Consider the following 558,365-nt stretch of genomic DNA (forward strand, 5'->3'; position numbering starts at 1 on the left):
AACACACAGTAAAGGGAGGGACTCTTATGGGAAGGACCTTACAAGGAGATGAGACCACTGAGACAGGCATTAATAAAGAAGATGCACCGAGGCGGGCGGATCACTTGAGGCCGGGAGTTTGAGACAAGCCTGGCCAACATGGTGAAAACCCATCTCTATTAAAAATGCAAAAATTAGCCGGGCATGGTGGTGTGCACATGTAGTCCCAGATACTTAGGAGGCTGAAGCAGGAGAATCGCTTGAACCTGAGAGGCGGAGGTTGCTGTGAGCCGAGATTGTGCCACTGCACTCCAGCCTGGGCAACAGAGCGAGACTCCGTTTAAAAAAAAAAAAAAAAGATGCAAACTCCTCAAGTCTCCATCAGTTTATCAGTTTTAGATATGTTATATATTTGTATATTGAGATTCTATATCAGTATCTCAAGAATGAAATATCTAGAAGGGATTCACTTTAGCCCAGAGAAAGGAGATTTATCACTGGTCAGAAGGGAGAAGGAAAGGATAAGTGCAGACACAGATAGGTAATTGTGTAGGTGCATGTGGGCAGGGGGCAAGATAAAAGAATTTCAGGCTCAAGTGCCTTAGATGACAAAGTTGTTGCCTGACAGAGGAGGGTGGAAAGGGTGTAGACCCTTGCTCTGGGAGATAGGAGAGGAAACTGAGAAGCACCGAAAGTCCTGGCAGGTTTGTAGGCTCTTCAGTTTTACTTGCCCCAGTTTTTTGGGTGTGCAGTTTTCTCCATCTGAGAAGCTTTGAGATATGAGCAGAGAAGAGAGGTGGAGTATGCTTTAAAATGGGGGTTGGAAGGGTGATTGTAGTGGATGATCCTGGGACAGGAATATTGATCTGTTGGCTGTGGAGAGATGGTGAAACACCGGAGTGGGAAGGAATTGATGCCAAGACTGAGACTGCTCTGGGTCAAAAATGAAAGAACAAGATAGTGCTTTTGGTAAAAATTACAAACAGTATAGTTATCCACCAGTCGTAGACTGGTTGAATGAACTGTAGGATAAATATGTGAAAAATTATATTTTAATGAGGTCAATTGATATATATTGACATACAAAGATCTCCAGGATATATTGTCAAGTGGGAAAAAAATCAAGCCTTATGTAAATCTATAGAAAAACATCTGGAAGGATATATTCTATCAAGTTCCATTTCATCCAAAGAAGGCAGTGAGATTGGGAAGGGATAAAGAATATTTACAACAACATAGAGTTATCATTGAATTTATTTTATTTTAAAGATATCTATGTACACCAAGTAAATACACACAGGGGGTTGCGCAGTTTGGTTTGTCTTCCACGCTGGCATGCAACATTTTGGCAGATGTGAGTGGGCAGGCCAGGTGCCCCTTGCAGTGACCCTGGCTCTGAAAGGGATGCGGTGAAGGTGGGGAGCAGGAGGAGGAGGAGGATGTAGTGTGAAGCTTCTGGTGAAGGGTTTGCGTGTGTGTTGTTTCTTTTTTATGTAAGTGAATTATATTTCCCTTACATCTTGCTAAAGAGAAGGCTGCTCCCTCTGTGTCATCTCTCTCCTCATCTGCGCTACTCCCTCACATTTCCTTATGTGTTTTTAAAAGAACCATGTGGTGGCAACATTACATAAAACCCCCTGGATTCTTAAGTGCCCTGCTGGCAGCAAATATTAGCCTAAGTCCACAGGCCCACAGGAACCTTCCTTCCACCCTAGTGGGTCTGGAGACAGCATGGCTTGTCTACCCCACCGTTGCCCTCTTTTCCATGAGTTGCAGCTTTAGTGCAGAGGAGCCAGATTGGACCCCCTTCCTCAGAACAATGGTTTTCAAACTATTCCACAGAATCCTCAGGGTCTCTTAGGACTGTTCAAGGGCTCATTCACTGAGGAGCCTTTGAACAGTCAGTCCTAAGAGACGCTGAGACTTCTTCCACCAAAAAAAAAAAAAAAAAAATGCAAACTGCCCAGGTCTGCATTACTTTATTTTTTATATTGGGGTTCTATGTAAGATTTGTTTTTGAAAAACATTTAAAAATCACTGCTTTGGATTTATTCCACACTCCACTGGTATTTTTCCCCCTGCAGTTCTCCCTAACTGCTAAAAGGAGCTCAGCAGGTAAAGGGAGCAGGGCCTCTTTTCCTTGAAGGAGTCATGGGCCAGTGCAGCCTGCGCTTACCAGCTGGCATTCCCACTCAGCTTCCTTTCCTGACTTAGAAGTTGGGTGATAGGCTGCCCTGCCGCTGGAGAATCTTGGTCTTCCTCCTAGAAAAGACTGGATATCAGGACACCAGACTTTCTCTCCTGGTTTGGACTGGCTAGTGACCTCCATCCCTGCAGTTACCTAGAAAACCACCTTAGCACCATGTGGAAGGAAAGGACCGTCTGAAACTAAAACAACAGTCCTCTTCAGTATGGAGGGTGCTGCATATGGGCTGAGAATGGCTGGGAGAAGACCCCTCAGGGTCAAGCCTTAGAGCTTCCCACCTCTTGAAAATCCACCCTGCCCCTTTCTTTAAAGTGCACTTAATACCAGATGGGGACATTAGAGAAGGAACTCTTTGTGGAGAAAAAAAAAATGTACATTGGGGAAAAGTCAGGCTTCAGCTTGAAAGGAAGGCAACTAGAGAGAGAGATTTTGCCAATGAGCTGGAAGCCCCCAAACCAAGGGGTGGAGATGGGAGGAGCATGCCGCCCAGTATGGAACAAGAAAGAAATCCAGCTCATCGCTTCAACTTGAGGGCACTGTGACAAAAAAAAAGGCTCAGAAATTTCCCAGCCTATTCACCCCCAAACCCAAGGAATCAATCATTTTGACTACACCTGCCTGTAACCATCTCCATGGACAGATGAGCAGCCATTGACAGGCTGCTGGGAGCAGTCTGCCTCCTCCATTTTTCAAAATATTTTAAATCAACTCTGGGTTCTGGTCATGAGCTCTGGGGCAGGGAATATCAAAAGGAGCTTGAAGAAAAAGGGAAATGGTCCCTTGAGCAACCCATTTCTCAGTCCAGGGGAAAACAGGAAGAGGGAGGCAAAAGGCAGACTTTGTAGGGCAGAAGTAACACCTGAATCCTTTGATTAAGGTGAGGGGTGTATGAAGAAAATTATATGTCTCAATTAGCAGCCCTTCCATTTTACCTTCCCCTGTGCTATATGTGAAAGAGGAGGGAGGAAGAGTCTATTTCTCTGTCTCATGATGCTAAGACATTCTTCTGCTTAAGGCTTTGTGTGTGTGCATGCGTGTGTGCATGTTTGTGTGCATGCGTGCGTGTGTGTGTGTATGAAGGGTCACAACCCTCTAGCTCCCATTTTTCCTTTTGTCATCTCTGTGACCTCTACTCAGTGACTAACACCACTCAGTGTGAGATGAGTAGATGAGAAAGAAGAAACATTCACCCTCCTCCCTATTGCCCCAAATAAGGAAGGTAGACTATGCTTTGAAATTGCTAAATACATCAGTAGATACTTGAGAATAAGACAGAAGAGAGACATAGCAGCAGCTTTTGATATATAGATACAGAGTACAAAGAGATACAGAGTAAGTAAGAGAAGACATCAAACATAGTACAGTCCAACAACAGGGGTTGGGGAGGGAGTTAGTATCAGAGACCACAGGTTTGCAGCATGCTGAGAGAAGAGGCCTCAGTCCCTCTTAGAAACTGGGAAAGAAAGAGAAAGAGGGTGTGAGGGCCCAGCTTGTAGCTCAGTCACAGAACAGGAACAGGTGGCATCTGCACACACTTTGGTTTACTGTCCTGTTCCTTTAATACCAAGAAGCAGACCCCCCTACCACCGCCCCCCGTGACCCAGGCTTGCACCTCCATCCCTAGGTCTCCCCAACTCCTCTTCTGCATTCCTACTTCTCTGCTTCTCAGACTTTTCTGCCTGTGTGTGCCCGGTTTACTATTCTGGGAAACCCCTGGAGAGGGCTCAGCTTAGATGCAGCCCAGTAAGAGACTGGCCATGTTCTCTGTGCCACTTCTGGGCCCTAAAGCAACCTTGGTGAGAAACCCAGTGACACACAAGAACAAAGAAGGTTCCTGTGCTGCTAGAGGAGAGCACCTGGGGACAGAGGAGGAAAAAGAGGGGCTTTGCCACCTCCACTGAGCAAGATGGGAGGGGAGCGCTGACTGATTTCGTGGGGTGTTTCCTAAAGCTTACTGGTGGCATATACAGATGGGAAGAGGATGGGACACAGGTGCAGGCGTGAAGCAAACATCGCCTTAACTGGAGATGTCTTAGTTCCAAAAACACCTATCCATCCAAAATTATTTCAGGGTGGAGGAAGAGGTGGGGTTGAGATGGCCCCCTAGGGTCTCCTGATAGATCTGCAGTCTACCACCCCTGTGGTTCTAATTACAGCGGCCAAGCTCACTTCTTTGGACATGTGACAGTGACCCCTAGTGGCAAAAAGACAGTACTGTGGTTACCACTGTAGCCTAACGGAAAGCAAAAGGGGGCACGGGAGGTCAACGTCCAGATTACATGGGGCAGCACAGGCGTAGCCCCCAACAGGGGAAAGCAGGAGTTGAGGGGTAACTACATAATTAAAGTTTTGAGGTGATAAAAAAAAAAAGAAGCAGCAGCAGGAAAACCAAAGAGGCTGTCAGCAAGAAGGGAAGCAACCTGAGGCTGGCCCGAGGAAGCAGCCTGACGCTACCTGAAAGTGCAGGTATGCAGCCGTGGGTGTGGGAGATTAGCTGGCTGCTGTCTCTTGGTGGAGAGGGAAAAGCTTGGCCTGGTCCTCAGCCTCATAGCCACACGGCAGGTCACTCCTGGAGGAAGAGACCCACCATGATCAGCTCCATAGAAATTAAAGTATTCCTGTCATCATGGTTACTCTGCTCTGAGAGCATCCCTGTGAGATCACAAATGGCAGGGACTATTTGTGTTTTACAGGAATACAGGGAAACTCAAGGCCAGAGGGATGTAAATGACTTGTCCAATGTCACAAGGCTTCCAAAGGTAGGAGAGAAACCCAGTCGTCAGATGCCCACGTTGTTTTCGTCCAGACCTTATCACTGGAATAGGGAGAAGCCACAGATGGGATTGGAGGAGGGGAGATATTCTGCACTGAGGCAGGGGAATGACTGGATCTCCTGGACAACACAGTGATGAAAAGAATGAGTCTCACTCCCTCCCCCTTCCCCAAAGGCTCCAGGAACCTCCAAGTGGGGCACAAGGGAAATTTAATCATTTCTTCTGGTCCCACCCAGAAAACCCAGGGGTAGTGGGGACTGTTGTACCTATTGTCGTTGATATCTGTGGCATTTCCTGAAGAGATCATCATTGAGAACACAGGATTAGAAGAAGAAAAAAGGAGATTGGGTGTTAGAAACAGTTTGCGCAAACCCTCTCCCATCTTAATCCCTTAGAGAAAAAGATAAGCTGTGACACTTTCTCCTTAGTTATCCCAAGCTACATCATTATTTTGTTTGAGAAAAAGTTTCTGCAGCCCCTCACCAAGGAGAAGAAAAGGGAACTGGAAGGTAAGGGCTGGGATTGGCGTGGTAATAGGAGGAATCCACTCCGAGGCAGCCTGAGACCTAAAGGGCTGGGCAGGGCTCAGGCTGTAGGAACAGGGTCACTTTTTTCTTCATATGTGTTATTATTATTATTTTAGAGATGGGGCTTTACTATGCTGCCCAGGCTGAGTGCAGTGGCTATTCACAGGTGTATTCACAGTGCACTTCAGCCTTAAGCTCCTGAGCTCAAGCAATCCTCCTATCTCAACCTCCCAAGTAGCTAGGACTACAGGTGCATGCCACCACACCTGGCTATATGTATTTTTTTTTTTTTATTTGAAGCCTTGGCACACCAGAAAGGTTCGGTCAGTATTTTTTGTACACTAAGGTCACTTACTTTTATGCCTCTCAACTTGCCCTGAGGACCCCAAAGGTGGGATTACCCATCTTTTTCACTCACCATTGTCCATGTTGGCCTTCTGGTAGGAAGCCAAGGGGCCGCCAGAAGATGTGGCTCCACTGCTGGTACAGGAGTTTGCAAAGCTGGATGGAGCAGAGGAAAGAGGCAGCCTCTGACACCCACCCTCCACTAGTCTGAGGACCACTAATCCACACTCATCCTCAGCGATAGAGCTGCTCAGCCCTCCCCATCCCCAGAGAGCAGAGGAAAACAAACACGGCCACAGGCTGGGAGGGCAGACACCTACCTTCCAATCATAGGCATGAAGTTGAGAAAGGGTTTAGGAAAATAATTAAGCCACAACCAATAACTGCCCCCACCCTATGCCTTCTAGGGTCCAGGGAGCCTTGGGTGGGACTCCAACCCACACGTGTGGTCACTCACTACATATCTGAGGTGGAGCTGGGTGTGGCCTGCAGGTAGAGATTCTGGTAGTTCTGGAAGAGGCTGTTGGTGTAACTGATGCACTCAGGGCTCCGGGTGCCATAGGGGTTGGTGGGTGAGGATGCTGGGTAGTGGCCAGGCCGGACGGGTTTGGCTGCAATAAAGAAAGAAAACAACCATGAGGAGGCTATGACCCTGCATTTGCCCTGGTCCCTGAGGTCATTTAGCTGGGGTTGAACTGAGTTGCTTGTAACATAATCACTTTTTTACTTTTTGGGGGGAAGTGGGATGAGGCTAGGGGTAGGTAAGAAGCAATAATCTAGTTGCTTGGCAATTAGCAATTTGCTAAATTTGCTTCAGGAGATACTCCCACCTTGCCTGCTAACACCTACTCACCAATCTGGGCAGAATGGCCCCGTTTGCCCGAGCTCTTGTAGCGAACGGCCTCCTTGATGCGGTCCACCTCCTGCTGGTACCGGCGCTTGTCCTTCATGGCGCCCTCCTTGGCCTCCTTCAGTGCACCCTCCAGGGCCTTAACTCTCTCAGCCGTAGCCCTAAGTCGTTTTTCCAATTTAGGAAGCTCACAACGCAGATCTGCATTGTCACGTACCAGCTATGGGGCAAGCCAAAGGGAAGAAGTGGAAAGGAAGGCAAGTGACCCAAGACAGTCACCCAGAGGAGTGTAGGGGACAGGGGTGAGGAGAGAGAATAAAGAAAAATCAGGAGTCAGAGAAGATGGAGACCATGTCATTTCCTCAAAAGGCCTCATTGCCTTTATGTAATGGACTGTTCTGTCCAGCTCATTCCTTCTCCCAGAGCGAAGGGTGGGTGGTCAGGCATTTAAAAGTTATATAATTTTCTAGGCAGTAAAACCTGCCATCTCCACTGCAGCCCAGAACTCTTGTGACAGCGCCTTGTCCTGTCTCCATCTGGTTTCCCCCACATCTCCCAGCATGTGCCAGATCAATAGCCCCAGGGCGGCCATGGGGATGAGGGACCTGCTTCCCCAGAGAGGGCTTTGTGGGCATGCAAAGGGTGGGGCAGCAAGGGCACAGTAGCAATTTGGTGGCTGTGGCATTGAGGAGAATCTGTGCATGGCAGGTGCAGTGCAGAGCAGGAGCAGAAGCTGGAATTCAGGAGCCCCTGACATACACATATAGACAGGCAGAGCCCGCCCCGTAGGAAGGAAAGAAAATGTTTGAGGTCTCACAAACATTTGCACTCATTACCTTCACATTCAAGGACTTCATGGGTTATCCCTCCCCCAGTGCAATTAAGCTAGAGCATGGGAGCAACCACCCTGCAGCCCGAAAAGACTTCCTGATCTTTTTACAGGTTCCACACAATGACTGGGGGCACTACAGGTTGCAAAAGGAGCAGGGCCTTGGAAGACAGCGGGTAAATCAGCATAGCGGGGAACACTGGGGGCTCAAGGGGACAAGCTAGAAACCCTTCCATGCAGTTTCCATTTGGACAATTTATGGAGTATAAGCAATGTTTTGCTGTGACAATACTTTAGCTTAATTGATATAGGGCTATAGTCCTGGCTGTTAAGATTCTCTTAACTGAGAAGTTTTTATCTCCTTTTCCTTTTTACTCTTGTGTCTGCTGAGGTAGGAAATTGTAGTGAGTCCTCTATTTATCCTATAGGTGAGTCATTTTTGTTTTTTTGGGACTTTGAACAGAGGCAGAGGCTTCAGTGACGATAAAGGAAACTGTGTGGTTGTGTTTTTTCATGGAAATTTTTTTGGGGCTTGCTCCATAGAGCAGGGCTTTCCCATAGGCAGAGAGGCCCAGAGTAGCACACACATGTGTGTGTGTGTTTTAAGCAACATAATATGGATTTGGACAGAGAGGGAAAGTGAATGCGGGAATGAAAATCGAATGGCAGAATTGATTTCAAATGTTTCCTATCTGCCTTTCAACTTTTCTATAATTTTGTTACTCAGTTTCATAATAAAGGAAATAAAATCGTAGCAAAGCCCTCTGCAGGCCTAAATAAAATAAATAAACTCTGTACATTATCACTGGGCACAGGTTTAGGATTCATTAAGAAAAAAAAAAGTACTGAATATTTACTATATAAGCTGGGCATTACACTGGGAGGAAAAGAAGTTTAAGTGCTAGGCTAGTGAGAATGTAAGTTTAAATGGAATCTTAAGGTAGATTTGAAAGGAAAGGAATGAAGTATAGGTTAGGGTTTATTTTATGAATTAGTTAAAAGGACCAGTTGACAGCCTGCTGAGCCTGTCTTCAAGGCTCAGATATTTAGTGCTAGTGAGAGTGCCCCTACCCAGCATGCACCAAACATTTCCTGTCCTGACTCCTTTGGACTGCCCTTCTGCATCCCCACCCCATACCTTTGAAACCCAGTCATCCACCTAAAGAACCGCAACAGCAAGGAGGGGGACAGAGAGGCAGCAACTTAATACACAGGAGTTTTGACTGGGGCCCCAACCAGGGGCTGGTTGGGCCATCTTAGGGACATCATTTTTTTTTAAATTGAAACAGGGTCTCACTCTGTCACCTAGGCTGGAGTGCAGTGGCATGATCACAGCTCACTGCAGCCTCTACTTCCTGCGCTCAAGCAAATTGCCCTACCTCAGCCTCCCAAGTAGCTGGGACTATGGGTGTGTGCCACCACATCCGGCTAATTTTTGTATTTTTTGTAGAGATGGGGTTTCGCCATGTTGCTTAGGCTGGTCTTGAACTCCTGTGCTCAAGTGATCCGCCCGCCTCGGCTTCCTGAAGCACTGGGACTACAGGCATGCACCACTGTGCCTAGCCAGGGACATCATTTAATGTCCCTGCATGCCTGCCACAGACCTAGACAGATGGAGTTCTCTCCACGAGAGAAGCCCAACTCCCTTGCTTCTTCTCATCTCCCTGCCTTCCATCTCTGGGTAACGTCTGACCAGTCTCCCTCCTGTATAGTTACAGCCCATGCCTCTGTTAGTTTCAACCTCTCCCTCCAAGGTAGGCCTGGGGAATTCCACTTTGAGCAGAGGTGGGTTAGAAACTTTGAGAAGGGAATACAGGCATGAAACAAAGAACAAGGTACAAGTGGACCAAATATGGTATAAAGAAGGGATTAGTAGGGAAAGTAAAAGCGAACAGTAAGGAAAACATGCAACTGGATTTTCCTGAATCCAAGGGGCCTCTGAGGATTTGGTATGCTAGCTACCCGGCCTCAAAAATTCTCTTCACTCCTTCAGCAGACTCTTACCTGTTTGTGAACCTTTGTAAGCTGTTCCAGGTTGTTCTCAAGAAAGGAAATCTTCTGCTTTTGGGAGTGAATCCCCCCACTGTCTTCGGGCTCCATTTCTGCACTCTGAGAACAGATAATAGGAAAGACGTGGCTGTCCTGAGGCCAAACAGGTCCCACCAAGACCAGGCCAAGCCAGCCCCATAGGGGCAACAGGGGCAGGAGAAACCTAAGGATGGGAGGAGGATGTGGGGGCTGATAAGACCCCAAGGACAGCACTCACTTTCTTGACTCGAGTCGTGACGTCTTGAACGAACAGCTTGCGAAGGTTGTGGAGGGTCTGGAGTTCCCGGGCCTGGAAAGAATGATGAAAAATTGGGAATAGCCAGATACCAGGTCTGTCCTATTCCTCCAGAATTATAGGTACCTCCAGTCTCTATAATCAAGTGAGTCACTTATCCTTTAGGAAAAAATGTGTCTTGATTACGCTACAGAATGGCTGCAAAAGGGCAGGAGGAATAGGGTTAGGAAGAAATGAAGCCTCCCCACTCCCCAGTCCTGTGAATTTGGCACAGAAGGGAACCACTCACAACTGTCTCCTCCAGACCCTTGAGGTCCTGCTTGGACTGCTCATGTCGCTCGTACAGAAATCTGTAGCAAGAGAAATAAGGGAAATGGAAAGATCCCTCAGGACTCTCCTTCCTCTTGCCTCTTCCTCTATTACTTTTATCTCCATTTAAGTATTACTATTATTGTTATTTTGTGAAACAGGGTCTCATTCTGTTACCTAGGCTAGATAGAGTACAGTGGCACAATCAGGGCTCACTGCAGCCTCAACCTCCTGGGCTCAAGGGATCCTTCCCACCTCAGCCTCCCAAGCATCTGGGACCACAGACGTATGCCACCATGCCCAGCTAATTTTTGTATTTTTAGTAGAGACAGGGTTTTGCCATGTTGCCCAGGCTGGTCTCGAACTACTGAGCTCAAGCAGTCCACCTGCTTTGGCCTCCCAAAGTGCTGAGATTATAAGTGTGAGCCATCGCACCCAGCCTATTATTATTTATTACACAAGTTACTCATGTTTACTGTGCAAAAATTAGAAAAGAATTTTAAAGAGAGACATAAGGTGAGTTTTTATAAAAAGCCTATGATTCTACTATTTACAGATCAAACCAACATTAACCTTCTGGTGTCCACCTTTCTAGACTTTTTTCTATGCCTACATATCCATGTATACATTTTTATGGGATCATACCATGCATATGGTTTTGTAACCTGTTTTTACACTGAATAGAACATCGTAAACCTCCTTCCATACTGGTGAATACTCAACGGCAGTCTTTGCTGAGAGTGTCCTTTTGGTCCCGTCTCTACCCCATCATATTTTTCCCATGAGTCACCCTATCATGTCTGCATGTGTGTCCTGCCTCTGCAAGCATGTCTGAGTTCGCAGTTCTGAGCCTACAAGGCTGTAGTTTTACAGGTAAATCCATGCCACTCACGTCAGCTCCTGCAGCTTGGTGCTCTTCTCGTGTTCTTCGCTCTTCAGCTTCTTGTAGTCAGCCTGAAGCTTCTCTAGCTCTAACTGGAGCTTCTGATTTAGGCTACAGAGCATCAGAAGGTAATGGAGATGGGGGGGAAAGATGTTAATGAGGGGGAAGGGAAGGCCAGCTCTTCAAACTTCTTCCTTTTTGAACGGGTGAGTCCAGTTAGAATTGATGTGTCCACCTTCAGATGCCAGAGGCAGACTCAGGCCACTGTTTCCATGACAGAGCCAGGAACCCTGACCTCTCTAATCCTGGGACCCTCAAGGATAGGGACTAGTCGTTATTCCATGTGTCTCCTGAGGTGGGGCTATGAAGTTGTGGCATTGTTGAGGGAATGACACATGGATGTTAAAGAATCAGATCCAGAGGGGACATGTGAGTCAATACAGCAAGGTGACAGGACCCGGGAGGGGCTGGAGTCGCCCTTGGGAACCCTTACTCTTTGAGCTCATCAATTGTCTTCTGCTTCTCGTTGATCTCGTCCCGGAGCCGGGCCAGCTGCCGGTGATGGGCCTCCCGGTGACTCTCCATCTGCAGCTCCAGAGCCTTCTGCAAACAACCCCACCCCAAGCTCAAAGGCCAGACTCCCAGCAACAAGCTCTGTGACGGCCAGCACAGCTTTCACCACACCAGGCCCCAGTTGTCCCTGACACCTTCCCCACTCACCTTCACTTCATCTGCATCCTGAGTGTCAGGCTCCTTGTCCTTCAGGGCCACTTCATGCACAGTTTCTAAGGGAAAGAGGGGAAGACAGCTGACATCAAACCTACCTCTTTCGGAAAGAACTTCACGTTGTGACCAGAACTCCAGGCGGGGCTGGGAATGGACCCACAGGGATGTTCTTCTGTGTTAGGACTGTCCAATTTGATATAGCAGGAACAGAGAACAAGGGTGTATGGTTAATGTAAAATGAGCTACATGCAAAACCTTGGCTAACATATGAGTTGGCATCCATGATTTCAAGCTAATGCTTTGAGTGAGTGATTATTGGGGTGATTTATTTTGATGTTTCTGACTTTTCTGCCCTGGACAGTGGGATGGAGGTATAAGAAGGCCTCACCCTGGGCCTGGAGCTTGGCCAGCTCATCGCTCAAGGAGTCATAGGACTCTTCCAGGTGCCGCTTCTTTAGCTCCACGCTCTGCATGTATTCCGTAAGCGAGCGGATCTTGGCCTCATGCTGGTGGGAGAAAGTTGGTGAGAGGAAGAAGATGGAGCAAAGGACACAAACCCAGGCCACACAGATCTCCAACTCCAGCTCTCCTCCCAGCCCTCCCTCCTGCTACACTTCCCATGAGGGTGCAGGGTTGGGGGCCATTCCTATGGGGCTCTTCCTTTAGCTCCCATGGCTCAGGGGGCAGTACCCGCCCTGAGCCTTTACTTTTTTGGCCCTGATCTGCACCCCTGCCACCCCAGCTTTTCTGTCCTTGATTTCACTTGACCCCAGAACTTTGACATAAAGGTGGGTGTTAGGAGTTTTAGCCATAACCCCAGAGTAGCCTTCTTTCTCCCATGGCATCTGAAGGTTCTCAAACTTAGGCACTCACCTGAGAGATGAGGAGCTGGCAGGATGAGAGCTCCCGCCCGGTCACTTCCATCTTGCGGTGACACTCCACCTGGAGGTTCTCCAGCTGCCGGCACCGCTTGACCACAGACTTGACTTCTGATTTGATTTTGCTGATGTAAAGTCGGGCCACAGTGAACTCCTCCTCGATGGCCCCACTGATCTCCACTGGCTAAGGTGATTAAAGGAGGAAGAGATGCTTCTTGGCTGCTGGGAAGCTTTATCTGTTCCCTCCCACCTTCTACCTACCCATACACACCCACATATGCAGGGACTCAAATGGGATGGGTATTTTCCAAACGACCTTTAGCAGCTCTCTATCACTGGCATTTCACATTAAATTCCTCCGACTGCATTTAAAAATCCAATTCTGGCTGGGCGCAGTAGCTCATGCCTTGTAATCTCAGCACTTTGGGAGGTCAAGGTGGGTGGATCACCTGAGGTCAGGAGTTCGAGACCAGCCTGACCAACATGGTGGTGAAACCCTGTCTCTACTAAAAATACAAAATTAGCCAAGCATCATGGCACATCCCTGTAATCCCAGCTACTCAAGAGGCTGAGGCAGGAAACTGCTTGAACCCAGGAGGCAGAGGTTGCAGTGAACCGAGGTCACACCACTGCACTCCAGCCTGGGCGACAGAGTGAGACTCCATCTCAAAAAAAAAAAAAAAAAAAAAATCCAATTCTGGGCCGGGCTCGGTGGCTCACGCCTGTAATCCCAACACTTTGGGAGGCTGAGGTGGGTGGACTACGAGGTCAGGAGTTCGAGACCAGCCTGGCCAATATGGTGAAACCCTCTCTCTACTAAAAATACAAAAAATTAGCCAGGAGTGGTGGTGTGTGCCTGTAGTCCCAGCTACTCGGGAGGCTGAAGCAGAAGAATTGCTTGAACCTGGGAGGCGGAGGTTGCAGTGAGCTGAGATCACACCACTGCACTCCAGCCTGGGCAACAGAGCAAGACTCCATCTCAAAAAAAAAAAAAAAAAAATCCAATTCTGACAGTCCCCCACTTACAAATAAATCTTATAAAGCAACATGATTTTCTTTTGATCTCCTTGATCACCCAGATTATTCTCACATCCACAGATTTGCATATTTCATTCTGAACTCTGTGCCTATGCCCCACCTCTAACTCCTACTGCAAGCACTGCTCTGTTGCTGCTGCTTTTTTTTTTTTTTTTTTGAGACACAGTCTCCCTCTGTCACCCAGGCTGGAGTGCAGTGCCGCATCTCTGCTCACTGCAAGCTCCGCCTCCCAGGTTCACGCCATTCTCCTGCCTCAGCCTCCTGAGTAGCTGGGACTACAGGCGCCCGCCACCATGCCTGGCTAATTTTTTGTATTTTTTTAGTAGAGACAGGGTTTCACTGTGTTAGCCAGGATGGTCTCAATCTCCTGACCTTGCCTCGGCCTCCCAAATTTTTTTTTTTTTTTTGAGACGGAGTTTCACTCTTGTTGCCCAGGCTGGAGTGCAATGGTGCAATCTCGGCTCACTGCAACCTCTGCCTCCAGGTTCAAGCGATTCCCCTGCCTCAGCCACCTGAGTAGCTGGGATTACAGGCATGAGCCACCACACCCGGCTAATTTTATATTTTTAGTAGACACGGAGTTTCTCCATGTTGAACAGGCTGGTCTCGAACTCCTGACCTCAGGTGATCCACCCGCCTTGTCCTCCCAAAGTGCTGGGATTACAGGCATGAGCCACCGTGTACAGCCTCTTTTTTTTTTTTTTTTTTTAAGACAAGGTCTGGCTCTGTCGCCCAGGCTGGAGTGCAGTAGCTCAATCATGTCTCACTGCAGCCTCAACCTCCCATACTCAGGTGATTCTCCCACCTCAGCCTGTCAAGTAGCTGGTACTATAGGTGTGTGCCACCACCCCCAGCTAATCGTTTGTATTTTTTGTAGAGATAGGGTTTCACTATGTCACCCAGGCTGGTCGTGAACGCCTGGGCTCAAGCGATCCGCCTGTCTCAGCCTCCCAAAATGTTGGGATTACAGGCATGAACCACCATGCCTGGCCTCCATTGCTTCTTTATTCAGCACCCGTTAGAATTTAGTTTTGTTTTGTTTGGTTTTTAAGGCAGAGTCTCACTCTATAACCCAGGCTAGAGTGCAGTGGTGTGATCTCAGTTCACTGCAACCTCTACCTCCCAGGTTGAAGTGATTCTCCTGCCTCAGTCTCCTGAGTAGCTGGAATTACAGGTGCACATCACCACGCCTGGCTAATTTTTGTATTTTTAGTAGAGACAGGGTTTCGCCATGTTGGCGAGGTCAGGTCTCGAACTCCTGACCTCAAGTGATCCGCCCGCCTCGGCCTCCCAAAGTGCTGGGATTACAGCGGTGAGCCACCGCGCCCAACCTAGAATGTATCTTTTCAATTGGGTCTATACAAGCCTCTACCTGTCTTCCTGGGTCTAGTTCAAAGGCATGTTTCCTGGCTCTCTGGCTGCCTTTCTCAGTATCTGTGAAGGCCTGGATGGCTCATCTTGCATCTTCCACTAGTGCCCAGCCTGAACAAGGCTGCTGTCTCTCACCACTCACCAGCTTAATCTCCCCGTTGCCCACAATGACACTGAACTCGCTCAGATCCTTCATCAGCCCGTTCAGCACCTCAGCAATTCGTTTTCGCTGGTGTCCACTGACCTCCTGTAGCCGCTGCAACTCAGACTCCAGGGACAGCATGGTGGCCTGGGGACAGCCCCTCAGGTCATTCCTGTTGCCATCCTCCTGCTCCCTTGCCCAGCCCAGGCAGAGGCCTCTCCCTTCATGCAAGACCCTGAGGGCTGCTATGAAGAGAACACAGGCCCTGCAGAAGAGTCTGAAAGACAGAGGGACTGCGAGGGGAAAGTGCAGTGACAGGGTTGGGGAGGGACTCACAATGCACTGAACAGCAGTGCAGAGGTGCAGCCACCATACAGCCCTGGAAGGATGCAGAGGTCCCCTCGACATGGGAGATGTTCTGTGGTCAGGGAGCTGTTGGACCATTGGCACACCACTTACCACCTTCTGAGACAGCTCATCCACCAGAAGCTGGTTCTGCTGGCTCTTCTCCTCCACCTCCTGGGACTTCTGGTCATAGTTCACAGCCAGCTCCTCCAGGGCCTGCAGCACTTCCTTCACCTCATCCTTAGCGGCATCGTTCTCTGATTGCAGGTGGCTCAGCTCCCGCTGGACCTTCTCGTTGTCTCCTCGGGTGGACACCAGCAGCTTCAAGGGAGAGGAGTGGCATGTGGGAAAGATCACTGCCAGTGACCATTTCTATGGCCTTGGGTCTGGGAAGCTGAGCCCCCACCCTACCCAAAATAAAGAGTTAAGAGGAAGTGGGCTTTAGGTTTCATAGAAACAGGGCAACAGAATGAAGAATGAAGAAGCCCCCAGACTTTAAAATTTGTGCTTTAAGAAAAGCCCCAGCCGGGCGCAGTGGCTCACGCCTGTAATCCCAGCACTTTGGGAGGCCTAGGTGGGCAGATTGCCTGAGCTCAGGAGTTCGAGACCAGCCTGGGTAACATGGCAAAACTCCATCTCTACAAAAATTAGCCATGTGTGGTGGTGCACTTGTAGTCCCAGCTACTTAGGGGGCTGAGGCAGGAGGACTGCTTGACCCTGGAAGATCGAGGCTGCAGTGAGCTGAGATTGCCCCACTGCATTCCAGCCTAGGTGACAAATTGAGACTCCATCTCTAAAAAAAAAAAAAAAAGAAAAGAAAAAAGAAAAAGAAAAGAAAAGCCCCAGTGAGGTTCCCAGACTTCCGCTGTTTGGGGGAGTGATTAATCCCCAAGCAGAAAGCGCCTTCTTCCATCTGATTTTAAAAAGGTCTATTCCATGCCTTCCAGTGATGAACAGAACCCCTTTCCTCTCATGTCCTGCCCTCCCTCCTATTACCTCTTCCTGGTCCAGCATTTGCTGCTTGAGCTTCTCTATGAGTTGGCTTTGTTGGTTGATTTCATCATCCTGTTGGAGGCAACAGGGAAAGACAGGTGAAGGGAAGCTACTCCTTCCAGTTTAGACGTAAGAAGTTTGGGGGTAGAGGCAGGATCCTGATAAAAATCCAGATAGTATAAGCTTTGAGTTAGAAACCCCATATCCTACAGGAAGATCGGTTGAAGCCAGGAGTTCAAGGCCAGCCTGGGCAACATAGTGAGAGCCTGTCTCTACAAAAAATTTAAAATATTAGCTAGCCTGGTGGTGCATGCCTTTAATCCCAGCGCATTGAAAGGCCAAGGTGGGAGGATCGCTTGAGGCCAGGAGTTTGAGACCAGCCTGGGCAACAAAGTGAGACTCCAACTCTACCAAAAAAAAAAAAAAAAAAATTAGCTGGGCGTGGTGGTGTGCACCTGTAGTCCCAGCTCTTTCAGAGGCTGAGGTTGGGGGGGATCCCTCGAGCCCAGGAGTTTGAGGTTGCAGTGAGCTATTACTGCACCACTGCACTTCAGCCTGAGTAACAAAGCAAGACTCTTTCTCTCAAAGCAAAATAATAATAATAAATGAAAATAAAAATACATTTATGAAGAATTATTAATGAAGTAGGAAATTGTGCATAATATAATGCTGAATGAAAAAAATCAGATGTATAATTACATATACAGGCCGGGCACGGTGGCTCACACCTGTAATCCAAGCACTTCAGGGGGCCGAGGCGGGCGGATCGCCAGAGGTCAGCCTAGCCAACATGGTGAAACCCCGTTTCTACCAAAAATACAAAAATTAGCCAGGCGTGGTGGCGTGCGCCTGTAATCCCAGCTACTCTGGAGGCTGAGGCAGGAGAATCACTTGAACCCGAGAGGCAGAGGTTGCAGTGAACCACAATCGTGCCTCTGCACTCTAGCCTGGGCGACACAGCAAGACCCTGTCTCAAAAAAAAAAAATTACTTATACAGTATAACTCAATTGCATGGTATATGCACAGAGAAAAGCAAAATGTTGAGTGTTATCTCTGAATAGTGGATGATTTTAATTTTCTTCCATACATTTATATTGATGTTTCCACATTTCAAGCATAAGCATTTATCCCTTTTAAAACCAGAAAGAGGCAATATAAGCGATTTTCTTTGATCGCTTATATTTCTACCTCTCATCCCACCTGGCGTGCCTCAGTGCCCTGCCTGGCCGCCCTCACCTTGTCGTCAAGCTGCTTATAGAGACGGCGGATCTCCTCCTCGTATTTCTGCCGCTCCTCGGGCGCGATGCGCACCACGATGGATGAGTTGTCATTCACAGGGGTCTCCTCACAGAGCTCGGCTCCCAGGGCTGCCTCCTCCCCAGCCAGGCGCTCTGTCTCAGGCACATTCTCTCCTGCAAAGGGGCAAGACAAGGTGAGAGATGGAAGAAGAAGAAGCTGCATCCACGAGTTCTTCCTTCTCACTCACCATGCCCCTTGAACTCTCTTGCCAGGTGGACCTTCTACCTTTTGGGAGTATGGGAGGTAGGTAGTCAGGCCCCTCCCTTCCCCCATGACTGCTCTACTGCACCTGTCCAGAAACACAGCTCCTCTTCTTGGAGATTGGCCTGGCCAGAAACACCACCCAAACAGAGTTGGCTCCCAAACCTCCTCCTCCTCTTCCCACTGCCCCTCACTCCCACCTATCCCTCTCTAACCATTGCGCCACCGGCTCAGCTCAGCCTCCAGCTTCGCAATCGTCTCCTTCTGGGCTTTTGTCTTCTCCTTCTCCTTCTCGTATTTCTTCTTCCACTGCTCAGCAGTCAACTCCAGATTTACTGAGGCAGTGTTCTTAATGGTCTTTGCCCTGGGTGAGGAGAAGAGAAACAAAGAAATGAGAGCAACATTAGACTTGGGTGACCCTGAGGAGAGAGAGCCGCAGAGGCTGGGATGGGAAGCTGGGTACCAGGGATCCCTCTGGGGACCCTGCCACTGACCGCTGCCCAAACATCAGGGTGGACTTGGTCTCTGCATCATTATAACTGGACGGTGAGCAACAGATGAACATAGTCGTCCGGCAGTTTCCCCCGAGAGAGTCCTGGAGAATCCTTGTCATTTTGCTGTCACGATATGGAACATAGCTTTTCTGGGGGAGGAAGGAGACCAGGAATCAGAAATAAACAAATAAAATTCAACAGGGAATCAGAAAGGGTAGTGGTGCCACCCCGGGATCAGGCAACCCATGAATTGGGGCATGATCATATGGTGGCATTAGCAGGTGGGGGAGGAGATGGAGTGTGGCTTGAGGGGTGAGGGGACCTAAGGATCACTCACAGTGCCCTCAGCCAGTGCGGAGATCACATTGCCCAGAGCTGACAGTGACTTGTTGATATTCTTTGCCTCGTCCAGCACGGCTCCCTCTGCTCCAGTCTTGCTGACCTACCAGGGCAGTAAGAGATGAGTGTGTATGAGCAGCTGCACATGGAGAGGGCTGTCACCACCTCGTTCCAGGGCTCAGTCCACGGAGGAAGGAAGGAACAGGGAAGAAGATGGAGTAACACAGATGCTTGGCTGGGATTGGGGAAGGCCCTTCCTCTGTTCCCCTAAACTGTCTTGTCAAACACCACATTGCCCCTAACCCCTGCCACATATTACATGATTCCTTTTTTTTTGTTTGAGATGGAGTTTCACTCTTGTTGCGCAGGCTGGAGTGCAATGGTGCGATCTCGGCTCACCACAACCTCCGCCTCCCAGGTTCAAGCGGTTATCCTGCCTCAGCCTCCTGAGCAGCTGGGATTACAGGCATGTGCCACCACGCCCAGCTAATTTTGCATTTTTTGTAGAGATGGGGTTTCTCTATGTTGGCCAGGCTGGTCTCGAACTCCCGACCTCAGGTGATCCACCCGCCTCGGCCTCTCAAAGTGCTGGGATTACAGGTGTGAGCCACCGTGCCCAGCCATATGATTCCATTTATATGAAATGTTCAGGATAGGCAAATCCATAGAGACAGAAAGTAGATTAGAAGTTGACAGGGGATGGGGTTAGGGGACAATGGAGAGTGACTGTGAATAGAAGATGACAGTGCTCTAGAATTGGATAGCGTAATGGTTGCACAACCTTGGGAACATACTACAAACAACTGAATTGCACTTTAAAATAGTGAACTTTATGGTATGTGAATTATATCCCAATGCAAATCATTTTTTAGTTAAAAAAGAATCGGCCGGGCACAGTGGCTCATGCCTGTAGTCCCAGCACTTTGGGAGGCCGAGGCAGGTGGATCCCGAGGTCAGGAGTTCGAGGCCAACATGGTGAAACCCCGTCTCTACTAAAAATACAAAAATTAGCTGGGCGTGGTGGCTCATGCCTGTAATCCCAGCTACTAGGGAGGCTGAGGCAGGAGAATCACTTGAACCTGGGAGGCGAGGGTTGCAGTGAGCCGAGAGCGTGCCACTGCACTCCAACCTGGGTGACAGAGCAAGAATCCGTCTCAAAAAAAAAAAAGAGCCAAGGACCAGCCTGGCCAACATAGTGAAATCCCATCTCTACTAAAAATACAAAAAATTAGCCAGGCATGGTGGTGGGCACCTGTAATCCCAGCTACTTGGAAGGCTTAGGCAGGAGAATCACTTAAACCCAGGAGGCGGAGGTTGCAGTGAACAGAGATCGTGCCACTGCAAGCCAGCCCGGGCGACAGAGTGAGACTCTGTCTCAAAAAAAAAAAAAAAAAAAAAAAAGAGCCAAGGCTTCCACCCACCCCATATCCACAGGACCCCCTACCTTCTCACTCCCTGCCAGGTCCACCAGATACAGCTTCCCACTGAGCTTCTGCTCCGTTTCCATGTTCTCCTGCTTGATGTTGATGAGGAAGATGCTGTGGCTCCGAGAGCTGTGTTCATTCATGTCTGCAGGAGCAAGGGAGAAACAGGACCTGCACCACCCTGCAGAACTGAGGTCCTCAGCCCCCGGCTTCCACTGACCCCAGCCCCGCCCACCCAGAGAGAAGGTGCCCACCAGGACTAGCCCTGCTGCCACATCTCCCAGGCAGCAGGGTCCCACAGACAAGGGGTCCTCCTCCTCTGGGGGGCACAGTTTCCTTGCTCACTTTTGAGTCCCTCCACCCCAGAGGACACAGAACACAAGTGGATCCTCAGACTCGAGAGATCCCCTTGTATCCTCACTCACTGGTGACAGCCACATGACGATTTGATTTCCCTTCATCAATCACATCCAGAATCTCCTCCGGGCTGGACACAAAGCGTTCAGTACAACCCTGTGCGGGACAAATGGACAGTGACCCATAAGCTTTGTTTTTTAAGTTTGTATTTATTTATTTATTTTTATTATTATTATTTTCTTTTGAGATGGAGTCTCGCTCTGTTGCCCAGGCTGGAGTGCAGTGTCAAGAATCTCAGCTCACTGCAACCTCCACCTCCCAGGTTCAAGCGATTCTCTTGCCTCAGCCTCCAGAGTAGCTGGGATTACAGGCATGAGCCACCACGCCCAGCTAATTTTTGTATTTTTAGTAGAGACGGGGTTTCACCATGTTGGTCAGGCTGGTCTCAAAGTCCTGACCTCGTGATCCGCCTGCCTTGGCCTCCCAAAGTGCTGGGATTACAGGCTTGAGCCACCGCGCCCTGCTTTGTATTTATTTTTATCTTACGTATTTACTACTTTTTTTGAAACAGTGGCGGGCATGGTGGCTCACGCCTGTAATCCCAGCACTTTGGTTTGGGAGGCCAATGTGGGTGGATCACCTGAGGTCAGGAGTTCGTGACCAGCCTGGCCAACATGGCAAAATCCCATCTCCACTAAAAATACAAAATTAGCCAGACGTGGTGGCACATGCCTGTAATTCCAGCTACTCAGGAGGCTGAGGCAGGAGAATCACTTGAACTCGGGAGGCTGAGGTTGCAGTAAGCCAAGATCGGGCGCCATTGTACCCCAGCCTGGGCAACAAGAGAGAAACTCTGTCTCAAAAAAAAAAAAAAAAAACACTGTCGCAGCCAGGTGCAGTGGCTTATGCCTGTAATGCCAGCACACTGGGAGGCTGAGATGGGCGGATCACCTGAGGTCAGGAGTTCGAGACTAGCCTGGCTAACATGGTGAAACCCCATCTCTACTAAAAATACAAAAATAAGTGGGCCTGGTGGCAGGCACCTATAATCCCAGCTGCTTGGGAGGCTGAGGCAGGAGAATCACTTGAACCCAGGAGGCGGAGGTTGCAGTGAGCCAAGATCATGCCATTGCACTACAGCCTGGGCGACAGAGTGAGAATCTGTCTCCAAAAACAAAAACAAACAAACAAAAGAAACCACTGTCTCTCTACTACACAGGCTGGAGTGCAGTGGCGCTATCATGGCTCACTGCAACCTCAAACTCTTGAGCTCAAGCAATCCTCCCGCCTCAGCCTCCTGAGTAGCTGGGACTACAGGTGTGTGCCACCATGCCTGACAAAAATTTTTTTTTTTTTTAAACAAGAGACTCAGCATAGTGGCTCATGCCTGTAATCCCAGCACTTTGGGAGGCTGAGGCAGGTGGATCACCTGAGGTCAGGAATTAGAGACCAGCCTGGCCAACATGGTGAAACCCTGTCTCTACTAAAAATACTAAAATCAGCCAGGCGTGGTGGCACATGCCTGTAGTCCCAGCTACTCGGGAGCCTGACGCAGGAGAATCATTTGAACCCAGGACAGGGAGGTTGCAGTGACCCTAGGTCGAGCCACTGCACTCCAGCCTGGGCAACAGAGTGAGACTCCGTCTCCAAAAAAAAAAAAAAAAAATTAGATTAAATAAGAGAGACGGGTCTTGCTATGTTGGCCAGGCTGATATTGAACTCCTCAAGTGATCCTCCCACCTCAGCCTTCTAAAGTGTTGGGATTACAGGCATGTCTTCCAGTAAACTTTGATTTGCAAATTAAATTGCATGCACACTGACCAATGACCTTTCAAGACAGTATCTTTTCTTTTCTTCTTTTTTTTTAAAGACAGGTTCTCACTCTGTCGCCCAGGCTGGAGTGCAGTGGCGCAATCTCGGCTCACCGCAACCTCTGCCTCCCAGGTTCAAGAGATTCTCCTGCTTCAGTGTCCCAAATAGCTGGGATTACAAGCATGTGCCACCATGCCCAGTTAATTTTTTGTATTTTTAGTAGAAACGGGGTTTCACTATATTGGCCAGGCTGGTCTTGAACTCCCGGCCTCAAGTGATCCACCCACCTCAGCCTCCCAAAGTGCTGGGATTATAGGTATGAGCCACCATGCAGCCAAGACAGTATCTTTTCTGATCCCCTAGACTCTCCCTGGCCCCTAGGCACATCTCATTCCTCCAGGATATCCACCCTCCAACTTCAGGGTCACTGACCTATGCTCCTCCCCCACCAACATTCTCAATACACTGGCCCCACATAGGTGCCCCACACCCACTCTCACCTTGACAAATGGCACCCGGTTCTTGTCCTCGTGCACGGACAGATTTGTCTTGGTCACTGAATCAAAAGAATGCAGGGTAAGCAAGACTAGTACTTCCACCGCCCCCATCTGCACCTTGCAGTCAGCTCAGACGGTGGTTTTCTTCTCTGTGCTAAAGGAAGACTCTCCCTGTGAAGCCTAAACTCCCTGCACGAGCTGAAGGCTCAGTTCCTCCTCCTTCTCCTCCTCAGGGCTCCTGCTCCTCGGCCCCAGATCCTCTCGAACTGTTTATATGTAGTCCTTGGCTGCTAAGCTCATCTCCTGACCTTCTCGGTTTTTGGAAATTCTGGTAAATGGGGCCAAAAGACTTGGGTGCTGTGTGCCCTCTGCATCTCTTGTCAATTGGTACCTAATTCCAAATGCAATGTGAGCTTTCTTTTCTCCACTCTCCTCACACACCCTCACCCACTGGGACAAAACACTCACCATCCAGAAGGTCACGAATTTTGTCCAGGTAAATTTCAAAGTAAGAAACCTGGTTAAGAAGAAAGAAGGAGTGTGAAGTAAAGAGAGCCTATCTTAAATCTAGTTCAGGAATCCCATACTAATGTGACCTGCTCAAACGGTGGTGGGAGGAAAAGAACAGAAGAGAACATCTTGACAAAGAACTGTGGTAACCGGAAAGGGAGTCAAGTTGGGGAGCCCAGGCTCTTCAGTGGGTTTATTTTAGATCTTCCCCTCCCAGTCCCCATCTGAATGCCCAGCTGTCGTGCCCTGGTCACCTTGATGTGGAACTCAAGGTTCTCATCCATGGAGTAGATGTGGTTGAAGATGTCTCGGGCAATTCGAGGAATGATTCCCATCAGCTGAGGGTCGTGCAGCTTTCCCTGGTGAGTGAAGGTATTTGAGAGTGAAGCTGGGGCTCAGGGAGAATGAGACAACTCAGATGTATGCAGGTGAACACCAAGGCAAGAGTCAATAAGAAGAACATCCTAAGTTAGGAGATGGTCACCACCATGTCTGCCTTTTAGAGGAGCAAGGAGATAATTGAGTAGCCCTTTGGACTTCCATTGCTTTTCCCGATCAAAAGAAGACTGGAGTAGTGGAAAGGATGATCCACTGCAGTGGGTTGAAGGGATTCCATTAAACTTCTCCTAATATTGCCCTTCAGTTCATCCTCTGTACTCATCTATCTGCCTCTGGACCAGGCAATCCTTGATTCCTAGATCTTCCCCCACTGAGATTCCCTGATCTTCCATTAACACTCCTAGCCCCTCAACCACCAAAGCCAGAACCCTCACCTCCATGGTATGTGTTTTCCCTGAGGATGTCTGTCCATAAGCAAAAATGGTGCCATTGTAGCCAGCAAGGACATCTGGAAGAGACAGTAGAGAAAGAGTACTGATGGAGATAGGTCGGGTAGGAAATGGGGTGCTGAGAAGAGACATTCTAAAAAGAAATCTATTACCTTTGACAATCTGCATGGCACATGCATGATAAACTTGCTCTTGAGTCGTGTTTGGGGGGAATACACGGTCAAAAACATATGGCTTCCCCTGGAATGAAAATAAAAGATATCAGACGTCAACAGGCAGGATGTGAGGGAAAAGAAATACCACAACCTCCTTCCAGCAGCTGAGAAAGGCACCCTTTTCTTCAATGCCCTTAATGAACAGAAATGTGGGAGAATGGCCGGGCGTGGTGGCTCACACCTGTAATCCCATCATTTTAAGAGGCTGAGGCAGGCGGATCACGAGGTCAGGAGTTCAAGACCAGCCTGACCAATATGGTGAAACCCCGTCTCTACTAAAAATACAAAAATTAGCCTGGTGTGGTGGCACGTGCCTGTAGTCCCAGCTACTCGGGAGGCAGAGACAGGAGAATCGCTTGAACCCGGGAGGCAGAGGTTGCAGTGAGCCGAGATTGCGCCACTGCACTCCAGCCTGGCGACAGAGTGAGACTCCATCTCAAAAAAAAAAAAAAAAAAAAGAAGAAAAGAAAAGAAATGTGGGAGAATAAGAGAAACTAAAGGTACTGATGCCAGGAGTTGTGTCTGTGGGGTAGAGGAGTGTTGCACAGTGAGATTGTGTTAGGGGATCTTAGTCGTGGTATGATGATTGAGCACTCCACTACCTCAAACTCCTCCCTGGGAAACCAGATGAAAAAAGACAATAGGGCCACAGGTGATGAAAACTGAAGAACAATTCATTAACACTAAAAAGTATCTCAAGCTAGAAATATCTTCCTCAACAGATCCACGTACCCTGATATGGAAAGATCTTTAGATGTACTAAGTGAAAGATGCAAAGTTAGTGACATATATTTATAGCATGTTCCCTACCATGTAAATGAAATTCAGTCTACACTGAGAGCCTCTGTGGAAACATTAACACAAGCTCTCTCTCTTTGTGAAAGGAATATATGAAATCAGATGTGTGGGTCTCCCTTTAAGAACAGAACAAGCTTTAATTAAAGAAGAACTGTGGGCCGGGCACAGTGGCTCAAGCCTGTAATCCCAGCACTTTGGGAGGCCAAGGCAGGCAGATCACCTGAGGTCAGGAGTTCAAGACCAGCCTGGCCAACATGCTGAAACCCCATCTCTACTAAAAATACAAAAATTAGCTGGGCGTGGTGGCAGGCACCTGTAATCCCAGCTACGCAGGAGGCTGAGGCAGGAGAATCGCTTGAACCCAGGAGGCGGAGGTTGCAGTGAGCCAAGATTGCGCCACTGCACTCCAGCCTGGGGGACAAGAGCAAGACTTCGTCTCAAAAAAAAAGAACTGTGAAGCAAATCATTCAGACTTACAAATCCTTGTTTAATTCAGGAATATGTTGTAAATCACATGTGCTGATAAGAATGATAAAGACATAAAATACTTACAACTTAGGAAGATAACCAATGAATATATTTGATGGCTAGACGCATTAGAGGTAAATCTCTGGGACGAGTAAATGAGACAATGCTTGTTCTCTATCATAGGTGACTGACTTGTCAAATTGTTTTACTACAGAGTCCATCTTTATCCAATCGAAATGTAAACCTCAAGATCTACAGACGCCAGAGTTTGCAGAGTTTGGGAGATATGTTTTAACTAATTAAGGAAAGTTGTAAACCTTGGCCAGAGCTGGAGATGTGGCTCTAGGTATAGCAATAACATTGCATGAATATATACAGAATTTTTTTTCTAGAAGGAATTATACAAAAGTGTTAACAGTGGTTACTTTGAGGAGAGAAACTGAGAGAAAGGCTTTTATTTTTCATTTTGTATCCTGCATGGTTTACATTTTTAAACTATGTACGAGCATTATATTTTAAAAAGTTTTAATGGCAAAAAAGAGATAATCGTGTATTCTTTTCTTCTTTATATTTCTTTGTATAAAAGAAAACTAATAAATGTTTTTAAATATTAAAACAATTAAATTTGGCTTATAGAAAAAAATCCTACCTAAAATATTTATCCAGTCTCTCTGTGGTGAAAGCCTCTGAAGTCCAAGAAACAGAATCCACAAAGGAAAAGAAGTTAGAAAAGTGCTCTCTGTAAATTACCAACTGATAGAACCTTTCTGGAGGACAATTCTATTAAATATTTAAATGTCCATACTGTTCATAGTCTGCACCAGGATTCCAGTGCTAAGATTTCCTTTTACAAAACAACTGCTGGGCTGGGCACGGTGACTCATGCATGTAATCCCAGCACTTTGGGAGGCTGAGGCAGGCAGATTACTTGAGGTCAGGAGTTTAACACCAGACTGGGCAACATGGTGAAACCCCATCTCTACAAAAAATACAAAAATTAGCTGGGTGTGGTGGTGCACACCTGTAATTCCAGCTACTCAGGAGGCTGAGATGGGAGAATTACCTGAGCTCAAAAGGCAGAGGTTGCAGTGAGCCAAAATCGGGCCCCTGCACTCCAGCCTGGGTGACAGAGAGAGACCCTGTATCAAACAAACAAACAAACAAACAAACAAATAATCAAAAAATCTCTCTATTTTCTTTTCTTTTCTTTTTCTTGAGTCAGGGTCTCATCTGTCATGTAGGCTGGAGTACAGTGGCGAAATCACAGCTCACCGCAGCTGCAACCTCCCAGGCCCAAGCAATCCTCCCAAGTAGCTGGGACCACAGGCACATACCACTATATCTGCCTAATTTTGTTTATTTTTTGTAGAGGCAGAGTCTCACCATGTTGCCTGGGCTGGTCTCAAACTCCTGGGCTCAAGCAATCCACCCACCTCAGCCTCCCAAAGTGCTAGGATTGCAAGCGTGAGCCACCATGCCCCGCCTTAAAAACTCTCATAAATTAGTAACAAAAAGACAAAAACTAAACAGAAAAAGGTGAACAAGAACTAGAAACAAGCAACAGAAGAAGAAATATAAATGTTCAGTAATCATGAAGATGTTCAACATTTTCCAAGAAAAGAAACTGAAATGGTAAAATTTCTTTTCACCTCTCAAACTGGAAAACAAAATTTGCATTGTAATACCCAGTGTAGATGTGGGTTCAAAAAAATGAGAACTTTCATTATTTTCTGGTTGGAGAGTACATCCATATAACAATTCAAAAATGCATAATCAAAAGCCTTAAATTTTACATATCCATTGATCTAGAAATTCTACTTCTAAGAATTGATATCATGGAAATCAAGATTTCGCTACAAGGGTGTTTATCATCACATTGCTTATAATAATGAGAAATTGAAGACGACTTAAAGGAGTAACATTTAGGAGACTGGTTAACCTAAGGAGTGAATTAAATTATAGCATATACATATATTTTATTCCTCACTGTTATTTAAAATAATGCCATAACTGGCTAGGCATGGTGGCTCACGCCTGTAATCTCAGCACTTTGGGAGGCCAAGGCAGGCAGATTACTTGAGGTCAGGAGTTCGAGACTAGCCTGGCCAACATGGTGAAACCCTGTCTCTACTAAAAATACAAAAATTAGCTGGGCATAGTGGTGCATGCCTGTAATCTCAGCTACTTGGGAGGATGAGGCACAAGAATCGCTTGAACCCAGGAGGCAGAGGTTGCAGTGAGCCGAGATCGCGCCACCGCACTCCAGCCTGAGCAACAAAGTGCGACTCTGTCCCAAAAAAAATAAATAAATAAAATTAAAATATCATAATAGAACATTAATAAATAGAACGTCAATATATCTCAAAAACACGTTGAAAGAATCCAAACACAAAAGAGCACATACTGTATTACTCCCTTCATATGAAGTTCAAGAATGGACAGAACTTATCTGTAGTGCTAGAAGTCAAAACAGCAGCTACCTGCTATTGTGGTAACAACATACAAGTGGTATTTACAGGAAGAGGATATGAAGGAGCTTTCAGGAGTGACAGAAATGTTCTAGATCTTGATCTGTGTAATGGTTACATGGGTGTCTACATATGTCATAAAATTTATCAAGCTGTTTGCCTAAGATCTGTACACTGTATGTAAATTATATCACTATCATAAATTATAACATCATAAAATGATGTTATAGTGGCTCTTAAACGTTAAAATATATTAATTAATATTAATTAATGCTCGACCTCACTGTTAATAAGCAAAATGCATATTAAAACTATGAAACACCATTTTTACCTATGAAAGTGGCCAAAATAAAATAGACAACGCATTACACTGGTGAGAATGTGAGTAAATAGATATTCACACATACTGCTGAGGGTACATAGAAATTGGAGCCAACTCTATGAAAGGCAATTTGGAAATAGCCTCACATTTTTAAATGCATATGCTTTATGACCTCCACTTCAAAAAATTTATCCTGTAGACATACTGCACATATGCAAAAAATATTTATACAAGGTCATTCAACTGTTTGTAGTAGCAGATGATTAGAACAACCCTTAATGTCCACCAACAGAGGCCTGGTTAAATAATGGCCTATCCCTACAACAAATTATACAGTTGAATGAGATAGCTCATGTACCGTGTAATCTGAGCCCTTTGGGAGGTCAAGTCTGGAGGATCCTTGAGGCCAGGAGTTGGAGACCAGCCTGGGCAACATAGGGAGACCCTGTCTCCACAAAAATTAAAAAAAAATAGCCAGGTGTGGTGGCATGGGCCTTGTGGTCCCAGCTACTCAGCAGGCTGAGGCAGGATGATGGCCTGAGCCTCAAAGGTGGAGGTTGCAGTGAGCCATGATTGCACCACTGCACTCCAGCCTGAGCAACAGAGTGAGACCCTGTCTTGAAAAACAAAACAAAACCAAAAAAGAATGAGATAAATCTTTATGTGCTGATAAGGAAGGGTGTCCAAGACTCTGTTTTGTTTTGGGTTTTTTGTTTGTTTGTTTTGCTTTTTGTTTTTTGAGACAAGAGTCTTGCTCTGTCGCCCAAGCTGGAGTGCAGTGGCTCCATCTCAGCTCACCGCAACCTCTGCCTCCTGGGCTCAAGCAGTTCTCCTGCTTCAGCCTCCAGAGTAGCTGGGATTACAGGCGCCCGCCACCACACCCGGCTAATTTCTGTATTTTTAGTAGAGATGGGGTTTGGCCATGTTGGCCAGGCTGGTCTCGAACTCCTGACCTCAGGTGATCCACCCGCCTTGGCCTCCCAATGCTGAGATTACAGGCGTAAGCCACCGCACCTGGCCTAATTTTTGTATTTTTAGTAGAGACGAGGTTTCACCATGTTGGCCAGGATGGTCTCCATCTCCTGACCTCCTGATCCGCCCGCCTCAGCCTCCCAAAGTGCTGGGATTACAGGTGTGAGCCACTGCACCCAGCCAGAATTTTTATATTTTTAGTAGAGATGGGGTTTCACCATGTTGGTCAGGCTGGTCTCAAACTCCTGACCTCAAGTGATCCTCCCGCCTCGGCCTCAAAGTGCTTAGATTACAGGCATGAGCCACCACACCCAGGCTGTTTTTGTTTTTAAAGGTGCAGAATGGATGTATAATACGCTACCATTTGTGTAAAAAAAGGTATGCATGTATATATGTATTTGCTTATAAATGTATAGTAGGTTTTTGGAAAGATCCATAAGAAGTTGCCTTCTGAAAAGGGAACTGTGTGGCTGGAAAAGAGGGGTGAGAAGGAGAAGGAAACAATATAAACCTTTTCATATCCTTTGAATTTTGTCACATGTGCAGGTAAGACATTCGAAAGTTAAATTGAAAATTGTAAAATATAGCCAGGCATGGTGGTACATGCCTATAATCCTAGCTACTCAGGAAGCTGAGGTGGGAGGATTGCTTGAATCCGGGAGGCAGAGGTTGCAGTGAGCCAAGATCACACCACTGCACACTCCAGCCTGACTCCATCTCAAAAAAAAAACAAAAAAATTGTAAAATAATAAAGTTATGTAAAAATATTTAACAATGGCAAAATAGTAATAATATTTTGTTTGAGAAAAAAGGTTACAAAACAATATATAGTTTATGATATAATCTTATTAAAATTAACATATGTATATATGTAGAAAAAACCCTGGAAAATACATCAAATTATTATTAATAACAGTGCTTCTTTGGGGTGGTAAGATATTGGGTGATTTTTAGCTTCTTCGGTGTCCTTTCCTTTGTCTTCAACTTTGTTAACAATTAAAATGTATTAGTGTTGTAATTACATTATTTTTAATATTATTAAAGAAAAATCTACCTCAATTTTGAATTGTAATTAATTTTAAATTGTAATCTACCTCAATGTTTCTCCCACCCAGTGGCCAAGAAACAGAAACAAGCAAAATATGTCTATCTCAAGCCAATGCCTCTCATCTTTTTTTTTTAATTTCCTTTTTCCTTTATTATGTGACATAAGACTTATTGACTTCGTATCAGCATTTAAGTATGTTAACTTTATATAATAGCATTTGGGTTGGGGATTGGTGCATTTCCGGTTGTACGAAGGATAGTTTTATTATATTAGGCGCATAATTATGACTTTATTATTGTCCTTATTTGAAGATTTGTATGATCTCAGGAGATGTGTATGGGTTCAAGTTGATGAGGGGTGGAATTGTGATGGTTAATACTGAGTGTCAACTTGATTGGACTGAATGATGCAAAGTATTGATCCTGGGTGTGTCTGTGAGGGTGTTGCCAAAGGATATTAACATATGAGTCAGTGGACTGGGAAAGGCAGATCCACCCTTAATTTGGGTGGGTGGGCATCATTTAATCAACTGCCAGTGCAGCCAGAATATAAAACAGGCAGAAAAATGTGAAAAGATGAGACTGGCTTTCTCATCTCTTTCCCACCAACAATCTCTATCCATGCTTCATGAAGCCAGGCACCCAGCCAAAGGGGATTAAATGTAACTCTCAAGCCAAACTTGCCCCTCCCCTCCCCCCACAAACACATGGGCACCAACACACCAACCACCCCACCCCAGCCCCCACACACACTCCCTCAAAACATTCCCAGTTACAGGATCTAGAAGGCTCCACAGACGCATTAAAATGGAGAGCGCTCTCCAAATGCTGAAGCCAATTATAGCCCCTTTTCATCAGGAACCCCTTTACATCAGTCTAGGCTGGGAAGAAAGAAAAGAGCAGAGAGGGAAGAAGGAAGAGATTCTCAGATCTGAGTCTAAAAGATACCCAAGAGTGGGCTGGGCGCGGTGGCTCACACCTGTAATCCCAGCACTTTGGGAGGCCGAGGAGGGTGGATCACGAGGTCAGGAGATTGAGACCATCCTGGCTAACACGGTGAAACCCCGTCTCCACTAAAAATACAAAAAATTAGCCGGGTGTGGTGGCAGGTGCCTGTAGTCCCAGCTGCTTGGGAGGCTGAGGCAGAAGAATGGCGTGAACCCGGAAGGCGGAGTTTCCAGTGAGCCGAGATCGCGCCACTGCACTCCAGCCTGGGTGACAGAGCGAGACTCCGTCTCAAAAAAAAAAAAAAAAAAAAAAAAAAAAAGATACCCAAGAGCTAAAAATTGGTGCATTTAGTAATCTCCTGAGCAGGGAAGCCATGTGACACGAGATATGATTTCAGGAGTTCTGGGAAGGCCTGCTACCTACTTCTCTATTCTTGGCTGGGCTCTAAAATTCCAAGCCTGGCTCTTTATTTTTTTAAGTTGCTTATTCCTTTTAAAATGTAAATTTCTTTTTTCTTTTTTTTCTTTCTTTCTTTTTTTTTTTTTTTTTTTTGAGATAGAGTTTCACTCTTTCGCCCAGACTGGAGTGCAGCAGCATGATCTTGGCTCACTGCAACCTTCGCCTCCCAGGTTCAAGCGATTCTCCTGCCTCAGCCTTCCGAGTAGCTGGGATTACAGGCGCCCGCCACCACGCCCAGCTAATTTTTGTATTTTCAGTACAGACAGGGTTTCACCATGTTGGCCATGCTGGTGTCGAACTCCTGACCTTGTTATCCTCCCGCCTCTGTCTCCCAAAGTGCTGAGATTATAGGCGCGAGCCACCGTGCCCAGCCAATTTGTTTTTTTAATTTTTATTTATTTATTTATTTTTGAGACGGAGTCTTGCTCTGTTGCCCAGGCTGGAGTGCAGTGGCAAGATCTCGGCTCACTGCAACCTCCGCCTCCCAGGTTCAAGCAATTCTCCTGCATCAGCCTCCTGAGTAGCTGGGACTACAGGCAGCCACCACCACGCTCGGCTAAGTTTTGTACATTTCTTTTAATTTTCTATTGATTATACTCAGGATGAATTAATTTTGCCTGATTTTTTTTTAATTACTGCTCCTTGTACAGCAGGGCTAACCCATGGGCAATGTGCCTAGAGAAAAGTGATCTTTTCATGAAAATAACTAGACCAGTGGTCTTCCACTTTTCCTGCCCATAGACATGGGAAGCACCACCATTATTTACAGCTCTCATAACACACAATACTCTGAATCAGACTGTAGTATGTTGTGGGAGGTTCCGTATCAGAATCTGGGGGAGTATATAGATAGTTAGCAAAAGCCATATCTGATGTTCCTCTCCCCTGCCTCTGCGCAGGCCACTCCATGGGCTGTGGATCACAACCTTGATCCAGATTTTCTTGAAGGCAGGGATTCCCTTTAAATCCCCAACACCAAACACAGTCCCTGGCCTATAGGATGCTGATGTAGTTTGGATGTTTGTCCCCTCCAAATCTCATGTTGACATTTGATCCCCATTGTTGGAGGTGGGGCATGGTGGGAAGTGCTTGGCTCAAGGAGGTAAATCCCTGATGAGTGGCTTGGTGCCTTCCCCATGGTAATAAGTGAGTTATCGCTTTATGAGTTCATGTGAGAGCTGGCTGTTAAAAAGAGCTTGGCACCTCTTGCTCTCCCTCTTTTTCCCTCTCTCGCCATGTGATTCCTGCTCCCTCTTTGCCTCCCACCATGACTGGAAGCTTCCTGAGGCCCTCATCAGAGCAGATGCTGGTGCCATGCTTCTTGTACAGCCTGCAGAACTGTTAGCCAAATATATCTCTTTTCTTTATAAATTACCCAGCCTGGGGTATTCCTTTATAGCAACATATAGAGGACTATGACAGATGCTCTTCATAAATATTTGTTGACTAAACATAGATATTGACAAGGAAGGGAGCAAGAAGATACTTGGGATCTGGAGGTTTGCGTGAAACAATTAGTAAAAAGGAAAAGTGTTACCCACTTCCCAATTTTGTCAAAGCTAGCTTGTGGGGAGATAGCATATAAAATAGTGATAATATCTAACTCTTATTGAGGGTTTACTGTGTGCCTGCCATGTTACAAAGCAGTTTATATGCGTTATCTCATTTAATGTTCACAGTAATCCTAAGACATAGATACTATTATTATTACCACTTTATAGATGACGAAACAGGCTCAAAGAGGTCAGGTAGCTTCCCCACAGTCACATGGCTGAGAAATGGTAGAGCACAGTTTCAAATTCAAGCAATCTGATTCCAGACCCACACTGCAAAGTGATCCAAGAACTGAAATGCCAACACTGTGTCAGAGCCTTATCAAGGCTTTTTCTTCCCCTACTCCATATCCCCCCTCCTCACATTTGGGCATTTTTCCAAGTATTTCCAGACAGAACTAAAGCCTTTCATCACTCCCTTTTTCCAACCTCAATCCCATTTTCAGAAATATGTAATTCTGCCATCCACCCTCTCTACCTCCAGGTAATCGAAGACTGTGAGTTGTTAATGAGAAATAATCACAGAGTCCCTCCTCCTCTTAGAAATGTCGCAGAGATCCAATCTCTCTCCCACTCCCAGCAGTCTAAGTGCTCCTTATAGCCTTCTCTGAAGGGCCTCTCTTCAGAGTCCCACAGTCCAGGGTTCTTTGTTCTCCTTTAATCACACTCCGAGCCTCCCTGGTGTCTCCTCTTCCATTTGTGTATCCCAGCACCTTTCTGTACTTTTCTATCATGTGTGCTGACTGAAGCTAATTGGGGCTGGGGGTTTAAGATCAGGGGTCCAAAGATGACCAACCTGTTCAACCCTCAGTAAAGCACTTGGTATAAGCTGAACTTCAAGTGCCAGGCCTGATTTCCATAGTGACACCCGTGGGGATTGTTGCCATGGTAATGCTGGAGAGACACTGGCCACAATGAACGTTACTTCTCATCTCCATTTTTCTTTATGAGACTCCCCCAAAGCAAAGGACAGCCCTGCTCCCCACTTCAGATATCAAATCCCAGGCCACCCCAAACAATACTGATTCTGCTCCAATAACCCTGCAGGTCCCAACCTAGCTTTGCCAAGTGAGGTACACAATGGTCCTAGTTTCTTGCATTAAGAACCCACTTAACCACTGGGAGACCTGAGGGAGGTAGCTGTGTACACTTGAATGAAGGGGAAAGAGAAAGAGTGTGTGTGTGTATGTATGTGTTTCTTCACTGTCATCCCTCCCACATCTGGTACAGATGCAGCAGTCCAGACAGCAGGCACTGGGACACTGCTGAGAAAGACCAAGGCAGAGGAAGACAGACACTTAAATGGGTCTGGCGAAAAAGTCACACTGGATTCTGAGTGTGCAAAAGCAAAACAAGATGGGCACCACACACAGACGGTGACCCAGACACCCTTCTGCTATGACTCAGGCCATTAACTTTGGCTAAGCCCCATCCCCCAGGTTCCTGGAAGAAGTCAGAGGAGTAGGGGAGAAAAAAGGCACACAGAGCTGTCTCTCTAGCTTATTCTCCTACCCTCTAACAAGCAGAACAAAGCCCACGAACCGAAGGGACTCTGAAGCTCAGCGCTGGCCGCATTGCTGCAGAGGCGAAGGGGAGAGCAGTCACAGGAAGGAGTAGGGGCTGCATTGGGAAAGATTATCTCTCCCACCTTCACTCTTCCCGCACCTTCCCAGACATCCTGAAGCAGCCTCCCCCATTAATTCCTAAGCCAGCTCCCGACCTGGTGGGCTCCAAAAAGAGCTAGAGGAGAAAAGAGAAAAAGGAGTAGGAATTTCCTTCCCTTGTTGGGACCCTCAAGGGTCTCCTAAAAATCATGTCTCCTGTAGCCCTCATTCCCTAAATGATGAATGAATATTAAGTCTAAAAAAGCAAACTCCAAGGATGTTGCCTAAGACAAAATGGCCCCCCAGTAAGCATTTATCTTCAAGTGAGAGATTGACAGGGAGGGCTAGGGTGAGGGAAGATACGAGCAAGACAAAGGTACAGCCCTACAGATATCAGGCAAAACAGACAAGGAAGATCCAGCTGTGGAGCTGAGATGGAATCTGAATTGGCAGGGGGCCTGGGGCTTCTTTTCATCTTTCCTCCTTGCCCACCTCCCACTGTGTGTCTCTCCTGTTTAGCTGGGCTAACAACAGATCGACACCACACCCCTCTTACCAACATCACCCCCTGCCCCATCCCACTATACTAGGATGGCCCAGAGAGCCTAAAGGAGTTGGTTCAGTGTTACTGGAAAAACCTCCCAGAGCAAGGAAACTGGGCCTAAAAGTTTTGCCCCCATCATCACCCCCCTCCTGTTTCTCAGCCTTTATGTCTCAGGGGGATCTGAAGCTCCAACTCTCACAACTAATGCTGGCTATCCAGGACACTCTGAGAGGGGTCCTCCAGAGTTGATCCAGGAGTTGTTTGGTGGTTGTTTTGTTTTGTTTTGTTTTTAGCCCAGCCAGACTGAACAGACTGCAGGGCCAGCGAGGTCCCTGAAGCAAAAAGAAACAGAGGCCCTCTCCATGTGGCAAATACATACACACACACAGAGAGAGAGAGAGAGAGACCAAAAGCATCCATTTGAGTTAACAGTGTGGGTAAGGGTGCAAGGTGGTGACAGACTGGGGCCCTTGGGGACTGGTAAGCAGGTCTCCCCTGAAGCATGTTTATTCAAAGTCCCATTCTCACTGACTCAGAAGGCCCAGGCTTCCTCCCCTTCTTTCCTTCATTCCTTTAACAAGCCTGTGTCCAGGTGCTCTGGGCCAAGCACTGTGGATAAAGATACCTAAGAAGCACCTCTGACCTTGACTGCCCTCGTACATGCCCCTCCCTCCTCAAGCTAGTTTTTGTTTCCTGGCCCAGCACCCCTCAAGCCCTACAGGACTCGACCCCAGATCTTTTCTCCCCACACACAGCCTGAGGTCCCTACCAACCTCAGGGGGAGTGGAAGGCCTAGAATTTCCCTTTGGGCCATTACAGATAAAGGTGCAGAACAGAAACCTGGGTAGGCAATGTGATAGGAAGAGATGGGAGGTTTGCAGTCACAGATTTAGGTTCAGATCCATGGATGAATAGCATGACCTTGAGAAAGTTATTCAAGTTCTTTGGGCCTCAATTTCTGCATCTGTAAAATGGAAATATTGATACTACTTCCGAATGTTGTTTTGGGGGTTAAATAATATACGTAGAGTAATAGGCCCACTGTTAATATTAGTTCCCTTAAGATATCCTCCTTGGGTAGGGCTGTCATGATGAGGTAGAGCTGGATGGCTACTTTCTATTGGATCCTCAAGAGAAAGGATGAATAAGCAGGTACTTACTAGGATCTCAGGGTTTGGGCATTTTTCTTGAGGGGGGTTAGTTGGGGAATCTGAAACCCTCTTCCTACTGTACCTGGGACCAAAAGGCAGACCTGACCTTAGGATTCCAGAGGCTCCCCCCAAGATTGGGTGTGGCATCAATGATTTCTTTCCCAGTAAACCCTGCATCAGACCTACTCCCCACAACACACACACAAAAATCCAGGCTATAACTACTTTAGGGAATGATGGAAGGTTTGGTCTTAGAGCCCACTTCCATCCACACTCTGCAGAGACCCTGGACTGCTCACCTCCCATCTAGTCCACCCAAAAGTCTTCCGCCTTACCTTCCGGGAGGTGGGGGTAGAGATCTGAGCCAATAACAAAGGGAAGATGCGCTTTCTCTTGGGGAGCGGGTGGTGGAGAAGGGGAAAACATCAGAAAAACATGGGACTGGTTCTAACGGGTGGAGACGCTGCAGACAGCAGCAAAGGGGAGTTGGATCTCCCGAAGGTAGGAAAGCAGCCCCCTGCCACTCTGCAGAGACTCGGCCACTGGCCTGGCCAGGCCACACCCAGCCATCCTGATGCAGGGGAGAGGAGGGGCTGCGGGGAAGAGGATGAAGGATGAGCGGCGGGGAGGGGGAGCAAAGGGACCAGCAGAGACTAAGGCTCTGCGGGGGGCGGGGAGATTCAGCCACCTGCCCCCTCCCCGAATTCCCTCCTGGGCGACACTCACCCCAATAACGACGCTGTCGTCCCCTTGGAAAATGGGGATGAACTTGTCTCCCCGCAGAATCTCAGCCTGGTTCAGGGGCCGGAATCGGCAGAGCACCTTGATGCTACATTCGTTGTTGGTCTCCGCCATGGTGGTAGCCGGCGTGGGGCTGGGACTCTTCTTGGGCTGCAGGGGTGGTGTGTGCTCCAGAGGAGAGGGCTCTCAGCAGAGGCCGAGGCGGAGGACAGGTGCTCAGTCTCTGGGGACAGAGTTGAGGGCGCCCGGGCGAAGCCTGGGGAGCAGGGCCGGGGCGCGCTGTCTCTCTCCTGCGGCAGCGGGATGCGGGCGACCTGGGCGTCTGGTCCTCTCGGGCTCTCTGCCTCTCCGCCCCTCGCGCTGCAGCGCCGCGCTGCGGGCCTGGGCGGGGCCGCGATGGAGGAGCGGGGGCGGGGCTCCCTCCACCGGGGACGCTGGCTCGACGTCGACCCCCGAAGGGTGGAACCTCACCGCTCCTCTCCTCCCTCCCCCACCCCTAACGTTCGGAGATAACCTTGCCCTCGACCCTTCCCCACCCAACTCACTGCATCCCACCCCTATACCCCCGACCTGTTTGTCCCTCCCTCAGACTCCACCCCCTGGAAGGGATAAGGGGACTGAGGTGGGCCTGTCGCCTGTGTAGCGAAAAGGGTCAACAGATCTCCCTCTCCCTTTATTCCAGGGCATCCCCCAACCCGTCACAGTCCTCTCTCCAAACTGGGATCACACTTCTCATTCTCCCCCTGCGCCCATCCCATGCCCCATATGCACGGAAGCTGGACTCCCAACCCACTTAGCTTTCTGGGGGGACCCCTGCCTGTACTCCTATGAAGTTGGGTGTCGTGGGAGGTTCTGGCTACTCCCTTCCCCTTCCACATCCAAAGGTGCACTATACTGTCTCCCCAACGTACACACCAGGTCCCCAGTTTCAGGGAAGATAAACTCCCATTCTGGGTTATGGGAATTCAAAAGCAGACACAATACTTATTTTTGTGTCCTAGGCTGAGGATGGGAGGAAGATGGGTGGGAAACATTTTTGCAAGAGAAAGGGAGTCAGAAAGCAGTGAAGGAGGGGCAGTGATGGGGATGGGTAAGGCCAGAGAGACTTTGAAGTCTAAGGCAACGCCGGCATTTGGGTTTCGGGCAAATTCAGATACCTACGGGAGTGTGTGTTTTCTGTCTCAGTAACCACTGGAGGATAGAGTCCCAATACTTCAGCCCCCTTCCCTGGCCAAAAAAAAAAAAAAAGGTGTGGGGGAAGAAAAACGAAAGAAATGCCAAGCCCAGAGATTCCTTGTCCTTCCTTCCTTTGGGTCAGACTCCTGCTGCAGCCCCTGGAAAGAACCACCAAGAAGCTGGCCAAATTGATTTTTCTCCATGTCACAGGCCTCTGCTGGCCAACAGAGAGTTGGACTGCAGGAGGTGAGGTTCTAGGCAAAGAGGAAGGGCAGGGTGGATGGGAGAAGGAGGAGGAAAGGAAAGTTCTGCTCAGCAATTGTCTGGTGAGTGGTTAAGCTCACTTAAGACACTATGGGACAAAAGTAAGAGGCTGATAGCCTGGCCAGACAAGACCTAACTATTCAGAACTCAGGAGGTTTCCCACATTGGGGCTATACCTCTAACCTACCTTGAATCTTAAGGGAACTGAAAGAAAAGAGTCCAACATAAGAAATGGGACAGGAAAGCTGTAGGACTATGGAGAAAGGGATAGAGGCTTGGGGAGGAGCCAGGAGAAAGAAAGACAACGAGTTCCGAACTCAGGAACTCTCTAGTCACTTGGTTTGGCACAATTTCTAAGTGTTGCAGCATCCTGCAAGCTCAGGAAACATCCTGGGAAACATCCCATCCTTGGGTCCCCAGGGGCTCCAAGGTGGCATCTTTAGTAAAGGGGTTTCAAAATGCCAGTCCATGGAGGGTCACTGGTCAGAGACAAAAGTTCACTGAGTATGCCCTCACCTCCAAAAGAACAATGGTGAGTTTTTTTTAATATAAAGATGGATTTGATAAGTTTCAAAGGACTATCTTTTATTCTGAGTGTGTCCTTCTTGCTTTTCTACCAAGTAATGATGGTGACAGTAAATAATAGGTTTTCTATTTGTAATATACTTACTTGATAAAATAAAAAGGCAAATCTTCAAGGTTTGTAGTTGTTTTAATTTTATTGAACGATGAAATTTAAAAGTCTGAGAACGGAAGGTAAGGTTGGTGAATAGGTACAAAAAATTAGAAAGTATAATAAGACCTACTATTTGATGGCACAATAGGGTGACTATAGTCAAGAATAACTCAACTGTACATTTTAAAATAATTTAAAGAGTGTAATTGGATTATTTGTAACTTAAAGGATAAATGCTTGAGAGGATGGATACCCTCTTCTCCATGATGTGCTTATTTCACATTGCATGCCTGTATCAAAATATCTCATGTGTCCCATAAATACATACACCTACTGTGTACCCACAAAATTGAACAAATTGAAAAATAAATAAAAGTCTGAGAACTATTAACGAAGTGGTTAAGAGCCCAGAGAGTGTTCAGACAGACATGGAGACACCACTTACCTATTTATGAACTTCAGATAGAATTGCCAGATTTGGAAAACAAAAAACAAAAACAGGATGCCCAGTTAAATGTGAATTTCAGATACTTAATTTTTGGGGGGTTAGTATACCCACACACCACACACCACACACACACACCTACTTATTATCTGAAATTCAAATTATCTGAAAGCCCTTACTTGAGAAGATTGCCTAACTTTTTCATTCCTAACATACACTACGCGTTTACTAAATTTTACTTCTTGTTTTTATTTTGTTTTTATAATACACAGTATCAAGCAAACTTCTTGTTTTTGAAACCCCGGCTGTGTCACAGTATGACTACCTGTATCATTTAATCTAGTCATTTTATTCCTGGGAGCCCCAAACAGGAATTATAAATGTTCTTTCACTGACTTGCTGTAAAAGTGAGAGAAAAGGCTGTATGAAATAGCTCCCCAAGGTTCGTTATTGTCGCTCCCCGCCCAAGCTCCAGTACACCAAAACTACACATCCCACAATCCTAGGCGGCGTCCCCTGGCCATTACCTCATTCCCTGGCCTCGTTCTCCCCAATCCCGGCCTCTCCACGGGTGTGGCAGCAGGGCTGTTCTCGCGACTTTTGCTTTACCCTTCTGCTGTGCTACTGCTGTCGCGAGACTTCCTGCTCATCTGCCGCTCCCTTTGCCGCCGCCTTAGCCCGGGACCCGAACCCAGCCTCTCCCCTACCCGAACACCGGCCCCGGCTCCACCGAGGCCCGGGTCCCCCAGCCCCGTCTCGCCGCCGCCATGGCGGACCCTAAATACGCCGACCTTCCCGGCATTGTGAGTACAGGACCGGCCCCGGCTCCCCAGGACCGCGCCCCCGACCTCCCAAGGACCCCCAACAGAAACCAGCCCGCGACCCCTCCCGCCTGCAGCCCATCCTCCGCCCAAGGGCTCCCGCCGCTCGTTCTCCGATCGGCCTCAGCACCCCCCGAACTCTTCTGACCCGACTGGGCCGGGCCGCCGGACGGCGCACCAGGCCCCCTTTCCGGCAGTCGCCGGTAGCTCGGCCCAGAAATCGACTCCGGGTACTGACCGCTTGTGCCTGAGTTTTTCCACCATCCGTGTCAACGCCTCCCATGTCCCCCCCAAATCTCTCCATAAGACCCCATCGCTACCCCAGACACACACACCAGACCACTTAACGATGGCCTTCATCCTGCCAAGGAAGAGGTTCTGCCATCTGGCAGAACCCTCTTGTGCCAGATGGGGAGCTCTATCCTTGAGGGAACCTATGCCCTCCCCCACCCCCCACTCCCATGACAATCCTGGCGTGTACCTTCCTTTTGTGCTGCCCTGCCTGCTTCTCAAGGTGAGGGTTGGGACACAGGACCTTGAGTACTAAGGTCCTGAGTCACTCTCAATCCTTGTGCCAGGGTGGTGGTGTACGGGGCCTAATTGGAGGATAGCCTTCACCTTCTTTGGCAATAGTGATTGCCAAGGACCTGCCCGCCTCTAGATTTAGGGTAACATCGTTGCTATCACTTACACTCACCGTTTACTGTCAGGTCCCAATTGTCTCCGCTGTCATCCCTACCCCTTGAGACATGGGAACTGACATACTGTTGACTCACGGGGCAGGTGGAGGAGAAAGGACAGAACCCTGGCATCACACCCCGCCTTCTCTGTTAGCTTATTCAAATGGAGTGGGGTAAGGGGTGTTGTTGGATGCTGGGTAGTGAGGTTGGGTGGTCACTGCTTCTACCTGCAGGCCAGGAATGAGCCAGATGTTTATGAAACCAGCGACCTACCTGAGGATGATCAAGCGGAGTTCGATGCGGTAAGAATGTGTGCTGCCACAGACTCCTCCGGACTCTGACCTTTCTCCCCTAGACAGGTCCTTCCCTTTCTCGGGGGAGCTACAGCAATAAGCGGGTATGCCAACCCCAGCCTGGGTGGTATATAGGTTGCAGGGCTTGCAAAGACCTTGCTGGGCTTGCAGCCACCAATGAGCAATGGCAGGAGGGAGAGTCAAGTCAGCGGAATTACAGCTAACAACATCTGTTTGCAAAGCCCTGATTCTTGGGCCTTTTAAATAAAATTGAAATATCTCAAAACAGGTTTGGAGCTAGTGACTTAGGCCCCTGGGTTCTAACCCATGGAAATGAATCATGAAGCCTGGGCACTTGTAATAAACTGCTACCAAGAACTAGACTTTGAAATATGGAGAAATACTTTTTCCATATGAATATCCAGTATCCATTGGGCAAGGAATTAAGAAAGTGATTCCAAGATTTTAGAGCAAAACAAATTTGAGAAAGAATGTAAATATTTCACATCAGCGGATGTGAGACTGTGGTTGCATTTTTAGATCCGAGAATTCTGAGGATGGAGTAATTAGGTACGGATACATTTTAACTGTGAGGGGAAACATTTAGTATGGTTTATTGAGTGTGTTCATTCTGTGGTTTTTTTGTGCAATGCAGAGGAAGAAATGTCTCTGCCCCCAATGAGCCCCAGACTAATGGGGAATTAGGATACATATAGGAAACATATAGAAGGAAAAAAAAATTGAGTGAATGGAAATCAACATAGTAAAAACTCTGTTTAAGTGCCAAGGGGTGTGTTTATAGGATGTGTTTTAGGTTCTATTATTTCTGAAGACAGCTGGGCTGGGATCACATTGATGATGTGAGTTCTCAGTAAAGATGTGTCCAAGAGTCATTGCAATATGCAGGCTCAGTATGCTTGTCTGTAAGTCCTGTGGCTATGTCTGTGGGGCTGGTTAATTCTGGGGAATGCTGACTGCTGGCTTACAATGTGTGGCTTGGCGTACTCACTTATTTCTTATTTGACTCCCCCATGTGGAAGTGGTTCTTACATTGTGGGAAACACCTTCTCTGTCCCTTCTCCCAGTGGTGTGTTCCTTGTGGCTTCTGTATTTGCTGGCATGCCAATTTATCCCCCAAGCTTGAGTATCTTGGAGATAATGCAGATGATGTTGTTGCTCAAGGACCTGGGTGTGCACCTGTCACTCCAAGAGGCATCTTATAGGAAGCTGCCTCTGTCCTCACAGAATAGGAGTGTATACAATCGGTTCTCTGTATTTATGGGTTCCAAACCCATGGATTCAACCAATCACAAATGGAAAATATTTTTTAAAAATAAAAAATAGGCCCAGTGCGGTGATTCATGCCTGTAATCCCAGCACTTTGGGAGGCTGAGGCAGGTGGATCATTTGAGGTCAGGAGTTTGAGACCCCGTCTCTACTAAAAAATATAAAAATTAGCAAGGCATGGTGGCGAGCGTTTATAGTACCAGCTACTATGGAGGCTGAGGCAGGAGAATTGCTTGAACCTGGGAGGTGGAGGTTGCAGTGAGCCGAGATTGCGCCACTGCACCCCAGCCTGGGTGACAGAGCAAGACTCCATCTCAAAAAAAAAAAAAAACCAGTACAACAATAAAAAAAAAAAAAAAATTTAAAAACACAATATAACAACTATTTACATAGCATTTACATTGTACTAGGTATTTTAAGTAATCTAGAGATGATTCAAAGTATACAGGAGGATGTAGGTAGGTTATATGCAGTTACTATGCCAATTTATATAGAAGATGGGAACATATGCAGATTTTGGTATCAAGGGAGGTCCTGGAACCAGTCTCCCACAGTTGCCAAGAGACAGCTGTATGCTGAGAACTTTACTGCACTACCACAGTTCAGACTTCAACTTAGGCCTAGGCTTCTGCCCTTCATGGTGAGATAATGAATAGAACGCAGTCCTTTTGTCGCTGTGATACAAACAGGTAGTTTCACAGTAATCCTCTTTCTAAACAAAAAAATATATATTGTCATTCCCTTTTGAAGATACTGGGATATCTCTTAATAAAAAGGAGATGACACCCATTCCAGGTGTGGAAGAACCTGACTGTGCAGCTCTGATTGGCTGTTTCTCCCCCAGAGCCTGAACAGCCTATTTTAGTAGCATCTAGTGGGGTGGCTGATGAGGAGAGGATACTGTGAGTGTTCATTTCCTGTGGCATGTTGCCCAGGATGCCAGTATAGAAGTGCATATGAGCTGAATGGCAAATACAAGAAGAGCTGAACTGTTTCTGTCACCTAAGGCTCAGCTAAGTGACTCTCTGTCACTAGGGAGGAATGGGGTGGGCAGACCTTCAGCCGCTTCAGGGGCCCAAAGAGCCAAGATGTTTCCTGATGTCAGCTAATGTCTCTGGCCCCCGCATGTCCCTATGGGGCTTGCAGCTTTTGGGAAGTCAGCTGAGTAATGGCTCTGCCGCTGCTTTTAATACTGACGTAAATATGCAATTTGAGGAGCAGTGAATTGTATGCTTAGATAATCTAGAAATGTCATGTCCGTGAGGCCTGGGATCTCACCAGCAGCCTGTCTGTTTCCTGCCTACCTGCCCAAGACCTAGTACAAGTGACAGTGCACATGACCTGTCTTGTGGCTGAACCATGAGATTTTCAGTCACCTTCTTTTTTTTTTTTTTTTTTTTTTTTTGAGACGGAGTCTCACTCTGTCGCCCAGGCTGGAGTGCAGTGGCGTGATCTTGGCTCACTGCAAGCTCCACCTCCTGGGTTCACGCCATTCTCCTGCCTTAGCCTCCCGAGTAGCTGGGACTGTAGGCGCCCACCACCACACCCGGCTAATTTTCTTGTATTTTTAGTAGAGACGGGGTTTCATGTGTTAGCCAGGATGGTCTCGATCTCCTGACCTCGTGATCCGCCTGTCTTGGCCTCCCAAAGTGCTGGGATTACAGATGTGAGCCACCATGCCCAGCCTCAGTCACCTTCTTAACCCCTGACAACAGCATTCTCCGCCTTAATCTTCAGTTTATTTTCAACTTTAATTTTATCAGTTTTTAAAGTAGGTAATGTATGCACAGGGAACAGAGGATTCAAGGGTAAGTAGTGAAAAATCTGCCTCCCACCTCTGCCTACCACCACTCAGTTCTCTTCCCTAGAGACAACCAATATGGATAGACTCTTGTGGAACCTTTCAGGGGGTCTCCAGATTTCTTTTTGGTTTTTGAGACAGAGTCTCACTCTTTCCCCCAGGCTGGAGTGCAGTGGCACAATCTTGTCTCACTGCAACCTTTGCCTCCCTGGTTCAAGCGATTCTCCTGCCTCAGCCTTCCAAGTAGCTGGAATTACAGGCATGTGCCACGACACCTGGCTAATTTTCTTTATTTTTAGTAGAGATGGGGTTTCACCATGTTGGCCAGGTTGGTCTCGAACTCCTGGCCTCAAGTGATCCATCCATCTTGGCCTCCCAAAGTGCTGGGATTACAGGCATGAGCTACCACGCCAGCCGGGTCTCCAGATTTCTGTCTAAAGGAATAGTCAAGTTGTGTTGACCCTCATTGCTCCATAACTTTCTTCCTGTGATTCCTCCACTGTGGAAGAAATTGGGCTACTAAAGGAAAAATGTCCTCAAACATCCCTTAAAGATTTAAATTGCTAATTTAACTTAAACATAAACATTTTCCGATTCCCATAGTGGGGAGGATGAGGGAGGAAAGCATAAAAGATTTAAATTTTGCTACAGATGATCGTGAATTTTTTTTTTTTTTTTTGAGACGGAGTTTCACTCTTTTTGCCCAGGCTGGAGTGCAATGGCGTGATCTCAGCTCACTGTAACCTCCACCTCCCGAGTTCAAGAGATTCTCCTGCCTCAGCCTCCTGAGTAGCTGGAATTACAGGTGTCCATCACCACACCCGGCTAATTTTTTGTATTTCTAGTAGAGACAGGGTTTCACCATGTTGGCTAGGCTGGTCTCAAACCCCTGACCTCAGGTGATCCACTCACCTAGGCCTCCCAGAGTGCTGGGATTACAAGCATGAGCCACTGTGCCTGGCCAATCCTGATTTTTCTACTATCCCTTTAAAACAATTTTAGCAGGAAGTAAAATCTTCTAAAACAGGAATGGACCAGGAAAGTGCACGGGCTGTAGCCCTTTCCTCCTCAATCTGGGAAGATCTCTTTGCACTTCAGACACTCCCAGGTTAATTGGGGCAATAGGCTTGCTTGGAGATTTTTCCTAAAATGTTTGGAAAACTAATTCCCAAATAGAATTCCACCCACACACACACCCCGACCCTAACCCCTGGGCCCACAGCCTGCCTTGGGTCAGTGAGGCTTTCTGCTCATGGCTTTTGAACTGCTGGAATAAGGGAAGTAAATTAAGAAAAACCTCATTAGAAACAATTTAGCTTCTCTCTTTATGGCATAACTACCCCCAGTAAAAGGGGAAAAAATGACCTAGCCATAGTTTGATGGGGCCCTGGCAGAGGCTTCATTTCTCCAAAAGGTAGATATTACTGGACACTCCTGAGATGAGAAACAGTACTTCCTTACAGTTTAGAAGATCCTGGAGTATGCTTGATTGTGTTCATTGACTGTTGGCGCACTTGAACTTACCTGAGTTTTTCCTAATGCTTCCCCCATCCTCCCTCCTCACCACCTTGCCTGGACACTAGTTTGCACAAGTAAGACCATTCAATGCTTCTTCTCTGCATGTTTTTTTCATCTGCCATCTCGCATGCAATGCTCTGCCACTGTGCTATTGTTGTAGCTAATCGTTTTAAATTCCAGTGAGTCCCTGGCTGGGTCACTGAGGGGCCTGCTGGCCTTATGTTTAAAGATCATTAATCAAGGGTTAGAAACAGCTATGATCCATGAATCATTGTCTCTTCCCCTTGTGAGGTCTGCAGAGTAAAACTGTCCAATGGAGGATGGGATAGAAGCATGGAGGCTTTAAATGTTTTTGAACATGAGGCATTTAGGGGCTGGAGTTAGAAGGCAGTTTCCTTTCTCCTCCTCAGATTAAGATCAAATGAAGATTTTTTTATGGAATGACTTTTAGCTATTCTAGAGAAGGATAGAGAACAAAAGGGATGACAGCCACAGTCCTCAGTTCTTGGCTGTACGTGGATTATCTCTGGGAAAAACTCATTTTAATATTCCCCTATGCTAGGTCTTTAGAGAAATGTAAATGGGATGAGAAGGAGGTTTATATGCAATTGTAAGATAATAACTTGGATTATTTGTGCTTTTGTGAGTCTTTCTGTTTCTGCACCCCTCCTTTTGAAATGGATGGATGGTCAGCAATATATTGATCCATCCCGGACAGTTTTACTCTACAGCTCTGTCCATCTTCCTTGTCATCATGGTTTTGAAGTACCCTGGCTGCAGTGTTGGCATACAGCCTGAATAGGCTCAGAGAGTAGCAGTGGCCACTTTCCCTGTCTGATTTAGAACCTCAGATCTTGCCCTCTGAGGCACAGCCACTTAGCCAAACAGCCCTGGGGGGTCTGGGAGTCCCTTAGTGAAAGAGACTGGGAGTCACGTACTAGGTAAGCTGGCACCCGGGGCCAGGGCACTTGAAATCTTCCAATCAAGGTGACTAGTACTACTCCAGGTTATGCAGGAATCATGCCTAAAATCTCATCATCCTTCAACCCACCCATAGGACAGACCTGGAGGTGGTATATACTATCTGCAAACTAATATACCACTTTTCCTTTTATTTGATTTTCTGTCCTCCCTATTCTGCCCAATCCGCATGGTTTGAACTTGAGCTTATGGCCCATTGTCTTCTTTCTCTCCTTGAGTTTCTCCCAAGCTGGTTTCAGCTTGGTGGGACAAATCAGAGAAAGGTATAGTGTGTGTACTTCTCCTTTGTGTTTGCATGTTTGCACTTATGGGTGCTTACACCCACTCTATGCAGAGACATCCCAGCCTCGACCACAGGATCTGGAGCCACCTCTACCCTGAGCTGAAAGAGGAATTTTTTTTTTTTTTTTGAGACAGTCTCACTCTGTCACCCAGGCTGGAGTGCAGTGGCATGATCTCAGCTCACTGCAACCTCCGCCTGCCGGGTTCAACTGCAACCTCCACCTCCCGGGTTCAAATGATTCTCCTGCCTCAGCCTCCCGAGTAGCTGGGATTACAGGCGCCCACCACCATGCCTGGCTAATTTTGTATTTTTAGTAGAGATGGGGTTTCACCATGGTGGCCAGGCTGGTCTCGAACTCCTGACCTCAAGTGATCCACCCACCTCGCCCTCCCAAAGTGCTGGGATTACAGATGTGAGACACCGTGCCTGGTGGAAAGAGGAATCTTGGCTGGGACCCTAGCATCGTCTAGGGAACAGAGAGGTTGTGATTAAGAGGTATCTGGATGAAATCTTGGTGAAAGGAAGCACTTGTTTTTAATCCCACCATGGTTTTTCATATGCACACAACCATCCTCAACCTTCCACACTTCCATCTGCCCATCAGCAGAGCTCCTAGAAAGGCAGGGCATACCACTGGATATCCCCTCCTGGCAGTTCTAAACCAGCCTTGCCCGGAAGTGGGAGCCTTATCTATGTGGCCCAGACTCAAATAAGGCCTCTTGGAAATACTCTCACCCTTCCCCTTTGTCTACCCTCCAACCCCTGTGAATCTTGTGAACAGAGGGTTGAAGAAACATGTTCTGCACATGTGCTAGTAGCTGTGAATCTTGGTGTCCCCTGGACCCTCTGTGTAAGTACATCATGGCAGAATTGCTCTAGATCCTTCGGAGCTGCAGGGTGAGTTACCAGCCACTCAAGGTGGAGGCAAACATGCCAGGCTGCACAAGGGACCAGGAGCAGCTCTGCCTCTTCCCTTGCAGGAGGAAATGAGAATGGGGCTATACTTAGGTACTTCATCATTCCTTTAACTCACCATCTGTACCTGACATATTTTGTTTTGTCTCACCTAAAGTCATATCAGACTTCCTACCTGATCACTCTCATTGTGACTGATTCTGCCATCCAAATGTCTAATTTTTCATAGCTAGAGAAACTAAGAGACAGGAAGACAAGGGCCATGAACTAAGAAGGGGAACTCCTCTCCTGAGAATTATTGACCCTCTATCAGCTACAAGTCTAAGAATTTCTAACTTCTGCTTCATCTTCTACCATTTCTAATAGCTTCCCCACCACCTCAGCCTTCTCTCCCCAGTTTCTTATTCCATGCCACTGGCTTGTAACATCTAACTCCTAGTTTTCAGATGATCCTAAACTGCTGCTGTTAATGGCAAAGCTTCATGACATCCTCACCACCAGAGGGAAAAGGGTCTCATGCTCTTCTTTCTCTTGGAGTATATGGTGACCCCAGCTGAAATTTCTTGGCCCCTAAATTTCGCTAGGCTCCCCTGGGGCCCTGTGATGCAGTGTGTTGGAAGACTGTCATGTAGTGCATGTGACAATTTGCTAATAACAATTTTGTCTTTTTTTTCCCTCCCTCATCCCCATTCTCCCACTCCCTTTCCTTTAACTCTTTTGATTTTCTCACCTCTGGGGAAACCACAAGGAGCTGGTAAGAAGCCTGACGTTTCATCTGCTTTTTAACGGGGTGTGCTATGATGAGCAGTTGTTTCTCTGTCCTTTAGACTCTACTAAATCTTTCATTCCTCTATTCAGTCCCACACCCAGCCTTTTCCTATCTCACAAGTCACTGTAATTATACTGCCCCCAACTCATGCCCCAGATCTTCAAGACACTGCTGGAGTAGGTGCTACTGGAGGACTAGAGTGTGCTCCTGGGCCACAGCCTTGGAGAGGCTCCAGAGGATGCCAGCGCCAGGTAGCCCAACTGGCCCAGGACACTCTCCCACAGCAGGAATGAAAATGCTCTCTGTCCCTGTGACTGTCCAGAACCTCTGAGACTCACCGTCTATGTGTTGACCCTCTTCTACTCCCCGCTTTCCCTACTTAGGAACGTAAATAAGAAAGTAGGTTTCCATCTGCATAGTGCCCGCCCATAATAAGGGCTTAACAAATGGTAGCTATGATTAATTTTTTTCCTGGGTCTGTAGGTTATGCCTCCCATTCCTCTTTTTTAAGAGGATTAAACAAAAGAGGATGGGTGGGATTGGCCTGGATTGGGGCTTTCACAGGGAGAAGTGGCATATTCCTGAGTATGAACTTCAGAGAAGATGGTTGTCTATCCTTAGCCTGAGCCCTTCCCAGTTGATAAGAGGCCAGAGATCACACAGCTATTAGATGGGTGGGTGTTCTGGCCGTAACATTTCAGAACAGGTTAAAGAGATAATCATTTGGGACTCAAATGTCTCTCCCCCCGGGCACTTGCTTATGGGACATTGAGTCCTTTTGTTTTCCCTTGATCTATAGCTCTTACCCCTCTGCCCAGTAATTCCCTGAGGAAGAGGTAAAGATCAAAGTTGATACTTTGTCCTTTCCTTCTTTCTTCCCTTATTTTTAAAGCTGTCACCCACACTGATTCCTGCTCTAATAGCAGAGCAGAGATGAAGGAAGGAGCTTCCTTCTATCTGCTTTTCTTTCTCAATGATGTCCCACCATGTCCCCCTCACACCCTCTCCCCACATACCTACACACAGGCGGAGATTCTCAGTCCTGGCTGTAGGTTAGAATCACCTGGATATCTGGCCCTACCCCAGAATAATTCATTAGAATCTCTAGAAGTGGGCCCAGGCCTTTTTTTTTTTTTTTTTTTTTTCTTTTCTCTCTCTCTTTTTCTTTTTTTGAGACAGGGTCTCACTCTGTTGCCCAGGCTGGAGTGCAGTGGCATGATCTCTGCTCACTGCATCCTCCACCTGCCAGGCTCAAGTGACCCTTCCACCTCAGCCTCCTGAGTAGCTGGGACCACAGGCACGTGCCACAATACCCAGCTATTTTATATTTTTTGTAGAGTTGGGGTTTCCCTATGTTGCCCAGGCTGGTCTTGAACTCCTGAGATCCACCCGCCTTGGCCGAACTTTGGGAGGCCGAGGTGGGTGGATCACTTGGAATTAGGATCCTCCCAAAGTGCTGGGACTACAGACAGGCTTGAGCCACCATTGCCCGGCTGTCTATTTAAAAAAAAAAAAAAATTCTAAGTGATTCTAACATGCAGCCTGGGGTGAGAACCATTATTCTAGGTGAAAGAAGGAAGGCTCATTTTGCCTTCCTCCCATAGAAGGTAGAGATGTCATCCCCAACAGAAAAGGACTCCTGGGTCTCCCTCCTACTTCCGTCAGTACTCTGTTGGGAGCTGTCAGGCTTCTGACAATTGAAAAAGGGACATGCAGTCAGGAGTGCTTGGTGCAGTCTTGGTGTTGTCACTGGAATCTGAACAGCATGTAGATATCTAGTAAGGAGGGAACCTCTCTGCTTCAGTTTCTAGGGTGAAGTCTCTTTCACCGCCTACTTGTGTCCCCTGTTTTTGGAAGAGCTACAGTGCTTAAAGCATAGCAGAGGAGTCAGGGAGAAAAATCAGGTGCAGCAGCATCTCTGAAGAGATGCTGGGTTATCTCCATTTCAGAGCTTACATGTGGCTCTTGCCCATGGATACTCTTGGCAAGCAGATATTGCCTATGTTTGTTGCTTCTAAGATGTCCCATAAAGATAATCCAGTAAGCCCTTGCCCCTTCTCCCTGTCCCTGAGTTCGCTGGCCTCATGGCAGCCTGGAAATCAGGCTTCTGGTCAGGCCCTCTGTTGGCCTTCTTTTTGTACTAAGAGCTTGTGTCTTACCTTTAACAGGTTTAAAGTCCTAATATTCACACTCAGTGTTAGTGGCCTGATTATCTGCCTTCCCTCCTCTTTCCTTCTAGCAAGGATGGGAGGTTAGCATTAAAATGGACTTGCTCAGCGGGCAAGATTTACTTTTGGGAGGGGGAGGTTAAAAGAGGTCAGGTTGGTTTCTTGCCTTGAGTGCATGGTGTGTGCCAGACAACTGGGAGGGGTAGCATGGGGGGATGGGAAGGCTTATGTACAGAGAGGGTGGGGAGGTTATGCTCCCTCTGCTCCCAGTTGAATGAGGGTGTTAATATTTATACAACTGAGGCTCCAAATTTACCAGGAAGCTTCAGTTTCCTAGGTTAAGCCTGGGTAGGCACCTTGGAATAGAGCCACCCTTCTTTCCTCTTGGACAAGTAGGGCCCAGTCACCTAATGGTTTGGGGATTTTGTGGGGTAGAGTAAGTTCTAGAGTGGGAATGAGTGTGTCCCTGGCCTAAACTACCTGTTCTTGCAGGAGGAGCTGACAAGCACAAGTGTGGAACACATCATTGTCAATCCTAATGCTGCCTATGACAAGTTCAAGGACAAGAGAGTGGGGACAAAGGGACTTGGTGAGACTGGGCTGGAAGCTGGGTGGGGGGAAGACTGGAGGATAAGCATGAGAAGTGGTTTCCTGTCCTAAAGTCTTAGCGAGTTGCGCTTGGGGGAAGGGGTCCCTCATGGAGATATTTTATGGAAGCCCTCACAGTCACCTGAGACCATGACTGCCTTGGGCCTAGATCAGGCCCTCAGTTCCATCTTCTTTTCTTGGCAGATTTCTCAGATCGTATTGGAAAAACCAAGAGGACAGGATATGAATCTGGAGAATATGAGATGGTTTGTTGTGTGTGTGTGTGTTGATGGGAATGGTGTAGTGACCCTATCTAGCAGACATGTGGTAGGGAGATCAAGGGATACAGGCGGGATTCTGTTCCTCCTCTGTTCCTGAGGAAGCAGCAGGATGCAGCCAGGGAAACTCTGCCCTACTGCTGTTTGTTCTGGAGAGCCTCCAGCCCTCTAGCTGTCCTCAGTTCTTTGGTACTAGGGTGTTGTGGATTCTCAATTGGATATGATACCTTTATGACTTAGGCCCAGGGTGTGGATGAATTCTTGAGGCTCCCTGTAATGAGACACATAACATTACCCTCTGTGCTTGCTCTCTAGCTTGGAGAGGGTCTGGGAGTGAAGGAGACACCCCAGCAAAAGTACCAGCGCCTACTGCATGAGGTCCAAGAGCTGACAACTGAAGTTGAAAAAATCAAGGTAACTACAAACTCTCTTCTCCCTTCTCTGCTGTGACTTACACAGTAGAGGAAGACCTCAAGCAAGAAGAGAAAGATTCCCTGCCTGGCTGGGTGCGGTGGCTCACGCCTATAATCCTACCACTTTGGGAGGCCGAGGCAGGCGGATCACCTGAGGTCAGGAGTTCAAGACCAGCCAGGCCAACATGATGAAACCCCATCTGTACTAAAAAAATACAAAAACTTAGCCAGGTGTGGTGGTGCATGCCTGTAATCCCAGCTACTCGGGAGGCTAAGGCAGGAGAATTGCTTGAACTCGGAGGCGGAGGTTGCAGTGAGCCCAGATCATGCCACTGCACTCCAACCTGGGTGACAGAGCGAGACTCCATCTCAAAAAATGAAAGAAAGAAAGATTCCTTAAGCTCCTGGATAAAGGGGCTAAGGTTTCCAGAGTTTACAAATATGCATCCATCTGTATGCAGTGCTACATACAGGTGGGCAGTCTGTCATGCTGAAAACCATCCCAGTGACCTCCAGCTACAACTACCTTTAAAGGGCTTGACCTATTTTTTTGCTTCTTGATTCATTCTTGCCATCCCCCAATTTCTACCTTTTTTCATACTAGACGACAGTGAAGGAGTCAGCCACAGAGGAGAAGCTGACCCCTGTGTTGCTGGCTAAACAGCTGGCAGCCCTGAAGCAGCAGCTGGTTGCTTCCCACCTGGAGAAGCTGCTGGGACCAGATGCTGCAATCAACCTTACCGACCCCGATGGCGCCCTGGCTAAGTGGGTACCCTACTTTGTTGAAAAATCATTGCTGATTGGGGTTGTGGATGGACTCAGCCAGCTACTGACAGGGGTGCTAAGTGGCAGAGAAGTGGCTTAGATGTTTCTTAATGCTGATTATGAGGCAAAAGTGAGGGAGAGTGACTGGCCCTTCTCCTTCCAGTCATGGTATTATTACTCGGTCTCCTAACTAGGCGCCTACTACTGCAGCTGGAAGCAACAAAGAACAGCAAAGGGGGATCAGGGGGAAAAACCACTGGGACCCCCCCAGATAGCAGCCTTGTCACTTATGAACTACATTCTCGGCCTGAGCAGGACAAGTTCTCTCAAGCTGCCAAAGTAAGTGTGGATACAGTGTTGGTTGGGAAGCCAAGGGGAGATGTGACCCTAGAGATTTTCCTGCCTCTCTCCAAGGAGAGGGTGCTGGGAAGGCTTCTGATTCCTCTGATTCCTCTTGATTGATTCCTCTTTTGATTCCTGATTCGTTGTTCTCTATGTTTCTTTCTTTTTTTTTTTTTTTTTTTTGAGACGGAGTCTTGCACTGTTTCCCAGGCTGGAGTGCAGTGGCGCAATCTTGGCTCACTGCAAGCTCCGCCTCCCGGGTTCACGCCATTCTCCTGCCTCAGCCTCCTGAGTAGCTGGGACTACAGGCGCCCGCCACCACGCCCGGCTCATTTTTTGTATTTTTGGTAGAGATGGGGTTTCACCGTGTTAGCCAGAATGGTCTCGATCTCCTGACCTCGTGATCCGCCCGCCTCGGCCTCCCAAAGTGCTGGGATTACAGGCGTGAGCCACCGCGCCCGACCTCATTCTCTATGTTTCCCTCGCCCATCTACCTTTGGTTAGGATTTTAAGATTGTGGCTAGGTATGTATTCCAGGGAAAGGAATCCCTTGGGGTGGTGAGTGGCAGGCAGAGTAGAGCAGGATCGTATTCCTCCCATTGCAGCAGCAGGGAAGCAGATGGCAAATCTCACCTCCTTCCTCCCACTAGGTCGCAGAACTTGAAAAGCGCCTGACAGAGCTGGAGACAGCTGTACGTTGTGATCAGGATGCTCAGGTCAGGTGTTCTCCTGTACATAATCTGAGCCTTAGATCCTGCAACTCTAGGCCTTAAGGTCTACAACATTCCACATAAGCCTGGGAGGAGTCATCAAAGGGCTTCAGTTACAGGGATCAGCTAGTGGGTTCCCAGCTAGAACCAGGAAAGATGGGAGAAGACGATAATCATGGAGATATAAGGACCACTCACTTCTTCCCTCCCTTTCCCACCAGAATCCCCTTTCTGCAGGTCTACAGGGAGCCTGTCTCATGGTGAGTTTGGAAGAAACTGGAGTGTTTGGATCACAGAGGGGATAGTTGGGATTGGGTTTGCTTTGAGGATTATTTTTGAGTTTGTAGCTATATATTAATTTAGTGGAATATGGGAGGCCTCTTGCTAGTCTGCCTTTCCTCTTCATGATGCTTGTCCCAACTTCCATCCCCAGGAGACTGTAGAGCTGTTGCAAGCAAAGGTGAGCGCCCTAGACCTTGCAGTTTTGGATCAAGTGGAGGCTCGGCTACAGGTATTAAATGGAGGGAAAATTAAATTATGCATAGCTTGGGACTTTGGAAGCCCTGGATGCCCTATCAACCTTAAAATCTGTGTTTTCAGAGTGTCCTGGGAAAGGTGAACGAGATTGCCAAGCATAAAGCCTCTGTAGAAGATGCAGATACACAAAGCAAGGTCAGGAAGACACCTTCCCCATCTCCTTTCCACTCCCTCAGGTTCTCCGAGTGGCAGTGTCAAAGCATGAGAACACACTGACTCCTCAGGTCCCCATCTTCATAAGCTCTTATGAAGAGCTTATCAGCTTGGAAAGTCAGGGCACTGCTTCCCTCTGCCCACTTGATCCTTTCCCCCATTACGGTGAAGTAGCAGTCTGTACATACTGACCTGGCTGCCTCAGCCATCCCCTCTGGGCCCTATTGTGTCCCTTCAGGTGCACCAGCTATATGAAACTATACAGCGCTGGAGCCCCATTGCCTCCACCCTCCCTGAGCTGGTGCAGAGACTTGTCACCATCAAGCAGCTGCACGAGCAAGGTGGGAGGCCAGCTGCCAGGAGTGCTAAGAGAAGTTGAAAAATGGGCAACTTTTGGTCCCCTCCCTTATCTTGGATTCAAGTCTCAACCATACTTTTCTTTTGTAGCCATGCAGTTTGGTCAGCTCCTGACACACTTGGATACCACCCAGCAGATGATTGCTAATTCCTTGAAGGACAATACCACCCTCTTGACCCAGGTGTGTGCCCCTTTGTTGATCTGTCCTCCTTTCTCCAGCATGTGCAAACTAGGTTCTCCAGTGTTATAGGGTTCTGCCTTAGCCTATTTTGTAGCATGGTGTTGTGGCAGGGGGTTGGTCTGGAGTCTCCATCCTGCTTTCAATGTGAAGGCCCTTTGACAACTTATTTAACCTATGAACCTCCATCTTTCCATCTGGGAAATTATACCTCCCTCAGAGTTATGTAGATGAGGTGAAATAATATGGGCAAATTGTTAGGGGCTAGTGAACATGTTTTCTTATAAAACCCCACTCTTTCCCTTTGTCATCTCAACTTTACTCTCCCTGATAAGCACAGTACACTGGAAGGAATCCGGGCTTTGAAGTCAGAAGCAGGCCCTAATCTCGTTCTGTCGCTTCCTTTCTGGCCCTGGACAATGAGCCTCACCTAGTTCCTTCATTCTTTTAGTAATGCCTGGCACACAGCAAGTCCACAATTTCTTATTGTTTTTTATTTTTAAGACAGAGTCTCACTCTGTTGCCCAGGCTGGAGTGCAGTGGTGTGATCTCAGCTCACTGCAGCCTCCACCTCCCAGGCTCAAGCGATTCTCATGCCTCAACCTATTGAGTAGCTGGGATTACAGGCACGCACCACCACACCTAATTTTTTTTTTTAGTAGAGACGGGGTTTCACCATGTTGTCCAGGGTGGTCTCAAACTCCTGACCTCAAGTGATCCCACCCATCTCGGCCTCCCAAAGTGCTGAGATTACAGGCGTGAGCCACTGCACCTGGCCGCAAGTCCCAATTTCTGTTGGAGGCACTGTTCTCAGTGCTGGAAGGAGCATTAAAGTCGAGAGACCAGCATCAATCACAGGATCACTGAGATAAATGAAAAAATATATAAAGGACTTAGAATAATATCCTTTTCCTCCAGAGCAGTTTTCTAACATTTTGAACCAGTGAAACCCTCATTTCAACAAAATCTTATTTAGCTCTCATTACATAAAACAGATTTTAAAAAACTGTTCTGGCTGAAGTCAGGATGGGAATTCTTGAGTCCTGCCTGCTTGGGCTCACCCCAAGCATGGTCTATGTACTCTAAGGGTAGCTTGAAAATTGGTGCTATAAACATCCCCCCTCTGTGGCCCACAAATTGTGCTTCCATTTCTTGTCTTTTCTCTCAGAGAATTCCTTCAGGTCCTCATCCAGTTAAGCAACTGGACCTGACAAAGAGTAAAACCTCTCTACCACTTTGTAGGTGCAGACAACCATGCGTGAAAACCTGGCCACAGTTGAGGGGAACTTTGCCAGCATTGATGAACGGATGAAGAAGCTGGGAAAGTGAGCACATTTGGGAGCTGGAGAACAGGGGTTATCCCTACCCCTGTGAACTCTGTTAACAGCTTACATAGGGTTTCCCCTTTACTATAACTCTAGCATCCCCATCCCATTTGACACTGGGGGCAAGGGTTCTTCTTGCATGTGGGGTTTATACCCCTCCCCTGATGAATACAGAGTGGTAGCTAGGGGTTGGTTATCAGAAGGTGGTCTCCCCTCAGGCCTGGGGGATAAGGACGTGGGCCCAGCCACATGCCAGCTCATGTCCAATACTGCTTTGCCTGGTGTGGGGAAGGATTGGGTCTTGTCCTCCAACACAGCTTCTGTGGCTGACTGTAATACTGTACAACTGTTTCTGACCATTAAATGCTGTTGTACTGTGTGTGGCCTCTGCTGTGTTTCCTGGGGAGGAAGCAGCACTAGGACATAGATATTCATTCGTCATAACAGGCAATCTAAGCCACTCTATACTACAAGAGATGGATTTAAATTGTAACCTGTTCTTACCAAAGAACTAAATAAAAAATGAGTACAGAGCCAGAGCCAGAGTTTCAAAATATTCTCATCTGTTAAATTAAGAGTGTCTCCCATAGAAAAGCAGTGGAGGCCCCACAGGGCAAGTACAAAACAGAATTAAAACTCCCAAGGGTCTTGTCTTTACAAAAGAAAAGGCAGGAGGCAGCCCCTGGACAGCTGGTCATGCTGGCCGCTCCGGTTGGACCACGTTGCATAATCCTCAGTCGCATCATCACAACGTCTCTGAGCGTTTTGATGGGGGGAGAAGGGGCAGTGTAGTGTGTATGGGAGGAGAGGCCCAGAGGGCTCTCTTTGCCCCCTTACCCCCTTTTTTATATCCCAGAGGAAAGTCGGGGGAACCTGGCTACACCTTGAAATGAGGCTATGTGTTTCAAACCTGGGGACGGGGTAAGAGGGGATCTGTGCTTTGAGCAACCTGAGCCAGAGGCAGAGGGGTGTTGGAGGGGGTAAGGGGAGGATGCATGATGCTTATTGCTTTGTACCTTTCACTGGGAAGGAGGGCAGCAGCCAACAGTAGCTCACAGGTTTGTAAACTGAGCCTGTTGGCTTTAAGAAGGGAGGCAATGAAATCGAATTAAATATAAAAGAGTCATTTGTGCAAAAATAACTTAAACAAATAAAAGACCTGGGGAAGGGGGTGTTCCCCTTAGCGCCTGGTGGGGAAAGGGCCATATACCATCCCCCCCAGGCCTTTTCAGTGACATGGCTTGGGTGGGGGGGGTGGGGGGAGGGGTGAACTTCCCTGCCCCCTGCAATGGCTCAGGATGGGATTGTAGGGGAAGGAGTTGCATTTGTGCTCTGAGTGGGGAGTAGTGCCCCCACCCACTGTCCACAGGTGCAGGTGGCTGGCAGGGGCTCCCAAGGCTCAGCACTCAGCTCTCCCCAATCAGGGTCAGATCCAGCTCCAGGTATGGCTGCTATGGGGCCAGTTTCCTCCTCTTGTTTTTGGCAGGACGGCCAGGGCGGGCCCGGGGAGGCAGAGGGACAGCCGCCTAATACCAGAGGGGAAGTTGATAGAAGTGGTCAATTGCTAGGTATCAGGAAGTCTTCTTTTCTCCCCACTCCCTCTAACCCTCCTTTCCTCCTGCTGCCTCATCCCTTACACCCTACCCATCCACCCATCCACCCAAACACACACTTACTCGGGCTGTAGGGCTGGGTTCCAAGGTAATGTCCTGGCGGGAGCTATTGCTGTTCCGGGTAGGGCTGCAATAAGGGGCACAGATGATCAGGAACAGCTCCCAAGCACCAGGTGAATTTCAGAAGTTTGGGTGGGAAACTTTCTACATTTGGATAGTAAAGGCATAATATCCTTATTCATATTCAAATGAGAATCTGCCCTTTTGAATACCAAGCCACTATGTGGACATTAGAACTGTCCAAACCAAAAAGAAGTAGGCAAAGGCCAGCACTATAGTAGGCCCAACACTCACTTGTATTTTCTCCTACGGCCACGACGAGACTTTCTGACTACTCCCGGGGGCACCTGAGAAAAGATGGACTGTGTGTGGGGGAAATTTCGAAAAAGGCACCACAGCCCCAACCCTTCCTCAGAGCCCCTGAGCCCAGACCACCAGCACTCTGCACTCACCTTAAGGTCCTCAGAATGGGGCCCGGGAGGGGGTGGATCCTTGGGCTCAGCACCCCCTTCAGCCAGCTCCCCATTATGCTGCCAATGGTGGGTTCTTCTTGGGGACCTTTCCATTTGTCCATTGAAGCCACCACGTGTCCCCCATTTGAGGGCCAGTCGGCCAGGCTCCCGCCGGCTGCCAGGCTTTCGGCCCCGGGCTGGCCTGGCCTCACCATTAATGCCCCTAAGTCCCCCTCCTCCCCTCCGGCCCCGTTTCCCTGACCCCCTCCCAGTGAGCAGCTCAGGGACTGGGGGGTCGGGAGAACCATGGGGTGGGGCTAAGGCACTGAGGGGAGGCCTGGCAGGCTCTGGTTCGAGGGCTGAGGCAGGGCTCTCGGGGGGTAGACAGGGGGCTTCTGGCTGCTCTGGAGGGATCTGCTGGCAAAAAAATAAGTTCTCAGTCAATCTCAAATACCGTCCCTCTTCTACTATAACTCAGAAAGCCCTAAATTTCCAGTTTGAGAAAAAATTATCTCCCTGACAAATATATGCCCACACCCTCACCTGGAGACTCTGTAGCAGGCAGGCTAGGGGACTAGAAGCCTCTGAGAGGGGTGGAGGAGCTCCCCCCCCAGGGAGGAGCTGCAGCCCCAACTGGCCAGAGAGAAGAGGGCCAGGAGGCTGCAACAGGCTGGGGAGGGCTCCAGGGCTGCTGGTCAGTGAAGACAGGTCACCTGTTGAGAAATTATAGTCAGGGGTCTCTCCCTAGGCAAACCAATTAGGCTGAGCAGACCTACTATTCTCTTTAGGCTTTATCCAGTGGCCAAAGACTTTCTTCCCCAATTTATTCAGCCACTACTCCCAAGTTTTACTCCTGCTTTTTCACACCAAGAGTGTGAATTCACACTCCCTCAGACTCACCCAGCAGGCTGGCACCCAGCAGAGGGCTAAGGAGTTGGGGGGGTCTCCCTGAGTTGGAGGGGGCCTTGCCCAGAGAGGAGGCCCCCGGGTCAGTAGTTGCCGTGGTGACACTGGAGGTAGGTGGTCCAGGTTGGGGGGCACTCAGGACACAGGGCTAAGAAAAAAGAATGATTCTAACACTTACGCGTGTAAAATACTCAACAGATTTATAGTGCTTTCACATCCACTATCTGACTGAAGCCTCAAGTGAGATAGGCCATGCTTATTAAATACAGACCCAATTCTTGCAGTCATCCTACCCCCAGCCAAGAACTAAGGCCTCCCCAAAGGTCCCAAGGAAGAGCTCAGGAATGAAACTGAAAGCTTTTGATTCCCAGCTCCCATCTCTTATTCTACATCTTGTTCTGTCCCACCTACTCACCCCCATCCTCACCTGGGGGGGTGTCCCCGAGGGGGGATCCAGGGTGGCAGCCAGCAGCGCAGAATTTAAAGCTATGAGGGTAGGGGGGGCTGAAAGTGGGGGGAAAAGTAGGGGGGACAGGTCTCCCAAGCCTGAAAATGGCTCCCCACTTGGACCCCCGGCTCCCTCTGCAGATCCCTCCCCATCCCCAGCTGTGGGGCCCAGAGCCAACAGGGGCAGGAAAGAGGCAAGGAGGTTGCTGGGAGGTGCTGAAGGAGGTGGAAGAAGGTCTGAGGGTGGTGGAGGAAGCAAGGAAGCCACCAAAAGCGAAGGCCCTTCAGGCTCTCCTGGGGCTAGGGGAGGACCAGGTCCTCCTGGTGGGGGTAGCAGGGGCTCAGGGGGAGGTTGTCCTCCTCCCCCAGTCAGCACACCAAATAAACTGTGGTTGAGCAATGGAGAAGGTGGAGGCTGCCCCAGACTCAGAGGGAGAGGCAAGGCCCCAAGCATCCCAGGGAAGCCAGCTCCACTCAGTGCCAGGCCCTGCTCAGGGCTGGGGAAAGGGAAAGCCTCTCCACCAGCCAGGGGAGGCAGAGGGCAGGCCGGGCCTGCCCCCATCCCCAGCCCTTCGGATGGGCTTTGAAGCACAGGGCTGGGGACTACTGGGGCTTTGGAGGCAGCTGGTGGGGCAGGGGCACCTGTAAAAGAGGAGAGAAATTCAGCTCAAGGGAGGCCCTTTCTCCCATCATCCAAAGAAGCCAACCTCCCTGCCCCCAACCCAGAAAACCCTCAAAGAGCTCTCTGAACATTCCCCTAAATGCCTTGGCTGCCTCTTTCCAGCCAGGATGAGGAAGGGCTCCACAATACTCACATACCTGGCACACTGCTGAGGCTGCCACTGGTGGTCCCAGGCAGGGAGGGCTGGATGGGGTGCCTGGGCTGGGGAGGGCTCCCTGAGGAGAGGGTTGGGGGAGGAGGAAGGTGTGCATCTGACCCCAAAAGGTTAAAGCTTCCATCAGAGTGGGAAGGGCCAGGGGTGGGGAGTCCCAGCAGGGACAGCACAGAAGGGAGAATTGGTTGGGATGGCTCTGGGAGAGAAAAGGGTTGGGGGACAGGAGCAGGGGCCCGAGGACGGCTCCGTCTAGGGGTTTGAGGGCCTCTCCCTTCTAGCAATCGAAATACAGTAGGGGGTCTGCGGGGACGACGCTGAGAGGGACGAAGTGATGAGGAGTGGGAAGCTGAGGGTGCCTGGGCACGGGGCCTTCGGCCCTGTAAAGTGCTGGGAGGGGGTAGTGGGGGATGCTGTGCCTTGGCCGCTGCAGAGAGTAGGCTGCTAGCAAGGAAGGGGGGTGCCCCAGGCCCCTCCACCGTGGGGACCCCTCCCAGGGGCCCCAAGACCAGGGGCAGGTGCATAGTGGCTGAAGACACTGGTGGCTGAGAGGCAGGACCAGGGTGGGCGGGGAGATTATTGCTCGGGGGCAGGGGAGGGGGTGTTAAGGCATCACTACAGTGGAAGAGAGGAGGGTCTGAAGGTGGTGAGGAGGAGGCATGAGGGGCCGGAGGAGAGCCCAGGTCAGAGGGCACCAGGCTGGATCTGAGGGCAGCTCCCCAGTTGTATGAGGGAGCATTGAGGCTGATAGCAGGTGGAGGAGGTGGGGCTGGAGAGGGGGCATTGCCCCTTGGGAGGAAACGGGGGCTGCTACTGCCCCCAGAAGGGACTGGGTCAGGAAGCCTTGGGGGGAAAAGCCCCCCAGGGCCTGCTAGAGTGGGAAAGGCCTGGGAAACTGAGGGTGGTTCTGGGGGAAGGGAGCCAGGACCCCCATTAAGTGGAGTTGTAGGAGGAACTCGACAGGGAGGGCGGGCAGAGGGGGGCCCTGGGGACACAGTGTGGAACATTTGGGGGCTCGCTCCCTCTCCTGCAATAAATGAAAAATGAAGGGTCAGCCTGTGGCTCCCCTTCCAAAAACTCTTTTGTCTTCTCTAGTCCCATCTCCCACAAGTTCCCAACCTCCCTGTGCCCTCCTTTCAACATGCAGCTCCCCACCCACTCCCCTTTCTCTTTGCTCCCTCTCAAGGAACTCCTCCCACCACCAGCCTTCCAAGCCCTTAGGTTTTCCTCGGTCTTCTGTAAAGTGGCAGAAGACTCACCAGGAGAAGAGTGTGAGCAGGTGGTCTCCATGCTGCGGTACAGAGTTGCCATAGCAACAGCTTTCCGCCGGTGGTTGCACAGCTTGGTCATGTCCTCCTCTGATGCTGGCCCCACCCCGGCCCCACCCGGGGTCACCGGGGCCAAAGGGTCAAAGTTGAAAACCTGTAAGGTGGAAAGCAAGGACAGGGACCCTGAGGGGCTGGAACCTGTGAGAAGGGCTACCTCAGTCAGTGATTTGCATTAAGACTTTTAGCTTATCTCTGTACTCTCAGGCGCCCCTCACCACTCTGACCTTGGGGACATTAAGTGGACACTCCAGACCGCACTTGCAGGTCCCATCGCTGAGGAGGTAGCTCCGGGTTTGCTCCAAGGAAGACAGCTCTGTGCCACTTGGACTGCGAGAGGACAGGGTCAGAGGACATGGGGTTAGCTGGCAGTGAATCAGGCAATACTCCTAAAGCACAGTGCTTAAGTTACAGATCCTCCTAGAAGAACAGAGAATAAGGAATGTGGGAAGACACAGAAAAAGGGAGAATGGATTCAAAGGCCCAGAGCTACAGAAAGCAAAAAGGCTGAGGAAGGAAGGGGAAGAGAGGAGAGCAATCGGGTACCAGAGAGCTGAGCTGAGAGAAGAAACGGAAGAAAGAAAACCCGGGCAACTGGAGTGGCAGAGCTTGGGGACCTGTGAAGATCCGTACCTGATGTAGAGCACAGCACCCTCTCGCACACAGCGCTGCCAGCCGATGGGGACAGATGTGGCCACAGGGCCCCCAGCTCTGTCTGCTCCACTGCTCTCATTGCCCCCATTCATTGTGTGTAATCAGCTCCCGCGTGCCTGATAACACAGACATCCATGTAGGCACTAGGAGGATTAAACTGGGCGAAGTACCTGAGAGAGGACTCCAGGAAGGCAAAAGTTGTGGGGAGACCCAAGAAAACTCAGGGGAAGCCCCAGAGGAGCAAGGGGAACCCCTCAGCTGGGAGGGAGACTGAGGAGTCCCCTGCCGTATCACCACAGCTACCTGAACATCTCTGCAAACATTGTGGGGTCCAGTCTAAAGCCGGGGCCACCAGCTTAGCCCACACCTGCAACGCAAGTAGAGAGATGGGACTGTCAGGAGTCTGCCCAACTCTAAAGAGCACCACAGCCCAGCACCCTCTCAAGAGAAAGATCCTTAACAATGTGAGGCAAGCACCTATAAAGATATCGGGGATCTGCTCGCTTAGTCTACAACCATCCTTTCCAAGCCCAGTCCCTAGGGACCAGAGGGTCAGAACCTCAGCTCCCTGGGACCAAGAAAGTCTAGCCCAATTCTTAGGCATATGAAGGGCAAGGCCTCCCTCCATTCGGAGTAGAAGACTTCAACCAGGAGTATGGGCACATTCCCATAATGCTAGGCCACTAGGAAGTTTCCCAGAGTGTCTGGCTCCTGTTGTTCTCTACCCAGGAAGATGATATAAAAAGTACAGATTGCCCCACAGGTCACCAGGCAATTGCCCAACTGCCCGCTGGGGTGGTACCAGCAGAACTCCCCCCATGCCTGCTCCATCAGACAATCGCTGATCTAGTTCATTCGGGTCTTAAGAGGTGAGGATCACAGCTCAGTCTTCTCCCAGGATCCTGGGAAGCTCCTGATTTTCCCTCAAGCCTAAGGCAAAGGGATTCAGAACCTCCTATTCCACTGGCTTCCGATTATCTCCAAGAGAGCCTGTCCTCCGATAGAAGGGGAAGCCCCTCCAACCTGCAGGTATCCTCCCCAGCCTCACCATTGCTCCCACCCCACACTGGCGGCTTCCAAACTTTCCCTCTCACAACAAGGCGCCCTGTCACCCAGACTGCTTCCCTCAGCTTGAGGAGGAGGGGAAGGCGCACGAAGTAGGAAGGAACTTGGGGAGAGGGCGGGCGGAGGGTGGGTGAAGCACTGAGGGGAGGGCGGTGAGGAAGGCAGAAGTCTGGCAGTGAGAGGGAGAAGCGGCGGGGGCAGGTGAGGGCGGGGGAGTGGGGATGGGGCCGGGGAAAGGGGCCGAGAGGACGCGGAGGGGGCAGAGGGTAGGGACAGGAGGGGAGGGGAGGGGGAGGGGCAGGGTGGGGGGGCCGGGCCCCGCACTCACCGCGGCCCATGGTTCGGCCGGCCCCGCCCTGCGCAGTCGCGGCCCAGAGGGTGAGTGGGAGGGGGTGGGAGGAGGGTCGGTGGAGCCCGAGCCTCCGGTACGGCCCCGGCCGGTCCTAGCAGGAAGCGCCGCTGCCGCCGCCGCGGATCACCGAGCGGCCTCCCGCGCATGCGCCATGGGGGCCAGGGGCAGCCCTGGGGATTCCGTTCCCAGAAGGCACTGCGCAGGCTGCTGCCGCTGCCGCTGCCGCCGCCGCCGCCGCCGCCGCCGCTGCCGCAGCCGCCGCCGCAGGAGCCGCCGCCTCCGCCGCTGCCCGGACGGGAGAGGGGCGGGGCCGGGCCCCCGCCCAGCGGACAGCGACGAGCCAACTGGAGGGGCCGCAGTGCGCATGCGGGAGCGCGCCTACCCCTCCCCCACAACCCCCCATTAATCCCCAAGAGAACAAACACCCCACGCGGCCCCCCCGCCCTCCGCGGAAGGATCTGCGCCTCTTCCCAGGCCACTGGTGGCCAATCCCAGCCCTCCTCAGGGAGGGGCCCTTCCAAAGCCACAGTCTGTTGCGGGAACCAGGAATGCCAGGTCCGGGAGGGGCCAGGCCCCGAAAGATGAAAGTCGCGACTTGCCCTGCCCCGCCCCAAAGGCTTCCCGGGTAGTGTGCTGGGACTTGACCCGCCTCCCCAGGTCAACATGTCACAACACGACCTCAGCCTGTCAAGTCACATGACCTCTGCCTGTCACTGACAACCTGGTCTGTCTTTAGGCCAGGAGAGACCATCTGGTCCACCCTCCACACTACTCCCATTTTCAGAGAGGAAATGGAGGTGTGGAGCAACGGAGCAGCCTAACCAAAGACCTGTCATTGCCATACCACTCCAGTCACAACCGGCCTTGTGACAGTTTCTACTTAAACTCTGGCTGCCCCCATGAGGGTATGACAGGATATGTTACAGGCCACCACATGGCCTCTGTTTTCAAGGCACAAGAAAAATACTTTGCATTCTGGGTGGTGCGTTTTACTTTTGGTCAAGTTGCCTCCAAGTTCATGGTTCTCATTTTACCTTCACAACTCTTATCTTTAATTTACAAACAAGGACGGTAAGATCCCTTGGCAAGTGAGGGGGAGTTGAGGCTAAAATCGCGGCTCCGGTCTCCCCAGTCCAGGGCAGTCCTGCGCTGAAGTGCACTCACACGTCCCGGGATGAGACTCCGCTGTAAATCTCGACCCGAACACCTAGGAGGCAGGCCTGTGCCGCGCTCCTCACACAGGGAGTCACAGGACTTGCTGTCTGGTACAGCAAGAGAGGGTCTTGGAGAAAGCCATAGGAGTACCGTGGGGGAAAATAGGTGGCCAAACAGAATCGGGTCCACTGGGCAAAATACATGACTTCTGGCAGGCTGAGGGCTTACCAACTACAAGGTAAAAGTCAAGGGCGCTGTTCTGAGAGAAGCGGAAAATGACTACCAAGGGATTCCAGTACCTCGGCCCCTTTTGGGAGATTTACGGGGCTAGAACAGGAGACCACCCCCGTTTTTTTGTTTGTTTGTTTTGTTTTTTGTTTTTGGTGAAACGTAGTCTCGCTCTGTCACCCAGGCTGGAGTGCAGTGGCGCGATCTCGGTCACTGCAACATCCGCCTCCAGGGTTCAAGCGATTCTTCTGCCTCTGCCTCCAGAGTAGCTGGGATTACAGGCGCGCATCACCACACCCGGCTAATTTTTGTATTTTTAGTAGAGACGGGGTTTCACCATGTTGGTCAGGCTGATCTCGAACTCCTGACCTCAAGTGATCCGCTCTCCTCAGCCTCCCAAAGTGCTGGGATTACAGGCGTAAGCCACTGAGCCCGGCCAGGAGACCTCTTTAAGAAGACTCGAGATGTCGACAATCCCAGTGGATGGATACCAACTTTCAAAAGAAAAGTTCAAAAGGCCTATGTGCCCATTAGCTGGGAGGGGCCAAGAAATATGGGAGTCCCTTATAGTGGGGGTAAAACGGCGGGTAAAGCTAGGGGGGGCGGAACAACAGCTTCTTGGGGAGACAAGCGGCAAAGAGGCTCACGACCGACTAGGGGCGACCAAGGCTGATAGCCGTTGGGGCCGTTGGGCGCCGGGAGCTGGCGCCCCGCCCTCTCTCCTCTCCCCCACCCTCCGCACCTCCCACCACCCTCGTTGTCCCCTGCGCGTGCGCGTTCAGACACCGGTTGCCAAACATTGCATCATCCCCGCCCCCCTTTCCTCCCCTCCCCCCTGCTACACTCCCCTCCGCGCGCGCGCATGACTCACCCACCTCCTCCGTGAAGCCTCGTGACCCAAAGCCACTTCCGGGTCCGACACTACGTCGACCCCCTAGCGAGAGGGAGCGACGGGGGCGGTGCTGCGGGGCTCCTGAGTGGCGGATGCGAGGGACGGGGCGGGGCCAATGCCGGCGTGCCACTTTCTGATTGGTAGGTTTTGGGGTCCCGCCCCTGAGAGGAGGGCAAGGCCATGGTAAAAGATTACAGCCAGGCGCTCCCGAGGTCAGAGGCTTAAGTCTAAGGCACTGAGCGTATCATGTTGAAGATGAGCGGGTGGCAGCGACAGAGCCAAAATCAGAGCTGGAACCTGAGAAGAGAGGCGAGTACTGATTCCCATCTACCCTTTACCCTCCCGTCTCCTCAAAGTTGGGGCGTCCGCTCTTTAGGATCGGCCTCACTCCTCCACAGTGAAGTTAGGGACCGTCCGAGAGAGGAATGGGGAGAGTCCCTTATTCTGGGGTGGTGCTTACAAACCCCTATTGCTTCGGACGACAGCGTCTCTCCACCCCTGCCCGGAGCCGGAACACGGGCCCTGCTCTGTGCTGCTGGGCAAAGGGACCTCGGTTGCCCTTGGGAAATTCATTCTTTCCTGTAGCCAACTTCAGGCCTCATCGTTAGGCCTGTCCGCGGGGAGGCAGGTCAGCAGGACACACCCCCGCTCTAAGACTGGGTGACCATCGCTCAGGCCGTTTCCGCCGCTTCGCCACCAGCGGGCCTTCTCCCTACCCCACCCCCAATTCTGTCTCAGTCTCAGTGCCTCTGGTGTCAGCATGGCCACCTCGGTAGCTGGGGCTACTGGACCCTGCAGCGGATAGGGGAACCTTGAGGAGACACAAGCCTTTGGGAGGGGTGCCGATGGACAGGGAGTGGTGTGTTTTCCTTTTGCCGTAGAGGTCTCTGGGCCTCCTGCACAAGAGAGCAGCCTGGATCTCTTAAGTGTAGGAGGCCATTTGGGGTCTCCCCAGGGTATTGTCCTTCCCTCGGGATTAGTCCCTGCCTCTTTAACCCGGTCCTGTCTCCCAGCTAATCTCTGTGTAACCATTGCATCAGGCCAGCCCCGTTTGGCTCTGCAGCCTTCTGACCTGAGGCTCCACTGCTGATGAAAGCCAAGTCCCACACAGTGGAAGGCAAGGGAGGGTTCCCCAGGGAGGACAGCCCTGCAGAGAAATACTTCGGGCAATATTGCATCTCTAGCCCCTAGGGATCGGCAGCTGCCACTCTGCTTCTGCCCCTTCCCTATAAGAGAGACTGAGGGGAGTTTATCCATTCATTCTTAACAAATACTTAATGAGGACCTACTGTGTGCCACACAGTTTGGGGCTCAGGGTACATCCTTGAGCAAGAGGAAAAAATCATCTCAGTGGGAGGCCTACAGTAAACAAAATATAAGTGCCACGGAGAAAGCTAAAGCAGAGAAAGGAATGGAGAATGTTCAGGATGGAGGTCAGAGTGTTACATCAGGTGGTCATGAATTACCTTAGGTAATTCCTCCACTCAAAACCCTCCAGTGACTTCCATGACATGAAATAGGAAGTCATTGGAGGGTTTGAGCAGAGGAATGACCTGTTTTAAAAGGCTCACTCAGGCTGCTGTATGGTGAATAGAGTTGCGGAGGGGTGGCAAGAGAAGAAATGGGAAGACCTTCTGCAGTCAGAAAGTTTCTGCAGTAATTTAGAGATGGTAGTGAATTGATCTAGATTGGAAACAATGGAATTAGAAGTGTTTAGATTCTTCTAAGCAAAGGTTTTAAAAACTCATTTTTAAAGAATGAGTTAAGGGCCGGGCATGGTGGCTCACGCCTGTAATCCCAGCACTTTGGGAGACCAGAGGTGGGTGGATCACATGAGGTCAGGAGTTCAAGACCAGCCTGGCCAACATGGTGAAACCCCATCTTTACTAAAAATACAAAAATTAGCCCGGCATGGCAGTGCATGCCTGTAATCCCAGCTACTCAGGAGGCTGAGGCAGGAGAATCGCTTGAACCCAGCAGGCGGAGGTTGCAGTGAGCCGACTGCGCCACTGCCTTCCAGCCTGGGCAAAAAAAGTGAGACCCGTCTCAGAAAAAAAGGAATGAGTTAAAATTTGCTAGTACTTTGGATTGCAGGGTGTGAGAGAAGAGGAATGAAGGATGATACCAAGGTTTTTAGCTTAAGCAACTACAGTTGTCATCTGAGATGGGGATGACCTTGGAAGGGGAAAATCAGCAAGAGTTTGCCTTTGCACATAGTCTTAGGCGCCTATTAGACATTGAAAAAGAAATGGCAAGTAGGCAGTAGACAGCAGAGTCTGAAGTTCTGGAAGAGGTCCAGACTGGAAATGTACATTTGGAGGATGTCAGCCCTGTGGGAATGGAGTTAGGAAAATGCTATGATTTGTTCCCTTCCCTGTAGTTTAGTCTTTACCCTGGCAGATTTGAGGCCTGCTTTGAATTTAGAGAAAGCTGAGTTGGCCAGGACTTTACTATTATGTAACCAGGACTACAAATGTCAGCAACTAAAAATAAAGAAAGTCAGGCCCTCTTCTGCCCTTCGAAATGGCTACAGGGACCAAGTATGCATACCCCACAAGACCAGAAGTAAGGAAGGACCAGTAGGAGGCTGGAGGTAAAAGAAAAATAAGGGCCCAGCACGGTAGCTCATGCCTATAATCCCAGCACTTTGGGAAGCGATGGATCACAAGGTTAAGAGATGGAGACCATCCTGGCCAACATAGTGAAAACCTATCTCTACTAAAAACACAAAAATTAGCTGGGCGTGGTGGCACGCGCCTGTAGTCCCAGCTACTCGGGAGGCAGAAGAATCACTTGAACCGAGGGGGCAGAGGTTGCAGTGAGCCGAGATCGCACCACTGCACTTCAGCCTGGCAACAGAGCAAGACTCAGTCTCAAAAAAAAAAAAAAGAAAGAAAAAAAGAAAAAGTAAGTTGCCTCTCCCCCTTCCAAAAATGGCTGACATTTCTCTTTGTTGCCCACAGTGTTCAAGAAGGAAGTGTATCTTCATACATCACCACACCTGAAAGCAGGTAAACTTAACCTACCCTTTCCCAAAAATTTTAAACGGCAGGATAGTAAATATTTTAGATGCTAAAAGTCCTATAGTCTCTAGCGTGACTCTTCATCTCTGCCACTGTAGCACCAAAGCAGCCATAAACAATATGTAAATAAACAGATGTGGCTGTATTCCAATACAACTTTACCTACAAAAACAGGCATCAGACCAGCTTGCCAACTTGTGGCATAGACTGTTTGCTACATGGAGCTTGTTCCAGCCACTCCCCATTATCCTGCAGATGTGCTTTTCCAGACTGATCCAACTGCAGAGATGGCAGCTGAGTCACTGCCTTTCTCCTTCGGGACACTGTCCAGCTGGGAGCTGGAAGCCTGGTATGAGGACCTGCAAGAGGTCCTGTCTTCAGATGAAAATGGGGGTACCTATGTTTCACCTCCTGGAAATGAAGAGGTAAGAATGTTAGCCCTAAAGCTAAAGGGGGATGTTACCTTTCCCTTCTCAACTAATATCTATGTTCCCTTTCCTCATTTCCTTGAAGGAAGAATCAAAAATCTTCACCACTCTTGACCCTGCTTCTCTGGCTTGGCTGACTGAGGAGGAGCCAGAACCAGCAGAGGTCACAAGCACCTCCCAGAGCCCTCACTCTCCAGATTCCAGTCAGAGCTCCCTGGCTCAGGAGGAAGAGGAGGAAGACCAAGGGAGAACCAGGAAACGGAAACAGAGTGGCCATTCCCCAGCCCGGGCTGGAAAGCAGCGCATGAAGGAGAAAGAACAGGAGAATGAAAGGAAAGTGGCACAGCTAGCTGAAGAGAATGAACGGCTCAAGCAGGAAATCGAGCGCCTGACCAGGGAAGTAGAGGCAACTCGCCGAGCTCTGATCGACCGAATGGTGAATCTGCACCAAGCATGAACAATTGGGAGCATCAGTCCCCCACTCGGGCCACACTACCCACCTTTCCCAGAAGTGGCTACTGACCACCCTCTCACTAGTGCCAATGATGTGACCCTCAATCCCACATACGCAGGGGGAAGGCTTGGAGTAGACAAAAGGAAAGGGTCTCAGCTTGTATATAGAGATTGTACATTTATTTATTACTGTCCCTATCTATTAAAGTGACTTTCTATGAGCCAAGGTCTTTTACTTTTTCTTCTTGCCTTTAGGGGCTTCAGGGGGTTTCCCCTCAGCTACAGCCAACTGTTTCTTTAGATCCAAGAGTTTCGCCACCTCCGCAGCAACCTCGTTCTTGTCTGCCTTTTGTGCTTTCAGTTCTCGGACAAAGTTTCCCTAAGATAAAGGGGGGTGGGGAGGTAACAGTGAGGCAAGAAAAAGATCTATTTAGGATTCAGCTTGTCCAGTCTCCCACAGGGCTTAAGCTTCATACTTGTTTTGTCACTTCATCCATCAGCGCTTGTATCTGTTGTGGCCTGGCTGTTGTAACAGTCTCTACAACTGCTGGCTTCAGGGACGTTTTTGCCTGGAGAACAACAAAGTTATCACCAGCAACCATAAATATCCCCTAACCTCCAGTTTTATACAGCATCTCAGAGGGAAAGTGGTTACCTTTAAGTCGAAGGTCTCTTCTAGCTAAGACAGGAAAGAAAAACTGTAAGTGAGGAAGCGGCAGGGCCAAAAGATGGAAAGAGTGATGGGTGAGGACTACTTAGGGAAATTAAGGAAGTGATGCTGTGGCTGTTGTGGAGCCAGGGCACAGCCTTTAGCTTTCTCACCTGGCCCCCTCCAAAGCGCTGCCTTAAACTTTCAATCTGGTCATTTTCCAATTTTTGGAACAAGGGACTGACCTGTAAAAAAAGAGTTCCAGAATCATCTACTGATTGGATACAGACTCTACCATAGACTATACAGATGACCTCTCCAACCCCAATCTCTGATGTGTTTTAGAAAGAACGAGCTTAACACTGAGTTAATATCTGCTGATTTTAGGAAATTAGCTGTAGCTTTCCCTATGAAACCCCAAATAATTTGTAGGGTCAAAAATTCTTTAAGCTCTCCAAGGATGCTAGGCTGATCCAGAAGTTTAGCAGTGTACTTACTTTTTCATTTTGTGTCAAAGAGGAAATGGCTTTCCTGTATTTTCCCTGCCCACTATCTGCTAGCATTATGGAGACTAGGTGATCACAGTGTTTCTTCAAATATCTGTTTACCAGTTAGTTTTGTGTGCCAGGTTCTGGTTTCTGGCATGAAGAACAATGAAGATGTACAGATAATTCTGGACTTGTGAACGACTACCAAGGACTTTGTATCAGAAACTTAGGAGTCCCATGACCAAAGTAACACTGGAAAGATGTTAGGTCTTCTCTCACCCACTCCAAAAGCTGCATGGCAAGAGTATCAATTTTAAGAGAGGCTGGCTCTTCCACCTACTGTGCCAATCTGGTGTCCTGCTGGTAAGGTACACAGGAAGTTTGTCAGCAGGATACTGCAGGCTGGAGGTGGGAGCTGCAGCTGGGCCTGGATTGTGGCACTAACCGTGGGCATGTAAGGCTGAAGCATGACAGAGAGCAAGGCAGCTATATTCACTGCCAAGCCAGTCACTGTTCCTGCCCGTTGCCTGAGGAAGAGGAGACATTAGTCAAGACCTCCAGGAGGATACAGCTTACAAGCCACTTTATGCCTTTAGCCAACCCTCCCCGCTTACCTACCTGTCAGCCTCACTGCCTTTAATCCGCTTCCAGGGCTCATTCACCTGAATATATTGGTTGCCATGTCGAGATATGGTGAGGATACTGCGCAAGGCATCCCGGATCCTGGGAAGGGAGGAAGCAGGCCAAGGTGTAATATCCTACAGAGACCAATACAAGGAGGCTCTCAACACGCCAGCAGAAAAGACAGAGGTGTCAGTTACTTACCGAACCTTCTCAAGTAGCTGGTGATAGTGCTGGAGCTCCAGGGTGACATGGGCCAGCAGGCGCTGATCATCAGGGGTGAGCACCATCTCAGGCACATAGCCCCCAAAGAACTTAGACACAAACATCCCAGCTCTTGGTTGGGAGTAGGAAAGCAGAAGTGGAAAAAAGAGGGGAAGTTATTATCCAGTCTCCTTGTTAGAATTTCACCCAATTTCCACAGCTGTACATTCTCTCAGGATTCCTGCCTGGAACAGGTAACTCCTGGCTCCCTGAAGCTAGTAGACAAGGCCTAACTAATTATTTACTCTTTCTCTCCCCTAAGAATCTGACTCTGCACATAAGAAACCTGATTAAGTTAAACAACTGTACCTCTTATTTTTAAGAAGTCATTACTCGGCCGGGTGCAGTGGCTCACGCCTAAAATCCCAGCACTCTGGGAGGCCGAGGTGGGCAGATCACCTGAGGTCAGAAGTTCAAGACCAGCCTGGCCTGGCCATGGTGAAACCTCGTCTCTACTAAAAATGCAAAAAATTTGCCGGGCGTGGTGGTGTGCACCTGTAATCCCAGCTACTCTGGAGGCTGAGGCAGGAGAATTGCTTGAACCCGGGAGGCAGAGGTTGCAGTGAGCCAAGATCGCGCCATTGCACTCCAGCCTGGGCAACAAGAGAGAAACTCCGTCTCAAAAAAAAAAAAAAAAAAGTCATTACTCAAAATGACCAAGCTGAGTATGTGTTAACTGCTATCAAACACTCTAGGCAAGTACTTTTTTTTTTTTTAATTTTTTTTTTTTTTTTTAATTTTTTTTTTTTTTTTTTTTTTGAGGAGTCTCACTCTGTTGCCCAGGCTGGAGCACAGTGGCATGATCTTGGCTCACTGCAACCTTTGCCTCCTGGGTTCAAGTGATTCTCCTGCCTCAACCTCTTGAGTAGCTGGGATTACAGATGTGCGCCACCACGCCCGGCTACTTTTTGTATTTTTAGTGGAGACAGGGTTTCACCAGGTTGGCCAGGCTGGTCTCAAACTCCTGTAGGTAAGGACTATTTATTAAATGTGGTTAATTACCAAAGCTGAAAGTGAGTAGCAGGACTGACCTATAAGGGTCCAGGGCTCAGAGAGTGTGACTAAAGAATCCTAAATTCTGGAGGATACTGCTTTAGATTGCAGAAGAGCTGAGATAGGCACCAATGATAGAATGTGAGCCTAAGGTAACAAAAACTCTGAAGAGTATAGCAGAAGCCTTTTTTTTTTTTTTTTTTGAGACAGGATCTCCCTCTTTTGCCAAGGCTGGAGTGTAGGGGTACGAGTACTGCTCCACTGCAGCCTCAATCTCCCAAGTTCAAGAGACCATCCCGCCTCAGCATCCTGAGTGGCTGGGACTACAGGTGTGTGCCACCACGCCTGGCTGATTCCTTTTGTAGAGATGGGAGATTCATTATGTTGGTCAGGCAAGTCTTGAACTCCCGGCCTCAAGTGATCCTCCTGCCTCAGCCTCCCAAAGTGCTGGGATTACAAATGTAAGCCACCATGCCCAGCCCACAGAAGCCTCCTACCCCCACACCAAAATAACCCCTTTCTTCAGCCAAACTTTTCAATGATCTGCAGGTGAACTATTTTGCTGAGAGAGAATACATCTTCAATTCTACAAAGAACAGTGATAAGGAAACAATTTACAAAAACCCACTTTATAACCAACTTTGCTAAATCACATCTCTACAGCTAACTGTTCCATCAAGCACACATAGCCTAGTATGTGCTAGGAACAGATCCCAATTAATAGAAATCAACTTTCCACACTGTCCTCACAGCCTCCTGCCCATTTTCTAGTTCTCTCCACATTCCCATCTCCTGAGGGAAAATGAGCCCCACCCCAGCTCACTGCTAACTCTGACCCCTTACCAAGTCCTACCTGTTGATGAAGTTGCCCAGGTTGTTAAGCAGCTCAGAATTATTCTTCAGCAGCAGGTCCGTCCAGGAGAAAGCACTGTCCTGGCCCTCAGGCCGAATGTACAGCAGATAGAAGCGCCAGATGTCAGCAGGGATCCCCGTGTCCTGGGCCATGTCCCCAAACACTCCCACACCGCGGCTCTTAGAGAATTTCCCATCCTCATAGTTCAGGTACTCTGGACAGAGGAGAATGAGTGAGAACCATCTGCTCACATCACATCCTTCCCCTCTCTAGCCCACTAACTCTTCCTTCTTTCCTCTTTCTAACCTCAACTATGGGTGTCTAGCAACATTTCTCCTTAAGGGGCTGGTATGCTCAGATTTTGGGAGTCCCTTCCTATCCATTCTGGCCCTTTTTTCTCTTTGCTTATATCTACTAAAGAGTTTTAGCTTTAGACTTTTGCTTTCTTCAGGTTCTTGTTCGTTTCTCTAGGTTGAGTTCTCATTTTAATTATTTCCTATTTCAGCTCAACTCCTAACTCAAGATAGCAGCTCTCCAAGATCTTTTTCCAAGTACTGCCTCACCCCTCATTTCCTATGAACACCCCATCAGTAGTCTTCCAGGGTACTTACCTGTAGCAATGAGGTGGCTGACCAAGGTATAGTTATCCTCAGCTCCTAGGGCTGAGCAAGGAAAGACTAAGCTATGGAAAGGAACATTGTCTTTGGCCATGAACTGATACAGGTCCACCTAGGGGAATGTGGTTAGGAGAGATTTCCTGAGACCTTCTTCAAAGGCCCAAGGAAGACCAGACACCCAACCCTAACACCCACACCCTACCGCCTACCCTCCCCATGCACAGCCTAACCAAGAACTGCTCACTTGCTCTGGGTTCTTCCACCATCTCTCCCACTGGTCTGTGTAGTTGGCTGTGATGGACAGATAGCCAATAGTGGCATCAAACCAGACATAGAATACCTGGAGGTCAGAAGGAGGTAAACATGTTAGGGACCAATCCAAAGTCTCAAACTGAAACAAGACATAATCAGCAGTCTACTCTGCTAGCCCAGGGTTTCAACACCAAGGCTGAACGATATGAATAAAAAAGGGTTTTTACCTTGTCTTCAAAACCTTCTAAGGGTACAGGGGTTCCCCATTTGAGGTCTCGGGTTATGCAGCGTGGCTTGAGGCCATCCCGAAGCCAAGAACGGGTGATAAACTGGGCATTGGGTGTCCAGTCACTGCCAGGCAATGTCCTCCCCAACCACTCCTCCAGTCGCTTCTCCAGCTGAGATAACGGAGAAAGAGGGCTGATTTAGGAAAGTCTCATATATGGTTAGCATAAGGATAAACACATATAACCTTTTTGGAGCACAATTTGGCAATATATAACTTTTTTTTTGGAGACAGAGTCTTGCTCTGTCACCCAGACTGGAGTGCAGTGGTGCAATCATAATCACAGCTCACTGCAGCCTAAACCTCCTGGGCTCAAGCAATCCTCCTACCTCAACCTCCCCAGTAGCTGGGACCACAGGTGCACACCACCATGCCAGACTGTAATTTTTGTAGAAACAGGGTTTTGCCACATTGCCCAGGCTGGTCTTGAACTCCTGAGCTCAAGCAATGTGCCCACCTCAGCCTCCAAAAGGGCTGAGACTACAGTTGTGAGCCACCCTGCCCAGCCTTAACTAGATTTTTAACACACAGCCAGGGGCAGTGGCTTGCGCCTGTAATCCCAGCTACTCCGAAGGCTGACGCAGGAGGACCACTTGAGGGCAGGAGTTCATGACCATCCTGGGCAACACAGCAAAATCCTGTCCCTAAAAAAAAAATTTTTTTTTAATTTTTAAAAATATGGAACACTTCACAAGTTTGCATGTCATTCTTGTGCAGAGGATGTGCTAATCTTGTCCATATCAGGGTCTCACTGTCACCCAGGCTGGAGTACAGTGGCACATCATGGCTCACTGCAGCCTCAACCTCCCAGGCTTAAGTGATCCTTCCACCTCAGCCTCCTGAGTAGCTGGCACTACAGGCACGTGCCACCACACCTGGTTAATTTTTGTATTTTTAGTAGAGATGGGTTTCACCAAGTTGCCCACCCTGGTCTCAAACTCCTGGGGTCAAGCAATTCTCCCGCCTCAGCCTCCCAAAGTGTTGGAAGTTGGAATTACAGGCATAAGCCACCGTGCCCAACCAATTTTTTCTTTTTTTTAATACAGACAGGGTCTTGCTTTGTTGCCCAGGCTACTCTCAAACTCCTGGCTTCCAGCGATCCTCCTGCCTCAGCCTCCCAAAGTGCTGGAATTACAGGCATGAACCACCATGGCCAGCTGAGGAAGTGCAAAAAAGAAAAAAAAAATTTTTCTTTTTTTTTTTTTTTTTTAAGGTAGGGTGTCACTCTATTGCCCAGGCTGGTCTTAAACTCCAAGGCTCAAGCAATCCTCCAGCCTTGGCCTCCCAAAGCATTGGGATTACAGGTGTAAACCAGCATGCCCAACCAAAAAAAAATTTTTTTTGAGCTGGAGTCTTGCTCAGCTGCCCGGGCTGGAGTGCAGTGGCACGATCTCAGCTCACTGCAACCTCCCCACCTCCAGGTTCAAGCGATTCTCCTGCCTCAGCCTCCTGAGTAGCTGGGACTACAGGTCGGTGCCACCAAGCCTGGCTAATTTTTGTATTTTTAGTAGAGATGGGGTTTCACCATGTTGGCCAGGATGGTCTCGGTCTATTGACCTCATGATCCGCCTGCCTTGGCCTCCCAAACTGCTGGGATTACAGGCGTGAGTCACCATGCCCAAATTTTTTTTAATCAGCCAGGCATGGTAGTACACGCCTGTAGTCCCAACTATGCAGAAGGCTGAAGCAAAAGGATAACTTGAGCCCGGGAGTTTGAGAGTGCGGTGAGCTATGATTGTGCCACTGCACTCCAGCCTGGGTGACAGAGTGAGACCCTGTCTCTAGAAAAAAATTTTGTTTGAACACACTTGGCTATATACCCTTAGTCTAGGGGAGGAATCAGGATTGCCAACAAATCCTAAACTCTTTTTAATAGGTTATTTTTTTTGGAGACATACCAGCAAAGCAATTCTGAAATTGTTTTAGGTATATTGTAGGATTGAGCTAATAAGTAAATGTGCTGATGCCTATTGAGAACCAGGACACCTACAGTGGAAGAAGGTAGATAGAGACATGAAATAAATAAGAGAAAGTGACGAAGAACTCTGTGGGGATGGACTGAAATTGCAGGTGTCCGTGTGAACTTAAAATAAATACCAACTGGCCAGGCACAATGGCTCACGCCTGTAATCCCAGCACTTCAGGAGGCCAAGGCAGGCGGATCACCTGAGGTCAGGAGTTGGAGACCAGCCTGGCCAACATGGTGAAACCCTGTCTCTACTAAAAATACAAAAAAAATTAGCTGGGTGTGGTGGCAGGTGCCTGTAATCCCAGCTACTCGGGAGGCTGAGGCAGTAGAATCGCTTGAATCCTGGAGGTGGCAATTGCAGTGAGCCAAGATAGTGCCACTGCACTCCAGCCTAGGTGACAGCAAGACCCTGTCTCAAAACAAACAAACAACAAAAAACAAATACCAACTCTCTTTGATAAAAGGTCCTAGTAGCAAAGACACCCAGTAGCAATGAGCACATCTACCACCTAGATTTTGGTATCTAATACTGTTCCCTACTAAATTAAACTCAAGGTTGGTGACATGGTTGATTTCAAGGCTGAACCAGATGAACCTAGAGTATTTTTTTATGCCACAAATTAAGGAAGTGTTTAAAACATGATGGGAGATCTCAAAAGCAGACAAGCCACCTTGAATACGTTCCTACTGATGAAATAAGTAACAATTTGAACATGAAAATAAATTTAGGACAGGAAAGGATTATAAGAAATTGAAAAAAATAGGAATCCATGAGTCTATACTGATAATAAATAGTTAACTAAATTAAAAAATAAATGGAGGGAGAAGGATAAATAGAGGGTAGTGGTAGAGTTGGAAAATCACCATAATAAAGATTGATTCAGGTAAGAATGATCAATGAATGCTACATTTATAGGGAATATTTTGTTCACGAAGAGCAAAGTATTGCATGGTCTTTAAAGTGTATTCCCTCAAGGCTGGGCGCGGTGGCTCACACCTGTAATCCCAGCACTTTGGGAGGCTAAGGCGGGTGAATCATTTGAGGTCAGAAGTTTGAGACCAGCCTGGCCAACATAGTGAAACCCCATCTCTATTAGAAATACAAAAATGCTCTCCCTCTACCCTCTACCCTCTACCCTCTACCTCTACCTCTACCTCTCCCCACGGTCTCCCTCTGATGCCGAGCCGAAGCTGGACTGTACTGCCGCCATCTCTGCTCACTGCAACCTCCCTGCCTGATTCTCCTGCCTCAGCCTGCCGAGTGCCTGCGATTGCAGGCGCGTGCCACCACGCCTGACTGGTTTTCGTATTTTTTTGGTGGAGATGGGGTTTGGCTGTTTTGGCCGGGCTGGTCTCCAGCTCCTAACCGCCAGTGATCCGCCAGCCTCGGCCTCCCGAGGTGCCGGGATTGCAGACGGAGTCTTGTTCACTCAGTGCTCAGTGGTGCCCAGGCTGGAGTGCAGTGGCGTGATCTCGGCTCGCTACAACCTCCACCTCCCAGCCGCCTGCCTTGGCCTCCCAAAGTGCCGAGATTGCAGCCTCTGCTGGGCCGCCACCCCGTCTGGGAAGTGAGGAGCGTCTCTGCCTGGCCGCCCATCGTCTGGGATGTGAGGAGCCCCTCTGCCTGGCTGCCCAGTCTGGAAAGTGAGGAGCGTCTCTGCCCGGCCGCCATCCCATCTAGGAAGTGAGGAGCGCCTCTTCCCGGCCGCCATCCCATCTAGGAAGTGAGGAGTGTCTCTGCCCGGCCGCCCATCGTCTGAGATGTGGGGAGCACCTCTGCCCCGCCGCCCCGTCTGGGATGTGAGGAGCGCCTCTGCCCGGCCGCCGCGTCTGAGAAGTGAGGAGACCCTCCGCCTGGCAGCCGCCCCATCTGAGAAGTGAGGAGCCCCTCCGCCCGGCAGCTACCCCGTCTGGGAAGTGAGGAGCGTCTCCGCCCAGCAGCCACCCCGTCTGGGAGGGAGGTGGGGGTCAGCCCCTGCCAGGCCAGCCGCCCCTTCCGGGAGGGAGGTGGGGGGCCAGACCCCCGCCCGGCCAGCCACCCCGTCCGGGAGGGAGGTGGGGGGCCAGACCCCCACCCGGCCAGCCGCCCCGTCCGGGAGGGAGGTGGGGGGCCAGCCCCCCGCCCGGCCAACCGCCCCGTCCGGGAGGGAGGTGGGGGGCCAGCCCCCCGCCCGGCCAGCCACCCCATCCGGGAGGGAGGTGGGGGGGTCAGCCCCCGCCCGGTCAGCCGCCCCGTCCGGGAGGTGAGGGGCGCCTCTGCCCGGCCGCCCCTACTGGGAAGTGAGGAGCCCCTCTGCCCGGCCACCACCCCGTCTGGGAGGTGTACCCAACAGCTCATTGAGAACAGGCCATGAAGACAATGTCGGTTTTATGGAATAGAAAAGGGGGAAAGGTGGGGAAAAGATTGAGAAATCGGATGGTTGCCGTGTCTGTGTAGAAAGAAGTACACATGGGAGACTTTTCATTTTATTCTGTACTAAGAAAAATTCTTCTGCCTTGGGATCCTGTTGATCTATGACCTTACCCCCAACCCCATGCTCTCTGAAACATGTGCTGTGTCCACTCAGGGTTAAATGGATAAAGGGCGGTGCAAGATGTGCTTTGTTAAACAGATGCTTGAAGGCAGCATGCTCTTAAGAGTCATCACCACTCCCTAATCTCAAGTACCCAGGGACACAAACACTGCGGAAGGCTGCAGGGTACTCTGCCTAGGAAAACCAGAGACCTTTGTTCACTTGTTTATCTGCTGACCTTCCCTCCACTATTGTCCTATGACCCTGCCAAATCCCCCTCTGGGAGAAACACCCAAGAATGATCAATTAAAAAAAAAAAAAAAAAAGACAAAAATTAGCCAGGCATGGTGGTATGTGCCTGTAATCCCAGCTACTCGAAGGCTGAGACAGGAGAATCACTTGAACCTGGGAGGTGGAGGTTGCAGTGAGCTGAAATCACAACACTGCACTACAGTCTGGGCAACAGAGCGGGACTCCATCTCAAGAAAAGAAAAAAATAAAGTGTATTCCCAGACTGCTCATAAGTTGCAATGGGGAAAATATTAATCACACAGTGGACAAATTGAATAACACCTGACCAAACAAAATTAAGATTCCCAGTGAAGGGGATGGCCATCACGTGGTTCTGAAAAGGACACAATGTCATTTATGTAGTATTCCAACCAAGAATGCATAGCCTGAAATCATGAGGAAACACCCAACAAACCCAACCTGAGGACTATTATATTTTATGTATTTATTTATTTTTGAGACAGGGTCTCACTTTGCTGCCCAGACTGGAATGCAGTGGTGCAATCATGGCTCACTATAGCTTCCAGCTCCTGGGCTCAAAGCAAACCTCCTACCTTAGCCTCCCAAGTAGCTGGGGCCAGAGATGTGCACCACCACATTTGGCTAATTTTTTCTTTTTTTCTTTTCTTTTTTTTTTTTTTTTTTTGATACAGAGTCTCAGTCTGTCACCCAAGCTGCAGTGCAATGGTTCAATCATGGCTCACTGCAGCCTCAAACCTTCCCAGGTTCAGGTGATCTTCCCACCTCAGCCTCCTGAGTAGCTGGGACTACAGCTGCTCACAACTCACCCAGTTAACTTCTGTATTTTTTGTAGAGATGGGGTCTCACCATGTTGCCCAGGCTGGTCTCAAAGTCCTAGGCTCAAGTCATCCGCCCACCTAGGTAGGCCTTGCAAAATGTTAGGATTAACGCGTGAGCCACTGCACCCAGGCCAGGTTAATTGTTTCACTGTTTGTAGAGTCAGGGTCTTGCCATGTTGCTCAGGCTGGTCTCAAACCCCTGGGCTCAAGCAATCCTCCCACCTCAGCCTCCCAAAGTAATGGAATTACAGGAGTGAGTCACTGCATGTGGCCTTTAATTTTTTTATGCTTTAGAGATAGAGTCTCACTCTGTTGCCCAGGCTGGAGTGTAGTGGCACAATCACAGCTCACTGTAACCTCAAACTCCTAGGCTCAAATGATCCTCCCACCTCAGCCTCTTGCATAGCTGAGACTACAGGATCGCACCACCATACCCGGCTAATTTTTCAATTATGTTGTAAAGACAGTGTCTCACTATGTTTTCCAGGCTGGTCTCCAACTCCTGGCATCAAGAGATCCTCCCACCTCAGCCTCCTAAAGTGCTAGGATTACAGGCATGATAAGCCACTGCACCCAGCCTATTTTTTTTTTTTTCTCCAAGCCCAGGGTACAGAAGGAAGAACACTGTATTTTAAAAAGGAGGTCAGGCTGGGATGATGGCTCACACCTGTAATCCCTGCACATTGGGAGGCCGAGGTGGATGGATTACCTGAGGTCAGGAGTTCGAGACCAGCCTGGCCAACATGGTGAAACCCCATCTCTACTAAAAATACAAAAATTAGCCAGGCATGGTGGCAGGCACCTGTAATCCCAGCTACTTGGGAGGCTGATGCAGAGGAATCGCTTGAACCTGGGAGGCAGAGGTTGCAGTGAGCCAAGACCGTGCCATTGCACTCCAGTGTGGGCAACAAGAGAGAAGCTCCATCTCAAAAAAAAAAACAAATTAGGAGGTCAGTGCTGGACACAGTTGCTCATGCCTCTAATCCCAACACGTTTGCAGGCAGAGGCAGGAGAACTGCTTGAGCCCAAGAGTTTGACACCAGCCTGGGTAACATAGTGAGAACCCATCTCTACAAAAGCATTTTAAAAATTAGTCAGGTGGCCCAGTGCGGTGGCTCACACCTGTAATCCCAGCACTTTGGGAGGCTGAGCCAGGCAGATCATCTGAGGTCAGGAGTTCGAGACCAGCCTGGTCAACATGGCAAAACCCTGTCTCTACTAAAAATACAAAAATTAGCCGGGCATGGTGGCGGGCACCTGTAATCCCAGCTATTCTGGAGGCTGACGCAGGAGAATCACTTGAACCCAGGAGGTGAAGGTTGCAGTGAGCCAAGATTGCACCATTGCACACCAGCCTGGGCGACAAGAGCGAAACTCTGTCTCAAAAAAAAAAAAAGAAAAAAATCAGTCAGGCATGGTACTTGGGAGGCTGAGGTGAGAGGACTGCTTGGTCCTAGGAGATCAAGGCTGCAGTGAGCTATGATCATGCTGCATTTCAGCTTAGGTGACAGAGTGAGAACCTATCCCTTAAAAAAAAAAAAGAGAGACATAAAAATACTTTTATATGCATATGACATTTCTGAATAGACACAAAGGAAAAAGTAGTAAATACCTCTCGCAAGTGGGCCTGGGGCTTTCACTTTGTGCCCTTTAATCTATTTCATCTCTTGACAATAGTATGTACAATTCTTAATGGAAATTTAAAACTTTTAAGAGTAATCTGCTCTCAGTATTTGTGGCTAAGGCAGAGGGGACAGAAGAGGCCTCCTGAAAACTAGGTTGAGAGAAAAGCTCACTTACCTTAGGCAGGTCCAGAAACAGGTGCTGGGTCGACTGCACCACAGGGCATGATCGGCAGACTTTACACTGAGGCTTCTGCGAAGGAAAATTCCAGAGGACAGATCAGGCCTGCAGGCCAGGGGAGGGGTCCAGGCAAGGGGAGGAGCAGAGAAGGATTAGCTCCTCAGCCTGCCATCTAGTTTAGCTTCAGGCTCACACTCCAATAACTCTACTATGTGGCCTGCTCTAAACATGGAGACTCAAATCTTCTCAGTATAACTCCATTTGTTCTCAGAGTTTCAGATCTCTGTCCCATCACACCAGAGTAAAAAAAGCATTCTCTGAGCACAGGCTAGGTACAGAGCACTGCACTGTACTTGGCTGTGTGAGGGGAGGAAGGAGTGATGAAGTGAAGACATAGCCCCTCTCTTTGAGGAAGCTACAAGTCAGGGAGAGATGGCTTATATAAGAAACAAGTGTGGGCCGGGCGCGGTGGCTCACGCCTGTAATTCCGGCATTTTGGGAGGCCGAGGCAGGCGGATCATGAGGTCAAGAGATTGAGACCATCCTGGCCAACATAGTGAAACCCCGTCTCTACTAAAAATACAAAAATTAGCTGGGCATGGTGGCGTGCACCTGTAGTCCCAGCTACTTGGGAGGCTGAGGCAGAATTGCTTGAACCTGAGAGGCAGAGGTTGCAGTGAGCCAAGATCACGCCACCGCACTCCAGGCTGCTGACAGAGCAGACTCTGTCTCAAAAAAAAAAGAAAGGAAAAAGACACAAGTGTGGCTGAGCACCGTGGCTCACGCCTATAATCCCAACACTTTGGGAGGCTGAGGCAGGTGGAACACCTGAGGTCAGGAGTTCAAATCCAGCCTGGCCAGCATGGTGAAACCTCGTCTCTACTAAAAATACAAAATTAGCCGGGTTTGGTAGTGCGCGCCTGTAATCCCAGTTACTCAGGAGGCTGAGGCAGGAGAATCACTTGAACCTGGGTGGTGGAGATTGCACTGAGCCGAGATCGCGCCATTGCACTCCAGCCTGGGCAACAAGAGCAAAACTCCATCTCAAAAAAAAAAAAAAAAAGAAACAAGTGCAGATCTTTACAAAATAAATTTATTTGTGTGGCATAAACTGACTATATAAACATGGAAGGGTGATTGCTAATGGAGTGAACAGTTAGGTGGAGCTAATGAATGAAAACTTTCGAGTTTTTTGTTGTTGCTGTTTTTTCCATCTTTCAGAGAGGGCTTTGTAGTAGAGTTTTGTTGTTGTTTTGTTGTTGTTGTTGTTGAGACGAAGTCTCACTCTGTTGCCCAGACTGGAGTGCAGTGGTGCAGTCTTGGCTCACTACAACCTCCACCTCCCGGGTTCAAGCGATTCTCCAGCCTCGGCCTCCTGAGTAGCTGGGATTATAGGCACGTGCCACCGCGCCCGGCTTATTTTTGTATTTTTAGTAGAGATGGAATTTCACCATGTTGTTTAGGCTGGTCTCAAACTCCTGATCTCGTGATCTGCCCGCCTCAGCCTCCCAAAGTGCGGGGACTACAGGCGTGAGCCACCGTGCCTGGCTTGTTTTTTTTTCTGTTGCTTTTTTTTTTTTTTTTTGAGACAAAATCTCGCTCTGTCGCCCAGGCTGGAGTGCAGTAGCGTAATCTCAGCTCACTGAAACCTCCACCTCCCAGGTTCAAGAGATTATCCTGTCTCAGCCTCCCTGGTAGCTGGGATTACAGGCACGCACCACCACACTCAGCTAATTTTTGTATTTTTAGTAGAGGCAGGGTTTCACCATGTTGGTCAGACTGGTCTGAACTCCTGACCTCAGGTGATCCGGCCACCTCAGCCTCCCAAAGTCCTGGGATTACAAGCGTGAGCCACCACACCTGGCCCCACGTGAGTTTTGATCTGAGTTTTTGAAGGTGAGAAATTATAATTCCTCAGGACCTCTCTCCTGAACTCCATATGCCTAATATCCAACTGTCTACCTGACTTCTCTGCCTGGCTATCTAACAGGCATCTCAAGCTTAACAAACCCAAACAGTATGGCTGCATCCCACCTGAAAGCCTGTTCTCCTCACTCACGTTCACAGATGGCACTACCATCTACTCAGGCCAAAAACTTACAAGGCATCTTTTTCCTGACCATCCCAAATTCCAGTCTATCCAACTCCGTGGAGTTTACCTCCAAAAATATACCTCAAGTCTATTTTTTCTTTTTCATTTCTAGTGCTACTAACCTAGTGCAAGCCACCATTATCCCATTTCTGGGTTGTAGCCTTGTTGCCTCCAAATCCTTCTCCATACTTTTTTTTTTGGTGGAGGGGGAACAGTCTTGCTCTGTCACCCAGGCTGGAATGCAGTGGCAATCTTGGCTCACTGCAACCTCCGCTTCCCAGGTTCAAGAAATTCTTCTGCCTCAGCCTCCCAAGTAGCTGGGATTACAGGTGTGCGCCACCATGGCCTGGATAATTTTTGTGGTTTTTTTTTTTTTTTTTTTTTTTAGACAGAGTCTTACTTTGTAACCCAGGCTGGAATGCAGTGGCGCAAGCTCACTGCAACCTCTGCCTCCCAGGTTCAAGTGATTCTCAAGCTTCAGCCTCCCAAGAAGCGGGGATTACAGGGGTCCGCCACCACACCCAGCTAATTTTTGTATTTTTTTAGTAGAGACAGGGTTTCACCATGTTGGCCAGGCTGGTCTCAAACTCCTGACCTCAAGTGATCTGCCTACCTCAGCCTCCCAAAGTGCTGGGATTACAGGCGTGAGCCACCGCACCTAGCCATTTCTGTATTTTCAGTAGAGACAGGGTTGCCATGTTACAGGCCAGGCTGGTCTCAAACTCGTGGCTTCAAGTGATCCACCCAGCTTGGCCTCCCAAAGTGCTGGGATTATAGGTATGAGCCACCAATGCCCAGTCCCTTCAACATACTTTATTTCTTGCTTCCCTGCCATCCATTTTCCACAGAGCAGCTTGTCATTCACCAGAATAAAATCTAAATTCCCACAATGGCTTCACAGGCCCTGGTGATCTGGCCCCTGCCATCTCTCTCACCTCATCTCAGTCTACCCTCCTCCTCACTCACTGTGCTAGTGCTATACTGGCCTTGCCAGTTCTGCCTTTTCAGCTCTTAGCTGCCTCATGGCCTTTGCATTTCCTAGTCCTTCCGCTTAGAACATTCTTAACCTCTTATTGCCTGGCTTGCTCCTAATTCTTTGGTTAAACTCTCAGTTCAAATGTTACTGCCTCTGAAAGGCCTTCCCTATCTACCTAAGTTAGATCTTCCCCCAGAAGTCACTCTCTGTCACATTTTCCTGGCAGTTTATTCTATATCATTTCCTTAGTTAGTGTTGGTCTCCTGACCATACTAAATAAAATCTGTCTTATTCATTGCCATACCCCCAGCACCCAGAATTGTAATTGGCCTATTCTAAGGACTCAAAAAATGTATGTTGAATAAATGAATGAAGAAATAAATTAACAAATGGCTAGAAGAGAAGATATTTAAAGAAGAGAGAAGGATCTAAACAAATGTAGATCAGGTGGTGTGATGCAAGACCAAAGGTTGGGAAATATAAACTCAACTTGTCTGTTTCTTAGCACAGTGCTCGGCACATAGTAAGTGCTCAGGGAGTATTTTTCAAATGAACTAAATGACGAGTTGCTGAGACGGGGCAGAAAGGGCCACTGGTTAAAGGTCTAGAATGCTAAAATAAAAATCCTAAATGGGACAAGAAGGGAGTCCCTTAAGAATAAGGACTGTCTCCTTCCGGGCTCCCATGGAGACCCTCCTCTTACCTTAAGCTCGACAGCATTGATGAGCTTGCCACACTTGTCACACTGGTCACCCCGAGCCTCCTCATAGCCACAGAAGGGACACATGCCCTCCACGAAGCGGTCAGCCAGGAAGCGAGCACAGTGCTCACACCGCAGTTGCTCCACAGTATCTTGCCACACAAAACCTCGTTTCAGCAACTGCTGGAAAATGTCCTGGGTGATTCTGGTGAGGTGGGCCAGGGATCAGGAAGAGACAGTCAGAAGACGTGGTGGACCCCTTCCTCCTGCCACTCCAACCAGGGACCCAAACTCAGTGACAAAGAAATCAGGCAGAAAGCTCCTCAAGGAAAAGGGCATCTATTCATCTTTTGAGAGTTTTACTGGATGAGCTCAGACCCATCACACATATTCCCCAACTGCCCACATAATCTTTCCCCTCAACACTTTAGAATTCACTTTTGTTGAATACAGATTTATCTGTTTTGTATTTTTCATTAACAAAAATCTCCAATAGGATAGGACTGTGTCTGTTCTTTAATATATCCTAAAAATTAAGTCAGTCCAAGTGCTAAACTAAACTGCATAGCACTATCAGTTGGCAGCCTGTCTACTATGTAAAGTTTTGGGGGTTTGTTTGTTTTGAGACAGAGTCTCGCTCTGTCGCCCAGGCTGGAGTGCAGTGGTGCGATCTCAGCTCACTGCAACCTCAGCCTCCCGGGTTCAAGCAATTCTCTGCCTCAGCCTCCCAAGTAGCTGGGATTACAGGTGCCCACCACCAGGTCCAGCTAATTTTTGTATTCTTAGTAGAGATGGGGTTTCACCATGTTGGCCAAGCTGGTCTTGAACTCCTGACCTCGTGATCCACCCACGTCGGCCTCTCAAAGTGCTGAGATTACAGGTGTGAGCCACTGTGCCCAGCCCTTTTTTTTTTTTTTTTTTGAGACAGTCTCGCTCCGTCACCAAGTCTGAAGTGCAGTGGCACTATCTCAGCTCACTGTAAGCTCTGCCTCCCGGGTTCACGCCATTCTCCTGCCTCAGCCTCCAGAGTAGCTGGGACTACAGGCGCCCACCACCACGCCTGGTTAATTTTTTTTTTTTTTTTTGTATTTTTAGTAGAGACAGGGTTTCACTGGGTTAGCCAGGATAGTCTCGATCTCCTGACCTCGTGATCTGCCCGCCTCGGCCTCCCAAAGTGCTGGGATTACAGGTGTGAGCCACCGCGCCCAGCCCCAGCCTTTTTTTTTTTTTTTTTTTTGAGACAGAGTTTTGCTCTTGTTGCCCAGGCTGGAGTACAATGGCATGATCTTGGCTCACCACAACCTCCGCCTCCTGGGTTCAAGAGATTCTTCTGCCTCAGCTTCCCAAGTAGCTGGGATTACAGGCACTCACAACCACGCCCAGCTAATTTTTGTATTTTTAGTAGAGATGGGGTTTCTCCATGTTGGTCAGGCTGGTCTTGAACTCCTGACCTCAGGTGATCCGCCCGCCTCGGCCTCCCAAAGTGCTGGGATTACAGGTATGAGCCACTGCACCCGGCTATGCAAAGTTTTTATAAGGATGAGTATTAGGCAGAGGAAGAATGAGTTTATGTGTTATAAATGCATACAGGAGTGGGAAGAAGTGTCTTAGACTTCAGGACACAGAGAGGAAGGGAGGCACTAGAGGGAAGATAGATATTTCCCATCAGCCTGCGTTTGGTCTCTGCCCTCCCTCAGCTGCTCCTTCAGCTCCTGGTCAGGCTTCTACACACACCATCTTCCCTCAAAAATGCCTGGATAACTGCCCAGGGTGATATTGAGATCCTAAGTTTAGGAGTGCCCAGACAGCCACCCGGGTTCCTTCTGTCTCCAAGATACTCTCACTGTTCCCAGTCTCAGCCTTCAAGCCCCATTTCTGCCTCATTAGAGGAAACTTACTTCGTCTGCTGTGGAGTGGTGGTGCGACCAAAAATATCAAACGAAATGTTAAACCAGCGGTAGATGTCAGCATGGATGATGTGGTACTTGTCGCAGATCTCCTGGGGGGTTAGTCCCTCCTCCAGAGCCTTGGTCTCTGTTGCTGTACCATACTCATCTGTCCCACACAGATAGAGGGTGTTCCACTGGCGGAGGCGAGAGTACCTGCAAGGGAATATGGTGATCGCTAGGGGGCCCCGCTTCAGCGCTTCCTTGTCCTTGGGATCTCCCCAGCCCCACCCTTGAAGCATCCTATTCCCCCGGGACCCGCCCTTCCCTTAGGAGGTCTCTCCCCCAGCAGCTGGCTCCACCTGGCAAAGACATCGGCACTGAGCACACAACCAATGATGTTCCCAAGGTGGGGGACATTGTTGACGTAAGGGAGGGCACTGGTGATGAGCACATTCCTTTCCCCAGCCACAGGCAACCTAGTAAGGAAAGAGGAAGAGAACAGTGCATGGGGGGATGTGAGGGTCAACAGGGACGAAAAGTGCACAGAACACTCGGACACAGATTTGTTCTACTGTCATATGTTCATGTACACTTGAAGTCTTTCTGCACACGAACCCACAGGACCACAGCTTCCCGAGGCACTCTAAGATCCCCAGAGCTGCAAATACAGGGCACTGCCACAGTGAGGAAGTCTCCTGTACTGCTATGAAGGAGCCTTGTTCAACACCAATTTCTGTCCCTTTTACTGTCATGACTGCTTGTTTTCTATTACCTCATTCTCAGGCTCAAACTCTCCCTAGGCTCTGTCCAATCATTACCCTCTCACCACTCCCAAGAACACTTTCCCAGCACTGGCTTCTCCCCTTCTTTCCAGGTGCTATGTTACTATAATCTCTAGCCACTATCTGAAATCCAAAGAGCTCACCAGCCTAGATACGACCCGTAACAAGTCCTTTTGTACCGACTCTCTAACCCATGTCTGTCACTTCCTCATGGCCTAACTCAAACCAGCAGGCACCAGTTTTGCCTTCACCGTCACCCTCTCCTTCCCACTTTTCTAGATCGTTGCTGGTCATGCCATTCAACCTGCTGTCTGAAGGCACTCAATTCAGTATTCCTTTTCAAGTTTCATCATCCTTGACATCTGAGCTGTACACATCCTGTATCAACATCCCCTCTTTAGCACTGACACTACACTAAGGCTCCTATCATCTTTCCAACCATTCTTAGCCTACAGTCACTGCCTCCCCGATTCCCTCACATTAACCTCAACCCTTCTTCCCAGCTGCTGCTATATATCCCAATAGATGGCCCAACTACTTCCTAGAACATTTTACAGCTTATTTCCATAAAACACATCTCACTAATTTCTTGTGCATCCATCACCCTTTCTCCTCATAACTGAATATCGTAACTTTCTCTGAAATCCAGCTTAGAAATCACCTCCTCCAAGAAAACCTTCTTCACTGATGGCCATCTTCCCACACAGTCTTTTTTGTATCCCAACCCCCTAACCACTTTGTACCATATTGAGTAGTGCTCCTTTTGTGTTACCCTGTCACTTATCTCTCAGAATGAGTGTGCTTACTGCTGTGGCAAGTATAGAGGCAAATATGCCCTAGGTTCTGCTCCCAAGGGTATTACATTCTATTATGTAACTGCTGACTGGGATCAGTGTAATGAAGAGGTGCAAAGTGTCAAAGGAGATCAAAGGAAGGCAAGCACTCTAGCCCAACACAGCTTAGTCTGCCCATAGGATCTTCAATGCCAACTGTCTCCTCCTCCACTTATGCATTTAAATGTATTTGCCTGTATACATGCCTGAGAAAGGTTATCTCCTTTTTTTTTTTTTTTTTGGAGACAGGGTCTCCCTCTGTCACCTAGGCAGGAGGGCAGTGGCACAACACAGCACACTGTAATCTTGAACTCCTGGGCTCAAAATGATCCTTCCATCTCAGCCTCCCAGGTAGCTGGAACTTCAGGCAGGCATCACCGTGCCTGGATAATTTTTAAATTTTTTTTGTAGAGATGCAGTCTACATTGCCAGGACTGGTCTCGAACTCCTGGGCTCAAGTGATCCTCCCGCCTCAACCTCCCAAAGTGCTGGGATTTCAGGCATGAGCCACGGCAGTACTTCCTATTCTATATGAGCCTTGAAAGTGCTTAGTATTGGCCGGATGCAGTGGCTCACGCCTGTAATCCCAGCACTTTGGGAGGCTCAGGCAGGCGGATCACGAGGTCGGAGCTCAAGACCAGCCTGGCCAACATGGTAAAACCCCGTCTCTACTAAAAAAGTACAAAAATTAGCCGGGCCTGGTGGTGCGTGCTTGTAATCCCAGCTACTCGGGGGGCTGAGACAGGAGAATCACTTGAACCCAGGAGGCAGAGGTTGCCGTGAGCCTAGATTGCGCCACTCACTCCATCCTAGTGAGACTCAGTTTCAAAAAAAAAAAAAGAAAGTGCTTATATTGCCGGGTGCAGTGGCTCATGCCTGTAATCCCAGCACTTTGGGAGGCCGAGACAAGTGGATCATGAGGTCAGTTCAAGACCAGCCTAGCCAACATAGTGAAACCCCATCTCTACTAAAAATACAAAAAATTGCTCCCTCTCCCTCTCTGTCTCCCACTTTCCACGGTCTCCCTCTGATGCCGAGCCGAGGCTGGACTGTACTGCCGCCATCTCAGCTCACTGCAACCTCCCTGCCTGATTCTCCTGCCTCAGCCTGCCGAGTGCCTGGGATTGCAGGCGCGCGCCGCCACGCCTGACTGGTTTTTGTATTTTTTGGTGGAGACGGGGTTTCGCCGTGTTGGCCAGGCTGGTCTCCAGCTCCTGACCGCGAGTGATCTGCCCGCCTGGGCCTCCCGAGGTGCTGGGATTGCAGACGGAGTCTCGCTCACTCAGTGCTCAGTGTTGCCCAGGCTGGAGTGCAGTGGCGTGATCTCGGCTTGCTACAACCTCCACCTCCCAGCCGCCTGCCTTGGCCTCCCAAAGTGCTGAGATTGCAGCCTCTGCCCGGCCGCCACCCCATCTGGGAAGTGAGGAGCGTCTCAGCCTGGCTGCCCATTGTCTGGGATGTGAGGAGCCCCTCTGCCTGGCCACCCAGTCTGGGAAGTGAGGAGCGCCTCTTCCCCGCCGTCAACCTGTCTAGGAAGTGAGGAGCGTCTCTGCCCGGCCGCCCATGGTCTGAGATGTGGGGAGCGCCTCTGCCCCGCCACCCCGTCTGGGATGTGAGGAGCGCCTCTGCCCGGCCGCGACCCCGTCTGGGATCTGAGGAGTGTCTCTGCCCGACCGCCACCCCATCTGGGAGGTGAGGAGCATGTCCGCCCAGCAGCCTCCCCATCCAGGAGGTGGGGGGCAGCCCCCGCCCGGCAGCCACCCCATCCGGGAGGTGGGGGGGCGCCTCCGCCTGGCCGCCACCTAGTCCGGGAGGTGGGGGGCGCCTCTGCCTGGCCGCCCTGTCTGGGAAGTGAGGAACCCCTCTGCCCGGCTGCCACCCCGTCTGGGAGGTGTACCCAGCAGCTCATTGAGAACGGGCCATGATGACAATGGCAGTTTTGTCGAATAGAAAAGGGGGAAATGTGGGGAAAGGAAAGAGAGATCAGATTGTTACTGTGTCTGTGTGGAAAGAAGTAGACATAGGAGACTCCATTTTGTTCTGTACTAAGAAAAATTCTTCTGCCTTGGGATGCTGTTGATCTATAACCTTACCCCCAACCCCGTGCTCTCTGAAACATGTGCTGTGTCCACTCAGGGTTAAATGGATAAAGGGCAGTGCAAGATGTGCTTTGTTAAACAGATGCTTGAAGGCAGCATGCTCGTTAAGAGTCATCACCACTCCCTAATCTCAAGTACCCAGGGACACAAACACTGCGGAAGGCGACCCTTGTTCACATGTTTATCAGCTGACCTTCCCTCCACTATTGTCCTATGACCCTGCCAAATCCCCCTCTCCGAGAAACACCCAAGAATGATCAATAAATACTAAAAAAAAAAAAAAAAAAAAAAAAAAAATTAGCCAGGCGTGGTGGCAGGCACCTGTAATCCCAGCTACTCAGGAGGCTGAGACAGGAGAATCACTTGAACCCGGGAGGCGGAGGTTGCAGTGAGCCAAGATCATGCCATTGCACTCCAGCCTGGACGACAGTGTGAGACTCCATCTCAAAAAAAAAAAAAAAAAAAGAAGTGCTTAGTATTAAACTGAATCCACAATATATGCTCAAGATATACTCAAAACAAGGCTGGGCGTAGTGGCTTACGCCTGTAATCCAAACACTTTGGGAGGCCGAGGCAGGTGGATCCCCTGAGGTCAGGAGTTTGAGACCAGCCTGGCCAACATGGTGAAACCTTGTCTCTACCAAAAATACAAAAATTAGCCGGGCATGGTGGTGTGCACCTGTAATCCCAGCTACTCGGGAGACTGAGACAGGAGAATCACTTGAACCTGGGAGGCGGAGGTTACAGTGAGCTGAGATCACGCCACTGCACTCCAGACTGGATGACAAGGCGAGACTCTGTCTAAAAAAAAAAAATTAAAGTTAAAAATATATATATATAATATATCTATTATATATATATACTCAAAACAACAAGGATGGACTTTCATAAATTCATTCAAATGTTATCAATGTCTACAGAACATTTGGCCCTGTGCTAGCAACTGAGTCCCATAAAAGAGACACCTCTACTTTCAATGAGCTTACAAATTAGTGAAGAAACAAACATGTAATGTGACAATTACAACAAAATATGACAATGGGACCTCCCAGAAATTGAAGCACTTAAGACTGTCTCACACTCTATAGAGAAGGAAAAGGCAGAACTCCTCTCTGCAAGAAGAGTTGTGCATCAGGCAGGTAAGATGCTGGCATTCCAGGGAGAAGGAACAGTATGCATAAAGGCACAGAGGTGAGAGACAATGGTATGATGCCAGCCCCACCTGCCTCTCAAAACTCATTTTGACCCATGTGCCCCCGACTGACCAGCCTGCTGCCACTGTCCTTTTAGGAATTCCTTAAGAGGCAAACTCTCGTGCTCCTCAGGTCTTTGCATATTAGATTTCCTCTCTCTGAAACACCCTCTCTCCACTCTTACTCTTGCCTAACTAGCCCCTACTTATCTTGCAAGTCTCAAATTTGTTTACGTGTGTGTGTGTGTGTGTGTGTGTGTGTGTGTGTGTGTGTGAAATGGAGTCGCGCTCTGTTGCCCAGGCTGGAGTACACTGGTGCAATCTCCGCTCACTGCAAACTCCGCCTCCCGGGTTCAAGCGATTCTCCTGCCTCAGCCTCCTGAGTAGCAGGGATTACAGGCACGAGCCACCGTGCCCAGCTAATTTTTGTGTATTTAGATAGAGACGGGGTTTTGCTATGTTGGCCAGGCTGGTCTCGAACTGCTGATCTCAGGTGATCTGCCGCCTTGGCCTCCCAAAGTGCTAGGATTACAGGCATGAGCCACCGCACCTGGCCGTTTTAAGTCTTCACTCAATGTTTTAGAGAGGCCTCTAAATTAGTCACCTCTGATATTTCCTCGCATAGCAACCTCTTCTTTTCCTTCATTGGACTTTTTTTTTTTTTTGAGACAGAGTCTTGCTCTGTCTCCCAGGCTGGAGTGCAGTGGCATGATCTTGGTGCATTGCAACCTCCACCTCCCAGGTTCAAGCGATTCTCCTGCCTCACCTTCCCGAGTAGCTGGGACTACAAGTGCCCGCCACAATGCCTGGCTAATTTTTGTATTTTTAGTAGAGGCAGGGTTTCACCATGTTGGCCAGGCTGCTCTTGAACTCCTGACTCAAATGATCCACCCACCTCAGCCTCCCAAAGTGCTAGGATTACAGGCATGAGCCACCTGGACTTTTCAAAATGTGTAATTCTACATTTGTGTGACAGTTTTTAAAATACCTGTCTATCCTACCAGACAGAAAGTCCCATGACAGCGGAGATCCTGTCTGTCTTGTTCCCCTCTGTATACCCAGCTCCTAGCATGCAGGGACTGGAAAGGAGTAAACACTCAAATGTTTATTGAATGGCAAACATACTCAGAACTGTAAATAATTTCATTTTGACGGAAAAAACTGCATATGTATAAATATTATCTTAGTGTAGCAGGAGAGTGACAAAATATGTTACTGAGCCTGCAGTCAGGGGCCTTGTGAATTACACAAAGGAACCATCGATAGAATTCTAAAACGGAGTGATAATAGTCTGTGCAGTTTTAAGCAGTCACTCTGGAGGCAGTGTGGAGTACAGAGTGTCAGGGAAAGAGGATAACAGATGACAAGGTCTGTTAGTATCTGTGTAGTGACAGTGACAACAGAGAGGAGAAGGGGTGGATTCAAAGACTACTTAACAGTTAGAGTCAATGACTTGGTAACGGAATGAATAATACAGCTAGGGAGAAACGAAGAAGTCTAGATAACACCAAGATTTCTGGCTTGGATTTTTAGGTGGAAGGTGGAGGCTGTTCAACAAAGGCAGGTGAATAAATAAAAGGGCATTTAGCAGGAAAGGTAACAGGTTTGGTTTTGGATATGTTGAATTTGAGATGCCTGTAGAGGTGAAGGAGTCTAGGACAGTATGGCAAATGTGTCTGGAGTTCAGAATACAGATCTGGACTGGAAAAATAGATTTAGCTCCTATCGGTGGGTAAAAAGTAGCTGAAAAACATGGGTGCAGGGCCGGCACAGTGGCTCATGTCTGTAATCCCAGCACTTTGGGAGGCCGAGGCTGGTGGATCACCTGAGGTCAGGAGTTCGAGACCAGCCTGTCTGGGCAACATGGTGAAACCTTGTCTCTTCAAAAAATTAGCCAGGCGTGGTGGTGCACACCTATAATCCCAGCTACTTGGGAGGCTAAGGCAGGAGACTCGCTTGAACCCGGGAGGCGGAGGTTGCAGTAAGCTGAGATCGCGCCAATGCACTCCAGCCTGGGCAACAAGAGCGAAACTCCGCCTCAAAAAAAAAAAAAAAGGATAGATAAGAAAAACATGAGTGCAGATGGGACAGATGGAGTGTCCAAAATGATAGGCTAAGAGAAAATGTAAAAAAAAAAAAAAAAAAAAAAAAGAGATGTAAGAATTAAAAGGAGAGGATGAAAAATTAAAGAGAGATCAGCAAACGGGACCTAGCAGGCAGGTTCTGGCTCTATCAACAATTTCCACTACAAAATCAAGCCCCACTCACATGTGCCATGTCTACTCACACTGGATTCTGCTGGGGCCGCAGCGGGGGCAAACTTTCTAGGCCCTTCTCCCAAGCAGTAACAGCCATAGCAATCTCCTCCTCAGATAGGGTAGCCAGCTCCTCCTCCTATGAAGAGTGGAGAGAATCCCTTACCAGGTGAGGAGGGCCCACAGGGTAAAGAAACTTTCTCCTTGCCACTACCTGAAAAAGTTAGTGGCCATGCTCAAAGTCCATCTCCTAGCCACCTCCCACCTCAGGCCCCAAGGCTCTGCCCTATTCCAAACCTCAGGCTCATTGGTGACAGCCCTTCCCTCAGTGGGGCTGGGCTGGGGCTGCTTTTGGAGGTAAGGCCGGAGAGCCAGGACACCTTGCTGTTTCAGTACAGTCTCTGCAGCTCGCTGACATGGTTCCTGGGTACTCAGTGTCTGGAACCAGCTGTGCAGGGCACTCAGCTCCTCTGTGGGTATGGAAGAAAAGAAAATCAGCAAACAAAGGACCTGGTAGGCAGGAGCGGGCATCTTTCCCCTTCTTTGTGAGGTTTCTCCAGTTGCTTTCCCCAGTTCCCTCAGCCATCTTCTGCTATAGCTGCCCAGTCAAGCTGTACCTTGAAGGGAGTTCTCAGTATTCTACTGCCCATTCTGTAACCCCTACACCAAGCTCCTAGGGTTGGAGTGATATGCACAGTTCTCACCAGGGAGGTAGGCGGGATCTTGCAGTAATGGGTATAGGGCTCCCCACAAAACAATGTCGGCTAGAGATTCTGTCTCCTTTGTTGGGGGATAGAAAAGGAAAATGTACACAAATGAGACACTCAGTTTCTTCCCAATGGTAATATCTAACATTTACTGAGCACTTTATATGTCAAGCACTGTATTAAGCACTTTATATGATCTCACTTAATCCTCACAATAACTCACTGAGATAGGTACTAATATTATCCCATTTCACAACTGAAAAAAATTGAGGATTAGAGAGATTAAGTGATTTGCCAAGATTACACTACTAGTAAGTGGCAGTGTTGGGTTCGAACACTCTGAATACAGTCTTCCCTCTTAATCCTTACACCATAAGCCTTCCCCAGTCCTCATCTCAAGACCCAACTCACCCCAGCCAGGAAAGGACAGTTCTGACGACTCAAGCTGTGGTCAATGTGAGTCAGGGCTCTCCGCACTGAACCAAGAACATCTTCCCCCTTCTTGCCTTGGACCACTAAATAGTACAGGGCAGCAGACAAAGCTGGCTAAAATGCAGGGGACATGAGTTAGGATGGCCACGCAGAACAAGGGCCTGCCTGACATCCCCCATACCTTAGTCCTACCTGCAGCTCTGTCGCTTCCCATTCCAGCCACTGGTTAGTGAGGTCATCTTGCTCCCAGCCAGATAACAAAAAAAAATATCTGCCCAGAGAGAGAGCAACAGATGATGGACTTAGAAGGGCCCATTTAGCCCATTTCTCATCACACAGGGAAACAATGGCTGCAAATAAAGCCACACAAATGACAGTGAGGTCTGATTTGATTCAGCCACCTCCCTACACCAAGGACCAATACTGACCGGCAGATTGCACTAGTGGAGAAGAGGTAGTTGCCACTATCCAGCTGCAAGACAGGGACCTTAGGCCGGGTCAGGAACGGGACCACACAATCTGATGCAAGAATGGAAAGTGGGTTAAAAAAAAAAAAAAAAGGAAAAGAAAAGAAATACTTTGTCAACTTAGGATAACCTTGCATTGTTCAGTGAGTAAAAAAAGAAAGATGGGCAGTCTCAACCCAGAAGTTCCAGGATAGGACCACTGAAAGGGGGTGGTCCGGAATGGGCTGGAGAGGCCAGCAGGTGTTCAGCTGAAACTGCCAGCTGGAAGCAACAGATGGGGACTGCAGAGGAGGTGGTGGTATTGGGATAGTGCTGCAGCCAAGAACTTAACGACTGAAAGTAACTGGGATGTCTTCATAATTATCTGAAGGTCACAGTGGGAGAACAAAATTAAAAGAACTGAGAAGACTTTACAAGAGAACCTCCTAAGAGTCACCCAAACAATCGGCTGAGAATGAGAAGAGGTAAACAGAAAGGAACGTGTGTGTGTGTTAGGAGGGGAGAGAGGGATTTCCTAAGAACACAAAAGGGTGCCTGGGGGCTGTCATGCTAGTAACTAAAGAGCAGAGGGGGATGCCTGATAGGTGTAGGAGAAGGTTGGGAAGGGAAGAGCAGTTTACTGGGGTGAGGCGGGGACCGGGAAGACGGAAGAGGGGAGGAGAGAGATAAGGGAAGGGTATTATATTGAGGGTAATTAAAGGAAGTGAAAGATGTGACTGGGAGGGAAGAAGGCGTGGAGTGATCAAGGATAATAGGAGAAGTGGTCGATTGGGGTGTGTGGCGAGGGCTAGGGGTTTGGCAAAGACAGCTGCAGAGAATCTGGCGTGTTTCGGTCCCGCCCCCCCATCCACCGCCCACCAGCACCAGCACGAGTACCTTCCGGGCCTACAGTGCTGATGAGCACCTCTGCTCTGCCCCGGGCTCTCCCGGCGGCGGCCAGCACCGGCAAGCAACCCGGGACGCCCTCACTCACGAACAGTCTCATTTCGCCGTGAATCCCACGCTGATGCAACCGGAACCCGCCTCCCGCTTCTGAGTTCAGCGGCCTCCGCGAGGCACGCCGGGAAATGGAGTTCCGTGTTAGGCCACTGCCCTGGCACCGCTACCGGAAAGTAGACTATTTCTCCCATCATGCAACGCTAGGACACAGGAAAAGACTATCATCGAGATGAAGAGGCCGCAGATGCGGGCTAGACTGCACTTGTGTGTGTGTGTGTGTGTGTGTGTGTGTGTGTGTGTGTGTGTGTGTGTGTGTGTGTGTGTGTGTGTGTGTGTGTGTGTGTGTGTGTGTGTGTGTGCGTCTCCCTCTGTCACCCGGGCTGAAGTGCAGTGGCACGGTCTTGGCTCGCTGCAACCTCTGCCTCCAGGGTTCAAGTGATTCTCCGGCCTCAGCCTCCCCTGCAGCTGGGACTACAGGCACGTGCCACCACGCTCGGCTAATTTTTGTATTTTTAGTAGAGGCGGGCTTTGACCATTTTGGCTAGGCTGGTCTCGAAGTCCTCACCTCAGATGATCCGCCCGCCTCGGCCTTCCAAAGTGCTAGGATTACAGGCGTGAGCCACCGCGCCCGGCCTAGAGCAGCACTTTTTTTCTGGAGATCCAGAAGAGACGTTTAGGTTTTAGGGCAAGTCGCACTTTTATCCTCTTACGCTGCTGGAGGGCGGTGACTGAAGCCGCGGCTGCTTCTCTTGTTGTGGAGAATGAAATGGCCATGTCATAACAGCAGCTACTCGCAGTGGCTCTCGATGCAAGCTCTTAACGGTCAGAGTTTTAGAGTTCGGAGTTACCATGTGCGGAATTACTTTAGTGACAAAGTGGAAGTTAGTGTACATATCCATCCTATCAACAACAACAACAAAAATGTACATAGGCCGGGCGCGGTGGCTTATGCATGTAATCCAGCACTTTGGGGAGTAGAGGCGGGCGGATCACCTGAGGTCAGCAGTTCAAGACCAGCCTGGCCAACATGCTGAAACCCCGTCTCTACTAAAAATACAAAATTAGCTGGGCATGGTGGCAGGCGCCTGTAATCCCAGCTACCCGGGAGACTGAGGCAAAAAAAATCGCCTGAACCCGGGAAGCGGAGGTTGCAGTGAGCCGAGACCGCGCCATTGCACTCCAGCCTGGGCAACAAGAGGAAACTCCGTCTCGAAAAAAAAGAATGTAGACAAGTAAAATATTAATACCAGTCTGAGTTCATATACAGCTCGACGTCTCATCAAAGGGGTAGAAGAGCATCTCTTTTTTTTTTTTTCTTTGAGTCTTGCTCTGCCCCCCAGTCTGGACTGCAGTGGCGCGATCTCGGCTCACTGCAACCTCCGTCCCCTGGGGTTCACGCCATTCTCCTGCCTCAGCCTCCCGAGTAGCTGGAACTACAGGTGCCCGCCACCACGCTCGGCTAATTTTTTGTATTTTTAGTAGAGACGGGGTTTCACCGTGTTAGCCAGGATGGTCTCGATCCCCCGACCTCGTGATCCGCCCGCCTCAGCCTCCCAAAGTGCTGGGATTACAGGCGTGAGCCACCGCGCCCGGCCAAACATCTCTAGGGAAAAGATGAAATTGAGAAGTAAGGCCGGGCGCGGTGGCTCACGCCTGTAACCCCAGCACGTTGGGACGCCGAGGCGAGCAGATCACTTGAGGTCAGGAGTTTGGGACCAGCCTGGCCAACGTGGTGAAACCCGTTCTTTAGTGAAAATACAAAAATTAGCTGGGTGTGGTGGTGCACGCCTGTCATCCCAGCTACTCAGGAGGCTGAGCCAGGAGAATCACTTGAACCCAGGAGGCAGAGGTTGCAGTGAGCCAAGATCGTGCCTCTACACTCCAGCCTGCACAACAGAGCAAGACTTCATCTCAAAAAAAAAAAAAAAAAAAAAAAAATTGAGATTCAAGATGGCTAAGAGTTTGGCAATAAGTATATATTATTCAAGGAAGCACATACCTGTTATTGAGAAAGGGACGCTTCTTATTCATCTTTATATTATTTTAAGAATAATTAATATCTAATAGTACTTATGAGCTAGGCACTGTTTTAAGCACTTTATATTTGATCTCAGAAAATTCTATGGAGGTTCTGGGCCTTTTGAAGCTAGGCCATAAGAAGTTTTGCAGCTTCAGTTGCAGGCTATCTAGCACACTAGTAGCTTTGAGCTGCCATGTAAGAAATCCTACCACTTTGAGCTGCCATGCTAGAGAGGTCTCATGTAGATATTCTGTCTGACAACTCCAGCTAATCCCAGCATTCCAGTCATCCTTACCAAGGTGCCAGACTTGTGAGTGAAGCCTTCCAGACCAGCCCATCTGCCCACTGAAAACTCTTAAGTGACCCTTGGTGGGGTCTCAAGGCCACATGAGAGAGAAGAATCACCCACCTGAGGCCTACCCAAATTTCTGCTCCATACCTATACAATTGTGAAACTATAATAAAATGGCTGTTGTTACATTAACAACAACAAAACAAACAAACAAACAAAAAACTAGGCCAGGCCCAGTGACTTATGCCTGTAATCCCTGTGCTTTGGGCAGCTGGATCACTTGAGCCCAGGAATTCAAGACTGCCTGGCCAACATAAAAAAAATAGTTTTTTTGTTTTTGTTTTTTTTCAGATGGAGTCTTACTCTTATTGCCCAGGCTGGAGTGCAATGGTGTGGTCTTGGCTCACTGCAACCTCCGCCTCCTGGGTTCAAGCGATTCTCCTGCCTCAGCCTCCCTAGTAGCCGGGATTACAGACACCTGCCACCATGCCCGGCTAATTTTTGTATTTTTAGTAAAGACGGGGTTTCCTCATGTTGGCCAGGCTGGTCTCAAACTCCTGAACTCAGGTGATACACCTGCCTTGGCCTCCCAAAGCGCTGGGATTACAGGCATGAGCCACTGCTCCTGGCCAAAAATAGTTTTTAAAACTAGCCAAGAGGCTGGGCGTGGTGGTTCATGCCTGTAATCCTAGCACTTTGGGAGGCCGAGGTGGACAAATCACCTGAGGTCAGGAGTTCGAAACCAACCTAGCCAACATGATGAAACCCAGTCTCTACTAAAAATACAAAAAATTGGCGGGGTGTGGTGGTGCATGCCTGTAATCCCAGCTACTTAGGATGCTGAGGCAGGAGACTCACTTGAACCCGGGAGGCAGAGGTTGCAGTGAGCTGACATCGTGCCATTGCACTCCAGCCTGGACGACAGAGCCAGACTCTGTCTCAAAAAAAATAAATAAATAGGCTGGGCGCAGTGGCTCACACCTATAATCCTAGCACTTTGGGAGGCCGAGGCGGGCGGATCACCTGAGGTCAGGAGTTCGAGACCATCCTGGCCAACATAGTGAAACCCTGTCTCTACTAAAAAATACAAAAATTAGCTGGGCATGGTGGCGCATGCCTGTAATCCCAGCTACTTGGGAGGCTGAGGCAGGAGAATTGCTTGAACTTGGGAGGCAGAGGTTGCAGTGAGCCGGGATCGCACCACTGTACTCCAGGCTGGCAACAGAACGAGACTCTGTCTAAAATAAATAAACAAACAAACTGAGGTAGGTCTCTCATCCCCATTTTACTAATGAGGGAACTGAGGCATAAAGTTATGACTTTATGCCAGAAATCACTGTAGAAGTGACTGTAGAAGGCATTGAAGGTACAGTTATCAACAAAATGGATGTGGGCTTCTGCTACCTTGGCAGCACTTACAGACTTCCTGAAAGTCAGAAAATCAAATAATCCTTAAAGTGTGATGAAAGTTATGATAGAGGAGGCAAAGCCTGCCATCGTACCTCCTAGTTAGGGCCCCTCTAATGGGTGAAAAGATGCTTTTTTTTTTTTTGAGACAGAGTCTCACACTGTCGCCCAGGCTGGAGTGCAATGGCGCAATCTTGGCTCACTGCAACCTCCGCCTCCCGGGTTCAAGCGATTCTCCTGCCTCAGCCTCCCAAGTAGCTGGGATTACAGGCGCCCACCACCATGCCCAGCTAATTTTTTGTATTTTTAGTAGAGACAGGGTTTCACCATGTTGGCCAGGCTGATCTCAAACTCCTGACCTTGTGATTCGCCGGCTTCGGCTTCCCAAAGCGCTGGGATTACAGGTGTGAGCCACCGCACCCGGCCTTTTTTTTTTTTTTTTTTTTTTTTGAGACAGGGTCTTGCTCTGTCACCTAGGCTGGAGTGCAGTGGCATGATCTCAGCTCAGTGCAATCTCTGCCTCCCAGGTTCAAGTGATTCTTGTGCCTCAGGCTCCCAAGTAGCTGGGACTACAGTAGCTGGGCCAGCACACCCAGGTAAGTTTTGTATTTTTAGTAGGGATGGGGTTTTACCATGTTGCCCAGGCTGGTCTCAAACTCCTGACCTCAAGTGATCCACCCGCCTCAGCCTCCCAAGGTGTTGGGTTTACAGGTGTGAGCCATCACGCCTGGCTGAGATGCTTTCCTGTGCATGTAACCTTTCAGCTGAGATCTCAGTGATGCGTAAGAGTTATCTAGGTGAAGACTGGAGGGAGTGGAGAAGGGACGTGTTTCAGGCAAAGGAAACAACATATGCAAAGAATCAAAGATTTCAGTGCACTTTAAGAATGTGAGGAATTCGCATAAGACTGCAGTGTGGAGTTTGTGGTGGAGACTGTGAAAAGAGTAGAGAGGGAATCTGTAAATGACATTATAAAATGTGGAAAGTTTAAGTCAGGAGAGTAGCAGGGCATATGTGTTTTAGAAAGGTCACTCTGGCTGCTGTGTCAGGAATGGTTGGAAGGGGAGCAGAACTATATGCAATGAGAACTATATGCAATGAGACTAGTTAGGAAATTATATCATCCAGGCTAAAGGAGTGGTAGTTGTGGGGATAAAAAGTAGGTAGATTGGGAAAATATAAATTGAAGTGTTCAGTAATCAATTGAATCAATGTGGGTGGCGAGGAAACAAGATAAATTCAGGTTGGCTGCTAGGTTTCTGGCATGGGAAATAGGGCATACTTTCTATGTGCTACAACAGATGATAGTATTTCCTCTATCATAGTGATCATTATTACATCGTATTTTCATTGTTATGAGTGGGCAGGGATCATATTTTTTGTTTTGTTTTAAGACAGAGTCTCGCTCTGTCACCCAGGCTGGAGCGCAGTGGCATGATCTTAGCTCACTGCAACCTCCGTCTCCTGGGTTCAAGCAATTCTCCTACCCCAGCCTCCCAAGTAGCTGGGAGTACAGACACCTGCCGCCACGCCCAGCTGATTTTTGTATTTTTATTAGAGATGGGGGTTTCACCACATTGGCCAGGCTGGTCTTGAACTCCTGACCTCAGGTGATCTGCCTGCCTCAGCCTCCCAAAGTGCTGGGATTGAGCTGGATGTGAGCCACTGCACCCGGCCCCATATTTACCATCTTAATTGACAATGCCTAGCACATAGTTCCTGCCTGGCATATATGGTAGTAAACATTCAATAAATATTTATTAAATTATTTTATTTATTTATTTTGAGACAGGGTCTCACTCTGTCGCCTAGGCTGGAGTGCAGTAGCACTATCACGCATCACTGCAGCCTCAACTTCCCAGGTTCAATAGATACTCCCACCTCAGCCTCCCGAGCAGCTGGGACTACAAGGCACACACTGCCATACCTGGCTAACTAAAAAAAATTTTTGGCCGGGCGCGGTGGCTCACACCTCTAATCCCAGGACTTTGGGAGGCCGAGGCGGGTGGATCATGAGGTCAGGAGACCGAGACCATCCTGGCTAACACAGTGAAACCCCGTCTGTATTAAAAATACAAAAAATTAGCTGGGCATGGTGGCGGGCACCTGTAGTCCCAGCTGCTCGGGAGAATGAGGCAGGAGAATGGCATGAACCCGGGAGGCGGAGGTTGCAGTGAGCCGAGATCATGCCACTGCACTCCAGTCTGGGCGACAGAGCAAGACTCCGTCTCAAAAAAAAAAAAAAAAATTTTTTTTGTAGAGGCAGGATCTCACTATGTTGCACCTCAAGCCCCTAGGCTCAAGTGATATTCTGCCTTGGCCTCCCAAAGTGCTGGGATTATAGGTGTGAGCTACTGTACCAGGCCAATATTTATTGATTTCATATTAAACTAAATAGTGGTATTGGGAGAGAAACAGGTTTGTGATAAGTTCAGTTTGGTTCATACTGAGTTTGTCGTACCTGTGAAATACTCAAGTGGATTTTCTGGTGGACAGTGGATTAGATGGGAGCCCCAGAGAAAGATCTGGACTTGAGATACAGTCCTTAGCAGCACATGGAAATCATTTGAGCTGGGGAGAGAATAAGACCACCCAGGGAGAGTATGCAGAAAGCACAGGGCACAGGATCTCAGATAGGCTTCTGTGGTTTAACGAACAGGCAGAGGAAGGTCATTTCTCATGCCACAGACAAGGAACTGCCAGAAAGGTAAGAGGGATACCAGCAGAGTGTTTGTAGGAGAGAAAGGTCAATTGTGTTGCCTGCTACTGAGATGTCAAGCAACATAAGGACTGCATAAGGACTGCAGCATGCTCAGGCAAGGTCGGGGGTGACTCTATTGAGGAGTGACTTTGAAAAGGTGGCGGAGTGAGGGGACAGGAAATGGAGATCCGCTCTACAGTGTAGGCAACTCAAGAAGTTCGACTGTAAAAAGAAAGAGAGAGGCTGGACGCGGTGGCTTACGCCTGTAATCCCAGCACTTTGGGAGGCTGAGGTGGGCAGATCACGAGGTCAGGAGTTCGAGACCAGCCTGGCCAACATAGTGAAACCCTGTCTGTACTAAAAATACAAACAAAAATAGCAGGCATGGTGGCGGGCGCCTCTAATCCCAGCTACTTAGGAGGCTGAGGCAGGAGAATCGCTTAAACCTGGAAAGCGGAGGTTGCAGTGAGCAGAGATTGTGCCACTGCACTCCAGCCCAGGCAACAGTGCAAGACTCTGTCTCAAAAAAAAAAGAGAAGAAGAAAGAGAGAGAGACATATATATGGTGGTATCTGGAAAGCCCAGTAAGGGGAGGTTTGTCTAAAGACGGGAGAGACTTGGATATGTTTAAAAGTGAATGCGAAGAAGCTAACAAAAACAAGCTAAAGTATAGGAGAGAGAGTTTCAGAGAAGGCAAAAAAAGGGTGGATTCAAGCACTGAACACCAAATGAATAAATAAGTGAATAAATGGGTGAAATTAGTCACTATTTTGGAAGTGGGAAGGAAGAGTTGAGGGGTAGGATTCTCCATGTGTTGAAGTGAAGTAAACTAGGAAGATCACTGAGGCAGAAGCCCAGTACTAGCCACCCAGCCCTCAGGGGAAGAGAGCTGGCTCTCTGATATCACCAGTGGGGAGGGGCATTCGCTCCTTAACCCACCTCTCCAAACCCAAACAGAAAGCCTCACATTGTGCAGTGGAGAAGCTGAGAGAAGAGGAAAAGAGGAGTGGCCAGGTAAGGCAGAAGCAGAAGTGTGGGTTTTAAAGTGCCGGTAATCCAGGGAAGGTCACTTCCCATCTTCCACCAAGGAGAAGCTGGCATCAGTCCCCTATCTACCTGTCATAGCGTCTTGCATTACTTGTCCATTGTTCCTGATTCAATTGTAATTATTAAGTTTATTGTGTCATTAGTTAAGGTCTGTCTCTCCTTAAGCTCCAAAAGGGCTCATTCCCTTCTCTCATCTCCAGTGCCTGACACTGCTCCTTGCACGCAGGAGGCACTCAATCAATCCTTGATAAAAGCATAAATGAGGCCGGGCACAGTGGCTCACACCTGTAATCCCAGCACTTTGGGAGGCTGAGGCGGGTGAATCACCTGAGGTCAGGAGTTCTAGACCAGCCTGGCCAACATGGTGAAACCCTGTCTCTACTAAAAATAAAAAAACTAGCCAGGTGTGGTGACAGGCACCTGTAATCCCAGCTACTCGGGTGGCTGAGACAGGAGAATCACTTGAACCCGGGGGGCGGAAGTTGCAGTGACCCGAGATCGCGCCATCACACTCCAGCCTGGGGGACAAGAACGAGACTTCGTCTCAAAAAAAAAAAGCATGAATGAACCCACACACTAAAGTAGCTCCTGCCTCAAGAGGCTTGTGTGTACAGGACAGTATTAAGGCTTCTCAGCTCCCAAAATCGTGTCCTGGATTGGGAGGGTGGCGATATTTCAACTCTGAATCCCTCTGTGTTTCTCCCACTTTGTCTTTCTCTCTGATTTGGTCTTGGTATTTATTTGGCTTTCTGTTTCTCTGTCACCATGTCTCTCTGAGTCTGCACAGGAAGCACGCAGCTATGGTCTGAGGTGACTGGTAACGGAAACATTGATGCTTGCATAAATTTAATAAAGAATAACACACATTTTTGTCTTTGTCATTAACCTTGTGTCTCCCTGTTTCTGTCTTGAACCTGATTCTTTCTTCTTATCTCCTTCCTGTGTCCACCTCAAGACTCCCACCACTACCCAGGACCAACTCCTGCTCCTGAATCTTCTGATGGGCCCCACAAGGTACTTGGAGGAAAACTACTGGCCTAGGTCATCTCCTCTAATTTCCTGCCTTGCTGGCCATGCAGCCCTGCTGACCACATCCTCTCTCATGTTACTTACATACTTCCTCACCAGACACCACCAGGAGTTCTCAGCCCCCAAAACCTGTCACCGATCCTCACCAGGCTGTTTGCTCTACCCTCTCCCCCAACTCAAGGGCTCCCGTCCTCACCTCCCCGCAACACTGCTCCTAGAACCATGTCTGTCTACCTGGAGACAGCCAGGCCTATTCCCTTGTGGGTCTCCAGTGTCCCTTTTTCTCACAGGTGACAGTGCTGGCTACAATGCTATCCAGCCGGTGGTGGCCAAGTTCCTGGGGGATCCTAGGGCTGGGCCCCCGAAGCCCTCCTCGGGGATCCCAGCTCTGTGCCCTCTATGCCTTTACTTATACTGGGGCAGATGGCCAGCAGGTGTCTCTGGCTGAAGGGGACAGGTTCCTACTGCTTCGAAAGACCAACTCCGACTGGTGGTTGGCAAGACGCCTAGAAGCTCCCTCCACCTCTCGACCCATCTTCGTCCCAGCAGCCTATATGATAGAGGAATCCATCCCTTCCCAGAGTCCAACTACCGTCATCCCCGGCCAATTGCTCTGGACTCCTGGTGAGTAAGCGCTAAGCCCTCTCCCTTCACCTTCCTACCTCCCATCACCTTCCTACCTCCCTGGCTTCTGGGAATTTTCGGGAGGTCCCCCTCCCTCAAGCTTCTGCTAACCATCTTCTCTTGTTTTCCTTTGATCAGCCTACCTCTTGCCCCCGCCATGGCATCCTCATCCCACTGCCTGTCCTCCTAGTCCTAAGGCTTCTAGGTCTCATGCCATTTTCCACATCCTCCCTCTGCCCTTCTTGTCTTCCCTGTGAGTTCCCAAGATGGGGGACCCAGTTACAACAACACCTCTGATCACCTGCCACCCACCCTCCCCTTTTCTGTTTCCAGGGCCGAAGTTGTTTCATGGTTCCCTGGAGGAGTTTTCTCAGGCCCTCCCAAGCAGGGCTCAGGCTAGCTCGGAGCAGCCTCCTCCACTTCCCCCCAAAATGTGTAGGAGCGTCAGCACTGACAATCTGAGCCCCAGCCTTCTGAAGCCTTTCCAGGAAGGACCAAGCGGAAGATCCCTCTCCCAGGAAGACTTGCCGTCAGAAGCCAGTGCCAGCACAGTGAGTCACAGCTCTTCTGAGCTGGGCCCTGTTCTAGGCACAGGACAGACAGCACCCCTGTCTTCAGGGGACTCCCCTGGGGATGACAAACACAAAAACAAATAAATAAGATAACCCTTGGTACTACTGATAAGTCTACAAAGGCAAGTTAATGTGGTGGAGAGTGGCTGGGGTGGTGCGGGGAGACATCTGTGAGGTCACGGCATTCAGTTGACTCTGAGCAAGGAGGAGAAAGAGGCAGCCGAGGGGCAAACTGGGTAGGAGGTGAGAAGTGACAGTAGGTACCAAAGGCCCTGAGGGGACAGGGCACAGGGCGCAGTGGAGGCACTGAAAGGCCAGCCCTGTGCTCTTCCTTCCTCCAGACTCCTAGCCCAGGGCAGGGTTTTTCTGTGTTCTGCTTGCCTGATAGGCTACAGCAGGTCTCCTCTAGAGATGTGACTTGCCCAGCCCTTCCCTCTCTTTCTTAACTGTGGGTGGAAAGGGGCTCCTCCTCCCTTCTGTAGACCCTTCTCTGTCTTCTTTTACCTTGCAGGATGTGAGGGTGGGGCACCCCCTTCAACATTCCCCCCACCCCACAAAAAGCCTGTTCCCCTTTCCTGTGGCCCTGAGGTGGGGGTGGGGTGGGGGAGGCGGGAAGTTGGCAACAGGAAGTGAGGAGAAGAGCAAAGAAAACTGTGAGAGAGAGAATTTTTAAAAAGCAGCTGGGGCCTGGGGTTTCTCCCCCAGTACCCTGGGTCACCTCAGCCCAGAGCTGGCGGTGAGAAGACAATGGGGGAGGGAGCAGGAGGTGGGAAGGCCAAGAGAAGCATGGGAAGGGCAACAGGCAGAATGACCACCTCCTTCTTCCCCTTTTTCTGGCAGGCAGGCCCCCAGCCCCTCATGTCAGAGCCCCCTGTGTACTGTAACCTGGTGGACCTTCGCCGCTGTCCTCGGTCCCCACCCCCAGGCCCTGCATGCCCCCTGCTGCAGAGGCTGGATGCCTGGGAGCAGCACCTGGACCCCAACTCTGGACGCTGCTTCTACATAAATTCACTGACTGGCTGCAAGTCCTGGAAGCCCCCGCGCCGCAGTCGCAGCGAGACGGTGAGACCTCACCTCCTGCTTCTCCACTGTCCCCTCAAGCTCTTCCTTCCCCTGATGAACCTCAAGGTAGTGTGTTTTCTCTCTGGGGCTCTCAGAAGATCAGAACAATCAGCCAAGTATAAGAAGGGTGTGGAGAGTGGGTAGAGGTGGCATCTGGATGTAGCTTTATTTCCTCCTCCCCTAACCCAGAACCCTGGCTCCATGGAGGGGACACAGACCCTGAAGAGGAACAATGATGTCCTGCAACCTCAGGCAAAGGGCTTCAGATCTGACACAGGGACCCCAGAACCGCTTGACCCACAGGTGAGATCCCTCCCATCTCCCAGTCACATGCAGAAAAAGCCAGCTTGTTATGACTTTCTGTTTTGTGTAAGACATTCTCCATTCCCCACCACACCGCCCACCTCTCACCCGTATCCCACCCCTCTTCCTCCTTCAGCCAGGGATCCCTGAGTCGAGCGTTTCCCCACCTGTTTCTCCAATCCTCCCCCCTAGGGTTCACTCAGCCTCAGCCAACGCACCTCGCAGCTTGACCCTCCAGCCTTGCAGGCCCCTCGACCTCTGCCGCAGCTCCTGGACGACCCCCATGTGAATCTCCCATTTCTTTGTGAAGGCCAAGATCCTCCCTGCCCCCCCTCCCCCCTTTTCCTGCTCCACATAAACATCTTCCTCTTTCTGAATATCCTCTTACCCAGCCCTCCCCCAGCAACTTTAAGGGACTTCACTCCTGGGAGACCCCCTAGGGAAAGCCGTAGCCACTATGGAGGGCGAGGGTGACTTACAGATCCCATTCCCTCCACTTCCCAGGAGGTGGAAAAGTCGGGTCTGCTCAACATGACCAAGATTGCCCAAGGGGGGCGCAAGCTCAGGTGAGAACCCGGAATACAGCTAGGGCCTGGGCTGTCAACTCCATAGGGTAGAGCAGGGTGTTGAAAGAGCACCCTCCTCGTGTCATTCTAGAATGACCTGTTCGCTACCACTACCTCCTCTCTCTGTCCCCGCAGGAAGAACTGGGGCCCGTCTTGGGTGGTGTTAACGAGTAACAGCCTGGTGTTCTACCGAGAGCCACCGCCGACAGCGCCCTCCTCAGGCTGGGTGAGTGTGAGCGAGAGGCGCAGGAGGGGTGCGGGCGCTGCCTACCGCCTCACGCCAATGTGGGGGCGACCGCGGGGAGGGCGGTGCAGAGGAAGGTAAAGAAGTGAGGAAGCCTCCCACCTCCTCACAGCCCACCGGGGAGAGGGAAGCAGTGAAGGAAACAACACCGTGGCCTCAGTTTCCTCCCTCATTGTCAGGGACCAGCGGGTAGCCGGCCCGAAAGTAGCGTGGACCTGCGCGGGGCGGCCCTGGCGCACGGCCGCCACCTGTCCAGCCGCCGCAACGTCCTGCACGTGAGCGCCCTCCCGCGCGTCCCCAAGGCCCCACCCGACCCGAGGGCGCCCCCAATCTCCCGCGCAGGCCTCCCGCTAGGTCTCCCTGCTTATTATACTCCTCCCCGTTGACCCGAGCGTTTCCTTGCCTGGCCCTCAGATCCGCACGGTCCCTGGCCACGAGTTCCTGCTGCAGTCGGACCACGAGACAGAGCTGCGAGCCTGGCACCGCGCGCTGCGGACTGTCATCGAGCGGCTGGTTAGATGGGTGGAGGCCCGGAGGGAGGCTCGGGCCGGCCGGGACCAAGGGAGTGGGGTAGGAACGATAGGAGTCAGGAGCAGTGGGGGCAGGGTGGGCTCAGTGGAGAGCCCTGGCCTGGGCCGGGAAGTGGGACCCTGGCAGTGGGTCAGAGTCCAGCTAGGGATGCAGATTTCTCTCCTCTCTCACCTTCGACACGGCCCGCCCCGGGTCTAGGATCGGGAGAACCCCCTGGAGCTGCGTCTGTCGGGCTCTGGACCCGCGGAGCTGAGCGCCGGGGAGGACGAAGAAGAGGAATCGGAGCCGGTGTCCAAGCCGCTGCTGCGCCTCAGCAGCCGCCGGAGCTCCAGTGAGGCGCGGGCTGGGGAGGGAGGGTCCGGGAGCGCAGCGAGGCTCCCGGGCGCTCACGCCCCGCTCTACCTGCCTCCTGCAGTTCGGGGGCCCGAAGGCACCGAGCAGAACCGCGTGCGCAACAAACTAAAGCGGCTCATCGCGAAGAGACCGCCCTTACAAAGCCTGCAGGAGCGGGGTCTGCTCCGAGGTGAGGGGGCTGGGCCAGGTTCATGGATAAGAAAACTCCAGCGAGGCTCAGAGTAGAGCTTCCCAGAACTAGACCACAACCTTCTGTGACTGCTGCTTTCCCACTACCCCAGATTGTTTAGGGGAGAAGCTGGGGTGACCTGTACCCCTTTGCCAGATTGTTTGAAGCAGGGGAAGGGAGGTGGAGTGTATTTCCTTGCCCAGGCCTGGCACAGGCAGCCAGGAGGACCAGCCTCACTTAAGGATAAAGGCCTATGCTGAGAAGAGCTCCTGTGAGTGACGCTGGCACTGGCTTCCCGCCTCACTCTACTTCCCCAGACCAGGTGTTCGGCTGCCAGTTGGAATCACTCTGCCAGCGGGAAGGAGACACGGTGCCCAGCTTTGTGCGGCTCTGCATTGCTGCTGTGGATAAAAGAGGTCATTTTCTCAGAGACCCCAGAATCCTCTTCCAACAGGCTAAGGCCTAGAATTTTCTGCCTCCCCCGTTCTACCTAGTCTTCCTACTGCCCTTTTTCTCTCCACCCTTATATCCCTCACCACACACACTTTCAAGTAGCAGTCCTTATCTCCTCCTTCCTCATCTCCCAGGTCTAGATGTGGATGGCATTTATCGGGTGAGCGGGAACTTGGCAGTGGTCCAGAAGCTTCGCTTTCTGGTGGACAGAGGTGAGAAGGCTTGTGGGCCAGTGGTTGTACTAAGAATGTCTTGCCTGAGAACCATGGGCAGTCCTACATGAGGAAGCTGGCAGAATAGAGAGGCCGTCAGGCTGGAAGTGTATGTCTTAGCTCCTGATCTCTCCTCATTCATGTTGCAGAGCGTGCGGTCACCTCCGATGGGAGGTATGTGTTCCCAGAACAGCCAGGACAAGGTACTTACATGGAAGACCCTTCAGATCCCTAAAACTTCCACATATCCTCTTTGCTTCCTGTGGAAACCCCCATGTACTATTCCTGGGAGGGTTGTCCTCATCCCCACCTTAGCTACCTTGCCCCACTGCAGACCCTCTAGGCATTCCTATAGTCTGCTTTGACTGGATTTCTCCATAACTTCTAATCTCTCAGTCTCTAAATCTTTCTGGCCCTTCATGAGCCCCTATACCTCCTTCTCCCTCCAGAAGGTCGGTTAGATTTGGACAGTACTGAGTGGGATGACATTCATGTGGTCACCGGAGCCCTGAAGCTTTTTCTCCGGGAGCTGCCCCAGCCTCTGGTGCCACCACTGCTGCTGCCCCATTTCCGTGCTGCCCTTGGTAAGGGTTGGAGCTTTGGAAAGAACCCTTGATGTGGGGGACACGGGTGGTAAATAATAGAATAGAGGTTCCCTTATACTCTTCTTTCCCATTCTGACCTTAGAGATGGAAAATAACGTTCAACTCAGGTGCCTACTCCAGTTGCTTTTTTGTGAATGTTTAGAGGGCTGAATTGAAAAGAATTATGAGGCTATAGTTGGGCTATGTGAAAAAGAAAGCTGTGCTAGATTAATGATGTCTTCCATGCCTGTGGGAAAGAGCAGTGCATTTACCCATCCTGTCCTAGCACCTTCCCTAACCTTACTACCATGCCTTTCCCATCACTCTCTCTAGCACTCTCCGAATCAGAGCAGTGCCTCTCTCAGATACAAGAATTAATAGGCTCAATGCCAAAGCCCAACCATGACACTCTACGGTACCTCCTGGAGCATTTATGCAGGTCAGGAAGACAGAACCTCTTTGTTCATGCTGGGGAAAGGTGGAGTGGGGAATGCCACAGGGACTCTGTGCAGGTGGAGTGAAGGTAGGGAAGCACCTAAGTTTAATGGGCAGGTGAGGAAGGCAACCTCTGTGCAGGAGCATATTACCAGAGTCAAAACCTTTATTTTTTAATTTTATTTATTTTTGAGACAGAGTCTCACTCTGTCACCCAGACTGGAGTGCAGTGGCGCAATTTCAGCTCACTGCAACCTCTGCCTCCTGGGTTCAAGCAATTCTCCTGCCTCAGCCTCCTGAGTAACTGGGATTACAGGTGCCCGCCACCACGCCTGGCTAATTTTTGTATTTTTAGTAGAGACGGGGTTTCACCATGTTGGCCAAGCTGGTCTCGAACTCCTGACCTCAGGTGATTTACCCACCTCAGCCTCCCAAAGTGCTCGGATTACAGGTGTAAGCCACCGTGCCCATCAAAGACTTTAGGTCAAAACCTAAAGGTCAGCATCAAGTGGGGAAATGGAACCAAGATGCTGTGAAAGGAATAAGGGAAATCTTACTTCTCCTTTCCCTCTGCCTCTTTGTCTCCCATTGGGACATTGCTGATGGCTTCTTTGGTTGAACTGGGCCTGGGCAGTGACTTCTGAGAGAGGATGGCCACTTGAATTAAAGACTCCCAAACTGTGAGCAGGCAGAACTCTTGGGGCAGCCCCTGAAGCCGGAAGAGGCAGTTGTATCTTCAGGTTGTATCCTGAAGGTTTCTCCACTGGTCCATCTCCATTCTCCTTGTATCTCCTTGGTTTTTTTGTTACCATGTGGAGGAATCCCAGAGTGAACGCTTCCCTGCTCAGAACTTTGAAGGGTTAGTTAGATTGCTATGAAGTGGCAAGCTGCTGCCATATATCCCCTTCCTTGGCCTTTGCTTACAGGGTGATAGCACACTCAGATAAGAATCGCATGACACCCCACAACCTGGGAATTGTGTTTGGACCAACCCTGTTTCGGCCAGAGCAGGAGACATCTGACCCAGCAGCCCATGCTCTCTACCCAGGGCAGCTGGTCCAGCTGATGCTCACCAACTTCACCAGCCTCTTCCCCTGATGCAGGGAAGGAAGAAGAGAAAACATATTTCCGGTCATCTCTGATGGTGAGAGGCTGGTGTTCTGTTTTGAGGATATCCCTTTAAATCTCCCAAATGACTGTCTCTATCTTCATGAGTGTGACTTGAGGTGTTGGGATGGGTGAGGGAGCTTCTCTAAAGAGGAAAGTGAGTGGATTAACCCCTGCTTCTCTTCTTGTTCCCTGTTATCATTCCTCCCCAACATAATAATAAAGTGGCATGTTATTTTTTCTGATGCAGTTCCTTTATTATCAGGAAACAGTGTCATTATCAAATTTCTCCTCAAAACGTATACAGACTATACATAGCCCCCAGCCCATACCTCCCATCCCTGAGGCATCTTGTGCAGGGGACTGCAGCTCCCCCAATTTTTCTGGAAGGATAGAAACCCCTTAGGAAATGCGATCTGTGATGGATGAGATTCCCTACTCTTTAGGCACTAGAGTTGAGGAATTGTGTTTCCCCAGGTAGGGATCTCAGTAAGACACTCATGTTGCCCACAGCCATGTTGGGGGGCCCAGAGGGAGGTGGGGTATGTCCAGAGCTGCCCTGCTGATCATGGGAAGGAGGAGGACTCAGCCCCTGGGGCTCATCCAGAATAGCCACAAAGTCCAGCTGAGTGTTGTCAAGATCAAGAGAGTCCAGGGGGTTACATACCTGTCCTTCGGGAGGAGGGTACAAGGCAGGACCCCCTCCTAGCCTGCCCACCTCAGGATGACCACAGCTGGGGTTTGTGCCTCCCACTTTGAGAGGCCCATAGCAAGTGGGCAATGGGGGCAGAAGTCGAGGTGGTGCTGCTGCCCTATGTGAAGCCCTATTTGCCCCCACTACAAAATTTTCATGGCATGGTGAAGGGGTGGGATAGGAGCCTGACTTGTGATTGGGCAAGTTGGGTCCAAAGCCAGGTCCATATGTGGTCACTGGAGCTTTAGCACGGCTTGGGCTAACCTGGGAACCCCCCAGAAACTTGGGACTCTGGTAGGAAGGTTCCTGGGCGGGGGCATCTTCCCTGCCCCCACCCTCCCACAGTAGCTCCTGTTGAGATTGAACATAATTACACACAAGCTGAGCCTTGAGCTGCCCTGTGGAATGGGTGGGGGAATCAAAGTCCAGGCAAGGCCTGGGTTCTGAAGGAAGATAATCAGGGGGTGGCTGGGTATAGGGGCCTGACTGGAGATATTGGGGAGGAGGGGGCTGGGGGTAATGGGAAAAGAGAGGCTGTGGATGTGGGGGCCCCTCACTGGGGTGGGCATTGAGGCAGGGTGCCAGTCCTGTGGAGTCAGACCCCACTGGGCACCCCTGTTCTGGCTTGACTTGCACTTGTCCATAATGTTCAAGTCGAGGACACTGGCTATAGGTTCCACCTAGAGCCTTGGGGCCTGGGTACAGCCCAGAGTGGGAAGGGAACTCACCCCATGTTTCTTGGGTGGGTTCAGGATATGAGGCCTGCTGGGGACAGGGGTTGGGGCCATAGTTGGTGGGTGGACCAGGCCCAAGAGGCAGAGAGCCTGGACCCCTCGCTCCATAAGGCTCAGCTGCTGCCCCTTCAGGTCCCCCATATCCCAGAGTATCCGTAGGTGGGAAGTCCATATAGGGGTTCAGACCACTGCCCACCATGGAGGTCCCAACTTCTGGCTCTTCCTGTAGCCCTCTAGCATCCATGGCAGCATTCTCAGTGATGCTGGGGGGCTGTGGTGAGTAGACAGAGGTTGGGAGGTAAGGATCAAAGTTCTGTCCTCCCCCTGCCACAGTGGGTGGGGTATGGACACAGCCCAGGCTCTTGAACCTCTGGACTCTAGCTGGAGCAGGACGGTCAGCAGCCCGGGCTGGGTCACTGGCCCTCCGGGTGACCCCTGCATTGGGGTTGTATCCTGGATACTCGGCTCGGCTTCTCCAAGGAGGCATGGGAAGACCCCCTATCCGATCCAGGCTGGATGCTGCAGTGGGCGAAGTACCACCCCCTCTGGCTGAAGCATATCTTGCCCGAAGCAGGTAGTGCTGGGCAGGCATAAGGCCAGGCAGGGAGGATGCTCCATTCTCTGGTGGGGAGCCAGGGGGGAAAGGAGAGGCCAGGGAGGAGCGGCGGCTGACAGTATAGGCAGAGCTGATGCTGCTGGAGCTGCTGCTGCGGCGGTCAAGAGAGACTGGGGGGCCCACGCGGCGGGACACAGTGGTACCTGCAAGTGATGGGGAGAAAAGGTAGGATGGTCAAGGAGCTTCCTAAATTTCACCCTGCCTCCTCCATGCAACAGCCTTGTCCTGGATTCCCAGGGGTAAGCTCGTTATCCCTAACCAGTCTGTTCTGTCTCCTACTTCTCCCATGCCTAGGTTACCAAGGATTCAGGGTCGCTATGAACAGTTGTGCAGGTTGTGTGCTGCACAATCCTAGGGAACAGCATTCGCATCATAGCCTTTGCATACTTGTTTGTTTGTTTGTTTTGTTTTGTTTGAAACAGAGTTTCGCTCTTGTTGCTCAAGTTGGAGTGCAATGGCGCAATCTCAGCTCACTGCAACCTCTGCCTCCCAGGTTCAAGTAATTCTCCTGCTTCAGCTTCCTGAGTAGCTGGGATTACAGGTGCCCACCACCATGCCTGGCTAGCCTTTGCATGTTTGTACATCACAACTATTTTCTGATAAATGGAAAGTGTCTTGAGGAAGGACACTATTTTCTAATTATACAAAAGTGCTGTGTGACAGCCCTCAAGGGTGACTTCCTCCTCTCAACCTCAGGGCAGGTCCAGATCTCACCCCAGCCACACCTCCCACACCCAGGTCTCACCGGTGTGGGACAAGCTGGGCAGTTTGAGACCCCGGGTCCCTGTTGGCCGGAGTTGATGTAGCTGGTCCAGCCTGAGGTTCTCAAGGCGGCGAAGAGTGGACAGACCAGTGCCAGCAATGCAAGGTCCCTCGTCCAAGCTGGAGAGGTCTTCAGTGCTGCCCCCCGCATTGCCAGTCATTTCCACACCACTGTCTGTATTGGCTGCACTCCCTGCCGGGGAGTGGTCACTGCTGCAGGATGACTGGGCCCCAGGGCTTGCCTGTGGCTTCTGTGGAGAAGATGAGGTCTGAGGGCAACACCCTTCCCCACAGCTCCTTCAACTTGATGAGTGGCTGAAGCCTGTGTCCCAGTGACTGCTGGGGTTCCAAGGAAGCTTGTAAGTGTAGAAAGGGCTAAGCAGGTAAGAGATGGGGGAGCAAACTGAATGTGAGACGTTTGATGAGAAGAACCTAGGCTGGAGCACGGACTGGCTGGACTCAAATTCTTGCTCTTAGTTCTATGACCTTGGGCTATTTCTCTATGCCTGAGTTTCTTCAACTGAAAATGGGAACAGTGAGTCCCTTTCTCATGAAGTTGCTGTGAGGAGTACATGAAATTATACATGTAAAAGGCTTGGAACATATACTAAGTGCTATTTAAGAAAGAGTTGCCAGGTGCAGTGGCTCACGCCTGTAATCCCAGCACTTTGGGAGGCCGAGGTGGGCAGATCACGAGGTCAGGAGATCAAGACCACCCTGGTTAACACAGTGAAACCCCATGTCTACTAAAAATACAAAAAAATTAGCCCGGCGTGGTGGCGGGCGCCTGTAGTCCCAGCTACTCAGGAGGCTGAGGCAGAATGGCGTGAACCTGGGAGGCGGAGGTTGCAGTGAGCCGAGATCGTGCCACTGCACTCCAGCCTGGGCAACAGAGCGAGACTCCGTCTGAAAAAAAAAGAAAGAGTTTGGGTTGGATGCATTGGCTCATCCCAGCACTGTGGGAAGCTGAGGTGGGAGGATCGCTCAAGGCCAGGAGTTTGAGACCAGCCTGGTCAACATAGCAAGACTCGATCTCTAAAAAGAAGAAAAATTAGCCAGGCATGATGGTGTGTGCCTGTAGTGATCACTTGAGCCCAGGAGTCTGAGGCTGCAGTGAGCTATGATTACGCCACTACACTCCAGCCTGGGCGACAGAGCAAGACTCTGTCAGAAAGAAAGAGAGAAGGAGAGAGCGAGAGAGAAAGAAAGAAAGGAAGAAAGGAAAGAAGGAAAGAAGGAAGGAAGGAGAGAGAGAGAGAGAGTGAGAGAGTGAGACAGAAAGATTCTAAAACCTCTAGATTTGGGGAAGCCCAAAGAGCAACACTAAGACAAGAGACAGGCAGACTGGTCACAGAAGAGTGACTTCTATAGGAGGGAATGGATGGGTTGGGAAGTAACTAGAAAGATGTCCACAGGGTGGGCTGGGGTATGGAGGTGAGGGTTGCCTGGGCTCTCTCACCATGGCACCCTCTGGCACAGTCAGTCTGCTTTCCTCCCTGATGGGACCTCCTTCCCGCTCCCTCTTGGGCTCCACTGTAGAAATGGATGGTGCCCGAGGCAGGGGGCCATCCCCACGGTGCCGTTTGGTCACATGGGCGTCAGGACCATGCACTGTCTTGACATGTTTTCGCAGCGAGCTAGGATCTGTATAGCGTTTGGTGCAGCCAGGGAGCTTACACACATACGGCTTCTGTTGAGTGGAGAGTGGAGACAGAAGGCAAACGGATCAAAGCGGAAGAATGCAGAAGAAATGGGAAAAAGTGGTGACAACACAGGGGGCAGGGGAGGAGCACACAGCACCAAAGGAAGTAAGGAGGATGGAGGCCTCGGGTGGGAGTCAAAGATGCAGAGATTAAGTGGAGGGTTAGGAAAACTGACAGCCTGGGAAAGATGAGGGGGTGAACCCAGGGCTGTGAGGTCCCATAAATCCAGGGGTTGGAGGGATCAGGGGTCTCCTCTAGATGGAATCTTTTAGGTTAGCCCTTTGGCTGGTTAGAGGTTAGTGGTAGGAGGAGGAGTAGTTAAGTGGAAATTCTGGGTTTCAGAAAAGCCTTTTCTGGGCGAATTATGTGGGGAGGGGGACTCACCTCTGTGGAGTGGGTGCTGGGCTAAGGGATTTCTTATGGGGGAATCTCCCTGGTAGGTGGCTTCTCAAGAGGGGAGGGTCGCTTAGTTGGGGCATTCACCTCATTGGAATGGGTCCGATTCTGGTGCTTGGCTCGGTCACTGGCATTGCTGAAGGCTTTACTGCAGCCCTCGTGCTCACACATGTATGGCTTCTCACCCGTGTGTGACCGCAGGTGCGTCTTCAGGTTTTCGAGGCGTGAGTATGACTTCCGGCACCCTTCAAACTGGGGGACATGCAGGGGTCAAAGGATAGTTCTCAGACAGAGGACATGGAGATGGAAGGAACCCTCAATCTCCAACAGGACACACATCAGAGAATATAACTCAAGATGAAAGGCACTGGGGCTTCGAGAGAATTCCCAAAACTAGGGGACAAGGGCAGGCAAGAACTTGGAGAAGGGAAGCAGTTGGAGGCACTCTCCCTTTGGGAATATAAAGATGCTAGAGCATCTTCTGACCAAGCCAGGGCAGATTTCTCTGCATGGGGATCTTAGGCTGTCCCAAGATGGGGTCGTCTTGGGGGAACGGGCTGTTGTCCTTGATGCAGGGTTTATCCATTAGGCAGAGTAGTAGGCACAGTACTGAAGGCCAACAATACTTTAAGAGGCCCACGAACATGTTTTAATGTCTTTTTAAAAAAAATTTTTTTTTGAGGCGGAGTTTTGCTCTGTCGCCCAGGCTGGAGTGCAGTGGCGCCATCTCAGCTCACTGCAACCTCCACCTCCTGGGTTCAAGTGATTCTTCTGCCTCATCCTCCCGAGTAGCAGGGACTACAGGTGCCCATCACCACGCCCAGCTAATTTTTATATTTTTTAGTAGAGACAGGGTTTCATCAATATTGGCCAAGCTGGTCTTGAACTCCTGACCCTGTGATCTGCCTGGCTCAGCCTCCCAAAGTGCTGGGATTACAGGTGTGAGCCACCGTGCCTGGCCTGTTTTAATGTCTTTTAAAATCAAGGGGAAAAAAATGAGGTTTTAGGTCCAAGAGTGTTTTAATATATATCATCATATTCATCTTTATGCCAACACAGTCACACAAACATTATTTTTAATATTTGTTTATGGAAGAAAGGACTTATAAAAGCAAAAGGCTGCCTTGGGCCCTACCTTGAAGGAGAGCCCTGATTTAGGAAGAGACCCTGGACTTGGGACACTGGTGCCTCACCGTGCACTTGTGTGGCTTCTCGCCAGTGTGTCTGCGCATGTGAACCACCAGCATGTACTGGGCTTTGAAGGGCCTCAGCTCCCTGGAGCAGCCCCCCCAGTGGCACACGAACTCCTTCCGCTCCCCGTGGATGTGCTCGCTGTTGATGTGCTGAGGGAGAAGATACAAAGGCTCTCCAAGGCTCTCCCATGACCCTGAGGTCCAGAACAGACCTTCCCTCCACCCCCTGTTCCTCTTCCACGACTCCACCTCAAGGAGGAAGAGGCAGGAGCAATATCATATCTCACATCTCAGGTCTTCCAGCTCCCTAAGGCAAAGCTACAACTTCTGAGCTTCTGCCTACCCAACTGAGCATTCAACCTCAGTCTCCTCTGACCTCCTGCCCTCAGCCGGATTCCACCATGTCCCACTCAGAATCTCCTAAAGGTTCTGGCTAGCCATTCCTGTTACCCCCTGGGGCTCACGTGCACCAGCTGCTCTTGGGAGTCAAATTCCTGGCTGCAGCCATCCCAACGGCAGTCAGTTTCATACACAGATTCAGGCTCACGTTTCTCCTCTCTCTCGAGGTCCTCCCGCCCATCCAGCATCCCCAACAGGGGATCCTAGGGCAAGAGAGGCAATCTCAGGGTCACTTGGGTGACAGCTTTAGTTTTGCTCAGGTCCCAGAGGTAAAGCTCCTGCCCATCCCCTTACCTGTATGCCTGTGGAGTTGGGGCTGGACATATCACCTTCCAAGGGTTCCTCCCGGCACTTGCCAACCAGCATGTCCAGCTCAGACTTCAGCTTCCCCAGGGGAAGAGGTGACGGTGATGAGGGTGGAAGTAAGCAGAAGGAAGAGGAAACCAAGCCAGGTCTTCCTGCCCTAAGTGCCCCCACCCAAGCAGCTGGAACCTCCTAGGTTTGGAAGGGACTTCCTCCTCAGACTACACTGGTGAATGGGATGGGCAAAAGGTGGGATCCCATTTGGAAGCGTCTGACTCAACTGCAAGGAGTGAACCCCAGCACCCACACCTCTTTACTTTTCTAGTACTGAAAACTTATATCCCTTGTCCTTCCTTCACCTTTCCCCTACAAAATCCACCACCCACCCACCCTGAGCTGAGGGAAATCAGGTAGCAATATGGGGACTCTCACCTGGCAAGTTGGGAAGGGTCCCCGGGACTGAGGATGTGGGATCATCCCACCCCGGGCAGAGTCATGGGGACCACAAGGCTGGACCCCAAAGGAAGGCGAGGGCCCTTTTTGGTGATTCATCTGGGCTGGGAATCCCAGAGATGGGCTGAGGAGGAGAGGAGGCAGTTACTTAAGACAATTAGGAAGTCTCAGGAAGGATTGGGCTATTTGGAGGATTTCTGGAAGACTTGGGATTTGTAGTGGTTGAGGCAGTCCCAGGGAAGTACTGAGGAGAGTTGTCTTTGAAATGACAAGGATTCAAATAGGGTTAGGTAGTTTGAGGGCTTGAGAGTTTTAATGGACTCGGGTAGGGGCTTTAGGGGCCTCTTGGCCCGGGGCTGACTGCACCTCATGGTGCCAATGGAGAGATGACCGTAGGAGCCTCCTGGAGATGTGCATCGCGAGTTGATGAAAGCTACGAGGGAGCTGGGTGAGGTGCGGATAACCGTCTGCAGGTCCAGGCTGGCATCCGACAGAGGTGAGATGGACAGTGCCCGCTTCTTGGTCAACTTGACTGCACTCCGGGGAGAAGAAAAGAGTGGGCCTGGGGCAGGAGACAGTGGAGACGGATATGGTAAAGGGGCATGTCTCTCCATGCACCTAACCTATGGGTCCTGACTTGGCAAAACCAATGATACTTGATTCTGCTTTGCCCTATTGATGCTATCTGTGACTTTTTTTTTTTTTTTTTGAGAGACACAGAGTCATGCTCTGTAACCCAGGCTGGAGTGTGTGGCACCATCTTGCCTCACTGCAACCTCTGCGTTCCCAGGTTCAAGTGATTCTCCTGCCTCAGCCTCCCCTGTAATCGGGACTACAGGTGCATGCCACCACGCCCGGCTAATTTTTGTATTGTTAGTAGAGACAGGGTTTCACCATGTTGGCCTGGCTGGTCTTGAATTCCCGACCTCAAGCGATCTTCCTGCCACGGCTTCCCCACAAAGTGCTGGGATTACAGGCGTGAGCCACCGCGCCCGGCCCCATCTGTGACTTCTTGATGGTGCTCTGACGCCTCACATCTCCAAGCATCTCCTCCTCCAAGTGAGATCCCCTGCCCTCCCACTTTCTCTTTCAGAACAAGTCAGAGAGGGGCAGAAAGGGAAGAGGTGTTGCCTGAGCCCTCACCCTCGGTGCAGCTGTTGGTCTCTCTGGCTGGCCCATAACTGTGGGGGCCGGACATGAGGTTAGCTTGGTGGCAGAAGGGCGGGCCAGACAGTCCTAGAAAAAAGAGACAGCTGGAATGGGAATGGAGGATACATAAACCTCACCTTAAAACCCCAGACATGACCTGATCCCAGATTCCAGGTCCATATGACATGGGGCCTCAAATCCTCCTGTAGATAGGAAACTGGCATGGGGTGGGGGTGGGCCCAAGTGGGAGATCTGCCAAATCCTCAAGGCCCAGGGATTGGTATATACACTGACCTTCTGTCCCCACACTGGGGGCCCCCTGACTGGGGAGGGGCCGGAGACAGCAGGGCTCGCCATAGCTACTGATTGGTGGTGGGGTCATCGAGTTGAACATGGCGTCTCAGAGGAGGGTGTGGGGACACTGCAGAAAGGGAAGGTAGTTATAAAGGTGGAGGAAATAGAGACTGTCAGACAGCAGTCTCAGGCACAGAATCCTGGGCAGAACATCCCTGGTGTCCCCGCCCCTCTAAGACATCTGCCACGGAATTCGAGTTGAAAAGAGCATCACTGGGCCGGGCACAGTGGCTCACGCCTGTAATCCCAACGCTTTGAGAGGCTGAGGCGGGAGGATCACCTGAGGTCAGTTGAAGACCAGCCTGGCCAACATGGTGAAACCCCCGTCTCTACAAAAAAACAAAAATTAGCCAGTCATGATGGCGGGTGCCTGTAATCCCAGCTACTCAGAAGGCTGAGGCAGAAGAATCGCTTGAACCTGGGAGGCGGAGGTTTCAGTGAGCCGAGATGGTGCCACTGCACTCCAGCCTGGGTGACAGAGCGAGACTCCGTCTCAAAACAAAAAAAGCATCACTCGCTGAGTGAGGGGAGGGGTAAGGGGAAATGATGTCCCAGAGAGGCAGAGGCAGTCTTGTAGTCTGTGTACTCTGGGGATCTTCTTGGGAACTGGGTGGGAGCTTTGCCTGTGTGGTCTGTGTGTAGAGGGCATGTTTTGGACTAACTGTGCCTATATTAACTTCAAGTGATTTTAGTAACATGGACCCTCTAATTCTTCTTGCTCTAACCCTGGGCCGGCTTTGAGGGTGGGCTGGGAGAACTCGTGTGATGGATCTGACTTCAAGCACTGGGCGGCTCTGCTAGAGCCCGTTCCCCCTTCCTTCTCGTGCCCCTCCCCAGGGACAGCCCGTGTACAATCTCTGCAGTGTCCAGCAGAGGGAGCCCTAGCCACAGTCCCGACACAGAGCCAGGTGGGGCCAGGAGGGAACACAAGCCATCTGCCCTCTTAGACAGAAAACAGTGTGGAGGAGGAGGTAAGATTCCTGAGGGGAGTCTTCTGGGTCTGTTGGGCACAAAGGTGAGAGCTGGTGTTATTCTGGGATAGTTTAAATCAGGCCCACCTAATCTTTTTGGTCTCTGTTTTGGGGGAACAGGAAAGGAAGTATGAGGGGAGACTCTGAGAGAATGAAAAAAACAATGTGATCCTTATAAAAGCGTAGCGAGGAAGAAGGTGCTGCTGTCCGTTTTTCTTTTCAAACTCCAGTTTTGACTCCATCCCGGGTTTTCCGGTCTCCCGGGAATGAGGGTGGGGTGGGGCGGGATGGGGTGGAGAACCACCGGGAGCGGGCCGGGCCGGCCGGCGCGGTGGGTGATCCCGGGATGCTGGGATTTAGGGTGAGGGCGGGGTGAGATGGGGAGCGGAACCCGGACCCCGCGACCCAGCCCGGCCCGGCAGCCTGGGCTGTACCCTTCCTAACTCCTCCTTTTCCAACCGAGGTGCGGATCCCGCATCCAAGACCTCCCAACTCGACCTTGGAACTAATGTTGGGGGGCGGGGGGCACAGCTGGTTGGCAGCTGGATGGGGGGACAATTCTCCCGCCTCCTTCCCTCTATGACTCACCCAGGGGAAGGAGGGAAGTTTGCAAATGATCCCCCAAACACTAGAGACTCCCCCAAACTTGCCTACTCAGTCATCTTTCTGCCCCACTGCCTAGCTGCCGAAGAGCCTCCAAGGAAATGGGGCTACACCCCTCCTCGCCCACGCGTTCCACAGCCCACCCACATCTCCCCTTCAGGCTAGTAAAAGGAAAATGTCGCCAACTTTTTTAGCTTCGGTAAAGTTTTTCTGGGGTGTGAGAGCTCGGGATGGGACAGGGAGCTCTAGGGTTCCCCTGCGGGAGCCCTAAACCATCTTCGGTGTCTCCCTGTTTTCCAGCGTCCCCCTCGCACCCCCGCTCCCCAACTCCCAGGAGTCGGCTCCACCCCCCTACTCCCGGTCCCGCCTTCCCCGCCCCCGTGCCTCCTCGGCCCACCCAAGTCGCCGCCGCAGGCACTGGCTGCAGACGGCTCCGCTCCCCCCACCCGCCCCGGGAGCCCAGTAGAGCGAGCCATAGGGGTGGGGGCTGAGGGGCGGGCCACATTCTTCCCTCCTCCTCTCAGCACATCCGGAAAGCAGGCAGTGGCGCCCAGGGGGGCACTACTGGAGAGTGGGGGTCCCCGTTGGTGGGGTTAGAAAGGGAGAATAATCCAGAAAGTATAGGGGAGAGAAAGCAGAGAAAGTGACTGGGTCAATAAAATTAGGTGTGTATGGGGAGGAGGAGGGGCCCGGACACCTTAGGTTGCTGGTTATAGCAGCCGGCTTCCCAAGGGTTAACCCCTCCAGACCCCCGGGAACCCCCTGGTGACGTCAAGGGCGGGGATGCCAGGGAGATGATGGTGGAGGGGGAGAGGTCTCTGGACCCCGCCCCCTAGGGAAAACCACACTTATTCCGACCCTTACATATCCCCCGGGAAACCGCCCGCCTTCTCCCTCTACTGGAACGTAAAGACCTATCCTAGAAGACCCCAGCTCTCCAGACCCCTAAAACCCTCAGTCCCCAGGCTCTACGGGGTCCCCTTTCCCTAATCCTGTCCCGAAAGCTAGCTGCCCAGTGCTGATTGTTTCGGGGTCATGGGACCTGAAAGAGGATTCAGAGCGGGGAGCAAGGGCAGGCAGGGTGGTCTGAGCCAGAGGAGGGGCCTCGATCCCCAGCTCCCGTTTGGGCAGGGGGCCAACGGGGATACACAGGCTGGCAGTGGCCAGTGGTCCCGCCCAGCCCCGGTAGGGGTCTCCCTGCGGCTGGCTCCCGCTGCCCCGGTGGTCCTGAGGTCAGAGGGTCAAGACAAGGTCTCCCCGGCTCCTCCTGAGCTCCTTGCCCACAGCCCCTGGGACTCAGGAGTCCAAATTGCATGGGGTCATTCTAGGGCCTTCACTAGACCTTGGACAGCCCCCCGCCCCAGCCCCCTTCCAAGTCCAGAAGACACTCCCCTAAAGCACAAGCATCCACTGGCACATCTGTCACAAGACAGGTCAAAGGTTCAAGCCTGGCTGGCCCGTAGTGGCTCTGTTGCCTCCCACACACCCGTCCCCACCCCACCTGGAGCTCCCTCCTTTGCAGTCCCCACCTTTCAGAAACACTGACGTCTTCCTACCCCACGCGCAGACACACACCTGGGGTTACCTCTCTACAACGCAGACCTCCAGCTAGCCATCCCTCCAGCCTCTTCAACTTAACCGCATGAAAGTGAGATATTTCTAATATATGGGAGAGGCGGAGACAAAGACCCACGGTTCCCTGAGACAGAGATACACAGACTGACAGAAGAAAAAAGGGAAGAAAAAGAAGATACAGAGAAAGATACAAGTGAAAAATCTGGAGTTTCTAATGTCTCACCCCAGGCTCTCCCACCCCTATTTTGCCTCTATGTCCCGGGTCTGGGATGAGTCCCTAAGAAGCTGAGCATCCCCTCAGGCCCCCTCCCCCACTGCTCCCAGGTGGTCCCCCGCCTGCCCCCCCTTCTCACCTCTGTCTGGGCGCTGGGCTCGGGATGCGCGGTCCAGGGCTGGAGTCTGGGCTGGGGGGTGTGCGGTGGGGAGGGGGGGCGGAGAGGGCCACGGCAGCGCAGCCTCGATGCCAACCCCCACCCCCCCAACCTGGCCCCCAGCCCTCCTGCCGGCCCAGCCCGCCGGGCCGCAAGCCCGGACCACCCGCGAGAAGCGCAAACTTTTTTTTTCCCTTTTGCAAAAACTTTTTCTCGCTCCAGCCGCTGGCGCGCCGCCGCTCTTCCCGCTCGCCCCTCACCTCCCTTCTATTTCCCTCCCTCTTGCCGTTCTGGAGGATGAGGCGGGGTAGCTGGAAGCAAGAGAAGGGGTGCCGGGCTTATTGCACCCCCAGGACCCCCAGGATCCTCCCCCTCCCTTGAGGGACCCTATACTGCCTACGCCCCCCTCCCCCCCCCCGGCTGAACACGCTGCTGTTGGTGAGTACTAAATCCCGGCTTGGATTTCTGGATCGGCTGGCCCCAAAGAGGCCCCGACAACCAGATTGAGGAAAATATTGCGGGGCAGGGGGAGAAGTTCAACCGAGAACGATAATAGTGGAGGTAGGGTAGTCGCCTTTGGTTGGTGCTAACTGAGCATTCTGCCATCCTGTGGTTTATCTGCAGGCCTCATCCTTTGGATGGAACTTGCAGCGGCTGGGACAGAGTTGCGGTTTGGGGCAAATCAAGTTGGGTTGGGGGCTCTGGAAGAAGGTGAGGAGTCTATGGAGCATAAAAGCAAGGAGCAGCGGCTGAGGCTCTGGGTGCAGGGTGTGGTTCACGAGGTCACCAAGGAGCCCTGGGACTGAAGCCCCTTTCCCTAGAACCCCGGCTCTACGTCTCGAAGTTCTGGAGACTGCCGCCCCTCCGCACCACGTCACTGCAGGCTCTAGCTGCTCTTCCAGGCTTTCTGCTCCCTCTGCTGGCCGTTCTCACACATGACACCCGCTCGGAGTTGAAGCAGAAGAGCTGGGGAACTGAAGGAGGAGCCCAGCTGAAGGAGGAGCCCCTCACTAAAGCCCACTTAAAAGCCCAGGAGGTGGATATGTGAGCTCTGAGAAACGGAGAGGCAGAGGTTGCTATGCCCAGCCGTACTGCCTGACAGGGAAGTGCCCTGCCTCTTCAGATTTGCATTGCCATCGTGACCGGATATAAGGGAGGGGCAGCATTTCAGTCTCTGATTTTTATGAGAAAGAGGAGGAAGCATGACAAGGAAAAAGGGCACCCTCTCCCCTTTTTTTCAACCCCACAGGCAGACCTCCCACATCCTAGCTCTGCTTCCAAGAACCACCCCCTTGGGTGTGGAAGGTCAGTGGGTTAACTCTTCAGTCTGAGGGTCAAGGGGGAAAAGAAAAGGTGAAGGTAGGGGGAGATCTGGGACTTTGACCCAGACTAGTTATCCCCAGAGGGTCAGAGACCCAGCTCAGTCAGACCAGACTAATGGTCACTGAAAAAAAGGCACCCCACACATGCTCCTGTCCCAGCCTCGAGCCCCTTCTTCCAGAGGAGCTATTTATGTATTTATGTATTTATTTATTTTTATTTGGGACGGGGTCTCACTATTTGCCCAGGCTGGAGTGCAGAGGCTACTCACAAGTGTGATCATAGCCTCGAACTCCTGGGTTTAAGCGGTCTTCCGGCCTTAGCCTCCTAAGTAGCTGGGACCACCGGTGCCCAGCAAGAAGAGCTCTCTTAGAACACCTTACTTTCTTCTCCCCACCCAGTTCTATAGACCAGTGAGTCTCAAACTTTTTGGTTTCCTCTATACTCTTAAAAGTCATTAGGTTAGGCACAGTGGCTCAGACCTGTAATCCCAGCACTTTGGGAGGCCAAGGCAGGCGGATCACCTCAAGTCAGGAGTCCAAGACCAGTCTGGCCAACATGGTGAAACCCCATCTCTACTAAAAATACAAAAAATAGCTGGGCATGGTGGCGCAGGCCTGTAGTCCCAGCTACTCAGGAGGCTGAGGCAGGGGAATCGCTTGAACCTGGGAGGTGGAGGTTGCAGTGAGCCGAGATTGTGCCACTGCACTCCAGCCTGGGCGACAGAGCGAGACTCCATCTCAAAAAAAAAAAAACATTGAGCTTTTGTTCATATGATTTACATCTATCAATTCACTACATTAGAAATTAAAACTGAAAAAGACTGTAACACAAGACCATACAAGCACACATTCCATTAACAATGATGTCAGAAAGATGATGTAATCACATGTCACACGGCCTCTGGAAAACTCCACTATACAATTTTAAGATAATGAGAATTCAAAAGGCAAATAACATGTTAGTATTATTATGAAAATAGCTTTGACTTTGTGGACACCCCTGAAAAGGGACCTCCCAGAAGCCTACAGAGTACACTTGAAGAACTGTTGCTCTGGACCATCACCCGAACCCTTCTTTATGACTCACATTTGTTGATTTTCTTTCTCCTTTTTATTAAGAAAGTATAAGCCAGGCGCGGTGGCTCACGCCTATAATCTCATCACTTCGGGAGGCCAAGTCGGGTGGATCAAGAGGTCAAGAGATTGAGACCATCCTGGCCAACATGTTGAAACCTCGTTTCTACTAAGAATACAAAAATTAGTGGGCGCCTGTAATCCCAGCTGCTCGGGAGGCTGAGGCAGAAGAATCACTTGAACCCAGGAGACGGAGGTTGCAGTGAGCCAAGATCGTGTCACTGCACTCCAGCCTGGTGACAGAGCGAGACTCCATCTCAAAAAAATAAAAAGAAAAAGAAGAAAGAAAGTATAAATGCTTGTCTCCCAGTGGGTCCTGTCCCCTGGGAAAAACCAGGGAACTTCTTAGGCTTAGTGCCTCATTTTCCTGACTCCTGTTTCTGGGGGTCCCCTAAGCATCCTCCCTCAGCGCCTTGCCCATCTCCCTCTTGACTTTCCCTTAAAGGTACCTCAACAGCCCTTACCCTGGGCCAGCCTGCTTACCCTGCTTCAAGCCTGCTGGACCATCTATCTGCTTCCTCCTCCCCTCACTTGAGGACTTTCTCATCTTGGGAGAGGCTAAGTAATTTTTCTCTGCCTTCCCTCCCTCCCTCCCTAGTCCCTGACATCTTCTCACAGGACTTAGGGCAGGAAATCATGCTTTCTGGGTAGACCCCTTTAGAAGAAACGCTTTACCCGTCTCCCAACACATCAGCCAACCTGTAATAAGCCAGAGTCTCAGACAAGAAAGTGCCCATTTGGGTACCATAGGGGTCAAGTGAGTCATATTGCCAGGTGGTTGTTGGGTTGGGCTGTGGATCAGGAATCTGATGCCTCCAGTCACAGATGCCCTGTGCCTGGGAAACTTCATCTTGGTCTCTTCACTCCAAAGCCCCAGGTCCTCTTGCTAGCTGCAGCCACAGGCCTCCACCACCATATCTGGCACATCCGTCTTGACCACATTGCCATTATGATCCAGGTAGAGGAGAGAGAGGGGCCTTCGGGCAGTAGGGACACAACAGGAGGTACTGGCAGGCCAAGGATTGTTGGCTTTGAGGAGGCTGAAGACGGCAGAATGGAAAGAGGCAGCAATGCCTGGGCTGCCAGCCAGGTGGGGAGGGCACTGCCCACTGCAGTAATTCAGCTGGTACCCCTCGGGCTGCAGTATCCAGTCCCGCCATCCCAGTTCCTGGAAGTCTACGTAATGATCTCGCCTGCAACATAAGGGGGTCGCAGGCTCACAGGTGGGGGTCCTCCTCCTGGCCCGGCCTGCTCCAGGCTCATTGGCTCGGATCTTAAGCTCTAGGAAGGGCTGCTGGTGTCCTGCTGTGTCCAGGAGCCGCCTTGGTTGTCCAGTAATTGTGCTGTTGCCTTCTAGGGGTCTGCAGTCTAGTTGCAGTTTCAGGACACCAGACTTCTCACCCCTCAAGCCACTAGAGGGCAGAGTTAAGGCATGCCAGCCCAGGTTGGTGATGTGGTGCTCAGCCAGGAGAGTGCGGGACCCTTGGCGCCTCCTCCTTGGTCCCCATCGGAAGATCCTCAAGCAAAGAGTGCCAGGAAGGGTGGGGAGCACGTGCAGCCACAGGCGGGCATGGTACAGGTGGTGGGACCGAGGAGTGGACAGGTGAAAAGTGAGCAGGGAGCTGTAGGCTGAAGTGGAGTCTGCCCGAAAGACAGAAAAGGGAAAGAAAATGTGAGCAGAGATGAAGCTCTCCTCTGAGACTCCCCAAGCCCTGCCCACTGCTCTCCCTCGAACCTACCTCTAAAAAAGTAGAGACTGTTTTGTGTCCTCTGCAACCAGTCCCTGCCCCAGCTCCTCCTTCTCCTGCCACACCCCACTCCCTCTGCTGCTCCTGCCAGGCTCCCCTTCTGCCTCCCTTTCCCTGTCTGCTCTTTGCCTGTTGCTCTCTCCCTCACCCACCTGTGACAGTAGCAAAGCTGATGACCTCCTCCCCATTCCCTGGAGCCACACTCCCTGGCTGTAGTCTCCGGAGGGCTCTGGTCAGCGCTGCCTGGGGTGGAGGATGAGTTATTCTGGGACGACTGGTCAGGTGCAACCCATCCAGGATTTGCTGCTTGGCTAGCTCCAGCACCAGAGCTCGTTCTGCTTGGGGTGCCAGTTTGGAGCCCCCACAGGAGGGACACACAGACCCTGTCCCCTGTGCTCGCACCAGTGCCCACAGCAGCACCAGCCAGAGCTGGACATCAGGGAGCCGCATGCTCCTGGTGAATGGCCCTGGTTCAGGAGCCTCGGACGGCAGTTGCTCCGTCTGTTGAGTCTGATTGCTGGGGGCCAATGAGGGCACAGTGACAGCAGACACCACTGCCACACCTACCCTTGGCCAAGGGTACAGCCACCTGTCTTCTATTGTCTGGGACTCAGGAAGGCTGAAAGTAGATCATCTGATGGATAGCTGTGCTTGACCCTCACAGCTCATGTCTGGCTACTGACCTGGGGCCTCTTTAGAGCCAGCTGCCTGGGGCTTCCAAACCTAGTGGTCAGCCAGCCGACCTACCCTCTGAGTCCCAGGATTGGCCAGCTGTGCTGCCCATCAGGCCCCTGCAGGGGGTGGAGGTCCTCCTCCCCACCAGCTCAGGTTTCACCATCTGGCCATGGTGACTGGGCCTGAAGTAGGGGTATGGGGGTGGGGGGATGCAATGTGGACACGCATGATGCAAGAAAGAGGATGATTTCACATGCTCAGTCCCCAAGGTCTGGGACTTGGGGGAGGGAACGCCTTATGAGCCAGGTGGGGAAGGGCAATTTTCCCTCATACCTCTAGTCTTTCTAGCTTCACCACTGCTGCAGCAGTTTCCATGAGGCAGCTGTGAGTTCCAGTGGGTATTTCTCTGGGGCCCTTAGGCCAGAAGGAAAATTCTGGTCTCTTTATTTCTAGCATTGGGGCTAGGACAGGGATGAGGGTTTGGGCAGGTAGGAGAATGGAGCCCTCTTGCTCAGGCCCAGGTGGCAGTGCCACGAGGCACAGAAGTCACCCCCTGACCCTGCCTGTGCTGGCCGCCCAGAGTCCAGTTGGCCTGGAGCATGATGTGGAGCATGATGTGGAGGAGGGCCAGAGCCGGCGGGGGTTGGGGCAGGGAACGTGTTCCTGTGATGTCTGGGGAAGCCCAGAGAGGTGGTGGTGGTGGTGATGCAATCTTACACAGGGCAGAGTCCATCAGGACTGTCAGGGGGCATGACACTTGGGAGGGCCTATACCCAGCTGCCACTTCTCTTTCAAGGGACTGTGAGAGTTGCCTAAATTTGGGGCATCCTAGAAGTAGTGCCAGGCCTCCTTTTTTTCTTAAATTTTTAAAATTTAAATTTTATTTTATTTTACTGAGGTAAGGTCTCAATCTGTTGTTCAGGCTGGAGTGTAGTGGCACAATCATAGCTCACTGCAGCCTTGAATTCCTGGGCTCAGACAATCCTTCTGCCTCAGCCTCCTTAGTAGTTGGGACTACAGGTGCGCACCACCACACCTGGCTAATTTTTAAATTTCCCACAGAGACAGGGTCTCGCTATGTTGCCCAGGCTGGTCTTGAACTCCTGGGCTCAAGCAATCCACTTGCCTCAGCCTCCTAAAGTGCTGAGGTTACAGGCGTGAGCCACCGCACCACCCTTCAGGCCTGTTAATGGGGGTAGAAAATGGGAGCTCTAAGAGCTTTTGACAACAAAGCAAGGCAAATACAGCAGTCTTGGTTCCCAGTCTCAGCCCTCCTGACCACATTTTCTCACTGTCTTTATTTTATTTTATTTTATTTTATTTTATTTTATTTTATTTTATTTTATTTTATTTTTTGAGGCTGAGTCTCGCTCTGTCGCCCAGGCTGGAGTGCAGTGGCACAATCTCGGCTCACTGCAAGCTCCACCTCCCGGGTTCACACCATTCTTCTGCCTCAGCCTCCCGAGTCGCTGGGACTACAGGCGCCCGCCACCACGCCCGGCTAGTTTTTTGTATTTTTAGTAGAGACGGGGTTTCACTGTGTTAGCCAGGATGGTCTCCATCTCCCAACCTCATGATCTGCCCGCCTCGGCCTCCCAAAGTGCTGGGATTACAGGCATGAGCCACCGCACCTGACCTATTTTTTATTTTATTTTTTATGTTTTTGAGACAGGGTCTCACTCTGTCATCCAGGCTGGAGTGTGGTGGCCTGATCACAGCTCACTGCAGCCTCGACCTCCTGGGTTAAGAGATTCTTCCACCTCAGCTTCCAGAGTAGCTAAGTCTACAGGTCCGTGCCACCACACCAACCACACCACACCACACCACACAGGCTAATTTATTTTTTATTCTTTTGTAGAGACAGGGTCTTGCTGTGTTGCCCAGGGTGGTCTCAAGCTCCTGGGCTCAAGCGATCCTCTCACCTCAGCCTCCCAAGGCGCTAGGATTATAGACATGAGCCACCACACCCAGTCCTCACTGGCTTTAAATGGGGGAGGACCCAGACCCCTCCACCTTGAATTCATGAAGGTGGGCCTCATGCTAGCTTTTCTCCTTATGCCCCAATTTCTCCAAGAAGCTTGATGGGGAGAAAGCTGTGGGGGAAGTGGGTGTGATTTGGAAATGTGTCTTTACTCCACTTTGCTCATCTCCCCTCTGTTTAGATGATGGGGGCTGTCAAGAGAGACTATTAGATCTAGGCGACAGGGTTCCTAATTGGAAGGCTGGACCTCAGTACCACCAGTGTCCACCATGTGGCAGTGCCGCGCCTCTGGACAGCAGCTGGCTTGTAGCTGGCTGGAGCTTCCCAGGGACAGGGAAGGGGCAGCTCTGGGGAATGGAGTGATGAGGAGTGCCCCTCGACCTCTCACTCTGGGGACCCTGCCTCCCCCACAAGAGACAGGGACAAGCTGGTTCCTTTGTTCTTTCCCCATCACACTGCCAGAGAAGAGAGACTGTCTTCAGGATCCACATCACTGCTACCTTTGGTTTTGGACCTCATCACACAAACACGTGGCAATGGAGCTTGGTGATGTACCAGGCTCTTCTAGAACCTCAGGGCACTATTTGGTGGGGGTGGAGTGGGGTGGGGGCGCACTGAGACGATTAGACCCTCCTGTCCACCCTGCATTTCTCCCCAAGCTCTGAAACACATTCAAGAGCTCTGTCCAGTGTTCTCCCCAGCTCCCAGCTCCCATTCTGTTGGTTGGGCTGGGAAATGACAGCCCTCTACCCCCTCGGGTCTGGAACATCGGTCAGCAAAGTGGAGGTATCTATCCATGGTGGTGCCTCAGACGGCTTACCTGTTGGTATCAGTGGGCAGTCAGGGGAAGTGACAAGAAGTGGCTGCAGGAGTCACTGACCCCACCTCTCCCCACCTTCACTGTCAGATGCCCCCAATTTCCAGCTCTTCCCACCCCCTTGCTGCTGTGCCTGGCCTGGCCCTACCTCCCCACTGACACTTACGTCAGAGCTCAGCTATAAATACGCTCTTAGCAACTTAGTCACTTTTCCCAAGAAGTGCTCCTGGGTTATAAATACCCCAGCCATCTGCCTCACTGCCTGCCCTACCACCAACCTGGTTGGGGGCTGGGGGATAGCGACAGGCTTGGGGGTGGGTAAGGAAGTAGAAGAAGTGGGAGTGGTTATCTTGCTCAAATGAGAAAAGCCTGAAGGGGTCCAGAGGTAGGAGCTAGGAAGCTCTAGAAGAAAATGTTTGGAAGAAGACAGACCCACTCTCTCCCCTTATTACAAAAGACAGAGCCAAAAAAGAAAGGGAATAATGCTGATCCTGTTTTTATTTAAAAGTAGGCTATTTTGTTCATCATGGATTTTTTGCATTAATTTTGACTTTAAAATAATATTGAATTAAAGTCCTATCTTGATTAATAAATTGTTCACCACCCCCTTAAAATTTAGCCCCCCCAGGTGAATGACTCACTTTGCTTTACCCCAGTCCTAGCCCTGGAGACTAAGCTGTAGTTGGGAAGGAGGTTAGATCTGGGGGTCGGGGATGTGTGGGGGAGACACCAGAAGGCCTCCTTAGATTCTCCTTAGATGAAGGTCTCCTCAAGTCAAAGGTGGGATAACTTCCATGGGTTGCTCAGGAAAGCCCTCAAGCTCAGATTTACAGTCCCCCAGGCAGTCCTTTTCAGACTTTCTCCTCTAGGGTTCCTATTTCAGGGACCTCTTACCCTCATAGGAGGGGGTCATAAACTGAGCAAACACAGACATCACGTTTACCAAAGAACACATGGGTTTTGCGCAAACTCGGCCTTGGGCTGCAGACAATATCGACCTCATGGTTCAGGACTGTCCAGCCAAAGGGAGGAGATGTGGGGGAGGACGGGCAAAGGTCTAAAAAGGACCCAGTCTCAGAGCAAATGCCACCCTCTCCTCATCCAGGCCTTCCTCTTCTCCCTGTCCCACTCCAGCAGCCCTTGCCCATTCCAGCTTCCAGGCAGGACTCCTGGGTGGAGCACTGGGGGCGGGTGAAAGGAAGGCAAGTCAGAGGTTCTGGCAGCCAGCTCTGAGCGTGCCTCTGCCTCCCACACTTGCGTGCCCACAGCTGGTCAGTTTACTGGATGACCAAGCATAGATCTGTCTCATCTTTTGGAGGGATTACAGAGGGAACAGGTAAAGCCTAGGTTTTTATTAGCCATGAGACCTCAAAGATGGTTCTGGAAGGATGGAGGGACGGGGGTGCCTAAGAAAGAAGAGGCATAAAGTGTGAGATGGATACAATAGTTCAGTTCTGAGGAGACCATGTGAAGAGACAGCAGAGTAGGCAGACTACAGCATAAGCAGGCAGGCTCTGTGTCATCTGGGGTGCCAGTTAGGGCCCTTGTAGGAGATAGAGGACCTTTCAGCTGTCTGTTTTTGCTTCATCAAGAGAACTTAGTGAAGGAATTATTTACAGAGGTATAGACAGAGTTAAGGGAACCAGTATGAGATGTTGAGGCCCCAGGGACTAGCAAGATAGAAAGCCTTTAGGACCCCCTAGTGTTGAAGCAGTTATATCAGAATGTAGGCAGAGCTGGGGCCATGGAAGGGGGTAGCCAGGTAGTGTAGGGACACAGAATAGCCACAGTTACACAGAACCATGACACCTAGTCAGAGAGGGAACAGGGATAAGAAATGCCCTGACCTCAGCAGGAAGCCAGAGGGCAGGGGAGCTCAGGTGATAGAGCTCAGGCGAGTCAGCCCTTAAGGGCATAGAGAAAGGCAGAGAAGGACAAAAAATGGATGAAGGTATGCAAAGAGAGCTTTAGCAGTTCACCTGGACAACTAAGAAGGAAAGGGGCTCACAACAAAGAGGGGGGTAGGTAAGCCTCTATTTTGGGCAGCAGTGATCTAAACTTTGGTGAATCCAAAGAAGGGCCTCTCTGGAGATCCACAAAAATCGGGGGAAGGGGTTGTGTCAACTCATCTTGGAGTGGGGACCATCAAGTAGAAAGGACAGGAAGGCATAGTGGGTTATGGGGTCTATTAAAGGTGAGCTAAGGGTGTCTTTGCCTGGGAACCAGATGGCATTGCTCATGGTTGGAGATGGGTCTGAGTCCCTGGAGTGGGGCTAGCGGGATGGACTAGCGGGATGGACTATGCCCTAGGAAAGAGGGTAGTGGTCACGAAGATGGCACAGTGACTTGCTTTAGATGAAGGTTTCTTCAAGTCAAAGGTGGGGTAATTTCCATAAGATGCTCAGGAAGAGGGAGTCCACATTCTGGACAGAGAATGAGGTCATTCCCTCCTCTCAAGGAAGTGCACTTCTGTAGGGGCGTGTTTTCCCATGCAACCTTGGGCTGCCCATACCACACATAGACTAACTGCACCCACAGGCCTCTACTACCATGTCAGGTATGTCAGTCTTGACAATGTTGCTGTCCCTGTCATAATAGAGCAGAGACAGGGGGCGCCGGGCCGTGGGTACACAGCATGAGCCCCCTCCAGTGGTGCCTGCAGCTGTGTTGGCCTTGAGAAGATTGAGCACTGCAGTGTGAAAGGAGGCAGCAATACCAGGCATGCCTGCTATGTGTAGTGGGCACTGCCCTATGCAGAAGTTCATGGCGTAGCCCTCAGGCTGGATGATCCAGTCGTGCCAGCCAATCTCACGGAAGTCCACAAAAAACTCTTGTCGACAGCACATCCTGGACCCTCCTTGGCAGTCGATGCCTCGTCGGTGAATCCGGTGTTTGCCCCCAACTCTCACCCGGGCTGCCACAAAAGGCCTATGGGCAGCTCCACCCAGGATGACTGAGCTCTGGGCTACCTGGCCTTCAAGTACCAGCTCCAGGGTCAGGTGCCCCTGGCTGCAGGCAGCTTGAGCTTCAGGCCCTAGGAGGAGTTGATGCCAGCCACTGGCATCCACCTCCAGCAGGTACTGAGTAGCCAAGGTGAGGTTGGTATTATGTGGACCCAGCACAAGGACTCTCACTTTCAAGGTCCAAGTGGTATTGGAAGAGAGCTGCACAAAGAACATGAGACTGGCCTGCTGGACCTCCCTGTCACCAGCAGTTCTATTAGAGGAGAAGTGAAAATCAAGACGAGTCTGGTTGATGGTGGAAAGGCCTGTGGACATAAGAAGCCCCAGTCATTGCGGCCTTCTGACTGTCAATTCTACCAACTATTTCTCTGTACTCAGCATTCTTGAGTTGTCTATAGCACTTGGCATTTGCTACAGTTTAAACGTGTCCTCCAAAGTTCATGTGCTGGAAATTGGACCCCCAATGCAGTGGTGTTGGGAAGTGGGGCCTAATGGGAGGTGTTTGGGTCATGGGAACACCACCTTCATGAATGGATTAATGCCCTTATCTTGGGAATGGGTACCTTATAAAAGGATAAGTTTAATTATCAGCCCCACCCTCTCTTTGCCCTTCTGCCATGGAATAACACAGCAAGAAGCAAGAAGGCCCTCACCAGATGCCAGCCCCTTGATCTTGGACTTCCCAGCCACCAGAACCATGAGTTAATATATTTCTGTTCATTATAAATGACCTAGTCTGTGGTATTCTGTTACACCAGCACAAAATGGACTAAGACAGCACTGCTGACAATTCTTTCCTTCCTGAAAATCTTTTCTCTCTTGGCTTCCGTGACACAACTCTGTTATAATTCTTCCCTGGTTTTCTTTGCTGGCTTTTCTTTCTCTGACCATCCCTTTAATATCAGAGTTTTCCAAGGTCTGTCTTGGACTTTCATTTCCTTCTAGTCTACATTAAGGGAGCTCTTAATTAGACTCATGGTCAAGCAACATAATTTTTTTTTTTTTTTTTTTTTTTTTTAGACGGAGTCTCATTCTGTCACCTAGGCTGGAGTGCAGTGGCGTGATGTTGGCTCACTGCAACCTCTGCCTCCTGGGTTCAAGTGATTCTTCTGCCTCAGCCTCCTGAGTAGCTGGGATTACAGGTGCCTGCCACCACTCCCAGTTAATTTTTGTATTTTTAGTAGAGATGGGGTTTCACCATGTTGGCCAGGCTGGTCTTGAACTCCTGACCTTGTAATCCACTTGCCTCAGTCTCCCAAAGTGCTGGGATTACAGGCATGAGCCACCACACCCAGCCAAGCAACACAATTTTTATGTTGGTGATTCCCAAATCTGTATGCCCAGACCAGAGCATTTTGCATATTTGGACCGGACATATAGATTTGGAAATCACCAAGCTTCAGGCCTAGATTTCTAACTACTTACTTTTGTCACATGAATGTCCTGGCAGCACATTAAAATCAATTTGTCCCAGAGCTGGGTGGAGTAGTGCATGCCTGTAATCCCAGCTACTTGGGAGACTGAGGCAACATGCCCAAGACCAGCCCAGGCAACATGGCAAGACCCCATCTTATAAATACATATGTGTGTGTGTATGTGTGTATATATATGTATATATGTGTGCATACATATATACAAACACAAGCACACACACATATATTATATATATATATATATATATTTTTTTTTTTTTTTTTTTTTGAGACGGAGTTTTGTTCCTGTTGCCCAGGCTGGAGTGCAATGGCGCAATCTCAGCTCACTGCAACCGCTGCCTCTCGGGTTCAAGCAATTCTCCTGCCTCAGCCTCCCAAGTAGCTGCACCCAGCTAATTTTGTAGTTTTAGTAGAGACAGGGTTTCTCCATGTTGGTCAGGCTGGTCTCAAACTCCTCACCTCAAGTGATTTGCCCCGCTTAGCCTCCCAAAGTGCTGGGATTACAGGCGTAAGCCACCGCGCCTGGCCTATATATTTTTTTAATCAATTTTTTCAACCTGAAAAATAATTACTTTCCTTCCTATATACCCCCTCTTCATTCTTGGTGGTGCCACTACCCTCATCACCTGTAAAAACTCTATGATCAGCTAGGCGTGGTGGCTCACGTCTGTAATCCCAGCACTTTGGGAGGCTGAGGCAGGTGGATCACCTTAGGTCAGGAGTTTGAGACAAGCCTGGCCAACATGGTGAAACCCCATCTCTACTAAAAATACAAAAATTAGCCAGGCGTGGCAGTGGGCGCCTGTAATCCCAGCTACTTGGGAGGCTGAGGCAGGAGAATCGCTTGAACTTGGGAGGCAGAGGTTGCAATGAGCCAAGACCACACCATTGCACTCCATCCTGAGAGACAGAGCGAGGCTCCGCCTCAAAAAAAGAAAAAAAAAACAAACTATGATTACTTTCTTCATTCCCCATATACCTTGTCTCACCAGAATGGTTCTAATGTCTGTGCATTTCTTTGTATCCCTATTACTACTGCCCAATTTCCTCTTATCATCCCTCACCTTCCTTACTGAACATCTTAGTTGGGTTTCTATTCCCTCCACTCTACTGAAATTGCACACGTGAAGATCACCAACACCTTCCACAAAGCAAATCTATCCATTTGTATTCATCTTACTTGACCTTTAAGCAGTGTTTGACACAGTTAACCACTCCCTCCTTCTTCCATATTTTCTTCTCTTGGCTTTTATAACACTGGCCACTCTATCTTTTTCTCCTCTATTGACAGCTCCTCTTTGTCGGCCCAACCTTTAAATGTTGGAAGTCAGGCCAGGCGTGGTGGCTCACACTTGTAATCCCAGAACTTTGGGAGACTGAGGTGGATGCACTGCTTGAGTCCAGGAGTTTGAGATCAGTGAGATCAGCCTGGACAACTTGGCAAAACCCTGTCTCTACAAAAATTACAAAATTACCCAGGCATAGTAGTGTACACCTGTAGTCCCAGCTACTATGGAGGGCTAAGGTGGAAGGATTGCTTGACCCTGGGAGATCAAGGCTATAGTGAGACATCAACGCACCACTGCACTCCAGGCTGGGCAACAAAATGAGACCCTGTCTCAAATAAATAAATAAATAAATAAATAAAGTCCTAAGCTCCCTTCTCTTCACTATCTATACCCTCTCCCAGAATGATCATCCATTCCATGGCTTTCAATTCTATGTATATGCTGATGACTTCCAAATATATATCTCTGGTCCTGACCTCTCCCTGAGCCCCAGCCTTATATGTTCAAGTGCCTATCTGATATTTGACTTGGACATCCAATGATATTTCAATCTCTTTTTTTAATTAAAAAAAAATTTTTAGGCCGGGTGTGGTGGCTCACGCCTGTAATCCCAGCACTTTGGGAGGCAGAGGCAGGTGGATCAGTTGAGGTCAGGAGTTCGAGACCAACCTGGCCAACATGGTGAAACTCTGTCTCTACTAAAATTACAAAAAATCAGCCAGGCATGTTGGCACATGCCTGTAATCCCAGCTACTCAGGAGGCTGAGGCAGGAGAATTGCTTGAACCCAGGAGGCAGAGGTTGCAGTGAGCTGACATCGCGCCACTGCACTCCACCCTGGGCAACAGAGCGAGACTCTGTCTCAAAAAAAAAAAAAACACAACACAACAAAACAAAAAAACACCAAAAATTAGCCAGGCATGCTGCGGGCACCTGTAATCCCAGCTACTTGGGAGGCTGAGGCAGGAGAATCACTTGAACCTGCGAGGCAGAGGTTGCAGTGAGCCGAGATCATGTCATTGCATTGCACCCTAGCCTGGATGACAGAGCAAGATTCTGTCTCCAAAAAAAAAAAAAAAAAAATTTACATGGAGATGGGGGGTCTCACTATGTTACCCAGACTGGTCTTGAACTCCTGGCCTTAAGTGATCCTCTCACCTTGGCCTCCCAAAGTGCTGAGATCACAGGCATAAGTCAATGTGCCCAGCCTCAATCCTGTACAAGGAAGTCTAAATGTATCCCCCCAGTCCAAACCTGTTCCTTCTCCAAACTTCTCCCCATAAACGCATTGCTTAAGGCAAAATCTTGATTGTGTTTATCCTCTACTTTGAAATTATCTGAGTTTTATCAACTCTACTTCTAATTCATAATATAATTTCACTTCTCCCCACTTCCTCTACTACTCATTAGTCCAACTCACAACCATCTTTTTCCTTAACTATAGCTTTCGTTCATTCAAGTGATTCACTCTTGCTCTCCAAACCATTCTCCAAATATCAGCCAGTGATCTTTTTATAAATCTGATTAGTTTTATCTTCTCAGCTTAAAACACTTCAAAGTCTTCCCCTTGCTCTTTGGATAACATCTAAACTCCTTGAAATAGAAAACTTGTTTGACACGTAACTACTACACCCTGCCTATACTGGCCTTTTTCTGTTCTTCAAATTCACCAAACATAAAGCTATCTCATAGCCTTTACACTTGCTAGTCTCTTTCCCTGGAATGTCTTTCCAAGATCTTTGAATGACTGACTTCTTTTTGGCATTCGGCTCAGATGTCTCCTCCTCAGAGAGGCTTCAGGCTTCCTTCCTAATCTATCTAAAGCAGGCTTCAGCCAGGCGTGGTGGCACATGCCTGTAATCGCAGCACTATGGGAGGTCAAGGTGGCAGGATTGCTTGAGGCCAGGAGTTTGAGACCGACTGGGCAACATAGTGAGACCCTGTCTCTACAATAACTAAAAAATATATACATAAATAAAAAATAGCTGGGCATGGAGGAACACATCTGTAATCCCAGCTACTCGGGAGAATCACTTGAGCCCAGGAGGTCAAAGCTGCAATGAGCCAAGATCATGCCACTGCACTCTAGCCTGGGCAACAGAGCAAGACTGTCTCAAAAATGAAATAAAATAGAATAAAACGTAATAAAATAAAATAAAATAAAAATAGCCTTCAATTCTGCCTCCATCTCTCTAATACATCATCCCGCTTAACTGTTTGTATAGCCATTATCATGCTCTGTAATCAGTGTGGTTCTTTTTTTTTTTTTTTTTTTCTGAGACAGTCTTGCTCTGTCACCCAGGCTAGATTGCAGTGGTACGATCTTGGCTCACTGCAACCTCCACCTACCCGGTTCAAGCAATTCTCCTGCCTCAGCCTCCTGAGTAGCTGGGATTACAGGCATGCGCCACCATGCCCTGCTAATTTTTGTATTTTTAGTAGAGACGGGGTTTTGCCATGTTGGCCAGGCCGCTCCGGAACTCCTGACCTTGTGATCCTCCTACCTCGGCCTCCCAAAGTGCTGGGATTACAGGCATGAGCCACCAAGTCCGGTCCAGTGTGGTTCTTCGTTCATTTGTTTACTACGTATTTCTCCTACCCCTCCTTCCCTGCAGCTAGAATGTAAGCTCCATGAAAACAGCGGTTGTGCCTGTATGGCTCACCATTGTATCCCTAGTACTTGGTATTTAGTAAGCACTCAATAAACACTTGTTGAGACCAGGCGTGGTGGCTCACACCTGTAATCCCTGCACTTTGGGAGGCTGAGATGGGAGGATCACCTGAGGTCATGAGGTCATGAATTCGAGATCAGCCTGGCCAACAGGGTGAAGCCCCATTTCTACTAAACATACAAAAATTAGCCGAGTGTGGTGGCATGCACCTGTAGTCCCAGCTACTCAGGAGGCTGAGGCAGGAGAATTGCTTGAACTCAGGAGGCAAAGGTTGCAGTGAGCAGAGATCACGCCACTGCACTCCAGCCTGGGTGACAGAGCCAGACTCTGTCTCAAAAACAAACAAACAAACAAACAAACAAAATACTTGTTGAATGGTCTTTCATTTCTATAATTATTTTAACATCAGGATTCTTTTCCCAAAACATGGATGGATCATAAAATTCATGGTCTCAAAAACCTTATTAGTTAATAAAGTCCTAACTCTTTTAGGAAACAGTTAAATACCCATTGTAATTTGGCCTTAGCCATTATTTTTTTTAAAGTGAAAAATGTTTTATGAGGCCTGGCGCAGTGGCTCATGCCTGTAATCCCAGCACTTTGGGAGGCCAAGGTGGGTGGATCACCTGAGATCGGGAGTTCGAGACAAGCCTGACCAACATGGAGAAACCCCATCTCTACTAAAAATACAAAATTAGCCAGGCGTGGTGGCGCATGCCTGTAATCCCAGCTACTCCGGAGGCTGAGGCAGGAGAATTGCTTGAACCTGGGAGTCGGAGGTTGCGGTGAGCTGAGATCATGCCATTGCACTCCAGCCTGGGCAACAAGAGTGAAACTCTGTCTTAAAAAAAGAAAAAAAAATTAGCTGGGCGTGGTGGCACGCCCCTGTAGTCCCAGCTACTCAGGAGGCTGAGGCAGGAGAATCACTTGAACCCAGGAGGCGGAGGTTGCAGTGAGCCGAGGTCGCACCACTGCACTCCAGCATGGCAACAGAGCAAGACTCCGTCACAAAAAAAAGAAAAAAAAAAAAAGAGTGCTTTATTATGGGAATGGAACTGATACTCTCATGGGCTCAAAAAGGCAGGGTATGAAGTTCAACTAGGCTTCATGTAAATTGGAAAGTCAGGAATAAGGTTCTTTTTTTTTTTTTTTGAGACGGAGTCTCACTCTTGTCGCCTGGGCTGGAGCGCAGTGGCGCAATCTCGGCTCACTGCAACCTCAGCCTCCTGCGTTCAAGCAATTCTCCTGCCTCTGCCTCCCGAGTAGCTGGGATTAGAGGCACCTGCCACCATGCCCAGCTAATTTTTGTATTTTTAGTAGAGACAGGGTTTCCCATATGTTGGCCAGGCTGGTCTTGAACTCCTGACCTTAGGTGATCCGCCCACCTCAACCTCCCAAAGTGCTGGGATTACAGGTGTGAGCCAACATGCCCAACACGAACAAGGCTGCTCTTGACAGCTCTCAGAGCCAACAAGATCTCTTTCATCTCTCTCTCTAGATAAGTCAGTTCCACTCTTCTCTCTCTGTGGATCTACTACTTCTGCCTCCTTGTTAGCTTCCTCAGGTCCCAAAATTGTGGCCCAGGTCCCAAGTCTATAGGACCTTTTGCTCAGCTCCTCCTAAGTGAGCAGATCTTCCAGTGTCCCAATTCCAAAATCCTGAAAGAGTCTGACTGGCCCAACTAATCTTTTTCTTGCTAGGTCACAAAGCACCCTATAGTTAGTACCTCTTAAGTCACTCCAGTTATGGCAGGCAAACACAAGACCAACAGGGGCTGTAGTAGACTATTACACTGTTGGCCCCAAAGGCCAACACCTCCCAGTATTCATGGCTTTGTGCTGTCCCTTTCCATATTAATTCTGGGCTTAGCCATGTGACTTGATCTGGGCAGTGAGACATTAGCAAGCATGGTGTTTATTGAGTACTTACATATTGAGGCATTCCACTCTTGGAAGCCAGCCACAGTGCTTTAAAGGAAGTTGAGCTAGACTACTAAATTATGAGAAGTCATGTGGAGAGAGACTTTGGAGGATTAGAGACCATCTTATATGTTCCAGTCCCATCTGAGTCGCCAAATGAAGTTGCATGGGAGACCTCAGCTACACCACATGGAGCAGAAGAACTGTCCAGATAAGCACAGTCAAGCCACAAAATCATGAGAATGGCTGGGGGCAATGGCTCATGCTTATAATCCCAGCACTTTGGGAGGCTGAGGTGGGTGGATCACTTGAAGTCAGGAGTTCAAGACCAGCCTGTCCAACATGGTGAAACCCTGTCTCTACTAAAAATACAAAAAAAGCCAGGCATGGTGGCGGGCACCTATAATCCCAACTACTCAGGAGGCTGAGGGAAGAGAATCTCTTGAACCCTGGAGATGGAGGTTGCAGTGACCCAAGACTGTGCCACTGCACTCCAGCCTGGGCAACAGAGTGAGACTCCATCTAAAAAAAAAAAAAGAATCATGAGAAATAATGAATGTGTTGTTTTAAGCCTCTATGTTTTGGGCTGGTTTGTTATATTGATAAGTAACTGAAACAAAAATTAGTAATAACAGAAGTGGGGTGCTACCATCACAAAAACCTAAAATATGTTGCATTGACTTTTTATTTTTTTTTTTGAGAAGGAGTTTTGATCTTATTGCCCAGGCTGAAGTGCAATGACGTGATCTTGGCTCACTGCAACCTCTGCCTCCTGGGTTCAAGCAATTCTCCTGCCTCAGCCTCCCCAGTAGCTGGGATTACAGGCATGTACCACCACACCCGGCTTTTTTTTTTTTTTTTTTTTTTTGAGATGGAATTTCACTCTTGTTGCCCAGGCTGGAGTGCAATGGCACGAACTCGGCTCACTGCAACCTCCACCCCCTGGGTTCAAGCAATTCTCTTGCCTCAGCCTCCCGAGTAGCTGGGATTACAGACATGCGCCACCACACCTGGCTAATTTTTTGTATTTTTGGTAGAGATGGGTTTCTCCATGTTGGTCAGGCTGATCTCGAACTCCTGACCTCAGGTGATCCACCCGTCTTGGCCTCCCAAAGTGCTGGGATTACAGGCGTGAGCCACAGCACCCGGCTTTTTGTTTTGTTTGTTTGTTTGTTTTTAAAGAAACATCTTGCTATGTTGGCCAGGCTGGTCTCAAACTCCTGGCCTCAAGTGATCCTCCCACCCTGGCCTCCCAAAGTGTTGGGATTACAAGCATGAGCCACTGTGCTTGGTCAGTTGCACCAGCTTCGGGAATGAGTGGCAGGCAGAAGTTAGAAGGATAGGGAAGAAACTGTTAGTAAAGGAAGGAAGAACAGTGAGGAAATTGCTATTGGAAGCTGAAGAAAGGGGAACTTGTATTATGTATTGGCTATCACCTGTGGTAACTTAGAAGCCAGGAAAGATATCTAACAAAGTTGTGAATTTAGCTAATGATATTTCCAGGCAGAATGCTGAAAATGCCAATTGGTATATTTTAGTTGCCTACGATAAGGCATTTTGGGAGAGAGATGAACTAAAAAAGGAACTGTGGCTGGGTGCGGTGGCTAACACCTGTAATCCCAGCACTTTGGGAGGCTGAGGCGGGCAGATCACAATGTCAAGAGATCAAGACCATCCGAGCTAACATGCTGAAAACCCATCTCTACTAAAAATACAAAAATTAGCTGGGTGTGGTGGTGTGCACCTGTAGTCCCAGCTACTCAGGAGGCTGAGGCAAGAGAATCGCTTGAACCCGGGAGGCAGAGGTTGCAGTGAGCCAAAATTGCACCACTGCACTCCAGCCTGGCGACAGAGCAAGACTCCGTCTCAAAAAAAAAAAAAAAAAAAGGCACTGTTCAATTTTCAAACAGAATTTAGAGAAAATATTTCTAAAAGGACTTGCTAAATTAAAAAATAGAACCGCTTACTCTATGTTGCTAATTTTTCAGAAAACAAAACAAAACAAAACCTTTTACTTCATGTTGTACATGTAGAGGAAAGAAAAGAAAAATAACGACAAAAATTCTTTTTCATTCTTTCTCTCTGACAAAAGGTTCTTAAAGTAAGAAATTACCTCAGGGCAAAAATTAAATCCAGGGCATTTCCAGTAATACAGGGACTCAGAGTGAAGATCAAAACAAATAAAGGGTCAGCTATAAAACCTTTTGTTAGCTGGTCATGGGAACACATGCCTATAGCCCCAGCTACTCAGGAGGCTGAAGCAGGAGGACCCCTTGAGGCCAGGAGTTTGAGGCTATAATGCAATATTATTGAGGCTGCAAATAGCCACTATACTCCAGCCTGGGCAACATAGCGAGACCAACTCTAAAACACAAACCAAAAAAACGCTTTGCTTGTTAAGATCTAACATTTTTTTTTTGAGATCTAAAATTTAAGACGATGTTCTGTCAACCCTCACAACTAGACAAATGCACTTCTAAACATCTTAAAGGTGTCATCCCATGACACAGACTTGTAGCCTAAAGAAGTGTCTGTCTTGATAGAATGTGGTGCCTTCTGTGTAACTGAGTAGACTACAATTTATTATTTACAGGGTCCACGGAGTTTTAAAGAGAAGTTTAATACTGAAAGCAGCACCAGTTTGGACTAAAAGGGACAATTCAAAATAAAAAGGGGTCCCTGGGCCCCCAACTCTGGGCAGAAAGTAGGCTGAGAAAACTACTCAGCCACAAACACAGATTATTTCCTATTTAAAAGGAAAGACACCTCAGCAGGTAGAGGCCAAGGGCTGAGAGGGTGGATTTGGAAGTCCAGGAGAGCAGTGGTGAGCAATGGGAAATACCAGGGAGCAGAACCAGGCCCTAACTAACCAAGGGAATTCTGGGTTTGGAGTGGACCTAGATATTTGCCTGGCTGAATATAAGAAGTTTTATGGATCAGTGACTGCTCTGTGTCTCCTATTCTCCCATACCCCATTTTGAACAGGAATATCTATTATGTTTATCCTGTCCCTGTCTCAGCATTGTATGTTAAGTGCATGGGAGGTAGAGAACTTGTATTTTTAGGACACAGACAGTGGTATGCTGGTAAATGTTTAATAACTGGTCTCCAGGGAAAAAAATCAAAAGCCCTGATTTGTAGTCTTTGTCAATTTCTATAAGACTACAAATTCGCCCACCATGGCTGATTTCAAGCTGCTAATGTGACATCACTGAATGCTGAGTTGGGAGAAGATGTTCACAATCAGCTTTCATAAGTCTGAATAAGCCAGCGCTAGGACATCACTGAAGGCCCCTGCACCTGAAGAAATGTACCAGAGGAGCCTCACCTATATTTGCACCTAATTCAGGTGATGAGATGCTGGACTTCAGCCCGATCCTGATGCCATAAAGGGATGAAAGTTTGATGTGGGTAGCTGGGAGAGGATGATTGTATTTTGCTTGTGGGAGAGATATAAATTGTTAGGGGTCAGAGGGCAGACTTTAGTAGGCTGCTAGATTGGTAGTCCCCAATAAACACTACCTCATGGCTTTCATGCCTTCGTCTAGTTCCATCTCACAGTGATTGATTCTAGGCTTGGCTACAATGACTTGCTTTGTCAATGGGACATTAGCAAGCAGGGTGTATGTAGAAGTTTGAGAATAATTTACACATTGAAATTATCCTCTTGGAATCTGGCCACCATTCTCTAAAGAAACTTCGGATAGACCATTGAATGATAAGAGGCTTCATGGAGAGAGGCTGTTACATTCCCTCAAAATTCATATGTGGAAATCATAACCCCCATGTGATGGTATTAGGAAGTGGAGCCTTTGGGAGGTGATTAATAAGGGTGGAGCCCTCATTAATAGAATTAGTGCCTTTATAAAAAGTTTCCAGAGAGTTGCCTTGTCCCTTTCCTCCATGGGCAAGCACTAAGTCTACTCTCTAGTTCCTGCTCCCTTCCACTTTAACATTCAAAGTACTTTACCTGTATTAGCCCATTTAATTATCTCAACTATCCTCTTATTATCCCCATTTAACACATGAGAAAACTATTAACCACTAGGTCAAACAGCTAATAAATGGCTGAGCAAGAATCTGAGCCCAGGCTATCTAGCTCCAGTTCAAGCAGGGTCTTGAAACAGGTAGGGGCAGGTGCAGTGGCTCACGCCTGTAATCCTGGCACTTTGGGAGGCCGAGGCGAGCAGATCACTTGGGGTCAGGAGTTCGAGACCAGCCTGGCCAACATGGTGAAACCCCGTCTCTACTAAAAATACAAAAATTAGCCGGGTTTAGTGGTGTTCGCCTGTAGTTCCTGATACTCGGGAGGCTGAGGCAGGAGAATGGCTTGAACCCGGGAGGCGGGGGTTGCAGTGAGCTGAGACTGTGCCACTGCACTCCAGCCTGGGCAACAGAATGAGACTCCATCTCAAACAAACAAACAAACAAACAAAAAAACGAGGGAATGAGGGGCCAGAAATGGGAAGGGTCTTCCAGACCTAAGAGCGAGCTTGCAAAGGGCTCAATTGGCATTTTCTTTCTTTCTTTTTGAGACGGAGTGTCACTCTGTACCCCAGGCTGGAGTGCAGTGGCGCAATCTCGGCTCACTGCAAGCTCCACCTCCCGGGTCCATGCCATTCTCCTGCCTCAGCCTCCAGAGTAGCTGGGACTACAGGCGCCCGCCACCATGCCCAGCTAATTATTTTTGTATTTTTAGTAGAGACGGGGTTTCACCATGTTAGCCAGGATGGTCTCGATCTCCTGACCTTGTGATCTGCGCGACTTGGCCTCCCAAAGCGCTAGGATTACAGGCATGAGCCACCGCGCCCGGCCTTCAATTTCCATTTTCTAGAGTCCTGGTTTAGAATTCCTGATCTGCTCACTATATACTCCAAATATTCCCCTGTCTATGGAAGTAACTATCTCTCTTCCTTGTCTTCTTTTATCCATCTTTCTTTAATTAATTAATTTTAGAGATGGGGGTCTCACTCTGTTGCCCAGGCTGGAGGGCAGTGGTGCAAACAGCTCAGTGCAGTCTCAAACTCCTGGGCTCAATGATCCTCCATCTCAGCCTCCCAAATAGCTGGGACTGCAGGTGCACTCCACCGCACCCAGCTATTTTTAGCCCGGGGATGGTGGCTCATGTCTGTAATCTTAGCATTTTGCAAGGCTGAGGCGAGTGGATTGTTTGAGCCCAAAAGTTCAAGACCAACCTGGGCAACATGATGAAATCCTGTCTCTGTAAAAAAATATATACTGGGCGCGGTGGCTCACGCCTGTAATCCCAACACTTTGGGAGGGCAAGGCAGGCGGATCACGAGGTCAGGAGATCGAGATCATCCTGGCTAACACGGTGAAACCCTGTCTCTGCTAAAAATACATAAAAAGTAGCCAGGCATGGTGGTAGGCGCCTGTAGTCCCAGCTACTCGGGAGGCTGAGGCAGGAGAATGGCATGAACCCAGGAGGTGGAGCTTGCAGTGAGCCAAGATCACGCCACTGCACTCCAGCCTGGGTGACAAAGCGAGACTCCATTTCAAAAAATAAAATAAAATAAAATAAAAAATAAAAAAATTAGCCAGGCATGATGGCGCATACCTGTAGTCCCAGCAACTTGGGAGGCTGAGGTGGGAGGATCACCTGAGCTTGAGCCTGGGAGGTTGAGGCTGCAATGAGCTGTGATCATACCACTGCATTCCAGCCTGGGTGACAGATAAAGACTCTGTCTCAAAAAAAAAAAACAAAAAAAAGAAAAAGAAAAGGCCGGGCACAGTGGCTCACACTTGTAATCCCAGCACTTTGGGAGGCCGAGGCAGGCGGATCACGAGGTCAGGAGTTTGAGACCAGCGTGGCCAACATAGTGAAATCCCGTCTCTACTAAAAATACAAAAATTAGCCGGGTATGGTGGCACACGCCTGTAGTCCCAGCTACTCGGGAGGCTGAGGTGGGAGAACTGCTTGAACCCAGGAGGCAGAGGTTGCAGTGACCTGAGACCCTGCCATTGCACTCCAGCCTGGGTGACAGAGTGAGACTCTGTTTCAAAAAAAAAAAAAAGTTTTAAAAAAAGAGACAGGGTTGACGGGCATGGTGGCTCACGCCTGTAATCCCAGCACTTTGGGAGGCTGAGGTGGGAGGATCACGAGGTCAGGAGTTTGAGATCAGCTTGGCCAACACGGTGAAACCCAGTCTCTACTAAAAATACAAAAATTAGCTGGGTGTGGTGGCGGGCACCTGTAATCCTGGCTACTCAAGAGGCTGGGGCAGGAGAATTGCTTGAACCCAGGAGGTGGAGGTTGCAGTGAGCCGAGATCACGCCACTGCACTCCAGCCTGGGTGACAGAGCAAGACTCCGTCTCAGGAAAAAAAAAAAAAGGGTCTTGCTATGTTGCTCAGGCTGGTCTTGAACTCCTGGCTTCAAGTGATCCTCCTGCCTTCTGAGTAGCTGGGATTACAGGCAGGAGCCACTGTGCCCAGACCCTTTATCCATCTTTCTGAGTCCCATTTTGACCCTGTTCTCTGTGATATGGGGACCTGAGGTATATAAGGGAACATGACATATGGTGAGGTATTACAGTCCTGGTGTTTTATTTTTTCTTCTTTTACTCAAATGAGGCATCTGGAGGAGAGGGGAAGGGAGGGGCTAGATCCTGGGGCCAGAGAAAGGAGAGACTCCCACCTCCCAGTCGCTGTGTGCAGGCCCAGGAAGTGGATGGGCTCACACCACAGCCTGTGGGTTTGTGGGGCCTGCAGAGAGAGGAGCCGGAGGAGATGACGGCAGCCAATCTCAAAAGAAGTGAAATTTACCAGCTTTCCAGCTGCCTATTGGTCAGGTCTGAGCTACCAGAGTGACCCCAGAGGGATGTGGGGGTTGTCGGGACACCTGGGTAAGGAGATTATAGCCTGTGGGAAGCAGGGGTTGGATGGTTTTTGGGGAAGGAGTCAGAAGTAAGTCTGGCGAGGAAACTTTTCCTTTCCTTGAGGGGTCAAGTTCTGGGGAAGAGCTACAGATCAGGAACCCACCTGTCTCGGCAAAGCTGATGATTTCACATTCCTGTTCCCTGTTGTCCTCCAGAAGTGCCCCCTGTGGGACCCCGTGGAGGTGCTGCAGTGCAGTCCTCAAAGCAGCTCTGGACACAGGGCGGTTCAGTGTTGGGCGCTGGGTGAGGTGCAGCTTGTCCAAGATGCTTCTCTTGGCCAGATCAAGAAGCAGCTCCCGCTGGCTCTCCAGTTCCAAGGTGGGCCCCCCACATGCTGGACACTGACCACCAGCTCTGGGAGTGGCCACTGTGGTTGGAGCCAGGAGGAGAAAGGCCAGAAGCAATGAGGAGGTCATTGCTGGGGAAGGCCCTTCTTGAGCAATACAGACTCAGGGCTCAGGGTCTCAACAGCTGTGGTCTCAACTCTGTCCTGGCTGCCAGAGGCCCTGGAAGAAGTGTGTGTCCAGCTGGCATGGCTCCTTGTTGCAGGGGACAGAGCAGCAGCCAAACGTCTGACTTGAAAATGAAGCCAGTTACAGGTAGAACTTCGCAGAATCTGCCAACGCATAGTCAGTGAAAGTACAGAGTGGGGGACGTGAGGAGAGGTTGGTTTGTTTAGGGAAAGACACGTCCCTGGGCCAATGTTGGGAGACAGTTGTTATCCATGTGAGCTGCCAGGCCTGGGGTTCAAAGGTGAGAGATTAAATTCCTCCTCAGATCTCTACCCTTGCTGGGAATCCTGGGGATGGCAGAAAGGGACAGATCACAGGTTTTGGGAAAGAATGTTAAAGGGAGACTCTCAAACAAGAAGGGGTCATTGGCAAGGCACTTTAGCTCACTGTCATGCATGAACAATTGAGAGTTGCATTCTTTTTTGCCTGGTGTTTCTCAAAGCCCATCCCCATCCCTCCATCCTCCCTCCTGGGGTTCTCAATCCAGCCTTATTTGTTAGCCCTGGTTGAGTTTTGCCCAAGAGGTCTCAAAACCATGAAGTCTGAAGGTTAAGGGAAGGGAGGCACAGTGTTCTAGCCATGTCTTCGATGCTCTCAGAGGGAACTCTTAAGGTGGGGAAAGGGCTTGAGTTCCAGATTTGCTCACCCTTTGGGGTTTTTTTCTGTCTTGGAAAAGAAGTTTTGAGATTCCCCCTTTTTTTTTTTTCTTTTGAGATGGCGTCTCACTCTGTCGCCCAGGCTGGAGTGCAGTGGCATAATTTCGGCTCACTGCAACCTCTGCCTCCCGGGTTCAAGCAGTTCTCCTGCCTCAGCCTCCTAAGTAGCTGGGATTACAGGTGCGTGCCACCATGCCTGGTTAATGTTTGTATTTTTAGTAGAGACGGGGTTTCACCATGTTGGTCAGGCTGGTCTTGAACTCCTGACCTTGTGATCCACCCGCCTCGGCCTCCCAACATGCTGGGATTACAGGCGTGAGCCACCGTGCCCTGCCAGGAGTATAGGTTTTAAATCCAGGTATTCTTGGTTGTTGTTCTTCAGTTCTTGCACTTGTCTCAGAAACATTTCAGGCTTTCATTCTGTGTCACGGCACTGAGAAAATAAAACAATTTTAATCTGGGAAATGCAAGTCTTTGAAGATTATCAGGCTCAGAGAGACATTAAAATGAGACAGCAGACCAGGCATGGCGGCTCAAGCCTATAATCCCAGCACTTTAGGAGGCCAAAGCGGGCAAATCATTTGAACTCACAAGTTCAAGACCAGACTGGGCAACATAGCCAGACCCTATCCATACTAAAATAAAAAATAAATAAATAAAATAAAATTTAAAAAAAGCTGGGAGTGGTGGTGTGTGCCTGTAGTCCCAGCTACTCAGGAGGCTGAGACTGGAGGATCATTTGAGCCCAGGAGGTTGAAGGTGCAGTGAGCTGTAATTGTACTGCTGCACACCTGCCTGGGAAATAGAGTGAGAGCCTGTCTCAAAAAAATAAATAAAAAATAAATAAATAAAATGAGAGGGCAATCATGTCCTACTCCCTGCTTTTGAGCTATGTATTCATCTCTTGAAATTGCTTGCTATTGCCACAAGTAACTATAAATTAACGTAATAATGCTGCACTGGACACTATAACCTAGATCCTATAGCTTAACAATCTATAGCCAATCACTAATCAATGTTATTTCTGTAAACCAACAAGAATACCCGACAACTTTGTATCAGTCTACTCCCTGTCTCCTTCTTTTTTGCCCTTAAAAACGTGCTTGTAGGCTGGGCGTGATGGCTCACGTCTGTAATTCCAGCACTTTGGGAGGCTGAAGTGGGCAGTTCACTTGAGGTCAGGAGTTCGAGACGAGCCTGGCCAGCATGGTGATACCCCATCTGTACTAAAAATACCAAAGAAAAATAAAATAAAAATAAAAATAAAAATAAGCCGGGCGTGGTGGCACATGCCTGCAGTCCCAGCTACCTGAGAGGCTGAGGCAGGAGAATCACTTGAACCCGGGAGGTGGAGGTTGCAGTGAGCTGAGATCATGCCACTGCACTCCAGCCTGGGCGACAGAGCAAGACTCCGTCTCAAAAAAAAATTAAAAAAAAACCTGGAACTTTGGTTTCATTATTGTGCCTCAGGTTTCCTCATCTATAAAACAGGTATAATAATAGTACCTATTGTATTGAGGATTTGATACTAACAATAGATGTAGAATGCTACACATTGTATATTGTACTTACATACACATAATACAAATTACATACACATAATACACACATTAAATCGTGGTGAAAAGTGGCAGGTTAGATCAGTTCAGTTCAGTTGTATTTTTCTTCCCCCGTTGTTGTTCTCCAGAGGGTTGAGAGAATTTGGGGGCAGGAAGCAGTGATGACCAGGAGAGAGGGCTGGGCAAGGTGGCTCACACCTGTAATCCCAGAACTTTGGAAGGCCGAGGCGGGTGGATCACCTGAGGCCAGGAGTTCGAGACTAGCCTGGCCAACATGGCAAAACCCCGTCTCTACTAAAAATACAAAAAATAGCCGGGTGTGATGGTGCGTGCCTGTAGTCCCAGCTACTCCGGACGCTGAGGCAGGAGAATCACTTGAACCTGAGAGGTGAAGGTTGTAGTGAACCAACATTGCACCACTGCAATCTAGTTGCCTGGGTGACAAAGTGAGACCCCATCTCAAAATAAATAAAACAAACAAACAAACAAAAAACGCCAACCAACCTGGAACTTGCTCATCCTTGAAGGAAAGATGAACTTCATGCCTCTATGACTTTGCTGGAATCTTCATTCTTACCTCTCTAGTGAACTATTTATAGTCTCAAGATTAGCTGGAGTTTCACCTGTAGTTTCTCTGTAACTTACTCAATCTCTTTTACCGCTAAGAACGAACAGCAGTTCCTTGTGTTTGCATAGCACATTTAAACCTTTCTATTATAGCACTTAAATTGTACTATAATTATTTGACTTTTTTTGCCTACCGCAGTTTCTGTCACAAGGTAAATATTTAATGGTCGAATTCTACAAAAGACTACATTGCTTCTTTGAGGGAGTTTGGTTAGTAAATTATCCACACACACATAATCAATAACTAAATTGATTCTGCCTAGAATGGACAAAACGGGGGAGGCTGGACATTTAAGACGATTTTTGAGAACTGTATCATAGAGAGGGGATGATGGTAAGAATGTGATCTTAATAGGACAGACTGAGTTCCTCCTAGGTCGGTTTTTTTCATCTTTACGTAAAATGGACATTTACCTGCTCAACTATAGTTATCCATGTATGCAACAAATACCGAGTGTACGTTCTTTTGGTACAGGAGTTACTGCCCTAAGTGAAAGTGCTCTGTAAATGGAAATTACTTTAGAATGATCACTATTAGTATTATATTGAAATCCAGGGTATTCTATCTGACAGACTTGATGGGTTTAAGGAGGACCGAGGCTCCCAGTGACTCCGGATTGGTGTCCTGACACAGGTAACGCGGAAGGAGGAGAGGGCGAGCGAGCGAGTGCGAGTGCGCGCGCGCCGGCGGGAGTGCGTGCGGCAGGCCGTGGGCCCCGCAGGGCTGCTGAGGGGCACGCGGGAAGCCAGGAAGCAGGGACGGCCGGAACGCAGGACGAGGTGACGACAACGCCGGACGTAGTGACGTAGCGCGCAGCCGCAGCGGGGGGCGGACTCTGGGCTTTTCTTCCCCTTCTGATTTTCCCCTCCCCCCTTTTCTCCCTTTCCGGGTTTGGTTCCCCCCTTTTCTTCCCCTCTCCCCCCTCCTTCCCAAGCCCCTTTCCCCTCCCCCGTCCCAGTCCCCCCTGCTTTCCAGCCCTCGGCCCCGGGAAAGCCCCGGCCGAGAAAAGCCCGCCCCCAGAAGCGCGCCGCCGCCGGCCGTCGGGGCCGAGCCGCAGCCGAGCGGCCGTGGGCCCGGGCGGCGGGCGGAGACGTGGGCGCCCTCCCCGCCAAGGCCCGTGCGAGGTGAGGCCACCTCCCGGCCGAGGGGGCGGGCGGCCCGGACGGCCTGTGGGGAGGGGGCGTGGCGGCCGCACGGGCGGGCGCGAGGAGGCCCCGCGGCCTGGGTTCCTCGCGCCCGGCAGCCGGTCCCGGGGACGATGGGTCAGGGTCGGATGGCCGCGGGAAGGACTGCTCCAAGTGTGCGCTGCTGGAGAGAAGCTGGGGGCGCGGGGCGGAGGGCGGCGGTGCGGGGGCAGGGGGGTGGCGCCACCTGTGGCCTTTGCGGGGTGACCTAAAAACTATTGCGCCCTTCCAGTGCTTCGGGGTGGCTAGCTCCGTGTGTTTCTTGGGTGGCGGTTTTCCTTCGAGCGTGGAGCATGGAAAAATAGGACGGAGAGGTGTAGAAGTGTTTAAAATCATGCTGGTGTCCAGGTTTCTTACAGGGACGGGGATTTGAGTTGGCACATACAGGGAGATGTTTCTATAGCTTAAAACTTGGGCCTACACTAAGCTCATAACTACTCGAGCCCCTGAAAACGCTTCGATTCGTTTTCCCGTAGAGCTAACATTTTTCAACATTTGTGGCCATTAAGGCTCGGAACTACCGGGAATACTGACTTAGAGTGAATTGTCATTGGATAATGATGAGAAATGACCGAATAACAATCCCAGAACTGCGTTAAAACGGAAGAAAGAAAAGTGGAAAAGTTTGAATTCAGATCCCAGTTGGATGAATATCCTTGTACATAATGTTGTTCAAATAGATAACTAAGATTGAGAAGCCTGAGTCCTGTCTGATATGCGTAAGCCACGTGGAGACTCAAGGAAGGAGGAAAGTGACAGGTTTCACTTCAGGAATATCACAAATTCCTAGCATTTTCTTGTATTTTTAGATAGATTTGCAGTTGAATTATTTGTGGCTCTTCTTCCTAATGCTTTTTTTTTTTTTTGTTCCACCAATATTCCCCCCCCACCCCCGCCCCCCTTTTTGTTGCTGGGGTATCAAGACAAAAGGTTGTATTTTTTTTTTTGAGACAGGGTCTCAGTCTGTCACCCAGAATGGAGTGTAGTGGTTCCTTTTCGGCTCAATGCAACCTCTGCCTCCTGGCCTCAAGCCATCCTCCTACCTCAGCCCCCCAAGTAGCTGGGAGTACAGGCGTGAGCCACCACTCCTGGCTGATTTTTGTAGAGACAGGGGTTTCACCTTGCTGCCCAGGCTGGTCTGGAACTCCTGGGCTCAAGTGATCCACCTGCCTTGGCCTCCCAAAGTGGTAGGCTTGAGCCACCGCGCCGGGAAAGACAAAAAGTTTAAATAGTGGTGAAAAGTGGCCGGTTAGATTAATTCAGTTCAGTTTTTAGTTGTATTTTTCTTACCCTGTTGCTGTTCTCAGAGAGTTGAGAGAAAAGATAACTTTTTTCTTGAAGGCCTGATGAACTCCTAACAAGTTAAATTTCAGAGTTGAAGTTCCATTTGTCTTTGTGTCCATTATATGATTAGTAGAGCTTCACAATTTTTTTTTCGTAGGGATGGGATCTTGCTATGTTGCCCAGGCTGGTTTTGAACTCCTGGCCTCAAGTGATCCTCTGGCCTCAGACTCCCAAAAGCACTGGGATTACAGGCGTGAGCCATTGCTCTTGGCAGAGCTTCACAATGTAAAGTTTTAAAAAATTTTGACAAATAAAAATAGCATGCCTGACTGGCCGGGCACAGTGGCTCACGCTGTAATCCCAGCACTTTGGGAGGCCAAGGCAGGTGGATCACCTGAGGTCAGGAGTTTGAGACCAGCCTGGCCAACATGGTGGAACCCCGTCTCTACTAAAAATACAAAAAGTAGCCAGGCGTGGTGGCAGGCACCTGTAATCTCAGCTTCTTGGCAGGCTGAGGTGGGAGAATCATTTGAACCCAGGAGGCGGATTTTGCAGTAAGCCAAGATCGTGCCACTGTACTCCAGCCTAGGCAACAGAGCGAGAGACTGTCTCAAAAAAAAAAATAATAATAGCATGCCTAATATTTTTTAATGGAAAATTAAGACAGGAGATGGCTTCCTTTCTCTTTCAAAATAAAAACCAATGTTACTTTTTTTTGTTGTTGTTCTTTTCTCGCTATGTCACCCAGGGTGGAGCGCAGTGGTGCAATCTCGGCTCACTGCAAGCTCTGTCTCCTGGGTTAATGCCATTCTCCTGCCTCAGCCTCCTGGGTAGCTGGGACTACAGGCGCCCCCCCACCACGCCCCCCACCACACCCCCCACCATACCTGGCTAATGTTTTGTATTTTTAGTAGAGACGGGTTTCACTGTGTTAGCCAGGATGGTCTCGATCTCCTGACCTTGTGATCTGCCCACCTCGGCCTCCCAAAGTGCTGGGATTACAGGCATGAGCCACCGCGCCCAGCCAAACCAATCTTAGCTTTAAAGCTCTAGATCTGTGGCACCCTTTTCCCCTAACATGCACACTGGCCTCTGGCTGTTCCTTGAGCACACTAGGCACACTTCTGCCTCAGGGTCTATGCTCTTGTTTCCTCTTCCTGAATTACCTTTCTCTTACAAAGCTGTGTAAGAGCATAGCCTGTCTGTCCCCTCATCTCCTTCAGGTCTTTACTCAAATTTCACTCTTTTTTTTTTTGAGATGGAGTCTCGCTCTGTCACCCAGGCTGGAGTGCAGTGGCATGATCTCGGCTCACTGCAACCTCTACCTCCTGGGTTCAAGCGATTCTCCTGCCTCAGCCCCCTGAGTAGCTGGGATTACAGGTGCCTGCCACCATGCCTGGCTAATTTTTTTGTATTTTTAGTACACACAGGGTTTCACTATATGTTGGCCAGGCTGGTCTTCAACTCCTGACCCTAAGTGATCCACCCACCTCCACCTCCCAAAGTGTAATCCCAAAGTGTAGGGATTACAGGTGTGAGCCACTGCGCCTGGCCCAAATGTCACTCTTAACAGTGATATTCCCTTGGTTATCTGGATGGCAAAGCCCCTCCTGCATACACATTTACATAACTCTCTATCCCCCTTTTCTGCTTTATTTTCCGCCTTAACCGTTATCAACCTATAACATATTATGTATTTTAATCTCCCCTAGTAGAAAGCTTCAGGGCCAGGCGCAGTGGCTCACACCTATAGTCCCAGCACTTTGGGAGGCCAAGGATGGGGCATCACCTGAGGTTAGAAGTTCGAGACCAGCCTGGCCAACATGGTGAAACCCCATCTCTACTAAAAATACAAAAATTAGCTGGGTATGGTGGTACACGCCTGTAGTCCCAGCTACTTGGGAGGCTGAGGCAGGAGAATGGCTTGAACCCGGGAGGCTGAGGTTGCAGTGAGCCGAGATCGTGCCACTGCACTCCAGCCTGGGCAACAGACTGAGACTTTGTCTCAAAAAAAAAAGCTTCAGGAGAGCAGGCATTTTTGTTTTATTTATTTATTTTATTTTATTATTTATTTATTTTTTTTGAGACAGAACCTCGGTCTGTCGCCCAGGCTGGAGTGCAGTGGCACGATGTCAGCTCACTGCAACCTCCACCTCCCGGGTTCAAGTGATTGTCCTGCCTCAGCCTCCTGAGTAGCTAGGATTACAGGCACGCGCCACCACGCCCAACTAATTTTTGTATTTTTAGTAGAGATGGTGTTTCACCGTGTTGGTCAGGCTGGTCTTGAACTCCTGACCTGGTGATCCTCCTGCCTCGGCCTCCCAAAGTGCTGGGATTGTAGGCGTGAGCCTCTGTGCCCAGCCACATTTTTGTTTTATTAATTTCCGTATCCTCAGCACTTAGCACAGCACTTGATGTTCAGTAAAGTGCACAACAGATTTATTGACTGAGTAGGTAAGGAGGAGTTTTTTCCTTGAACTCTTTCCATGAATTTTTCATCGTGATTAGTTGTCCTTGGAAGGGTGGGATGGGTTTTCACTAGGAAAACCTGGTTTTCTAAGGTACTCATTGAGAGATGTTGAGATGTTTTTTCTGGGGATGTTTCTCTTTGGACAAACATCTCGTGCTTTGGGGCCATTGAATGAAAATACTCTGAGGGCAGAGAAGAGGATGGAGTGTGGAAGTCTTTGGTGTTGGTAGTCTTATCTCAGATTTCATGTGGCTAGAATTTTTACCTACTTCATGCTCTTCCCTTGAGGTTTGTTCATGTCCCTGCCAAGACAAATATCACTCGTTACTTCTCTGACCCTACCTAGCTGAGCAGGCTGGTTCCACTTTGAGTTTTTCAGTAGCCTGAAGATGTTAATATTTATAGTTCTGTCTTTATGGGCTAGTTCCTACCCTCACCCCCACCAATTCATGTAGAGACAGTTGAGCTTAAAAACTTTAAGAATAGGTTTCTCTAACAATGGTAGAATGTTCAGTTCTAGAGAACACTTGATCCTTTTTTCACAGATTGATTTTGGGGGGCATTTTTAGCAACTAAATCTATGCTAAGTTTGAGGATAAAAAGGAGCAGGCACCCTAAATTCTGTGGGTTATCCCTCATTTTATCTTTCCTTAATTAATTAATTAATTAATTTTTTTGAGATGGAGTTTCGCTCTGTCGCCCAAGCTGGAGTGCAATGGTGTGATCTTGGCTCACTGCAACCTCTGCCTCCCGGATTCAAGGGATTCTCCTACCTCAGCCTCCCAAGTAGCTGGGATTACAGGCATCGGCTACCACGCCTGGATAATTTTTGTATTTTTAGTAGATACAGGGTTCTGTCATGTTGGCCAGGCCACTCTCGAACTCCTAACCTCAGGTGATCTGCCCGCCTCGGCCTCCTGAAGTGCTGGGATTACAGGCATGAGCCACCGCGCCTGACCTATCTTTCCTTAGTTTCTTGGTTGGTACATTAGTTACCTCCATTGATCTTCCGGCTAGAGTAACCTGGATGAGATTCCTCTTTGGGGCGGTTTGGCTACTCTTCTTTAGCTCAGGAAGGCAAAGGGAGTGAAGTGTGCGTTTTTCGTTTTGAGACAGAGTCTTGCTGTATCTCCCAGGCTGGAGTGCAGTGTCCTGATTTCAGCTCACTACAACCTCTGCCTCCCAGGTTCAAGCGATTCTTCTGCCTCAACCTCCCAACTAGCTGGATTATAGCCACCTGCCATCATGCCCGGCTAATTTTTGTTTTTTTGTAGAGACAGGGTTTCACCATGTTGGCCAGGCTGGTCTTGGACTCCTGACCTCAGGTGATTCGCCTGCCTCGGCCTCCCAAAGTGCTGGGATTACAGTTGTGAGCCGCTACGCCCGGCCTGAAGTGTGCTTTTAACACTTTGTAGGAATGCTAGTGGCAAGGCTAAGGCTTTTGCTTAAACCTTTGCAAGGACATTGAAAGCTGCCAGGCCTAGGAGAGAACAGTTAATGGGAGGTGCAAGAATTGGGGATCTGCTATGCATTTGACTGGACATAGTTCTGATATTATTAGTGTAAAGAAATAACTGCATCTTCTAGAATTATATTAGTAGTTCTCATTTTGTGAATAATTTTTTTTTTTTTTTTTTGAGACGGAGTTTCGCTCTTGTTGCCCAGGTTGGAGTGCAATGGCACGATCTCGGCTCACCGCAACTTCTGCCTCCTGGGTTCAAGTGATTCTCCTGCCTCAGCCTCTCCAGTAGCTGGGATTACAGGCATGCACCACCACACCTGGCTAATTTTGTATTTTTAGTAGAGGCAGAGTTTCTCCATGTTGGTCAGGCTGGTCTCGAACTCCCGAGCTCAGGTGATCCGCCCACCTCAGCCTCCTGAAGTGCTGGGATTACAGGCGTGAGCCACCGCACCTGACTGAATAATTTCTTTTTATTTATTTATTTTTTTGAGACGGAGTCTCACTTTGTTGCCCAGGCTCATGTGACAAATTACAGTCAAAACTTTGTTTTACGTGCACAGTTATTAAAAATATTGTATAGGTTTGGCTTGGTGGTTCATACCTGTAGTGCAGCACTTTGGGAATCTGAGGCGGGAGGATTGCTTGAGCCCAGAAGTTTGCAGCTGCGGTGAGCTATGATTGTGCCACCATACTCTGGCCTGGGTGATAGAATGAGAGCCTGTCTCTTAAAAACCCCAAAAAGGCTAGGTTTTCAAAAAATACAGTTCATATTTTTGTTGGGCCTGTGTCTTTGTTGTGTATGACAATTGTAAGAATTTATGTTTTTTGTTTATGAGGAACAGTATGGGCATCAAGAAATCCTTGGTGTCTTGGAAAAGGATGGGTCAGACTTGTGAAAGCTTACAGGATTAATAACAGAAGACTAGGAGGAAAGTAATTAAGGCAGTGACAATCCAAATTTAATGGTAGGCACATTTGAAATATATGGTCAGGTGTGGTGGCTCACGCCTGTAATTCCAGCACTTTGGGAGGCTGAGGCGGGTGGGTCACTTGAGGTCAGGAGTTCAAGACCAGCCTGGCTAACATAATGAAACCCCATCTCTGCTAAAAATACAAGACCTTAGCTGGGTGTTATGGTATCACATGCCTGTAATCCCAGCTACTCGGGAGGCTGAGGCATGAGAATTGCTTGAACCTGGAAGGCGGAAGTTGCAGTGATTGAGATCACGCCACTGTACTCCAGCCTGTAGCACTGTAGCAGGTGAATGTATACCCATGAGAAGTGTTCACTTACAGTTTCTTTGTTCCTTTTTTTTTTTTTTTTTTTGGAGACAGAGTTTTGCTCTTGTTGCCCAGGCTGGAGTGCAATGGCGCGATCTCGGCTCACCGCAACCTCCGACTCCTGGGTTCAAGCGATTCTCCTGCCTCAGCCTCCCAAGTAGCTGGGATTACAGGCATGTGCCACCACACCTGGCTAATTTTGTATTTTTAGTAGAGATGGGTTTTCTCCATGTTGGTCAGGCTGGCCTCGAACTCCTGACCTCAGGTGATCTTCCCGCCTCAGCCTCCCAAAGGGCTGGGATTACAGGTGTGAGCCACTGCACCTGGCCTTTTTTTTTTTTTTTTTTTTATTGAGACAGTCTTGCTCTGTTGCCCAGGCTGGAGTGCAGTGGTATGATATCGACTTACTGCAACCTCTGTCTCCTGGGTTCAAGCAATCGCCTCAGCCTCCCGAGTAGCTGGGATTACAGGTGCCCGCCACCACGTCTGGCTAATTTTTGTATTTTTAGTAGAGATGGGGTTTCACCATGTTGGCCAGGGTGGTCTCAAACTCCCGGGCTCAGACAGTCCACCTGCCTCGGCCTCCCAAAGTGCTGGGCGTGAGGCACCACGACTGGCCCACTTAAAGTTTCTAATGCTGTTGGTAGAGACAGCTCCCAGCAACCGTCAAAATCAATGGGAAGAATATGGGAGACCTTGTAAAATTTAACACATCTCTTTTCTTTCTTTTTTTGAGACAGGGTCTTGCTCTGTTGCCCAGGCTGGAGTGCAGTGGCATGATGTCGGCTCACTGCACCCTCCGCCTCCTGGGTTCAAGCAAGTCTCCCACTTTAGTAGCTGGGATTACAGGGGTGCGCCACCGTGCCTGGCTAATTTTTGCATTTTTAGTAGAGATGGGGGGGTTTCACCATGTTTGCCAGCCTGGTCTTGAACTCCTGACCTTAGGTGATCCACCTGCCTTGGCCTCCCAAAGTGCTGGGATTACAGGCATGAGCCACCGCGCCCGGCCACAGATCTCTTTTCATCCTTTTCTTACTCTGTTGTTTTTGCAGCATTCATTACTGTTGACCCCTCTCCTTCTTCAAATATTTGGTGATGCTATACTTTTTTAGTTGCTTTCCTGGCTCTTTTTCTCCTGCCCATTCTTCATTTATATATTTTTTTATTTTTATTTTTTATTTTGACACAGGGTCTTGCTCTGTTGCCCAGGCTGGAGTAAACTGGCATGATCATGACTCACTGCTGTCTCGACCTCCTGGGCTCAAGGCTCCCAAGTAGCTGGGACTACAGGTACACACCATCACATCCAGCTAATTTTATTTTTTAATTTTGTAGAGATGAGTTCTTCCTGTGTTGCCCAGGCTGGTCTTGAACGCTTGGGCTCAAGCAGTCGTCCTGTCCTGCCTTGGCCTCCCAAAGTGCTGAGATTGTAGATGTGAATTACGGCACCTGGCCCCTGTCCTTTAAATGTTCATTTTCCTGAAAATTTCTGTTGTATTCTCCCTATCTCTCGTTCTTAAACCTAGTGGCATATGTATCTCTTGAAGGACTTACTAAGATTATGGCCTACAAAAACTCTTTATGATCTGGCCCCTGTCAGCCTTTCTGGCTTTTCCTTAACTACCTGGGAGTTAGCTAGGTGAAGTATGGGGAGGAAAGTTCTGGGGAGGCACTGCCTATGTAAATTACGGAGGTATAGAGCAGGGTAACAGAGTCTTTGCCAAACTGCACGGAATGGGATGAGGCTACATATGGGATTCTTGTGGGAATTACAGAAAAGACTAGAGAGGTACCTAGGTGCCTGATCTTGAAGTCCTTATTTGATAGGCTAAAAAGTTCGAGTTTTGTCTTAAACTATGAAAGCTACTGAAGGATTTACTTTTTAAAAATATCTCTTATAGCAATTTGGAGACTGGATTGGAAAATAGACTGGAATTAGGGAGTCCAGTTTAGGGAGGATCACAATAATCTAGATAAGAAATAGGGTCTAAAGTAGTCATGCAAGTGCACAGGGATAGATGGACTCAAATTTTTTTTTTTTTTTTTTTGCTAGGCGGAGTCTCCCTCTGTCTCCCAGGCTGGAGTGCAGTGGCACATTTTGGCTCACTGCAACCTCTGCCTCCCGGGTTCAAGCGATTCTCCTGCCTCATCCTGAGTAGCTGGGATTACAGGTGCACGCCACCACACCCGGCTAATTTTTGTATTTTTAGTAGAGATGGGTTTCACCATGTTGGTCAGGTTGGTCGTGAACTCCTGATCTTAGGTGATCCACCCCCCTTGGCCTCCCAGAGTGCTGGGATTACAGGCATGAGCCACCATGAGATATTTAATAGATAGGCTGGGTGTAGTGTCTCACACCTATAATCCAGCACTTTGGGAGGCTGAGGTGGGAGGATCTCTTGAGCCCAGTTCGAGACTAGCCTGGGGCAACTTAGTGAGAACCTGCCTCTAAAGAAATATAAGAAAAATTAGCTGGGCCTGGTGGCACACACCTATAGTCCCAGCTATTTGGGAGGCTGAGGTGGGAGGATTACCTAAACCTGGGAATCAAGGCTGCAGTAAGCCACAATCCCACCACACTGCACTCCAGCCTGAGCAATAGAGTGAGACCCTGTCTTTTACTACGCTTGATCTTAGCCAAAAGGCCGAGAAGTGATGACCCTGTCTTTAAAAAAAAAAAAAAAAAAAAGCCGGGTATGGTCGCTTACACCTGTAATCCCAGCACTTTGGGAGGCTGAGGTGGGCGGATCACCTGAGGTCGGGAGTTGGAGACCAGCTTGACCAACATGGAGAAACCCATCTCTACTAAAAATACAAAATTAGCCGGGAGTGGTGGTGCATGCCTGTAATCCCAGCTACTCGGGAGGCTGAGGCAGGAGAATTGCTTGAATCTGGTAGGCGGAGGTTGCTGTGAGCCGAGACACCAGCCTGGGCAACAAGAGCAAAACTCTGTCTCAGAAAAAAAAAAAAAAAAAAAGAATCTGTTAGACATGGAGATGTGTGCATGCGTGATTGACAAAGCTACAGAGCAAGAGAGAGGATAATAGTAGTAATGAGAAGGATGAGCTCTTGGATGACTTCTAGTTTTCTGGGTTCCATGCTAAGGTGGCTAGTGACTTCCATTTATAAATTAGGGAATATAGGAAGATGCACATTTGGGAACAAAAGATGAGATGTTTGGTTTTTGAATGGTTGAATTTGAGGTACCTGTGGAACCGTATGGAAATGCCTGCTAGGTAGTTGGATATACCAGTCCAGAGGTAGAGAAGTTGGGACTGGAGAGAGATTTGGGAGTCAGCAGTATAGTAGTATATACGTTGTAGTTGAAGTGATGGTTTGGGTCAGCTAAGAGGCATGTTGAGACTGAAGAGCTGCAGGCTGAGGAGAGGACTTAGAGAACACTGGTAGTTAAAGGTGTGACTGGTAGAAGTGGAGCCCCAGAAGAAATCTGAGGAGGCCTAAAGATAGATGGAAAACTAGTAAAGGCTGGGCACAGTGGCTCACGCCCGTAATCCCAATACTATGGGCCTAGGCGAGAGGATTACTTGAGGCCAGGAATTTGAGACCAGCCTGGGCAATATAATGAGACCTCATCTCTATTAAAAAAAAAAAAAAAGAAAGAAAACCAGTAAAGTGTGTGTAATGAGAACTAGGAGGAGTTTCAAGGAGGAGGAAGGCAGTAGTACCACAGGTGGTAGAAAGACCAAGTAGGATAAGGACAGAAAATAACTCACTGGATTTGACAGTCAGGTCATTGGTGTCTTCAGTGAGAGCAGGGTCATTAGAATGATGATAACATTTTGAGGAATAAATGGGAGGAGAGAAAAAACAAACTTTGTCTTTCAAGATGACTGCAAAGAGATGGAGAGAGAGGACAGTAATTAGAGGGAATGTGCAAGGAAGAGTTTTTTAAGATGACAAACTCGAGCATATTTATATATACAGGAGAATGAGCAAGACAATACAGAGCCATGATAACAGAATGAAGTTCTTGAGCCTGTAGAGAAGATGCAATCTAAAGTAGGGGTAGAATTATTATCCCCTTCATTAAGAGAAGGAAAAGGTCAGGAAAGGGGTGGGGAGAAATGTTTGGTATCTAAACAAAGGAATTTGAGAGAGTTTCTGCCTTATGACCTTTATATTACTTGTGATGTAGGAGACTTATTTTTTTGGGTCAGGGAGCTGATGTCTTAGCGTAAGGCAGGTTGGTTGAATAGGGGCCTTGAGAAGAGAGGCAAGTTCGAATAGCTGTTGAGAGAGTGGGAGAGATAGCTGCTGAGGGTACTTGTATGGCTAGGCAGGCAAAGATATCATGGGGTAGTGTAAAGGTGGGGGAGCATTTCAAGCAGATACAATAGCCTGGGCAAAGACCTAGAGGTATTAAAGAATATGGTATGAGGCTGGGCACGGTGGCTTACACCTGTAATCCTAGTGCCTTGGGAGGTCAAGGCGGGAGAATTACATCATGTCAGGAGTTTGAAAGCAATCTGGGCAACATTGTGAGACACCCACCTCTACCAGAAGTTAAAGCAATTAGCTGGATGTGGTGGCATGCACCTTTTATCCCAGCTACTTGAGAGATAGGTGGGAGGATCACTTGAGCCCAGGAGTTTGAGGTTGCAGTGAGGTATGATTGCACCACTGTACCCCAGGCTGGTCAACAGAGTGAGACCCTGTCTCTAAAAAAAAAAAAAGATGGCCAGATACAGTGGCTCATGCCTGTAATCCCAGCACTTTGGGAGGCCGAGGCGGGCAGATCATGAGATCAGGAGTTCAAGACCAGCCTGGCCAACCTGATAAAACCCTGTCTCAACTAAAAATACAAAAAATTAGCCAGGCATGGTGGCACTTGCCTGTAATCGTAGGTGCTGGGGAGGCTGAGGCACAAGAATCTCTTGAACCCTGGAGGCGGAGGTTGCAGTGAGCCAAGATCACACCACTGTACTCCAGCTTGGGTGACAGAGCAAGAATCTGTATCAAAAAAAAAAAAAAAAGGAAAGGAGAATATGGATGGTATATATGGGGCAGTATTTTGAATGACTGAAGAGAAAGATATATTTAGGGCCTGATTTTATGGTGGGCTTTACAAGCTATATTAAGGAATTTGGCATATGAGACAAAGGTGAACTGAAGATTTTTAATCAGAGAAATGAAATGATTATTTTGTATTTTACAAAGGAAACTGGCAGCAATTTGAAGAAATGCTTATACTGGATTTAGAGTAGAGGAAGTGACACTGGTTAGGAGGCTATTGTAGTCTATATAAGAGATACTGAGGCCGAGTGCAGTGACTCATGCCTGTTATCCCAGGACTTTGGGAGGTTAAGGTGGGCAGATCACCTGAAGTCAGAGTTTGAGATCACTATGGCCAATATGGTGAAACCCCATCTCTACCAAAAATACACACAAAAAATTAGCTGGGCGTGGTGGTGGGTGCCTGTAATCCCAGCTACTGGGGAGGCTGAGGCAGGAGAATCACTTGAACTGGGGAGACAGAGGTTGCGGTGAGCTGAGATCGCACCACTGTACTCCAGCCTGGACGACAGAGACTCCGTTTACAAAAAAAAAAAAAAAAAAGAAGATATCAAAGTCAGGGTAGCCTAGAGTATGCTGGGTAAAAAACAGTCTCCGTATCTCAGTAGCTTGAAACAATTAGTTTCCTTTCCACTGTCACTACATGTCCATCAAAGATAGGCTAAAGACTTTTAGTTGTACAAGGACAAAGACCAACGGCAGCCTGCGCAACCACTGTTGGGAATATTGCCAGTTGCTCTGCTGAAGGCAAAAGAAAGCTCTGGAGGCCTTGCCCCGTTAACTAAATGTTCTGCGCAGAAGTAATGAGAATAGAGGAGAGGAAACAGAGCTGAAAAGAGCAGATGAATGTGAGATGGTTCCAGAATTTGGAGATTGTTTAAATGTGGGAAGAGGGGAGGAATTGTGGATGGATGACGCTCAGGTTTGTGTCTTGGGCGAACTGGGTGGTGTTGCTTACTGAGATAAGAAAAGGGTAGGTTTGGGATTAGAGGAAATGTTGGTAGAGAGTTCACTTTTGGAAATGTCTAGCAGCTAGTTGTCTAAATGGATCTGGAGTGCTAGAGAGAGGCAGGGGTATTTAGATTTGGAAGTAATCTCCACAAGAAGGTTAAATCTGTGATAGGGAACAGGGTTACTCAGGGCAAACTTAAGAAAGTGATAGGAGAGTTGACATCGAGCCCCAGGAAATACCAGAATTTTAAGAACACTCCTGGCCTGATAGCATTGGATTTTAATGTTAAGATTGACATTTTTGGGACCAAGGTAGCCTATGCCCATTCCTGACAGATAACCCAGTAATATTTTGAGGAAGGAGCAAACATAAGATGGTAAGCTACATTTCCCATCACATGCTATATTCTTTAGAGAATGTTAGTTCTCACTTATTTGTGCCAATGGAGGACTGTTATTGGTCCTTGGATGGAATGCATTATAATTCTTTGATTTTGGATATATTTGGCAAAAATTTTGACAGTGACCTGTAAGTTGCCAAGACATACAAAAAAAGAACAAATAATGTGATAATGTCATGGGAGTATAGTAACAAATTATACATATTAGATCATTTAATCCTCAGAATAATAATCCTCATGGAATAGTATTGTATTATCCCCATTTCACAGTGAGGCTTAGGGAAGTTAGGTTAGATTATATGACCATCATCATGTGGCCAGGATATAAACCCAGTTTCATGTGGAAGTCTCTCTCTTTTTTTTTTTTGAAATGGAATTTCGCCCTGTAGCCCAGGCTGGAGTGCAGTGGCGGGATTTCTACTCACTGCAACATCCGGTTCCTGGGCTCAATCGATTCTCCTGCCTCAGCCTCCCAAGTAGCTGGGATTACAGGCCTAATTTTGTATTTTTAGTAGAGATGGGGATTTACCATGTTGGTCAGGCTGGTCTCAAACTCTTGACCTAAGGTGATCCACCCACCTTGGCCTCCCAAAGTGCTGGGATTACCTAGGCTTTTTTTGTTTTTGTTGTTGTTGAGACAGAGTCTCATTCTGTCGCCCAGGCTGGAGTGCAGTGGTGGGATCTCGGCTCACTGCAACCTCCGCCTCCTGGGTTCAAGCAATTCTCCTGTCTCAGCCTGCCTCAGCCTCCTGAGTAGCTGGGACTACAGGTGCCCGCCACCACACCTGGCTAATTTGTATTTTTAGTAGAGATGGGGTTTCACCATGTTGGCCAGGCTGGTCTTGATCTCCTGACCTCATGACCTGCCCTCCTTGGCCTCCCAAAGTGCTGGGATTACAAGTGTGAGTCACCATGCCCGGCTGGCTTTTTTTTGGGGGGCGGGGGGGACAGAGTCTCACTCTGTTGCCCGGGCTGGAGTGCAGTGGCGCAGTCTCAGCTCACTGCAACCTCCACCTCTCAGATTCAAGTGATTTTCCTGCCTCATCCTCTCGAGTAGCTGGGACTACAGGCATGTGCCACCACTGCCGGCTAATTTTTTGTATTTTTAGTAGAGACAGGGTTTCACCTTGTTGCCCAGGCTGGTCTTGAACTCCTGGGGCTGAATCAGCCCTTCTCATCCTCCCAGTGTTAGGATTACAGGTGTGAGTCATTGTGCCTGGCCTGAAGTCTGTGCTTTTAACCCTCATCTCAAATTGCCTTTTAGGACAGGGCAAGTTTCTATTGGGCAGCCAAGTATTTTGGTTAATATTGCTTCTTGTTCTTTTTGGCTCCAACATTTTATTTGGAAGAATTTCAAACCTATAGGAAAGGTGGAGGAATGATACAGTGGACACTGGTATGACATTTACCTGTATTTACCAATTGATAATATTTTGCCACATTTGTATGTTTGTTCTCTCCCTTCCTCTTTTTCTCTTCCTCTCTCCCTCTCACTTTTTCCCTCTCCTCTCTTTGCTCCCTCCCTACATACATAGCACACACACAGTTTTTTGTGTTACTGTATATTAGGAATTTTTATTCACGTATTAGGAAATAAATTACAGACATCAGGATACCTCACTCCATAATTTCTTAAGCATGTATCACCTGAGAACAGTGGTGTTTTCCACAATACCATTATTAAGTTCACTATCACATTCAAAATATTTTACAGTGATATAATAATATTATAAACAGTCCATATTTAAATTTCTTCAGTTATCTCAACATGCTTTACAACTTACCCCCACAATCCTGGATTCCTTCAAGGAACATGTGTTGCATTTAATCGTTGTATGTTTGTAGTCTCTTTTAACCTAGAGCAGTTCTCTTCTGTTTTTTTTTGTTTTTCATGTCATTAATATTTTTGAAGTGTCCAGGCCAGTTGTTTTGAAGAATGTTGTACAATTTGAATTTGTCATGATTAGATTCAAGTCAAATATACTTGGCAAGAATACTACCCAGGTGATGTTGTGTGCACATAATGTCACTTTGTCTCATTATTGATTATGTTAACTTTGATCACTTGGTTAAATTGATGTCTGCTTGGTTAAATTGAAGTCCGCTTGGTTAAATTGATATCTGCTAGATTTCTTCATTGTAAGGGAATCTTTCTGCTTTTTTTTTTTTTTCCACCCCTGGCCTTGTGATGTTGGATCCTTTTCCTTTGGTAAAAATTAAGAAACAGCTGTGGGATGATACTTTTAAGATTTTGGGTCTCTTTTCCTCCACAACCTTTTACCCAGTGACATTAGCATCCATTGATGATCCTTGTCTGAAGCTGTTATACTAGTGGTTTCTTTTTTCCTTTTTTAATAGAATGCTTCATTAATTTGCATGTTATCCTTGGTCAGGGGCCATGCTAAATCTTCTCTGTATCAGTCCAATTTTAGTATATGTGCTGTGGAAGCGAGCACCACTGGTGCTTTGAATATGTTGATTTTCACATTCTCTCATTCCCTCTGCATTTACGGCTGGTATTGTTCTAAAGAGAAGAGCTTTTCTCCTCCCTTATGTTTTTGAGGATAACTATAGATTTGATAGTTTAAAAAAATTCAACAAGTTACAATCCATTACTGTTAGTATTAAAAGTACCAGTAATATTCATTATTAGAAATATAAAAATTGTCTTAAATTTGATTCGAAGGGGCTTGAGGGAGCCCCTTCAAGCTGGCTGCTTTGTCCTTTTGACATCCCTGTCATGTTTTGAGCACTTCCTTACACTCTGGCACAACAAGGGGTTCTGCGCTCACTTTGTATTTTACTTGCCCCAGACCTAGAATCAATTGTTTCTGTAAGGAATCCTGATTCCTTGAATGGGGAATGGTTCCTATAAAGAGAAATTGCTTCTCATTCTTTTCTTTTGTTTTTTTTTTTTTTTTTTTGACGAAGTTTTGCTCTTGTCACCCAGGCTGGAGTGCAGTGGTGTGATGTTGGCTCACTGCAACCTCCTCCTACTGGGTACAAGTGATTCTCCTGCCTCAGACTCCCGAGTAGCTGGGATTCAAGGCACTTGCCATGCCCAGCTAATTTTTGTATTTTTAGTAGAGACGGGGTTTTGCCATGTTGGCCAGGCTGGTCTCGAACTCCTGACCTCAGCTGAGCTGATTTCTCTGCCTCGGCCTCCCAAAGTGCTGGGATTACAGGCGTGAGACACCGCACCCGGCCTGCTTCTCATTCTTAATTCTCTGTTTTTGGTTTTTTCGTTTTTTTTTTTTTTTTTTTTAATGGAGTCTTTCTCTTTGCCCAGGCTGGAGTGCAGTGATGTGATCTCATCTTACTGCAACTTCGCCTCCCAGGTTCAAGCAGTTCTCATGCCTCAGCCTTCCCAGTAGCTAGGATGACAGGTGCGCATCACCATGCCCAGCTAGACTAATTATTGTATTTTTAGTAGAGATGGGGTTTCACCATGTTGGCCAGGCTGGTCTCGAAGTTCTGACCTCAAGTGATCAGCCCGCCTCAGCCTCCCAGAGTGCTGGGATTACAGGCATGAGCCCCTGTGTCTGGCCTATTCTTTGTTATTTTTATGAGGTTAGTTATTTGTAGTAAAAAAAAGATAGAGTGGGCTGGGCACGGTGGCTCACGCCTGTGATCCCAGCACTCTGGGAGGCCGAGGTAGGTGGATCATTTGAGGTCAGGAGTTCAAGACCAGCCTGACCAACATGATGAAACCCGTTCTCTACTAAAAATACAAAAAAATTTAGCTGGGTATGGTGGTGTCTGCCTGTAATCTCAGCTACTCGGGAGGCTGAGGCGGGAGAATCACTTGAACTTGGGAGGCGGAGGTTGCAGTGAGCTGAGACCGTGCCACGTACTCCAGCCTAGGTGACAGCGTGAGACTCCATCTCAAAAAAAAAAAAAAAAAGGGGGGGATTACAGATCTAAGACTCTCTGTGTCTTCCCAGATGTGCTTGAGCAATAAAGTGTCTAACCTGAGTTTGTTTTTTGTTGTTGTTGTTGTTGTTGTTTTTTCCTTGAGAATGGAGTCTTGCTCTGTCACCCAGGCTGGAGTACAGTGGTGCGATCTCGGCTCATTGCAACCTCCACCTCCTGAGTTCAAGTGATTCTCCTGCTTCAGCCTCCTGAGTAGCTGGGATTACAGGTGCCCGCCACCATGCCTGGCTAATTTTTGTATTTTTAGTAGAGAAGGGGTTTCGCCATGTTGGTCAGGCTGGTCTTGATCTCCTGACTTCAAGCGATCTGCCCGCCTCCGCCTCCCAAAGTGCTGGGATTACAGGCATGAGCCACTGTGCCCAGCCTGCTTTTTTTTTTTTTAAATAGAAGGTTGCACTATATTGGCCTGGCTGGTCTTGAACTCATGGGCTCAAGCGATCCTCACACCTCAGCATCCCAAAGTGTTGGGAGTACAGACGTGAGCTACCATGCCTAGCCTTAACCTGAATTATTTCACATAATGAAGTGATTTATGAGTAGTTATGGTGACTTGCCATGGGAGATGGGATATTGCACAGAAGATTGGCATTGTATTGCTTTTTTTTCACCTAATTTGGTGGTGACATAAGTTTTCTTTTTCTTTTTCTTCTTTTTTTTTGAGACAGAGTCTCACTCTGTTGTCCAGGCTGGAGTGTAGTGGCATGATCTTAGCTCACTGCAACCTCTGCCTTCTGGGTTCAAGCAATTCTCCTGCCTCAGCCTCCTAAGTAGCTGGACTACAGGCACATGCCACCATGCCTGGCTAATTTTTTTTTGTATTTTTAGTAGAGGCGGGGTTTCACTGTGTTAGCCAGGATGGTCTCGATCTCCTGACCTCGTGATCCGCCCACCTCGGCCTCCCAAAGTGCTGGGATTACAGGCGTGAACCACTGCGCCCGGCCCGTGCCTGGCTAATTTTTTGTGTGTTTTTAGTAGAGATGGGGTTTCACCATGTTGGCCAGGCTGGTCTCGAACTCCTGACCTTGTGATCTGCCCGCCTCGGCCTCCCAAAGTGCTGGGATTACAGATGTGAGCCACTGCGCCTGGCCAAAAATACATTTTCATATCCCTCTTACGCTCAGGTAATCCAGGCTGTAGTCACTTAAGAGTTGTTTCCCTCTTTATATCTTCTGCTCTCTGAATTAAAATATTCTTAGGTAGGGAATCTTCTCAACCCAGACCTTTAATACTTTGTGGGTTTTGTGTGTTTGTTTGTTTTAATTTTTTCTTTGAGACAGAATCTCACTCTGTTGCCCAGGCTGGAGTGCAGTAGTGTGATCTTGGCTCGTTGCAGCCTCCGCCTCTCAGGTTCAAGTGATTCTCCCACCTCAGCCTCCCAAGTAGCTGGGATTACAGGCGTGTGCCACCATGCTTGGCTAATTTTTTTGTATTTTTAGTAGGGACAAGGTTTCACAATGTTGGTCAGGCTAGTCTTGAACTCCTGATCTCAAGTGATTCGCCCCCCTTGGCCTCCCAAAGTGCTGGGATTACAGGCATGAGCCACCGCGCCCGGCCAATACTTTGTGTTTTGAACCTGCTTCTTGCATTCATCTGCATATATATTTTACATATTGATCTGTGAGTACAATCTAGAACTCATATGAAGTTAGGATGTGTATTTGTCTGTTCTCACACTGTTATAAAGAAATGCCGGAGACTGGGTAATTTATAAAGAAAAGAGGTTTAATTGACTCACAGTTCTGAATGGCCGGGTTGGCCTCAGGAAACTTAAAATTATGGTGGAAGAAAAAGCAGGCATGTCTTACATGGCAGCAGGTGAGAGAGCATGTGAAGGAAGCAAAGGGGGAAGAGCCCCTTATAAAACCATCAGCTCTTGTGAGAACTCGCTGACTATCACAATAACAGCATGGGGGAAACCACCCCTATGACCCAGTCACCTCCCACCAGGTCTCTCCGTCAACACCCAGGTATTACAATTCAGGGTGATATTTGGGTGGGGATACAAAGCCTAACCATATCGGGGTGTTCAATGTATTGAACGTTTCTGTTGGAGCATAGTTTTATGGTTCTTGATGAGGTCTCATGTTTTAGAAAGTCCAAAATAGTATTAGTCTTGGAATTGGGATCTGGTATATCAAAATCACTTCTTATTCAACAGCTTGAGAATGTACTGCTCTGGGACTCTACGTGAAACCAGACATGTCAGTCTTGTCCACAAAAATATTTTGCACTGAAGGTGAAACCCATTAAATGTATCTGCGTATTCCTTTGATGTGGAAACATATAAATAAGCTGCACAGAAGGTGATGATGTGTTAGTAACATGTTCCTTTGAAATAGTTACAATTCTGCATATTAGGCCATGGCTCATGCCTGTAATCCCAACACTTTGGGAGGCTGAGGCAGGTGGATCACTTGAGGTCAGGAGTTTGAGACCAGCCTGGTGAACATGGTCTCTACTGAAAATACAGAAATTAGCTGAGTGTGATGGTGGACACTTGTAATCCCAGCTACTCAGGAGGCTGAGGTTGCAGACAGCCAAGATCACACCACTGCACTCCATCTAGCCTGGGCAACAGAGTGAGATGCTGTCTCAAAAAAACAAACAAAAATCCTGCATATTATTGCTATTGAGGAAGTATAAAATATTGTTTTGATGGGGGAAGTTGGTCATTTTCAGACATTTTAGCTGGTATTTTAATTAACTTACTAACTTATTAGTTGTGTGCCTTATATATTCTTTTGTTTTATGTGGATGACTGCTCTAAGATTACTTAAGAAATGAGCTGCCTGGTAACATAAATTGCAGATATTAAGATGAATTGTATGCTTTCCCATTATTTCTGTTACTTGGCCAAATTAGAACCATGTAGAGCTCTCCTGTAGAATTGAAATCCACTATTTTTTCCCTACTGTCTCTCCAAATTATACTTTATAAATAGAGTTTCTTTTTATTTATTTAGAGACAGAGTCTTGCTCTGTCACTCAGGCTGTAATACAGTGGTGCCATCATGGCTCACCATAGCTTCAACCTCTGTGGCTCAAGCGATCCTTCTGCCTCATCCTCCCACATAGCTGAGACTACAGGCACACACACCATGACTGGCTAATTTTTTAATTTTTCTGCAGAGACAGGGTCTTGCCATGTAGCCCAGGCTGGTCTCAAACTCCTGGCCTCAGGCGATCTTCCTGCCTCAGCCTCTCAAAGTGTTGGAATTATAGGCGTGAACCATTGTGCCTGGCCACTAAATATACTTCTTAATAAATATACTTCTTAACACTTCACCTGGATGGATGAGGCAATACATTTGAGCTTGAGATCAGGTGAGCCTTACACTTGGGTGCTTGTGGGAGAATTTTATGATGCTGGAATTGTTTTGCATGTATTGAATTCAGACTAGAGTTTATGTAGGATACTTTGAGGAGAACCTTAGTAATTCCATGTATGTTTAGCTGTTCATGAAATGTGAAGGTTTTTTGTTTTTTTTTTAAGGTTATACTACCTCCCTGGTAATGTGAAGATCTATTGATGTATTAATAGTTGGTAGAGCCTCAACACAAGAAATGGCAGATAAAAGGAATGGTTATGTTGAGTAATTCATTTAAATGAAAAATAAGTTAAAATAGAGTAAGATTACACATACAAAGTGAATATGATATGTTTACCACCTGATTTGGTATTTGGAAAAGTAGGATCTTGTTGCTACTATAGCAAGAAATTTTAGGGACAGTAGAAAAAAATGCTAAACATTTATTAACCAACAAAAATAATTCATAAAAATGGAATGTGTGGTTATTCTGACCCTAGATTTATACAGATGGTAAATGTAAAAGAAAATTGAAAAACAAATCTACATATTCTCTCATTGATTTAAGCCCATGTGCTTTTTTTCTTTTCTTTCCTTCCTTCTGGCTCTTCCTACATCAGTTTTAGAAGGGAGGGACATGTTTTCTTTGGAAAAACGAGCTGTCTTCAAAGAACTTACTGAGACAAAAAAGTTATGAAGGGGGTTATGGGGTAAATTTTTGTTTTCCTTTAGCTTATTTCTATTCATAAAGAATATTTATTTTTATAATTAGAGGAATAAACCAATTATCTTAACACTTTTTACAAAAGGGATAAAGGGGCTATATGTCATCTCTGAAGCTTGTAGGTACTCCAGTAGACCAGGTGGTCTTAATTGGTCTTCAATTAGGTAGTGATTTCTTTTTTTCCTGGGTTTTGTGACTTTTCCTTTGGGTAGGCTCTCTGTGTATTGCAGCCAATTTTTTTTTTCTTTTTCTTTTTTTTTTTTTGCCCCACCTCTCAGCTCTAGTTTTTATTAAATAACTTCACTCTACTTTATCAGTTAGTTAACAGAACTTCTATTTAAATCTAGTAGTATATAATTCTCTTTCTGTGACAGAGTATAAATATGCTCATTTGAACTCTGGGAGAAGGAAAGCTGGTGCGTATTAGCTTGCCTTAAGTGGCTAGAGACTGTTTTGGTGTGATCTGTGTAAAATTTGAAGAAGATAATATTCTATGTTTTACTAGAGTAAAAACTTAATTTTAGTGCAGAGTGGCTATTGGGGTGATAAGGAAGAATATTGTATTTTTCCATAGGTCCCAAGGTTTTTTGAGACAACTTGAGTGTCAGATAAGGTACTTGGGATCATTAGGAGGCTTAATAATCATTTTAGGGTTTGTGTGTGTTAAAGAACCTTACTGACTGGCTAGCTATAGAGATAAAAAATGAACAATTAATGAGCAGGATATAATGGATTAGATCCTGTGATGGAAACAGTATGCAGTATAATTTAATTAAGTCAATTGCTCAGTACAAACAGATACAAAATAAGAGAGAAGTCAATATAGAAAGGCATCGTGGAAGAAGTAGAAATTGAACTAGGCTTTAAAGATTAGTATACAAAATTCATTTCGGTAATCATCTTTTTTTTTTTTCAAGCCAAACTCATCCTTTTAATCAGTAATCCACTCCTGAGTTAACTAACCCACTCCCTCAATAATAGCATTAATCCCCTCATGAGGGTGGAACTCTCATGGATCATCATATTTCAAATATATATATATATTTTTTGAGATTTGCTCTTTTATGAAACATTTTACTATGGAAAATTTCGTATGTATTCAGAAGCAACAAGAGTGGTATAAGGAATGTCCATATGCAATTATCTGCTCATGATTAATTTTGTTTCATCTATATTCCTAGTACCTCCCTTATTGTTTTGTTTTTGTTTTTAAATAGAGACAGGGTTTAACCATGTTGCCCAGGCTGGTCTCGAACTCCTGAGCTTAAGCAATCCGCCTGTCTTGGCCTCTCAAAGTGCTGGGATTACAGGCAGGAACCACCAAGCCCGGCCCCTTATTGATTATTTTGAAGCAAATCCTTGATATATTATTTTGCCTATAAATATATCAGCATGTATCTAAAAAAATAAGGAATTGCAGGTGCGGTGGCTCATGCCTATAATCCTGGCACTTTGGGAGTCCGAAGTGGGAGGATCACTTGAGGTCAGGAGTTCAAGACCAGCCTGAGCAATACAGTGAGAACCCATCTCTACAAAGACTTTAAAAATTAGGCCAGGCATGGTGGCTTGCACCTGAAATGCCAGCACTTTGGGAGGCCGAGGTGGGAGGATCATTTGAGGTTAGGAGTTCGAGATCAGCCTGACCAACATGGTGAAACCTTGTTTCTACCTAAAATAATAAAAACTAGCTGGGCGTGGTGGCAAACGCCTGTAATTTCAGCTACTCGGGAGGCTGAGGCAGGAGAATGGCTTGAACCTGGGAGGTGGAGGTTGCAGTTAGCTGAGTTCACGCCACTGCACTCCAACCTGGGCAACAGAGTGAGACTCCACCATCAGAAAAACAAAAAATTAGCTGGATGTGGTGGCACGCACCTGTAGTCCCCAGCTATGTGGGAGGCTGAGCTGAGAGGATTGTTTGAGCCCAGGAGTTTCAGGCTGCAGTGAGCCGTGATTTTACAACTGCACTCTAGCCTGGGTAACAGAGCGAGACCCTTTTCTCTACAAAAGAAAACAAAAAAACACGCACAAAAATAAGGACTTTAAAAAACCAATTGCCCGTTTAAAATAATAATTCCAGGCTGGGTGTGGTGGCTCACGCCTGTAATCCCAGCACTTTGGGAGGCCGAGGCGGGTGGATCACGAGGTCAGGAGTTCAAGACCAGCCTGGCCAAGATGGTGAAACCCCATCTCTACTAAAAACACAAAAAATTAGCTGGGCACGGTGGCAGACGCCTGTAATTCCAGCTACTCGGGAGGCTGAGGCAGGAGAATTGCTTGAACCCAGAGGGTGGAGGTTGCAGTGAGCTGAGATCGTGCCACTGCACTCCAGCCTGGGCAACAGAGTGAGACTCTGTCTCAAAAAAGAAAAAAAGAAAAAAAAATTCCTTAATATTAAATATCTGGTGTTCATATTTCACTGATTGTATCATGATTTTTTTAGTAGCTTATATGTTTAAAATAGGATCCAAATAAAGTCTGTTATAGTTGGTCAGTGCATGTTTAACATCTTTTGATTTTTTTTTTTTTCTCTTGAGAAGGAGTCTTGCTCTGTTGCCCAGGCTGGGGTGCAGTGGTGAGATCTTGGCTCACTGCAACCTCCACCTCCCCGGTTCAAGAGATTTTCCTGCCTCAGCTTCCCAGGTAGCTGGGATTACACGTGCCCATCACCATGCCCAGCTAATTTTTGTGTTTTTAGTAGAGATGGGGTTTCACCGTGTTGGCCAGGCTGGTCTCGAAATTCTGACCTCAAGCGATCCGCCCGCCTTGGCCTCTCAAAGTGCTGGGATTACAGGCCACCATGCCCACCCTAAAATCTCTTTTTCTAAAAGACTTTCCCTCACTTATTTTCCTTCGTAGTTTATATATTAAAGAAATTGGGTCATCTGTCCAGTAGAGTTTCCCACAGTTAACTGGATTAATTGATTGACATTATTGTGGTGTCATTTAACATGTTCTCTGTCTCCCATATTTTCTTCAAATTGGTAGTTATATCTAGATGATCAGGTTCAGATTCAATATTTTTGGTTAGCATGCTTTATGCAGTGTTGTATACTTCCATCAAGGGCATGTGATGTCTATTAATCTCCTTTTTATGATGTCAGCAGCTGTTGATAATCATTGCCTAGATCCCTTACTTCATTGAACTTCATTAGAGATTATAAATGGTGATACTCAAATTCTATCATTTCTTAATTTTTTTTAGCTGCAGTACTTTTTATGAAAGATACTCCCCTCATCGCTTATTTGGTTACTCTGAGGTACAATTTGTATAGGAGAGAAAAGACAAATGCTGAAGTCTTTTAATTAACAGTTATGACCATTTTCAAAATAATTAGTTTGTTTATTAACATTTTCTAAAGTTGACTGATGAGTTTTTAAAAAATAGTCATTATGGACTCTTCAATTTAAATATATTTAATGTGTTTAAGCCAATTTCAGTTTTTTTTTTTTTTTTTTTTTTTGAGACGGAGTTTCGCTCTTGTTGCCCAGGCTGGAGTGCAGTGGTGCGATCTCGGCTCACTGCAACCTCTGCCTCCTGGATTCAAGCGATTCTCCTGCCTCAGCCTCCCGAGTAGCTGGGATTACAGGCGCCTGCCACCACACCTGGCTAATTTTGTATTTTTAGTAGAAATGGGGTTTCACCATGTCGGTCAGGCTGGTTTTGAACTCCCGACCTCAGGTGATCTGCCTGCGTTGGCCTCCCAAAATGCTGGGATTACAGATATGAGCCACTGCGCCTGGCCACTTTCAGTTTTATCCTTACTAATGTCTCATTGTCTCATCTTTGGCAAATGGGAACCTCTTCAAGTTGGCTCCTATGTCCTTTGGATGTGATCCTGTTAGTCTTTGATAGCTTCCTTGCTTTCTGGTCTGACAAGATGACCGAAGATCATCTTTTACATTTTCATTTCTGAACATGGATCAGACATTGCCCCCCAAATCCTGGTTCCTTTTATGGAGAAATGATGTTTAGAGATCACAATCTGGGTGCAAAAGGTATTCATTTGCTTAGTGTGTTGGTCGTTGTTTCTTGGAGTTTTCTGTAGGAAATAAGGTATTTTTTGTTTGTTTTTAAAGAAAGTATATCCTAAGTTCATGTCAGTATTTCCAATTCAACAGTTGGACTGTAGGTTGGTCTGTCTTCTTTTTTTGAGACAGTCTCACTCTGTCACCGAGGCCGTAGTGCAGTGGTATGATCATAGCTCACTGCAGTCTTGATCTTCCAGGCTTAAGCCATCTTCCCACCTCAGCCTCCCCAGTAGCTGAGACTACAGCACACACCACCATGCCCAGCTAATTTTTGTTATTTTTAGTAGAGACAAGGTCTCACTATGTTGCCCAGGCTGGTCTCGAACTCCTGATCTCAAGCTCCAGTCTTGGCCTTCTAAAGTTCTGAGATTACAGGCATGAGCCACTGCACCCAGCCAGTAGGTTTTCCTTTAACATCTTCAATCATATAGAAATTTGCATTTTTCAAATTACAAAAGTAATATGTACTCATTATGAGAAATTTAAATGATTTTAAAGTATAAAAGCCAGCCTAGTCAACACAGTGAGACCCGCATTTCTACAAAAAATTTTTTAAATTACTTGAGTGTGCTGTGACACATACCTGTAGTCCTAGCTGCTTGGGAGGCTGAGGTGGGAAGATTACTCGAGCCCAGGAGGTTGAGGTTACAGTGAGCTATGATCATGTCACTGTACTCTAGCTGGGGCAACAGAGTGAGACCCTGTCTTGAAAAAAGAGAAAGAAAGGAAAAAAGTATATAATGTAAAAGATGAAAATTCTGACCCTACCCCAGAATCATTAGTTAACCTACTTAACGATTCAAAGGTTTCATAGTGGGTGGGTATCTTTGTCTCATATTAATTATAGATATCTTGTTTTTTTTTTAATTTTTATTTTTTTGTAAAATCTGTATTTTACAAATACAGATGGGGTCTCATTATGTTTTTCAAGCCGGTATTGAACTCCTGCGTTCAAGTGATCCTCCTGCCTCAGCCTCAAAGTACGGGGATTACAGGTGTGAGCCAACATGCCTGGCCTAGATACCTTGTTTTTTTTTGTTTGTTTGTTTTTGTTTTGAGACAGAGTCTCGCTCTGGTGCCAGGCTGGAGTGCAGTGGCACAATCTCGGCTCACTGCAACCTCCACCTCCTGGGTTCAAGTGATTCTGTTTCAGCCTCTTGAGTAGCTGGGACTACAGGCGCACGCCACCATGCCCATTTAATTTTTTTTTATTTTATTTTTAATAGAGACGAGGTTTCACCATGTTGGCCAGGATGGTCTCGATCTCTTGACCTCGTGATCTGCCCTCCTCGGCCTCCCAAAGTGCTGGGATTACAGGCGTGAGCCACTGTGCCTGGCTAGATACCTTGTTTAGGTAGCGCTGAACCTATAGTTAAAAATTAGGAATGGATGGCCAGGCGCGGTGGCTCACGCCTGTAATCCTAGCACTTTGGGAGGCCGAGGCGGGCGGATCACCTGAGGTTGGGAGTTCGAGACCAGCCTGACCAACATGGAGAAACCCCATCTCTACTAAAAATACAAAATTAGCTGGGCGTTGTGGCGCATGCCTGTAATCGCAGCTACTCGGGAGGATGAGGCAGGAGAATCGCTTGAACCCGGGAGGCAGAGGTTGTGGTGAGCCAAGGTCGTGCCATTGCACTCCAGCCTGGGCAACAAGAGCAAAACTCCATCTCAAAAAAAAAAAAAAAAAAAAAAATTAGGAGTGGACTTTTTTTTTTTTAATTTTATTTTTATTTTTTATTTTTAGTATATGTGCTGCCAAAGTAAGCACATGGGATGGATATTTTTTGAGACTAGAGAAAATATGAGAAGTTGTTCCTTATGTAAAATGAGAATTCTTATACATTTTTGGATTTACTGTTTGAATTGGTATTACATTTATATGGTTCAAAGTTTTAAGGATAGAAAAAAGTATGAAATGGAATTTCCATCCTGCCTTTTTTTTTTGAGACAGAGTCTCACTCTGTCGCCCAGGCTGGAGTGTAGTGGCATCATCTTGGCTCACTGCAGCCTCCACCTCCTGGGCTCAGGTGATCCTCCCTCCTCCCATCTCAGCCTCACAAGTTGAGCTGGGACTACAGGCGTGAGCCACCACACTCAGCTAATTTTTGGTATTTTTAGAAGAGACGGGTTTTTGCCATGTTGCCCAGGCTGGTCTCGAATTCCTGAGCTCAAGCAATACACCCGCCCCTGTCTCCCAAAGTGCTGGAGTAACAGGTGTGAGCCACCATGCCAGGCCCCATCTTGCTCTTTTTTATTTTTTATTTTTTTTTGAGACTGAGTTTCGCTCTTGTCACCCAGGCTGGAGTGCAATGGTGTGATCTCGGCTCACTACAACCTCCGCCTCCCAGGTTCAAGCCATTTGCCTGCCTCAGCCTCCCAAGTAGCTGGGATTACAGGCGTGCGCCATCACGCCCAGCTAATTTTTGTATTTTTAGTAGATACGGGATTTCACGGTGTTGGCCAGGATGGTTTCGATCTCTTGACTTCGTGATCCACCCACCTCGGCCTCCCAAAGTGCTAGGATTACAGGTGTGAGCCACCGGCACCCGGCAAATTGTTTCGTATTTTTAGTAGAGACGAGGTTTCACCATGTTGGTCAGACTGGTCTCGAACTCCTAACCTCAGGTGATCCACCCGCCTCAGCCTCCTAAAGTGCTGGGATTACAGGTATGAGCCACCGTGCCTGGCCCCATCTTGCTCTTATACCCCCAAACCAGTCACTTCCTATGCCTCTCTCCAGAGGCAACTATTATTACCAGTTTTTGTGCTTCATATGCATTGATAAGCATAAAAAAGGCAAGTATGTATATGTATATTTTCCCCCATTTTACAAAAATGGTTCTGCATCTTTTTTCACTTAGCAATATAGCTTTTAAGTATTATACATCAAGAATTTCCTTAATTTTGGCTGGCTGCAGTAGCTTATGTCTGTAATCCCAGCATTTTGGGAGGCCAAGGCAGGTGGATCACTTGAGGCCAGGAGTTTTTTTTTGGAGACAGAGTCCTGCTCTGTTGCCCAGACTGGAGGACAGTGCTGTGATCTCAGCTCACTGCAGCCTCTGCCTCCCGGGTTGAAGTGATTCTCCCGCCTCAGCCTCCCGAGTAGCTGAGATTTACAAGCACCTGCCACCACGCCCGGCTAATTTTTGTATTTTTAGTAAAGATGGGGTTTCGCCATTTTGGTCAGGCTGGGAGGCCAGGAGTTTGAGACCAGCCTGGCCAACATGGTGAAACTCCAACTCTACTAAAAATATAAAGATTAGCTGGACATGGTGGTGCATGGCTATTTGGGAGGCTGAGGTATGAGAATTTCTTGAACCCAGGAGGTGGAGGTTGCAATGAGCTGAGATGGCGTCACTGCACTCCAGCCTGGGCGACAGAGTGAGACTCTTATCTCCAAAAACATTTCCTTATTTTTGTTTATGCATGCAGAGTATTGTGGGATATGTATGCACTTTTTTTTTTTTTTTGAGATGGAGTCTTGCTCTCTTGCCCAGGCTGGAGTGCAGTGGTGGGATTTCAGCTCACTGCAACCTCTGCCTCTCGGATTCAGGAGATTCTCCTGCCTCAGTCTCCTGAGTAGCTGGGATTACAGGCACCTGTCACCATGTCTGGCTAATTTTTGTATTTTTAGTAGAGATGGGGTTTCACCATGTTGGCCAGGATGGTCTCTAACTCCTGACTTCAGAAGATCTACCTGCCACGGCCTCCCAAAGCGCTGGGATAACAGGTGTAAGCCACTGTGTCTGGCTTGTGCATGCACTTTTTATTTTATTTTTTTGACACAGAGTCTTGCTTTGTTGCCCAGGCTGGAATGCAGCAGCTCGATCTTGGCTCACTGCAACCTCCACCTCCCGGGTCTAAGTGATCTCCTGCCTCAGCCTCCTGAGTAGCTGGGACTACAGGTGCCTGCCACCACACCCAGCTAATTTTTGTATTTTTAGTAGAGGCAGGGGTTTCACCATGTTGGCCAGGCTGGTCTCGAACTCCTGACCCCAAATGATCCACCTACCTTGGCCTCCCAAAATTCTGGGATTACAGGCATGAGCCACTGTGCCTGGCAGAATAGTCTTTAAGTATTCAGAAACTGTCAAGCTCATCATAGTGATTACATGATTTTCAAAATTCTGATTTTCACTTGAGAGCTCGATTTTTATCATTCGTAATAAATCTATTTTGTTCAATGGTCAGCTGCATTCTTTGTTTATGATTTAAGTGGGCTGGCAATTTGAGCAAGACTCATCTGTCACAGTTTGCCTCTATTCCACATGGTTTTGGCTGGGCTCACTCATTTGTGTTCAGTTGGCACGTTAGCTAGGGGCTGGTTGGACCTGGATAGCCTCATTCACATGTCTAGCATTGGGCTAGAGCTGTCCTCTAGGTTGGTATGGCCTCTTGCAGGCTGGCTTGGCTTCTTTGCATGATGGTTAGGTTCCAAGAGGTTTTGAGTGGAAACTGAACGGCCTCTTGAGGCCTGGGCTCGGTGGTCGCAGTGTCATTCATGCTGCACTCTGATGGTTGAAGCAAGTCACAAGGCCAGCTCATATTCAAGGGGTGGGGAAATGAACTACACTCTTTTTTTTTTTTGAGACGAACTGCACTTCTTTATGGGAATTGTTACACATAACTGTGGCCATGTTAAACATGGGCATAGTTCTTTATTATTCCTCTTTTTCTCCTTCCCTTTCTCTCTTTCATTCTTTTTAAATGAAATGGATGTTTTCTGCTTGTTTTTATTGCCCTGACTTGTCTTTCTTTTTGAAGTTCATGTTAGAACAAAGCTTACTTACTTAAATATTTCTATGATTATTTGGTGTGGCTGGGGACTGATATTTTCAGGTCCCAGCTTAGCAACTATTTTTCAGATTACCGTAATAATACCAAACATCTGTTAATGCTGAAAAGCTATTGTTTCTTCCCCAGGTGATTTTGATCTCTTTGAAAAATTGGCAATTTCTGAGGGTTAACACTCTGGTCCTTTTATGGGCTCTGTTTCCAGCCCTTTATGGCTTGTTAGTTATAGAGAGTTACTAATATTGACCTGAAATATACATATGTATTTTGTTGTTGCTAGTTGCTCCATGAAGTCAGAGAGGGAAGGGCTCTGTTGCAGGAGCAGAAGGTGTCTGGATAGTAGTTGTCTTGAGTAGACAGTGTTTTTTGTTTTTTTTTTAATATATATTTTTATTATACTTTAAGTTCTAGGGTACATGTGCACAACGTGCGGGTTTGTTACATATGTATACATGTGCCATGATGGTGTGCTGCACCCATTAACTTGTCATTTACATTAGGTATATCTCCTAATGCTATCCCTCCCCCTTCCTCCCACCCCACAACAGGCCCCGGTGTGTGATGTTCCCCTTCCTGTGTCCAAGTGTTCTCATTGTTCAATTCCCACCTATGAGTGAGAACATGTGGTGTTTGGTGTTTTGTCCTTGCGATAGTTTGCTGAGAATGATGGTTTCCAGCTTCATCAATGTCCTTACAAAGGACATGAACTCATCATTTTTTATGGCTGCATAGTATTCCGTGGTGTATATGTGCCACATTTTCTTAATCCAGTCTATCATTGTTGGACATTTGGGTTGGTTCCAAGTCTTTGCTATTGTGAATGGTGCTGCAATAAACATACATGTCCATTTGTCTTTATAGCAGCATGATTTATAATCCTTTGGGTATATACCCAGTAATGGGATGGCTGGGTCAAATGGTATTTCTAGTTCTAGATCCCTGAGGAATCGCCACACTGGAGTAGACAGTGTTTTTATATGTGAAATAAACAAGATTCTTTGGCAAGTCAGTGACTTGTCAGTCCATCAGGATGAATCAGTGGAAGTCCTAGGTGAGGTGAGAATGTCAGCACAGTGAGCCCCTTGCCCTGAGTTTATCGGGCATCCCATTAAGGTAGCTGTCATAGCTCCTATTTTAGAGAAGAGTAGGAGTCATTGTTCAAGATTTAGCTTACTTTAAAAACTTTCAGGGGGGAAGGTCACTTTTAGTATAATGACACCATTAGAAGTGGCATGTGGCTGTTTTTCAGATTACAGCCATTTTGGTGTGCCCAAGTGTTACCAGTTGTTAGGATCTTTAAAACTTGTCTTCAGGTGACTAGAGGCTATGCTGCTTCTCCAAGTAAGTTTTATTAATTGTCTTGGGTCCTAGACAAGTTAACTGTAGTTTCTGACTTATCTATTGCCTAAACCTGTGATAATTTGATAGAAATAGGAACTAAGAGGTGGCATTTTATTGCAAAAGATGGATGTTGGCTGCTAAATACAGCTGATTAGAAGGCTAGGACAAAGTGTCTGTGTTTCTGGTGACAGGGTCATTATTAAAGCTTTATTTTATTTTATTTTATTTTTTGAGACAGAGTCTCACTCTGTTGCCCAGGCTGAAGTGCAGTGGCATGATCTCAGCTCGCTGCAACCTCCACCTCTCGGGTTCAAGCAATTCTGCTGCCTCAGTCTCCCGAGAAGCTGGGATTACAGGTGCACGCCACCATGCCCCGCTAATTTTTGTATTTTTAGTAGAGACAGTGTTTCACCACGCCAGCCAGGCTGGTCTCAAACTCCTGACCTCCTGATCCACCCACCTTGGCCTCCCAAAGTGCTGGGATTACAAGTGTGAGCCACCGTGCCTGGCCTAAAGGTTTATAGAACGCTTCAGTAGTCAGATGGCTGAGTTCAGCTCCTTTCCACTCCTGTGAAGTTATCTTTAAGACATTTGGAATCCTTCATAGAAGTCTTATCAGCAGTGATTCTCTTATAGGTGTTTGCTACTTGGGTCAATTTAGCCTCAATGGTTCTAAGCTGTGAAGCACTCTTCAATGCTATGCTGGTAGCCAGATCTTTGACAATTGCTGCTGCCTCAGAAGATTGGATTTGGGCCCCACAGAGGCAGAGAACAGTTAACTGCCAGATATGACTGCCATCTTATTTTCCAAGTGTAAATTTTACCTTCTGAGAAAGGAAGAGAGGGCTGGGTGCGGTGGCTCACGCCTCTAATCCCAGCACTTTGGGAGGCTGAGGCGGGCGGATCACCTGAGGTCAGGAGTTTGAGACCAGCCTGACTAACATGGTGAAACTTTGTCGGTACTAAAAATACAAAAATTAGCCGGGCATGGTGGCGGGCACCTGTAATCCCACCTACTTGGGAGGTTGAGGCAGGAGAATGGCTTGAACCCAGGAGGCGGAGGTTGCAGTGAGCCGAGATCATGCCACTGCACTCCAGCCTGTGTGACAGAGTAAGACTCCATCTCAAAAAAAAAAAAAAGAGAGAGAAAGGAAGAGAGATTTCTGAGGATACAAGGCAGATTGTTAGAATGAAGAAAAGAACAAGGTTTTGACAGTTTGGCCATTTTATTGGCTATACAAATAAGTTTTAAACACCTTAAGAAACCCAAGTTTACCTCAGAGGAAGTAACGTCTTAGCTTTGTAAATGCACCAAACAATTAGAAAACTGTTTCAGTGCTTATCATGTGTCAGACACTGTTTAGAATTGCAGGTATAGATACGAACAAGGTAATAAAATATTTCTTTTTCTTTTTCTTTTTTTTTTTTTTGAGGCAGAGTCTCGCTCTTTTGCCTAGGCTGCTGGAGTGAAGTGGCATGATTTCGGCTCATTACAACCTCTGCCCCTCTCCCCTGCCCACCCCCACCACCAGTTTCAAGTGATTTCCTGCTTCAGCCTCCTGAGTAGCTGGAATTACAGGTGCCCGCCACCATGTCCAGCTAATTTTTGTATTTTTAGTAGAGACGGGGTTTCACCATGTTGGCCAGGCTGGTCTCGAACTCCTGAGCTCGTGATTCGCCCGCCTTAGCCTCCCAAAGTGCTGGGATTATAGGCGTGAGCCACTGTGCCCGGCCCACAGTATTTCACTTTTAATTATGATATGATTACAATTAGGGCAAGAAAGTCAAAATTATGTTGCTCTTGATTCTCTTAATCAGAATTAGAGAGTGAACTCTTGGTGTGACAAAGCTCTTAGTGTGAACCCACTGTGCCCACTTAAAAATTAGATGTATCTGGGAATGGCTTGAGTGCCAATGGGGAAAGGAAACTAGTAAATATTTTGCATAGGGGGGAACAAGGTATTACATGGGAAAAAGTTTACCACAGGAGGAGTGTTTTAGGACCAGCACTAGTGGTGAAAAGGGGAAAGGCAATATCCTCTGGCCATTCCTTCGCAACTTTAGCCAACTACTCCACATTCCTAATGTCAAAACCGTGATGTGCAGGGGCTATAAAAAAAAACTAGAACTTTTTCATAGAAACCTTTGTTAAGATATCAAGAGGGCAGACTTTCATGATGTGGTATTTGTGGAACAGGGTTATATAAAACAAAATGGTGAGTTAGGGATATTCTCACTTTAGCATAGAACACAGTAGGGCTTGGGTGTTTTGAAGGCTTCCAAGAATACAGACTGACTTGGGCATATTAAGGGTTCCAATGGTGGCCTCCTGAAATAGATTAAACAGCCAGCCCTCAGGGTCTTGTAATAATAATAACTACTGCTTTTAGGGTGAAGAGATACTAAATTATGTACTTGTAATGCCTACTTATATTCACAGAATAAAATTCTGCCTCTGGCCTCTTTTCGCTTCTACTTCTCATCTATTAAGAGAGATCCTAGTTTTGTTTGCTCAGTTCTAGACGATTTTTTTTTTCTTTGAGATGGAGTTTTGCTCTTGCTGCCCAGGCTGGAGTGCAATGGTGTGATCTCGGCTCACTGCAATTTCTGTCTCCTGGGTTCAAGCCATTCTCCTCCCTCAGCCTCCCAAGTAGCTGAGATTACAGGTACATGCCACCTTGCCCAGCTAATTTTTTGTATTTTTAGTAGAGATGGTGTTTCACCATATTGGCCAGGCTGATCTCGAACTTCTAACAGTAGGTGATCCACCTGCCTTGGCCTCCCAAAGTAAAGTGCTGGGGTTACAGGTGTGAGCCACCAATCCCAGCCTAGACTACTCTTTTTTTTTTTTTTTTTTGAGACAGAGTCTCACTCTGTCACCCAGCCTGGAGTGCAGTGGCATGATCTCAGCTCACTGCACCCTCTGCCTCCTGGGTTCAAGCAATTCTCTGGCTCAGCCTTCTGAGTAGCTGCGATTACAGGCTCCCGCCACCACACTTGGCTAATTTTTGTGTTTTTTCAGTAGAGATGGGGTTTCACCATCTTTGCCAGGCTGGTCTTGAACTCCTGACCTCGTGATCCACCTGCCTGGGCCTCCCAAAGTACTGGGATTACAGGCGTGAGCCACTGTGCCCAGCCTAGACTACTCTTTTTTATTTTTTTATTTTTTATTTTTATTTATTTATTTATTTTTTTGAGACGGAGTCTCACTCTGTCCCCCAGGCTGGAGTGCAGTGGTGCGATCTCGGCTCACTGCAACCTCCGTCTCCCGGGTTCAAGTGATTCTCCTGCCTCAGCCTCCCCAGCAGCTAGGATTACAGGCACATGCCACCGTGCCTGGCTAATTTTTTGTATTTTTGGTAGAGACAAGGTTTCACCATGTTGACCAGACTGGTCTTGAACTCCTGACCTCAAGTGATCCACCGGCCTCGGCCACCCAAAGTGCTGGGATTACAGGCGTGAGCCACCGCTCCTGGCCTAGACTACTACTCTTTTTAATGAGTAAAAAAGAGCCGAAGAATTTCAGGGAATAGACTGGGTGATTAATTTATGTTAGAAAGTGGTAGGCCAAGAACTGCTCATACAAAGAGGGAGTTAATGTAGAGAGGAACAAAATGCAGCGTTTTTTAAATTGTAAATTGACAGTGGGAATGGATATAGAGGGTTCAGGGCAGGGGCAGTGTTAGGGGAAACATTGTGAGCCGAAGAAATTGGGAAAGATGATATTAACAGGTGCTGCTGTGGATTTTGAATTGGATCTAATATATTAAGGTTTAAAATTGCTTTTAACTTGTGTTTTTTTTTTCCCCTCCTCCCCCAGAGGTTAGACTTGTTTCTTATATGTGATGCCATTCCAGCACTGGACTCATGGAGGCTGAGCATTTATTCAGGTAATAATAGATAACATTTATGGAGCACTTTCTGTGTTCCAGGCAACAAATTAAGTGTTATACATCTGTTCTCATTTAATCCTCACACAACTCCATGGTGTTGGAAGTGTTATTGTACCCATTTAGTAGATGAAGAAATTGAGATGCAGAGAGTGCATCAAGAGTGAGTTCAGTGCCGGGCGAGGTGGCTCACACCTGTAATCCCAGCACTTTGGGAGGCTGAGGTGGGCAGATCACCTTTTTTTTTTTGAGATGAAGTTTTGCTCTTTTTGCCAAGGCTGGAGTGCAGTGGCGCCATCTCAACTCACTGCAACCTCCGCTCCCGGGTTCAAGCGATTCTCCCGCCTCAGCTTCCCGAGTTGCTGGGTTTACAGGCATGCATCACCACGCCCGGCTAGTTTTGTATTTTTAATAGAGGCAGCGTTTCTCCGTGTTGGTCAGGCTGGTCTGGAACTCCCGACCTTAGGTGACCTGGTCGCCTCAGCCTTAAAGTGCTGGGATTACAGGCGTAAGCCACCGTGCCCGGCTCTAATTTTTTTTAATTTTTTTTGAAACGGAGTCTTGCCCTGTGGCCCAGGCTGGAGTGCAATGGCGCGATCTCAGCAGCCTGTGCCTCCTGAGTTCAAATGATTCTCCTGCCTCAGCCTCCCTAGATGCTGGGATTACAGGCACCCACCACCATGCCCAGCTAATTTTTTTTGTATTTTTAGTAGAGACGGGTTTCACCATGTTGGCCAGGCTGGTCTTGAACTCCTGACCTTGTGATCCACCCGCCTCGGCCTCCCAAAGTGCTGGGTTTACAGGCGTGAGCCACCGCGCCCAGCCTTATAATTTTTTATAAAGTAGATAAAATGTTTTGAAATAGTTAAAATGTATTTGCATGAATATCCATATAAGTTAAATATGTATAACTAGGGAATTCTTTCTTAAGAGGTGATTAATATAGATAACAGAAATCTCATGATTTCTTCCCGCTTGAGATACTGTTCACAGGTATTTTCACCTTTAAGAAGCCTTATTAGAGTTGCTTATAGGACCCTTCTTGGTGCATTAAAATGCTTATATACAGATTACATTAATTGCAGTACTATCATATCAGTTATTGAGTGGCCAGCATTAATACATTTGTCCTATTTTTCTTTCTCTGTCTTTTTAAAAAAAGACCTTTATTGAAGTGTAGTTGACATACAGTAAACTGCACATATTAAAGGTATACATGCGCCATCTCAGTTCACTCACTGCAACTTCCGCCTCCCGGGTTCAAGTGATTCTCCTGCCTTGGCCTCCCGAGTAGCTGGGACTACAAGTGCATGCCACCATGCCTGGCTAATTTTTGTATTTTCAGTAGAGACGGGGTTTCGCCATGTTGGCCAGGCTGGTCTAGAACTCCTGACCTCAAATGATCCGCCCACCTCAGCCACCCAAAGTGCTGGGATTACAGGCATGAGCCACCACCGCGCCCGCTGTGCCATTTCTTTTCTTTTTTTTTTTTGAGACAGGCTCTTGCTCTGTCACCCAGGCTGGATGGAGTGCAGTGGCACGATCTCGGCTCACTTTAACCTCCGCCTCCCAGATTCAAGCGATTCTTACACAACAGCTTCTCGAGTGGCTGGGATTACAGGTGTATGCCACCACACCCGGCTAATTTTTTGTATTTTTAGTAGAGATGGGATTTTTCCATGTTGGCCAGGCTAGTCTCAAACTCCTGACCTCAGGAGCCCACCTCGGCCTCCCAAAGTGTTGGGATTACAGTTATGAGCCACCACACCCAGCCTAGAGTAGAGCCATTTCTTGTAGAGTAGGTCTGCTAGTGATGAATTATGTCTTTCTGTTTATCTGGGAATATCTTTTTCTCCTTTGTTTTTGAAGGATAGTTTTGCTGGATTTTGGGAATGCTTGGTTTACATTATTTTAGCTTCCATGGTTTCTGATGAAAAATATGTGTTATCTCAAGGATCTCTTGTGTGATAAGACACTTGTGCTGCTTTCAAGATTCTCTGTCTTTGTTTTTTAAGAGTTTGATTGTATGCCTAGGTGTAGATCTCTGAGTTTTTCCTGGTTGGAATTTATTGAGCTTCCTGGATGTATAGATGAGTGATTTTCATCAAATTTGAGCTTTTGGCCATTATTTTACTAAATATTATTCTTGCCTCTTTTTCTCCTCTCATAGGACTCCTAGTATGTATTTGTTAGTATGCTTGATCGTGTCCCACAGGTCTCTCAGACTTTGTTCATTTTTCTTCATTCTTTTTTCTTTTTGTTCCCCAAACTGGATAATCTTTATGTTATTTTGTTTTATTTTATTTTGTTAGAGATGAGGTCTTGCTGTGTTGCCCAGGCTGGAGTATAGTGGCTATTCACAGGCACTACGAGTTCAAATGTACTATAGGCTGGGTGTCCTGGCTTATGCCTGTAATCCTAGCACTTGGGAGGCCAAGGCAGGTGGATTACCTGAGGTCAGGAGTTATAGACCAGTCTGGCCAATATGATGAAACCCCGTTTCTACTAAAAATTCCAAAATTAGCCGGGCGTATTGGTGGGTGCCTGTAGTCCCAGCTACTGGGGAGGCTGAGGCAGGAGAATTGCTTGAAACTGGGAGGTGGAGGTTGCAGTGAGCCAAGATCGCACCATTGCACTCCAGCCTGGGCGACAGAGCGAGACTCCTTCTGAAGAAAAAAAAAAAAAAAAAAGCCTGGTGCAGTGGCTGATGCCTGTAATCCCAGCACTCTGGGAGGCCAAGGCGGGTGGATCACGAGGTCAGGAGATTGAGACCATACTGGCTAACATGGTGAAACCCTGTCTCTACTAAAAATACAAAAAATTAGCTGGGCGTGGTGGCAGGTGCCTGTAGTCCCAGCTACTCCGGAGGCTGAGGCAGGAGAATGGCGTGAACCCAGGAGGTGGAGCTTGCGGTGAGCCGAAATCGTGCCACTGCACTCCAGCCTGGGCGACAGAGCGAGACTCTAGCAAAAAAAAAAAAAAAAAAGTGTACTATAGACTTGAACTGCTGGGCTCCCAAAGTGCTGGGATTGTAGACATGAGCCACCACACTTGGCTTTAGTTTTTAAAGATACTTCATTGTCTTTGGGCTTGAATAGCTTCCAATGAGGCGGAGGTTGTGGTGAGCCGAGATCGCGCCATTGCACTCCAGCCTGGGCAACAAGAGCAAAACTCCATCTCAAAAATAAAAAAGAGAGAGAATTCTGTTGTCATCTTTATCTTTGTTCTTCTGTATGTCAGGGTTCCCCAGTCCCTGGGCCATGGACCAGTGCTGGTCCAAGAGGTAAGCGGCAGGCGAGTGAACATTACCCCCTGAACTCAGCCTCCTGTCAGATCAGCAGTGGCATTAGATTCTCATAGGAGTGTGAACTCTATTGTGAACTGTGCATGTGAGGGATCTAGGTTGTATAGTCCTTAGGCAAATCTAATGCCTGATGATCTGAGGTGGAACAGTTTCATCCTGAAACCATCGCCTTACTGTCCATGGAAAATTTGTCTTCAACAAAACTGGTCCCTGGTGCCAAAAAGGTTGGAAACCGCTGTTATTTGTGTCCTTTTGCTCTGGCTGCTTTTAAGATTTTCCCTTAGCTGGGTGTGGTGGTTCATGAAGCCTGTAGTCTCAGCTACTTGGGAGGCCTGAGGTAGGAGGATCACTTGAGCATAGGAGTTGCACGATCTCGGCTCACTGCAACCTCCACCTCCCAGGTTGAAGTGATTCTCCTGCCTTGGCCTCCCAAATTGCTGGGATTACAGGTTCCCACCACCACACCTGGCTAATTTTTTGTATTTTTAGTAGAGACAGGATTTTGCCATGTTGGCCAGGCTGGTCTCAAACTCCTGACCTCAGGTAATCCACCCGCCTCAGCCTCCCACAGTGCTGGGATTACAGGCTTGAGCCACTGGGCCCAGCCGCTCACTTTTTACTATAGCTCTTTGCACATGTGGAATATAGTGGTAATAACTTTTCAAGTGTCTTTACAGATTCTGTAATTTGTATCATTTATCAGTTATTTATTTTAACTTTTCATTGTGAAACAAGTATAGATTTATAGGAAGTTGCAAAAAGAGTATAGGAATATCCTATGATGTCCTTTTACTCAGTGTCTTCCATTGGTAACATCACATAACTATAGTACAATATTAAAGTTAGGAAGTAGCCATTGGTAAAATTTACAGAGTTTATTCAGCTTTGTCCAGTTTTACATGTACTTGTATTTGTGTATGTCGGTCTTTGAATTTCATAATGTGTGAATTTGTGTATCTACCATCACTGTGAAGATGCAAAACAGTTCCATCCCCACAAGGATCTTTCTTGTTGCCCTTTTATAACTACACCTGCCTCCCTCCATCCCATTCCCTGGAAACCACTAATATGTTCTCCATCTCTATAATATTTTTATTTCAAAAATATTACACAGATGGAATCCTATAGTATATACAGTTGGCTTTTTTTCTTTTTGAGATTGGCTTACCCCAACCCCTGCCCCACTTAGCTTAATTATCTGGAGATTCATCAAAGTTGTTAGATGTATCAATAATTTGTTCCTTTTGATTGCTGAGTAGCGTTCCATGGTGTAGCTGTATGCATTTGCTTAATCATTCACCTGTTGAAGGACTTCTGTGTTGGTTCCAATTTTCATCTATTGCATATAAAGCTACTATGAATATTCATGTCCAGATTTTTGTATAATTACTAGTTTTTATTTGTCTGTGATAAATGCTTAAGAGTCTAATTGCTGGGGGTATGGTAATTAGATATTTCTTTTCTTTCTTTCTTTCTTTTTTTTTTTATTTGAGACGGAGTTTTGTTGTTGTTGCCCAGGCTGGAGTGCAGTGGCATGATCTCGGCTCACTGCAACCTCTGCTTCCCGGGTTCAAGTGATTCTTCTGTCTCAGGCTCCTGAGTAGCTGGGATCACAGGCAACCACCACCACACCTGGCTAATTTCCTGTATTTTTAGTAGAGACAGGGTTTCACCATGTTGGCCAGGCTGGTCTCAGACTCCTGACCTCAGGTAATCCACCCGCCTCACCTCCCAAAGTGCTGGGATTGCAGGCGTGAGCCACCTCGCCCAGCCTGGTAATTACATATTTCTTTCTTCCTTTTTTTTTGAGACGGATTTCACTCTGTCATCAAGGCTGGAGGGCAGCAGTGTGATCATGGCTCACTGCAGCCTCGAACTCCTGGGCTCAAGTGATCCTCTTGCCTCAGCCTCCCAAAGTGCTGGGACCACTGGTACATTCCGCCTTGCTTGGCTAATTATTTTATTTTTTGTAAAGATGGGGTCTCACTATGTTGCCAAGCTGGTCTTGAACTCCTGAGCTCCAGTGATCTTCCTGTCTCAGCCTCCCAAAGTGCTGGGATTTCAGATGTGAGCCACTGCATTTGGCCTCAGTCCTATTTTCTTCACACAGGGAGCATGCTGGACTCTCCCCTTGTTCCCCTTAGACTCTCCTTCCCTATTACATTCCTTGGAAACACTGTTTAGGGATTAAGCCTGGATAATCACAGGACTCACCTCATTTGTTTCCCATCTCCCAAGGAATCACTATCGTTCACTGCCTGATGCCCAGTAACTTAAAAACCATTGTTTCATATATTTTTTCTTTTTTTCTTTCTTTTTTTTTTTTTTTTAGTTATTTCTCCTAGAAGGTATTCTGATTCTTGTTACTCTGTTAGCCAGAAGTGGAATCCCCTCCCCCAACCTGTAAAGTTTTCATTAGCATTATTACACCTATTGTTACTGACTACTATCCAATAATTCCTTTGTTTCTCGAATTCTTGAAAAGGGAACGGCAGCCAAATAGAGCTCAGACAAAAAAGATACTTCTGATGTTGTTCAGTGTCTCTTGAAGCCCACATAATTCCAGAAAATTGCAAATCAATCAGATACAGGCTTAGAGCTAGAAGTAGGTCAGCTACCATAGCACAAGATGATGGTGTGAAAATATTTTAGTGACAGCTTGTGCATGATAATATATCCTTTCTTGTTCAGGGTTCTTTTTGGATATAATGCTGAATTCTGGGTGTTATCATATGCTTTTTTTCTATTCTAATCTTTTTATTCTTTGTTAAAAAATATGGTCATGTTTATAAAATCACAACTTCTACATTTAAAGGGTAGGTTGACCAATTAAAGCAGCCTTTCCAACCTAAGTGCATCTGGCTAGGTAATTCTCTCTGAGCTTTATTATTTGTTTTAGAGCTTAGATCAGAGTTTGACAATGTAGTGTATATACTAAGATTTCTTAAAGATTTATCTGTGTATTCCAAGGTGTGCTTATCTGTGTAAAAAACTCAGCAAGACATGGCATTGCCACAGGCTATCAAACATTTGAAATATTCCTTTGGAGTTATTTTCTGGAATTAGGCCACTTTTCAATAATTAGATGACTTTGAGCTCTTGGAGTCATCTCCTAGAACCACCTTTGGAATAGAGCTGCCTCTGTGCTCGTCTTACCAGTAGAGTTTTATTTGTATTTCCAGCCTGTTGCTTCTGCTGATGAACCTGGGTATAGCTTTGTATATTAGTCAGCTATTTTCAACATTGCCTATCATGGTGCTTTGCGAGTGGTTACTCGGTAGTTATTTGCTGCATGAACGAATGTCTCTTCATTGAGTCACTGCATCAGTCACTTCCCTCCTAACATTTCAGGGGATCTTTCCTTTTCCTCCCATCTCTATCCTTTTGGTTATTTTCTTTCTTGTTTGCATTTCCTCTGGAGGGTAGACCAAGAAGGCAAAGGAGATGAGTCCAAAACCATTCTGTTGTTTATTAGTAACCCTGATAAGAAAAAAAGTATTATATGAGAAAGGATTGAAATATTTGGTGAAAATGAGATTTTGGAGTTAATGCTGGATTTCATTTTTTCATTCTGTATCTCCCACTACTAGTTATGGATTCGGTTTTTGCTGTTTTTTCTTTTCTTCAAAGCCCTGACCATCTTTTTTTTCTTTAATTTATAGCTAGTGATGTCCTCTTACATTTTATTTTATTTCTCATTTTTATAACTTTTCCCCCCTCCATATGGAAGCCTCTCCCATGTGGAGTCCTAATTCGGGAAAAGGAGTCAGGCTGGCGGGACCAAGGGAAAGCAAAAAGAGAAAGCAGATAAGCTGTAACTGCCTTCGTGGTCCAGGACACATAGCCCTCCTGCGCAAATAACTCATAATCTTCCTGCACCCAGCTATCACCAGACCCTCAGCTGATAGAAAAATGCAAGTTAGCTCACTGCAACCTTGACATTGTCAGTACTGCACAAGGTGTTATCATTAACCCTCTTCAGCACACAGCACAAGCACCATCTTATAGAATCCCCAGCAAGCAAGCCTTTGTGTCTCCTGGCAGCCAGTTCTTCTCTTGCTGACTTGTTGTTTGCTTTCTTACAACATATTTTCCTACTTTCGCTAATAAATAAATATGCCTTTCTTTACCTACAACTGTCTTGGTAAATTCTTTTTACTGCCTGCATGACACTGGCCCCAGATAGTTGCCACTCAAAATACTCCTCTTCTTTATCCCTTTAAATATTGGTGTGTCTTGGCCAGGTGTGGTGGCTCACGCCTGTAATCCCAGCACTTTGGGAGGCTGAGGCGGGCAGATCACCTGAGGTCATGAGTTCCAGGTCAGCCTGGCCAACATGGTGAAACCCCATCTCTACTAAAAATACAAAAATTAGCCAGGCATGGTGGCAGGCGCCTGTAATCCCAGCTACTTGGGAGGCTGAGGCAAGAGAATCGCTTGAACCTGGGAGGCGGAGTTTGCAGTGAGCTGATATCCCGCCATTGCACTCCCACCTGGGGGACAAGAGCAAGACTTTGTCTTAAAAAAAAAAAAAAAATTGTCTGTCTTGAGGCCCCTGCTTCTCTTCTAGCCTTTTCTTTGGTTACTCTGCCACTGTTTTCATTGTGTTTTCTCCCTCTGTGACCCTGTTTAAAATCCAAGGTTTCAACTACTCTCAGTTTGGTGTTCTAGATTTCCAGTTCCACTGGTGTAACTATCCATTGGACACTTTTTGTCTGCCCATGGGCATAACATATTTATTATGTATGAAACAGAACTTTTTCTTTCCAAACTGGTTTCTTCTTCAGTATTCATATTTCAGTGAGTAGAAATATTATTCACTCAGTGGTTCTCAAACTTTCTGGTATCAGAACCCCTTAACACTCTTAAAAATGATTGAAGTCTCCAGAGAGCTTTTGTCTTTGTGAGTTATAACATTAAATATTAATGATTAGAAGTTAAAACTGAGAAAATTTAAAATACCTATTTTTAAAAAGTATAAATTTACTAAAAGTGACAGTAAACCTTTGTCCAGAATTGGTGGGTTCTTGGTCTCACTGACTTCAAGAATGAAGCCACGGACCCTTGCGGTGAGTGTCACAGTTCTTAAAGGCGGTGTGTCTGGAGTTTGTTCCTTCTGATGCTCGGATGTGTTCGGAGTTTCTTCCTTCTGGTGGGTTCGTGGTCTCGCTGGCTTCAGGAGTGAAGCCGTAGACCTTCACTGTGAGTGTTACAGCTCTTAAGGCGGCGCATCTGAAGTTGTTCGTTCCTCCCGGTGGGTTCGTGGTCTCGCTGGCTTCAGGAGTGAAGCTACAGACGTTTGCGGTGAGTGTTACAGCTCATAAAGGCAGTGTGGACCCAAAGAGTGAGCAGCAGCAAGATTTATTGCAAAGAGCGAAAGAACAAAGCTTCCACAGTGTGGAAGGGGACCCTAGTGGGTTGCCACTGGTGGCTCGGGCAGCCTGCTTTTATTCTCTTATCTGGCCCCACCCATATCCTGCTGATTGGTCCATTTTACAGAGAGCTGATTGGTGCGTTTACAGTCCCTGAGCTAGACACAAAAGTTCTCCACGTCCCCACTAGATTAGCTATATGCAGCCCACTAGATTAGCTAGATACAGTGTCGATTGGTGTGTTTACAAACCTTGAGCTAGATACAGAGTGCCAATGGTGCATTCACAACTCCTTAGCTAGACATAAAGGTTCTCCAAGTCCCCACCAGATTAACTAGATACCGAGTGCCAATTGGTGCATTCACAAACCCTGAGCTAGACACAGGGTGCTGATTGGTGAGTTTACAAACCTTGAGCTAGATACAGAGTGCTGATTGATGTATTTACAATCCCTTAGCTAGACATAAAGATTCTCCAAGTCCCCACCAGACTTAGGAGCCCGGCTGGCTTCACCCAGTGGATCCTGCACTGGGGCCGCAGGTGGAGCTGCCTGCCAGTCCTGCACAGTGGGCCTGCACTGCTCAGCCCTTAGGCTGTCCATGGGACTGGGCGCGGTGGAGCAGGGGGCGGCGCTTGTCGGGGAGGCTGAGGCTGCGCAGGAGCCCACAGAAGCTGGGGGAGGCTCAGGCATGGCGGGCTGCAGGTCCCAAGCCCTGCCCCGCGGGGAGGCAGCTAAGGCCCGGCAAGAAGTCGAGCACAGCAGCTGCTGGCCCAGGTGCTAAGCCCCTCACTGCCCTGGTGGGCGGGGCCGGCTGGCCTCTCCGAGTGCGGAGCCTGCCGAGCCCACTCCCACCCGGAACTCGTGCTGGCCTGCAAGTGCCGTGCGCAGCCTCGGTTCCCGCCCGTGCCTCTCCGTCCACACCTCCCCGCAAGCTGAGGGAGCCGGCTTCCGCCTCGGCGAGCCCAGGAAGGAGCTCCCACAGTGCAGCGGTGGGCTGAAGGGCTCCTCAAGTGCTGCCGAAGTGGGAGCCCAGGCAGAGGAGGCCCCCAGAGCGAGGGAGGGCTGCGAGCACTGCCAGCACGCTATCACCTCTCAAACCTATTGCATGTTAACATAAATTTTTATGAAAAATAACTTTTTACAAAACAGCAGCAACAAAATGTGGTGAGAAATGTGGCATTTTTTTCATTTTTGTAATTATTTTTAATGATGGTACTAATAGAAGACAGCTGGATTCTCATAACTGCATTTTCATTCAAATTAGTTACAATATTCCATTTCATATATCTTCTGGAAAATGCTACCATACACCCATGAGAGCATGACAGTGAAAAAGACAAATAGGGTTTTACTACTACTCTGAAAATGGTTTTGACCATGTAGTTTCCATGAAAGTCTTGGGGATTCCCAGGGGTTCCAGGCCACACTTTGAGAGCTGCTCTTCTGTCTAGTCCCCCAGGTGTCTTCTTAGATGTCTTCTCTCCCAGTCATTACACACATCTCATATGTTACTAAGTCTTTTTTTTTTTGGAGACGGGGTCCTGCTGTGTTGCCCAGGCTGGAGTGCAGGGCTTACTGCAGCCTCGACCTCTCAGGATCAAGTGATCCTCCCACCTCAGCCTCCCGACTAGCTGGGACCACAGGTGTGTGCCACCACCCCCAGATAAAAGTCTTAAAGTTAGGCCAGGCATGGTGGCTCATGCCTGTAATCCCAGCACTTTGGGAGGCTGAGGTGGGCGGATCGCGAGGTCAGGAGATCGAGACCATTCTGGCTAACACGGTGAAACCCCCTCTCTACTGAAAATACAAAAAATTAGCTGGGCGTGGTGGCAGGCGCCTGTAAGTCCCAGCTACTTGGGAGGCTGAGACAGGAGAATGGCGTGAACCCAGGAGGTGGAGCTTGCAGTGAGCCAGATTGCGCCATTGCACTCCAGCCTGGGCGACAGAGCGAGACTCCGTCTCAAAAAAAAAAAAAAAGTCTTTAAGTTTTTATCTCCTCAATGTATCTTAAGTCAGAGTCCCCTCATTCTACAGCCAGAGTACTTTTCTTCTTTGTTTGTTTGTTTGTTTGAGATGGAGTCTCACTCTGTTGCCCAGGCTGGAGTGCAGTGGCTCGATCTTGTGATATCTGCTCACTGCAACCTCCACCTCCTGGGTTCAAGCAGTTCTCTGCCTCAGCCTCCTGAGTAGCTGGGATTACAGGCACCTGCCACAACGTCCAGCTAATTTTAGTATTTTTAGTAGAGATGGGGTTTCACCGTTTTGGCCAGGCTGGTCTTGAACTCCTGACCTCGTGATCCACCCGCCTGGGCCTCCCGAAGTGCTGGCATTACACGCGTGAGCGACCACGCCTGGCCTGGGCCAGAGTACTTTTCACATCTTTTTCTATCTAGTGTTTTTGCCTCTATTCTTTTTTTTCTAAGCCATTCACATTGTAGGAAAAGTAATCTTTCTAAAATAGAAATCTGATGATGTAACTCCTTTCCAAAAGTCCTTTATGAGTTTCTTACAGCTTTATTAGTATGTAAGACTTTTTATAATCCTGTTTCTACTAACCTCTCTAGATTCTTCTCAAGCCATTCATTTCTCCATGGATACCTTTATGTTATAGCTTTCTTTATGCAATACTTGCAGCTCTGAGAAAAAATCATGGTGACCTGTACATCTGTATTAACAGTGTTGAGTTTGCACTTTTCTATGTACTTTGCATATGTTTTTTTTTATACAGCCTTCCAAAAGAAGTACTCTTATTATTCTGTTTTATAGATGAGGAAACTGAGAGAGATGATTGATCTCTTGTTAAACCTCTAAAATAATCTCAAGGAACATAGGCATGTTTCCCTATTTTTCTTTTCTTTTCTTTTCTTTTCTTTTTTTTGAGACAGAGTCTTGCTCTGTCACCCAGGCTGGAGTGCAGTGGCGTGATCTCGGCTCACTGCAAGCTCCGCCTCCCGGGTTCACGCCATTCTCCTGCCTCAGCCTCCCGAGTAGCTGGGACTACAGGCGCCCACCACCGTGCCCGGCTAATTTTTTTGTTGTTGTATTTTTAGTAGAGACGGTTTCACCGTGGTCTTGATCTCCTGACCTCGTGATCCACCCGCCTCTACCTCCCGAAGTGCTGGGATTACAGGCTTGAGCCACTGCGCCTGGCCTGTTTCCATACTTTTCTATTTGGCTAAATATTACTTATCCTAGAGGATCAGGCTTAAGTATTCCCTCCTTCTGAAGCCTTTCCAATGGTCTGATTTAGATACCTGCTCCCTCCATGGCTTACCTTGTGAGCAGCTTGAGCTAGCCCTTAACATAATACAGTTTTTACTTGTTTGTCAGGGAATTTTATTTTTTTGGAACAGGAATATTAGATTGTATCTAATATTTACTCCCAGAACAAATGTGCATATTGAGGTCCTTAAAATCTGATATCCCACTGGACCTTCTTATTCTGTTCTTTCTAAGCAAGCAGGACCCTCAGTTTAGGAGGAGCTGTATAACAGATATTATTATTATTTTGTTTGTTTTTGAGACGGAGTCTCGCTCTGTTACCCAGGCTGGAGTGCATGATCTCGGCTCACCGCAACCTCCACCTCCTGGGTTCAAGCGTTTCTCCTGCCTCAGCCTCCCGAGCAGCTGGGATTACAGGCACCCACCATCATGTCCAGCTAATTTTTTTTTTGTATTTTTGTAGAGATGGGGTTTCACCATGTTGGCCAGGCTGGTCTTGAACTCCTGACCTCAGGTGATCCACCCACCTCGGCCTTCCAAAGTGCTGGGATTACAGGCATTAGCCACAGCGCCCGGCCGATCACATTATTATTAATTCTTCCAGATTTTACAAATTGTGATCCCAATGTATTAGTTTAAAGAAGACTTAATAATAACACAAAATAATAGCTAACCTTTATTTATTTATTTAGAGACAGGGTCTCGCTCCAGGTTGGAGTGCAATGGCGTGACCACAGCTCACTGCAGCCTTGACCTCCTTGGCTCAAGCGATCCTCTCACCTCAGCCTCCCAAGTAGCTGGGACTACAGGCATGCACCACCACATTCGGCTAATAAAAAAATTTTTTTTGGCTGGGCGCTGTGGCTCACGCCTATAATCCCAGAACTTTGGGAGGCCAAGGCCGGTGGATCACCTGAGGTCAGGAGTTCAAGACTTTACTAAAAATACAAAAATTAGCCGGGCCTGGTGGTGCATGCCTGTAAACCCAGCTATTCAGGAGGCTGAGGCATGAGAATTGCTTGAACCCGGGAGGCAGAGGTTGCAGTGAGAGGTTGCAGTCAGGCGAGATCGCGCCATTGCTCTCCAGACTGGGCAACAAGAGCGAGACTCCGTCTCAATAAATAAATAAATAAAAATTATTTTATTTTTTATTTAGTTATTTATTTTTGAGACGGAGTCTCTCTCTGTCGCCCAGGCTGGAGTGCAGTGGCATGATCTCAGCTCACTGCAAGCTCCGCCTCCTGGGTTCAAGCCATTCTCCTGCCTCAGCCTCCCGAGTAGCTGGGACTGCAGGTGCCTGCCACCACGCCTGGCTAATTTTTTGTATTTTTAGTAGAGACAGGGTTTCACTGTGTTAGCCAGGATGGTCTCGATCTCCTGACCTGGTGATCCGCCCTCCTCGGCCTCCCAAAGTGCTGGGATTACAGGTGTGAGCCAGTGTGCTCAGCCCTTTTTTTTTTTTTTTTTTTTTTTGTAGGCTGGGCTCACGCCTGTCATCCCAGCACTTTGAGAGGCTGAGGCAGGCAGATTACTTGAGGTCAGGAGTTTCAGACCAGCCTGGCCAACATGGTGAAACCCTGTCTATACTAAAAATACAAAAATTAGCTTGGCATGTTGGTGCATGCCTATAATTCCAGGTGCTCAGGAGGCTGAGGCAGGAGAATTGCTTGAGGCCAGGAGTCTGAGACCAGCCTGGACAACATAGTGAAACTTTACAAAAAAAAAAAACCAAATTAGCCAGATGTGTTGGTGTGTGCTTATAGTCCCAGGTATTTGGGAGACTGAGGTAGGAGGATCTCTTGAGCCTAGGAGGTTGAGGCTGCAGTGAGCCACGATTGTGTCATTGCACTCTAGCCTGAACAATAGAGACCCTGCCTCCAAAAAGAAAAAAAAAGTCTGGGTGCAGTGGCTCATACCTGTAGTCCCAGCACTTTGGGAGGTTGAGTTGGGAGGATCACTTGAATCCAGGAGTTAGAGACCAGCCTGGGCAACATAGGGAGAACCCCATCTCTACAAAAGTGGAAAAAAAAAAAATTAGCCAGGCATGGTGGTGCATGTGTATAGTTTCAGCTACTCAGGAGGCTGATAGGAGGATTGCTTGAGTCTGAGAGGTTGAGGCTGCAGTGAGTCATGATTATACCACTACACTCCAGCCTGGGCCTCAGAGCGAGACCCTGTGTGTTTATGTCTCTGTCTCTCTCTCTCTCTATCTCTATCCCCTCTCTCTATATGTATGTATATATAAAATTGCAATTCTCAGCCTGCCCACCTAATTCTCACTTTCCTGTGAATAACATCAATAAAACATGTCACATTTTAGTTGTGATTTATGAAGTCGATACCATTTTCCTTCTCTCAGTAAGTAAGTTATATTGTTTAATTCTAGAATCCTATTTACTTTTCTTTATTAGAGATACATCTGAATTTTATCTTTTTGATGGGATTCATTTGCCCATTCTTTTTTTTTTTTTTTTTTTTTTTTTTTTGAGATGGAGTCTTGTTCTGTCGCCCAGGCTGGAGTGCAGTGGTACGATCTCGGCTCACTGCAACTTCCGCCTCCTGGAGTCAAGAGATTCTCCTGCCTCAACCTCCCGAGTAGCTGGGATTACACTACAGATGCCCAGCTAATTTCTGTATTTTTTGTAGAAACGGGGTTTCGCCATGTTGGCCAGGCTGGTCTTAAACTCCTGACCTTGTGATCCACCCGCTTTGGCCTCCCAAAGTGCTGGCATTACAGGCGTGAGCCACCGTGCCCGGCCTCATTTGCCCATTCATTCTTATTTTTATGTTAATTTTTTTGAGACGGAGTTTCGCTTTTATTGCCCAAGTTGGAGTGCAATGGCGTGATATCAGCTCACTGCAACCTCTGCCTCCCGGGTTCAAGTGATTCTCCTGTCTCTGCCTCCCAAGTAGCAGGGATTACAGGTGTGCACCACCACGCTCGACTATTGTTTTGTATTTTTAGTAGAAACGGGGTTTCACCATGTTAGCCAGGCTGGTCTCGAATGCCTGACCTCAGGTGATCCTTCCATCTCTGCCTCCCAAAGTGCTGGGATTACAGGTGTGGGCCACCGTGCCCGGCCTGCCCATTCTTTCTTTCTGCCCACCTCTCCAATTCCTTGAGCATTGCAGTGGATGTTTAATTTTGAGAATACTAATTAGCTTCAGTAATTACACACCTTGAGGCATTTCAGGATATTTATAGCATTGTAGTTTTGGTCTTGATATGTTTTAGCTTTTTGGCTTTTGTGTCCTTTTTTTTGTTTAAGAAAGCTTTGAATTCTGTTCAGAGAAGATTTGTGTTAATCCATCTAAGTGGAATTCAGGGGTATTAGAAGTTTGTTTTGTCAGTGCCCAAGAATATCATATTTGTATTTCGTTCATAGCATTTTGAGGTCACCAAGAGTTTTAAGATTATGTCTTTTGTTGTAGACAAGTTTCGGAATCAGACCAGTATGGAGGATGCAATCTTATTGTGTCTTTGAATAGGTACCCAGGCTAGTATGGGGACTTGTGTAACACAGAAAGAACATCTGCAACCTTCCCCTTGTTGCCACACTTTAATTTGCAGTTAGGCTTTGCAGGATGTGTTGCTGTATTCTCTTTTACCAGCCATCATTCTGTCTACCTGCAAGGGTCTTTTGTGTAATATTAGTGTCATTTAAATCTGTTTCAGAATAGATTTGATTCTGAATCACTTACTTCTATAATATTTTAACCTTTAGTTGGGAAATGAACTTTCATCAGAAAGATAAAAATTGATTGATTAAGGAAATTTGAAAAACAATATGTTTTTGAGAGTGTCATGGTGTATAGGATATAGTTCATAGACTTGGCTTTGAGTTTTTAGGAGTTAATAGGATTGAATTATTCAAGACTCAAGAGAAACAGGAAGAAAGGTTTCGTTTTCCTACCTGCTTTTTTGGACTTCTTTCTGTTACATCCTATTACATTTGGAGCTTAAAACTAGAGCTTCAGTACAACTTAGTTAATTGAATTATGCTAGTAATTCTCTCTGGTGAGATTATGTATGGAGTTACTGAGTATTTTTAGTATGCCTATGTAGACAGGTGAGGAAGATAAGTTGAAGAGATCAGAAATACCTTTATATTAAATATATATTCTAATATTCATTAATTTCATTTTTAAGGAAACTGTCCTGAAGTTAGAGGAAGCACTAAGTGAAGTAGCCATATATAAATAATTTATTTTCTGGTCAGGCCAAGCTGGCTTACATATTATATTGTATATATTACATATATAGGCTTATATTTTGATGTTGGAATATTAGATAACCACTTCATATTTGCTTTTTGTGGCCAATAGCTTATTTAACAAATACTTAATCATTGTGTCAGAGCTATCTGAGAGTAAGGGATATAGCAGTGAAGAAACAGAAAAAAATCCCTTCCCTTATTGAGCTTATCGTTTTTTTCATTTTCTATTTTTTTTTTGAGACGGATTTTCGCTCTTGTTGCCCAGGCTGGAGTGCAATGTTGCGATCTCAGCTCACCACAACCTCCTCCTCCCAGGTTCAAGCTGTTCTCCTGCCTCAGCCTCCCGAGTAGCTGGGATTACAGGCATGCGTCACCACGCCAGGCTTATTTTGTATTTTTAGTAGAGACAGGGTTTCTCCATGTTGGTCAGACTGGTCTCAAACTTCTGAACTCAGGTGATCTGCCTGCCTCAGCCTCCCAAAGTGCTGGGATTACAGGCATGAGCTACCGCATCTGGCCTCATTTTCCAATTTTTTATTGTGTTAAAATCCACATAACAGAATTTGCCATCTTAACCATAACATAAAATTTACCATTTTAACAGAATTAACCCTCTTAACAGTTCACTGGTATTAAATACATTTATGATGTCATGCAGCCATCACCACCAATCCTTCTCCATAATTATTTTCATTTTGTAAAACTGAGAAATTTTGTACTCATAAAACAATAATTCCCCATTCTCCTCTCCCCCTTTCCCCCAGCCCTGGCAAGTACCATTCTACTTTCCGTCTTCTATGATTTTGAATATTCTAACTACCTCATATAAGTGGAATTATACAGAATTTGTCGTTTTGTGACTGGCTTTAGCGTGTCGTCAAGGTTATCCATGTTGCAGCATATGTCAGAATTTCCTTTTTAAGGCTGAATATTATTCTGTTGCATGTATATACCACATTTGGAACAAATCCATTCATTTGTTGATAAACACTTGGCTTCTACCATGTAGCTATTATGAATAATGCTGCTATGAACATGGATGTACAAATATCTGTTTGAGACCCTATTTTCAATTCTTTTGAATATATACCCAGAAGTAGAATTGCTGAATCAGAACTTAGACTTTAGTGAGAAGAATGAAAAATAGGCCGGGTGCAGTGACCTGTAATTGCAGCACTTTGGGAGGCCAAAGCAGAAGGATGTCTTGAGTCCAGGAGTTTGAGACCAGCTTGGGCAACATGGCAAAACCCTGTCTCTAGAAAATACACAAAAAATTAGCCAGTCGTGGTGGCATATGCCTGTAGTCTCAGCTACTAGGGAGGCTGAGGTGGGAGGATCACTTGAGCCTGGGGTTAAGGCTGCAGTGAGTCTTGAGTGCACCACTGCACACCAGCCTGGACAACAGAGCAAGACCCTGTTTCAAAAAAAAGAAAAATACCACCACCAGACAGACCAAGATGGAATCCATGAAAGCAAATCCTTAAAATGAGACCCACAAACAGCTCTCTTGATTATAGTTTATCTGAAATTGGCTCTACTTTTTTGCCCTTTCATGTCCCCTTTTTGCCCATGATAGGAAACAGAGTGATGACATAGCATGTAATAATAGTTTCATTTTGTTACAGATTTGCTGTGGGCCAGACACCCTGCAAAATTACTTTGAAAATTATATAATCACAGTATCCTATGAAAGGTGTTTTTTGTTTGTTTGTTTTTTGTTGAGACAGTGTCTTGCTCTGTTACCCAGGCTGGAGTGCAGTGGCATGATCTCAGCTCACTTTAACCTCCGCCTCCTGGGTTCAAGAGATTCTCTTGCTTCAGCCTCCCTTCAGCCTCCCGAGTAGCTGGGATTACAGGCATGCACCACCACACCTGGCTAATTTTTGTATTTTTAGTAGAGATGGGGTTTTACCACGTTGGTCAGGCTGGTCTCAAACTCCTGACCTCAAGCAATCCGCCCACCTCGGCCTCCCAAACTTCTGAGATTACAGGTGTGAGCCACTGCCCCTGGCCGAAAGGTTTCAACTTGCTTATTTTACATTGAGATAAAGAGAGGCTTAGAGAGGTGATTACTTATCTAGGATCACAAAGCCTGGTATGTGATAGGGCTAGGTAGGCATGGTCCTAATGTTATCAAGCAAAAGGGGCTTGCTGCCCAATGCACTACAAGCCAATACTATGACACTGAGTTTTTGAGAAAAGAAAAGCTTATATTGCCAATTGACTCACAGGAGTCAAGCTCAAATCTGTCTCCTGGTGCAGTAATTTTATTAGAACAGGTTTAGCGGGTAGATTCTGGGATTACTAGGTGATTGGTGGAAGGAAAGGGGAGGTCTAGAAAGTCCTTGGCAGTACCCAGTTATCTCTTCATGACTCCTCATGGGTCCCATGTTCAAATTTGGGAGGAGTTAATATGAAGCATGTGGTGGCAATTCAGGCTGTGATGAAGTTCCTTCAGAGTGAACTCTAGTTGGCTATATTGGTTGCACCTGATTTCAGCCAGTTTTGTTATCTTACAAGCAGAAGGAGTTTCAGTGTTTCAGAAAGTTGTTTATTATCTGCTATCTTGCAAACTCAAGACTTTCTGTTAGTTACTGGTTTAAGTTTTTGGGGCATGGTTTTACTAACAACTTCAGTCCCTGGGCAACAGCATGAATGGAAGCCCACATTCCATATTTTTAATTTTTTTTTTTCCTGAGACCAAGTCTCTTTATTTATTTATTTATTTATTTATTTAGCGTGGACCCAAGGAGTGAGCAGCAGCAAGATTTATTGCAAAGAGTGAAAAAACAAAGCTTCCACAGCATGGAAGGGGACCCAAGTGGGTTGCCCCTTTTTAAAAATTTTTTTTTATTTTTTATTTTTTTACTGAGTCTCATTCTTTTGCCCAGGCTAGAGTGCAGTGGTGTCATCTCGGCTCATTGCAACCGCCGCCTCCTGAGTTCAAGTGATTCTTCTGTCTCAGCCTCCCAAGTAGCTGGGATTACAGGCACTTGCCACCACACCTGGCTAATTTTTATATTTTTTAGTAGAGATGGGACTTCGTCATGTTGGCCAGGCTGGTCTCGAACTCCTGACCTCAGGTGATCCGCCTGCCTCAGCCTCCCAAAGTGTTGGGAGTATAGGTGTGAGCCACTGCCCCCGTCCCCATATTTCTAAATATTTAGTAGTTATAAATCAAGATTTTTAAAAAAGGAACCTAATAATTTTATTTCACTACAGCCTTGAACTTCTGGCTTCAAGTGAACCTCCTGCCTCATCTTCCTGAGTAGCTGGGACCACAGGCATGTGCCACCTCACCCAGTAAATCAAAATTTAAAAACTGTTAGAACTTTGAGGGGAAATTATTTTTTGAGACAGAATAGGATAGTTCAGGGATATCCTACAAGCCTAGTCTCCATCTGTACCCTTCCCGTTGTTTGTCCCTTGCCCACCATTCAGGCAATGGAACGTGTATAACAGAAGGTTATTGTCCATGGAAGGACAAAGTTTGAGATGAGAAGAAATCCACTGAAGGCCCTGATTGGGGTTTGGGGCTGCTTAGGCAGGAAAACCTGGGATCTGGAGCATAGCTGAGAGTAGTCGAGTAAGGCTCTTCAGGTAGGCATGTCCTCTGGTCGCACGGACATCTTGCCCTGAGGGCATGGGCAAATCAGAGGAGGGTCATAGTGGTTCTATCTTCAATGAAGGACCCAGAATAGGTCCAAGACCAAGAGTGCCAGAACTCAAAACTGGGCCCCTTTGACCATGCTGTCTGTTGTTAATAGTAAGAAAGCCTGGGTTTACAGAATGAGATGATGGCTTACTCTGGTTGATGGAGAGGGGATAGAAAGCAGCTGATCTGGCTGGGCATGGTGGCTCACGCCTGTAATCCCAGCACTTTGGGAGGCCGAGGTGGGTGGATCACGAGGTCAGGAGATCGAGACCATCCTGGCTAACATAGTGAAACCCTGTCTCTACTAAAAATACAAAATATTAGCTGCACATGGTGGTGTGTGCCTGTAATCCCAGCTACTCAGGAGGCTGAGGCGGGAGAATTGCTTGAACCAGGGAGTCAGAGGTTGTAGTGAGCCGAGATCGCACCACTGCACTCCAGCCTGGCGACAGAGCAAGACTCCGTCTCAAAAAAAAAAAAAAAGCAGCTGATCGGACCTGGATAAGTGCTTTAAGTGGACCATATTTTGAAAGAACCAGCCTGTTTCTCCTTTGAAAATACAGTTTAGTATTTACTCATAGAGTCTAGAGAATTTAAGAATTGAAAAAACGCTGCTTCTTCCAAGTGCATTCTGTTCTGGTCTTTGTACAGTGTAAGTTGAATGGCACAGTTATGAAGAGATATAGCCATTTTTTTCCTCTAAAAATAGGTGAGGCAGGAGCATATTCATCTGATATTCATCTGATTATATGTTGGTTTGCAGTTTATACTGAACAAGAATTTTTTTCGATACCATTTGTTTGCTTACTTAGGATAAAGTAATGTATAAAAGGATCAGATTATGGTTTTATATTCTATATTATACTTTTATAGGGAGATTAGACATAAAAATTGTCTTATATTGTCCTAAAATTTCCAGTTGTCTGAAATTGATCTCAGACTTATGAAGGGAGGTGTATATTTTTATTTATTTTTAATTTTTGAGAGGTGTATATTTTGATGGCTGCAGAGAAATGCAGTTTTGGATGCAGAATATTATTTCTTTGTCACATAAATTGTTGAGTTTGTGGAATATGTCTGGTCTGGTCATTTTTTTTTTTTTAATGGTTAATTTTATGTTATGTGAATGTCACTTCAATTTTATTTATTTATTTATTATTATTTTTTTTTGAGATGGAGTCTTGCTCTGTCATCTAGGCTGGAGTGCAGTGGCATGATCTCGGCTCACTGCAAGCTCCGCCTCCCGGGTTCACGCCATTCTCCTGCCTCAGCCTCCAGAGTAGCTGGGACTACAGGCGCCTGCCACCACGCCCTACTATTTTTTTTTGCATTTTTAGTAGAGACGGGGTTTCACCGTGTTAGCCAGGATGATCTTGATCTCCTGACCTCGTGATCCGCCCGCCTCAGCCTCCCAAAGTGCTAGTATTACAGGCGTGAGCCACCGCGCCCGGCCTTTTTTTTTTTTTTTTTTTTTAAGATAGAATTTCTCTCTTTTTGCCCAGGCCGGGGTGCAATGGCGTGATCTTGGCTCACTGCAACCTCCGCCTCCTGGGTTCAAGTAATTATCCTGCCTCAGCCTCCCAAGTAGCTGGGATTACAGATACCTGCCACCATGCCTGGCTAATTTTTTGTATTTTTAGTAGAGACAGGGTTTTACCATGTTGGCCAGGCTGGTCTCGAACTCCTGACCTCAGGCTGCCTTGACCTCCCAAAGTGCTGGGATTACAGACATGAGCCACCACGCCCGGCCTGGTCTGGTCATTCTTGTCATTCTCAATATAACAGTTTTATGATTGACTGTCCAGCCACACACTATTCCTCAGACTTCATACTTTTTTTTTTTTTTTGGATGGTCTCACTCCCATTGCCCAGGCTGGAGTACAGTGGCACGATCACGGGTCCCTGTAATCTCGACCTCCCCAGCCTCAGGTGATTCTCCCACCTCAGCCTTCTGAGTAGCTGGGACTGCAGCTCATTATTACATCGTATTTTCATTGTTAAGAGTGGGCAGGGACCATATTCTTTTGTTTTGTTTTGAGACAGAGTCTTGCTCTGGCACCCAGGCTGGAGTGCAGTGGTGCGATCTCATCTCACTGCAACCTCTGTCTCCTGGGTTCAAGCAATTCTCCTACCTTAGCCTCCCGAGTAGCTGGGATTACAGGTGCCCGTCACCACCCCCAGCTGATTTTTGTGTTTTTAGTAGAGGCGGGGTTTCACCATGTTGGCCAGGCTGGTCCTGAAGTCCTGACCTCAGATGATCTGCCCGCCTCGGCCTCCCAAAGTGCTAGGATTGCAGGCATGAGCCACCACGCCCTTATTATTATTATTTATTTATTTATTTATTTTTGAGAAGGAGTTTTGCTCTTGTTGCCCAGACTGGAGTGCAATGGTGCAATCTCAGCTCACCCCAACCTCCGCCTCCTGGGTTCAAGTGATTCTTTTGCCTTAGCCTTCCAAGTAGCTGGGATTACAAATAGGCATGCGCCACCACCCCGCACTAAGTTTGTATTTTTAGTAGAGACAGGATGTCTCCATGTTGTTCAGGCTGGTCTCAAACTCCCGACCTCAGGTGATCTGCCCACCTCGGCCTCCCAAAGTGCTGGGATTACAGGCGTGAGCCACTGTGCCCAGCCTCTATTATTGTTATTACTTTTTTTTTTTGTGAGACGGAGTCTTGCTCTGTCACCCAGGCTGGAGTGCAGTGGCGTGATCTTGGCTCAGTGCAAGCTCCGCCTCTGGGGTCATGCCATTCTCCTGCCTCAGCCTCCTTAGTAGCTGGTACTACAGGCGCCCGCCACCACGCCCGGCTAATTTTTTGTATTTTTAGTAGAGACGGGGTCTCACCATGCTAGCCAGGAAGATCTCGATCTCCTGACCTCGTGATCCGCCTGCCTTGGCCTCCCAAAGTGCTGAGATTACAGGCGTGAGCCACCGCGCCCGGCCTGTTATTACTGTTTTTAGAGACAGAGTCTTGCTTTGTCATCCAGGTTGAAGTGCAGCAGCACAGTCATAGCTTACTGCAGCCTCAAACTCCTTGGCTCAAGTGATTCTCTCACCTCATCCTCCCAAGTAGCTAGGACTACAGGCACATGCCACCATGTCCAGCTAATTTTTTGTAGAGATGGGGGTCTCACTACATTGCCCAGGCTAGTATCAATCTCCTGGCCTCAAGCGATCCTCCCACTTTGGCCTCCTGCCAAAGGGCTGGGATTACAGGCACAAGCCCCCATGCTTGGCCAGAGTTGGAGTTTAATTTAAATCTGGGAAGACCATAATCATGAATTTTGTTCAGTTTTCAAGCTACCCTTTTTATTGATTGGTGTGACTCTTGTGTTTGCATGTGTTGACTTGTAGGATCTATTAGAGGTGGAAAAAGGAATAGCAAAATATTGAGTGCTATCTCAGTACTAGAGGCATAATTAGTAGAAGTCTAAATTGATGTTAGACCTAGAATTTGGTGGTGTGGAAAATCGAGTTTTAATCCCTAATTTTTTTAAAAACATATCTTCCTATGTCATTTAGATTTGCTTTCTCTATCATAACTGCTCTTTCCAAATAGTACCATTGTTTATTAGCTCTCTTGTTATCAGATTTGCCAAATTGCTGAAAAATATTTGATTTTTTGAGAAAGTACATTAGAGTTTGGCATTTGGTTTGCGTGCCAATTTCAGCAGCACCCTTTATTGCAAACAGCTTGGGAATTTGTTGACAGAAATCCATTTTCTCTATGACTCCTGATTCCCCCCACACCCCCGCCCCAAGGCTTTCTAGCCTGTGGTCTATTTTTAAATCCTGCTGCTGTGCTCTGTATTGCGGCAGTTCTTTTCCTGAATTATTTATCATTGTTGGGAGCTGAATGGAGCACTATGTTTTTTCACCACTGCTCATTAGGACCCACGTGTCTGTCTTCAACTTGGATGACATACCTGGTTCATGTTAAATCCCACTGGTCCATCCTGGGAAGGCTTTGAGATAGTATAAGAACAGGCCACAGTTGGCTGGGTGCAGTGGCTCACACCTGTAATCCCAGCACTTTGAGAGTCCAAGGTGGGTGGATCACCTGAGGTCAGGAGTTCAAGACCAGCCTGACCAATGTGGAGAAACCTCATCTCTACTAAAAATAAAAAATTAGCCCGGTGTGTTGGTGCATGCCTGCAATCCCACCTACTTGGGAGGCTGAGGCAGGAGAATCGCTTGAACCCGGGAGGCGGAGGTTATAGTGAGCCGAGACCGCACCATTGCACTCCAGCCTGGGCAACAAGAGCGAAACTCCATCTCAAAATTAAAAAAAAAAAAAAAAAAAAAGGACAATCTATGATATGTTGTAAAATCATTCAGACTTTTGGATTACTGTTATTTTGTTTCAGCAGCAGTGGGACAGAGAGAAGCTATGCCATATCCTTCCCTTAGACTATGCTCAAAGATACTATGTTATACTGGCTTTTCTGATGATATTTACTTTTTGTTTTTATAGTTGTTGCATTGATGTTACTCATTTAGGAAAGGTGAAAGAGAAATCCCTATGAGAAGCACAATGTTAAATCAAGATTCATTTTAGTTATAAATATGACCTGGATATTTGGAGATATCTTGAAATTCTCTGTTTTGGGGGTTTGGGTTGTGGGGGATTGGCTTGTTTTGTTTGGGAGTATTTCTTCTCATTGTCTGTCTTCTTATCTTACTACAGACTATAGGCTTGGAAGAAGAATGACAAAACCTAAGCGCAAGGCAGTTATTTTGAATGATATTTCTTACCTTTTCTGTTTTGCAGGACATCAGAACTGATGTTTCTCATTTGTTTTCATTCTATTTTTTTCTGCATCCTGTCTTTCATGAAAATATTTTTCTCTCCCTTGATATCACTGCTTTTTTCTTTTTGATATATGAATACACAGCTACTCCTGTGTTCTTTACTTCTTTAAACAGTTAACCCTTTTATGTTACTGTAGGCAGAAAAAGGGTAGCTGTTAATCATTTAGGCACTGAAGAGGGTAAAACTTTGTTTGCCTGCCCTAGTTTGTTGGCTGTCTCTGAGTTTGTGTGTGTATCTTTAAAAAAAAAAAAAAAAAAAAAAAAGTAATGGTATATATTTGGTTCCCATTCTTGGAGTAATGATGAAATATTTTTATATTTTGAACCAGAACAAATTTTGGTCTTCTGTTGCTGCTTCTAATCAGTTCTACTGGCCCAGAAACTGGCATATCACTGCTCAGTGATTTCTTTTATTATCATTCCATTCATTCCCCTGTAACAGTGGCTCTCGGTTGCATAAATCCCATATTTCTCAGCAGCTTATATCATCTTTGCTCACTGACTGCTGTCCTGACATTAGCTTGTTTCTTTGGACTGTGTCAACTAAGTCAAACTAGACTAAATATACTATTTTTCCCTTGTGCTTTTGCTCCCTTCTTAGTTATCTTGCCCTCTGTATTAGTCCATTTTCACACTGCTATAAACATACTACCTGAGACTGGGTAATTTATCAAAGAAAGAGGTTTATTTTATTTTATTTTTATTTTGAGATGGAGTTTCGCTCTTGTTGCCCAGGCTGGAGTGCAATGGCGCGATCTTGGCTCACCGCAACCTCCACCTCCCGGGTTCAAGCAATTCTCCTGCCTCAGCCTCCCGAGTAGCTGGGATTACAGGCATGCACCACCATGCCTGGCTAATTTTGTATTTTTAGTAGAGATGGGGTTTTTCCATGTTGGTCAGGCTGGTTTTGAACTCCCGACCTCAGGTGATCCACCCCCCCACCCCCCGGGCCTCCCAAAGTGCTGTGATTAGAGGCATGAGCCACTGTGCCCAGTAAGGTTTAATTGGCTCACAGGAAGTTCCGCGTGCCTGGGGAGGCCTCAGGAAACTTACTGTCATGGCGGAAAGGGAAGCAGGCATGTATGTCTTCGCGAGTGCAAGCAGGGGAAATTCCAGACGCTTATGTAATAAAACCATCAGACCTTGTGAGAACTCACTCACTAGCATGAGAACAGCGGGGGGAACCGCCCCCGTGATCCAATAAGCCTCCCTCCCTCACACGTGGGGATTATAATTCAAGATGAGATTTGGGTGGGGACACAGAGCCAAACCATAGCACCCTCTCTTTGCTATTACTCCTTGAAAAAGCCAGTTGAAAATTAACATTTTTTAGGAAACTTTCTATGATTTAGGCTATCAAATTCTTATTAATTTATATGTGCTATTTTGTATTTATTTAACCTTCTGTTTTGAAGGTGCTTATAATTTAAAGCATAGTCCCTGTACTCAAAGAGTTATCTTAGGAGAAACTAAGAAATGAATTGACTTCTTTTTCTTTTATTACTTTGAATTTCTGTTGCTTTTAAATTTCATATATATATTTTTAAATTCCAGATTTCAATAGTAAGGGCAACAGCAAGGATCTTGTTTCCCGTGAAATCTTACGAACTGTTCCTACTGCCCTCATCCATCTTACCATGGGGCAGACTTGTTGGATGATAGGGTAATAGTGTAGGAAAGAGGGATCTTAGGTGTTGGGGATTTTCTGTTTTGTGCCTTTTCAAATGGTAAAAATTCTAAGTATTTATAGTCTTACTTGAAATTATATTTTGGAGACTAAAATGACACAGACTACAAATTGAATGTACAAAAAAAGACATGCTAGATTTCTGAAATAGCCATCCAAGTTTTCGCTGCATAACAAAGTTAGTGCTTATTTATTACTGGCATGCTAGAACGGTGGCTTACTTGAGCTAAAGTCTGTCCCTGATGGCCTGATGATGTAGTTTTACACCTTAATAAAATTGAGTTCGCATCAATTTACGATGAAAGTCTTTTAGGTGACTTTCAGAACCAGAATCACATATCATCTGCAGAGCTGTTAACCTCATTTTCCAAATTCCTATGACACTTTTCACAAGAGTTATGTTTGCCCCAGAGATCTTAATTCAGAACTAGGGTCCTTCACCTTTTAAGAGGTGGAGCTACATGTGATTTTCCTGACACTTGAGATCATTTGATGGTGTTAAGATGCTGGGGTAGGGGTTGGAAGTGGGAAATGGGAGAGTGGGGGTAGGTGACGAGAAAGTTCTTGAGTAAAGGCTAGGAGGAAAACTATCTGAGGTTACTTATTTGCCTAATCCTTCTATATTAGAATTAGGAGATGTAAATTAGTCTCCAGATCACTTCTGTTGCCTTCTTAGTGCCACCGTAGCCATGACAGACAAATTCTCAGCCCTCGCCCTGCTGACTGTGTGCAAAGTTAGAGAACAGCCCCCAAATCCACCCCCCGCTTTTGGAACTGCAGAGTTTGGGGGGGTCCGCAAGATCACCCTCGGGTTCAATAGTTTACTAGAACGACTCACAGAACTCACTAAAGCTATTACACTCACAGTGAAGGGAGACAGACTAAAATCACCCAAGAGAAGAGATATATGGGCAAAGTCCAAGAGAGTTTCAGATGCTGAGCTTCCAGTTTTCCTTTCCCAGTGGAGTCATGGATAGTGTCACTCCTCCTGTCAGTGGTGTGTGGTAATACACATGGAGTATTGCCAACCAAGGAGGCTACGTAAGCCTTGATGTCGTGAATTTTTACTGGGGCTCCATCACATAGATATAATTGGCCAAGTGGCTGACCTCAGTCTCCAGCCCTTCCTGAGGTTGAGTTGATAGTATGTAACCTAAAGTCCCTACCATAAATCATATTGGTAGACTTATCTGTCATGGCTTAAGTCCCCTAGTAAATCATTATCAAGAGGATATTCAAAGAGTTTAACATTACTTCCTAAGAGCTAAGGGCAAATGCCAGACCTCTCTTTGGGCAAGGTTAAATTCTTTACTACATACCGTGCTAGTTGAAGTGTTAGGCCTAACTAAGAGGAAGGGGAAGGGGACTAGTTTAGAGTTTTTTGAACTAAGAAAATGTATTTTCTGCTTAAAAAGTTAAATATATATATATATACACATTGAATTTTTTTTAAAAAGTAGATCCAAGTTGATAGAGCTTCCAGGCACCTGAGAGATGCAAACTCAGATCATCCCTGGTGGAATATACCTCAACCCTGGCTTCAAAGAATTCTTAAAGATAGATTACCAACATATGTGAGCTTATAATAGTAACCAAAAAACCAAAAAAAAAAAATCACAAAAGAAACACAGTTCTGTGAACCAGCATCAACAGAAACAACTGAACCAGACCCAGAGAAACTTTAGGTATTGGAATTATTGAATATAGAACATAAAATAAATATATTTAATGAAATAGAAAAGTAAATAAAGACCAGGAATAAGAAATGAGAGAATAAAGCAAGACTGGTTGGTTTGTAAAATAAGCAATTAAATTATTTTAGAATAAAAAAATAAGCAATTAAATTATTTTAGAATAAAAAAATAAATTATTTTAGAAATAAAAAATAATGATTGAAAGAAACTCAGTGGAGGGGAACTTACAGTTCTGGTGATAGCTGCGTAACAGGAAGCTGATTTATGCTGCTGTCTTAAGTGAATAATTGGACAAAGTATATGAAAAAATGTTTTCAGATATTGGACAAAGAGTAGCATAGAACAGTGATTCCTGAGAGAAAAGAAAGAAGTTTGAGCACTATGATTGTCCACCTTTCAGCCTGAAGAAAGTTTCTGGGTTGAAACTAGGGTTGGGAGGGATACACATACAGAGCTGGCAATCTTGAATTGAGGAGACAGAGGTAGGAATTGAGAAGCCAAGGCAGCTGGAATTGTGTGGCAGAATATTTAAGAGGAGAGAGCTTCTTAAGAAAAAGAGAGCTCTGGAAATTTGCAGAGGGTTCCCCTAAACCTACACTGTATAATACAGTAGCCACTAGCTACATGTGGATATTTACATAAAAATTGAGTTCCTCAGTTACACTAACTACAATTCAAATACTTAGTAGCCCCAGTTTCATCATCACAGAAAGTTCTATTGAACTTTCCTGTCATGGATGCTTTAGCTTTAGTTCACTGGTATGAGGAAACTACTCAAGGCCAGAGAAAGACTTCTGGAAAGGATTAGTTGAGGAATAAAGGGCCATGAGTATTTTTTGTTTCTACTAACCAGAGTAGAAACACTTAACACCTGGGACATTGAGTAGAGTCCTTAGAAGGATATTGCCTCAGTAGTGATACCAAATTAGCTCCAGTGTAAAGGCTGTCAAAGACTAGCCTAATAAAGCATAAAAGCAAGCTTCAGAAGGATCAAACTATTTCTAAGTCACTAGGTCTCAAAACAAAGCCCAGACCGGGCGTGGTGGCTCACACCTGTAATCCCAGCACTTTGGGAGGCAAAGGCGGGCGGATCATGAGGTCAGATTGAGACCATCCTGGGTAACACAGTGAAACCCTGTCTCTACTAAAAATACAAAAAAATTACCTGGGCGTGGTGGCGGGCGCCCGTAGTCCCAGCTACTCAGGAGGCTGAGGCAGCAGAATGGAGTGAACCTGGGAGGCAGAGCTTGCAGTGAGCCGAGATCGCGCCACTGCACTCCAGCCTGGGCAACAGAGCGAGACTCTGTCTCAAAAAAAAACAAAACAACAACAGCAAAAAAGCCCAAAATTAGTTAAAGGAATATTTTAAAACTAGAAACCAACAGTGTAAAATTTACATTTGGCATCTGGTCACAGATTATCAGGTATACAAAGCATCAGAGAACACAGTCCGTAATGAGGACAAAAACAGTCAATAGAAATAGACCCAGGAATGATTCAGAGAATGCAAGTTAAGTAGAGACATGGAAAATATAAAAATGACCAAAATCTAACTTTTAAAAACGAAAACTGCAGTGTCTGAGATGAGAAATATAGTGCCCAGGATTTACAGCAGATCGGCACAGCAGAAGAAAAATTAGTGAACTTGAAGACATAGCAAATGAAACTTAACTCAAAATGTAATATAGAAAAAAAGGCTGGGTGTACTGGCTCATACCAACACATAATCCCAGCACTTTGGAAAACCAGGATGGGAGGATCACTTGAGCCCAGGAATTCAAGGCTGCAGTGAACCAACGTCACACCACAGCACTCCAGCCTGGGCAACAGAGAGACAGCCTGTCTCTAAATGAAAACATAGATAGACAAAAAAATAAGTGAAGAGTGTCAGTGAGCAGTGGAACAACATCAAGCAGTCTAAAAATATGTGTAATTGGAGTCTCAGAAAAGTGGGAAGGGAGACAAATAGTTGAAGAAATAATGGCTTAAGTTTTTTAATTTTAGTGAAAACTGTAATCCCACAGATCTGGAAAACTCACTGAAGATTTTCTCTTCATCACTGATATATTTTGGTTTTTTTTTTTTGAGATGGAGTCTTGCTCTGTCGCCCAGTCTGGAGTGCAGTGTTGCAGTCTCCACTCACTGCCATCTCCACTTCCCAGGTTCAAGCAGTTCTCCTGCCTCAGCCTCCTGAGTAGCTGGGATTACAGGCGCCTACCACCACGCCCAGCTAATTTTTGTATTTTTAATAGAGACAGGGTTTCACCATGTTGGCCAGGCTGGTCTCGAACCCCTGACTTTAGGTGATCCATCCGCCTCAGCTTCCCAAAGTGCTGGGATTACAGGCATAAGCCACCGTTTCCAGCTTTATCACTGATCTTAAGCAATTTGATTATGATATTCTTTGGTAGTTCTCTTTGAGATTTTCTGTTTTGAGTTCTTTGAGCCATTTGGATCTGTGTGATCCCAACAGAAAAATCATGAAGAAAGTTATACCAAGGTGCATTTTAATCAAATTGCTTAAAGCTAGTGATAAAGTCTTAAAAGCAGACAGAAAATAAAACATGTTAAATATAGAGGAACCAAGAAGGGCTGAATTGAGCCCTCCTAAAATTCATATGTTAAAGCCCTAACCCTAGTACCTCAGAATATGACAGTATTTGGACAGAAGGCCATTAAAGAGGTGAATAAAATAAAATAGGAGGAGGGCCCTAATCCAATCTGACTGGTGTCCTTTTTTTTTTCTTTTTTTTTGGAGACAGAGTCTCACTCTGTCACCCAGGCTGGAGTGCAGTGGCATGATCTCGGCTCACTGCAACCTCCACTTCATGGGTTCAAGCGATTCTCCTGTCTCAGCCTCCCTAGTAGCCGGGATTACAGGCATGCGCCACCTTGACCAGCTAGTTTTTTTTATTTTTACTAGAGACGGGGTTTTACCATGTTGGCCGGGCTGATCTTGAACTCCTGACCTCAGGTGATCCACCTGCCTTAGCCTCCCAAAGTGCTAGGATTACAGGCATGAGCCATTGCATCCGGCCTGGTGTCCTTTTTTTTTTTTTTTTTTGAGATGGAGTCTCACTCTGTCACCCAGGCTGGAGTGCGGTGGTGTGATCTCAGCTCGCTGCAACCTCTGCCTCCTGGGTTCAAGTGATTCTCCTGCCTCAGCCTCCCAAATAGCTGCGACTACAGGCGCCTGCCACCACGCCCGGCTAATTTTTGTATTTTAAGTAGAGACAGGGTTTCACTATGTTGGCCAGGCTGGTCTCGAACTCCTGACCTCATGATCCGCCCGCCTCGGCCTCCCAAAGTGCTGGGATTACAGGCGTGAGCCACTGCGCCCCGCCTGGTGTCCTTTTAAGAAGAGGAAATTTAGACACACAGAGGGATAGTGGGGCATGGGCATACGTGTACCAAGCAAAGATCATATGAGGACACAGTGAGATGGCCATCTGGAAGTCAAGGAGAGAGCCCTTGGGAGAAACCAAATCTGTGAACACCTTGATCTTGGACTCTTAGCATCTAGAACTGTGAGAAAATAAATTTTCTTTTTAAGACACCCAGCCTGTAGGCTAGGCGTGGTGGCTCACACCTATAATCCCAGCACTTTGGGAGGCTGAGGTTGGCAGATCACCTCAGGTCAGGAGTTTGACACCAGCCTGGCCAATGTGGTGAAACCCTGTCTCTACTAAAAATGCAAAAAAATTAGCCAGGCATGGTGATGTGCGTCTGTAATCCCAGCTACTCTGGAGGCCGACACAGGATAATTGCTTGAGCCCGGGAGGTGAAGGTTGCAGTTGACTGAGATTGCACCACTGCACTCCAACCTGGGTGACAGAGTGATACTCCATCTGAAAAAAAAAAAAAAAAAGACACCGAGTCTGTGCTATTTTCATATGACAGCCCTAGCAAACTATTACATAAGGTAAGAATTACAGCAAACTTTTTATTAGAATCATTGCAAGCTAATGATTCTGATAACATTAAAATGCTAGATGAAAAAACCTATCAACCTAAAATTTTGTATGCAGCGAAAATACCTTTCAAAATTGAAGAGGAAACTGTCCAGGATGGGCAAAACATTAGTGGCTTAGGGCTGGGAATTGGGAGAAAATAGGAAGTTCATTCTTTTGCGTTTTTTTTTTTAAGAGATGGAGTCTTGGTTGCCCAGGCTGGAGCACAGTGGTGTGATCCTAGCTCACTACGGTCTTGAACTCAGGCTCTGACAGTCCTCCAACCTCAGCCTTCTAAGTAGCTGGGAATATAGGCACATGCCTCTACACTCAGCCTTTTTAAAAAATTGACATAATATAATAATTGTATATATTTATGGGTTACATAGTGATGATGTTTTGATACTCTAATGTGTAATGATCAGATGAGGGTAATTAGCATATCCATCTCAAATTGTATTATTTTGTTGCATTGGGACCATTTAGTATCCTCTTAGTTACTGGAAACTAAAAATTATTGTTAATTATAGTTGTGCTGCAGTGGTATAGAACATTAGAACTTACTCCTCCTATCTAGCTATAGTTTTGTATCCTTTAACAAATCTCTCCCTATACCCCATTCCTCCTACACTTAATCAGAAGTTGTTTCTAATGAGTATAAGGTTTCTTTTGGGGGTGATAAAGTGTTCTAAAATTGATTTTGATTATGGTAGTATAACTCTGAATATGCTAAAAGCCATAGAATTGTGCACTTTAAATGGGTGAATTGTATGGTATATGAATTATGTCACAATAAAAAGTGTAGATGAAATAAGGCCTTTTAAAAACATAACAAAAGCTGATAGAATTCACCACCATCAGACCACCGCTACAGAAAGTGTTATAAGAAAGGAGAAAACTACACCAAATCAAAATTTAGGTAGAAATAAAATAATGCAGGCTGGGCGCAGTGGCTTATGCCTGTAATTCCAGCACTTTGGGAGGCCGAGGTGGGCGGATCACTTGAGGCCAGGAGTTTGAGACCAGCCTGGCCAACATGGTGAAACCCCATCTCTAATAAAAATACAAAAAAACTAGCTGGGCATGGTGGCATACGCCTGTAGTCCCAGCTACTCAGGAGGCTGAGGCAGGAGAACTGCTTGAACCAGGAGGCAGAGGTTGCAGTTAGCTAACGTGGTGCCACTGCACCCCAGCCTGGCAACAGCGCCAGACTCTGTCTCAAAAAATAAAATAAAATAAAATAAAAATAAAATAATGCAGATCATCAGAAATCTATGGAGAAAATATTATTTTATTTGGAAAAAAAGTTAAAAGATAATTGTTCAAAACAAAAATAATAAAACTTCTGTGGGGTTTATAACGTGCAGAAATAAAGTGGGTGACAGCAGTTGCCCAAAAGATTGGGAGAGGTGAAATAGTAGTACAAGGTCAAATTGGCCCTTGAACAATGTGGGGGTTAGGTGTACTGACCGCCCATGCAGTCAGAAATCCACATATAAATTTTGACTCCAGAGAAACTTAACTATTAATCGTCTACTGTTGACTAGAAGCCTTACCAGTAACATAAACAGTTCATTAACAATTCAACAGTTGATTAATAGCCTTAACAATAACCATAAACAGTTGATTAAAACATATTTTGTATATGTATTGTGTACCATATTCTTGAAATGCAGTAAGTTAGAAAAAAGAAAATGTTAAGAAAATCATAAGGAAGAGAAAATACATTTACTATTAAGTGAAAGTGGATCATCGTAAAAGTCTTCATTCTTGTCTTCACATTAAGTAGGCTGAAGAGGAAGAAGAGGGGTTGGTCTTGCTGTCTCAGGGATGGAAGACGGGAGGAGGGGAAAGGAGAGGCAGGCACACTTGTTGTAACTTTACAGAAATAGTCACAATTTATGTTTGACTGTTTTGACTTTTTTTTTTGAGACAGGGTCTTATTCTGTCTCCCAGGATGGAGTGCAGTGGCACGATCTTGGCTCATTGCAACTTCTGCCTCCCAGGCTCAAGCAATCCTCCCACCTCAGCCTCCGAGTAGCTGGGACTGCAGGCCTGCTCCACCGCGCCTGGCTAATTTTTGTATTTTTTGTAGATATGGGGTTTTGCCATGTTGCCCAGGCTCTTAGTGATTTTCTTAATGGTGTCTGGAAACTCATCTGTTGCTTCTTGGTTGGCAAAAGCTGCTGTTTCTGTTACCTTGACATTTTTAAAACCCAATTTCTTTCTAAAATTATGAAACCATCTTTTGCTGGCATTAAATTCTCTAGCTTTAGATCCTTCACCTTCCTTTTGCTTTAGTTGTCATATGATGACCTCTTTTTCTTGAATCATATTAGAGTCTATAGGTATGCCTTTCTTAGGTTTTTTTTTTTGGAGACAGTCTCACTTTGTCACCCAGGCTGGAGTGTATAATGGCACAGTCATGACACACCGCCGCAGCCTTTAACTCCTGGGCTCAAGTGGTTCTCCTGCCTCAGCCTCCTGAAAACTTGGGACCACAGGTGCATGACACCATACCCAGCTAGTTTTTAATTTTTGTAGTGACAGTGACTCGCATTGTTGGCCAGGCTAGTCTTGAACTCCCAGCCTCAAATGATCCTCCTGCCTCGTTTCCCAAAGTGTAGGGATTACAGCCATGAGCCAGTGCGCTTGCTTTATGCCTTTTTTTTTTTTTTTTTTTTTTTTTTTGAGACAGAGTTTCGTTCTTGATGCCCAGGCTGGAGTGCAATGGCGCGATCTCAGCTCACTGCAACCTCCTCCTCACAGGTTCCAGCGATTCTCCTGCCTCAGCCTCCCAAGTAGCTGGGATTACAGGCATGTGCCACCACGCTCGGCTCATTTTGTATTTTTAGTAGAGATGGGGTTTCTCCATGTTGGTCAAGCTGGTCTCAAACTCGCGACCTCAGGTGATCTGCCCACTTCGGCCTCCCAAAGTTCTGGGATTACAGGTGTGAGCCACTGTTAAGAAAAGCCTATGCTTTGCTTTGCTTTGCTTTTTTTTTTTTTTTTTTTTTGAGACGTGTCTTGCTCTGTTGCCCAGGCTGGAGGCAGTGGTGCATCTCCGCTCACTGCAAGCTCCGCCTCCCGGGTTCAAGCCATTCTCCTGCCTCAGCCTCCCAAGTAGCTGGGACTATAGGCACCCCCCACCACGGCTGGTTAATTTTTTGTATTTTTAGTAGAGACAGGGTTTCACCATGTTAGCCAGGATGATCTCGATCTGACCTCATGACCCGCCCGCCTCAGCCTCCCAAAATGCTGGGATTACAGGCGTGAGCCACTGTGCCCAGCGCTATGCCTTTCTTAAAGCAATCCTGCATCCATATAAAAGCCACATTTTCTTTTCTTTTTTTTCTTCCTTTCCTTTCCTTTTTCCTTTCGCCTTTCCTTTTTCCTTCCCTTTCCTCTTTCCTTTCCCCTTCCCTACCTTTTTCCTTATTCCTTTCCTTTCCTACAGTCTCTGTTGCTCAGGCTGGAGTACAGTGGCATAATGAGGGCTCACTATAGCCTCGAACTTATAGGCTGAAGCAATCTTCCCACCTTAGCTCCCTGCTTCTTGGTTTCCATGCCTGACTAATTAAAAAAAATTTTTTTTTAGAGTTGGGGGTCTCACTATGTTGATCAGGCTGGCATACCTTTTTCTTAATTTTTAAAAATATTTCTGTGGTACGCAGTTTGTCTGCAAGTTTTTTTCAAATTGTTGCAAATCTCCAAAAAAATTCCCAATGTATTTACTGAGACCAGGCACAGTGGCTCATGCCTGTAATCCCAGCACTTTCGGAGGCCGAGGTGGGTGGCTCACCTGAGGTCCGGAGTTCGAGACCAGCCTAGCCAACATGGTGAAACCCTGTCTCTACTAAAAATTCAAAATTAGCCAGGCATGGTGGCGCATGCCTGTAATCCCAGCTACTAGGGAGGCTGAGGCAGGAGAATTGTTTGAACCCGGAAGGCGGAGGTTGCAGTGATCTGAGATCACGCCACTACACTCCAGCCTGAGCGATCAAAAAAAAAAATATATATATATATGTATATATATATACATTTATTTATTTACTGAAAACAATTCACATATAAGTGGACCTGTGCAGTTCAAGCCTGTGTTGTTCAAGAATCAACTGTATACTGTTTTACGATTCTTATATATGAAGTGATATATTACTTTAATATAGATTATGAGAAAAGTATACACTAAATAAACCACTTCTTAAAAAAAGCAAAGAGGTGTAGCTAGTAAGCCAATAAAGGAGATAAAATTGAATCATAAGAATGCTTAATCTAAAAGATGAGAGAAAAAGGAAAATGAACATATTGGACAAGTGTGGTCGATTTAAATCCAACCATATCAATAATCCCATTAAATACAAACAATCTAATCACCACTACCAATAGGTGAAAATTATCAGATTGCATCTAAAAGCACGACCCAGCCGCATGCTGTCTGCAACAAACTTTTAAATATATTTCAATACACAGACTAAAAGTAGAAGGATGAAAGACGATATACCATGCAAACACCAATTAGAAGAAATCAAGATTTTACTGTATTAATATCAAAGTAGATTTCAGAACAAAGAATATTACCATGAATATAAGCAGCTTATTTAATGATGAAAGAGGAGTTAGTTCTTCAAGAGGACTTAATGATCATAAATGTTTATACATATAGTAATAGTTCCAAATGTGTGAAGCAGGTGTGGTGCATACCTATACCTAGCATTTTGGGAGGAAAAGGCAGGTGGATCACTTGGGTTCAGGAGTTCAAGACCAGCTTGGGCAGCATGGCGAAACACCATCTCTACAAAAAAATACAAAAATTAGCCAGGGGACTGGGCGCGGTGGTTCACGCCTGTAATCCCGGCACTTTGGGAGGCCGAGGTGGGTGGATCATTTGAGGTCAGGAGTTCAAGACCAGCCTGGCCAACATGTGAAACCTCGCCTCTACTAAAAATACAAAAATTAGATGGGCGTGGTGATGGGCGCCTGTAGTCCCAGCTACTCGGGAGGCTGAGGCAGGAGAATTACTTGAACCCAGGAGGTGGAGGTTGCAGTGAGCCGAGATTGCACCACTGCATTCCAGTCTGGGTGACAGAGCGAGACTCCCTCAAAAAAAAAAAAGAAAAAAATTTAGCCAGGCATGGTGGCATGTGCCTGTAGTCTCAGCTACTCGGGGTGCTGAGGTGGGAGGATAGTATAGTTGGAGATTTCAACACCACTCTCTAAATAATTGGTAGAATAAGTAAAACACAAATCAGTAATTAACCCAGTTAACACTTAACCACTCCAACAACAGCATGATACACATTCTTTACTGGTATTCATAGAATGTTTACTAAAAGAGACCATATCTTGGGCCATAAAATAAGTTTCAATAAATTTAGAATTTTTTTTTTTTTTTTGAGATGGAGTCTCATTCTGTCACCCAGGCTGGAGTGCAATGGTGCCATCTTGGCTCACTGCACTCTCCACCTTCTGGGTTCAACTGATTCTCCTGCCTAAGCCTCTGAAGTAGTTGGTACGGGTGCACAGTACCATGCCCAGCTAATTTTTTTTTTTTTTTTTTGTATTTTTGGTGGACACAGGGTTTTGCCATATTGGCCAGCCTGGTGTCAAACTCCTGGCCTCAAGTGATCCACCCAACTTGACCTCCCAAAGTACTACGATTACAGGCGCACACTTCTCCACCTGGCCTCTATTACTAATTTCTAACTAAATCCCTTTATGACAAAACATACTTTGTGTATTTAAATCCTAAATTTGGCTGGGCATGGTGGCTCACGCCTGTAACCCCAGCACTTTGGGAGGCCTAGGCGGGCGGATCACTTGAGGTTGGGAGTTAAAGACCAGTGTGGCCAGCATGGCAAAACCCCATATCTACTAAAAATAGAAAAAAAAAATTAGCTGGGCGTAGCGTCACGCGCCTGTAGTCCCAGCTACTTGGGAAGCTGAGGCAGGAGAATTGCTTGAATCTGGGAGGCAGGGGTTGAAATGATCCGAGATCGTGCCACTGTACTCCAGCCTGGGTGACAGAGAGAAACTCTGTCTCAAAAAAAAAAAAAAAAAGAAAGAAAGAAATGAGTAACATAACAATATCTGGTAAATCCCCAAATATTTGGAAACCTAACCACTCTGAAACTCTGTCAACAAAGAATTAATAAGGGAAATTAGAAAATGTTAACAGAATGAAAATGGGAACATGATATGGAAAAATTTGTGGGATGCAATTAATGAAGTACTTAATGGAAGTTTATAGCATTAAATAGTTAGGAAGCAGAAAAATCTAAAATCATTGACCTTAAGAAATTAGAAAAGAAGAGCAAACTAAAAGTAAGCAAAGGAGAGGAAATTGTAAAGACCAGAGCAAAAATTAATGAACTAAAAAGCCAAAAAAAAAAAAAAAAAAAAATCAGCAAAACTAAAAGCTAGTTCTTTAAGATTGACAAAATTGAACTTTTAGCCAGACTTACTAAGAAAGGAAAAGAGAAGACACACACACCTTACCAGTATTAGGTATGTATGAGAGAGACAACATCACTGATGATTTTCCAGGCATTGAATATCATGAACCATTCCTTTTTTTTTTTCTTGAGATGGAATCTTGCTCTGTCGCCCAGGCTGGAGTGCAATGGCGCGATCTTGGCTCACTTCAACCACTGCCTCCTAGGTTCAAGCGATTCTCCTGCCTCAGCCTTCCAAGTAGCTGGGACTACAGGCATGTGCCACCACGCCCAGCTAAGTTTTGTATTTTTAGTAAAGATGGGGTTTTGCTATGTTGGCCAGGCTGGTCTCAAATTCCTGACCTCAGGTGATTCACCCGCCTGCCTCGGCCTCCCAAAGTGCTGGGATTACAGGGGAGAGCCACCGTGCCTGGCCTATCATGAGCCATTTTATGCCAATAAATTTTACTATTTATTTATTTATTTATTTATTTATTCATTTATTTTTTGAGACAGAGTCTCGCTGTGTCGCCCAGGCTGGAGTGCAGTGACGCTATCTCGGCTCACTGCAAGCTCCGCTTCCCGGGTTCACGCCATTCTCCTGCCTCAGCCTCCCGAGTAGCTGGTACTATAGCCCGCCACCACGCCTGTCTAATTTTTGTGTTTTTAGTAGAGGTGGGGTTTCACTGTGTTACCCAGGATGGTCTCGATTTCCTGACCTCGCGATTCGCCCACCTCGGCCTCCCAAAGCCGGATTACAGGCGTGAGCTACCACGCCCGGCCAAATTTTACTGTTTATATTAAATGGACACATTTCATGAAAGACACAAACTGCTAAAGCTCATTCAAAAAGAAACATAACCTGCATAGGTTTATGTCTACTAGAGAAATTATAGTTTAAAAACTCACCCACAGGGTCAAATGGCTTTACTGCTGAAGTCTATCAAGAATTTAAGACCTACCATTTCTACATAAACTTTTGAAGAACATAGAGGAACACTTCCCAGCTCATATTATGAGCCCAACCTTACTCTGATTCCAAAACCAGATAAAGATATAAGAAAACTACAGACCAAATTTTCTTGTGTACGTGGATACAAAAATCTTTAACAAAGTTTTAGTAAATTAAAGCCAATGATATGTGAAAAGGACAATACATCATCATCAAGTAGGGTTTATCACAGAAATTCAAGGTTCATTACATTCAGGATTCATCCAATGTAATTCTCTATTAACAGACTGAAAAAATAACCTATGATCATCTTAATAGAAGCATAAAAGCATTTGACAAAATTCAGCTTCCTTAAGAACCACTGGGTTTAAAAAAAAAATTCAGGCTTCATTCATGTTAAAAACTCTGAATAAATGAGAAGGAAATGTCTTCAATTGGATAGAGGGCATTTATGAAAAACCCACAGCTAATATAATACTTAGTGGTAATACTGAATTCTCTGCCCCTAAGAATAAGAAAAAGGCATGGGTATTTGCTCTTACTGATTCTTTTCAACATAGTACTGATGGTTCTGGTCAGTGTACTAAGTAAGGGGGTGGGGGAAACAGTAAAAGGCATAAGATTGAAAAGAGAAAAACAGTTTTCCCACTGCAGAGGATAGCATCATGTATGTAGAGTATCATAAAATGTATAAAACTAGAAAAATTTAGGAAGGATTCAGGTTACAAAGTCAATATATAAAAACCCATTATATGTTTATATGCTAGCAGGAGCAATCTGAAATTGACAAAACATACCATGTACAAATAGCATAAAAATATGAAATACTCAGGGCTAAATTTGACAAGACACATGCAGTACCATTGCTTATGGATCAAAACATTGCTTATGGATGAGAAGACTTGATATTTTTAAATTCTTCCCATGTCCATAGATTCAATACAATTCCAATTGACAAAATTTGTCTGGAAGCAGAGTCTAGAATAGACAAAACAAGTTTGAAAATGAAGATTAAAGTTGGAAGACTTAAACTACCTGATTTCAAGACTTATTATAAAAAGTTCATTAATTAAAATGGTATGTGAAATAAACATGTCAGTTGATTTTTGACAGAGTTGCCAAGTCATTTCAATGGGAAAGAGATGACTTTTTAAGAAGTGTTTCTTTCTTTTTTTTTTTTCTTTTCTTTTTTTTTTGAGACAGTCTCGCTCTGTTGCCCAGGCTGGAGTGCAGTGGCCCGATCTCAGCGCACTGCAAGCTCTGCCTCTCGGGTTCACGCCATTCTCCTGCCTCAGCCTCCCGAGTAGCTGGGACTATAGGCGCCTGCCACTACGCCCGGCTAATTTTTTTTGTATTTTTAGTAGAGACGGGGTTTCACCGTGTTAGCCAGGATGGTCTCGATCTCCTGACCTTGTGATCCGCCCGCCTCAGCCTCCCAAAGTGCTGGGATTACAGGCGTGAGCCACCGCGCCCGGCCAAGAAGTATTTCTTAAACAATTGGATAAACCGTATACTAAAAACAAACCTTCAAACTTACATCAAAAAATTAACTCAAAATGGATCATAGATCCGGGTGTGGTGTCTTATGCCTGTAATCCTAGCACTGTGGGAGGTGGAGGCGGACTCTACTAAGGAAAAGCAAACAAACAAAACAAAACTAGCCTGGCATGGTGGCACATGCCTGTAATCCCAGCTACCCAGGAGGCTGAGGTGGGAGAATCGCTTGAGTCTGAGAGGTCGAGGCTGCAGTGAGCTGTGATCATCCCACTGCATTCCAACCTGGGAAATAGAGCAAGACCCTGTCTCGAAAATAAAATTCTTTTTTAAAGACACTGTTGAGAAAATGAAAATGCAAGTTTCATACTGGCAGAAAATGTAAGTTTTAGAAAATACTCATATGTAGAATATATGAAGAACTCTTAGAATTCATCAATAAGAAGACAACCCAATTAAAAAATTGACAAGAGATGTGAACAGACACTCGGCCAGGGAAGATACAGGGTTGAAAAATGAGCACATGAAAAGATGTTCAGTATTACTCATTAAAAAAATGCAGGCAGGGTGCAGTGGCTCACTCCTGTAATCCCAGCACTTTGGGAGGCTGAGGCAGGCGAATCACTTGAGGCCAGGAGTTCGAGATCAGCCTGGCCAACATGGTGAAACCCCATCTCTACTAAAAATACAAGAAATTAGCTGGGTATGGTGGCCCACATCTGTGGTTCCAGCTACTCTGGAGGCTGAGACATGAGAATCGCTTGAACCTGGGAGCCAGAGGTTACATGAACTGAGATTGCACCACCGCAGTCCAGCCTGCGTGACAGAGTGAGACTCTGTCTCAAAAACAACAAGAAAAAAAACCCATCAAACAAGAAGTCTGGCCATACCAAATGTTGATGAGACTGTGGAGCAGTTAGAATTCTCATGTTACTGATAAGAAAGATGGTACAACCACTTTGAAACAGACTTAAAAAAAAAAAAAATTAGACCAGGCGTGGTGGCTCACGCCTGTAATCCCAGCACTTTGGGAGGCCAAGGTGGGCAGACACCTGAGGTCAGGAGTTCAAGAGGTCAGGAGTTCAAGACCAGCCTGGCCAACATGGTGAAACCCTGTCTCTACTAAAAATACAAAAATTAGCTGGGTGTGGTGGCGTGCGCTTGTAATCCTAGCTACTCAGAAGGCTGAATCAGAAAATTGCTTGAACCCAGAGGTGGAGGTTACAGTAAGCCGAGATTGCACCACTGCACTCCAGCCTGGGTGACAGAGCGAGACTCTTTCTCAAAAAAAAAACAAAAAAAATATTTTTACCACAAGAGACACCCATTCTTCCTCTATGTCTTTATGCAAGAGAAATGAATCCATATGTCCATGTCATGATTTATTTATGATTTTTTATACCTGCTCTATTTGTAATAGTTAAAAATTGGAAATAGCTGGGTATGGTGGCACACACCTATAGTTCCTAGCTATTCGGGAGGGTGAGGTGGGAGGATCCTGGAGTCCAAGAGTTTGAGGCCAGCTTGAGCAACATAACAAGACCCCATATCTAAAAAAATAAAAATAAATAATAAATGGGAAACAACCCAGATATTCCTCAACACATAAATGAATAAATTGTGCTTTATCTATTCAATGGTGTGTAACTCAACAATAAAATTAACAATTTATTGATATATCAGTACATGGAAATTGTAAGACATTTTTTAAAGTTTTTGATGGTCTGTTGGGTGTGACATGAAATTTTTGGTTTTAATTTGTATTTTCCTAATTCCTAGGAGAAGATGAATTTATCTTTATTATTAGTCATTTGAGTTTCTAATTTTTAGTCTTTGGCAAGTTTTCTAATTACTTACTTGTCATTTTCTTTTTGGTTTGTAATTCTTTGTATATACTAAGTACCAATTATTTGTCCTATATGTATGTTTCACAAAAAAACTTGCAGTGTGTAGCTTATTTTTTAACTGTTTATGAATTTTTAAAATTGTATAGAAATTTTCAATTTTGAAGTCATCAAAAGTTTCAATTTTTTTTCTGATTTGTGCTAATTCTTATTCAAGAAATCCTTCTTTATGCTGAGGTCATTAAGAATCTTGTATATCTGTTTTTGAACATTTTAAGGATTTACTTTTCATGTGTAGGTCTTTAATCTACCAGAAATTTATATTTGTGTGTGGTGTGAATAGGGCTCTGATTTTTTTTCTATGTGGATAACTAATTGCCCCAACACATCTGGTACTGTATTTAATTATGCTTCTAATATAATCAAGTTTTGGGTCATGTACAGGATCTCTATTCTTTTCCCATTGATCTGCTTAATTCCCACGTCTTAATTACTATATAAGAAGCTTATGCCTTGGATGCCATGGTTCACGCCTGTAATCCCAGCACTTTAGGAGGCTGAGGCGGGTGGATCATTTGAGGTTAGGAGTTTGAGACCAGCCTGGCCAACATGGTGAAACCCCATGTCTACAAAAAAGTACAAAAATTAGCTGGGTGTGGTGGCGCGCACCTGTAGTCCCAGCTACTCACGAGGCTGAGACAGGAGAATTGTCTGAGTGCAGGAGGCAGAGGTTGCAGTGAGCCGAGATCATGCCACTGCACTCCAACCTGGGTGACAGAGTGATGATCCATCTTAAAAAAAAAAAAAAAAAAAAGCGTTTGCCTAGTGTGGCAGATTTTCCTTCCTTGTTCATCTTATTTAAACTCCATTGACATTTTTGTTGGAATTGAATTGAATTTAAAGATCAACATGGGGGAACTGACTTTGCAATATTGAGTCGTTCTAGCCAGAGATATGATCTATGACTCCATTTGTTTGGGTTATTTATACCCTTCAATAACATTTCATAAGTTTTTCATTAAAGATCTCTTTTCCCTAGATTTGTTTTTTTTTTTTTTTTTTTTTTTTTTTTTTTTGAGATGGATTCTTGCTGTGTTGCCCAGGCTGGAGTGCAGTGGCACCATCTTGGCTCACTGCAACCTCCACCTCTTGGGTTCAAGTGATTCTCCTGCCTCAGCCTCCCATACCCTAAGTAGTTTTGTTAATTATTGTATTTCCTTTCTCTACTGTTAGAATATAGATACACTGTTAATTTTAGTACATTGATCTTCATTTCAGCTGAATTCTTTTAAATGCTAAATGTTTGGTACTTAGATTTTCTTGGGTACTAGACAGCCACATTGGTTAAATTTAGGAAAGTTTTGTTTCTTTTTAATTACACCTTCTTTGTTTTTTATGTCTTACTGCTTTTGTCTAAGCCTTCCCATTCAATAATGAATAGAGATGGTGATGGTGAGCATCCGTATAGCATTCCTGACTCTAATGATGACTTTTTTTCATATAAACTCAGTAATAACAATATTGACTCCAATTTATTAAGTTCCTACTCTGTGCCATGTACAAATCACACAGTGTGTTAGTGATTTGTTTCTAATTTTTGTAATATCTTGCAAGACAGATAGAGTTACCCCATTTTATATATGACATTCAAACAGGTAGAGTAGTAGTTTGCCTGTTACATAATTAGCGAGTAGAAAATCTGGGAATTAGTTATTGTTAGTTTTTGTGCTTTACCTAGAGAAAATCTCTCAGTGGGGAGAAGTAGAAAGACTTGCTAAAATGAAATGCTGACATTTTCTTTATGAATTCTCCATCTGCTACATGCTATAGAAATGGCACATACTCCCTCAGTACTCACCATCCACAGGCCTTACTTATTGCTTCCTTTTATATCCTGTTGATGTGAATGAACACTATTGTTTTTTTAGTCTTAATTATTGCTTAATTCAGATTATGTCTTATTCATCACATAAGCAGATTTTGCCTTCTACAGCAGCAGCTCTTCGTTCTACATCTCTTTTTTCATTCTTTAGACAGTTTTTTATTTTAATCAGACAGGATATTGCTCTGTCGCCTAGGCTAGAGTACAGTGGTGCCATCACGGCTTGCTCCAGCCTCAACCTCTTGGGCTCAAGCAGTCCTTCCACGTCAGCCTTCTGAGTAGCTGGGACCACAGGTGAGCACCTAGCTAATTTTGTATTTTATTTTTATTTTTTGAGACAGAGTCTCACTCTGTCACCCAGGCTGGAGTACAGTGGCACCCATGGTCTTGGCACACTGCAACCTCCACCTCCAAGGTTCAAGCAATTCTTTGCCTCAGCCTCCTGAGTAGCTGGGATTACAGGCACCCACCACCATGCCCAGCTAATTTTTGTATTTTTAATAGAGATGGGGTTTCACCATCTTGGCCAGGTTGGTCTTGAACTCCTGACTTTGTGATTCACCCTCCTTGGCCTCCCAAAGTGCTGGGATTACAGGCGTGAACCACTGCACCTGGCCAACGCCTAGCTAATTTTTAAATTTTATGTAGAGACAGGATCTTCCTATGTTGCCCAGGCTGGTCTTGAACTCCTGAGCTCAAGCGATCCTCCTGCTTTGGCCTCCCAAAGTGTCGAGATTACAGGCATGAGTTCTCATTCTTTAGACATTTGATGTAGTTGTTTGTTTTTGGTTTTAGTTATTTTTTGAGTGAGGTCTTGCTCTGTTGCCCCATCTGGAGTGCAGTGGTACAATCATAGCTCTCTGCAGTTTGAACTCCTGGGCTCAAGGTATCCTCCCGTCTCAGCCTCCCAAGTAGCTGGGATTAGAGGGTAACCATCACGCCTGACCATTTGATGTAGTTTTATTTGCCATCCAGATATGGGAGAAGTTTTGGAAGTTTATCTCAGGCTTCATCTCTCTTCACTCATGTAAGCTTTTTTTTCTTTTCAAAAATTTTCTTATGGGAATTTAAACATAAATAACAATAGAGAATAGTTTAACTTCCATGAATCCAACACCTAGTTTCAACACAGTCTCCTCCCATTTTTTATTGTTGTTATTAAAGTTGGATTATTTTATTTATTAGTTTAATGTATTTTATTTTATTTTTATTTTATTAATTTGTTTGAGACAGAGTCTTGCTCTGTCGCCCAGTCTGGTGTGCAGTGGCGTGATCTCGGCTTACTGCAATCTCTGCCTCCCGGGTTCAAGCGATTCTCCTGCCTCAACTTCCCGAGTAGCTGAGACTGTAGGCATGCGCCACTATGCCTGGCTGATTTTTGTATTTTTAGTAGAGATGGGATTTCACCATGGCCAGGCTGGTCTCAAACTCCTGACCTCAGATTATCTGCCCACCTCGGCCTCCCAAAGCGCTGGGATTACAGGCGTGAGCCATTGTGCCCGGTTGAGTTTAATGTATTTTAATAGCAAACTTACAGGAACAGCACAGAAGACAGACAACATTAAAACCATGTACTGGCCAGGCGCTGTGGCTCACGCCTGTAATCCCAGCACTTCGACGGGCTGAGGCAGGTGGATCACGAGGACAGGAGATGGAGACCATCCTGGCTAACGTGGTGAAACCCCGTCTCTACTAAAAATACAGAAAATTAGCCGGGTGTGGTGGCACATGCTTGTAGTCCCAGCTACTCGGGAGGCTGAGGCAGGAGAATGGCTTGAACCCAGGAGGCGGAGGTTGTAGTGAGCTGAGATCGTGCCACTGCACTCCAGCCTGGGCGACAGAGCGAGACTCTGTCTCAAAAAAAAAAAAAAAAAAAAACAAAAAAACAAAAAGCAAACCATGTACTTTAGATGTAGGACAACTGAATTAGAAAAATATAGTGAATGGATGGAATTAACTGCATGATAAAAATGCTGCAAACACTATTTAGTTGCCAACAGTAAGAAATTTACTTGATTTTCTTGATTTTCTTTTCTTTTTTTTTTTTTTTTTTGGAGACGGAGTCTCGCTCTGTCGGCAGGTTAGAGAGCAGTGGCGAGATCTCGGCTCACTGCAAGCTCTGCCTCCCGGGTTCACGCCATTCTCCTGCCTCAGCCTCCCGAGTAGCTGGGACTACAGGCACCTGCCACCACGCCCGGCTAATTTTTTGTATTTTTAGTAGAGTCGGGGTTTCACCGTGTTAGCCAGGATGGTCTCAATCTCCTGACCTCGTGATCTGCCCGCCTCAGCCTCCCAAAGTGGTGGGACTACAGGCGTGAGCCACCATGCCCGGCCTTGATTTTCAAGTAATCCAAATTCTGGCATTATCCAGAAAAATTCAACAGGTTTATTTATAATTAGAATTGAACTCCTGAAACTTGTTCACTGAAACATATTGACTTGCATTAATGCTTTATGTACCCAAATTTATATGAACAATTCACACATAAATGAAAATGGAAAAACAGCCAATACTACTTGATTTCCGCTTCTTTTTTTGTTTAGAAACAGTGCCTCCCTCTGTTGCTCAGGTTGGAGTGCAGTGGTGCGATCACGGCTCACTGCAGCCTGCAGCCTCAACCTCCTGGGCTCAAGTGATCTTCCTGCCCTAGCTTCCTGAGTAGCTGGGACTACAGGTGTGTGCCACCATGCCTGGCTAATTTTTCTTTCTCTCTTTTTTTTTTTTTTTTTGAGACGGAGTCTCGCTCTGTCGCCCAGGCTAGAGTATAGTGGCACAATCTTGGCTCACTGCAACCTCTGCCTCCCGGGTTCAAGCAATTCTCCTGCCTCAGCCTCCTGAGTAGCTGGGATTACAGGCGTGTGCCACCACACCTGGCAAATTTTTGTATTTTTAGTAGAGACGGGGTTTTGCCATGTTGGCCAGACTGGTCTTGAGCTCCTGACCTCAGGTGATTCACCTGCCTTGGCCTCCCAAAGTGCTGGGTTTACAGGCGTGAGTCACCGTGCCCAGCCCTATTTTTCGTAGAGATGAGGTTTCACTAGTTGCCCAGGCTGCTCTTGAACTCTCAAGCTCAAGTGCTCCTCCTGCCTTGGCCTCCCAAAGTGTTGGGATTACAGGTGTGAGCCACCACACCTGGCCTTTTTTTATTTCTTAATAGAGACAAGGGAGACGAGGTCTCGCCATGTTGCCCAGGCTGATCTTGAACTCCTGGGCTCAATCGATCCTTAGGCTTCAGCCTCCCACAGTGTTGAGATTATAGGCATGAGTCACTGTGCCAAGCTGATTTCTGTTTCTCACTTTTCCACTTACAGTGATATATTTTGATACCTTTTGACCTCAGAGAAAAAAGTACAGAACAATCAGAACTATCAATAACAGGAAAAAGATTTTTTTTCCTTAGGATGAAACATCTGTCATGATAGTGGATTTTTTTTTTCTTTTTTTGAGACAGGGTCTTGCTCTGTCACCTAGGCAAGATCTCATCTGAGTCTGCTAGAGATTTATCAATTTTATTTATCCTTTGAAGGAACTAGTTTTTTGTTTCATATTTTTTCCTGTTTTCAATTTCATTGAGTTTTGCTTTTTATTATTACCTTCATTGTGATTCCTTTGAATGTATTTTGTTCTCCTCTTTTTAGTTTCTTAAGATGGAAAGTTAGATTATTGATATAAGATGTTTCTACTTGTATTAAGTCAGCTTCAGCTGCTGTTGCAAAATACCACAGACTAGGTGGCTTAAACAGCAGAAATTTTTCTTTTCTTTTCCTTGTAGACAGCATGTAATTGGGTCATTTTAAAAAATGTATTTGGATAATCTCTGTCTTTTAACTGGCATTTTTAGACAATTTACACTTAATATAATTGTTACTATGTTAGATTTTGTCTACCATCTTATTCTGTGTTTTTTCTTTGTTCCTCTTATTTTTTAATCACTTGTTGATTCTGTTGTTTTGCCTTTGAGTGATTTGAACCTTTGTAGTATTGGATTTTAATCTTTGTAATTTATCTACCTGGTTCTGACTATATCTTTTTGTATAGGTTTTTTATTGGTTACTGTAGAGATCTCTCTAGATCTCTATGTATGTATGCACACATATACACACATATATACACACACAGATATGTGGTACATGTACACATGTGTGCATGTAGATATACACACCTAACTTTTTTTTTTTAAGATGGGGTCTCACTCTGTCATCCAGGCTGGAGTGCGGTGGCACAGATACAGCTCATTGCAGCTTCAAACTCCTGGGCTCAAGTGATCCTCCCTCCTCAGCCTCCTGAGTAGCTGAGACTGTAGGCCTATGCCACCAAGCCCGGCTAATTTTTTAATTTTTTTGTACAGATAGGGTCTCGCTATGTTGACCAGGCTTGTCTTGAACTCCTGGCCTCAGGTGACCTTCCTGCCTCAGCCTCCTTACATGCTGGGATTACAGGTGTGAGCCACGATGCCCAGCTACATGTAACTTTTAATATTTAGAATTGATATTTTACCATTTCAGGTGGAGTCTTGAAACCTTACCACCATATAGGTTTCTTTCGTATCCCTCTTTATGTTGTAGTTGCCTTATCTGTTACATCTACATACATTAAAAACCCCATCAACTTAAAACTTTTGCTCTCAAACATCAAACATTTTAAGGAACTCAATAGGAGTATAGTCTATTATATGTACTCAAATATTTACCATTTATGTTTTTCTTCCTTCTGGTCTTCCATATTTTGTTGTATTATCATTTTCTTTTTGTAAAATGTCCTTTGACCATTCTTTTAGTGCAGATCTGCTACTGTGAATTCTCTTAGTTTTCCTTCATCTGAGAATGTCTTTATTTCATCTTCATTACTGAAGGATATTTTCTCTAGATATAGAATACTGTATTTATAGTTCTTTCATTTAGCACTTAAAAAAAAATGTTGTCCCACTTCCTTCTAGTTCTCATGGTTTCTTTTTTTTTTTTTTTGAGATGGAGTTTCACTCTTGTTGCCCAGGCTGGAGTGCAATGGCACAGTCTTGGCTCACTGCAACCTCTGCCTCCTGGGTTCAAGTGATTCTCCTGCCTCAGCCTCCCAAGTAGCTGGGATTACAGGCGCCCGCCACCATGCCTGGCTAATTTTTTGTACTTTTAGTAGAGACGAGGTTTCACCACGTTGGCCAGGCTGGTCTCGAACTCCTAGCCTCAGGTGATCCACTCGCTTCGGCCTCCCAAAGTGCTGGGATTATAGGTGTGAGCCACTGCTCCAGGCCTTTTTTTTTTTTTTTTTTTTTTGAGACGGAGTTTTGCTCTTGTTGCCCAGGCTGGAGTGCAATGGCACGATCTTGGCTCACTGCAACCTCTACCTCTCGGGTTCAAGCAATTCTGCCTCAGCCTCCTGAGTAGCTGGGATTACAGGCACCCACCACCACGCCCGGCTAATTTTTGTATTTTTGGTAGAGGTTGGGTTTCGCTGTGTTGGCCAGCCTGGTCTCGAACTCCTGACCTCAGGTGATCTGCCTGCCTCGGCCTACCAAAGTGCTGGGATTACAGGCGTGAGCCACCGCACCCAGCCCTCATTCTCCTGGTTTTTGATAAGAAATATGAAGCTGCCAGGCATGGTGGCTGGTGCCTGTAATCTCAGTTACTTGGGAGGCTGAAGTGGGAGGATTGCTTGAGGCCAGGAGTTGAGAAGCCTGGGCAACATAGCAAGAACTCTTCTCTAAAAAAATAAAATAAATATAGATTAGGGGGCATGGGGGCACATGCCTGTAGTCCCAGCTACCTGAGAGCCAGAACCAGGAGGCAGGAGGATTGCTTGAGCCCAGAAGTTCAACGCTGCAGTGAGCTGCAATCCTGCCACTGCACTCCAGCCTGATGCTAAAGCAAGACCTGTCTCTTAATATATGTGTCTGTGTGTGTGTGTGTGTGTGTGTGTGTGTATAAAAGAAATATGAAGCCATTTGAATCATTATTGCCTTAATAACGAATGCATCATTTCATTTTGGTTGCCTTCAAGATTTTTTCTCTTTTTGTGCTTAGCTGTTAGGTTATGATGAATCCAGGAGTTTATCATGGATTTGTTTGTGTTTATCCTGTTTGGGGCAATTACTGAGCTTCTTGAATCTGTTGGTTTATGTCTTTTGTCAAACTTGTGAAGTTTGCTTCCATTATTTCTTTCAGTATTTCAGTACACTCTTTCTCCTCACCTTCTGGGACTCTAATGTCCTGAATATTAGACATTTTGGTATTGTTCCTCAGGTCCTTGATGATCTGGGTTTTTTTTCCCCCCAATAAGGAAATTTTTTTAGGCCAGTTGCAGTGGCTCATGCCTGTAATCCCAGCACTTTGGGAGCCCGAGGCAGGCAGATCACCCGAGGTCGGGAGTTTGATACCAGCCTGACCAACATGGAGAAACCCAGTATCTACTAAAAATACAAAATTAGCCGGACATGGTGGCGCATGCCTGTAATCCCAGCTACTCGGGAGGCTGAGGCAGGAGAATCGCTTGAACCAGGAAGGTGGAAAGGTGGAGGTTGCGGTGAGCTGAGATTGCGCCATTGCACTCCAACCTGGGCAACAAGAGCAAAACTCCATCTCAAAAAAAAAAACAAAAAACAAAAAGGAGAAATTTTTTTCCTTTAGTGTTGAAATTCAATGTTCACATTTGATACCTCTGTTGATCTGACTTCAAATTCATTGACTCCCCTGTCATTTCTGTTCTGCTGTTGAACTCATCAAGTGAGTTTTTATGTTTTGGTTGTTATATTTTCCAGTTCTAAAATTTTCATTTGATTCTTCTTTATATCCTCTGTTTCTTTGCTGAGACATTCTGTCTTTTCATTAGTTTCAAGAATGTTTGTCCTACCTTGTTGGAATATTTTTGTCATGTGAGGTTGTTAATTTCAACATTTGCATCATCTTCTTGTTTTGACTGTTCATCTCTTTTCTTATACAAATTCAAATTATCTTGATTCTTCATATGCTGGGAAATTTTAGATTGTATCCTGGAAAATTTGAATATTATGTCATGAATGTCAGGGTCTTCTTTAAATCCTGTGGTGAATATTGACTTTAATTTTAGCAGACATTCAACCTGGTTGTGTTCAACTTCAAGTTCCGTGCAGCTTTTCGTGAGTGATGATTCCAAAGTCTGTTCAGTTTTTGAAGGCTTTGCAGTGCTATTTAGATCTGCCTTGCATGTATATCACCTACCCACTCATCTGAGATTTGGCTGATGGCTATTCTTATAGTTCAGAATGACCTTAATGTTAGGAGATACGTACTGAATTGTTTTAGGTGTGAAGAGTCATCATGAAAGCATGTCAAATAGACCTGAAAAAAATTTATATGCACATATATGCATGCACATATGTGTATACATAAGTTTGTATATGTATTTAGGTGATTGTTGTGCTGGTTTTGCAAATTCTTTTTATGTTAGAAATTTCTCAAGTAAAAATTTCAGGGCAACAAAGAAATAAATAAAGGTCAAAAACATGTCATTCATCTGCTTAAAAACCACAAATGGCCTGTCATCTCATGAAGTGTAAAAGTTAGATTGCTTTCAGTGGTCGATTTGGCCCTGCGGGATCAGCCTTCCTAAGGCTTCTCATCTCACTCAGAGTAAAAGCCAGAACTTGTTGTGTTTTTTTTTTTTTTTAACCTTTTGTAAGACCCTTCATGAGTCTATCTCTTATTCCTAGAGCTTATCTTAGCTCCTGTCCATAGTAATAACCCAACCAGACAAGTATTTGTCTGAATGAATAAATAGATGTGTTTTTGTGACAGGTTTTATTGTTTTCATCAGGGTGCCTTGACCATAGCTATACATTATTTTGTGCTGTTGCAGATCATGCACTGCCTGTAATGTTCATTACTTCCTGAGCAATAGAGATTATTACTATCTTTCCTTGGGCTCTTAAAAATTAAGATCTGAGGCTAGGCTCGGTGGCTCACGCCTGTAATCCCAGCATTTTGGGAGGCCAAGGCAGGCAGATCACCTGAGGTCGGGAGTTCGAGACCAGCCTGACCAGCCTGGAGAAACCCTGTCTCTACTAAAAATACAAAATTAGCTGGGCCTGGTGGCGCATGTCTGTAATCCTAGCTACTCGGGAGGCTGATGCAGGAGAACCGCTTGAACCGGGAGGCGGAGGTTGTGGTGAGCCAAGATCGCGCCATTGGACTCTAGCTTGGGCAACAAGAGTGAAACTCCGTCTCAAAAAAAAAAAAAATTAAGACCCGAGGGTCATATCTAAGCTTGCCGTTCCAGAGCCATGTATACTTTCTCAAATAATTACTTTTCTTTCCTGGTCTCCTTTGTACCAATTTCTTTATTTTAATCTACTTATTGTCATCCCTGTACTTAACTCTCCATTACCATCCTTTTTCATCAGTTCTGTCAGTAAGATGCCTTCATGGTTTCCTTATTCCCTCATTTTATAGCCAAAGTATTTTTCCCTTCCTTTGGGGGCAAATAATAGGAAGAGGAACAGATAGCTACTGGTATCCTGTGCTGTCTGCCTTCTGCCCCAAAATGAAAAACAATTTTACTAAATATAGCTCGCTGGCAAGAAAATTCTCTATAACAAGGTTTGGTCTTAATTTTACATTTCTAAAGTCCAGCCCAGTAGCTTTTAGGCAAAGATCATATCTCTGACCTCAGTTATTTTGCAGGTGAGAAAAAGGTAAGGTAAATTTAAAGGTGAGCTTTTAATTCAATACATATTTCCAACTTGTTATTCACTAAAGAGACTATTTTGGTATTTCGACATATGTAGCAGAAAGGAGCTGCTGCTGTGTCTTTAAAAGCTATCCTCAGAGCAGTGTGGAGGCAGGCGTGCCACTGAAGTACTTGAATGAGAGCGAGAAGAGGAGGTGGGAGGGGGTGCTCTTACAGCCTCTGTGTGTGTGTGTGTGTGTGTGTGTGTGTGTCTGTGTGTGCCTGTGTCTGTGTCTGTGAGTGTATGTGCCAGTGTGACTGTTGGCAGAGCTCTGGATGATATCTCTCTGAACAGCTGGGCCATGGTCGGCTTCAGAGCTGCTTGTCAGAGCAATTAGTTAGCTGGAGCTGCAGCAGCAAGGATCAGTATCATTTCATTCAAGGGTGAAGGGGGCGGGAGAGGGCTGTGGGTGGGAGAAGAGGCACAGGTTTCCCAGAAGGAATTTCTTCCGGCAAAATTCCGGCAGAACAGATCTTTACAATGAAGTCTCCATTAATAATGTGAGCTCGCTGTTGGTGTAAGTACAGATCCATTTGGGGTGAGTTTTGGATAATTTTCTTTTTTTATATAAAAGTCCTTGAACTCCACAGACTGGGTAGAAAGAAGCTATAAAGATATTTTTCTATCTTGGCTGATTTAACTGTATAGTACACACTAGGGAAATTAGAGAATTTTGAAGTGCTAAGTTTTGTGAAGGTTTTTTAGGCATTTTCATTTGCTGTTTTTTATCTTTAAAATATTATAAAAATTAGGTTTGCTAGAACTTTTACACTATTCAGATTTTACCTCTTCCATGGCTATTTCAAGCAATGCTTCATTCAGATGCAGCTTATGAGAACAGTGGTGATTTCTGTTCTCTTTGGTGATGCTGTTGACGCACATTGCAGGAAGCAGGGATTCCCCTATAAATATCCTTCACTGTGTCATTACCCAGCTATCCGCACCTGGCTGGTGAATGTGCCTGTCTGTCCCATATCTTTACGTAACTATCCCCTAGTCTTTAAATGTGATAAGCCTTTGCTATGTCTGGGGAGCTTTTTTGATTATGAACATCCTAGGAGGCATTTGTTAAAACCTTTTTACTAAAAAATGCCTTTTGATGTGTTGAGATTGTCACATGGATTTCTTCTGGGTTTATTTATTCTTATTTTGTATTACTTTTTCTTATAATTGGCTTGTTTTTATTTGCTGGCCTTGGCTTCTAAAGAGTGCAGAGATGGGATTCCCTCTACCTCCAGTGACGTAGTGATTTTGTTTGCAGTCTTTTTCTTCTGAGAGGGAGGGGACGGAGAGAAGGAAGAAGAAAAATCCATCTGAAGCGGTGCGTTCTTCCTTCTGTGACTTGATGTTGGTAACTGGGTGCCATTGAATAGAGCTGAAGCCAAAGTGGGATGTTTTAAAGGTGCTATAATTTTGTTTGTTTCCTTTTAAAATAGGGTCAGACCGAAGTCAGAATTGCTGAAGCAGGGTGCCTGAATTAACCCTATATGTCCTGCTGTTAATTTTACCTAATTACTTTTTCTAAATAAGGAAAGATAAAGAACTCATGAGCAGGTTTCTGGAACCAGGATCCATGAATAATTTTGGTTGAGTTTTGGATTTGGAATTTTTCTGCCTTATTTGCACAGACAGTTTGTACACTGTTTCTCAGACCTAAAAAATAGGTAGTTATGTAAAATTCCTTGACATTGTAGTTTAGAACAAAATTCTAATTTTGATGTATGTAGCTAAAGCGAAGCTTTAGGAAGAAATTGTTATATATGCTCTTAGGTGTGAGCATAACAGCCCAACCCATTTTTTTTTTTTTTTTTTTTTGGATTGAGTATCTGGGCTTCCAGTCGCTTTTCATGCAATTCCATTTTAATACCGCTGATTTCTAGAGGGCTGCAGAGGTCAGTTTGAAAAACTCAGTAAACTAGAGCCTAGGAAAATTAAGGGTTTACCTATCTGTCAATGTGTATTTAGGTAACATATGTGGAAAAGTACCTTTAAAAATATGCTGGTTTATTTTCTATCTTTATTTTCTCTTCTGTTCTGTGCTTTCATTTACTCTAAATTCTTTGTGTGAAGTGAAAAGAGTAATAATGTCTGCTTCTCAGCTTACATTAGGTATTCTTATTTTTCTATGATAGTTCAATTATATTAATATTTATTACAGCCATAAATGTTTCAAACCAACACAATCTATTTTTGGGGGGTGGGGTGTGGTAGGAGGAGAAAAAGGAAGATAATCCTAGGGCAAATGGAGAGAATTCTAGAAGAATAACCTATTTAGATGTTTGCCAGAGACAGGAGCTATAAGGGTTAAGAGAAATTCCACCACATCCTTGCATCTTGATATTGCAGCAAATTTGTGGATAATTTCTTGCTAGCTTTTCAGGAAACCCCTGTGGTGGACAACCCTCATTAATCGTTGCTGGGAGACTGCTCTGACGTCACTGGGAGCAGTTCCCTGTCTGCAACTAGGACAGGAATAGCCTTTGAGGGGGAAGAAAACTGCTGTGAAATTAAAAGATGACGGTTTTGTTTACTTGGTTTTCCTTTCATTTGAGGGTAGATAAGATAGACCTAAAGTCTTTCTTAAATGTTTGTCATTACTAAGGGAAAAATTGCCAAAAGTTCTTTTTATTTCAACTGGGAGTGCCTTCTTTTGAAATCTTTTATTTTCTAACCATCAAGGTTTTGGAAGAGGTCAAGGAAAAAGAAAAGCTATTGAAAGATGTTAGAGAAGTAAGATTTCTGTTTCTTTTTATCCCCTTTTCTCCCTACTTTTTTTGTTTTTTGTTTTTGGAAGAAGGAAAGATCAAGAACAGCTTCTATAAATCGTTGTTTTTAGCATCACCCCGTTTGGGATAATTAAAAATGTGATATATATGTTGGAAGGACACTACTGTGCCTAAAAGTTACTATACCTACTTAATTCTCTTCTCTCTGATATCTTCCTCTCCTAGCCCACTCCCTTAACAGCTCTCACTGTTAACAGCTTCTCTTTCTCTCTCTCTCTTTTTTTTTTTTAGACGGAGTCTTTCTCTGTCACCCAGGCTGGACTGCAGTGGCATGATCTTGGCTCACTGCAACTTCCACCTCCCGGGTTCAAGCAGTTCTCCTGCCTCAGCCTCCCAAGTAGCTGGCATTACAGGTGCATGCCACCACATCCAGCTAATTTTTGTATTTTTAGTACAGATGGGGTTTCACCATGTTGGCCAGGTTGGTCTTGAACTTCTGACCTCGTGATCCACCCACCGGCCTCCCAAAGTGCTGGAATTACAGTCATGAGCCACCACATCTGCCAAGAGCTTCTCTTTAGAAAAAACTTACTGGTTGAATGCTTGCCCCCTGGAATTCAAATCCCAGCTTTGCCAATTGCTGCTCTGTGACCTTGACCAAATTACTTAACGTCTCCATTTGTAAAATGGGTCAGACGTAGTGACTTACACCTGTAATCCCAGCACCTTGGGAGGCTGAGGCAGATGGATCACTTGAGGTCAGGAGTTTGAGACCAGCCTGGCCAACATGGTGAAACCCAGTCTCTACTAAAACTACAAAAAAATTTAGCCGGGTATGGTGGCGAACACCTGTAATCCCAGCTACTGGGCAGAGGTTGCAGTGAACTGAGATCACACCTCTGCACTCCAGCCTGGGCAACGGAGCAAGACTCTGCCTTTTAAAAAGACACACACATGCACACACATTTGTAAAACGAAGACAATAATTAGTACCCACTTCCTAGTGTTGTTTTGAGGATTAAAAGAGTTAATATATACATAATAAATCTTTTAAGACAGTTCCTGGTCATTTAAAGACTTAGCATTAGCCATTATTATTAATATTTAGAAATAGAGTCCAGCCCAGGTGGCAGAATGAGATCCTATCTCTCTCTCTCTCTCCCTTTGAAAAAAAAAAAAGGCAGGGGGATGTACTATTTGTGTCTTCAGATCACATGTAATTTTTGAGGAAGCCATAAGAGATTTTCAAGCCATGTACGAGATTGAGTTTTTAAAATGAACATCAGAATCCGGCATTGTGGCTCACACTTGTAAGCCCAGCATGTTACTTTGGGAGGCCAAGGTGGGTGGATCACTTGAGGTCTGGGGTTCGAGACCAGCCTGGGCTATATGGTGAAACCTCGTCTCTACCAAAAATGCAAATAAATTAGCTGGGCGTGGTGGCTCACGCCTGTAGTCCCAGTTACTCAGGAGGCTGAGGCAGGAGGATCACTTGAACATATCCAACCAATATGGATACAAATTCTGTACTAATATGGAAACAAAGTTTAGAAAGAGATATCTCAAAGCATCATGTTGTTAATAGCAGTTATCTCTGAGTTGTTGATCATGGGTATTTTTGTTTGTTTGTTTTCTTCTCTATAATTGTGCGTGTTGTTTTTGTTTTTGTTTTTGTTTTTGAGATGGAGCTTTGCTCTTGTTGCCCAGACTGGAGTGCAATGGTGCGATCTTGGCTCACCGCAACCTCTGCCTCCCGGGTTCAAGCAATTCTCCTGCCTCAGCCTTCTGAGTAGCTGGGCGTACAGGCATGCGCCACCATGCCCGGATAATTTTGTATTTTTAGTAGAGACAGGGTTTCTCCATGTTGGTCAGGCTGGTCTTGAACTCCTGACCTCAGGTGATCCGCCCATCTCAGCCTCACAAAGAGCTGAGATTACAGGCGTGAGCCACTGCACCCGGCCATGCGTGTTTTTTCTAAGTATAAAGAAACCTGCAGTACTTTTCTAATCATAAAAATTAAAAAATATAAAAATTTCTAGTGTTCATATCTGACAGATGAAAATTTTTAGCATTTGTTAAATTCAAATAATTGTGATGACCTGTATAACCTGGACATAGTGTTTGGAATACAGTAAATGATAGCTGCTGCTATCATTAGTTGAGAAAGATAGCTTCCTATGATTCGAGTTTGGGGCTTTCATATTGGGAGGTAACATCTCTGAGAAGATACTCTCTTCATGCACCTTCTTGTCCTTCTGAGATTAATAAATATGCTCTCTTTCTATATCTGCTAACCCAAGATCTTTACACACATACACAAGGTTATAGAACTAGAGTGCAATGTTTCGGGTTTTTTTGTTTGTTTTTTGTTTTTGCTGATGGTATAGAGGAAATTTAACGTGCAGATAGGCCTACTAGTGACTTTCTTTGCAGTGACTTAAAAAAATGCTTTAATACAATTTATGACTCCCACTGAAAGTTGCTTCTACCCCATTTTCTGAGTTGTTGCCTTAAGAATTCTTGGGAAATTTGGGCTGGGCACGGTGGCTCATACCTGTAATCCCAGCACTTTGGGAGGCCAAGATAGGCAGATCCCTTGAGCCCGAGTTCGAAACCAGCCTAGGCAAGATAGGGAGATCCAGACTCTACAAAAGAACAAAAAAAATTCAGCCAAGCATATGGCCCTGTAGGCTCAGCTAATTGGAAGGCTGAGGCAGGAGATCACTTGAGCCCATGAGATTGGGGCCACAGTGAGCCGAGATAGCACCACTATACTCCATCCAACCTGGGCAACAGAGCGAGACCCTGTCTCAAAACAACAACAACAACAACAACAACAACAACAACAACAACAAGAAAAAGAGAGAAAGAGAATTCTTGGGAAATTTGAAATAGCATTCCAGAAAAGATTTTCTCAGGTTTAGGAATTTCTGAAATTCTGTCTGTTGCTTCTCACGTTAGTCTGCTGTGTGGGTCCCTTGGAACTCAAGTGCTAACAAATGAGATCTAGACTTTTTTACAAATAATTTTCAAAAATTTATTTGAAAAATTACTTTTCAACTTCAAGAATCTACTTATAAGTAAAGCATGGAAGACAATTTTGTAATGTAAACATTAGCATTGCCTAGCTCTGGAAACCTTTGTTCTATTCCATAGCCTCTTTTTTTTTTTTTTTTTTTTAACTTTTATTTTAGGTTTGGGGGTATATATGAAGGTTTGTTACACAGGTAAACACAGGGGTTTGTTATACATATTATTTTGCCACCAGTGTTAAGCCCAGTACCCAATAGTTATCTTTTCTGGTCCTCTCCCTCCTGTCACCCTCCCCGCTCATGTAGACCCCAGTGTGTATTGTTTTCTTCTTTGTGTCCACAAGTTCTTATCATTTAGCTCCCACTTATAAGTGATAACATGCGGTATTTGGTTTTCTGTTCCTGCCTTAGTTTGCTAAGGATAATAGCCTTGAGCTTCATCCCTGTTCCTGCAAAAGACATTATCTCATTCTTTTTTATGGCTGCATAGTATTCCATGGTGTATGTACCACATTTTCTTTATCCAGTCTGTCATTGATGGGCATTTAGGTTGATTAAACCTAAATCGACCACGTCTTTGCTATTCTGAATAGTGTTGTAGTGAACATTCATGTGAATGTGTCTTTATGTTGGTAGAATGATTTATATTCCTCTAGGTATAAACTCAGTAATGGGATTGCTGGGTTGAATGGTAGTTCTGCTTTTAGCTCTTTGAGGAATCATCATACTGCTTTCCATAATGATTGAACAATTTACACTCCCATCAGTAGTGTATAAGTGTTTCCTTTTCACTGTAACCTCACCAGCATCTGTTATTTTTTGACTTTTTAATAATAGCCATTCTGACTGGTGTGAGGTATGAAATTAAAAAAAAAAAAACCACAATGAGATACCATTAGATACTATGGTATGGTATCTCATTGTGGGTGTTTTTGATTGGCATTTCTCTAATTATCAGTGAGATTGAGCTTTTTTTCCATATGCTTGTTGTCTGCATGTATGTCTTCTTTTGAGAAGTGTCTGTTCATATCCTTTTCCCACTTTTTAATGGGGTTGTTTGTTTTTCTCTTGTAAATTTAAGTTCCTTATGGATGATGGAACTCATAGGCTCAAGCCATCCTCCTGCTTCAGCCTCCCAAATTGCTGGGTTTGCAACGGTGAGCCACCATGCCTGGCTAACACCTATAATCTCAACACTTTGGGAGGCCGACATGGGAAGATCTTGTGAGGCCAGGAGTTCAAGGCCAGCCTGGGCAACCTAATAAGAACCTGTCCCTACCAAAAAAAAAAAAAAAAGTTAGCTGGGTATGGTGGCACCTGCCTGTAGTCCCAGCTATTTGGGAGGCTGAGGCAGGAGGATTGGTTGAGCCCAGGAGTTCAAAGTTGCAGCAAGCTGTGACTAGGCCACTGCACTCCAGCATGGGCAACATAGCAAGATGCTGTCACTTAAAAAAGAAAAAAAAAAAAAAAGGTGGCCGGGCATGATGGCTCACGCCTGTAGTCCCAGCACTTTGGGAGGCTGAGGTCAGGAGGTTGAGGCCAGCCTGGCCAACATGGTGAAACCCCGTGTCTACTAAAAATACAAAAATTAGCCAGGCGTGGTGGCAGGCGTCTGTAATCCCAGCTACTTGGGAGGCTAAGGCAGGAGAATCACTTGAACCCAGGAGGCAGAGGTTGCAGTGAGCTGAGATTATGCCATTGCACTCCAGCCTGGGTGACAGAGCAAGACTCTGTCTCAAAAAAATAAAAAGTATGGGAGATTGACACAGATCAGCAGTACAAAATTACATATACGAAAAAATATATGTTATATATTTTGTAGTGACCGAGTCTTGCTCTGTTGCCCAGGCTGGAGTGCAATGGCCCAATCATAGCTCACTATAGCCTCAACCTCCTGGGCTCAAGGGATCCTCCTGCTATAGCCTCTCAAGTAGCTGGGACTACACAGAGGTACCACTACACCCAGCTAACTTTTTTTTTTTTTGGTAGAGGTGGGGTCTCACTATGTTGCCCAGGCTGCTCTCAAACTGCTAGCCTCAGGTGACACTCCTGCTTTGGCCTCTCAAAGTGCTGGGATTACAGGCATGAGCCACGACACCTGGCCAGCAGTCCTAAACTAAAATCTTTAGCTCTCCGTATATTGAGGCATGGGAAGTTTAAATATTGTGATTTAGCTGAACACTGATTCCTCAATATATCCCTACACTGATTCCTCAATATATCCTGGTGTTGGTTTTCCAGCAGTTTAAAGATTCTTGAATTTCTTTACTGAAATTCAACAAGGAAAAATCTCCAGGGTTTTTGGGATCCCTTGTTATTTGCATAGATTGATTGTCTTTGCTATTCACTCCTTGCCCCATTCATTTTTAGTATAACAGAATGGCAGCATTTCTTATTTGTCTGTATAGACTATTCTCTGACAGTTTTTGCAGCAGTTTCTATGGAAAATGCTTTATTTCAAAAAAAAAAAAGGCAAGGGAAATCTCATCTTGAGGCTCTTAGTGATAGAGCCTGTTGCCATGGAGTCTTGGATCAGATTGGCTGCCCAGGGGCCAATGAACAGATAGAACATAAACACATTATCATTTAACTTTGCAGGATTTATTATTCGATAATAGGTGACATTAACACCATAACTGTATATAGAAACTGTGAAATAAAATGTTTCAAAAATGGTGTAAGGTGTTTTTTAAATTTGCTGTTAAATATAAATATGATAATTGCATATTCTTAATGTGATTTGATTGGGGGAGGATATGGTGGGAAATTCCTACCACCTATCTGTGAATTGAGCTGCTACTGCAGCCAGTTGGGCTTGTGCTAAGTCTAAGTCTAACTATGACCTTCTGGACTAGAGGAGGTTTTTTTAATATATATATGAAGCTGCCTTTCTTTCTTTTTCTTTTTTTTTTTTTTGAGACAGAGTCTCGCTCTGTCCCAGGCTGGAGTGCAGTGGCGCAGTCTCGGCTCATTGCAGCCTCTGCCTCCTGGGTTCAAGCTCTTCTGCCTCAGCCTCCCAAGTAGTTGGGATTACAGGCACGTGCCACCACGCCCGGCTAATTTTTTGTATTTTTAGTAGAGATGGGGTTTCGCCACGTTAGCCAGGCTGGTCTCGAACTCCTAACCTCGTCATCCACCCGCCTCAGCCTCCAAAAGTGCTGGGATTACAGGCATGAGCCACCACATCCAGTGCCCTTCCTTTCTTCCTTCCTTCCTCCCTCCCTCCCTCCAGAAATATTTATTTATGTATTTATTTATTTATTTTGAGATGGAGTTTCGCTCTTGTCACCCAGGCTGCAGTGGCGCAATCTCGGCCCACTGCAACCTCTGCCTCCCAGATTCAAGCGATTCTCCTGCCTCAGCCTTCAAAGTAGCTGGGATTACAGGCGCCTGCCACCATGCCTGGCTAATTTTTTTGTATTTTTAGTAGAGACGGGGTTTCACCATGTTGGCCAGGCTGGTCTCAAACTCCTGACATTAGGTGATCCACCCACTTTGTCCTCCCAAAGTGTTGGGATTACAGGCATGAGCCACTGTGCCTGGCCTGAAGCTGCCTTTCTTATTTTGATAGCTTTTAAATCTGCATCGGAAATTATTAGCTTTTTTCTTCCATGTTTTTCTTTTTTTTTCTCCTCTAATCTGACATGGTAGATCCCTGTCAACATTATATAGTTGTCTCTCTCTTTGGTCTGGAGATAGAGGAATAGCTGGGGGTAGCTTCCATGTTTTCCATCTTTACTTCTCTAGCTTGTTTGTATATATTGACTTAGGTCTGGGATATTTCACTGAGCTCAGTGTTGGTTCCTTGTCATAGCAGATCATGGCATGTTCCTTTTCCTATTTTAATGCCCAAGAGAATAAGAATGATTCATTCATAGAAATTTCCCTCTCTAGATCTTGTAAATGAAAGAAGTCAAGAGTTTTGTGTTTCCCTTCTTACACTTTATGTCAAGGGATACTTGAGAAATTATGGTGGGTCTTATTCTTTGCTCTCCCAGTGTTCTCATACTTAGGTATTTACAGAGCTAAAGGATTGAAAGCGATATCCAAAGGCCCATGAGTTTATTCCTTTCTTTTGAGCTACTCAGCTCTCTGTAAGATATGAATCATTATATCATCACCTCCATCTCAGGAAAAACCAATTTTAGATTCTCTATTAAGCAAAGAGGGACAAAAAGTGTGTTCAGTATCTGACTGGATAACTCACCTTAGGGTAAGAATAAGGAATGTGGTTTGGTTCATTGGATAAGCACAAAGCAGGAGGAAAAAAGTATCACGTTAGATTCACAGGTTATAAACTTGAATCTCAGTTCACACAGTTTTTAGATCTTGCGGATCTTTTCTTGCTAAGCTTTATTTTGAATGAGAAACACTGATCTCTTAGGTGAAAATTTGGGAAAGCCATCCTGATCTGAATTTGGGAAAGCAGCAGACCGTTTTGAGAAAACAGTGTGGTATCAAAGAAATAACATTGAATTTGGAGGCATTCTTGAGTTGAATTCTAGCTTTGCCACTTACTTTTTTTTTTTTTTTTTTTTGAGACAGGGTCTCACTCCAGGCTGGAGTGCTGGAGTGATGCAATCACAGCTCACTGTAGCCTTGACCTCCCAGGCTCAAGCGATCCTCTTACCTCAGCCTCCCAAGTAGCTGGGACTACAGGTGTGTGTCACCACACCTGGTTTATTTTTTTATTTTTATTTTTGTAGAGACAGGGTTCCACTATGTTGCTCAGGCTGGTCTCAAAATCCTAGGCTCAAGCAATCCTCCCACCTCAGCCTCCCAAAGTTCTGGGATTACAGGCATGGATCATCACACCTGGCCACTGTTTACATTCTATTAATATGGCAAATTACTTTTTTCTTTTCAAGACAGGGTCTTGCTCTGTGGTCCAGGCTGGAATCCAATGGTACAATCACAGCTCACCATAGCCTCCTGGGCTCAAATGATCCTGCTACCTCACCCTTTCAAGTATCTGGGACTACAGGCACATGCCACCATGCCTAGCTAATTAAAAAAAAAAATTTTTTTTTTTTTTTTAGACAGAGTCTTGCTCTGTCACCCACACTGTAGTACAGTGGCGTGATCTTGGCTCACTGCAAGCTCCACGTCCCGGGTTCATGTCATTCTCCTGCCTCAGCCTCCCAAGTAGCTGGTACTACAGGTGCCTGCCACCACGCCCGGCTAATTTTTTGTATTTTTAGTGGAGACGGGGTTTCACCGTGTTAGCCAGGATGGTCTCGATCTCCTGACCTCATGACCCACCCACCTCGGCCTCCCAAAGTGCTGGGATTACAGGCGTGAGCCATAAAAAAATTTTACAGAGACAGAGTTTCCCTATATTGCCCAGCCTGCAAATTACTTTAATTCACTTATTTATTTTAAAATATACTTATTATATGCCAGGCACTATTCTAGACCCTGTTTATAAGCAGCGAGCAAAGCAAAATCAAAATCCCTGCCCTCTTTGAGTGTACCTTGGGGACAGAGAGATAATAAACAAGATAAATAGTAAAATAAATTGATAGTTTGACAATGATAAACGATGAGAAAAATAAAGTCAGGGAAATGGTATAGGAGGTATTTGGGGTTTTGTAAGAGATAGGGTCAAAGAACAAACATTGGTGGTCAGGTCATTTAAGGTCTTGTAGATCATTTTCGGGACATCTGCTCTGAGTGAGATGGAGACCCATTGGGGGATTTTGAGCAAAGATGTAAAATGACCTAACAACGTTTTTACACAATCATTGTGGCTGCTGTTGACAAAATACTATGGTAGGGGTGAAAGTGGAAGTAAAGAGACCAATTAGAGGGATGTTGCAGTCATTCAGCCAAGAGAGGATGGTGGAATGACAAGGTAAGAAAAAGAAAGAAAAGGCATCAAAATTAGAAGGGAAAAAGTAAAATTATCTCTATTTGCAGACGATGGGATCTTAGATATAGAAAACCCTAAAGATTCCGGCCGGGCACGGTGGCTCACGCCTGTAATCCCAGCACTTTGGGAGGCCGAGGCGGGCAGATCACAAGGTCAGGAGATCGAGACCATCTGGCTAACATGGTGAAACCCCGTCTCTACTAAAAATACAAAAAAATTAGCAGGGCGTGGTGGCGGGTGCCTTTAGTTCCAGCTACTTGGGAGGCTGAGGCAGGAGAATGGCGTGAACCCGGGAGGCGGAGCTTGCAGTGAGCTGAGATTGCGCCACTGCACTCCAGCCTGGGCAACAGAACGAGACTCCGTCTCAAAAAAAAAAAAAAAAAAGAAAAGCCCTAAAGATTCCACAAAAAATCACTTTAGAATTAATAAATGCCAGCCAGGCACGGTGGCTCACACTTGTAATCCCAGCACTTTGGGAGGCCAAGGCGGGTGGATCACCTGAGGTCAGGAGTTCAAGACCAGCCTGACCAACATGGTGAAACCCCGTCTCTACTAAAAATACAAAAAATTAGCTGGGCGTGGTGGTGGGTGCCTGTAATTTCAGCTACTCAGGAGGCTGAGGCAGGAGAATCGCTTGAACCCAGGAGGCGGAGGTTGCTGTGAGCTGAGGTTGTGTCATTGAACTCCAGCCTGGGCAACAAGAGCAAAACCCCATTTCAAAAAAAAAAGAATAAATGCATTCAGCAAAATAGAAAGATGCAAAGTTATCACAAAAATCAGTTGCATTTCTGTACATTAATAATGAATAATCTGGCCAGGCACGGTGGTTCACGCCTGTAATCCCAGCACTTTGGGAAGCTGAGCCAGGTGGATCACCTGAGGTCAGGAGTTCAAGACTAGCCTGACCAACATGGAGAAACCCTGTCTCTACTAAAAATACAAAACTAGCCAGGCATGGCAGTGCATGCCTGTAATCCCAGCTACTCGGGAGGCTGAAACAGGAGAATCACTTAAACCCGGGAGGCGGAGGTTGCGGTGAGCCGAGATCGCACCTCCAGCCTGGGCAACAAGAGCAAAACTCCATCTCATAAAAACAACAACAACAACAACAACAAAAATCTGAGAAGGAAATTATGAAAACAATTCCATTTACAATAGCATCAAAAAGAATAAAATACTTAGGAATTAACCAAGGACATGAGAGACTTATACAATAAAAACTATAAAACATTGCTGAGAGAAAAGAAATTAAAGAAAATATAAATGGAAACACATCCCATGTTCATGGATTGGAAGACTTAATATTGTTCTTTTTTTTTCTTTTTCTTTTTTTTTGAGACGGAGTCTTTTTCTGTCGGCCCACTACAACTTCTGCCTCCTGGTTCAAGCGATTCTCCTGCTTCAGCCTCCCTAGTAGAGGCTATTTATATGATGTCAATTTGACGTGGGAATATGTTACTCATAAGAGAAAAACAGTACCAGTAAGCAGCAAGGAAAAGAGACGTCTCAATTATTTTTCTCTCCCTTCTTACTATAAAATGATTAGGAGGAACTAGTATTCACTTAGCAACTACTGTGTAGGCACCTTGCAATTGTTATCTTGTGATTTTTAGTGGCTCTGTGAGGTATGTATCATGCCTATCCTACAGATAAGGAGGCTGAGGCTCAGTGACATAATTAATAAGTTGTAGAAACAGTAGTCACACAGCCAAATTCTTGTGGATCTACAAAGTCCACAATCTTATCTACTGTTCTTATGTACTATAACATGATTGTTGTCTCCTACATTGTAGAGATTAATATTCTTTATTTTGATAGGTTTTACCCCTCATTCACCATAATGACGCTCGTCTTTCTCCTTGCAGCAGAGATAGTGTTAGGTACAACGGTGGTATACCCTTATATCCTCCATAAAAGTGGCAACTCTCCCTTATTTTACCTCTTTCCTCCCAATCAGCTCCAGGATGTTGAGATAGTATTCTTTGCTTATATAAATTGTTTATTATTTTTTCATTATTATATTTAGTGTGTGTTTTTTATATATATGAGATACCATGTAGAGAGTATATTAGGATTGGGATCTTCTACAATTAACAGCAAAACCCAAATACAGGCATACCTTGGAGACACTGTGAGTTTTGTTCCAGACCACTGCAATTGAATATCACAATAAAGCAAGTCATACAAATATTTTGTGTCTCAGTGCATATAAAAGTTATGTTTACACTATACTGTCATCCATTAAGTATGCAATAGCATTGTCTAAAAAAAGTACATACCTTAATTTCAAAGTACTTTATTGCTGCCAGGTGCAGTGACACATACCTGTAGTCCCAGCTGCTCAGGAGGCTGAGATGGGAGGATCACTTAAGGCCCAGGAATTCAAGGCTGTGGGACACTATGATTGCACCCATGAATAGACATTGCACTCCAGCCTGGGCAACCTACTGAGAGACCCTGTCTCAAAACAAAGAAATGAAAAAAGTTTATTGCTAAAACATTCTAATAATCATCTGAGCCTTCAGCAAGTCATATATTTTGGCTGGTGAAGAGTCTGGTCTCAAGGTTGATGATTGCTGACTGATCATGGTGGTGGTTGCTGAAGGTTGGGGTAGCTGTGGCAATTTCTTAAGATAAGACAACTGGCCAGGCATGGTGGCTCACACCAGTAATCCTAGCACTTTGAGAGGCAGAGGCAGAGGCAGGCAGATCACTTAAGCTCAGTAGTTCGAGAGCAGCCTGGGCAACATAGCGAAACCCTGTCTCTACAGAAAATACAAAAATTAGCCAGGCTTGCCTGTAGTCCCAGCTCCTTGGGAGGTTGAGGCGGGAGGATCGCCTGAGCCTGGGAGTTTGAGGCTGCAGTGAGCTGTGATTGCACCACTGCACTCCAGCCTGGGTGACAGAACGAGACCCTGTCTCAAAAAAAAAAAAAGATAACGTGAATTTACCGAATCGACTGACTGTTCCTTTCATGAAAGATGTCTCTAGAGCATACGGTACAGTTTGATAGCATGTTATCCACAGTTGAACTTGCAAAATTGGAGTCAGTCCTCTCAAACCCTGCCACTGCTTTATCAACTTAGTTTATGTAGTATTCTAAATCCTTTATTGTCATTTCAGCAGTGTCCACAGCACCTTCACCAAGAGTAAATTCCATCTCAAGAACCTACTTTTTTGCTCATCCGTAAGAAACAACCCTCATCCATTGAAGTTTTACCATGAGATTGCAGCAATTCAGTCACATCTTCAGGCTCTACTTCTAATTCTAGTTCTCTGGCTATTTCCACCCCATCTTCAGATACTTCCACTAAAGTCTTGAACCCCTCAAAGTCTTCTGCAAGGGTTGCAATCCACTTCTTCCAAACTCCTGTTCGTGTTGATATTTTGACCTCCTCTCATAAATCACAAATGTTTTTAATGGCACCTAGAATAGTGAATCCTTTCCAGGATTCACTATACTTTGCCTAGATCCATCAGAGGAATCAGTATCTATGGCAGCTATAGCCTTACAAAATGTATTTCTTTTTTTTTTTTTTGAGACGGAGTCTTGCTCTGTCGCCCAGGCTGGAGTGCAATGGCGCGATCTCGGCTCACTGCAACCTCCGCCTCCAGGGTTCAAGTGATCCTCCTGCCTCAGCCTCCCGAGTAGCTGGGATTACAGGCCCCCATCACCATGCCTGGCTAATTTTTATATTTTTAGTAGAGATGGGGTTTCACCATGTTGGTCAGGCTGGTTTTGAACTCCTAACCTCAGGTGATCTGCCTGCCTTGGCCTCCCAAAGTGCTGGGATTACAGGTGTGAACCACCATGTCTGGCCCTACAAAATGTATTTCTTAAATAATAAGACTTGAAAGTCTAAATGAGTCCTTGATCCATGGGCTGCAGAATAATACATGTTATGTTAGCAGGCCTGAAAATAACATTAATCTCCTTGTACATATGAATCTTAGCTCTTGGGTGATTAGGTGCAATGTCAATGAGCAGTAATATTTTAAAAGGAATCTTTTTTTTTTTTTTTTTTTTGAGCAACATATCTCAACAGTGGGCTTAAAATACTGAGTAAATTATGCTGTAAACAGATGCGCTGTCATCCAGGTTTCTTTGTTCTATTTTTAGAGCACAGGCAGAGTTGATTTGGCATAATTCTTAAGGCCATAGGATTTTCAGAATGGTAAATTAATATTGGCTTCAACTTAAAGTCACCAGCTGCATTAGACCCTAACAAGAGAATCAGCCTGTCCTTTGAAGCACTGGACAGGTTTTGACTTCTCCTCTCTAGCTATGAAAGATGACATCTCCTTCCAATAAAAGGCTCTTTTGTCTACGCTGAAATTATTGTTTAATGTAGCCACCTTTATCAATTTTCTTAACTAGATCTTCTATATAATTTGCTACAGCTTCTACAACAGCACTTGCTGCTTCACCTTGCACCTTTAGGTTATGAAGACAATTTCTTTCCTTAAACTCATGAACCAACCTCTGCTAGCAGCAAACTTTTCTTCTGCAGCTTCCTCACCTTTCTCAGCCTTCATAGAATTGAAGAGAATTAGGGACTTGGCTGTTTCACTTTCTTACCATTTGTGTGTTCCCTGTAGTAGCACGTTTAATTTCAAGAACTTTTCCTTTGCATTCACCAGATGGGTAACTGCTTGGCACAAGAGGCCTAGCTTTTGACCTGTCTTGGCTTTCAACATGCCTTCCTCACGAAGCATAATTTCCAGCTTTTGATTTAAAGTGAGAGATGTGTGACTCTTCCTTTCACTTGAATGCTTACTTAGAGGCCACTGTAGAGTTATTAATTGGCCTAATTTCAATATTGTTACATCTCAGTGAATAGGGACACCAAGGAGAGGGAGAGAGATCGGGGAACAGTTGGGTGGTAGAAGAGTCAGAACATTTACATTTATTGATTAAGTTCACTGTCTTACATGGGCACAGTTCCTGGTGCCCCCAAACAGTTGCAATAGCGACATCAAAGATCACTGATGCCAGATCACAATAACACATATAATAATAAGGAAAAAGTTTGAAATACTACAAGAATTACCAAAATGTGACACAGAACATGAAGTGAACACATGCTGTTGGAAAAATGGTGCCGATAGACTTGCCTGACACAGGGTTGCCACAAACCTTCAATTTGTTTAAAAAAAAAAAAGAAAAGAAAAAACCAGGCACAGTGGCTCACACCTGTAATCTGGCACTTTGGGAGGCTGAGGTGGCAGGATTGCTTGAGGAATTCAAGACCAGCCCAGGCAATATAGGGAGACCCCCATCTCTACCAAAAAAAAAAAAAAATTAGCTAAGGATAGTAGTGCATGCCTGTGGTTCCAGCAATTTGGGAGGCTGAGGTGGGAGGATAGCTTGGGCCTAAGGTCAAGGCTTCAGTGAGCTATGATCACACCACTGCACTCCAGAAGGAGTGACACAGCAAGAACCTGTATCTTGGAAAAAAATAAAATCAGAGGTAGTCAGTCCAGGACTGGTCTAATCAGGGGCCTAGGTTTCTATGTCTATGGTTTTCCACTCTGGTGTCATCTCAGGGTCCAAATGGCTGCTGGAGTGCTAGCCTTTACTTTCACATTCAAGCCAGAAGGAATTAGGGATGAGTGAAGAGGTACTGCCCACTTCCTTTAAAGATACTTCATGGCCAGCCTAGCCAATGTGGTGAAACCCTGTCTCTATTAAAACTACAAAAATTAGCCAAGCATGGTGGTATGTGCCTGTAATCTCAGCTACTCGGGGAGGCTGAGGCAGGATAATCTCTTGAACCCGGGAGGTGGAGGTTGTAGTGAGCCAAGATCGTGCCACTGCACTCTAGCCTGGGCGACAGAGTGAGACTGCTAGGGCTGCCATAACAAAAGAGCACATGCTGGGTGGCTTAAACAATATACATGTATTTTCTTACAGTTTTGGAGGCTAGAAGCCCAAGATCAAGGTGTTGGTAGGTTTGGTTTCTCTTGAAGCCTCTGTGGCTTCCAGATGGTCACCTTCTCTCTGTCTTCACATGATATTTCCTTTGTGGGCACCATGCCTCTGGTGTACTTCTGTGTCCAAATTTCCTCTTCTTATAATGACACTAGTCAGATTGGATTAGGACCCACCCTAACAGCTTCATTTAACTTAATCGCCTCTTTAAAGGCCCTGTCTCCAAATACAGTCACATTCTGAGGTACTGGGGGTAAGGACTTTAACACGGGAACTGGGTGGGGGACATCATGTGTTCAGCCCATAACACTACTTCTTATATCTCATAGACTATAACTTAGTCATGTACTCATTTAGCTACAATGGAGATTAGGATGTGTGTAGCTTTTCCCCAGGAAGCTGTGTGCCCCAACTTAAAATCAGCAGCTCTGTTACAAAAGAGATGATTGGATATCGGGGAATAAACAGCAGTTTCTCCTTTGCAGCAGAGGCTTGAGGACTAATGATTATTACAGATTTCCATTTTTTCTTTGAAATCAGGTTGTTGTCTAATTTCTCTGGCCAATCTCACATTTGATGTTAGATTTTGAAAGATTGTCAGCCAGGCGTGGTGGCTTACGCCTGTAATCCCAGCACTTTGGGAGGCTGAGGCAGACGGATCACCTGAGGTCAGGAGTTCGAGACCAGCCTGCCCAACATGGTGAAACCCCGTCTCTACTAAAAATACAAAATTAGCCAGGTGTGGTGGTGCACACCTGTAATCCCAGCTACTGGGGAGGCTGAGGCAGGAGAATTGCTTGAACCCAGGAGATGGAGATTGCAGTGAGCCGAGATCACGCCATTGCACTCCAGCCTGGGCAACAAGAATGAAACTCCATCTCAAAAGAAAGATTGTTTTAATACTGAATTGTTGTCTGATGTGTCCTTTCTAAGGTCATCGGTTATGGCAGGATAGATGTAGTTGCCTGGCATTTAAGTTAGTAATGGAAGGCATCCTGAGAGTGCCATGAATGTAGATAAATTGTGATTTTTTTTTTCCTTTTCCAGATATCTTCTCTGGGTTGAGTTGGAAACAGTTTCGCAAAGGGGCGGGAAAAGACAGTGTGAACTTTCAGGGTCTCTTTCATCCCTAAGATTCTGCGATGCTTTCTGCATAGTGGCATTACTTTCATAAAGCTAGAGGAAATGGAAGCATTAGAGGGAAAGGACCCTCTGCTCCTCTTTGTTTGAAAGAGGAGGCTATTCGGTTTGTTCTGTTCCACTTTAGGACGTAAAAAGGGCATTTTTAACCAAGAATGTAGAGAGGCTGACAAAAACTGTTAACGGGGCCCAACCAACACTTCAGTCCATTGATCAAAGCACCTACAGTTCTCATTTTAAGGCAAGTACAGCCATAACAGATACTGAGCAAATAAAGAGGGTATACATGTCCAGAACATTTTAATCTTGTTTCTCTCTTTACTTTGCCTAAGGAATTGCTCTGGATACCAGCCAGTTCCTATGGGTTTCCTTACACACCAGTGAATCCTTTTGCAGTTACAGAACGAATGATTTTCATGCTTCCCTGATTTGGAATATTGGCACAACTATTGTTTTATTATTGTTATTGGCCCAGTACTAATGAAGCCTATGACAGTTTCTACAGTCCTTAAAGGGCTTGGTGACTGTCATATACCTATAGCTTTATGTGTTTCATAAGTACTTTACACTCTATTCCTATATATTCATTCTCTCTTTGAAGAAAATGAAGATTTGGACCTATATCTCTTATTCATAACTCAGTAGGACCTTCCTTCCTGTCCTTCTCCAAACGGCTGTTAGGCATTTACCTCTTCAGGCACACAGTTATACTATTTTTGTTTTTGTCCTTTGTTTTGACACTGTAATGGAAAGAACATGGAATTTTGGAACCAAGTAGACCTGGATTTGAATTCTAGCTCCTTGCCTGTAGTGTATGGCCCTGAACAAGTCACTTAGTATTTCTGAGTGTTGGTATATTTATTTTTTTTGGTATCTTTTTTATAAAGTGGAGATAACACTTTATACCTTGAGAATATTGAGTAAGATGATCTCAATAAACTGTAAAAAAATTCAAAGTCATAGGGGTGGACCCAGGTTGAGGGGAAAGATGAGAGTTTACAAGTCTAATTTTTTAATTCAAAAATATGTTCCCCCACTGGTACTCAGAGGCCTCAGATCTAGGCACCCTTCCCATCCGACACTCCACACCCCAGAATGCTTCTGAATGAGCAGCCACCCTGGAACACCTAGGACTTTAACTTTTGGATCAGACACAGCTAGGTTGGAATTCTACCATTGCCTCTCTTGTATTGACTTGGGAAAGTTATTAGATTTATCTGAGCTTTGGTTTCTTCAACTGGAAAATACCCTAACAAAGAGTTGTGTTAGGATTCAACAATAAGTAAAAAGAAAAAAATAATTTTAAAAAAGTCGAGAAAGAATGCAGACTTTGGAATCAGACAACATGGAGGTTCTGGTCTGTTTCTGCCACTTAGTGACGGAACCTTGATCAGGTTGCTTAGCCGCACTTGGTGGATATGAGTTGAAGTACATAAAGCACCAGGCTCATAATCATGCTCAGTAAACCTCAGTAAATCATGTACCTTTTCATTTTCTCCTAATTCCCAATGTCAAAGAATGCAAGAAAAGGCTTGTGACACAGGAGCACCTAGACTGTTTTGTTTTTAAGCTACCACTTAACCCCTGTGGATGTTTGTTCCTACTGTTTGATTCCTAAAGGAATTTTTGGGTTTGTTTGTTTTGGTGTAGTTAAATAATGTATAATAAAATACACAGATCTTAACCATTTTGTTAATGAGGTTTGTTTGTTTGTTTGTTTTGAGATGGAGTATCACTCTGTCGCCCAGGCTGGAGTGCAGTGGCGCAATCTTGGCTCACTGCAACCTCCGCCTCCAGGATTCAAGCAGTTCTGCTGCCTCAGCCTCCCGAACAGGCGAGCGCCACCACACTCGGCTAATTTTTGTATTTTTTAGTAGATATGGGGTTCCCCATATTGGCCAGGCTGGTCTCGAACTCCTGGCCTCGTGATCCGCCCACCTTGGCCTCCCAGAGTGCTGGGATTACAGGCGTGAGTCACCACGCCTGGCCTAGTTAATGAGTTTTGACAATTGTATTCACCCATGTAACCACTGCATCAAATAAAATTGAATATTTCAATCAGTCCTGGAGGGTCCCTTCTTTCTCTTTCCAGTCAAGTCCTGAGCAATCATTTTCTGATTGTGATCACTGTAGGTTAGTTTTGCTTGTTCTTGAGCTTCACATAAATAGACTATTATAGTATGTGTTCTGGTGGCAGGGGGTGGGGAGGAGAGTCTACTTTCTTTAATTTATCATAGTAGTTTTGAGATCCATCCATGCTTTTGTTTTGTTTTGTTTTGTTTTCCAAGACGGAGTTTCGCTCTTGTTGCCCAGCCTGGAGTGCAATGGCCCGATCTTGGCTCACTGCAACCTCTGCCTCCCAGTTCAGGCAATTTTTCTGCCTCAGCTTCCCAAGTAGCTGGGATTACAGGCATGCCACCACCACACCCGGCTAATTTTTGCATTTTTAGTAGAGACGGGGTTTCACCATGTTGGTCAGGCTGGTCTCGAACTCCTGACCTCAGGTGATCCACCCAACCTGGCCTCCCAAAGTGCTAGGATTACAGGCATGAGCCACTGTGCCCGGCCCTATCCATGTTTTTGTGTGTCTCAGTATGTACAGTAAAGTTGAGCAACCTTTACCCAAAATGCTTGGGACTGTCTGTATTTCAGATTTAAGATTTTTTGGATTTTGGAAATTTTTTTAAATTTTGGAATATTATGGTTGACCATCCATAATCCAAAACCCAAAATTGGAAATGTTCCTATGTACATCCTTTGAGCATCATATTGGTGCTCAAAAAGCTTTGGATTTTGTACTCTTTCAGATTTCAGATTTTCTCATTAGGGATGCTCAGCCTGTAGTTCAGTCTTTTTTATTATTAAATAATATTACATTTGTTTATTCTCCTGAGCCCCTAGATTTTAAACATTTTTTAAAATGTATCAATTGAGAGTAACTTATGATTGATAAACAAATTAGTACAGGACCGGAAAGCTTCCAAGGAATTTGCCACAGGGTAGACCAGAATTTTTAGCACCTAGATATCGTTGTCTTGCTTGCATTCTCTCTACTTGGCCATAGATTAAAAGTGAGAAAATGAAATTATTCTTCTGTCTCTGAATGTCCCCTATCTAACATATTCCTTTTGGCTCAATGCCTAGAAAGTTGTTTATAAATTGATGGAAGGATATATAATCTCACTCTATTATGGAAGGTACTTACCCTAGCAGTAAAAAAAATTATAGGGAATATGCAGTATTCTCCCTGAAAAAAATAGCTGAATCTTGGCTTCCAATAATCTTCCCCTGTATTATCCTATTTCTTCACTGCCCCGCCTGTTCCCCCGACATCTCACAGTCCCCTCTGTGCAGCTTTGAGCTACTGAGTATCCTCAGGAGACATCTTGCCTTTGAAATTGTACTATTTGGCTGGATGAAATGTACACTGTACACAAATAGGTTGTAGGGAAGCACACATCTAGGCCCTCCTGGGAGCCTAATGTCTGCTTTGTTCTAGTCACCATTACATATGAAGTAGTTCCTTTCTTCTCCCATCAAAAACCTCCCAAACCCTTAATTTCTTCTCTATACCAAATAAACTATTAAGAATGGAATTACTTCTCTGCCTTTTAAGCTACTACTGGCTTTATTTTAGCTGTTTAAGGCTTTTTTTTTTTTTTTTTTTTTGAGATAGAGTTGCACTCTTGTTGCCCAAGCTGGAGTGCAGTGGAGCAGTCTTGGCTCACTGCACCCTCCACCTCCCGGGTTCAAGCGATTCTCCTGCCTCAGCCTCCTGAGTAGCTGGGATTAGCAGGCACGCACCACCACCCCCAGCTAATTTTTTGTATTTTTAGTAGAAACGGGGTTTCACCATGTTAGCCAGGCTGATCTCAAACTCCTGACCTCAGTGATCCGCCCGCCTCCCAAAGTGGTGGGATTGCAGGCGTGAGCCACTGCGCCCAGCCTAAGGCTTTTTTTAGTTGGTTGCTTACTTTTGCTTTTGTTTTGGCCCAGAAAAAATTGTTTCCAGCAATCTTTATGCCCCAAGAGTAACGAGAGCCCTCTGCATTGGCTGAAAGGACTGGAAATGACCTTAATTAAAGGTTATTTTGGAAAGCAAAAGAGAGCCTCAGCCTAAGAAATACAGTTTTATGCTTAGTTTATCTTCCAGTGGATCTTAACTCTGTATTAGTAACAGTCTGACCCCTCATTACTCACCTCTGCCTACTTTCAGGGCAGTTTCTTTTATCCTAGAAGAAAATGGTAAGGAGACTTAAAGCCATGTGATTTGAAAGCTTGACTTAAAGAAGCTGGGAATGTTTAGAGAAGGAAATAAGGTAAAGTTTTCTTTTACAAAGAGCTGATAGGGAAGCAAGATTAAGCTTGTTCTTTATGACTCGCACAGAAGGCTAAACAGGGGCCGGTGGGAGGAACTACCAAAGAGGTAAATTTTGCCTCTTTAAAAGGAAAGTGTTCCAAAAAGAAATGGTTTCTTTCTGGAGGTGAAGACTTTCCCTTCACTAAGAGGTATACAAGCAGGGACATTTTTCACAGTTACTAATGAGTTAAGAACCTAATTATGGAAGACTACGGTTGTAGAAAAATGGAGCTAAGGCTGGGCGTAGTGGCTCACGCCTGTAATCCTAGCACTTTGGGAGGCTGAGGCGGGCAGATTACTTGAGGTCAGGAGTTCGAGACCAGCCTGGCCAACATGGTGAGACCCCTTCTCTACTAAAAGTACAAAAATTAGCCGGAAATTGCTTGAACCTGAGAGGCGGAGGTTGCCGAGATCATGCCGCTTGCACTCCAGCCTGGGCAATAGAGCGAAACTCCATCTCAAAAAAAAGAAAAAGAAAAATGGAGAATGAGAAAGCTTCTAAATACCCTTACAGTTATGAGATTCCATGATTCCCTTGTGTCTTTGGTAGACTTTCCTTTCTGGTTTTTGACTATTTCTCCCCTTAGTTAGAGGCAGTATTGTATAAAGTTTAAGAAAGCAAGTAACAAAGCCAGATTTTCTGGATTTGAGTCCTGGCTCTGCCATATGCCAGTTGTGTTCCCTTTTAAGCAAACTGTTTAACTTCTCTGTGCCTCAGTTTACTTGTCTGTAAAATGGTGATGATAGAATAAATATGTAATAGGATCATTGTAAGATTAAATGAGATATATAAAATATTTTAGGATAGTGCCTGGCACAATGTAAGCACTGAAAAGTTTTAGCTGATTATTATTATTATTGCCTGTCTCCCTGTCAGTTATTTCCTTCTTTCTTTTTTCTTTTCTTTCTTTTTTTTTTTTGAGATGGAGTCTCGCTTGTTTGCCCAGGCTGGAGTGCGGTGGCACGATCTCAGCTCACCACAACCTCCGCCTCCCAGGTTCAAGCGATGCTTCTGCCTCAGGCTCCTGAGAAGCTGTGACTAAGGCACACACCACCATGCCTGGCTAATTTCTGTACTGTTAGTAGAGATGGGGTTTCACTATGTTGACCAGGCTGGTCTCGAACTCCTGACCTCGTGATCTGCCCACCTCGGCCCCCCAAAGTGCTAGGATTATAGGAGTGAGCCACTGCACCACCCAGCCTGTCAGTTATTTCTACTTAAAGAGCTGGACTTCTCTGCCTGGTCCAGGTAGTTCCTCTCTTTTTTCTTTTCTTTGAGACAGAGTCTTGCCTTTTTGCCCAGGTTGGAGTGCAGTAGTATGATCTCGGTTGCCCGCAACCTCCTCTTCCTGGGTTCAAGCTATTCTCCTGCCTCAGCCCCCCAAGTAGCTGGAATTACAGGCAGACACCCCACCATGCCCGGCTAATTTTTGTATTTTTAGTAGAGATGGGGTTTGACCATATTGGCCAGGCTGGTCTCGAACCCCTGACCTCAAGTGATCCACCCGCTTCAGCCTCTCAAAGTGCTGGAATTACAGGCGTGAGCCACCTCGCCCAGCCATTCCTTTTTTTTTTTTTTTTTAGGGGGGACGGAGTCTCGCTCTGTTGCCCAGGCTGGAGTGCAATGGTGCAATCTTGGCTCACTGCAACCTCCGCCTCCCAGGTTCAAGTGATTTTCCTGCCTCAGCCTCCTGAGTAGCTGGGATTACAGGCACCCCCCACCACACCCGGCTAGTAATTTTTTTGTATTTTTAGTAGAGACGGGGTTTCACTATGCTGGCCAGGCTGGTCTCGAACTCCTGACCTCATGATTCGCCTGTCTCGGCCTTTACAGGCGCAAGCCACCCGGCCTGGCCCGTTCCTCTGTTAATATACCCTTTTTTTTTTTTTTTTTTTTTTTTAACTATCTTCTTAATATACCCCTTTTTTTTTTTTTTAACTATCTCCCAGGATTCTGACATAATAAACTCAACTCAGAGTATCTTAAATGGTAAGAGGATTTATGACTTCACATATCAGGAAGTCCAGAGATAGGGAGGGTCGAGATTGACTATTGTCTAATCACAGCATCAAGGATGCAGGCTCCAGCCAGTCATGGTGGCTCACATCTGTAATCCTAGCTCTTTGTGAGGCCAAGGCGGGTGGATTGCTTAAGCCCAGGAGTTCAAGACCAGCTTGGGTGACATGGCAAAACCCCATCTCTATTACAAATACAAAAATTAGCCATTCGTGGTGATGGGCGCCTGTAATCCCAGCTACTCAGGAGGCTGAGCCCCAGAGGTTGAGGCTGCAGTGAGCTGTGATCATGCCACTACACTCCAGCCTAGGTGACAGACTGAGACCCTGTCTCAAAAAAAAAAAAAAAAAAAAAAAAACACAAAAAGCCTGGGCAAGGTGGTCACACCTTTATTCCAATCGCTTTGAGAGGCTGAGGTGGGCAGATCACCTGAGGTCAAGAGATTGAGACCAGGCTGGCCAACATGGCAAAACCCCATCTCTACAAAAATACAAAAATTAGGCCGGGTGCGATGTCTCACGCCTGTAATCCCTGCACTTTGGGAGGCCAAGGTGGGTGGATTACCTGAGGTCAGGAGTTCAAGAGCAGCCTGGCCAACATGGAGAAACCCCATCTCTACCAAAAATACAGAAATTAGCTGAACGTGGTGGCACATGCCTGTAATCCCAGCTACTCAGGAGGCTGAGGTAGAATTGCTTGAACCCAGGAGGCAGAGGTTGCAGTGAGTCAAGATCACACCACTGCACTCCAGCCTGGGTGACAGAGTGAGACTCCATGTAAAAAAAAAAAAAAAAAAAAAAAATTGCTGGGCATGGTGGTGCATGCCTGTAATCCCAGCTACTAGGGAGGCTGAGGCAGGAGAATCACTTGAACCTGGGAGGTGGAGGTTGCAGTAAGCCAAGATCTCACCACCGTACTCTAACCTGGGTGATATAGTGAGACTCCATCTCAAAAAAAAAAAAAAAAAAAAGGATGGATGCAGGCTTATTTTCTCTGCTTCCCCATCCTCCATGTGTTGGCAGGGTGCTGCCACAGTCTAGGTATCATCTGCATCCAAGATCACCTTTGGTAGAAGATACCTGTTTCTTCCAGAGGCTTAAAAAAATTTTAAATAAAATAGGAAACCTTTTCCATCCAACAAAGTCCCTTTGTGTCTCACTTGTCCCTTCTAAAACCAGTCACAAAAAGGAAACAGAATTACCACAATTGGTTTAACTAATTTATATCCATCTCCCAGGGATTGGGGATAAGGTCTCCTTCCCTGATCATGTATTCTCAGGGGAAGGCAAGCGCCAAAAGAAATCTGGGTTAGATCAATGAACGTGGAAGAACAGGGAAGTCTGGGGAGGTGCCCTTTCCTCTGCTGCTTCATTTTTCTCAGTGTAAGAATTATTTTGTTTTATACAGCTCTTCAAGAGGCTGGTGGTCTCAGTAGAATGACTGACTAAATTTTTTTTGAGACAGGTTTCACTCTGTTGCGCAGGGTGGAGTACAGTGGAGTGATCTCAGCTCACTGCAACCTCTGCCTCCCAGGCTCAACTAAGTAGCTAGGACCACAGGCGTGTGCCACCACGCCCGGCTAATTTTTGTATTTTTGGTAGAGATGGGGTTTGCCATGTTGCCCAGGCTGGTCTTGTACTCCTAAGCTTGAGCAATTCACCTGCCTTGGCCTCCCAAAGTGCTCTGACTGTAGGCGTGAGCCAACACGCCCAGCCAACTGATTAAATTCTTAAAAGTGGGTAGTTAAATGAGTCTGTTTTATGGATATCTGTGAGAAGCTAAAGTTCAAGTCTTCCTGTTTCTCCAATGAATGAAGGAAGCCATGTGTCTCCGTAAAACTTGAGGTTGAATATGTGACCATATTCTACAGATGAAAGATCATTTTTTATTTGTTTGTGTTCAGTGTTTTGGCTGAGAAACAGTGGTTGGACACTGAAATTATTCCAGGTATCCAGATAGTTGGTCTTTTCCTGACCCACATGTGAAGGAGAGCTGCAAAGTTGTCATTTTGATTTGACGAAATATACCCATTTGGTAATTAAGGCCCATCCTTGAAAAAGAAACAAACCACTGCTGTGCCTTGAACAGTGGCTGAGGCCTGTAATCCTAGCACTTTGGGAGGCCAAGGCAGGTGGATCACTTGAGCTCAGGAGTTTGAGACCAGCCTGGGCAACATGGCAAAACCCTATCTCTAAAAGTAATAGAAAAATTAGGCTGGGTGCAGTGGCTCACACCTATAATCCCAGCACTTTGGGAGGCCGAAGTGGTGGGTGGATCACCTGAGGTCAGGAGTTGGAGACCAGCCTGGCCAACATGGTGAAACCCCGTCTCTGCTAAAAATATAAAAATTAGCCAGGTATGGAAGCGAGCGCATGTAATGCCAGCTACTTGGGAGGGTGAGGCAGAAGAATCGCTTGAACCTGGGAGGCAGAAGTTGCAGTGAGTGAGATCGCCACTGCATTCCAACCTGAGTGACAGAGCGAGACTCTATCTCAACAAGAGAAAAAAAAAAAAGAAATAGAAAAATTAGCCAGGCGTGGTGGCACATACCTGTAGTCCCAGCTACTTGGGACTACAGATAGTAGGGACTACAGATAGGAGGATCACCTGAGCCCGGGGAGGTTGAGGCTGAAGTGGGCCACGATCATGCCACTGCAGCCTGGGTGACAGAGTGAGACCCTGTCTCAAAAACAAAACCAAAAAACAAAAACTGCTTTATAATTTTTTATATCACCTTTTCTTTCTGACAAATAAATTTGAGGCTATTTAAGCTTGGAAAAGAGAAAAATACTGAAGGCCTATCATGTGATAAAAGATGTAAACTTAATTTTCTGTGACTCTTAAGACTGATTTAGGATCAAGATTGAAGCAGTTCATAATTTATAATAGGGAGCAACTATGTAACAATTAAGACTATTTCATAAATAGTGAAATGATCCTGTTCCAGTTTTCCCAGAGGTTAGCAGACCTTTCAGAAAATTACAAAAATGAGTTCTTCTTTGGGGAATAGGGGAAGATTGTGGGAGGTCAAATCTAAGAACTCTTCCAGTTTTGACTATTATTTAATTTTTATTTATTTTTTATTTTTGAGACAGAGTTTTACTTTTGTTGCCTAGGCTGGAGTGTAATGGCACAATCTCGGCTCACCGCAACCTCTGCCTCCCAGGTTCAAGTGATTTTCCTGCCTCAGCCTTCCTATTAGCCGGGATTGCAGGCATGCACCACCACGCCCAGCTAATTTTGTATTTTTAGTAGAGATGGGGTTTCTCCATGTTGGTCAGGCTGGTCTCTAACTCCTGACCTCAGGTTATCCAACCGCCTCGGCCTCCCAAAGTGCTGGGATTACAGGCGTGAGCTACCGTGCCTGACTAATTTTTTTTTTTTTGAGATGGATTTTTGCTCTTGTTGCCCAGGCGGGACTGCAATGGCACAATCTCAGCTCACCGCAACCTCCACCTTGCTGGTTCAAGTGATTCTCCTGCCTCAGCCTCCCGAGTAGCTGGGATTATAGGCATGCACCACCACACCTGGCTAATTTTGTATTTTTAGTAGAGACGGGGTTTCTCCATGTTGGTCAGTCTGGTCTCAAACTCCCAACATCAGGTGATCCACCCACCTCAGCCTCCCAAAGTGCTGGGATTGCAGGTATGAGCCACTGCGCCTGATCTTTTTTTTTTTTTTTTTTTTTCAGAGACAGGATCTTGCTTTGTCACCCAGGCTGGAGTGTAGTGGTGTGGTTGTAGCCCACTGCAGCCTTGAACTTCTGGGCTCAAGTGATCCTCCCACCTCAGCCTCCCGAGTAGCTGGGACGACAGGCACACTCCACCACATCCAGCTAATTTTGTTCTTTTTTTTGTAGAGAGGAGGTCTCACTATGTCACCCAGGCCAGTCTCAAACTCTTGGCCTCAAGCGACCCTCCCACCTCAGCCTTCTGAAGTGCTAAGATTACAGGCATGAGCCACTGCACCCAGCATAATTTATTTATTATTATTATTTTTTTTTTTTGAGACAAGGTCTTACTCTGTTGCCTAGGCTGTAGTGCGGTGGCAGAGTCATGGCTCAATGCATCCTTGACCTCCTGGGCTCAAGTGATCCTCCCACCTCAGCCTCTTGAGTAGCTGAGACTACAAGTGTGCACCACCATGTCTGGCTAATTTTTTAAAAAAAATTTTGTAGAGACAGGGTCTCACTGTGTTGTCTAGGCTAGTCTAGAACTCCTGGGCTCAAGCGATCCTGCTGGCTCAGCCTCCCAAAGTGTTGGGGTTATAGGCATAAGCCAACACACACAGCTCCCAGTTTTGATCTTTATTAATGTTTCCTAGCCAAGAGATATGGAGAATGCATGTGCTGAGTTTTACTAGTACTTCAGACTGAAGAGAACTGAGGCTTAATTTACCCATTGTGGGAGTGGGTAATACATACATACATACTACATACATAAACAAAGTCCCATGTATAGCAAATGATCCATGAAGGTCTATAGGTTATAACTGTTTTTATAGTAGCCTTTAGTTACTGAATCAGATAATTTTAAAATGGAAGTTTGTAGTCAGTTTCTTTCAATATTTGTAGCTAGTTTCTTCTAATATTTCTCATCTTTAAATTCAACTATATGACTTTTTTTTTTTTTTTTTTTTTTGAGCCAGAGTCTTGCTCTGTCACCCAGGCTGGAGTGCAGTGGTGCGACCTCGGCTCACCGCAACTTCTGCCTCCGAAGTTCAAGCGATTCTCCTGCCTCAGTCTCCCAAGCAGCTGGGAGGCAATTGAGCGCAATTGAGCCAGCTTGCTTAAGATAAAGGAAAGAATTTAAGGCTGGTTGCAATGGCTTACCACCATGCCAGGCTAATTTTTGTATTTTTAGTAGAGACATTGTTTCACCATATTGGTCAGGCTGGTCTCGAACTCCTGACCTCAAGTGATCTGCCCACCTCGGCTTCCCAAAGTGCTGGGATTGCAGGTATGAGCCACTGTGCCTGGCCGTCAACTATATGACTTTGCAATTGTGTGAATGACTCTCTGGCCCTCTAAAGATAATTTATCTAGCCCTAAGTAAACCAAGTCTCCAGGCAGCTGCTGAAGAGCCACCACAAGGTGAACAAAACAATACTCTAACCACAGCCTTCTGAGTAGCTAGAACTACAGGCACATGCCACCACTCCCTGAACCCAGGAGTTTGAAGCTGCAGTGAGCTATGATCGCATCACTGCACTCCAGCCTGGGTGACAGAGTGAGATCCTGTCTCAAAAAAAAAAAAAAAAAAATCACAAAGCAGTAGCCTGGCAGACCATCTAACTTATGTCAGGATGAGGCTAACTTTGCTTCTTGAAAGACTTCTGGGTCTTACCCTTCTTACCCTTTAAACTGATTTGAAGGAGAGGAAAATATCTGTTGTGACAATTTTCTTGAAGCATTGCTATCCATTTGTCTGTTTATTTAATTCCATTTCTAGGGCTACACTGGGAATAGATGTGACATCTGGGAGAGTTTCCAGTAAAGGAGGGAAAGAAGTCTTCAGGGTTGAAGTACAGTCAGTAACCTGTATAAGGAGAAACCTCTGCAAACTATTGTTGGAGCTAAACATGTTTGACTTCGGCAATTGAGGACATGAATCTGTGTGTAGAGTATCAACTTCTGATTCTTAGTTTGTGGTTGGAGAACTGTGTAGGCTTCATTACAGGATTTCCCAGGTAGTGATAGTAAGTGATAAAGAAGCAGCCATCCCTGCAGTATAGATACTCCATCACTGGGAGACAGTAGATTGACTGAACCCAAATAGTGTATAGCAAAGTAAAGATTCCTCCTCCAGGGAGGGACCCAATCTTTCTGAAGGACAGATGTCTACAAAGTTCTCTTCTTGTTTTTTCAGCTTGCTTAAGATAAAGGAAAGAATTTAAGGCTGGGTGCAATGGCTCACACCTCTAATCCCAACACTTTGGGAGGCTAAGGTGGGAGGATCACTTGAGTCCAGGAGTTCAAGACCAGTTTGGGCAATATACCAAGACTCCATCTCTACAAAAAAAATCTTAAAAATTAGCCGGGCAGGCTGGGCGTGGTGGCTCACGACTGTAATCCCAGCACTTTGGGAGGCTGAGGCGAGCGGATCACGAGATCAGGAGATCAAGACCATCCTGGCTAACACAGTGAAACCCCGTCTGTACTAAAAAATAGAAAAAATTAGCTGAGCGTGGTGGCGGGCACCTGTAGTCCCAGCTACTCAGGAGGCTGAGGCAGGAGAATGATGTGAACCCAGGAGGCAGAGCTTGCAGTGAGCCAAGATCATGTCACTGCACTCCAGCCTGGGTGACAGAGCGAGACTCCATCTCAAAAAAAAAAAAAAAAAATTTATCTGGGCATATGCCTGTATTCCTAGTTACTTGGGAGGCAGAGGTGAGAAGATTGCTTGAGCCCATAAGTTCAAAGTTGCAGTGAGCTATGATTGTGCCACTGCACCCCAGCCTGGGTGACAGAGCGGGACTCCATCTCAAAATATATATATATATATAAGATTTTATAGATTCTATAACCATTTAAGCTTTGTCTGATTTTACTTCTTTTTGAAGGGAGAGTAGCTTGAAGTTGGTTAACAGTGTTGTGGGTTTGTGGTAGCTGTGAAAGTTCTTCCTTGGGAAAGGAGAATACTCCTTTCTAGTAGTCAATGGAGCTTTATAATTTTCTTCTTTCTGGAGAGGATCTAATGGGTGAAGTGATTGAGCCAGAAATGTGCGCAAATTTCTGTAGGGAACAAGGGGAGAAAATAAAGTGTCAAGAGGGCTCATGCTACTTTAGAACTGAATCCTGGTGAATCTCAAAATAATTATGCTGAGTAAAAGAGTCCAGACAGTTTATGATTGATTCCATTTATATAAAATTCTAGAAAATACAGACTAATCTGTAGTGACAGAACAGATCAGTAGTTGGCTGGGGTTAGTGTGAAGGGAGGAAGAGATTACAAAGGGACATGAGGAACCTTTGGGGCATGGTGAATGCGCTCACTGTTTTGATTGGGGTGATGGTTTCACAGGTGAATGCATGTGTCATAATATAAAATTATACATTTTAAATACATGCAGTTTATGTCAATTTTACCTCAATAAAGTTTTTTTTTTTTAAAGAAATGAACCCAGGGACAGCATTTATTAAATAACTCTTTTCTGGGTTATAGGAAGGCTGCTGGAAAAAATGTACCCGTGTGAAATACGAGTCTTGTGTATTTGTTAAGTATGGATACATACCTCCTGCTTAATGCATTTGATGTTTCTTTAGGAGTCCATAGAGGCCACTGTATTCTATTGAAGAACATGTCTAACAGTAACACTACTCAAGAGACCCTGGAAATAATGAAAGAATCAGAAAAAAAACTGGTGGAAGAATCTGTAAACAAAAACAAGTTTATATCTAAGACTCCAAGTAAGGAAGAAATTGAGAAAGAATGTGAAGATACCAGTTTGCGTCAGGAGACACAGGTAACGATTGGAAATGCATTGTATGCACACTTTTTTTTTTCCTTTAGAGACAGGGTTACCCAGCTCTGTCTGTTACCCAGCCTGGAGTGCAGTGGCACAATTAGGGCCCACTGCACCCTCAAACTCCTGCATCAAGAGATCCTCCCACATCAGCCTCCCAAGTAGCTGGGACTACAGGCATGTGCAACCACATCCAGCTAATATAAAAAAATTTTTTTGTAGAGACAGGGTCTATGTTGCCCAGGCTGGTCTCAAACTCCTGGCCTCAAATGATTCTCCTGTCTTTGCCTCTGAAAATGCTGGGATTATAGGTGTGAGCCACTGTGCCCGGCCAACATTCTTTATACCTGAATAAAAGTGGAGATGTGTAAGAATCAGTCACTTTTAGAAACACTTGATTCTCTTTAAAAACTCCAGCTTCAACTCTCAAAAGAAATCTTCCCTTTTTGTCATATAGTCCACAATGAAGTCTAAAAAGGACAGAGTAAAATCCCTAATCTATTTGGGCCTGAGTTCACTGGTTCTTGCTGCATTTTGACTTTTTTCATTACCAAAAAATAAACTGTACACAAATGCATATTTAATAAGTCATAAAATGACTCATATAATAAACTCTTAAAACTTGAGCTTCCTGGCTTTACACACAGTGTTAAATTCATATCCTGGTTGTGTTAAAGCAGTCAGCATTTTTCTGGGTCAGAAATAGCCTCTGAGCTTGCCACTTGGTAAATGTGAGTAAAAGGAATTTCACTCTTTGTTTGCCATGTTTTTCATCCAAATTCGTACTGTAGTACAGAAATGATGGTAGTAGATAGTTAGCCAAACTTCCTCGTGGGGTTCTTCTTTGGTTTCTGCCTGGCCAGCCCAAACTCTGAGCCTCCTCTCATCTACCTGTTAGAGCCCTTATTCTGTGGTCACTGCTGGTTTCTTCTGTTACCCAAGCCCAACAAATCCTTTCCTTCATGCCCAGGGGTGAAAACTGGTTTTATTATAAGTCAAGAGACAGACAATTAACACTAGCAAGAAGTTAGATTAAAACACCGGAACAACAACATTTTAGAGGGTCTGGAAACTTGAAGCATAATTTTTCTAGACAATTCAATTCACATAAGGTTTGTCTTCTTTAAAGATTAAAACAGCAATAATATAAAGGAATGAATTAAAATTAGACAGCTCTCTGAGATATTTTGTTCTCTAGCTGCCTGCTTTTCTACTGTTTTTCATCTTACAATTCACCAGTTGCTGCCCTGGCTGTTTTTCTTTCCATTATTACATGTTAGTTGTCATTCCCTGCCCATTCTTCCAGAGCTTGTGGAGACAATCTGCCACTGTTCCAGCTGTACTTCCAGCCTCCACTGATACAAATAATGAATTTTAAATATTCAGGACAGATAAGTGATGGATGTTTCATTATGTGCTGTCATGTTACATGAAAGATAATATTAAATGAACTTTCGGGTCTAAGTTGTTCTATTCTTAGGAGATAATTATAAATGGTGTTCTGAATTCCTGTTTTGTGTACTTCTTGAAGCTAGGCAGAAAAGAAAGGACATCTATAGTTTTTTTTTTTTTTTTGAGGCTGAGTTTCACTCTTGTTGCACAAGCTGGAGTGCGATGGCACAATCTTGGCCCACTGCAACCTCCGCCTCCCGGGTTCAAGCGATTCTCCTGCCTCAGCCTCCCAAGTAGTTGGGATTACAGGCGCCCGCCACGACACCCGGCTAATTTTTTGTATTTTTAGTAGAGGCGGGGTTTCACCATGTTGGCCTGGTCTTGAACTCCTGACCTCAGGTGATCTGCCCGCCTTGGCCTCCCTAAGTGTTGGGATTGCAGGCATGAGCTACCGCACCTGGCCCCATCTATAGGTTTTATATGCTTTATGGACGCTTGCTTAGTTTAAAAATGTCTTCAGGCCGGGCGCAGTGGCTCATGCCTATAATCCCAGCACTTTGGGAGGCCGAGGTGAGCAGATCACTTGAGGTCGGGAGTTCAAGATCGGCCTGGCCAACATGGTGAAACCCTGGCTCCACTAAAAATACAAAAAATTAGCTGGGCATGGTGGCGTGTGCCTGTAGTCCCAGCTACTTGGGAGGCTGAGGCAGGAGAATTGCTTGAACCCAGGAGGCAGAGGTTGCAGTGAGCCAAGATCACCCCACTGCACTCCAGCCTGGGTGACAGAGCGAGACTCCAAGACTCCAACTCAAAAAAAAAAAAAAAAAAATTCACCTGGAAATACAAATACAATGTCTCGGGGTTTGGAAGGGGACCTGCCTCCTCTCTGACTTGACTCCTTTTGCTGCTGGTAGAGCAGGTGGAGCTGCTGCTGCCATCTACTGGAGCTCTTGTTCCTTTTGCAAAGTATTCAGTCTTGTCAGTCTCCCTGGATCCTATGGAGCAGTACCTTAAGAAGCACTCTACTCTCTATGCATTTCCCAACATACCATTTACACCTTCATCAGCACTAAAAATTCTGCTTCTGAGCTGGGCATGTGGCGTGTCCCTGTAATCCCAGCTACTTGGGAGGCTAAAGCAGGAGAATGCTTGAACCCGGGAGGCAGAGGTTGCGGTGAGTCAAGATTGTACCACTGCACTCCAGCCTGGGTGACAGAGTGAGACCCTGTCTCAAAAAAAAAAAAAAAAGAGCATGGCTGGGTGCAGTGGCTCATGCCTATAATCCCAGCACTTTGGGAGGCCCAGGCGGGTGGATCACTTGAGGTCAGGAGTTCGAGACCAGCCTGGCCAACATGGCGAAACCCCATCTCTACTAAAAATACAAAAATTAGCTGGGCCTGGTGGCGCATGCTTGTAATCCCAGCTACTCGGGAAGCTGAGGCAGGAGAATCACTTGAACCCCTGGGAGGCAGAGGTTGCAGTGGCCCAAAATCGCACCACTGCACTCCAGCCTGGGTGACAGAGTGAGACCCCGTCTCAAAAAACAAAACAAACAAACAAAAAAACCCCAGCATTTCTGCTTCTCCAGCCTTCCCTGGTTTTATACCCTGGAAGTCTCCCCAAGAATCTAAGTGGTCCTTTCAAAAAAGTCCCCGTTATGAATTGGAGCTGAAAAGTTTGGGGAAAAGGGACGTTCATTACATATAATGTGTGAGATATATCCTTGGGATCAGCAAGTGAAACTCAGAACATCTTTTGTGTGGAAACAATGCTAGAAAATGCAGGTTCAGAGATTCTGTTTAGAATGGGCAAGTCCTCAACACATACTGAATTTAGGTGTGTCCTTTTTTTTTGTTTTGAAATGGAGTCTCGCTCTGTCACCCAGGCTGGAGCGCAGTGGCGCAATCGTGGCTCACTGCAACCTCTGCCTGCCAGGTTCAAGTGATTCTCCTGCCTCAGCCTCCCAAGTAGCTGGGACTACAGATGCGTGCCACCATGCCTGGCTAATTTTTGTATTTTTAGTAGAGACAGGGTTTCACCATGTTGGCCAGGCTAGTCTCAATATCCTGACCTCAGGTGATCCATCTGCCTCAGCCTCCCAAAGTGCTGGGATTACAGGCGTGAGCCACCGCGCCCAGCCAAGAATGTCCTTTAGCCAACTTGGAGGCCAGGCACGGTGGCTCACGCCTGTAATCTCAGCACTTTGGGAGGCCAAGGTGAGTGGTCATGAGATCAAGAGATTGAGCCCATCCTGGCCAACATGGTGAAATCCCATCTCTACTAAAAATACAAAAAAATTAGCTGGGTGTGGTGACGCATGCCTGTAGTCCCAGCTACCCAGGAGGCTGAGGCAGGAGAATCGCTTGAACCCAGGAGGTGGAGGTTGCAGTGAGCCGAGATCACACCACTGCACTCCAGCCTGGCAACAGAGCGAGACTCCATCTCAAAAAAAAAAAATAGCCAACTTGGTAAGACCTCTTAGTTGGGCTTTCTGCCTTTAAACTTGTAATCCTTTTTGATAAATGTACCATATTGTTTTAGAAAGGTGGTTGTGAAATAAAGAACTGCCTGTGTTAACTCTCTTCAAACATTCTGTGTGTCTTACTGCTTTAAGCCAAGTCCAATATTTCTCAGCATGTTATATTGTGACCTAGTCTCCTGCCTGTCAGCCATCACCTCTGACATCCAATGCATCAGCATTATCTGATTCCTTGGTCCCTGTTATAAATAGGAGCTGAAAATTTGGGGAAAGCATGCTTTTGTACATGCTTTCTCTGCCTGGAATGCCCACCTTAATATTCTTATCCTGACCTCCTCCAACTCCTACCCCTACCAACATCTGTCTAATGCCTATTTATCCTTCAAAACTCAATCCAGATGATGTCTTTCTCTAGGAAGCCTTTGAAAACCTTATTCACCTATTGCAGGTCTATATAGTATAATTCTTTGATTAATGTCTGTCATCCTTACAGAACTATAAGTACTACGAGTTCCAGGATTAGGTCAATTTTGGCTCACCATTGTATCTCTAAGGCCAACACAGTGCCTTGCACATAGCAGGCACTCAATATCTGTAAATGTATGAATCTATGGGTTGCTAGGTCTGAGTCAGATGCTTCTGCTGTGTGCTCCTGTAGCACTCCATGAGTACCTCTCTAGTACACTTAATGTACTGTATTGTAATTGTCTGTCTGTCTTCTCCAACAGGATTATGAGTTCCTTTTTGACAAGGTTTGTGCCTTTTATCTCCATATCCTCCAGTAGCTAGCATGATAACATGGTGGGCTTTTAATATATGTTTGGCTGTTAAAACTATCCATTCTGGGAAATAAGCAGATTCATTCATATATTGTTGGTAAGAGTCTAAATTGGTACAACCACTTTGAGGGGCAATTTAGGAATACTTTATAAAAAACTTTTAAATGGACTACAGATATACTATATTTATATATATTCAATGATATGGTCATTATTTATACTAACAAAAGGTCAGAAACATCCTAAATGGTGAAACATTAGAGACTGGTAAAATAAGTTATGGTATAGCTACACAGTGGAATACTATGTAGCCATTAAAAATGGGGTAGATCTTCTATAGAATGATACTCATGAAAAAAAGTTTAAAAGCAAGGTTCACAGTAGTATGTATAATATGTTTATTTTTATTTTTATCTTTTTTGAAACGGAGCCTTGCTCTGTTGCTCAGGCTGGAGTGCAGTGGCACAATCTCAGCTCACTGCAACCTCCACCTCCCAAGTTCAAGCAATTCTCCTGCCTCAGCCTCCCAAGTAGCTGGGATTACAGGTGCCCACCACCACGCCTGGCTAATTTTGGTATTTTTTAGTAGAGACAGGGTTTTGCCATGTTGGCCAGGCTGGCCTTGAACTCCTGACTTCAGGTGATTGCCCACCTTGGCCTCCCAAAGTGCTGGGATTACAGGCATGAGCCACCGCCCCCAGCCAACATATTTGGTTTTTTAAAAAACCTTTGTATACACATACACTAAGCTGATATATGCCTAAAAGATACCTGGATATATCCAAAAGAACTTCAATACTGGTTGACCATTTAGGAGAGAACCAAGTATCTGGGGGACAATTATGAAAGGAGACTTACTGTTCTATATATACCCCCATTATGCCTTTTGAATCTTTGTGCCATGTGTATGTATTGCCTGTTTGAAAAAGTAGTGACAAATACTGCTTCATATTTCTGGACTATGAATCTTCCCTTACTGCAACGGATCTTACCACTGAGCAGATCCACCATCATTTCTTATTCTTTCCATCCACCTTCTCAGTTCTCCATTTTGCATTGTGGCCGTGTTATTTGCTAACTAGTGAAGAAGACCAAGAAAAGAGAAATCCTCACCTACCCAAGGCCATGCTGGTACTCTGTCTCTGACTTGTTTCCCCTCCCCTATCCTCCTGCCTCAGTTCCCTCTACGCCCCATTGGAGTTCCATTCCAAACATCTCAGAACTCCTAAGTGCCTCATCCCCATATATAACCCTACCCAACCTCTTCCCAGAAGCCCCCATTTTGACTTCTCAGATGTTTACAAATCTTACTAATTGGCTGTTCTTTCCGTCATCCCACCTTACGCCTTCATTCTTTATCTTCCTCGGTTTCTATCCTGACCCTTATCCACTCTCTTCCCCTTGCTCTGGAGGTCTTATCCCTATATTTTATGCTCCCTTCTTTGTATCCTGATAACTCAGGGAGGGAGGCATTTGGGAAGAAGACTCTTCATTCCATTTCTGCAGCTATAGGAACAGATATTTTGGGTATCTCAAGTTGGAACTATGAATGTGTGTATTGTCCTATAAAGATATTATAAGTGATGGTTAGGGGCCATATTTCATATCCATTATTGATTAAATAGGCTTCTGTGAACAGGGTTGGGGGAAAAAAACACTCTTTCATGCTGTGGTAGTGACATTTGCAGAAGCATCCTAAATAAGACAGGATACCATGGTTTGTCCAAAAGTAACTTTTATCAGTCTGTGAAATAGGCCAACAAAATCAGTGTCTTCCAACTCTTTTTTTTCTTTTTAATGGTTTTTGTTGTTTGGTTTTTGAAACAGGGTCTGGCTCTTATCACCCAGGCTGGAGTGCAGTAGTGTGATCTCGGCTCACTGCAACCTCCTCTTCCCAGGCTCAAGCCATCCTCCCACCTCAGCCTCCCAGATACCTGAGACTACAGGTGCATGCCACCACACATGGCTAATTTTTTTTTTCTTTTTCTTTTTCTTTGTCTTTTTGGTTTTTTTTTTTTTTTTTGTAGAGATGGGATTTCGCCTTGTTGCCCAGGCTGGTCTCAAACTCCTGAGCTCAAGGGATCCGCCTGCCTCGGCCTCCCAAAGTGCTGGGATTACAGGCATGAGCCACCACATCTGACCATCTTCTGATTCTCTAACTTAATGGTGAATGGTGATTTGACTGTATTGGCCTGTAGTCCCTTTCCTGTCACAGTTGTTAGAGTTGTAGGTTGTAGGGAGAAACCCACATCAAGTGGTCCTCATCATAGTTTGGCTGTTGTAATGGTTTTTACAGTTAGTGCTTTTTCTTTATAAACATGTATTGTTTTTAACTTACATGTCGATTTTCTTCCACCTTTAATATTTTCCAATTCCCTTCTAACAGAGGCGGACATCTAACCATGGTCATGCCAGGAAAAGAGCCAAGGTGAGAGCCCTTCCTCTGTAGCTTCTTTTCTAATGTTATTAGTAATACATTTCACAAGTAGACTTGTCATGAATATCTAGTTTGTTCAAATTATGTAGGCAGAGTTTTCTTGCCTGTACTCTGTACCCCAATTGTGAACCTGCATAAGTGTGCATACACACATGTACACATACACATACACACCTCTAATGGAAACTGTGTATGCGTACATAGGTGTATACACATTTGATGCCTGAAAGGCTACCCAGCTGGAGCCTTCCACAGAGCCTGAAAGAACTGGATACTAGTTGTGGGGAAATACCAGTTTCTCTGCTCACTCCTAGCTTCTCTAGGAGAATGGCTGCTTATATGAGTCTTTTTATTCCCCCTTCTTTTTTTTTTTTTTTCCTTGTGAGTTTTCTTTACGATAAATCCTGCCCCACTAAGAAAAATGACCCAACATTTCTGGATATCCTAAAAATACAGGCTTTTTTTTCCCCCTAATGTTTTACTTTTTTTTTTTTTTTTTTGAGACGGAATTTTTTGCTCTGTTGCCCAGGCTTTAGTGCGATGGTGCAATCCTGGCTCGCTGCAACCTCCGTCTTCTGGATTCAAGCGTTTCTCCTGCCTCAGCCTCCCAAGTAGCTGGGATTACAGGCGCCCGCCACCATGCCTGGCTAATTTTTGTAATTTTAGGAGAGATGAGGTTTCACCATGTTGGCCAGGCTGGTCTCAAACTCTTTTTTTGTGTGTGTGATGGAGTTTCACTCTTGTTGCCCAGGCTGGAGTGCAATGGCCCGATCTCCGCTCACTGCAACTTCCACCTCCCAGGTTCAAGTGATTCTCCTGCCTCAGCCTCCCAAGTAGCTGAGATTATAGGCATGCATCACCATGCCTGGCTAATTTTGTATTTTTAGTAGAGATGGGGTTTCACCATGTTGGTCAGGCTGGTCTCGAACTCCTGACCTCAAGTGATCTGCCCACCTCGGTCTCCCAAAGTACTGGGATTACAGGCATGAGCCACCGTGCCCGACTTCGAACTCTTGACCTTAGGTGATCCACCCGTCTCAGCCCCACAAAGTGCTAGGATTACAGGCATGAGCCACCATGCCTGGCCATTTTTCTTTTCTTTTCTTTTCTTTTTGAGATGGAGTCTTACTCTGTAGCTGGAGTGCAGTGGTGTGATCTCGGCTCACTGCAACCTCTGCCTTCCGTGTTCAAGTGATTCTCATGCCTCAGCCTCCCAAGCAGCTGGGCTTACAGGCACACACCACTAGGCCAGGCTAATTTTTGTGTTTTTAGTAGAGGTGGGATTTTGCCATGTCACGCAGGCTGTTCTCGAACTCCTGGGCTCAAGCGATCCACCTGTCTTGGCCTCCCAAAGTGCCGGGTTTACAGGCATGAGCCACCGCACTCAGCTAACCTAGTGTTTTACTTTTTAGGGGGCAGGAAGAGGATTTTGCTTTTAATCATTATATGATAAAATTAGCACATCACAGATTATTTTAAGCAGAGTTATCAGGGAAGACTACATGTGTTAGTGTGTGATAGGTTTTTAATTTAGCTGGGAAGCAGTAAAGTATTAAATTTTTCTTGCATTGGGAAGAATTGCCACCAAAAGTAATAATTAAGGTTGGCCACCCTGTTCCTCCAAAAAAATAGTGATAGAATTTGGAGAGTGGCTCAGCCACTATGTGGCTTGAGTTTGAAGAAGGCCAAGAACTATGATAAATTGGCTCTATGGCTTGCCTTACATGGCCTGATCCATAGTGACGAGCTTGATGTTAAAGTTCAAAACAAAGGTTACTTACTGCTACTTTAGTTCCTCTCAAATTTTTTGGGATAAGTAAAACAGCTATTATCTCCATCTTACAGATGAGGAAACTTAGGCTATAGGGATTGAGTGGCTTAACAAATCAGTAGCAGTAGCTTAACATTCAGTAGCAAGTGACAGAATTAGGCATGACGTTAATTCTTCAGGCTCGCAAGTTCTTTCTGCTATACTGCACTACTTAGAGCATACCTGTCATGTTTTGTACTTTGGTATTTACTGTAATCCTTGGTTTTATTGTATTGAGTCTCAGTAAATGTTTATAGGTAGATTTCTAATGAGTCACCCTATAGTTTTTAGCTTTGGGTGGGTCCCTAGGAGAGAAATGATTTGCATAGTGGATTTCTGATATTTTTGGGATTCACCAGCTAGCAGAAGTAAAGCGGGCAGATTAGGTTTTATTGCATTAAATCCCAAGCGTTAATAAAGTTTTATCTGTCTCTCTTTTTTTTTTTAATTTTTTGTTTTTTGGTTTTTTGAGATAGGGTCTCACTCTGTTGCCCAGGTTGGAGTACAGTGGCATGATCACAGCTCACTGCAGCCTCAACCTCCCAGGCTCAAGCAATTCTCCCGCCTCAGCCTCCCGAGTAGCTGGGACCACAGTCATGTGCTACCATGGCCAGCTAATTTTTAAAAAATTTTTTTGCAGAGATAGGGTCTCACTATGTTGCCCAGACTGTGACCTCCTGGCCTCAAGTGATCCTCCTACCTCAGCTTCCCAAAATGCCAGGTTTACAGGTGTGAGCCACCATGCTTGGCCTTTCTCTTACTCTTTTCTTAGACACTTCTTTCCAAACCCTTGGCATCTCAGGTTTGGAGTCATTTAGCATTTATTGTCTACCGTATGCTAAGCACTATTTAATGATATGTATATTTACATACTGTATATTATCTAATTCTCACAACAGGTTTTTAGGTAATTTTAGGTATTTATCGCCATTTTCCTGAGGAAAAACAGAGACCTGGAGAGGTCAGGTAATTTGCTCAGGGTCTCATAGCTTGTAAGTACAAAACCAGGAGTTGAAGCTAGGACTTTTGGCTCTCAGCCCCATTGTCTTTCTACTATACTATGTTGCTGTGTGTTTGCATAAAGTTCTGAGACTGAAATTAGAGTATGGGGTTGAAGAGAGAAGAGGGCTGAGTGAAATGGTTTCCTATCATCTGTCCATGTAGCCAGTTTGTACATGTCTACTGTTGTAAGCAAGAGAAGTATCTTTCAAGTGAATCAGGAACTGGTGAGTAGGACCTGTTTGAAAAAAACCCCTGTTTAATGGAAACAGAAACTAACAGAGCCAAAGAGGACACTTTTCATTCAGCCAAAAGCTTTCTGAATGTTCACCAAGGGAAGAAATACATAAGATACATTAAAAAAATTGAAAATTGTTTTTTGTTTTTTTCAGTCTAATTCCAAGCTAAAGTTGGTGCGTAGCCTGGCAGTGTGTGAGGAGTCCTCCACCCCATTTGCTGATGGGCCATTAGAAACCCAGGTAGGTCATTTGCAGGAGTAAGTGTAGCTTTTGCGCTTGGCAGTTGTTTGGTAAGATGTAGTATGGCAGTCACAGCAACATCAGACTTGAAAATCAGGGTAGAAGGTACTTCAGAACAAAAGCTGTTGTAGTAAAACAGGGCATGGTCTCTCCTCCCAGCTGTGGGTTCCAGTGGCAGTAGCAGTGCTGACAGACCTGTGCCAGGGAGGAGGGGGACCCTAAAAAAGAAAAAAACCCCAGCATAGTGAGAGCATGAAGTATAGGTCTTCATATCTTGACCACCTAGGATGATGCAGACAAGAAGATCCCAGGGCTAGATCTTATTTTCTTATGTGTACCCTCCCCCTCTGGTGGTTAGAACCATTCCCATTCAATACCTATGCCAAGAACAGCCTGTGTAATTTGAGCTCTCCATAAAGTAGGTTGTGCTTGCTGGCAGAAAAAGCTGTGCCTCTACCCTCTTGATAGAAGAAAACTAAAACAGTTTAATTAGCAAAATAACACTAATCTATAAGAGAGAGCTGCCACCCCAAGATTTACCTTCTTTGAGATTCCAAGGGAGCTGCAAGAAAGTTAAAATCTTTTTCCCCCTTTGATTATCCTTTTTCCCCTTAAGGATATAATTCAATTGCACATCAGTTGCCCTTCTGACAAGGAGGAAGAAAAGTCCACAAAAGATGTCTCTGAAAAGGAAGACAAGGACAAAAACAAAGAAAAGATCCCAAGGAAGATGCTGTCCAGAGGTAAGGAGTTTTTCCCATCTCTCATCTGTTCTAGGGCAGTGCCCTTTACTTTTATCCTGAAGCCTGGCACCTGCTAGCCTTACTGGCCCATCAATTTGTAGTGTTCTGCTAACTTGGTTGCTTGAGGAGATGCCTAACGAGGTTACTTTCTTTGCTTCTTTAACTGAACCTGCCTTAGGAGCTCACATGCCACAGACAGCTACTCCATCTGCATTGGCATTATCCATAGGAGGACAATGTAGTCAATTCTGATTTTACTTGTGCTCTGGAATAATGGTAACATTGATAATCATTGGGTAGCAAATCCTCCAGATGCCATTTATATTTTGGTTTGGGGATGGCTAGGGTGATATTTATTTATTTGTTTTTATTTTTATTTTTATTTTTTTGAGACAGAGTCTCCCTCTGTCGCCCAGGCTGGAGTGCAGTGGCACGATCTTGGCTCACTGCAACCTTCGCCTCCCGAGTTCAAGCGATTTTCTTGCCTCAGCCACCTGAGTAGCTGGGACTACAGGCACATGCCACCACACATGGCTAATTTTTGTATTTTTGTAGAGGTATTTAGTTTTACTATGTTGGCCAGGCTGGTCTTGAACTTCTAACCTCAGGTGATCTACCCGCCTCAACCTCCCAAAGTGCTGGGATTACAGATGTGAGCCACTGCGCCTGGCCTGGTTTTTTTTTTTTTTAATAATGCAGATTTGCCTCTAATTATTAGACTGTCTTTGCCTTTAAACTCTTGTACTGGTAGCAAAAAGACATAGTCCATAAAAATGATAATTGATAAGAAAAGGCAAACAGGATTAAAAAATAATATTTGGGCATATTTACTGAGATTCTGGAAAATTCAGCCCTGACTGCCCTTACCTGGAATTTATTTTCCTTAATAAAACCTGCTATATTTTGATCAGGACATTCAGTAAATACCTATTGATGATAGATGGCTTTTCAGTGTAATATTGATGTAATACTATGGCCCAGATTCTTTCTTCTGTCATTCTGATGAGGAATTTTGGGATCTAGCACATCAAGGTCATTCTGGATTTTATGTTAAAACCCTGGAAGTTTGATTTTGCTTTCCTATTCTTTTTTCTCCTGGTTAGGTTGTGGACTTCTGCTTAGGATTAGATAGCATGCAAAGCAGTTTCATGTATTTTAATTTCTTTTGTTGTGGTGGTTCTAGACTCCAGCCAGGAATATACGGACTCCACTGGAATAGACCTACATGAATTTCTTGTAAATACACTGAAAAAGAACCCAAGGTAATAACATGATGGGTATAAGAGGAAAAGGGGTTAGGGGATAGCAAGATTCCAAGAGGCCAAACGGCTTCCCAGAATTTTTCCATTCTTAGAATCTAGGATGCTCATCTTCCTGTCCCCCTAGTATTTGTCAGGTATAGTTTTATATTCTGTGAGGGATTCAAAATACTTTCACATTGAGGTTTCTGTTTTCAGAAGAATTGGGAAAACTTCTGTGAAAGAAGAATGCAGAAACAAAGAAATATGAAGTCTTGGGAGTATACTGATTAAAAAGCACACATTGGGAGTGATAGTAAGAAGAGCTAAAATAAAAAGCACAGAAGGAAAAAATAATTGATTTGTACATAAGCTAAATTATAATTCCTTTAAAATTCTGTTTATAACAAGATGGAATACAGAATGACGATTAGATTTATAACGTGTGTTTATATGAATATGTTGTTAACAGTGAGATTTCTGATATGGCATAACAAAGTATATGATTGGAGGACCTGCAAAATGTATACTCGGGTTGTTTTTCTTTTTAAAAATATTGTAAAACAGGCAAGTGAGGCTTAGCAGCATTATGGTTCATTACTGGGTTTGGATATATACCTTTTTCAGCTTCTGTAATGAGCAAGTTGTGTTTTCAATCCCCGCTTTCAATGTCTATGGGAGGGCTGCTTTTTGTTTTGTTTTGTTTTGTTTTAATCTTTTTTAAACAGGGACAGAATGATGCTGCTAAAATTAGAACAGGAGATTCTGGAATTTATTAATGACAACAAGTAAGTTACTTGCATGAAATATATAATTAGAGGTGGGAGGGGGCACTGGAAATAAATTTAGGTACAATTTTAGGAGATGTTCCCCTTGAAGTGTGATTTTTGAAAACATACTGAAGTTTTTAAGTTATTATGTAGATTTGAGTTGAAAAATAATTTATATCTTTTCAGCAGCTTGCACTTGTCCCAGATTTTACTGTTCTTAAATGTCTTCCTTTTTCTTTGTCAAACATCATCCAGGTGGGTGGGACCTAGGGCTTAATAAGTAGTCTTTTTTTTGAGACAGTCTTTCTTTGTCGCCTAGGCTGGAGCGCCGTGGTACAGTCTTGACTCACTGCAATTCTGCCTCCTGGGTTCAAGTGATTCTTGTGCCTCAGCCATTGAGTAGCTGGGATGACAGGCACATGCCTAGCTAATTTTTGTATTTTTTGTAGAGACGGGGTTTCACCATGTTGACCAGGCTGGTCTTGAACTCCTGAACTCAATTGATCCGCCTGCCTTGGCCTCCCAAAGTGCTGGGATTACGGGCATGAGCCACTGCACCCAGCAATGAGTAGTCTTAATGAGGAAAGTAGGTCATAGTAATCTGCAGAATACTGTAGATAAAGAAACTGAGAAAAACCTATTTGGTTCCCATTTAGTAAATATCTATATTCCTTATAATATGTCTATTTCTCCTAAGAAACTTTCCACTTTAGACACTTGTAAGAAAAATTAAAATTGGTTGTTATTGCAGTTGTTTGTCTTATTTCACTTTTTTCCCCCGGGTTTCCCTTCAGTAATCAGTTCAAGAAGTTCCCTCAGATGACCTCATATCACCGGATGCTATTACACCGGGTAGCTGCCTATTTTGGGATGGACCACAATGTTGATCAAACTGGGAAAGCTGTCATCATCAACAAAACTAGTAACACAAGAATGTAAGGGAGGAAACCATGGTTTGGGAAGACTTCCCTGGGATAACCTGCTGGGTTGGAAGAGGAAGGTGTAGGATCAGGATGTCTCTTGCAGATGGCCAGGCGTGGTGGCTCACACCTGTAATCCCAGCACTTTGGGAGGCCAAGATGGGAAGACTGCTTGAAGCCAGGAGTTCAAGACCAGCCTGGTCAACACAGCAAGATCCCATCTCTATTACTTTAAAAAAAAAAGTTTAAAAATGGCCGGGCGCAGTGGCTGACGCCTGTAATCCCAGCACTTTGGGAGGCCGAGGCGGGTGGATCATAAGGTCAGGAGTTCAAGACCCGCCTGGCCAAGATGGTGAAACCCCGTCTCTACTAAAAATACAAAAATTAGCCGGGCGCGGTGGCAGGCGCCTGTAATCCCAGCTACTCGGGAGGCTGAGGCAGGAGAATCACTTGAACCCCGGTGGCAGAGGTTGGGGTGAGCCAAGATCACGCCATGCACTCCAGCTTGGGCAATATAGTGAGACTCCATCTCAAAAAACAAACAAAAAAAATTTTTTTAAGTATTTTGCAGGGAAGGGGATTGGGGTTGGGGTTGGTTATATAATTAATTCCTACTCTTTCTGAGCCTTGGAGATAGATTCTAGAGAGACTGATGTTTCATGAAGTCTGGCCCTAGCCTCTCTTCACTTCACTGATAGGACAGATATAACTATGGAGGAAGAGAAGTTATAGATGTATAAAGTACAGACCCTGAAGATTTCATTAAAACCTGCATGTGACTTTTTGGATTCCTTACTCCAGAAATTCCCTGAGTGTGAGTTGTGTAATTTAGGAGAGCTGTACCTAATAGGTCTGCTTCCTAACAAAACGGTCTTTGTCCTCCTTTCCTTTCACATTTCTCTCCAAATCTCAGCCCTGAACAGAGGTTCTCAGAACATATAAAGGATGAGAAGAATACAGAATTTCAACAGAGGTTCATTCTCAAGAGAGATGATGCCAGTATGGACCGAGATGATAACCAGGTGAAGAATGGAAAGGGGTGGGCCTATATAGAGAGTTTGCAGTAAGAGAAACTGGGAAGGGAGAAGAATTTTTGTGGGATGGAGAAAACTCAAAATATCTTAGTACGGAGAAATGTATTGAGCTATACGGAGTTGGCTTTGGCTTAATGTTGAGAACTGTTTATTTGTTGAACTGGATGCCACCCTCTTAGCCCTAGAGAGACATGGTGCTGAGGTTTGCTAGGTGATCTCATTTGGCCTGGAACTCCTTGGGTCTGCCACTGACTTCTAACACCACATCATTTGGAATAAAGCAAGGTTGATCCCTGCCTCAGCCTTGATCCAACTGTTGGTTTCATTCTTTTTTTTCTTTAATAGTTAGGGATTTCTTTGGGAACCACAAAAAGCTACTTTGTCCCACTTCAACTCTTATCCTAGCTTAGGGCTAGCCTTGAACTGGCAAAGTTGTGATCTAATTTACCCAATTATAAAGGTGTTTCTGATCCCTTTCTGCAAACTCCTTAATCTTTTTCCAACTCCTTCCACCAAGGTGAGTGAGTTAATTTGACATTTGATGCTGGGAACCTCAGATAGATCCCCTTTGTGATCCACTGCTGTGGGAATAAGAAGGGAACAGCCTATCCCATCCCTTTAAATGGGCCTGGCTATTGCTTTGACCTGAAGCCTACCCTTTAGATAGTAAGTGATTATTTGCGGGTTAGCTAAGAAGAAGATTTAGATCCAGCCTGCCTCTGCTTGGCCTCCAAAAGGGATTCGATTTGAAGAGCGTGGTTGAGTAGAGCCTACATGAATCTTGCTAATTAATAACTATAATAATATCTTACCTCTAGTGTCAAAATTAGTTTTCTTGGGATATTGTATGGTCTTGAGACCAGGACCTTTCCTGCTTGCTGCTTGAGTATTTGAGGGAGTCCTTTTGAGAAAAGTGCCATTATCTATTGTGGACAAACACACTGGGACTGATTGAAAACAAAGAAACATGCAAAAAGACAAAATTTAAAAAACGAGAAAGAGCCTTTCCATCCTGATGCCCTTCTCCATTTTCCCAAACCCTTTTTCTGTGGATCAGGAATTATTCAGGCCTAGAGGCACATTGGGGCAAAGTGGAGTCTGTCCCTATTGTGAACTTTTCATCTCTCAGCTTCAGGCTTGATCCAATAGGGTTGTTTCTGTGTACTTTCTGTCTGTGATGTTAATAATAAGCATAATAATTGCTATCTTATTGAGTGTTTTCCCTGAACTAGGCTGTGTTCTAAACACATTTGTATGCATTATTTCTTTTAATCCTCTTCACAACCCAGTGAGGATGGGGGTTATTATCCCCACTTTACATATAAGAAAACTGAGGCTAAGAAATGTTAAGTTACTCGTCTAAAGTTATATTACTGGGAGGTGGCAGAGCTGAGATTCTGCCTGACCTCAAAGCCCATTATGTTCTTTCTACTTTGCCATTGATTTACGTAGGGGCTGAGGACAATATAGCTCCTTGAGGCCCTGTGTCTTCTTGGAATGGAATTTATAAGAGGACATTTGGTAGGATTTAGGTTCTTGAAGCTAATGAGAACTAAATCTAGGCAAGGTTGATATTCTTGAAGTTATGGTTACCTTTGGAGATTGGTAAAGATCAGGAAGACCAGCCTAGAGCAGCAATCTCCTTAGTTGCTTCATGTGAAGCTTTCAAAGCCTCTGGGTTGGAAGTCAGAATCTTTTATAATCTGGTGATATTCATTTGATGAGTTTTCTCCCTTAGAACTCCTTGCCTTCAAGAGCAGGATGGATAAGGACACTCTATTACACCCTACCCTGGACAGTGTTCACCAATTACAGGCCAGGAGAGGAAAGATCATGATGAGGATTTAGATGGTAGGCTACTCAGAGGTGGTGATCTCCCCAGCCATCCCTTCTGGTTACCTCACTACATTTTCTAGAGAATGTAAGGTTCTTCTCTATCCTCTATTTTCTTATTTTCCTTGTCTATCTCTCTGTCTCTCCCCTTCCTCCACTGTACCTTACTTCTCTTCCTTTCTCTGCCCCTCTTTCTATCTGTTCTCCTTTTCTTTCTCTTTGTATTGCTCTGTTCTCTTTCTTCTTTATTTCTGTAATTTGTCTCTCCCCTTCCCCACCTCCAGTTAATATAGTTAAGTTCAGGAAAAAAATGCTTAGGCTTTGAGTTTAGCTTCGCCCTTGGGATTTCATTTCCAAGGCCCTCTTTGCTGAGCTGTGTGTGATTTGGGTCTTCAGGCCATGGCATTAGTGACTAAATAAGGAATAATGCCAGGTGCTAGTTCTATAAACCTCCTCCTCTACTGTTCAGCTCTGCTAAACACCTGTTTCTTCTCCCGTTCCAGCTTCCCTCTGTCCTTTGCTTTCCCTCTAAAGCAGTGTTGTTCCTTTTCCCAGGGCTATTTTCTCGATCCTTACTGACTGGAGGCTACCTGATTACTAGAGGGAAGCAACCCAGTCCTTATAAATAGTTGTTATTCTTGATACTGCGGGGGTGGGAGGGGTGGGGATTTGGAGAGTCCCCAGCCATCCAGAAAACCTGATCTCCCAAACTGCATGGTCAGATGTACCCAGTGAAACTTCTCCAGGACTGGAAATTTTATTCTTTTTTTTCCCATTTTTTTGATGGCAACTATAAACTTTCCCGGTTTCTCTTCCTTGCTGGTGTGCAGTGAGCTTGCAGTACGAGGAGAACTTAACTAGCTTAATTCTGCTCATCGATCTAGATCAGAGTTCCATTGCAGGATGGAAGGAGGAGCAAGTCAATAGAAGAGAGAGAGGAGGAATATCAAAGGGTCCGAGAGAGAATATTTGCCCGAGAGGTAAGTGTAGCATCTGAGAGTTGTCAGCCCATAGCTTTTAGCTCTTAATCGTTGGAACTGTGAATGGAATGAACCCTCCACAAATGTTTTTGGGTTTGTTTGTTTGTTTTATTTTAACCAACATCAGCCAACCCTAGATTTGATCTCTAAAACTAAATGTGGCTTATTGGGAAGCTGCAGATTTTCACTTATATTGTTTTCAATACATTCTGCCATATGGTATTCAAAGAGAACTATAACTTGGAGTGGCTGAATTTGGTAAATTTGCCTAGACTGAAAATAGAAATGGTTTTGGCAGGGTCTGAATCTTGCCTCTAAAACCCTCCTTCTGCTTACCCTCTTTCACTCCCTCTATCCATTTTAGGCATCTTTGCTTCTAAGTGGAAGACATAGTGTTCACACAGGCTGTACATTCATCTTGTTTGACCAGCCTCATTTTTAGGATATGTTGGTGATTGTTAGAGCACAGGTCTGGCATCCATCCTCTATGAGCTCCACATTCTACATGCACAGAGAGTACCACTATTCTCTCCAGTCTCTACCTGAAAAGGAAGTCTCTTTCTTCCTATATTTCTTACCTTGCTTCCTACAACAGGACTAGCTCCTAGGGCTAAAAGCCAACATGAATCAGTTTAGGCAATGTCACTCTTAAATGTGTGGACTATATCAAATATACTTGGTACCCCTGTATCTGGTTGCCTTTGCCTACCAGATTGAAGAGAAGAATAGCAGAAATTCAGGAAAGGTTGTGGGTGTACAAGAGGGATACAAATCTCCAGAAAATGTAGTATCCAGATATGAGCACCATCTCACAATCACATGAGTAACAAAAGAGGGAAAGCCAGTCTCCCTTCATTGTCAAAAGATGGTCAGGGTTTTCTTTGTTTTTTATTTTGTTTTTTTTTTTTTGTTTTTTTTTTTTAGATAGGGTTTCGCTTTGTCACCCAGGCTGCAGTGCAATGGCACAGTCACAGCTCACTGCAGCTTCAACTTCCTGGGCTCAAACGATCCTCTTGCCTCAGCCTCCCGAGTAGCTGGGATTACAGGCACGCATTACCACGCCTGGCTAACTTTTTTATTTTTTGTAGAGATGGGGTCTCACTATGTTGCCCAGACTGGTCTCAAACTCCTGTGCTCAAGTGATCCTTCCGCCACAGCCTTCTAAAGTGCTGGGATCATAGGCATGACCCACTGTGCCTGGCAAAAGATGGTCAGTTTTAATCAATATACTTAGATGAACACTACTCTCCTCCCATTCCCCCATTCTCCCCTTTCTCACCAAGGGGGGAAAATATATATATATATATTTTTTCATCATCATCATTAGTTTAGAAAAATACTGTCTCCAACTAAAAAACTGAACAACTCTATGTACTTGCGCCATTGTCTCAGAGATCCTCACTGGGAACTGATATACAGCAAACTTTCTGGCCCAAAGTCCAAGAAGGAATCTTCTTACCTCCTATTATGTAGACTTCCATTCTGAGTCAGAAAAGTCCATCTTCCAGATTATTCAACCATAGCCCAAAGAGGGTTCTCTACCTTTACCTACAAACCAGTTGGATGGAATGAGAGGAGAGATGTCATTTGTACACGGCTGTGGCCAGTGATAACCCCCTAAGTTGTGTACGGAACACGTTGGTGGTTAATAGCAGCAAGCACTGGTTGGGCACTGTGGGTCACGACTATAATCCCAGCACTCTGGGAGGCCAAGGCAGGTGGATCACCTGAGCTCGGGAGTTCGAGACCAACCTGACCATCATGGAGAAACCCCGTCTCTACTAAAAATACAAAATTAGCCAGGCATGGTGGCACATGCCTGTAATCCCAGCTACTCAGGGGGCTGAGGCAGGAAATCACTTGAACCCAGGAGGCAGAGGTTGTGGTGAGCCAAGATCGTGCCATTGCACTCCAGCCTGGGCAACAAGAGGAAAACTCCATCTCAAAAAAAAAAAAAAAAAAAAAAAGTAGCAAGCACTTATATAGCACTTACTATCTTTTAGGCATTGTTCTTAGTACTTGATATAGATGAACTCAGTCCTCATACTAGGCCTATGAAGTAGTTTATATTATTTTCCCCATTTTATAAAAGAGGAACTAAGGCTCATAAAGATTAAACAGCCACCTAAGTTCAGACTGCTAGTTAGCAAAAGAGCTAAGTAGTTGAATTCAGCCTGGCTCCAGAGTCTATGCTCTTAACCCCCTAATGTAAACCACCTCCCAATAGCTTGCTCTGCTCTGGGCTCTTTAGATTAAGAAGTACCAGTGACATCGTAACCTAGCTGACTATCTGTGATGTGTTCCTCTGCTTCACTTACACCTGGAAAATGACTGCCCCACTATGATAGCCATTAGCAAAGCTACAGATGTTCTGAAAGCACAGACAATTTATAATAGGGTATTAGAGCTAATTATGTACAACAGTGGACTGTATCTACCTACAACCATAACAAAGGCAAAGTTAGCTCTTCTCTTTTTTTTTCTCCTGATTTCTAGTCTTCAAGCCTCTACTAATGTATGTATTCTTTGTTAGATCCTTGTAGATTTATCACTTTGATTTCAGCACTTCTAACTCTTGTTGTGGTAGAGGCATCAGGAATCTCAGAAAGTCTAGACAAGGAACTATGGCCAAAGCCCATCATACTCCAAAGATTCCATGTGGAGAGGAGCCTGGCTAAAGGGAGCTGATTAGGGGTGGAGTTGTGGGGTTGGGTGTGGGAGCAGGAGGCAGGCCAAAAAGAAAGGAAGTGGCAAGAAGGGTGTTTGGATGGAAATGCTGCTGCTGCAGCCTTCTCTGGAGCCTGAGCTGTATATTGGAAAAGCTGCCCAGCATAGGCTCTGCTCTGCATGGAGCTCACTCTGCTCAGCAGCTGGACACTCTTGGTACCTTTTCCTAAAGCTTGGGAATCCACCACAATGCTCACTTCACTCAGCTCAGTGGCTTTGTCAGGAAATGATCCCCAAAGGGAATGTTTCAGGCTTTTAATTTTCTCATTTTTTCTAGGCCCTGAAAAGTAACTGCTTCCCCAATATCCCACCCTCCTTGGGTCTCAGGTCAGAATGTCTTTCATTTTGGCCAATGTAGGAGACAGAAATGGAAAAGCCATTGAGGATGATTTCCAAAAACAAAGTTTCTTTCTCTTGTCTCCCTTTTCCCTTCCTTTGAACACACTCTTTAGGACCAAGGACATCAGTTATTATTCCCAGGTTACCAATAAATTCAGAGCTAAAAAGGAAATAATAATTAGGGTAATACTTTCCTCTTCCTCCTTTTCACACTCCTGCCTTTGTCAGCCTCTTTTTTTAAAACACCTATCCAAAGGCTAAAACCACCAGATGTTTTTTCTCATTAAAGGTGAGAAGTCAGATTGGGTATGCGGGTGTGGGTCATCCTGTCCCTGGCCCCTCTCTCCCTGTTGGTGGGGTGAGCTTTGGTTTGAGGACCTTGGGTATTCATAGCATCATGGACATCCTTTTCGGTCATGCCATGCTGTTTTCTTATAAGTTATTTTCCGTTTTCTCCCCCTCACCTAGACTGGCCAGAACGGATATCTAAATGACATCAGGTTAGTACCACTTAGCATGTTCCCTGCTTCTCATTGAGCTTTGCCAGTGAGGTTAATATAATCCTGTAATGATGCTTTTCTTTGATGTTAACCAACAGACTCTCCAAAGAAGCCTTTTCTTCTAGCTCTCACAAGAGAAGGCAGATTTTTAGGTACCTCTGTGTGATCTATATCTCTCCTTTTTATTTTTAATTTTATTTTGTTTTGCTGTAATCTTTTCAGCAGAGTGGGTTTGCTCCATGCATGGCTGCTTGTGGAATAATTAAATTTGTGGTTTTTGCAACATTGGATATTTTTCCCCATTTAAAAAAATGGCTCCTGGTCAATGACTTTATTTTTATTGTTGCTGATTTCATTTCGAGTCCTAAACAGGTGGTGAAGGGGACCAAATAGGTGTGTCTGGGATAGGTACAGCTTCCTCCCAGAAATTAGCTGGAATTGGGCATTTTTGAAAGATTCAAACATATTTATGATAAGGTAAAAGAATGGGTGTCTTCTGGCTAACCTTTTCTGAATCTATGGAAAAGATGTGTAGACATTATTCCTGACCCAGCATAGGAATATTTTTTCTTAAAGATATCTTTAAGAAAAAATAATACATATATATATATAGAGAGAGAGAGAGAGAGACATATACGGACACCTTTATGTATGTAGTTTTCTCTTGAGGCAATGTAATGTGTAAGATGACCTCAGAAAGGACCTGGCCAGGCGCGGTGACTCACGCCTGTAATCCCAGCACATTGGGAGGCCGAGGTGGGTGGATCACGAGGTCAGGAGTTCAAGACCAGCCTGGCCAAGATGGTGAAACCTTGTCTCTACTAAAAATACAAAAATTAGTCAAGCGTGGTGGTGGGTGCCTCTCGGGAGGCTGAGGCAGAGAATTGCTTGAACCCAGGAGGCGGAGGTTGCAGTGAGCTGAGATCACGCCACTGCACTCCATCCGGCCTGAGCAACAGAGCAAGACTCTGTCTCAAAAAAAAAAAAAAAGACTAAGGGACCTCTCTGCCTTAGAATGGACTTAAAGTGTGTCCTTCATACGATTGTTCATTACTTACTCTGAATGCTGGTGCAACCTGTTGTATTAACTTCCCCAGTTCCCAGTGTTCTCCATTTCCCCACAAAGCAGGTATAAGACCCTCCCTTTCATTTCAGTCTCTCAATCCTACCCCAGAGGATAATACAAGGCAGTGGTAAGAGAATAGTGTCTATTCTGTTACCAACTCATTTTAAGTATATTCTTCCCAATTTACCAATAGAAAAACTAGAAAATACTGAGAACCTGAGTATTTAACACTAGAATTCAGCTCTAACCCCCTTTCCAAAGGGTTTCTCTCTTATTGACTACTACACTTGATAAGGACTGTCTGACTAACTTGGATTTGAGATCTCACTCCTAGTACTGTAGTTGTCCTTTCCCTGTTGTCCTTTCTAAAGCTAGCCAAACCTTGTGGAAATTGGGGTAGTGAGATTTCCCATTCTTGGGGTAGAGGATTTTCCATCTCTCTCAAGTCTTTTTTTCTTAGGCTGTCCTGCCCTGCGGTTCATCTGAAAACCCCAGGCAGAGAGGACCTTGCATTGTTGGTGGTAGTAGAGATAGATAGAGTCCCCTGCATTAAAAACAAAAAACAAAAAATCAGGATTCCTGTTCCACAGTCTACACTTCGGGGTCATAGATCATCCCAGGATAACTGTAAGAAATAGGAGTTTTAAACCAACTCCTATGTGTGAATTAATGCACAGTGCTTTACAGTCACCAGAGTATACTTTATCTGATTCAGTTCTCTCAACATCCTAATTTGGTCAGCTGGATTACATGTAAGAAAACAAAAGCAGAGAGATTTAAGTGGCTAGCCCAAGTTTACATGGCTAATAGAAGCAAAAATGGAGCTGATTCTTAGTTTAGTGTCCTCTTCACTACACCACACCAGCTCTCTACAGATGTCACCCCTTCCTCTCTTAGTAGTGTTACATTTGGAGCCCTAATCCAGATTCACTGGTTAGAATGATGCTCTTATTAGGGCTATGGACCATCAGACTACATCAAACTGTGCAGATAATAGCTTGAAGGATCTACTGAGTAGGTGCAGCCCTTTCCTCTCCAGACCTTTTTTTTTTTTTTCCCCGAGATGGAGTTTCGCTCTTGTTGCCCAGGCTGGAGTGCAATGGCATGATCTCAGCTCACCGCAACCTCCGCCTCCCAGGTTCAAGCAATTCTCCTGCCTCAGCCTCCCGAGTAGCTGGGATTACAGGCATGCACCACCACACCTGGCTAATTTTGTGTTTTTAGTAGAGACGGGGTTTCTCCATGTTGAGGCTGGTCTCAAACTCCTGACCTCAGGTGATCCACCCACCTCAGCCTCCCAAAGTCCTCGTATTACAGGCGTGAGCCACCGCGCCTGGCCCTCACCAGACCTTTTAAGCTACTGGTTTTCCAACTGAGCTTTGATTGAAGATCTAGGTCATCTAAAATGCAGCATCGTGGGTACTTAAGGGAATAACTTCTTCCTCTACTTGGGTACTAGTCCAAAACGCTAATGATTAGAAGCTGATCTTCTCTAATTGCCTTACACCTTTCTGGCCCAGTTTATGTTTGTGAAACAAATACCTGTAAACCAAACTCCATCATCCACATTGACAATAACTATGGCAGCTCCCCAGTTCTTTGGAAGAGTCTGCTCCATTGACAAATAAGCCACAGTGAGGCCTTACTGATGTTTATTGCCACCTCTTTCACAGGCATCTCTACCCATTCCCCAGACCCAACAAGCTGGACTTTTCACCAGCACTAAATCTGCTTGTAAAAACTAATCAGCTCTGATTTTACATGAATATGAGGTGTGACTGCTCTTTGTCCTTTACCTCCATCTCTCCAACATACACACAGCCCGATCCAGTGCTCAAAATTGAATCTGGGTAGCATTCCCTAATTATTTTTTTTGTAGAGAGGGAAAATTGATCTTTTTCCTGCCAAGACTCAACTTAGATTCTCCAAGTCTTAGGGGAGTAGTGTACTAACCCAGGTTAGTCAGATCATCAGGCAGTCTACATTTTGAGTGTTTGGTCATCACTGTCTTGGGGAAACTGGATTAGTATAGAAGTGCTGCCATTTTGGCCCTAGCTTTTCAAGGTATTTGGTTTAAAGTTGCCTTATTCACTGTCTACCTCTAGTAGCAAGAGAAAATAAATGGCAGGATTTCCTTTTCAGTGGAAAAGGCCTTTAGGACTTGTCTTGCAAAATTCAAGCTCTAATGTCTAATGAGCAGCCTCATCTATTGCCACTGCTGTATCCCCTTACCCCACAAACACACTCATTTTTATTGACTCCTCTTAGTGTGCTTGCCTTTGTCCATTGAGATGTAGCTGTTGTCTCTCACTTCAGGTCTGGTTCTGTTCCTGGAGAGTACCTAACTTATACTTCTTTCTTGTTTCCCATTCTACTTTTGGCATTCCAAAGGAAAGGGGTAAAGCTTTGGAGAAACAGGAATATTTTTTAATTCACTAACTACATAGAAGCATTTAAGTGCTTACACACACACACACACACACACACACACAGACACACAGACACACTCTCAGTCTTGGGGTTGCAGAGAAGAATTAGCATGTTCCTAACCAGTTGTGCCAGTGTATTCTTAGTTCATCGTGATTGGCTTGACTAAAACCTAAAAGAAGGACCCTAGCATGTATTTTGCCCATTTTTCCTACAGTGCCTTTGGAGTAGGTATTCTAATAAAGAAAGGTGTTTTCTTTAATATTAATGCCCTTAAGAAAAATGCCTTTCTCTATTAAAATAACTCTGAGCCTAGTGCCTTTGGAGCCAGTGGGATTGGAATGGGGTTTCCTATTTGCTTTTGATGGGATGGTGGTAAAAAGAAGGGAGCCCAAACTGCAATGATTTTTTGCTTAATTATTCCTCGGTATACCTACCAAAATCTTTGTAATTGTTGTCATTTGGTTTCCTTAGGTCATTAGTTGTTGGGGATGTGGGGTATGAAAGAAAAATTGCTGGTTCTTGGTTGCTTAATGATTAAGAAGCAGTGAGAGCTCAACAAGACAGGGTTTTCAGGCCAACCTGGCTATCTTGAGGCATACAGCTGTTAATAATCATAGACAGTGATTATAACATCAAGATAACCCTGCTGTTTACAGAGCCAAATAAGAGAGGGAGAACCCCTTTCCTTAATAGTTTTGCTTAGGGAGATAGGATTATGAATATGAAGGCAACTAGGCACAGTCAACCCCCCTGCTCTTCGCCATCCTGAGTCCCAAGAGCATATTTGCTGAAGACTTTAGCCCTTAGAGATCCTGAAACCAATTGTTCGCAGACAGTAACATGGAATTTCCACAAAACAGTTGGATAAATCCTAGACTATCAAACTGAGTTTTCCATAGTTAGTGCCCCTTTAGTTCACTATACTCTTCTTGCAACTCCTGGAAGGGTGGCCATAAGCAGCACCTCTGCTGGCTTAGACATGTGTTATGTGGAAGACCCATTGTGGGTTTTATCCATGTCATTGGCTCCTGCGTTTTAGCAATAGCAACTTCTAGGAGTCCTTTTATTTTAAGAACTTTCAGAAGGAACTGGTACCCCTCTGTTCCCCATTATTTCTTGCATGTGTGGGATTACCCTCAGAGGGTGGGGAAGAGACCACAGCCAATCTCAGCATCATGTATATGGTTTCCCATCCACCTCTGGTCTGATGTATTAAATTAGTTGCCAGTGCACTGTCTTCCAGATTTGCCTCTGTGTTCTTTGTTACTGTACTGGATCTTGTTCTGTCTGCTCCCATCAACTCTTAGTTGGCCAGCCAACTAACAATAAGTCAGTGTCCATCCTCCCTTTAATTCTTACCCATTCTTTGTTATTGAGAGAATAGAAATGAATTATCTCCTAGCCCTTCTGCTAAAGTGGTGGGTGGGAGGTGCTCTGACCACTATGGTCTCTGCAGGGGGAACCGTGAAGGGCTGAGCCGCACCTCAAGCAGCCGCCAGAGCAGCACAGACAGCGAACTCAAATCCCTGGAGCCACGCCCTTGGAGCAGCACAGACTCTGATGGCTCTGTCCGGAGCATGCGACCCCCTGTCACCAAAGCTAGCAGCTTCAGTGGAATCTCTATCCTTACCCGAGGTGACAGCATCGGCAGCAGTAAAGGCGGCAGTGCGGGAAGGATCTCCAGGCCAGGTATTACAGCTTCTTTTCTTCCATGTCATACCCATCCCTTCTTGCTTGTCTCCTGTGAAACATCACTGATATTTACTTTTTTTTTTTGAGACAGAGTCTCCTCTGTTGCCCAGGCTGGAATGCAGTGGTGTGATCTCAGCTCACTGCAACCTCCGTCTCCCGGGTTCAAGTGATTCTCCTGCCTCAGCCGCTTGAATAGCTGGGATTACAGGCTTGCGCCACCACACCTGACTAATTTTTGTATTTTTAGTAGAGGTGAGGTCTCACCATGTTGGTCAGGCTGGTCTCAAACTCCTGACATGAGGTGATCCGCCTGCCTCAGCCTCCCAAAGTGCTGGGATTACAGGCGTGAGTTACCACGCCCAGCCCATATTTACTTTCAATAAAACATTTGTCCCAATATAGTTTCCTGGAAACCTAATACAGCCAGGGGAAGGGACATTTGAATTTTGGATCCATTGTCCTTGCTTGGATTTAGTCCTCCTCATTTTCTTTCAAACCTTCTGCCTGATTGGAAAAAAAAAAAGAATTGATTGTGATTAGATTATTTTCTCTGATTTTCATGTAAGGTGGAACATCCATATCAGCCCAGGTCTCAAGTTATATACTAAGATGAAAATGATAGCCACTTTCATTCTATGACTCTTGAGATTGTAGAGGCTTTGTAGAGCAGAGGGAATCCTTAGAGTTTAGTAGTTTGTAATTAATTGATACCAGCTAATAGGCTAGAATTTAGAGGGATGCTGCTATGGCTGCTTCTCCGGAGCTCAGTCACTGGAAAGGAGCAGACACTCCTATGTTCCACATGAAAGCTCTGTAACCACCCATCAGCTCTCCTGCTACAAAACCTTCTCTATCTATTTCTGCTGCTCTCTTAGCAGAAGGGCATTTAGACCTCTATTTCATCATCCTCCTCCCTTTGAAGAGTTGCTTGAATCTCATCCCAGAAGTTCTGTAGTTATCCTCAGAAGACATCAGTAGTGCTGAAGATTTTGCCTCTGACCCCTAGGTCTCTGCTGCCCTTCTCTGTTACCTCCTTTCTAGTCCCACTGCCTCAGCCTTTATCCACGCTTTTATTTTCTTTTATGTAATTATGACACTGGCGCCCAAACTGATATCTCTACTCCATTCTCAGCTCTTTTTATGATTTTTTTTTTTGCTTTTTCAAGAGTCGGGGTCTTGCTGTTATCCAGGCTGGATTGCAGTTGCACCATCACAGCTTACTGCAGCCTTGAACTCCTGGGCCCAAATGATCCTCCCACCTCAGACTCCCAAGTAGCTGGGATTACAGACATGAGCCATTGCATCTGGTTGCTTAGCCCTTTTTAGAGCCAGTTTGCCAATCTAAAACAGATCTAAACTCATCAGTAGTCTTTTAAAAATGTTCGTTTCTGCATCATCACCTGAATAGTAAAATCCAAATTACTTAATATAGCATAACTTCCTGACTCCAGTTTGCCATTGCTGTCTAATTTCCAGATCTTTCCTTCTTTCCAACCATTTCTTTCTTTCCTTTTTTTTTTTTTGAGATGGAGTCTTGCTCTTGTTACGCAATGGCACGACCTCGGCTCACTGCAACCTCCGCCTCCCGGGTTCAAGCGATTCTCCTGCCTCAGCCTTTCGAGTAGCTGTGATTACAGGCACCCGCCACCATGGCCGGCTAACTTTTTGTATTTTTAGTAGAGATGGGGTTTCACCACGTTGGCCAGGCTGGTCTCAAACTCCTGATGTCAGGTGATCCACCCACCTAAGCCTCCCAAAGGGCTGGGATTACAGGCATGAGCCACCACACCCAACCAACCATTTCTTGAATATGGCATTAGCTTTGTTTCCTCTTGGTCTTATAAGCATCTGTCATTCTTCAACCCCAGCTTTCCTGCTGACCCCTCTTTAAATCCTTTCCTGACCCTCCCAGGAGTTTTTGCTTCCTCATCTTTGCTTTCATGCAACTTTGTCAATATCACTGATGTATTCCTTATCCTTATCAGATTATAATTGTCATGTGGATGTCTATCTCCCATCAGAAGTTCCTGTGCTGTTGGCTGGGCATGGTGGCTCACACCTGTAATTCTAGCACTCTGGGAGGCAGAGGCAGGCAGATCACTTGAGGCCAGGAGTTCGAAACCAGCCTGGCCAACAAGGCAAAACCCCATCTCTACCAAAAACATCAAAATTAGCTGGGCGTGGTGGTGGGTGCCTGTAATCCCAGCTACTTGGGAGGCTGAGGCAGAAGAATCGCTTGAACCTGGGAGGTGGAGGTTGCAGTGAGCCAAGATCGTGCCACTGCATTCCAGCCTGGGCGACAGAGTGAGACCCTGTCTCAAAAAAAGAAAAAAGTTCCTGTGCTGTTAAGGGCAAGGACTGTGTTTCACTCATCTTTATGTCTTTAGTTCATTATACAGTGCCTGGCACATAGTAGATATTCAGTAAAAGTATGTTGTGTTGAATGAGTTCATGCCTTGGAGAGCCTAGAAATGGGGAAATGAGTTGGATAAAGGTTATGTGTATGCTTGAAGTTTTCTCAGCAACATTTTTTTTTTTTTTTTTTTTTTTGAGACCGAGTCTCGCTCTTGTCGCCCAGGCTGGAGTGTCATGGCGCGATCTCAGCTCACTGCAACCTCTGCCTCCCGGGTTCAAGCGATTCTCCTGTTTCAGCCTCCCAGGTAGCTGGGATTACAGGCGCCCACCCTCAAGCTCGGATAATTTTTATATTTTTAGTAGAGACGGAGTTTCACTATGTTGGTTGGCCAGGCTGGTCTCAAACTCCTGACCTCAGGTGATCCACCCGCCTCAGCCTCGCAAAGTGCTGGGATTACAGGCATGAGCCACTGCGCCCGGCCCTCAGCAACTTTTATAAGAGATGTTGCAAATTGAGAAGAAAGCAAAGAGAAGACAGATCTCTCTCTCTCTCTAGCAAAAAGACGGATCTCTTAAGAGAGCAAAAATCTGTGCCTTCCCAGGAAGTAAGCATTTATATTTTCAGCTATCTAAGTGTGATGGACAGATTCCAGACACTTCAGGGGAGGTGCTTCAGCAGCCTCACATTTTGTTCAATTTCATAACCAAACTTGACAGTCAAGGTGGTTCCTGTCCCTAGGGAGCAGAAGCCTGCAAAGAGGAGGACTGGCATCAGCAAGGCAGCTGAAATGCATCTGTGCTCATCTGTGAATCTTCAAAAGACAGTGGGGGAGGGGACAAAAGGGAATAAAGAGGAAAGGCAAAGAAAAAGTAGAGCCCTCTGACTAAGCTTCCAGGGATAATGTGTTCGTGGCTTATGCTTACAACTTTTTGTGGGTTTCTTCTTTGCCTTAGGTATGGCACTAGGTGCCCCAGAAGTGTGCAACCAGGTCACCTCATCCCAGTCTGTCCGGGGGCTTCTCCCTTGTACTGCCCAGCAGCAACAGCAGCAGCAGCAGCAGCAACTTCCTGCTCTCCCACCCACGCCTCAGCAACAGCCACCCTTGAATAATCACATGATCTCACAGGTGAGTCACCACTCAGTGTCGGAGTCCTCTCCACTCTGATTCAAGCAAACTTTAGATGTACCGTCATGTCTCTTGTGCTGTGGGTGGCAGGAAGGATCAGTTTTTGGAGACATGCCACTCTCTCCCCCATTTCTCATTTGTTAGTTGTAGGGAAAGAAGAACCTTGGGCAAAGGTTTTGCCAAATAACTACTGAGTCAGCTTGGGGGTTTTTTGCTTTATATTTCTTCCTCTGCTTCCTGAACATTGTCAGTAGAATCTTTTATTTCATACCACATTTCTACTGTACCCCATCTCCCTCTATGTCCATGTGTAATTAACAAGGCATTTTTTTCCATTACATCTATATATGGAACTTGAAAAGATTATAACTTCCACCATCATCTGACCAACTATGTGGACCCATAAACACCTATTTATGTGTTGGGGTTTGCGGAAAAAAGAAATAACACTCAAGACCCCTTCCATACATATGCCACGAAACACAAAGACTCCAAATGTGTCTTTGTTTTCCATGACTCAAAAGGGCTGTATCCTTCTCCTTCTGTTCCTGGACTGGTAAATGTTGGTACCAACTAGAGTTTAAGTGAAGTTTTGCATCGGTGGAGACCAGGAAGGTCATTAGCCTAAGAATCAGTCCTGTTCTAAACCAGAACTTCAGTATTCTGTTTTATTTATTTCTTTTAATTTTTAAAAAATGTATTGTTATTATTATTATTTTGAGATAGGGTCTTGCTTATGTTGCCTAGGCTGGTCTCAAACTTGTGGGCTCAAGTGATCCTCCCTCCTTGACCTCCTAAAGTGCTGAGATTACAGGCATGAGCCACCATGCCTGGCCATTGTCATTAAGGTGACTATGTTTAAAAGTCACCTTAAGGCCAGGCATGGTGGCTCAAGCCTGTAATCCCAGCACTTTGGGAGGCTGAGGCGGGTGAATCACCTGAGGTCAGGAGTTCAAGACCAGCCTGCTCAACATGGTGAAACCCGGTCCCTACTAAAAATACAAAAATTAGCCACGTATGGTGGCGGGTGCCTGTAATCCCAGCTACTAGGGAGGCTGAGGCAGGAGAATCGCTTGAACCCATGAGGCGGAGGTTGCGGTGAGCCGAGATCGCGCCACTGCTCTCTAGCCTGGGCAACAGAGTAAGACCCTGTCTCAAAAAAAAAAAAAAAAAAAGTCACCTTAATACTCCGAGCAGAGCTGTGCTGAGATCTTCACTTACTCTCTTCTCACATGAATAGAGCTCTTTTTGAGGAGAGCCCCATACTTTATCCTGAAGTATTCTCTGGTAGCTGGAAAGCCCATGTGTCTGCAGTCTTTTCTGCTGCAGTTTACATTCTCATGTTACCTCCCAGGCTCCCTCATCCCTCTGCTTATTAGTCCAGCTTGGCCTTAGATATATTTCTTCCCTAGGTGTAAGAAGCAAGTCCCAAACACTAATACCCCATGAACTAGAAACTAGAGTGCAAAGACCCCAGAATGGCCCGGTATTGCCCTATCTCAAATATTGTGAAATGAAGCTGAAACAAAGAACAGTGAAGATCTAGGAAATCCTACTTTGTGTCTAAATGTAATTTGCATGCAAGTCATTGCAGTCCTCTATCTTAGTCTAAGTCAGTTCTTTCTATAGTCCTAACTTTCTTGTTCTACCACCATCTACCCCAGTAAGTCTCGTTCACTTCAGTTTACCTTGCTCCCTACTGAAGCATAGTGTCCTTGTATGTGTACTTTTCTCTGTCTGTGTCTTAATTCAAACCTGTAAGTGGGTAAACTATGCTTCTCCTTCTGTCATCTGCTACCGTGTTTTTTATGTGTATGACTTGCTTTTCCAAGGTCCTAATATTTTCTAGGTTTTTTTTTCCCTAAAATGTGTATTTTAATAGTCTTGCTCCCTTTTCTCCCTCTTAGTCTCCCATCTGCCTGCATCTTCCACCTATAATCTCATACCTAGAAACAGACGAGACGGCAAGAGTGGGAGAGGAATAAAGAGATAAAAGAACCATTTGGGACTGAAATTTATACAGAATGTCCAAATGACTGGCCCTAAACCCCAATCTTCTACTCAGGTTCTGTCCCTGCTACTGGATTGTGAGGGTCAATTGGTCGATCGTTGGCATTGGCTTATCTCCTATGGGGAGTGTGGTGCCAGGTTAGGTGCTATAGCTCGGGGGTAAAGGAACACTACTTGGTGCAGCAATTCCTGTTCTCTTAGAAATTCGTTCTTGAGATTAATTGTGATCACTAACTCCAAATGAAAGAATTTATCCAAGTTTTGATGCCCTGGAAGCATTTATGGAAGCTGCTAAAAATTATCCCACCATCTCACTGTATGTATCTCCTTTTTTCTCCCTCTCCACTTTTTCACCCTTCCTCTTTATTTTTTTATTCCTCTTCCTACTGCCATTTTCTTTCTTTCTTTTGCTTTCTTTTTCCCTGATTGGCCTTCAGCACTGGGGGCTCCCTAGACCAAAGTTGCTGAGCCTGAGAATAATTATTGTTCAGTTTCTAATGGTACATAACAGTGCTAGGATTAAAGAAGTGATCATGTGCACACACAAACACCACTGTGCTTACTCTAAAGCTTTTCCTGTAGAAGAAAAACTTTGAGACTGGGTGCGGTAGCTCACGCCTGTAATCCCAGCACTTTGGGAGGCCGAGGAGGGCAGATTACTTGAAGCCAGAAGTTTGAGACCAGCCTGGCCAACCTGGTGAAACAACGTCTCTACTAAAAATACAGAAATTAGCTGGGTGTGGTGGTGCACATCTGTAATCCCAGCTTCTTGGGAGTCGTCAGCCTCCTAAGCATGAGAATTGCTTGAACCTGGGAGGTGGAGGTTGCAGTGAGCTGAGATTGCACCACTGCACTCCAGCCTGGGCAACACAGCAAGACTCTGTCTAAAAAAAAAAAAAAAAAAAAATCTTTGAGGAAGGGTTGTTACCTTTAACTCTGTCACACAAGGCACTTGCCCCAGGTCTGGGAACAGTACTGACTAAACTATGATCTTTCCCTTCCTGGCAGGGCTCCTCTGTCCAAGCAGGCCTTCAAATTGTGTGTCGGTGAAGCTTGTGAAACCAGGGGTGAGGCTGAGGATTAAAGGGCCAGGATCTCCCTTTTGCCCAATTTACTTAAAATGAAGTAGACTTCTTGAAAAGGAGTTCTCGGGGCCCCCTTTTGTCATCAAGAGCCAGTGAACAAGCCCAGAATTTGCCAGTAGGTGGCAGCCACATCCCTCAGGGCAGTCTTTTTTTTTTTTTTTTTTTTTGTTCATTATTTATTTTTCCATAAGTTATTGGAGTACAGGCAGTACTTGGTTACATGAGTGAGCTCTTTAGAGGTGATTTGTGAGATTGTGGTGCACCCATCTCCCGAGCAGTATACACTGCACCATATTTGTAGTCTTTTATCCCTTGCCCCCTTCCCACTCTTCCCCTCAAGTCTCCAAAGTCCATTTTATCATTCTTTTTTTTTTCTTTTGAGATGGAGTCTCGCTCTGTCACCCAGGTTGGAGTGCAGTGATGCACTCTCGGCTCACTGCAACTTCCACCTCCTGGGTTCAAGCGGTTCTCCTGCCTCGGCCTCCTGAGTAGCTGGGATTACAGGCACGCACCACCACGCCCAGCTAATTTTTGTATTTTTAGTAGAAATGGGGGTTTCACCATGTAGGTCAGGCTGGTCTCAAACTCCTGACCTCATGATCCGCCCACCTCGGCCTCCCAAAGTGCTGGGATTACAGGCGTGAGCCGCTGTGCCCGGCCCATTTTATCATTCTTATGCCTTTGCGTCCTCATAGCTTAGCTCCCACATATCAGTGAGAACATGCGATGTTTGGTTTTCCATTCCTGAGTTACTTCACTTAGAATAATAGTCTCCAATCTCATCCAGGTCACTGCAAATGCTGTTAATTCATTCCTTTTTATAGCTGCATAGTATTCCATTGTGTGTATATACCACAGTTTCTTTACCCACTCATTGATTGATGGGCATTTGGGTTGGTTCCATGATTTTGCAATTGTGAATTGTGCTGCTATAAACATGCACATGCAAGTATCTTTTTTGTATGACTTTTTTTCCTCTGGGTAGATACCCAGTTGTGGGATTCCTGAATCAAATGGTAGTTCTACTTTTAGTTCTTTTTTTTTTTTTTTTTTTAGATGGAGTCTCGCTCTGTCGCCCAGGCTGGAGTGCAGTGGCGCGATCTTGACTCACTGCAAGCTCCGGGTTCATGCCATTCTCGTGCCTCAGCCTCCCGAGTAGCTAGGACTACAGGCAACCACCACCACACCCAGCTAATTTTTTGTATTTTTAGTAGAAACGGGGTTTCACCATGTTAGCCAGGATGGTCTCGACCTTCTGACCTCATGATCCGCCCGCCTTGGCCTCCCAAAGTGCTGGGATTACAGGCATGAGCCACTGCACCCGGCCCTACTTTTAGTTCTTTAAGGAATCTCCACATTGTTTTCCATAGTGGCTGTACTAGTTTACATTCCCACCAGCAGTGTAGAAGTGTTCCCTGACACTGCATCCATGCCAACATCTGCTGTTTTTTGATTTTTTGATTATGACCATTCTTGCAGGAGTAAGGTGGTATCACATTGTGGTTTTGATATGGATTTCCCTGATCATTAGTGATGTTGAGCATTTTTTCATATATTTGTTGGCCATTTGTATATCTTCTTTTGAGAATTGTCTATTCATGTCCTTAGCCCACTTTTTGATGGGATTGTTTTTTTCTTACTGATTTATTTGAGTTCGTCGTAGATTCTGGATATTAGTCTTTTGTCAGATGTACAGATTGTGAAGATTTTCTCCCACTTTGTGGTTTGTCTGTTTCCTCTGCTGTTTTTTGTTTGTTTTTTTTTTTTTCCATGCAAACGTTTTTTAGTTTAATTAAGTCCCAACTATTTATCTTTGTTTTTATTGCATTTGGTTTTGGGTTCTTGGTCATGAAATCGTTGCCTAAGCCAACATCTAGAAGGGTTTTTACCAGTACCATGCTGTTTTGGTCACTATAACCTTATAGTATACTTTGAAATCAGGTAGTATGTTGCCTCCAGATTTGTTCTTTTTACTTAGTCTTGCTTTGGCTATGGGGGCTCTTTTTTTGTTCCATATGAATTTTAGAATTTTTTTTTTTTGTAATTCTGCGAAGAATGATGGTGGTATTTTGATGGGGATTGCATTGAATTTGTAGATTGCTTTTGGCAGTATGGTCATTTTTACAATATTGATTCTACCCATCCATGAGCATGAGATGTGTTTCCATCTGTTTGTATCATCTATGATTTCTTTCAGCAGTGTTTTGTAGTTTTCCATGTAGAGGTCTTTCAACTCCTTGGTTAGGTATATTCCTAAGTTTTGTTTAAATAAATTTCCTCATGGTTTTTCAGAGCTTCCCTGGCTTTGCAGTTTGACACCCTTCAAGAAGAGAACTATGGCTGAGGATAGCTGTGGAGTAACTAAAAAAATAGCACTGCTATCCCTGCCCGTATCACTGCCCTTCCCCAGTTAGGGGAGGCCTAAGAGGAGCATCACTTCTTCTCACTTTACTCTTTAGTCACAACTTACAAGTGTGGGGAAAACAGGCACAGTTTTGTTTTGTTTTGTTTTGTTTTGTTTTGTTTGAGACGGAGTCTTGCTCTGTTGCCCAGGCTGGAGTGCAGTGGTGGTGCGATCTCAGCTCACTGCAACCTCTGCCTCCCAGGTTCAAGCGATTCTCCTGCCTCAGCCTCCTGAGTAGCTAGGACTACAGGCATGTGCCACCATGCGCAGCTAATTTTTGTATTTTTAGTAGAAATGGGGTTTCACCGTGTTGGGCAGGCTGGTCTCGACTCAGGTGGTCTGCCCACCTCAGCCTCCCAAAGTGTTGGGATTACAGGTGTGAGCCACCGCAGGCAGCCATTTTTTTTTTAACCACTTTACTGTCCTTTTTTCCACAGAATATATATGCCTGAACCAAGATAGACTCTCCTCCAAAAGAATGAAGAGAATTGGGATAATAGAAAATGTGTATGAAAGCCACCAGTATAAGCAGCTAATACTGAACATCTTGTCCATCAGTTATATTTGGAATGCCATTGTCTGACAGAAAATAGGTGTGCCAGTAGAGCTAAGAGTTTATTTTCAAGGCTACAGCAGCAACTCTTCCAGGTCACACAGTGGATTCTCAATAATTTTACCTAACCAAAATTACTTACATTTTATTTAAATCAGATATCAGATCCTCTGCTGAGACCTCCAGAGTATTCTCCTCTTTGGGGAGTCTTCTAATTCCTGTACTCTGCCTCCTGAACTGTTAGTCCCTTCTGTGAAAGAAACTCTGGAGATGTGTGACAGGAGAGGATATTGATACCATGGCCCCACACATCTTAATGCTCTAAATGTGGAGGGAGGAGCCTGTGGCAGGTGCTTGGATAATTCTCCTTGACTTCTTCCTTCACCTCCTCCCCACTACTAGAGTGGAGTGGAGAGAACCTATGCCAGGAAGAACTGGATTTCAACCTCAGCTCTGCCATATTAACTGTGTAAGCCTAGATGAGTGATTTAATTTATCTGAGCCTTTTTTATTTGCAAATACAAGTTATATCTCCCTATAGGATTCTTGTGTGAGGCTGTAATGAGACAATGTATGTAATAAGATAATATATACCCATGTTATTTTCCCCCCTTCCTTGCCTCTCTCCTTCTCTCATCTCTCCTACCACCAGGGACTATGACTGGAGAACTGATGAGGTGATCAAAATGCCTGGAGGGGAAGAAGGGAAGGAAAAAATAATAACTACCCACTAGTTGATTTAGAACACTCTATGTTCCTAGTAAACAAATCCTCCTGCTTGAGGCTAGTGAAGGAGGACTGAAGGGACAAAAACTAAAGCTAAGCTATTTATATTTTATTCCTAAATCCTTCCTGTTTGCTTGGGGTTGGAGGTGGATTTTTCATATTGCTGTCACAGCCTGGAGGAGCAATCATGGAGTGGAAGGAAGTAGCCAGAAGCAGGCACGATCTTGGGTGTTTTTTCCTTCTCTGCCCTTGGGAGGGAGATGATCCTTTTGAATGAGTATTTCCTCTAGGAGAGCTGTGGTGTGAAATCAGGAGCAGCTGAGCCAGACCTTGGATGACCCTTCCTGCAGAAGCAGTGCAGCAATGCAGACAGGAATCTCTTCTCAAGTGGGCAGTCAAGGAGGGTTATGATCATGCTCCCCAGGAATTGTGTGTTCAGAAAAACTGCTTTGGGAAAAGCTGTATTTGGAATCAGACAGCAGACCCTGACCCTGAGAGTCCTCAGATTGCTCACAACAGCTGCAGAGTTCTGAATGGCTAATGGGGAAGGGAGTGCAGCAGGTCTCCCCTGATAAGAGAGATTGCCTGTTTGTCAAAGAGATGTTAAATCTTCAAGCTGTCCCGGGCTTGGTCACCTACCTGCTCAGCAGTCGTGCTACTCATGTGAAATTTCTTCTATGATTATTAACCTTATTGTTCCTTCCCTTTCCCTCCCCATCTCTGCCCGCACCCCCCCCCACCCCACCCCCCGCTTCCCACCTCTCTTTTCTCTTCCCTTTTCCACATGCCTCTCTGCTGGCCCACAGCCAGTCCCGGCTCTGCAGCCCTCTCCGCAGCCTGTTCAGTTCTCTCCAAGCTCCTGTCCCCAAGTCCTTCTGCCAGTCTCTCCGCCCCAGCAGTACAACATGGTATAAACTCCATTCCCCCTTTTTGTCTTGTTCATGTGTGGCCTGTATCTGTAGGTATGTCTGGGTCAGTCTGTGATGGCCTTGTAAGCATGTTGTGCTTTTGGAGGGCATATTGAAAGCTATTTCTTCTTGAGGGACCAGCACAGGCTGAACTATACTCCATGCTAATGGCCTCATCACAGCACATCAAAAGATGCTTAAATGTAAGACAGAGGAACACTGTGTTCCCCCAAGTTTCAGGACAGAGAATGAAATTGGATGTTGGTATAACCTAGGCTCCTCATCTCTACGATGTACATCCTAAATCTAATTTGCTCCCTAGGCATGTCTGAGGAACCTAGTTTCTTCTATACAGAATGGTTCTCTATAATTTCCTTTAAAAATAAAAACACAGGCCGGGCGTGGTGGCACACACCTGTAGTCCTAGCTACTTGAGAGGCTGAGGCAGGAGAATCGCTTGAACCTGGGAGGCTGAGGTTGCAGTGAGCCGAGATCGCACCACCACTGCACTCCAGCCTGGACAACAGAGCAAGACTCCGTCTCAAAAAAAAAAAAATGCAATTGCAGACTTCTCTGGTATCACTGGCAAAAACTTAAACTGTTCCCCTGTTTTACCATGTCAGTTTATATTTTAAAAATCCTCATCCATTGTGTAGCACATGCTGTTTAAATCGTTTGTACTCTACAAATCCTTTGAAGATCTGATTTGCCCCATAGTTGATAACTTCCATCATAGTTGTAGGAGCCCTGAATTGTTTTGCTCTGTCTTAACATCTACTTTTTCTCTAGAATCCTCTCCCTCCTCCTACCTCTTATTTCCATGTTGATTGTCCTGGAATATCGAGTTCAAAATAATCTGCAGTCCAGTTCACTTGTCATCTATTCCTGCCCAATAAGTAGCAAAACAGCTAACTTGAAGATCAGATCCTTGAAAATGGAATGAAACTACAGAAAAGCATTGTCTTTTGGTTTCTGCTAGGGGTGTGTGTGTGTGTGTGTGTGTGTGTGTGTGTGTGTGTGTGTGTGTGTGTGTGTATTACTGTCCAGGGAGCAGAAGGGAAAAGGAAGCTAACAAACTCTAACCTATCACCATATGAGTGAGAGATGGAACACCATCACCCTTGCTGCTTAGGAAAGAGAGCTGAGAGAGAAGGCTATTACAGCCTGGCCAGTCAGTCTTATCCTCCAGCTTAGCCACTCACTCTGCCCTCCTTTTGGAGGTGAGAATTGGAAGTAGTTTCTGAAGGGCAGGAGAATTCTAGGCTAGTGTCAGAGAACAAAGGTGGAAATGACCTCCAGAGGGAGTAAGGAGATAAGCAGCAGGAGTGGGAGCCCCCAGTCTTGCTGCTGCATAGGCAGAGCTGTGAAGGCACATGAACCTAGCTACCCATGATCCACTCAAGGTGTTATCTGGGTCCTTTATTATAAAAACAGGATTTGTGGCAATGTAGGGGCCTTTTTATGGTTGGGGGCATAAGGAAAACAGGAAATGGAAAGACTCTTTAATCTTTTTCGTTAAGCCGCTAGTTTGTCCTGTTTTTTCTATATACAGTAATTGTGTCATAGCTCCCATCTCCCAAGGACTAACCCTAACAACAATCATAGGCCAGGCGCGGTGGCTCACACTTGTAATCCCAGCACTTTGGGAGGCTGAGGCGGGCTGATCACTTGAGTTCAGGAGTTTAAGACCAGCCTGGCCAACATGGTGAAATCCCGTCTCTACTAAAAATACAAGAATAAGGCTGGTGCGGTGGCTCACGCCTGTAATCCAAACACTTTGGGAGGCTGAGGCAGGTGGATCCACCTGAGGTCAGGAGTTTGAGACCAGCCTGGCCAACATGGTGAAACCCCGACTCTACTAAAAATACAAAAAAAATTAGCTGGGCTTGGTGGCACATGCCTGTAATCCCAGCTACTCGGGAGGCTGAGGCAGGAGAATTGCTTGAACCTGGGTGGCAGAGGTTGCAGTGAGCCGAGACTGCACCATTGCACTACAGCCTGGGCAACAAGAACCAAAACTCCATCTCAAAAAAAACAAAAAACAAAACAAAACAAAACAAAAAAAAACAAGAATTAGCCGGGTTTGGTGGCAGGAGCCTGTAATCCCAGCTACTCAGAAGGGTGAGGCACGAGAATTGCTTAAACCTGGGAGGCGGAGGTTGCAGTGAGCTGGGATTGAGCCACTGCACTCCAGGCTGGGCAACAAAATGAGACTGTGTCTCAAAAAAACAAAAAAACACACAATTATAATCAGGGTCACCATTGTTACCTCATATGTGATAGAGAGACTGGCTCTGGAGTTGGACTTCAACAGCTATTCAATTCATAGCACAGCACAGAGGTAGGACTATCCCCCATTGTTTTAAAGAAGGTTGTAAAAAGCATTGCTATTTATCTCTGTCTATGTTGAAGCCAAAGACATGAGGTTTGATACAGCCCCAGTCCTGTGTCTTATACTCTCTCAACAGGCAGATGACCTCAGCAACCCCTTTGGACAAATGAGCCTTAGTCGCCAAGGTTCTACTGAAGCAGCTGACCCATCTGCAGCTCTATTCCAGACCCCACTTATCTCCCAGCACCCTCAGCAGACTAGCTTCATCATGGCTTCCACGGGTCAGCCCCTCCCCACTTCCAACTATTCCACCTCTAGCCATGCACCACCTACTCAGCAAGTTCTGCCACCCCAGGGGTACATGCAGCCCCCTCAACAGGTGAGCAGCTCCAGTTCCCAGCTTAAATCACTTAATTCAGTTTGTCTAGTATTATACTTTCTTTATTCCTCCAGTTTAGACAGACCAGAGGGAATACCTCTCCCTACCTTGCACTTGAGAGTTGTTCTAGCCAGAAAGTCTTCTTTCTATATAACATAAATCCTTGTTTTACTGCAATTGCAGGTCCAAAATATCTCCATTTACATATTTCTGGCCATCAATCTTGAGGCATTTATAGTAGTATGCTGATGTTGCGGCTGAATTTTAGGGACTTCTCACACATCTGTCTCCTCTCACCATAGATCCAGGTTTCTTACTATCCCCCTGGACAATATCCTAACTCCAACCAGCAATATCGACCTCTCTCTCACCCGGTGGCCTATAGCCCCCAACGTGGTCAGCAGCTGCCTCAGCCATCCCAGCAGCCTGGTAAGAGAAACCACTGGTTTAAGAAGGCAGTGAATAAGGGAAGGGCACACCAGGAAAGAAAGAAGTACCTTCTCCATTAAAATGAAGGTGGGTCTAGGGGCAGGAATGATTAGGGTCCTAAGAACAGACCTATGCTCTCCAGAAAAAGAAAGATAAAATAGAATGGAGAAGGAAATTACAGATAGAGTGTGACCTCCTAAACATTCATACTAATGTATTTTCTGCCTTGCCCATCTCTAGGTTTACAGCCCATGATGCCTAACCAGCAGCAGGCGGCTTACCAAGGCATGATTGGGGTCCAGCAGCCACAGAACCAGGGCCTGCTCAGCAGCCAGAGGAGCAGCATGGGGGGCCAGATGCAAGGCCTGGTGGTTCAGTACACTCCACTGCCTTCTTACCAAGTGGGTACATTCTGCATTGGGAAGGATCACCGCAGTCCTTGGCATGAGGAAAAGGAGAGCCTCCCAGGGTCATCCATACTAAAAACTCCAATACTAAAATAGTGTCTACTTTCCCCTAGAATTTTTAGGTTTTTTTTTCCTATGACGGAAAGCCCATGGAGTTTTAGAAGAATCTTTAAATTGTTTGGTCTTTATACAGCCATGGAATGAGTATATGCCCAGGAAAGTAGTGGCTAAAGGAAATCAGGCTCCTTTCTTTATGTCAGATGCCCAAGGGTGGTATTTGAAGAAGGCAGAAATAGAGACAGCTCTGGAAACATTTTCTTTAGGCAGATGGGGAAAACAGGAGGAGGATCTAAGGTAGGGAAGGAAGTTGTAATGCCCTGATCTCGTGATGACTAGGCTGTTTCTGCATGAGCTCAATGTGAATGCGAATGTGATTCTTTCTCTTCTCTTTCTCACCCAGGTTCCAGTGGGTAGTGACTCGCAAAATGTGGTCCAGCCGCCTTTCCAGCAACCCATGCTGGTCCCTGTGAGCCAGTCTGTGCAAGGAGGCCTCCCAGCAGCGGGGGTACCAGTGTACTATAGCATGATCCCACCTGCTCAGCAGAATGGTACGAGGTGAGGACTCCCAGAGAGCCAGGACAGGACATCTCCCATAGACCTTCAGCAACGGTTGCATCATGGTTTTGTTTCCACTGGCCTAAGAAAGGCAGGGGTAAAGATCCCAGTAGTTCCCTAAAGCAGGTAGAATATGAGGGAGTTCATTATCCTTTTCACTTATTGATTTGACATGTGCATAAGAGGTTATCAGCAGAAAAAAATTCCTGCTTCAGAGACTTATAATTTATGATTTCCTCCATTTTTATTTTTCAAAAGAATGGGACTCAGAACTAGAGGATAGAGACTGCTCATCATTAAGAGAAGAAATTTTTTTGGACTGTGATGTGTAAATTTTTCCATGTACCTCTGTTTATCAATGAAACTGATGGTGTGTCTATTTCTGTATCTATTTATATATAACTGAATATAGGTCATAGTGAATAGAATTTTTAGTGGTAGAAGGCACCTTAGAAATCATCTAGTCCACTCCCCTTGTCTTATTTTTCTCTCATTTTTAAATGAGGAAATTCCAGCTAGGGCTGTTAAAAATTTTACCTAAATTAACATAGCTAGTTAGAGGCAGAGGTGGAACAAGAACTAGAGTCTGGGCAACTCCACGTGTTTCTGTATGCCTGTCTCCCAGTATATGTGCATTTACCTTTGTCTTTTTCTATATATGTCTCCAGGTTGTTTTGAGTTTTGTGGCGTTTTTTTTTTTTCTATTTGTCTTTATGTGACTATATTTGTTTTTGACTTTTCTTTTCTTTTTGAGATGGAGTCTTGCTCTTGTTACCCAGGCTGGAGTGCAATGACAATCTCAGCTCACTGCAACCTCTACCTCCTGGGTTCAAGCAATTCTCCTGTCTCAGCCTCCTGAGTAGCTGGGACTACAGGTGTGTGCCACCATGCCCAGCTAATTTTTGTATTTTTAGTAGAGACGGGGTTTCGCCATGTTGGCCAGGTTGGTCTCGAACTCCTGACCTCATGATCCGCCTGCCTTGGCCTCCCAAAGTGCTGGGATTACAGGCGTAAGCCACTGCACCCAACTGACTTTTTTTTTAGGCCAAAAATAATTAGCAATCCTTAGTTTTTGTGTTGTTTTTTTTTACCCATCTCTTTCTAGCACTCTGTGTCTGTGTCTGTGACACTCTCTTTGTCTGTGTTTCTATTGTGTTTCTTGGAATCTGTGTGTGTGCATATGTGCATGTATGTGTGTCTGGTGTTTCCAGTGTTGGGAAGAGCATGTGTCACTAACATTCCATCTGTAGCACTGATTAGCAGCTTCCTAATTGAAAGATGATCAAGTACAAATACATATAATTAACTTTGAACTGATGAGTGATTTTAGAAATTGCATGGCAAATTGGTCTGGGAATGGCTTGAAGTTGCCTCTGCTTCCCATAGGGGAGGACCAGGAAGCAGCAGCTGTTTGCCAGGAGCTGTGTTCATCCCTCTACTGCTTCACCACTCCTCTCTTCTCTGTCTTCCCAGCTCTTCTGTAGGGTTTCTGCAACCCCCTGGCTCTGAGCAGTACCAGATGCCTCAGTCTCCCTCTCCCTGCAGTCCACCACAGATGCCACAGCAGTACTCAGGTAAGAGGATAAGGAACTGTGGGTCTTGGGCACTGGCAAGAGCAAACATTGCTGAAGGGCTTGTGCTCTAGAGCTGGGAAGGGCAAAAAGAGTTCAGGTATTGGGTCTGTCCCCACTGTGACTCCATCACAAAGAAAAAACAGTCTTAGCTGGTGTTTTCCAAGGGTACTGAAGCTGACCTCTCAAGATGACACTGGGGCCAGGCACACTGGCTCACACCTGTAATCCCAACACTTTGGGAGGCCAAGGCAGGAGGATCACTTGAGCTGAGGAGTTTGAGACCAGCCTGGGCAACATAGCAAGACTTTGACTCTACTAAAAAAACTTTTTTAAAAGGCCAGGCATGGTGGCTCATGCCTGTAATCCCAGCACTTTGGGAGGCCAAGGCGGGTGGATCGCTTGAGCCCAGGAGTTTGAGACCAGCCTGGCCAACATGGTAAAACCCCATCTCTACTAAAAATACAAAAATTAGCCAGGCATGGTGGTGCACACTTGTCATCCGGCTACTTAGGAGGCTGAGGCACGAGAATCACTTGAACCTGGGAGGCAGAGGTTGCAGCTCATGCCACTGCACTCCAGCCTGGGCAACAGAGCAAGACTCCGTCTCAAAAAAAAAAAAAAGAAAAATTATGGCCAGGTGCAGAGGCTCACACCTGTAATCCCAACACTTTGGGAGGCCAAGACGGGCAGATCACCTGAGGTCAGGAGTTCAAGACCAGCCTGGCAAACATGGTGAAACCCCACTTCTATTAAAAATACAAAAATTAGCTGGGCATGGTGGCGTGCATCTGTAATCCCAGCTACCTGGGAGGCTGAGGCACAAGAAATGCTTGAACCCGGGAGGCGGAGCTTGCAGTGAGCTGAGATCGCGCCACTGCACTCCAGCCTGGGCGACAAAGCGAGACTCCATCTCAAAAAAAAAAAAAAACAAGCCAAGAGTGGTGACGCACCCAGTAGTAACAGCTGCTCAGGAGTCTGAGGGGAACAATCGCTTGAGCCTGGGAGGTTGAGGCTGTAAGGAGCTGGCATCGTGCCATTGCACTCCAGCCTGGATGGACCCAGATAGGGAGTGGGACCCTGTCTCTAGGGGGAAAAAAAAAGAAATGACATTGGTTGCCTCAGCCCTGAAAAGCTATGTCTCTGCATTCTTAGTTTTCTTTGTTTTTCTTTTTTCTTTTTCTTTTCTTTTCTTTTTTTTCTTTTTTTTTTTTTTCTGAATCTAGCACTATACTCACATGCCTTTGGGTCACGAAATGAAGACACAGAAGACCTGTGTCTTCTATACTTATCCTTCGTATAGACAGCATTTCTTTTCTCTTGGGAGGGTGAGGGAAGTTGATAAAATGCTTTTTAACTTAGAGCTTAGATTTGTTTAGCAGCTTTTGTTGTGTGCTCACATACATTGTAACATTTTAATTCTCACCATAACTTTGTGACGAGGAAATTTAAAACTCAAAGAAATTAAATGACTTGCCTAAAGTCACAATCCTCTAACTTGAATTTGGGTCTTTTGACTTTCCGCATCCCATACTGAGTCTTCAACACATTTTCAACACTTTTTTTTACTCAATTTCTTTCTCTCCAGTGGAAAATAAATGGACATCATGTTACACAGCTAAGGGCCCTCTTTGGAGAGGCCAGCCATTCGAAGTTAATAAGTTTATGCCATGCAGCCTTTCACTGCCTTTGCCAAGAATTCCCCTAACACGCAAGTACAGCTGCCCTTGTTTGTATCCCTTTCACCCTACCCTCAAATAGCAGTACACTGCAGTTAAAGAAACTTTAGGGGGCTGTGTGCAGTGGTACACACCTGTAATCCCAGCACTTTGGGAGGCCAAGGCAGGAGAATTTCTTGAAGCCAGGAGTTCGAGACAAGCATGGGCAACAAAGCAAGACCCTATCTCTACAAAAAATTTAAAAATTAGTTGGGCATGGTGGCATGTGCTTTTAGTTCGTCCCAGCTACTTGAGAGGCTGAGGCAGGAGGATCACTTGAGCCCAGGTGTTTGAGGCTGCAGTGATCTATGATGGTGCCACTGCATCATGGTCATGTCACCCTGTCATCATGGAGAGCAAGACCCTGTCTCAAAAAAAAAAAAAAAAAAATCTGGAAGGAAGTCTTTTGTTTTTTCTTTTCTTTTCTTTTCTTTTTTTTTTTTTTTTTTTTGAGACAGAGTCTTGCTCTGTCACCCAGGATGGAGTGCAGTGGTGCAATCTCGGCTCACTGCAACCTCCACCTCCCAGGTTCAAGCAGTTCTCCTCCCTCAGCCTCCCGAGTAGCTGGGACTACAGGCGCCTGCCACCATGCCTGGCTAATTTTTGTATTTTTTTTTTTTTTTTTTTTTTTTTAGTAGAGGCAGGGTTTCATCATGTTGGCCAGGCTGTTCTTGAACGCCTGACCTCAGGTGATCCGCCCGCCTCGGCCTCCCAAAGTGCTAGGATTACAGGTGTTGAGCCAGCTTCCCAGCCCAGCTGGGAAGGAAGTCTTTTTTTTTTTTTTTTTTTTTTTTTTGAGACAGAGTCTCTCTCTGTCGCCCAGGCTGGAGTGCAGTGGCGCGATCTCGGCTCACTGCAGCCTCCGCCTCCCAGGTTCAAGCAATTCTCCTGCCTCAGCCTCCCAAGTAGCTGGGATTACAGGCGCATGCCGCCACAGCTGGCTAATTTTTAAATTTTTAGTAGAGACGGCGTTCACCATGTTGGCCAGGATGGGCCTGATCTCCTGACCTCATGATCTGCCCACCTCGGCAGGAAGTTTTAATTTAGCCTCCAACCATCTCCTTTCCACTCTATCGTGGGAATGTCAGAGTGCCCTCTTCTGGTGAGAGGGAGATATTTTGTCAATTTTCCCCATTTAGAAATGGAATATTTTCACTTGAAGATTTTTTGTACCGTCACTATGTTGGATGCTGTGGAGTAGATTCCAGAATTAATCTTACTCATTAGACATGATCAGTTCTTACTTTTAAGGAGCAATGACTTCCAGGCCAGGCATGGTGTCTCATGCCTGTAATCCCATCACTTTGGGAGGCCAAGGAGGGTGGATCACTTGAGGCCAGGAGTTCGAGACCAGCCAGCCTGGCCAACATGGCAAAACCCCATCTCTACTAAAAATACAAAAATTAGCTGGGCATGGGGGTGCACATCTGTAATCCCAGCTACTTGGAAGGCTGAGGCATGAGAATTGCTTGAACCCAGGAGGCAGAGGTTGCAGTGAGCCGAGATTGCGCCACTGCACTCCAGCCTGGGCAACATAGCGAGACTGTCTCAAAACAAAAAAAAAAGGAGCAATGACTTCCGCCTTCATACAGGCTGAGGTTTTTAATTCAAAAGTCCTTAACTTTTATTATGTTATTGGTCTCTCTGGCTGTTTCTCCTAGTGTCTGCCAGGGGCACTTGGCCTTCAAATTTCCAGTGGGGTATAGATATTGCAGAAACCAGCTCCAAGAAGCACTGTAGCCTATGGTGGTGCTGGGTACTGTGGGGCATTTTTTCTCCTGCATGTACATGTAGGTATACTTGTATGTGCATTTTTGTGTGTATCCTTTGTGGTATGTCCTTATATCTATTGGGTCACTGTGGTTACATCTATTCATCTTCAAATGCAAGATCTTTGAACCATAAACAAATCAAGTGAAAAGAATTTTTCATTACCTACTCTGTCATACTAGGTTAATTTAAGTAAACTAAAACAACAGTTCTGGAAGTTGGCAACACTAGAAATCTGGACCAGGGTTAGAAGAAAGAGATAATTAATGTAGGCTTCCCACGTCAAAAGAAATGGGGAATCCCTCTTTATCGTCTGTTTTCCTTGCTTCTTTGGAATTTTCTCAGTTTTATCTCCTTTGTTCTTAGTTACCCTGGTTGATCCTAGGCTTCTGACTGACCCCTTGTACTTTTCCTAGATAGTGGTACCTTGTGTTCTACCCGTATCATCTAAAATACTGAATTCACCATATCGATCTTATAGGTCTTTAATCCCTGTTTGTGGAAATCTAAGAGGAGGTGGAAAAAGGGAAACAAGTGCTTCTTGTGCCTCGTTTACCCTATACTGAAAAGATAGACAGCAGGCATAACCCACAAGGGTCCCTCTGTCACCTTCAGAGGACAGTTGCCTGCCCTTCTCTCATGTAGCAACATGGTCACTTTTCCAAAAATAAAGGCAGGGATTAGGATTGGCTGTTCCTGGAACAACTGTTCTGGTTTATTAATACATTTTTGTAGTTGCCCTGTTTACCCCCAGGCCTGAACTTTAATTCCTTCACTATAGTATGAGACATAACTCTAACCCCAGGAAAAACTTCTCCCATAAAAATGATGGTTGCAGGTCCCTTGAGGTTTCTACAGGGGTGCTTGTCTGGGGAAGATGCACACAGACATGAAATGGCAGTGATACCTATACAGAGACTCCCAACTCACAGTGACACAGCAGCATGGACAGAGTGAAATGCATACAGAAATAGCCTCTCACATATTTACTGGCTCATTGTTTAGCTGAGGGGTTTCCAAAGCTGAGACTGCTCTTTCGTCTTCCATTTAGTGAAGATATCCTACTCCCCCACCAAAAAAAGGAAAAATACCAAGATATTATTGGATTCTATCTTTTAATTTGGGAAAGATGCCTGTGGATTTTATTTCTCCAAACAATTCCTTTCCATAGATGTGATTTCTGGTGGTAAGAAGCCTATCAGTCTTCTACCTCAGTGATTTAAAAAAACAAAAAAACAAAAACGAAAAACAATTCTGCCAGACATAAATGTCATCTGTTTGTATTTATGCGGTTTGCTGTGCCCAATCGACCTTTCTGCCCAGGTTTAATGATGCCACTTAAAAAGCCATTCACACGTCCCCTCTCCTTTCAGAGCTTTCAAGCTGAAATTGATTTCCTTATTCAACCCCCGCTCCCCCTTCCCACTGGCTGCCAACCCATGCTCCTTCCCCCAACGTGATTATATGGAAGTGCTGTCACTGGGCAGAGGGTTTTTCTTTTCTTTTTTTTTTTTTTGCCACGTCTATTAAGAAGTAGTGACAGTTCAGCTGCTAACAGATGCCACCTGCTTTGGGCTCGAGGAAGAGAAGCATAAAAATCAGCTCATCAGTGGAGTAGTGCTCTGCGTTCTCAGCTAAGTGAAGGAACAATGCTTCAGGCCAGCAGGGGAGGACTCAGTGTGGGGAGGAGCTCAGGACAGAGGCTGCAACTAAAAACCCTGGCTTTGTTTTTGTTGGGATCAGAGATAATAATATGAGGACTTTGTTTTCTTTCCCTCTCCCTGTGACCTCCCTAATAGCTCCTTATGGCTACCTGCTGGTATTAGAGCTTCCACTGCCTTGCTTATGCTTATCTCTACACACTTACCCCCTTCTCCACCTTTCCTGGCCCAGGGCATTAGGCTCAGATTATGAGCTGCTTTCTAGAAAAACAATAGATTTAATTATTCTTACATTGGACCCTCAGGTAGCAATGAGGTATTTGAATACCTTCTAGAAAAACAATAGATTTAATTATTTTTACATTAGACTCTCAAGTAGCAATGAGGTATTTGAATAAGGTCAATTGCAATTTTGTTGGTAGAGGATGTTGAAGCAGGTGAGCGATTCTTAGGATGGGGAAATAAAATACCCAGAAAAACTACAGTAAGGGGAGAGTTGTTAAATGCATGACACTCCACAACTGTGCAGTTTTCCTATGGCCCTACTACAACCTATGCCCATGAATACTCTGTCCACCTTGGCAGGAGATGGGGATATCTGAGCCTGTTGCACTGAGTATTTGTGCTCTCTGACTGGATGAACCCTAGAGGGTCAGGGGTACAAATGGTCTGGGGAATATGATATGACAGATGCTGTCTCCTGAGCTTCTCTTAGACCTCCCACCATTTCTTTTCCTTTCTTTTGACTGATACTACCTGAGAAAAACAATCACACTCACTTCCCAGCATGACTGGTGCCCAGGGCAGAGGCTGCAACATTTCCCGTCATAGGAAGCAATTTGATGACAGCAGCAGTGGCAGCCCTGGAGCATCGAGCCATGAAAACAGCAGCATTGCAGCAGGTTTTCAAGCTAGTAACCCCAAATTCCCATTTCTCCACCACCACCCATGTGTGAACTCAGCCTCAACAGGAATATAGCCTGGGAGGTCAGGAATAAACCCTCACTCTAGATAATCCCTTGCGGGGAAGCAGAGCTCCAGCCCATCCCTCCCAGCAGGGACTGTCCATCAAACTGCTTGACCCTGACTCTTTACCTTGCTTTTCACCATGAAGTTTTAGGTCTTAATGTTCCTCCTTATTAAGGCTTTCCCTTCTCCCACCCTGTGGGAGGATGAGTCTATCCATGGTTGCCAGTGCCAAAACCTCAAAGTCGCATTCAGTCAGTCACCTGAACCTGTCAGTGTAACCTTCAGAGGGTCTGACTTTCACTCCATTCCTGCTGGCATTGCCCTAATTTCAAATCTCTTCATTCTGTTTCAGCAGGCCTTTTTTTTTTTTTTTTTTTTTTTTTTGAGGCAGGGTCTCATTCTGTCACCCAGTCTGGAGTACAATGGCATAATCACGGCTCACTGCAGCCTCGACCTCCCAGGCTCAAGTGATCCTCTCACCTCAGCTTCCTGAGCTGCTGAGACTACAGGTGCTTGCCACCATGCCCAGCTCATTTTTGTATTTTCTGTAGAGATGGGGTTTCACCATGTTTCCCAGGCTAGTCTTGAACTCCTGGGCTCAAGCAGTCCACCTGCCTTGGCTTCCCAAAGTGCCGGGATTACAGCCATGAGCCACTGTGCCCGACCTTCAGTAGCTTCCTAACTGGTCTTTCTTGCTGCTGGTCTCTCTCCCTAGCTATCCTACATTTGGCTGTTTGAGTTAGCTCTCCAAAGCATAGGTCTCCCAACACCTACAGGATAAAGTCCAAACATCTTACCAGAATATGCTTCAAACTCTGACACCAACTATTTGTTTAATGTCTGACTCTTTAATAGACTGTCCATTCTATCAGGGCAGGGACAGCCTTGTTTTTTGTACACTCAGTGCCCAACATAGGAACTAGCACATAGCAAATGTTCAATAAGAGTTTGTTAAATAAACGTGTCTCATCTCCTACTGCTTCCCCTATATGGCCCCTGTGTCTTAGCACCTTGAATCATTTGTCAGTTCCTGAATATGACATACATCTCCATGCCATTCCCTCTGCTTAAAATGCTTCCCAGCTTACCCCATTCTTGGCCAAGATGTAATTTCTGGGTCTGGCATAGTGAAACTATGTGGATTTATCTTCTCCAGAACAACCAGAGGTCACTGCCTTATCTATAGCCATTACCAGAAAAGCCTGCACGTGTCTGCAGCCCTGGCCTGTGGCCCAGACCTGGACCCGTACCATGCCTAGACATTTGAGCAATCTGACCTGGGCATTTGGTTATAGCCAGCGTTGACAGAATGGAGTAGTTTTCTGCCAAGCATACCAAAGTACCCCTCACCAGGTGAAGGCCAGGGGAGCACTGGCATCTGGGGCTCATATCCCTTCCACTCAAACTTCTACTGGTTTGAGAAGATGGAGTCAGAAGCCACATCAGCAGCCATCTCAGGTTCCTGGCAAGACGTAGCTTGAGTGACCCTGAGGCAATGGGTGGATTTATTTGCTGCTTTCCCACTCAGGGCTAGTTGGAAGGCAAAAATACAGTTGGAATTTGTAACCAACTGCTTTCTTCCTGCCCTTCAGGAGTGTCACCTTCTGGACCAGGTGTAGTGGTCATGCAGCTGAATGTCCCTAATGGACCCCAGCCCCCTCAGAACCCATCCATGGTCCAGTGGAGTCATTGTAAATACTACAGCATGGACCAGCGGGGGCAGAAGCCTGGAGACCTGTACAGTCCTGACAGCAGCCCCCAGGTGAGTGCAGCACTCAGCCTTGTCTTGGCAAGGAGATGACCGTATTCTTCCCGGGGCGCAATGTTTGCTATTGACTGAGCAGCCTCTTTTACATGTCTTTTCCTGGGTACTTTCTGGGGAGAAACACAGGAAGTAGACAGCATCCTCTTTTAAGGAACCTAATATATAAGGTGGCAGGTGGGATACACACTTGAAAATGCTCAGAGAATACTTAAATCAATATGCCAGAAATGGATATTAAAATAACATAAATGGGCCAGGCATGGTGGCGCACACCGGTAATCCCAGCACTTTGGGAGGACAAGGCGGGAGGATCACTTGAGGTCAGGAGTTTGAGACCAACGTGGTGATACCCCGTCTCTACTGAAAATAAAAAAATTAGCCAGGCGTGATGATGGGCACCTGTAATCCCAGCTACTCGGAAGGCTGAGGCAGGAGAATCGCTTGAACCCAGGAGGTGTAGGTTGCAGTGAGCCAAGATTGCACCACTGCACTCCAGCCTGTCTGGGTGATAGAGCAAGACTCCATCTCAAAATAAATAAATAAATAAATAAATAAATAAATAAATAAAATAGCATAAATGAATTAAGGACTGAAGTTGCAGTTTGAAGGAAGAGTCTGACTTTGGCAGAGTTCAGCAAGAGAAACTTATTTCCTGAGAGAGGTGAATTTTAAGCCAAGCCATGGGAATATCCAGAGGGTAATGTTTGATGTTTATGTGACGTGTGCTCCTCTTTTCCACAGGCCAACACACAAATGAGCAGCAGCCCTGTCACATCTCCTACCCAGTCTCCAGCACCCTCTCCTGTCACCAGCCTCAGCAGTGTCTGCACAGGACTCAGTCCCCTGCCTGTCCTCACACAGTTCCCCCGGCCTGGGGGTCCAGCACAGGGTAGGGGGTTAGATTAGTGCTGGCTGCTATGGAATTCACCTTTCACATCCCATTCCCAATTGCAGAGATTGAAAGAGTAACAACAGGCAGAGGACCAGTGTAGATGATCCAATTCTGGGAGTTAACTCTTCCTTTAACATCCCTGTATAGGCCTTGGACACTTGCCCCTCTCTAGTGCTGTCCATGCTTAACTTTCTTTAGCCTTCTTTACATACTTAGTACTTACAACCAAGTAGGTAAAAAGAGCTGGAGAAAATAAGTTCACTGAACTTTCTAATGACCAAAGAGTTTAACCTAATATCAGTACCAAGTCTGAGGGCTGGGAATGTGGGACTTTGTAAGAAACGGTATGGTCTTAGAAAAGGAAACACTAGATTTGGTTTCAGAAGTTCCAGTCTCACCACTAACTAGCTTTGTGATGTTCAACAAGTTACTTAAACTCAGAAGTAGACCTCAGTTCCTAGTCTGTAAAATGGGGTTAATCACACATAAGATGGGAATTTTATCTGCTTTCTGCCCTAGCTGTCACAAGCAATATAAAAATGAGAATGTAGTTTAAAAACTTTAAAGTGCTCTGAAATGTAATATTTATCAATAATAGGTAACACTTAATGGTACTTAATATGTACCAGGCATTGCTATAAATGCTTTACATGTCTTATATTTGTTTAACCTTTCCAGCAACATTAATGAGGGAAAAAAATACCCAACGTCGGATCATATTTCCAGTAACAGAGCCACTATTTTAACCCAGGCAGTCTGGCTCCACGACTATGCTCTTGTCTGCTGTGCTTATACTGCCTCTCACATGAGTCAGAAACTTGAACCCTGGGTTTAGGGGTTGGGAGAATCTATATAAGAGATAAAAGCCGGGCGCAGTGGCTCACGCTTGTAATCCCAGCACTTTGGGAGGCCGGGGCAGGCGGATCACCTGAGGTCAGGAGTTCAAGACCGCCTGGCCAACGTGGTGAAACCCCATCTCTACTAAAAATACAAAAAAAAAATTAGCCAGGCGTGGTGGCACATGCTTGTAATCCCAGCTACTCGGGAGGCTGAAGCAGGAGAATCGCTTCCCAGGAGGCAGAGGTTGCAGTGAGCCGAGATCATGCCATTGCACTCCAGCCTGGGTGGCGAGTGAAACTCTGTCTCAAAAAAAAAAAAAAAAGAGAGAGATAAAAGACATTCATAAGGGTCTGTAAGTTTCTTCCCTGGTCATTTTCATAGGACTGTTGTCTACAATGGATAGAGCCTTTCTTCAAGGATGATGGGACCTAGTAGTCTCATTTATCTGTGAGACACAGTTGAGAGCCAAAGGATTTAGGAAGAGAAACAACTCTTATACCAGTCGCATGGGCATTTCCATCATAGAAAATTAGGAATAGTATGCATTGTTGTTGTCTTCAAAGCCCCTTGAAGTCTTATAAAAGTCATACTATGAAGCTTAAGCTCCCAGAAAACCAATTGCTCTTACTCCCTAGGTGATGGGCGCTACTCCCTTTTGGGCCAGCCATTACAGTACAATCTGTCCATCTGCCCTCCCTTGCTCCATGGCCAGTCAACTTACACGGTGCACCAGGTAAGGGTGTCCACCAGCAACTGTAGGGCCATCAGACCCCTCTTCTTATTTGGGTGCCTGTGTCTGAGCTTCAACCAGCTGGGTGTACAAGGGAAATAACACAGAATGAACAAAGCAGGAGCCTTGCCCTACCTCCTATACTCATGTCTCCCACCCGACCCCCATGCCAAGAGGGAGGGGCTCTTTGTTTCTCAGTCGCTGCTCCATGGCCAACCTGACTGCCTAGTGGGGTGGGGTCCTCTGGGTTGGTGCTACTTCACAATCTCTCAGGCAGACATTGTGATGCAAGGCAGTCAATGTTGTTTACATGGGATGAGAGTCGTCTTTCAAATGTTGAAGGGACAGAGTGGATTGAAGCATGGAAACCGGGGCAAGAGACAAGCACTCAAATCTGCCTCCACTGACCTGGGGACAGCAGATGTTGGTGAGTCACGGGATGCTGAATCCCCAAGAGAAGGTGCCCACCCTTCCAGCGCTTAATTACCAGTCCAGCATGGGTGGGAAAAGCCAGCTTAGGATGGGGAGTGGAAGTGGGACCCTTTGTGCTCAAAAGCAATTAGAAACTGGAGAAGTGAAGTATCTCAGTCCTCCCTACCAAGCCATCTCAGATTCTGAGGAAGATCATGGTAAAAAGTGGGAATAACACAATTATGGGAGTTGCCTCTTATTAACAAAGAGTTTTCTAATTAGTGTCCTGTCCCTAATCTACGACATCTACCTTTGGTAGTCCTAGACCCAGTTTAGGAGAAGATTGGTAGAGAATATGGGGGAGGAACTCTCGTCCTACAAGCCTCCCACTAGGTGAACAAGATCTGTCTTGGGATTTGGAGCAATTTCCTAAACAAGGAAAGGAAGGGAAACTTGACTTCCTGAGATGATAAGAAGGAAGAATCTATTTGAGTCAGCCTCTGAGTGGGAAGGGAACTATGGAACATATTTCAGATTGATACATTATTGTTAAAGAACATTAGCAAAAGCCACATTTTCTTCATAGCAGTAGCACCTTGTGAGAGAACTGAGGTATAGGTTCTTAGCTCAGAAACCCAGGATTCTGATTCCCTGTCCCTTCTTTCCTGCATCTCTGGGCTAGGAGAATAGAAAGGTTCATTTGTTTTTCTCCTAGTTGCCCTGATCAGAGCTGGGATGGTGGGGAGGGGAAGAAAGGGCTAAGAGAGAAAGGCCAGGCTTTTGAAGACATTGTATACAGACTTAGTCAGCTGGACACTTCTCTGCTGGGCTGCTGTCAAGTCCTTCCTGTCCTATTCCTCTCACAACCATGTCCTCTCTCCTCCCCTTCCAGTCCTGGGGCGGGTGCTGGAGGTGACAGATCTCCCTGAGGGCATCACCCGTACTGAGGCGGACAAACTCTTCACGCAGCTCGCCATGTCCGGCGCCAAGATCCAGTGGCTCAAGGATGCTCAGGGGCTGCCTGGAGGGGGTGGGGGGGACAACAGTGGGACTGCTGAGAATGGCCGCCACTCGGACCTCGCTGCCTTGTACACCATTGTGGCTGTGTTCCCCAGCCCCCTGGCTGCCCAAAATGCCTCCCTTCGTCTCAACAACTCCGTGAGTCGCTTCAAACTTCGAATGGCCAAAAAGAACTATGACCTGAGGATCCTGGAGCGAGCCAGCTCCCAATAAATGGAGGAGGGGAAAGGGACTGTCACAGAAGGAGCAAGGGCAGGGTGGAGGGGGTTAAAGGATCCTGACAGACCATGGACAGAGGCAGGAAGTAAGAAAACTGATGTTAAACTGGAACCTAAGACAGTGATGAAGATGGAAACACAGATACCTACACTGGCATTGGACTCCTTCTTGCTCCCCTGCCATGGGTCCTCTCTTTTTCCCTGGTTGACCCCCCTTGCATCACTCTTCTTCCCATCCTCTTTTTTTTTTTTTTTTTTTTTTTTTGAGACGGAGTTTCGCTCTTGTCACCCAAGCTGGAGTGCAGTAGCACGATCTTGGCTAACTGCAACCTCCAGCTCCTGGGTTCAGGTGATTCTCCTGCCTCAGCCTCCCAAGTAGCTGGCACTACAGACACGCGCCACCATGCCCAGCTAATTTTTGTATTTTTGGTAGAGACGGAGTTTCACCATGTTGGCCAGGCTGGTCTCAAACTCCTGACCTCAGGTGATCCACCCGCCTTGGCCTTCCAGAGTGCTGGGATTACAGGCGTGAGCCACTGTGCCCGGCTTCCATCCTCTTCTATCATTTTTTAAAATCTCTTCTCCTATCATAAAATTAATTTCTCTCATATTTTTTGGTCAGGTAGAATTGGGAAAGTCCCACACTGTCCTCCTATTACCTTAACATCCCAAGCTTCCTTTCCTTTTTTGGTCTTTATGAATATATTTATATGGACAGAATTAAGATAAACAAAATTGATTGCCCCATTCTCTCACTTCCCCATCTTGTCTTCCTAGACCCCACAGAGTTAAAACTTGGGATTCCCCCGGCTCCCCCAGAACACTTGTATATTGTTTGTTTGAGGTTCGTGCCGCAGTAACAGACACAGTATTTAATTGCACATACAGATGTTTGCTGGGTATATTCACTGTAAATTTTATTTAATCTGTTTTTTTGTTTGGGGGTTATTTGGGGGGAGGTTGGTTTTGTTTTTAAATATAAAAAAAAAAATCTGTCACTGGACATCAGTCACTGTTTCTCTGTTGCCGCCCTGGTATGGGTAAAGGGTTGGAGGCCCTGGGTAGGTATAGCCCTACAGCTGTTGGAGGTGTTTGTCGTGGGTTGGGATGGCTTTCTCTAGCATACGCACACTATTTTAACACCATTCCCTCTGTCTCATCCTCTTCCCTGTACACGGTTCTGATAGATGGCTAGATCTCTAATGGGACCATGGCTTTGGGCTCTCCCGGTTCTGCCACTGTGGTTCATCGAGCATATCACTTCTCAACTCTGGATCTGTGTCCAGATCAGTAAAATAAGAGACTTGGACTTAGTAGGTGACCTCTAGGTTTCCTTCCAGACTATTAATTCTGTGGTACTGTGTACTCATTTAGGGCCCTTGTAGTTGAGTTTTGAGATAGGGTCTTGCTCTGTCACCCAGGCTGGAGTGCAGTGGCAGAGCTCAGCTGACTGCAGCCGCCTCCCATGTTCAAGCGATTCTTGTGCCTCAGTCTCCCGAGTAGCTGGGATTACAGGCGCGATCTAGCATGCCTGGCTAATCTTTTTTTTTTTTTTTTTTTTTTTTTTTTTGCTATTTTTGGTAGAGACAGGGTTTTACCATGTTGCCCAGGCTGGTCTTGAACTCCTGGGCTCAAGTGATCTCCTGCCTTGGCCTCCTAAAGTGCTGGGATTACAGGCATGAGCCACCACTCCCAGCCCAGCTCGTCTTCTGAAAACCCTTTAGGGATGGAGAACTTGGGCCTTTTTTTTTTTTTTTTTTTTTTGAGATGGAGTCTCGCCCTGTCGCCCAGGCTGGAGTGCAGTGGCGCGATATCTCGGCTCACTGCAACCTCCACCTCCCGAGTTCAAGCAGTTCTCCTGCCTCAGCCTCCTGAGTAGCTGTGCCCCATCGTGCCCAGCTAATTTTTGTATTTTTAGTTGAGATGGGGTTTCACCATGTTGGCCAGGCTGGTCTCGAACTCCTGACCTTGTGATCCATCCGCCTCGGCCTTCCAAAGTGCTGTGATTACAGGCGTGAGCCACCGTGCCTGGCCGCCTTTCTTTAATCCTAAAGCTGGAGGATTGGGTTTTACCTGTCAGGGACAGAAGCAGATGTTTATTACAATGAAAGCTACAGCAACTGAACTCGCAGTGCCAAGATGCTGTATTATCCAAACATGCTCAGCAGTCCCTGTCCTATGTGGCTGAAAAAAGACGAAGAGCAGAAGTCATCTTGCCTGCAAGATGGAGCTTTTCCTTTAGAGCATCTCAAAGCACGCCCTGTTGTTCTGCAGCCTGTCAGAGCAGGGCCATTAAAGAACCTGCAGAGTCAGAACCATCCTGCACCCCCTTTTCAAACTCCCCCCTTAAATAGAAAAAAGTAGTGGGTGAGAATGACAAAGCACGTTGCCCTGGAAATCTCTCGAGTCCAAGTAGCTGTATCCCTAACGACGATCCTACAGGAGCTTGCCTGACCCAGTCTCCAACACAGTCCTTTATTTCTTACAGATACAAGGAATAGAGCAGCACTGCATTGCCACCTCTAAATTGCTCTCCCCTGAGATGGGAGTATCTCCTCTTTCATCCATGTCACAGCCCAAAGAGTAGAAGAAGGGTGCACCCCTGTGAGATGAGAATGGCATCTGTCTCTTTGATCCATCAGTTATATACTGAGGCATCAAAGGTGGGAGATGGAATCAGGGAATCCAAAGGGTTTAGGAAGTGTGAGGGTTGGCCATCCTACCTTTAAGAGTTTGCAGTTCTCATGAGGAAGGGGACATTACTTAGAAATGATTTTAAAAATTCCTTATGTGGCAGCTATATGCTTCTGTCCAGTGTTAACTGGCCCTTTTTAATAGCCCTGGTAATTCCCTTCAGTCTGAGGACAAAATTTTACAAGAAGGAGGGTGGGGAGATGTCTCTGGGAGCTGCTGGAGGGAATGAAGCAATACTACATATTCTTCACTTTCTTACAGGATAGCAAAGTACTCCTCCAACCACCTACAGATAAAAAGCAATCTAGCCATGCACGGTGGCTCACACCTGTAATCCTAGCACTTTGGGAGGCTGAGGCAGGCGGATCACCTGAGGTCAGGGGTTCGAGACCAGCCTGGCCAACATGGTGAAACCCCATCTGTACTAAAAATACAAAAATTACCTTGGCGTGGTGGTGGGCGCCTGTAATCCCAGCTACTTAGGAGGCTGAGGCAGGAGAATCGCTTGAACCTGGGAGGTTGCAGTGAGCCCGGATTGCTTCATTGCACTCCAGCCTGGGCGACAAGAGCAAGACTCTGTCTCAAAAAAAAAAAAAAAAAAAAAAAAAAAAGCCATCTAGTATGGCTGATAGGAGAGCTCTATGAGTTCAAATTAGTCTTTTTTTACCCTGTCTCAAAAAATAAATGAAAAATAAAAATAAACTCCCCTTAAATGTTAAATGAGCATGAGCAGAAACTGTCCCTTCCTGAATTCAGCCATTATTCACCTGTTCGCCTTAGATGAAGAATCAAGGAACAGCAGCTCTGGGGGGTTGGGAGGAGTTAGGGTCCGGCCCTGCCCCAGACCTCTCAGTGTCCAATTTCTCTGTGTCAGCTGTGTTTCTCAGCTGTCCACTTTCCTCCAGCCCTGTCATTTCAGCCCTGACACCAAGACAGGAGGCTAGGAGGTCTACAAATAGCGACTGGGTAGCTGGTGTGAACACGGGGTACTGGGGGGGCTTAGCCCCCAAGGAAGAGGACCAGTTTTTCCCCAGCACCACCATCAAGGCCTCGAGGCTCCCAGCTCCCTCTACAGCCTGTGGACTGACTTAGGGAATCCCGAACGTAAGTTACCTCTTCATCCTCTTGATTTCCACGACTGCTCACCCCAGCTGCCCTGATCTATAATCTACTCAGCTTCTTCATTTCTCTCCTTGTCTGTGAGTCTTTTTGGGTTTTAGGCGTAAAATTATTATTCTACTCTAGGATGAGTTTGGATTGAAGCGGGGGGTGGGGGTGGGGGTGGGGTGAAGGGAATGAAGTAGTAAGGGAAGGAAAGGCTCATATTACCCTGAAAACTTAAAATAGCTGAGCCCTGAGGCAGGCTGGGACAGAACTAGGCACAGGGCCCCCAGGGCCCAAGAAAAAAGTAGGGGAGGACAGATGTCTCCAGTCCATCCTTCCTTGTGTGCACACGAGGACACACATTAAACCTCTTGAAGAGAGGAGATCTGGGAAGGTATGCATCACATCTCTGTTGCCCACAGATTTCCAGGAGAAACAAAGTACCTATAGGAAAATGACGTAAACCATGCAGCTTTGAACACTGTGTAAGGGCTGTAAACTATGGGGTCGCCCCTCAGGATGGAAGGATGAGTATCAGTTTGAGGAACTAATTGGGAAGCTCTTTAGTCTGTTGGGCTTTTTTTTTTTTTTTTTTTTTTGAGATGGAGTCTTGCTCTGTCACCCAGGCTGGAGGGCAGTGGCACAATCCCGGCTCACTGCAACCTCCGCCTCCCGGGTTCAAGCGATTCTCCTTCCTCAGCTTCCTGAGTGGATGGGATTACAGGTGTCCGCCACCACACCCGGCTACTGTTTATATATTTAGTAGAGATGGGGTTTCACCATGTTGGCCAGGCTAGTCTTGAACTCCTGATCTCTAGTGATCCGCCTGCCTCAGCCTCCCAAAGTGCTGGGATTACAGGCATGCACCACCACGCCCGGCCATGTTGAGCTTTTTTCTAGACCTCCATGAAATCTGTTAATAAAACCTGCCAAAGGATCTGTATTTGGCCCAGTGCAGTGGCTCACGCCTGTCTCAACAATTTGGGAGGTTGAAACAGGAGGATTGCTTGAGCTAGTTCGGGACCAGCCTAGGCAACAAAGCAAGACCATGTCTCTACAAAAAATAAAAAAGTAGCCAGGTAGTGTGCACCTTGTGTTCCAGCTACTCAGGAAGCTGAGGTAGGGGGATCGCTTCAGGCTGGGAGGTCGAGGCTGCAGTGAGCCATGATCACGCCACTGCACTCCAGCCTGGGTGACAGAGTGAGACCCCATCTCAACAGTAACAACAACAAAATCTCTCATCACATTTCTCCAAAAGCCTCCCCTTTGAGGACCACCCTACTGCAAGGGACAGAAAGGGAGAGAAGAATGAAAGGGATTAGATTTCATAGTGGGGTCCAACCTCTTGCAGGATGACAGAAAAGGAGGTGCTGGAGTCCCCTAAGCCCTCCTTCCCAGCAGAGACTCGGCAAAGTGGGGTAAGTCTGGGCCTCTGACCACTGGGTGTGGGGGGCTGGGAAGCCATTACAGCTGAAGCAGAGTGCTTAAATTGATCTCATTTGTGTGTGACTCATTTTTTGCTGGCCAGCACCTGCAGTCCCCAATACCAATACCCCCCTAATCCTGGGGTACATTCCTTGCCTGAAACTAGAAAACTGTCTAGTTTGCTCTAGCGCCTCCCTACTCTAGAGAGGGTGACAAGTCCTTTTAACATTGGGTTTTCTTCACTCCCTCCCTCAGCTACAGCGGCTAAAGCAGTTACTCAGGAAGGGTTCTACAGGGACAAAGGAGATGGAACTTCCCCCAGAGCCCCAGGCCAATGGGGAGGCAGTGGGAGCTGGGGGTGGGCCCATCTACTACATCTATGAGGAAGAGGAAGAGGAAGAAGAGGAGGAGGAGGAGACACCCCCAGAACCTCCTAAGCTGGTCAACGATAAGCCCCACAAATTCAAAGATCACTTCTTCAAGAAGCCAAAGTTCTGTGATGTCTGTGCCCGGATGATTGTTCGTGAGTCATGAAGGGAAGTGAAGAGAGTATGATATTGAAGGCAGAGGTTTGGGGAGAGGGCATAGGAGAGGAGTATTTGTAGCAGATGGGCTGTGGCTAGAGTTGGTGTAAGGCAATGCTATTAGAGATTGAGCAAGTAGGGTCCCAGACAGAAAAGGAAACCTAAGAGTAGCAGCAGTGGTACAAAGGGAAAGGGCAATCTGGAACCTTATCTGAATTTTCTCCCCCTTTCCCAAGTCAACAACAAGTTTGGGCTTCGCTGTAAGAACTGCAAAACCAACATCCATGAACACTGTCAGTCCTATGTGGAAATGCAGAGATGCTTCGGCAAGATCGTGAGTAGGCTCTGGAGAGCAAGGTGTAGAAAGGAGGGGACATGGCCACGGGTGGTGGCTCACGCCTGTAATCCCAGCACTTTGGGAGGCTGAGGTGGGCGGATCACGAGGTCAGGAGATCGAGACCATCCTGGCTAACACAGTGAAACCCCGTCTCTAAATACAAAAAATTAGCCGGGCGTGGTGGCAGGTGCCTGTAGTCCCAGCTACTCAGGAGGCTGAGGCAGGAGAATGGCGTAAACCCGGGAGGCGGAGCTTGCAGTGAGCCGAGATTGTGCCACTGCACTCCAGCCTGGGTGACAGAGCGAGACTCCATCTCAGAAAAAAAAAAAAAAAAGAGGGGACGTGTCACCAGCCAGCTACCCCTTGCTGGTCTCTCCTCCATCCCATTCATTTCTCTGCTTTTTCTTTCTCAGCCCATCTCTTTTTCTGAGAAAGGGTGGGCACTCCTGGGAGAGATGGGCTTCTGGACCTTACTTTGCTACCTCTAATGCTTCCTCTTATCCCATCCTACAGCCACCTGGTTTCCATCGGGCCTATAGTTCCCCACTCTACAGCAACCAGCAGTACGCTTGTGTCAAAGATCTCTGTAAGTGCCCTTTATGGAACATGAGGGAATGGGCAAGCCTAGAGATGGTTTCATGCCATCTCTAGCTTTGGGAGCCAAATTCTGAAACAGAAACCATAATTCTCCCTCAACCTCACATTTTTATATCCATTTGGATGCAGAGGCAATATCCCCATTTTACAGCAGAGGGAGATAAGATTTAGTTGCAACTACATACAGTTAGCAAGAGGTAGAGCCAAGACTGGAATCTTCAGTTGCTAGCTTCAGAATCTGTGCTCTTTGTGTGCAAAATCATTTCTAAGCAAGAACAAGGATTCTAGATTGTCCTCATCCTTACTACAGAGTCATATCAGACTCGGGGCAAGACCCAAAGGCTGCAGGCACCCTGGGCAGGTTCATAATTTGGCAACCCAGGCCGGGCGCCGTGGCTCACGCTTGTAATCCCAGCACTTTGGGAGGCCGAGGCGGGTGGATCACGAGGTCAGGAGATCGAGACCACGGTGAAACCCCGTCTCTACTAAAAACACAAAAAAATTAGCTGGGCGTGGTGGCAGGCGCCTGTAGTCCCAGCTACTCGGAGAGGCTGAGGCAGGAGAATGGCGTAAACCCCGGAGGCGGAGCTTGCAGTGAGCCGAGACTGTGCCACTGTACTCCAGCCTGGGTGACAGAGCGAGACTCCGTCTCAAAAATAATAATAATAATAATAATAATAATAATTTGGCAACCCTTAAAAGCATATTCATTGACAAATTTGCTCAACATTTATTTGGAGGAGAGGCTGAACTCTGTGAAGAGCATGGGTGAAAAAGAAGAACCTATTGGTGGCAGCACCTCAGCTTACACATGCCATTTAGCAGAACAAAAGCCAGCAGTTAAGGGCCCAGTCTCCTTAGAAGGAGAATCGTGATTCTGCGCATGTCTCAGCTCCCAAGCAAGCAAAGTTGTCTTTCAAACATCATATAATGCTCTGCCTGGAAGGAGTTCTAATAAATACTTTTCTCCCTCACTTTACATCACCAGTGATGTTTTTAAAGTCCTTTATAGATTGGTGTCCTGGGTATTGCCTAGCTGACCCTTCCCTAATCTTCCCCCGCGGCACCCCCACCGCCACCCAACACACACATGGGTATCCATCTACTCAATCCTACCTCTCCCTTCCTTTCCTCCAAGCCTTTCTCTGCCTTCCCAATAATGTCTTCTTTCTCCTCCCATTCGATTAGCTGCTGCCAATCGCAATGATCCTGTGTTTGAAACCCTGCGCACTGGGGTGATCATGGCAAACAAGGAACGGAAGAAGGGACAGGCAGATAAGAAAAATGTGAGTACTGTACCTCCCCACGAGGTCCCTCCCAGAGATCCCATGGAGCAGGTCATTTTCCCATTTGGAAAGCTGACAGAAGTAATGGATTGTCTTCCCCTAAAATTGCACAAAACTCGGCCAGGCATGGTGGCTCACGCCTGTAATCCCAGCACTTTGGGAGGCCGACGCGGGTGGATCATGAGGTCAGGAGATCAAGACCATCCTGGCCAACATGGTGAAACCTCGTCTCTACTAAAAATACAAAAATTAGCCAGGCATGGTGGTGTGTGTCTGTAATCCCAGCTACTTGGGAGGCCGAGGCAGGAGAACCACTTGAACCTGGGAGGCGGAGGTTGCAGTGAGCTGAGATCATGCCACTGCACTCCAGCCTGGGTGACAGAGTGAGACTCCATCTCAAAAAAAAAAAAAGCCGGGTGAGGTGGCTCACGCCTGTAATCCCGGCACTTTGGGAGGCCGAGGCGGGTGGATTACCTGAGGTCAGGAGTTTGAGACCAGGCTGGCCAACATGGTGAAACCCCGTCTCTACTAAAAATACAAAAATTAGCCAGGCGCGGTGGCACACACCTGTAATCCCAGCTACTCGGGAGGCTGAGGCAGGAGAATCGCTTGAGCCCAAGAGGCGGAGGTTGCAGTGAGCCGAGATGGTGCCACTGCACTCCAGCCTAGCCGACAGAGGGAGACTCTGTCTCAAAAAAAAAAAAAGAAAAGAAAAGAAAAGAAAAAAATTGCACATAACCCAACAGACATATTTTTGCATGCAATTTTAGGGGGTTTTGGAAACTGCTGCAGCTCACCATGGGCCTCTGGTTAAGAATTCTAGCCATAGATTATGTTTTCTCAGCTTCCTTCTGAAATTGTCAGATTAGCCACCACAACCACCTGAAGGCTAGGCCCAAAGTCTTTGGCATTGCTAGGTGACAGAGGCAAGAGCTGTGCTTTTGGATGTAGGGAAGAGAACTTGTCATGCCAAGTAACTGGAGAATTCTAGAGCCATGCAAGTATCCATGAAGATCATCTGGTCTGACCTGTTCATTTTACAGATGATGAAACTGAGGCACAAAGCTACTGACCAAGATAAACCTCATTTCCTTTCGTAACAGGGTTACTAGGTTGGTAATGCCATAGATTTGCATTCAGTTCAGCAAGGAATTTGTTAGAATATTCTTATATCTTTCTGGACAACCAGGGTGGACTAGTATGGATGATGGTTACAGTTAGATGGACTCCTAAAATTGGTTGAGTGGCAAACCCAGAGTCTAGGTCCTTTCAGCATTATACAGCTAGAGGGAGATTTCTGATGCCTTATAACATGATTTAGATATAATGAAGTTACAAATTATATATTCATCCTGGGTGTGGTGGCTCACGCCTGTAATCCCAGCACTTTGGGAGGCCGAGGTGGGCAGATTACCTGAGGTCAGGAGTTCGAAACCTGCCTGGCCAACGTGGTGAAACCCTGTCTCTACTAAAAATACAAAAATAAAAATAAAAATAAAAAATCCGGGTGTGGTGGTGCTCGCTTGTAATCCCAGCTACTTGGGAGGCTGAGGCAGGAGAATCGCTTGAACCTGGGAGGCGGAGGTTGCAGTAAGCCACTGCACTCCAGCCTGGGGGAGAAAGTGAGACCCTGTCAAGAAAAAAAAAAAAAAAAAAGGAAGGAAGGAAGGAAAGGAAGGAAGGAAGGGAAAAGAAAAGATAAATGTACATATTTGATCAAAAAAATCAACTGCAAAAAACAGAACTAGAAATCTGGCCTCAAACTTGTTGATATGGAGGTTGGACACAGATAAGGGATTTCTATGGAGTGAATTCATGACTTGTAAGGCACTAGCAACGTGATATGGCTGCTTCCAGAAGGGCTAACATACTCTTGGGTTATATTCTTTTAAGGGAATTATAAAAATTGTGCTGCTTTTTTTTTTTTTTTTTTTTTTTTTTTTAAGATAGAGTTTTGCTTTTGTTGCCTGGGCTGGAGTGCAATGGCACGATCTCGGCTCACCGCAAACTCCGCCTCCTGGGTCCAAGCGATTATCCTGCCTCAGCCTCCCGAGTAGCTGGGATTACAGGCATGCGCCACCATGCCTGGCTAATTTTGTATTTTTAGTAGAGAGGAGATTTCTCCATGTTGGTCAGGCCGGTCTCGAACTCCCGACCTCAGGTGATCCGCCCACCTCGGCCTCCCAAAGTGCTGGGATTACAAGCATAAGCCACCGCGCCTGGCCATGCTGCTCACTTTTTACTTACACACTGGAGTATTTTTAAAGGCTGACAGCATAGTCAAGGACCTGGAATCTGGTAGTGAATTCCCTGTTATTTAGCTACATTCAAGCAGAATGTGGGTGACCCACCTGATAGGATGTTTTAGAGAAAGTCCCTGCATGGCGGGGCATGGTGGGTCACGCCTGTAATCCCAGCACTTTGGGAGGCCGAGGCTGGTGGATCACGAGGTCAGGAGATTGAGATCATCCTGGCTAACACGGTGAAACCCCATCTCTACTAAAAATACAAAAAATTAGCTGGGCGTGGTGGCAGGCGCCTGTAGTCCCAGCTACTCGGGAGGCTGTGGCAGGAGAATGGCGTGAACCTGGAGGCGGAGCTGGCACTGAGCCAAGATTGCGCCACTGCACTCCAGCCTGGGTGACAGAGGGAGACCCGTCTCAAAAAAAAAAAAAAAAAAAAAGAAAGTTCCTGCATTAGGCAGATGGCTGAACTAGATATTTCCTCCAAGGCCTCTTCCAACTCTGAGATCTCTGAGATCCCATTATTCTATAGTTCTCTGACCTGATTATAGACAGCCAGGGCATGTGTTCCCAAGACAGCGTCTCCCTAACTCTGGTGCCCCCTCCAGCCTCTAGCAGCCATGATGGAGGAGGAGCCAGAGTCGGCCAGACCACAGGAAGGCAAACCCCAGGATGGTGAGTGTTACCCACCTCCATCCAGAGATGGAGTAGGATCAGAGGCTCAGCTGTGGAACAGAGGGTGGAGGAGCAAAGGGCAGGCCAGCTTTGGATAGACGAGGCCCTTCCATAAAAGGGTAAGAGAATAAGAATTGCCCTCCAGGAGACAGACAATTTGTTGGTGTTTCCTATCCCAGGAAATCCTGAAGGGGATAAGAAGGCTGAGAAGAAGACACCTGATGACAAGGTAAGAATCCTTCCTCCCTGCAAGGAACCCAGTTCTCTCCCCAACCCAGCTCTGACACCACTACTCATGGCCCTGGCAGAAGCTCACTCTTTAACTCCTAGGCTTCCCATCACTTTTGACCCACACTCTCCATCACCTTGCACACCCACCCACAACCAAAACACTTCTCTCAGTTCAGGGACCTAGAAGAGAGTTGGAGTGTAGAGTGTGTGGTGAATGTCCCTGCCTTGGAATCCTGCCCCTCAGTGTGGGGTAGAGGAGCCCTAAGACTCATCATTCCCTTTCACCCCCAGCACAAGCAGCCTGGCTTCCAGCAGTCTCATTACTTTGTGGCTCTCTATCGGTTCAAAGCCCTGGAGAAGGACGATCTGGATTTCCCGTGAGAGGCCTTGGGGCAGGGGGCTGGTACTGCGGAGTGAAGAGGAAAGAGCTGGGTTCCCCCAAGGGAAAGGAAAAGGGGGGACTCAGGGCTTGGAGCCTATTGATGCTGGACCCGGGACACAGCAGGGGACCTGCTATGTGAGTGAGGCCCCTCCCTTCCCCTCCCAGGCCAGGAGAGAAGATCACAGTCATTGATGACTCCAATGAAGAATGGTGGCGGGTGAGAGAAATGGCTAGGGCTAGGGTGGAGTGTGGGTTGAGTCCAGAACCCGACATTGAGAGATGGACTCTCCCTACTGTCTTCCCTAGGGGAAAATCGGGGAGAAGGTCGGATTTTTCCCTCCAAACTTCATCATTCGGGTCCGGGCTGGAGAACGTGTGCACCGCGTGACGAGATCCTTCGTGGGGAACCGCGAGATAGGGCAGATCACTCTCAAGAAGGACCAGGTAGGCTGTTGCCCCAACCCAATCCCAGGCCTGAATGCTCCCTAGCCCACCACACTCCTTGGAGAGCTTAACCATTAATAAGACTAGGGTGAGCCCCTGTAAACCCCGGCTCCCCTGCTGTCCTCTCCTACCTTTTCCTTTGATTCCTCTCCTACTTCTGATCCTTTAATCTTCTAGATCGTGGTGCAGAAAGGAGACGAAGCGGGCGGCTACGTCAAGGTCTACACCGGCCGCAAGGTGGGGCTGTTTCCCACCGACTTTCTAGAGGAAATTTAGGCGTGCGGGCGCCTGCAAGCGGGAGACACCCACACCCCATTCTGGGCGGGCCCAGTGGAGTTTGGGGAGGGGGGCGAAAGCAACGGGACTGCTGGGAGAGGAGGGGTAGGAAGGCCCGCCTGAGCGCGACGGGGCTTCCGGGAAGGGACTGGTTCTCGCCCCCTTCCCCAGCCTGGGGCCTCGGACACCTGCTGCCCAGAGCAGCCCGGACCCGAAACCTTTCAGGCCCCGCTTGCAAGAGCTGGAAAAAAACGCGTATCTACTAGGAGGAGCCAGGGACTGGGGCGGGGGGCGGGGGCGAGGGAGGGCGAACTGTCGAATGTTGCGAATTTATTAAACTTTTGACAAAACTTAGAAAAGTTGTTATTTAACTGGGGTTGAGGAGAGGGCCTGCGGAGGGGTGGAGAATCCTCCCTAGCTGTCCCGCCTCGTTACCATCGGGTAACCTGAGACCCATCTGGGCTGAGGTTGGCGGGAGGTGGGAAGTGCGCCCGCCAGGTGAGGCCTCTGTAGTCAGTAAAGAAAGGGGAGCGCAGGGCTGGAGTCGCCGCCCCCGCGCCCCAGCGTTTGGGAGCAGGATCTTGTAGTAGGATAAGTCCCCCCTTGCTCTTGGCGATTTAGCCGCAGGCAGCCCCTTGCATTTCGGAATCTGGCTTGGCGCCGAGCTAGGCCGCCAGGGGGCGATGCAAGATCTCGGTTGGAGAGCGAGGGATGGGGAGGGGGTGGAGGGTGGGTAAGGGGAGACAACCAGAGACACCAAGCCCGAGACCCTGGGCCTGGGAGGGGGTGGGGTGCGTGCCGTCTCCATGGCAACACTTCCTCAAGTCCTCCGAGAACCGAGCTAGCTAGGCCGGGGGCCTAACCCCACCCGCGCGGCCCCTGCCCTAACCCTTTCCGACAGGTACCGAGTGAGAACGGAGGGCAGACAGCTAACCGGCTCTCGCGGAGACACCCCTGCGGAGCACCGTATGCAAATGTTATTATTTGCATATGCAAATATGCAAATACGCCGGCCCTGGTCAGGGCGGCAGGTGGCGAGGAGCGGGAAGGTGTGGGGAAGGGAGCAGAAGGAGACGAGGAGTTTGGGGACCTGAGAGCGGACCCAGTGAGAGGCAGGCTGGGGTGGTCGCTGGAGTGGGGCAGGCGTGTGTGGGGGGGTCTTGAGCTCGATGCCGGGTGGGGGAGGGTCGGCTTGGCCAGCCAGGAGCTCCTCTTCTCGTCTGCCCGTTGTCTGCCAGGACTGAGGTTGGCACCGCCTAGCAAGGTTGGCAGCGGGAGCCCGGGCACCATCTGCTGCTGGCGGGGGGAGGGCAGAGGCTCAGCTGGGCTGGGGAAGAGGAGGCCTGGGACGGGCGCGCCCCCCTTCCAGAAGGCTGAGGTGTGATGGGGGTAGGGAAGCACACAAGAAGACTCTGCAGAACCGGGTTCAGTTTTCTGTTCCCTTTGCCCTTGACGGTCCCGGATGCCTGAGGGGGTGGGGGCGGAGTCATTAAAGAAGACCCCCCCTTTAATCGCGATTGAGCTGGAATAGGAACAGATCACAGGCAAACACACACACCAACCACACGCAAATCAAGCATTCTGTCCTTATCCTTCCTTGAAATCCACCTACCAGGAATGTATGAGGGGAGGGACCGCGAGGGCTCGGGTCGTCTCTATTCATCAAGGTCTGAGGGACTCAAAATCAGAGCCCCCCGAGATCCTCGAGAGCCCCCCGCCAATGCTAAGGCAAAACCAATTTACTGGCTCATTGGGCGGCAATGCTGGTGTGCGGATGTCGAGAAGCAGGGAGAGCGGCTGTTCTCCCCCAACACTCGGGGGGCGCCCCCCTCCCTAGCCTCACTGAGCCGGCAGCTGTCCCTAATTAGAGCGGCGGTTTAATTGGATTTATCAGCAGTTAATAGGAAATTAAGCAAAGGGCCCGAGAGAAGGGGGGCGGGAAAAGCCGGGAAACAGGCTGTGCTGAACTAGGAGGGGTGCTAGGGTACCAGGGGTGGGGACATGTGACCCAGTGTCCCGATCGAGCCCCACGGTCACACCCTCCCGTCATTACTCACCAAGACTCTTAAGCCCTGGCCCGCGGGCCGGAGAGCAGGTCCCCAGAGAGGGCGGCAGGCGTGACAGCGACCCTATGTGAGCTCCCAGCGCCCTCCATCCCCCTAAGCGGCGCCTGGGTGATGGATGATACTGCCGCATGCTGCAAAGGTCATAAGTCTGGGCCAAGGAGCAGACTGAATTGAAAACAGATCCGAGGAAGGGCCGGTACTGGGGTACAAGACAACCGGCACCCCAACCTCCTCCACTGCCCACTCCACTCAGCGCGCGCGCGCGCGCACACACACACACACACACACACACACACACGTGCCCCTTGAAGTTGGAAGACTGGGCAGCACGGGGGGAAAAGGCAGAGTACAGAGTGACCCTTTCTATAAACCCCACCAGCAGCAGTGTTGGGGATCCTGAGAATCTCCCGGTGCAGCTCCAGTGTTCCCTTTAGGCTCTGCCTCCACGAACTGCCCGATTTGGGTCAGTGGGGTCCGCCGGGTCTGCTGCTCAGGGGCAGCCCAACGTCGGCGCTACCCGCCCTAGGGGCCAGTCAAGGAAGCTTGCAGACAGCTAAGCCCTGGTGCACAGGCCTCCTAGTCCACAGCCCCAGGCGCCTCCTGTCACCAAGACCTCATCATACTGCTAGGCTAACAAGGCCTGCTCCGGAGACCCTGACGACCTCCCTGCCACATTCCACCCCGCAGGGCACAGATGGCAACTCCTGCATATGCTAAGGTGTGCTAGCCTCTGAGTGGGTGTGGGTGGGCTCTCCGTGCCCCTGGCAATTATGGACGTCTGTATCTCCGGCGTGTGGTTTGTGTGTGTCCGTTTGTTCCCTGGGTATGTGAGGTGTGTCTACCTGAGCCCCAGGTGTGTCCGACTCTGTGCCCGGGTGTGTGTCTGTGCCCCTGAGTGTGTCTATATCTGTCGGGTTTGTCCACTTCCCCGTCCCCAGCTCCCATCTGGGTGATTTTGCCCGGGTGTGCCTCCGCGTGGGGGCGTTTCCGTGCGTCTCCGCCTGCAGGTCTGTGTATGTGTGAAAATCAGGAAGAGCCAGCGGGGAGTTGTGTGTTGCCATCGCGTCTCCGCCTGCAGGTATGTGTGTCTCGGTGACAGTGCGTAGGCGTGTGCCTGGGTGTGAGCCGCGCGGCGGCGTGTATCCGAATGACAGTGTGACGCACGTGCGCGCGCGCGTGTGTGTGTGTGCGCGCGCCGGGGTGAGTCTCCCGCCCCCACTCCTTCCTTTCCCCATTTCTATTCCTCTCTCCTCTCCCGGCCAGCTCGGCTTCGCCGACCGCATCATCTCCATCCATTATTGAAGAAACAGCCGCGTCCGCTCCAATCACATCAACACCCCCGCCCCCTTTCCGTTCCGCTCGCCCAGCGGCCCCTCTGGGTGCTGAGAAGAGGGGAAGCCAAGGCGCGGTGGGGGCGCCGGGTGGGAATGGGCTTATGACCCTTGCCCCAAGCCCGGCCAGAAGCCGGGACGCCGGGGTCCCCGGCGGAGAGCGCTTTGCATAAACAGATGGCGCGGGCGTCTTTGTCTCACTCGTTCGCTCACCGCGCAGCTCCCGGCTCCGCTTCTGTCTGGCTGATGCAATCATGATCATCTCGGTGCCTCGGGACCCGGCGCCCTTAATAATGGCAGAGGGGGTCAGGGGCCCCGGGGCTCCCGAGCAGATGCTGGGCCCTGTGTCTTCCTTTCCGGGAGCCCCTCCACGTCCCACAGCCGCAGCGGGAAGATCAACGCTGCGCGGAGTTGACGGGCATGTGGAGGTGACCAGGAGGAGGACCCCGGGCAGTGCCCCGAGGCATCTCCGGGCTGCCCTGTTGGGCTGCTGCAGTCCCCAGAGGCAGCAACCCAGAGAATAGGAATAGAGCTGGGGAGTGGGGTTGGGGAGAGACAGAGATAAAGACAGAGACAAAGAGAGGCATTAGTAAAGAGAGACACAGTGAGATGGAGAGATGTGGAGGGAGGGAGCGAGACACAAAGAGACACAGAAAAACCGATGCAGAGGGACAAAGCCAGGTAGGGAAGGCAGCAAGAGGGAGAGCAGATAGACACAGCCAGAATAGGGAAGAGAGAGATGGACATACCCAGAGACAGGAAGCAGACAGAAGGCAGAAAGAACAAGAGGCAGAAAGAAGGGCAGCCAGAGGCTAGGACAGGCCGGGTCAGAGGGCTTAGGGCAATCTCGAATCTGCAGCCCAGAAGCAGAGATGAAGCCCCCGCCTCCCCAGCCCCCAGGCATCTGAGGATGCCCAACCCCAGAAGAGGAACCCGCCTGAACCCTGGGTGCCGATTGTGGCTGAAGAGATAGGAGCTTCCGCGTCCCCTCTCCGCCCTCCGGTCCCATCTCACACCAGAAGAGTGGAGGCTGCGGGACCCACTGTCTTGGCGGCGGGAGTGGCGGAGTGACGGGCTGGGCGTGGACGGACACTCCAGGCACCAACTTAGCGGCCCGAACGCCGGGAGTGCAGGGTCGGCACTGCCCGACAGGGGGTGCCCAAGGCCTCTTCCCCGAGCTTGGGGGCCGCTCGGCCTCCAGGGGGCGCCCGAGCCCACGGCCCCTGCAACATGCTCGATCCGCTGAGTCCCGCTGCCTTTGACCCTCTGTGCAGCCAGCGCGCGGATTGGGATCCTGGTGCGGATTAGCGCTTGGAGTCCAGTCCCAGCGGGATCCCGGGCCGCGCCTAATCTGCGGCTAATGACTCCTGCGGTCCCTCACCCCGCTGGGCCAGCGTGGCCTGAGTCCTCGTGGTGGGAAAGTGTGGGGAGCGAGGAGAGATGGGATCCGGAACCCAAGGAGTCCTGTATTCCAGATCGGCCCCATGGGCCACGAGCCAGAGACGGGAACCAAAGATGGAAGGGGGCTTAGAAATAAATTCACAGAGACAGGGACCAGAAGCAGGAGAAGGGTCAGAGAGTGGCGGAGAGGCGGAGCGGAGGCAATAATGTAACGTTGCATCTCGGTGAGCGGGGCGGAGGCCCAAGGCCGGAGGGAGAGCGGCGGCTCTGGAAAAGGAGCGCGACGGAGAATTTGGGACCTGGCCGGGGTCACCGGAACTCAGAACAGAGGGCACAAGGAAGCAGGCGAGGGCCTGTGAGCAAAGGCGCAAGGACCAGGCGCCCCTTCCGGCGTCCTGGCTCCCCAGCTGTGCCACAGAGAACCAGATGTGCAGCCCAGTTGTGCGGCCGCTCGAGTTTGAGCTCTGGGATTGTTTTTTGGTCCCAGAGACTGGAGGGCTGGGGTGCGCGGGTGACAGGACACGCCCTCCCTTCCTGGGCCCTGGAGGCGCGGGCTCTCGGGAGGGCTGGGCTGCTGGAGGCTCTGACAGCCCGTCAGCCCCGCTCCTCCGCCCCCCCTACACATCGCAGCGAGTCTCTGTCTCTTTGTTCTCGCCGTGTCTCTGACACTTTATCTCATTATCCGCCGGAGGGAGGCGGAGAGCCCGGGACCCCGCAGCCTAATTACAGCCGCGCTTGTCAGAGTAGGGGGCGGCGGAAGTATCAGCGAGAAGGAAAGGGAGGGGGACCCTAGAAAGCGCCCTCTCCCTCCCTGTACCCCGACGATCCCAGAGACGGGTACAGAGCTCGCTCCCGCCCGCGCCCTCCACAGGGCGGGCTCTGGAGGGGGAGGTGCTCTGCAGGATCGGCTGCGAGGAGGGAGGGGGTGGTGGAGGTTATCGTGGGAGTGGGGAGAGATATTAGGACTCGGTTCCTACGTCCCTAAGACCCAAATTCCCCAGAGACGGGGGCTGTGAGCCTCCCCACCCCAGCAGCATAGCACACACCTGAGATGGTTGAGGACAGGAGGGAATCGCTTGCATTTCTGTGTCTGTGTCTTGTTCTCTTTCAGCATCTGTCCGATCTTTCCTGTTTCCCCCACTCCATTCCCTTCCTATCCATCCCACAGCCAGAGGAAGGGGATGGCCTCCTTGGGCGGCCCCACCTTTACCCTACCCCAGGTAGGCAGAGCAAGCAAGTCTCTCAAGCCCCACTGCCATGACTGTGGTAGAATAAATAAACTGGCGTATTCTATCCTGAGCCATGATTAACATACACCTGGTTCTTCCAGCCTCCAACCGCAATTCCAGTCCAACCACAACCTGAAGAAACCACTCAGAACAAGAGGGGCTGGGGGAGCTTTACGGTGTGGGCCTGTCTTCCTCCTTCCCCCACTACACTGTGGAGGGGACAGAACCAGGGTTCTCAGGACCCGCTCCTGGACAGCTCTAAGGGTGTCAGGGAAGTGCTGCACATGCCCTCACTGGCCTTAGCCCCTCCTGGTCCCACCTGTGAACACTCCACACATGCATTTTGCTAAGTGCCTGTCCCATGGCCATGCCTCCTCCCACATCTTATGGGGTCCTATGCCACTGAGGTCCTTCCCTCAGATGCCAAAAGCCCCAAGAATGATGGTGTCCCTTGGTCCAGGTGCAGACATCTGGAGGAGAGAGTCGGAGAGCAGAAACCACTTGGCTCCCAGACAATTCCCCTACAGGCTTTGGGCCTGGAATTGAGGAGAAAGTGAGCTAAGTCGGGGTGGGGTGAGTCCAAAGAAGCACGGGCTGGGCCAAGCTAAGCTGCTTGGGGCTGGGCTGATCCCTCCCCACTCAGGGGCGGGACCCCAGGAGGAGGGAGAGGACAGAGCCACTGCAGAGGACCAGACTGGAAAAACAACGATATGGCAGGAGCCAGTCTTGGGGCCCGCTTCTACCGGCAGATCAAAAGACATCCGGGGGTGAGTCCTCAGAACCTCAGAACCTCTAACTCCTAACTCTCCTGCTGCCCCACCCTCCAAATCCCCCAATGCCTTGCCTTGTGCCCAGGTCCTTCAGCGCTCCTATTCTTCCCCTAAGGTTGCCCCAGTCTCTCTCCGAAACGTCCCTGTGTCCCACAAATCTACTACCTTGGACAGGATCGCTGTAGGGTGAGGGAGACCATGCCAGGAAATATGGTTGTAGGAGATTCCAGGGAGGGAGCACCAGACCCGGGGTGGGGTTGGGGTGGGCAGAAAAGCTTGTAAAGGGTGACTGGGAACTGCGGGGAGAGGGCTGACCCCAAAAGTGCTCTCCCTCTTCCCCGCAGATCATCCCGATGATCGGCTTAATCTGCCTGGGCATGGGCAGCGCTGCGCTCTACTTGCTGCGACTCGCCCTTCGCAGCCCCGACGTCTGGTAAAGGCCCGGCTTGGGATGCTCACGGGGGCCTGGGTGAGGCAAGATGGGGTGGAAATAGGCGGCCCTAGTGGGGATCCCGTGCCCTGCTGCATGCACCTTCGACTGTACCGACCGGCATCTCAGGGCTGGAGCCCACTGCTGACCTGGGAGACCCCCGTATCCCCTCCAGCCCACCTGGCCGCTCACTCCTCAGCGTGGCCCGCCCTGAAATGCGGAACCCGCGCCTCTCCCGGCCTGGTTGCCATGACGACGCCGCTCAGCCAGCGGCGGGCTCGGGCTTTTGGGTACCTCTAAGTCCTCACCAGAGCACTGGGGTTGTGGCCGGGTGAGCTGCTGGGGGTGGCATTGGGGACCAGTGTGGGGCGGAGATTTCACACCCGGCCGCGGAGAGGGTCTGGAAGCGAAAGGCGCACCCATGGCTTTATAATTCCCGGCACATCACCAGAAACCCAGCCCCTTGGGATCTGTGTCTGATTCCCACGACTCTGCTCTTAGGGTTAACCTAGGGTGGCAGGCAGCAAGTGGGAGTCCCTGGGCCCCGTTGTCGGTTTGTCACGCAGCCCCATGCTGACAATGGTGACAGGCTTCTTGTCTCACTTGTCAGCACCTGCTAATATGACCGTTCCTTTGTCAGTATCTGGGAAATGGGACCCCCAGGGCAGGAGGCAGGGGTACTGGGGTGGGGCCAGAGCCTCTGGGTGGAGCTTGGGGGTCAAATTGGGTTACAGAGTTCTGGGTCCCAGGGAGGAGACCCTAACCCTCCCCCCTCCTGCTCCACAGCTGGGACAGAAAGAACAACCCGGAGCCCTGGAACCGCCTGAGCCCCAATGACCAATACAAGGTACCTCTCGATGGCTCTAGGGTTGCCCCCCATCCTCTTATCTCCTGGTCCTTGCACCCACAACTCCCGTACTAGAAGCAAAGGGAGGCTTGGGGCACTCAGCGCAACCCCCTTTCCCTCTCCTCTTAGTTCCTTGCAGTTTCCACTGACTATAAGAAGCTGAAGAAGGACCGGCCAGACTTCTAAGCCAGGCTGGGCTGCCAGTGCCATGCAAACCACAGACAGCCAGCCCATCCACTTCTTCCACTCCTCCCCGCAGGCCCCAAGGCATCACTCCGGCCACCCTGTCCCGCTACTGCTTACACAGGCCGGGTTCCCACGCAGAGGGGAGGCTGCTCCACCCCTACTCTCCTCCCTTGCTCCCAGCAGCGGAAGCGCCTCTGACCCTTGGCTTGAGTCCCACGTGGGGGAGGAGGAGGCAGGCAGCACCAGCAGGGGTCCACCAAGAGCCCAGACCAGCCCCTCTGCCCTCCTACCTGGGCCTCGAAGGGTGTGGCACAGGCTACGTGTTGAGCGTGGCCTACGTGAGCCAACAAGAAGCAGGGGCCTCTGAGTGCCAAGCGACGTGGCGGGCTCCACGTTAGCCCAGGCTCTGGGAGCCAGCCCAGGGGCGGCGCTGCTCAGCTTGGGCTGGTCCAGGGCCTGCCCAGGCTGGGGCACCTTTGCCTCCTGAGGCGCAGCGCACTCCTCCCCTGCCCAAGCCTACTGCCTCCCGCTGCCGCCAGTACCCCCTCCAGCCCCACACCTGGGCCTCCCCCTGCCGCTCCCCTCCCTTGCTCCCCTCTGTCCCCAGGGATCAAACAGAAGCAGCCGTGGGCAAAATACAATTTCATTTAACAAATTGAATTTGCTGCGCCTGCTAATCACGTCTGGTGTCGGCTCTGATCAGAGACAGAAAGAGGAGGCTGCAGCCCCGGGGGTCCTTGTGGTAGCGGTGGTGGGAGGGGAGCGGTGTACACATTGAGGGAGACAAATCACTGTTTGGCCCAGGGGAACCCCACCCATAGTAATGGAAACTCAGGGCAGGTTAGCATTTTATTAGATAAAAACAGGAAGGAGGGTGCCTACCCACCCCTGCCTGCTACTGGCTCTGAAGGGCACTCCTCAACTTCCCCAAGAAAGAGGACACGTCTCTGATACTGTGATCATGACAGGGGTTCAAACAGAAAGTGCCTGGGCCCTCCTTCTAAGTCTTGTTACCAAAAAAAGGAAAAAGAAAAGATCTCAGTTACAAATTCTGGGAAGGGAGACTATACCTGGCTCTTGCCCTAAGTGAGAGGTCTTCCCTCCCGCACCAAAAAATAGAAAGGCTTTCTATTTCACTGGCCCAGGTAGGGGGAAGGAGAGTAACTTTGAGTCTGTGGGCCTCATTTCCCAGGTGCCTTCAATGCTCATCAAAACCAGGCATGGGGAAGGCCCTGGCAAACTGCTCCACCCGTTGCCTGAGGTTGGCCAGACGCTGACTTGTTTCTGAGTCCTTAAGCAGGAAGGATTTGAAATCCTGGAGCTTGGCTAGAGAGAGAGGGTGAGGAAACAAGTGGTCAGAGCTCTAGGGAAGGCAGTGAGATCAGCTGGGGGAGGGAGCAGACAGTGAGTGGGAACTGGCTGGCCCGGGGCTCCTTCTTGCTCACTCACCAGTCTTGCTCTTCACCTCTAAGCCAATGTTGACCCCTTCATCTATAAAGTCCACAACTCTCCGGAAGTCATCCTCACGGAACTGTCGAGAAGTTAAGGCTGGGGCCCCTGGAACGAGGCACAAGGGGAGGGATGAGCATAGCCCAAGGTCACCTGGCAGTCATCCAGCATGGGAGCCCCTTCCCTCCTCAAACCCCAGGTCTCACCAAGCCGCAGGCCGCCCGGTGTGATGGCACTTCGGTCTCCAGGACAGGTGTTCTTGTTGGCAGTGATGGATACAAGCTCTAGCACCCGCTCAGCCCGAGCTCCATCCAGGCCCTTGGGCCGCAGGTCCACCAGCACCAGGTGGTTGTCAGTACCACCTAAGGTGGGTAAGAAATGGGGAGTGGTGAGTCCTGGGCCTCTGCCTGAAGCTACAGAGGCCCTCACCCATCACCTGCTGGCTTACCTGATACCAGTGAGTAGCCTCGCTCTAGCAGGGCATCTGCCATGGCCCGAGCATTCTTCAGAACCTGCAGGGAGTACTCCCGGAACATGGGGGTGCAGGCCTGGAGATGAGACAGTAGCAGCTGTGACCCTAGGCCTGGACCCAAGCCCTGCACTACCCTCTGGCCCTGCACCCTCAGCATAGCTCTGTGACCCCAGCCTTGACCCCTTCCATCCTGGCATTTCCCTTCCATCAGCCCCAGCATCAGTTAGCAAGGTGCAGGGTCTAAGCCTCCAGGCCATTGCCCCCCTACACCCTACAAAGACAGGATCCCCAACCTGCTTTAGGGCCACAGCTACTGCAGCAATGGCATGATTGTGGGGGCCCCCCTGTAGGGATGGGAACACGGCAAAGTTGATTCGGTCCTCAAATGTGTAAGGGATCTCCCGGCCAGTCTTGGGGTCCACAGCCTTCACCCCTTTCCGGTAGAAGATGAGCCCTGACCTGTGTGAGAGGTGGATGGTCAGAGTCTAAGCTGAAAAGAAGGACAAGGGACAGAGAAGGCAGAGGAAGCTGGCGGACCTGGGCCCCAAGGGCACACCTCACGTGGGCTTGGTACACTGGATTCCAGTGGTAGAGGGAATCAGCCCCTCAATCCCATCCACAAATCCCCTGCCAGGGCATGGCCACCATGGGCAAGAGAAGGAGAACTGTCACAGACTGGGCAGGAGTCTTAAGGGCTGCAGGTGGGAATGAATTCCTCTCAGGTCCAGGCCAACAGTGCCCCAGGAATAGGCCTGAAGGCAGGGAAAGGCAAGGCCCGACCTCAGGGAGCCTGACCTGGCCCCTCGAAGAGTCTTGTGAGTAGTGGTGGTGACGATGTCCGCGTGCTTGAAAGGCGAGGGAATCACCTTGGCAGCCACCAGGCCACTGATGTGGGCCATGTCTGCCAGCAGGTGTGCTTTGACTTCATCACACACCTGGGCAGGTACAGAGGCAAGGCCTCAGCCTGGGGAGGGCCCGGAGAGGCCTGCCCAAGGCTGCCCTCCTCCTACACCTCCTCACCACCCCCTGGGGAGGTGCCCAGTCTCCAGCCCCCCACCAACCTCTCTCATGCGGGCGTAGTCAATGAGGCGAGCATAGGCGCTGGTGCCAGCTATGATGAGCCGTGGCCGGAAAAGTCGAGCAGTCAGTGCCAGCTGGTCATAGTCAATGAGGCCAGTTTTGGGCTGGACAGACACACAAACAGCTAAAGCCCTGAGAAGGAAGCAGGGCAGCTCACTCTCCTCCTTAACCCTAAGGATGGCCCAGCGCTCCAGTCCCTCAGCTTCTCCAGGGGAGGACCACAACCAGGGCCAAGAGCCCCTCCCCACACCCTAGAGCACTCACGTTGAGCTTATAGGGCATAGACTCGAAGAAGATGGACGTGGCTGATATCCGCTTGACGTCAGACATGTAGCCGTGGGTGAGACTGCGAAGTGAGAGGAAGTAAGAAGGCCTGGGTGGAAGGACCCTCAGACTTAACCACTCCCTTCAACTCCACAGTTCTCTGTCCCCAGAACACCAGTCCTAGGACACACTGCCTCACTGCTCTGTCCACTCTGTGGTAGGCACTATAACTGGGATCTTATCTTCCTCATCCACTGTGACATGCAGGACAGGGCAAGGCCTGTTCCATCTGTATGGTCCACAGTAGGTATTCAATAAATAACTCCTTTCCCACACCAATCCTGCCCGCCAAGACCATCAGCCAGCCCATCCATACTCACTGGCCCCCATCGGGCAGGTCCAGCCCCATGATCCGGTCGTGAGGTTGCAGAAGGGCTGTGTAGACGGCCAGGTTGGCTGGGGACCCAGAGTAGGGCTGGACATTGACTCCCCACTGTGCAGGATCCAGGTCAAAGGCTTCCAAGGCCCGGTGCTGGCACAGAAGCTCAATTTCATCCACCACCTCTGCTCCCCCATAGTATCTGCCGTGGGAGAGGGGTAATGAGGGCACAGAGAAAGGACTCTCAACCATCAGCAAAGGACTGGGAAGTTCACTCCTCAATGAACACTGGGAAGGTACAGGTGGGTTCCCCCACTGGGAGCACCATCCCTGACACTGCCCTCCAGCCCTCACCTCTTGCCAGGATAACCCTCCGAGTACTTGTTGTTCAGACAGGACCCCAGGGCCTCCAGCGCAGCTCGGCTGCAGAAGTTCTGGGGTGGTGGGGGGCAATGTCAGAAGGTATTGAGCCCCTTCCCCTGGACTCCCACAGTCCCTCCCTGCCAGAGCCAGAGCTGAAAGCGGGAGTACTCCCTGCAGAAAGCTCCATTCACTCAGCACCAGGCCTGGGGCAAAGCCAGAGGCAGCATTCTCAGAAACCCATCTGCCATGAGCAGTGGCCCCTCAATGCCACCTACCCACTCAAACTTGTGCTTCTAGGCTCCTCCTTCCTCATAGGAGGAAGGAAGGAAGGGATCAGATGAAACTGTAGGGACCCTGGAGGCTCCCTAAATGTCCCAACCCCATAAACTGGACTTGCACTGCCTTTGCTTGAGGGAGATAAGAAAGGAAGATAAAGCCCAAAGAAAGGTCCTGAGTGTGAAAGGGGGTTTTGGAGAAATATCAGTTAAGATAACTTTGTTACTTCCTGTACCCATGGTGGCCCAACCCCTGCCCATCTCCCCAGGTCCCACCTCTGAGGCAATGAGCTCCAGGCCACGACACTGCCTGTCCTTCTCCCTCTGCAGCAACTCCCACATCTCAGGATCACTGTCCGACAGGCTCTCCTGGCCTGTCCAGCCCCTGTTTGCTTCCCCAGTCTGAGTCTGGGCTGCGTTGCTGTGCTGAGCCCGAATGGCCATCCTGACCAGCTGCCCACATCTCTGCAGAGGCTGGAGGCAGGAAAAGTCAGGGTGAAATCACAACAGTCCAGACAAATCGTCTCCCGGCCACCCTCACTCATGCTTCTAAGGCCACACCGAGCTGCCAGTTGTCCAGCCAGCCTGTTTCAGTTCTCACTACCCCCACCTCCACCTTCAAAAGCCAGTTCTGGAGCCAAGCTTGAGATCAACGTCCAGGGGGTGGTTCTGATTTGCTCCATTCACTGCACCGCACCTCAGAAATCTCCCACCACCTCACTCCATGAACCACTCTGCAAAGCTTGTCGTCCAAAAGCCTGTGTCTCCCCAACTCCAGAGAGGGCAACTGAGATTCCAGAACCTTCCCACCGACAGGAACAAGAGGGTCTTCCTGCAGGGCACCATAAACTGATACCCCAGTCAGCGGGGGAAGAGGCAGAGTTGGCAAGGGCTGAGGCCACAGATTGTAGAGCAATGCAGGTGGGAGGGTAGACCTTTAGCAGTCCCTGAGGAAGAGCTGTGTGGGAGTGGTGGGGGTGGGGATCTGCCCGAGAGTAAGCCAATACCCTTTCCCCTTACTTAGCCCCCTACCCGTTCCACCTCCTTCCAGCCCTCACTGCCGCCGGGACCCCTGCCTGATGCAAGCAGTGAAGCTCGGTTGCATCATCTGCAGGGCTCAGAGCTGGCCGGAAAGGCTCAGCTTGTGAGACCAGGCCGAAAACTCCGCTCATTTGCCAGCACCGGGTCCGCGGGGCATCCGGGGCTGTCCTCTCCCCTAATGCCACGTGAAATGGGCGGTCACGAGGCCCTGGGGCGTCTGATCGCCAGAATGAGGACAGGCTCGCAGTTAACTCCACGCGCGCCCAGGGGTCTTGGGGATTCCCCAGTTACACGTCCGCTCCCTGAGGCCCCAATCCACGTGCATGGAAAAGCCAAGAGAACCCCAGAGTTTGTGACTAGGAACTAAGGTAGGAGAAGAGCTTCCTTTCCACTGATTACCCAGCGTCTGGAGCCCCATTCTTACCCGAGCCGCCCGAAACAAAGAGAAGTACAGCATCGCAACTCGGAAGTCGCAGGAGGTCCAGCCACCAACTCTGGTCTAGGGCAGCAAGCTGTCGGAAGAAGACCGTTCGGAGAACGCATGCGCGAGAAGAGCGCGCTGAGACGCCAAAGCTAACGGGAGGGATCTACGCATGCGTAGTGGTGGCCCCTTTGTGGCCTTTTGGGAATTGTAGTTCGCCCACTCACCGCTTTTTTCTTTACGATTCCCGTCTGTAGCCCCAGGGTTAGAGGCCCTTGCCTGGGGGGAAAAAAACAAAAAACAAAAACAGAGGTCCAGTGCCGCCCCCTCTCCTTACTGTCCTGAAGCTTTTCAGGGTTTTCTCTCTGCTTGTTGTCAAGACAAACGTTTATAGGGTGCCTACTGAATATCTAGCTAGCATTATTAGACTCCAGGAGATCTAGACCCCCACACAAGATAAAGAGCTATGGAACACTGGAAAGCACCATGGTTTAGAAGGGTCGGAGACCTGAATTCAAGTTCCGGCTCTGGGACTAGTGCATTAGCCTATGTGGGCTTCAGTTTCCTCCCTGGTAAAGCCACAAGAAAATACTGTGTGGTGAGGATTCAATGAGGCTTTTCCTGTGAACATGCGCTGTGACAGATTGTCCTCCCCTCTTCCTCTGACCCACAGACCTGCCTCCTACATGGCATCTCCTCTTTCTCCTCAGACATCTGGGAGCAGAGGAAGGCACCCCTCCTGTTATTCACTTGTCGCATTTTGTTACCTGTCCACCTCTTGATGTCCCAGGAGTCGGTGGGCTCTCCTTTTTTCCCCAGGGCTATAGATCTTTGAGACTGGAAGGGATCTTCCTTTTAGCCTGACTTCATCCGGAAGAAACCCTTGGGAATGGGATTCATCAACCCCTCCAGGAGTAGGTTCCCAAACCTCAGCATCAGAATGGGTTAGAAAATATGATATAAATATGAGTGTGGGGTCTGCCTTCAGAGGTTCTAATTCAATGGATCTCAAAGAGTAGACATTTGCCCACTTATGCTGTCACACAACTAAACCTCTCCTCAGTGATTCTGATAAGCCAAGTTTTTTTTTTTTAATTAAAAAAAAGTTTTTGGCTGGGCATGGTGGCTCATGCCTGTAATCCCAGCACTTTGGGAGGCCAAGGCAGGAGGATCTCTTGAGGCCAGGAGTTCTAAACCAGCCTGGTCAACATAGTGAGACCCTATCTCTACAAAAGGAAAAATTTAAAATTACCTAGGCATGGTGGTATGTGCATGCAGTCTCAGCTACTGGGAAGGTTGAGGCAGGAGGGTCACTTGAGCCCAGGAGTTCAAGGTGAGCCATGATCAAGCCACTGCACTCCAGCCTGAGCAAGAGAGCAAGACTGTCTTCAAAAAAAAATTTTTTTTGTTTTTTGTTTTTGAGACGGAGTCTCATTCTGTCACCCAGGCTGGAGTGCAGTGGCATGATCTTCACTCACTGCAACCTCTGCCTCTGGGTTCAAACAATTCTCCCTGCCTCAGCCTCCTGAGTAGCTGGGATTACAGGCGCCCACCACCACGTCCAGTTAATTTTTATATTTTTTAGTAGAGACGGGGTTTCACCATGTTGGTCAGGCTGATCTTGAACTCCTGACCTCAGGTGATCCGCCTGCCTTGGCCTCCCAAAGTTCTGGGATTACAGGTGTGAACCACCACGCCAGGCCAAAAAAATTGTTTTTTAAAGGCCAGTCAAGTGAAGCAGTGGGAGTGAAGAAGAAACAAAGAAACCTGTAACTGATTATGATCAATTATCATAATGTAACTGATTATGATCAAGTAAACATCACTGCACTTGGACCAGCCTGTTAAGCAGTGGTTTTGCGAATCATTGTCTTATGTAGCAATGTTACTCTATGCCAGGCATTCCATAGCCCTGGAGATACATGAAGAGCTCACTGGCTGCTAGGATACCAAGAGGTGAACAGGTAACAAAGTGTGACAAGTGCAATGACAGGAAGACACACCTAACTCTGCTGTCAGATGTCCAGCTGTATGAGGAAGAAGAGGAGGAGGCAGAGGAAGAGGGGAGGACTATCCAGCACAGCAGCATGTTCACAGGAAAAGCCTCATAGAATCCCCACCACACACTATTTTACTGTAGCTTTACAAGTGGGGAAACTAAGGCCCAGATGGGCGAATTTGTTAATTCCAGCCGTTCCCACCTGGTTCTCATACCAGCCCTTAGAAATCTCCCCTTAGCCGGAAGCTCCTTCCCTGCCACTCTAGGCTCAGCTCTTCTCAGGTGTTTCCAGCAATAAGCCTGGTGTTAGGAGACTTCCGGGTTCTTCTGCTTTTGGCCAATCTCGGATCCAGAACCATTCCTGATCTCCCTCCTCTTTTCAGTTGACCCTGTTATTCAGCCAGCCAGCCAGCAGATATTTATTTTCTGCTTACTGACTTTTCACTCCCAGATATGGCTGGGTCAGACCCCGTGTCTGACTCAGTTTCAGGCTGGAGCCAGTGGGCAAGCCCCTGGGGAACACTGCCCTCCCAGTGGGCACCCTGACCCCGGACTCAAGGCGAAGATGAGGAGTTTCTCGGTGCCTCAGCTTGTCCGCACCGCACCCCCTCCCTCCTCCAGCCAGGGGTCCCAAGGGGAGGGGGCGGCTGAGCGGAGAACCGCTAATGAAGCCGCAGCCAATTAACGCCCAGGCCAGGGTCGGGGGGCGGATAAAATTAGCAGCCTCGGCTGCAGGAGGGAGCCGGAGGCAGGGGTTGGGGGAGGGTGGGCAGCTGGCTAAAGGGGGCTGTGTTTGCTAGTGGCAAGTAGCGGCCACGGGCCCCGCCCTCCAAACCTGCGCTGGTCCCTTCCCCCACCCCCTCATCCCAAAGCTCCCTCCCCACCTCCTCCGTCTGCAAACTCAGCGCCCACGAAATTAGGAAGGAAAAGGAAGATCGATGACTCCAGATGCCGCGAACACCGTTCCCCCTCCCTCCCAACCTGCCACCTCCCGCCGGCCCCGTGGAGCTTAGCAGGTTGTCAGCGCTCTGCCTACACTGTCCCTGTCCATCCCATTCAAGGTCTTACACCTCCTTCCCCAAATCGTCCGCTGGTGATCCCCACTCAGGTCTCATCTCCATCCCACTTGCTGCAGCTTCCCTTCGCCCACCTCAGGGAGGAGAATCCCAACCTCAGGCGGGGCTCCTACCCCGAGGGTAACCCTCAGCTCTCTTTGATCCGGTCTTTGGTGACTTCCAAGGTGCTAGCTCTGTCAGTCTTTGTCTTGGTTTCCCCAAGAGCCGCTGAGGGAGAAGGCCTTGGCCAGGTCTCTACCACATAGAAGCCCCACGCCACCTCCCCATTCCCTACAAAGGTCTCACACAGGCGTGTATTGGATTTCACTTTATTTTGTTCCCTTTCCCGTCTGTTTTGGCGTAGAAAAAATATCACCGAGAGGAAGCAGCAGGAGAGGGCAGGTGGAGCTGGACTGCCTGGACTGGAGGGGGGCGGGCAGGGGCCGGGGGCAGGGCCAGGGCCTCAGCCCAGGGGTTCTGCTTCCGGTACCCTAATAAGGTTTGGAGGAAAAGGGGACAGGCATATGGCAGGCAGAATGGTGGGAGGACAGGCCGAGGTTTTTAGGCCTTTACAGTCTTAGGCGGGGTAGGGTGAAGCAGGACAAGCGCTGGGGGATGGGAAAGTCAGGGTGGGGTGAGGGTGCCAGGCCAGGAGTTATTAAAGCTGCGGGGAAAGGGAGTGCGCAGCCTAGCGCCAAGGGTGAAAAGGGGACCCACTGTGGACCCAGGGGACATTGGGACCGCCTCCAAGCCCCGCCTGTTCTGGGGCTGCACTCTTATCCCTTTCACTTTGGGGTGTACTGGAGGGGGCTACCCCAGCCTTGCGGGCACTCCGCATAAGGAAAAGGGCACCCACGCTAGCTGAGGGTCCCGAGAAGCCGTTCCCCTCCGCCCCCAGAGTGGAAGGAGTGGGCGACATGGCCACAGGAGCGGCAGAACACTGGGAAGGGGGTCCCACCTAGTGAGGCTGGGATTTGGCGGGAGGCTCAGGACTGGCTGGGGAGGGGCGCTATCCGAAGTAGGGGTGCTCACTCTGGAAGTTATAGTCAGGGCACACCTTCTGCACCAGTTTGTAGTCAAAGCTGAGGAAAGAGACGAAGATACAGATGACTTTGAAGGGCTTGGCACAGAGCCAGGCGGCCTGGCTCTGCGTGTGCTCGGTGAAGCACACCTGCGATGGGTCGTACAGGCACGGTCGGTGCTTGCGCGCGCGGTTTGTCTTCTCATACTCCACGTGGCAATTGAAAGCGCGTGACTCTTTGGCCCCAGGCACTCCCAACGCGCCCCCAAGCGGCCCCGCCAGTGCGCCCCCGAGGGAGCCCCCAAGCCCCGGCCCCGCCGCTGCTGCTGCCATCCCCAGCGGGGGCCCCAGCCCAGGAAGCACCCCCTCCAGGGCGAGCGTAGACTGCAGAGGGTGGGGGACAGGCCCGGGCAGCCAGACTCCTCCGAACTCGACACGCTTGGAGGGCGGCACGATGCTGACACTGAGGTTGCCCAGGCTGGACGAGTTGTGGCGGAAATACACACTGAAGGTACCGTTCACATGGTCCACGATCTTGCCGGTCACCAGCAGCGAAAACTTGAGGGTATGCACCCGAAAGTAGAAGTCCCCCCAGCCGAAGATCTTTTTGGCGCGCGCCGCCTTGATGGACGGCTTCCTCTTGGTGCGCTGCGCGGGCAACGCCCCGGCTGCCCCTGCCCGGGCCAGCGCCCCCGTGTGGTTGGTCGGCCAGGCCCAGCTCCAGGCGCGGCCCGCGCCTAGGCCGTCCGAAGACCTTGGCTCTGGGAGCTGCTGGCCGGGGGCACCCGCTCCGGCCGCGGCGGGGCGCAGCCCCAGGTACTGCGGCCTTCCGGACTCTGGTATCTGGGCACTGACGGCCTGTGCACGAAGAAAGAGGAGAGAGAGACGCTGGGGTTGTCCCCCGCCATCCTGCCAGAGCCCTATCGACGCCAGTCCCTTTCCACAGCCGCTAGGAGACCAAATGGAATCACGCAGTCCCGCAGGGGGCAGGGAGCGTGCCTTGGAGGAGAACTGCAGCCCTTTCAAGCTATGTAGTCTTGGCCCAGTCACTTCATGGATCTGGGCCTCAGTTTGTACATCTGTGAAATGACGTCAAGAACCCTGATGTGGCCCACAGAGCTCCAATGAGGGCCAAAAACCCAAAGCCAGTGTGAAGGTGAGTAGGGAGTGGAGCTCTGGATCCTGGCTCATCTTTCCTGGCCCGGCACCTGGTTGGTTCCAGTAATGAGCCAGGGAGGGACTGGACTCTGAGCAAACTGAGCCAGGGACGCTGTGACCACATTAACATCCAGCATCAAGAAAGAGGCTCCCGCCCGGCACACGCGGTGACTCACACCTGTAATCCCAGCACTTTGGGGGGCTGAGGTGGGCAGATTGCCTGAGGTCAGGAGTTCAGTTCGAGACCAGCCTGGCCAACATGGAGAAACCTAATCTCTACTAAAATTAGGCGGGCGTTCTGGGGTGCGCCTGTAGTCCCAGCTACTGGGGAGGCTGAGGTGGAAGAATCACTTGAACCTGGTAGGTGGAGGTTGCAGTAAGCCTAGATCGCACCATTGCACTCCAGCCTGGGCGACAGAGCGAGACTCCCTCTCAGAAAAAAAAGAAAAGGAAAAGAAAAAGAAAGAGGCTCCAGGACCTCAGAGACCAGAGCCCCCACCTGGGCCTCAGCCCCAACTGGCCTGCAAGGAGTGAGTGCTGGGAACCAGTTGAGCAGAGGAGGAAAGCCTGGGTATCCCTCCCAGTCCTCAGTGCTCCACTCTGGTGGAGGCCACCTGGCTGTTCTTTTCCTGGGCTCCAAGGGGGCTAAGGAGCCCCCTCCTGCTCCCACCCGTTCTATGTGTCTCAGGTGGCCACCGATCTTGGAGACAGCATGGGCTCGAGGACAAGATGGATCGAGAGGCAGGAGCGGCCGGGCCAGGCCCGGGCCATCAATTATCTGGGGGTAGGGGTGAGTGGGGGTGGCCAGGAGTGAAGGAGACAGGAAGCAAGAGGAAGAAATATGGAGATGCTGCTCCAGCGAGGGGAGCAGGCGAGAGAGGAGCTGCATGTCAGAGTGTGTCAGCCTGAGCTAGCCACCACCGCCGCGTGCTGTGGCCCTGACTGTGCACAGGTCCCATGGGGGGAGGCAGTGCCATGTGTGTCAGCCTGGGGTTCTGGTGTCTCTGTTAGCTCCAAATGGTTGTGTGTGTGTGGCCGGTACATGTGTGTGTGGCTGTGGTGGCTGTGTGGGTGTGTATCTGGATGCCCATGGTTATGAGTCTGAGGAGCCTGTGTGTGTGTGGCTGCTTGTCGTGGCTGCATGTCTGTTGTGTAAATCGGTGACTGTGTGTATGTGCCTGGATTGGCTGGGTGTGTGTGTCAATTTGTGGAGTGGTGTCTGTGTGACTGGTGTGGTTACGTGTCTGGGTTGGCTATATGGCTGTGTATAGCGGTCTGAGGGTAGCTATATGTGGTTGTCTGGAGGTGTCACCTTTCCTGTGTGAGCCCCTGTCATCCTCTGCCCAAGTGTCAAGCTCTTTCTAAAGGGGGTGTATCCGTAGTCATAGAACAAGTGTGGTCTTGCTGTGTTCCAATGGGGGTGACATACATGCATGTCAATTGTATCTGAGTGGTCTCTGGGGAGGTGTCCTACACTGGCCCGCAGGCTGTGCTGTGGGTAGGTAAGGAGGCCAGGAAGCCTGGGTGCCCCCCTCTGTTTGCCCACACCCATGTGTACACACACAGTGTCACTGGGGACAGGAACAGCAGAGCCAAGCTGCTGGGCTAGAATCTCCACCGCCTGGTCCCCGTCCCCGCCGCGCTGCGATCCCGGGTTATTAATGCTGCCACCACCCGCTCGTCATACATATTTATCGCCCCTCTCATTCCCCCTCCCATCCATCCCTCCTCTCAGCCCAGGTGAGGGGGCGGGGGCAGCAAGAATGATTGACTCCCACAGACAGGCTTAAGCCAGCAGCTAACACCTGGAGGGTGGGCCTGAAAGAGGGTGGAGGGAGGGGTCCCAGGGTACAGTGGGAGGGAGAAGAGGCCCCAGAAGTGGGCTTGGAGAGGGCAGGGCCTGAATCTGAGAGAGGGCATTGGGGGAGGGAGGTTAGGTTTCCTGGGAAAGATGAAGGGTGGGCCATTTGAACTCTGGTCCCTAATCTCACCCAACCGCTGTTCTTTCCAGAAGCCCAGTCATCCAGGTCCCCCCTATCCCCATGCCATCAGATGTTATGACCCCAAATGCCTCCAAGCCATCTCCTCCCAGCAGACCAGAGCACCCCTATGTCTTGTACCCAGTCAGAACCTGGCTGGGGTGATTCAGGCCAGTGACTTCTACCAGACAGGGGCAGAGGGTAGAAGTGAGGGGCAGGGGGAGGGGAGGAGGTTCAGCAGGGTAAGGAGAGGTTCCAGGGTGTCACCCCCATCTCTGATCTCAGACAAAGTGCTGTCTGTGCTTCTGTGATCCTGGCGAATCTCCTGGCTTTGGGCAGTCCCGCCCCCACCCACTACTGTAGACAGCCAAGATAAAAAGGAAGAGTTGGGGAGGCACGGCTGAAGCGACCTTGTAGGGGAGTTCAGACAGGGAGGGGTGAGAGTCTGTGAGGAAACGAGCCGAGAAATGGGAACATGGAATAAAATAAAATAAGATCCTCCCTCTGGCTCCCTTGATTGCTCGTGCTCTCTCTCCCTCTCTTGTGCTGTTTTTCCATCTCTCCCTCCCCATTCTCTCAGTCTCTTGTCTCTCAGTCTCTTTTCTCACTGTCTCTGTCGCAAATTTCCTCCTCCCATGATTCTGATTTTCTCCCTCTGTCTGTGGTTCTCTTCTGCTGTCCTTCAGGTTGTCTGTCTCCAGCAACATGGGGGGAGGTGGGGGAGTTGGGAAGGCAGGTGGTAAGGAGCTCCTCTGCCCAGAGCTCTTGTCGCCCACCTCCATGGCTGAGGGTGGGAGCAGGATGTTGTCCGAGGAGGGGTCCCCCTTGCTCCAGAGCTGGCTTAATTAAGCTAATTGGGCGCGGTGACATTTGCGGAGGGGAGAGGCTAGCGCTGCTGTCGGCGCGGGGGCGGGGCGGAGGTGCGCAGCAGCTGGGGGGTTCAGCAGGCTCCTTCAGGCCCATTCGGAGAGCGGGGAGAGCTGCACCAGGAGGGCTTTACCCCCGAGGCAGTGGGCCCACGCACCTGCAGGGAGTTGAGGTGGCCTCCTGCTGTTGGGGGCAACAAACTCCACTTCGAGGAGTGGCTCTTTGGGGATGACACTGCTGGGATTGGGGGAGGATCAGGCTGTCAGCCCCCCAGCCGCATTGCAGGGTGCACCTCCCCTGGGCCTCCAGGCTGGCCCGTTGCTTCTCCCCTACCACCTGGGTCAGGCAGGGTGCTCCCAGGATCTGGCCGAGGGAAGGGACAGTCCAGGCCTGGGCTGGGGAAGGGGAGAAAAGAGCATCCTGAGCCCCTGCACCTAGAAAGAGGCAGGGGTGCCGCAGTAGGGGCCGGTGGAGTCTGGCTGGGAATGAGGGATAGAGATGTGGGTGAGGAGAGAGGTGGGGTGGACAGGACAGCCTGGGGTGAGGACTGAGACAGAGAGGGAGGGGGACTGGGATTGGGGACTGGCAGGCACAGATATAGAGTACAGGGATGAGGATACAATAAGGATAGGCCTGGGGACAGGGATGAGAAGCAGAATAGAAATGGTGGCCAGGCGTGGGGCAGAGACAGAGATGTGGATGGGGTAAGGACCAGAGGAATGAAGATGGGCTACAGAACAGTCCAGGAAGCAGCATGGGGACAGGAATGGTGGATGAGGGATAAGCACAGGGGACAGGCAGGGATGGGGTCAGGGTAGGGCAAAACAGAGATGGGGGATGGGGATGGTTACTGGGCAGAAACAGTGATGGATGCAGAGACCCAGGAGATGGGGATGGAAGACTCAAAGGGAGACTGGAATGGGAAATGGGGGACAAGGGAAGACACAGGAGACGGGGACAGAGACAGGGGCTGAGGACAGGTATGGGAGAGGAGCCAGAGGGCAAGGCAAAGACCAGGCAGGATCAGGCTGTGGGAGGGGGCCAGGCAGGTTGAAGCGAAGACACCTCTTTCCAGACCCTACCACTGCATGAGGGGGCGGGGACCGCTGGTGGGGTGGGGTAGGCTCTGCCCTTGGGCTGGACGCCCCCTCCCTCTACCCCTGCCTGCCTGCCTTCTCTTGGCCTGCCGCTCAAGGCTCACCGTTATCTGAATTTTGATTTTATTTTATTTTATTTTATTTCCCTGCTTCCTAGAGCCAGCGCGGTCCCCGCGGGAACGACTGCCCCCCCGCCCCCCGCCCCGCGCCTCACTTTATTATTGCAATAAATGTGCCTATAAAGGCGCCGGCTCCGGGGCGCGGTGGGGGTTGGGGGGAGCCGCGGAACGGGGATGTAATTTCCCGAAGCCGGAGCCGGAGGGGGAGTGGGCGGGGTGGAGGTGGAGGAGGGGCAGGCGGGGGAGAGGGGGAGCCGCGCCAATTTCCAGCGCTCAAGGCAGCGCTCCCTGCTCCCCATCCCCACTGGGCAGCTGCTTCCCACCCCACGCCCTGCGACTCCTCCTGCGCCTGAGCCCTGGGACCCTCTCCTATGACCCTGCCCCCTCTCTGTTGCCCTGTCCCTCACGGATCCCACACATCTTGAGTTGCAGGGCTAGGTCCAAAGTTCCCCATCTCCTTGCCAATTACTCCATCTCTGACCCCTGTGAGGTCCCCCCACTTACCTGTTTTCTTTAGACGTTTGTGTTGTCTCTCTCCAATTACCTCGTCCCTGACCCCTCTTTGCCTCGCTTCTGTCCTTATTACCTCACCTCTTTGCCAGTCACCCCGCTCCTGGGTCTCCAGCTCCTCTACCCATCCCAACCCTGACACTCTAAATTCTCCTTTCTGACGCAAGCCCCTCCTATTAGGAATGTGAGGCTTCCACTGCAGGCTGTGGCCCAAGGGAGCTGTCACAGCAGGCCCTCCCCTGTCCCCCTGGCCCAGCTGCGGCCCCTGATTACCCCCAAATCCCCGCCAGCAGCTCTGGGCCCTAGCCCAGGCTGTGCGTGCCTAAGTGGCCCAGGCAGAGATTAGCTGGGGGGCTAGAGGAGGGTGTGGAGGCAGGAAGGGGTAGCTGGCTGAGGGGCTTCGGCCAGCCAGCTCTAAGAGAATCAGACCTAATCCTTTCCTGAGGCGGGATAGAGCTGGCAGGTCCCACAGGGCCCCGCCCCTGCCCTCCCCCAGCTAATTAGTAATTAGTGATTAGTGATTAGTGACTATTGATCGCCTGCTGCTTCTCCCAGTAGGCAGCTGCTTTGGCAAGGGGTCGGGGAGACAGAGAGAGAGGGAAAGGAGTCAGAGACTGTATGAGAAAGATCCTCAAGAATCCCTGGCTGAGAGGCCAGAACGCCAGAGGCAGTGGAAGCCAGGAGTCCCAGGCTCTGAGAAATGGGAAGCCTGGAGTGAGGAGGAAGGGAGAGAAACCTGGAGGAGGGTGAGCAAGCAGGACGGGAGAGGCAGAGGTGTCAGCCGTTCATGGTTAGGGTTGTCAAAGAGTTGCCCTGTAAACTGTCCCCTAGCCACCTCTTACCCAGGATCAGCCTCACCTTTTGCCCACTCCCAGTGCTGGCACCAAGACACCCCTGAGCACCCACACACATAAGCCACACTCAGATACATAAACACATCCTGAGGCTCACAATCTCATAGCACACTCAAATGCACTCACAATCACAAGCACACAGAAACACACTCACAAACCCCAGAGACTCATACAGACAACACATGGGCCCCAGCACACAGATGCACCAGAAACCCCGGGGTATACATGTGCATACGCCACACTCACAAGTGCACAGAAGCACACACAGGTATTTGGACACACAAACACTCATATACCCACACCTCCCCGTGCAGTTATACATATTCACACACCCGCAGTGTGTACACACGTAAACACATTCTCACATGCACATAAGCTGGGCTAACCAGCAGATCCACTCTCCCCGTTGACTGCAACACGGAGGCCCCACAGCTGCAGCTCACACACACACACTCAGATAGATCCCATTGCTCATATCCTCACGCTCACTCTCCCTCAAGTCTCCACCAGATGTTTCATTCCCCCTCAGGGGGCAAAGGAAATTAAACCAGATCTGTCCACAGGGGAGTTTATTTGCCTGGGAGAGTGGAGATGAGGTGGGAGGAAGTGGAAAGGAGGGGCAAGAGAATGCCATACCTACCACCTCTTGACCCCAGGCCTTCACACATGGGTGGGTGGGTGGTAGGGCACAGACCCCCCCAACTCCTCCAGTTCACTAAGGACAGAGTTGGGCAGCAAGTCCCTAAGAAGCTCCTGCTAGTGGAAGCAGTTTTCATGGAGGGGCTCCTCTGCCTACCGTCCAGCCCCTCAAGGTCACCAGGTGGGGCTGGGAGGGCCAGGGAGCTCTAATGCTAGCTTCACTGGGGCAGCCCCTGCCCTGCTGGAGTTTGCCAAATGTGATTTGGCTGAGCAGGCAGAGGTCCAAGTGTTGGGGGAAGAAATACACCCCTTCTAGACTCTACAGGGGCTGAGGGTACAGAGAATGAGGGTTTGGGGAATGACCTGCCTGCCCCCAAACTAGGTAGGTCACAGTTGGGGGTCAGAAAACAGGGAAGCCATAGGCAGGGGAGGCTGGTAGAAGGAAAATGGGGGACTGGGGCCTGGGCCCCCCATTGCGGGCACACACCAGGGGCATAGGCAGATGGCTGCACTGTGAGGCAGGCACTGACACTCACTCATGCAAAGCCAACACCACACACCACACCAGTATACACATGTACCCTCGGCCCCAGTACTGGACCAAGCCTGGCTTCCCTGGACACATGAACACAGGTGCACACGGTGACCCACGCCCTCCACCCAGCACATATGAGCACAGCATGTTCGCAGGTTGAAGCCTCCAAGTCAGGAAGGAGGCAGATCAAGTCTGAGTTCCCTTAGCCTCTGGCTCTTCGCCCGAGAGCCTCAGGGAAAGAGGCCTTGGAGTGGGGTTGGAGGCAGGGAGGGCATGGGAGGAGAGACTCCCCTTCCAGACAGCCTCCCCCTTCAGTGGGGCACGAGAGGGGGGTGTGTCTGTGAGGTCGTGCAGGGGAGATGGTGTCTCCGTGGGAAATGTGATGGGAGGCTGGCTGTAGCCAAGTTCAGCCGTGTCTGCCTGAGTCCGTGTGTGCGTGTGTGCTCGGGCCATGGATGCTCCCGACACAGAGCCCACCTGGCATGGTGACAAGTGCAGAGAAGAGAAATGGGAAGGCGGGGGTGGAGGGGTGGAAGGACAGACAGACAGTGAGGCAGGCGAGCGAGACTGGCGCGGAAAGACGGCAAGGCTGACACCCTGCTGGCTTGTCTGTCTGTCTCGCACTCCCGCTCTGTCTGGCGCACTCGCGGGTCGCGCTTCGTCCCCTCCCCCGCCGCGCCTGAAGTCGGCTGCAAGGGGGACCTCCGCCCGGCACCCTCTCCAAGCCTCAGCCAACTTGCGCTAGGAGAGTGCCCGTCCTGAATCGGGCAGTCTGTCTGTCCGCTTCCCCCGCGCCGCGCAAAGTTGGGACGCTCGGAGCTGGGGGCGGGGCGGGCGCACGGAGCCCCTCGCACACTGGAACCTTCGCGTCCCGGACCCCCGCGCCCGCGCTAGCGCCCCAGCCCTGCCACTCTTACCTTCCTAAGGAGCCACGGGCCAAAGAGCAAGAGGAACCATTCCGGGAGCAGCCGCATCTTCTCTGGCGGCTGAGCGGGGCAGGCCGGGCGGGTCTCGGGCAGGCGGGAGCCAGGCCTAGGGACGCGGGGCTCCGGGCGGGCGGCGGGGCGGCTGCGGGAGCGGCGGGAGCGGCGGCGCGGCCCGCGGACTGGGCGCGAGGCGCGGAGCCGGCGCTGGGGGCGGGGCGCGGGCGGGGGAGAAAGTTGGGTCTGACTCCGCGGGCGGGGGGCGGGGCTCCGCGGCGCTCCAATCCCGGCCGCGCCCCGCGCGCCCCCTCCCGCCCAGCTGGGGGCACCGAAGGTGACTTTCACAACCGGCACGCCCCGGACACGCCCCTGGCCCAGGTGCGAAGCGGAGGGGGTCGAGGGGCTCAGGCACTGGTCCCCCGAGAGGCCGCGTCTGTGCGCCCAGGAGGAACGGGGCAGGGCGTGGGGCTCTGGGCTCCGGGCCCGTGCACCCGGAGTGGGGGCGCCGCGGAGCCCAGCCGGACGACGCTCTCCAAGCCCCGGGCCTCTGCCCTGTTCAGGGCCAAGGTGTGTCGGGGCAGGGGCAGGGCAGGGGCCGAGGTGGGGACGGGCGGGGCCTCGGGCGGCTGCCGCCGCGCGATGCTGACGGGGATGGATGGGCGCCCCGCGGCTCATTCGGCCCGGAGATGAGAATCATTGATCACGGACGGAAACCCCATCACGTCTGTCAATAGGGCTGACAAACGGCGCCCGCCGGCCCGTCCCCGCCTCACCGCACCTCTGCGGTCTCAGGACCCCTCGGCTAGACCGGCTGTTCACCTTTGCCCCTGGCCCCCACCACTGACCCCCACGACGCCCAGTGCGCCTCTGCATGGGGGCTGGGCAGGAAATCCCTCTCAGCGCCGCCTGCCCGGCCTCTTGGTGCAGTCTCTGTTCCTCCCCTCCCACCGTCCCATCTTTCACCACCAGCTCTTCTAGATCCTTGTCCCCATTCCCTATCTCTGCCCTTGTCTCTGTCCCCAGCCCCAGCTCTCTGCCCCCATCCTCTTCTCTGTTTCTTCCTCGGTTCCCTCCTCCCCACTGCCTCTCTCTCTCCTGCCCGGGAGGCTTCAGCTGTCAGCTGTTGCTATGCACTGAGGCTGTGGCTGAGGTTGTGGTATGACCAACACCTAGACAGAGATAGGGATAAGCAAAGAGACTGAGAGACAGACACATCCCTTGAGAGCCCACCCCAGGGATGCACGCAGATGCATTCACGGGGACAGGGCACACAGAGCGAAATACAGAGACAGGCGCACACCTAGCGGCACCCCAACACACAGAGGAGCACAGCAACAGAGGCGAGCACACCTGCACCCAGACGAGCACACCCAGACAGTTGCTCAGTGCGCTCACCCTCTCTTTGTCTTGGCAGAGAGCAAACACCCACAGAGGTGGACACACACACTGAGACATACACAGCTGTATGCTGTCACTGGCAGCCCAGAAGACAAGTAGGGGCACATACAAAGAAATGGACAGATAGATATGGGACGTGACAGCCACACACACGAGTCAGGAAAAGGACCGGTGCTGAGAGGATGAGGCAGATTCAGAGACACCCAGGGAGACAGGCAGAAGCCAGGAGGCAGGAACCTGGGTGCCGGGGTGGGGGTGGAGAGGAGAGAGGCAGGAAGGGGCAGAAATGTTCAGGCTCAAGGCCAAAAGGCCTTGAGCCAGAACCCTGAGCCCAGGTTCCAGGCACGGGGGCTGCTTCAGTAGTAGGTGGGAACAGTGGGCACACCTAGGCGTAGGCTGTCCAGGACAGAAGCCCATTACCAGGGTCCTGGTCTTCTGGGGGCCCAACCCACTGCATCTCTCCTCCTTTAGCTACAGTCTCAGGCCACCTGTTCTCTCTCCAGTTACACACACACATGTGTGCGCGCTCGCACAAACACAAGTGCAAACACACACATGCACACTACTCGCCCTGTCTCTGGGTCTTTGCCTCTGTCCCCCTGTCTCTCCGCCTCTGGGTTTCTGCCTCTCATTCGGTATCAGCTTCTGTCCCTGGTTCTCAGCCTCTGTCCCTGGTTCTTCCCATCTCTCAGGCCAAGGTGAGGGCTTCCCACCTGCCTCCCGGGTGGGTAGTTTGAGAAACTGCCTCCTGGTGGACCCTCTCCTAGCAGGTCCTGACGGGCAGAGTGGGGGATGCTCACTGGAGGGGTATGCCTTCCAAGCTGCAGCGGGGGTCCCTTGTTGCTCTGCCCAGGATCTTGAGGTGACAGGCAGAGATCAGTGGCTCCCGGGGGGCACCAGATGCACCGACGGCAGAGGGGCAGGGTTGGGGCTGGTGGTGGTGGGAGCAGGCAGGCGCTGGGGCAGGGAGGGGAGCCGGCTGGCAGAGGGTGGAGGGGTGTGGCAAAATAGCCGGAGAGAAGGAAGCGAGAGACTGGGCTGGGGTCCCCCGCAGGTGCATAATGAGTGCTGAGGCAGGGGCTGTGTGGGGCTTCAGGATAGGCAGTGCTCCAGGCGTACAGACACCACCTGGTGGCCAGATTGGGACACAGACCTCCTACTCGGCAACCACGGATTCTGTTTCCCTGCAGAGTTGCCCATCCAGGGCCCTTTTGAAGGCAGGGGAGGATCTCAGAGTTGGCTTGGAGGATGAGGTTGGAGAGAGCTTCTGAAGGCTAAGAAGGGAAGGGGAGGGCTCCTTTTTCCACAGGCACCTAGACTTGTAGCTTCCCCAAGGCAGAAGGAAGCCTGGGAGGAATCTCCTGGAGTTGAACCAGTGAGGGAGGAGGAATGAAAGGCAGCACTCCCTGGTTGGGAGCTGGGTAAGGGATCTTCAGACATTTGCAGCCACCCTCCCGGAGCTCATATTTGCTGTACTGGGACTCAAACCCTCTCTAGTCCTGGGCAGTGTAAACTGTGCAACTTTCTGCAAGAAGTTTCCCCCTCTAGGCAGGGGTTGAAATGGACCTGGACACCTTTGATTGACAGTTTTTTCCTGTTACCCCCTGGAATGACTGAAATGATTGGTGAGCTGGAGCTGCTGGGGGCCTAGAGGGCCTGGCAAACTGGTCTTCCCAGCTCTCCTTTACCGCAGGAGACACCTGGCTCTGGAATGCAGCATTTTACTTCGCATTTGATTCATTAGTCTCCACAAAGTGAGACGTCAATGCTTCAAGAGCAGACTCAGGCAGAGAGAACCGCATGGGAGCACCCTGAAGGATGAGAAAGCCTTTGCAGCCTCCGTGTATTCACTTCTTATAGTGGGGCTTCTCACTGTGGGTGATCATTTTGGGTACGGGGGTGGTGTCTGGTAGAAGTGAATGCAGAGAAACAGATCTGAGTTAGTGTCCTAGACCCAGAGGGAACACAAAATCCGGAGACTCGAAGTCATGGCTGAAGGTCACATAGCCAGGAGAAGCAGATCTTCCATGTCAAGTCCAGTGCCACCCGCTTTCCGGGCACAGTAAGATGGAGAGGGAGAGGGCCCTGGGAGAAGGGCACTGAAAACCACGCGCCAGCCTGCCTCCAGCACGGGGCAGGTCTCCCTCTGGTGGCCGAAGCAGGAAAGCGCAGCCCCAGCTCCCAGCGTCTCTCACACACAGGCAGACACCAGCGGCTTTTTTTCTTTCTTTTTTTTTTTTTTGGCCTTTTTTTTTTTTTTTTTACAATTTTATTTATAACAATATCTGTGTTATTTAGTTGTAAAGGAATTCAGCAAAAATTATTAAAACGTTCACATCCCCAAAACGGGGCTGCCCGCTTTCCCTTCCTGGGTGTGGCCCACCTCCTTGGCGTCCCCAGGGGAGGGGAGGCTGGAGGAATGTTTACCAGAGGAAGTCTCCAGCCCTGGGAACCTCGGTGGGGGCCCTGGAGACAGGGAGGGCCTGTCTGGGAGGGGGGTTGAGCATGGCCATCTCATAGGTGCCCCTGGAGTTGGGGCTGGGGTTTGGGGTGGCCTCCCCCAAGAACTAAAACACTCCATCCTTTCCCGCCTACCTCACCCAGAGCCACGTCTTCCAGACAGGGGCAGCAAAGAACTCTCCCTTCCCAGAATTAGCCCTCAGGAAGCTGTGGGAGCGGGCAAGCAGGGATGGGGCGAGAGGGGAGAGCCTTGGCAAAGTGTCTTATACAGGGAGGGGAAGGCTGCACCACCAGCTCTCCCAGTGGGGTGCGTTCTGGTGGGAGGGTAGGAGGTGCAGCCCCAAGCCCTCCCTGCCTGTCTCCCTGAAGGCAGCATGGGGGTGCCAAGGAGCAGGCAGGGAGGGGATGGAGAAATAATACTGTGCTCGCTTGCCGGCTTGCTCGCTCACATATAAAATGTAATTCCTTCATTTTTACATTTATACATCCGGCGGGGCCAGGGAAGGGCTGGCTGGGGAGGGGCTCACTGAAGGACTTCACTGGCAGGGGGCAGGAGGCTTTCTGGGGGCAGTCCGACGGGGCAGGGCCCTATGCCAAGGGGTCCCCTATCTCGTCCTCAGGGCCGCGGCCCAGGAGTTCTCGCTTCTCGTCCGTGCTGGCCAGGGAGTGGCGACTGCCGTGGCCCCCCATGTAGAGTGTGGCATACACGGGGTTGGTGAAGTTGGTGGGCTGCAGGGTGACAGAGGGTTCAGGTAGGGCTCAGGAGCTGGGCCTGTAGCCCAGGTTACCCCACCCCCACCTCCGTCCCTCAGCTAACCCAACACCTTTGGTTAGGCCACCCACGGCCTCTTGGCACTCGACCCTGCCCGCCTCCCAGCCCACCTTGTCAGGGTCCAGGGCAAAGTCAGCGTCCAGTAGGCCTCCCACATCATCAGGCTCTCCGCCTTCGTACATCTTGTAGGTGGGGTTTCCAATCTCCACGTTCATGGCCCCGTTGGTCATCCGTTGGTGCTGGAAGCCCTTAGCCCTGGGGAGAGGCAGGAGTATAAGGAGACAGAGATTATTGGGGGGGAAGGCTAGGATGGCAAAATAATGACCAGAATGTTCCAGATTCCCTGTGACTCACCCTTGGACTCGCCGCTTATACCAGAATACCACTCCGGCCACCAGAAGCAGCAGCAGCAGCAACAGCAGAGGGATTAGGATGGAGGCTATATCTGGAGGGAAGAGGTGGGACACTGAGTCACCAAGGCTCAGGGAAGCAGGAGGCACACGGTCCCCCTGCTCTAGGTCCCGGTGGCCCTGCCTGCCCCAACCCCTGCCACCTACGTCCTGGCTGCTGCTGGCTGAAGATGTGCTCCTCACACCGGGGCCCTGTCATGTGGGGTGGGCACCTGCAGAAAGGAGGGACACGGCTGAGTAGGTATAACCTCCATAGCCACTGCTGCCAGGAAAACAGGGCGGGGGGTGGGCACTGAGGCCTGACGGTCCTCCTGCTCAAATCGGGGGAAGGGAGGGATGATCTATGCCTGGGTGAAGCCTGGGCCCAACTCACTGGCACTCAGGCATCATTTTGCTGTTCATGGTACAGGAGCCGCCATTGCTGCAGTGGCCGACGCAGGTCAGACAGCTGGGGGCCACCCGGCCATCCGTGCAGCTGCAGGAAGGAATCAGAGGCTGGAGCTGGGGCTGGCAGAGGTGTGCCTGGGATGCTGAGGAAGGGAGGGGCAGGGCAGGGCTAGGACAGGGCAGGGGCCCGGCTGGGTGGAACTGTGGAGGAGGGCCCCACTCACTTGCAGGTGACATCCCCACTCTGCTTGTTGACCACACAGGCCCCTTCGAGACAGCGGCTGCACTTGTTCACCTCACACCTCGGTCCCTCAAAGTAGGCAGTGCAGCGGCATTGTCGGGAGCCATCAGCAGCCATCTGGCATGTGCCAAAGTTCTCACAGTAGCCAGAGCACTGCCCTGTGGTTGGGGAGGGAGAGAAGTGCCTCAAGCCCCATCCTCATGAGGGCTCTCCATAGGTTGAACAGAGCTTTTCTGTTTGCATAATCTTGGTGCAGGGGGCGCACTGCCTCAGGGGAAGTGTGCCAGCACCTTTGTGGGGAAGCGCCAGCAGCTTGGGCCTGGCTCAGCTGCATAAGGCCTTCTTTCCTGAACTTGCCCCTGTGGGTCCCAGGCACAGGTTGAACATCACCCCATGCTCTGGGGTCCCCCGTCACCCTCCCGCATGCCCTGGGGCCCAGGGATGGCTCACTCACGGTACTGGCAGCGGTCGCCCAGGAAGCCGGGTAGGCATCGGCACTGGGGCTGGTTGCCCTGGTTGACAGTGCAGGTGCTGTTGTTGGCACAGTAGCCCGCACACACCTGCTGGGTGCATTTGGGGCCCGTGAAGCCCGTGGGGCACCGGCACGTGGGCATGCCTGGTGGGAGAGGATGTGTGAGCATGACTGTGGCCCTCGAGACCACCTGGCCCTATAGCAGAGGAATGGGCTGGGGGGACCTGGGCGAGAAGCAGAGACTGGAGTGACTGGATGCTGGGTTGTGGAAAGGAGGCTGGAGGCGAGGCAGGGGCTGGGCATTTGCCTGAGGTGGGGTGGTGGGTGGTGGGGCTGGGGCCCAGGGGCAAGGAGCAGGCGTGGCGGGATGAGGGGGCATACCAGAGGGGGAGGCAGCACAGGTGCCCCCATTGCGACAGTGCTCCCAGCACTGGTCCAGTTCACACTTGTCACCCGTGTAGCGGGGTTGGCAGCGGCACTTGGGCTGCCTCCGTGCATTGAGGAAACAGCTGCCACCGTTGAAGCACTGCAGGTTACAGGTTCCAGGCCGGGGAGCTGCAGGAAGGGCCCGTCAAGGGGCAGAGCCAGGGGAATAGGAGGAGAGGGACAGGCAACAAGGTCAGGGGAAGTCAGGAGCCACAGGAAGGAGATGGTCCTGAGGCATGGCTGGGACTGGGAGGGCATAAGCGTACCATCTGGGGGTGGCGTTGGAGAGGGCACAGGCACGCATGTGCCGTTGTCCAGCCGCTTCCCATTGGGACAGGTGCAGACAGGCCCACTGGGGCTCAGCAGGCAGAGCCACTCGCATTTCTTGCGGTCACATGGGTTGGTCACTGCAGGTATGGGTGGGGTGGGGAGGATGCTGAGCAGGACCCTTCTCTGAGCCCTGTGAGCCCAGGGTGACCCCCTCTCCACCAGGTCCCAGGGCCACAGCTTGGAGACTCAATGCCCACAGGCCTCCCTTCCCCAGCCCAGGCTCCCCTCCGCCCCCACCTTCGGGCTGCTTGTGCTGATGGTAAAGGACCACGTCAGAGGCGTGGCTCAGGCCCCCTGTCAGGTTGACCAAGGGGCTGTGGCCAAACTTATGGATCTTGAAGACACGATTATTGATGTAGGTGACACCATAGATGTAATCCTCAAAGACGTCGATGCTGAAGGGGTGACTTAGGCCTGGGGGAGGAGGTGGAGTCAGAGGGGACCTGAGGGGCACTCAGGCCCTGGCCATGCTGTCCACGACACTGGCACCTGTGGTTCCCAGACACCTCAAACTCAACACATCCAGACCAAATTCCCCCTCCCCACACCTGTTCCTCCTCCTGTGGCCACTACTGGCAAAAGGTCCCATCACCCCCAGACTTCTGGGGTCATTCATGACTGACTTCTATTCCTTCTCCCCCAATTTGCTACATTCCTAATGTACCTATGCTGCCTCCGTGCAACCCAACCAATGAATGGACAAGTAGGCCAGAGGGTCAGGGTGGGTCTCAGGCCTGCAGGGCTGGTTCAGGGGGAGGCCAGCTGGAGAGGCCTGGAAGGCGCTGCAGCATTGCTGGGGGTCAGTGACAAAGGATGGGAGGCATTGAAGTGAGGCCTTTGGCTCAGTAGGGAGGATGGCAAGGCTGGGGACAGGGCTGGGGACTGCGACTTATGCCGGGCTCTGACCTCGTTTGCTGTCAGCAGCCACAATGGGGTCCGTGCCATTGAGCCGGATGCTGCCGATGACTGAAAGCTTGGCGTCTGCCCAGTACAGCCGCTCATTGTGATAATCCACGGCCAGGCCTGGGGAGGGAGAGAGCACTGTGAGAGCTTGGCCTCCCCAACCCAGGCTCGGGGTGGAAAGAACTGCCTCCATGCCCGGGACAGCTCCACCCTGTTCATACGCCACTCACAGTCACCTCTTTCGGGAAAAGCCTCCACGGCCAATCTGCCCTGCCCCAGTCCAAGCCCCATCCCATCCCTTGCTTTTGTGTGACTTCAGCAGCAGCTGGGCTCTGCGAGCCGGGCCCCCTCCACGCCCCTGTCCCTCCTGCACCCTGCCCCACAAACCTGTGGGCCACTGAATGTTGTCCTGCACCAGTGTCTCCCGAAGCGTCCCATCCATCGCTGCCGTTTCAATCTTGGGGTGGTTGCCCCAGTCTGACCAGTACATGGTCCTGGGGAGGGAGAAGGGGTGAGTGTGGGCAGGCCGGAGGGCCAGAGGAGGCAGGCCCAGGCAGGACACCAGCTTCTTGGTCTGGGCACAGGGACTGCTGGGGACTGGGAGGAGGGCATTCTGTCCTTCTACAGAGAAGCAGGCGGGCGTCTGCTTCTGAGCAGGTTGAGGGGCTTTTCCTCTAAAACCACAGTGTGCTCATTCAGAGCCACCGACGCTTGCAGAGCTGTTCCCCAGGGCAGAGTGTGGCTGTGCATGACAGCCGGCCAAGCAGAGGTCAGATCCCTGCCCAAGCAGGCCCAGCTGGGGGCCCTGGGCAGAGGCAGCATGGGGAGGGCCAGGCAGGGGTGGCCGAGAAGACCCAAGGGCCTGAAAAGGACTCTGTCCTCAGGCTGGCCTGGGAGGGAAAGGCACGCATGTGGGTGCAGCCCCCAACCCTGTCCCGGGGGCTTCCTACCACCAGCCCAGAGGCCTCCCCCCAGGGCCCTTGCCCACCCCCTCAGTGGGTCCACCACAATGGCGTGGGGCTCGTCAATCATGCCCGAGATGAGCGTCTTGCGGTTCTCGCCCTTCATCTGCGCCACCTCAATCACATCTCGGCCCGAGTCGGTCCAGTACACGTTTCCGGCCACCCAGTCGATGGCGATGCCTCTGGGCATCTTCAGCCCTGAAATCTGAATGGAAGTCACAGGGTCAGGGGCCACTGCTTTGTCTTCCTGCCATTATCCCCCCGCCACCACTCTGCCAGCCTGCTGGAACGTCACCCCAGGCTCACAGCCAGGCCCCTGGCTTTAAAGAGATTCAACCGGCATGGAGCTTATGCGCCAGACTCGCAGCTCTCACACGTGGCTGGTGAGCCCTCCCTGAAGCCTGTGCAATGGCAATGATCACCTAATTTTATTGATAAACAAAGTGAAACCCAAAGAGGTTAAATGAGGTAGCTAAGACGTACACAGTGGGAAGTGGCAAGGATGGGGGATTGGTGCCGGAGGGCTGTCTGCCTGCCCATCATGCCCTGTGCCCTGGGCTGCCTGCAGCACAGCCAGCTGCTGACCATTCCCACTGCTCTGTCTTCCCACTGGCCATGCCTCAGAACACAATCCTAAGACTGCCCCCTGCCCCACTCTCACCTTTTGCCCCTCGCACTGCCCTTTTGTTTTCTTTTTCTTTTTTTTTTTTTTGAGACGGAGTCTCGCTCTATCATCCAGGCTGGAGTGCAGTGCTATTCTGCAACCTTGGTGCCACTGCAACCGAGTGGCACTCGGCTCACTGCAACTTCCACCTTCCGGGTTCAAAGGATTCTCCTGCTTCAGCCTCCTGAGTAGCTGGGATTACAGGCGCCCGCCACCACGCCTGGCTAATCTTTGTATTTTTATTTTATTTATTTATTTATTTATTTATTTAGAGACCGAGTCTCTATTTATTTATTTATTTATTTATTTAGAGACCGAGTCTCACTCTCTCGCCCAGGCTGGAGTGCAGTGGCGTGATCTCGGCTCACTGCAAGCTCCGCCTCCCAGGTTCACGCCATTCTCCTGCCCCAGCTTCCCAAGTAGCTGGGACTACAGGCGCCCACCACCATGCCCGGCTAATTTTTTTGTATTTTTTAATAGAGACAGGGTTTCACTGTGTTAGCCAGGTTGGTCTGGATCTCCTGACCTCGTGATCCACCCACCTCTGCCTCCCAAAGTGCTGGGATTACAGGCATGAGCCACCGCGCTCAGCCAAATTTTTGTATTTTTAGTAGAGACAGGGTTTCACCATGTTGCCACGCTGGTCTCAAACTCCTGATCTCAGGTGATCTGCCCGCCTTGGCCTCCCAAAGTGCTGGGATTATAGGCGTGAGCCACTGCGCCTAGCCAGCACTGCCCTTTTCAAATCCTGCTCTGAACCGCCTGCTCTATGGAGCTCTTCCACTCCATCCACGCCAGGTTGGGCACTCACGTTGAGGTGGGTGACACCCCGGTCAATCTGTCGCCGGTGGCGGTTGGAAGTGGTAGGAGGCGCAGCAGGTGGCAGGCTGCGGTAGGAGATGGTGCCCGTGTGCCAGTTGGTCCAATAGACACGGCCAGCCTTGACATGGACATCCATAGCATCAATGCGGACACTCTCGTCACCCTGGAATGCCTGCTCGTAAGCCGAATGGGGGTGGCCGGGGAACAGGCTGCGGATCTCATTGTCATCAGCGATGTACAGGACCTGGTACTCAGAGCCTGGAGAAGCAAGAGGCCAGGGCTGGGGCTGTGGGATGCAGGTGTGCACCCCACCCAGCTCAGCTCCTTTCACATGAACACTGTCCCATCTCCTGGTAGGACCATCTGCTCCGGCCAGAAGCTGCTGCTTACCCTCCCTGCTCAGGGTTGCAGGCTCCAACCTCAGCCTCTGGACCTCCTCCTCTCCTCCCCTGAGCTGATCCACTGTGACCTGCTCCTTTCAGTCAGAAACTGTCCCTGCCCCTCCAGACCCAGAGACTTCCGCCTCCTCACGGCTGCTGGATGGCATCACCACGCTCTCTGCTACAAACTGCCTGGCACATGCTCGGGGGTGCACAGGCACATGGGGTGTGTGTGCTTGGCATGGAGCATGAGGGTGTGCATGGGAGTGCATGGTGGGGGTGTGTGTGCCAGGGGTGTGTGTGAATGTCTGTGTACAGGCATGTGGAAGGCAAGGTGGGCATCAAAGCGTGTGGGGAATGTGCAGGTGAGGCCCCCATGACTGTGAGTGTGCAATGCGTGTCTGAGTGTGCTCTCGTCCTGGCAGTGGTGGGTGAGGAGGTGTGTGTGCAATTCAGAGCACTGCCACACCCCAGACTCCTTCAGTCAGCCAGCCCCAGGACCTGCCCCCACTGCTGGGCCAGCACTGTGCTCAGGCAGCTGCAACTATGAGTCTGGGGCTTCCTGTCTGGGCAAGATGTCCGCAGGAAGACATTCCATTCCAAGTCGGCCCCGTTTGATATCCTGGTCGCCCTGCCCCACCCAGCCTTTCTGCCCTCTGGTGGCTCCGGCACCTTCGGCCTTGCAGGTGTTGTGCGTCTTCATGAAGTTCCGAGCGCAGCTGCAGAGGTGGCCGCCCTTGGTGTTGTTGCAGAGCTGGGAGCAGGTGCCGAAGCGCAGGCACTCGTTGATGTCTAAGGGTTACAGGGAGGGTCATGAGAGTCCACAGCTGGGGTGTCCACCCCTGCTCTGCCCCGCTTTCCTACCTTGGCATCCGGGCTGGCCGGGCACGGTGTGGAAGCCCGAGCGGCAGGCACAGTAGGCCGCTTTCTCGGTGCGCACGCAGCGTGCCTCGTCCCCACAGATGCTGGCATTGGTGGCGCAGCTGGTCAGCTTGGGGTCTGTGGGGGACAGAGAGTGGATGCCCTCCCTTGAGCCACCCCAGACCAGGGCGTGGCTCTCCCCCCTCCCCACCGGCGTCCGGTCCGCTGCCGGGCCTCACCGATGCTGCAGTCCTCCTCGTCAGAGCCGTCCCCGCAGTCATCGAACATGTTGCAGCGCAGGGAGGAGGAGAGGCAGCGCTGGTTCCGGCACAGAAACTCCTTCTTGTCTTTGCAGTGGGTGGTCTGGGCTGTGGGGGGCTCTGAGGAGGGCAGAGGCTTTAGGCCCTGGGTATTCTCCCCTGCCTCCTCCTCCCACGGCAACCCCATAGATAACAGTGGCTCCCAATTCCTAAGTGACAAGGCTTGCAGGGGGAGCAGGTCAAACATTTGGGTTCCCAGCCCCACCTCCAAGACCTAAGGCATCAGGCAGCCCCCAGAGCCTTCCCCAGGGGCTTCTCTTTCCTAATGAAAAGCCCCCAGGCTCCTAGCAATGGATCCTCCCCTTCCTGGGCGAGTCCTCCTGGTTAACCCTAACCCCAGTGCAGCTCCCACGAGGACCAGACTCACCCCACTGTGCACTACCCGTCCCCTGCAGGCCTCTCGTCGGCCCCCTGCTCACCACAGTCCTCTTCATCAGTCCCATCCCCACAGTTGTCCGTGCCATCGCATTGGCGCCCGATCCACAGACAGACGCGGTCATTCTTGCAACGGAAGGGCCGGTTGGGAGGGCACACGAACCGGGCTGCAGCAGCCAGGGGGACACAGAGCCAGAATTAGTCTTGGGAGTGGGGGTGGTTGCTGGCCACTGGGAAGCCCGGGAGCCCCGCCCCAAATCTCACCACACTCCTCGGGGTTCTCATCTGAGTTGTCCCCACAGTCATCCTCGCCATCGCACTTCCAGGCCAGCGGCTTGCACAAGGTGTTGTTGCACTGGAACTCGTCCAGGGGGCAGGTCCGCACTGGTGCCAGGGGGAGCCAAGAGATAGAATGAGCCATGAGCCCACCCAGACCCCTGTCTCCACAGGTGGGGGTTCCAGGCTCAGAGGGGTCACCAGGCAAGCAGTGGCACAGCCAAATTGGAACCAGGTCTCTTAAATTTCTACTTGGTGGGGCCAAACTGCCCCCTCTGGTATTTAGGGGAGAAGAGGCCATTTTTCAGGGGTGTCTGGAGGAGTTCAGAGGGCACTCCTTCTCTGGTATGTGGCAGGGCACTGTGCTGTGTAGTTCCACAGTGGGGATGTGGGAACAGCACTGGGCTGTGTAGTTCCACAGCGGGGACGCGGGAACAGCACTGGGCTGGGAATGGAAGACCGGGTTCCCATCCCTGTGCCTGGCCTACCAAGGAAGAGCCAAGACATCTGCCCGCACAGTTGGGATTTCTGCTCCAAGCCCCAGTCTTTTCTCATCCCGGGCTTCACCTGCCCCCTCTGTGCTGCAGAGCCCAGGCAGGTCAGCGAGGGACAGGCACTGTCTCACTGCCCCCAGGAAGGGAAAATAGGCAGGGCTTTTCTTCTTGTGGCAGCAGACTGTCTCGGAGGGACTTGTGGGGTGGGGCCTGGATGGGCACAGCCCTCAGGGTTTGCTGGATTTCAGCTCAACTGGTCCCCTAGACTAGGGGGCATTGAGCTGGGCACAACCCACACAAAAATGTGTATTCAGGGGCCCTGTGTCTTGTTTACTACTACGTCCCTAACACCTATGGCAGTGCCTGGTACATGGTAAATGCTTAATAAATACTTGTTGCATGAAGAATGAATACAGAAGAGAAAGAATGAGTGAATGACTGGGCCATGTGGCGGGGTGGGCAGCAGAGGGAGGACCCAGGGAGACCAAGCCAAGGGGCGCACCGCCAGTGCCGCAGGCCTCCTCGTCGCTGCCGTCCATGCAGTCGGCGTCTGCGTCACAGCGCCAGCGCAGGGGGATGCAGTGGCCGCTCTTGCACTGGAACTGGTCCATGTCACAGCGGGGGGTGCAGTCTTTCTGTGGGCATGGGCACAGGCAGCCGGTCACCTCTCGGCACCCCCCAAGCCCTGCCTGAACTCCTCTGAGGCCATCTCCTTCCTTCTCATCTCCCTGCCCACCTCGTCCGAGCCGTCTGCGCAGTCGTGGTCTCCATCGCATTTCCAGCGCCCCGCGATGCAGCGGCCGTTGGCACAGGAGAACTCACTCTCGGAGCAGGGCCGAGGGGCTGGGAAGGACAGGGGGAGACAGGCCCAGGAGGGTGGGCACAAGGACTCCAGGCCTCAGTAGTGCCACAGTCCCGAGCCCAAGGCCCATCCCCGTGTCTCTGAAGGCCACAGCTGACTGACCCAGAGGCCGAGCCAGTCCTGGCAGAGCCCACTGGCTGCTCCTATGGAACAGCTGGGCACAGGCGGGCTCGCACTTACCCCATGGGACAGACACCAGAGAGGACACAGGTCCCTGGCCTTGCCCTCAGAACAGACTGTGTTTGGGGAGGGGAGCGGGGGCAAGACCACTGAGACAAGCACCAGGGTTTGGGGAGAGGTCAATCAAGGATGATGGGTAGAGGCACGGCACAGGGATGGGGGGCTCTGGGACAGAGGTGGGGGTATGGTGGGAGCACGGGCACATCAGAGACACCTACCTCTGCAACCCCGAGAGGACAGTGTGAAAATGGAGAGAAACATGAGATGAGGTGAAATGGCACAAACTCAAATACACGACATGGAGTGGGGTGGGTGAGGAGGGCGGCTCCTGCCCCCGCCCTGGGAGGTGGCCACCAGCTCTGGCGCGGCCTGTGGCAGGAGGGCCGCGAGACAAGGGCCAGGCCTGGGAGGGGCTCATGCGGGGCTGGGTGGGTGGGGACGTACTGCAGCTCTCTTCATCGGAGTTGTCACCGCAATCGTTGTCGTAGTCGCACTGCCAGCGGCCGGGCACGCAGCGGTTGTTCTTGCAGCGGAACTGGTATGGCTCACAGGTGCGTTCATCTGGAGGAGGCAAGTGTCAGGGCAGTCAGGGACAGGGCTGGGGCAGACATTAGGGTCCAAGCAGGCATGGTCAGGCTGGCCTGGCAGGAAGGGTGGGCATCCCAGCTTGGGAAGGGTCAGCCGCGGGGAGCCCAGGCGGTGTTTTGAGATGTGGGGTCTATAAGGAGGTTTGGGGACAGGAGACATGGTTGGGGGTGTGTGTGTGGGCAGCTGCCTTGGGAAGGAGATGAACAGATCCCATAGGGTGGGCAGGGAAAACTCCACACAGGTATGTGTGGATGAGGCGTGGGCAGGGGCAGGGATAGGGAAACTGGGAGACATGGGGCACGGGTGGATGTGGGGAAGTGAGCTCCAGCCAGGCCTCCTTCCCCAGCCCCACAGCAGGCCCCGGAAGCCCAGCAGCAGGGCCACGCTGAGACCAGTAAGCAGGCGGCCCCCAGCCCTCCACCTGCCAGGGGCGCCATGCCTCCCACCCAGGTAGACTGCCTTCCTCCTGGAGTGGGGTCTCGGCTCACCACACTCTTCCTTGGGCTCATCCGAGCCATCCCCACAGTCATCCTCTCCGTCACACTTCCAACGCGCTGGGATGCAGCGGCCCGAATCCTTGCAGCGGAACTCGTCCACACCACAGGTCATCTGGGCTGCAAGCGGGTGGGCATGGGGTGAGGATGAGACTCCTTCCAGGAGTGTGCCGGGAGGGTGGGGAGAGTGAGGGAGTGGCCACTTAGGGGGTCACACGTCGGGGTGGTGTGAGCAGCAGACACTGGGGAGGGAAGCTGGGCTCCAGGCCAGGCAACTTACTGCAGTTGGCGGGCTCATCACTGCCATCCACACAGTCATTGTCCCGGTCGCAGACCCAGACCCGGGGGATGCACCGTTTGGTAATGGAGCACTGGAACTGGTTGGGGGCGCAGGTCACCTCGGCTGTGGGGCGGGCAAGAGAATGAGGGCCCTCCCTTACACCTGCCACTCCAGTTCACCATCACTGTCTTCTCCCTCTTCCAAGCCCTGGCCTTGGTCCTGCCAGCAACTTCTTCGGAGGAAGGAACAGTTTATCCCCAGTTTTGGTGCTTTTTGTTTTCTGGATCTCTATGTCTCTATATCATGCATGATGATTTTTATGAGCAAAGCAAGTTACACCCAATATAATTTGTGTTGCCCATCTACTAAAGTTATTTGAGAGCCTCTCAAAGCTGTGGGGAGATTCTGCCTGCCCTGCTTCCGTGTCATCTCCCACCACCGGCCCACCACCACCTCTGACACTCACGGCAGTCCCTCTCATCCTCCCCATCTCCGCAGTTGTCCTGCCCATTGCAGCGGAAGATGCCGGGAATACAGCGGTTGGTGTTGGTGCATTTGAACTGACTGGGCAAGCAGACGTGGATGTCTGTGGAGGGAGGAGGAGGTGATTTGTGGCGAAGGGAGGACTCAGGGGCAGGGAGAGGGTGCCCATCCCTCAGCAGGGAGGACACAGGCTTGAGCCATAGGAATCCAGCCTGGAGAGCAAGCTGCCGTGGGCTGCAACTTCCCTGCACTTGAAAGCCCCAAATCCTAGGGCAGGGAAGATGCTGGGGAAGGAGGGAGGGTGGGCGGGCAGTGCCTTACCACAGTTGGCCTCGTCACTGTTGTCCTGGCAGTCATTGTCGCCATCGCAGATGAAGGCAGGGTTTGTGCAGATACCTGTGGAGCACTGGAACTGTCCGGGCCGGCACTTGAACTCAGCTGCCAGAGAGGGAGGCTCAGAGTCAGAGCGGCTGGGGTGGACACGGCCAGGTCCACTTGCAGGGCACCACAGCCCCAGCCTCTCCAGTGGCCATTCAAAGCCTCAGGAGTCAGGCCTCCGACACAGCTGGGGGCCCTCCTGTCACCCCCAGCAGGCACTCACGGCAGTCCGGGGGCTCGTCTGAGTGGTCCCCGCAGTCGTCCTCGGTGTCACACTTCCACCAGAAGGGGATGCACTTGTCGTTCTTGCATACAAACTGGAGGGCAGGTGGGGGCAAGAGGGGTTGGTGGGGGTCTGGGGGACTCAGAAGTCTTTCTTTTGAGGGGCTTGGATGTTTCAAAGAAGTTGAGGCAGGGGTCAGGGTGTTACGGGGCAGGTTGGGCTATGGTGAATTCAGAAAGGCCAGGTATGGGGCTGCGTGGGATAGGGTAGGGAAGGCAGCACTGAAGCATGGCAAGGAGGGTCAAGGTTAGGGTGTGGAGGTGTCTGTGTGAGGTGACGGGGGTAAAAGTATTGCTGTGGGGAGACAAGAGGTAGGCAAGAAATGTGGGGGTGTTAGTGTGGGAAAACCAGATGCATGAGGACATTAGGACAGAGCAGGTGTTGGGGTCCAAGGAGGATTGGGGGGTTGGGGAGCGGGCACTGGTGATGGGGTCTGGGGGACAGCCTCACCTGGCTAGCCGTGCAGTTGGACACACAGGTGCGCCCATCGCTGCCCAGGTAGAAGTTGGTGGGGCAGGCACATTTGTGCCCTCCCCCGGGGGACAGCAGGCACAGGTTGCTGCAGCCACCATTGTTGACCTTGCAGGGGTGATTGGGCACTGCCAGAGAAAACGTCGTGAAATATGGTGACATTTTCTGGCCTACCAAAGGCTGCCTCACTCACTCTATCCTGGACAGAGGCGGGTGGGTCTGAACCCTGCCTCTTTTAGGAGGGAGCTGAAGCCGGAGATAGGAGAGGATTCTCTCAAGGTCCCAGGATCAGGCCAGGGCTGAAGGCCAGCTCCCCACCTCCTCTGTGCTTCCCTCCCAGGGGCCGGCCTGCCTTCCTTCTGGGCGCCGGGCACCCAGACCCCCACTTGACTGGCCTCAGGGACTTGCTGCTGCCAGACTCCAGGGCTGGATCCAGGCCAGGCTGAAGCTCCCAGGAGCCAGACCATCCCCTGTCTAGACCCTCCTGGAGTCTCCCAGTCTCTGGCCAGGAGGGCTTGGTCAATGCTAGAGAAGGGATGAGCAGGAACTCCCAGGGACCCCGGTGCCTGGCTCACCCTTCGCCTGCTCCCACCCCTTGCCTGCTCACCGTCTGGCTGGCGCAGGGCATGGAAGACATGCAGGTCCATGGGCCGGTGCAGCGTGCTGATGAGGAGCGTTTTGTTGGTGCCTGTGGTCTTGTGGGCTCGGTTAATGGACTTTGTTTCCCAGTCGGTCCAGTAGACGTAGTCCTCAAACAGGGTCAGTGCAAAGATGTGCGGGATGTCCTGGCTCAGCACTGCAGGGCCAAGGGGCAGGCACAGTGCCAGTCAGCCGGAGCTCAGGCAGGGTGCCAGCCCACTCCACCTCCTCAAGCCCTACCACCACCCTGAGAGGTGGGTGTCAGCCCCAGTTACAGATGGTTCATGGTACAGACCCCCCATGGTCTCACAGCTAACAAGTGTCAGAGCTGGAGTTCAAACCTAGACTGCCTCATGGCAAGTTCCTGCCCTGCCAGTGTATGGCTCCCCTCAGGAAGTGGGGAGCACTGCAGTTCTCAATCGCAGGCCTCCCACCCCCACCCTCCTTGGGGCCAGTCCTCCAGAACTGTGTATACAAGGGAAGGGCCTCTCCTCTTCCTTCCCAAGGGAGCTGGGTGGTGGCCAGGCTGGGGAAGCCCCCGGGGTGCTCTGAACCCCACACCCCAGCGAGTGGTGTCCTCAGGCCATATCCTCTGCTTTTTATGTCCACTCTTGTCCCCAAAACTTGATCCCCTGTCGCTTCAGACCTCCATCCCCACTGAGTCTGCTGTGCCTGGACAGTCTCACTGGCACACTGACCAACGTGGCGATTGGAGCCATCCAGGCTGGCAAATTCAATGTAGTCCTCGCGGGCGTCGGCCCAGTAGATGCGCTCAGTGACATAGTCCAGCGTCAGGCCATTGGGCCATGTGATCTTGGTGTCCACGATGACGCTGCGGCTGGACCCATCCATGCCGATGCGGCCGATCAGTGAATGGTCACCCCAGTCTGTCCAGTACAGGTACCTGGCGATGGGTAAGCAGTGAGCCCTGGGAGATCCCGTAACCCATCGCACCAGTGGCCTGCAGGGAGGCTGGGCTTGGATGCTGCTTTCAGGGGCTCCCCCAACCCTCCTCAGCCACATACCCATTCTGCACATCCACCACCAGAGCCCTGGGCTCACGGAGGCCAGAGCTGACCAGCACCGTCCGATAAGCCCCATTGAGCTTGGACACCTCGATGGTGTCTCGGCCTTTGTCGCACCAGTACAGGTTGCCACCCACCCAGTCCACAGCCAGCCCATCGGGGTTGCTGAGGCCTGTACGGTGTAGGACCTGCAGGAAGGGGCAGGGGAGGGAGAGCTCTGGGTGACCTGGGGGAGGACCTGCAAGCCTCTGTGAGGCTCAGCCTCCCCTCGTGTAAAATGGGGTAGAGCTCCCTCTGACAGCTCTGGTGGGAGAACCATGGAAGTAAAATGCCCAGTCCTGGGCCTGACTCTGTGTGTAGGTGTCAGCAGAGGCTCTAGGAGAGGGGGCTCTAGGTGAATGGGACCATGCCCCAAGCCTCACAGTGCTTGGCCAGACCTCACGGGGAACTTCCTGATGATTAAGGAGACATGAGGCTGGCAGTGAGGGGAAGGGTAAGAGGAATCTCCTGGTCCTTGCTGTCTGGGCCCAGAGGAGAGTGAGCAGCTAGAACAAGCAGTCATATAGTGACTAGTGGAGTGAGAAGGAAGCAATTTGGGTTGGTGGGGCGGGAAGGAGAGACGATCTGAAAACAGTCATCTGAGGCGGGCCAGTGTCGGTCGCCGAGGGCTGCCCGCCTCACCTGCACATTGCTCCCGTTAAGGTGCATCCTTCGGATCATGCTGCCCTGGGTCGTCACATCTGTCCAGTAGATCATCTGCTCTCGGTAGTCAAAATCCAAGGCCACGGCGTTGTTCAGGCCCTGGATTTGGGGAGTGAAGGACAGCAGAAGTCGGCTGTGGCAGCAGGGGCCACGTTTGCATCTGGGGGAGGGATGGTTGGACCTAAGCGGGGAGACTTGCAGGGGAGGCTGTGCTGGGTCTGGGAGATGGGCACCGGGGAGGAGGGCCTGGGTTTGGTACCTGCTTAAGTAACGTGTAGTTGGACCCGTCCAGGTTGAGCTTGCGCAGGTAGTACCGGTTGGCGAAGATCAGAAACGGTTCCTCGTCTGCAGACAGAGGATCTTGCCTCAGCTCCTGGCACATTCTAGCAGCCCTGGTCTCCTGCCTGTCTGGAGCTCTGCCATCCGGGCAGTCCCACACAGCCCCTAGCTGCCTGGGTCACCTCATGCCCTCCAAGCGCGCATCTCACCAGTCACAGCCTTGCAGCTGTGGGGGTCGCCGCCGCGGGGTGCATAGCCCTCCACACACAGACACTTATAGCTGCCATGGGTGTTGATGCAGCGCTGGCTGCAGGGGAAGGTGGTGCTGCACTCGTCCACATCAGCACACGTCCGGCCGTCGTCCTTCAGCCGGAAGCCAGGGCGACAGCGGCACTGCAGGCACAGGGAGCCTTGGGCTGGGCGTGTGGCAGGGTCTGGGCCTCCCACCCTGGAGACCTGGCTCAGAGACTCCAATTCCCTCTACCCGGCCTCACTAGGGGCAGCAGCATATGGGTACTGAGCCCACCCAGCTGGCCCACAGTGCAGGCCTCCTTCTGTGTGCCCCTGAGTGTCATTTGACAGAGCTGCGTGTGCCCTCCCCATGGAAATGCTTTCTTCTCGTGGCTGTTCTCCTGCCTCAGCAGCTGCTCCTTCTCAGGCTCTTCTGCTGGTCCCCTCACCTCCCTGCTCCTGGCTGTTGCTCAGCTCGGGGCTCAGACTTTGGACTCCTCTCTTCTCCACCTACACTGCTCCCTTGGGAATCATATCCAGGCTCACAGATTCAAATAGCATCTCTATGGTGATAACTCCCAGACTTCCCTCTCCAGCCTGGGCCTCTCCTTGAACTCCAGACCTGTGTATCTCTTGCCTACTTGACGCCTCACTCCTCTCTTCCTCTCACACTGCATATCTCATCTGTCAGCAAATCTGCTGGCTCTCTACCTGCCAGACAGAGGCAGACCCCAACCAAGCAGATTTCTGTCTCATTCACTGCTGTATCCCCACTGTCTAGGGGATGAATGAATGAATAAGGCAGTGGAGAAAGGCATTCCTGGCACGTCTGGGGTGTGGAAGCTCCTCCCCAGGGCTGGGCATACCTTGAAGCCGATCTTGAGGTCCTCACAGTCCTGGCTGCAGCCACTGAGCTTGCGGCTGAGACACTCATTGATGTGGCAGCCACGCTCGTCCGAGCTGTCGCCACAGTCATCCTGGCCGTTGCAGAGCAGTGCCTCAGCCACACAGCGCCCACTGCTGCACAGGAACTGTGACGAGGCATTGCACTTGTGCTCTGCGGAGGGGCGGAGGCGGCAGGTCAGCGGGGTCTCAGGCAGTCTGGGGAGGGGGCAGAGGGGAGCCAGGTCTGGGGCCCACCTGGGCTGGTGCAGTGTGGGTTCTTGGGAGCCTCGTCACTCTGGTCGTGGCAGTCATTCTCGCCATCACACTCCCACTGGCGGGAGCTCAGACAGCGCCCATTGGCACAGCGGAACTCACTGGGGCCGCAGGTCGGGTACTCTGGGGGAGGAATGGACCTGTGAGGCTGATGCCCTGGCCCGGCGGAGGGCAGGGCCTCCTCCCACCACTGCCGAAGGCTCACCACACTCGGGGGACTCATCAGAGCCATCTGCACAGTCACGGTCGTGGTCACACACGAAGTGCTTGGGGATGCACTGGCGGTTCTGGCACATGAACTCACGGTCGTCACAAGTGCTGTTGTACACTGTGGACAGAGGTGGACACAGCCCTTCAGCCCTGCCTGGCCAGTGGCTGACCGTCCCTCACTCTGACCTCCTGTGGTTCTCCTGGTAGAGTGGGCAGGGCACTGGATGAGGAGTCTGGACACCTGGGCTACAGCTATGGCTCCGCCCCCAGTGGACCCCGCTGAGGCATTTCCTCTCCTGCACCCCGGCTTCCCCATCTGCAAAGTGAGACTGTGGCCATTTGCTGTCCACCCGCTCCACGCGGCCCCGCCACTCACAGCAACCAGCTGCGATGCTCTCGTCTGCACCATCAGCACAGTCTTTGTCACCGTCACAGAGCCAGCGCTCGGGGACGCACACGTGGGTGCCAGGGCAGGAGAAGGAGGAGGGGCCACACGTCTTGCCTTCTGTAGGGGGAGAGAGGGCCACTGAGAGACTTAGGAGGGGGTAGATCAGGGCTAGCAGTGCAGGTGATGGTTCGCCGTCGTCTGCAGGGGTGTCTGTGTGTGGGGTGGAGTTGGGTGGGGTCTGTCCCTCCCTGGGGCACCTCCCCCGGCCCAATCCCAGCTTCCTTACCACAGTGAGCAGCCTCGTCTGAGCCATCCCCACAGTCATCGCTGCCGTCACACAGCCACTGCTTGGAGATGCAGCGATGGTTCTGGCACTCAAACTGGGCCTCTGAGCAGAACTTGTCTGGGGCAGTCAGAAGCCACAGTTAGATGGGGAAGGGTGGGGGTCACCCACCTGGGGAGGCCGATGCCATGGGAAGGACAGGAGAGATGCCCACAGCACCCCTCTGTGGGGGGGCACAGCAGCAGCTAGAGGCAGAGTCTCTGAGTCTGACCTCAAGAGTTGGGGTGTGGGGCAGGGGGTTGAAGGCTCTGGATGCCCTTTTCCAAGAGGGCATTTGCTGGGGGGGACTAAGAAGTGGGGCCCAGCAGGTTCTTGGAGCACTGAGTGGGTGCAGTGGTCACTCACTGCAGTGGGTCTCGTCCTCGCCATGTTCACAGTCATCCTCCTTGTCACACGTCCAGCTCATGGGGATGCAGCGCCCACTAGGGCAGGCGAAGTAATTCAGAGGGCATCTGGGGCGTTTCACACCTGGGGGGCGAGGCAGGTGTGAGGGCCCTGCTCACCGCAGGCCACCACCCACCACACACCTGCCCCCGCCCACCTGGGCAGTCGCGCTCATCACTGTAGTCCCCGCAGTCATTGGCGCCATCACACACCCAGCTGGGTGCGTAGCAGAGTGAGGTCCGCTCGCAGGGCTGGAAGAGCACGCCCTTCACGCCCAGGCGGAAGTAGCTGCTGCAGTCGGTGGCACCTGGTGGGGGCAGGGGTGAGGGTGATACCTGGTTCCCCCCGGATCACCCCCGACTGGGGCAGCTGCCAGCCCTATGGAGCCTTCATGCGTTTCCAAAAGTTGAACGGTGCCCTTCCGGTGGGGCACTGTCTGCACCATCTGCTCACTGCCCCCTCTCGGAACCCCGCGGGAGCCCAGGAGCAGGAGCAGGATGGGGACAGGGCCTCAGGGAGATGGAGGCTGTCAGAGGGGATGAGGGAAGGCAGAGAGGAATGTGGGCAGGTGCAGGAGGGCCTGAAGGCGGGAGATGCAGTGAGCGATGGGGAGGAGCCCAGGAGGTGCCAGCAAAGGGCGTCACTCACTGCAGTTCATCTCATCTGAGGCGTCCTCACAATCCACAAACTGGTTGCAGCGGCTGGAGTTCCCGATGCAGGTCCCGTCCCGGCAGCGGAACTCGCCCACACCACAGGCTGTCTCTAGAACAGTGCCCGCCCCGTATCGTCAGGCCAGAGTTTTCTCTGTGGGGGCCAGAAGGATGCAGGACAGAGCTCCTGGCCCACAGCACCTGCCCTGGCCTGTCACAGAGTGCCTTGAACCAGACACCACGGGGCCCAGGGACAAAGCTTGGCCAGGGAGGGGTGGGGCAGGAACTGAGGTACAGATGGGTTATGCCAGTGCGTCTCACTCACTGTTGCAAGGGATCTCGTCAGAGCCATCCCCACAGTCGTCGGCCCCGTTGCACCACAGCATGTTGGACACACAGCGCCCATTGCTGCACTGGCGGAAAGTCTTCTTGCAGCGGCGGGAGTCTGCAAATGGAGGAGTAGGCTGCGTGTCAGCCACAGGCACAGGGAAAGGGCTGCCTCCCTGAGACGTCATGCACGTGTCCAGCTGGCCACCCCCAAACCCAAAGGCCCAGTCCAGGCTAACAGTGGTTCTGCCCTTCATGAGCTCCCAAAACTCATGGTCAGGAAGCTGGGTCCTGATCCTGCTCCATCCTGCAGGGGCCTGGGGGAGGAGGACCTGGGCTCTGGGCCTAGAAGAGGCAGGGGCTGCAGGGGGCTCCTTACTGCAGTAGGATGGCTTCTCATCGGACTTGTCCTTGCAGTGGGGGACGCCGTCGCAGGTCAGGCTGAAGTTGATGCACTCGCCATTGGCACACTCAAACTCATCTTGTGCTCGGCAAGAGGAATTCACCGCTGGGGAGGGAGGTGGAGGGAGCTTTCTGAGCCAGCGCTGTGGGCCCCAGTGCCCACGCCTCCTCCCCCGGGGAGCTGAGGTCATCATCAGCTTCTTCTTGGCAAAAGGCTTTGGGGGGCTGGGCTGGAGCATGTAGGGGAGATGGTCACCATCCCTGGTGTGTGCTTGGGTTCCCCGCCAGCCCCTCCCCCCTGCCTCTCTCACCTCGGCAGGTGAGGTCATCCTGGAGGATTCGGCCCCCTCGGCATGAGCAGTTGACATGGCCCTGGTGAGTGAGCAGACACAGGTCCTGGCAGCCACCGTTGTTGATTCGGCATGGAGAGAGTTCACCTGAGCAGGGACAGGGTGGGCGCAGGGCTGGAGAGTGTTCTCTGCTGTGCATGCACCCAGAGTGCACCCACCCATTCACTGACTTCATGGAGCTCCCAAGCCTCTGCTCAGCCACAGCAGGCACAGCGGCTTGCAGCCAGTGGGGAGGGCATGGGGATGGCTGCTGTGGGAGGGCCAGGTGCATGGGGTTTTCGGCAGGTGTGCCGTTGAGGATGTGTGTGCTTTTAGGCAGGGCACCGTGGGCTTTGAGGAGTGTTTCTGAGAGATTCGAATCTGAGGGCCCTGAGATCACGGGTGCAGTAGTGAGCCCCAGGGCGCATGGGAGACACCTGGGAAAGCTGCAGGTCTGTGGTGGGGGGCGCTGGGGCATGTACTCGTGCCCACTGAGGGCACGTGCACCCAGGCTTTCAGCTGTCTGTGTGGCTCCAAGTGAGGAGAGTGACCAGGGTGAGGGTGGGGGCACCGAGGGCATGGATGAGCCCTGAGGGGCGGGTGTGACATGAATGTGTGTGTGCAACGTGGAGGAGATGCCAGGCGTGTGCAGAGTACATCTGTGTGCGTAGATGCCTTGGTGGGAAGGGGTACAGGAGCACTGGGGGTTTTGCAGTTCCAAAGGTGTGTACAGCTGTGTGTGTCTGCGTAATGGAGGCCCAGGGAGAGCAGGACCAGGCAAGTGTGTGTGGGGTGTGGTGTGTGGGGTGTTTATAGTATGTCTGTGAGATGTGTGTGTGTGTGGCGTGTTTGTGGTACGTGTGGTGTGTGGTGTGTGTGTGTGCTGTGTGGTGTGTGTGTGTGTGATATGTGTTGTGGGTGGTAGGTGTGTAGCATGTGTGTGTCCTATGTGTGGTGTGTATGTGTCATGTGTGGTGTGTGTATGTGGTGTGTGTATGTGGTGTGTGTGTGGTGTGTTGCGTGGTGTGTGTGTGGTGTGTTGCATGGTGTGGTGTGTGTCTTGTGTGTGCTGCAGTGTGTGTGGTATCTGTGTATGTGGTGTGTGTGTGGTGTGGTGTGTGTGCTGCATGTGTATGTGGTATAGTATGTGTGGTGTGTGTATGTGTGTGTGCATGTGGTGTGTGTTGGTTTGTGTGGTGTACATGTCCTGTGTGGTGTGTGTGGTGTGTTGTATGGTGTGGTGTGTATCTCGTGTGTGCTGCAGTGTGTGTGTTATGTGGTGTATGTATTGTGTGTGCGGTGGTGTGCGTATGTGGTATGTATGGTGTGTGTGTGGGGAATGTGTGTATGTTTTGTGGTGTGTGTGTGGTGTGTGTATGTGGTGTGGTGTGTGTATGTGGTGTGTGTGTGGGGTGTGTAGTGTGTGTGGTATGTGTAGTGTGTGTGGTGGTGTGTGTATGTGGTATGTGTGGGGTGTGTGTGGTATGTGTGGTGTGTGTGCATGTGGTGTGTGGTGTGTGTGTGGTATGTGTGTGGTATGGTGTATGTGGGGTGTGCATGTGATATGTGTGGTGTGTGTATGTGTTGGGGGTGTATGTGTATGTGGTGTGTGGGGGGTGTGTATGGTGTGGTGTGTGTGTGTTGAGTGTGTGGGAGGGGTGTGGTGTGTGTATGTGGTGTGGTGTGTGTAGTGCAGTATGTGTGGGATGTGTGTGTGGTATGTGTAGGGTGCGTGTGGTATGTGCGATGTGTGTGTGGGGTGTGTGTTTGTATGTCCATGCACGACAGGCAGGAGGGTGAGGCAGGTGGCGGCAGCCCCACTCACAGCTGTTGGTGTCGTTGGCCACGGCGATGATGCCCATGGGCTGCTGGGGGATGTCCACGCGCAGCAGCTTCATGTTGCTGCCCACGTGCTTGTTGGCCCGCTGCACTGCCCGCCGCACCCAGTCGGTCCAGAAAATGTGCTCCCCATACACGGCCAGCCCGAAGGGGTGGACAGGCTCTGACTTTAGGATCACCTGTGGAGACAGCGCCATCACCGTCACAGCATCGCTCAGGCCTCTTGCCCAGTCTCCACCGGACCACAGCCTGGCCTGGCCTCTGACAGCTACAGAATGAGGGCCCGCAGAGGCATCCTGCCATCTCCCTCATCTAGCTGATGAGGAGCAAGCTGGACAGGGTGGGGTTGACTGAGGCTGGGGCCTGGAGGGACTCACCTCCTCCCAGCTGTTCCCACCATGTCTGTGCCTGGACGGTCTTGGTTGACGGCTGACCCTGGCCCTGGCCTCCCCTCAGCCGCCCGCCAGCTCACCCACCCCGCAGACTCACATAGCGGTGGGAGCCGTCATACTCGCACCGCTCGATCTTGTCCAGGGTGGCGTCAGAGAAGTAGAGCTTCTCGGCACGGTGGTCGATGGCCAGGCCATTGGGGGTACGGATGTCCTTCTCGATAAGGGTCAGGACATTGGCTCCCGAGAGCGCCGCCCGCATGATGCTGGGATGCTGCTCATTCCAGTTGGTCCAGAACATGAGGCTGGGGGAAGAGGGTCCAGAGATCAGGAGGCAAAGCCTGAGAGTCCACCACAGAGGGCACAGGCCAGGACGCGTAGGCACCTGGAACCTGGAAGCCTGCCAGGGCAAAGCCACCCCAGAGCCATAGAGGCCAGCAGTGCCCCAATGCCCAGGAAGGGCCCCACTATTGCACAGACAGTTCACACACGAGGTGGCTGAGTGTGAGGGGATGAGGGCCAAGTGTGAGATATTCACATTGGAGTATCTGGGCAGTGACCGTCTACTTGCTGAGAAGAGAGCCGGTGCAGCCAAGTGAGACAGGCCCTGGGGTTCCAGCCCTGGCTCCACCACCCACCAGCTAGGTGCCCTTAGGCAACTTACTCAACTGCCCTGTGCCTCAGTTTCCTCCTCTATGAGGTGGGGATGGTAGCACCACCTGCCTCGCAGGATGTGAGAGTGGAAGAAGTTAATCTCCATCTTAAGGACAGATGGCACACACTATGTGAGTATTTCCCAGGAGTTTATTCTTAACTGCTCTCTTCTGTGCAGGGAGGCTGGCTGTCTTCCAGATCATTCAGGAAGCCCTTGTGGAGCTGAGTGTGGCATGTGTCCCAGGTCCTGGGGTATGTGGGTCCTATCCTCAAGCAGCTCTCAAGAGTCCCCTTCTCCGTACTTTGAGGCCTTTGCATGTTTGGGGTTGGAGCCAGCGTTCTGCCTCGTAACGGCTCCGACCTTGAATGAGCCTGTCGCCCCTCTGAGCCCTGGTTTCCTCTCAGTAAAGGAGGCAATGGGAACAGCCAGCCCCCAATTATGCCGTGCTCCTTGTGGGGTGGTGCTGAGGCTGGAGGGGGGCTGTGGAAGGCCTCAGGGCCGGTCATGCACTACCCTGGGTGTGACAGAGTGGTCCTTGGACCACCGGCATTGGATGGTGAGCCCTGGGCCCTCGGTCCCAGAGCTTGTCACTCAGCTAGGCCCAGGGCGGGGCAGGGGACTCCACATTCTCTTGCTCCTAGGCGATCCTTAGGCACAGTGGAGTCTGAGACCACCAAGCCACACAAAAGCCAGCTCCGTTCTCCAGTTCCCTAACAGGACCTGCCCCCGCCCCCACCCCAGTGCCTCTGGCCTCCTCCTACCTCTGCCCCTCACCATTCTGGCCACAGATGTGTCCTCTGGCCTGTGAACTTGTCTCCTCAGACCTCTCCAGGTCACACCCTTCTTGCCCACCCCCGGCGTCTCCAGCACCATTGAACTATCCCGCCTTCTGCTGGGCTCACATAGGAAAATGGTGCTGCTCTGCCCCTCTGGAGACACTGGCTGCCCTGAGCCTCGGCGAGCTCGTGAGAAGCTCTGATCTTAAGGGCCTCATCCTGGAGGAGAGCAGGGGTTTGCGGTGGCTCTGGAATCGGGATGTAAGTTGGGAGGGAGGCGGCGTGTCCTTCTAGCCTCCATAAGGGAAAATGGGTATCCTGGGGCAGTGGCCAGTCATCTTCCTGGCTTCTCAGGATTGGACTTGGCCTGTCAGTCCCCACCAGGAACTCCTACACCTCAGGTGAAACTACTCACACCTGCAGTGAGAAGTGGTTTTCCTCCTGGCATCAACAAACTCCTCCATGTGACACAACTGTGGTCTGGGTGAACCTGCTTCCCAGGAATGGGGCAGGAGGGAGAGAGAGGCTTTCCTGGGGTAGGTGCTCAGTGTCCAGGAACATGGCGGACCTTCTAACTATCCTACTGTGAGCTCTACAGGGCCATCAGTGCTCCAGTGCTGACGCAGGGAGGGCTCAGGAGGAGGCTGGGTTGTTGGAGTCTCCACTTGCCCCTGCCCTCTCCACTGGGGTCCACACTGGCTCCTTCTGATTCCCCGAAAGTGCCTGCTCCTTGTGGCCAGGGGGAGGGCCCCTCCTGCCAGCTCAGCTCTTTCTCCTGGGCACTGGGACCATGCTCCCACCCAGCCACTCCTGCCATCCTCAGATGCTGGCTAACATGCCGCTTCTTCAAGGACAAGTTCCCTGACTTCCAGGTGGGGCCAGTCCTCAGCACACAGCCACGAAGCTCTTCATGACGCCCCTCGCGCTCCCCACTGGGTCCTCTGCACCTTCTTTGCCCTCAAAAGCCACTCGCTGAATGCGTGATGGAATCCCCTGGCCTCATAAGAAAGGAGCTTCGTGGGCAGCCAGGGGGGCACGTCCTCCGGGACGAGGGCCAGGCAGCCTTGCTGGACCCTCCAGGGAGGCTCCAGACTCACGAGGGACAGGCTCTGAGGCCATCCCCAGACAGGTGAGGCAGCCGAGGGTCATGGAAGGGGGGACTGGACCTTCATCATCAGCTGCAGATGTGCCAGATGACAGAGGCAGGAGGAAACAGAGGGTCCTTGAGCCAGGTTGGACGTGACTGACATTGGGGGACTGGTGGGGGGAATCTGGGTTCGGGTCACTCACGTATCTATACAGCTGCTTTGGGTTGTGTTTACTAGTTTCCTAGTAAAGCTTTTGAAAAACATTCCAAGCACTGCTGAATTGGGAAAAAAATGTTGCTAACATGTGGGTCTGGATCCCTAAGGCGAGGGGGTGGCTCACTAGAGGCCCAAACAGCCGGGATGAGGGCTGCCCCTGCGGGAGAACAGAGCAGGCTGACTGCGGGTGAACCCTCCAGGGGGAGCACCCACCCCCGGGTGCTTCCTGCCACCTGTCCTGGCTTGTGCTCCTAACTCCTCCGCACCCTGACCTCACTTCCCGGCTGGGCTCGGGCCTGCCTACGCCCCATGGCATGCAGAGGTCCCCCTCTGTCCTCCCTGCCTTGAATTTGCCTTTCTTCAGGCTTTTGCTCAAAGCACTTCCCCTGTCCGAGCTGGCCTTCCTTGTCTTTTCCAGTTCCAGGCTCTGGGCCAATCTACTGCCTTCATGACACCTGTGGTCACCCGTATACAGCCTTGTGCCAGTTACCATTACTTCCCACAAGTATGACTTCTCAACCCAGCTAGGTGGCTTGATAGGCCCAGCCTTAGGCTTCTGTACGAAGGGTTCGACAAACATTCTTTGCCTGAAGCTTTGGATCCCAGAGCTAGAGGCCCTACCCTGTGCCTCCAACATGGTGCTCTGATGAATGAATCAATCACAAAGGCAGAGCGTCCCCCACAGTCCTGATGCTCCCTTTGGTGCAGGCAGCTGGAATCTTAGCCAGCTTGTATCACAGAAGAGGAACCTGAAGCTTAGGAAGCTTTTGCAACTCCCCCCAGATCACACAGCAGGGAAGGGTGGAGCTCAAGTGAGGGCCTGCCTCTCCTGCACCCCCGCTTGGATCTGCCTGGGGAGTTTCTGCCACCCCGAGTCCCACCTCTCCCTGCTACCCCCATCCCCAGGCAGCAGCTCACTTCTGGCACTCGTCCAAAACAAAGGCCCGTGGGTGGTCATCTCCAGACATAGTGATGACGGTCTCACGCTCGAAGGCCCCTGGGCGGGTCTGGTCCACTGTGTGGCGCGTGATGGTGGATGTCGTGTAGCTTGTCCAATAGAGAGTGTCCCAGCCACGGTGATAGGCCAGGCCTTCCACGGAGCCCACGTCTGTGAAGAGACAGGAGCAGCCATTTGTCAGGAGGGCCCAGAGGGCAGCCTGCACAGGAGCCGTGGGGGACAGCCTGGGGCACGTGCTCTCCTGGCTGGAAGGCGAAGTGTGGGGTATGGGAGTGCATGAGGTGCAGCAGAGAGGGCTCGGGGGCACCAGGGTCTGACTCAGTGCCCCAACCTCTGCTGTCCTCACTCAAATGACCTGTGGTCACCTCTCAACCCTCTCCCACTGAGGGCAATCGGGCTTTCTGGTGTGTTTGCACTTTCCTGGAGCTGCAGTTCTGCTGAGCTGAGTGCAATGTAGATTTCTGTAAATCAAATCCTGCTTGGGCTGTACTGGGGAGCCCCCTACTTAAAAAGACCCTGAGCTGGATTGATTATTTTATAAAGCAGACATCTTAAACTCAGGTTAAAGAACCAAGGCACAGTGAGAGACACAGCCGAACAGCAGTGTAAGAGAAAAGACTCGAGTGTTAGTGGCTATAAGCGATGGTGGCTGCCAAAGGGCCATGCTGTGGTATGGTCTGCAGACAGCCGGAGGTGAGGGGACATCCCTTCCAGGGGTCTGGGGATTGATGTGCCAGTCTCTCCTGATCAAGCTACGAGCATGGAGTACCGAGTTTAGCTTCGGATGCTACATTTTTAGACAGACATGCAGGCTGGACTACGTGCAGCAGAAAATGTCCCAGAAAAGGCTGAAAGGACAGGTCTGTATACGTAGCACCTAGTTCGGTGCCTGGCAGGTCTTTATGGACCAGCTGAATAAATATATGAGCAAATGAATGAGTCAAGGGACCCGGTGGTAACCAGGCTGAAGAAGAGAAAATGTAGCAGGATGCAGTTTTCAAAGAGCTGAAAGGCTGTCCTGTGATGACAGCCCTGACACTGTAACTGCTCTTTCCAGAGCACACACTCCGTCCCCAGCATCACTGAGCTAAGCCTTCCTGCGCAGCAGCTCGAGGAATCCTGTCTCAGATGAGACACTCATCCACGCAGATGAGAAGGCTCAGGCTTGGCAAGAGCAGGAAACTGACCCAAGTTATTGAAAGCCCAAGTGACTGGAGCTCAGCCCCATGTCTGCAGCCTGGGTTTGTAAGCGTTGGGCTCCACAGAGACCTCTCGCTTGTTCTGTGCAGCCCTGAAGGCAGAACTAGGACCAGTGGCGGGAGGAAGTCGGGGGCTGCCGCTGACTCCAAATCAGGAGTCATGTAACTGCGGGGGTGCAGTTGGATTCAGCTGAGTTGTAGCTGCTGGGATTCAGACCTAGGGTAGAGTGCCTGGCTGGGGTCTAAGAGTCTGTGCTGCTCCCCGCCCCATGTCCCACTTCCTGGGAAGACTTAGGGTCTGGGCTCACTTTCCACAATGGTGATCCTCCTGGAGCCATCGTCGTTGATCTGTTGGATGTTCCCAAAGTGGATGTCGCTGAAGAAGATGCGATTGGGGGTGCCCGGAGAGGTGCCTGCCCGGTAGTCAAAGGCCAGGGCGATGACATTCTTCATGTGCTCAGGGTCCTCGAAGGGCTGCACGGGCGCATTGAGGTTGCGCTCATCCGACAGGTGGATACTCTTGAGAATGGTGCGCTCTGAGTAGAGCAGGTAGCCGGCATACTCGCGGCACGATGCTCCGTCTTCAGCCAGCATCCCGTGGGCACAGGCGCAGGCCCGCTGCCCACGGCCCCGGTACAGGCACAGCTGCTGGCACCCGCCATTGGCCACCGCGCACACGTTGGTGCCTGGGGGAGGGGAGGGTACAGAGGGCAGGGCCTGCCTTGGGAAAGGCTCGCTGGTGCCTTTGTCATCCAGGCTTTGGCGAAAGCTCTGCCCTCTGCCTCGGTATCCCCACCTTGAATGACCCTCCAGGGCCCAGAGCCCAATGCCAAGATCTGTCCCAGAGCACCTCAGCCTTTCCTCCCCATCCCTGGGTCTCTCGGGCCATCGGAAGTTGCCCCATGGGTCTAACTTGTCTCCCAGCCCTCTCACACTGGGTTCCCTGGGGAGCACTCTCCCAGGCCAGAGTCCCCCTCACCTCTCCACCCCAGCCCAGAGCCCCAGCCTCACCTTTCTGCCGGTCCCGGTTGAAGACTTTGATGTCTTTAAGCTGGACGCCGATGCCGGTTCGCAGGGGCACGGAGTCTGTGGCATTGTCTTTGCTCCCGCGCTTGATAGAGCCGTTGGCATGAGTCCTGAGGGAAGGACAGGGCACAAGCAGGGCATCAGTGGAGCCAGGAGGGAAGGAAGAGATCAGCTGAGGAGGCCAGGACAGAAGCCCTCACCTGTCACTCCAGTAGATGAAATCCTCAAACACAGACACTGAAAACATGTCCATGTTGTTGCTGGACAGAACCACCTCGCGGTTCTCACCCGTCTCCAGGTCGATCCGTTCAATCTTGTCTGTCCGTGCATCGCACCAGTACAGCTTCCCATCCTACAGGCCAGAGGCACCCACCTCACCTCCAGGGCTGAGCTCGCTGCCAGCCCCATGTCTGGGGCAGCAGGGAGTGCCTGGGCCAGAGTGGGGCCCTCAGTTCAGCCTCCCCTAACTCACTCCTGCCTCCTGCATACACTCCCGCCCACTGCCCTGCTGATAAGGTGACCTCCAGGCATCTCTCCACTCCCCCACTCCCCACTTCTGAGCGACCCCTGCCCATCATCTCTGTGGTAGCAGGAGTCCTACTCTGGGTGGAGGGCTGGGCTGGGAGACCCCGTGACTTCCCCTGGGGTCCAAGTCCTCCCAGAATGGGCTCATCACAGGCAACAGGAGCCTGGGTCAGGGGTCTACCATCGGATCCAAGGCCAAGTTGGCGTGCGAACCTGGTAGTCCACTGAGATGCCGTTGGGCCAGCTGATGCTGACGTTGACCAGCACCACACGCTCCGTGCCATCTAGCCGAGACCGCTCAATACGTGGATACTGACCCCACTCAGTCCAGAACAAGTACCTGTGGGGTGGGGGTGGAAGTGGGGGTCAGTCCTCAGACCCTGGAGGAGACAGGGCCTCATCAGCATGGGCCATGGGCAGAATGACAAGGCCAGTCTGTCCAGCTCCTCACCCTTTCTCCGGGTGGACGGTGATGGCCCGGGGCTTGTCTAGACCCTGGGAGATCACCACGTAGCGGAAGGAGCCATTGAGCCGGGCGACCTCGATGACATCAAAGCCCTGGTCTGTCCAGTAGATGTTGCCTAAGGAGAGAGTTGGTGGGGCTCAGGGAGGTTGGGTGAGGACAGGTGGATCTGGTGTCTCCGAGCCCCCAGGCACCCCTACAGCTCCTCTTCCTGCTCCCGCCAACTCCTCCTCTCACTTCGTCCCCCAGTCCTCTGCCACACCTCAAGCCCCACAAACCTGCCCACTGCTCACCTGCGATCCAGTCCACTGCAATGCCCTCCACACGGCCAATGCCATTGGTCACCACGTCTTCACGCCACGTCTGGTCCCGCTTGGCCCGGCTGATCGTGCTCAGGCCCATGTCCACCCAGTAGATGGTGTCATTTTCTGGAGGTGGAGGAGGTGACATGGGGATGCCCAATAAGGCAGGAGTAAGATGAGGGGTCAAAATCTCACAAGGCTCAAGACAGAGGTGAGAGAGTGCCGGAGGGGCCAGGTGCTTGGAAGGGGAGGTGGAGTCGGGGTGGCAGCTGTAGCAAGTGCCCCACCTCAGGCCAATTCAGGCAGCCTCTCACTGGACCCTCAGGGCACACCACACCACCCCTAAAGCTCCTACGCCACGCCCAACTCCCTCTGCCACCAAATGGCTCACCAGCGTGGAAGTCGATGCCGACAGCCAGCGAGGTCCCGGACACTGGGACCAGGGCATCTGACTTGTCATTGGGATCCAGGGGAATTCCCCTGATTCCCTCATGCACAGAGTACAGGAGAAAGGAACCTACGCCTGAAAGACAAGGAAACTTAAGGCATGGGTATCGCCAACACTCCCTTAAGCTTGGTTCCTGTCACCCTCCAACTGTTCTCTGCTTCTCCTTTGATATCATCCCCCCCGCCATCATCCCTATCCTCCACCCAGCACACACACCCTAGCCTGAGGCCAGAGCATGGGCCGGGAGGAAGCGCACCAGCTGGTAGCTCTGGGGAACCACCTGCAGGACCCCTAGCCACCATGAGAGGGCAGCAGAGACTCGGATTTCTCACCCTGTGCTCTGCCGGCCTCCACCCAGCACAACCCAACCCTGCACCCCTGCAAGTTCCTTAGGGAAAGTCTGGGAGTTCAGATCAGACAATCAGGACTAGGTGACTCCAAAATCTAGACTTCCAGTTTGGTGCTCAGCCTGATCCTAGTTTCCTCTTTGTCCTCCCTCTGTCTGGTCTATGCCACACCCTCTCTCCAACATCAAAAACTCAACCCCCTAAGGTCACTCCGAAGCCAGTCTCATTCCCAGTTATCCCATTTCTTTTTCTTTTCTTTTCTTTTTCTTTGTTTGTTTTTTTTGAGACGGAATTTCACTCCTGTTCCCCAGGCTGGAGTACAATGACGCGATCTCGGCTCACCACAACCTCCGCGTCCCAGGTTCAAGTGATTCTCCTGCCTCAGCCTTCCGAGTAGCTGGGATTACAGGCATGCACCACCACGCCCGGCTAATTTTGTATTTTTAGTAGAGACAGGGTTTCTCCATGTTGGTCAGGCTGGTCTCGAACCCCGGCCTCAAGGTAATCCGCCTGCTTTGGCCTCCCATAGTGCTGGGATTACAGGCATGAGCCACGCACCTGGCTCTTTTTTTTTTTTTTTAATTGAGATGGAGTCCAGCCCAGGCTGGAGTTCAGTGGCGCAATATTGGCCCACTGCAACCCTTGAGCCTTCCCGGTTCAAGTGATTCTCCTGCCTAGGTCTTCTGAGTAGCTGGGATTACAGGTGCCCACCACGAGGCCCAGCTAATTTTTGTGGTTTTAGTAGAGACGGAGTTTTGCCATGTTGGCCAGGCTAGTCTCAAACTCCTGACCTCAAGTGATCGGCCGGCCTCAGCCTCACAAAGTGCTGGGATTACAGGCGTGAGCCACTGCGCCTGGCCCAGTTTTCCCATGTCTTGAGGCACCACTACCCATGCACCTCAGAATCCTCCCTTGCCTTTATCCCTTTGATACAGCACATCCCAAAGTGAATCCCCACATGGTCCCTGGTTGCTCAGACTCAGTGAAAAAAAAATGAATGGTCAAGTGAGTTTTGGAAAACCCCAAACACTGGAAAAATTCTTGGCACACATAAACATATTCAAGGCTCTGAGAAGTTCTGCAGCACAAAACACTTTTAAACTTTGTTCAACTCAGAGTTTCTTTTGGTAAAATCTACCCACATCAAAGAGGGAGTCTCCTAGGAGTGCACTTTTGGGAAATGCTGTCCCCCAGCAAGCTCATAAATCAGTTAGCAGGTTCTTGTGAAATGCGTCTGGGTTTCATTTCTTTTCTTCAACCCTTACTGAGCCCAGCCCAGGCCCATCATCTCACACTCTGATTACTCCTAATGGCCTCCTAACTGGTTTAACCGCCTGGGTTTCTTCCCCACCACCAATGCGGCCAGGTTGATCTTCCCCAAACATCACTTTCCAGGCACTCCTGGCTGAGAACACAGGAGCCCCGCCTAGCTCACAGCCTTATCTCCAGGACTTCCCCACACTTTGCCCACCACTCTTGGCTGGGGCTCCTGCACACACCTTGCCTTGTGTATAGTTCCCTCTCCTTTGAACAATGCATCCAAATCCTACTTGTCCTAGAAAACCCAGCTCAGAGCATGCCTCTTCCATGCAGCTGCCCCGATCTGCCTGCTGACATCTATTTTTCCAAAATCCTACTGGAGGCACTGGAGAGTCATAGTCCAGTGTCCCCTACACGATGAATGTAGTCTTGTCCCCAAGGTAAGAAGAGGAAGGTGGGGCTGTAGGATAGGAGGGGTCAGGGTTGGGGAGCTGGGACAAGGCTGGGAGGAAAGCCAGGCACTGACCCTCGCAGGCCTGCTGGCCACTCCGGAGGCTATAGCCGGCTGTGCACATGCAGGAGCGGGTCGTCTCTGACGTGGGCAGGCAGAGCTGGGAGCAGTCACCGTTGTTGACACTGCAGGGGTTGGTGCCCTTATGGTCTGGGGGCAGGTGGGAGGCAGAGGGAAAGGGTTAGGTGGCCCTCCTTGGGACCTCAGGGTCAGGCTTGGGCTGCTCAGAAACAGGATGGTCACTGACTACCCTGGACCTAATGGGGGTCACCACCCTACCCAGCTCTCAGGTTTTCTGTCCTCCTGGGCCCCTGGCCTTGTGAACAGGGCTGCTGGGAGCCTATAAGGCGCCTTTGTGGTAAGGAAACAAGGAGCCCCTTTGGGTGGTGGGTACAGCCTAACCCTTACTCCCTTGCCCCATGGCCCTGCAGCCTGCAGCTCTGGACGGCTCCCCTGTTGCCCCTGAGCCCCCAGCGGCCGCCCGGCCTCGCACCTACCCAGCTGGATGCTCTCGTCATAGACCTTCATGTGCATCACCAGGGTGGTGCTGTTCCGAAGGACCACGGAGCCCGAGCCGTCAGCCTTGCTGCATGTGCCCATCTTTTCCGACACCTGATCTGCCCACCACAGCTTGTCCCCTGGGGCAGCAGGAGGGGATGAGACCCTTGGGAAGGCCCCACACCCAGCTCTCCTGAAGGGCCCGTTGGCCCTAAGTCATCAGGCCCGCCCCACATGGTGAGAGACTGCCCCAAGCCAGCCCCTGTCTCCCAGTAGGTCTGGCCTGGCCTGCTCTGTGTCATCTCTGCTTCGCCCAGCAGCCCTCACCCATGATGGCCAGGGCAGTGGCCTTGCCCAGCTGGCTCCGCATGGCATCGATGACCTCCAGCCCACTCCCATCCAGGTTGCAGCGGTTGATGGTATGGTTCCCGGAGCTGATCCAGTAGAGTTTGCTTTCAGGGAAGTCAATAGCCAGGCCTGGAAAAGGGGGAGTCACTGCTGGGGAGTCTGGCCCAGGGCTGGGGATCCAGGGAAGGGAGCAGAGGATGTGTGTGAGAGTGTGTGGCTGTGCGTGGGGGGAGGTGAGGGGGCAGGTGGTGAGAACAGGCACTAAGCTAGGGCTCTGGGGAGGCTGAGGGGCAACTGAGGGACCCTGCAAGCACCTGCTGGTCAAGGAATTAGGGAAGGGCTGTGGGGGTGGGCAGGGAAGCTCGTACCCACTGGGCCCTTCTGGCCGTTGAAGAGCAGGGTGCGATTGCTGCCATCCATGTTGGCCATGCTGATGTTGTCACCATCGGTCCAGTAGAGCTTCCTGTGGGGAGGGTGCCAAGAGGGAAGGGTCAGGGTCCTCTTCTTCCCAGCCCCACACCCCATGCTCCCCGGCCCTGGGCCCTAGACTGACCCACGCAGAGGGTGGACGACAAGGCCATGGGGCTGCTCCAGGCCCTGCACCACTGCGTTCTTGAAGGAGCCATCCAGCCGGGCCACATTGATCTGCTTCTTATTAGTGTCATAGCTTGTCCAGAACAGGTTTCGGGAGACCCAGTCCACAGCCAGCCCGTGGGCATTTGGCAAGTCTGGGGGCACAAGTAGGGAGTCAGTTGTTGGGTGTCTGCAGGGCAGTGGATCAGGAGGGGAGCCAGTGTGCTTTCTGGAGAAAAGGGATCAGGAAACCAGGCTGGAGCACTGAGGGGGAACAGGACTGGGAGAAGGACCACTTGGACCAAGTAGACCAGGGTTGGGAGCAAGGGGCGGGTGGAGGTGCCCATGTCCACTGGTGGGCATCCAGGGCCAGGAAGAACCTGCAGAGACGACTGTCTCCACTCCTGTGCCGTTGATGAAGGCCCGCTTGATGGCCTGTGTCCGCACGTCAGACCAGTACACACGCTGCTCGCGGGCATCGTAGTCTAGCACTGTGACGTTGTCGATGTCGGGCACCGTGAAGGAGATGATGTAGTTGTAGTAGGGAGCATCCAGGTCCACACCTCGGATCTCCATCTGACGTGCGTACAGCAGGAACTTCTTAAACTCTGTGGGGCACGGGCTGGTCACTGAAGGCAGTCCCTGCCTCTGTGCTTCCCACCAATCCGGTTTCAGGCCCTGCCTTCTTCTGGATCCGTCTGTTTGCTACTGGCCCTTGGCTCCGTGGACATACCCCACTGGGTGCAGCCCCCCTGGCAGACCTGCAGCCCCTTCTCACAGTGGCTGTCTCTGGAACCTCTCCTATCGGGACCCTCCCGACTGGGACTCTGCCTTAGCTGACAACCGGGATCCTGGGGCCTGCGGCCTTCCCTCCAGCCTCAGTTGCTCACTGGCTCTGGAGGGAGGGGCTCCTACCATAGCAGGTGGTGTTGTCCTTGTGGAGCTTCATGAGGTGGGGGCAGGCGCAGGACACGGTCCGGTTGTAGTTGATGAGACACAGGTGGGAGCAGGGGCCCCGGCCCCCATTGGCCTCACAGGGATTGGGAGCTGGGGGCAGGGTGGAGAAGAGAAGAAGCCAGAGCATCCTGTGACTTGCTGCTCCCTACATGGACCACCCCTTCCTCGCCCACTCTCCTCCCCCTGTTCCAGCAGCCGCTACTGCTAGACCCTCCTCTGCTGCTAGACAGTGCCTCTGTCAACAGCCGGCCCACCCCTGCCATCCCAGCACAGACTTGCTCCTGTTCTCACTGCCCTCTCCTCTCCTAAGAGCTTCTACAGCTTCTAAAGAGGCTGCTGGCTCCCTTCCGGCTGCTCGAGGCCCCGAGCCCCTTACCCATGGGCTGGCGGGAGGGGTGGTACACCTGCAGGTCAAAGGGCTGGGTGTTGGTCCTCTGTACCACGGTGACATTGTGGCCGGTCCACTTGTTGGCCTTAGCCAGTGTGTTTGTTCGCCAGTCAGTCCAGTAGACCTCCCCCCCGTACAGCGTCACTGCAAACGGGTGCGACAGGAACTCGTGTCCCCGAAGCACCTCCATGTGGCCAGAGCCGTCGTAACGGGCTGAGTAAATGGCATCTGACCTAAGAGCATGATGGAGCAGAATGAGGATGCCAGCTGGGATCTCAGCCCTCAGAGCTCTGCCCAGGCGCCCACCCTCTGGGCCCTGGCCACAGCCCTCCCAGCGAAGAGCATGGGACCATTCCCTCCCCTAAGCCTTGCTGGCCAGAGCAGACAGACAGAAGGACCAAGGTGTGAGAACCCAACAGGTCCAGGTTTCACCTCTCAGGCCCCGATTCCCAAGCCCCAAGGGAATCTTTCGGTCACTTCTCCCCAGGGCTGCTGTCAGCACTCAGGGCTTTGATGAAAGTCAGAAAAAGGCACCCTCAGCGTGAACCCCGGGGGGCGGAGCCTGCAGTGAGCCGAGATCGCGCCACTGCACTCCAGCCTGGGCGACAGAGCGAGACTCCGTCTCAAAAAAAAAAAAAAAAAAAAAAAGAAGAGAAAAAGGCACCCTCCCTGGGCAGACCAATTAGAAAGAAGTTTCCCCTCCCTCTGGGCAGACACAGCCCCAGCAGAGGGAACAGAGTGGAGAGGACAGGTGAGTGGAGAGGATGGTACAGTGTGAATAACCACAGCTGATGGCCCTGCTTCCGCCTCCTCTACCCGCCCCCTCCCCTCGGCCCTGGCCTTCCCACGCCCCTCCGTCCTCCTCCTCCTGTGCCCAGTCCTTTGCCACCGTTCCTAGTTCTAGATCCCTTGATCCTTCTCACCACCCTCATCACCACAGGTCCCTCCCCACCCTGTCCTGGTGCCACAGACTTGGGCCTTCCCAGGGCACAGAGGGTGCTGACCTGGCGTCAATCCAAAGGATGCGCTTCTCCAGGTAGTCCACGGTGAGCCCGTTGGGCCAGCCCCCAGAGCCGGTCTCCCGGTGCACGGTGCGGCGCCCAGCCCCACTCATGGAGGCTGCCTCAATGCGGGGCAGGCTGGCATCCCAGTCTGTCCAAAACAGGATCCTGGGGAGTGGGGAGGGGTCAGGAGGGCTAAAGTCAGGGCCCTCAGGGAGCGACTGTGGTGGGATCGTAGGTAGAGGGTGGGAGGAGGCAGATGGCACTGAGGAGTAAGGTGTCCCTGGCCAGGCTGAATGGGACTTTGGGGGGCCATGGGGCCAAGAGAAGGCTGGGCAAGGTCCTCACCCATCCCGGGGATCCAGTGCGATTGCCCTTGGGTGCTCAATGTCACCGGCCAGCAGGGTGGTCCGGAGGGTCCCATCCAGCTTGGCCACCTCGATCTGATCCAGGTTACTCTCCACCCAGTAGATGTTGCCTGCAATCCAGTCTACAGCTAGGCCCTCGGGTGTGGCCAGGCCATACTGAATCACCACCTCGAAACTAGTCAGGGCTGGAGAAGAGAGGGCAGTGAAAGGTTAGTGTCTCCTGGGGAGCTGTGCATGAATGTGTGAAATCCTGGGAGCCCTCGGTGACCCACCCTCAACCCTGGCACTTCTGCCAAAGTTTCTGATGTGCCCATATTCAAGAGTAGGACTCCTATTGTCTCCCCAACTTTTTTTTTTTTTTTGAGACAGGGTCTTCTGTCACCAAGGCTGGATGCAGTGGCATGATCATGGCTCACGGCAGCCTCAACTGTTTGAGCTCAAGTGACTGCCATAAAGATTTTTCCATGCTAATACATTATGTGTGTGCCTCATTGTTTTAGAGACTGTTGCACAGTGTGGATATCATCACAGTTTACTTAGCCTCCCCCCTCGTTGATGGACATTTGTAATGGTTTCAAATTCAAGTTTGTATTATTACAAACAATACAAACTTCTCTAGTAAAATGTGCCTCTTAGAAGCCTTTGCTCAGATGTCACCTTCTCAGGGCACCTTCCTTGACCACACAACTGAAAACAGCCTGTTTTGATCACTGCTGCATGCCCACTGCCCAGTGTATACAGTGGGCACTCACTATTGTGTGTGACTGAAGAAGTCTGGGGTGCACCACGCTGCCTGGGACAGAAGGCAGCGTTCAGGTACGCCACTCCTAAGTGGCTTTTTTCTTTCAAGCCTGCAATTCTAGATCTGGGGAGCAGAGCTCCAGGCCATTCAAAGGTAAGGCTGATCATTTTGTTAATTATCAGGCTGGCAGTTCTGCTGACGATAATTACGGGGCGTCAGGCATGGAGACCCACAGCAAAATCTAACCCAATTAACAGAAGTGTGGGGGATGGGGGAGCCAAGCCTCTGCTTTGGGGCCACTTGGATGGGACCTGTGGCCCCTAGCGCCTGAGCGCTCCGCCTGCGTGCATCCCGCCTGGCAGCAATCGGTGGTCACCTCCGTTGTCCAGCAGCTTCCCGCGGTAGATCTTGTCCTCCACCACGTCGGTCCAGTAGAGGGCGCTCTGGCTGAGGTGGAAGTCCAGGGCGATGGTGTTGCGCAGGCCGGGCACCAGGACGCTGTAGTCTCCTTTGTGAAGATCGATGCGCCGGATTTCATGGCGGTTGGAGAAAATGATGAACGGCTTGAAGGGGTCTGGGATGGGAGGGATGTGAGGGGGTCAGCAAGGGGCTAGCTGCCTGTGTGCCACCCGTCCTGGCGCAGGCAGGTCTCTGCTGGTCCGGGCACTGGGGGCTAGGGTGGAAAACTCAGCCTTTGGCACCTGGCCACCAAGCCCAACCCACTGCAGCTCAGAGGCCTGCCTCGGCCTGCCCCACCACACCTCACTGTTGTCTCACCCAGGCTGCGGCAGCTCTCGCCGTCAGGTTCCAGGACCCAGCCCTCGTAGCAGGAGCACTTCACGCTGAACTTGTTCTGGTCGCACTTTTGGCTGCATTTGAGATGCTTGGCACAGTAGCTCTGGATCTGGCAGGTGTGGTTGTCGGGCCCCAGCTCCATGCCCAGAGGGCAGGAACACACAATGCCTTCGCCAGGTGCCACTGAGCAGTTGTGGCTGCAGCCACCGTTATTCAGAGAGCACTGGTCTAGGGGAGGGGCAGGCATGGAACAGACCCAGGGTCAGAAGCTGAGAGGAGGCAAGACCACGGCCCTGCTGGGCCCCAAGTCCTGGGCAGCCTGGACCAAGTCCTTGTGCCCTGCCCACGGCCCCATTCGTCTCCATTCCTGCTGAGCTTCAGCCCAGGACTTCCTGGGCTCCCTCAGGACCAGAGTTGGGACCCTTGCACCCACCAGCTGGCACCATACCTCCCCTTCCCACAGGGAGCACCCCTCAATATCTCTGTCTGGTCTCGATATGTTCCTGCCTTCTTGGGCCCAGGGTGGGGGCCCCAGCTTTTTGCCTCCCTGGGAGGGACCCTGGGAGGTCCTTAGGTCCAGTCCCCTTGTGCTGATCTCTCCTGATTTGGAGGGGTTTGGGGTGGGGTGCGGCAGGGCCTATACCACCCTTGGTCCTCTGGCACACCCTGGAAACTGCCAGCCTGACTGATAGCCTGTCGGCAGTTCTCCCAGCCAGTCCCTGTGGCCTTATCTTCCACTCCTCCCTTCCAAGGAACTGGGGGCTCTGCCTGTCTAAGAGGACCAGATAAGGCTGCTCTGCTCCTCATCCCCAAGTCACAACACATGGTCCTCCCTGACTCCCGGACTCCCCCAACCTCATTTCTTTTGGTCTTGAATGGGCATCCTCCTCCCCTTGCCTGTTTGTTTGTTTGGGACAGGGTCTTGCTCTGTCGCCCAGGCTGGAGTGCAGTGGCAGGATGTTGGCTCACTGCAACCTCCGCCTCCCAGGTTCAAGCGAGTCTCCTGCCTCTGCCTCCCAAGTAGCTGGGACTGCAGACATGTCCAGCTAATTTTTGTATTTTTAGCAGAGACAGGGTTTCACCATGTTGGCCAGGCTGATCTCAAATTCCTGAGCTCAAGTGATCTGCCCGCCTCAGCCTCCCAAAGTGCTGGAATGACAGGCGTGAGCCACCGCGCCTGCCCCCATGCCTTCTCACTCACTCTGCAAGTACTGCCTGTCCTTGGGAACCCCATGCAATCCCCACATCCTCCAGGAAGCCTGCCCTGACCATCAGCAGTCAACCCTGGTGCCTTTGTCTCCACAAGAGCACTCCGCATCTCTCTGTGGTATGCATGTGGGTGAGGGGTCCGAGTCTCCACAGCAGTTTAGGAGCTGTGCGACCTTGGCCCAGGTCTGGGGGACCACTATGGAACCCCTCTATGCCTCAGTGCTCCCATCTGTCAAACGGAGAAAACAGAGCACCTGGCCCCCAGGGATGCCTTGTGGATAAACTGCTCTAATGGCGTGGCTCACTCAGCACAGCGCCATGGGGAGCGCCAGGTCCACACAGGCTGCTGGTGACCACTCTGGGTGCTGCTCGCCTGCCCGGCTGCCAGAGCTGCTCTCTCCTAGACTCAGGTCCCCCCAAGACTGTCCTTGGCCCAGACTCCTACCCAGCCACCCTCCCCACCCTTCTCCTGGGACCAGGCCTCACCGCAGAGCTCGCCCTCATCTGAGCCGTCGCCACAGTCGTCGTTGCCATCACACAGCTTGTCAGGCGGCAGGCAGACTGAGGTGTTGTTGGCACAAGGGTGCGAGGGTGGCCTGCAGGCCAGGGACTCGCAGTTCTCCTCATCCGAGTTATCCTCACAGTCATTGTCGCCATCACACACCCACGCTTTGCTGATGCACCGAGCTGAGGGACAGGTGCATTATGAGGGCCCAGGCCCGGGGACTGGGGCTCCCCCTGCCCTTCCTTCCAGACCCCGTGGGCTTCTCTAATAGGGTCAGGATTGCAACGCTGTGGGGTCCACGAGGAACCCTGAGGCTTTTTGGGTCAAATTCACATAGGCAACAAACAAGGCAGGAATCTGCAGCAGGAGGTGCTGAAGCTCAACTCTGGCAGGGTTTTGGCTTCTCAGGTCCTCTGTGCAGGCTCTGGCCCTTCATGCCTTCCCCCACCCATGACACACAAGCTTCCTCTGGACTGCCTTTTGCCTTGCACTGTCCCCAGCACCACTCCACACAGCACAGTGCCATCCCCTTTGCCGCTACTCTGCTCTCAACACAGTCTCCTCCTGCCCACATTGTGCTGTTCCAGACGCCCTCCAACCATCCTCTTCACCTGAGTCCTTGCAGCCAAACTTGACACTGGGATCACAGACGTGGGTCACTCCCTCACAGCTCTTCTCATCGCTGGAGTCCATGCAGTCAGTGTCCCCATCGCAGCGCCACCGCAGGGGGATGCATAGTCCATCCAGCCGGCACTGGAACTCATCAGTGTGGCAGCCACCAGGGGGCCTCGTGGCTGCAGAGGGACAGTGGAGGGCCTCAGGAGGGAGGGGTTGCCCAGGTCAGCCCTCCTCATCCCTGTGCCCTGCCACCCCGGTAAGCCCAGCCTGGGGCTATGAGCAGAGGCAGGCCTGGAGAGTCTGCCAAGCTTTGCTGACACTCCTTGGAAGCACCAACTCAGTAGTAGAGTCAGGAGGCATCACACCTCCAGGGGCCCCACAATCACCTCATCTAATCCCCCCATTGACACCAGACATCTCAGCTGGAGAAGCAATTTGCTAAGGCCTGAGCCCAAATGCCCACCTTCTTAGCCTCTATTTCATTCATTCATGCCACAAATGTTTACTGAGTGCCTCCTGTGTGCCAGGCGCTGTCCTGGGGCCAGCACTGAACCAGACAAAGTCCTTACCCTCATGGAGCTTAGGTTCTAATGGGGAAGAGAGACAAGACATAACCCATAAATCTAGACTGTAATTTCAGGTATTGATAAAGCTATGGAGATAAAGCTGGGTAGAAGCTGAGACGGATGGGGGTGATCTTTCAGGTAAGATGGTCAGGGAAGACCTCTGGGCAGAAGGAATCTGAGCAGAGGCCTGCATGAAGAGCGAGTGAGCCCAGAGGATCCCTGGAGGCACACTCCAGGCAAGGGGAACAGCCGCTGCAAAGTCTCATCTCCGAGCTAGGACTATGCCAACACTTCAGAAAACAGCACACAGGCCAGGCGTGGTGGCTCACGCCTGTAATCCCAGCACTTCGGGATGCCAAGGCGGGCGGATCACGAGGTCAGGAGATCGAGACCATCCTGGCTAACATGGTGAAACCCCGTCTCTACTAAAAATACAAAAAATTAGCCAGGCGTGGTGGCAGGCACCTGTAGTCCCAGCTACTTGGGAGGGTGAGGCAGGAGAATGGCGTGAACCTGGGAGGCGGAGCTTGCAGTGAGCTGAGATTGCGCCACTGCACTCCAGCCTGGGCGACAGACAGACTCCATCTCAAAAAAAAAGAAAGAAAAGAAAACGCCACAGCTGCCCGGGAGGCAGAGCTTGCAGTGAGCCGAGATCACGCCACTGCACTCCAGCCTGAGCGACTGGAGTCCATCTCAAAAGGACTCCATCTCAAGGACTCAAAAGGGAGACTCCATCTCAAAAAAAAAAAAAGAAAAAAGAAAACGCCACAGCTGGAGTAGAGTGCAGGGGGAGGGGAGGGCAGGAATGCAGGTCAGAGGGGTAGGGGAGGGGGCCCTGCAGGCCGTGCAGAGGGGCTTGGCATTTGTTCCAAGGGTGCAGAGAGCCAGTACAGGCTCGAGGGCAGGGCCGGGGCATGATCTGACTTATGTTGTCAGGATCACTCTGGCTGCTGTCCTGAGATCTGACTCAGGAGGCCAGGAGAGGAGCAGGAGCACTGCCTGGTGGAGCCCCACACTCATACACTCATGCTGCCACAGGCACCCCGCTCCTCCCCCTTCCCTACCCTGGACCCAGCTGATGCTCTCATCTCATGCCGGGACTTTCAGCAGCAGTCTCTGAACTGATTTTCCTTTCTTGGGGCCCCTGAACCTCTTCTCAATCTAATCTTCCTCTAGGACTGTGTTCCGAAATCACCTCCTACATCACAGCAACTTCCGGCTTGGAAATCCTTCAAAGGTTCCCAGTGCTTCCCAAATCAAGCCTCTCACGATTTACACCTGCTGTCATCATCTGCCCCCTTTGAGGACAGCCTCATTCCCCACTGTCCCTGCACGAGCCTTTCCCTCGGTCTGAACGGCTCCACCTGGCCCCACTGTCACCCTACGGAAGTGCTCAGTTTCACCCTCTAAGTCTTGACGACAGCATTCTCCGGACCATGCCATCCCCACTGGAAGACTCTCCCTCCTGTCCATTTACCTGCAGTCTAAACACAACTCCTCCTGAATGGTCCCAGACCATCCAGCTCATACCATAGTTAACAACTGCTACCAATAGTGACACCCTGCTCCTCCACGCCAGGCCTCACATACCTCAGCTCATTTCATACAGGAGGATGCCCAGGCTCAGGGGAAGCAACTTGTCCAAATTTGCCCAGCTTATCTGGGAGCGGCAGGGAGCTCTTCTCACCACACCACACAGCCTCCAGAGGCCCCTTCTCAGAACCCTAAGGGATATCACCTGTGCCCCTCACCCTCCCCTTCACAGAGATAGCCCTGGAGACGCAATTACTATTTCCCAAGCTTCCTGTGGCCTTCTCTGTCCTCCCTCTCAGGGCAGGGCTCAAGGTGGGCACTCAACGCTGTCCAGTCTTCTCCTACTAGGGTGGGAATGTGCCCTAACTCTATAAGGCAGAGGCTGTAATCTAGTGGTCCATGGGTCAGATGAGGCCTGCAGGAAGAGTTTGGTCTGTAGTTTTTTTTAAACTTTTTTTTCTTTTGAGACAAGGTCTTATTCTGTCACCCAGGCTGGAGTGCAGTGGCGAGCTCACAGCTCACTGCAGCCTCAACCTCCTGGGCTCAACCTCTCACCTCAGCCTTCTGAGTAGCTGGGACTACAGGCATGTGCCTCCATGCCCAGCTAATTTTGTTTATTTTTTGTAGAGAAAGGGGTCTCACTATGTTGCCCAGGCTGGTCTTAAACTCCTGGAAACAAGTGATCCTCCTGCCTTGCCTCCCAAAGTGATAGGATTACAGGTGTGAGTCACCACACCCAGCCTTTTTTTTTTTTCTTTTCTTTTTTCAAGATGGGTTCTCCCTATGTTAACCAGGTTGGTCTTGAACCCCTGGCCTCAAGTGATCCTCCCACTTCACCCTCCCAGAGTGCTGGGATTATAGGCATGAGCCACCATGCCTGGCCCGCACCCAGCCTTTTAAAACTTCTAAAATCAACTGCCAGTTGGTATGGCTTGAATTGTGTTCCCTAAAAAGATATTAGTCCTATCCCATAATACCTGTGAATATGACTTTATTTGGAAATAGTGTCTTTGCAGATGGTCAACTTAAGATGAGGTCATAAGGGTGTATCCTAATCCAATATGACAAGTGTCCTCACAGAAAGGGGAAATGGGGATCTGGTGACAGACATGCCCACAGGGAGGACACCGTGTGAAGATGAAGGCAGAGATCGGGTCAAGCTTCGACAAGCCAAGGAGCTGCAAAGATTGCCAGCAAACCGCGGAGGCTGGGGAGAGGCCTGGGACAGAATCTCCCACACGGCCTCAGAAGGAACCCACCCTGCCAACAGTTGGGTCTGGGACTTCCAGCCTCCAGAACTGTGAGACGAGAGAAACTAATACTGTAGTGTTAAAAATTTGGTAGTTTTCACATAAAAATCTGCACATCTTCCAGGGCTAGGAAGCCAGCATTCCTTGAGAGGGCCCATTCCTCCAGAAAACTAGGTCCCTACTGCCCCCGAGGCTGGGCCCCAGAGGCCAGGGCACTGGGAGCCTTGTGGAGCCAGGCCCTCTCTCCTCTGTCTCTTCAGGCTCATTCATCCCTGCCTGCAGCATCCTTTTCTCAAGCTACTATTTACCAAACACAGGCCGTGTGCTGAGCACTTTTCGTGCGTGATCTCACTAAACTCCCACATCAGCGCTGTGGTGTTGGTGCTATTATTACCCCACTTTGCAGACGAAACTCACAGAGGCCCATGGAGATTAAGTAACTTGCTCAAGGCCACCCAGATAATAAGCTGCAGAGCTGGAGCTCAAACCCAAGGCCACCAACTGCAAAGCACATGATATTAACAGTGTGTGGCAATGATTTTTCGGCAACCTCCCTCTCCCACAGGACCGGGAGCTCCTGAAGGACAAGAGCCATGCCTAGGCTACCTCTGGCTCCCAGATGGTAGCCGACACACCGTGGGTCTGAAAGACAGATGGATAGGCTGGGTGTCTGATGCAGGGGGCTCGATCTCATCCCCGCCCCACGGGCCCCTGGTGCCCACCCTGGTTGGTGCAGTTGGCGTGTGTCTCATCACTGTAGTCTCCGCAGTCATTGTCCCCATCGCAGGTCCAGTGCTCGGGGATGCAACGCCCGCTGTTGCACTTGAACTGGGTGCTAGAACAGGAGTGGCTGCAGCCGGCTTCGTCACTGTTGTCCCCACAGTCATTGTCTGGCGGTGGGGGAAGAAGGGGAGAGGCAAAGCGGGAGTTGGTGGAGCAGCCTTCTCTGTGATCCCAGCTTGGGCCCCCTGCCCAGAACCCACCCTCAGCCCACCCTAACCCCCCCACTGGGAAAATAACAAACAGAAAAGACACAGAAACTGCATAGACTGCAGCATGCACCATGGCCCACGTGGTCAGGATGAGGAGGAGGAGAAGGCTCCCGGAGGGCCCCTCACTGAAGCTCAGAAAGGCTGGGTGTAGGGAACATTAAACATTTCATTTCCCCTTTCTGGCAGGTGTGGGAACAGGGGTCTGCTTGCTTTTGGGGGAAAGGCAGGGGTTTCTCTAGTTTTGGAGGGAGAGAGGTAGGTGGGGTGCAGGCGTGGCCGGGTTGAGACAAGCTTTACAGGCCTACCCTGAGGCTGGCACTGCTGAATACCATGCTCTGGGTGCCTGGCTTACAGGGGCCCTGCCTGTGGCTGGCAAGAGTGGGGGCCACTTCTGGACCAAGCTCGCTGAGGCTGGCTGAAGGAAGCTCCTGCTTTCTCAGCATTGGGTGGGGGCTGCTCGACTTGACCCTCTGTATTTATGGGACATGTGGTGGAGACTGGGGTTTGGGTTATGTTCCTGCCTCTTTTCCAACTGGATTTGCTTCTCTAACTCTCTCCTCCCCTTGCATCTTGGGCTTTTTGTCACCACCTCTCTGTCATCTCCTTTCCTCAGAGGCTCCCTCTGCTGTCTCTGCTTCTTTCCTGACCACTATTTGCTTTCTCCCTCTGTTTTCTGCTCTCCCTCCTCTCTGTTGCTTTTTCTTCATATCCTAGCAGCTCTGGAGTGGGGGCCTGGAGAACCTGCAGGGGGCTGGGGCCAGCTGGGCTCTGGGTGATGGTGCATGTGCTTCTATGCACTGACCGGCAGGCTCAGGACAGGTCTGTTCGTCAGAGCCGTCCCCACAATCCTTCTCTGAAACACAGAAACCGCCGGGGCAACCATTGGCATGCGAGACACAGCAAAAGTGAGGGGCAACGTGGCACTGACCCAACACATCCGCTCACACATCAGCTGGGACAGGAACCACTGGGGCAGCACGTCACAACACAACACAGACAGAACAGAGCCCTGAGACACCACACACGGCGGTCACCTGCCCGCACATTTACACACATACTAGCCCTGGTGGCTCAAGGCTGACATCACCTGGTCCATGGCTATCTGCCAGGTGGGCTTCTGAGCCTGAAGCCCAGAGCCTGAGGGGTGCACCAAGGACTCCAGGAAATGGGGGTTTGCAAGGAGAAAGGAGTCAGGCACCGGTTTCTCCTTGCTCTGCCTCTCTGGCCCATCTCACTCATCTCTCCCTGGCCTCCGAGCCCTACTAGAGGGTGGGCAGCTCAGGCCCTGCCTGGGGTAGGAATGACACTAAAAGGTGATGGTCTCCCCTTGGTCCATCGTGGCTCCCTCCAGGTATTTCTGACTTCTCCTATTTTCTCCCAGGCAACCCAGCAGGGATTCAGTGTCCTGGAGGGAGGCCCTGCTGGATTCTGAAGCCCTTTGCCTTCCCTGGAGGGCCTGGCTGTAGCCTCTAGCTGTCTTAGGAATCAGCAGGTGAAGAGAGCAAGCTCTTACCATTGTCGCATCTCCAGTTGATGTTGATACATCTGCCATTGTTGCAGGTAAACTGAGTCAGGGGGAAGCAGGTGGGATAGGCTGTGAGGAAGAAAGAGTAGCTGAGTAGGGCCTTCAGGATTACACAGCATCACAGTACTGGGCAGGTGAGTGCAGCGGCCCTCCCATAACCAGCAGCCCTTAGCCCAGTCAGGAAGGGTGGGGAAGGCCCCGCAGCAGTGCCTCGGCTGGAAACTCCACTCACTCATCCCCATGAGTCAGCAGACACAGGACCTGTGCTGAGTGCTTTTCCTGCATGAGTTTGCTGAGACACAATGCTGTGATGATGGGGCTCTCCTCTCACAGAGGCCACCGAGATTAACTCGCTCAAGGCCACCCAAGTGCTGGGTTGCAGGTGTCTCCGGCACCCCCAACTGGCATGCTCTCAGGATGCCCCTCCCCCAGGCCCAGCCTGACTCCCTCTGCCCATCCCTCTTACCACACGAAGCAGACTCATCAGAGCGGTCCCCACAGTCGTCATCCAGATCACACGTCCAGGAGATGGGGATGCAGCGGCCACTGGCACAGGAGAACTGGTTGGGGGGGCAGGTGCGGGCTGGGGGGCAGGGATGGGTGTGAGTACTCATTGTCCTGACCCTCTCTTCACTGCCTCTTCTTCCCTATTATTCTCTGCCTTTGGTGTCCCTTATTTCCAAGGATCCAAAACCATTTCTCTTAGAGAATTCAAAACCATCTCTCTGGTCTCACTGGATGCTTTACTCTTTCTCTCAAGGGGTCTCTGGTATCCTCCCAGGAGGAGATCTACCCTGCCTTGTTCCTCCTCTCCAGTCTAGAGCTATGCTCTGTCCCCTGCAAGCTCAGCCCTCTCAGTTTCCCAGGCTGGGAAGGGGATAGCAGACCCCACTCCTGCTCAGGGCTCCATCCCCTCTGCCCTAAATTCTTTTCCTCCTTTCATTTTATTTTTAGAGACAGGTCTCGCTCTGTTGTCTAGGCTGGAGAGCAGTGGCATGACCATGGCTCACTGCAGCCTCAACCTCCCAGGCTCAAGTGATCCTCCCACCTCAGCCTCTCAAGTAGCTGGGACTAGAGGTGCACGCCACCACGCCTGGCAGTTTTTTTAAATTTTTTTTGTAAAGAGTGGGAGGTCTCACTATGTTGGCCAGGCTGGTCTTGAGCTCCTGGGCTCAAGTGATCCTCTCACCTCGGCCTCCCAAAGTGCTGAGATTATAGGCATGAGCCACTGAACCTGGCCCCCTCGTCTCCCCTGCCTCCTTGACTGAGGGGTGCCTCGTGTGATCTGAGCCCCACTCCACACCTGAACAAGTGGCATTGGACTCATCTTCACTGTTCCCACAGTCATTGTCCCCGTCGCAGAGCCAGCGGTTGGGGATGCACCGGTTGTTCTCGCACTTGAATCGGTCCGAGGGGCAGGTGTGCTGATCTGGGGAGGGAATGAGTCAGGGTTCAGCGAGAAGTTGGGTGCCCCCAGCTTCCTGCCCGCTCCAGTATAGGCACTGCCAGAGCCGAGCTGCCCTGCAGGCCTGCCATCCAACAGGGTGGGGCAGGGCGTGTGACTCACGGCAGAGGGCTGGGGCCTCATCACTGTTGTCCAGGCAATCGTTGTCTCCGTCACACTTCCAGCGCTCCTGGATGCAGCGGCTGTTGGCACAGGCAAACTCGCCCGGCTGGCACTGGGGTGGAGGCACGTAGGATGGGTTCGCTGTGGGCACCACAGGATCGTGAGGGGGAAAGTCAGACCCCGGTCGTGGGACAAGTACTAAGCCCTTTGCACCATTTTTGTTTGTTTTACTATTTTTTAATAATACAAAGTAATTTTTTCTAGTACAAAATTCCTCATGAAACAAATTATCTGGATGGAAACTGCAATTCTTTCCCAAGCAACAATAGCGATGTTTACTCTACTTAATGCTTGCTGTACTTCAGTGTGACCTGAGAATCAAATGGTGTCCAAGAGAGCCCATGGCCTCTATACCTCTGTCACCACCGAACAGGCTCTCCCCACTCCTTCCCTGACTTCTCCATGAACTTCCCCTTGGAAGTCATCTCCAGGAACCCCAGGGCCCTGCCCCGGTCCCTGGACTTTTTATTTCACAGTTTCATCGGTCCCACTAGCAGAAGTGAAGACGGCACCACATCCGCACAGGCTCCACCCCTCCTGTCCCCAGAACGTATGCCTCACCATCACTATCTGTCTTGGCCCATTAGCAGCTAAATCACGACGTCCTTTGTCTGTGCCTTGGTAACCTCCACAAGTGCAGGCTCCTGTGTGAGCCCGGTCTCCAGACCTCACAGCTGGGCGCTTGCCTGGTCTGACTCATCTCCCACCCCTCTCTAATCTCTGAAACTTCCCATGGCCCCACGGGTGGCGATTTCCCCTCCCGTATCCCATGGACCATGGACCTGGAGGCTGGTATGTGTCCTCCTTGCTCCTCACTGCTGTTCCCTGGACTGTTCTTCCCCTTACATCATGCTTCTGTACCAACCTCTACTTCTGGAAGGCTCCCAGGCTGCGCCCTGTCATCTGTAAGGGTTTTTAGCTCCTGGCTCACCAGCACTTTCTCCAAAATCACTCCTGGTTCAATTCTTGGTGACTTCAACTTCCATGTGGATGATCCTCCCATTACCTTGGCCCCTCCATTCCTTAACCCCTTCAGCCAACGCCCTCTCCTGACCCCAGCCACTCCCTTCTAGGTGTACACTATGGCTGCACTGACCCATTTTCACTTCCGGGATTCTATCCTAAGGAAACCATCCAGAATATGGGCAGGCATGATGATGTGAGAAATAGCAGAGGCATGATTACAAAACAGGCTCTGGGTCAAACTTCATGGGTTTAAATCCTGCTCTAACTTTGGGCCTCAGTTTTTTCATCTGTAAAATGGGGATAATAAAACCACTTTTCCCACCAGGATGTTTTTAGGGGTAAACAAATTACTGCAAGGGAAATGTCCATGACAGTGCTGAGCACACAGTCCATGCTCAACAAACATGGGTTGTGATTATATCAAAAAACTGGACACAACCTAAACATCCAACAGTAGAGAAACGGTTGAGTAAATTACATGAAATTTATCAAATGAAATATATTTTAGCCATTAAAAATGCTGCTTATGTACTCGTTACATACTGTCAAGTGACAAAAGCAGGAAACAGAACAGTATGTGCAGCACGACTCCATTTATGTGAAAGTAAATCATAGGGAAACGTTTGGGAGGTGGTTCCCCCAAATGGTAACAGTGGTTATCTACAGGTGGTGGAATCTGGGGTGATTTGGGCTTTCTCCTTTGTGTTTTTCTATACTGTTTACTTATTTCATTGTTTTGTTTTGCTTTTTGAGATGATGTCTTGCTCTGTCGCCAGGCTGGAGTGCAGTGGCACAATCTCGGCTCACTGCAACCTCCGCTTCCCAGGTTCAAGCGATTCTCCTGCCTCAGCCTCCCAAATAGCTGGGACTACAGGCGTGTGACACCACGCCTGGCTAATTTTTGTGTTTTTAGTAGAAACGGGGTTTCACCATGTTGGCCAGGCTGGTCTCGAACTCCTGACCTCAAGTGATTCACCCGCCTTGGGCTCCCAAAGTGCTGGGATTACAGGTGTGAGCCACTGTGCCCGGCCTTACTTACTCCGTTTTACAATGAACACAACCCATTTTGAATAAAAAACAAGGCTTGTTAAAATCATGCAATAATAACACAGAAAATGCTGTGACACTTGAACCAAAAAGGGCAGAAGACATTTTATAAACAGACGATTACAGCTATGTAAAAAACAATATAACCCCCTGAGGAAAAAAGAATGGTGTTCACTTTACCACAATGCTAACAATATATGGTGCTCACTGGTGGGATTTGGGCTTTTTTCTCCTCTCTAATTTCCAACATATATATTATATGTATTTTTTAATGTTAATTTTTTTTTTTTTTTTGAGACAGAGTCTCCATCTGTCGCCTAGGCTGGAGTGCAGTGGCATGATTTCGGCCCACTGCAACCTTTGCCTCTGGGCTTCAAGTGATTCTCCTGCCTCAGCCTCCCGAGTAGCTAGGATTACAGGCACCTGCCACCACGCTTGGCTAATTTTTGTATTTTTAGTAGAGATGGGGTTTTGCCTTGTTGACCAGGCTGGTCTTAAACTCTTGACCTCAAGTGATCAGCCTGCCTTGGCCTCGCAAAGTAATTTCCAATATTTGGAACTATTATTATTTTACTTTAGTAATGGAGAAATACATTTAAAAGAAGTGAAGGATAATTTCCTCCTTCCATCCATAGCTGTCCATTCTTCACTCAGTTTCCCCTAATTGCCATCCCCTCACAAGTCCCTCCCAGCCTCCCATCTTCCCTAAACTCCCTCCTAGCCCCCAGAGCCTTTGCTCACCCCCTCCCTTGCTTCCTGTTGGCCCCCTCAGGGCCCCTCATTGCCTCCTTAATCTCTGACTGGGACCCTGGAGCCTCCCCTTCCCTCTCTGCGGCATCCTCCTGATGGGGTCTGCTTCCCACTCCCACCCAGCCAGGCACCTCTTACCCAAGCAAGTGACGCCGTCTGCGTCCAACACCTGGTCCTCAGCACAGGCGCACTGGCGGCTCCCAGGGGTGGCCAAGCACAGGCTGCTGCAGCCGCCATTGTTCACCCGGCATTTGTTGGTGCCAACTGTGGGGAAGGGCCATGGGGAAAGGCAAGGGGAGGAAGAGGTGAGGAGAGGTCAGAGAAGGGATAGGGGAGGAGACAAATTAAGATGTGGGGACAGAAAGAGGAAACATGGAGAGGAAGAAGATCATGTTGAAGAACAGGAGACAGACATGGGGCAGGAAGGGAAATGGGGAACAGAGAATCAGATTGTGTTGGGGGAGTTCTCTTCTCAGGATCCTCAAAAGTCAGAGCCTAGGATCCCTGGGAAGTGCCTTCACTCCCAGGGAAGTCTCAAATCAATGCCTAAGTCCCACCACCCCTTCCAGGTCCCACGCTGCCCCCAGCCCCAAGGAGGTACCTTGCTGCTGCTGGGCATCATACATTCGGATCTCAAAGATGGGGGGCCGCTCACTGCGCAGAAGGGTCACAGTGGGGGGTGCACCTCCTACACCCCGTTCCAAGCGGTAGACACTGCCACTCCGATACTCAGTCCAGAAGAGGTAGTTGCCATGGTGACACAGGCCAAAGGCGTGGTTCAGCTCAGGACCTTCATACACAATCTAGGGATGGAGAGGATGTTACTAAGGAGTTGGAAGAAAATTGAGGGAGGCCTGTGAGATCACTGTTTTGTACATTCATTTGTCTATGTCCTGGGCATGGGTTTTGCTTTGTTTCCCCCATTAGCCTGGGAGCCCCTGAGAGTGATAGTTTTGCACACAGTGGGATGGTAGATCCTGAAGCCAGCGGGTGATCGAGTGATCCAGCAAGGATGCTGATGGTGAGGTTGTCCATATGGTCCTCTCCTGGGCTCATTCCTATTCATTCATAGTCCCCAAACACACACACGCACACATACGTGCACACACACACACTCATATGCGTGCGCGCACACACACACACTAATGAGCAGACGGGCAGTATTCATCCATTCATTTCTTCAACATTTACCAGGATCTGTTAGGGGCTGAGCTGTAGTAGGTAGTAAGAGGTGAAAACGACACGATCTCTGCCCTTGAGCTTCCCACTGTCTCAGATAGGGCACATACGGGTGATCCAGTGTGAAGAGGGGTCTGGAGATGACATCCTAGGGGAGGTAGCCCCTGAGCAGTCTGCCAGGGGAAGAGGAGCTGGGGTGAACATTCCATGTGGAATGAACTGCATGAGTAATGGCACAGAGGGCAGATGCTCTGTGATGTGTGCTGGGAGGAGTAAGCTGTCTAGTGCTGCTTGTTCAAAGAGTGTTGGGATGAAGGAAGTGGGGAGAAAAGAGACCAGAGAGGGGGTCAGGGGCCATATCATGAAGGGCCTTATATACTAGAACACGTACATGACTCGTGAAGCACATGACAACCCAAATGACCAAGTGTAGAGATATGCCATCCCTAGGCCCTCACACTTGCAGAGAGTGCAGACACACACCAAGGCATGCCGTGTATCTATGCACACACATGAGGAGGCGCACATGGTGTGTATGCAGAGACTGGCACATGGACAGTCAACTTCACAGACAACACGAATAGACACAAAGAGACGCAAATGAAGGCAATCCTCAAACAAACAACACAATACATAAGATATGCAAGCTCACAGATGTACACATCTATAGATGCACAGAAAAATAGATGCACACATCTATAGAGGCACACAGGCCTGGACACACACAGATACCCACATACTCACACAGAACCTCATCCATGCCCAAGCATGGTCTAGCAACACACACAGACTCCCCCACACAGGCACATGCCTGCCCACCTTCCGGTCTGTGCCATTGAGCAGTATCGTCTCGATGCGGTCGTAGAAGGCATCCACCCAGTAGAGGCGCCCAGCCGGGATGTCCAGGCTTAGCCCATTGGGCCAAAGCACTGTCTTGGAGGTGACAAAGATGTCTCGGTGTGAGCCATCCATCCACGCCCTCTCCAGCCGCCCACGCCGACTGTCCTTGGGGTCCTCCTCCCAGTCTGTCCAGTACATCCACCTGTGGGCAGCGACTGGTCAGCATCACCTGGGCACCCCCGCCATCAACAGCCTCCCCTGTGATCCCAATCCATGAGTGCTGTCCCAGAGCTCCTCACAGGGGTCTCCTGTCCTGCTCATCACTGGACCACACATTTCATTCATTCACTCCATTCAACAAATATTTGTTGAGTGCCTGTAAGTTGGGCACAGTTTTGACATTCATGGATGCAGTGGAGACCAAGGCAGCCAAGGTCCCTGCTCCCACGGAGCTCCCATCCCACAAGAAACAGGTCAATCAAGGTTACATGGAGAGCGATAAAGGCCAGGAGGGAAATAAAGCAGGGTGATGGGGTGGAGAGTGACCGGGCTGCAGGTGGGGGTGTCAGGGGAGTGATGGAGAAGGCCACCATGAGGAGGTGGCATGAGTGAGACTTGATGTAGAGAAGAAGCCAGTCCGGCAAATATCTGGGAGTTCCAGGCTGAGGAACTCCAAGAGCAAAAGCCCTGAGGCAGGAGGAGCCGGGGTGCTTGTTTGAGAAACAGACAGCAGGCAGTGGGGACAGAACTTCAAGTGTGGGAAGCGGGATGCAGATGAGGTCAGACAAGGGCCAGGCAGACGCTGTGGGGCTGTGCAGGCCTGACAAGAACGTGGGCCTCATTCTCAGGGTAAGGGGAGCTGGTGGAAGGCCCTGAACTGGGAGTGACAGGATCAGATTTCTTCTATGTTTAAGGAATCACTCCCATTTCCCTGAAGACAGGGACTCCTTCTCCCCTTGCAGACTCTCATTCCTGCTAAAGTATCCCGCCTCACCTGCCTTCCCCTGCTTCCCTGTCCATTTCATCCTCCAGTTATCTGAGGCCCACACACTCCCAGCTCCTCCCACCCCAAGGCCTGGGAGGACTCACCCATTGAGTGGATCCACCACAATAGCCCTGGGGTGTGTCATTTTGCCCTCGATTAAAGTCTTGCGGGTCTGAGCAGCTTTCTCCAGCCTGGCCACGCTGATTGTCTTTTTGGGCCCATCGTCCGTCCAGTACAGATTGTCTCCCATCCAGTCCACGGCCACACCCTCCACATTGTGGATGCCTGTTGGGGGAAGAGGGACCGGTGATGAACAGCTTCAAAGGAAGTTCAAAGCTGCCTGCCTCTGGCCCTCCCGGACTCAGGTAACTTTGAGCAGTCTGGGCTACAGAGGGGTGCAGGGACCCTCTGGGGCCCTAGACAGATGGGTGGGGGTAGGGACAGGAGGCTGGAAAAGGAATAGGGGAAAGCCCTGTGTGCTGCCATTTGTATCAGGGCTAGCCTCTCAAAACCACACGTGGCAGATGGTAAACTACATGGCTGATGTGGGCTCTTGTGTGAGGGCATCTGGCCCGTGCCTGCATGGAGAGCTGAAACAACGGGCATGTGGCTCTGGGCACAAGTGTGACATCATATCCTAGGCCTAAAAATCCTGAACTAACAAAATGAATAAATTAGGAAGTGATTTTTCACTTAGCCAAAGCCTTCACTCCAAGTGTCCTTTAAATAGCAGTTCCCTTGGTATAGGGATCCCTAATCTTTTCCTGATGAGTTACTTTTGATTTCCCCAAAGTCTTGTGATATGATTGCTGACTGTTGATTTTCTCTGAACTGCAGTGTGGATGGGGTGCAGGGCAAAGGTTATAACTGGCATCCACCAGATTGATGGGGAGGCGGCCTGATCCTGGGGCCCAAGTGCAGATTTGGGGCAGAACTCGTACAGCTCAGAATCCTTCACATAGACATTAAAAAGACAATGCACTGTGAACCTGCCCAAGCAGCTCAGAGAGAGGACCTGGATGCAGCTCACAAAACACCATTTTCTCAGGACACATTAGCATGCAGTTTTTGGCGACTGCAAGGTCAGCTGCACAGACCCTGTGTGCGCACATACATGTGGGTGTGCCCTGTTTTGATCTGGCAGGCCTGTCTCCAATTCAAGACCTCAGTTGTCCCCTGGCTGTGTGCTGTGTGCAGCTCCAGGGCTCTGAGCCAATGCAGACAGACCCTGAGTTTTCCCAAGGGCTGGCAAGGACGGCCCATGCTGCCTAACCCATCCTAACCCTGCCTCTTTGGCTCAGCCAAGAAGGGGGTCACACAGGGGTCAATCTGTCTATCCCCTCATCTCCATGCCAACCAGTGCAGCCAGCCAGTCAGCAGGGGACCATCCTGCTGAGAGGGCACCGAGAAACAGATGCCTGGGCCCCAGCCCCCTTCCATCCCCATGGGCCACATCCCTAGGAGCCCATACCGTCCTTCAGGATGGTCTCCCGCTCAGTGCCATCAATCTTCTGGCGGCCAATGAGGTAGCTGGTGGTGTCGGCAAAGTAGATGAAGCCGGTCTCAGCGTGGAAGTCCAGGGCTCGGGGGTTCATGAGGTTTTCAATGGGGATCATGTGCTCATCCGGGACCTTGGCCCCCATATCCATGCCCCGGATGATGCCTGGCCGGCCCTTGCCATACACGAGGAACAGCTCGTGCTCCGGCTCTAGAGCAGGCACAAGCCAGGGTACAGTCAGACACACACATGACCATCATCCCCACCCAGGGGCTGCGGCCAAGGGGCTGCAATGCCCTAGCTGTGATGGGTCAGGAGACGTTAGGGATGCGAGGCTCTGGGTCAGATGGACAGACCACGCACACGCTAACATACAGGATGATGGGTCCTGGCCGCCATACCCTGGGGTCTGACCTCTGCACTCCAAGGGTAGGAAATGAGGGAAGAATAGCAGGTTTTCAGCTAAGTGCCCACTGATCAGTCATGAAATCAGTAGTATAAAAGGAGTACCTTCAAAATATGTTGGAGTCACATCACTGTTTACCACTTCCTCTGCTGCCATCCTAGTGTAAACCACATCACTTCTTGCCCACTACACTGAAAGTCTTCTGGCTACTTCCCTACTGCCCATCCCCCACCCAGCAGCAGCGTGACTTTCATACAAATGTGAATCCAATCATGTCACTTCCATTCTCAAAAGTCACTATGAGCTTCCTATCCCAGATATAATAAAATCCAACCCTTGCCTCCTTCTCTGCCCTCACACCGCTCAGCCCCGCTGGCCTTCATGCTGTTCCTCTGGCTTGCCACACTCACGCTGGCCTCAGGGCCTTTGCACTGTTGATTCCCTCTGCCGGACATGCTCCTCCCTCAGGGAGTTATATGGTTGCCCTCTTCATTTCACAGAGAGCTTGGCTCAAACACCACATCCTCAGAGAGGCCCTTGCTGTCCTCATTAACTCTATTCTCTGCTTTATTTATTCATTTATTTTTAATTTTTTGAGACGAAGTCTCGCTCTGTCATCCAGGCTGGAGTGTGGTAGCGCCATCTCAGCTCACTGCAACCTCCACCTCCCAGGTTCAAGCGATTCTCCTGTCTCAGCCTCCCCAATAGCTGGGATTATAGGCATGCACCATCACACCCAGCTAATGTTTGTATTTTCAGTAGAGATGGGGTTTCACCATGTTGGCCAGCCTGTCTGGAACGCCTCACCTCAAGTGATCTGCCTGCCTCGGCCTCCCAAAGTGCTAAGATTACAGGCATAAGCCACCATGCCTGACTATTCTCTGTTTTATTTTCTTCATAACCACTTATTACCACCTAAAGTTACATTTATTTGTTTCCCCAACTAGACTATAAGCTCCATGAGGCCAGGGACAACATCTGTCTCATTCGCTGCTTAATCCTGATGACCAGAACAGTGCCAAACATGTAGTGAGTGCTCACTGCTCACTAGACACTTGCTGAATGAATCAGTTTAGTTTTCTGCAGAGTCCGGTGGGTGAGTGAGAAAAGCACTTTTTTCGAATATGGATTCAAGTCCCATCTCTGCCCTCACTAGCAGGTACACTCTGGAACACTTCCTTCATCTCCCTGCATGTCAGACAGAGGCAGCCGGGCTGTGGGGGACACCTGAGGAACCCTCCCGCAGCCTCCCAATGGGCACACACCCTCTTCCCTGTCACTCACTCTTGCATGACTTCCCGTCACTGCCCAGGCTGAAGCCGGAACGGCAGCGGCAGGTCCGCGCCTTGTGGCTGTTGGCCAGCAGGCAGATGTCAGAGCAGCCACCCGGCTTCCCATACTGGTCGTTTTCACAGGCATGGCTCCTCACTGGGGGCAGGGTGAAGAGCTGTTAGGACCCCTCAGAGCCCCTGTGCCAGGCCTTGAGAAGGGTTCCTGAATCTGACCACATCCCCCGCTGCTGTGGTCTTTGTGCTCGCTATCCCATTTTAGGATTTGGAAGCCACAGGGGTGGAAACCCTCTGCCCCCCAACAACCCAGCCTTCAAACTCTTGGGGTGGGGGCTTCAGTAGTCAGGGAAGAGAGTTCCAGGGTTGCCCATGGCCAGGTGCTCCTGCTCCAGACTGGCAAGGGGAATGGGAGGGACAGAGTGGGATCTGGAGGCTGAGTGGGTGGATGGGGGCTGGCAGGGGAAGCTGAGGGGCCAGGGCAGGTAGCCCGAGTGGCTGGCTAGGAGAATCGGTCATGACATGAAAGAAGCCAGGGTCCCCACAGGAGGGCCCATAGAGGGGCTGTGATCCCAAGGTCCCAGAGCCATCATGGGGTAAAGCCAGCTTTGGAGGGGCCATGGAGCCCTGCTCACCTCGGGGCTGACGCCTCTGGTGGTAGATGTGGAGGGCACCACCCTTGTCCACCCGGGTGACAACCTGGTACTCGGTGCTGTTAAAGCGGTTCACACGGATCACACTCGTCTTCTGCTGGGCATTGGCATTGTCCGAGTTGGTGGCATAGAGATAATTCTCAAACACGGTCAGGCCGTACAGGTGCTCGATCTGAGACGGGCAGGCAAGAATGGACAGCATGAGATGACAGGGGTTCCTCCCTCTGTCCTGGAGATCCCCTCAGTTTCCTCCAGACTTCATGACCTGCATTCCCCAATTCATCCTGTAGTTTTTAATTTTTATTTATTTATTTTGAGACGGGACCTCATTCTGTCACCCAGGCTGAAGTGCAATGGCACGATCACGGCTCACTGCAGTCTCCACCTCCTGGGCTTAAGCGGTCCTCCTGCTTCAGCCTCCTGAGTAGTTGGGACTACAGGAACATACCACCACACCTGGCTAATTAAAACAAATTTTGTGTAGAGATGGGGTTTCCCTATGTTGCTCAGGCTGGTCTCGACCTCCGAGTCTCAAGCAATTCTCCTGCCTCAGCCTCCCAAAGTGCTGGGATTACAGGTGTGGGCTACCGTGCCTGGCCCCACCATTTTTTAACTCAATGCTTTACTCCTGTCTCCTCTGGCTGGACTAACCTATTCTGAAGATTTTTGCTTACCAAGATCCCACTCATCCTCTACAGAGCATGTCTTCAAAGAATTTATGGGATCTTCTAACCAGAGATGTTTTCTCCTTCTATACATCCTCCGTGACACTGCTATCTATCCGTGTCTGGCACGGTGATTTGTGGACTTACCTAACCCACTCTACTCAGACCCCTTGAGGGCAGAAACCCTGTCCTTCACAGAATTAGGCACTCGGTAGACACTTTAGTGATTTTAGACTGAATTAGAGTTGGGCTCTAAACTCTGTCCACAGAGGACATTCTTAGTCTGTTATGAGGGCTAAGAGGACACACTTGCCCCAAACAAGTCCTGTAACACCCCTGACTACCCACATAGCTTATGTGGTGGCCAACTGTCCTAGTTTGCCTAAGACAAAGGTAAGGGTTTGCTGGCTTACCAGACTTTCAGGGCTAAAACTGGGACAGTCCTAGGCAAACTGGGCTGGTTGCTCACACTAATTATCCCACAATGGAGATGCCACCTCTGAGCCAGCAAGACTTCTAGACCAAGTTCCAGTGCTATCACCCGGCTTTGTAAACACAGGCAAATCACCTAACCTCTTTGATCCTGCTTTTTCATCTGCTGAAAGGGAACTGAACCACCTCCCTGTTCATCAGCTAGGGGTTATTATAAGGGTCAAATGAGAAACAGGAAGTAAACAGAAGTGGTGTTTCTAAAATGACTGTTCCCATCACAGTGGAACCCGTATCTTGTCCTTTCTCTGCAGTATTCAAGCCCACCCCACTCCCACTAGAGGCCTGGGGCATCCACGCTCTTTACCAGGAGACTCAGAGAACGGTTCCCCTACAGAGGCTTCCCCCTTCACCAGAAGGCCCTGGATCATGGTTCCCCCACAAAACCTCAGACAGTAGCTCCCTCACCAGGATGCCCTGGATGATGGTCTGGCGGCCCTTGCCCTCATAGTCCACCACTTCAATATAGTCCAGGTAGGCATCTGCCCAGTAGACAAGGCGGCTGACCAGGTCCAGCGTGATGCCGTGAGGAAACACAATCTTGCTGTCGACGAGCTTGGTGCGGTTCTGCCCATCCATGTCACAGCGTTCCACCTTTGGGATCTGCCCATAGTCAGTGAAAAACACCTTCCTGTGGGAAGATGCATGTTAAATGGGGTCTGGACATTGGGCACCCTCCTTACCATTGTAGCCTCAGCCTCCCACCTTCCAGGGCCAGAACCCCGCCTGCCACTCTCACCCCATGGCAGGGTCCAGGGCAATGCCCTTGGGGTTGTAGAGTTCCAGGTCTAGCAATGTGACACATGTGTCCCCGTTTCTGTTGCAGACAAAGATCCTATCATCGATGTCATCCACAAAGTAGAAGTTGCCTGTCAGCCAGTCGATGGCCATCTGTTCCACGTCTGGAGAGTACAAATGAAAGAGCCATGGGGTGGGGTAGGCCCTCTTGCAGAGATGCCCACCCTTTGCTGGTGAGAACCCACACCTGGAAGCCCACCTTCTCTGGACGCCCTCCCACCCAACACCCCCATGCTTAGCTCAGAGTGGATATACAGGAGGGCTTGCGTAAATGCTGGCTGGCTGGTTGACTGACAGACTTCCCAATTCTAGCCCATCCTTGAAAAGGGACCATCTTCTTGGGGCACCAAAAGGTAGAGAGCACAGGTCCACTAGCTCAGTCCAGTATTTTTTTTTTTTAACTTTGCTTTTACTTGGGATAAGAGCACTGAGGCTACCAAAACATAACACATCTTTGCTTTTCACTGGACTTTTATCTACTATCTACAGTAAATCTAGTTATCTCATGCTAACCAGAAGCACTGACTGGAAGCTGGACATATGGCATAAATTTTTAAAGTGGAAAAGCAGGGTACACGCTAATAAACCCAGTTTGGGAGAAAAGTATTTCAAAATATGAACTCTACAGAGATGCAAAAGGGAAGATCCATGGGGGCAAAAGGTTGGGCACCAGTGACATGGGCCAAACTTCCTCTACTCAGCCCCAGTCCCCTGTTCCTGCAATGTCCTTATTGCTCAATGTCCTCATGTCCTGGGGAGGGTCAGAAGAGGTGGGGAATAAGTCATAGGGCTGGAGGAGAGAGAGTCTAGGAGGAGGGCCATGAAAGAATCCTCAGGGCAAACTGAGGCATGGCTCAGAAAGAGATGGGGCTTACAGAGGATGGGAGTGGGGGAAGGAGATGGAGCCCAGCTGCCTAGACTCAGTTTCAGGCATGGTTCTAGAGGAGATGGAAGAAGCCAAGAAGAGCCAAAGGAAAGAGAGGCAGGGCAAGGGTGGCCGGAAGTCAAGGAGGCAGGAAGTCTGGGGACAGGGACACATGCTGGCCTCCTCTGGGCTCCTCCTCTCCAGGACCACTGGCTTCCTTCCATCTACTCACTACCTCCTTCAATTACCACCATCAGAGATGGTGCCTCTTGCAAACTGGGAAACTCCTAAGGCAGTGACTTTCTGGGACCCCTGCCTGGAACTCCATCTCCAACAGTTTCCCCAACAAGTAAAGAAATCTTTGGGCTACCTGCTTTGGGCTGAAACTCATCCTCCATTACCCATACTCAACCCAGTAGGGATTCTTCTGCCCCCACACAGCTACAGGTATAATGACTTGCTGTTCTGCTCGACCCCTCCCTAATTCCCCCTCCTCCCCACAGGGATTCAGGGGCTGCTCCCTAACAGTGGGTGAGGGTGGGGTGGGGGCAAAAAGAACAGGAACGCCGCTCTCAAGGAACTTGGCTGGGCCTTGACACTGACTCAGAGTCACAGGACAGGAAGGGAAGGAGCCAACTGAGGGCTTCATCAAACTAGTTTCTTCTTCAGGTCCTCTCTGCTAAATCCCATCCCAATGCCTGGAGAACAAGGCCACAGAGACGAGGTATTACCCCTGTAAGTATTCATGCATCCCCAAGCCCAGCCACTCTTTCCTCTGGGCCCCCAATACTGTCCCATCCTCACAAGATTGGAGAGAGGGGGAAGAGTAGCTTGAGGAGGCCAAGGCCCTGTAGGAAGAGGGCCTAGTGCAGGGGTAAGGCAACCAAATTCTTTGCCCCACACGCTGTAACCACAGAGAAAACAGATTCAAATGAATGCTGCTGGGCTGCCTCCAAAGGAAATCGAAGTCTCAAAGCAGGGACCTGCCTGCATCCCCTGGCAGCCAGCAGGGTGGCTGGAAGTCAAACAGGGCTGCGTGCCCTTTACTTGGTGGGCACGGCAGGGGTCTGGGGGCTGCTGGCATGTATATGAACTTCATCAGTGAAAGCTGTTTTCCCAGCACCAGCTGGCGCAGCTACGGCCGGCCTTCTCCCCGACTTCCTGAGGCTTCCCTGAGTCACTGCCCAGCCCTAGGGCTGGCAATACCCTGCCCCTGCTCCCCCTATCCACCCTTCTCTTGGCAAGAGAGAGAAGGAAGAAACCTGCAGAGATCTGATGCCGCTATCCCAGGTGCAGCTCCACAATCAGCCCCCCCCCCCAGCCTCAGGATGTGGCCTGGATTCCCTCCCAATTCCGGGAAGGAAGGCAGAGAGATCATCCCTGCTCTCAGATATTTACCCTTGGCCGGTCTCCCTTCCACCTCCCCAAAGGCCAGGCAGGGCCCCACTCAGCAGGCCGGTGAGGAGTTGGCAAGAACTGGAGTCCTCGGCCTGCCTGGCCTCCCCTTTGGTATTTTTGCAGCTGGAGACTATTAGTTGCAAGCAAAAATCCTTTGTTATCCAACCCCCTGCACCACATTATTTTTCTCTCTCCTAAAGTTCAGATTCCTCTGCCTGCCCCACCACACACACACATGCACACACACGCACACACGCACATATGCACACACAAATGCACGCACAATCACACACACACACAAATGCACGCACAATCACACACACACACATACACTTGGCCACCACTCCAAGGCCAGTGTAGAGAGATGGGCTCAAATGGAGAGGAGGAACCTTGCCTCCAGGGCTGCCCTATAGGCAGTATCTGGGCCACCCCTCTCTGTCTTATGAATTGGGGTCCAGGTGGAGTCCTGGGCTTCAGCCCAGAGATCCTGAGCATTCTGGCTCCACCAACCCTGAGGGGAGCCGTCCCCTTGTGGCCCAGCCTTCTAAGGGCCAACCACCTGAGTGCACCTTCTGAAGAGGCTCTGGCCAAAGGCCGAAAATCCTGAGGACAGGAGAATCTCAAATAAACCAAAGGGGAGAGAGGGAGGCTGTGTTGTGGAAGGAGTTGGGGGTGGTCTAGGGGCAGAGGGGCAGGGGATTCCAGCATGAAGAGGGAGGCTAGGAAGCAGGGAAGAGGTGCAGGAGTCAGACGAGAGACCACAGCTGCCCATTATGGCACAGAGGACTTTCAGTTCCAGGCCCCAGAATAGACCTGGTGTCCTGGCACCCCATCCCACTGCTCTCTGCACTCACTACAACTCCAGCTTTTCTCAACTTCTCCATCATTCCCATTGTTCAAGAGGCATTTCCATACATGGTGGCTGCTTTCCCAAACACACGGGACCCACCCCATGCCCAAAAAGACTCTAGCTTCAGCTGCAGGATTCTAGTCACCTGCTCTAAAATAAGGAAATCAGAAGGAAGGAAGAAGCCTTTATGTCCTGAGAAAATGTCACCCAACACATCTACACACCCAAGAGTGTATACACATCCAAAGAGGTCCCTGGACCTCTAACCACATCCCCAGGGAGCACACTAGATTCTGGCCCTTGTTCCAGGAACCTCCCCACCTCTCCTCATATCATTCTGCTCTGCCCTGGGTCCAACTGGGTCCTAGACACTGACAGCCTGAGTTTGAATTCTGGTTCTGTCACCTTCCAACTGAGGCTATGAGCAAGTTACTTAATGCCTCTGAGTCTCTGTTTCCTCATTTGTAAAACTGGATGGTACACTAACTGCACTTAGCATGAGGCCTGGTGCATGATAAACACTCCCCACATGGGGGCTGTGGTTCCCACCATGTCCTCCCCTCCCTGAGCCCATCCTTTCCCACCTTTTCCACCAAGTCGCCCTCTGTGCCTCCAGCCAGAGCCCTGTGGCCTCCTGACTCTAGGTGGGCCCTCCAGGTGGGCCATTTGGGGCTAACATCTACTACTCATCAATACTCATCAAGACTCGGCTCAGGCTCCCAGAAGGAAGCTTGCCCTATTAGAAGGAAGTTTTCAAGGCCAGGCTCAGTGGCTCACGCCTGTAATCCCAGCACTCTGGGAGGCTGAAGCAGGTGGATCATGAGGCCAGGAGATCGAGACCATCCTGGCTAACATGGTAAAACTCTGTCTCTACTAAAAACACAAAAAATTAGCCAGGCATGGTGGCGGGCACCTGTAGTCCTAGCTACTTGGGAGGCTGAGGCAGAAGAATGGCGTGAACCCGGGAGGCAGAGCTTGCAGTGAGCCGAGATTGCGTCACTGCACTCCAGCCTGGGCGACAGAGTGAGACTCCATCTCAAAAAAAAAAAAAAAAAAAAAAAGAAGGAAGTTTTCCTGTTACAGGCTCCATAGGCCTCTGGAGCTTCTTTGATCATGGCCTCTTCACCTGACTGCAAATACTGTAAGGAGAGCGCTGCCTTTTGTCTTTGTCTCAGGCGTCTGACACACATGTATTGATCCATTGAACAAATATTTATTGAAGACTGAGTCTGTTGTTCTAGAGCTGGGACATCATTTTCCCCCTCTCTTCTACTGCCAGGATCCTGCCTCTCTGGCCTTGGGACACTCCAAGACAGTGGGAGAGGACAGTCTGTCTAGTAATCCTACTCAGGGATCTCGCCTGGGCCTGGGAGAGATGGCGGAGAGTCTGAGGACTTCGAAGGTGGGAAGGAGACCTCCTGGCGAGCCTGGCAGAAGCTCTGCTAAACGATGTGGCCTCATGCTCCTTGTTTCCTGCTGGGTCCCGACTTCAGCTCTTCCTTCCACCAGCCAGTCTGGAGCTTAGCCGTGTTGTGTCGCCTCATTCTCCTGGGCTCTCTTCCTGCTCCTGCCTGTGATTCCAGCCTGTGGTTATGTCCTGCTACCTTCCCCTGCCTGGCTTAGGTCCCCAAGAGGCATTTCGACCTAGATCCCAGGGATGATGCCTGGATTCCACTCAGCCCATCTTAGGGTCTTCCCTCTATTGAGAAATCCTTGCCGGGCTCTAAAACACATCTCTCTTGCTTAAGTTACTTCCTTTGGCTTGAAAACAGCGAGGGGAGTGCTGGGAGCAGTCTGGGTGGAGAGGCAATTTCAAGGAGACAGCGGGGGAGGAGAGGACAGGGCTGGATCTGGGCCGGGAGACACAGGGCTGGCCCTGGCCAGGAGAGAGGAGGAGCAAGAGTGAGCTGTTAAATGATTAGGAAACTCAGAACAGGAATGGGAAGCAAAAGTGCCAGGATGCAGGGGGCCTAGGCCAAAGAGTGGGGCGGCTAGAGCCACCCCTCCCCAAACAGCCTGGCATCCCATGGGTCAGAAAGGCCAAGGAAGGGCATGGTTAGCTTTCACATGTGAAGTCTGGAAGTGCTTTGTAGGCAGGGTGGGAGGCTGAGAGGGTCCAGGGGTGCCCAGCACAGTGGGGAGGTAGCACCCCTTCCAGCAGCAGCAGCCAGTTCATTAGACTCAGAGGGACTGCTGTCTGCCCCTTCTTTGCCTCCCCTCTAGACAAATCACTACCCCATTTCCTGCTGTGATTTCGAAAACACACACACTAAAAAAATAAATAAATAAAAGAAAGGGAGAGGAAGGGAAAAGTGAAGTTGGCCAGCTGGACCTGGGACCCATTTCGCAACCTTGCTGCCTGCAGCCTAGGGGCCCTTTGCTGAGCTCCCCAGCCACCTCCTTCTTCCCCATGCAGCATGGTGCAGGGAGGGGAACCCTGAGACCTCTGAGAGCCCCTTCAGACCATCCTTTCACACACAGTCCAAACTCCTGAGTGACTTCAGCAAACCCGATTTCCTTCAAGGCCTCTATTTACAACCTCAGAACCTCCCCTCACCGTACACACCCATGTTCCCAGGACCCCAATCTTGCAGTCTGCCTCATTCTTTCTACAGTGGTGGCATCCTCCAAGGTGAAGGGAATACAGATCAGAGGAGCTCAGCTTAGGAAATGCAGGGCTGGGCTGGGATCGGTAGACTGCACCACCAGCCCTGCCCAGGGGCAGCCTGGCAGGAGGCTGGACAAAGCTGGGTTACAGGCTCCATAGGCCTCTGGAGCTGAGAGACTGGTCAGAGGTGGGGGTGAGAGTGCGCAGGCTTGGTTCCTGACTCAGGGACTATCAGGCCTGTTGATCCCTCTGGGCCTCAATTTTCAGAACTTTAGTCTTTTGTGTATCACTTTCAAAATGTCTGCCATGCTTATGTACAGCTTGCGCTACTGTTTATTACCAGTTATTTCAATTAACTTACTTTTCTTATTTCGCTGCATGCTAAACAATTGCTGAAGTAACAGATTTGATGTGCTAGTTACAGGAGTTTCCTAATGCATATCAAATAAAAACGTAACTATAACAGTTAAAAAAAAAAAAAAGCTTGTCCAGGTACCATCTAAAATCAAATCAATGCATAGCCCCTTTGAGAAAGCAGTCGTGAAAGCCAGGGCTGCTCTTGGTACTGGCCAAGGGTCTTGCCTTCTCTTCCGGCTCTCACCATCGAGTTCTCCGGTCTTGGAATTCGAGCCTCATAGACCTCCCCAAACCACTGGGCCAGCGGCAGAGGGGAGGGGGAGGTAATCTCAGGTGGGAGGAAAAGAGATGACCCACCCAGTCCAGGGGGATAACACTGGGCCTGAGGCAGGACGGTCAGCAGCCCTGGGGCATTGAAGAGGAATGTTCACACACTGCAGGGCCTGGGGGTGGGGGGGCCCTCGGGGGCTCTCAGGACTCCACAACAGGTCTGACTCACATGGCCCAGGACACATGTGAACCAGGCTCATTTCCTGGCCTCCTTCCTTCTTTCTATTCTATTTCTGCTTCCAGAGTTTTCTCTGGGGCAGGCTCCCCCTTCTGCCTGCACCACCGGGCTGGCCTCGCTGGCTCGAACACCCCTCAGTTGTCAGACTCCTCCCTCTGTGTGCACCCCTGCTGCATGAGGCTCAGCCCCAGGGGTCCAACAGAGGTAGGTCACAGTCACAGCACAGAATGGAAGGCTTGCAGGGAGGGCTGCCCTGGAGGGCAGAGTGAAAGCAGGGGAAAGCTGCAGCCTTTCTTCTTCATCCTCCTTGGGGAGCTAATTACAGGCCAGCAGCCGCTGTGCAGGTGAGTGCCTGGGACCAGCCACCCTACACACCAGGGCAGGCCAGTCAGCATCTCCTGGGGAGGGGGATGACCCGGGAACTGGGGGAGGGGCTAGGGGAGAGACACTGACATCCTCAGTTTGGGACCCATAATTAGTTTGTGGGAGAGAGCAAAACAACCATCCTCAGGGTGACAGCCAGACATTCAGGCGGCAGGGGTGTGGAGCAGGGGGAGGGCAGGGAGGAAGGGACAGAAGCTGGGATGAGAGAAACCCACTCATTTACCCCACAAGCATTTCCCCTTGGACTCTTCTAGCCTCCTGGACTCTGCCCCTGAGAGGCCCAGTGAGTTTAGCAGACTGGGAGGCAAGGCAAATCTGTTTGCCAAGGGAGGGGCACCAGCTTCTCCTGGGGAGGAAGTCAGATAAGGAGACGAGGCCAGAGTAGAAGTTGAGAAGGTTACCTCCAGGACACCCCATAGCCACCTACCCACAAGCCCACTGTATGGCAAGATGCAGGGCTGGGGAGGAAACTGACAAGCTGTCTGCCCAGACAGGCCTGTTGAGTAGGTCAGTGGACAAGGAACAGGGGGAGGGCAGCTGCACAAGAGGGTCTAGCACCAACCCTACCTCATCAGCCATGGGGTTCCCTGAGTCACCCACTCGTTAAGAGCTCAGCCAACCAGGCTTGACAGCCCCCAGCTCAGCACCCCAAGGAGGACACATGTCTGATCACAGGTGAGCTGTGGACAGCAGCAGCCCAAGGACGCTATCAGGGATGCTCTGGAGGAGCCAAAGGCAGAAATGTGAACCTTACGCTGAGGCCACGGAGAGTGAGGGCTCTCAGAGGAACCCCTGCTCGCCACCATCCCGGGGAGGGGCCTTTCTCTCTCCCAGAATGAATCCCTTGTAACCTCCTGGGATCTTTCTTTTCATCACAAGAACCAAATAAAGAAACTTGAAGATCTTCTAGAGAGGCCCAAGGTTCACAATCCTCAACTTCAAAGTGTGCTGTCCTTTACCACTGGCTTTCACTCCAGTTAATCTGATCTAGACAGACAAGCTCAAACCCATTATGCAGATTAGGAAACCAAGGAAGAGATGGGAATTCCGGTTTACTAAACAGTTACAGATCAAGTTAATCTCCCTTAGGGGGTCAGATCAACCACAGGCCAGATTCTTCCTCTCAGCCCTGTGGTGCATTTCTTTGGAAATGTGATGCTGCCAGATGTTGACTTGAAGGTTGCTGGTGTAACAGCCTCTGAGATGGGCAGGGCTGTTCCCGCCAGTGGGTCTACACCCAGCTATGCTCGTGCCCCTTTCTGTGACACCCCTTCTTCCACAACTAGGATAGCAAAAGTGTAGCCTAGGGAGAAGCCTGAATGGAAGCATCCAGGATATTCTAAAATCTCATGTGGCTCACGCTCCTCTCCCAGCCTCATTCACTGCCACAAAGCCACAGAGAAATAACCTCAGTACTGCCCTCCCCCGATGGCAGCAGACAGTCCATTGGCAATGGTCCCCGAGGGAAACGATGGCCCATGGAGACAGAGCAGCTGGGCCCCAGCTCCTTTACCCTCAGCTGCAGCCTAACAGGGCACCTCAGGCTTCCGCTCCTTCTTTCCCTAGCCTTGGCTCCCACTGCACCGGAAAGTCCCTCTGCAGTCTAGTCAACACTCCCCTCTCAGAGAAGGGACAGTCCCTGGTCTCTGGAGATTGACCATTCACTGCCCCCTCAGCCCTTGGCCAGAAATGCAGGGGCCATCCAGACACTTGCTCAGAGAGCTGGGAGGGAGCGTGCCGGTGGCTCTGCCCCTGCCTCAAACACACACCATTGTATCCAGCCTCCTGCTTCTCCTGCCCCAGACAGGACCATCCTGTGTAACTCCCGGCCTCTGTTCAAGACAGGGTCCACCTTCCCCGTCTCCCCTACCCTCCCCAGCCCTCCAAGCTGAGAGCAGGTGACTCACGGTGCAGACTGAGGGAGATGTTGATGGTGTGCTCATCCACGAAGCCCTTTAGGCCAGGCATGCGGGCACACTTGAGCTGCGTCTGAGCAGCATTGTCCCCGACATGCACCCAGCATACGGTCTCGTTGGCATAGCTGAAGTCCATGGCTGTGGTCTGCCGTGTGCTCGTAGGTGTGATGGTAGACACCTGGGCCCCACTCAGGTACGTGGCCAAGATGTTCTGGGAGTTGGCTATCAACAGCACAGGGGGCCGGTCTACTGGCTCTGGGAATGGGGAAGAGAAGAGTCCGTGCAGCCAGGGCTCTAGGACCACCTCTCAGGCCACCACCCACCAGGGAATAGCATTGAGGGGGCTTAGCACTGTGGCCAGAGGCAACCCCACCCACCGTTCTTGGCCTTGCAGGAGCGGTTATCCGGCTGCAGGAGGTATCCTTCAACACAGCCACATATGAAGGAGCCATCTGTGTTGGTGCATAGCTGGCTGCAGGTGCCGTACACTGAGCACTCATCAAAATCTGCCAGGGAAAGGGCAAGAATGTGGTCATTTCCAATGTGACAAGGGCAACGAAGTGGGTGATCATCAGACATGATCAACATGTCCATCCTTACAGCTACCTTGAAGGACAGTTCGGCAGAATCTATTACAGCATGAAATGTGCAAACCTTATCACCCAGCAAGTCCAGTCTTGGAATCCACTCTAGAGAAACACTCGTGTACATATCACTCATTCACGCAGGGAAGATTTATTGAGTCCCTACTATGGGTCAGGTGCCAGGGGTGCATCAGTGAACTTTAAAATAGACCCACATTGCTGTCCTCATGAAACTTATATTCAGATAATAAATGAAATATAGTTACTATAATAACAGATGAAACAAAGTAAATAAAGTATACGTTAGAGGTGCTAGTGCAATGAAAAGAGAACAGGGATAGAGAATGCAGATGGCAGGGATGCAATTTTAGAGGGGTCGGGGGACGGCTTCACTGAGAAGGTGGCATTTGCACGAAGACCCGAGGGAGGCAAATTTAAAACAGAAAAGTTTGCATTGCTTATAGCAGTGAAAAATTGGGAACATCTCACTCATCAACAGGGAGGTGACCAAGTAAACTGTGGTAAAAGTCATACGTCATAGTGGTTTCTAAAAGAATGATGTAGATCTTTACATATTAACACAGAAAAAAAAAATTGTGGAACATACTGATGAGTAAAAAACATTGAAAATAATATATACAGTATACTATCATTTATGTAAAAAAGAGCACGCAGTACTCTTGAGCAGTACTTCCAATTAGATTTTCTGTGAATACCCAGAGACAAATGCACAAAAAAGGGCCTGAAAGAGAGAGAGCAAACTGATAATAGAGTTGAACTCCAGGGAGATGGGAAGGGGACCGGAATTGAGGGGGATTTGTCAAAGGGGACTTTGGTTTTATCTGTTAATGCTTTAATTTTTTACAACAGAAAAATTTACATATAAACTATAATTTTAAGGTGAATTTTCAGAAGCCTAGTGGAAGCAAATGGTTAGGGCTCACAGTCATGCCCTGGGGTGGTGGCACCCCCTCTCTTGCACCTTCCTTCTAGTTTCTTATTCCAGCCAGGCCCCCTACCCCTCTCTGCCCCTCCCTGCCCACCTCAACTGGCTACTGGCACACACACATGCACACAGGCACATGCACTCACATACCTTTGCAGGTCTTGCCATCTGCCTGAAGCTGAAAGCTGCTGTTGCAGTAGCAGGTGGGCCCATCGAGTGTGGGGACACAATGGTGCTGGCAGCCCAGGCGAGAGCAGTTGCCTCGGAGCTCTGTGTGGGGGCAGGAGAGACACATATTCAGGCCGCCAGATCTGGCAGCTCCACGCAGGCCACAACCTTCCCCTAAACCCAGTCAACCTTCAGAAACCACTTCTAAGGGCTGCAGTGTCAGAGACAGAAGGGCCTTAGGAAGCATCTACCATATTTCACAAGTGAAGAAACTGAAGCCCAGAGAGGCTATAAGACAAGCCCAAGGTCACACAGCCAGTGATGGCTTAGAACCCACATGTCCCTGTTCTGGATGTTCTGGGCTACCTCTGTCCCCATGGAGAGGGGTTCTGGCACTTTGTTGGGGTCAACAGGAAGAGGGGATGGTGAGTCTTATCCCTTTCATATGCCTCTCGTCTACACTGCCTGGGGATTACAATGTTGGCTTCAGCTGGGGCTGAAAAGTGGGCATGGAATCGTGTCTGTCCCCACAGGATCCCAGCTCTGGCCTGGAAGCACCTGTCTAACCCATCCCCGGAGCCCTAGAGGCCTCAGAGAGAAGGCCTAAGGCCCAGGTAGAGAACAGGAAGGAGGAGCAAAACTGGTCCCCTCTGGATTCTTTTCTAATCTTTCTCCTGCCACTGACCCACTTCCACAGGGGAGACAGAAGGGAATGAGACAGGAGGGGGGAGAGGTGGGAGAGCAGTTGCCCCCCCAGACCAGCGACCCAGTTAATGGCCTTGCGTGGGGCCAGGCAGCCTGGCCACAAAGACCCCTTTGTCCAGCGGCCTCACACCCTGGCTTCCCACTCCACCCCCACCTAGGAGAGAGAGCCGCCCAAGATGCTAAGACGTTTAGAGGCACTAAGCCTGCCAGGAAGAGTTGGGATGGGGGGCCAGGCCCCAGCGATTCTTTCTCCTCCCCACTTCCACCCGAGAGCCATTCATGCTGCCTGCCCAGCCTTCCTCCACAGAGGGGGAAAATATCATTTGCTCTGGAAAACCTAGAAAAGAGTAACTTTTCTGGATATAGGGTGAGGGAATGAGGAGGCCGATTTCTGTAATATCAGAGAAGGAAATTCAGACCTGAGGTTTTTGAAGTTCTCTGTTGTTTTAGAGACTGTAAAGGTACTCAAAAGGAAGTAAGCTTGAACACACACCACACAAGACGAAGGGGTGCGCGTGGTCATTTAAGTCAGCCCCCAGGCCTGCATTCTGCATCCCGTCCCAGGAGCTTCAGATGAAAACATGCAAAATCAACCAAAGAAAGGGAGAAAAATCTTCCACAAACTCCCTTGCTCCATCCTCCCTGCTCCTAGTGAACAGGATCCAGACGAGTCTCCTCCCACAGACAGATGTTTTCTCAGGCACACAGCACAGGACACTGCCCCCACACCCAAGCACAGCCCCTCCCCTAGGGCCACGCTCATGGCCTCTCAAAGCCGGCCTCTTGCTCCGGGCCCAGACCCTCAGGAAAAGAGAAGGGAGAAGCCACTATTCCCTAACACGCAGGCTTGAGGCTCTGCCTCCCCTGACACGACTCTTAAATGCTCACACTGTGACCGGACTCTCCATGGCCCACAGAGCCCTTTGGGGGAAAGACTGTAGAGCTGGTGACCTGAGCCACAGGCTGGAAGCAGTCTGACTTATCATCCTAATGTTCCCACCTCGGCCTGGATGGCTTTCCTATCAACCACCTCAGACAGTCTAGACTGTCAGAGAGGGAGGGACCAAGGCAGATTTAGGGCCCCTCAAAGATCTGCAGCTCCTGGGGGATGCCTTCTAGGGCACCCGTAGGGGCGGCAGGTGGACTAAACTAGATGGCTAAGCTTTAGTCACAGCACCTCTGCTCCTCCCTGTGTTCACACTCAGGTTTCATGCAGAAAACCTTTTGAAGAAAGGATCATACTATTTTTTAAAAAGTATGAAAACACTGATCTCTCATCTTACAGAAGAAAAACTGCCACCTGGAGAGAGGTAGTGACTAGTCCAAGAACACATAGCCAGAGGGAAGTGCCCAGGCTACAGCCCACGGCTGAGGCCCACAGGGCTGTCTGACCAAGCTCCAGGCCCAAGGGGCACATCAATTTCATCTGCTCTCTGAAGGTAAATCTAGGCAGGGGACCAGAACAAGGCCTCATCCCCACTGAAGGTGCCAGGACAGTCCTCAGAAGGTGGGCTGATAATATGCTGCATCCAGACAGGAGAGTAGAGAGTGGAAAAGTCCTTACCTCGGCAGTGGGGCCCCTCATCTGAGCCGTCCATGCAGTCCTGGACCCCATTGCAGAGGTGGGACATGGGAACACACAGCTCAGTACCCAGGCAGTTATGCTCGTTCGGCTGGCATCGCTGGGCCTTACTCTGTGGACCTGAGGGCAGACAGAAGGGTGGGCATGAACAAGCTGGCTATGGTGGCTCTCTGGTCAGCTGTTCACTGGGGATGAGGGGAGATAAAACTGGGGTTTCAGATCTCAGGAGGCCTCGGGGCTAGTTAGACTCTTCCACCTAGAACTCTTTTACAATATTCCCCACAGTAGCCACACACCTGTAGGCAAACAGGTGGAGGTAGAAACTAGGCCTTCAGTAGAGTCCACCTTCCAAATGCCCCTTTCCTATGGACCCCAGTGCCTCAACATTCTATGCTCAGGAGACAGGCTGAAGACAGCCTGGTTTTTGATGACGACTGAGGTCAGTAAAAGGTTTTGATGATGCCGGGAGTGATGGCTCACGCCTATAATCCTAGCACTTTGGGAGGCTGAGGCGGGCAGATCACTTGAGGTCAGGAGTTCAAGATGAGCCTGGCCAACATGGTGAAACCCCGTCTCTACTAAAAATGCAAAAAATTAGCCAGGCATGGTGGCATGCACCTGTAGTCCCAGCTACTCGGGAGGCTGAGGCAGGAGAAGCGCTTGAACCCAGGAGGCAGAAGTTGCAGTGAGCTGAGATTGCACCACTGCACTCCAGCCTGGGTGACAGAGCGAGATCTGTCTCAAAACAAACAAACAAAAAAAAAGGTTTTGATGAGCTGAGGGAAGCAGAGCCCATGGCAGAGAAACTCCAATGATAAAGAAAAACCCCTTCCCATAGCTCCCAGGTTGCAGAACCCAGGCCCAAGAGTGGTGCCAAATCTTCTAGACCTTCACTGCCCAATACGTAGCCCAGTCACATGTGGCTATCAAGCACTTGAAAGGCGGCAAGTTCAAACTGTAAGTATAAAATGTACACTGGATTTTGATGACTTAATATCAGAAAAATGCAAAAGATCTCTAAAGGTTTTATATGAATACACTGTACTAAAGTGATAATATTTTGGATCCATTGGATAAAATATTCAAATTCATTTCATCTGTTCATTTTTACCTTTTTTAAGTGGCTACTCGAAAATTTCAAAATAGCACATGTGGCTTGCAATACATTTCTATTGGACAGCACTATTCTAGACTTCCAACCCCACAGCAACAAGCCTGATAGAAGGATTTGGGAAGAATCAAAGGTTGTGGTCTGGCCAGGCATGGTGGCTCACGCCTATAGTCCCAGAACTCTGGGAAGCTGTGTCAGGAGGATCACTTGAGGTCAGGAGTTTGAGATCAACCAAGGCAACATAGTGAGATCCCACCTTTCGAAAAAAGAAAAAAAAAAAGGTTGTGGCCAACTGGTCATATCATCTCTGCAACTTCCTTTGTTGCTCAAGAGGATGGATGAGATAGAGAGACCACTGTCTATTGGCCCCCAAGCCTGGACACGGTGTGTGAGTGACAGTGTCTATGACCCATGTGTGCCTGGATGGGAGTCTGCTTACACAGCTGATGGTGTGGCTGTATAGCATGCAGCGGTATGTACTGAGAGTGTATCTGTGTGTCTTTCTGTATGCTGGTGTATCTGGCCTCAGTGAGTTTCCATGTGAATCAATCTGGGTTTGTGTGTGTGTGTCTCTATGTTGGTATGTGTGTCTGGGGACATCTCTCTGAGTATAGAGTGTGTTTCTGCATCCACATTTGAGTGTGACTCTGTGTTACTGTGAGAATGTGTTTGTGCCTTTGGGTGGGAGGTGGGCTCATCAGTGCCAGGTGGGTCTGTGTGTGATGTTATGAGTCCGGGGGGTATGAGTGTGAACAGAGTGGTAATGCATATAAGGTGAGGTTTACAGCAAATTGAAGGAAGAATGAACAAAAAGAGGCAGATCTGACCCTTCTGCATGGCTTTCTTTACTTCTAACGCCCAAGCATCAGGGTCAAAAGTGTGGGGGTGCAGGTGGCACCAGACAGGAAGAGACTCCAGGCTGAAGCACCATGCCGTAGATATACTTGCTGAATACCCCTGGCCCCCACCCTCCAGGGCAGAGTGTAGGGGTGAGGCAGAGCCCACTAGTGGCTCCCTTTCCAGCCCTAAAATTACCCCTGATAATTATGGGTGGGGGTGTGGGGACAGGACACCAGATGGGACTGGAGCAGGATAAAGCCCACGAGAGAGAACAGAGACGGACCTAGGAAAGCAGGGGCGCTTTGACCCTGGCCCAGATTAACCAAGCAGGGGAGAGGCTAAAGGTGGAGCCACCAGGACTGTGCCAGCTACCCAGGACTCTGGGGTCCCACCAACAAGTTCTCCACTTCCCTTGGCAGGGCAAAAGCTGGGCGGGGACCTTTCTCCCAGTTAAAACAGCTGCCTCCGATTACACCACTTACTGGGGGCAGGGGAAGGCGGGGGTAGCGGGAAAAGCACAGGGGTGGGGCTTCTGGTATGGGGCTGAGCAAGTGCCAGTGGCCTCTGGCCTGGGAGCCAAAGGACAGAGGAAGATCTGAGGATCCGACAAGACCTGGGGCCAATCATCAAGGGTCAGGGAGGCTGAGAGGTGGAATAAGGGAAGAGCTGGAAGGAAAGGGAGGCCGGGCCATCTTCTAGCAAAGCTGTCAGCCCAGAGAACACTGTCTTGGGGTGCAGCACCTGAGGGAGAAATCTGAGGTGCCATTTCTAAGCCCAACAGGCACCATGCCAAGCATTTTGAAGGGGTGTAAAGGACAGTTTTAGCTGTGTCATGGACAAATACAATCACTGAGCAAGGTCCACATCAGGCTAGGGATCAGCTGTCCTCCTCCCGAACATCTGCCAAAGGAAGAGGGATAAGTTAAGGGTTTGGGGAGAAGAATCCAGAAAAGGTACTTACAAATCTCAGGGGCCTCGTCAGATCCGTCTGGGCAGTCCCTCTCACCGTCGCACCGCCAGCCCTTTGAGATACAGGTTATTTGATCTCTGCAGGCAAACTGCTTGGGGCTGCAAGTCTTAGGGGCTAGGGAAGGAAAGAAAAGGGGATATAAATGAAGGATGGAGGCCAACTCTGTGAATCCAAAGTCCCCTAGTACTGCTCTTCCTTCCTAGCATCAGTCTCCATCTGGCCCAGACCCTCAGCCATGGTCTATGTGCCTGGGGGTGTCAGGGGGTGGCTTTGGGTAGTTCCTAGACACTGTGTATCTGCGGTGGGGGTGGGGAGGATCCAGAAGCACATTTTACTGCATCCCTCCAAGTCCTCTAAGCTGCCTGTTCCTGGGAGTCAGGGTCAAAGGCTTTGCTATTCTTGGTTACTCTCATCAGACACCAGCACCCCCTGGCTTTGATGACAGAGTGATGGTGAAGGGGGGTGCATTTAGGCCTTGACATGTTTTCTCTTTGTCTTCCTCTAACTCCTACTAGAGGCCCTGAGCTGGTCTTATCTAACCTCTCTGCTTCCCTGCCTTCTGGGACACTCCTGGTCCCCTGACCCATCACCCCATCCTTCCCAACCCCTAATCACTAGGCCCCCAGATGGGAGCAGTGGGGAGGGATGCCCTTGGCACACACAGTAGTAGTTGGAGATGATATTAGCAGAGGCACAGGAGGGCAAGGCTGTGCAGGAACGGGCAGGGTAGAGAGCCCTGCTTCCATTTCCATTCCCTATTTTTTTTTTTTTTTTTGAGACAAGGTCTCACTCTGTCCCCCAGGCTGGAGTGCAGTGGCACAATCTCAGCTCACTGCAACCTCCACCTCCTGGGCTCAGGCGATTCCCCTGCCTCAGCCTCCCCAGTGGCTGGAACTACAGACATGCATCACCATGTCCAGCTAATTTTTGTATTTTTAGTAGAGACGGGGTTTCACCATGTTGGCCATGCTGGTCTCAAACTCCTGACTTCAGGTGATCCACCTGCCTTGTCCTCTCCATTCTCTAAAGACACAGCCTCCCTTGGTTAGACCTCAGGGAGACTTTCAGTAGACATCCTTAGAGTTAAGAAGCACCTAAAGATTTTCAAGATATCAGAATTGGGGAGCAGAGGCAGGGGGATGGCTGAAATGAACTCTAGGAACTGGTTTCAGTCCAGTCCAACTAGTTAGCTACTATATTCAGGACCTCTTGGCCCTACCCTCCCACCCCAATCAGGCTTCTTCCACTCCTACCCCATTCTCTTCCCTCATCCCCCAAGGAGGAATTAAGAATGGTGACAACTAACTCTGTTGTTTTTTTTTTTTTTTTGAGATGGAGTTTTTCTCTTGTTGCCCAGGCTGGAGTGCAATGGCACGATCTTGGCTCACTGCAACCTCTGCCTCCCGGGTTCAAGTGATTCTTCTGCCTCAGCCTCCAGAGTAGCTGGGATTACAGGCATGCGCCACCACGCATGGCTAATTTTGTATTTTTAGTAGAGACGGGGTTTCTTCATGTTGGTCAGGCTGGTCTCGAACTCCCGACCTCATCTGATCCATCCATCTCAGCCTCCCAAAGTGCTGGGATTACAGGCGTGAGCCACCGCACCCGGCTGACAACTAACTCTTATTGTGGGCTCAGTATGTGCCAGGAACTGTGGTAAAGCAGTTTTTTCCATGTATCATCGTATTTAATTCCCTCCACAGTATGACAAATAGGGACAACTAATACCACCATTTCACAGATGAAGAAATTGAGCCAGGTGACTTGGCCAGGGTCAAATAGCTGGCAAGTGACAAAACCAGCTAAGCTGACTCCAAGCTCTGAACCAGTGAAATCCACACCAGTCCTCCGATTCCCACTCCTCCCAACCTCTATCACCACATCCTCCACAGGAGGAACAGTCACCCACCCCTTCTCCCCCACCCAAGGCTGAGCTCCCAGTCTCCTGGCCTTTCGTGGCTTTTCCTCAGCCTGTGCCATCACATTTCTATTCTGCTGGCACACACTGAAGGCCAGCTCTATGCCAGGCACTGCACTAGGCATCAGGGTGCCAAGGAGGGTGAGATGACCCTCTGCCCTGCAGGAGCCAGAGTCGCCTGAGAAGACAGCTGTACCCAACTAATGCAAATGCAGGGCAGAGACAGAAGTATAAGGAAAATGGCGGGGCGGGGGGCTCTTAGGAGGGAGGGAGTCTGATGGGAGCCTCACTGAGATGTCTTCCCTCCTAACCCCCACCACTGGCAGGGGAGACGGCACTCAGGCCCCTGGCCAAAATGACCGAGTTCAGGAAACACATCAAGGATGGCCTAGCCAGGCTCCCTCTTCAGCCTCCCTCCCCTGGCCCCCACCCTGGGCCTGGAATAAAGGCCCCTTGAGGAGGTGGATAATGCTGAGTTCATTGCCCCACTGGGCCAGCTGTGAGGTCTTCCCGGGAAACACAGCCCGCCAGCCTAGTTAGCATGCCGGAGAACCGTCCGCTTCCCCAGACCAGCCCAGCCGTGGCCGGCTGAGGGGGAAGAGGGGGGCTGGAATGGGACTCAGAGGCAGATGAGATGTTTGGAGCCCAGAAACAGACCCCCGTGCCACCCACCTGGGACTTGGTCCATGCCCTGCTCCTCCCAGGGGCAGAGCGCACAGCCACGGCCTGAGGTCACCGGGTGGTCACCTAACCTCCCCTCCATTCCACATCCCAGCCATGGTGCCCCCTCCTTTAGCCCTCACTGAGTCCCCCCCGCTGTCCCCCACCCCCATTTTTGGCCTGAACTCCACAGAGGAAACAGCAGCTGGCAAACTCCAAAAGCTGGAATGAGAGAGATTCACAAACCAGATGTGCTCTTGCAGGGAGGGGATGGGGGATGGGACAAGTGAAAGGAAGAGGAGGGCCCAGGCCCCTATCCCACAGCAGCACCGGGGGAGGGGGCCACATCTCCCGAGGGCCTGGCCAGCACAAGGATTGCAGAGAGATACGTGAAAGAACTTCCTGTCAGGGCTGGTGTTGAAGGGCCCAGGAATCTGGAGCGAGAAGGCTGAGGCCTGTCTTTGATTTCCTTCAGGGGGAGAGGGAAGAAAGAAACAAATAAACTACTTTGGGACAGTCTACACAGCCAAGGGAAGCCTCACTCAGAGCTGGGAGAGAGCTGAGTTGGGAGAAGGGTAGGACCCTTATAATCTGCTTAGAGGGAAAGCCAACCCCACTCCCCTCAGCAGAGCCTTCTGTGTCTGAATCCAGCACCCAGTAAACCCACCTTTGTGGCCTGCAGTTTAGATGAGAGAACATTGCCCTAAGGTCAAAAGCAACTAAGGCCTTCCCCGCCTCCTGGCCCGCATGACAGAACCCGGAGGTCTCCCTGACCGATGGGAGCTAACCTTTTTCACCTTGCTAACCACCAGCCACTGATTGGAAATACGGTGACTATTAACTCACTTAGATACTATAACCCTGTGAGGTGGGTGCCCTTGCAGCCTCCCTCTCACACATGAGGGAGCTGAGGCACAGGGTGACTGGTAACTGAGCAGGTGGTTTCCTCATAGGTCATGGGATGCAGCCGGGTTAAGAAAGGAAACCAGGCCGGGCGCGGTGGCTCACGCCTGTAATCCCAGTACTTTGGGAGGCCGAAGCAGGCAGATCATGATGTCAGGAGATCGAGACCATCCTGGCTAACGCGGTGAAACCCCGTCTCTACTAAAAATATGAAAAATTAGCTGGGCGTGGTGGCAGGCGCCTGTAGTCCCAGCTACTCAGGAGGCTGAGGCAGGAGAATGGCATGAACCAGGGGAGGTGGAGCTTGCAGTGAACTGAGATCGCGCCACTGCACTCCAGCCTGGGCAACAGAGTGAGATTCCATCTCAAAAGAAAAAAAGAAAGAAAGAAAGAAAGGAAACCAGATGGGCGCAGTGGCTCCCGTCTGTAGTACCAGCACTTTGGGAGGTGGAGGCGGAGATGGGCGGATCACTTGAGGTCAGGAGTTCGAGACCAGCCTGGGCAACATGGTGAAACCCTGTCTCTACTAAAAATACAAAAATTAGCAGGAGGCGGAGGTCACAGTGAGCAGAGATCACGCCATTGCATTTCAGTCTGGGTGATGGAGTGAGACTGTGTCTCAAAAACAAAACAAAACAAAAACAAAAAACAAGGAAGGGAAATTGCAGGGAGAACGCTGTCGTTCTCTGGCCCTGGCAGTGGGGAGAGGATTTTAAGGGGTGGCCTTCAGGGCTCCTCAGAGAGGAGGGAAGGGCATAGGGGAGACAGAGAGGAGCAAGAATGGGACAGAAGAAGGGGAAGACAGGCAGGAGAAGAAGAAGGAGAGATCTAGAGAGGAAGGACAGAGAGCGAGTTTGGAGGAAGAACACCAGGACACAGGGGCCATCTGTTCTCGGCTTTGCCTGAAGATGAATGTGACTGCCATGCTAACTTGGCCAACACCCTGCCCCACCCCCCCAAACCCAGGCACCCAGCCCAGCCACGGCCCCCAGGGCCACCAAGCTGGAGCCAGGGCAGGAGGTGTAGAGTTGGGTGTGCGTCCAGACACAACACAGACCCCACTGCCCTGCTTGAGCCTTGGCTGTCATTCTGTGTCCCATTCTGGGACCTTGGGGGTGGGGAAGTGGGGTGAGAATGCCTGGCCAGAGAGGGTGACAGCGAAGTCCAACCCTGAAGGAGTCTTCTCCAGAGGAGGGGAACCTATCCTTTGATACCCCTTGAGGGAGCGAGAGCAAGGAAGAGAGCTAAGACCTTAGAGGTGCTTCTTAAAGGACAAGGAGACTCAGGGACTGCAAAAGCATGACAGGGACTCTTGGGGCCCTTTTTAAGAGTGGACACAGCAGAAGGAGAGATAGGCTCCCCTCTGAGCTAGGTGAGAGGGGGGTTCTCTAAAGGGAACCACATGATATAGCTAAGGGAACAGAGTGGGAGGAGGATGCTCAAGGTGCGGGGGGGGGGCGGTGCGGGGAGGGGGTGCGGCGCGGGGACAGAGCCTGCAGGAATCTGAATTTTCAACCTTATGGGGGTGGGGCAGCAAGGGCCTCCCAAACCCAAACCGAGAGGTTTTCACTGAATTTCATGTATTTTGGGTGTTGCCTGGTGGCTCCTTCCTGAGGCTCAGACACATTTTTGTCATTCCTGAGTCTGGGCCTCTGCTTTGCGGCCTGGACAGACAGACAGACAGGGTGGCTTGGACAGCCAGGGGAGGGGAAGGGTCTCCGCTTCCATTCTGAGTCAATATTGATGCAGCAGGACATTAGCCTGACCCGTGACCTCCCCCACCAGCTTTTCCTTTCCCCACAAATAAAAGCCAGACCCCCAGAAGGCCTCCAGAGGTCACCATATCACTCACCAGGCATTTCTAAGCCTCCTCTCCTTCTCCCCCCACCCCAGCCACACACACAGCTTATGCTCACCAGAGTAAAAGCTCCAAGTTCTTGACTCACTCCTTACATCTTTCTCCAGTTCTTAGGCTCCTGGTCAGGAGGAAGTTCTGCCAGAAGTCTAACCTCCCTCCTTCCTTCTGAAATACCTCCTTTCTCCCTCTTAGCCCACAAAGGGTATCAAGTTCCTTTCTTCCAGAAACATTCTCTCCAAAACCCATTCCCCAAATTAGTGGAGGGGGAAGAAGAAAGAGGAAGTCGGATGAAAGTGGAGAGGAAACTTTTGGTGCTGAACTGGACACTGGGTCTGGCCAGGAAGGGGGAAAAATAGCCAAAACAGAGGGGAGGGAGCTAGCGGGTGAGTGGGAAAGCCCAGAGAGACTCTTGCTCCCAAGAAGCTTTTGGGATACCAAGAGGCCTGGATGGGGGTAAATGGAGACAGGCAGAGAAAAATAAGACAAGTGACAGAGACGCAGAAAGCAGGGCAGAGAATGTCACAAAGGTTCGGCAGTAAGAGATGAACTGAGAGGGTGAGAGACAGAGAGGTTCTAAAAAGCCAAGACAGCGCACACTAATGACAGACAGACAGAAAGACAGACAGCCAGCCAGGAAGGGGGCTCAGTCCAGAGATTGCCAAGGGGATGACACAGTTGTCCTGGGATGAACCCAGAGAATGACTACCCCGCTGAGCCTAGAGTAGGGTGGGAGCAAGATCTGTCCTATCTTGGAGAGACAGAGTCTCAGCCCTAGGCAGTGCCTGACTCAAGGGAGACCCAGAATAGGGACCACTACCACCCCTGGAGTCAGGAGGGTAGAAAGGAGGGAGGAAAATGGAGCTCTTCAGCCAGGGAAGCTAAGGCCTGGGGGGAGAGGGAGAGGCTTTCATCTCCCCTAGGGGAGCAAGAGGGACAACTCTCCACATATACCCCTCACCTCTTTCCCAGGGAGGGTTTATATTGGTGCCTGAGGCCATTGCACCGGAAACACTCCAAAGCCAACTGCTTCCTTCTCCAAACAATGCAGGATCCTGCTAACCAGGCTGAAATCTGGGACAGAAGAGGGAGGCAGGTTCTCCACCGCTCATACCCAGCACTACCAAGTCAGGGGCCTTCCTGCAGTACCATTCAGCTGCACCCAGATGCCCCAAGAGCAATGAGCCCACACCCAGAGCTGTAGGACCTGAAAGGTGAAGAGTCTGAGGAGTGAGGAGGACCCTGAGAAGAGAGTACTGGGCGGGAATAAACCTAGGCTTGGGGGTTCTGATGTGCAAGGGCTCACACTTCAGCAGGAGGAAAGAGAGATAGACTTGAGTAAGGAAGTGCTTCCCAAAAGGTAAGGAAGGGGTTTTGAAGAATGGGGGCATCTGGACAGGAACTGACTCTGGCCAGGACCTGGGCTGTCATCCTTTGGGAGGCTCAGTGGTGGAAGGGTGGTTGAGAAAATGAAGAGAGGAGAGAGAACAAGATCAGAAGAAAAAGATGTCTAGTGAAGCAGCCCTAAACATCAAAATATCCCTCCAACCCCAAAATGAATTTCTTACACATTCTTGCTTTAAAAGACAACGAGGCAAAGGGAGACGTTTAGGATGTGAGTCTGATCAGGGAGAAAGGAGTTTAGAACTTTCTCTCAGGGATCCAGGAAGCTAACACCCCAGCTTCACAACTCACTTCCACTGTACCTACTCTAGTAACTGGTAATATGCCGGCTCAAGGGGGTGTGTGGAGGAAGGTCAGGAAAAAGGGAGGGAGGAAGTCAGCCTTATTCTGTGAGCTGTATTTGTCTGGGGGTGCCCTCCCCACTAGAAAATATTCCCCAATCTCAGCAGGGCCCTCAATAGTCCCATTCTCCACCCCATCTTTCTGCAACCTCTCCAGCAGCAGGTACACTCAATTTTGTCGCTAGTGGGGAGTGACATTACTCCCCAAAGGGCAGGGGACCCCAGAGGCAGTTTCAGGCATAGAAGAGAAAGCAGAAGAGGTGGGAAAGCCCCTAGGATTGCTGCCCTGGAGAGAAAGCAGCAAGGCTGTGATAGCAGGAGGAAGGTAACATACTAAGTCAGGTGAGCTGGGTCATTTCCATTCTCTGGAAAGTAAACAAGAAAGTTCAATGTTGATGGACCCTGAGGCAAGAGGGCAGGGGTTAGGGATAAGGGATCCCCTAGGCTGCCTCGGATAGAGTTGAACTTACATTTCTATGCAATTCCCCTTTCTCACCACCCTGTACCCAAGAGTGGGGTGGAGCTGATTATTTATATTCCCACTCCCAAGGCAGAAATATTGGTGTGTGTTTGGGGAGGGGTCCTCTTCTGGGGCTTTGGATAGTTTGATCTGAGCTGGAGATACAGAGGGGGCGTGGGTGAACATTTTAAGAAAGGGTAGGGAGATAGTTAAGGAGAACATGTCCAGTCTCTCTCTTCCACTAACTTGGTGTGGCAAATAGAACTCCTTTAGAGCCCTGGGAGTGATGCTATCTGGGGTCCCTTCCTGACCTTCCCTGCTCTCCACAGAAACCCTCTTGCTTCTGCCTAACTCTAGCCACCCTCCTTCAAGGGGCTCCTGATGGGTCTCTCTCTCTCTCAAAATTTTTTTCTATTCCTCCCAGAAGCGGCTGCAACCCCAATCTCCCTGCCTCGATTTCCCTTCTCACCTCACAGGGCTGAGAACAAGAGAAAAACACATGATAATGACAGGAGTTATAGGCAGAAGCTGGCCGTGCGGCATCTGGAGGATATTCAGGAAAAGCCCCTCTCCTCCTCCGGGGCAGCTAATTGGTGGGGTGGGGGTGGGGGGTAGAGAGTCCCCAAGATGGCACAACTGAGGGACACTAAATATGTTTTTTGGGGACACAGCTGCTTCCTGACCCTGTAAGTCTCCTCCCCCAATTGAAGCAAGTTAGGGAGAGGGAGGGAGATGATCTGGTTTCAGAGAAAAACTTTCCCAATCCCAATCTGGCAAGACAGAGGAGGGGGTGTATGATGGTATCGGGCCCAGTTTTGTCTTTGGATGAGAGGGCTAAGATGACAGGAGGGGATGAGATCCCACCCCTTCTCAAATCAGGGACCTAGCCCAGCCCAACCCCATGACCCCAGCTTAATGCTTAAAGCTTGGGCAAGACTTGAACCAGTGACTCACAAGTAGGAGAAAAAAACAGCTGACAAAAAAAGGGAAGAGAGGCACCCCATTTCCCCAAAAGGATGCAGTTCTAGCCTAAGCCTAACTCTGCAATATACAAAGTGTGTCTGTATGGGGTTTTGGGCTTGGAGGGGTGCAGGGAATAAACAGATTTACTAAAGGAGTGTGGGGGCACAGCCATAATCCCCATCCAACCTCCAACTCTCCTTCCAATCCAAACTGTGATGAAGCCAGAAGTCAGGAAGAAGGCAGCCTCCCCCACCCTCCTACCCCAGCATTCCAGGCCATTCTCCAGTCCCCTTCCCCAGTGATGACATCTGACGTTTTTTCATCTCAAAGCTCCCAGGAATTAAGAAGGAAAATTCAAAGTCACATAGTATGGCGAGCTCCCCCTCTCTGCCCCCCAACACAGCCCTACCCCAGGCTACTGACAGAGGCCCTGAGAGGGGGAAGAGCCCACTTCAGCACCCAGGCCTCCAGCCGGGGCTCTGGGGTCGATTCCACGCCCAAGCAGGGGGCCCTCCCTCTCCCCACCCACAGCCTTCCTGGGCCTGCCTGCCCTCTGCCCGGCAGGGTACCCCTGGCCTGGCTCCCCTTTCGAGCTACAGAGGCCAGTGCAAAAGCCACCCCCCTACCCCACCCCACCCCCACCCCCTTTTGCAGCCGAACATTGCAAATCCGGATTCCTTCACAATTCAGATGGGGGGTGGGGGGTTGTGAGGATGTAGGGGAGGCGGAGGCCCTCCCCGAACAGAGATAGGAAAAGAAGGCCTCTCCTCCCCAGGATCAGAAAAATGGGGAGCCCTCTTCTCTCTACCCAGGCCTCTGGTCTTTGTTTGTGCTGGGGGGCCCCGGAAGCATCATTTGCCCAGGGCCCCCATCCCCCAAATCGGACCCCATCCCCGCCCCCAGTCGGGCCGCTGCTGTGTCAGCTGGACTGGGATAACAAAAGGCACCCCCTCCCGCGTCTCCCTTCCCCATCCGTATGCAGGAGTGGGGGCTGGGGAGAGGGTGCCCCCAGGGGTCCAAGGGGGACGCGGAATCTCACTCACCGTCGATAGCCGCCGCGACCAGAGCTGAGAGCAGGGGCAGCAGCAGGAGCAACGGCGGGGTCAGCATGGTGTGGGCTGATGCAAGCAGCAGCCCCTTCCCCTCTGGTCCTGCTACTTCTCTCCTTCACCCCCCCAAGTTGGGGGGTCCCCCTTTTCCTCCTTTCCCCCTCCTCCTTCTCTGTTCTTATTCTTTCCTTCGGCAAAGCGCACCAGGGCCGTGGGTGAAGAGGTAGAGTTCCGAGCCCCTTGGGGAGGGCCTGCTGACGGGGGTGCGCCCCCTGCCCCCAAATCCAAACCCTTCACCCCACCCCCCCCCGCTTCACTCCTCGCTGCTCTTTCCCCCTCCCCGGGCGAAGCTCACAGCCCCATCTCGGAGCCGCCTCCGGCTGCAAAAATGCACAATTGGGAGGAGGCGGGGAGGGGGGGTGGGGGGCGTGGACCGGGTAGGGGAGCCTTTGGAGGGGGCTTGATGGAGCTCTGGGGGCTCCCCTCGTTTCCGCCTCCTCAGTGCATGGGCCTGGAGCTCGCACCGCTGTTCCCCGGACTGAAGTGCCGAGGGGGGAGCTGATGGGGGAGAGGGAGGGGACGGGTTGAGGAGGGAGGGAGGGAAGGGGCGGGGAAAGAAAAAAGGTTGGTGGGTGGGGGGAGAAAGAGCTACGCGGCAATCCAGTGAGTGCGCATGCGCCGATTTGACGCGCTGCCCGGGGGAGGGCGACGCGGACCCGCGACAGGGTTCGGAGTTCTGGAAAGCGATCCAAGAGTGAGGGTCCCGGGCACTCGCTGGCTAGTTTGGGGCCTGGGGCGCCCTCTCCCCTGGCTGGGCCCTCCTCCCTGGTGCTCCAGAGAGCAGAAGGGGTCGAGGGTGGGATTGGGCAGTGGGCGGAGAGCTGAGCGGCTCCCCTTATGAAACTCAGTGTCATACTCTAGGATTTCAGGCTCCCTCCGGGGGCGTCCGGGACTCAATGGTCTGGGCCGAGGCTCGATTTTCTAGGGGAACCCTGAAGGTGCCTCCTCTGCCCGGGGTGGGAACAGGGACCGCCAGTCCGCGGGGAAGGTGCAGGGAAAGGCTGAGCTTTGATTTGGAGACTTTGGAAGACCGGACTGGGATTGGGGCCTGCGAAGGAGGGGGCGGGGTGGGGGAGGGACCGCGAGGACCCGCCCCCACCTCGCTCCCGGGATCGGAGTAAACAGGGACACCCGTGGGGACACGCCGGAGCTTGTCCGCCCGCGTGGGGCTCGGGGATGGAGCCCACCTTAGTACCCGCCCGCCCTGCTCGCCCAGCCCTAGGCGCGGGAGGGGCAGGCCCTGGTTTGGAGGGAGGTGAGTCACCAGCGGGTGGGGTTGAGGAAAGGCCACCCCCTTTCGCCCAAGAAGTCGGGGCTCATTTATTTTTCTGGTTTTTTTTTTTTTTAATACCTTCTGACTGGCTTGCCATCAAGTTAAGAGTTTTAGATTCCGAGCGCCAGGATTTGGAATAAGATGAGGGACTCTGGACCTTCGTTTCCAGGCCTCGGGTTCCAAGGAGGTGTCTGCTGAGCGCCGGACCTTTGTCCCCAGGCTCAGCCCACACGGGAATGATACTTTGCCGAAGGCAGGCGCCAGGCGGTTCCCAGGGGCCAGTGAACGTGCTTTTGGTCACTGCCCCCTTCTGGGCGGCGTTTTATGGCTGTTACCTTAGTGTCTGACTTCCTAGGTGTCTGCATGTCAGAGTTCAAGGAGCGGGGCAGACGACGTCGGCTGCCAAAAATTGACGCTGGAGAGGAGGGACTGTTCCCCCTTTTACGTTCTAGTTACGGAAAAGTCCCCACTCCAGTCTGTCCTTGGCAGAAACAGGAGCAGCACGAAGGACTTGCCTCCTAATGACAGTGAGCTCAACCTTTAGCTTCTTCCAGCCGGCTTTGCTCAGCGCGGTGGCCACCTGCCTTTAGTCTCCTGGGCTAGAAACCTCAGACTTTATGCCAACTCAAGGGGGCCTTTCCTTCCTATATCCAATCTTGCCAGCCTGTGCTCCAGGCTTGTCATTTTTTTCCTCTGAAATATATCTCAGATTTCCTCCATTTCCACTGCCAGAGAGTTGCTCCAGGCAGGAACGGGGTCTTATTTCTCCTTTTATCCAGCTCCCACGGCCCAACACAATGTGAGACGCACTATGGGGACTCACCAAATGCCTATGAGGTTCCTCCCAGGGCCCCCCCAGTGTTGGGATCCAAGTGAAATCAGGTCGAAACAGACTTTAGACAGCTTGACAGCTTTGAAAGGAAAACGGTATCTGGAGCAACCACATGTAGCCTGAGGGCTTGAAGGGGCTTTCCTCCCTCCCCCTACCCATCTGTCAGGTGAATCTTCCAAAAACTGCTTTCCCGGTGTCTCTTCCTTGCTGGGGAACCTCTAGTGGGTGTCTATAGACCAGTCAAATGTGAACTCCTCTTCAGTCATGGCTTTCCAAAACCTGGCCTCAGTCAGCATGCACTTCTCACTTGCAACCTCCCATCCCCTGCTGTCTCCTGAATGTGCATGTGTATTTTTATTAACTTTATATTGTTAAAAAAAAAAAAGAAATAAAGAAAAGATAATACCTAGTGGTTAAAAAAAGTACAGGAAGGTACAAAGTAAAAGGAAACTTGATGCTCTCCACACCCCCATTTTTCAGCTGCACCCTCAGAGTAACTTCTACTAACAGTTCTTCAGGTCTCCCCTACCAGCAGAGGTTTCCCCCCAGCCCAAGACGGAGTCTTGCCCTGTTGCCCAGGTTGGAGTGCAATGGCCTAATCTCGGCTCACTACAACCTCTGCCTCCCGGGTTCGGCGATTCTTCTGCCTTGACCTCCCAAGTAGCTGGGATTACAGGCACACGCCACTATACCCAGCTAATTTTTTTTGTATTTTTGGTAGAGATGGGGTTTCACGATGTTGGCTAGGCTGGTCTCGAACTTCTGACCACGTGATCTGGCCTCCTCAGCCTCCCAAAGTGCTGGGATTACAGGCGTGAGCCACCGTGCCCGGCCAGGAGAGTTTTTAAAACAGTAACATAGAGGCCAGGCGTGGTGGCTCACGCCTGTAATCCCAACACTTTGGGAGACGAAGGTGGGAGGATCACTTTTCAGGAGTTCGAGACCAGACTGGCCAACATGGCGGAACCCCATATCTACTAAAAATACAAAAATGAGCCACGTATCGTGACGCATACCTGTAATCCCAGCTACTGGGGAGGCTGAGGCACGAGAATCGCTTGAACCCAGGAGGTGGAGGTTATGGTGAGCCGAGATCGTGCCACTGCACTCCAGCCTGAGCAACAGAGGGAGACCCTGTCTCAAATAAATAAATAAATAAAACAGTAACATACAAATATAAGTGAATATCCTTTAAAACTACAAAGAAACTCATATGATATATAGTGTTCTGTAACTTGCCTTTTTTTCAATTAACTTAGCTTGATCCCTTTCCACACCGTATGAATGCATTTAGCTCACCCTTTGATCTTGGCTACTTGGAATCTCCTTGCTTGGATGTTCCACAGTTTGTTGGGATTGTTGGGCACTTGGGTTATTTCCAGCAGGTGAACTGCTGAGGGTATGTCTGTAAGGTGAGAGAATGCATATTTATGTCTTTCTTTCTTTTTTTTTTTTTTTTTCAGATGGAGTTGCACTCTTGTTGCCCAGGCTGGAGTGCAGTGGTGTGATCTCAGCTCACTGCAACCTCCGCCTCCCAGGTTCAAGCGATTCTCCTGCCTCAGCCTCCCGAATAGTTGAGATTACAGGCACCCACCACCATGCCTGGCTCATTTTTGTGTTTTTAGTAGAGATGGGATTTCTCCATGTTGGCCAGGCTGGTCTTAAACTCCTGACCTCAGGTGATCCACGCACCTTGGCCTCCCAAAGTGCTGTGATTACAGGTGTGAGCCACCTCACCCTGCTGAGAATGCATATTTCTATCTGAGCCATTAATTATACAGTTCCCCTGCTCCTCTACCCTCCTCAGAAAAGCCCTCCTGTTATTCTCGCTCTGCCTATCTCTCCTGTTCCAAACTTGTATTCAGGAAGGCTTCAGTATCCAGAGTTTAGCACTTTATTTTGTGGGCTCTGTATCCACCACTAGACTATATACTCCTTGAGGGCAGGGACCATGTCTTTTTCTTCTTCGTTTCCACCCAGCGTGAGAGGCTCTTGATTGGTGAAAGGAATGTTAGGACTAGAGTTGCCTTTCCTGGAACAGGATGTGACTTCAAGCATCTTCTTCCCTCTATTTCTCTTATAGCATTCATTGTTTAATCCTCCCTGCCTCAGCGCCTTCTCTTCCTCCCCACATCTGTTCTTAAGAGGCATCTTCAAATCCTTGGGTTGAGATTATAACCGTAATAGTAGGGAATCATGGAGGAATTCTCTGAAATTCATGATTGATACCTGGAATGGTGATGAGGGCAAAGAAGCTAGTGTGGGGAAAGGGTATCTCCTTTTTCGGGTCGCTCAGCAAATTACAAAATACCCCCCTTTTCTGAGTATAGCAGGGCCTGAGCTGGGGCGTTAATTGGGTAGCTCTGGAACTGAATGTCAAGCCAGAGGCTAGCACCACCTAGTGGTCAGTTAAGGAAGTGTACGTAGGAAGGGTATCCCGGAAAGGTCTGATGGCAGGCGGAGAGAGGGAAAAGGACCAGTATTTATTGAGCGCATACCATGTCCCAGGCCCACGCAGTGGACTTTATTTACAGTATCAGCTCACTTAAGTCTACCTTTTGTCATGGGTGTTATTTCCAGTGTGTATAAGCAAATAGAATGTTCTGAGAGATTAAAGAATCTGTCCCAAATAATGGTGCAGATCCAAGCCCAGACTTCATTCACTTAATAAAAATATTAGGTACCTCGTATAAGCAAGTACATTGCTAGGCACTAGGGATAAGAGACGGAAACACACAGTCTCAGCCTTCAAGAAGCTTTCAGGTTAGCTGGGTGCTCAACAAGAGACGGACAATGACAATACAGTCAGTTCCTTAACACCTGTGATGAAGGCATGTGCAGAAGGGCATGGGAACATGGGAAGGATACCTCTTCCAGACAAGGTGGTCAAGACAGAGAGCAGCAGATGATGCCAGGCTAAATGTTGAATGAGAGGAAGAAAATGACAACCAATAACAAAAGGAAAGGGTGTTTTAGGCTGGATGGCAGGAAAGGCATTGGAGGCATGAGAAGTTTAAAACATGTGAAGAACATCAAATATGGTATCATAGCTGAAGTTTAAGGTACTTTGAGGGGAGGGTGTTGGATGAAGTATCAGAAAGCCTAATCACAAAGCGTGATTTTAGCCACAGTAAGGACTTAGAATTTTTTTTCTAGAAGTAGTGTAGAGCCAGTTGAGAAATTGGTGAAGTCCTTAATACATGAGCGATGGAGCTGGAGAGGAAGAGGATTCAGAAACAATAAAGAAGTAGGATCTAGTATACTAACCAGTTAACTGTATAGGCCTGAAGATAGTGACAGAGAAATCTGAGTCTAGAAAATTTGGCTCACATTAGAATCACCTGGAGAGTTTTTAAAAATCCCAGTGCTGTGGTGGCATGCATCTGTAGGCCCAGCTACTCAGGAGACTAAGGTGGGAGGATTGCTTGAGCTCAGGAGGTTGAGGCTGCAGTGAACCTGATCACTGCATGATCATGCCACTGCACTCCAGCCTGGGTAACAGAGTGCAACCCTGTCTCAAAAAGAAAAATAAATGAATCAATGCTGGAGGATTTATGCTACTTGATTTCAAGACTTGTAAGTGACAGTAATCAAGACTATGTGGTGCTAGCATGAGAATTGACAAACAGATCCATGGAGCAGAATAGAGAACCAGAAATAGACTCACAATCATTTGATTTTTTAATAAAAATTCTATATGTGTTTATTATTTTATAATGTTACTTTTATATACTTTTATCTTGGAATTATTTTTCGTTTGATTAGTTTTCTATGCATCTATCATTTTCCCCAAATATCTCAACATAATTTTAAAAAATCAGAGAGTTGTTTGATTTCTTATTGCAATTCCTTCGTGTTTACCACCCCTCCACCCTGCTCATCCGTATCTCACCCTGTGCAACTTCTGCATTCTTGCTTCAATGTTGACTAGGCACAGGCTTCGTTTTTCTTTTTGAGACAGAGTTTTGCTCTGTTGCCCAGTCTGGAGTGCAGTGGTATGATCATAGCTCACTGCAGCCTCAACCTCCTGGGCTTAAACTATTTTCCCCTGTCAACTTCCCAAGTAGCTGGGACTACAGACACATGCCACCATGCCTGGCTTCAGCATCCATTCTTAAACTCCTTTTCACCATTGATCTGGGATTTTACTCGTAGCTGGAACCTGTCTGAGACCCGACTATTGGAGGTCTCTTAACTGCTGGAGGATGGTATCTCTGGGAAAGGCCCACTCCCAGACCCAGGAATGTAGGATCCATCTCAGTGCAGCTTTTCTCAGCTCTCTACTTGTCTGGGGTACCACACTTCTCAACCGGATTCTGTACTTCTCATAAAGGCATTTTGATCAGTAAATTGTTAAATCTGTGTTTCTGTGAGGGGATGAGAGGCGGGACTTCCTATTGCACCAACTGGCTGATCCCACTGTAAAGGTCATTTGATTTTGGCAAAGATGTCAAAGCCAGCCAGTGGAGAAAGGAATGTCTGTTCAATAAATAGTTATGGAACAACTTCATATCTATATGGGAGAAATAAATGAACCTTGACCCCTACCTCACACCATATGCAAAAATTAATTCAAGATTGATTATAGGCCAGGCCCAGTGGCTCACACCTGTAATCCCAGCACTTTGGGAGGCTGAAGCAGGTGAATCACCAGAGGTCAGGAGTTCAAGACCAGCCTGGCCAACACGGTGAAACTCTGTTTCTACTAAAAATACAACAATTAACAGGCCAGGCATGGTGGCTCACACCTGTAATCTCAGCACTTTGGGAGGACAAGGCGGGTGGATCATCTGAGCTCAGGAGTTCAAGACCAGCCTGGCCAACATGGCAAAACCCTGTCTCTACTAAAAATACAAAAATTAGCTGGGCGTGGTGGTGCATGCCTGTAATCCTAGCTACTCAGAAGGCTGAGGCAGGATAATCGCTTGAACCTGAGAGGCGGAGGTTGCAGTGAGCTGAGATCACACCACTGCACTCCAGCCTGAGTGACAGCGAGACTCTGTGTCAAAAAAATTAATTAATTAAAAAAATAAAAATACAAAAATTAGCTGGGTGTGGTGGTGGGCACCTGTAATCCCAGCTACTCAAGAGGCTGAGGCAGGAGAATTGCTTGAACCCAGGAGGTGGAGGGTGGAGTGAGCCGAGATCGCACCACTGCACTCCAGCCTGGGTGACAGAGCGAGACTCCGTCTAAAAAAAAAGATTGATTATAGACCTAAACCACAAATGCTAAAATCATAAAGCTTTTAGACAAAAACACAGAATATCTTCATAACTTGGAGGAAAGCAACCCCTTCTTAAGCTATAGAAACCAATAACATAAATTTCTTGATAAGTGAAACATCAAAATAGAAAACCTTTGCTCGTCAGAAGACATCATTATGGAGTAATCCCAGCACTTTGGGAGGCTGACATAGAAGGACTGCTTGAGGCCAGGAGTTTGAGACCAGCCTGGCCAACAAAGCTAGACTCTGTCACTACAAAAAATTTAAAAAATTAGCCGAGTGTGATGGTGTGCACCTGTAGTCCCAGCTACTCCAGAGGCTGAGAAGAGAGGATTGCTTGAGCCCAGGAGTTAGAGGCTGCAGTGAGTTGATTGTGCCACTGCACTCCAGCCTGAGTGACAGTGAGACCCTGACTCAAAAAAAAAAAAAAAAAAGACATTATTATGAAAATGTGGAAGTAAGCCAAATAGATAGACAAAACATTGATCTGAGAAGGAACAGAGGAATGCAAGATATATTAAAAATTCCTATAACATAGTAATAAAATGACAACCCAATGAATGGACAATAAGCATATGAAAGGTACTCGAGGCTAGGTGCAGTGGTGCACGCCTGTAATCCCAGCACTTTGGGAGGCCAAGGTGGGAGGATCGCTTGAGGTCAGCAGTTTCAGACCAGCCTAGGCAATATATCGAGACCTCATCTCTACAAAAAGTCCGGGCGTGGTGACTCACGCCTGTAATCCCAGCACTTTGGAAGGCCGAGGCGGGCGGATCACGAGGTCAGGAGTTCGAGACCAGCCTGGCCAACATGGCCATACCCTGTCTCTACTAAAAATACAAAAATTAGCCAGGCATGGTGGTGGGCGCCTGTAATCCCAGCTACTTGGGAGGTTGAGGCAGGAGAATCACTTGAACCCAGGAGGCAGAGGTTGCAGTGAGCTGAGATTGTGCCATTGCACTCCAGCCTGGGCAACAAGAGCAAGACTCCATCTCAAAATAAATAAATAAATAAAATTTTAAAATGATCTAGATATGGAGGTGCATTCCTGTAGTCCTAGCTATTCAAAAGGCTGAGGCAGGAGGATTGCTTGAGCCTAGAAGGTTGAGGCTGCAGTGAGCAGTGATTGTGCCACTGTGCTCCAGCCTGGGCAACAGAGTGAGACCCTGTCTCAAAAATAAAAAGAAAAAAGAGAAAGAAAAGAACTCAACATCTTTAGTTATTAAGAAAATGCAAATTATGCCAGGCTCGGTGGCTCACGCCTGTAATCCCAGCACTTTGGGAGGACGAGGCAGGAGGGTCACAAGGTCAAGAGATCTAGACCATCCTGGCTAACATGGTGAAACCCTGTCTCTACTAAAAATACAAAAAATTAGCTGGGCGTGGTGGCGGGCGCCTGTGGTCCCAGCTACTCGGGAGGCTGAGGCAGATGAATGGCCTGAACCCAGGAGGCGGAACTTGCGGTGAGCCGAGATCGTGCCACTGCACTCCAGCCTGGGTGACAGAGCAAGACTCCGTCTCAAAAAAAAAAAAAAAAAAAAAAAAGCAAATTATATCCACAGTGTGATACCTCTCAATACTCACCAAAATGATTAAACTTTAAAAAACTGACAATACTAAATGTTAGTGAGAATACAGAGCAACTGGAACTCTCATACATCATTAGTGGGAATGTAAAATGTACTATCAATTTGGAACAATATGTAGCAGTTTCTTATAAAACTACACATACACCTACCCTGTGACTCAGCAATTCTATTCCTAGTTATTTATCCAAGAGAAATGAAAGCATATGTTCACACCCAGACTTGAACACAGAATATTCATAGCAGTTTTCTTCACAGTAGCCAAAAGCTGGCTATAGCTCAGGTATCCTTCATTTGAAAAAGGATAAACAAACTGTGGTATAGATCCACCATGGGACACTACTCAGCAAGAAAAATGAAAGAACTATGGATACATGCAGCAACATGGATGAACCTCAAAACATGTTGCGTAAAATAAGCCAGACATAAAACTACATCCTATATTACTCTACTTAAAAAAAAAAATCAGAACAGTGGCTTCCCCTGTGGGTTGGGGTGAGGGTAATGATCCACATCTTGATAGAAGTTTGGGTATTACAAAGCAACCACCTGGTAGGGCAGAGATTTGAACACAGGTGGTCTGCCAGCGGCCAAGGTTTTAATCACCATACTACATAGCCTTGCCCAGGCTGTGGAGCCTCAGATGTGGATGAGATCACACAGAAAGAGTGTCCCGTGAAGACAGGAGACTGAGAGGGAGGACGCAGAGAGGTAGGCCGAAGACCAAGAAAGGAATCATGAAAAGTAGTTGGGGGAGAACTTACTCAAGAATGGCTAACAGTGTTGAGTACTGCTGAAAGGCCCAGCAAGAGAAAGACAGGAATGTGCCATCATTCAAGGCCCCTAGGAGGGTGTATGTGACATGGCCAGGACAGTTTCATGACTGGTGGGGGCAGCAGCCAGCTGGCAGTGTAATGAGGAAGTAAGGAAGAGAAGACTGAATATGAATAATTTTCCCAAGATGCTTGGCTGCACAGGGGAAGGGAGAGAGGCAAGACAGTAATTAGAGAGCTGAGATTTCCTTGCAGAGGCACAATCCTGACCACAGCTGACTCCATCCAGAGCTGCTTGACTTTGCCCATTCACCAGGATGGCTAACTTGTCCTTCTGTGAAGTAAAGGTCGGTTGGCCACAGTAAGCCTGTGACAGCCTGAGGGCTCCATTTGAAGCCTTGAGATCAGCTGACTCCACCATTGCTCACATCCTGTCATCCTTGGCAGACCTTGATTGGCATCCATCCTTCTCCACTAAGTCCAGTCCTTCCTCCTCCTAACACTGTTATACTGCTCTCCACCCCTCTCCTTGCTTGAAGCCTGGAGCCACCCCTGGCTCACATTATCCTGGCCCCTCTTGGCTTGTCTGGAACCTGATCCTTCCTTGAGAACATTCTTCCTTTAATGAGGTATCGCTTATTCTCTCAAGTGTATAGGGCGGGTGGTAGTGGGAGGACGGGCAGGCAGCCCACCCTGGAGTCTCCATTTCCTGTGGCGATATGGCTTCACCATGGTCTTAGTTAGGGATGCATTTAGCAGCAAGTAATGGAAGACCCAATTAAAGCAGGCTCAACAATGAGGAGTTTTATAGCAGGTCCAGGGCTGGTTGATTCATCAAAGGTTTTCCACCTCTTCACACTCATACTTTACCCTCATTGGTTGGTGGTATCTCCCCTCCCAGTTGCAACGTGGTTGCAGCTATTCCAATCCTAAAAGTGAACATGGCACTGAAGAAGAACAAAATCTTTCCCAGAAGCCCCCTAAGTCCTATTGGCCAGGATTGGGTCACTGGCCAAGGGAATAGAAATACTGTGATTGGCTACGCCAATTAGATTCACCCCGTGAATACATAGGAGGGGGACACCTGTGTGAAATCCAGACTTTGCTAGCAAGGGAGAAAAGCTTGGCTGCTGAATAGGCACCACCAGTGCTTGCCTCAGTAGTCATATCAAATTCCTCTTCCTTTAAGAGCCAACTATTTCACCTTCCATTGGGATGTGCAACATAGGGCTTAAGGGCAACATTTCTGGTGCCAAACTAACTGGATTTGAATCCCAGCTCTCTCACCTTAGCCTTGAGCAAGTTGCTGAGTTTTCCATGCCACAGTTTCCTCGTTTGTAAAATGAGGGTTATCAGCACTATCCAATAGAATTTTCTGTGATGATGGAAATGCCCCGTGTCTGTTTTAATATAGTAGCCACAAGTCATACATGGCTATTGCACATTTGAAATATGGCTGATACATCAGAGGCATTGAATTTTAAAATTGAAATAGCCACAAGTGGTTAGTAGCTACTGTATTGGGCACATAGTTCTAGCTCATAGTATTATTGTAGGATAAAAAGTACAGTGCTTCAATTTTAGAGTAAGAATTGAAGTAACACATAAAGCCCCACTAAGTGTTAGTTACTATTTTTGCTGTTATCCACTGATGTCCTGGTCACTTTATCCGTGAAGGCTTTGTTTATTTTATTTTATTTTAATTTTTTTGAGACAGGCTCTCACTCTGTTGCCCAGGCTGGAGTGCAGTGGTGCAATTATGGCTCACTGCAGCCTTGACATCCTGGGCTCAGGGATCCTCCCACCTCAGCCTCCCCAGTGGCTGGAACTACAGGCATGCACCACCACACCAGGCTAATTTTTGTATTTTTTCTAGAGATGGCATTTCACCATGTTGCCCAGGCTGGTCTCAAACTCCTGGCCTCAAGCAGTCTGCCCACCTCAGCCTCCCAGAGTGCTGGGATTACAGGCATGAGCCACCACGCCTGGCCTTCTGTGAAGACTTTAGCAGCTGACTGTCTTCCTGTCCACCTCAAGTTTTCCACAAACCCAGATGGTTTCAGTGCTCAGGCAGGTAGTCCAGCCAACACCCTGGCCTCTTGGTTCCTTGTTCTCTTTGACTCCAATGACTTACCTCTGTGTTGCTGTAGCCACTCACTCTCATAGCCACCACCTTTATCACACCCTTGCAGGAGAGCTGGACTGAAATCCCACTCCCTAGATTCTGACCGCAACATCCTAGCCTTACAGCTCTTTCTTTCCCTTGCCCCCAGGAAGCCTGGTCTTTAAGTCTGTTGAGACTTCCGGTTTCTTGCCTTTCTTTCCTTTGACACTGGCCCCTCATGTCTTCACTTTTCTTCCTAACCAGTCTCCATTCCACAATGCTTCACCTCTGCTCTTCAACTGTATCGTCTCCCTCTCTGTTGTTATTAACCTTCTGAATGGATCTCCTGGCTTCAGAACTTATCTTTTAAATCCATCCTCCACATTGCAGCTAGGCTGATCCCTCTACTAAATCTTATCATATGACTCACCTGTCTAAATCTTCTAATGCTCCCCATTGCCCATTACTACCCGTTCCCAGAAGGTACCATGCTCCCACAGGTATCCATGCCTTTGCATATGCTAGACCTTCTTCCTGCTTTAATGCTTTCCTTGTTCTTTGCCTGAATAATTCTTATGTCCCTTCAAGATTCATTTCAGGCTGGGCACGGTGGCTCACGCCTGTAATCCCAAAACTTTGGGAGGTTGAGGCAGGAGGATCACTTGAGTTCAGGAGTTTGAGAGCCTGGACAACATATTGAGACCCTGTTCTATGAGAGAGAGAGAGAGAGGAGAGAGAGAGAGAGGAGAGAGAGAAGGATTCGAACATGCTTTATGCTGAAAGTATAGAGCTGTCATAACTACAGAGCAGGAGGGTGGAGATTTGAAGAATGAAGGGGATAATAAATGGAACAAGTGCCTGAAGAGGCAGAAGGGAGGGGCCTTGAGCACAGGTGTTTCCTAATTAAATGATGAGTTGGTATGAAGATGGATGGAAACTTGGGGAGAATAGTGAAGGCCTGGGAGATAGAGCTGGCTAGGGGCCCTCAGCAGCTTCCCACAATTCTTTTGTGACCTCCTCCTCTTTTCCCTCATCCTCCACAAATCACAGTCCACTATTCAGTGTTCTTGAACTGTCTTGTCTGTGAAATGTACTGAGCTCCAGCAATCAATCCATCAATCAGTTTAGTCCTTACGTAGGAGAGTATGTATAAAACATTTAGCCCAGCACCAAGTACATGGGAGACACTCAGTTAATTGCAGCCCTTCATATCTTTACCAGCAAGAATGCATGTTGTTTTTTCTAGCTGCTGCATAGCAGTGTGTACAGTATGATATGAGTCCTTGCCCTCCTTGAACTTGTGTTATTGTTGAGGAAGAAAGATGTACCCACAAAATAATTAAAAAGCAATACAAAGGACTATGTAGTGGCCACCAGTATCCAAATTGTGCTTCTATTATTATTATTATTATTATTATTTTTGAGACAGACCCTCACTCTGTTGCTGGAGTGCAGTGGTGTGATCCTGGCTCACTGTAACCTCCACCTCCTGGGTTTAAGCAATTCTCGTGCCTCAGCCTCCCAAGTAGCTGGGACTACAGGGCAGTGCCACCACACCTGGCTAATTTTTGTATTTTTAGAGGCGGGGTTTCACCATGTTGGCCAAGCTGATCTTGAACTCCTTACCTCAGGTGATCTGCCCACCTTGGCCTCCCAAAGTGCTCGGATTACAGGCGTGAGCCACCATGCATGGCTGTGCTTTTTTTTTTTTTTTTTTTCCCACAACCAGCACTAAAAAGTATGTTTTATCATGACTTAGAATTCAGATACATATAGGGCCGGGAGTGGTGGCTCATGGCTGTAATCCCAGCACTTTGGGAGGCTGAGGTGGGTGGATCACCTGAGGCCAAGAGTTTGAGAGCAGCCTGACCAATATGGTGTCTCTACTAAAAATACAAAAATTAGCTGGGTGTCGTGGCATGTGCCTGTAGTCCCAGCTACTGGGGAAGCTGAGACAGGAGAATTGCTTGAACCCAGGAGGCAGAAGTTGCAGTGAGCCGAGATCCCGCCACTGTACTCCAGCCTGGGCGACAGAGGGAGACTCCATCTCAAAAAAAAAAAAAAAAAAAAAAGAATTCAGATACATATATAAAGCTGAAACAAAAGTTTAATTAAACAATACTTATCCTTACTTCGCATGATGCCTTCTGATATTTTCTGTACTGTTCTATTCTACTTCAGTTTTATTTTTTAATTTTATTCACTTTATTTTTTATTTTTTGAGATGGAGTCTCACTCTGTTGCCCAGGCTGGAGTGCAGGGGTGTAATCTCAGCTCACTGCAGCCTCTGCCTCCTGGGTTCCAGTGATTTTCCTGCTTCAGCTTCCCAGGTAGCTGGGACTGCAGGCACATGCCACTGTGCCCAGATAATTTTTTGTATTTTTTAGTAGAGACGGGGCTTCACCATGTTGGCCAGGCTGGTCTTGAACTCCTAACCTCAGATGATCCGCACACCTCGGCCTCCCAAAGTGCTAGGATTACAGGCATGAGCCTCTGCACCTGGCCTTTACTTCAGTTTCAAAGAGTGAAGGTCAAGACACTGTTTTTTTTTATGTTTTGTTTTTAATTGTTTTAAATTTTTTTCGTAGAGATGGGATCTTGCTATGTTGCCCAGGCTGGTATCGAACTCCTGGCCTCCAGCAATCCTCCTGCCTCAGCCTCCCAGAGTATTGGGATTACAGGTGTGAGCCATTGTGCTTGATCAAGATGCTGTTATGGGCTGAGTTGTGTTCCTCAAAAATTCTCTTGAAGTCCTAATCCCAAGTACTTCAGGACGTGACCTTATTTTGAATGACCCCCTTATAGGGTCTTTACAGAGGTAATTAAGTTAAAATGAGGCCATAAGGATGGGGCCTAATGCAATATGACTGGTATCCTTGAAAAAAGGGGAAACTTGGAGACTGACTTGCATACAAAGAGAACACTGTGTGAACGTGAAAATGGCCAAGGAGGGAGGCCTGGAATAGAGCCTTCCTTCACATCCCTGAGAAGGAATCAATCAATCCTGCTCAGGTTAACCTTGATCTTGGACTTCTAGCCTCCAGCATCTTGAGAGATTTCTGTTGTTTAAGTCATGCAATATGTAGTACTTTGTTACAGCAGCCCTAGCAAACTGATACACTCACCAAATCGATTTTGTGACTCACTATTGGGTTGTAACCAGCAGTACATAGACATAAAGTTATTTTTTCCTTACGCTTTATCTTGTGCAATCGTGTGTGTGTGTGTGTGTGTGTGTGTGTGTGTGTGTGACGGAGTCTTGTTCTGTCACCAGGCTGGAGTGCAGTGGCTTGATCTCGGCTCACTATAATCTCTGCCTTCCAGATTCAAGTGATTTCCCTGCCTCAGCCTCCTGAGTAGCTGGGACTACAGGCGCGCACCACCACGCCCGACTAATTTTTTGTATTTTTAGTAGAGACGGGGTTTCACCATGTTGGCCAGGATGGTCTCAATCTCCTGACCTTGTGATCTGCCTGCCTCAGCCTCCCAAAGTGCTGGGATTACAGGCGTGAGCCTCTCTTGTGCAATCTTTACCACCACTCAATGGGATGTCAAGGTCCAGGGGAGGGTGATACAGTCACGCTCACAGTCATGCAGGTGCAGATGTCATTAATGAAGGTCTGACAGACCCTGCAATTGTACAATCTGAAGATGAGTATCTCCTTAAATTTCATACTCTAGGCACTTTACCCTAGCCTAGACTCTTTGAAGTAGGTATAACTATTATTCTCATTTGAGGGATTGACACCTGATTGTGAACCTCCTAAATGGAGTCATACCCAAGCCAGATTTGCCTCTAAATTCTGTTTTTTCCCCTTACATCACAGTGTTCCCATTGGTATAGTCAGTTACAGAGGGAGTAATATATACTATTTTTCTACCAGTACTTGCTCCTCGGCCTTCCTACCCCCTAAAAGGAGACAAAGTCAGAGATCACATTTACTCTTTTCCCTCCTCTCCAAGTCTTTGGGGACTTGTAGCTCTGACACCTTAGATGGTGAAACCTGGCTTCACCTACTGTCTGTGGATGTCTGCAGGCAGAGTGGGCACTCGGGAGCACATACAAAGCACATGTGCCGTGAACACGTATGTTCACACACCTTGATCCTAGCATGGCTTGTTGGACAAGCCAATGGACAGAGTCCCTGCCTGCCACCTCCACCCCTGCTGTCCCTTCTCTTCCATTCACTGTCCTGCAGACACAGCAAACACATACGCACATACACCCTCAATAGGATCCTTTTGGCAGTAACATGACCCCCAAATCTGGGGACTTCTATGTAGGATGGAGACCCTTCTCCTTTCCTCATACCTGGTTTATTATGAACCATAAAAATAGTGCCTGACAGTTACTGTGTGTCAGGCATTGTTCTAAGCCTTCAGATGTTTTACTGCATTTTATTCTCACATTATGGGTTAAGACTTATTTGCTCCATTTTACAGATGACGAGAATGAATCACAGAGTAAATTGCTCAGGGTTGTGTGGTTAGCAGCATTAGCAGGATTTGAACCCAAGCAGCCTGTATCCACAGTCCAGTCTTTTAACTGCTATATTTTGCTGTGTTCAAACCCTCTGCTGCCTGGCTGGGTCCACACACGTGCACTCATGCACAGACCTGCGGGGTAGCAAGGGATGGAGGAGGAGGAGGTGGTTCTGGAAATCAAGTCAGGCACCAGGGGGCAGCATAGGCCTAGCTTTGGCCCCTCAGCCCAGCCCTGCTATGGGAGGGAGGAGGGGAGTAGAAACTTCCTCCCACCGCCCCTCAGACACCACCTCTTCCACACACCGGGGCTCTCAGGTGTCCGGGAGTAAAGGCCTCTCTGGATCCCTTGGTCTCCTCCAGCTCCTCCCCCAGCAAAAACTGCAGAACCCTCCACTAGTTATGTTGATGACTCAGAAGTTGAGCAAGACTGTGTGTGTGTGTGTGTGTGTGTGTGTGTGTGTGTGTGGTGTTGTGATTGCAATGGGCTCTGTTTGTGAGCCTGCCTGCACGTGTGTGTGTGTGTGTGTGTAGTCTTGTGGTCAGGGAAGTTGTGCATGTGTGTGTTTGTTTCTTGGCGTGTCTCAGTGTTTACCCCAGAAACATATAGGAACTTGGCAGATAGGAACACAGCAGATTCGTATTCAAACTTGTCCCTTGTGAATCTGCAGGCAGCAGCTCCGGCTTGTGCTGGTTCCCACCACAGTCTCAGGAGGGGTGCCCTGTGAGGAGAGAGCAAAGACCAGCTTCAGTCCAAGGGACTCCTAGAGTCTTCCAGAATTCTGAGCTGAGGGTTCCCCTCCCCCACTCCCTCCCGTCAGTGGTCACGAGACCGACCTCTAAGGCGTTCCCTGCCGGAAGGGAGGGGGACCTAGGAGTTGGCTGGCATCGAGCTCCCTGGCGGCTTTTCAGGGTCCTCCACTGGAGGGAGCGCAGAGTCCAGAGGGATTTACTTTTCCTGAGGCCCTGGGGAGCCCAGTCCCTTGTGGGTCCAAACCCCAGCCCTTGGCAGAGTTTGAGTTTGGGAGCCAGGCAGTTAGGGGTGGCAAATCTCTGTTTGTTATTGGGTGACTTTCTGGAGAAAAGCTGATGCTTTTGAGGGGGACAGAGTAAGTGGGGGTCAGCCTCCCCCCAAGCCTGGCTCCAAGGCCTGGACCCCAGTCCTGATCCCCCACGTGTTCCCCCACTCGGCACAGGAGGCACACATATTCACCCCACTTTCTTCCTCTTCCTCCTCCTGCCCACTTTCTCTTCTCTGTGTCGTCAGAGCTCCAGGGAGGGACCTGGGTAGAAGGAGAAGCCGGAAACAGCGGGCTGGGGCAGCCACTGCTTACACTGAAGAGGGAGGACGGGAGAGGAGTGTGTGTGTGTGTGTGTGTGTGTGTGTGTGTGTGTGTGTATGTATGTGTGTGTTTTATCTTATTTTTCTTTTTGGTGGTGGTGGTGGAAGGGGGGAGGTGCTAGCAGGGCCAGCCTTGAACTCGCTGGACAGAGCTACAGACCTATGGGGCCTGGAAGTGCCCGCTGAGAAAGGGAGAAGACAGCAGAGGGGTTGCCGAGGTGAGGGGTTGCCTCCGAGGTGGGTGCGGGGGCCTCTATGAGTGCATGGGGGTGGATTCGTGGGGGGAGCTCTCGGGATCCTCCCCTGGCTGGGTGGATGGTCCCCAAGAGATGGTTTCAGCTAGTGTTGGTGGCTGATGGCACTGGGTTTTAGCAGTTTCGAACTCCTGGAGGAATCTGGGAGGGTCCAGGCCTCAGTACTCCCCTCCCCCATGGGTCACGTTTTCACAGCCTCACCCCTGCACCCCCAGGGCCATGGAAAGTCAGGGAAAGGAGGTGAAGGAGTGCCCCTCTGCCCTGAGTCGGGGGAAGTGGCCGCCCCTCCCTGGAAGGTTGATGCCAGAGGGCAGTGGATCCTTGTTAAACCCCTATCCTGCCCTCCGCTAAAGGTTCCTGTTCAAGGGTGTGGCTGGGGGGTGAGCAAGCCCCAGATGTAGACCTCATGGTGGCCCAGACGAGGGGGAATTTCCCCCTCAAAACTGCTCCACGCTTGGCTGCTGTAGACGCTGAGATTTCCCAGCGGCGGCGCCGAGTTAACCCTCCTCGTGCTGAACTGGCTCCACCTCCCCGCCTGCCCCCACCGCCACATCCACACATTGGGCAACTCAGAGAAGCTGTTTTAACTTTCGATCCTGTGGTCCCACAATCAGAGGACTCGGGCAGGTAGGGGTTGAGATAAGCGAGTTTAGGCCACCAAGCGGGCGGACGAGGATCCCAGACCTTGCGCTTCCCTTCTGAGTTTGGGAGGTAACACTGGCCCCGCCCCTCACGCCGTGGCTCCTCCCTCCCTTCCCCTTCAAGGGGCTGAAGACAAAAGGTGCCCCTGTCCTGGTCAAGCCAATCGACCCAGCCTTGTTATGGGTTGGGGTGGGGAGAAATGTGTCCTCCTGATGGCTGGGGAAGAAGAGGGGTTGGATATTTATAGCCAGGGCCATGCCAGGAGGCTGGTCACTCTGCAAGGGGATGCAGAGGAAAGCGGTGCCCACCCACTCCAGAGGACCTTTCTCTCTTGGGCTAGAGAAAGGCCTATTGGAGGAACCTGAGCAGGAGGGGTAAGGATTCTGCCTTGAGGAGAAAAGAGCTGGGGTAAGTGGGCACTGGAGGAAAGAGGGGCATGAAGGTCTTGGAGCAGGAACGTCCAGAGAAGGGACCTCTCCATTTTCCATCCCTCTGAGAGGCCTGGGAGAGGTGAGAGGCTGAACGTGCAACAGGAGGACTTGGGGTTACTGGGTTTGGGGAGACCTGGGGAGTTGTCATCCCATCCTCTCCCTCATCTCTGGGAGAGGGATATTATGAGAAACCCCTGGGAAAGGCCCCTGGGAAACCACTGGTTACCCAGTCCTCCCTGAACCTGGAAATGGGGATGCAACCCCCTCTTCTACTTCCCTGTCCCCTCCTCTCCTTTCTACCTGTTTTCGTCTCTCATCTTTGCCTTCTAGCCCTCCAGCTTCCTCTCTCTTCTAGGCTCTTTCCTCCTAGCTTACTAAACCCGCCTTTTTTCCAGTCTCTTCCATCCTTTTCCTTAGTTCTCTCTGCTTTCCTTTTCCACCTCTCCTCCTTCAAGTCTCCTCCCACCTTCCCCCACTTCTTAGGATGATCAGATTTGCCCCTGGAAGGGATCCTAACAACACAGTGCGGTGGTTAATCCCCACTCAGATTCAAAGCCTGCTTTCCAAACTCACTTACTGAGTAGCCTTGGGCAGGGTAGAGAAACTCCTTAAGCCTCAGTTTCTTCATCTATAAAATGGGATATTATATATTTTAAAAAGTGTCGTGAGGCCTGAAGGAGATAATACACTGAGTGTAATGCCTCATACATAGTAAGTGCTTAACAAATAGTAGCTGTTATTACTCTCCCATCCTCTTCATCATCTACCCTTGTGGTTTTCATTTTTATTTTATTTCATTTATTTATTTATTTATTTTGAGACAGAGTCTCTCTCTGTCGCCCAGGCTGGAGTGCAGTGGCTCGATCTCTGCTCACTGCAAGCTCCGCCCCCCAGGTTCACGCCATTCTGTCACCTCAGCCTCCCCAGTAGCTGGGACTACAGGCGCTCGCCACCACGCCCTGCTGATTTTGTTTTTGTATTTTTAGTAGAGATGGGGTTTCACTGTGTTAGCCAGGATGGTCTTGATCTCCTGACCTCGTGATCTGCCCGCCTCGGCCTCCCAAAGTGCTGGGATTACAGGCATGAGCCACTGCGCCTGGCCGAGCCTTGTGGTTTTCAAATTATCTCATGGAGTCCTAGAATTTTGAGAGGTTTGTCTAGGGACGCCTTTGGCGTCAGGAGGTGGGGAGAGGGAAGTAGAAGCAGTCGAGTTTCAGGCTTTCCATGCTTGCTTTCAACAGGGCATCTTCGGTTTCGTACCTTTTATGTAATTGAGATTCCACAGATTAAAAGCTGACATTGCCTACCGCTTTAAAAAGTTTGGAAAGTTTTCCACTCATCTAACACTCATATTTTATAGATGAGAAGATCGAAGCCCACAAAGGGAAGGCTCTTTGCCCACAGAACCAGAGCCAGGTCTAGAGCTGCAACCAAATCCTCTGCCATCTCTAAGAGAGCTCTCACTCTACTGCCCTGTCTCCCTTTGCCTCCCCATCCCTCTGGCTACAGCTCAGCTCTTCCCACCCCTGTGTCTATCATTGAAGGAGTTACCCCCATCTCAGGCATTGACTCAGGATGCCCCTGGTTTAAGGTGGTCTGGCCATGAGTGGTGGTGGGGACAGTCCCTAGGAGGGCTATCTATGGGAGGTCCCTGGCTGCCCCAGGAGATAGGCCAAGTTTCTTGGGCACCCCTCAGAGTGGCCTTATTTTTCTCCTCCAGGCAACCTCCAAGTCCGAGATCATGTCTCTGTGGGGTCTGGTCTCTAAGATGCCCCCAGAAAAAGTGCAGCGGCTCTATGTCGACTTTCCCCAACACCTGCGGCATCTTCTGGGTGACTGGCTGGAGAGCCAGCCCTGGTGAGTCCTGGCTGCTCCCTGCTGGTCCCCCAAGTCTTCCCTAACTCATCTTCCTTCTCCTTAGATTTTTCTCCCCTCACCCATGGATTCAGAACTTGAGACCTGTTATTCCATGTGTAGTGACCTAGATTTAGCAGGGAGTCTGTGCCCCATCAAGACCAGGCTATGAATGTTGACAGATGGAGACCCCATCTCTTAGGAGGCTGAGCCGAAGAGGAGGGGGGTTTGGGCTGGGACAAAGGCACTTCTCATAACAGCTAGAAGACTGGGAAACAAGGCGCATGGGTGAAAGCTACAGAGGGCCTAGATGGAGAATAAGGAGCGAGAAAGGAACTGCTGAGCTTTTGGCTGTGGGGTAAAGGGTCAGGAGAGCTGAGGAAGCCCTGGCCTGAGGTAGCCTCATCCTGATCTTCCTGCAGGGAGTTCCTGGTCGGCTCCGACGCCTTCTGCTGCAACTTGGCTAGTGCCCTACTTTCAGACACTGTCCAGCACCTTCAGGCCTCGGTGGGAGAGCAGGGGGAGGGGAGCACCATCTTGCAACACATCAGCACCCTTGAGGTGGGGCAGGAGGGGACAAGGCTGGGTGGGGCTGAGGTTGAACTGGGTTGAGCATTGGGCCCTGGAAGAAAATTGGTTGGATGCTGGAAGCAAATTGGTGTTCCTGTGGTTAACTGCTAGCTAGCAGGCAAATTAGATTTTAAAAGCATGCAAATGCACAAAAACTTCTGGAGTCTACAGTTGTGCTTCCTTATAGTATATGTGTGAATGCAGGCCTGGGGATTGGAGGGATTGAAGGACATGGGTAAGAGCAAAGCTCACTGTTTACCACCCTCATTTCTGTAGAGCATATATCAGAGGGACCCCCTGAAGCTGGTGGCCACTTTCAGACAAATACTTCAAGGAGAGAAAAAAGCTGTTATGGAACAGGTATTGTGATATTCCACCTCCCACCCCAACTCAATCCCCTGAGACTTTGGCCTGAGCCATGACAAACTAGAAAGAATTTGAACCTCAGTAAAGGCTCAGTGTTCTAGGCCCAGGAATGACCAAAGGAGGTTTCTAGGGTCAGAGTGAACCCCAAGTCAAGCTCAGGGAATCTTTCTATGAGGGACTGAAGGTAAGAGGCCGGGGAGAACAGAGCAAGGGATAAGGAGCTGATTCTGCTAGGAGCAAGGTCTTATCTCCACGATATTCCAAAAGGTCAGGAAGAACTGCCAAAGGGGAGAGGGGAACAAGAAAACGCTATCTGCAGAGCAGAGAGTGGAGGCCAGGTATAGAGGGATGAGCAGAGTGTTTCACTTCTTGGCATCTGTCCTTCCTGTGTAGTTCCGCCACTTGCCAATGCCTTTCCACTGGAAGCAGGAAGAACTCAAGTTTAAGACAGGCTTGCGGAGGCTGCAGCACCGAGTAGGGGAGATCCACCTTCTCCGAGAAGCCCTGCAGAAGGGGGCTGAGGCTGGCCAAGGTGGGGGCCAGGGCGGTTCTGGGGAGTGTGTAGGAGTGGTTGCCTCTTGGATCTCAACCTTAACTGAACCTCTAATCTGTCTGCACCCTTGATTTCTGCCCCCAACCCTCAGTGTCTCTGCACAGCTTGATAGAAACTCCTGCTAATGGGACTGGGCCAAGTGAGGTGAGTAATGGGCTGACAGGTGGAGACCTTGGTCAAAGTGCAGCTGGAGGGATGGAAACTAGACCTCAGAAAGACACAGGCTGAAGTAGGGCAAGGGAATGCCAGAGGAGTGAGAAAAAGAGCCGTATCCCAGGAGCTGGGTGTGGAGGCAGCGTGAGGCCCTGGCTCAGGCCCCTCTCTGCCCATAGGCCCTGGCCATGCTACTGCAGGAGACCACTGGAGAGCTAGAGGCAGCCAAAGCCCTAGTGCTGAAGAGGATCCAGATTTGGAAACGGCAGCAGCAGCTGGCAGGGAATGGCGCACCATTTGAGGAGAGCCTGGCCCCACTCCAGGAGAGGTTGGGCTAGGGCTGATGGGGAAGAGGGGGCAAGCTGGGGGTGGGCAGCTGACCCTGCTGAAGGCCCTACAGGTGAGAGAAAGAAGCCAGGCGGGAGGGCCTTGGAGTGGACCAAGATGCATAAAAGCCAGTTCCAGCGGGGCTGTGCACACTGTCGTTCAGGTCGCATCCTGTACAAGTGGGCCTAGTGGAGGCGCACAAGCGGGGACTCATCCAACCCAGGCTTCTCTCCTCAAGCCCCATGCCTAGAGGAATAGGAGGGCTTTTCCATTTGGTTTATTGGGTGGGAACACTTTCCAATTTGCCACAAAGCACTGTAAGTGGTGGCAGCTGTCCTGGGTGCAAGAGCCATCGGGGGAGAGGCAGCTGGGTTTCCACAGGGGGTGTAGGCACTGAGAATGAACCTCCCACCCAGACCCTAGGCCAACAGATCACAGAACCCCCTTCAGCCCAGGTGCCTTGCAGCCACACCCACTACCCACCCCACTTCTCCACACATGATAGCCTTTCTCCCTGGGTATAGGGGAAGGGGGTCTGGACCGGAGCAAGCAGCCTTAATCCTGTGCCCCCTGACCACTGTCCTGGCCCCAGGTGTGAGAGCCTGGTGGACATTTATTCCCAGCTACAGCAGGAGGTAGGGGCGGCTGGTGGGGAGCTTGAGCCCAAGACCCGGGCATCGCTGACTGGCCGGCTGGATGAAGTCCTGAGAACCCTCGTCACCAGGTATTCCCCGGGAGCTCCCAGTCTGGCCTAGAACAGACCTCGGGAAGAAAAGAAGGGGGCTAGAGCTGTGGGGAGGGCACCAGCAGGGACCTAGCCCCCAACTCCCCTTGTGTCCTCCTCACTCCCAGTTGCTTCCTGGTGGAGAAGCAGCCCCCCCAGGTACTGAAGACTCAGACCAAGTTCCAGGCTGGAGTTCGATTCCTGTTGGGCTTGAGGTTCCTGGGGGCCCCAGCCAAGCCTCCGCTGGTCAGGGCCGACATGGTGACAGAGAAGCAGGCGAGGGAGCTGAGTGTGCCTCAGGGTCCTGGGGCTGGAGCGTAAGCTGGGATTGGACCTGGGGTTGGAGAAGGGCTGTTAGGGTGATGGAGGCAGCCTGGAGGGCTGGCACTGAAAAGAGCAAGGGATGGGGAGGGAGGGCCATGGGATGTGGAGACCCTGAATGGTCAAGGCAGAGGAAAGGGAGGGACCCATTTAGGGCTGGAATGGGGTGGGGGCATCATGATTTGGACAAGATGGGGACTCCTCCCTTAAGAACCCAAACAGAGACATGGAGATTTAGGGCTGGTGACAGTGGGTAGTCTACACTCACCCATGCACTTGCCACACCTGACGACAGTGAGATGAGCTCGTTCACACTCTGACCTCCCCTGGCAGAGAAAGCACTGGAGAAATCATCAACAACACTGTGCCCTTGGAGAACAGCATTCCTGGGAACTGCTGCTCTGCCCTGTTCAAGAACCTGGTGAGGGGCTTCGGGGTGCAGTGATGGGGGCACCACTAGGAGACTGTGGGACTCTCCTTGGAGAGGATGTCGGGAAGCCCAGGAGGAGCGGTCTCTGTCCTCATGACCTCGCCCTTGCTCTCCCTCACCCCACCCACAGCTTCTCAAGAAGATCAAGCGGTGTGAGCGGAAGGGCACTGAGTCTGTCACAGAGGAGAAGTGCGCTGTGCTCTTCTCTGCCAGCTTCACACTTGGCCCCGGCAAACTCCCCATCCAGCTCCAGGTGAACCGTGGCCCAGCCCTGCCCCAATCTGGGACCCCGAGTCCTCCTCCAATGCCACACACAAGGGCCCTGGACCCTCACCTCTTGTGACTGCCCCATACCCCATGTGTCTGGGATTCATGCACACTGGGGCCCGGGTGAGTGGGGGTGAGCGAGAGCATGGAGTGCACAGGGCAGGGAATGGTAGTGGATAGCAGCAAACACTTCGGAAGCACTTCCTATAGACCAGGGCACTCTATTAAATGATACATACGCACATGCGTGCCAGCACACACACGTTTGGTTTTCACAATAACATTATGAGGTAGGCAGTATTATCAGCCTCGTTTTATAGATAAAGACATTGAGACAGAGAATTTAAGTAGTTTGTCCCAGTCACACAGCTAAGTGTTGGAGCTGGTATTTGAAACCTGGAGGTCTGGCTCCATAGCGATGCCTAATAACCACTTCTCTACGGTGAGGCCCTGATTGAGCTTCAGAATGCATTTAATAACATGGCATGAGCTTTTTGATTATGATGTATGAGTCCAATAACTTCTCTGAGTGCTCAGAGCCAGTCCCCTGAGGAAACTTCTTGCTTCACTAAGAAACCCCTGTCCGGCTGGGCATGGTGGCTCAAGCCTGTAATCCCAGCACTTTGGGAGGCCGAGGTGGGTAGATCACAAGGTCAGGAGTTCAAGACCTGCCTGGCCAATATGGTGAAACCCCGTCTCCACTAAAAATACAAAAATTAGCTGGGCGTGGTGGTGCAGGCCTGTAGTCCCAGCTGCTCGGGAGGCTAAGCAGGAGAATCGCTTGAACCCAGGAGGCGGAGGTTGCAGTAAGCCAAGATTGCGCCACTGCCCTTCAGCCTGGGCGACAGAGCAAGACTATGTCTCAAAAACAAAACAAAACAACTCAGCACTTTGGGAGGCCAAGGTAGGAGGATCGCTTGAGCCTGCAAGTTTAAGACCAGCCTGGGCTACATAGGGAGATCCAATCTCTACAAAAAATAAAAAATTGGCCGGGCACGGTGGCTCACGCCTGTAATCCCAGCACTTTGGGAGGCCAAGGCGGGCGGATCATGAGGTCAGGAGATCAAGACCATCCTGGCTAACACGGTGAAACCTCGTATCTACTAAAAATACAAAAAATTAGCCAGGCATGGTGGCAGGCGCCTGAGTCCCAGCTACTCGGGAGGCTGAGGCAGGAGAATGGCGTGAACCTGGGAGGGAGAGCTTGCAGTGAGCCAAGATCGCGCCACTGCACTCCAGCCTGAGTGACAGAGCGAGACTCTGTCTCAAAAATAAATAAATAAATAATTAGCTGGATTAGGTGGTACATTTCTGTAGTTCCAGCTATTCAGGAGGCTGAGGTGGAAGGATCACTTGAGCCCTGAAGGCTGAGGCTGCAGTGAGCTGAGATTGCACTACTGCACTCCAGCCTGGGTAACAGAGTGAGAGACTATCTAAAAAAAAAAAAAAAAAAAAAAAAAGGAAAGAAAGAAAGAAAAGAAACCCCTGTCCTCACCCTCTTCAGGCCCTGTCTCTGCCCCTGGTGGTCATCGTCCATGGCAACCAAGACAACAATGCCAAAGCCACTATCCTGTGGGACAATGCCTTCTCTGAGATGGTGAGGAAAGTCCTGGAGTTGGAGGGAACAGGGGCAGGGTGGGTTCTAACATGGGCAGTGGTGCAGGCCTGCTGATGGGGTGGTGGGCATGTTTAAATGGGTGTGACCTTAACACTTTCTCATGGGCCTGCTTTCGTGCTTCTGACCTCTTTTCACCCCAGTCTTAACAACTATCAGGCCACAGCACTGTAACCTAGAAAAAACAGCATGTTTGTGAGCGGTATCAGGGGCTGTGGAGGGGTAGGCCACAGGCAGGTGGGAGGGATGAAGGCCGGCCCGAGGAATAACAAGACGGTAGCCTGCAGTGCTCTCTTCTTCCCCCTTCTCCCCAGGACCGCGTGCCCTTTGTGGTGGCTGAGCGGGTGCCCTGGGACAAGATGTGTGAAACTCTGAACCTGAAGTTCATGGCTGAGGTGGGGACCAACCGGGGGCTGCTCCCAGAGCACTTCCTCTTCCTGGCCCAGAAGATCTTCAATGACAACAGCCTCAGTATGGAGGCCTTCCAGCACCGTTCTGTGTCCTGGTCGCAGTTCAACAAGGTCATTCTCCTGCCCTTTGGACCTCCCACCCCCAAGCTCTTCATCCCTGGGGCACTCAGGGCCTGCTCAGCCTCCATGCAGGGACCTTCCACTGGATTCTCCACAGTGCCCCCTCAGGTCCTTTAGGAAGGGCTGTCATGGACCAGGGAGGAAAAACCCCAGGCCTGGGGGTTGGCTATGGAGATGCGTTCTCTGACATCCCTGAGGTTTTGGTCTGGGGGCCATCTGTCCTTCCTCTTTACCAGTGACTTGCATGACTCACCCAGGTTGTGTGTAAACAGAGCTCTGATTCAAAGTGACTTTGACCTGTTGGAAAAATAGTTCCTGGCCGGGCACAGCGGCTCATGCTTGTAATCCCAGTCTTTGACATGCCGGGGTGGGTGGATCACCTGAGGTCAGGAGTTTGAGACCAGCCTGGCCAACATGGTGAAACTCCATCTCTACTAAAAATACAAAAATTAGCCAGTTGCGGTGGCACATGCCTGTAATCCCAGCTACATGGGAGGCTGACGCAGGAGAATTGCTTAAACCCAGGAGGTGGAGGTTGCAGTGAGCTGAGATCATACCACTGCGCTCAAGCCTGGGTGACAGAGCAAGACTCTGTCTCAAAAAAAAAAAAAAAAAAAAAAAAGGCCAGGCATGGTGGTTCATGCCTGTAATCCCAGCACTTTGGGAGGCCGAGACGGGTAGATCACCTGAGGTCAGGAGTTCGAGACCAGCCTGGCCAACATGGCAAAACCCCATCTCTACTAAAAACAAAAAAATAGCCAGGAGTGGTCGTTTGCGTCTATAATCCCAGCTACTCGGCTGAGGCAGGAGGTGAACCCAGGAGGTAGAGGCTGCAGGGAAGATGAAACCATTGCACTCCAGCCTGGGCAAGACTCTGTATCAAAAAAAAAAAAAAAAAAAAGGCTAGGTGTGGTGGCTCACACCTGTAATCCCAGCACTTTGGGAGGCTGAGGCGGGCGGATCACAAGGTCAAGAGATCGAGACCATCCTGACCAACATGGTGAAACCCCGTCTCTACTAAAAATACAAAAATTAACTGGGCATGGTGGCGCATGCCTGTAGTCCCAGCTACTCGGGAGGCTGAGGCAGGAGAATCACTTGAACCTGGGAGGCAGAGGTTGCAGTGAGCCAAGATTGTGCCACTGCACTCCAGCCTGCCAACAGAATGAGATTCTGTCTAAAAAAAAAAAAAAAGAAAGAAAGAAAGAAAAAGAATTCCTATTGCAAAAACTGAACAAAATCCCACAGGGACATGCGCAGTAATACCAGCTACCACGCGTTGACAGCTTATATGCCAGGCGCTGTGTTTAACACCTTATGTATGTTATCTCACTTAATCCTCCCAACATCCCTTTGAGGTAGATACTATTATTATCCCCATTTTACAGATGAGGAATCTGATGCTCAGAGGGTTATGTAGTTTGTTCAAGTTCCCAAAGCAGGTGAGTGCCATGGCTAGGACAGAACCACATATTTCTGACTCTTGCTCTTTTATTTTATGTTATATTATGTTATTTTATGTTTTGGTTTTTTTTCTTTCTTTCTTTTCTTTCTTTCTTTCTGTCTTTCTTTCTTTCTCTCTTTATCTTTCTTTCTTTCTTTCTCTTTCTCTCTTTTTCTTTCTTTTGTGTGAGACAGAATCTTTACAGAGAAGAAAGAAATGCTCATGTGACCAGAGGGTGTGTTAGCTAAAGGGAGCAAGACAGTCACACCCAGCAGGTTACCTTCCTTTGGGCATCACCTCTGCCACACCTCCTTAGGGAGAGGGTGTAGCATAGTAGTTAAGAGGGGCTCCAGGGCCAGAATGCCTGGGTTTAAATCCTAGCTCTGCCTCTTACCAGCTATGTAGACCTGGGCAAGTCATTCGACGTTTTTGGACTTCCATTTCTTCATCTGTAAGATGGAATTATTATAATCCCTACCTCCATAGCCTGGTAAAGAGCAAATAAATATATAGAAAGGCTTGAAATAGTGGCTGGCACATGTAAGCATTAGGATTGGTCGTTGTCATTGATGGAGTCTCAGGTTCGGTCTGATCCTCAGCCCTGTGATTCTGTCGTGAGGGCACTCACAGCTCACTGCCTGCCCTAAACAGGCTCCAGCTCTGGCCCTCCCTCGGCTCACACCTTTCCCCCTCTCCCCCTAGGAGATCCTGCTGGGCCGTGGCTTCACCTTTTGGCAGTGGTTTGATGGTGTCCTGGACCTCACCAAACGCTGTCTCCGGAGCTACTGGTCTGACCGGTGAGTCCCCACCCTGGGTAGTCTGAGCAGCCATACACCAGTCACCTCCATACTCACTGCCCATGCCCCATCCTCTCCTTCATCCCCGCCAGGCTGATCATTGGCTTCATCAGCAAACAGTATGTTACTAGCCTTCTTCTCAATGAGCCCGACGGAACCTTTCTCCTCCGCTTCAGCGACTCAGAGATTGGGGGCATCACCATTGCCCATGTCATCCGGGGCCAGGATGGTGAGGCCACCCCAGCCAGTCCTCTGTCTCTGTGCCTGTGCCCTCTGGGGTTTCTTCTGGGAATGAAATGTCCTGACCTTCCTGATGCCGATCCTGATCTTCAGGAAGTTCTTCCAGCTTCTCTTCTTCCTTCTGTGGTCTAAATGTTCACCTTCTCACTGTGAGCTCTGTGGGAATGGAGACTAGTGGGTCTCTCTCCCTCAGGAGCCCCACCCTAGGTCCTCTCTCCCTTGCCTTGGTGGAGTGAGAACAGGTCTTATGGTAGGGGTTGGGGAAGGGGAAGAAAGTCCGGACAGAGGGATCTCAGGGTCTCCTTCCTACCATAGGCTCTCCACAGATAGAGAACATCCAGCCATTCTCTGCCAAAGACCTGTCCATTCGCTCACTGGGGGACCGAATCCGGGATCTTGCTCAGCTCAAAAACCTCTATCCCAAGAAGCCCAAGGATGAGGCTTTCCGGAGCCACTACAAGCGTGAGCTGGAACTGGCAGCTCTGATTCCTTCCTGTCACCCACTTCCTCCCTGCTCCCCGCTGCCCTCCTCTCCCTGCCCGCGTGTGTCATCCTGATGTCACTCTCTATTTCATAGCTGCGCTTCTCTTACTTCCCCATCATCCATGCCCACCTTTTCCACCTCCCTTCCTCCCTAACCCCAGAGCACTCTATGGCTGTCTTTTCCTTCTCACAACAGCTGAACAGATGGGTAAGGATGGCAGGGGTTATGTCCCAGCTACCATCAAGATGACCGTGGAAAGGTGAGTGTGGTGGTATGGACAATGGGTAGGTCAGGGGCTTAGTGCTTATCTGCAGGAAGGAGGGGTGGCATCAACCCTTGGGCAGTCACATGTACCTCCTTCCCTCCTCCAGGGACCAACCACTTCCTACCCCAGAGGTCCAGATGCCTACCATGGTGCCTTCTTATGACCTTGGAATGGCCCCTGATTCCTCCATGAGCATGCAGCTTGGCCCAGATATGGTGTAAGGAGCTGGAAAGACAGGAATGGGAGTGGTCTGTGCAGATGGGCTAATCTTAGCATGGGCAGCTGGGAGAGCTGGCATTGGGGGCTGAACAGAGAATTTTCCTTTCCATGAAAGGGACACCTGTTCAAAAGCAGGGTGTGGTGGTGTCCAGGAGAAGGGCTGGCATCAGGGGGTCTGTTTTCTTTCCCCAGGCCCCAGGTGTACCCACCACACTCTCACTCCATCCCCCCGTATCAAGGCCTCTCCCCAGAAGAATCAGTCAACGTGTTGTCAGCCTTCCAGGAGTAAGTGAAAAACCTCATGGGGATACCATCCCACTCTAAGGGGGTGGGCATTTGAATTGTTAGAAGAGGCTCTTCTGTGAGAAAGGAGCAGCAAATGCTAACAGCCTGTCTTCTTCTCTTCTGTCCACTCTAATGAGGGGGTAGTAGTTAAGATCTGGACTGCCTAGGTTTGAATTCTAGCTCCACCACTTACTGGTTTGGGGCAAATTACTTAGCCTTTGGTGCCTTATCTGCACAATGGGGGATAATAATGCTAATAATAATAACCTACCTCACTGCATTATTGTGGAGATTAAATGAGTTCATAACACTTAAAAAGCTGAGCATAGTGCATGGCTCATAGCAAAAGCTGTGTAAGTCCAGTCGTGGATCACTTAATGAAGGAGCATTTTCTGTCTTTGGCAGTTTCATAATTATGCGAATATCATCGAGTATAATTACACAAACCTAGATGGTATAGACTACTATACACTGAGGCTATATTGTGTAGCCTATTGATCCTAGCTTTAAACCCGAGCAGCATGATACTGTTCTGAATAGTATAAGGAAATAGTAACATAATGGTAAATATTTGTGTGATAGGAATTTTCAGCTTGATTATAATTTTTTTTTTTTTTTGAGACAGGGTCTCCCTCACTGGAGTGCAGTGGTGCGATCTTAGCTCCCTGCAACCTCCGCCTCTTGGGCTCGAGCAATCCTCCTGCTGTAGTGCACCACGACACTCGGCTAATTCTTTTTTAAGGTTTTTCTGCAGACAAGGTCTCACTTACTGCCCAAGCTGGTCTCAAACTCCTGGGCTTAAGTGATCCTCCCACCTCGGCCTCCCAAAGCGTTAGGATTACAGGTGTGAGTCACTCTGCCTGGCCTTGATTATAATCTTATGGGACCACTGTGGTCTGTAGTTGACAGAAATGTCGTTAATGTGGTGCATGACTGTTATTATTATTTTCTGTCCTGCCCCTGAGAGCCACTGTCACTTCTCTGCTGTGTTGGTTTTTGTTTACTCATCTGTTTTGGTCTTGAAATGGCCTAGACATTTTTCTTCCCGAAGTATGACACTCGGGTGCTTATTAACTCTTAGTCAAGACACAACATCTCCCTTCCCAGAAGGTGAGGCGGGAGTGAGGACTTGGGGACTTAAGAACTACCAAAGTTCAGAGTCCAAAGAAACATTAGAAATTGGCTAATCCACCCCCATAACACGCACATTTTACAGATGAGAAGACTGAGCTCAGAGCATAGAAATAGCTTGCCCAAGGCCATGACTAAGTCAGGATAAGGAGCTGGAGCTTGTTTCCTCACTCAGTGGTCCTGACTTTGCACCACTCTGCATTTGCCTAGCCTGCCTTCCTCTAACTGTGCTCTCCCTACTTCCAGGCCTCACCTGCAGATGCCCCCCAGCCTGGGCCAGATGAGCCTGCCCTTTGACCAGCCTCACCCCCAGTGAGTGACAAAGCCCCTCCTGACCCCATGTGCCTCTTCTTTCCTGGCCTTGCCCCGCTCTCCTTATTTCCATTGCTGGTTCCTGGCAGGGGCCTGCTGCCGTGCCAGCCTCAGGAGCATGCTGTGTCCAGCCCTGACCCCCTGCTCTGCTCAGATGTGACCATGGTGGAAGACAGCTGCCTGAGCCAGCCAGTGACAGCGTTTCCTCAGGGCACTTGGTGAGTGGCAGCTTGGGAGTGGAGGCTGGGTGGCATCTAGGGGAGTGGGCGCCATGCCTACTCCACTGCTTCTCCCATCTCCTTGCAGGATTGGTGAAGACATATTCCCTCCTCTGCTGCCTCCCACTGAACAGGACCTCACTAAGCTTCTCCTGGAGGGGCAAGGGGAGTCGGGGGTAGGGTCCTTGGGGGCACAGCCCCTCCTGCAGCCCTCCCACTATGGGCAATCTGGGATCTCAATGTCCCACATGGACCTAAGGGCCAACCCCAGTTGGTAATCCCAACTGGAGGGAGAACCCAAAGAGACAGCTCTTCTACTACCCCCACAGACCTGCTCTGGACACTTGCTCATGCCCTGCCAAGCAGCAGATGGGGAGGGTGCCCTCCTATCCCCACCTACTCCTGGGTCAGGAGGAAAAGACTAACAGGAGAATGCACAGTGGGTGGAGCCAATCCACTCCTTCCTTTCTATCATTCCCCTGCCCACCTCCTTCCAGCACTGACTGGAAGGGAAGTTCAGGCTCTGAGACACACCCCAACATGCCTGCACCTGCAGCGCGCACACGCACGCACACACACATACAGAGCTCTCTGAGGGTGATGGGGCTGAGCAGGAGGGGGGCTGGGTAAGAGCACAGGTTAGGGCATGGAAGGCTTCTCCACCCATTCTGACCCAGGGCCTAGGACGGATAGGCAGGAACATACAGACACATTTACACTAGAGGCCAGGGATAGAGGATATTGGGTCTCAGCCCTGGGGGAATGGGAAGCAGCTCAAGGGACCCTGGGTGGGAGCACAGGAGGGGTCTGGATATGTGGTTACTAATACAAGTTTTGCCCTGATTAAAAAATCTCCCAAAGCCCCAAATTCCTGTTAGCCAGGTGGAGGCTTCTGATACGTATATGAGACTATGCAAAAGTACAAGGGCTGAGATTCTTCGTGTATAGCTGTGTGAACGTGTATGTACCTAGGATATGTTAAATGTATAGCTGGCACCTTAGTTGCATGACCACATAGAACATGTGTCTATCTGCTTTTGCCTATGTGACAACACAAATTTGGGAGGGTGAGACACTGCACAGAAGACAGCAGCAAGTGTGCTGGCCTCTCTGACATATGCTAACCCCCAAATACTCTGAATTTGGAGTCTGACTGTGCCCAAGTGGGTCCAAGTGGCTGTGACATCTACGTATGGCTCCACACCTCCAATGCTGCCTGGGAGCCAGGGTGAGAGTCTGGGTCCAGGCCTGGCCATGTGGCCCTCCAGTGTGTGAGAGGGCCCTGCCTGCTGCATCTTTTCTGTTGCCCTATCCACTGCCAGCTTCCCTTCACTCCCCCATCCCATTCTCCCTCTCAAGGCAGGGGTCATAGATCCTAAGCCATAAAATAAATTTTATTCCAAAATAACAAAATAAATAATCTACTGTACACAATCTGAAAAGAAAGACGCTCTAACTGCTCAGATAGGTGCTGCGGTCCAGCCCCCAGCTGGAGGAGACCCTGAGTCCAACCCAGGCCTCCCGAGGGGGCCAGTGAAGGGATCCCACACCCACCGCCCCTATGTAGGGCAGGGAAGAAATTGCAAAGGACTTGGGGGATAGATGGGAATGGGAGGGCAAACTGCAGCACTTGTTAAATTAAAGAAACAAACCAGAAGCACAAAAACGGGGAAGGAGAGGGGAGAAGGCGCAGGTCCAGTGTTCCCAGGCCCCCAATTCTGGGGGCAAATGTTGTCACTTTTAGCTGGACCTTCCCAGGGAAGTCCCCCTTTCCCCCTTGTCCAAACTGAGTCCAACTGCTCACACCACTGGTGCAAACCTAAAGAGAATGGGAGTGTGTTGTGTGAGGGAGGGGAAAACCCCAGATGCCCTGGAGGCAGAGTCCTTGCCCCCTCGCTCTGGGCAGGGGTGAGGGCACCACGCACCCTCCTTGTGTCCTCTCTCCAGGCCTCTGCTTGTTATTGCTTGAAGCCCCACAGTCTTATGCCCATGGAGCAGGTGGGGAGGCAGGAGAAGGGCAGAGGAAGGATCCAGGGTTGTGACTAGATTCCGGGGATGGAGAGCGTGGGGGTCTGTGTGAGCCAGAAGTCTGAGGTCCTGGGTCTGAAGACACCAGTCCACCCCTCACTGCCGGCTGGCCTCAGCCTCCACTTTCACGCTGCTCCTGCGACCCTCCACCAGCGCGGGATGGGGTCCTGGGGCAGGACATCTGTCCAGCAGCCCTTCCTCGAACTCTGCAGGGAAAAGGGGGCAGTTAGGAGACTGCAGGGTGACTGGCTGCAGACAGAGGTGGTTGGGAACAGAAGCAGGGGCAAAGAAAGCTGTGAAGATGGGCTCAGTTTAGGTTTATTGAATTACTGCCTCCTGCCCACTGCATGTGTATGGGGGGTTCCATTCCCATGTGTGTGAGCCCCCTCCCCTCCCTGGCTGTGCGTAGCTCTGTCTCTGTCTGTCTCTCTTTCTCTCCCGCCTCCTCGGTTGCGCTGGAATTTCTGGTTCTGTCAGGAGCTGCGGGGGTGGTTTGGCTCTGACCTCTCCCCTCCCCCCTTCCTAAGCTCTGCCACCCCCACTCATCCCTGGCCCCCTCCCAGGCCCCTCCCAGGCCACTCTACCATGGCCCCCCAAGTTTTTTGGTAGCCAAATCAGAGGGAGCACAGGAAGCCAGCCTCCGAGCTCCTCCCTCAAGAAGAGCCCCCCTTCCAGTCCCCGCCCCCACTTCCCACCCACGCACAGTTTAAAAATACCAAGCCAGGGTTGGTGGCTTTGTCTGCTGCGTCACTCTCAGCCCAGCGGCTGCCCGGCCCTCCGCCGGCCCACTCCCTCTTCCCCCTTCCACACACAAAGCATCACTGCTTTGGGCTCCTCTGCTTCCAAGCTGGGCATCCCCATCCCCATCCCCACAACTCCTAGCCTGCTCCCCACTCCTGGGTTGGTGGAAGTGCCATCTGAGCTTCCCTTATTGATGCTCCTCCTTCCTGCTCCTTCATCCTCTTTTCTCTGTCCCCCGTTCCCCAGTTCCCCTTTCACAGATCTACACTAGGACCAGACTTTCCATGGTGGGAGCAGCTCGGCAGGGTCTGCCTCTCTGCACCCCAAGGCCTGGCTGGCTGGAGCCCAGCCATCCTACTGCCCTCTCTGACGACTATATCCCTCTTCCTCCCACCTGGCCCCAGGACACCAGAATTGCTGTGTGGGGCCTGGGTGGTCGGGGTGCTTGGGGACAGCACTGCTGGCTGCCTCACCTGCGAGAGGTGGCTTCGCAGGCACACAGGGGCTGAGGCGGCCCACGCGGTCGTGGGAGACGAGGCGGGCGAGCCGCAGCCCCTCGTCCATCAATGTCTGCTGCAGGATGTGGCGGCTCCATAGCCCATGGGCTGGCAATGCCAGAGGCAGGTCAGCAGGGGGCGGCGTCAGCCTTGGACATGACCCCACAGCTGTGGGCATGGGCACTGGTCAGGTAAGGGGCTGCAGCCAATGGAACCCCCACCCTCAACCACATAGCCAGCCCACAGGCCCTTCTGCCCCCCCCTCCAGCCAGGTCTCCCAACCCTGTTTCAGGCACTGCCTCCTGGCTCACTCCTCCCCCAACCCCCTCCCCTACTCCCCCACCCTCAATGAAGAGAAAAGTGTTCTGAGGCACACTCACCCTGCAAATGTCCATCCAGACTCTCCCCAGACAGGCTGGCGCTGTCCTCCTCCAGGCTGGGGCGGTATGGGGGTACATAGGACTCAGGGCCTGGGGGAGGCTGCTGGATTTCAGGGTGACTCTGTTCTCCAACCTGTGGATGCCCAACATGGGGAAATGAAGACCTGGCAAGGGAGGGGATCGGGGAAGGATGCCCAATGCCCCTATATGCACCCCGGAAAACATACCTCTTGTTTCAGCTTCTTCAGTGGAGGGCCTCCCAGTTCTTCAGGGTGAAGCCTGAAAAGATGGGTAAGAATAAAGTGGGTGAGGCTGACGAGGGCCACTCGACCGGCAGAGCACAGAACCCAGCCAGAGGCATGTGTTATTTAAAACCTTTGCCAAGAAGCTGGCCGAGAAAGAGTCTCTAGTTCAAGCACTATTGTTGTAGGGGGTTGGGGGGGATCCGACATGGATGGGAGGAGAGACCAGACCTGAGACAAGCTGACTTGGCCAAAAGCAGGACATCCAGATGGGCGGGAAGCAGGCCTAGAGCTGCCTGAGCTGAAGGTTAGGACATGATCTAACTCCATAGCAGGATTCCAGTCCAGGAAGGACCTGGGGAAGGGGTCTCACCTGGAGCCCTTCAAGGAGGACAAGTAGGTGCTCTCTCGGGCTACTTGGCGGGACAAAGAGAAGAGCTCCACTCTCCGTAATAAGAGCGTGTTGTCCCTCATGCAGAACTGGGCAGCAGCCTCGTTGATGGTGAGCTGTGGAGGGAGGGCAGCCAGGAGAGTCAGAATTCGAACTTCCCCGCTGCCTCACCAGACCTCCTCACACCCCTTCACCATCGGACAAATGAGGCCCATCCATCAGACGCTTGCTTTGGTTTTGACACTACATGGGAGCTTTCTGAGGTGGGAAGACAGAGGTCAGCACCCACAGCTTCCTAGGAATGCCCGGGGCCTCCTCCTCTCCTGTGGGGTCCTGAGTGACAAGGAGCTGAACAGCTCGGTGCTGCCTGTATCTCTGCTTCCCCCTCAGCTGAGGATGGAAGCACTGCAGCCGCTGGGGTAGGGGCCTGTTGGGGAGGGGATCAGGGCCTGGGGTCCTGGTCAAGAGATAATGAAAGATAGTCGGAGACTGTAGAAACTCGCAGAGGTAAGCGGCTGGAGACCTGGAAGTCAAGGGCAATCCTAGGAGGCCTGGGGGTTCTCACCTCGTGCAGGCTGAGCTGCTTGCCCTCCCGCCGCTTAGAGTCGAAACGGCCATAGATGATGCTGTATTTGCGGATCTCCTCTTCCTTCTGGCTGTCATTATCATCCATCTCAAAGATGTGCCCAACGCTCCGTGCCAGCTTCTTATTCAGCTTTAGCAGGGATGTGACCTCCCCAGCATCCCCCCTTGGGAAGCTCCGGAAGATCCTCTCCACACTTTCCACCACCATGCGTACCATCTCTGGCTCCAGTCGGTCTGGACCACCCCCAGTCCCACCTGCTGCCAGCCCCCCAGCCCCAGTCCCCTCAGGGACTCCTCCCCCTGCAGGGGGGGAGAAGGGTGGCGAGCCAGCCTCCTCTTCTCCTCCTGCCCCAACGTCCGACTCTGGAGTGCTCCGGCCTGGCCAGATCCGGGGGTCCCCTGCCCCAGGTCCCCCAGGCAGTGGTGATAGCTTCTCTCCAAGTTCAAGGGGGCTCTTGGGGCTAAAACTGCGGGCACTGCCTGCCTTTTCCCCTGGGCTGCCATGCCCATTGCTCATGCTCCCTTTCCGGGTACCCGCAGTCTCAGAGATCTTGAAGAGCGGGATGCTGGAGACGGGAACAGCAGGCACTGGTTGACTGAAGAGCCCTGGATTGGTGGCCCACTCTCTCAGTGCCTTCTGCAGGCGCCGGACATGGAGGGGCTTGGTGGCCATGCCCACAAGTGCCATGATCTCCAGAAACTCCTCCTCACCCGCCTCACACAGCTGCTGCACGTCGTCCCCTCCCTGCTGGATGAAGGTCTCATAGTAGGAAAGGAGGTTGGCGCGCTGCAGGACCCGGTACAGCTGCAGCTCCCCCAGCGTCCGAGGCAGTGCCATGGCTCGGGCACTGGGCCTGAGAAGGAGGGGCACAAGAGAGAGGCAGTCGGTGCAAGTTCCCCTACTGGGTACCAACCCACACTAACAATTGTTCTCTCTTTCCTGCCTGCTTTTCTTCCCCTCCCTCATTTGGATGCTATCCTGCCCAGTGCCCAGGTCTGAGTACAGACTCTCAGAATCAGGCACTGCTCAGAGGCATGGACAAGCCAGTGCCGTCCTAGACTGGCCCGAAGCCCCAAAAGTCAGTGGCCTGTGTCTGTAGGAGTCGAAGCGTCTTACAACCTTATCTTCAGCTTTTATCTTTTTGGTCTGGGGCAAGAAGAACTCGAGCGCTGAGGCTGACCAGCACCGACCTGGGATGGCTGGACCTCCCTCTCCCCCAAAACACAATCCTCACCTTCCACTCTAAACACTCAGCAGTCTCAACACTGAAGTGAAGTCACCCATACTAAAGTGAATGTAGGAGCCCAGTCTCCCCCACAGTGGACGCTGCTGGCCAGCTTCATTCCCTGTGAAGGGGCCACAGCCCCAGGTGGCTAAAAGGGAGGGTGTGGCACCTTCCCTGGCTTTCCCACTCAGTGAGCCAGGTGGTGCCTTACTCTTCTCCGCTCAGCTTTTCCCAGGGGTTAAGCATTTATTTATTTATTTATTTATTTATTTATTTATTTATTTGAGACGGAGTCTCGCTCTGTCACCCAGGCTGGAGTGCAGTGGCGCTGTCACTGCAACCTCCGCCTCCCGGGTTCAAGCGATTCTCCTGCCTCAGCCTCCTGAGTAGCTGAGATTACAGGCACCCGCCACCACGCCCGGCTAATTTTTGTATTTTTAGTAGAAACGGGGTTTCACCATGTTGGTCAGGCTGGGCTCGAATTCCTGACCTCGTGATCCACCCGCCTCGGCCTCCCAAAGTGCTGGGATTACAGGCGTGAGCCACCGCGCCCGCCCGGCCTGGTTAAGCATTCTTAACGCACGCTTCCTCTCTCCCCTCAGGACCTCTCCACCCTTCCAGGCTGCCCAGTGCTCCTCAGTGGCCCCTCTCCTAGCAGTGACACTCCCCACTTCCTCGGTCAGCCTTTTCCTTCAGCTCAGGGGCCGTGGCAGGGGGAGGGGCGCAATTGTTCTGCTCCGGGGCCGTTCCGCCCACACACACTCCCACAGTGGTAGCGTCTGTAGGCGAAAACCGCCCAGGGGCTCCCGCCTACTCTCCTCTCCCTTATTTTCCACCCGCATCTTCAAGTGGAGTGGGGGAGCGGCTCAAGGCCTCTTGATGAAGGGGCTGCACACTGAAACTCCCCTCCCCGCTCTGTGAATAAAGGGACAGATATGGGAAGGAACGCCTAAGGCCTCCCTGCCTCCCTCGTCACCCCCCCTTTCCCCCGCTGATGCTCCTTTAACTCAAAGGCACCGCCTTCTCCAGGACCCCGGGGGCCCGCGCGCTCCGTGCCAACGAGGGACTGAGGCAACTGAGCGTCCCCCCACCTTCCGCACTGATGCCAGCTCGAGCTCCAGGGCATCCCCTGGTGCTTGGAGGCTCCCACATTCTTTGCAGGGGGCTCTTAGGCCAGATGGAGCCCACAGAGTAAACCAGGAATGGAGATTTAGGTACTACTCTTTCATATCCAGCTTCATCAGATGCTTGCCTGCTCCCAGGGCCCCCTAATTCGAAGACGCACCCCCTTTTCCATCAGTCTCCACCCCCCACCCCCGTCCTGCTTCCCCACGTCCTCCCCTCGACCTCCGCCCTCTGGACCCCATTCCCAAGTCCAGCTCCACCCATCTCCACTCCCCGCTGCCTCCCTTTGCCCACTAACTTGAGTCTGGGCTGCAGGGTCCGGCGGGCGCTGTCCCCTCCGCCCGGCGGCTGCTCGGCTGTGGGGGAAGGCGCTCTGTGCATGGACGGCCGGAGACCACCCGGGCTGCCCTTCTCGGTGCCCGGCGCTCGGCGCCTGCTGCGTGCTGCCCTCTTCCCCGCGCACGATGCCGTGTCCACCGCTGTCCAGGCTCTGTCCCTCCCTCCACGTCTTCTCTCTCCGAGCCTCCGCGCCTCTGTCTGTGCCTCTGCCCCCCCACCCTCCCCGGCTGCGCTTGCCGCCTCTCCGCGCCTCCGCCCCCGCAGGACGCACGGGGAGCGAGGCCCGGAGCTGCGCTGGCTGCCGGGCTGGCGGGCGGAGGGCGTGGGCAGAGCCGGGGGCGGGAGTGGGGGCGGGGGCCGGGGGGGCGGGCGCTGGGGCCTCTCGGCCGCGGAGACGCCGCGGCTTAGAGACTGGGAGAGGCGGAGACGGGGGGGGAGGGGGTGTGGAGCAGGAGGCGGGGGGGGAGGGGGTGTGGAGCAGGAGGCGGGGGCGGGGATTCAGAGCCGGGGCGCCGAATTGGGGACCGAGGTGACCGAGGCCCGGCTGTGGAGGGCGGGCTTGGGGACCCAGCGGGCGGGGCGAGGTCGTTCTGTGCCGCCCACGCCGGATGCACAGCCGGCCCTCTTGGCGCCCACGTACCCACGTGAGCGCCCCGCCGGCGACATTCCTTCTCTCCCCCACCCCTCCGAGCTGAGAGAGGAGTTTCACAACCACGCACAAGTACACAAAGACACAGAAGCGCACGGACGTGCACACGCGCCTAAACAACTACGGGGACGCCCGTTGCCCATACTCAGGCCTTGTGGTGCTGGACGTGTGAATGTTAGGAGTGAGCCGGGAAAAGTTAGCGAAGGCTGGGCTGTGCGGCTTCTCCTGTGCGTGCATCTGACTCCCGTATAGTGTGCACTTAAGGCGGGCCTGAGAGCGTGGGGCTCTGCAGGGATCTCCTAGATATCCCCGCGCCCCTCCTCAGCCCCCAATGGAATAATCTGAGGGGGTCGCTCTCAGAAACCCAGGCCTCCATGCTAGCCTGGAAAGTTTGGGAAACAGGAATGGGAGGGTCATGCTGCACGCCACCACTTAGGTGCGCGTGTTGATTATATGCGTCGGCTTTTGTCAGCGCGTAGGTCAGGCAGGGATTCCTCCACTTGTCCTCTGTTTGCTGAGGATGAGGCCCTGCTTGGGAATTTTGTGTGGCAAGGCTGTGACAAAGACGATACCCTTCCTGGGGCCGTCTATTAGGGACCTCGCCCGAGAGTCTAGTGGAAGATGAGTAAGAGGTCGGGAGCCTACGACGTGACTTCCTGCGGCGGAGCTGGAAGGAGGAGCGCCTTGAAGGAGCTTAGCCCCCGCCTCTGCAACCCACCACCGTCTCCCCCTTTGGTTTCTCCTAGCCCCATCTGGTTCGCATTGCACTCCCGCCCACGGCTGGGAGGGCTGTTGGGGGAGGCGGGGGCTCTAAGGGCCCGGCCCATAGACTCTAAGCCCCAGGGAAAGGGGGGGGGTGGGGGCCGGGGAAAGCGAGCGGACTGGCCACAGGTGAGGTTTCCCCTAGTCCGAAACCTCAGCCCCGCCCCGCCTCTCTGTCCGCACTTCTGAGGGGCTGGGGTGGGGCATGGCGGGGCGTGGAGGCCGTGGACCGGGGCTGGTTTTACAATGTGGCCTAGCGAGGAGACCTTTCCGCCTTGTGGGTTCCGGGGAGAAGGAGCGCGTTGTTGGTGGGAGGATTTCAGTTGCTCAGGTCCTCTTCTCCAACCTATTAAGCGCCAAACACAGTGGGGGTGGTGGGAACGAGCAGAGTCCCGTCTCCCAGTCCCCCGCCCCGCAACTGGAGGGTGCGGCTAGACGGGCTCCCCTGGGGACGCTCCCGACCCCGTACGGGGTGTGGGCGACCCCTCCCCCCCCACCTCAGGTTATTTTGGATCCCGGGCTGCCAGCCGCTGGCCCCGGGTTTCCACGTGCCCCCTCCCTCCCCCAGCCCACGCTCCCCGTGACGCACATCCTCCGCCCACGCAGCCTCTGCTCGAGGCGCCCCCCTCCCTCCCACCCCGGCCCCCTTGGGGCGGCGCTGAGCCTTAGGATCTGGAGGGAGACGCCCGCCCAAGGAGGAGGCGGAGTAGGGCGTGAGCAAGTGAGCGGCAACCTACTGGGCGCGGGGCGCCCGGGTCCCGGTCCTGATCCGGGAAAGAGGGGGAGGGAGGAGCCGATTTTGAGCTCTCCGCTCCCGGGTCCTGGGAGAGGGGGTGCTCGGCCAGAGAGGGACGAGGGAAGAGAAATTCCGCAGAAGGGGCCTGCCCACTCCCCTAGGGGAGCCAGCGGGGGTCCGGGTGCGAACCCGTGTGTGAGAGTGAAACTACCGGGTGTTTGTGTCTTTGTGCCCTTGTTTCTCAAGATTGTCGTGAGATTCGGATGAGAGAATGTACAGGAAAACTCTCTAAATTGTAGAATGCTAAGCATATTTAAGACGCTACTGCCAGTTTGTGTCTCTGTACCCGAGATTATGTATTTATATGTTTCTTTATATCCACTTGTATATCTGTGTTCCTCTCTCTCTCTCTAGGTTTGTGTATGAGCCCCTATTTAAAAAATCATTGACTTGTCAGGGCCCGCCAGAGGCCCAGAGCGCCCCCGCAGCCCGCAGCCAGAGCTGCCGAGATGTCTGTTCTTCCCGCCCACTCCTGCCACCCCCAACTCCCCTCCTACTCCCTTCCGTTGAGAACAAGGAATTTCCAGCCTGTAGCAAAGGGAAAGAGGCAAAGACAAAGACGGAGACCATGGGAAACTATAGAAAAACAAAGAGACAGGTGTGTGTGTGTGGGGGGGGGAGTGGGGACAAATACAAAAATTTTCATTTGTTTCCTGCATGGGACCTGTTCTCCCCTGTGTCCCCTTGGCTCACTCAAAGAAGGACCACTTCTTTGCCTGACTCACCTGCTCCCCCCATCCCCAGTGCTCTCAAAGACAGACCAGAGGAACTGATCTCGTGATAAAAAGGATTAATATTCCTTTATCTGTACTGGTCTCCTCCGTGAAGGGAAACAGTATCCTCAGTCCTAGTTTTCCAAGAAAAGGGGAAACGATTGCGAGGAAAGGGAGGAAAGTGGGCGGAAAAGGAGTGCAGAGACTGTCGTCCCTACGCGCACGTGTAGATTTTCATCTAGCAGATTGCTCTGCTCACTCCTCCCCCAACGTCTCCACTGGGCCAGATCCGACTCACTCAGCAAGGTTTGGCTCACCCTCTCCTTCCTGGACCCCTTCCACTCCTCCAGGCAGAATTAATTCCTCCCACCCCTCGGTGGCCTCCTCATTGCTCTTTGTATACATTTCCAATTATAGTTGCTTGTTTCAGCCGAAATCCAGGACCTCTCCAGGATAGGCCTGTTATCTGGTGGACCCTCTGAAATGAATAAACTGATCCTATTCACAGGCCTGTGCAACTTTGAAAGGGCACATGACACAGATTTTACTCCCAAAGGGGCTGAGCCTGGGCAAAACTGTTTAAGTGAAGACATTTGTTTTCCATATCTCTTTCCCTTGTGAAGTTTCCAGTGAGTCCCACAGTCTGGCTCCTTGGCCTTCTAAAATGTCCACCATTCTGGTAAATTAATTCACACTCAGATGCTAAAGGTAGTAGGCTAAAGTCCTGGCTGGTAATAGAAAAGTATAAAGTAATGATCCCTTTTTTCTCTTTCAATAACATGCCAGAATTTATCATCTAAGGAATGTTGTCCTTCAAGTTAGTTATTTTATAAGAAATGTTTCACTCCTGAAAGACAGATAATCCTAACCACTGCCTTTAAGGAACTCACAGACTAATAGGGGAAATAGACCTATAAACGAATAATTACAACATAGTGCAATAATATGGGTACAACAATGACAGAAGTATAAGAGGGTGAGTGATCTGTTCTGCTTGGAGTTGTGAGGGGCCTTGGTTTAGACAGGCATCCAAAGGAGGTGATGATGCAGTCAGTATGAGATTTCCAGGAGTGGCCAGGGCGGTGGCTCACACCTGTAATCATAGCACTTTAGGAGGCTGAGGTGGGAGGAACATTTGAGCCCAGAAGTTGAAGGCTGCAGTGAGCCTTGATGGCGCCACTGCATCCCTGCACCACAGAGCAAAAAGTGAGTCTCAAAAACAAAAAACAAAAACAAAAACAAAAATTCTAGGAGGAAGGGAAGTCAAGTCAGAGAGGCCAGAAAGTGCATTTCCATGGAGGTGGAGGTATGAAACAGAGTGATATGTTTCAGAAACTATAAAAGGTTGTTCATTATTGCTGGGTGGTGGGTGGAGGTGGTTAGAAACGAGCCTAGGGAGGTGTACAGGTACATTACATTAAAAATATTTTGGACCAGTGCTTTTCAAAGTATGGTTAAGGACCAATTTTTAAAACATTTCCAATCTATTATTGTCCACTACTTTTATAGAATGCACTAAAAATGAATTATTCAAAAAACAAAATAAACTACCATTTTGTTAGATTCAATAAATATAAAATTTCTCTGTCAAATTCCTATAAAACTTTCTAAATGCTTACACTTAATTTCTGAAATTGTTTCATTACAGATTGGTGACAAACATTGAATAACATTATTATAGTTATTTGTGTCTTTGCATCTGAGTTTTAGATCATACTAAGGATGTTGGACTTCATCCTGTGGTGTTACTGGAACCATAAAGACTCTGGAAACAAAGACTCATGGCATGGTCAGATCTGCACTTAGGAGCAGAGTGGAGGAAGGATTTATGGCTGCAAAAACAGTAGGAAGGTCAGCTTGAAAAATACTGAAGGACCCTCTCAGTTGAAAGATGGCAAGGCACTGGCATGGGGGGAAAGAACAGATTCAAAAGATAGAAAATAAGATCGACAAGACTTGATTGATTGGCTGAGGGGTTGAGAGGAGAGAATGAGGGTTTAGGGTGACTCTCAGGCTCCTAGCTTGGGTGACTGAGTATGTGGAATGGAGTGTTCCTTCTCAAAACTCTGGAATCGCCTTCATCAAATATTCGTGGCCTGCAAATCCTTTATCCACAATTCCTAAATTTAAAAAAATTATGAAAACCAAAAGCTTGACCGGGTACTGTGGTTTATGCCCTTAATCTCAGCACTTTGGGAGGCTGAGGTGGGTGGATCACCTGAGGTCAGGAGTCCAAGACAAGCCGGCCAACATAGCGAAACCCCGTCTCTACTAAAAATACAAAAATTACCTGGGCGTGGTGGCGCATGCCTGTAATCCCAGCTACTCGGGAGGTGGAGGCACGAGAATCGCTTGAACCTGGGAAGCAGAAGTTGCAGTGAGCTGATATCGCGCCATCGCACTCCAGCCTGGGTGACAGAGTGAGACTTGGTCTCAAAACAAAACAAAACAGAAGAAAACAAAAATTAACTGGGCGTGGTGGCGGGCGCCTGTAATCCCAGCTACTCGGGAGGTGGAGGCATGAGAATCGCTTGAACCTGGGAAGCAGAAGTTGCAGCAAGCCGAGATCACGCCATTGCACTCTGGCCTGGGCGATAAAAGCAAAACTCCGTCTCAAAAACAAAAACAAAATCTTTTTCATAACATATTTGACAATAAAACCTAATCTGAACTGAATTTATTTTGTGGCAGAACCTGACCTAAACTTACATAAGGTTATTTATAGTTTTCACTTTTCCATCTTTCACTTACCACAGTATGAAATCATATGTGTCATTCCAGAAATATTAATTTGTTTGATTACTGGGTGCTGTCCTGATGCATTGGGATTGTTGCTTTATATTTTGTATATGCACCATACTATCTTTCAAAAATCCAAAAAATTTTGAAACACATTAACCATCCAGATTTCCCACCCCATTTACTCATCAGTGTTGGCCTGAGTTCTTTTGGCTATTTGCATAAATCCAATCCACCTGCAGATAATGAATATTCATTGCATTGTGTGTTATAGACTCTGAAGGAGATTCTTGTTGTTTTGAGCAGTGTCCTCATTAAAACAAAGCTAAAAGCTTCTTGAATGACTATCTTGAAATGACAGCCCTCATTTGGATGATAAGTTGTAATGTGTTTATGGACAGCCAGTCTCATTACCATACACTTCATTTATATATTTTAATAGTCAGTGGTCAGTGATCTTCTGAAATTAGTTCCCCTGGATTTGCTTTAGTGAAAACCAAAGAGCAAGCTCTGAATGGTGAGAATGGGGCCTGGTAAAAAAAATGAAGTATGTGTATATATATGTGTATATATACCTACACATAAAAAAATACATATGCATATCTATACATATATATTAGTAGACTTTATTTTATTTTATTTATTTATTTTGAGACAGGGTCTCACTCTGTCACCTAGGCTGCACAGTGGTGCAATGACAGCTCATTGCAGTCTTGACTTCCCAGGCTCAGGTGATTCTCCCACGTCAACCTCCCAAGTAGCTGGGACCACAGGTGCATGCCACACCTGGCTAATTTTTTTTTTTTTTTTGTATTCTTTGTAGAGACGGGGTTTCACTATGTTGCCCAGGCTGGTCTCAAACTCCTAGGCTCAAGTGATCCACCTGCCTCGGCCTCCCAAGACATTGGGATTACAGGCATGAGCCACTGCACCTGCCCAATTTATTCATTTTTTTAGCAACAAGGTCTTACTCTGTCACCCAGGGTGGAGTGCAGAGGCACGATCATGGCTCACTGCAGGCTCAACCTCCCAGACTCAAGTGATCGTCCCATCTCAGCCTCCTGAGCAGCTGGGACTACAGGCACGTGCCGACACACTTGGCTAATTTTTGTATTTTTGTAAAGACAGAGTCCTACTATGTTGCCCAGGCTGGTCTTGAATTCCTGGGCTCAAGCCATCCTCAGACCCGGTCTCCTAAAGTGCTGGGATCACAGGTGTGAACCACTGAGGCTAGCCAACTTTATTTTTAGAAACATTACATGTACAGAAAAATTGAAAAGATAATATGGTGAATTCCTATATACCCTACATTCAATTTCCCCAATTATTATCTGACATTAGTATGGTACATTTGGCACCATTAATGAAACAGTATTGAAACATTATTATTAACTAAAGTCTACAGTTTATTCAGATTTCCTTTGAGTTTTTGTTGTTGTTGTTGTTTAGACTGAGTCTTACTCTGTCACCGGGCTGGAGTGCAGTGGCACTGATCTTGGCTCACTGCTTCAACCTCCGCCTCCCAGGTTCAAGTGATTCTCCTGCCTCAGCCTCCCGAGTAGCTGGGTTTACAGGTGCCCGCCATACGCCCAGCTAATTTTTGTATTTTTAGTAGAGACGGGGTTTCACTATGGTGGCCAGGCTGGTCTTGAACTCCTGATCTCGTGATTCGCCCGCCTTGGCCTCCCAAAGTGCTGGGATTACAGGCGTGAGCCACCATGCTCAGCCTCCGTGTTTTTTTTTGTTTTGTTATTTTTTGAGACGGAGTCTTGCTCTGTCGTCCAGGCTGGAGTGCAGTGGAGCGATCTCAGCTCACTGCAAGTTCCGCCTCCCAGGTTCACACCACTCTCCTGCCTCAGCCTCCTGAGTAGCTGGGACTACAGGTACCTGCCACCACGCCCGACTAATTTTTTTTATTTTTAGTAGAGACGGGGTTTCACCATGTTAGCCAGGATGGTCTCCATCTCCTGACCTCATGATCCGCCCGCCTCAGCCTCCGAAAGTGCTGGGATTACAGGCATGAGCCACCGTGCCCGGCCTCATTTTTTTAAACTAATGTGTTTTTCTGTTCCAGGATCCCATCTAGACCACCACATTATGTTTAGTTCTCAAAAACATAATGGGCTGGGCATGGTGGCTCATGCCTGTAATCCCAGCACTTCGGGTGGCCGAGGCGGGCAAATCACCTGAGGTCGGGAGTTCAAGACCAGCTTGACCAACATGGAGAAACCCCATCTCTACTAAAAATATGAAATTAGCTGGGCGGGGTGGCACACACCTGTAATCCCAGCTACTTGGGAGGCTGAGGCAGGAGAATCGCTTGAACCTGGGAGGGGGAGGTTGCGGTGAGCCAAGTTTGTGCCATTGCACTCCAGCCTGCTCAACAAGAGTGAAACTGTCTCAAAAAACAAAAACAAAAAAACCCATAATGATGTTTGGATGACTTTGACAGCTTTGAGGAGTACTGGTCAGGTATTTTGTAGGATGCCTCTATTGGAATTTGTCTAATGTTTTTCTCAAGATTAGAGTGGTGTTATGGGTTTTGGGAAGGAAAACCACAGAGTTAAAATGCCATTTTCATCTCATGTTATCAAGGGTACATAGTATCAACATGATTGATGCTGACTTCCCTAGGTCAGCTGAGGGAGTGTGTGTGTGAAATACAGGATGACCATATCAGCACTGTTGGCCTAGACTTTTCCTTCTGCGAATGAAATTTCTTCTCTTGCCCATAGCTCAGCCCCATTTTGACTTTATTTTTTTTTTTTTGAGACAAGAGAGGCTCGCTCTGTCGCCCAGGCTGGAGTGAAGTGGCAAGATCTCGGCTCACTGCAACCTCTGCCTCCTGGGCTCAAGCAATTCTTCTGTCTCAGACTCCTAAGTAGCTGGGATTACAGGAACCCGCCACCATGCTGGGCTAATTTTTGTATTTTTATTAGAGATAGGGTTTTGCTGTGTTGGCCAGGCTGGTCTCGAACTTCTGGCCTCAAGTGATCCTCCCACCTCAACCTCCCAAAAGTGCTGGGATTACAGGCATGAGCCACCACGCCCAGCCCATTTTGACTTTTTTTTTTTTTTTCTCTTTTGAGACAGAGTCTTGTTCTGTCACCCAGTCTGGAGTGCAATGGGGCGATCTTGGCTCACTGCAGCCTCCGCCTCCTGGGTTCAAGGGATTCTCCTGCCTCAGCCTCCTGAGTAGCTGGGCTTACAGCCACCTACCACCATGCCTGGCTAATTTTTGTATTTTTAGTAGAGACGGGGTTTTGCCATGTTGGCCAGGCTGGTGTCGAACTCCTGACCTCAGTTGATCCACCCGCCTCGGCCTCCCAAAGTGTTAGGATTACAGACCTGAGCCACCATGCCCGGCCCATTTTGACTTTTAAAAAGTTCCTTGTTTTAGACCAGGTGCAGTAGCTTACTCCTGTAATTTCAGTAATTTGGGAGGCCAAGGTGGGATAATCACTTGAGGCCAGGAGTTTGAGGTCAGCCTGGGCAACATAGCAAGATATTGTCTCTACAAAAAGTAATTTTAAAAAATTAAGCCAGACATAGTGGCTCATGCCTGTAGTCCCAGCTACTTGGGAGATTGAAGTGGGAGGATCATTTGATCCTGGGAGTTCGAGGCTGCAGTGAGCTGTGGTTACACCACTGCATTCCAGGAGGGTTACAGAAGGAGACCTTGTCTCAATAACAACAACAACAACAACAATGAAACAAACAAATAGCCGGGCATGGTGGTGCATCCCTGTAGCCCAACCTATCTAGGAAGCTGAGGTGGGAAGATGGTTTAAGTCCAGGAATTCAAGGTTACACTGAGCTGTGATGGTGCTGTCGCACTCCAGCTTGGGTGTCAGAGAATGACCCTGTCTCTAAAAACATTAAAAAAAAAAAAATTCTTGTTTTGAAAGCTTGAACCTTCCCCAGGAGATGCCCCCTTCCTTGAATTCCTCAATTCATTTGGCTCTATCATCTGTAGTTTTCCTACCCATCACCATCAGATCCTCTTAAAAAAAAGTTTCAATTTCTACTAACAGTTTCTGAACACCTGGATCTCTGCTGGGCCCTGTGTTAAATCATTGAATGGGAAGCAGCTAATCCATATAAATAACTCCGGCTTTGGAGTCAGTAGGATTTAGGTTGGGATCACAGACCAGATGAACTATGAAATCTTGGGCAGGTTCCTGTGGCTGTCTTGGCTTTGGCTTCTTAAATGGAGAGAATTATATTTGTCTCACAAGACGATAAGAGGAATAAATGAATCTTTCTTAATCCTAACATTAATTTTACTTCCAAAAATAAAAATCCTATGAATACATTTTTAAAAGCTAATGTTTATGCTTATAAAATATTGACACACACTTTTTTGTGACTTCTATTTTAAATCCTTTAGGACTTTGGAGAACCACACTTTTGTCAGTCGACTTTAAAAATCGTCCTATCAGGGTCCTACTCATAAAGCGATCTCAACTGTAGGCGTCTCATAACAGAAAGGTCGTGATAAAAAGTAACCGAAAGAAAACGGAAGGAACTTCAGACAGCTTCTATGGAAATACCGAGTTTGGTCAAGGAGGCCTCTCCCATTCCGATTTTCTATTGGTTAAGCTTACCATCAATCACACCAGTTGTAAATAAACTGAAGACGGAAGCATGTTGTTAGCGGGGTGGGATCTTCCTGTCGCCACTGCTAGGGTGAGAACCCATTTTCCAATAGGCTGAAAGCTGCTTTTCCCGCCCTCTCTCTTCAGTTGCTAAGGGGCGGGACTCATAGGGCCCTTGGAGGGCTGGGTGCTCGAAGCCCTGCCCATCCCATTGGTTGATAGGGGCGGGTTTCGTAGAGGATAGGCTGCTGTCGTTGCCCGTTCGGAGTTAGTTGCTGGGGTAAGGCACGTGAGGAGGAGGTGGCTTGAGGCAACCATGGCGGGAGGAATGAAAGTGGCGGTCTCGCCGGCAGTTGGTCCCGGGCCCTGGGGCTCGGGAGTCGGGGGCGGTGGGACAGTGCGGCTACTCTTGATCCTCTCCGGCTGCTTGGTCTACGGCACAGGTACCGCCCGGGCAGCAGCTGCCAAGGGGGCAGGTGCCGAGGGGGTTATTTTTGGAAAAGGGATTGTCCCGAGGGCGCGGGCCGTTACTCTGCAGAAGGGCGGTGGCTCTACCGAGGGCCGCCGGCGTAGTGTGGTGGAAGAAACTTGGCAGGCTAGTGGGCGTCGGGACTGAGGGTCTGGGCCCTGCAGCGGGCTGGGGCAGCTTCCAGAGTGGGGAGGAGCCTGAAGCCTTTTGGCGGAGACAGGAAGGGAGGCCTAGACTCGTTGAGAAGCAGTCCTGGGGGCTGTGTCTCGTTGCAGAAGCCTCGAGTTTCTTGGTTAAAAGCGAGAAAACCTGGGGACCATTCTGGGCAGGCAGAGCAGCCGCGGGAAAGGGACCATCTCATTCATTCGGCAAATCAGCAAACACCATCTGAGCGTATGCTCTGTCAGGACGCAGGGCACGGGTGGCAGAACGGATGTAGTTGACAGAAATGCAGTGATCTCTACTATCTTCTGCTCTTGTAAAACCTTGACTCCTTACCGCCCCCGGCCCGCGAGATGGAGTCTTGCTCTGTCACCCAGGCTGGAGTGCAGTGGTGCGATCTCGCTCACTGCAACCTCCGCCTCCTGGGTTCAAGCAATTCTCCTGCTTCAGCCTCCGGAGTAGCTGGGATTACAGGCACCTGCCACCGCGCCCGGCTAATTTTTGTATTTTTAGTAGAAATGGGGTTTCACTATGTTGGCCAGGGTGGTCTCGAACTCCTGACCTCGTGATCCATCCGCCTTGGTCCTCCCAAAGTGCTGGGATTACAGGCATGAGCCACCGTGACCGGCCAAAATAATGCATGTTTATTTTAGATGATTTGGCAAGGCACAATTAAGTATAAAGAAGCAGGCAGAAACCACACTGTTAATCCATTCAGAAGCAATCTATTTTAGCACACTTTCTTCTGATCTTTTTCCACATATTTTTAATTTTTTATGAATTGATAATTTGTATCCAGTTAGTACTCTAGTTCTCTTCCCTGGAGGCTGCCAGTCGTTACCAGAGATAGTTTTCTCGTTTGATTTTGTAGTACAATAATTTTCCCAAGTAATTTAAATTTTTGTTTGTTTGTTTGTTTGAGATGGAGTTTTGCTCTTGTTGCCCAGGCTGGAGTGCAGTGGTGCAATCTCAGCTCACTGCAACCTCCGCCTCCTGGGTTTAAATGATTCTCCTGCCTCAGCCTCCTGAGTAGCTGGGATTACACTTGCCCGCCACCACGCCCGGCTAATTTTTTTTTTTTTTTTTTTTTTTTTTAAACAGAGTCTCCCTCTTTCGCCCAGGCTGGAGTGCAGTGGCCAGATCTCGGCTCACTGCAAGCTCCGCCTCTCAGGTTCACGCCATTCTCCTGCCTCAGCCTCCCGAGTAGCTGGGACTACAGGCGCCCACCACCACGCCCGGCTAATTTTTTGTATTTTTAGTAGAGACCGGGTTTCACCGTGTTAGCCAGGATGGTCTTGATCTCCTGACCTCGTGATCCGCCCGCCTCGGCCTCCCAAAGTGCTGGGATTACAGGCATGAGCCTCCACACCCGGCCTTAAAATTCTTTATAAATGTTGTCTTACTTGTATTACATTCCAATGTATGTGCAGATGTTCATTTAATTTTTTTTCTCCACCCCCCGCCCCGCCCCGCAGAATGTAGTCTTGCTGTCCGGCCCAGGCTGGAGTGCAGTGGTGCAATCTCGGTTCCTGTTTCAAGCCATTCTCCCATCTCAGCCTCCCAAGTAGCTGGGACTACAGGCATGTGCCACCACACTCGGCTAATTTTTTTTTTTTGAGACAGAGTTTCGCCCTCGTTGCCTAGGCTGGAGTGCAATGGCACTATCTAGGCTCACTGCAACCTCAGCCTCCAGAGTTCAAGCACTTCTCCCTCTGCCTCCCGAGTAGCTGGGATTATAGGCGCATGCCACCATGCCTGGCTAACTTTTTGTATTTTTTGTACAGACGGGGTTTGGCCAGGCTGGTCTCAAACTCCTGACCTCGTGATCTGCCCACCTCAGCCTCCCAAAGTGCTGGGATTACAGGCGTGAGCCACCACGCCCAGCCACACTCAGCTAATTTTGTATTTTTAGTAGAGATAGGGTTTCACCATGTTGGCTAGGTTGGTCTCGAACTCCTGACCTCAGGTGTTCCGCCCGCCTCAGCCTACCAAAGTACTGGGATTACAGGCGTGAGCCACCATGCCTGGCCTTCATTTATTATTTTTTAGTGACGTGGTTTTGCTGTGACACCCAGGCTAGAGTGCAGTGCACAATCATAGCTCACTGTAACTTCCCACCTCGGTCTCCCCAAGTAGCTGGGACTACAGGCACGTGCCATCTGCCTGGTAAAAATCATTATTAATGTTGTGGATTAAACATTTGGTTGGATATTGGTGGTTTGTACTGTTGGTTGGATATTTGTGGTATTTCTAGTTTTTCATTGTTGTAAGTTTGTGAACATCTTTGTTTATAAATTTTTATTTATTTATTTGTTTATTTTTTTGAGATGGAGTCTTGCTCTGTTGCCCAGGCTGGAGTGCAGTGGTGCCATCTCGGCCACCTAGGTTCAAGCGATTCTCCTACCTCACCCTCCCGAGTAGTTGGGATTACAGGTGTGTGCCACCATGCCCGGGTAATTTTTTTGTATTTTTAGTAGAGTGGGATTTTGCCATGTTGGCCAGGCTGGTCTCAAACTCCTGACCTCAAGTGATCTGCCCGCCTCAGCCTCCCAAAGTGCTGGGATTACAGGTGTGTGCCACCATGCCCGGGTAATTTTTTTGTATTTTTAGTAGAGTGGGATTTCGCCATGTTGGCCAGGCTGGTCTCAAACTCCTGACCTCAAGTGATCTGCCCGCCTCAGCCTCCCAAAGTCCTGGGACTACAGGCGTGAGCCACCACGCCTGGGCCCAACTATTTATTTATTTATTTATTTATTTATTTATTGATTGATATTGAGATGGAGTCTTGCTCTGTCGCCCAGGCCGGAGTGCAGTGGTGTGATCTTGGCTCACTGCAAGCTCCGCTTCCCGGATTCATGCCATTCTCCTGCCTCAGCCTCCCAAGTAGCTGGGACTACAGGCGCCCGCCACCATACCCAGCTAATTTTTTTTGTGCTTTTAGTAGAGATGGGGTTTCACCTTGTTAGCCAGGATGGTTTCAATCTGCTGACCTGGTGATCCACCTGCCTCGGCCTCCCAAAGTGGTGGGATTACAGGTGTGAGCCACCGCGCCCAGCCCCTTATTTATTTTTTTGAGACGTAGTCTTGCTCTGTCACCCAGGCTGGAGTGCAGAGGCGCGATCTCAGCTCACTGCAGTCTCCCCTCCCAGGTTCAAGCGATTCTTCTGCCTCAGCCTCCCAAGAAGCTGCGATTACAGGCGCCCGCCACCATGCCCAGCTGATTTTTTTGTATTTGTAGTAGAGACGGGGTTTCACCATGTTGGCCAGGCTGGTTTTGAACTCCTGACCTCAAGTGATCCGTCTGCCTTGGCCTCCCCAAGTGCTGGGATTTCAGGTGTGAGCCACCATGCCCGGCTGGACAGTGGTCACTTTTAAACCTTGAATTAGCTGATATTAAATACAAATTGAGAGGAGAATCTTCTGTTTTGGTAAATCAGAGGGACTGCATGTAATCATTGCCTGCTGTTAAAATTTGAAGTGACACAAAACAGCTGGAAGGAAACAACCTTGAAATCTTTTAGTATCCTCCGAAAGTACTATATATTAAAAATATTGCTGGCTGGGCGTGGTGGCTTATGCCTGTAATCCCAGCACTTTGGGAGGCTGAGGTGGGTGGATCAGTTGAGGCCAGGAGTTCTAGATCAGTCTGGCCAACATGGCGAAACCCCATCTCTACTACAAAAATACAAAAAAAAAAAAAAAAAAGTTAGCCAATTGAGTTGGCTCATGCCTGTAATGCCAGCTACTCAGGAGGCTGAGGTGGGAGAATCGCTGGAACCTGGGAGGCAGAGGTTGCAGTGAGCCAAGATAGCACCACTGTATTCCAGCCTGGGTGACAGAGTGAGACCCTGTCTGAAAAAAAAAAAAAAATGCTGGCTGGGCGTGGTGGCAGATCTGTAATCCCAGTGCTTTGGGAGGTCAGCGTGGGTGCTTTGGGAGGCCAATGTGGGAGGATTGCTTTAGGCCAGGAGTTCAAGACCAGCCTGGGCAACATAGTAAGACCTTGTCTCTTTAAAAAAAAAACTAGCTGGGTGTGGTGGTGTGTACCTGTAGTCCTGGCTACTTGGGAGGCTGAAGTGGGAGGATTGTTTGAGCCCAAGAGTTTGAGGCTGCAATGAGCTATGATCACATTACTGTACTCCAGCCTGAGCAGCAGAGCCAGACCCTGTCTCAAAAAAAAAATAATAATAATAAAATAAAAAACCTGCCAATTCTGTTCTACTCAGGAAAGGGATAGAGAAAATCAACAGATGGAGTAGTTTAGCTTACTTTATTCCTTTATAGGACAGGAAGTATATCTAGTGTTTAAGACCATAGTCAGACCTGGGGGTGAATCTCAGATAGGCTATTTAGTATTTGTGTGATTTTAGAGCGAATTACTTAATCTTTCTTAAACATCAGTTCCTCATTTATAAAATAGGGATTATGAGAGTGCTTACCTCATAGCATTGTTGGGAGCATTAAATGAGACAGCATACTGTCTCTTTTATTTGTGTATTTATTTTTTATTTTTTTGAGACAGAGTCTTGCTCTTTTTGCCCAGGCTGGGGTGCAATGGCGTGATCTCGGCTCACCGCAACCTCCGCCTCCCAAGTTCAAGTGATTCTCCTGCCTCAGCCTCTCGAGTAGCTGGGATTACAGGCATGTGCCACCACGCCTGGCTAATGTTTTTGTATTTTAGTAGAGACGGGGGGGTTTCTCCATATTGGTCAGGCTGATCTCAAACTTCTGACCTCAGGTCATCCGCCCACCTCAGCCTCCCAAAGTGCTGGGATTACAGGCATGAGCCACCGCGCCTGGCAGCATACTGTCTTAATAGATACTTAATACAAAAAAAAAATTAGCCGGGCACGGTGGCGGGCGCCTGTAGTCCCAGCTACTCGGGAGGCTGAGGCAGGAGAATGGCGTGAACCCGGGGGGCGGAGCTTGCAGTGAACCGAGATAGCCCCACTGCAGTCCGGCCTGGGCAAAAGAGCGAGACTGTCTCAAAAAAAAAAAAAAAAAAAAAAGATACTTAATAGTAGTTTTTATTATTACTTTTCTGACTGAATGACTGTGTAATATTTAAATAAACGACAGAAATAAGATTCTGCCTTAGTTCTTCTTTCTTCTCAGTTTTTTTTCTTATTTCTCAGTCTGGCTAATGTTTTAACCCAAAGTTTAGGAAAGTGGTTAGTTTAATCTTTTTCATGAAATGAGTTATAGTTATTAGCTTGTTATGTTTAATTCTTGTTTCCTTTCTTTGCATAAAGCTGAAACTGATGTAAATGTGGTCATGCTTCAGGAATCCCAAGTTTGTGAAAAGCGTGCCAGCCAACAATTCTGTTACACAAATGTGCTTATCCCAAAATGGCATGATATATGGACACGGATACAGGTAATAACTTGGAATCCTCTGGCAGTGGCAGCTTCTGTAAATTTCTGTTGGTGATTAGTGAGTATTTTGACACTTTCTTCCCCTTCACATGCTTAAAAAAAATGTTGTTAACAATCTTGTTAGGGTTGAGATTATCCTGAGTTGTGTTTTCATCAATAAGCATTTATGCCTACTTTGTATTCCTCTCTGCTCCCTCAAGTAGATTACGGTATTCTAAGGTAAACTTTCCTCCTCCCTCCTTTTCCCAAAGAAACTGCTTTGTTTTCTTGTCCTTCGTTTTGCAGTATGTGTGTGTGCACGCACACACACCCCTCTTTCTTTTTTTATTTTTATTTTTTATTTTTTGAGGCAGAGTCTCCCTCTGTCGCCCAGGCTGGAGTGCAGTGGCACCATCTTGGCTCACTGCAATCTCTGCCTCCCGGGTTCAAGCGATTCTCCTGCCTCAGCCTCCCAAGTAGCTGGGATTACAGGCATACGCCACCACACCTGGCCAATTTTTTTGTATTTTTTGTAGAGATGGGGTTTCATCATGTTGGCCAGGCTGGTCTGAAACTCCTGCCCTCAGGTGATCTGCCCACCTTGGCCTCCCAAGGTGTTGGGATTATAGGCATGAGCTATCGCACCCAGCCCCCTTCTTTCTTTTTAAAGGCCTTATGCCTTCTTTGGGCTGGAAACTGTTATGTGCCTGTGAGGATGTAAACTCTTTTGCCCCACTGTTCCTATTCTGATTCTATATGAGATATTTCATAAACCCCCGAGCTGAAGAATGACTTTGGTCTCATTTATTTCATAACACTGTTAAGTCACCTGGCAAACAGGAATGTCTGGCTGTAACAGTGATTGTACAAAATAGGTCCTTTCAGAAATGTTGTAGTTGTTATAAGCATAGTTACTGATAAGGACATTTGTTGTTCACATCAAAAACCTAAGGGTGGACTTGTGGATTTGTTTTTTTTTTTTTGAGACGGAGTCTCGCTCAGTCACCCAGGCTGGAGTGCAGTGGCACGACCTCGGCTCCCTGCAACCTCTGCCTCTTGAGTAGCTGGGGGCCATGCCCAGCCAACTTGTGGATTTTTAAAAAAAATTCTTTAAAAAAAATGTCTGATAAGCCGGGCGCAGTGGCTCATGCCTGTAATCTCAGCACTTTGGCAGGCTGAGGCGGGCGAATCACTTGAGGTCAGGAGTTCGAGACCAGCCTGGCCAATATGGTGAAACCCCGTCTCTACTAAAAATACAAAAATTAACTGGGCATGGTGGCGCGCACCCTGTAGTCCCAGCTACTCAGGAGGCTGAGGCAGAAGAATCGCTTGAACCCAGGAGGTGGCAGTTGCAGTGAGCTGAAGTCATGTCACTGCACTCCAGCTTGGGCGACAGAGCGAGACGCCATCTCAAAAAAAAAAATTATCTGATAAAAAAGTGATACTCCATCTGGGGCACATTATAACCAACATTTACTCATAATCAGTGGCTTGTGACAATGGATTGAACTCAGCCTGTCATTATGGAAAACATTTTTAGTTTTCTGGGGCAGTTTATGCCTGGCAATTTTCTTAATATTATAGACCTTTGCTTTGTGTGATCTCTAATAAATAGCTGTATTGATAACTCTTTCAGTTTGGAAGTCTTTTTTCCCTATATGTTCTGCCCTAATAGTAGATTCAGATCATGTTAACAAGAAGGTATTCTAACAGCTGTCTCTCTGTAACATGTGCAGTGTTATTTGCCCAATTATGTTTTAGCCATTGTATTTCTATATTTCTGATAAGCTTTGTGGAAAACTGGCACCATTACTGATTTGGTTGTTAGTCTGAGGGTTTTTTAAAAAATTGTATTTGTGAAAAATTAAAATTCCTACTTCCTTTTTTCTCATCCTGATTTTATTTGTGTTACAGATCCGAGTAAATAGTTCCAGATTGGTTCGAGTCACCCAGGTGGAGAATGAGGAGAAACTGAAGGAGCTAGAGCAGTTTAGTATTTGGAACTTTTTTTCCTCCTTTTTAAAAGAGAAATTGAATGACACCTATGTTAACGTGGGTCTATACAGCACAAAAACCTGCCTCAAAGTTGAGATTATAGAGAAGGACACCAAGTACAGTGTCATTGTGATCCGGAGTAAGTCTCACCTCTGTTTTTCTGATGGATTCTGTAGTGATAAGGACTGAGTTCTGAAGGGTATAATTAGTGAGACTGAGAAGTCAGCCTAAGACAGCTCCAGTTGGGTTCTGATTATAACCCTGAGTATACCACTGCTCCAAACAGTTCATGGAGACTTCACCCCTATCAGACAGGCCTAGAATTGAAACTCCACCTCAGGAAATTCTGAGTACCTCCTTACCTGGAACTGTGAAGACTTTTATTCTTTTATTCCTAGTTACATTGTGCTGCTAATGTCCCTGAGCATATATGCCAAATACTCTTAGAGTAAATCAGATAGACGTGTTCTACCTTCTGGACACTTCTAGACAAAGGTAACTATCTGATGTGTACATGCCTACATTTAAAGACGTGAATGGTTAATAAAAATTGAAGAAAGGTAAAATTGAAAATTAATCATTCACAAGTAAAAAGAGTATTAATGGAACCATAAATAAAGATGAAGACCACCGCAGTTTAAAACTTATTCAGTGGAACTGGGAGAAGTTTTCTCTTTTCTGAAGATGACTGAGAAAGTTTCAGGGGAGATGGATCCTGTTGAATTCTCTCTGACTTTGTTTCCCCTTGGTTACTACACAGGGTCCTGGGATGTTGTAAGTAGTAGAAATGTTTCTAGGTTTAGTATGAAATAGGTTGTGCCCTTCCATTTGTCCTGGGGTTCTTTGGTTATGTAGGGTTGGCTTGTTTTTTGACGTTCCTTCTACAATTACTGATTCCTTCTGCTCCTGTTCTGTTTGTGGGCCTCCCGTAGAACTCTTGAATGTGAAAGCTGTGGGAGTATCTGGTATGCCACTAAGGGGCCTTTGCTAGGGCCCCCTGGTCCTGAGTGAGAGGTATTTGCGTGTAGGCTTTTCCAGCACAGTGTTCTGTAGCAAAGGGAAGTAGGTGGTATTGTTGGGCAAGAAAAGCAGCCAGTTAGAGAATAACACAAGGCCCTGACCCACAGTTCTGGGCAAATCTGCTGAGTTCCATGACTGTGAGTGACTTAAAGCTTGAAAGCCAGAGTGATAGAGACCCCTTGTGGGTGATTGCATGAATTGCTGATGGTACTGTGTCTAGCTTTGTCCAAAACGAAGCTTGAGTTTCTTTTAACCTTAGCATAGGTAGCCTAAATAAAAATAAGATCTTCAGGCAAATACAGATTAGACAGAGACCTAATTATACATTGGAAGGGTGCCCAGGCTTTAGGTGAAATTTAAATGCTTTTTAGGTGGGCTGTTTGCATTTATTTTTACTGTAGCTGACCAATAGTGCCAACATTGTCTTTTATTCTATAATACCTTAAGCAGTTTTGTTCCCTTATTAAGCAAAAATCTTTATTTATTTCAGGATTTGATCCCAAACTCTTTCTTGTTTTCCTTCTTGGACTTATGCTATTTTTTTGTGGAGACTTGCTGAGCAGGTAGGTTCCAAGGCTAGTGTGCAGAATGAAACGGCTCATACCTATCCTGCCTGGGTTTTATAATAACTATTAAGTACTGCCATTCCCATTTCCAGGACCTTTATGGCTTGGCCGTTGCCTGCTTGGATATTTAAAAAAATACTTTAATGTGTATTATGATTTTTGTTTTTTCTTATTTGAACAATGTTGACAATAGTGAAATTCCCACATTAGGTTGGCCCATCATTAGGTTGATAGGAGTTAGCCAATACAATGAAATGGAACATCATCACCCTTTCTATTGCTAGAAGTAATGTGTTAAGGTGTCATCTTTACAGGTCCATGGGTTGATGAGTTTCATTTTGTTCAGACGTAAAGAAACAAATAGCTGCTGGGCGCGGTGGCTCACGCCTGTAATCCCAGCACTTTGGGAGGCCAAGGCTGGCGGATCATGAGGTCAGGAGATCGAGACCATCCTGGCTAACACGGTGAAACCCCATCTCTACTGAAAATGCAAAAAAATTAGCCAGGCGTGGTGGCGGGCGCCTGTAGTCCCAGCTACTCGTGAGGCTGAGGCAGGAGAATGGCGTGAACCCAGGAGGTGGAGCTTGCAGTGAGCCGAGATCGTGCCACTGTGCTCCAGCCTGGGCAACAGAGCAAGACTCCATCTCAAAAAAAAAAAAACAAATATCACAGCTCAGCCTGGGCAACATGGCAAAACCCTGTCTATACAAAAATTAGCTGGACGTGGTGGTATGTGCCTGTGATCCCAGTTACTCGAGAGGCTAAGGCACGAGAACGGCTTGAGCCTAGAGGCGGAGGTTGCGGTGAGCCAAGATCACACCACTGCACTTCAACCTGGGCCACAGAGGGAGACCCTGTTTAAAAAAAAAAAAAAATCAAGTGTTTATTCATTTCTTCCTTTAGGAACCTACTAGTTAAGACAGGTGAGACTGACATGTACAAATATGAAGAAAATATATAGGTAACTAAATAAACATTGAATGAAGGTAAAATCAACATTAAGTTTGTATACAAGTAAAAAGTATTTGTGGAGTAGTGAATGCAAGATTAACAATTGGAGTTTGAAGTTGGGCTGGAGTGGGGTTGCTGGAAGTTGTTATTTTGGTGATGCTGAGAGAAACAGGGAGGAATAACTGGTAGAAAAAATCTGGAATGGGGGGCTGGTTGTGGTGGCTCACCCCTGTAATCCTAGCACTTTGGGAGGCTGAAGGGGGAGGATAACTTGAGCCCAAGAGTTTGAGACCAGCCTAGGCAACATAGTGAGACCCTGCCTCTACAAAAAAATACAAAAATTAGCCAGGCATGGTTGTGCATGCCAGTAGTCCCAGCTACTTGGGAGTCTGAGGTAGGAGGATCACTTGAGCCCAGGAGGTTGAGGCTGCAGTGATCCGTGATTGCACCACTGCACTCCAGCCTGGGTGACAAAATAATAATATTCAGGTTGGGAGAGATGATGGGGATGTGAATAGGACATTACGTAAAGGCTGATTATTGGGAAATATATGAGGGAAGACCTTTAATCCTAATCTTCATAATCTGGCAGTAACTACATAGCATCAGTCTCTACAGTTCTCTGACCTCAAGTTTTGGGCAAATATAGTCACACATCACTTTATTGTACTTCACTTTTTTGTGGTTCACAGATAGTGCATTTCTTTCCAAATTGAAGGTTCGTGGCAACCCTGGGTCAAGTAAATCTATCACACCATTTTCCCAACAGCATGTGCTCACTTGGGGTCTGTGTGTCACATTTTAGTAATTCTTATAATATTTCAAACTTTTTCATATGATTATAACTGTTATGGTGATCCATAATCAGTGATCTTTGATGCTGCTGTTGCAATTATTTTGGGGCACCACATGTCCATGTAAGACAGTATATTAATTCATTTTCTTTTTTTTTTTTTTTTTTTGAGACAGAGTCTCGCTCTGTCGCCCAGGCTGGAGTGTAGTGACGCGATCTCGGCTCACTGCAAGCTCCGCCTCCCGGGTTCATGCCATTCTCCTGCCTCAGCCTCCCGAGTAGCTGGGACTACAGGCACCTGCCACCACGTGCAGCTAATTTTTTGTATTTTTAGTAGAGACGGGTTTCACCGTGTTAGCCAGGATGGTCTCGATCTCCTGACCTCATGATCTGCCTGCCTCAGCCTCCCAAAGTGCTGGGATTACAGGCGTGAGCCACTGTACCCAGCCTATTAGTTCATTTTCATACTGTTGATAAAGATACCCAAGACTGGATAATTTATAAAGAAAAAGAAGTTTAATGGACTCACAGTTCCTGGTGGCTGGGGAGGCCTCATAATCATGGCAGAATGCAAAAGGCACATCTTACATGGCGGCAGGCAAGAGAGAATGAGAACCAAGTGAAAGTGGAAACCCCTTATAAAACCATCAGATCTCATGAGACTTATTCACTACCATGAGAACAGTATGAGGGAAACTGCCCCCATGATTCAATTATCTCCCACCAGTTCCCTCCTACAACACGTGGGAATGATGGGAGCTACAATTCAAGATGAGATTTGGGTGGGGACACAGCCAAACCATATTAGACAGTGAACTTCATCGATAAATGTCATGGGTGTTCTAACAACTCAACCAATTGGTTATTCCCGTCTCCCTTCTTCTTGGGCCTCCCTATTCCCTGAGAAACAGCAATATTGAAACTAGGCCAATTAATAACCCTAGAGTAGATTGTGAGTCTTCAACTGAAAGGAAGAGTCATACATCTCTCTGATTATGCTTAGTGAGAACAGCAAAAGCCAAGACAGACCGAAAGCTAGACCTCTTGTCCTGAGCAGTTAGCCAAGTTGTGAATGCAAAGGGAAAGTTCTTGAAGGAAATTAAAAGTGCTACTCCAGGGAACACACAAGTGATAAGAAAGTGAAACAGCCTTATTGCTGATATGGAGAGAGTTTTAGTTGGCTGTTGAGAAGATTAAACCAGATACAACTCTTTTTTTGTTGTTTGTTTGTTTTTTTTGAGACAGAGTCTTGCTCTGTTGCCCAGGCTGGAGTGCAGTGGCGTGATCTCGGCTCACTGCAAGCTCCGCCTCCCAGGTTCATGCCATTTTCCTGCCTCAGCCTCCCTAGTAGCTGGGACTATAGGCGCCTGCCACCACACCCGGCTAATTTTTTTGTATTTTTAGTAGAGACAGGGTTTCACCGTGTTAACCAGGATGGTCTCGATCTCCGGACCTCGTGATCCTCCCATCTCAGCCTCCCAAAGTGCTGGGATTACAGGCTTGAGCCACCATGCCCGGCCAGATACAACTTTTTTAAAGCTAAAGGCTGATCCAGAGCAAGACCCTAACTGTCTTCAATTCTGTGAAGGGTGAGAGGTGAGGAAGCCTCAGAAGAAAAGTTTACAGCTAGTGAAGGTTCTTGGTTCATGAGATTTAAGGAAAGAAGCTGTCTTATTACATAAAAGTGCAAGGTAGGCTAGGCGTGGTGGCTCAGGCCTGTAGTCCCAGCACTTTGGGAGGCTGAGGCGGGCAGATCACTTGAGCCCAGGGAGTTCGAGACCAGCCTGAGCAACATGGTGAAACCCTGCCTTTACAAAAAATACAAAAGCCAGTCATGGTACCAGCTACTTGGGAGGCTGAGGTGGGAGAATCACCTGGGCCCAGTAGATCAAGGCTGCAGTGAGCCATGATCACGCCATCGCACCCCAGCTTGGGCAACAGAGTGAGACTTTGTCTCAAAAAAAAAAAAAAAAAAAAAAAAAGATGAACCAAGCACTGATATAGAAGCTGTAGCAAGTTATTCAGAAGATCTAGCTAACATCATTGTTGAAAGTGGCTACAATTAAAGAGCTCCTCAATGTAGACAAAATAGCCTTATACTAGAAGAAGATGCCATTGAGGACTTTGATAGCGAGAGAGAGAAGTCAGTGCCTAGCTTCAAAGGAGGGGTGATCCTCTTGTTAAGGGTTAATGCTGTTGGAGGATTGACTCCAGTTTTGAAAGAAGTTGTGGTAAAATGCTATCAGACAGTATTGCATGCTTTAGAGAAATCTTCATTGAAAGGATGAGTCAATGCAGCAAACTTCATTGTATTTTAAGAAATTGCCACAGCCACTCCAGCCTTCAGAAACCACCGCCTTCATCAGTCAACAGCCATCAACATGGAAGTGAGACCCTCCACCAGCAAAAAAAATGATGACTCACTGAAGGCGTAGATGATCTTTAGCAGGTTTTAGCAAAGTATTTTTAATTAAGGAATATATATTTTTAAGACATAATGCTGTTGTACACTTAATACACTATAATATAGTGTAAACAATTTTTATATGCAGTGGGAAACCAAAAAATTTGTGTGACTTACTTACTGCAATTGCAATATTTGGTTTATTGCAGTGGTCTGGAACCAAATTTGAAATGTCTCTGATGCTTGTACTGCTCTAATCTTGTACCTTTTAAAATCTTTCGGCTGGGTTAGTTGTCCTCGTTTCAACAGTGCTATGTATGAAATATATACATATGGTCATGAAATACATTTTTTTTCTGCAGAAGTCAAATTTTCTACTACTCTACTGGGATGAGTGTGGGAATTGTGGCCTCTCTGCTAATCATCATTTTTATACTATCTAAGTTTATGCCTAAGGTAAGTATCAGAATCTTCATGTGCAGCTAGAATGAATTTGGATAGCTGAAGGACTGTTTTCCTGGGTAATCTTAGAAAACTGAAAATGTGTATTGATGGCTGATGAGTCAATATCCTACTGTCCTTGATTCAGAAAGGTACTTTCCACGATGAAACTTGGAGCCTGATTACAAATTCTTTCTTTTTATATAAAATCCTGTGCTCAGAGGGGGATTAAAGTCTGCTTCCTGTTTTTTAATTATATAGCCAGGCTTTTAAGTTATTTAGCATTTCATCTTCCCAGTGTTCGTTGCAGACTGTACCATTTTAAGTATAAAGGACATCTTTTTAAGAGAAGTATTTTTTGTGCATTTTGAGTAGGTTGAATTTTTTTAAAACAAAATCATAGTTCCATTTTGCTTCTTTTATGTATGGAAAGCCTGTTGTAACTTTTTGCTTTCACTTCTACTCTCTGTCTTAGAAAAGTCCCATTTACGTCATCCTGGTGGGAGGCTGGTCTTTTTCTCTGTACCTCATTCAACTAGTTTTTAAAAATTTACAAGAGATCTGGAGGTGTTACTGGCAGTATCTTTTAAGTAAGTGTTGTCGGTTTTGCTTTCCTTTTGTACGTTTATAGGCTGTTTCAGTTAATTTGATCATGAAAAGATTTTGCCTGCTTATGGGATTTAATAGTTCATGTCATTTTTTTAAACTTTTAAAAATCATAGTTTTTCGCTTATTTCTAACCCCTCTACAATTATCACCTTCTCTTAAATTAGAATGGTGCTGTTAAGGCGAAGATGTTCATTTATTGGTATTTATAAATATACCTTTCTTTACACAATAAACATCTTTCTGAAAAGCTGTAAGTTGACTTTATTAATGGAATCATATTTTAAATATACTTGGGGACCTTAAGTAAAAGACTCTGCAGTTAATTTTTTTCTCCTTCATTTCTGAATGAACTGCTGTAGATTTTATTTACAAAGTAAAAATCCTTGGTCATATAGATAGTAACCTTTGAGTTATCCTTTGAAGGGTGATTAATCTGGATTTCTGTATATTGGTTTTTTAAAATAGTCTATTTCAGGGTTGTTCAACACGTACCTTTAATGTTCTGTTTGAACCAAATAAATTTGGGACAGCAGAAAGGATAGAAACTTAGAGAAATATATTCTAAGAAAAAAGTGTGAAAAATTAAGTAAAAATCTGATTTCCTAGTTCAATTGGTGCTATATAGTAAATTAACTACTGCTTCCCACACAAATTATTTTTACCAAGTATAGATGAAAAAATGTCTTCTGATAACTCTTCTCATAGGTTATGTCCTCACAGTTGGATTCATGAGTTTTGCAGTATGTTACAAGTATGGGCCCTTGGAGAATGAACGAAGTATCAACCTGCTGACCTGGACCTTGCAGCTGATGGGCCTGTGTTTCATGTATTCTGGCATCCAGATACCACATATTGCCCTTGCCATTATCATCATTGCTCTTTGTACTAAGAACCTGGAACACCCTATTCAGTGGCTGTACATCACCTGCAGGTGACTGAAAAGCAATGTAACTTAATATTGACAGGTACAGTGTGGGATGCAGTTGCAGCAAGAGGATACAGAGGTGTTGACCTGGGAGCTTCTTTGTTAATGAAAAGTCATTGTATTGTACTTCCACTTTTGTTCCTTCCCGAGTCTATTTTTTTTTTTTTTTACTTTCTATAGGAATTTTTATATTTTTATTCTAGTCATTTTATATAAAATGTCTAGTAAAATGTCATGTGTTCCTGTTACCACAAGGTGGTGCAAATTCTATCACTGTTTTTTTGAGATGGAGTCTCGCTCTGTCACCCAGGCTGGAGTGCAGTGGCGTGATCTCGGCTCACTGCAACCTCCACCTCCCGGGTTCAAACGATTCTTCTGCCTCAGCCTCCTGAGTAGCTGGGATTACAGGCATGCGCCACCACATTCAGCTAATTTTTATATTTTTAGTAGGGTTCCCCATGTTGACCAGGCTGGTCCTGAACTCCTGACCTCAAATGTCAGGAGTTCATAAAGTGCTGAGGAGCTCCCAAAGTGCTTGGATTACAAAGTGCTGGGATTACAGACATGAGCCACTGCGCCCCGCCACAAATTGTATCGCTTTTATACCGTATGCTCATTGAGGTCTCCTGGGTTCAGATTTTTTTTTTGAGACAGAGTCTCTCTCTGTCACCCAGGCTGGAGCACAATGGTGTGATCTCGGCTCACTGCAGCCTCCACCTCCCGGGTTCAAGTGATTCTTCTGCCTCAGCCTCCCGAATAGTTGGGACTACGGGTGGGCGCCACTATGCCTGGCTAATTTTTGTATTTTTAATAGAGATGTGGTTTCACCATGTTGGCCAGGGTGGTCTCAAACTCCTGACCTCAGGTGATTTGCCCACCTCAGCCTCCCAAAGTGCTAGGATTATAGGCGTGAGCCACCTCACCCAGCCCATTTCAGACTATTTCTCAGTGGCTTTCAGATTGCTCTGGAGGTCTTAGTCTTATTTTAAGATGTAATTCATAGCATGTTTTGTCACCTTGCATAATAAATATGGAATGTTACTAGGTCCTGAAGTTGTCTATTATAGATAGTCAAGGTGATGCTTTCAGTTTGGGAAACCAAGTTACTGGACCACAATCTTTTTTTTTTTTGAGATGGAGTCTTGCTCTGTCACCAGGCTGGAGTGCAGTGGCACGATCTCAGCTCACCGCAACCTCTGCCTCCTGGGTTTAAGCGATTCTTCTGCCTCAGCCTCCTGAGTAGCTGGGGTTACAGGTACATGCCACCATGCCCAGCTAATTTTTGCGTTTTTATAGTAGAGATGGCGTTTCACTATGTTGGCCAGGATAGTCTCAATCTTGACCTTGTGATCTGCCCGCCTTGGCCTCCCAAAGTGCTGGGATTACAGGTGTGAGCCACCTTGCCCGGCGTTTTTTTTTTTTTTTTTTTTTTGAGATGGAGTTTTGCTCTTGTTGCCCAGGCTGGAGTGCAATGGCATGATCTCGGCTCACTGCAACCTCCGCCTCCCTAGTTCAAGCGATTGTCCTGCCTCAGCCTCCCGAATAGCTGGGATTACAGGTATGCACCATCATGCCCGGCTAATTTTGTATTTTTAGTAGAGATGGGGTTCCTCTGTGTTGGTCAGGTTGATCTCCAACTCCTGACCTCAGGTGATCTGCCTGCCTTGGCCTCCCAAAGTGCTGGGATTATAGGCGTGAGCCACTGTGCCTGGCTAGGACCACAGTCTTATACCATGATTTTCTGTTATTTTCCCATCTACTAGAAAATAAGTAAGTATTTTATCATTTATTGGAAAATAAAGTGAGTTTGTTCACATTAGTGAATAATATTGACTATAAATAATTTTTTACTTTCTATAGGCATTTTTATATTTTTATTCTAGTCATTTTATATAAAATAAAAAGGTCTAGTAAAATGTCATGTGTTCCTGTTACCACAAGGTGGTGCAAATTATATCACTTTTTTTTTGAGATGGAGTCTCGCTCTGTCGCCTATGAATTGTCACTCATAGTCTAATATATCAGGAGTTCATTATAGCTAAAGATGTCCATGGAATTTTTAGGAGTGATGACTCTTAATGTTCAGGCTGTCTGCTGTATTCTTGGCCCACTGAAGGGAGCTAGAAGTAAGGATGGATATAGATTACTGATTAATGATTCATAATGTTATTTTGGTGAGCACAGAAAGGTGTGTAAGGGAGCAGAAAAGCCTGTTCCCCCTCGTCTCCTGACAGAAGAAGAATATCGGATACAAGGAGAGGTAGAAACCCGAAAGGCTTTAGAGGAGCTCCGAGAATTTTGTAACAGTCCAGACTGCTCTGCTTGGAAGACTGTTTCTCGAATCCAGTCTCCAAAAAGGTAAACTCAGCCAGATATACCAAGCATCTAACAGGGTAATTGTGACCTTGAGTTCTACCAGAGATCATACTTCTAGAGAATCGTGCACTTGTGACCTTTGTTTTCCTGTTAATCTTCAAGTAGTCAAGAGAAAGGTGGATATGTAATCACACATTAAGCAGTAACCTGTTTCCTCAGGGAACTATCTACTCTAGCTTTGATTGTAGCATTAAGATGGGAAGACTCCAGTACCATATTGTTTCCCTTCTGAAAGTTTTGCATTGCTGTCTGAGTTCGTAGGGTTCCCCCGCTACCCACTTTTTAGTTGGGGGCAAATGTACCAATGAGTATGTGAAGCTTCAATTTGGAATCATGATGGCATAAAGTTTACAGGGCCATAAACGTGAATAACTGTAATGCCCCTTAATCTTCTCTTATCAGGGTTACAGATGACTAAAGGAACCTTGGCACTTTCATAATTAGAAAGGATAGGCAAGTGCTTATTAAGCAGGATGAAGTTGCAGGGGTATTGGCCTATGATCCCAGCTTTCCTTTTCTCCTTAACTTCATGCTTTAGTCTACTTACCTGCCAGAGTAAGGACAAGGATGTTGGCTAGACTTAATATAATTTGAGTTGCGAGCATATCGAGGGCTTTAATTTGTTCTTATTTTGAAAGAAGACCAGAAAGGATAGAAGGATATTTCTAACGAGTATTATCTTCTCTTTTCCAGATTTGCTGACTTTGTGGAAGGCTCTTCCCACCTCACGCCAAATGAAGTTTCTGTCCATGAGCAGGAGTATGGATTAGGGAGCATTATTGCCCAGGATGAAATCTATGAGGAAGCATCCTCTGAGGAGGAGGACTCATATTCTCGGTGTCCTGCTATCACACAGAACAGCTTTCTAACCTAGGTAGTGGTCAGTTATCTTTACGTGGACTGGCTTGGTGCCTTGGTCCATGTTGCATGTGTTGTGCAATTGCTTTCAACCCTTTGAAACAGAGTGAGATAGATAGGGTAGAAATTCTCCTACTGAAATAAGAGGCCTAAAAAGGCCTCCCTTTGGAAATGGGAGGTCTCTATGGGATCCCTGAGGAAGGAGGGTGGATAAAGTAGTGAATGCTGGGTAGTTCACTTCCCATTGGTTAAGCTAACAGCCCACTTTTATGTTTCCGAGAAATTGGATGGCCACAGCTAGCATGGCATTCTAGCTCCTTCTTGAAAGTTGATTCAATCATGGCATTTCTGTCACTGGCTGGCTCTCCAAAGTAAGAACTGTTGTTAAGTGCAGGAATGCTTTTAGACTATAGGCTGCAACTTCCAGAGAGAAATCCACAAATCTGAGCCTCCTTCACTCCAGCTTTTATTTCAGTGACTTTAGAATAATTATTGATTTAACTGTTTTGGGAGGAAAATAGATTTTTATTGTTTTGTTTTTTAAATGAATGTCTTTTAAAAAACGTAACAAACTCATGTTCCAGAACCAGCAAGTGCTCCAGAGTGACACACCCCTAGGCCCCTACATATTTATTAATATGGATTATCCATTAAAGCCCCAGGAGCTGTTGTTTTAAGCTTTGATTTAGTTCTCATACATATGATAGAAAGTCCTATTTGCCTTTAGGAACATGCCTGTAGGCTCTTCTGCAGGTGAGGTGTATTGGGCTTTTTATTATATTCAACTTTCAATTCCATCTTAAAAAACATTCGTATTCTTCTCTTCCCATTCTTCCTTGCCCTGCCTTTGCCCTTTCAGGAAGGGTCAGTTCCCTTACCTGTGAACTATGTATGTTCAGAGTAGCATTATTCCTGCTAGCTAGGAGAAGTCATCTTGTTTAGGGGATTTGGATGCTTTTTACACATTCTCCATTTTCCTTGGGTCATGTATCTTTGAGTTGCTATGAAATCAGGAAACTGTCTCCTTTTCCTTTCCCTTCCTTTGTCTACATGCTCTGTCCATTCCTTTCAGCCTTTTCTCACCACCCATACTCCCCCAAATCTGGGTAATTTTTAAGCCTTGAAACTATGTAGTTTCTTGATACACAATTTGTAGTTATGCAGCAGCCACAATTTGCATTGCCAGGAAATAGGCTCCAGGTTATCTTCATGCCTCTGGGTGCTCATTCAGCTGTCAAGTTTCCATGAACTTACACTTATTTATGATTGCGTTTCTGACCTGAGATGTATGCTGCCTGTTATTGCAGTAGCATTAGTTTCAGATTCTTTTGCCATTGCAAAGTACCCCTTATAAACCAGCAGTGTAATCTGTGAGGAAGCAAATTCTCAAGTGTCTGTCATTTACTTGTTCTTTTTCTTTGTGATCTTCACCCTTATACCCTGGAAAAATCTGTAATTACCTTAGCCAGGAAGATAGATGGTCATGGCAAGCGCACAGCACCAGACTTACTGGCTCACCATGATCATGGAAAAAGGCAGATGATTTTTTAAAAAGCCGTAATGACTCCTTTAGACCAGCCATTTAGCGTGGTAATTTTGAAAGGCCTAGCTCCATTGCAGACTTCCAAAGGGTCAGCTCTGAGACTGCCCTCCAGGTGGGCAGTTGATTATTTCCACCAGTGTTTTCCAGAGCCTTAAACTGTCCTAAAGTGACAACTACCTCAGTTGGCAGGAAAGAGACATATAGTAGAAAGTGAAAAATGAGCAGTATTTGGGCAGATGCTATGGGTTACAGTTGAAGGGTAAAAGGAACTTTACATTGGGAAACCTTTATACCCTTGTGAATTATGTACATGGTAAAATGTTCTCTCTCTACAAAGAACTATTAACACTTCTGAAATATACTATTTTTTACCTTATTTATAGAAATTGAGACCTAGCATATTTAAGCATAAGTTTATTTTAAAAAATAATTCAACTCGTGCAAGTGGTCTCAGGATTCTCTGGAGATTTTGGTGCCTCTCCTACTTAGGGAGGTGATAGCTTGCCTATAAGGGTGACTTTTCCTGATCATGTCTTTATTTCAATGAGAAAGCACTGTGAAATTGTGAAAGATTCTCCTCTTTCTCTGTTTAATAAACCCCCATGAAATATAGTTTCCATCTCTAGACCAGTTTTTTTTCCACCGTGTTTAGATTTGAGGTGAATAAAATCAAACTGTTTTTTACTCCCTATCTGGTAGTTGGAGACCTGAGCTGTAGGCAGTGGAGATGGCAATTGGTTCTGCAGCCTGAGAGTTGCTCTCACACAGTGAAGGACGGTGCTGCTCTGGTGTGCTGTGTGTCCTTGCCCTGCCTGCCTGTGGCTCTGCCCAGATGCTTCAGATCCTCTGTGTTCCGGAGATTGCTTGACTTCAACCTTCTTTAGGAGCTGCTCTTATCTCCCTCTTGGCCACTTAGTTTGCTGGCTCAGTCACTACTTGAAGACCCCATTTAATTTTTCTCTGGCAGTTATAGCTCTTGTGATTTCAGTACAGTCTCATCTCTCAGACCAATCTCATCAAGAAGGATTGAAGGGATAACTATGAGGTAAGCTGGACATTGGAGCCGTGTTTGCTGCCACGTCAGCGTCTTGCTGGGTGAATGTCAAGCCATAAATGGGCTCCAGGGCTCTGGATCTCATCAGCATTGGAAATCTATTGCCTCTCATCAGTCTGACCAAATTATGTAGAGCATTAATGTAGAGACTCCCATTAATGGGAATACAAGAGGCAGCTGGCATAAAACATTTCTTTCACTTTCCTTTCCCACTCAGATTGCTTCAAGAGACCAACAGAACACAGGGATCAAAAACAAGGAAAATTTAGCAACTTATTACCTTCTAATAAGTAATTCCTGTTAGCCACTGCATCCCACCAAAACTAGTTTATTTTTCCCCTCAAATTCATGATTTTTACATCTGTTACAAAGGGAATTTTGCTGATAGCTCTTTGGGTCCCACGGTTCCATTTTATGCTAATAGATTCCATTCTAGGGCCCAGCTGTCTCTTGACTGATGGTGTTCCCTTTAACCCTTGGCATGTATAATAGAATTTTGGTGAATGAAAGAACCCAAATAGGCCAGATAGTCCCCCCAGGCCCTGATATCCATAAAAGGCTTGGGAATGCATTATGTAATTGTCCTTAGTCTTTCTGTTGTTTTAGAAGAAAAAAACAAGATGGGCTTAGATGGATGCCTACGTAAAAATGGTTCCTAGCTGTGTACTCATAACTTTTCTTTGAATTGAGTAGTGAAAGGAAGTAGGAGGAAAGGAAATTAAATGTCCTTCTAGTATTCTCTGGACTCAAGTCTGACATATGAGATAATAACCTATATTGAAATGCCAAGAATTGTATCTGAAACAAGAGAACAGTTTGACACATTTATCATGCCTTCATATTACATATTAACTGAAACCAATTAATAAACATATGAAATATCCATTGCACAAGGCAAAGGCACCTAAACCTTTTGTTTCTTTTTCTACATAGCAGAAATTGATTTTTTTTTTTATTTTTTTAGGGGAACCTATATAATTATGACCCAGTGATGTCTTTTGGTGACTTAAGCTTATGAATTCAGGTTACAATTGAGTTGATTCTAGATGGTTACTACCTTGAAAAGGATGTTGGTGCCTTATGTGACACGAGCCAGAGCCTGCTGGGAATAAACAAAGCAGATTCATGCCAACACCAACTCGTAGCTTTAGTGGCGGATGGGAGTGGTCACAGACTCCCAAAATGTGGGGCTTTGGATTTCCACACCACCCCACGTGTGTGTCATCTTCCTCTTTCACACTCTTGATGATAATTTGAAAATGGTGAAATCACCTCTGAATTTGCCTATAGCATGAGCACATTCTTATGACAACATAACAAATAGTTCGTAATGTGAATATTAGAAACTGTTACAGCCTGCAGTTACCGTAATTTTCCATGTTTGTGGAATTGATATTGAAATAGCAGGGCTAAGGAATTACTGGCAAGTTTTAGCCTGTGGGTAATACCTTAGGGTTATTTAAATATTTGTAATTTTATTTAAATGTTCATGAATGTTTGAAAGGAACAAAATTATCAGGGATGGCTCTTTGCCATGGGTCTTATTTTCACCCTCTTTTCTGTAAGAAAAAAGAACAATGTCTTAATGTATTTTTAAAGTTTTTGGTATAGTTTCTAATTCCAATTTTAATAAAAGTTTTATAGATATATCGTGGTCTTTCTTAATGAACATAATATTTTCTTGTTTGGATTTCTTGTTTTCAGGTAATCAGCAATTTACTCCTCAGTTTCATCTTTCTAATGAGATGGTTTTGCATGCCACTGATTTCCCTTTTTTTCTTAGCCACCCCTTCCTGTCCTGAGTCTGTACTGGTCTACTTTCATCCTTGGACTGGATGATTTCCCAGGATGCAAAATCTCTAAGGGGTATTCTTGCAGGAGCAGCAGGTTGTACTACCATGCTGTCTCATAGAAAAGCAAAATACAGGTTATTCTTGGCCCAAGGAACTACTCTGATTATATTTTAGTTTTTTTTTTTTTATGGCATAAAGTATCTCTTTTGTTTGTCCATTGGGATGGGGAGAAGACCTATGGCTCCAGCTATGGGATCCCTACCAAGAGCTCTGTATAGGGTGGAAGAAAGAGTAGGGCTGTAGTGAGCCTTATGTGTATTGAATAAAAACTTAAATTATGTCTAGGCCCAGCTTCTATCATAGGAGTCTGGTACCTTTCATTTTATGTATTGGCTACCTTCTTTGCTCTGGGAATCCTTTGTAATATTCATATTAACTCTGTACCTGTGTTTTTTCATCTCATTAATTAATTATTATTATTATTATTATTTTTTGAGACAGTCTCTTCCTGTTGCCCAGGCTGGAGTGCAGTGGCATGATCTCGGCTCACTGCAATCTCTGCTTCCCGGGTTCAAGTGATTCTCCTGCCTCAGCCTCCAAAGTAGCTGGATTACAGGCACCTGCCACCACACCCTGATAATTTTTGTAGTTTTAGTAGAGACGGGGTTTCACCACGTTGGCCAGGCTGGTCTTGAACTCCTGATCTCAAATGATCTGCCCGCCTCGGCCTCCCAAAGTGCTGGGATTACAGGCATGAGCCACTGCACCCTGCCTATTTATTATCATTATTATTATTATTTGTTTTGTTTTGTTTTGTTTTTTGAGATGGAGTTTCACTCTGTCACCCAGGCTGGAGTGCAGAGGCGGGATCTTGGCTCACTGTAACCTCCGCCTCCTGGGTTAAAGCAATTCTCCCTGCCTCAGTCTCCTTAGTAGCTGGGATTACAGGCCCCCACCACCATGCCCGGCTTTTTGTATTTTTTAAGTAGAGATGGGGTTTCACCATGTTGGCCATGCTGATCTTGAACTCCTGACCTCAGGTGATCTGCCCACCTCAGCCTCCCAAAGTTCATTTCAGTTATTTGGACTACATGGAAATCCATTGTCTATTTTTTTTAAGACAGAAAGTTGGCAAAGTAGGAAGAAAACAGGATGTAGAACATAAGTAAATTTATGTTAATGTACACTAATGACATCTTTTCTCCTCTTCCTTCCATAACTACCACTAGGTAAATAAGAGACATAGGTGATCGTTAATGGTTGAACTAATAAAAACTTAAAGCATAATTGCTAGATGTACATCATAGAGTTATAGTGAGGATAAAAAAACATGGTAAGTGATGATGAGCATTTTTTCATGTGTGTTTTGGCTGCATAAATGTCTTTTGAGAAGTGTCTGTTCATATCTTTCGCCCACTTTTTGATGGGGTTGTTTGTTTTTTTCTTGTTAATTTGTTGGAGTTCATTGTAGATTCTGGATATTAGCCCTTTGTCAGATGAGTAGATTGCAAAAATTTTCTCCCATTCTGTAGGTTGCCTGTTCACTCTGATGGTAGTTTCTTTTGCTGTGCAGAAGCTCTTTAGTTTCATTCGATCCCATTTGTCAATTTTGGCTTTTGTTGCCATTGCTTTTGGTGTTTTAGACATGAAGTCCTTGCCCATGCCTATGTCCTGAATGGTATTGCCTAGGTTTTCTTCTAGGGTTTTTATGGTTTTAGGTCTAACATTTAAGTCTTTAATCCCTCCTGGCCACCAGAGAAATACAAATCAAAACCACAATGAGATACCATCTCACACCAGTTAGAATGGCGATCATTAACAAGTCAGGAAACAGCAGGTGCTGGAGAGGGTGTGGAGAAATAGGAACACTTTTACACCATTGATGGGACTGTAAACTAGTTCAACCATTGTGGAAGTCAGTGTGGCGATTCCTCAGGGATCTAGAACTAGAAATACCATTTGACCCAGCAATCCCATTACTGGGTATATACCCAAATGATTATAAATCATGCTGCTATAAAGACACATGCACATGTATGTTTATTGCGGCACTATACACAATAGCAAAGACTTGGAATCAACCCAAATGTCCAACAATGATAGACTGGATTAAGAAAATGTGACACACATACACCATGGAATACTATGCAGCCATAAAAAATGATGAGTCTATGTCCTTTGTAGGGACATGGATGAAGCTGGAAACCATCATTCTCAGTGAACGATCGCAAGGACAAAAAACCAAACACTGCATGTTCTCACTGATAGGTGGGAATTGAACAATGAGAACACATGGACACAGGAAGGGGAACATCACACATTGGGGCCTGTTGTGGGATGTGGGGAGGGGGGAGGGATAGCATTTGGAGATATACCTAATGTTAAATGATGAGTTACTGGGTGCACCACACCAACATGGCACATGTATACATATGTAACCTGCATGTTGTGCACATGTACCCTAGAACTTAAAGTATAATTAAAAAAAAAAACATGGTAAGTTGTGTAAAGCAGTTCTCCAACTTTAAAGTGCATGGGAATCACCTGGCGATCTTGTTAAAATGCAGATTCTGATTCAGTAAATCTTCAGTGGTGCCCAAGAATCTGCATTTATTATTTTTTTTTAAGAGAGAGGATCTTGCTCTGTTGCCCAGGCTGGAGTGGAGTGCAGTGGCACACTCATAGCTCAGTGCAGCCTGGAACTCTTGGGTTCAAGCAGACCTCCCAATTCAGCCTTCCAAGGATTCTGGATTTCTGGTAAGCTCCCAGTTGATCAGATGGTGCTGGTCTGTGGACCTCATTTTGAATAGCAATGATGTAAAGCACTTAGCTTGTTGCCTGGCACATCTTAGTCCAGTCTAAGTATGATAAATGTTATTAGTACCAGATAGTTTATGAGAGCCGAGAAGACCCTCTACCACCAAATGTCTTCCTCACCATATCTGAAAATACCTGCCTTTTTATTGTGTAACATCTTTTTAAAAGTTAGTACCTGTGGGAAGATTAATGAGTGAATTGGCTTAATCAGATTGCTGCCTTCCCAATTTGTCAGAAATTAGCACCAAGTGATTTGGAATTTTTTTTTTTTTTTTTTTTTTTTTTGAGACGGAGTTTTGCTCTTGTTGTCCAGGCTGGAGTACAATGGCGTGATCTCGGCTCACTGCAACCTCCACCACCCGGGTTCAAGCGATTCTCCTGCCTTAGTCTCCTGAGTAGCTGGGATTACAGGCACCCGCCACCATGCCCGGCTAATCTTTTTTGTATTTTTAGTAGAGACGGGGTTTCACCATGTTGGCCAGGCTGGTTTTGAGCTCCTGGCCTCAAGTGATCGGCCCGCCTCAGCCTCCCAAAGTGTTAGGATTACAGGCGTGAGCCACTGCACCCAGCCTAGAATTTTTTTTTTTTTTTTTTTGCCAGTTTTATTGAAGTACAATTTACATAACAATATAATTTGCCAGTTTTAAGTGTACAAATTTGCTGAGTTTTGACAAATGGAGACAGTTGTATAACCACTACCACAATCAGGATATAGACCATTTCTGTAACCCCAAAAAGTTCCCTCTTGCCCCTTCCATGGTCTAGAAATGTTAATGGGGGAAAAAGGAAGGTGATTTAGGAGTCAAAGTAGAGGAAGACTAATACGCTCTGGTTGCTTCAGTTTTGCCTAGAAAGCAGGAGATTAGAAAATCCCAGCTGACTTGGATGTGTATTTCATATCTTGTTCATTTAGGGTGACCCACTGGCTCCAGTTTGCCTGGGACTTTCCTAGTTTTAACACTCAAATTCCCATGTCCAGAGAACCCCACTGTGTCCCACAGGCGGATCAGTACAGTTGGTTGCCCTAGCTGTGATGTTCATGTCATTGTTCTTACACCTGAGAGTGCCATCTCATTTTAGAGTCACTTTTCTCGTGAGTAAGCACATAGTAGGCATTCAGTTGACTGAATGGGTGGACATGCAGGTAAACCCCAGATGGCTGCAGATTCCTGGCCTAGAGAACATGAGACTTGGGTTTTGGTGCCAGCTCTGCCAGGTTTGCAGTGGTGTGACCCTGGAAAAGTGGTTTTCTCACTCTAGATCTGTTTCCTCCACTGGTAAATAGGTGATATTTGTCACTTCTGCCTCTAGGATATGGATACTGCTCCACCTACACATAGCATTATGTTTTGATGTCACTTCCACTCAGCTTTCTCTCTTTTCCTTGCCCCCCTCCACCTTCAAATATATGTAGTAGATCAATAAATTATGTAAAGGCAGGTTGATAATAGAACTGCTGATGGGCCAGGCTTACGCAGAGTGCTTCTGTGAGAGCAATAGAGTTTGGACCTTGCACCAAGCAGCCATAGCTGAGAGTTGGAGAATCAAGTCTCTCTTCAGTTAAGTGTCTATAATTACCTAATTTGTTCTTTCTGCATGCCTGGGAGAGAGGATGGTAGGCAGAGGGGGCTTGCTGTTTTTAGGAATTTTCCTGGCTGGATGAAGGGGTACTTCTTATCTATCAGAGGGAGCTATTACATTAGCTCAGGGTCTTACTCAGTATCCTAGTGCTGACGAATTAAAATTAGAAACTTCAGAACTTGGGCTGCAACTTTTGGCAAACTTAGTTAGCTGCATTCTGTTCCTGGTTCTGCCATGCACTAGCATGGAACTGTGGGCACATTGTGTAACCTCTCTGAGTCTGGTGTTTGTCCCTAGTTTTCCATTTTAATGGAGTATCTGTATTGCCTTCCTCGGGGTGGTGCTATTCAGTGAGGCAATGCAAGGGGGAGTTCAGTGAAACTGGGACATCTATACACATGTGAGGTATTATTACTAATCACTTTAATCTTTGGGTCTCTATGATAGGGTCTGATTCATGGGGGAAGGGAAGTGGAGAATTTGGGGATTTTGTCTGCTTAGCTCTCCAAGTAATCTCATTAACATCCCCTGACTCCCGATAAGATAGGAAGAGTAGGTATGAGGGAGGTACTGTTTTTTTGCTAGGAAGACACTCTTTGTAAAGACGTGTCTCGCCATGTTGCCTAGGCTGGTCTTGAACTCCTGGGCTCAAGTGATCCTCCCGCCTTGGCCTCCCAAAGTGCTGGGAGTATAGGCATGAGCAACCGCACTTGGCCCTACCTGTCCTTGACAAAATTCCTGACTTCTCTTTGGGAAATATTTTCCTTGGCTATAAATTACATTCTTCCAGCTTTCATTTCCAAATTTGGGAGACAATGGAGCAAGAACCCTCCTTTAGTTAAGCCTCTCAGCTAACGCCAGCCAGATACCCTTTCCTACCTAGAGGGAGCTTGAGTGTCTCCCTCTGGGGCTTCAGGCCTGTGAAGGGTTAAGTGAGCCACACCCTCGGCAGGAACAGTCTGGACTTTGTGCTGATCAGCCATCTCCGGCCTCTCCTGGTTTGACTGGCACAGGGAGCCTGGGCTGGAAGAGGCAGCGAAAGGGAAAATCAGAAGAGTGGGCACTGGCAAGAGGAGGGCAGCCTTTTTCCCAGCTTCCTTGCACCATGGACAGCTCCCATTAAGCCACCTCTCCATCCTGGGGCCGGGACTCTTATGCCCCATTCCTGTCATATTGAGATTTCATCCACCATTCTCCAAGGACAGTGAAGTTATACCTTAGTTCCAGTGTTGGGTGAGTCCTGCCTTGACCTGTCACTGCTTCTCTTTAACACCTTGGGGTGCCCCATCTGGGGCCTGTTGCCTTTTTCCCTTCCCCACCCTCAACCAGTCACATTCCCACTCCCTTCAAATCCAAATCCAAAGAAGATGACTGCTCCCAACCCACCTTCTGCTTCTCACCCTTCCCTGCCAAGTTAGTTAAAAGACTTAGCTTTTTGTAAAATCTAGAAAATACAAAAATAGTATCTACTTCATGGGGATATTGTAAGCACTAAATGAATTAGTGTATGTACAGTGCTTAGAGCCCTGCCCAGTTCGTGGTAAATGCTGCATGATTCCTAGAGACTGCAATTATTGATATTCTTATTGCTTCCTCAGTTGTGTCCTTCTGGTAAGTGACAAGTGCTTTCTTTTCCTAGAGCTTGGGGAAAGCCAAGTGAAGGGAGAAGGAAGCCTGTGCCCCTTCTTGCCCCACTTCCATTCCTCCTTCCTCCGCTCCTCCACCCGGGTTCAGAGATGCAATAGCATAGGAGGATGTGTCTCTTTCATTCCTGTTCGGGAGTGGCATTGACCATTGTACTAATAATTCTGTCCTGTGCCTGGCCACTCTGCCTACTCAGTCTCACAGGAAAGACTGAGGAGGGCCGGGTTTCCTCCTTAGGGAACACCTGCCATGTGCCTACTGCATGGGGGCCAAGTCCCACCACCCTCCCTGTAGTTCCAACTCTGCTCCTCCTTGCCCACTCCCGCAAGAAGCTAGGTGTGTCCCTCTGGGGCAAAGTCCATGCCAGAAGTTTACAGGAGTGGGTGTAAAAGCTGGAGATGGAAAAATAGAGACAGACATGTAGCACATCCAGAGGTCCTGACAACTGCCTGTTTGTTGGGGAAGCAAACCCCACTTTCATTTTCTTTGGGAAATTCTAATCTCTTATGGAGGAATCCTGCCTCTATCCTCTATAATTCTGCCTTGTCCAGTTCCCATTTTAAAAATGAAGCTCACTGTAGCAATGACAGGGAAGGAGAGACCTTTGGAAGAACTTCTGAAATGGATATGGGTAGGTTGGGTGTCTTTAATAGGGGCTGTGAGAGGTAAGGTGTTGAGAAGAAGCACTGGGGGGAGATGGGGAGTCTGGACCCTGGCCAGGGCCCATTGTAGGAGAGAGAGGGCTTTCTGTACCTGGCGGCAGCACAAGTCTTTGCTTACACTTTCCTCCTCAGCCCTCTCTCCTTCAGTCACAACTCTGCTCCCCCAGTTGTAGCCCACTGGGTGCCTGCCTTCCCCTGGTGGTCAGAGGAAGGTGTTCCTTTTCCATCCCTGCCCCACCCCCACCAACTGTAACCCAGGCAGCAGAGGATCTCCCCCACCTCCTGCTGAGAGTTTCAGCCTCCCTATTAGCTTGAGCTGGTCCAGAGGCCTCTCCTAGGTTGGGGGCTCTCTTTAGGGCCAGGGTAGGAAGAGAGGAAGGCTCTTTTGGTCCTTCTGCCATCCTCCCCTCAAACAGTTACTGGCCCCTAAAGCTGAGTGGACATCAGCAAACTGTGCCCCTTATTCCCAGGATCAGTGGCCCCTCTGGACATGCCTCTCCTGGAAGGTTCTGTGGGGGTGGAGGATCTTGTCCTCCTGGAACCCTTGGTGGAGGAGTCACTGCTCAAGAATCTTCAGCTTCGCTATGAAAACAAGGAGATTTATGTGAGTGTCATATGGGTGCCTCTGGCTGTGGATATGTGGCTGGAGAGGTCACAGGCTCCCACCTCACCCTCAAGCTCATTCCCTTCACCTTCTTCCTGGCTCCAGACCTACATTGGGAATGTGGTGATCTCGGTGAATCCCTGTCAACAGCTTCCCATCTATGGGCCAGAGTTCATTGCCAAATATCAAGACTATACTTTCTATGAGCTGAAGCCCCATATGTGAGTAGGGGGACCAAGGGAAGGCTGACAGGGCCCCAGCTTCTTGACACTGAGTCATCCTAATTTCGTTTGTCCCTTCCCCTGAAGGGGCTTCTCCAGCTGCCCCTTCCTTCCCTGGCCTTCTGGAGGCCCCTTCCAAGGCCTGTCACATCTTGCCCAGTCTGCTCCAAGTAGAGAGAGTGGATGAACCTGCGTGCTGGAGATTGAGTGAAAGATGGTGTCTTGAACTGGTTTCACAATAGTCATTGCCCACTTCCTCCCCACAAGCTACGCATTGGCAAATGTGGCGTACCAGTCACTGAGGGACAGGGACCGAGACCAGTGTATCCTCATCACAGGCGAGAGTGGATCCGGGAAGACTGGTGAGGCCCCTGGCTGGGGGAACACATGGAGTCACCTCTGGAACTGCTTCCTTGTCTCTTTGCAAGCCAGACCTAGACCTGACCCTCCACCCCACAGAACTTCCTTTCCACTTTTTCTGACTCCAAGGGGTGGTGAGGCACTGGGGTGAAGCAAGTTAAGGAGGTGGGGGGATGGGCTAGTCCTGGGTGGAGACCCATGAGAGCGTTTCGCCTGCACAGAGGCCAGCAAGCTGGTGATGTCTTATGTGGCTGCCGTCTGTGGGAAAGGAGAGCAGGTGAACTCTGTGAAGGAGCAGCTGCTACAGTCTAACCCAGTGCTGGAGGGTGAGAATTCTGCTCTCTGCCCTCTCCACCCTCCATCTAACCCCCAGAATCACTGAGCCCTAGACCCTCTTCCCCAGTGCTGCAAAATCACCTCTCTTGTTCGGCCCAGAAAAATCTGAGATTGTCATGAGGACTGGAAGCCCTTCCTCCTTTCCCTTCTCTAGAGTTTCACTTCTCCCCTCCTCATCTCTGTAGCTTTTGGCAATGCCAAGACCATTCGCAACAACAATTCCTCCCGATTTGTGAGTAAATGTCTCCCCACCTGGGAAGAGAGGATGTGGGGGCTTAAGAGGGAGGAATGTGGCACAGACCCCTTCCAGGCAGGGTGGTGAGAAGAGGAAGAAGCTAAGTCTCTCTCTCTGGTCTCTCTCTGAAGGGAAAATACATGGATATTGAATTTGACTTCAAGGGATCCCCCCTCGGTGGTGTCATCACAAACTGTATGTGTCTCCCCAATTCCACTCACCTGTCTTCCACCTGCCTCCCATGGCCCTTTCTGCTAATCTGTTCCTGTAGAAAGGCAGAATGTTAGATGTCAAGGAGACTTCCCAACCACTAGGAATGCCGGCGGTGGGGGCATTCTCCAGTAGGGCTGGAGAAGCTACGGCATCTCCCAGGCCCTCAGGATATTATTTTTCTAATTCTCTGCCAGATCTGCTTGAGAAATCCCGAGTGGTGAAGCAGCTCAAAGGAGAAAGGAACTTCCATATCTTCTATCAGCTGCTGGCTGGAGCAGATGAACAGCTGCTGAGTATGTGCCTGCATGGGGAAAGTGTCCTCATGAGTGACACATGGCAAAGTCCCCAACCTCCATTCAGTCCCAGAACCCCTGTTCCCTCTGGGCCCCTACAGCCCTCTTCCCTTGAGCCTCCCAGATTTTCCTTGCTGCATTTCCCATTCTCAGCCTCACCCACTCATTGTTGGGAACAAATTCCTTTACCCCTGTGTTCTCTTCCTTTTCTGGGGTTTTATTGCCAGGGATATGCCTTCTTGCCTCTTAACTGTTCTCGTTCCTCTTTCCTGCCTGGGTTCTGCTTTCCCTGAGCTGGCTTCAAATATAAAACACTTATATCCATCTACTTTCCTTCCTACCTTCAACTTAAGGGGATTTAATTAAAGCAGGGAAGCAGGCAGAATGTTGTAAGTGTTCAGGAACTTTCAGTGAACTCTAGTTGAAGCTGTCCTGGGTCTACATCTGCCTTACCTAGGACCCTGTTCCTGATTTTCTTTTCATTCATTCATTCACTCATTCATTCATTCATTCATTCAACATCTCTTGAACACCTATGATCAAATATTATGCTAGCCTCTAGGGATACAGAGTTGAGTAAGACATGACCCTGTCCTCGAAGAACTTGTAGTCTTCTAGGGATAAGAGGTGTGTGAGCAGACCCATTGTAATATTGTGTGATCGGAGCCATCAGGCCTGTGCAGCTGGCTATAAGAGCAGAAGACCTAGAGCCCCTTGGCTTGGCCTGGGGAAGGGTCCATCACAGCCTGGATGCTGGACTGGCCTGAAGTGGCTCTGGGTGGGCATCACTGGAGTGTCTGGTGGACTTTAAGCCCTACTGGAGTTTGCCTCCCAATCTCCTCTCTGGCTGTGAGCACCGTGGGTGTCTGGCCCCTAAGAATGTCTCTTTGGTTTCTGGTGATTCTATGCTAGACCTGTGCTATCTCCTTTTCCACTCTTGGAGATCTCTATGATCTTCGGGAACCCCTGCAGATCTCATGCTCTTTCCTGGCTTAATAGTTTTGGTTATGTTCAACTTGTCTGCATCATGGGCATTTGTGTCTTGTTCTGGTTGGTCTGTCATCTATTGGTTTAAATCAACTCTAGATGAGGTCTCCCAGGTATCATCATCCCCAGACTTTCTGACTCATTCTCCCTCCAGATACCCCTCCTTAGCAGGCCCTTGTTTCAAACTTTGTGTGCTGGGGGAGCTGCCATTAGACTATAGTTTGAGGGATACTCCCTGATTTTCAGATCATTTGCATACCAGATAATTGACATCCCTCAAACTCCATGATTAACCGAATCCCTCCCATCCTAGGGAAACAGCTTTGATCACTCACTTGATTCATTTATTAAAAAGAGAAAATTTCCTGCATGCCAGAAAGGCACACAGAATATGCAGATGAGAAACACAGTCCCAACGCACAAGTTGCTCATTTATGGGAGAGACAGAAAAAAACAAAACCTAGCCCATATGATATGGGCTGGGATATAGATTCACCAGTGGGGAATGCAAGACAGCCATTTGGCTCAGGCCCTCAGCATCAGAGAAAACTTTTCAGAAGAGGTATCAGGGTCAGGGAACATGCTACCTGCCACTTTATTGGTGTTTGGTGTTCAAACAATGAATGAGCAACCCACGCCAAGAGTTGAGGCTGGGGGCAGGCAGGAGATATGCGCTTACCCTTCTCCCCTTACCTTCACCGTCCAGAGGCACCTGCGTAGGATGGAAGGGTTGCTTGTTTATTTTTATTGTTTAGAACCCTGAGGGTAGGGAGAAGAGTAAAATGAGGGTTTTGTTTCATAAAAGTTGGGGGAAAACCCAATCAATATGAGCATCAAAACCCTAAACACTACTTAAAAGTATACTTAAAAATTTAGTCTGTTAGGCCAAGTGACTCATGCCTGTAATCCCAGCACTTTGAGAGGCCAAGGCCGGTGGATTGCTTGAGTGCAGGAGTCAAGACCAGCCTGGCCAACATAGAGAAACCCCATCTCTACTAAAAATACCAAAATTAGCCAGGCGTGGTGGCATGCACCCATAGTCCCAGCTACACAGGAGGCTGAGGCATGAGAATCACTTGAACCTGGGAGGTGGAGCTTGCAGTGAGCTGAGATCGCACCACTGCCCTCCAGCCTGTGTGACAGAGTGAGACCCTGTCTCAACAACAACAAAAATTAGTCTATCATCACAGGAATTAATGATCCCAAAACAAAGGAGGCAGGGGAAGAACCCAAAACAAAAATGACTCCTTTGGATAAATGAATGAATCCATTAGGGTAAGGGCTGTGAGATGTCAAGGCTGGAGGGCTCCAGAGAGCCTGGGTACTAACCATCTTCCCCAACACTGGCCCTCCCAGAGGCCCTGAAGCTTGAGCGGGATACAACTGGCTATGCCTATCTGAATCATGAAGTATCCAGGGTGGATGGCATGGACGACGCCTCCAGCTTCAGGGCTGTACAGGTGGGTGCCCAGGGTGAGGCAGGCTTGGGCCCTTAGGTCATCCTCTATTCGCATTGGACTGGCACCAGCAGTTCAGCTTTTGATTTCTGCTTTCTGCCTAAGAGTGCAATGGCAGTGATTGGGTTCTCGGAGGAGGAGATTCGACAAGTGCTAGAGGTGACATCCATGGTGCTAAAGCTGGGGAACGTGTTGGTGGCTGATGAGTTCCAGGCCAATGGGATACCAGCAAGTGGCATCCGTGATGGGAGAGGTCTGCATCCCAGCCTGCTGGAGCTCCTACCCAGACCCTGAATTTCCTACTACAAGTCGTGTCCTTCTACCATCTCTAGCATAATTGATCTCACCCTGATGCAGTCCCACTCAGCCCACTCCTGAGTTCTCCCCTAAACAGACTCACTGAGAACTCCTGATGAAGCATATTGGAATGAGCTTTTGAAATTTGATATATCTAGGTCTGGAAATTCTCTGAGTCTGAGTTGATTCTTCTGCAGAATGGGGATAATCACACCTAATTCAGGAGATTTTCATGTTAAAGTAGATGATACATGCAAAATGCCCAGATCCCCTTTCTCCCGTCCCCCAACTCCCTGAGATTCCTCCAGGGCCATGTTCTGGGTTGGCTGCAATGACTTCTCCAGTGAGACCCCAGGACACCAGTGTCTCAGGCAGTTTCACTTATCAGATTGCACTCCCTCCCCTGAGAGAAAGCTGCCTCTAAGGACATGCTGTACTTTCTCATTACCCCAGGTGTTCGGGAGATTGGGGAGATGGTGGGCTTGAATTCAGAAGAAGTAGAGAGAGCTTTGTGCTCGAGGACCATGGAAACAGCCAAGGAAAAGGTGGTCACTGCACTGAATGTTATGCAGGTAAGGAGCTCACTGGAGTGGAGGGAGCTGTTTCGACCCTGTTCTGTGATGCCACCCTAATCAGCTGGGCCTCACCCACAGGCTCAGTATGCTCGGGACGCCCTGGCTAAGAACATCTACAGCCGCCTCTTTGACTGGATAGTGAATCGAATCAATGAGAGCATCAAGGCAAGTGGCCGCTCTCCTTTCTCCATGCTCTCCTGTCTGCCTCACCTTCCTGCCCTGTCACCAGCCCTATATCTTGGTTTCTGAGATGAGCAGAGTAGGGAGGATGATGGGGAGGGTACAGTTCCTTCTAACAGTGTGTTGTCATGGAAACATCACTGGCTTTTGAGTTAGACAATCTGGATATATCATCTACTTACTTAATTCAAAGTCATGTGGACTTTCAATTAAGTAAAAAGTCATGTGGACTTTCAATTTCACAAAGGTTCTGGGCCTCAGTGTCCTGATTTGGAAATGCCCACTAAGAAACACTAATATGCTGGGTGTGGTGGCCCATGCCTGTAATCCCAGGACTTTGGGAGGCTGAGGTGGGAGGATCACTTGAGCTCAGTAGTTCAAGACCAGTCTGGGCAATATAGTGAGACCCCAACTCTATATTTTATGAAAAAAAATAAGTTAAATAAAAAACTATTTAAGAAACACTAATGCATTCCTACCTGCTTCACAGGGTTTAATAAGGATCAGATAAATTATGTAAATAGTTACCATATGATACCACAATTCCCACTCCTAGGTATATACCCAAGAGAACTGAAATTAGATGTCCTCACTAAAATTTGTGCACAAATGTTCACAGAAGCCTTATTTGTAATAGCCAAAAAGTAGAAACAGCCCAAATGTCCATCAACTGATGAAGAGATTAACAAAATGTGGTATATCTTTACAAAAGAATGTTATTTGTCCATAAAAAGAATGAAGTACTGATACATGCTTCAAGATTGATGAGCCTGGAAAACATTATGCTGAGTGAAAGAAGCTAGTCACAAAAGACCACATTTTGTTTGATTCCATTCATATGAAATGTCCACAATAGGCAAATTCATAGAGATGGGAAGTAGATCAATGAATGCCAAGGGCTGGGGGGAGAGGGGTATGGGGAGTGACTAATAATGGGTATAGGATTTCTTTTGTGGGGTGATGAAAATGTTCTGAAATTAGGTAGTGGTGATGGTTGTACAACCTTTTGAATATACTAAAAAGCCACTGAATTGTACATGGTATGTGAATTATATTCAGTAAAGCTGTTATTAACAAATTATCCTCATGGAAGTGCCATCTATTTAGAAGCTATTACTGAAAGGTAGTAGAATAAGAAGGAATTTGAGTCTAGGCTTGGTAAGTACCTATCCTTCTGAAATTTGACTTTGTTATCTGTAAAATGGGAACAATAATACCTTATAAGGTTATGATAAATAAAGACATGAAATCTTTTGTAAAATGCTCTACAAATATAAGAGATGGTTATTGTCCTGAGAGGTTTTATTGTCTTTCTACCTGGTACCATCGGAGCACCATCCTGGAATCTATCTGTATCTTCCTTTTCCTCCTTTCCTCCCTCTTTGCTTGTTCTCTAGTATGTGGAGGAGGGAGAGTAAAATCACAACAATTCCTTTCCAGTTTGGCAAAGCTCTTGCTAGTTCTGTTTGCCCCCTACTCCAATCCCATCCGCTCCAGAAGGACCTGGCCTGGTGTGCAGAGGGGGCCTGTCCTCAGATTTGTCTTTCTCTCCTCTTCAGGTGGGCATCGGGGAAAAGAAGAAGGTAATGGGAGTCCTTGATATCTACGGTTTTGAGATATTAGAGGTGAGAGTGCCTCACCTCAGCACCCTGCTCCCCTAGGATTAGAGGTGGACAGGCTCACAGGGGGGATGTGAGGGAGGGGAGGTAGGACTGAGAGGGAGAAACAGTCTTGGAGTGAGCTCTCTGACCTGTGCTCCCTCTCTCAGGATAATAGCTTTGAGCAATTTGTGATCAACTACTGCAATGAGAAGCTGCAGCAGGTGTTCATAGAGATGACCCTGAAAGAAGAGCAAGAGGAATATAAGAGAGAAGTAAACCAAGTCTTTTCTACTTCCCCCTCTTAAACAACTTCTAGGCATATGCCAGAGCTTCCTTTCTCCTTGATCACAATTTTCTCTACATCGTCCCCAGATGGGAACACAGAGGACAAAATGTTTCCCTTGCATAGTAGATCATTCCAGCATTACCAAGTAGCCCTAATCCTCTGCTCTCCATTCTTCATTTCCCTGGCCTCCCAGGGTACATGTGTGGGAAGTCCTGACAAGAGGGAAGTGACAGCTGTGCTTGGCCTATGGCAGACTGTGAGCCAAATATAAAAGGACATTTCTTCTGGGTTTGGCCCAACCACATCTCTTTCTATGCCCTTCTCTAACATCTCAGAGTCCTTGGTCTCCCCCGGGCCCTAGCTAGAGTTGCTGTCCTTTCTTGTAACACCATGATCCCAGACTTCCTCACCAGAAGTACCCCATGGCTCCAATTTCTATGGCTAAGTGTTAGAAAAGCTCTCTGATTGAGCTCATTACCTTCAAAGTGTGAATGGCTGAGAGTCTCACTCATCAAAACCCTCCCAGGGATGTTCCCTTGTGAGCTCTCAGGAATAGGTTATAACAGAATTTCAGGCAATGTGGTCACAATGTGTGAAAAAGTTTTTTTAGTTGTTTTGTATGTTTTAATTTTAACGATTTAAATGATCAGATACATAATACATTCCCATGCTTCAAAATTCAAAAAGCTTAGAAAGTATATAAGGAAAGTTTCCCTCCTACTTCTGCCCCTAGCCTCCTAGTTCTCCTCCCCACCCAGAGGCAACCAACATGGGCTTCCTTCCAGAAGTCCTTACGCATATGCAAGCAAATTTGTAAATATATTTCCCCACAAAATCTATACAAATGGCAGTAAATACACTCTGTTCTGTACCTTATTGTCATCACGTAACGAGATCTTTCCATGTCAGTATGTAAGGATGCTTTTTTACAGCAACACAGTATTTTAAGAATATCATAATTCCTTTAACTGGTTGGGGAAGGTATTTGGGGGATGAAGTGGGAGGCAACTTAATTTAATTTTGTTTTCTTTAAAGACCTGTGATAGAGGGAGGAAAGAAAGACCTATGCTTCCCAGCCATACCTGAGAATGTCCCAGCCTGGAGCGTCTGACCCTTGGGTGGGATCAGGAGCTATCCTGTCTGTAGGCCTGATGCCCAGCAAATCCCCAAAGTAGAGAACGATTATCTTTGGGTCTTCTGCTTTTGTACCATTCTTGCTTTTCAAAACATTATATAGTCTCAAAGTCTCATGTAGATAAAGTGGTTCCTAAAGGGTAGTCCTGGACCAGCAGCATCAAAATCACCTGGAAACATGTTGGAAATGCAGATTCCAGGCCCACATCCCAGACCTGTTGAATCAGAAACTTGGGGAGTGGGACCCAGAAATCTGTATTTTAACAGCCCTGCAGGTGGTTGTGCTGCACACTCAAATTTGAGAATCACTGATGTAGATCTTTGAAGATGTATCAAATTAGCCTTGTTGTTTGATGATAAACTCTCACGTGCTGTGTTTTTATAGAGCACAGAGTAGTGTGGCCGCTGTTGCACATACACATGGATCCTTCCCCACTCCCACACAGGAAATCTCTATCCTAATCTTCACTCAACATGTTACACTTCCCTCTCCACCCTACACCACCTACAGGGATCTCTGCATTGTCTCACCCTCTCTCACAGCTGCTCCAATTCCTTCCGTGTGTCTGTCTACCCACCCCACAAATTCTCCACCAACCTTGGAGGGATGGGGACATAAATAGAAATCATACCAAGGACCCCTGTGAACTATGGGGCTTTCTGATGTCCTTTGTTGGGTGGGTGAAAGGCCAGATCTGGTGAGGTCTCTGGAGGCTTGTCTTGGATGTGTTCCCTGTAATTTGTTGTCTCCCCTGACCAGGGCATACCGTGGACAAAGGTGGACTACTTTGATAATGGCATCATTTGTAAGCTCATTGAGCATGTGAGTTGTCATTCTCTTATCTGTGGGACTTCCCCTTCCAGACTGCCTGAACATCCTTCCCCTGTCTCTCTCCCTGATTCCCCACTTGGTAGGGACAGTAAAGAGGGCAGAAGATAAGAGTGGAGAAAGGGGGCAGCAATGAGAACGTGGACATCTCGGAGGACCAGATTTAGGTTGGGCTTCTTTTGTTCCCCCGGCCCAGAATCAGCGAGGTATCCTGGCCATGTTGGATGAGGAGTGCCTGCGGCCTGGGGTGGTCAGTGACTCCACTTTCCTAGCAAAGCTGAACCAGCTCTTCTCCAAGCATGGCCACTACGAGAGCAAAGTCACCCAGAATGCCCAGCGTCAGTATGACCACACCATGGGCCTCAGCTGCTTCCGCATCTGCCACTATGCGGGCAAGGTGAAATGGCAGGGCTGGAGGGCAGAGATTAGGGCTCAGGCCCAGACTGAAGTCAATGGGGGAGGAACCCGGGGAAGGTGAGAGTCTGGAATACTTCACAATGAGACTGGGAGGGCCAAGTGCTGGGACAAGGTTGTGGGGTCTCCAAACCAATAGCTGCTCCTTTACAGGTGACATACAACGTGACCAGCTTTATTGACAAGAATAATGACCTACTCTTCCGAGACCTGTCACAGGCCATGTGGAAGGCCCAGCACCCCCTCCTTCGGTCCTTGTTTCCTGAGGGCAATCCTAAGCAGGCATCTCTCAAACGCCCCCCGACTGCTGGGGCCCAGTTCAAGAGTTCTGTGGCCATCCTCATGAAGAATCTGTATTCCAAGAGCCCCAACTACATCAGGTGACATGCTGGCATGCAGGGCAACATGCTACATATGTGATGGCACGTGCAGGGTCCATGCGCTGTAGAACATGTCCATGTGGGGGCGTTTCTGGAATAAGGATGTCAGAGGTCCTTTCCTCACAGAAAACAGTCAGATAAGGAGCTGAGAATCCCACAGGGGGAGAGCATCAGATTCGATAGGGAATACATAGAAGTGAGTGAAACTGGGGAGGCCAGCGTGTCTACTTTCTTTGAAACTTTTCAGTGAAGTGGATCGTGTGCAGCATAGGGGAATATGATGGGTTACACTGGCAATGATGTCAGCTCCTGAAGCCTGTGCCTTACCCCACCTCCCACCAGGTGCATAAAGCCCAATGAGCATCAGCAGCGAGGTCAGTTCTCTTCAGACCTGGTGGCAACCCAGGCTCGGTACCTGGGACTGCTGGAGAACGTACGGGTGCGACGGGCAGGCTATGCCCACCGCCAGGGTTATGGGCCCTTCCTGGAAAGGTACCGATTGCTGAGCCGGAGCACCTGGCCTCACTGGAATGGGGGAGACCGGTAAGACCCCATGGGGAGACTGGGCATCAGGAAAGGGCAGTGCAGGAAACGTCTCTGGGGGAAGAGACCTGGAGGTGCAGTGCACATCTGCTGAAGCTGGGTGAATGGATACTTTGAGAAATGAATTGAATGATCACTTCTTGGAGGCTGAAAGGATTAGGGGAAAGGTGGAAGAGGACTCTCTCCTGAGATACCCCTCTGCAGCTTTCTGTCATCTGCTTCCATAGGGAAGGTGTTGAGAAGGTCCTGGGGGAGCTGAGCATGTCCTCGGGGGAGCTGGCCTTTGGCAAGACAAAGATCTTCATTAGAAGCCCCAAGACTGTGAGTTAGAGAGTGCACTAGCATTTGGTGAGGGTAGAAGGTGGAAGAGCCCACCTGAGAAAGGCTGGAGGGGGAGGGAGCGTGTATAACCTGGAATGGATCACTGTCCAGTGGATGGGAAGCTTCCTGTCTGCAGGAACCGTATCCCTGGGAATTGAACTCTTGGGTTCCTACACTGCCCTGAGCCTGGGGAGCTTGGTGCTGCATGGCTCTAAGTGCCTTTGCCTGAGGCAGAGCCCTTGAGGGTTGGGGTGATCAACATCTAGCTTACTGCCTGCTACAAAGTTAGAGTTAAGTAGATACTTGTTTACTGAATGAATAAATGAGCGAACTAAGAAGACAAAGGAATGATCAAATAAGGCCTGGTTGGGAAGCCTCAGTACTGTGGGGTATAGGAGAGGACAGCACTGTTCCCCTAAGCCAGTCTCTCTGTCACCCCCTTCCACCTCTCCACAGCTTTTCTACCTTGAAGAACAGAGGCGCCTGAGACTCCAGCAGCTGGCCACACTCATACAGAAGATTTACCGAGGCTGGCGCTGCCGCACCCACTACCAACTGATGCGAAAGAGTCAGATCCTCATCTCCTCTTGGTTTCGGGGAAACATGGTATGGTCATCCCCAAAGTCCCACTCTGTTCACTCTAATAGGGAAGATGGAAGGTGGCTCAGGAGGTACCATTTTTCTAACAACTCCTATGTTTTCTACAGCAAAAGAAATGCTATGGGAAGATAAAGGCATCCGTGTTATTGATCCAGGCTTTTGTGAGAGGGTGGAAGGTAATGGAGAGTGGAAGAGAGGTTTCCTCACATTGTTTCTCCTGGATTGTGTCACCTGCTGGCTAGAGCAGCAGAGAGCTAGTCCTGCCTGCACCCAGGCCGCACCTCTGTGTATCAGCCCGTCCATGTGTGGGTGGGTGTCTGGGAGTGAGAGGCCTGTAGGGGAGACCTGTAGAGGTGTCTGGGTGGGTAGATGCCTAACTTGGCAGCAGAACTTTGCCTTCTGCTCTAAGTGTCCTCACTGCCAACTTGTCTGATTTTACTTCCAACTTCCAGCTACAGTCTCAGCTCTTTATCTTACTCAGGTCTTTGCGTGGTTGAAAAATAGTACAACCTCTTCTAGAATCTGCCTATCTTCACTTTGGCTCCTTTCTTGTGCTTTTCTGCCAGGCCCGAAAGAATTATCGCAAATATTTCCGGTCAGAGGCTGCCCTCACCTTGGCAGATTTCATCTACAAGAGCATGGTAAGTGGTAGGGGTTAGGGTGGATGTTAGGGATGGAGCAGGGAGGCACAGGTTTGGGAGAGGGGTTTGAGAAGAGGCAACCCAAAGCTTTCCCCCAAGAGTTTCCTCAGTCTGCATGTACTTAAGTCCTAGGAGAAGAGGGCAGCTACCTGCAGGGACCAGGCCCCAGTGCCTTGGACTCGGGGGCAGAATCAGATAGCATTTTGGCATGAGTGGACAATCCAGGCAACCTTGTGGCAGGAAGGGGTCTCAGCACACCCACCATCTGGTCTATGGTCAAATAGCCTTGTGAAGAGCCTGGGGCTGGATGTTTAACAACTGTTGAAGAGGCTAAGCCTCATTGAAGAGTAGAGTGATCCACACATTAACTAGCTCAACCTCCCAAGATCCATTTTAGGGTTGGGGTGAGAGTAGGTGAATTGTATCTTCCTTCTACTTCCTTTGAAACTATTGTCAGCAAGTCAGAAAGTAAATCTCAGGAAGGACCTATCCTAATTCTGGAGGACGTGGGTCAGGCTGGATGGGAAGACCCACCTGGAAGGCCTACACATTCAAACTTACAGACAGCTCCCAGGGGGAGAAAAACAGGGACAGAGAAGAGTAACTTCTGGAGACTTCAGTCAGATAGCAATAGTGCTTCTGAGAAGTGTCAGGGAGGAAACCAGGGAGGGAGAAGCACTTCCAATGAAGCCTTGGGAAAGGCCAGAGAGAAGGAGGAAGAGCATGGGATCTTGGACAGAGGCTGGAGCAAATTGGTAACTGACCTCCGCTGATTGGGTTTTTGACCATAGTTAGGACCCTGACTGTGCTCATTCAGACATAAGACATGTTTGCTTGCAGCCCCTCTTTGTTGTTTGAGAGTCTGGATCCCTCAGCTCAAGAGAGGAATGGGGGCTCTGAAGCTCTGGACCTCTTTTTTGCCTTCCTGAGCCTTCATTTGCTCGTCTTCTTCCCCTTCCCAGGGAAGTTCCATCTTCCAGGTCTCTTCAGTTGCCTGATCACCTCTTGTGCTGGTGCCAGAGTGTCTGCCTTCCCACCATACATGCTTCTTGCTACACACCTGAGACTTGTAATCTGATTTTGCTGTTATCTCCTGACTGCCCTTCTTCTTTCTTTTCTTTCATCTGTATATTGTCAGGCAGCTACTAATTGTCAACCCAGAAGCTGCTGGGTTTAGACCAGGGTCTCAATAAATCACACCCTCACAGAAGCCTGCGGGCACTGGGCACTGATTCCCCCAGTGTTTCTGACTATTCCAGTTTGCCACTGCCTTGACTGTAACTAATGCTAGTATCCATTATCATTTTTTTTATTTTTATTTATTTATTTATTTATTTATTTATTGAGACAGAGTTTCACTCTTGTCGCCCAGGCTGGAGTACAATGGCGCGATCTCAGCTCACTGCAACCTCCGCCTCCCAGGTTCAAGTGATTATCCTGCCTCAGCCTCCTGAGCTGGGATTACAGGCATGCGCCACCATGCCCAGCTAATTTTTGTATTTTTAGTAGAGACAGAGTTTCACCATGTTGGCCAGGCTGGTCTTGAACTCCTGACCTCAAGTGACTCGCCCATCTCGGCCTCCCAAAGTGCTAGGATTACAGGTGTGAGCCACTGCGCCCAGCCTATTTCTTTTTTGAGATGGAATCTTGCTCTGTCGCCCAGGCTGGAATGCAGTAAGCATGATCTCGGCTCACTGCAACCTCCATCTCCCGGGCTCAAGCCATCCTTCAGCCTCGGCCTCCCCAGTAGCTGAGACCACAGGCACATGCCACCATGCCTGGCTAATTTTTTGTATTTTTGGTAAAGATGTGGTTTCACCATGTTGCCCAGGCTGGTCTCAAACTCCTGAGCTCAAGTGATTCACTCGCCTTGGCCTCCCAAAGTGCTAGGATTACAGGTGTGAGCCACTGCACCCAGCCTTACCCATTATCTTTTGAACATCTACTATGCATTAAGCTCTTTACATGCATTAACTCTAATACTTTCAATAACCCTGTGAGGTAGGCTCTTTTCTTTCTCCCATTTTGTAGTTAAAAAGCCAAGGCTCGGAGAGGTTAAATAACTTGCCGGGGTTCCACAGCTGTAAGTGGTAAAGCTGGGTTACAAACTATTTGACTCTAGAGCTTTTAACCACTGCCTAAGACTGCCCCTCATCAATAGAGGCTTGGGCAACCCATGGCCCTAGGCAGACCTGGGGGTAGGAGGGCTGCATAGGAAAGGGCAGAACTTTCTAGTTCTAGAACAAACAATAAAAAGAAGAAAGCCTTCAGAGGCTCCACATTAATTGGAACAAAGGGGATTATGACAGATGCTTAGGCATGTTTGTTGAATTATTAATAAATAAAATCAGACTAGGGACTGGGGACTCCAGTCTTGGAGGCCTTCACAGGCCCAGATCCCAAACCCACCAAACCCACTAGACCTGCGGTGGAAGCTACAATGAGCTTGGATAGTTCCTGCAGTTAACAGCAATATACTATGTATTCTGCCTCTTTCTATTTTAATTTTTTAACCTGATATCTTAGTAAAACTTTTTCATAAAAATTCCAGACATTTGGAAGTGCCAAAAATCAAGTCATTTTTTATATCTTCAGTAATTCTGTGCCATAAACAAACAGATTGCTAGGTGCTCTATGGGATGTAAAACCTTGGCCAGGCAAGGTGACTCACTCCTGTAATCCTAGCACTTTGGGAGGCTGAGGCGGGAATATTGCTTGAGCCCAGGAATTTGTGACCAGTCTGGGCAACATAGTGAGACCTAGACTCTACAAAAAAAATTTAAAAATTAGGTGGGTGTGGTGGCTCATACCTGTAGTCCCAGCTACTTGGAAGGCTGAGGTGGGAGGATCGCTTGAGCCCGGGAGGCGGGCAAGGCTGCAGTGAGCTGTGATGGTGGCACTGCACTCCAGCCTGGGCGACAGAGCAAAACCCTGTCTCAAAAAAAGAGGCAAAAACAAAAACTTAAGAATCCTTGTTCTAGATTGGGGCAGACTAAAGAGTCAGTTGCCATGGATGAAGCTTAATTGGATCCTGGAAAAGGAAAAATAAAGCTTCAAAGGACATGTTTAGAAGTTTATAAAGGACATGTAGAGAAATCTGAGAGTGGATCGCTGTTGGATGAGTGATGTTGATTTTCTTAGGTGTGGTGATGGAGTTATGATTGTGTAAGAGAATGTTCCAGTTCTTGGGAGAGGCATGCTGACATTTTAGGGTAAAATGTCATGATATCTATAACCTACTTTAGGATGGTAGGGTAGCAAGGATTTGTGTAAATGTGTATATGCATGTATTTATATGCACACATATGTGTGTGTTAGAGCACACAGATAGTGCAAGGTGTTAACATTATCAGTTGGTGCATTTAGATGAGGAACATACAGTATACAGATGTTAATTGTATCTTTTTTCAACTTTTCTGTAAGTTAAAAAAACTTTCAAAATAATAAGCTGTATTGAATTTTTAAAACATCATATTATGCTATTCTTCTGTATAAATTCTCCAATGGTGTTCCATTTCACTCCTTACCACAGCCTACAAGACCCATCATGATCTGCCCCGACCTACTCTCTGATCCTCTCTCTTCCTGCTTAAGTGATTCTGGCCACCCTTTTTTTTTTCTTCTTTTTTAGACAGTCTTGCTCTGTCACCCAAGCTGGAGTGCAGTGGTGCGATCTTGGCTCACTGCAACCTCCACCTCCCGGGTTCAAGCGATTCTCCTGTCTCAACCTCTAGAGTAGCTGGGATTACAGGCATGCGCCACCATGCCCAGCTAATTTTTGCTCACCCTGGCTTTTTAATGTCTCTGGAATATGCTGCCACTCATTCCTGCCTCAGGGTCTACTTCTTTGCATCACAGCAGATGCCATTATCTGACATCACACTATATATTTATTTGCTTGTGTAGTTGGTCCCCTTCTCCACCCTACAGTAGAATGTAAGTCCAGTGAAAATGAAGACTTTGTTCACTGTTATGTCCCAGTACCTAGAACAGTTCCAGGCACTAAGTAGACACTCAATAAATGTTGACTAGTGAAAAAAAATGTGAGACCTGGGATCCTGCCTTATAAGGACTCAGTGTCTAGAAAAGGGAGCTGTTTTCCATGCAAATAACTATAGTACAAAGACGAGTGTAGGCAAATTGCTATGGGGCTTCAAAGAAAGGAGAGGCAATCCGGGGCTTGGGGAATCAGGGAGGGCTTTGAGCTGATCTCCCAGGTTGGCAGAGTTGAGTCAAGAGAGCATTGAGAGCTAAGGCACACAGTGATCACGCATGGGCTGGGTAGGGGCATGGGAAAGAGTCCTGTCCGGGTGGTGTGCCCAGGGAATGCAGGGGTCCTGCGACATGAGGCTGGGCTCTAAGTGTCAGGGAGGAAACCCAGGAGAGAAAAGCACTTCCAGTGAAACCTTGGGAAAGGCCAGAGAGAAGGAGGAAGAGCATGGGATCTTGGACAGAGGCTGGAGCAAATTGTAACTGACCTCCGCTGATTGGATTTTTGACCGTGGTTAGGACCCTGACTATTGCTCATTCAGACATGAGACACATTTGCTTACAGCCCCTCTTTGTTGTTCGAGGGTCTGGATCCCTCAGCTTAAGAGAGGAATGGGGGCTCTGAAGCTCTGGGCCTCTTCATTGTCTCCCTGAATTCATTTGCTCTTTCTCCTTTGCTCCTTTATTTGCTCCTTCTTCCTTTGAATGGAGGCTGACATGTTTGGACTTGACTGATTTGAGAGGAGGGGAAATTTGGTACCTAGCCAACAGCTGACACAGACAGTGGCTGCCACCTGTAGGCAATTGTGAACAGAAGGAATAGAAAGCTACAGGAGCAAAACTTTGAGACCAGCTTTCATATTGGTTCCTCTTATCTCACTGCCCTGGGTAGCAGGTCTCTGGTTGGAACTAATCGTTCTCTCCCTCCAGTCTCCTATTCATGCTCTTACCTCCCGGCCTCAAGCCTGCACCTCTTGCTGAAAAAGATCCAAGAGGTGACTCCCTTCCATCTCTTCAGCTCCACCCCTTGCTTCTCACTGTGGGTTAACTTCCTCCTTTGAAGTGGCAGGATCTGGGTGCCAGTTTGCCTGTCAGGAAGTGTTTCTTATCACTCCACTCCCAATCCCCCTGGTCCCAAACTAGGTACAGAAATTCCTACTGGGGCTGAAGAACAATTTGCCATCCACAAACGTCTTAGACAAGACATGGCCAGCCGCCCCCTACAAGTGCCTCAGCACAGCAAATCAGGAGCTGCAGCAGCTCTTCTACCAGTGGAAGGCAAGTGGAGCCCAGGCACCCCTCCTCTCATTTCGTCTTTTTTTTCCCTCCCCCTGATTTTCCTCTTTTGCCTCCCTCTTCTATTTTTTTCCCGTTAAAAAAATTGTGGTAAAATATACATAACATACAATCTACCATTTTAACGGTGTTTAAGTGTATAGTTCAGTGGCATGAGCGACATTCATGTTGTTCTGCAGCCATCACTGCCATCCATCTCCATATGCGTTTTTCATCACCCCAAACTGAAACTCTGTACCCATTAAGCAATAACCCCCTATTCTCCCATTCCCCTAGCCCCTGATATCTTATAATCTACTTTCTGTTTCTATGAATTTCACTTTTCCAAGTGCCTCATATAAGTGGGAATCGTATAATATTTGTCCTTTTGTGTCTGGCTTATTTCACTTAGCATAAAGTAATTTGTTCTTTTATTCAGGAAATGCTTATTGAGCACCTGTCTGGGGCTAAGCCTTGCCCTGAGAGCTGAGCATAGAGCCCTCCTGGTGCTTTTATTTGATGGTGTCCATTCCCTCCTCCAGCCTCCCTCAGTTCTCGCACTCCTCCTCAATGGTCCTCCAGCCCCGGCCTCTCCCTGAGGTGTCTAGTGCCTGTCCTTTTTCCTCAGTCTCTCTCCTCTCCTAGTGTCTTCTAGTCAATATTTCTCACCTCCCTTCCCAGCCCTGCCTCCCACTCTATGATTTTAGCTCCTGTCCCTCCTTCCTCACAGTGCAAGAGGTTCCGGGATCAGCTGTCCCCGAAGCAGGTAGAGATCCTGAGGGAAAA

At 48.9% G+C, this 558,365-nt stretch overlaps 21 protein-coding genes, 1 long non-coding RNA gene, 1 other non-coding gene and 1 pseudogene across 111 annotated transcripts in view; 12 read left to right on the forward strand and 12 right to left on the reverse strand.

The window, feature by feature from the left end:
* Nucleotides 1–1,215: 1,215 nt before the first annotated feature.
* On the reverse strand, nt 1,216–37,971 carry KIF5A (kinesin family member 5A). The gene is made up of 29 exons (XM_003824849.5): nt 37,477–37,971; nt 24,354–24,441; nt 24,187–24,260; nt 23,668–23,772; nt 23,372–23,420; nt 22,907–22,962; nt 20,663–20,750; nt 20,258–20,382; nt 18,812–18,916; nt 18,475–18,623; nt 18,196–18,344; nt 17,717–17,892; nt 16,483–16,551; nt 15,601–15,807; nt 15,142–15,288; nt 12,586–12,774; nt 12,101–12,218; nt 11,707–11,771; nt 11,480–11,589; nt 10,996–11,097; nt 10,084–10,144; nt 9,777–9,848; nt 9,515–9,619; nt 6,685–6,901; nt 6,289–6,442; nt 5,905–5,987; nt 5,226–5,253; nt 4,640–4,754; nt 1,216–3,638 (listed from the first exon to the last, which is right to left on the reverse strand). The coding sequence occupies exons 1-28, from the start codon at nt 37,603–37,605 to the stop codon at nt 4,676–4,678; spliced, it is 3,099 nt and encodes a 1,032-aa protein (XP_003824897.1). The 5' UTR covers nt 37,606–37,971; the 3' UTR covers nt 1,216–3,638; nt 4,640–4,675.
* Nucleotides 37,972–40,555: 2,584 nt separating this feature from the next.
* On the forward strand, nt 40,556–57,594 carry DCTN2 (dynactin subunit 2). Of its 2 annotated transcripts, XM_055095484.2 has the most exons (15): nt 41,185–41,387; nt 41,787–41,855; nt 49,380–49,385; nt 52,061–52,157; nt 52,361–52,422; nt 52,750–52,848; nt 53,452–53,612; nt 53,807–53,951; nt 54,605–54,670; nt 54,886–54,924; nt 55,098–55,175; nt 55,265–55,336; nt 55,593–55,695; nt 55,802–55,893; nt 57,133–57,594. In XM_055095484.2, the coding sequence occupies exons 1-15, from the start codon at nt 41,223–41,225 to the stop codon at nt 57,217–57,219; spliced, it is 1,341 nt and encodes a 446-aa protein (XP_054951459.1). In that variant the 5' UTR covers nt 41,185–41,222; the 3' UTR covers nt 57,220–57,594. The 2 variants fall into 2 exon arrangements, with proteins under 2 accessions (XP_003824905.1, XP_054951459.1); XM_003824857.4 differs by lacking the exons at nt 41,185–41,387; nt 49,380–49,385 and adding an exon at nt 40,556–40,855.
* Nucleotides 57,595–57,756: 162 nt separating this feature from the next.
* Nucleotides 57,757–65,236, reverse strand: MBD6 (methyl-CpG binding domain protein 6). 8 transcript variants are annotated; one of them, XR_008620393.2, is made up of 15 exons: nt 64,899–65,195; nt 63,809–63,872; nt 63,485–63,621; nt 63,079–63,181; nt 62,786–62,948; nt 61,513–62,553; nt 60,674–61,335; nt 60,241–60,394; nt 59,884–60,053; nt 59,341–59,754; nt 59,183–59,235; nt 58,892–58,955; nt 58,572–58,741; nt 58,232–58,295; nt 57,757–57,971 (listed from the first exon to the last, which is right to left on the reverse strand). XR_008620393.2 is itself a non-coding variant. In XM_034935569.3 (13 exons), exons 3-13 carry the CDS (start codon nt 63,595–63,597, stop codon nt 58,667–58,669), a joined length of 3,015 nt encoding a protein of 1,004 aa, XP_034791460.1. In that variant the 5' UTR covers nt 63,598–63,621; nt 63,809–63,872; nt 64,899–65,236; the 3' UTR covers nt 57,757–58,666. The 8 variants fall into 8 exon arrangements, 2 of the variants coding, with proteins under 2 accessions (XP_034791460.1, XP_034791461.1); XR_004665653.3 differs by having other exon boundaries at nt 59,341–59,757; nt 64,899–65,192; XR_008620394.2 differs by lacking the exon at nt 58,232–58,295.
* LOC134728476 (WAS/WASL-interacting protein family member 3-like) lies at nt 65,067–69,802 on the forward strand. The gene has a single exon (XM_063593391.1). It carries the CDS (start codon nt 65,067–65,069, stop codon nt 65,505–65,507), a length of 441 nt encoding a protein of 146 aa, XP_063449461.1. The 3' UTR covers nt 65,508–69,802.
* LOC129392969 (DDIT3 upstream open reading frame protein) lies at nt 67,201–70,869 on the forward strand. 4 transcript variants are annotated; one of them, XM_055095487.2, is made up of 3 exons: nt 67,201–67,506; nt 70,161–70,208; nt 70,734–70,869. In XM_055095487.2, exons 1-2 carry the CDS (start codon nt 67,444–67,446, stop codon nt 70,200–70,202), a joined length of 105 nt encoding a protein of 34 aa, XP_054951462.1. In that variant the 5' UTR covers nt 67,201–67,443; the 3' UTR covers nt 70,203–70,208; nt 70,734–70,869. The 4 variants fall into 4 exon arrangements, with proteins under 4 accessions (XP_054951462.1, XP_003824911.2, XP_008976746.2 ...); XM_003824863.7 differs by lacking the exon at nt 70,734–70,869 and adding an exon at nt 70,395–70,646 and having other exon boundaries at nt 67,233–67,506; XM_008978498.6 differs by lacking the exon at nt 70,734–70,869 and adding an exon at nt 70,490–70,646 and having other exon boundaries at nt 67,243–67,506.
* Nucleotides 70,439–71,322, forward strand: DDIT3 (DNA damage inducible transcript 3). Its single transcript, XM_055095485.1, has 2 exons — nt 70,439–70,645; nt 70,734–71,322. The coding sequence occupies exons 1-2, from the start codon at nt 70,439–70,441 to the stop codon at nt 71,103–71,105; spliced, it is 579 nt and encodes a 192-aa protein (XP_054951460.1). The 3' UTR covers nt 71,106–71,322.
* MARS1 (methionyl-tRNA synthetase 1) lies at nt 71,260–110,629 on the reverse strand. 5 transcript variants are annotated; one of them, XM_063593387.1, is made up of 23 exons: nt 110,139–110,629; nt 98,801–99,063; nt 97,886–97,976; nt 97,650–97,728; nt 97,437–97,571; nt 97,023–97,098; nt 96,616–96,788; nt 96,351–96,457; nt 89,517–89,633; nt 89,167–89,370; nt 87,272–87,473; nt 83,498–83,572; nt 76,066–76,236; nt 75,831–75,926; nt 75,581–75,698; nt 74,970–75,183; nt 73,064–73,195; nt 72,857–72,961; nt 72,579–72,765; nt 71,924–71,995; nt 71,757–71,780; nt 71,578–71,670; nt 71,260–71,480 (listed from the first exon to the last, which is right to left on the reverse strand). In XM_063593387.1, the coding sequence occupies exons 2-23, from the start codon at nt 98,907–98,909 to the stop codon at nt 71,334–71,336; spliced, it is 2,727 nt and encodes a 908-aa protein (XP_063449457.1). In that variant the 5' UTR covers nt 98,910–99,063; nt 110,139–110,629; the 3' UTR covers nt 71,260–71,333. The 5 variants fall into 5 exon arrangements, with proteins under 5 accessions (XP_063449457.1, XP_034791463.1, XP_034791465.1 ...); XM_034935572.3 differs by lacking the exon at nt 110,139–110,629 and adding an exon at nt 99,429–99,720; XM_034935574.3 differs by lacking the exons at nt 89,517–89,633; nt 110,139–110,629 and adding an exon at nt 99,429–99,720.
* On the reverse strand, nt 76,797–76,895 carry LOC112436764 (U6 spliceosomal RNA; annotated as a pseudogene).
* On the forward strand, nt 102,340–114,817 carry ARHGAP9 (Rho GTPase activating protein 9). 5 transcript variants are annotated; one of them, XM_055095482.2, is made up of 20 exons: nt 102,344–103,178; nt 106,241–106,297; nt 107,286–107,344; nt 107,650–107,983; nt 108,317–108,534; nt 109,396–109,617; nt 109,807–109,920; nt 110,113–110,205; nt 110,425–110,486; nt 110,622–110,712; nt 110,910–111,005; nt 111,145–111,243; nt 111,460–111,592; nt 111,677–111,784; nt 112,102–112,200; nt 112,372–112,449; nt 112,599–112,652; nt 112,899–113,033; nt 113,367–113,472; nt 114,395–114,817. In XM_055095482.2, the coding sequence occupies exons 1-20, from the start codon at nt 103,076–103,078 to the stop codon at nt 114,564–114,566; spliced, it is 2,433 nt and encodes an 810-aa protein (XP_054951457.1). In that variant the 5' UTR covers nt 102,344–103,075; the 3' UTR covers nt 114,567–114,817. The 5 variants fall into 5 exon arrangements, with proteins under 5 accessions (XP_063449460.1, XP_054951457.1, XP_063449459.1 ...); XM_063593390.1 differs by lacking the exon at nt 112,102–112,200 and having other exon boundaries at nt 102,340–107,983; XM_063593389.1 differs by lacking the exons at nt 102,344–103,178; nt 106,241–106,297; nt 107,286–107,344; nt 113,367–113,472 and having other exon boundaries at nt 107,653–107,983.
* Nucleotides 114,811–127,081, reverse strand: GLI1 (GLI family zinc finger 1). Of its 3 annotated transcripts, XM_003824854.6 has the most exons (12): nt 126,834–126,942; nt 123,272–123,398; nt 122,972–123,064; nt 122,195–122,390; nt 121,808–121,952; nt 121,367–121,456; nt 121,138–121,275; nt 120,674–120,823; nt 119,568–119,732; nt 118,841–119,071; nt 117,365–117,632; nt 114,811–116,762 (listed from the first exon to the last, which is right to left on the reverse strand). In XM_003824854.6, exons 2-12 carry the CDS (start codon nt 123,369–123,371, stop codon nt 115,018–115,020), a joined length of 3,321 nt encoding a protein of 1,106 aa, XP_003824902.1. In that variant the 5' UTR covers nt 123,372–123,398; nt 126,834–126,942; the 3' UTR covers nt 114,811–115,017. The 3 variants fall into 3 exon arrangements, with proteins under 3 accessions (XP_003824902.1, XP_063449456.1, XP_057155392.1); XM_063593386.1 differs by lacking the exon at nt 123,272–123,398 and having other exon boundaries at nt 126,834–127,081; XM_057299409.2 differs by lacking the exons at nt 122,972–123,064; nt 123,272–123,398 and having other exon boundaries at nt 126,834–127,081.
* Nucleotides 127,082–129,261: 2,180 nt separating this feature from the next.
* On the reverse strand, nt 129,262–131,771 carry INHBE (inhibin subunit beta E). Its single transcript, XM_003824865.7, has 2 exons — nt 131,208–131,771; nt 129,262–130,948 (listed from the first exon to the last, which is right to left on the reverse strand). Exons 1-2 carry the CDS (start codon nt 131,503–131,505, stop codon nt 130,194–130,196), a joined length of 1,053 nt encoding a protein of 350 aa, XP_003824913.1. The 5' UTR covers nt 131,506–131,771; the 3' UTR covers nt 129,262–130,193.
* Nucleotides 131,772–134,903: 3,132 nt separating this feature from the next.
* Nucleotides 134,904–155,798, reverse strand: INHBC (inhibin subunit beta C). Of its 2 annotated transcripts, none has more exons than XM_063593399.1 (3): nt 154,933–155,798; nt 151,805–153,302; nt 134,904–137,796 (listed from the first exon to the last, which is right to left on the reverse strand). In XM_063593399.1, exons 2-3 carry the CDS (start codon nt 152,115–152,117, stop codon nt 137,051–137,053), a joined length of 1,059 nt encoding a protein of 352 aa, XP_063449469.1. In that variant the 5' UTR covers nt 152,118–153,302; nt 154,933–155,798; the 3' UTR covers nt 134,904–137,050. The 2 variants fall into 2 exon arrangements, with proteins under 2 accessions (XP_063449469.1, XP_003824914.2); XM_003824866.6 differs by having other exon boundaries at nt 151,805–152,500; nt 154,933–155,721.
* A 57-nt stretch (nt 155,799–155,855) lies between these two features.
* R3HDM2 (R3H domain containing 2) lies at nt 155,856–333,451 on the forward strand. 38 transcript variants are annotated; one of them, XM_055095488.2, is made up of 28 exons: nt 156,004–156,180; nt 163,927–164,027; nt 191,075–191,144; nt 276,707–276,906; nt 281,506–281,529; nt 283,943–283,984; nt 287,195–287,281; nt 287,898–288,024; nt 289,208–289,286; nt 289,991–290,050; nt 290,827–290,967; nt 291,866–291,974; nt 294,704–294,799; nt 298,334–298,365; nt 298,464–298,517; nt 303,318–303,550; nt 306,863–307,035; nt 314,620–314,721; nt 317,190–317,432; nt 317,735–317,861; nt 318,102–318,262; nt 318,729–318,883; nt 320,357–320,457; nt 328,165–328,334; nt 329,079–329,226; nt 330,705–330,802; nt 331,142–331,226; nt 332,103–333,451. In XM_055095488.2, the coding sequence occupies exons 4-28, from the start codon at nt 276,742–276,744 to the stop codon at nt 332,441–332,443; spliced, it is 3,153 nt and encodes a 1,050-aa protein (XP_054951463.1). In that variant the 5' UTR covers nt 156,004–156,180; nt 163,927–164,027; nt 191,075–191,144; nt 276,707–276,741; the 3' UTR covers nt 332,444–333,451. The 38 variants fall into 38 exon arrangements, with proteins under 38 accessions (XP_057155395.1, XP_034791478.2, XP_034791493.2 ...); XM_057299412.1 differs by lacking the exon at nt 298,464–298,517 and having other exon boundaries at nt 155,856–156,180; XM_034935586.3 differs by lacking the exon at nt 163,927–164,027 and having other exon boundaries at nt 155,889–156,180.
* Nucleotides 171,472–171,579, reverse strand: LOC112436739 (U6 spliceosomal RNA). Its single transcript, XR_003025444.1, has one exon. It is a non-coding gene; the product is annotated as a U6 spliceosomal RNA (small nuclear RNA).
* A 647-nt stretch (nt 333,452–334,098) lies between the features above and the next one.
* Nucleotides 334,099–347,613, forward strand: STAC3 (SH3 and cysteine rich domain 3). Of its 3 annotated transcripts, none has more exons than XM_055095494.3 (12): nt 334,099–336,246; nt 337,505–337,664; nt 337,927–338,194; nt 338,432–338,529; nt 339,046–339,118; nt 340,318–340,415; nt 343,267–343,333; nt 343,513–343,562; nt 343,856–343,941; nt 344,112–344,163; nt 344,253–344,390; nt 344,568–347,613. In XM_055095494.3, the coding sequence occupies exons 2-12, from the start codon at nt 337,599–337,601 to the stop codon at nt 344,664–344,666; spliced, it is 1,095 nt and encodes a 364-aa protein (XP_054951469.1). In that variant the 5' UTR covers nt 334,099–336,246; nt 337,505–337,598; the 3' UTR covers nt 344,667–347,613. The 3 variants fall into 3 exon arrangements, with proteins under 3 accessions (XP_054951469.1, XP_034791507.1, XP_063449468.1); XM_034935616.4 differs by having other exon boundaries at nt 337,598–337,664; XM_063593398.1 differs by lacking the exons at nt 334,099–336,246; nt 343,267–343,333; nt 344,568–347,613 and having other exon boundaries at nt 337,238–337,664; nt 343,856–344,163.
* Nucleotides 347,614–347,759: 146 nt separating this feature from the next.
* NDUFA4L2 (NDUFA4 mitochondrial complex associated like 2) lies at nt 347,760–353,586 on the forward strand. 4 transcript variants are annotated; one of them, XM_055095497.2, is made up of 7 exons: nt 348,604–349,688; nt 350,576–350,684; nt 350,795–351,246; nt 351,337–351,460; nt 351,808–351,896; nt 352,680–352,740; nt 352,870–353,586. In XM_055095497.2, exons 3-7 carry the CDS (start codon nt 351,080–351,082, stop codon nt 352,924–352,926), a joined length of 498 nt encoding a protein of 165 aa, XP_054951472.1. In that variant the 5' UTR covers nt 348,604–349,688; nt 350,576–350,684; nt 350,795–351,079; the 3' UTR covers nt 352,927–353,586. The 4 variants fall into 4 exon arrangements, with proteins under 4 accessions (XP_034791512.1, XP_034791511.1, XP_054951472.1 ...); XM_055095496.2 differs by having other exon boundaries at nt 348,604–350,684; XM_034935621.3 differs by lacking the exons at nt 348,604–349,688; nt 350,576–350,684; nt 350,795–351,246 and adding an exon at nt 347,760–347,810.
* Nucleotides 353,587–353,762: 176 nt separating this feature from the next.
* On the reverse strand, nt 353,763–359,215 carry SHMT2 (serine hydroxymethyltransferase 2). Of its 6 annotated transcripts, none has more exons than XM_003824872.6 (12): nt 358,674–359,215; nt 357,485–357,682; nt 356,925–357,004; nt 356,572–356,772; nt 356,192–356,273; nt 355,909–356,031; nt 355,643–355,782; nt 355,141–355,306; nt 354,824–354,923; nt 354,582–354,737; nt 354,376–354,483; nt 353,763–354,252 (listed from the first exon to the last, which is right to left on the reverse strand). In XM_003824872.6, the coding sequence occupies exons 1-12, from the start codon at nt 358,704–358,706 to the stop codon at nt 354,125–354,127; spliced, it is 1,515 nt and encodes a 504-aa protein (XP_003824920.1). In that variant the 5' UTR covers nt 358,707–359,215; the 3' UTR covers nt 353,763–354,124. The 6 variants fall into 6 exon arrangements, with proteins under 6 accessions (XP_003824920.1, XP_003824922.1, XP_008976774.1 ...); XM_003824874.5 differs by lacking the exon at nt 358,674–359,215 and adding an exon at nt 358,241–358,378; XM_008978526.3 differs by lacking the exon at nt 356,925–357,004 and having other exon boundaries at nt 358,674–358,830.
* Nucleotides 359,216–362,037: 2,822 nt separating this feature from the next.
* NXPH4 (neurexophilin 4) lies at nt 362,038–371,636 on the reverse strand. Its single transcript, XM_003824892.5, has 2 exons — nt 371,421–371,636; nt 362,038–363,603 (listed from the first exon to the last, which is right to left on the reverse strand). Exons 1-2 carry the CDS (start codon nt 371,475–371,477, stop codon nt 362,734–362,736), a joined length of 927 nt encoding a protein of 308 aa, XP_003824940.1. The 5' UTR covers nt 371,478–371,636; the 3' UTR covers nt 362,038–362,733.
* A 4,085-nt stretch (nt 371,637–375,721) lies between these two features.
* On the reverse strand, nt 375,722–462,612 carry LRP1 (LDL receptor related protein 1). The gene is made up of 89 exons (XM_003824883.6): nt 459,864–462,612; nt 450,308–450,430; nt 447,378–447,515; nt 445,091–445,210; nt 443,788–443,916; nt 443,402–443,665; nt 434,466–434,628; nt 434,135–434,357; nt 432,555–432,744; nt 431,918–432,061; nt 430,201–430,437; nt 428,834–429,014; nt 427,724–427,946; nt 426,327–426,528; nt 425,864–425,989; nt 422,903–423,043; nt 422,639–422,764; nt 421,802–421,918; nt 421,324–421,404; nt 419,541–419,708; nt 415,463–415,645; nt 414,833–415,033; nt 413,120–413,365; nt 412,719–412,916; nt 411,581–411,785; nt 411,236–411,400; nt 410,220–410,464; nt 409,802–409,933; nt 409,267–409,494; nt 408,867–409,041; nt 408,682–408,776; nt 408,293–408,442; nt 407,965–408,105; nt 407,483–407,617; nt 405,293–405,424; nt 404,893–405,027; nt 404,588–404,717; nt 404,350–404,476; nt 403,812–403,963; nt 403,597–403,721; nt 402,894–403,271; nt 401,347–401,536; nt 397,794–397,998; nt 397,291–397,483; nt 395,448–395,573; nt 395,114–395,242; nt 394,733–394,852; nt 394,406–394,519; nt 393,915–394,064; nt 393,719–393,841; nt 393,317–393,433; nt 393,019–393,147; nt 392,638–392,760; nt 392,415–392,555; nt 392,141–392,331; nt 391,253–391,436; nt 391,024–391,109; nt 390,744–390,863; nt 390,063–390,250; nt 389,736–389,941; nt 389,006–389,194; nt 388,378–388,526; nt 387,868–387,961; nt 387,588–387,704; nt 387,250–387,369; nt 386,784–386,906; nt 386,498–386,623; nt 385,866–385,982; nt 385,116–385,222; nt 384,882–385,014; nt 383,874–383,993; nt 383,654–383,776; nt 383,154–383,294; nt 382,918–383,052; nt 382,726–382,845; nt 381,663–381,931; nt 380,214–380,392; nt 379,613–379,719; nt 379,229–379,345; nt 378,560–378,736; nt 378,259–378,399; nt 377,948–378,121; nt 377,549–377,710; nt 377,078–377,252; nt 376,840–376,941; nt 376,614–376,678; nt 376,411–376,501; nt 376,167–376,311; nt 375,722–376,013 (listed from the first exon to the last, which is right to left on the reverse strand). Exons 1-89 carry the CDS (start codon nt 459,928–459,930, stop codon nt 375,873–375,875), a joined length of 13,635 nt encoding a protein of 4,544 aa, XP_003824931.1. The 5' UTR covers nt 459,931–462,612; the 3' UTR covers nt 375,722–375,872.
* Nucleotides 462,613–476,802: 14,190 nt separating this feature from the next.
* Nucleotides 476,803–493,412, forward strand: STAT6 (signal transducer and activator of transcription 6). Of its 14 annotated transcripts, none has more exons than XM_063593403.1 (24): nt 477,063–477,764; nt 478,268–478,511; nt 478,783–478,952; nt 480,594–480,730; nt 481,150–481,288; nt 481,574–481,657; nt 482,057–482,195; nt 482,308–482,360; nt 482,549–482,697; nt 483,289–483,420; nt 483,549–483,737; nt 484,075–484,162; nt 484,302–484,424; nt 485,943–486,035; nt 486,368–486,574; nt 488,730–488,824; nt 488,917–489,053; nt 489,380–489,526; nt 489,744–489,807; nt 489,920–490,030; nt 490,225–490,317; nt 491,695–491,760; nt 491,850–491,978; nt 492,067–493,412. In XM_063593403.1, exons 4-24 carry the CDS (start codon nt 480,615–480,617, stop codon nt 492,254–492,256), a joined length of 2,544 nt encoding a protein of 847 aa, XP_063449473.1. In that variant the 5' UTR covers nt 477,063–477,764; nt 478,268–478,511; nt 478,783–478,952; nt 480,594–480,614; the 3' UTR covers nt 492,257–493,412. The 14 variants fall into 14 exon arrangements, with proteins under 14 accessions (XP_054951475.1, XP_063449473.1, XP_063449472.1 ...); XM_063593402.1 differs by having other exon boundaries at nt 478,783–478,850; XM_063593404.1 differs by having other exon boundaries at nt 478,783–478,816.
* On the reverse strand, nt 493,352–499,937 carry NAB2 (NGFI-A binding protein 2). 3 transcript variants are annotated; one of them, XM_055095504.2, is made up of 7 exons: nt 499,492–499,937; nt 496,823–497,696; nt 496,240–496,373; nt 495,852–495,903; nt 495,625–495,757; nt 495,221–495,412; nt 493,352–494,212 (listed from the first exon to the last, which is right to left on the reverse strand). In XM_055095504.2, the coding sequence occupies exons 1-7, from the start codon at nt 499,572–499,574 to the stop codon at nt 494,103–494,105; spliced, it is 1,578 nt and encodes a 525-aa protein (XP_054951479.1). In that variant the 5' UTR covers nt 499,575–499,937; the 3' UTR covers nt 493,352–494,102. The 3 variants fall into 3 exon arrangements, with proteins under 3 accessions (XP_054951479.1, XP_054951480.1, XP_063449478.1); XM_055095505.1 differs by lacking the exon at nt 495,221–495,412 and having other exon boundaries at nt 499,492–499,911; XM_063593408.1 differs by having other exon boundaries at nt 493,352–495,412; nt 499,492–499,911.
* Nucleotides 499,069–510,027, forward strand: LOC117975415 (uncharacterized). Of its 4 annotated transcripts, none has more exons than XR_008620398.2 (3): nt 499,069–499,282; nt 502,094–502,337; nt 504,101–510,027. It is a non-coding gene; the product is annotated as an uncharacterized LOC117975415 (long non-coding RNA). The 4 variants fall into 4 exon arrangements; XR_004665660.3 differs by lacking the exon at nt 499,069–499,282 and adding an exon at nt 501,037–501,072; XR_010108909.1 differs by lacking the exon at nt 499,069–499,282 and adding an exon at nt 501,037–501,072 and having other exon boundaries at nt 504,134–510,027.
* A 29-nt stretch (nt 510,028–510,056) lies between these two features.
* Nucleotides 510,057–532,957, forward strand: NEMP1 (nuclear envelope integral membrane protein 1). Of its 2 annotated transcripts, XM_055095506.2 has the most exons (10): nt 510,057–510,232; nt 515,673–515,797; nt 517,690–517,909; nt 519,281–519,353; nt 523,867–523,960; nt 524,421–524,535; nt 525,260–525,485; nt 527,664–527,837; nt 528,549–528,729; nt 530,956–532,957. In XM_055095506.2, exons 1-9 carry the CDS (start codon nt 510,106–510,108, stop codon nt 528,727–528,729), a joined length of 1,335 nt encoding a protein of 444 aa, XP_054951481.1. In that variant the 5' UTR covers nt 510,057–510,105; the 3' UTR covers nt 530,956–532,957. The 2 variants fall into 2 exon arrangements, with proteins under 2 accessions (XP_054951481.1, XP_003824939.1); XM_003824891.6 differs by lacking the exon at nt 519,281–519,353 and having other exon boundaries at nt 510,058–510,232; nt 517,690–517,763; nt 528,549–532,957.
* Nucleotides 532,958–540,277: 7,320 nt separating this feature from the next.
* Nucleotides 540,278–558,365, forward strand: part of MYO1A (myosin IA) — a 19,832-nt gene continuing 1,744 nt past the window's right edge. Inside the window, exons 1-23 of the mRNA XM_034934999.3 lie at nt 540,278–540,411; nt 540,517–540,632; nt 540,900–540,994; nt 541,214–541,318; nt 541,514–541,560; nt 541,695–541,758; nt 541,971–542,069; nt 544,413–544,516; nt 544,619–544,766; nt 545,264–545,382; nt 545,464–545,550; nt 547,125–547,190; nt 547,334–547,438; nt 549,347–549,409; nt 549,612–549,812; nt 549,983–550,209; nt 550,552–550,752; nt 550,980–551,073; nt 551,530–551,679; nt 551,781–551,849; nt 552,240–552,314; nt 557,448–557,582; nt 558,310–558,365. The exon at nt 558,310–558,365 is cut by the window's right edge and continues 51 nt beyond it. Coding sequence (XP_034790890.1) covers nt 540,298–540,411; nt 540,517–540,632; nt 540,900–540,994; nt 541,214–541,318; nt 541,514–541,560; nt 541,695–541,758; nt 541,971–542,069; nt 544,413–544,516; nt 544,619–544,766; nt 545,264–545,382; nt 545,464–545,550; nt 547,125–547,190; nt 547,334–547,438; nt 549,347–549,409; nt 549,612–549,812; nt 549,983–550,209; nt 550,552–550,752; nt 550,980–551,073; nt 551,530–551,679; nt 551,781–551,849; nt 552,240–552,314; nt 557,448–557,582; nt 558,310–558,365 — 2,540 coding nt within the window. The 5' untranslated portion in view covers nt 540,278–540,297. The remainder of the gene's footprint in view (nt 540,412–540,516; nt 540,633–540,899; nt 540,995–541,213; nt 541,319–541,513; nt 541,561–541,694; nt 541,759–541,970; nt 542,070–544,412; nt 544,517–544,618; nt 544,767–545,263; nt 545,383–545,463; nt 545,551–547,124; nt 547,191–547,333; nt 547,439–549,346; nt 549,410–549,611; nt 549,813–549,982; nt 550,210–550,551; nt 550,753–550,979; nt 551,074–551,529; nt 551,680–551,780; nt 551,850–552,239; nt 552,315–557,447; nt 557,583–558,309) is intronic.

Source organism: Pan paniscus, chromosome 10, assembly GCF_029289425.2.
Source record: "Pan paniscus chromosome 10, NHGRI_mPanPan1-v2.0_pri, whole genome shotgun sequence".
In the NCBI taxonomy this organism is placed as follows: domain Eukaryota; kingdom Metazoa; phylum Chordata; class Mammalia; order Primates; family Hominidae; genus Pan; species Pan paniscus.

Bases quoted from the DNA above. Each gene is read 5' to 3' on its own strand.
- NXPH4 (XM_003824892.5), bottom strand. From the start codon at position 371,477: ATGCGGCTGCTCCCGGAATGGTTCCTCTTGCTCTTTGGCCCGTGGCTC. The intron at 363,604-371,420 runs GTAAGAGTGGCA...CTTCGTGCACAG, and splicing joins GCCCGTGGCTCCTTAGGAAG to GCCGTCAGTGCCCAGATACC.
- NDUFA4L2 (XM_055095496.2), top strand. From the start codon at position 351,080: ATGGGGTCCTATGCCACTGAGGTCCTTCCCTCAGATGCCAAAAGCCCC. The intron at 351,461-351,807 runs GTGAGTCCTCAG...TCTTCCCCGCAG, and splicing joins AGATCAAAAGACATCCGGGG to ATCATCCCGATGATCGGCTT. The intron at 352,741-352,869 runs GTACCTCTCGAT...CTCTCCTCTTAG, and splicing joins GCCCCAATGACCAATACAAG to TTCCTTGCAGTTTCCACTGA.
- LRP1 (XM_003824883.6), bottom strand. From the start codon at position 459,930: ATGCTGACCCCGCCGTTGCTCCTGCTGCTGCCCCTGCTCTCAGCTCTG. The intron at 412,917-413,119 runs GTGAGACAACAG...CTCCCATCCCAG, and splicing joins CGAGAGCTGCCGCAGCCTGG to ACCCCTTCAAGCCGTTCATC. The intron at 403,722-403,811 runs GTGAGGGCTTCT...TCCTTCCCTCAG, and splicing joins TTCATCTACTGGAGTGACAG to GACTCATGCCAACGGCTCTA.
- MARS1 (XM_063593387.1), bottom strand. From the start codon at position 98,909: ATGAGACTGTTCGTGAGTGAGGGCGTCCCGGGTTGCTTGCCGGTGCTG. The intron at 75,699-75,830 runs GTGAGCAGTTCT...ACATTCCCCTAG, and splicing joins GGTGGAAGAACCCAGAGCAA to GTGGACCTGTATCAGTTCAT. The intron at 75,184-75,580 runs GTAAGTACCCTG...TCCTCTGTCCAG, and splicing joins CAGCCACCTCATTGCTACAG to AGTACCTGAACTATGAGGAT.
- KIF5A (XM_003824849.5), bottom strand. From the start codon at position 37,605: ATGGCGGAGACCAACAACGAATGTAGCATCAAGGTGCTCTGCCGATTC. The intron at 5,988-6,288 runs GTGAGTGACCAC...TGCTCCATCCAG, and splicing joins AGCTCCACCTCAGATATGTA to CTTTGCAAACTCCTGTACCA. The intron at 4,755-5,225 runs GTACAACAGTCC...CTCTTCCTCCAG, and splicing joins ACAGATATCAACGACAATAG to GAGTGACCTGCCGTGTGGCT.
- LOC134728476 (XM_063593391.1), top strand. From the start codon at position 65,067: ATGCGCCATGGGGGCCAGGGGCAGCCCTGGGGATTCCGTTCCCAGAAG.
- DCTN2 (XM_055095484.2), top strand. From the start codon at position 41,223: ATGGCCTTCATCCTGCCAAGGAAGAGGTTCTGCCATCTGGCAGAACCC. The intron at 53,952-54,604 runs GTAAGTGTGGAT...TCCTCCCACTAG, and splicing joins AGTTCTCTCAAGCTGCCAAA to GTCGCAGAACTTGAAAAGCG. The intron at 54,671-54,885 runs GTCAGGTGTTCT...CTTTCCCACCAG, and splicing joins GTTGTGATCAGGATGCTCAG to AATCCCCTTTCTGCAGGTCT.
- MBD6 (XM_034935569.3), bottom strand. From the start codon at position 63,597: ATGAATGGGGGCAATGAGAGCAGTGGAGCAGACAGAGCTGGGGGCCCT. The intron at 62,949-63,078 runs GTCAGAGTGGTG...TCCACCTTACAG, and splicing joins GTCCACTTAATGTCCCCAAG to GTTTTCAACTTTGACCCTTT. The intron at 60,395-60,673 runs GTGAGGATGGGG...CTTTTTTCTTAG, and splicing joins CCTCGGGGACACCCCCCCAG to CCCTGTGTCCTGAGTGCCCC.
- STAC3 (XM_055095494.3), top strand. From the start codon at position 337,599: ATGACAGAAAAGGAGGTGCTGGAGTCCCCTAAGCCCTCCTTCCCAGCA. The intron at 343,563-343,855 runs GTAAGAATCCTT...TTTCACCCCCAG, and splicing joins AGAAGACACCTGATGACAAG to CACAAGCAGCCTGGCTTCCA. The intron at 344,164-344,252 runs GTGAGAGAAATG...TGTCTTCCCTAG, and splicing joins CCAATGAAGAATGGTGGCGG to GGGAAAATCGGGGAGAAGGT.
- NAB2 (XM_063593408.1), bottom strand. From the start codon at position 499,574: ATGCACAGAGCGCCTTCCCCCACAGCCGAGCAGCCGCCGGGCGGAGGG. The intron at 496,374-496,822 runs GTGAGAACCCCC...CTCCCTCCACAG, and splicing joins AGCAGCTCAGCCTGCACGAG to CTCACCATCAACGAGGCTGC. The intron at 495,904-496,239 runs GTGAGACCCCTT...CCATCTTTTCAG, and splicing joins TCCTCCTTGAAGGGCTCCAG to GCTTCACCCTGAAGAACTGG.
- SHMT2 (XM_003824877.7), bottom strand. From the start codon at position 358,380: ATGAGCGGAGTTTTCGGCCTGGTCTCACAAGCTGAGCCTTTCCGGCCA. The intron at 356,032-356,191 runs GTGAGTGCTCTA...GTGTCTGTCCAG, and splicing joins CTATGCCCTATAAGCTCAAC to CCCAAAACTGGCCTCATTGA. The intron at 354,484-354,581 runs GTGAGACCTGGG...GCCTCGTTCCAG, and splicing joins ACCGGGCGGCCTGCGGCTTG to GGGCCCCAGCCTTAACTTCT.
- INHBC (XM_063593399.1), bottom strand. From the start codon at position 152,117: ATGACCTCCTCATTGCTTCTGGCCTTTCTCCTCCTGGCTCCAACCACA. The intron at 137,797-151,804 runs GTGGGTTCCTGA...TTATGTCCACAG, and splicing joins CATCAGCTTTGCCGAGACAG to GCCTTTCCACCATCAACCAG.
- STAT6 (XM_055095500.2), top strand. From the start codon at position 480,615: ATGTCTCTGTGGGGTCTGGTCTCTAAGATGCCCCCAGAAAAAGTGCAG. The intron at 486,575-488,729 runs GTCATTCTCCTG...CTCTCCCCCTAG, and splicing joins CCTGGTCGCAGTTCAACAAG to GAGATCCTGCTGGGCCGTGG. The intron at 490,318-491,694 runs GTAAGTGAAAAA...CCCTACTTCCAG, and splicing joins GTGTTGTCAGCCTTCCAGGA to GCCTCACCTGCAGATGCCCC.
- R3HDM2 (XM_034935586.3), top strand. From the start codon at position 276,742: ATGTCTAACAGTAACACTACTCAAGAGACCCTGGAAATAATGAAAGAA. The intron at 298,518-303,317 runs GTACCTCTGTGT...TGGTCTCTGCAG, and splicing joins AAGAGAAGGCAGATTTTTAG to GGGGAACCGTGAAGGGCTGA. The intron at 314,722-317,189 runs GTATAAACTCCA...CTCTCTCAACAG, and splicing joins CGCCCCAGCAGTACAACATG to GCAGATGACCTCAGCAACCC.
- DDIT3 (XM_055095485.1), top strand. From the start codon at position 70,439: ATGGAGCTTGTTCCAGCCACTCCCCATTATCCTGCAGATGTGCTTTTC. The intron at 70,646-70,733 runs GTAAGAATGTTA...ATTTCCTTGAAG, and splicing joins CACCTCCTGGAAATGAAGAG to GAAGAATCAAAAATCTTCAC.
- GLI1 (XM_003824854.6), bottom strand. From the start codon at position 123,371: ATGTTCAACTCGATGACCCCACCACCAATCAGTAGCTATGGCGAGCCC. The intron at 123,065-123,271 runs GTCAGTGTATAT...TCTTTTTTCTAG, and splicing joins CCCCAGTGTGGGGACAGAAG to GACTGTCTGGCCCGCCCTTC. The intron at 121,953-122,194 runs GTGCAGTCAGCC...TCTCCTCCTCAG, and splicing joins CTCTCCATTGGCACCATGAG to CCCATCTCTGGGATTCCCAG.
- LOC129392969 (XM_055095487.2), top strand. From the start codon at position 67,444: ATGTTGAAGATGAGCGGGTGGCAGCGACAGAGCCAAAATCAGAGCTGG. The intron at 67,507-70,160 runs GCGAGTACTGAT...TGTTGCCCACAG, and splicing joins GCTGGAACCTGAGAAGAGAG to TGTTCAAGAAGGAAGTGTAT.
- INHBE (XM_003824865.7), bottom strand. From the start codon at position 131,505: ATGCGGCTCCCTGATGTCCAGCTCTGGCTGGTGCTGCTGTGGGCACTG. The intron at 130,949-131,207 runs GTGGGTGAGGGA...TCTTTCGGGCAG, and splicing joins CAGCTTTGCTACTGTCACAG to ACTCCACTTCAGCCTACAGC.
- ARHGAP9 (XM_055095482.2), top strand. From the start codon at position 103,076: ATGATCTCAGCTCAGTGCAATCTCTGCCTCCCAGGTTCAAGTGATTCT. The intron at 110,713-110,909 runs GTGAGTGTGAGC...CCTCATTGTCAG, and splicing joins CAGCGCCCTCCTCAGGCTGG to GGACCAGCGGGTAGCCGGCC. The intron at 112,450-112,598 runs GTGAGAAGGCTT...TTCATGTTGCAG, and splicing joins TCGCTTTCTGGTGGACAGAG to AGCGTGCGGTCACCTCCGAT.
- NEMP1 (XM_055095506.2), top strand. From the start codon at position 510,106: ATGGCGGGAGGAATGAAAGTGGCGGTCTCGCCGGCAGTTGGTCCCGGG. The intron at 519,354-523,866 runs GTAGGTTCCAAG...TTTTTTCTGCAG, and splicing joins TGTGGAGACTTGCTGAGCAG to AAGTCAAATTTTCTACTACT. The intron at 527,838-528,548 runs GTAAACTCAGCC...TCTCTTTTCCAG, and splicing joins CGAATCCAGTCTCCAAAAAG to ATTTGCTGACTTTGTGGAAG.